Below are 574,611 nucleotides of genomic sequence, written 5' to 3' on the forward strand. Positions count from 1 at the left end.
CTATTTTCGCAATGGCTGCTCTGCAGGGCCTTAACTACTTCAAGCTCTATGTCTAATAGAAGTTGCTGAGGTGGGTCCACCTTTTCAGCAAAGGATGGTCAGTCCAGTATTCAAAGAGGATTGCATGACACTTGCCCATCGGCCTTAACACGATGAATGTGGGGGGAGCGCTCTCCGTGGTCCTGAAATACACTGTGAGCTGTCCATGGTGCTGAAACCAGCTCTCGCTGCATGGTGAACGCCCTGCACTGGAGCCCAGTTTGAAAAAAGAAGAAAAAGTGGAGTTGGTATATAAAAAAAAGGTTAAACGGTTGTAGAATAAAATGACAGAAACACCATAAATCAAAACTAAAACATTGAAACGGAATAAAAACTGCTAACACAGCCATATTACGTCTCTCTGCCCCTTTCCGCCTCTCTCTCTCAAAAAATCGGGCTTTTTGGGCATCATGATGGGATGTGCAGGCTGAAGATGAATTGATCGTGCATGAATTGGCACTTGTTGCCATAACGCATTGAAAGCCTGCCGAGTGGGCAATATCTGTATGTGCGTGCGCGCGCGCGCGTGCGCGAGTCAGAAGAACGGTCTAATCTTCGCTATTCCAAGCTAAAAGAAGTAACGTTACTTCTTCGAGGTTCCACGCGCACGACTGCCCCCCCCACCCCCCCTTCAAACACACACACACACACACACACACACACACACACACACACACACACACACACACACAAATACACACATACATACACACACATACACACACACTGCCCGGCTATGAAAAGTAGCCGATTGGCAAATGATGTATAACCAGCTCCATTTCTAGGCTATAGATATCTTGATTCTAATTTAACTCACAGGAATTGTTTACATTTTACTACACAAAATGATGTAAGATGTTGAGTGATTGGCATTGCAATTAGACGACAGTGCTCGCAAGTATTGCCTTGATCCTCTCATGGTGTTTCTAATATTCCAGAGATCACGACTAGTCCTCAAAATTGTAATTATTGACACTAAAATGCATTTCCCGTCAGCGCACACACTCTCTGTAAAAGCTCAGCGGTGAATATATATCGATGGATGCAGAATTTGTATTGCATCGGAATAGCAGGGCTCTAGACGGAGCACGTCCACCGCTGCGGTTAATGATAAAGAATTGCAATCAACTCAGTGGAAGTCAGCACGAAGACACTTTTAGTTTTATATGCTGTTTTTTTTTTCTTCTATCCTCACACATCAACACGTCTCTCCGGAGAAAACACTGGCCACTCACGCCTCACCGTCAAACTCGGGGATGAATTTCTCAATGGCTCTCTATATGGCAACACTGTCTATAACCACACAAACAGAATGGCAGGTTGCTGTTTTACTCACTTCAACAATAAGCAAAGAGGAAATAATAAAAATAGAATGGGCTCACCCAGTCATCACCGATCCGAGGAAGCGTGCATCATTTTTCTCTTCCCCCCCTTTTTCCCTCCAATAATCCCTGGGAATTTGAACGGCACCCATTGATATGCAGCAGTAGGGTCCCCCCCACCACCACCACCACCCCCACCCCCCAACCAGCCCCCTCCACCCTCTTACCCTCCCTCCTTCCTCTCTCTTCCCAGACGTCAGTCGCATTACCTCCCATTCATTTCGGTCTATATTTATTTTATTGCTGTGCATTTCTTAATCTTAATCCATTTTGTCCTCCTCCCTCCTCTCTGGAAAATGCTGCAAAACCTCTAATGGAAGCCACTCAATTCCTCCAGTCTGCTTCTTGCTGGTGACCTGCATTGACGTCATTGCGTCATTAGGTTTCCCCTGGAAACACGGGAGAGCCAAAAATAGAAACACATTAATTCAAACCCCAGGCTGGGGGGTGGGGGTTGGGGTAGGGGTAGTTGGGGGCTGTTTTTGGCGACTATTTCTTTCTATCCATTTATAATCTTCTGACCCCCCCACCGTCCATACACACACATACACACCCGTTTCTCTTAGGTCTCCCTTCAGTGCTTACCGAGCAACACACAGACAATGTCACTTTATCATATTTCCTATAAGGTGTTTTAAATATTCCTGGTAGTAAATGAGTTTATGTTGACCTTATCATCCTTTGACCCTTTTAGCATCACTCTATATTTACTATATATACTACACTATGGTATATACTATACATACTATATATACACTACTTTTTCTTGTGTTTCTTTGGTATTCTGTGGTATGTGCGTTTTAAGTGATTACCTCCTATATAATACTCTCCTGAAGCATAGTAGGTCTGGGGTATGTAGCTCCTAAAGTAAAATATCTATATATTAACATTTATTTTATCTTACTGTACATAAAACTGTAATATGATATTTCATTCATTATGGTGGATCACAATGATATTCAGTGGCAAATCACTTTACAATGACTTTATCATAGTTTTTGCTGATTTCTTTATTGTCCCCTACATTGTCTTGCTATTGGCTCCTATTTTTGGGCGTAAAATGACAATATCTAGCTTAACACAAAATCCTTTTTAGGCACCACAACTGAAACCTTCTTGTGAATTGTTATGTAGTGTGCTGTGGTAAAGCTATCAGTACAGTACAAGGGTTTCAGATCCTGTTACTCCAGACCCAGAACACTGCTGGTTTTTATTCTCCCCATCTAATTAGGAAGTGGCTGATGCCTGGGACACTGAGTGCCAGGTTAAATCAGAAACAAACCTGGTAGCATGGTAGTTATCACAATTTTTATAAAATGAGCTACGGGACCAAACTCAAATGGTTATGCAGGATTATATTAATGATAATAAAGGACAATTATGTGTATCTTTTTTAACCTATTTTTTTAAACAACTATTTGAAAAGCAAATGTGGATACATTGTAATCAGTGTGAACAAAAGCAGATTAAGTTACCAAGAGATAAAGAAAAATGTGTCATATAAAGTAAACAGTAAGTCCCCACGTCATGCTCTAAAAAGAACCTTACAAGACAAAGAGTATCTTCAACTTATCCATTTATTACTCACAATGATTTAAGCTAAAAATGGCAAATTAGAAAGTAGGGACGTGGTAGAAAGCTTCAAGAAAGATATTTGAACTAGTTCTTTATAGCATACGATATATATTGTATATATCTGTTATATATTCTACACTGAACTGTAGAAGAAGTCCCATATTGACTAACATTTTGTTACAAGTCGTCTTTATCTAGGAGGAATCTGGTTAGTTTCCCAAAACTAACTTTACAGTCTTACAGTATTTTGGGTCTGAAAGCCTCTTGGGTTCAGCATATAGGCAGTGATAGAGGAGCAAAAACTATGGCCTTTCACTAAATGATCATGACAATGAAAATATAACCAGCATATCAACATGATGCTTTGTTCCCCTTTAAAGCAAATGTTTAAATGATGACTCTAATACAGTGAAGTAAAAGTTTGCTATAAATATCTCTTATCAGCTTAAAAAGTGAGTAAACTATGACCTCTGACCTCAAGTTAATAATTATAACAAAGCAAACAATCACAGACACACATCAAAATGTAGAAAAGAACACATTTGTGTTTTATTTTGAAAACATCCTCATGAGATTGACATTAGTTTGAGACTACTTTCTGTAGTGTATCCAATCACTTTTCCTTTAACAAGATTTAGATGGGGCTGTAAAAGGTAGGCGAATTAAAAGTAGGCATTACCTCTATAGTTTTCATTCATTGTTCTTTCATTCATGTAGTTCTCTTAATCCATTCACATATCCAGGGCAGCCACCTTTCTAGTGACGCAAAGCCCTCCTCTCATTTAATCGCTTTAGCTTTATCTATCTGCTCTGATGTTCGAGATCAAGTGACATGCGGCGCAGCGCCCCCCCCCCCCCCCCCCCCCCCTCCAATGCGCCCCCACCGTGCACCACCGCTCACATACAGGCACGTGTTCTCGTGCACACGCTCTAGCCTCGTGACACCCGGCTGGAGGCACGCGCACTGGCACATGAGTGGTGATGCTGCATTCACGCCGTAGCCTTAAAGAAAGAAAGAAAGGAAGAAAGAAATAAGAAAGGAAACACTCAGGCAGCATCAGCATCGCGAGATGACAATGGACCGCAATGGCAAACTGCCAGTTGTTGCCAAGGAGATTTCCCTAAACAAGTAACTCTAACGCCCACAACAGTAGTGTGTGGCTGTTCATTTGCAATGTTTAATTATTATAGAATAGGTTTCCAAATTTTCATAAAACAGTAGTCAGGTGTTCATATTGAAACCGTTTTTGCTTCATACTGGCCATCAAGAGATCCCTAAGATTCTTCTAATGCTAATGATGGGAGACCAAATCCACAGTCCTTCTTATTTGCAGGAATACATACATGTTTATGTGAACTCAATGTGAGACTTCAGAAGTCTGAGTTAGACAAATCAAGTGAGTATCTTTCAAAGTCTACAGTCTTTTTAATAAAACATTCTCTCTTTGTGTTACTGTGATCATGCTGCAGCACAGCAGGGAAACACTGTCCAAGAAAACATAGAGAGTGAATTCTACTAAAAAGTTTTATTGAATTATTTTAAATTATAATAAGAATGATAATTCTTACTAAACAACTGAATATTACAAATATATTCCACTCTTTGGATTAAGGAAAGGTTAACATAAATTTAAAAAAAAACATTGATAAATAATCAAATAATCTGTTTGTGGTTTTGGTGAAACCTTGTGGCACCAGTCACATTGGATATTTTAATAAAATACTGTCCAAATTTCCATTTTCAGGATAGGTAATACAGGCTTCTTAAATTTCTATTTTCCCTGAGAAAGTAAGTGCTTTTTCTCTAAATCATTCCTCTACAGAGAGTGGACAATTAGGAGAAATACTCATTTGTCTGTCTGCCACCACTGGAAAGAGAGCCTTAGTGATTGTTGTGTGTGTTAATGTTATCGATTGCTTTCTGGCTTCATAACCTTTGACAGACTATTAGGAGTGGTGGCAATGGTGCAAATGGGCAAACACAGGTCTGTCATGTTCCACAAACACACCATTGCTGGTGTACTTACCATGGATCATAGCGCACTCCTTAGCAGGATTCAGGAACTGTTGCTCAAGGGGCCGTCATGGGCCTAGCCCATGCCCTCTGGAGAGTAGGTTGCATAGCTGCCACAAACACTTTAGTTTCGGCAGGTCTGTAATATACTCCACCACAAGTACAAAAGATCTGCAGCTCTCATTGTAAAGCTAAGCTAACTTACCATCACACCACTCTTTCATGACATTGTAGCCCACTCCTCTAAGGCTAAGCTAGCACAGTTTATCATGCTAACCTGACACTCATATTGACATTATGAACACACATAATATTTGTGTTATGAAATAAGAAACACACAATTTCATCTATTAATACATTCGATTCACATTAATTTACATTCAATTTCAGTTACTCAAATGTTTGGTCCAAACTGCCAAAGAGGAAGTGGGAGAATCCAAAGGATTTCATAGTAGGGGGATCTCAGACTGTGCCATGTGGGTTGGAATACAGGGAGCTTTTTTTATCATAGGGGATAGTCTTTTAAAGTATCCTGAACAACTTATGTGTTGATATTTCCATGTTAGGAAAACTAGATTAATGTGTAGACATTGTCCATGTTGTGTTCAATTAGAAATGTGGTTTAGATTGCTTAATTGATTCACCCTAACTGTAGTTTGTGTGGAAGGAGGGACCTCTTGTATAAGAGGCAGAGAGTTTGATCAGTTCAACTGTAGACCTGCAGCATGTGCTACCTGCCCACTAGCCTAGGTTTTCCTTTAAGTTCTTTTGACAAGTTTTTATATGCTTATCTTTGTTTTTTCATTTTTTTGTAAATAGTTTTCCACCTCCTCACTCAAAACCAGCCTGAACTGCTTTATTTTTCTGGTGTAATCCGCAAATAAAACATACACGGAGTGAAGATTACTCCTGCAGCTCTGTGTCCTTCCTCCACCACTCAGCCAATCCTTACACCTGCAAAAGACAAATTACTCAGTTCCAGCTATGTTGTGGTTTCAATAAACAAACAAACAATCAAACAAAACAAAAGCAAAAGAAAACAGAAAGGGGAAATTCTGACCCTCTGACTGCCTCCATACCTGTATTGCCTTTTATCACGTCCACACTGAAAATTCTACAGGAGCTTGTGCCACCAAGCAGCTTTTTACCACTACAGCCATGACAGTCCCTTACTTTTATGTTCAGTTGTATTCAGTATGTCTTTCTATTGACCACTTCATCACCCTACAAACTCTCCAAATGTGTTGGTGCGGCATTCAAACCCAGTGGTGTCTTCTTTACCAAGATGACCTCATCATCACCTGCACCTGAGCATGTTGGGATTCACAATCAACTGGAGCTCCCCCAGGACTGGTCAGCAGAGAGGGGTCAAAAAAGCTCTGACTATTTCTCCAAGACAAGACTGGACCACTCAAAGGACCCTAATGTCTGGAAAGTTGGACTAGCTGGGCTCCTAAGGTGTCCAGTGATCAGTCTGATGAAGCTGGATGCATTGATGCATGTTCTTCCACCTTAAGAAGCCAGTTCTGAGCAGTAAGTAAGTAAGTGTGTACAGCCAATGGGGAAGTCTGATTGGCCCCTGCTAAAACCTGCAGAGACCTGTGGGGCTAAACCTCAGAGACACTGTAGTCCATCAAGGCCCTCCATATTACTCACCAGTGCAGATGATGCCCAGATTCCCACTCCCACCAGAGTTGAGCAATGTACAATAATTTGCATTTATATTCAGACATTGTCTGCCAGATCTGGGATCTGGGACTGGTTTGTATTTGCCTCACTCCAGAATAGTCACAGTCTCTGTGGTTCTCCCTGAAACTTGCACAAGAACCTGAGCAGGACACATTCCCAACACTGTCATACTAAGAAAGCACTTCTCTGCTTTTCTTCTTCCACATCTGAATCTTTTTATCAAGCAAGATCATACTATTGGGTCCAGATTGTATGACAGTGCTGTGGTTTGCAGCTGCACTCTGCCTGGCAATGCTATTGCCGTGGCCAGACTTCCAGTTTAGGGTAGTGATGGATAATGACACAAATTTTGTTTTTTATCCTATTCTAAGTAATACCAGGGTGGGTAGTATTGCAGATAAAGATGCTGCTACCAGTAGCCTATATCTTCATAAATATACTTCATTAACAAGAACCTAGCCTATATACACCTAGAATTATACAATTCTAATATCACAGGCTATATGGTAATATGAAAAAATAGGCTACTGTAAATAAACATTACTGTAAATAAGCATGAACTAGTGATTGTAAATGCTGCTTAATCAACATGCATATAGAACATGGGATGTTAACTGCCTAATTGTGCAATGCAAAACACCTGTAGGCCTATCATATCATCCATCTGTAACTGAATGGCTTGATATCACCTTAAGTTGTTCACCATATCCAAAACAGCTTTGCAAGCAATGTAAATGCATACATTCATGGTAATCATAAAAGGCTATTATAGATGGTAACCCCAGACCCGCGAAAGATCTCACAAGAGTGATCATTTTAACCGACACCATGATCTTTCCCTAACCCTACCCTAAGTGTTTTTTGTCCTTAAACCTAACCAGACCTTAACCACAGCGTCATCACATCACAAAACGCAATTATTTTGTAAAACACGCACAATGAAGAAACAACGCGTACAAATCTCGCGAGAGTTCCGCAAATCTGGGGTAACAATTTAGTCACGACTTAAAGAAGTGTCTTGCGTTTGTTAGTTTTACAACTTATACTACGTGTTGCATGTCAACTGTTGTCGCCACCAAATTGCGAGGAATTTGTGAAATAAGTGAAGCTAAAAGTGAATATTAGTTCCCTGCTAACTGTTAGCTAAGAGTTACAATGTGGTAAAGGTAATTTAACCTGTTGAAAAAAGTAGTGTAAGCAAGAAAAACATGATCTTTTTATACTAACACGATTAGGCATGGGTGCCTTGGCTCCTGGGGTGTGACGCGCTAGCAATGGAAGGTCATATGCTAAAAGCAAAATGGCTCCTAATTTTATTTATTTATGTTTTTTAGGTGATGGTATGTGTCATATTTGACTTCTTCAAGTCAAACTGCCGGGTGACTGGAGCCCCAGAGAAGAAAAGCATCCTTAAGTATCCATCAGAGGTCTGTGCCACTTTGCAAAATGTTCATGGAGGAGCAGTCCTGTCAAGGTGTGGAGATTTCGGGTCTCAGGTGTGTAGATACGATTTTTTTTCAGTTTCAGTTTGTTATTGCAGTTTCAGCAACACTCTGGAAATGTAAGGGAGCAGAACAGCTCACTCCAGCCGTGTGATAAAACCTATTTTTATTATATTATGAGATTCAATTTTTGTTGAGACTGTCAGAGAGGAGTTGTTTAAACTTTATGGTAGTTTTTGAGGATAAAATGTTCTGATTAAATGTTATTAATAGACTATTCTACACACTCGTGTTGTTGTACCTGGTTGGCCTTTGACATTTTCACAGTATGAGGCTGTAGTTGTGTGGGAAGTAACAGCTGTCAGGTTTAAAGTGTGCCTTTGTACAGTTATTGAGAGTGGCAATGGTTGCCATTGGCAGGTTTACCTGTTTGGCAACCAGTTCCATGGTACAGTACCATGGAAGTGCAGTTGCATGATTTTTTAGTCACTAACATGATGGTACATTTTACCAGTATAATGGGGTCATTAAAATCTATATGCAATACCTATAATACAAGCGCATTTCTCAACTTCCCCCTAGCATGGTTTAGTATACGTAATATTACATTATACTATTGGTCTCATCTTTTGAATCAGCTGTAATGCATTAAGGAACCAAACCATACAATATAATGAATTACAAAAAAGAAATAAGAAGTTATGTAAAGATTTGACAGAATGGGGCAACTTCATGTCTGTGTTGCTGAATCTTCTCATGGAACTTCACATGTTTTATGCTTTTTTTTGTCTAACTGTGTTAAGAACTGGGAAAAGATACCAACACATATCTGTATCGTCATGTTAAATCCATTGAAATCATATGTCCATGAATCCATATTTCCAAGTGAATGTCTATGTCCTCCTAATTTTCTTTTTTCTTTCTTTCTTTTATTGTTTCTGCTTTATCTCAAGTTCTGAATCTTGGCTGAAATTGGAGCATTGTGGTTGTGACAGTGATGATGATGATGATTGTGATGGCTTTCAACAAGATGACTAGTTGTGTTTGTTCCTATGACTTCTCATATTTTTGGAGTCATAGATGTCGGGAGCAGGCTAGAGGCAGATTACAGCACATTAGGCTGTAAAAACAAAATATGAATTATTTTTGTTTTTCATCAGTTTCTTGAATGGATGGTGAGCTCTTGAATTTCCTTTTTTGGTGTTGCTTTCTAGTGACTCTGGGCCAGCGATTGTTATTGTTCAACCCAGCCTTGAGAAAAGAGACGCGAGCATGTTGCTCTTGATCAAGGAGGGCATATGGGGCATTTAACGAAACACATGGTTACACTTACATAAAGGGACATTAATTTATGAACTAAATGCATGTAAAACGAATGAGTTATCAGGGATGCAAAATAGTTAAACCGTTTAATTTCTAAATGCATAACAATAACTAAACAACAAAAATATTCACATTATTATGATTATTGAATTAGTCAGCATGTTTATGTTGCATCACAGCCCAAAGCACACACATGAGTCGTAAATTGTGCCTTCTCAAAGCTTGATAACATTTTATGAATGCTGGCCGTATTAAACTTTCATAAATCGATCTAAAAAAAACAGTCTAAAGCAAATATTTGCATGTATCTATCTTATATAGCAGGGACTATGCAGTGACAATATTCTACTACTTCTTACATTTTATTCTCATGATGATACTGTCTTTACATTTTACAGTTCAGAGCATAAATACACACTCTTCACCGCCCATTTAGACTGGCCATATTAGTACTGCTAGATGAAAACACCAGTTAGCTAAATGCAATTTTTTCTCACCTCACCCCATTACCTCAGTCAATATCTAATCGTCCTCTTCCTCCTTCTGATGTTTCTATTGATTCCCCAGACAAGTTTTACCATGCTCGTTAGCATGTGTATTAATGATCTCTCCCTTTCTTTCCCTCTCTTTCACACACACACACACACACACACACACACACACACACACACACACACACACAAGCAACTAGTGTGCAGCTAGGTCAAAGATACTCTGACAGGGATGCATGTGTGAGTGTAAGTGTGTGGGAGGGTTAGCTGTTGAGGGGATTGAAATATCAAGCAGAGACTGATGGGGAGTGAGAGAAATGGATACAGTTGGACTAAGTGCATGGATTTGTAATGTTCTCCCTGATATCTGGAACCTAGATTGTTTAATCCAAATGAGAAAACCTCATCTTTGCCACAAGCAGATTCCCAAAATGTAGTCTCCTTAACACAGACACTGACCTAAGGGAGCGGCAACATCAGGTTGGTTGCACTGCACCACACCATTACACACTGCACTAACTGCTGATGCCATCTGCTGGCCAAAAGCATAAACTACAGACACAGTGTTCACTCTGATCCACCAGATCGAATGCCTTTCTGCAGTTTTTTCAAGCATTCCTAATACTGTGATAATCCCTTCCCTGCCTTCTCTACTTCAATTTAGTTTTCACGCAGACATGCACCATCAGTCTTCCTGCATCGAATTCCTGTGCTTAAAAAGTGTGTAGTGGTTTGAACAAGATGAAACAAACAGATGTCTCCATAAAGATAGGGTGAGAAAGGGAATCTAGCACACTGCTTTGACTTTTACTGGTATATCTGCATGCTTCAAATTTGTGTTAAATTATGACTGCCATTGGCAAATAAACCATCTCTATGATGGCAATATTCAAGGTCTGACATCAAGCGTTTGAAATATCTAGCAAATGAAACACAATTTGCTCCAAGAGTATTATGAAATGATGCCTACTCTCTCTGTAATTCAAGATCTAAATCCCAGTCTCTGCATTTATGAATGAAGGAGCTTTACCACCCTTTGGTATTTTTGCCTCTTTGGAATTTAAATGTATGCAAAGATCAAAGGCATCCTTCAGGAGGCAGAGGTGGTGCAATAAGCAGAAACCCCCAGACTATTCATACAGCAGTCCCTCCACTACTGTAACTCAGTCGCAGCCTTCCTCTAACAGTCAGAGGTGCTACTGCAAACTACCACCAGGGGGCAGGAGTGCTTAGGAGTGTTTTTTTTTTTTACTCCCTTCCTGTCTCCCTTGTGACATTTTCTCTTCAACTGTTTGTCTGTCTGTCTCAGAAACACACACATGCATGCAAACACACACAAAGATGCAAACATACATGGTAGCACATCTGAATATTGATTTCCTCTGGGAAAATACAGATGTTTACACACAATTGTAAATATTAAGAAGAATGCCTGTACAGACATCACATCACAGTTGCTCCTGAGCCTGGGATGACATTGCAGTTTCTCTCTGATCACAAGACCACATTACACTTGTATTTGGCCCCGAAGTGACTTCACAAGGTCACAACCTCTCCATTCCCCTACTACCACTTATAGCTCCATCGCTGCACTGCATGATCAAGGTTCAGCTGCATCGCACATCCCTTCACAGCTACACATCTATGGACTTCCTATTTATACCAGATTGTTAATGGCTACTCTTATTAATTTCACAGGGAGGCAATCAAACAAATCCTTACTCTGGGGGGGTACAGCAGATGTCTGGTATAACCTTCGAAATATTTCAAATGGACCCTTAGTAGGCAGGCCACAACCTTGGTGTTGGGAGGGTGAAATTAAGGGGAGAGAGAGAGAAAGGGAGAAGATTAAGATAGAGAGTAAGAGAATAAGTAAGTTGTATGACAGTTTTGAAAACAGGAAAAGAAAAACGAAAGCGTGTATAAGATGTAGGGACAGAGTGAAATACAGAGAGGGAGGGTGGGCTGATATCAAAGAGGCCTTTGTTCAAGCATCCCCCAGTAGCTGTATGAGGATCAGAGCCAGAGAGCAGTGGACCTTGAGGACCTTGAGAGGGGGAATTGAATGCTTACGGTGCAGAACTCTATCTTCAAGGCTCTCTGCCCTCAACTTTTTCATTTTTTATCATTAATTATTTCTCGCTAATTGCCAGGATTAGAAAAAGAGGGAGAGAGAAAGGGCGCTCTGGGTCTCTGGAGTCTTAGACCAATGTGTGTATGTGGTGTGTGCATATGTAGTATGCCTACACTTCTGGCCTGTGTATAAAGAAAGGAACAAGGGGAAGAAGCACAAATTGAACATTCTTGGTCAGCAAGGTTGTTAGCACTGTGTAGTTGATTGTGCTTGTTGAACCATAGAACTATTTCCATTAAATTTAAGAAGATGGTCATAGCCCAGCAACGTCCTTGTACAATGGTTAACACTAGAGGTGATTGGGTTTTATTTTTTTCCTTGCCTTTTCTGTTCGTATTACAACTTACTGAAAAGACATGATGTTAAAGTTTGTGCTCTCTAGGTGTCCAGCGTTCTTGGAAGTTACATATGACACTGTGTTAAGTTGTCAGGCCTTGTCCTTGTTCCTTGATCATTTTCAGAGATAAAAAGTTAGTATTGCTGACATTTATACAGTCTGATAACATCCGAAATGTGAACGCAAAGCTCTGAATATACCTATTAATCATTGTACAGTCAAACCCCACCTATGGTCCAAAGCTTTCAGTAGTAATCAGAAGGAACATTGTGAACAGTGGTTTGAATTTCCCTCATTGGGATATTTGCAAATAGAAGGGGATGAATCTAATAATTACTCATTTCAAAAAATCGCAATACATTTTCCAGAGTGTGATCTTGTAGATTGTTGTGTTTCTCCTACCTTTGAGACAGCCATTTCCCTTCATTTCAGTAGGATAAATAACTGACAGAGACTTGAAAGTTGCTTGGGCTAATCTATTACAGTGATATCTTGTTTTATTTACATCCAATTTTCCTTATTGGTAAAAGTGCAGAAAAGTTTGATGCTGACTCTTGCCTTCACATGCTGTTTAGAAGCTCTAAAATCTGTGTTAGTTTGTTGATGAACAACACTGCATTTGCAAGATGTTTACCATGAATTTAAATACAGAAGACACAATAATCAAACATAATGAACAGTGTCGTGAGAATTTGCTGCTCGTGATTTGAGCAGAGTCAAACTGTCAATGTAGCAGTGAATGCACAGTTTGAGCTACAGTTTCTCAGTAAATAAATGCTGTAGCTTCTCAAGATCCAAGCCAGGTTCCTGTGTTTTGCTTGCCAACTGCTGAGTAAGGTGAAGGGGGGTTAACCCTGAAATTAGCAACAACGTCAGCCCTGGAGCAGAAATCAAAGTTTCCACTGTGCTTTCTGACCACAGCCTGGGAGCTGAAGCATGAACAGTGTTATTTCATAATCATTGCAAGAGAAAATATTCCACAAAATCAGTAACCTTTGTTTAAAATATATGCTATTAAATAACAATTTTTGATTACAGGTTAGAAAATTATTGTACTCTGTCTGTCTGTAATCAGCTTGACTACAGAATGTTTTATTTTTTGAGCAGGAGGTGAAAACGTGACTTTCAGTTATTTCTATCAATTCATTTTTGAAGCATATTACTAAATATTTTTGAAATTAGTTTCTAAGACTTTTTTTGTTAGTAGGACATTATTATTTGGCAATATTTCTGCTCTTTTGGACAGTGGGTGTTTGTTAATTGATAGTACACCATCCTGCTGACATTGTCTCTATCACAGTCTGTTTGGGTTGACCGTATTTACTCTTTCTTATGGTATATACTCTTCATATAGTACTCTGTGTTATAGACAGGATTCCAGTAGTGCAACCTCTCTTGTCTCTTCCCTTTTTGAGAGAAGGACAGAATATATTTCGCTGAATCATCCTTGGCCTAATGAGTTCTTAATGTTCTTGGACAGGAAGGACATATTTTGGTATATTTTGATGGATTGGTATCTCCTCAGAATGCTGTTGGCCGAAATGGCACACAGATCACACACTCTTTGCCAAGATCTAAAGACAGCAATACTGTCTCCAGAAAATAATTCTTCCCAGCTCCCTATAAAACATTTCAGGAGAGGATTTTCGAACGTCTGTCCAAGTACTGCATGATAAGAGGAGACTGATGACACCTATACACTGACACTGTATGCTAGAGTATCATTACTCTGTGAGAGATACTCTGTGATGGAGGATGGAGCCAAAGACAACTTTCACTCCTTTCCCAAACCACTTATGGAAACCTTGCATGAAATGACGGATTGCACCCATGTATCTTTGATAATCGGCACAACATCCACTGACAGTCCCAGACCCATTACTCTGTCCCTCTGAGGACCCAAACCTTGAGAGACTGGACCAGACTGGGCGTTGTGCCTGTAGCTTTTACTTGCCAGCGGCAGTGTTCACCAATAGTGAAGAAGTTTCCTGGGCTGTGCTGCAAAAGCATTAATCATTTCTTCATACCATATTGCTGTCATGGCATATCACTCTTGCCACCTTTTGAAGTAATAAAATGGAGGACAGAGAGAGTCTACATCATGGCTGCAGCCACATAGTAGCTGCATATTGTGTCGCTCACAATGACATTTTATCTTCAAACAATGAACCGCAGCTTTCCTTTTAAATGTTCAGACCAGACTCTCAGTGCCAGGGGGGCAGTCTTCAGTCATCTGCCAGAGTATGACCCCCAACATGAAGTTTAGCTTGTGTCATCCAGGTCTGTGCAGTACATAAGAAGAAATAGTTTTATCTTCCTTTAAGGTCCTTAATCTACTCATGTAACTCTCAGCCAAAAAGCGAGAAGTGTACCTTTTCAAAATGTCAAACCATTTCAAACCATTTCCTTGTGGCTACGGTGGTGTTGTAGCCACAGGTTCTTCCGGATGACCGAAGTGCCTGTCTTGCTGCCCTGCTGCTCTGTTGAACCACCCTTACCTTAGCTGTCTATTTGGGTACCAAAGCAACTACACAAGTTGCCTAAGTACACTTACCAATCTAACGCCATAACAGGACAAACCTTGTGTGAAATGGAACCTTGTTTTTCATTAATGTATAGCTTGTTCTGAGGGTATCCCCATTTATCATATTTGAGATCAAATCACCCTGCGTATTCTCCACCTTAGAATGGACTAGGCTTTATTTCTCATCAGCTAATAATAAAAGCTCTTGTTGACAGCACAGCACATCCATCTGGCTCCCGACCAAGTCCCATGGCTTGTGTTATTTAAAAAAAAAAAAAAAATCACCTTGTTGTGATGGATGAACTTGCCTTGCTGCTTCTTGTCGTGTTTTACAGTTCATCTGATGCCTTCCTCTTATGTTCAAGCTCAGTGTGGTTGTTAAAAGTGCAGCTCAAGCAGCAGAAATGCTAATGTGTTTTGATTGGTACCCAGTGACTGACACTAATGCCACTCTTTCCAACATTAATGTCACCGTAGTTAATTGGTTAGATTGACTTTGGACACTGACATACATTTGCTTAAAATGCGTACTTACTTTAAGACAGTTAACGTGCTCCCTGTAGCACAAGATAGTTGAGGCACTTCAAGAAATATATTGGGACGAATCTGGCGAACCCTTGTAATTTCTTATTGACTAGTGTAGGAAACTACTGTACCAGCCACAACGGGAGACATACTGAGAAAGAGAAGACAACATTCAGTATTAATATCTGACATTTTTAGGTCAGAACCTATATGTATAGTTTGTTTACTACCACTGTTGGCAGGGCACTGAAGCCCAGCTGTAACATTAACCCCAACCTATGGTCAGAGGAGTTTTGACTTTCGGTTAGCATGTTACCCCTGGCCCTCATCTCTCTCTCTTTATGGCCTCTCTTCAGGCTCTTTTCTGCTTCAGTCCCCCAACAGTGTGCTGACATTTTGGTACTAGAGGTTCTGTCAGAGTGTGAAAGAATCAACTGTCCCCCCTTAGCCCCCTGGGATAGCAGACTGTCTGATTGGTATGTGTGTTTTGTGTATTCTCTGCACCAAACGATATTTTTCAGTCAATACTGCTGCCTGCTGTGTATCATTGGGATTGAAAGCACCTCATAGCCTTTCAGCTTCTCTAAATCCACCCAAGATGATTCTGTAACAGAGTGTCAAAGTTCAAAACATACAATATTCTCACTCAATCCCTCCATAAAACCACTGTGCTGAAACCACTGTCCTGTTCAATCACATCACTTTACAACCATTCATACTCTGTCACTCAGCCTTGTCTATACCTAAATTTATGTGCCAGCCCGCGGACCAAGACCCTGTGGGTATGTAGAACACAGGCAGCTGGCTGTGCTCATACTGTAGCATGAAGTCTTCATTATGTGGTGCCTATATGGAACAAACTGAGTTCAAACTCAAGAGTACCCAGATGGACTACCACAGGGCATGAAGGGACACATTTGTGTGATCTCACAGTGCAGCAGCTAAAGGTGTGTGTGCGGGCACATTTTTTTTTGTTAGATTATCAGAGGGTATTGTGTTTATGTCAGGTATGATAAAATTAATGTGTTTTCGTTTGAGTGTTAGATAGGGAAGAGTATAATGTGTTTGGGCGCATAGGCTGGCCTGCCTGTTGTGCTTAGTGTCAGGATAAAATGTGACTGCGCAGAGTAGGCTGGCATGGCTGGGCATGCCCCTTGCACCCCCACAGGGCTTTTGGAAAGTGCACATCTCACCAAAATGTCACTTTCACTACAGTGAGTCACCCTAAACACAACCAAGTGCTCTTTCTTTCTCCCTCTCCTCTCGTCTCCTCTTTCACTCATTCTCACTTACTCATTTACGCGCACACCTGAATAATCCTCTTGGAGAGGCAAATATAAATGCCAAGAACCGTCAAATGTGTTGTAATTAACTGCTTGCTGTACAGTACAACCAGACTGTGTGCGTGTGTGAACATGTATGCTGATGTATTAGTCACAACTGTTACAGAAAATGTGTCCACTTGAGATGATGATTTTTGTGCAGTTGAGTGGAGTTCAGTAATCTTCTTGTATGTTAATGATGAGAAGAGGCATATATTGCCTCAATTCAACATCTCAAATGCTATATGCGTAGTTATGCAATTATGATAATAAGCATTTTACAAGCTGCAAAAGAGGAGCTAGGGGCCAAATGGGGAGATGAGGGAAAAGTTACTTAGGCCCTGAAAATAATTTGACGGTAGTTATTACAGGCTTATTGCTGTGGATGACATCTATTTCTCTGGCTTCTGACAGCACATCATGCTGACTTTTCTATAATAGCTTTGGTTGTCAGATCAGGACTGGTGAGAATAAATTAGAAATGATTCCTAGAGCGCAGTATTAGGAGCTTTTTTTAAATAGTGGCACTTTTATGAAAAAAAGGCCATGTAATCACTCAGGCTAGACTTTGATTAAGCGGTAAAGTGAGCTGGTGAAAGTGTGGATTTCATGGTGACAGAGCTTATGTGGTTTTGACAGTTCATCCTCCATGTCTTTTCCTAATTCCAACCTTCCTTCATCCTTCCTGTTACGCCGGACCCCTTTCATGTTAGTTCCTATTCTTAATTTCTGTGCTCGTGTCATTTCCCCCTGTCCTCATGCTGATATCACACGTATTGATTTGTACCATCTTTTTCTGCTGTCTTTTTTAATTTAATATTCCAATAGCTATTGTAGGGAAAGGAATCCAGCAACAGAAGAAAAGTTTAAAGTCCGTGTAAAGGAAAATCAGAGATTTCTTTTGAAACACGTTATACATGTTAGAAAATAATTGCTGAAAACATGTGAAAAGACTGTGAACTATGTTGTACTGAATTGTGGAGTTAAACCATTACACTGCCTTTTACCATTTCTGTGTTCAGGATTTTTTGGGCGGGCCTAAAATGGTGCATCCATGATGTGGAGAGGTGACTAGTATGACCCCTCCCCTTACACTACAGAAGAACTAGAGTGCCTTAGCATTGGCTTGGTGTGTAGTCTGTTTTTTGCTGATGGCTGCATGCAATTATTTCATTGTAAGCTTAGCTTTAGTGTCCAGGGGTATGTATGCTGCAGTCACAACAGTAGGTGTAAACTCTCTGGGCAGATAGAAAGGTCTACATTTGACTATGAGATATCCTAGGTTAGAGGAGCAGTGCCTCTCGATAATGGATGTCTGCGCACCCCACGCTCCACCTCTGGTCTTACCAGAGTCATTAGCTGTTGTATCTGCCCCGAGGATGTATCACCTCGGTAGCTCAATGCCACTATTGGGGACGCTGCTCTTAAGCCATGTTCCTGTAAAATTCATGAAGTTGCAGTCCATAATCCTTTTATGAGTGGTGATCTGCAGTCGCAATTCATCCATGTTGTTCACCAGAGACCGTACATTGGTGAGGAAAATGCTGGGAAGGACTAGCTAGTGAGGGGTAAGTCTTAGCTTAGCCCTTAGCCCTTCTCTCTTCCCTCATTTGTTTACGCTCCCTCTTGGCCGGCACAGCCGGGTTGTTACTGGTGAATGGGGCCATTTTTGGTCAACAGTAGTGCTCAAGGAGTTATTTCAAACCCAGCTGAAGCGTCTGTTGACAGGTAGAGTCTGAGTTAAAGCTCTAGTCCACCCAGAGGATATATCTATGTTCCTCTGTTGGTGCAGCACTGCAGCCTGTGTGGCTGCCTGCACTCTGTCCAGTCTCACCTTTGCTGCCGCGGGCTGCGTTGTGGGCGCTACTCCGTCACTGTCGCTACAGCCAGACTCCTGTGGCTGCTACATCCAGCCCCTCACTGGCATTTTTCAGCAAAGAAGTGAGTAACGTTGGCACCAAACTTCATTGAAAACATCAATTTAACATAACGATGAATGGTGCTTGTTAACTAGTCATTTAAGTTGCATTTTTACTGAAGTAAGTCCACATTTACCTACAAAATACGTGCCGAATTAAACAGTGGCTCCTAGCGTTACTTTATTTTTGAAATATCATCCATGTCTTACACCTACAAATAAGGCCAATTTGAAATTATATATTTGTTAAGGGAGTTCGGCATGAGCTTTGTTAGGTTCAGATGCTCAGAGTCTGTTCAGTTTGGGAGCGGCCCCTGTGTTTCAGAGCTCAGAATACGATTTTGAAACCTAATTTTGTGTACTTGGTGATTTTTTTTAATCATTCAAATTTGGCTGGGTGGTTAATAACACATTTTTCTGTGGTATGAAAAACTCAGAACACATATTTATTATTTCTTTACACAGACTTCAATTCTTTACGTGCAGGAGCACACACACACACACACACAGACTTAATGACCTCTGACCTAAAACCATAAGGATGTTATAAGTTTATTAAATTATACATTTTTATTAAATTATAAGTAACACATATTATTGCATTTGATTTACTTGATATCAGTGTTAAGTGTATTATTTAGCTATTGGTCAATTGCTTCTTACTAGATTTAATTGCAGATTAGGAAATTAAGAGTTAATGATTTTATTCTGTATTTTATGTGGTTAATCAATATCACAACATCTAAGTGTTTTCTCACTGGTTCTCATGATATGTCAACATTGACAACAGAATGAGTGAGTATTCAATTTGCAAGTGCAGTCTTCAAATGTTCTATAAGGATAAAATTATTCCCCTTTTTTTAAAGGTCAGTTTTTCTCTCCACACAAAGGAATTAATTAGTAATCAGTGCGGTCCCTCAGAAGTTTTACAACCCTTTGTCTGGGGCTCTTCTTCTGCCTTTTGGCTCACTGACTGCTGCTGCTTTTTCTGTGTTCCTCTCGGCCCTGCAGCTGGGATGGCTTGGCATTTTTTTCATCTCTTCTGAGGGCTAAAGACCCCAAAAAGAGACTCAACTGAAAGCAAAAGACTGCAAAGATGACTAAGCCACAAGCCAAGTATCTTTAGCCATTGCACACTGTTTTCCGTTTGAATAATCTATTATTTTTGTAATCTCTTATTTTTATCACAATTAAACTTTTTAAAAACTTTTCCAAGGACTGTTCTGATTAGTGTAGAGCTCCATGCATCCAACTCTGCAGCCTTCCATTGAATGCACCCAGACTGGAACACCTCCCTGCTATGTGTGTCCACTACGTGGCCTCAGCTAGTCTGAGACTGGGTTCACTCTCCTGAAAAAGTTCTGAACCAGAGCGCTTCACTGAAGCTGCAGCGCTTCTCATCTGGCTGTCACTCTGGCGACCTGGATCGGATCCCCGTGTCTGCTTCGCCTTGCTGGGTGCTTTCCGGGAAGTTTGCCCATCATCAAGCCTTCATCACCACGGAAACAGTAGGAAAACCATCTACCATGCTTCTGTCTCAGAGTTGATGCAAGAGTTATTCAAAAATTACATTTTTATTGGCCGCAGTTAGAGTCTTCGCCCCTCATTGCGTTTTTGTTAATATTCATTCATTCTGTTGGCAATATTAATTTAATTATATATTAACACATATTCATATTAATTTAATCTATAGCCAAGTTGTTGTATCTGTGTTTTCCTTTATATCAGAAGACAGGGGTCCCTGTATTCAGAATTTACAACTTTCAGATATGACTGATTAATTTAATTCTTTTTCCTCCTACCTCAATGGAGGTGGCATCCCCATTAACTTTATGAGTACTTAATATTAATTTCAAGTGTAGTGTTATTCCTACACTATTACAGAAGGTCCTGGTTTATTTGTCTGATGCTTCTTTCCTTCACAAAGTAGTAGTTGTCACGTCCCCTATCATTATAGGTTTGCAATAGTATTCAGAGACATGCTTTCTGTGCTCAGTACAATAACTATGTACCCAAAGGAATGCAGCTCCTCCTGAGTCCTTACATTGCTTTTATATCTCAGATTCCATTTCAACAGTTTAATGCATTCAAACAACAGGTGACTGACTCAAAAGTAGCGAGCCAATTTGGTGGAAATCATCTGACAGAGTGCATTTCAATAAATACCACCTTCAGTTAAGATTTAGCTGTGATCAAGTTAGAAACTTTTAATTAACACACGAGGTAGTGCAGAGGTATGGTGTGCAGCTGTGCTAGCCCAGCTGAAAATAGCAATATGAAGTCTGAGACTGATAAGAAAATATCTATATTCAGGGTCACGTAGGATTAAAGTGCTTTGATGTGATTGAGGTTCAGGAGATATTGACTTCTTAAAGACCAAAGTTCTTCATTTCGTTATTGAAGAGCCGAGACGTGCAATGGCGAGGTGATGCAGCTGTAGCTCGCTGTAACTGTTCCCAGTAGATTTACTGAACTGTGGCATGGTGTGAAGTGTGTTCAAGGGCATATTGGCTGCTGTCAGAGTGCTTAACATTTTCTACCAGGCCTGGTTCAAAGCGCGTGTGTGAAATGATAATCTTTGCTTGAGAGTGATTGATCTCTTGTTTTTAAATTCAAATTGCCCCCCAGTGTTGCCTTTAAGTGTTACTATCTCCTCTTTGCATGTGTTTATCTGTGTTTCTGTGTACAGTAAAAAAGTAGTAAATGTATCACTTATCCAAAGGGTGCAAAAGTTTGTAAGGCTCCCTCCTGTATATCGGTATGCATGTGTCAGCTCTAACTTCATGATTGTGATGCTCATCTGAGTGGATATCTGTGCGTGGGTGCATGTGACCTCCAAGCGTAAATCCCCGTACTTGACTGTGTTTGATCTTTTATCTCCAAAACACAAAGATTGAATAGTACTGTACGTGCGGACTATGAAGAGATTAGCTCAGAGCCCAGAACATATTGATCAAGATTATATTTGGAGTGCAGGCCTGCGAGAACTTGGCAAAGCACATTCATCAGTTATGGGGGGACGCATTTAAATTGTAATTACTCAACGTCAACTCCTATTCCACCACTCAACTCTGCTCCCTTCCCTCCACACCTGCTTTTACACACTGTTCTCCATATTCATGAGTACAGATAGAGATCCACTCACTCTGCTTGAAAGAGATGTCCTTTCATAGGAGGAAAAAAATACACAGGTGGTGGTTAGGGGCGATGGAACAGACAAACATACAAAATTAAACACATTTACTGTATGAACCCACCCACCTACCCACCGGTGGACCCGTGAGCAGGCCTTAAAATAAAGGCTGGCACACATACCCCCCTTGCACAAAGACACTATGTGCATTAGCATTTCTAAATAGCTCATACATTATATGGGACATACATTAAAACACACTCACAATTACTACCAAAGAAGGTGGCTCCACACATTTGCCACCCCATGGATTAAATCCCATTTATGCATATTTAACTGCTGTAGGATTAGAATTATCACTCTTGTCCAATTACTCTTATCCCAGTTCCATATGCATTATTGCTCTCTCCCCTTCTCTCTGTCTCATTTTTATCCTCTCTGTAGTTCTTTTTTTTTTCTTTCCCTCTTTCCATCTCCCCATCAATTGCAAGGTTACAGAGTGGTAATTAAATGAATTGGGGATAGAGAATAATCATATTTTTCTCTGAGCTGTATGATCAACACTTCCTCCTGATGACACCGCATCCAAAATCAAAGAAAAGATGTCTTCTACTTCTATCTCCTCTGTCCTTCTTTGTCTCGCGCCCTCACTCTCTTCTATTAATATGCAAAAAAAAAAAAAATTACACACAGAAGTAGTAAGAGAGGAGACAGTTAATTTTCCTCTAGCCGTAGGCAAGCATCTCAAAACAGCATAGAGAAACATGTAGCGAGAAAAAGAAAAGACATAGAGAAAATGAGAGGAAGTTCGAAGGGGTAGAGATGGTGAGAGAAAACAGCTGGTGAGGTCTAGCAGTGCTGTGTTTGCAGAAAACGTAGGCAGCTGGTGACCCAGAAACATCCTCTCCTCTTCCCAACACCCAAGCATTGCTGCAATCACTGCAGTGAGAGGGGGAGCGAGTCACTACACATTCAGCCTCAGCTCATAAAACACTGGTTAATTACCATAATGAAACACAGATAACAAACAAAAGAAGCAGCCAAAGAATACAGAGTTAAACTTGCATTGTGCTTATGCAACTTCTTACCTCTGCTTCAGCATCCACCATATTATGTACATATATATATATATATATATATATATATATATGTACACCATGTGAGACAAAGAAAAAAAACTGCAGTCTACTGTGAAGTCAAGTCACGTGTGGAGTGTAGCCCCCTGAGTTGTTTATCTATTGTACTACTTTATTCATGCATGTGTTTTCATATAAAAATATGCAAGTGTTTTTCTTTTTAATATGCTGCCTAATTGCAAAATCAGAGGGATAAATGGTATGTCTGAGCCTGTGAGGGATTTACGTCGTAGCATCTCAGCTTCATAAGATTGTACACCAGTATTGTTTACTTTACTACTTCTGCTTTATTTCATTTAAACACAACCTAAGGTAAACTATGGAAGCCTATAGGGGACTATATTAAAATGATAATGTAAACTTGAAGATGAAACGGTAACTCCACAATAGAATGATAATTTTCCACATATGTAGGCTATGTGTTATTTGAGTAAAAATGAAAAGGAAAGTGCAATAATCTGATTTGCATTTTCATTTTCACATATTTGTATGGGCGTTCTACGACCATATTAAAATGAAAAGGGCAAAACTGACATTTAAAGTTGTACGCTGCTGTAAAGTGGGCAATATTCAAATGTTAATTCAAATTCTAAAATTAAAACACAATATAAAAAATGTAACCTGATTTTAATTTATGCAAACAATATTAAAGTCACAATTAAAATTAAAATGCAATTTCTAACAGTTTGAAAATGAAAATGGAAACGGAATTCGACATTTCATTTTTCGAAGACTTAACCTGTTCTACAGTGGACAATATTCAAATGCAATAAGTGAAACAGCGCCCCCAGTCTACTGCATTTACATTTACATGTCACCACACTCTTTTGGTGTCAAAATGAAAATGAAAATGCAATCTGTCAGTCCTGTCATCAAGGCAGGTCTTCAGTTAGGACGTCAGTCATTCTGTGTACGTGGGACACCATAGGCTACCTATGTACCCAGTTCTGCCTGCCTGCCGAGAACTGCAAGCACCTCGAGGGAACGCGTACAACTAAAGGGAAAACTAGCAGATATTAGATATTATTGATTATATCAGATATTGTAATGATTTTTAAGGCAAAGTACTGTTTAAAAATGATATAACATTCTTTGTCAGGTTCATCAATGATGACAAATGATCTGAAGTCTATAGTTTTTGAGTGTTTTATTAGACACAATAGTAGCATTTCCTTGATATGATTAGTCTGAATTTTACAAGGCTTCCTTGATTAATCTCTCAATATTTCTTGTACTCTTCAGTGTTCTTTGTCAATGTGTTTTTAAGAATAGGATTTCAGATAGTTATACTCAATTGAGGTTTTTAAATGCGAAAAAAATGAATGTGGGGTGTCAAATTCACTCAGTCAAAGTCAATCAAATAAAGAATGTGCTGATTGAACCATTTGACTCCTATCAAGCTTTGATTTGAAGTGTCATTACCGAGTGTTAAGGGGTGCATGCATGATTCGGCAGAACTGATTGTTGCTGCTGAGTAATGCGTCCCCTATGATTTCAGCTTTGGTCATTATTAAATGTATGAACTTCACACTGTCGAGCCCAAATGGCCCAAAATATGTGCTGGTAAAACCATTTGATTCAAAGATCTCCAGAAATAAGTGTGGATGCATTATCCGGCAGAGGTGTATTTTATTACCTGCTGAGAAATGCATCCCCTCCTTCCTCAGACCAGTTGAGACATGTATGAAATTCACACTGTCGAGCCAAAATGCCCCAAAGCATGTGCTGATAAAACCATTTGATTCATATATGGGGCTTTTTTCCCATCTTTATTCAAGAGCGTGGTCTTTCAATTTCAGAGCATGATTTATTGAGTTCACGTTCAGATTTTGTAATTATTTGCCTCAAACCCTACCCTCACGCTCAAATAGGTCCTGCTTGCGCTTTGATTTGCTCTGCTTCTGCTCAAACTGTATGCACTCAGATATAGGCCTAGTGTTGCTTGCACAGATTTCTTGCTCCACCCTCAGCCCTTCTCTTCGCACAGAAGGAAAGCAAGGGAGGTACATAAAGTCCTGGAACCTGGTTAAAAAGTAACCGCCCATACAGGATGATCTAATAAGTAAAGCCAACATGCCTGCAAGGAGACAGGGATCATTTCATTGGTCAACACTCCACCTGACTTTCTGTTGGTTTGGGAATATTGACGGGGTTATTGAGCAGAGCAGAAATCCGAGAGCAGACCTTTTAAGAGCACACAGAAGCAGCCTGAAGCCGAAATTATACTTTCTGAGTATGCAAGGGTACGCTAGGGTCTGCGTGACTTAAATTTTGTCATCAGAGGGTGTACACATAGGCTTTGTGTGGACATCCGCTTACCTCCAATGTGTTGCGACCGTGCCACTACGCTGTCTTCCTGTAGACGTCGATCTACTGCACATGTGTGGAATGTGTCCTCCAAGTGGACTCCAGAAAGTAGTATAAACTGAACTACTACGTGTCTGTGGTGTCAGTAGCTGTCCGTGTACACACCTACTTGGGAGTATAATGCATATTTGAGTGCGAAGAGAAGGGCTGAAGCTAGAGCAGGAGATCTGTGCAAGCAACAATATATCTGAGTGCATACAGTTTGAGCAGAAGCAGTGCAAATCTAAGAGCAAATAGGGGCTATTTGAGTGTGAGGGCAGGGTTTGAAGGAAAGAATTATAAAATCTGAATGTGAAATCAATAGATCATGCTGTCAAGTGGAAAGACCATGCTCTTGAATAAAGATAAGAAAAAAGCCCCATATTCATAGATCTCCAGAAATAAAGTTACAGGTTGGATGCATTATTCGGCAGAGGTGTATCTTGTTACATGCTGAGAATTGCATCCCCTCCTTTCTCAGACCAAGTGAATGTTACATGTATGAAATTCACACTGTCGAGCCAAAACAGCCCAAACTGTGAGCAGGTAACAGCGTTTGATCCTAAAGCATCTGAAAAGAAACTTAAGCGGTGGATGGATTATTTGGCAGAGTTGTATTTTATTACCTGCCAAGAACTGCATCCTCTCCAGGTTTACTCATTGGAGGCATCTGGTGGCAACCCGGTCTCACAATCTGCATCCAAATAACATGACTTTACACTTTCAAATTGCATACAGTGCATACGCCAAAGTCCCAATTTTGTGTGTAGGTAATACACCAATTTAACTCTGCATTTTTAACTTTGTTAATCTGTCATTTAACACTGTTGGTTAGGTTTAGGCACAAAAACCACTTGGTTAGTGTTAGGGAAATATCATGTTTTGGGTTAAAACAATAAAATAGGGAAAATATGTCCTGACATGACGCTAAAAATCTCTGGTTAAAATACCCAAGGTGATGGTAAAAATCTCTGGTTAAAATGCCTGACTGGTTGGTGGTCTCAAACAGTGCTCTCCTGCTGCTTTTTCAAAGAAAGTCGCATTATATTGACATCACTTCCCTGGGAAGGTTTGACATATCACCTGCATGCAAAATTGGACTTTGTTGTATGCGCGGCATGTAATTTGAAAGTGTTAAGTTGTGTTATTTGGACACAGATTGAAGAGACCGGGCTGCTGGTGGATAGGTGAGTGAATGAAAGAGAGGATGCAGGATGCACCATGAAAGGCAAAACCACCTCTGTGGTTACTGCAACCACACAACTTCTCTCTGGAGACCTAGGAGTGTATAGTACACATTTTGGTTTGCGAATTTCAGTGTGAATTTCATACATGGGATAGTCTTCCTGGCTGAAAGAACAGGGGGATGGAGTTCTTGGCAGGTAATAAGATACACCTCTCTGCCGAATAATGCATCCACCTCTTAAGTTTCTTTTCCAACACTTTAGGATCAAACACTGCCACCAGCTCATACTTTGGGGCATTTTGGCTTGACAGTATGAATTTCATACATGTACCACTCACCTGAATAAGGAGGGGATGCAGTTCTTGGCAGGTAATAAAATACACCGCTGCCGAATGATATATCCACACTCTTAACTTTTTTTCTAGAGAGCTATGAATCAAATGGTTTTACCAGCACATATTTTGGGCCATTTGGGCTCGACAGAGAGTGTGAGTTTCATACATTTAAAAATGACTGAAGCTGAAATCATAGGGGATGCATTACTCAGCAGTAACAATCAGTTTTGCCAAATAATGCATGCACCACTTGACACTCAGTAATGGCGCTTCAAATCAAAGTTTGAAAGGAATCAAATGATTTTATCAGTACATAATCTATTTGATCGACTTTGACTGAGTGAATTTGACACCCCACATTCATTTTTCCGCATTTAAAAACCTCATTTTAGTATAACTATCTGAAATCCTATTCTTAAAAACACATCGACAAAGAACACTGAAGAGTTCGTCTCAAAAAATATTGAGAGAATATAAAGGAAACCTTGTAAATTTCAGACCAATCGTATCAAGGAAATACTACTACTGAGTCTAATAAACATTCAAAAACTATAGACTTCAGATCATTTGTCATCATTGATGAACCTTTTAATTGTGACTTAAATAATGCTTGCACAAATGGAACATTAGCTACATTGTTTATATTGTGTTTTAATTTTTCAAATATGAATTCACATTTGAATATTGTCAACCGTACAGCGGGATGCGCTCATAAGAGTAATGTGAAAATGAAAACGCAATTTGGATTATTGCATTTTATTTTCATTTTTACTCAGCTAACACATACATATGTGGAAAGTTACAATGCTACTGTGGAATTACCTTTTCATTTTCATGTTTACATTATCATTTTAATATAGTCCCCTATAGGCTTCCATAGTAAACGTAGCTGATTTTATGTGTTTAAAAAGTCATACTGTTAATGCAGTATTGTGCAGCCATTTCAATTTTTTAGCTTGAGCTCACTTTTAGTCTGTGTTTGCTGTAATTCTGCATTAGAGTGTGCACTGATTATGTTATTAGTACACATTTGGATGATAATATTGGCCAGTGTACAGTGAACAATTACTTGCCTGATTGCCTTGCCCAAAACAGCATTAGCCAAAGCTTTTGATTTCTTGAATAATCAACACAAATGAAGAGGCTAAGTGGTTAATTTGAAGCTTTATTGCATGATTTAATAAGGGTTTCATAGATCCCCTATGGATTTGCTTACAGACTAGCTCTATAATGAATAATGTTTCCCCCATCTTTCCCTGTTTAGTCACAGTCAGATATCATAGCAATTCACTTCGATGCGAGTATTATCTGCGGAGTGGTATTCCATTTCTTATTAATGAATCCTACCCAAACATTCTGTTAAGCTTCATGAATCTTAAGAGAAACTTTGACTTGAATCATATTCTGTGAAAGCACACATTTCATTTAGCAATTAGATTGCCTTGATGGGATGCCGCCTGGGAAGCCTTCACACATAATACACTTTCATGAATTTGGTTGGGGTGGGGATCATGATGAGGGACCCTGACATTAAGCTTAGGTGCAATAAGTGAGAAAATTCTATTGAGATATTTATTTATAATAGATTGCAGGAATTCACATTCACATCAATAGTCACATTTAGCCGCTAGTATATCTATTACCATGGAAACACACTGTTGCTCTCTGTGCTCCTCTCTCTTTTCCCCTCCCTTCTCTCCTTCTCTTCATCCATTTCTTCTTCCGACACGGTTATTGTTTTGCATTTCTCCCCTCAATCTCTCATTCCACTTCCTTAGCCAGCAGTGAAGCAGTAGCTCAGGAGGAAGGCCTACTGTGATACGCTAGTTAATAATAAAAAGGCTGATAGGTGGGATTAGATCATTATGCGCACAGAAGAAGGTGCATATACTTTATACTTTATATACCTGCCTGTGCCTTCAACTGCACCACTGGCTCTTTTCTCCCACCTTGTCTGCCTAATTCTCTCACTCCTTTGTGCCCTTCTGCTTTGTTACTTCTTCCTGGAAGCGTTCATTTTGATGTCTTTCACTGCATTGACCATGCTTCTTTGCTTTTCTTCTCCAAACTTTTTCCACTATTATTTTTCTGAATCCCCCCCCCCCCCCCCCCCTTACGTCTTTTGCTCTCCCCCAGCATCTTTTGTCTAAAGGCACTATCTCTCCTTTACATAAAAAGTATCTTTTTCTGCTATTCTTTTTTGTACGCTCTCTTTTTCTCACTCCCTCTGTGTAGGAGGAGCACACTCTTTTTCAGCTGAAGTCCTTATCAAGCGTGACTCACAATTCAACTATTTCTACAGTGGAGCTCGTCCTCTAGAGTCTCGCTCTTTTTCTCTGTCTTCTTACATATTTTATCTCTTTTCAGCATTTCCTCCAATTTTCTTACTCTGGCTTTTTATTCTACCTAATCTTACCTCTCTTATTATCTCCCCATATTGCGTAGTCTCTTTCTCTCTTCTTCTCTCTCTCCCTCGTTCTTTCTCTCACACCACCATCCCTTTCTACTGTCCCCTCGAGTTCTGTAAACATAAACATTTTGGGTGTCTGCCATCGGAGATATCCAGGGCGACTCTGTCACCGGAATCATTTCAATGCTAATTTCCCTTGCATCTGTGATAAATAAATTCACTCTGACAAACACACAGTCATCATCTTCAGAGGATTGGACCCGTTCGTTTTTATCCTTTCTTCCCTGAATCCCTCTCTCTCTTTTTCCCAGAGCTGGGCCATCAGGATCTGAAGCCAGCCGCATTCAATAAACATACGCGGACACATATACACACGCAGTTGCACACATTTATGCATATCTTCACACTCAGTATGAGCTGTGTTGTTATACCCGTGCAGATGCCACCTCTGTTTATATTCATTGTTATTCCTAACTCAGACAGACTGATTGAAATATTCATTCAGACAAACACAACCTTCTCTGTGTCTGCACCTGAATGCCCATGTGTCTCTTCACACAGAACATGCACGGAGGGAGAGAGAGGGAGTGCACAGTATGTCTAAAACAGAGACAGAGAGTGTTGGACAGAGAACAGTTACATCTTTAATGTTCTCTATGCTTGGTAGAGAGTAGAGGGATTCCAGGGGAATCCTCCGCAATGCAGTATTGTAGTGGGGAGTAAGCCCCCATAGCCCTCAGATGCAAGCTCATATAGATATTATGTATTACATTATGTATTCCTACTGCAGCGGCAATACACTTCCTGTATCACAGAGATACATGCACATTAAAATTATGCACTTAAATTAAGATTAGAAACACCCCCCAGAAATAAAAAAGAGGTTGTGAGACACTCACTCAACAGTATTTACCATATAAAGTCCTACACACTGTTGTTTTACATACTAATAAATACTCTTCAGTATCTATCAGCATGTAAATCAAAATTTGTTTGAGCACTGATAGCGCACACGCTTACATGCACACATAGAATCAAGCTAAAAACACTCTGAGAGAGAGTGGCTGCACCAGAAATGGGCTCCTGAATACATCTCAAACTTGGATGTAAAAAGTGGGACATTTTGCAAAATAACCCTCAAATAATCTTCAGAAAAGACACTTAAGAAGACGTAACAGCATTAATCAGCAAGAACAGAAGAGGAAATATCATCTTTGGATATATATTTTAAATCAAAACAACTAGCTACCTGTCAACTGCTAACTGCCACTGTTACCAACCTTCCAAAGGAGAAACTGCACTGAGGAAGCAGAAGACTTATTTTGTGAAGATAAGAAGAGAAATGAAGGGGCCCTTGTTGGTGGTATTCTCTCTCCCTCTCTCTCTCTCTCTCTCTCTCTCTCTCTCTCTCCATGAACTGGTGTGATGGCAACGTGACAGCGTTTGTGGCGGCCTCTCCTAGTCCCAACTATGCAGTGTCTTTGTCCATGTCTACGTCTACGTCCGTGTCATCGTGTGGACTGCAAGGGAAAGATATCTATGATCATCAGTTTGTTTTGGACATTTGTAACAAAGACTTTTGCTACAAGAAATACTGGCTGGGAGCTAAATCAGCTGAGCGTGCTTGGTCTGCTCTGCCCAATGGGCCCAAAGGAGACCACAGCCTTGCCTGGAGCTGCATCGGAGAGGAAACATCGAAAGCAGTGTCACAGTATGTGGAAGCTGGGCAAGCATGGAGGAGTGCAAGCTAGGCTAACTGTTAACCCATACAAACCAGCAGGTCCAACATTCATGCTGCCTAATGTTCTCTGGACAGCAAAATGGATTATTTCACTCGTTGACATGCAAGAGCTGTCTACATCGAACTGAGACATGTACTTTCTTTATCCTTTCTGTTGTTACACTGCTGTGGGCTGGGAGGAACAGCATTTGTTTTTTTTTTGTGTATGCAAATACACAAGAAAATGATCAAGAATCTTGAATCTTGTATACGCTTGTTCATGGTTGCGAATACATCAACTCAGTGCTCATTCACTCGTGAAATCTGAAGATAATATGCAGCCAAAAGCAAAGCAAGTAAAAACACCAAAGAGGTGATGATCAAAGCAGGCACTTTGCTATAATGACTCTTTGCATTATTGTTTTATCATTTAATGCTTGTAAATTACCGTTTTTATGCTGTTGTATACTGAAATGCTACAGGGAGAAGGATTTTGTACATACCTGTGTGACTGTGACAGTGTTGACTATTTGATGCTTTTTTTATAAACACCGAATTTAGCGGAAGCTGTAGCAACATATAAAGTGTCTTGTCATTCCAATAACATCAACTTGAGATGAATTGAAATTGACATCTGAAGGGACAGTCACACACACACACACACACACACACACACACACACACACACACACACACACACACACACACACACACACACACACACACACACACACACACTCACACGCAGTATTAAGTTGAAGAACATGGTTCAACTTTGCTTCAATCGTGCACATACACTGACATGCACATATACGTGCATGCACACACACAGTCTCTCTCTTCCTTTTACTTTCTGTCTGTCAGCTTTAGCAGGCACACACACACACACACACACACACAGTTTCTCTCATACAGTACTGTTTATCTACCTTTCCCCCTCCTCTCAGCTGTCTCTCCCTCTTAAACTATGCCTGTAAGACCTTTCGTCTTCCCTGTCTCATTCTTTTCCCATCATTACTCTCCCTCCCTATACTTTTTGCCCTCCCTTTCTTCTAGCTCTCTTGTCTCTCCATCTCCTTGCTTCCGTTTTCTCTCTCGTCCCCGGAGGGTCTGTCTCCACCACTGGGATCAGGGGCCAGGCACTCAATATCTCCCACCTTGTCATGCCGTGAAGAGGCCACCGCCCTGGCTTTGTTGTGTTGACACATTGATCCTCTCTACCATGCCATGTAGAATTGGGGGTGTGTGAGTAGAGTGTATGTGTGTGTCTGTGTGTGTGTTTTGTGTGCCAGTATGTGTACGTATGTACACAAATCAATGGTATCGTTGTTTGACTAGCATCTGTCTGTGTTCAATGTGTTGTACAGTTTATGTGTGTTTCTTTTTTTTGTCGCCTGGTGAGCACTGGGTCATTCTCTTCTTTTGAGCTTCAAATGATTAAAATTGGACATACTAATTCTTTTTACTGCGTTGTAGTCTACCATCCACCTTTCCCGAAAAGATCATTTTTAACTGAATTCACTAACTTTTTGTCCTCTGTCCTCAAGCTATAAAGATTTATCTTTGCTGGTGATTTTAACATTCATGTTGATGATATTTCTGACAGTTTTGCCTCAAGTGTTATTAATATCACAGAGTCTATTAATCTCATTCAACATGTATCAGGCCCTACACACAACAGAGGGCATACTGTGGACCTTGTTTTTGTTCTGTATTTTATTTGATATGTCGTTTAATCTAGATTCCTTACTCTGCTGGCGTATCATTAGCTCTCACATCCTTAACCACCTTTCTGCTGCAAAGTTTTCCGACACTTTCCATTCTAACTCTGTTACTCTGCACAGTGATATTGACTACTTGGTGCAATCTTTTAATGAACACTGCCTTTCAGCACTGGATAAAGTGGCCCCTATTAAAACTAGATTGGCTCCTTTGATCAAGTTCTCCCCTTGGATAAATGGCAATATTCGCTTTCTAAAGAGAGACTACAGGAGAGTCAAACACCTATAGAAATCCACCTAACTACACGTCCACTATCTTTTAAAAGAAAAAAAAAACATTTAATGTCTTTCAATAATGTGATGAAGGATGCCAGCGCTACCTGCTTCTCTAATCTTGTGTGTTTTATTTGACACTATATTAATAATATTGTTACTCCTGCATCACCTGCTGTTCTGATTTTTTTCAAGTGAGGAATGCTACAAATTTCTTTCTTTCTTTGTGGGCAAGATTAATGACATCAGATCAAACATTTTCCCCTCAGCTTCTCCCACTATCTCGTGCAATTCTTGGCCTACAATCCTGGATAGTTATTCTCCAATAACAGTCCAAGATCTTGCTAAGTTGGTTAACTGTATTAAAACTTCCTCTTGCCCCCTTGACATCTTACAGACATCTCTGTTTAAAAGTGTCCTTGGCTCTATTGGAACTGCTTTGCTCTCCATAATCAACAACTCTTGTTATCTGGTCGTGCTCAATTCAAACAAGCTGTTATTCAACCACTTCTCAAAACAAACCTTGATCCCTCTCTGCCCCCAAATTACAGGCCCATCTCCAAGTTGCCTTTTGTAACCAGAATTTTAGAAAAAAATGGTTGCTAAGCAGCTCACAAGTGCAGTACATGAGTATAATATCTTTAATAAGTTTCAGTCTGGCTTCCACTGGTTGCACTCAACAAAAACAGCTCTTCTCAGAGTCTCGAATGATATCTTGATGCATGGTGACGCAGGAGAATGTTCGGCGTTGGTGCTGTTGGATCTCAGTTCAGCTTTTGATACTGTGGACCACCGTATGGTTTAGGGGCTTGAGCAGTTGGTGGGTATCTCTGGGTCAGCCCTGCAGTGGTTCTCCTCCTACCTCTCTAATAGGATTTTCACAGTTTCTGTTGGCAGCTGCGCCTCCTCATCTGAAACTCTGTATTGTGGTGTGCCCCAAGGTTCAGTCCTCGGTCCTATTCTGTTTGCCTTGTATATGCTTCCCCTTGCACAGATAATAACACCAAACATAGCTAAATTGTCGGTTATAAATAACTGCCTAAATGCTAATAAAAAACTGGATGAAAGATAATTTCTTACAGCTAAATGCAGACAAAACAGAAATCCTTATTTCTGCCCCTCCAAGTCTTGTCCCAAAGATAAAGGATGGTCTTGGGTCTCTTACATTGTTGGTTAAATCTTCCATAAGAAATCTAGGTGTCACTATGGACCAGGCTCTGACTCTGGACCAACATGTCAAGTGTCTGACCCACTCCTGTTCTTTTTTTCAGCTGAGAAACATTGCAAAGCTCAGTCCCATTGTGTCAAGCGGAGATTGAAATGTTATTTCATGCTTTTATATCATCACTACTGTAACTCTCTTTTCACTTGCCTCAGCAAAACATCCTTTGCAAGTGGTCCAAAATGCTGCAATGATTGCTCTTCACTGGCTCCCCATCAAAGTCAGAATCCAATTCAAAGTTCTTGTGATCACCTATAGAGCTCTGCATGGTCAGGCACCTGCCTGTATTAGAGATCTACTGCAGCCCTGTGTCACCAGCAGGTCTCTAAGATCTTCTGATCAGGCTTTGCTGGTTGTTCTTTGATCCAGGCTTAAAACTGAAGGAGACTATGCTTTTGAGGTTGTGGCTCCTAAACTTTAGAACTCTCCCTTTGTATTTAAGGTCTGTGGACACTGTGGATACCTTTTGAAAAAACAGCTAAAGATCCATTTCTTTAGACTTGCCTTTGTGTAATTTTTCTAAGTTCTGTTTATCTCCGTTTTTTTTATTGTGTTTTATGTCTGTATGTATGTTTATGCTTTATTTCCTCTGTGAAACACTTTGTGACGTCAATGCTCTTGAAAGTTGCTATATAAGTAAAGTTACTTACTTACTGGCTTACTTTTGTTACCTTTCTTGTGAGAACCAGTTTGAACTTTCTTCTTATGACTGTGGCTATTTTTCAAGGCTAATTAAGGATTGTATATCTTGTTGAGGAATTGTCTGTTTCACTCTGTATATCACCATTATTTATTCTAGTATGGTCAAGTAAATGGCGCATGAGGTTGAAGACACGTTCACCACTCTGATATTTAAAATGTTATTCAGGTTTGCTGGGTTGCATCTCTCCCCCATTAACAGTACCAGTTCATTTAACGTCATCACTTTGTCACCGTCACTTGGTCGGTCAGTGATATTGTCACTGCATATGAATGACACTGAAGTGAAATAATGACCCAAACATGAAAGTTACATAATTTATCTTTCAGTTATAGTTTAGTATTAAAATCACAGTCATGTTTAGTCTGGGTTAATCTGTTAAGTATGGGTTAAGGATGGAGTAGTGAGGTTTAGAATAAGGATTAGGGTTTAGGTAATGTGTGACTGCAAGTGTATCACCAAAGTACAAGGGTGCATTGCAGGTGTGACAGCAGGACCCATGTAGTGACAGTAATTTATCGCACACTGGGAGGCTCGTGTCAGTATTATTTATAAGTTCATGCAGTATTTATTCAATCACAACTGCAACTGTGCGAACAGTGCACTTGATAAGGTTCGCTTGTCAGTGGAAGTGTACTCACAAATATAGTGAGGCTGCAGTGTGTGTCTGTATGTTCTTTTTCTGTGGCTTCGAACAGTGTGTCTGTTTTTTGCTGCCACTGTCTGCAGACCCAGACTGTTAATTTAGGATACTGGCTGTGCAGGAGTGTGGCGAGTTCCACTGGGGAATGTGAGCTGCTTGGAAAAGAGGAGAGTGTGTCTGGACTCATATAACAGGGCAACTACTCCCCAACCCCATACGACCCCATCCGCCATCCGCCAACCCCGACTCCCCAACCCTCCCCTTGCCCCTCAGAGAAATCCAGGGGCCTTATGTCCGGTCAGTGTTCCTGCATCTACACTCCCAGCTGGGATCAGTCCTCAGGCGTCAGCTGCCTGAACTGGAGTGAGTAGATAAGGGTACAAAAGGGACCGTTGCCCCTCTCCCTCACCAAGTGTCCCTTTTCATAGAATTTGAATGAGAGTATAAACAAGCGAAACATTTTTACAATAATGGTGAAGGCAAGAACATGACTGAGCAACCCAGTCTCATGGCAGTTTATGAAATAGTCACGAAATTTAATTGTTAGTGAGAGCTAGAACAAAAGACTGTGGAAAAATTATTCTCTAGGGCTGGTTCTGTTTCCAAAACTTTGCTCCAGGTGTTTCTGTTAAAACACAGATGCAGAAGACTTATCTCTCTTTAAGACTTTAATGAACTTTAGCAACATTACAAAACAAATCATTATGTGTGCATGGTTCTGAAAAGAGAAATCAATAACATTGTTCAAGCTATCATACACAATGCATGGTGAACCATATATGCTGTATATATATGCGCTAAATCTTAAACCACTATTAATTGCATAATCTTAATGCAGTGTAACTGGATGGCATGTAAACAATGCACTCAATAATACAAGCATGGAGAAAGGGCATTCAGGCAATCACTGCTATCTAATCAACAACCACATACATTCTAGCTAGCAGGTGCAGAGTCTAGCAAAGTATATTAACTAATTTAAGCTAAATCACCAACGCTACCGTAAGGTCGCAAGAATTATCAACTATTACGACAGCTTCCTGCTCTATATCTCCAGCACACACCCTCAGTAAACATCGCCGATAGACGGCCTTTTTTATATCCTTTTGTACAGTCATCTATAGATTTGTTTACATGGATACGAATTTTCAATTTTTTTCGTTACACCCAGCATGACTTTCAATCTAATGTATTTCAACTGGAATTGTCTTTCATGCCTGCACCACATTTTTTTTCTGTCAGTCAGGACTCGGAAGCGCAGAAGCTGTATTGTTTTTTCTCATTAGTTATTCATTTTTTAACTATAACCACTACATTACTCAACACTTAATCACAAGATTTTGTCCTGGTTTTAGTGGTAGCAGGTGCTAACAGGCTAAGCTAACAGTGTGTTATTGGCTTTGCATTAGCAGCAGTTTGAAAGGTCCAGGTGGTGTGGAGGAGCTGTATCATTCCCACCCTGTGTGTGACATCAGAGGAAAATGGTCAAGGTGTTGGTCTGTTGTATTGTGGGTGGTTGATGCATTCGACTCCTGTTTTGGCTAAAATATCTGAAATAAATCAACATCTTAACTTTTAACACATATCATCTAGATGCAGTGTAATTACTAGTTTGGCTGTACTAGATATTTCATAGTAGATACTGTATATCTTTTTACAACCCCATTTACAACCTTAAACCGCAAGAACTACAACTATGGTGTAGATTTGTATCAAGCTGCATGGCGCAGCTCTAGGGCATTGTAGTTTTTAAGAAATATTAGTGTTTTTTTTCCCAGAACTGGAGGTTATAAATACTGAATTGAGAGTACACTGAGGAGTTTAAGTAGAGTAAACACATTTGTCTAATCAGATTTTAAATGTTGAATTGTTAAATAGGTGGAAATTAATTTTAACCATATTTTACCCATATTTGACAGTGTCCCCAGTTGTTGACTGTACTCACATGATAGCTGAGGTCAAGAGCTCTCTATAGCAGTCGGTCCCGTGTGTGCAGCCCCTTTTGTTGCTGAATTGTAAGCCTTCAAACATGCACCAAGGTCCAGGTTCAAAGGTCAGTTTTTCAAAGCAGGAACCATGTAGAATCTTCATACTGACATATGTTACTGTCCAGGCTGAGACCTTTCCAACAATGTATTTGGTTTAGCTCTACAACAAAGTTTTAATTTTCTCATTTCATGGACACAAGCCACTCCCGGCCTAGTTTTGGAGAGCACATTGAAGGCCCATTATATAAAATTAAGCTTTTGGTTTGTTTGTTCGTTTTTTTTCTTTTTAGTGGAACTAGTGACCAAAATGACTCACCTTTCAGAGACTGACATCGATTAGTTGAAGATTATGTACGATTTCAGTCGACCAAGATTTTCTTTGGTTGACTACAGCCCTAATAATAATAGTTTTGAAATGGGATATAAAACTTGAAATGAAATGTAGACTGTACAAAGGAAATATGGACTGTGCTATGGACAAAGAAATGAAGCGTATGAAATATATGAAGACGAGCAAAAATGAAATGTGACATGTGCATAAATAATTAAATTATGTAACAGTGGAAGTTGAATGAAATGCACAATCTAAAGTCCAGTTTGATGAAATACATGAAAGTGACAAGTGCAGGGATTAAATAAGGGCTGTGAGATGTAAATTCCAGTTTGATAACCCCATTATGAATGCTTTATTGGAAGATGTGGCTCAATATTAATCGAGGAGGAACCTAAAACAGTTGTTGACAATGCTACATCCGCCCACAACACAATGCTCTTCCGTAGCTTTTGTTATCTAAAACTGTCAGTGTTTCCCCTACGTTGACTGCCTTGGAGCGGCGGAGGGGGGGTCATATGTGGGGGCGTGAAAAACTCAAGACAGAGACTCATCAGCCAGACATTTCTCCGTTCTCTGTTAAAGAGCAGCTCCATTGACACTAAAATGAGAATTGCTGGTCCACCTTAAAAGTCAGTCCACCTTAAGTGATCCTGGTCAAGTTCAGCTAATGCGTTGTTGCTAACTTCGGGGCTAACCCCCTTCGATAGATGAGTATTTTCTTTGTCTGGAGGAGCTGCAGCATTTATTAACTGACGAACTGTAGTCTGTACTGTACATTTACTACCAGATTGACAATTTACTGCAAAGCAAAAGCAAAACCAAGGCTAAAATCTTGTGATTAAATATTGAGTAGTGTAGTAGTTATAGTTAAATTGAATAACAAATGAGAAAAACAGTACAGCTTCTGTGCTCCCTACACCCGACTGACTGAAAAAAAGGTGGTGCAGTCACAAAACAAATACATTAGTTTGAAAGTCGTGCGGAGTGTCATGAAAAAAATGGAAAAATTTGTGTACATGTAAACAAATCTATAGATTAAATTTCGTGACTATTTCACAAATTACTGTGAGACTGGGTTGGACTGAGAGAAAAGAAGAAGAAAAATGGGGGGGGCTACAGTGGAAGTAATCAATGTCTTTGAATGCATCTGTGGGTGAGATGAGTCAGAAAAGTGTGTGCACAATGGACTCGAAGGCCACAGAGTCAATACACACCGGCTGTGGTAAAGCCAGTTGTGTGAACACTGATGGAAACAGACTGTTGTTCCTGCTTGCTGAATAGATACAAGGGAGTACAGCGTGGGTTCGACTCTGTGAACTTTATCACTCCTCAAAGGTTTGCAGTTTGAAAAAAGTACATTTAGCCCTTCTTTTCAGACATTTCTTTTAATTAAAAAGACGGAAGAATGCACTGATTCAGCTGAAGGAAAAGTCATCTGTACTGAGTGAGCAATGGACTCTGCTATGTATGAAAATTTCTGCAGTTGATACACTGCTATGCTGGTATATAAAATTGTATTGAAGTGTGTTCAGTATGTAGGATATTTATTAGGGATGGGTATCATTAGGATTTTATGGATACTACTTCTCTTATCGACACTCCTAATTAGTTTTTATTCTTTATCGATACTCTTATTGGTTCTTTTTCATTATTAAAGAACAGGATTAGACTTGATTTATATTTTAAATATAACAAATTATTGTTTCTAGAGCAGCAACAGAAATGTTTAGCTCAGAAAGTCACTATTTTAACTCAATAGTATCTCAGTTGAACTCTGATGTCAGTAAAATAAATAATATTCCTGACATCAAAATACTGAGTGAAGTTTAAAAAGAATGAAGAACACAGACATCAGTCACCATCAGTCATTCATCCTTTCCTCTGTTCTACTCCTGCTGCCGCTGATGTGATTCACTGCCTGCAGATGCGCGACCTCGAGTTACACCAAAATGTAAAAAAGTAACGATGAAAGGACCAACCTGAAAAATAACCTGGATTTTTGAAATTTTAGAATCTGTTTCAATTCAGAACCAGATTTTGGGTGGCATCTCTATACTTTATGTATAGTAAGGACTAGTAATGTGGTTTAGGTAATACATGCTTTAGCTCACTAAGGTAACTCACATTGAGTTACATTTCAACCACAAAATTAAAACAGACAAAGTAGGAAGACGATATAAGAAAGTATTCTTATTTTTTTTATATATCTGATGCATTGTTACTCTGCCAAGCTAAGCAAACACCTGGACAGATTCATATTATTTTCAGAGGGACACACACACACACACACACAGACATCCACCCACTAACAAACACCTGCTCTGTCCTCTTCCAAGGTCATTTCAAATCAGCTCTTTCTCTCCCCTCCCCCCTTCGCCTCTCCCTTTTTCTCACCTTAATTTCTTAATCAACAGAAATTAATTACATATCACTTTGAATTACTTCTCTTAGAAAGGAAAGCATTGAAGATGGTCTGACGTTTGCGCCGCTCTAACCAGGACTTTTTTGTTGATGTCGTTTTTTTTTTTTTTTCTGATGTGATTGGCTTTAAAATAGATCTTTAGTGGCACAGCTTCAAGGTTGAAGTTGATGTTTGTGCTTTGGATTCTGCTACCTGATTTACTTGCCATTAGCTGTCCATTTTGTTCCTTTCCTGTTTCCCTCTCCAACGCTCTGACTCTGACTATAGTGTTAGGTGTGTCCTTCGATGCTTTTAGCTTCGCTTTACTCTCCCCAGCTGAGTATGCATCTGTCCTCTACACTTTTAACACAACTTCCTGTGACAGTGTTTGTACAGTGTGCGTGTCTGTCTGTGTGTGTGTGTGTGTGGCCGTGTCCTCTAACTGTGCTCTCCACATAGGAAGTAGAGTGATGCAGGATGCTGCTCTAGCTGGGATGTGGCTGCAGGCTTTCAGTGCCATACATTGTCATTGTCAAGACGCCTGAGTGGGTGTGTACACAAACAAACTACTGTGACACACACGTACACAAAAGTGTGACGTGTGGTGGATAAGGCTGACTTTTTCCCCTCTTCTCCTGCAGCCAGAACTCACAACCATTTCACCCCTCTTGCTCTCTCACTTACACCTTCATGCATTAAGAGTACCCAAGACAGTATATGAGAGAGAAATGGGACAAAATCTGACAAGATACATCTGGATACACCAAGACTCTCTCTGGAGAACCTTCAGTCCATTAGGGCGTCCCATCTAAGCATTACTACACTCCCCCTCCTGCAGACTTTAGTCATCAGACCTAAGGAAACAGACTCAGAGATGGGTTTCATTCCAAAAATCTGAGTGCTGTGCAGCTCCTTGTTCCAAAGTCCCATAAAGCTTATTAGCGACATGAATAGAATAAGCATTTAATGTCCAGCCAAGCATAAATTGTGTTGTATCAGGGGAAACTGCTCTCAAATCTTAAAATAAAATACCCAATACTCCATGTCTCAATATAATAGTAAGAGATCTGTGATAATAGAGTAGGGATACACCAATCTGACGTTTTATCCCTCAAAGCCAATTCCGACACCTAGATTCAATATTGGCCAACATCGAGTAGCGATCAATCTGATACAAGTGCTCTTTTTTTCCCAACTGTAAACCTCACTGTGGAACAGTTTAAGATCATTCTTCTATGTGTAAGGTAACGTTAGGCTCTATCTACACATCATTTCTCAGCTAAAAGTGGAATTTTTAGGCTTGTGCCAGATTTAAAGAGTAACCTAACACTAAATCCACTGAAGAAAACAAACAATGAATTGTAAAATGGCACTAAAAAGAACTGTATTTAATGGGAATCAGTAATGCTTGGCTGATAACAAATATAGGGTGGTACAAAAGACAAGGGTCAACGCGCTTGGTTGCCAACCCTGTCAGTGCAAGTGTACATCTGGTTCAGACATGCTATTGTTCAGAGAAGAGTTACTGTCAAAGCAGATTTAACAAGAGAAGAAGTTGCAACCTTTCTCTGGCCAGTGAACCACTCTGCCTACACAGAACTTCCCATTTACAAAATGTTGAGTGTTTCTCTGCCCCTACCGCCCCTTTCTTTGCTGTCAGAAATAAGCTAAAACAGCAACCATGTCCAACCAATGTTGGATCACTGAAGCAAATTCCACTACACTATATGCAATGTGGATGCAGAAAAAGCTGTTTCTACCAATCCTGCTTCACCTAGAGACCCTTAATTGCCTGTGTGGACCCAAAGGAATTAGAGGTGTGTAAGGCCTATTGAGAACTCCTACCGACTGTCTGTGCTGTTTGAAAATCCAGCTGAAATGCCCTAATTGACCCCTGAGTGCTCTGGCAGGGTGCCAACAAAACACACTGCCGCCCTACCGTCAGTCTTCAATGCACACTGCCCTCAGTACCATCTATTCATCATACATTATTATGCTAATGGTCGAAGCTTCCAAGGTTTTCTTACTATACATACACACACATACATGGCCTCTTTAGATGGTGGAATCCTTGAACCGTCATAGTTTATCACTATATGAAGTGATTTCCTTCTCACATATTTAAGTTGGTTGATCACTCATTTATTCGCGCACTTTTATACCATCCATGAGTCTATAAGTCTGTCTGGAAAGCCAGTACAATTATAAATGAGATACCATCAGTGTTGCATCTTAAACCTATACTTATAGACACAGTTATTGTTATAATAATCCAATTTTACAGTGCATTGTCTGTATTTATATTTATGCATGTGTCTTGTGTAAATTTTGTAAATAAATCTCCATCTTAGAAGAAGAAAATTGCCTACTCATTGTCTTTCCAGACTTTTGGACCCTACTGTACATTTCTTTGGAAATTTCCATCCTTCATTTGCTACTGTCATAACCCAGCCCATAGGCCATGACAAGAACGGGAGGGCCCATCACACCGCAATGCAATAACTTCAACAAATTTGATTTGACATGATTTATAGTTTCATTTATATTCCATCAAAAGACACTTTTAGAAGTCGCCTCATCTAAATGTACTATGCTGAAACACAGCTGAGTCCTGTTTTCTCTTCCCGTAAATCTTTTCTCCTCTTTTCTTCTTTTGACTTTCTTCAACCCTTATCACTTTCCTACAGCAAAAGAAGCAGGAGAGGTGAAACAAAGAGCAATAGAAGTTGACTTGCACCCCTGCTCTGACACAGAAAAACCTGTTTAAAGGAGTGAGCGAAGGGATTCATTGTTTCAACTCCAGTGCTCAAACAATCGATATGGTCCCTTGAGGAGCTGAGATAAGAATTGTAATATATAGCAGTAATGTGTCATCATCACTTATCATCTGATTACAACCTCTGCTGTTACCAATAAACATCATCGCTTTTTAAAAATTATTTATGATACTGGCAGATTGTTTTTGTCATTCTCTGTGGAAACAAGAAGAAAATGATCTTTCTTTCCGGCAAGGTCTAGTGATGCCTTCAGTAAGTTAATGTTATTTCAAAATGCGATAAAGTACATTTCAAGATTATGATTTGTGTCACTTGTTCCTTCAGTGCGAGCCTCAAAAAACATCTAAATCTTGCAGCATCTCATATTGCTATATCTTTTCTCAATACATTCTAAATATGGATACATCTATTTTAATCAGTGCAGCTGTATACGCGGGCCACATAAAAGCTTGTGTTTCACTCATGCTTTATGCGCACAACTATTAAAGCTTCAAGTTTAATTTATTTCATTTTACATGCAGTAATTGTACATTTGGCTTACACAATAAGCCAACTTAGAAGAAGTAACGCTGGCTTGTGCCTTGTGTATATGTACACAAAAGAATATTGGTGAGAAACTAACCAACCATTTTTGCTGTAAATCGGATTAATTAGCCCACCAGATACACTTTTGTCAAGGAATTAACTTTATCTCAACCTCCTAAGCTCTTTGAAAGAGCTCTCAAAGAATCCAAGGAGCAACAAGGTTTCTGCTCTGAGAACTTTCCCCCCCAAATGTTTGATAAATCAACTATACCAACAACTTAGACCTACGTGAATATGTGAATACCAGCTGGTAGCCAAGCTGTGAATGAGTCACTGATAGTGAATCATGGATGAAACATCTGATGCAAATCCGCTAATGCAACTTCAGTACTCTGCCTGAAATGACGTTATACTCAACATATCTGATTTAAAAAAAAAAAAAAAATAGCAACTGGCGGTTTAGCTTTGTTGTTTGTGGCTTGCGGGTGAGGAAAAAGTAAGAGAAAGAAAGGGAAAAAGTGCACTCAGTGATTTGAACAACAGCTAATAAGGATCGATTAGAGCAATCAATGTTGGACCCTTGCAGGGTTTGATGTTTTTGGGCCTTAGAATTGTAAACACCAATTACCAATCACTCACACTTGACTGCTGTGCAACATAATAAGCTAATGTCTGAAACATCTGAGTTTAGATTTATCTTATTTTCTTCTATAAATAGTTACCTCTATATTAATGTATTTATTAGTAGGTTGTTTAATCTGTTTCATTTACTGGTTGTACCTTCTGGTCATTACACTGTTTACTACACCAAAAAATATGACTCTTATTGAGACTAATGCACTGTGAGCTTCCACTGAGACTGGCTTTCAGGAATCTGTTACTTACTCTAAAGTATTTCTCTCTCTCTCTTGAGTTTGGGTTTTATTTATTAGATATGAGACATTGTTTCTTTTATAGTTATTCTTTTTCTCTGTTGAGTTAAGAACAAATGGAAAACATTTCTTACTTATAATTTTTGTATAATAATTTATAGAGGCGGGTTGGATTTCGGTGCTACGCTGATGCTTTTCCACATCGTTAAGTTAATATTTCAATAGTGCAAGTCACTAAAATGTTTACTAAAACTATATAAACACTGGCATAGTGTTTATTAGATTAGATTAGACTAGATTTGAGTCGATTTGATACGATTAGATTAAGTATTAGCTTAATACTTACAGACAGATACAGCCATGCAGCACACTTTCTGTCATGGCTGTTCATCATCAGTGAGAGTTTTTCATTTATATTTTACTAGTTGTTAAAACATTTTGATTGTCTGATAAACACAAAGCTGATATGGCTCTGGGGAAAGTAGTCCTTGCAGTCTATAAGTTTTTTATATAACACTTTGCTGATGTAAACACAAACACAATCAAATCAATACTGAAGATTTTCTGAATTCCTCATGCACAGAACCTCCTCCCCACTCCTTTCATGTCTTTTTTTTTTCCTTGTGTGCCCTGCTTCAACACTTCATTTTAATTTACTTTACATAGTCGTGTGTCAGCCTCAATCCTTCCTGACCTTGGTTTGTCCCTCTTTGCTGTGTGAACGCCTACAATGTCTTTAGGCCCTCAAGGATGGCAAACAGTCAAAACCTTGCCCATCATTATATTATACAACTAATGCAATAACAGTTAGGTGGAGGAAGTATGCCAGCGAGCTCACTGCAGGCGACAAGGGCCCTATCTATGTGTGTACATCTTTGTGCTTGTGTATACTTTTTTGTGCTGTGTGTGTTTGTGCACCTGCACATTTATGGGGGCTGAAGGAGGCGGAGTGTTTGTGTGTGTGTGTGTGTCTGTATATGTGTGCGTGAGGGTTTAATGAAGCACTCTTAACTCAGCACATTTCCCCAGGCATGGGCGACTCAGGGGCAAGGCTGTCAGAGTTTGCATGGGTACACTGCCAAAAGATTGCCTTAGCTCCACGCTGTAATGTTAAAGCAAAGAGAGCAGCCATCACTTCACTCACCAATCTTATTCCTATAATCCCAGTTTTATTGGATAGCCTGATACTGTGTGTGGTGGTCTGCGGTTCACATCTTTTCCTGCGCATGCGGACATACCTGGACATGTTCACACAGACTCACACACACACACCTCATGACTTGCCAAAGTTCGATCGCCAGGCTCAGCCAAGTGTGGCTAGATGCGCAGTTGATATTTCACGAAGTCAGATCAATGCTCTTCCCGTCTAACTTCAGAATTGCCTTTTTATTGTTATAGATCAACGGGAAAGAACCCACAGTTGAGCACATATTGATGAAGAGCGCTCTGCAATGTCTCTGTTATCTCTACTTTCACTTTCATCAGATATACAATATATGCACGTCTGCATGCTTTACAACACACAACGGCCCCTTGAGAGTACACTTTGCTCCTGTTGCTTGGCAAGTTATGTAATAACCTCTATTGTTAAGCGACACTGTGCTCAAAGTGGGTTTTAAATTGGAGCTCCAGGGGTCCTTTAGGAGGTCGTTGTCAGCTGCACATGCACACTGCCATCGGTAATTTGGCATTTTTCTGCTTTTACATGAACACAATACCATGTTTTTTCAATACCAGCATCCACTTGTGGGCTGTTTTCTTGTGATTCCCAATGGTGAAGGTAGTGATGGGGAGGATGCATTGATTTCTCATTTGTATTGTTTGTGCTGGGATGAAGCCAAAACAATTTAAATGTAGAGTATATGTACTGTTTTTTTATTATCAGTGAAATAATCCCATTCAGATGTATATCACTGAGTACATCAGTAGACAGACTGAACGAACTACATAAATCTGTAAAAGGACATTATAGTGGATCATCTGTGGTTTCACTCCATGTCATGTCAGCATATGAGAGTTAAAGAGCTAATAACTGTTGTAAATTGTAAAAAAAACTGACAAGAACCTTTCTGTGACCACCGAATTTACATGATTTTGAGCGTTTGTCACTAGCACTGCCTTTTATTGATTTTTGTTGGCCGCATCCAGTTTGCATTAATATGATCAAGTTGTCAAACAGTCCCACTTCCACCTTGACTTAGAGGACAGCTTAACCAAGGCTGTCATGCAAATCAGACTAAAATATGGACAAAATGTCTTTGAGGTAAATTGAGTGATAGGAGCCAGAGTGCAGCAGAGGGGTTGACAGGGAGAACACGAGTGGGACAAAGATCAAAGCAAGGCCGCACCACGAGTTGAATACCAATAGGTGGACATTGTACCAAATACAGTGTGTGTATGCGTGTGTGTGCTCTTGCGTATGTCATATTGTGTGAGGACCAAAACCTGGTAGCACAGCTATCTTCTGGGGATGAAAAAGTGGTTTTCAGAACTTTACCAGTTTATTTTGGGTTCAGGGTTAAGGTCAGGGTAAGGGTTAAAGTCAAGTATTTAGTTTTGAAAGGGGTAAGAAATTAGTGTACTTAATGGAGAGTCCTGGCAAAGGTAGACAGTTTGTATGTACGAGTCTCTATCTGTTTGAATTTCTGGCTGAATGCAAGTGCATGTACCCACTCATTATGTAGAAATCCTAATCAAACACTGCTGAGCTCTGACCACCTGCACCCAGTTGTCAGCCAGCCAACGTCAATTGTGTGTCTGCCAGCGTCTCTTAAAAAGAAATAATTTCATCACAAGGGCAGTTCTGGTGTGTGCTTAATCTATAATTTAACGTCCGCTTTTATCCAAAGTAATTTACAAAACAGAGAGTGTTCTGAAAAGCGGCCTTACAAACACGGCAAGTGCAGCTTGGCAACAGACCGAATCAAGACTCTTTTTTTTTTTTTTTTTACCAGCACAGCCACACAGCCAGAGCTCAAAGTATCCTAGTTAATGTTTTTGTTTTTCTGTCATCTTGGGAGGTGAGTTGGCAAAGTGAAAATACTCAACTGATGTAGGCTACCATTTGCTGCAGTATGTCAGAAATGTCTAGAAGAATTTAACTTACAGACTGGCTCTAAGGAGGAACACTGAAGGTATTGTAAAAGGACATTGTCACCATTCCACTTCCTTAACAATGACATTTTTGTCACTATTTTGGCTCACTGTGGTGTGTTTACTTTTGCCATTGGCAGCTAAAACCCCACTTTAACTTTTAGTACCCTCGGTTCAGCCAAGTGAATGACAACCACGTTGCACCCAGCAGCACAATCCTGGCGATGGATAGTTAGTTTGGTAAACATCAGCATGGCAAGTAGCTATTCTGTCAGATATTATTGGACTCTTCAGGGGGAGAGAGAATGATTTATCAAAGTCAAAAAGAGGGAAAAGATCCATTCTAGGATGAGTGAAAGAGCAGGGAAGAGTGTCTCTCATGCTCACATGTGTTGTGAAAAATAATGGTGAGACAGGGGGTTTGGGATGAGGAGAAAGGGGGAGGGATAGAACAGAGAGCAGGGAAAATTGCACAAAATGAGAAAACTGTGAATGATAAATGGAGAGAGGCCAAGTTCCTGAGAGCAAGGGATGGGGTAGGTGTTGTGTAACATTTATTCATGTGTGTGTGTGTGTGTGTGTGTGTCTATGGGAATGTGCATGCACACACGTACCAACCAGGAAGTGTCTGGGGGCCCTCTTGTGTATGTATGTGTGTCCTAATCGATTCTCTCTGTGCCATCTTCAAGTCCTCCCTCCACCCCAGCCTCAGGGATGTTTGTGTTTGCCTGCAGTGTGCCACTTAAAAGAAGCTCTAAAAAAAAAAAAAAAAAAAAAAAAGAAAACCACAAAAATTTGCAGAAGACATGCGCACACAGGCGGCATTCCACACACAGAATAGAAAATCAGTAGCATTTCTCACATCTATCATCCTCTCTCTCTCTGTTTGCCTCTTCAAGGGATGTTCTTTCAGCAGTCAAAGCACAGGGAGTACCAACCGACTTAGAAGGAGCCTTAGCGCCAGTTTGGCAGTATTTTGGCCCTGAGGCAACACTGTGTCGCTCTATTGTCCACTTTTCAACTCACTTTGAGAGAGCTGGTTAAAATCATAGGCCTCCACTTCTGACAATGGAGAAATTAGTAAAATATTTGACTTTAACTGACTGTGACAATTGTGGCCGTCACAAAGTGCATACTTCATCTGTAACCTAAACCAGTTGATTGGGTCCCAAGAACAATCTAAGGGATCACTAGATGATTAAATGGATACAAAAATAAAAACAGTTCTGTTACATCCAGGACTACGCTCCCACCCGCTCACTATGCTCTGCCAATGAAAGGCGCCTGGTAGTATCAACACAACAGGGACCTAAATCGCTAGCCAGACTCTTCTTTTAGATTAATTAATTAAGAATAACCAATAAAATTAACAGCAAACATATACATCAAACTCTTAATAAACAACATAAATAAATATTTCATGTCCAAAAAGGAGTAGGAAGAAGTCAATACTTCAACTCGATCAAATCAAACAAAAATAAAATATTCAGATAAAAAACAAGAATGAAACAGTTAGTATGAAACAAACAAAACACATCCAGTACCCTGTCTGACTATGCCAATTCCCCTCTCTGATCGTCCATCCCATATCCATTCAATATGTTATATATTGGTATTAGTTGTATATTTTAGCTTTGTTATAATTAATATGTGGCTTCCAGTATAAGTGATCTATTATTATTCCAAGAAATGTAATTTCAGGCACTCTTTCAATTTCTCCTCCATTTATCATGAGTGTCTTGTTTGAGTTGGTTAAACGATTCCCAAAGTTCACAGATTTCGTTTAACTTAAATTCAGTGTTAGTTCATTAGCATCAAACCAACTCTTTAGCATTTTCAATTCTTTTTCCACTGTGTCCAAGAGTTGTTCCAAATTATTACTGCAACAAAATACATTTTTGTCATCTGCAAATAATATATATAGCTTTTAGTATTGTAGAAACTTCACATATGTTATTTATGTACAAAATAAGCAATGGTGGTCCCAACACTGAGCCCTGGGGAACCCCACAAGTAACATTCAGTAGTTGTAATTTGAAGTTATTTATTTGAACGTACTGATACCTATTCTGAAGGTAGCTGCTCAACCATGAGCATGCTACCCCTCTAATTCCATATCTTTGTAATACGGAACGAGTTACTACTCCATTCAATCTGACCCAGCTCTTTCACACCTCCACACCTGATGGACTTACAAAAAAAAAAAAAAAATTCCGCTTCTATGCACTCTATGCATTGCCTCTATGCACTGCCTATTGGCACCTATGTCCTATCGGACCTGAACTTAGCTTTATGGCACTTACTAGTGTTGTTCTCTCCTGACTAGATCCTTGCTTGTGTTGTATTAAATCTCATGTAGGTTGCTTTGGATAAAAGTGTCTGCCAAATGAAATTGAAACATTGGAACATAAAATTATGTTTATTTTTTCTGACTTATCTTAAATTTTTGCTTTTTCTCTTGTGAAATACTTTTACCTCTTCAGGCCTCTAAAATCCTTCTACACACTAAGGGCTGTGATAAGGGATGATGTGTATTTGACATATGATGAAAAACATCATAATGTTACTCATAAAGTCTGTTGCAACATCTGCCAGGATGACTCACTTACTGTATATTAACAGTTACAGGACATATTTCTTATTTTCTTATCTTCCATATGACTGTGACATGCTGATATATGTTAAAACTGTTGTTCATAGAAACAACTCTTTAAGTAAGACTATGTAACAGTGATTGCACAACAATTTATATCTTAAGTTAGCAAACATTAGCCTGTGATCACACCCAAACAAGCAAGATTATAGTGGGAAGAAATGGCTGTATTAAGAATGGGTGCATTTTATTTCTTTTTATTTGCATGAGAATAAATGTGCTGATTTTTTTATTCAAAAGTAACTCAGGGTTTCTTTAATGTAACAATCATTTTGCTATAACACCTCAGATTTGGTTGTTAAACAGTTATGACCAAAATATAGTGTATAATGATTGGAGATTTTACCACTGAACAGTAAATTTACCTATCAAATATGACAGACACAGTACAAAATTATATTATATTGTGAACAGTAAGCGTCACAGAAAAATAATAAATATATAATAAATCATTTTAACACCTAAATAGCATAAGATATTTCAAATTTCTATGATTGAAAATTAAGGTCAAACATACATTAGAAAAGGCAGCCTATAAAACTTTTATGCAGTTATATCCATCTATCTGCTATAAGCTAATATCAGCTGACAAAATATTGTTTAGGTTCTATGGATGGGACTCCATGAGCAAGCAAATGAGTTTGTACTCACCTAGAGTGTTTTTTCCAGTCTTTTTAGTTGTTTTTTTTATGTCTCCTTTGTGTGTATGTGCAGATGTCATATTCACCATCAGCCCAAAGCATTTACTCTCTGTGTTAAGCGCTGCTGTGGGATGTTTCTGTGGTTTTGAGGTGAAACTGTGTCACTGCACGGCCCTAAGGCATCTGGGGGGCTCGTCAAAGTTAAGCCTGTTATCTGTCTGTGACGTCACTGTAGCACACAGCACACACATACACACACACAACCAGACAAACAAAACAGATGTTATATAACCACAAAACATGACATGGCACTTGTCCCACTGATGTCCCCCTCTGGAGAGAGACGAAAGGAGCAGAGATGGGAGCGGTAGCGAATGGAAGAAATGAAGGCAGAGACTGTGGGAAATGGGGTGAGAGTGAGACACAGAGAGGAAAGTAAAATTAGAATGTTTATGTGCATCTACCTGAGGCAAGAGGGTGTGAGAAGTAGTAAAAAAAGAAGACAGGAGATGTAATGTTGGAAAGCCGGAAGCTGTCTGAGCTGGAGGTATTGACTGTCTGATGAGGGCTCTAAAGCTTTATACACTGCACCAAACACATGCATATGTTTGTGTCGGTCTCTCTGTTTGTGTCTCTCGCCCGTGTACTGTACATATATTCACTTCTCTTCTCATTCCTCTAGTCCGTACTAACTCTGCTTCTTAGATTCCTCAACTATTCCCACTTCCTCAAGTTTACTCTACCCAAAACTTCATCCAACTGTCTTATCAACAGTTGAAGACGAGGGTCCTTGGATTGCTGCAGCATCTCCTTCAGCATCAAAGTTTTAAGGAAAGGGGATTTTGTTCTTCCTCTGCTGCTGCTGCTGCTGCTGCTGCTGCTGCTGCTGCTGCTGCTGCTGCTGCTGTTGCCGGTGGTGAGGGTGTTGGAGATGTGCAGTCTATCCTCCACCTCTCTCCCTCTCTTTCTGTCTCCGTGCTGTGCCCAGCGGATGTTTATCCAGGCCCTGAGCTCGCAGCTCTCGGTGGACTGGGCCTTCCACCAATCATACTCAGCTTGAATACCAACACGTAAACAGACAGCAGCTGCCAAGCAGCTTGTGCTAAACTACGCAGGGGAGAGAGACAGAAAGTGTGTCTGTGTTTTGTGGGAGTTTGGGTTTATCTATCTTGGATTAAAACAAAAAAAAAAGAAAAACAGAGTTGAAAATATATGTGTGTGTTTTAGTATCACCCCATCTACTCAGTTTTCTCCATCATCAGTTGTCCTTGTTATGATGCCTGTGTGCCTCTTATCACCACCCTGCTCTGTGGCCAAGAAATGATAACTGCTGTAGCTTAATTTAAATTGCTCATAACTGCCTCCGAGATATTTTGGCTGCTGATTCAACTCCTGTTGTGGCATTTCATTTTACGTACATGGCAGCTTTACAGCCAAATCAGAAAAGGGTTTGTTGACTGCACTAACCGCTCACTGCACAAGTTCTTCTCACTGCAGAATGTGAATAAGGAATAGAAAAAAAAAAGTTGGCCCATGTGTTACATTGTCTTGATACTCTGTTTGATCCTCATAGGGTGCTGGAGTTCAGACATTTTGATTGACAACCCCCTCTGTCGTGCAGTTTCCGTCTCCGTTAGATGTTTTCCACGCGTTACATCTGTGTTATCTGACGCTTCTTCCCTGACATTGTTCGGGGTCTGTGATGCAAGGTTGCTGTTTTTCTAATCTGTGTTCAGTACACAGGGAGATTGGTATTTGCATGTGAATTGCTTTTCTGTTGCCTGTGATGTGGGGCACGATAGCATGCTGTATGAGCGCCCGATGGGAAAAAAGCAATTTTTTTTCCTTTTTTTTTTTTTTTTTTGCTTCTTTTATGTCTGTCTCCTTTGAGGCAAAAACAATAGGTGGAACAGAGGCTCTCCTACTGCATTGCTGCAGTAGAAATTGAGTAAGTGTAGAAAAAAGATGTGTGTTTGAGGTGTGTGAATAGTGTTTGAGTTAGTTGCTCAGCTGGAAGAGTTGGGATAGACCTCCTGGAGGTCCCATAGCTCCTGGCAACCCTGCATCCTCCTTTTTCTTCCCACACCCCTAACCCCCCCTATCTTCAGCCTCTACTCCATCCCTGCTCTGATCTCAACTTCCCTAGTCACACTTTCTTTCCTCTTTTCCTTTCCTCCCTCTAATTTATCCCTCCGTATCCCTTGCCCCTCCCCCTATTTCGGAGCCAGCTGTGTAACTCTGCTAATGACGCTGAGAAAGCATGCTGTCAGCACATCCTCCAAGCCGCCAGGGCATGGTTACATAAGCTGGTTAACAGAGCAGGCCCACTGCCATGTCAACCCCTCATCATTATTATGAGAAAAAATGAAGGAAGAAGAGAGAGAAGAAGAGGGTGAAAAGGAAGAGGAGTGGGACAAAAGTAAAGTGAACATATGCCTGCTCACTCACTCCATCACACTTTTACTCTCTGTCTCTCCATCTCATCCACACCCACATGCACATGAACAATCATCACCTAACCCTCGTCATATGTAATACCAACTCATTTTTCAACTCCACCGCATACTTGACAACAAATTGGCGCACTCAAACAGGATTTTTTCCATCCTCTCTCTTCTCCGTTGTCCATCATATACACAGACAAAACTCCTAAGAGGGCTTCAGTCAGCAAGGGGTCTTTTTTTATGATTCGCTCAGAGCAACCAGGAGGGTCGCTTCTCTCATACTATCAAGGGCCCTAATTAGAGCCATCAGGTAATTAAGAACAATTAGGGGATTAACGACTATGTTGGAATAAAAACGAAAGACCTCACACCACTTCTACCCGAAGGCATACAAAGAGGCAAGCACGCACACACACGCACATGCATACACACTAGGCTATTCCCGCTTCCTTTTTTCTCATCACCCAGTACTATCTTGGCTCAGCTTTAATGTATCTTTTAAGACCTCTCTTTTCTCTTTGGCATCCCTGCTTAAAACCGCAGATTCTCTTTAACAATCTAAATCCCCCCAGTTGTATTCTCCCCCATCTAATCTCTAATCTCTAACTCGGCTGCAGAAAGCAAGGTCACATGGGACATCCCAGAAAGAAAAGAAAAGGCGAGTGTAGCTACACAGGGAAGAATATGAGGATAGAGAGTTATAGCCCTCAAACGACTCTGGCCAAGCAAAACAAAGTCCTCTGACTTATTACTTATCAGCCTGCTAACGAAGAAGAATGAGCTGCTTACGTGCAACAAATTGGAGCGCCACCTTAAAACAAATGAAGCTTCACAAAAACACAAACCCACCAACCAAAGTCTAACAAATATGCTAATCCAGCTTTCATATGTGTATAGTAATGATCTTTCCTCTTCTCTGACTCTGGTTTTATGGATATCAGGAAGCATTTGAATTCTGTGCATGAACTTGTATGTGTAGAGTTATAAATGCATCAATTTATATTGCCTTGCAAGCAAATACATATCTGGATTTCTTTTGGATTTTGGCCCTCTAGCTCAGTTGAAGTAATGGCAACTTTGGCAGTATTAAGTTAGGCCCCTTTTCTTTGTGTGTGAGTCTGTGTTGTATACTTTGGCGTCAATTATGAATGCGTAAGCTTTACCCACACCCTGCAGCTTGGTATGTAAACTTTGCTTTGATGTTAATCACATAATGCATTGATTTGAATGAGTGTGTGTGAAACAAGACAAGAATTTGCATTTGCTTGTTATAGTTACGGATATTTGTGTGTGTCTGTGTGCGTTTTAGTGTGCATCTGTGCATGAATAATAGCTTATTTGCTTTGTGTATTTTGTCTGTGTGTGTGTGTGTGTTTGGGATGGTGGTGGAGAAAGGGGATTGAAGAGTAGAGAGAGAGAGAGAGAAAGAGATACATACAGAAAAGAGAGCATGGATGCACATGCACCAGGCTCTATGTACTTTTTGTCCGCAATATTATGTAATAAAAAAAAAATAAATAAATAAAAAAAAACTGGCACAGAGGGGTATAAACAAAAAGCTAAAAGGGAGGAGGGAAAAGCTGAAGTGAGAAAAAAAAAGCTGCGGGAGCCAGACCTAAATATTCAGAGATGTATTGCATTAATGGAATATGCTTCACTACAATATAGTGCGCAGCCATTTAGGGATCTGCCTTTGTCATTAGGCAAATTAAATCTTCTTAATGTTCCCTCTGTTTAGTAATGGAAGCTCCTCTGTCATCCCCCTCCTTCCCTCCTCTCTTTCCCCTCCTCTCCCTCTGTCTTGCTCCCTCTCGTGTCTCCCTTTGGCATCCCTGCGGTGCTCAGTACTCCGCAGTCAGCTTTTGCTGTCTAGCATACGCCACTAAAGCTCTAAGTACATCTTCCCAAGACTCTGTACTTAGCTATGGTGCTGTCACTGCATTGCTGTAAAGCTCCTGCTACCCAAGCAAAGCACAGCACCAGCACAGACATTTTCAGTACCTTTTGCCTTTATCACAAATGGTCTCGGACTAGAAAGTGAATTTTCCCATCTGATTATAGGGAATATGCCATCAAAATTTTAATGGGTAGTGCATTTAATGGCACATATGTCACACTCAAAGTATTAACTTATGTAACTTTGTGGGACTTAGCTCCACAGAGCTATTAATATGGCTACAAACTTGGTCATTCTACATGTTTCAGTTTTCAGCACCATGGACAGCTACGGGCCCAGCCAGCATGTTCTGACAATGTGTTTCAGCACTAAGGACAGCACCATTGCACCCATTCTCTTTACTGAGAAGTGAGCAAGCAAGAAACTTGAATTTTTAAGCCTGATATTTATCCTCTCTGAATAGCAAAGGAAGAAGTAGCATGCTGTTAGTACACCACCTCAAGAAGCCAGGAAAGAGAGAGTTCAGGGTGGATACTTTTAGGCACAAAGTTTTTCACTTACAGTACTGTGCAAAAGTTTTAAGCACTAAAAGTAAAGTGAGAATGCTTATAAAAATACTGCAATAAATTGTTTTAATTTATCAACTAACTTCTGACAAAGTTTAGTGAACGGCAGAAACCCAAATCAAATCAATATTTGCTGTGAGCAGCTTTGCCTTTTTAAAACAGCAGCAGTTCTCCTCGGTACACTTTAACATTCATGGTAACTAGCAGGAAGGTTGTTGTAACCATCCTGGAGAAAGAATGTTCCTCTGTGGATTTATTATTTTGGCCATCTCAGGTGCTTCTTCATGTAATCCCAGATTGACTCCATGATGTTGAGATCAGGGCTCTGTGAGGGCCATATCATACCATCTGTTGCAGGACTCATCATTTTTCTTGTTGCTGAAAATAGTTCTTTATGACTGTATGCTTGGGGTCATTGTCATGTCATGAATAAATTTGGGACCGATCAGACACCTCCCTGATGGTATTGCATAATGGATAAGAATCTAAACATCTAGGGTGCCTAAAACTATTGCATAGTACTGTATATCCCATCGTTAAAGATGCTGGAATTACATGAGGTCACCAAACTTCACAAACTAATACCAATGATGAAGGTTTAACATCTCCCATCCAAACGGGTGCAACAGTACTAATAGGAGGGTCAGAGAGATGTCAGTCAACTACAATCTTCACATGCCCACACAGTCCTAAAAGAGAGTTCAATTTAAATAAGTGAAAACACCTGTGGGTGGAACATGGGTGTGTAGCTGTTTCAGAAGGCACTTGCCAGTGACCTTTTTTGAAGTTTGGTCTAGCACTTGTTGGTCTAATTGTAGTCTCAAACCTAGCACTACCAAGGTTAGCATAATTCTGATGGAATTTTAGGGATTGATTTCTGAATATGCAGCAGTTCTTTAATTTGATGCTAGGCTACAGTGAAAACATGCCTCAAAAAGCTTTCAGCTTTTAATAGATTTTGTCACCACCAGCAGTCTTCGTTATTGGTCTCCAGTGGAACTTCAGTGGCTTAGCCCAGTGATGTGACTCGAGTTCAATTATATAGAGTTTTGAGAAAAACATTATGACAGAGCACATATTCATTTACTGCTCATAGATTTCTGTACAACTGTAAAAGTAGATCACTGCCTTATCTAAAAGAGTGTTTTATGTTTTTTTAATCCTTCTTTACCAAAGTTCATGTCACATGCTGACTTATCTCTGACAGATTATATGAGCTCATAGTACGCAGCAGGTACGCATAACCCATGGGCATCCATTACACAGTACTGCAGCAGAAAGAGAGGGAGGGGAAGGGAGCGGAGGACACGGAGACACAGAGAGAGTGACGAAGCTATGAGAGAGACAATATGAAAATGGGAACACAGTGGAGAAAAATCACAAAATGATGGAGGAAAGGGAGCAAGAGAGAATTGTTGAGGATACGGAGTGAAGATAAGGAGTGAGGAGTGAAGGAAAATTGGTGAGAGTGTCTGTAAAACACCTTTCGAACTCCCAGCAGACAGTGTGCAATTACATTTCATCACCTGAGAGGGGCAGCAGAGATGCAGCTTTCCTGTGGCTACTTTCTATGCCCCTATTTACACAGACCAACAAAGACTAATCATCCTTTTCTTTTTCCCTCTCTCAAACACATTCGCACACACAAACACACACACACACAACAGACACATTGTCTCTTTCCCTTCCTCTCCCTTTCTCACCTTAAATTTGACAAACAAGGCTGAGGAGATGTAGAAGCTCTTCTTAAAGATTGGTGCAGATGTATCTCTTTTCTCGAGTCAAACAGGCAACAAACAGACAAGCAACACTCTTTACAGCCACCCTCCTCATCCACCTCCATGTTCAGTCATCTCCGTCTTTAATAGGCAGTGTGTAACTAGCAGGTGATCTGCACTGACAGTGTGAAGGCACAGCTTATAGCAAAGGCTAATTGGTGTGGACTGACTTCAGAGAGCGTGTAGCCGCTCAGTTGTTGAGTGGTTGGGGGAGGTGGCAAGGCCAGAGAGCATGGTAGGACATACAGCGGAAGTATCATGCAGTGTCTCTTCCTCTTGGGCCTTTTTAATCATTATCAAGGGCATCCTGATGGTTCAATGCACATACTGAGCCTTGTACTTGTTACATTGAACTCTGAACATGCCTCAAGGCCTTTCTTCGCGTGCGATCTTTATTCACCAATAGAATGTTACACAACAACTTAAAATGATCCTACAGATGTGCTTCTAAACCAAAGTGAAGCCTATGTTTTGTTATTATTAAGTGCTCTGTGTGAAGAAAGTTTGGTTACATTAAAATTGGGACAGATGTGAGCAAAAATTAGTTATTTCCCAGAACACCAGTTGGATAAAATTACAAATGACCTGCTTAAATTTAAACTGCAGTATATACAGTTGCACGCACACACACACACACACACACACACACACACACACAAATGTGCAATGGAAATATAAATACAGATGTGTAGAAGTGGTAGTATGCTTGACATTTGACTGCACTGTCTCTGATGCTGATGCAGCCGCTGCCAGGAAGGAGTGATGCCCCAGAGGCAGGACTCAGTGTTCGTTCTGACTCATCAGCACGTGTACACACACACGCATGTACACACACACACACACACACACACACACACACACACACACACACACACACACACACACACACACACACACACACACAACCATGGACGTCAGAGGCTCCTCTTCTTTTTTGGCATGAGGGGGTCTTCCCCATCTCTCATCCCTGTAGAGCTTAGTACAGCTCTTCCAGGGGAGTGTGTATCCATCGCTGCAGGGCACGCTCTTAAAGGAACTGTATGTGTGAGTCACAGGCTGCAGGGGAGAGATTTTTGAAGCCAAACTGTACACTGCATGGCTATCTATATATGTAGCATTATATATATATATATGTTTGAGTCAGGCTGTGTGTACATAATATGCCTCTTCACCTGCTGCCTTCCCCTCTTTCCCAATGCCTCCCATTTACACTTAAAGGGAAAATTCACCACTTATGATGATTTCTTAAACAAAGGTCACCTATGTAGTAGAAATGTGCAATTATTTTTGAAATTGGTGCCCTATGACTAGAGAAAACTAAGAAAAAGACTGGAGAGTCCCCATACCACTCTTAAGGGGGAATCCTACAACAACCAGAATGCATTGCACGCGCCAATCTGTCCAATCAGACTGACTGACTCTACTGGTGTGTTTTGGGCCAACAGAGCACCAAAGACAAAGTTAGTGAGTAGCAGCATTATAACTCTTCACTGAGGCTTGTTTTCATTTACAAAACATTTGTCCTCATCGAGTCTGGATATATCGTACTGGTGTGCAAGGATCATAACACAAATAGTGCGCTGGAGTCAGTCACATTATGTGGATCAATGCAAATTTATCGCATGCTGCACGGTGCTGCTGGATGCAGCCGCAAGTTATAGGTAACACAGTCACGGCTGTTCTGTATTCAGAGTTGGCAAAGTCAGATATAATATTCTATCAGAAAACAAAGTCAGATTTACCAAAGCACTGCAAAGTTTGTTGCAGTGCAGAGTTTCCTGTCTGTCTCCATTCTTCATGACGATCCTCACCGTAGTTTGTAGTCTAAGGCAGATCTCCAAAGTCTGACGGACTTTTGCCAGCAAATGGAGGTGAAGGTAAACATTGTTCATTTGCATATACTACCCACACTGTAATTATACAATGCTGGTTGAAATTTGGCAAAGTTTCCCTTAAAACACCACCTCCATTTATATTGTTGTGCACCATTAAAATCACAATCCGTGTGCTGTGCAGTGTCAAAATCAGACTGTGCCCTTCCATTTTAAGGCTTTAACATGTCTGCACAGTGTTAATTCTCAGCATCAAGAAAATAGAGTGGGAGGGTGAGAGAGTAGGAGTAGAGAGACAGAAAGAGCAATGTGCAGGCATGTTGTGAATCACACGCGTGACCTACGTAGGGAACTCTATTAGGTGAACGTGTACACCAACACAGTTTGATAAGGGAGCATTTAGCGTGAAAAATGATAACAATGCAGTGCACACTACTGCCAAACTAAGTCATTGCTATAGGAAGAGGAGAGGGTGGTACAGCTTCAGTCAACATTGTGTTTTTTGTGTGTGTGTGTGTGTGTGTGTGTGTGTGTGTGTGTGAGTGAGGAAAGGAAATTTTCTAGTGACTTGATTTATAAAAGCAACACTTTACCTGGATTTAGACAAAATAGGGCTTTTAAAAGTCTAGTTTGGACAAAGTATAGGCTTGACTTCATCCAAGAGTTCAATTTTCCTCTGAGTCTCAATTTTCTTTTACCTTAATGGCAATTAATCTACCCTGTAGCAAGCTACTGCCAAACAAATGAGCAAACAGTGAGCTTACTTGCTTTCTTTTTCACTTAATTAGGCCTCTGCCTGCCAAATAGCCTCCAGAAGTCCCCTGATCATCTTCTTCACCAGGCCACACCGAGTGTCCTCCATTTGAGCCTCTGTGGACCCCCCTCAGAACGAGCCGTCCCTCCAACGAACAAAGCTTCTGTTCGCCTGAGCTCTTTAGTCTGGTGTTAAAATCTGCCCCGGCTATCCATTGCCAAGCTTGTCATCATAACAAGCTTACAGTGTAAATGCCCAAGATTAAGCTAGATATTGGCAGTATGCTGCTGTGCCCTTATTTGTTAGCTTCACCCTAATCTGATATGCAGGATGATGGACGCCAGCAGTTTGAGCTGGGACAGTTGGATAGTGGCAGTGTCAATATCTGGTCAACCTTGGTCAATGTGTAACACTGGATTTACACTGATATATAAACAAGAGAAGCAGCAGATTGTAGCAGCCATACTCGGATTCAGTATCTGTTGAATCAACAACTAAGCACAGCCCAGAGAGAAATTTTCAGTTCAATGAGCAACATCACCTTTATACACTTAACTTTTTAGGTACTTATGTCGGACTGTGAATCCTAAAATCTTACAACTACAACTCAGGTTGTACGAAGACTTGTCATCTTATGTGTTGTGATTTTTTAGTACATTGTTTCTCTTTGTTGGCATTTCTTTCATCTGGATTTTTAGTAGCTTTTCCTACATGTCTGTGTACTACATATGCTTTTTAATGTTAGTGTTCTTCAGATCTTTCCAGGTGGTTCTATTTTCCATTTATATGCTTTCTCATACTCAGTGGTGAATCAGTTTAAAGTCAAAGGAAAACTGTAGTTTAACAGCTTTATCTCTGAAGATGCAACAGGTGGGAGATTTTTTTTCTGCATTTTCCAACAAGCACGTGAACAAACCCAACTGCTAAAAAATTACAGATGTATCAAGCTGTGAAGAGTTAAACGCAAGGAGTGATTCAAGTGGTTCTGTTTTCCTTTTATATGCTTTCTCATACTCAGTGATGAATCAGTCATAGGAAAACTAGTTTAACAGCTTTATCTCTGAAGATGCAACAGGTGGAAGATTTTTTTTCTGCATTTCCAACAAATGCAGTGAGGAGTTAAATTATGACATTTTGATAATTTGCCTCTGCAACAAATCAGAAATACTGATACTGATGCAAATACTTGACTTAAACATCTCATTCTCTTTATTGTTCATCAGCTGGGTGGTTAGAGAACATTTAATGGTGCAGAGAGGAGTTTGGCAAAGCTATCATTTCATTCCCTGGTTCAGAAGAAAAACAGATTTTCGCTGCTAAGCTTTAAGTAGCACATTCCTCCCATTTTAATGCATTCCTCTCTCAGCAATGCCTGTAGCCTGTAGCTGCTCCGCATGACGCTGGTGTGTGTAATAGGACTGCTTTGGAGGAGCTCTCCCCCAGCTGCTGTGCTAATTGAGGCGCAGAGATGAGCCCCAGCCAGATGGAGGGAAGATGCCGCAAATTGATTCCTCGCATTCGTCTTCATTAAGGTCTCGGCTCTGGGGCTCTGTGAAGAGAAAGTGTGAGAGGGGAAGAGAAAGAGAGGGAGGGGAAGAGGTAGGAAAAAGGAGGGCAGAGGAGACCCTCCTCAGGCCCAGAGGACTCTGCTGTGATGAGGTAAATTCTGACTTTCCAAAACAGTGCGTGTGCGCTCCCGTTTCTGTCTGTGTGTTGATATGTGTAGCAGTCAGGGAAAGAGGAAGGAAAAGAGACCTTGAGCGCCAATCATTCCAGTCATTCTTTATCAAAAACACCTCAGCAGGTACTGTAACTTCAGGGAGGTGGACATCCACCCTGCCTCTCTTACTTCTCCCTTCTTTACCCCTTTGTGACCCCCAGCTCTTGATCAAACCCCACTTTCTCTCAACCTCCAGCAGTGCTCAGCCAGTTCTCTGCCACTTTCAATTATGTGTTAGCAGCTTCCACTAACTAGGGCCCAGAAGGTGCAATGCGCCATAGTAGCTCTCTAAGAGAGAAGGAAGTTTCATACCATCAACTCATATGACAGAGTGGGTAAACACAAACATGCACATTCAGGCATATAAACAACTCTCCACACGCACGCCCATTGACCACATCCACTTTTAAGCTCCTCACCTGTATTTGTCTCACTCACAGCCCCAATGATGCAGCATCTGCAATTACCAGACAACATAGAAAGAATGATCTGTCACTTCCACAAATTGCATTCCCCATACTTAATGGGCCCCATGTTTATGTAACGATCCCCTCAAATTCTCACCGTGGGAGCACTAACACTTTGTCTTCCTGCCATGTGTCGGGACTCCATACATCTTTCACCGCATGTTAGCTACCACAACACTGCACCAAAGGAAATAAATGTATGACAACCTCACACTCAAACAAATAAATAATGAACATATCAGCATCCCCCCCCCCCCGCCCCCCAATATGTATGCAATAAAAATTCTTCTGTTTTATTTTTCCCAACATATTGGAAAAAAGAGGATTTGTCAACGATGATAAGCTTTTGGAGCGTGCTACACGGCGGTAACATGAAAGGGGATTTTGGATGGGATAGGCTGGCTGGCAGGCAGGCAGGGGTGCAAACGCCATAGTTGGTTAACTGAAGGTGTGAGGTTGGCAGGGCGGGGGTTGCGAGGGGGGTTGCTGTTTGATGTTTCATCTATTATTCGTGCCACGTTACCTGGATTATGTGCAGACTGACTTGGGGGGGTTACTTAGGCCTGTCACCAAGCTGTCTGGAAGGGCTTTTTCATTTCACCGTCTGTCTACTTCAACCTCACTCTCTCTCTCTCTCTCTCTCTCTCTCTCTCAAACACACACACACACCCTTCTCACCCATCCTGTGACATCCTATAACAGGCCCAAATCCCTGCTTTTTCTTTCTCTTCGTCCATCCATCCATCCACATGCCTCCCTCCCTCTATCCCGCTCTCTTTCCCCACCTCTGCTTTCCTCTGTTCTGCTGTGACATTAAGCTGCTTACCGCATGTCTCGTTGCAGGCTTACAGTGTGCTGGACGCAGAGTTTTACTGTCACTCTGTATATACAGGTACTTTGTGAGTCAGAGCCTCTGTGACTACTTTCACTATGCAGGCTTCTGTGATTTACATATCTGACTCAAACCTGGTAACATCGTGCAGGGAATTTCACAGGCGTCTCTTCAGTCTCAGAACCAAGCCTATGAATTCTCTGTCTCTTTTGTTCAGTGTACAGTATATAATACATATTTAATTTCTTTCTCTGTACTAGTTCACTGAACGTATGCAGTTTTTTCCTCTTACGAGCATTCATACTAGTAGCCTGGTTGAAGGGCACTGACCAAATTTACAAATAAAATAAATTAAGGGAAAGAAATAATGTGATACAATGTCTGCTTCTTCCAAATGCAGGAACAATCAATTCACAAGGCTTGAAAGGTAAACTCAAGGTTTTTGCTGTGGATTTCACAATCTTGTAACATGTTCACACGTTTTACGGACTACTTACTAGGTGGTAGGTTATATTAAAGTCTCTATAGGAAATTTCATGCAGCAGGCAGGTGTCAGAAACTGACTGAGAGCAATCTTTGGAGCAGATCCTACTCCCCCCGTTCACACATACAGACTTAAAGTGGCAGGCTCTCTCGTCCCTCTTTTGAGCCTGAAGCTTGCGGATGTGTTCAGCGTTGAACACATACTCAGCTCTGATTGAGCGGTTATTTACTCCCATCGCCACTATACTGGCACAAGACAAAGGAGTTTATTTGCTGAGTGTCGTGTTGCCACACATCATTTCTCATGCTCAAGTCCCAGTAGCTCATTAAAGTTATTTCATATAATATGGAAGCTGTTGAACATGACAATCAACCTTTCCTTCATTGTTGTTGAAGCATTTTACAGCTGTGTTTCCGTTTCCTGAGTAAATCAAAACAACTGTGATTGGTTGTCTCCAGGTTGTCGCTCCAGTGACAGAGAACATTTGTATGAAGTGAAATGTTTCTCACTTTCTCCAGGTCGTACCGCTGTGAAGCTTTGGAGTCTTGAATCGCAGTAGGCGGCGTCAGGATGTTGTTTTGAAAATGAATGGCAGCCTGTTGCGCTTCAGCTATTTGAGTCTGTTTGTGACAGTTTTGGTTTGAGGTAGTGATTAGAGTTTCTTATTAAATTTCTCACTTCACCATTAAACAAAACACATAATTTAACGTTTCTAACCTTTATGCTGTTTTCTTTTCTTCTTTTTGCCAAAAGTTGAACATAGCACAATTTCTTTCACTTATGCTTACTGCTGGGATCAGGATGTCATGTTATCACAGTACAGTCATGTTATCTTTAGTTTGCCTCCTCACATCAGATCTAATTTGAAGAAAGAGAATACACGGAATAAGGATTTGTGTCTTTGTGTGTGTGCATACATTATTGCATTTGCCCAATCAAGTTTTGACCCAATCTGTTAATGAATTTATGTACTTTGATCTCCTGAAATATCACACGGATCATTAAGAAAACTGCACACTCTCACAGCTATCACAGAAGCTATAATAATCTAAGTTAAAAACAGAAAAATAATCGTTTCTGTGTCTCACCCTGTCTCTTTATGAGTAGAGTTAATTATGCATCCTTGCCAATGATGCTTGAGGTGATTATGTTTGATAATGTATCTTTTTATATGTTCACCCATCATCAGCGTCCCAGGGTCCATAAGACTAAGAAGTAATACACTAGAAGTAATTTAAAAGATAGTAAATGCATGCGTTTTCATTAAATGCTTAAATAATGTATTTTTTTCACATTTAGTAAAATTAGTTTACATGAAAAGAGATTATTATGTCTCTCGATATTACCAATTCCCTTTGTTATCTCCCCTCCATCTTTCCTCTTTTTCCCTTTGTTACCCTTCCTCAATCTTTTACTTTTTCTTCATTTCTGTGTTTCTTGGTTCTTTCCTCTGTCTTCCTCCGACTGTTCGGTGTATTCTAGAGCTGAGCCTTGGGTGTAGATGTATAGTTCCTGCTCGTGCATTTTTAATTTCATCTGATCTGGGGCCTGGGGATTTGGCAGCCCTTTCAATGCAAAGGCCCCATGCCTGTGCCTTTGGAGTTGACCTCAGAACAGCTTTGCATCCCCCGAGTGCCTCTGGGCTGCTACACGAGCGCCTGCTTATATACCCAGAAGGTCAGCTGGGTCACCTTACCATATAGCTTACTATGGACTTACTAGCCACCTTCTCTTCTGATTATGTCAAGTTTGGCCCTTTTTTCCGTCTCTCTACCTCCTGCTGCTTCTTTCTCTTCCCTCTTTCCCTTTTATTTTCTACCTCTGCTTCCTCACTTGCCTCCTTTCATCCTGTATTTGTATTCATTTCATGTTACTGTATTTCATCTTATTCACTTTATTTGTAGCAACTAGCGCTCATATCAGACAGTTATGGAGTACTGTTTGAAGTTGATATTAGTATCTCTTGGGGCTGTAACGGTACACAAAATTCATGGTCTCTCAGAACTCGTTCTTACGACGTGCAGTCCGACCATGTCAGAAATCAAAGGTGTTTCCGAACAGCTTCACTCAAAGGCAGATTTAAGAGCCGACTGTCACAGAGAGAGGAGGTGGACAGGGAGACTCATATTTTAATTGAAGTGTTGTACTTGCTCCATATCTTGGGAGGATTGTCCAGTCTCTTGACGGTCTCTTGTTTGTCATTCCAACGGCAGCGACACTACATGAGCTTGGCTAACCAGGCTAACTTGGCTCCGTGAGCATACTACAGCTAAGTGATGCACTGCCAAAACATTCAGAGTGGAACTCCTGCTCTAAAATTATTGTTCTGCATTCAACTCAACTATTTTGACAGTTGAGTTGAGCTCCAAGAACTTGGTTTTACAATCCAGTATCATAATATGATCATTCCTTGAGTGGTGGGGTACTCTCCTTCCTTGCTGTTTCACTGATAGGCCAACACAGCAACATAGCTTCAGGAGGATCAGTCAAGTCCAGGTTTCTTCTGTCAATGATTCAGTTGTGTTTATGCAGACTGTAAATAATAACCAGCAGTGGGGATAGGGGTAAACACTTCACTGGGGTCATCAGGTGGGTACTCTCTTTTGGTGTTTCGTTGACAAGGCCCATGACACCTCCACAGGGCTCAACGGTGAAACCTGGTATTCCAGGTGCACCATCCTCTGCCTTTACCCCTCCTGATGGCTGATGGTCATCTTGCCACCCAGTTCTTGTCATTTCTTTTCAGCCAGAGCCAGTTGCTGCTTCACACGGCAGCCTCTGCCAGTGACTTGATAGCCTATTGGAGGGCCTGCCCTCAGACTTCCATCCCTTTCAGCAGCTTGATGGTCGATGTGGCCACAAAACCCCTGCAGCTGACCTCTACAGGGAGCACTTGTGTTCTCCATCCCTGTTGTTCTGCTTCAGGTGCTAGATTGGAGTACTTCAGCTTTTTGCGTTCATACACTTCACCAACTACATCCTCCCATGGCACTGTCAGTTCTATGACGAACAAGGCCTTTTGTGAAGCTGACCACAAGATCAGATCTGGACCTGAGACTGGTTGTAATGATCTCCACTGGGAAGGTGAGCTTCTGGTCTAGATCAACCTTCATCTTCCAATCTCGGGCTGTATCCAGTTGGCTTGATTCTTTTCTTGCAGTATGGGTCATTTGGGCAATTGTTTGGGTCACAGAGCATACCAAACTGAGGGAATAACAAACGGTTCAGGATGAATACACATACTGCTACACCCCTAGTATCTCTGTCCATCATGGCTGCTCTTCCATCTTTAATTTTTCTTTAGCTAGGGAAAGTCTTGAATCTGTGAACCACTCTATGTTTCATTAACTCCACTCCTTCATTTTCCCAGCTTGTCTGTCACGACTTCTTGACCTCTCTCTCACCTCTTCTTGTTTCTCGTTTTCTTTCACTTCACTTCCCACCACTATGTTGTGTCTCCACCTTTGACTCTTTCACATTTTTTTTTGCTTCCCTTTTCTTCCTCTTCTGTCTTTGCTGAGGGAGGAGTGAAAGGTGAGAGCACTGAATGCAGTCTCCTGTCCTGTACGTCTCGCTGAGACCCTTGCCCCGTCTGCCCCAGGCAATCCCCATCCCCCAACACACTCACACACATGAAGAAAAGGAGGAAATTGGTGCAAAGGGTTGCCCTCTGAACTAGGGACGTGTGCTAGAGCTTGTGAAAGAAATGAAACATTTCATGAAAGAAAGTGCCGAAGGGAAGACAGGATTACTTATCAGAAAAATAGTAAGAAAGACAGGGGCTACACAAAGCCTCCTGAGGTCAGTATCTATCTAACAAGGTTGCTAGTTAAGAATACAGACAGACATGGTTGACAGGCACAGATTCAAGAATACATGTCTAATACAAACACCAATACAAGTATTTCTATAATCAGATAAGTACATTCTCAGACACATTTTCAAAAGGTTGTTTACATAGTTTTGGTCAAAAGAGGAACCACTTCCCTTTTTCACGTAAAAGGTTTCAAGAAAAAAACACGGACATTGAAAAGTGACACAATTAGTAGGGTAATCTATTTGCAATTAACTGTGCCGCCTCTGTTGGAAATACAGCAGACAGATGTTTCATTAGTGTTGATGAAGAAAACTACAAACAGACGCTGAGGGTCAATAGTCTGGGGAGAAGTACTTTATGATGATATAATGCACCGTACAGTGCACATGTCTCGTTTATGTAAGGGGTTATATCTATACATATGGCTTTCTTCCTTTAATTAGTATCCACATCTGGAATTTTGTTTTTCTGTTTCATATTGTGACATGTAGGATGCACTAGTGGAGTCAAAATCAGTACTGTCAAAATTATTGATTTCATTACTCTCTGACAGTAGTCATTTATTACAGCATCTGCCTCTGATCTTTAAAACTCACATTAACTTGGTTGCCTCTACTGAGAGTTAGTTGTCAGTCAGCACAGCAAAATTACATGATATTAAGGTGTGTGCCCTTTTTTAAAAAAATTATATATCCTGTATTTATTAAAAGTACCCCCACCAATACAAAATAAACATTCCTTTGATTTTGCCTTTAGGTGGGCTTGTAAGAGGAATTCAATAGGACAAAAAACCCAAATGGTAAGTTCTCACAGTGCTGCAACTAAAAAAATCCCCTGTGTGCCATAAAGTATTTACTATCTCAAAGTATCTCAAACTGCCAAAAATTAATAATTATTACTCTAAGTAATAAAAATTTTAAATCCATGGAGGTTTTATATATACTATATATACTTTCCCAGAAGCTAGAAAAGCAGTTTTTTTATGTGCGTGACATGATTACAATATAAAGTGTATGGGCAGAGTGAGAGAAACACTAATGTGGATGTGCAGTTGACCATATCACATGGGAGCAAACTGGAAAGCTAGAGAACTTTGGCTTCCTTGCCCAGTGAGCAGTTTTCATTGAAAAGAATAATCACCATTTTTGGAGTCAGGTATCCAGCTTGTATTATACATCCATGGAATAAACGAGGACTGATATTTTGCATGTGGATGTCTTAGCTTTTATTTGTCTTTGAAGATGTAAATGAGGCTTTCAAACATGCAGTGACAGACAGAGGGCAGGAGCACAATTAACCTGCTTTTCAATGAAAACTTGTGTAATTTCTAAAATTGGGATATTAATTATATATAATTAATATGGCAGTAATAACATGTTATCAGCCTACAATGCAACATATAGATACATGAATGCCTATGTACACACGTGGCACACAAATACACACACACTCACACTCATAAACACTTGACAAACCCTCAACACTTCACCCTTAAATGAAAATCAAGTGTTCCCACTCTGTAAACCATGCACCAACCCACACCTCATGCGATACGGCATGCAGAAGAGAGCGAGGCAACTTTGTAAATATCCCCACTAAGGAGGAGGTGTACCTCTTTGCAGTGAGTCACTGACGTTATTAAAAAAATATTTTAGGACTGAGATGAAAAGACTCCTCTCTACAGTTCCCCAAAATGCTGTAAAATGTTTACTGTTCACTGTGCTCGCTAAGCCCTTCAAAAGTCTGAGCATTACGGGAGCGAGGAGGTGTTTAAGGGAAAGGAAGAGTTCGTGAGAGGAGTGGATGATAAAATTCCTGAAAGAAAAAGACAGATATGAGAGGAGGAGATGGAGGAAAGGGACGTTGATAAGAAAGCTGAAAGGTCAATTGAAGAGAGAGAGAGAGGTCAAGAGACAAAAAGTGTGAAATAAATGAGTGAGATAACGAAACACCAAAAAATAAAGAGAGCTTGGCATTACACAAAGAAATAAGACACACAAAGGCTCTTAATTCTTCATCATTACAATATAACCATTCCTTGTCTTCATCCATTTTCTGGTTTTTAATTTACTTACTCACATTTTGTCAGCTTTATTGCCTTTATGGGGCTAAAATATGTTTATGCTCAAGTAATGTAGCACACTGGCATCACTCTAAGTGACTGTGTTCTTTCCCAGATTAGATTTTCTTTTATGAGAACATGAGCCAATGTAGCATAAAGAAACACGATTTAGGGATGACATTTGATCGAAGACATAAAGAGAGCAGATTAGGAGAGAATGAACGATTGATCAAAGGAGAAGCAACAGTCATGGGCTCAGAGACAAAGAATATAAATGATAAAGCACTTCATAACAACTGATTTATTCATCCAGATAGTTAGGTAAATAAGTTTGTTCTATGTATTTAATTTGTATTTAGTTGGACTTAACTGAAGACTATACTTCACTCTAGCAAGCCTATCCTCTTTGATCCCATTTAATTTAAAGCTGAGTGAAGAAGATGAACTGCTCTCCATCTGGCTTCTTTGTCCTACTCTATATTGAATATCTGGAGCCTTAATGTTGTGGATTGGAAGGCGGTTTCCCAGTTTACCCTGGCATATGTGGAAACCACGCCCGGCCGAGCACATTATCCAACCTGCCCCTGGATTGAGATCCCAGAGGATCGGCGGTTGTTACGCCACACATCCCCCAAGCTGCTGAGTCTGGCCGACAGCCACTGTCTGGAGCCTGTTGATGAACTCTAATCGACCTTTCCTCTATACCGTCATTTGGTGCACCTCCCACATCTACAATTTTATATTCCTTTGGGATAATTTCTGTCATGCCACCCCAGAAGTTCAAAACTTTCACTTCACAGACACTGGTGGGAATTTCTTCCACCACATTTGTAGTATCACATATCTGAGGCCTATGTCGTCAGTTACACTGCATATGTGTTTCCACAGGTGGGAAATTAACAATATGCTGCTACTCTCTTACAGGTATAAACCCATTATTCTGAGGTTATTTTCGTTTGCAAAAAAAAAAAACTGTTACCATGTGCAAACCGGCAAAGTGACAGGTAAATTTTTAGCTCAGTGTCCCATAGTAGTTAACAGATAAAAGTTAACTTCCTGTCTTTGTACTTAATGTACAAAATGTTTTACTTTTAAGACTACAAGATAAACCTCCTCTCATTGCTACACTTTTGCTTAGGCCATATGGTTTTACAAAACCTACAAGCATAAGCACACTTTGGCAAAGAAAACAGATGTTCTTTTAAGCCTGTCTGGGCTCTGCTATTCTCTCTTTCTTTTCTGTTTGTTTTTTTCACATAATAAAGACTGAAGGATATAACTGGGTGATAAGACACATGGGCAGATGCACACGGATCTCACTGACTTCATCATCTTACCTCGAATGAGGGGGCTCTGTGAGCTCAGCTTTGGGGAATCAGTGGAACACAAGGCATGGCAGCTGACTTCTAGTAATTTAGTGGCCATAGAAATGTGTGATGCAGCTGGAAATAGGTTGGGATTAGGAGCAATGATCTCTTAATAAGTGTGAGCAGTTTTGTGCTTTGTCCATGTGCATGAGTAACTTACATAAATACGCAGCACCTGAAAGGATTTACATTGCTTTTTTGCACGTTTTAGCCTCTTTACTAAAAATTATGTATACTTTACATCACCAATATACACACTCCAAAGAACCTTATAGGTTTTTCAGATTCCTGAATGCATTTTTTCTGTTGCATAGGCAGTCCTTGGTTTCTATTCATACTGTATGGAATGGAAATCAACTTGAAGACACTTGAAACTCGCTTTAGAAAATTGAATTTAATCAAAGGGAACACTTCGTCTTGCGAGATCACTATGGGCAACAGTTAAAAGCAGAGTGATTTTAAAAAAACACTTACTGTAAGCTTTCACAAGTGTTACATGTTGTAGGAAATTTCAAATACAAAGAATAAGAAAGCATTAACATGGTGAAAAGGGTAATGTCTCAGTTAGTAGCTCCCTATATTAAATCATCGCTCTCAGATGCACATTGTCTGTTGGTAGCAGCAGAGTATTGCATTTTTACATTGCCTAGTTAATTAAATTGTCTTTGAAACCAGTAAAGCATGTGGTTAACATGTCGTCTTTCTTCACAATTTCACAATTTCTCACCTCCCTCTCTACTCCTTTGTCCTCTGTTCCACTCAGATGTTCAATCCAATTTCCTCATCTATCTATCTTTCTTTTGCTGTCTCACAAGAGACAGAAACAAACCTTTTGTTTGTAGAGTTCTCATTCAGTTTTCCCCCCCCCCATTTCAGACTGTGGATAGCATCAAAGACAATGACATTTTGGGCAAATACCACAGTCTTTGTCTCTGATCTGTCTTGGCACTTTGACCTCTTCAAGCCTCTTTGAGCCTCTTCAAGTCATTAGTAGCAGAGGACACTTCTCATCTAACTCTATTTGTAATTTTGCATGTATTAAACCCTTCTTTTATACAGTATGTGTATGTGTGGATCTGCTTAATACAGAAAGTATATGTGAGCGCATGTGAAATTTCCAGGGTCAAAGAATGTGATATTGCTCCAGTAACTGTAATAAGAAAATAATGATCTTTTTAGCAACTCTGGCCAGTGATCAGATCCTCCTCGAGTCAGTTTCATCTTCCTCCTGATAAATGCCCAGCATAATCGCTAGGTGAGAAGCTCAGGCCAAAGTGCAACTGGAAGCTTGGCACCCTAATAGCTATCATTTGTCCCTGCCATATTGGGTGGCAATTGAATAACTTCATTGGGCGGATGAGGAAAGGCCATTTTTTTGGTGCATTTGAAGTGGTATCCTTTATACCACTGCCAGTCATAAATCACCTGGGAAAGAGTAGAAAATGAGCACAGCAAAAGGATGTCTAAATAACAGCAGAATAATCTAATATGGGCCAGTGGCTACTCTCTATTAAGATTGAATTAAGACTGAAAGCCATACAAAACATCTATGAAACTGTTTGTGTGTGTGTGTGTGGCTGTGTGTGTTGTAGAATGTGCACTGTATTTGTGCGTATATATTAGTGGTGTTAAAGTAAGGTTAAGGCAGTTGTGCTGTTTTTAGCTACGCTAGTGGCGTGGCTTTAGGGATGGCAATGTCAGTTGGCCAGTTGGTCCACCACTTTGATCCAGACTGAAATATCTCAATAACTATTGAATAAATTGCCATGAAATATTGTAAAGACATAAATGGCCTCCAGATGATGAATCTCACTGACTTCTGTGATTCCTTAACTTTCTTAGCACTACCATGAGATTGATATTTTTGGTTTTCAGTGAAGTATCTCAACAACTATTGGAAGCATTTCCATCAGATTTGCTACAGACATGCATATCTCCCTGTGAACATTTCATCATTCTGACGCATTTAGCTAAAAAGCACTGCAGTGCCTATAAATACATGCTCACAGAGTCGCTAGCGTTTTTTTCCCACTTTTATATCGTTTGCGGATGATTTCCACATATAATACATTTTGTTGGCATGGAAGGTCAAGAACACACACACACACACACAAACACACGCACACAAATACCCCCTTCAGATCAATATTCACATATACTATGTGGTCAGTTCATGGTCCAGAAAACAGCATATCCTGGAAGTGTGATGAATGCAGGCAGATAATCATGGGCTCCTCAACTGGGGTGGAAGTCTTACATTTTATGTCAATGACATGCCAAGTGGAGCTGTCTACTATAAACGCCATCAATCAATATTCCTGGCAGCTTCTGTTACGGCTGCTGTTGAATAACAGTCAGCTGACCCCACCTATCTGCTTGACCTTCACCAGTTCTGACACCCACGCACCAGACTGGGGAGCGCAAACAGATACACACACAAACACACACACACACACAAACATGCGTATATACGCTCACACAGAAGTGTTGCACACATACACACAGAAATATGCGCTGTATGTGAATACAGCACCACTGTGTTGAGAATGATGTGTTGTCTGCTTCAGGGAGTAATGAATTTATATCCTCCGTCAGCATCACTGAAGGACAGCCGCAATGGCTCTGCCATAACAGAGTGGACACACACAACTAACACGCACACCTCCACCACTACTAAAACCAGTTATCCTTGCTCTGAGGGTGGCATATATGCAAGGATATAGTGTCCCTTTTTTATAAACACACATGAGAAATACATCAACCAGAGCCTGCTATCTTGTCAGAATACTAAGCTGTGAGGGATGGAAAAAAAATGGACCCAGAAAATGTGAAATAAATAAATGTAAGAGAAGGGAAGAGATGGTGAAATCAATCAAGTATTTTGCAAATAAATTGTATTTCTTGTGGGGAAAATATGAGAGTGAGAGGCACAGACAGTTTTTGATGTTTTACCATTTTATAAATTTATAGCTTCAGCTCTTTCGGACTGCTTCCCTACATTTTCAAAAATGGACTGTAATAAGTCACAGAAGTATGTTTTACTTGTTTTGGAAGTATGAATATTTGTTGCTTTAGCAGCAATATGCTGTCTGTATTTGCAGCAGCAAACCAGTCAATCATTTTTAGAGTCCAAAAATTATTTATTGATTCAAAACACAATGATGATAGTACCTCAAGACAGACTGATAAGTATACTTACAGCAGTAGTGGCTGTGAGGCAATATTTCACTTTTACAGCGGGGTGGAAGAACGCGTAGGGAGACTGCCCTTCAACCATCACCATACGAGCTCCTAAATGATAGTATGATGGTAATGATTTCACAAGCTTTCTGAATATATGTTTTCTTTGTCGTGGTCTGAAAGTCGTATGTCTAACACCTACAGCATACCAAATAGATTGAACTGAAAATTGCACTTTTCTCTTTTGTGGTTTTCTGGGACAGGTTTAGAAATGTTTTTCCAGTGAAAAAGCATCACAAAATAGCTTTAATGTCAGGGACATCACACATCATGGGGTAGGTAATGTAACACAAAATCACCAGTGAGGAATAGTGACATCCAAAAAATTAAATGTCATATTATGCAACCACCTTCATTTTAGTTGTGTTGTATGCATCAGAGCATCCGTTGTGCAATTTAATTTTAGATACAAAGTTGGGATCGAGGCAAACTCAATAAACCTTCACTTCGTGACAGTTGTTGCTGTAATTATGTAGATAATTACTGTTAAGAGAAAAGCACATATTTTTCTTCAGTTACCATTGCTAAGGGGATGCCAGTTATGTCATCATTAGATGATTCATGTCTTATTATACTCTCATGCTTTTAAAGTAGACACTTAAAGTGAAAGAAAAAGTTAGATGTATTGGGTTGAAAAACTATAGCTGGCTTTTTTTTTCACAGAAGTTCACATTTATTTAGTAGTTATAGGCACAATCATGACAATACTGCAGTGGTTTGTATTTTCTTTTTTCTCCATTTTCCATATTCACAGTATAACAAAACACACAACATAATATCAAACCAGTGCCATAGTAAGAGATATTGCATTATACATTTAACACCTACATACACATCATTTCTTCCTCCCACACATAGACAGGTCCTCCAACATCACTCCCACCCCACAAAGTAAAGATAGAGATAAAAAATAGTTAGTAAATTAAATAGATTTTATTAAGTCATCCATGAATCCCAAGTCTTGTGGAACAGCTGTGGCCTACCTCTCATGGCATAGGTTATTTTCTCCAAAGGAGCACATGAATTTACTTCATTAATCCACTGAGTAATATTAGGGAGATCCTCATGAATCCACTTAGATGTGATGCATCTTTTGGCTACCCTTTATCCTTAAGAAGGGAATATTCAGATTGGTCAAGTTCCCCAATATTGTAATCACCAGAGATAAAGATATTTCCCTAATAATAATCCCCCAAGATTATTCTCAATCTCCAGCCACAGCCGTAAGATATGCTCTATGTATAAATTTGTAATTGCAGAGCTTATAACTGGTGTTAATGTAAATTCTCTGTGATTGCTAATTAATCTCTCACTAGTGATCATCTGTGATCTGGATCTTTAGACCCCTTTCCCATTTCTCTTTTAGTGTTATTGTATTAGCCTTAGAATATTCAGATAGTAAATTGTATATTTGATATATGTTTGCTCAGATTGTCTTTGAGCAATAAAGACTCCAATGGGGAGTACTTGGGCCTGTCTAGGGAGCCTCCCTGCTTGGATTGTATGAAATGTTGTACCTGTAAATATCTGAAGAAGTGTGAGGCTGGAATTTGATCTCTCAAGTCCCCAAAAGACATCAGTGTGTCCCCTTGGTATAGATACTCTATTTTTTATGCCCTTCTGTGACCCACCCCAAAGGAATGGTCACTTGAAGCTATTGAACGTGATGGGGGAGTGAGATATTTGTTATTTCATACATTTATGAACATCCTCCCAAATCTTCACTGAATGACTAAGGATTGGGTTAGCTGTGAAGGTCTTAATATTTTTTGATATAAAACAATAAGGGATGTAGGACAAGTCTTGTGTCTTGAGAATATGCCATTCAATTTGGCACCATCAGTAACAACTCCCAAATATTTAACTGTTGATCTTTAAAGGTAGGTACAATCCAGAGGGAGGGGGGTTCAAGTTAGATAGTGGAAGGACCTCACTCTTCGACCAATTGATTTTATAGCCGGAAAACTGACTGAAGGTATCTATCACACTCAACAGGGCCTTCAATGAGAGAGCAGGTTTCGACAGAGTTTAGTATAATATTGTCAGCATACATCGAAATCTTGTGCTCTATGTCTCCCACCAAAAGCCAGAAGTCCTCTCTTATCTTCTGAGCAAGGGGTTCCGACATTAATGTGAACAATAAGGGGCAACAATATTTTGTGGATCGACCAATAGGAAAGGGATCTGATACTATGCCATTGGTACTCACTCTGGCTTTTGGATTGTCATAGAGGAGTCTTATACAGTTAATGAAATATTTCCCAAAATTAAAATGCTCTAAAACTTTGAAAAGATACACCCACTCTACTTGATCAAACGCTTTTTCACTGTACCACTGTCATAGGCTCCTTTGGCTGCTTCGCTTCAGATATAAAGTGAAAAAGATGTCTTAAATTATTAGTTGACATTATATTCCTAATGAACCCAGTCTGGTCTTCATTTATTAATAAAGGGAGATATTTCTCTAATCTAAGGGTAATAACCTTTGCAATCAAATTTAAGTCAGCGTTGATTAACGAGACTGGACGATACGAGCTACGCAGGGTGGGGTCTTTCTCTGATCAGTGAGATCAGAGCCTCTTGCAGGGTTGGAGGCAACGCACCCTTGTCAATGAAATGGTGTATAGATGCATTTCCATTAATGGGCCAAGTCTTGTTGGAATTTTTTTTACATGAAATTCAACTGTGTAACCATCCAGTACTGGGGATTTTCCTAATTAACTGGTGAGGGCACTCGTGACGGTTATTGGTTGGTCTAAAATATCCCTTTCTTCTTCTGATAGCTTGGGCAGTTTCAGTGATTTCAAGAAATGTTCTATATGGAGCTCCATTCTCACTTTCTGATGTATACAACTGCTCATAGATGTTTTTGAAGCAGTCCATGATCTCTTGCAGGTTATATGTTAGAGTAGAATCTGGTTTCTTTACTTGCTGAATACAGGAGTTTGACATTTGCCAGGACAAAAGTTTGTGACCTTTTATCTCCCAACTCATAGTAGTGTTGCCTCATTCTGAACATGGCCTTGTCCACTTTTAAAGTGTTAGAAATGTCATACTGATTTCTTTTCTTAGTGAGAGCTTTATATAAGCCTGCTGATTTAGGAGTGAAAGTGCTCCTTTTCTAGTTGTTTGATGTCTGATTCCAATTGTTGCAAGTGTTTACGTGACTTTTTTTTTTTATCCTGGAGGTATATAAAACCTGTCCTCCCAGGGATGCTATTAAGGATTCCCAAAGAGCAGAGGGAGAGGGAGCAGTTGGGGTGTTCATTTTTAGAAAGAAAGGTCTGTGAGGATATTAAGTCTTAAAATTTAGGATAATGTAAAAGTAGTAGTAGTAGTAAGTAGTCACAACCTATGTATGACAGATGTTGACATAATAAAGTAGTCTATTCTTCTATATGAGTTGTGCAATGGGGAGTAAAACGAGTATTCTTTATATTTAGGGTATGTAAACCTCCAAATCTCACACAAGTCCTAATCCTGACTTAGTTTTCGAAACATTTCTATCAGAGGAGCGATCTATACTTTTGTCCAGTGTCAAATTGAGGTCTCCTCCCATGACGACTTCACCATCTAATCTACTCAACTTAAAAAAAAAATGGATTGAAAAGAGGTCAAGTCGTTATGGCTGCTTTTTTATTCACTAGAATGTATATCCCTCTTGAATTAGATGTAAAGGAGCTGAAAAATATCTTACCCTCCCCTTAAAGCCTGCCCAGCTTCTCAATACCCCCACAAAGGTAGCTTTTCACTCCTTTTAGTGAAGCTGCTCAGAATAACGATAAAAACATTTTATTTCTCATGTGGTCAGACAGCACATCGTAAGAACTGGTTCTGAGAGAGAAAAATGTTGTTAAAGTACAAAAGTAAAAGTAATAGTTTGGTCCCTCTGACTGATATATTATTATATAGGACCATCATTATATTATAAATACTGAAGCATCAGTGTGTAAGCAGCATGTTACTGTTGTAGCTGCTAGAGGTTGAGCTAGTTTCAACCACTTTATATACAGTTAGACCATAAATCATCATATAACAGCTGTTAGCAGGTGTCCTGACTCCTTGCAGGAAACAGAAGGGTTGTTTTCCTTTTCCACTGCAGCACAACTAAACTGTTTCAGTAGTAGTTGTGGCGTATATTTATGTATATAAGTATTATTTTCTACCTTTCTTTTTTCCTGCTGTACTGAAAACGTACCAAACATTTGCCCCAAAACTTAGGTACATACTGTTCTGAGGATTTTGTGTACTGTTACACCCCCTAGCCTTTACCGTTCTTTCCCCTTCCTTTCCCTCATGGCATCAGACTCACTACTGGACTGCCTAAAAATGTTTGAAAATATCCCAGGTACTTCACATAGGAACAATCAAATAAAATGACAACAAATAAAAATCATGATTGCAGTAAAAATCACATATTTCAAAGTGTTATTGTGAATGATCAGAAAACATGTCAGTCACACACTTTGCCCCCTGCAGTCTCCCGGTTTGTATTTTCAAACTGAATTCTCTTGTAGTTACAGTTTGTTTTCTTAAGACTGTTTTCAAGGAATGTTGTTATTTTTACTATAATATTAGTTTCCTTTCTTTCCTTCATGTAGTCAGTTTATTTCAGTTTGATTCAGTTTGCCAGATGGTACCAATCTATTATTAACCTTGGTTAGATTGCAGTCTTCGAATGAATCTTGTTTTGTTGACACATATTCATTGTGACTGTCAAAGGAACAGAAGTTTATTCTTTTTGGCAATTTCAAAATTAGGGCTAATTTCCTGAGGCTGTTCAGTATTTTCTGAAGTCTTGGTAATTGTTCTCGGCAGTGCTGGGCGATGACACATCAACATAGATGCAGCGTTGTGACACCACACCTCTGCAGGAGGATAATTACATGCTTGGTAGCACTGCACATACCGCATACCCACATTAGCCCACCAAGGAGTCCACAAGCGTGTTTGAATATATATACATGGGACACCTACGTCGCATCCCGCTGCACTGTGCAGTGCTTCCTCAAGGTGTTTTCCTCTAGGTTTTCCAGCAGTTGCAGAAACAACAGACAAGACTTTACTTGGTCTTGAGAAGCTGCAGCATTTATTAATTGAAACACTATAGCCTGTGCTGTACATTTACTGCCATATTGACAACTTGCGGCTAACCTTTTCCTCTGCTCTGCTTGCATTCACCAACACTTTTTTGCGGCTCACTCTCTCACACTCACTCAACCACACACTTGCTATGCAGACACATTACACACTGCCCTATTCCTTAAAGGAGCTATGCTAGCAAGAGTTTCCCAGGCAATGACACAGAGGTCGACTCACATTTCGGAACAGCGCTGCACAGAGGATCCCACACGCAAATGATCATTGATTTCCAAGTGAATGGATATTTGGCGTTATTCTTGGCATTAAAAAATATTTCTTTTGGCCTGGTGGAGGTTCTCGTTGGCCTGGCGGCCTGCCAGGACTGTGCAATTATAGGGGAAACACTGCCGTGTCAGGCAGCGACTTAGAACGAAAGGTAATTCAATCACAGGCCTGTGGATTTGAAAAGCCTCCTCGATTCTTACAGAAAACAGCAGGTCTACACCACTGTAATCCAATTGCATTACTTACAAAAGACACTTTGGCTTTATACGACTATATACACACAGACATGCGCATCTACATACACACAGACACCGCTTTTGTGTAAATGATAAACACTTTTGTGCAGTCTCCTGCATACAAAGGCACATTCTCTGGCCAAAACCGTCTATTTCCTCTGCCTGTGGTGGAAGAGAAGGAGAGATAATCATACAGAGAAGCAAAAGAGGGAAGGACAGAGAGAAAGAAGGGGTTGGAAGCAGATGGTGAGAACAAAGTTGCTCTGTTGGTATTAGGTTGTGTTAGAGTATGTATGTACGAGCCCGCAGGCAGTGGTATCATTATTCTAGTAGATACAGTAAATAGACTGGGAATGAGAAGGATTTATATGTATTTATGTACGAGTTTGTCCAGAACACTTGTAACAGTGTATTCATAGATGCATTCATCCAGCTGTGCATGTGTGCTCTCACAGATTTGAACACCTGCATGAAATTTTTGGGCTTTAAACCTTTTTTACATCAACTTTTCTTTTTCTTTGGTTCTTTATTATTCTATCTCCTTCTTCTCTCCCTTTTCTTTCATTCAATCATCTTGATCAGAGTCAACCTTTTATCCACCCACCTCATCTATAATATTAGCATCTATGAGTAGAAAACCTCCAGTGCCAAATTGTTTGCATCGGGGAATTAATAGGGCTTTTCTTTTAGGGATAAACATAGCTTTATCTCCTTTTTCTAGTCCTTCCTACCATGCTCTCATTTTGATGAAAGTTTTGTCAACCAAACTTCTTTAGCTTTTTTCATATCTATCAGCATCTGTGGTTGACTGATGCTCTCTTCCTTACATTACTCCCCTCTTAATATTATTTTGTGTTTGTTTCCTGATTCCAGTCGTCACTTCTGTGGCAGTATGATGCAGTTCCACAACCGCAAAGAGTTTAAACACATTGATTCTAACCTTGTCTCACCCTTGCCTCAAGCTCGCTATAAGTTAAAAAAGAAAAAGAAAAATCAATATCTGTAAGTGCCGTGCTGAATGTGACCAATGGGCCAAATGTCTCTGAATATTTACAAAATAAAGCATTAAGGTCGTCTCCTTATATTGACTTTCAGTACTTAAATTGTCTCAGGCCTGAGATATCCTTGAGCTCCTTTGCTGGTTTTTATCTACATCTTCTCTGCTCTGATTTGAATAGATTTAATAATGTAACATGAGAAAATATATAATAGATTTCACCTGGAGTCAACTCCTCTCTTGCATTCAAGAATAGAGCTAATATATTTTTCATTCTGTGCGTCTGTCTATGTGTGGTCACAAAGTTACACTGCAAAAAGATCGGGCCAACTCACATTTCAAAGAAAGCAAAACCGACAGTACGTATTTACAGCAAAACACAAAAACACAGACACAAATGCTCAGGGTACTGATGGTCAGCAAGGACACAGGCTGTAATTACAGCTGAGCTCTGTGTGAGAGGAGTGTCTCAAAGATGGGATCAAGTCTCTGCCCTTATCTAGCTTGGATGCTCCCTCAACCAAGGAACACCATTGTTCCAGGGAGAGAGACACTATGTGTGTATACATACGTGCCTGCCTATGATTTGATACCAAGATAACAGATCAGAGAAAAGGCTTGAGATACATACAGCCTAAGATAAAGGAAATTGAAGGCGAGCAAGTGTGTGCAAAAGAGCGGGGGGAGACACAGAAGCAGAAGACTGTCCATTTACAAAAGAGTGCACAAGTAATTTTGCCGATTCCCCCGGCTCTCTCACCAAGAGCTGTACACACCCAGGCACAATGTATCACATTTGTGCAAACAGATTTTATTTCACAGAGCGTGTTTCCTCAACCAAATCCAGCTTAGAGCACCCTGCTTGCTTTCCTAGTGTGAATGTAGACAGATTTACAGCATACTGCTTTCTTATATTTACCTGCTGTTATGAGCATGAACGTACAGGTTTAAGAAAGGCCTATTAGGACCTGAAAAAGTTATCTAACGGGCAACTAATTATTTCTGCTGTCTGTCTGTGTGTTTGAGGTGAGAGTGAGGAGGTCCGCAGCGATCCCTGCGGAATGTGCAGTAGTCCGCCAGCTATGCCAGGGGCCAGAGGTTGAGCCAAGGTGATACGCGAACTATAATGAGGTGTCATCTTTGCCAAGCACTATAGGTAGAGGAGACAGCGGTACACACTCACACACACACAAGTCCAGTTTCTCCATTTCATGATGACAGTACAGGCACCGGGACAGAGGAGTGTTCATTCTGACAGAAGTTTGCAAATCTTGCATATTTGAGTATCCTGCACTCAGCGTTTCATCAATAATAAAGTCCTACACTGTGAGAAGTTTAAGTAAAGAGCTGGGACAGGCCACTGAATCATTTAATGGCTAGACTGAAGTAGTGACACGGCTAACTGAAGGACACTGCGTCTATGGGGTAGCTGAGCTGTCATGAGTGTACAATAGCTACTAGCTGTAGCTGTAACATGCACGAGGTGCTGTTGTTGCTGCGAAGCTGTTAAAAATATATATCTGGAATATATAGTGTAGTCTCTAGATTGTCTGATCCTCACTTTTTTATCATTCAAACATTTTTTAACAATGCTATTCATGCGGAAAAGGAGATGTGGGAATTTGGTGCCCATTTTATGCCTCCTTTTATCTGCTGTACATATTTAACGCTGGTAACCCTGATAGTATGACCCTACATTTTGTCATTTGTTAAAATGTTCTGCTTGGAAGTTTCTCAAGTTTTAAACCGAGTTTATCTTTTCCACGTTTCCACTGGAGATAGCTTCACCAAACTTATTCCCTCACCTGCCTCTCCCTGGATCAAGTTTTTGATGAGTTGGCCCCGGTGAGGTGCTGTGTAATCAAATGCATCACTGCGTAAGCCAGCGTAAAATGTCCTGGGAGAGAGCGAGGGAAGCAGGGAGAGGCAGGAAGAGAGAGAGAGTGCGTATGTGGATCGATCACACCAAGGCATTTGGAGAGGCCAGAGTGACCAGCCATGAAATGGCTGCCGTCCCTGGAGTAGGTGCCACCATTACCTGCACTTCTCTTGCCTCAGCTCGGTTGGGATTACTGCACATATGGATGTACATACAATACATAATGACTACAATTGTGTCGTGATGATGAGGGATGTGCCTGAGTGAGCGTGTTGTGGTGTGTGTGTGTGGGGGGGGTTTATTTCATTATCCCAGAAAGCCAAAGCCTAGAAAGCTTTATTTGACTGTCTTGTGTGATACTTTTCCCGCCTCAAGAAGCAGAGTCCCGCTGGTTTTAATTCTAGCTGGATGAAATCTAATCTAATCAGAATTTGTTTTACACCTGGGCTTCCAGGTGATCGCAATTAAGTGCAATTAACTGTGTCACTTCATAGTTGTCACATGAATGTTACTGCATAGTTGTCTCCACAGTTATGGCTGCCCATTTAATCGTCTCCAGAAGGGAAAAAAAGCCCTACAAGTTCAATTAGTGGTGAGTGCACAAACTGTCATTTGAAGTTAATACCTGAGGTACGCTTAATGCTGCATGTGTCTAGCGCCCATGTGTTCGTCTTAAGTCTGTGTAAAGTTCTTGTTTACCTTCAGAAGCTGGTGTTTAGATCTTACATGTCTTCATCTGACATTTCCTGAAGTAGGTACTGTGGAGTAGCTTTGTGTTTGGTGGACCGGCAGTCCACGCCTTTACTTCAATCAATCAATCAATTTTTATTTATATAGCGCCAAATCACAACAAAAGTCATCTCAGGACACTTTTCACATAGAGCAGGTCTAGACCATACTCTTTAATTTACAGAGACCCAACAATTCCCCATGAGCAAGCACTTGGCGACAAGTTTGAAGAAGAGTTTCCCAACTTCTATGTAAACAGTGTCACGGCTCTTGTCAATCAGATGTATTTGTCTTTTTAATATTCAGTACAGGCAGAGGCCTGTACTACGAAGCAAGATTTGGGGTTAGTGAAGTAACTTCAGGTTTAACCCTGGGTTTTCAGGGTCAGGACAATGGTTCACGTCTTACTGGGTTACATCACCATGGTAACTTATGCTTTAGAGGATCAGATAACCTGTCAACCTGGCCAATCAGATCACTGGAAAAAAAAAGTCATTCCTACAAGATCCCAACATGAGCAAAAGTCCTGAGTTTACAATAAAGTGACAAGTAAAAAAGAGCAATATATATATTTATAGTTCAGTAGAAACATTTTATTATTCCAGGCTTTCTACTTCCACTCTGGTTTTAAAACAGAGCTTCTAACAAACAGAGAGATCGTTTACGACACTAAACACATAACGATGATTTTAGCTGCATTTTAATTGCGCAAAGTTTATTTTATCCTCAGAGTGACAGCTGACAGTTTGGATGATTTTATACTCTGATTCCATCACTGAAGCTCAGAATAACATGAGACGACTGTGTGATGATAACTGGAAATAAAAACCAAAGCTTGTCTTTTATTAGAAAAATAATCCACACACTGTTAATTGGCTCCCATCATTATAAATGCAACATTTGTGTCAGATAAACTTCATCAGTCATTAGCTACTTTTCCACTCTTTGCTTCAGCAGCAGAAACAGTCTGGTATTACTTTTAAGTTTTTTATGTGCATGACATATTCAGAACGATTTCTTCACCATCCAACTAAATAGCAAAAAAACTCATGAGTCATATATAATAATACCTACATGTATTTTAAGCCTTAGGCTACTGTTAATATTTGGAAATTAGTTCTTTTGTTTCTACATCTTCTTATTCTGTTGAATTACAGCCTATTGTTTTTATTCCACTTTGTTGAATATAACTTTTTGCTGTGCCTAAAACAGATTTTTTCCACAGGTATCCTACTTGGTATCACCATTTCATCTCATATCATATCATCATGAAGTACTTCATTCATGGTTCTGATGATGTCGCTTGTAATTAACAACCCCGCCTCTTTCACATGAGCATGCTCATAGCCGGACAGGAAAACTCAGAGTTGACTGAGCTAGTTGATAGCCAGTTTGGTAGTACTGGTTATCTGGGTGGCCGGTGTTAGGCTCAGTGAAGCCAGCTAACAAAAAGATATCGCAGTTATGTTGAACTTGCTTTGTAGTACAGGCCCCTGGACTATAGTGTCATGTTCTCTACACTGATGTGTCTCACTCTGCTGTGTTGTTTGTGTGTGTATCTTGAGATTGTCTAGTTATTCCACCCATTGAAACATTTGAATAAATACTACATCATCACTTCTGAACATTTACTGACAATGGGGGATGTTAAAGCTAACATCATGACAGATTTCAAGTCCAGTTATACAGTATGCAACAGCATTTCTTATCTTTTTTCGCCTTCTTTCCCATTGCACTTTTTTAAAGGGCACTCCACTGCTTATGTACATAAGGGTCAATTTACTAATTGCATGGAGTACTACTCAGCCTGTGAGTGTGTACAGTTACATAATTACCCATGATATGTGAAGCATGGAGTCTGAAAGACATTTACCAGGCAGGGAGTCTCTAAAGAAAAAATATGCTATCGGTTGCATCATGGGAAATGTAGGATGCAGCATTTTAGAAGTTTTTGACCCATAGTACTGACTAAAAATCTGGCTGTTTGTCCTCTGCTGCATTAATCATGAGAATGGTTTTAAAATCTGTCTCTTGTGAATCACCTAACTTTCTGGAAGTGCAACGGAAAACACATCCTGTAGTGTGAGTACATTACAAACCTCCATGCCCTCTGAAATTTTTTCTTTTTCATATTTCTCTCTTTTGTTTGAGGGAGTAGAAGCCCCACAGGTTAACATTTCCGTAGAATGCCCTTGGTAGGAGGGTGGGCCCCCATGGGTAGATAATCTTCCCCTGGTACGCACACTATGCCATGAATAAGTCATCTCTCACCAGGACACAACCCTCAAGTTCAAATGATTGCGATTTCACATGCCTGCTGTAGCATGGGAACGACTACCTAGCAGCAATTCTGATGCATATTATAGTAGCGAGGTTTAATGGAATGAAGGAGAGGCAGTGCGGCAGAAGCAGCGGCGGTGGTGGTGGTGGTGGTAGGAGTATTTTTAATGCCAACCCCCCCCCACCCACAATCATACACTCGCTATCAATAATCTTCCCCCGGCGGAGGTGTATTATAAGATATTCACCCTGATGGGAACATTTGCGTTCCCTTCTGTTCGCTCCTCTTTTAAATACAGTCATTTTGCCTCGTTCTCTCATGCTTTTCTTTTACAGTTTAAGGTCATTGTAATGAACATTTCATTTTTCAATCATTTTATATGATTTATTGTTAGAGGCTCTCAGGGGCAAAGTGGGGCCACATGAAGAAGGATTTTGCCCTTTATTCTCCTGTGTTTTTTTCAGTGTATTTATTCTGGGAGCTGTCAGTGTCTTTAGGACCATCAGCTCATAGTTATTCACATCATCGTGTTGTGGAAATTACAAGCCTGCCGAATGCCCGAGCGATTCACCACCACACTTTTCATTAAAATAAGCCCACAGAAAAGAATGAGGGCCACAAAGAAAAGAGGAGATAGGGAGAGGGAGGAGAGAGGGGGAAGAGACAGCGAAATAGTCTTTCCATCAGCAGGAGTTCTCATAAATATTGTAATTGTGTGGTTATAGAAAAGGAGCGGTGGTGAGACACTGTGCTGTGATTGACTTTGAGTGAATGCTGTCTCACCTTTTGAATGAATTGAACATGAACACTGGTGACAAAAAGAAAAAAAAATAATGGCTTTGTGAATTCGACATGGACGTCATCTGATTCCTGCAGGCTGCACGGAGAAGAAACAAAAAAATGACATCTTCTTTTTCTTTCTCTTCCAGTGTAAAACTCCCAGCACCATTACTTGCTGATCTCTGCTGACTTGTTACATTTTTTTTTTTTCCCTCAGACTTAACGATATGAACTGTGTGAACCCCGAGAGATAGCCATTCATGTAATGGAATGTGGTAATGCAGCATACCTAGGGCAAATTAATCAGACCAAGCCAGTTGAGTTGCCAAGGAGAAGGAGAGAGTCCAGTTGCTCTTCCCTGGATATCTCAACTCCTAATGTGGCTGAAATTTGTACAGAGTGCCCTCCCAGTGTCAGGGAGCCTCAGGCATAAGCAATTGCCCGAATGAAGCACCGATCACCTAATTTCTCTTCTCTCCTGCAGGGCTGTGATTTCACCCCGCTCTGGCATGTTATTGGCCAATTCAAGACCCAAGTCCTGGTGAGAGATAGATACAGAGCATGAGACAGAGAAAAATCATGACTTGTAAGTTTTGTAGACTAGACATTGCTCTGACTTTATGTCACACTGTCAAGAAGTTGTTTAGCATTTCTTCACCAGCGCCCCAAGAGTTTAAGAAGTTAATGGTTGTCTGGAGGAGGAAAAACACATACAAAATGTAAGCATTTGGCAACAGCAATGTGAAGTGCCAGTATATGTGATTCATATAACAATGAATGAGTAAAAAACATGCAAAAACACATTTTACCCAGAATGTCCACTGGATGCCGCTTACAGTAGTTGCCTCACAATTCCAAAGTCCACTGCAAGCCTGTCAGAAGCAGCTTTGATTAATGAAACCCATTAATTAACAAATTAAGAACAAAATGATCATAAAACCTGTTTGTGGCAAACTGCTGCATAAATGACTGGAAAAAATGTCTGTCGACAATGATGTAAGTGCTTGTTGAGTAGGAGCTTGGCAGGCTTTCTCACAATAATGATTATAAGAGTAGCAGCAATAACAAAAACAACAAGAAGTAGTAGTAGTAGTAATAATAATAATGATTATTATTGTTGTTATTATTATTAATTGGTCCAGAATTACACTTCAGCCAAAGAGGGCAAAAGGGCAGGAGCTCAAACAGCTATGGCCACTGTACTTGCACATCCTTGGAGTGTAGAGTTAGATTAATTGCTTTGCTTGCTTATATGACTGTTTCAACCAAGATTTTCCATTTGTTTTTTTAATCTGTATTAGACTCTGGATTACGTTTAATGCAGATGTTTTTAAATTCTAATTTTCCACAATATCTGTATTTTTTTTTAAATATATTTTGGGGGCATTTGTATGCCTTAATTAGATGTAACAATAGAGAAATTACAGGAAATTTGGTTAAAAGAAAAGCAGAATTAACAGGGGTCATTGTGGTTAATGGTTGGCGTCTTAACCCCTACGTCACAGGGTGACCCATATCTACACGGTAAGGTACGGTTAGTGTTAGGCGACTTCAACATTTAAATGTTAGGAAAAGATTACTGTTATTATACAAGCGAACATTAATTGCAGGTCTGTGACAGGACCCGGACCCCGGTCTCCTGCCTCAAAGACTAATGGCTGTAGCAACCTGTGTACAATAAATTAAAAGATTCAAAAGATTGCCCCATAGCAGGCAAATATAACCTTATTTCACAGATAAATTGGATAATTTGGATTGGAGTTCAAAAGAGGGCAAACAAAATAAAAGTGAGGGACACAAACGCTCATCATTGTGGTAGGTCTTAGAAGTCTTGGCGAACACAGACTGCAAATCGCTTAAGAAACATCTCATACAAAATTGATTACATTTCTTTCTGACTAATGCTGAATCTGATTCTTTATGCTCTTTGATATATTTTCATCCATATTTAAATCTCTCCATTCTTAAATTATTCTGTGATATCATGACAGGAACCGATTAAGAACCCAAATCCCAAAGCTTTCAAAATCTTTCAACCAAGTTGCTTCATCTAATAAATGGTAGAACAACCTATGCCAACCGTGAACTCTATCCTAAAAGATAAGAGCAACACAAGCCATCAATTTGTCGGATTTAGCTGATTTAGCATCAAATGAATTTGATTCTGAGCCTTTAAATATTACACGCATGTGTTTGGACCATCCACACATCCTTGAAACCTCATGAAATCATGTTTAGTTGCGGCACACGCTTATTAATTCAAACATCCGTGTTAGTGTCTCAGAGCCCTCGAGGCACTGTGATTTAAGGATCAACCGTCTCTTGCTTTTTCCTCTGATGTAAACTTTAGACTTACAAACACGCAGGCAAGGACTCATAAAAAAAGACACATTAAGATACAGTCAGACACTCAAGAGTACATAGGTGTATATGCAAGATGAAATAAATGTACATATATACATAAAACTGAGCGTATATCTATGCAAACAAAGTGTTTTGATGTTTACATGCTCTCCCTTGAATCCGTGGATACATTATTCTTAATTATTTTAATATTCATGCTGTGGGCTCGGAGAAAGCTTCATGCTTAGTGTCTGCACCCTGCGCACTGCATGACAATTAGTGTCTTACATAACCACTAGCCAGCCGCACACCCACATATATACACACACACACACCAGCAAAAAACACACACACACATAAATTCACATGCAGAAATGCAAATGCACAATACAAACGGGCACACACAGACACAGATAAAAACATAAACATAACAAAAAACACACACACAGACTTTACGCATTCTTCTATCCTGTGGGGACACATCTGTTATGTTACTCAACACCCTTGCTCGCTTTTTGCATGAATAGATGTGCGTCCTATCTCAATAAATGACCACAAGCAACCCAACGTTCTTATATATGTATATGTTTATTGACATATCCTCCTTTTAAACACCTTCACTCTGCTTGCCCCCGAGTCCTGCCTCCCCGTCCTTGGCGGGGAAGGCAGCACAGCCCATCACAAACACCAATAAAAACTGAGAACTGTACACATGGCGACCGGTCTCACCCTTGCCCCAGGCCAGCCATCAGCATATTAGCACAAGTGCCTTTCTGTGATGTGTGTCTCTGTGCGTACGTATAGGTGCGTGCAGGAATGTGTGTGTCTTCCCAGTCCTAGCTTACATCCCGTCCGTGATTGCTGTCAAAGCTCGGCTACCCCTTCTAAGAGGATCCCAATCAGCTCGCTTAGATGAGGAGAAAGAGCTTGGTTTGCCTGTGACAGAGAGAGGTGGGTCTATGGATTTGGTAGAAAAAAAAAAGAGGTAGAGTGATGAATGAAAAGAAGAAAGATGCAGGTGAGGACAAGAGGAATTGGTGAGACAGACCTGTGAAGAGAGAGTCAGAGATAAGCAGAGACAGACGAGAGTGGCTGTGAGTGGAAAAAATGAGAAATAGCATTGAAGGAGATCTGCTCTGTTCCCTTGGTGATCTGAGTCATCTTTATTGGCTGGATATGCTGCTATGTTAGTAATGATTAGTCTTACTATGAGACTATGAGGTGTGTGTGTGTGTGTGTTTGATATAGCAGGATACCAATATTGGACATATAAAAAGCTCCCAAACTACTTTTGGGAACAGTTGTCTACATCCCCACCTTTTCTTATCTGAGTGTACATATATGTGTCTGTGTGTTCCTGCATGCATGTTCACAGTTTGCATCCTTGTTCATAGCATCCTGTCAAGAGACTCCCATACCTTTTTAACCAGGAGATCTGCAGTCAATAGATCCATTGCTATTTTGGTTCACCAATAAGTTTTCTGAAAATTGGATCCAGGGCTGAAGAATTGAATGCGATGAGCACCACAGCTGAAGCAATCCACAGGCCCTGAATGAAAGTATTTATAGGAAAGTGACAGATCAAATCCAATTGCCTCTTCTCTAACTTTCGACAGTCCCTTATTCACGTCAAAGAGGTAGGAGTTTAATGAGGTTTTGACTGCTGGATGATTTTTTTTTGAGGATGACTGAGTCACAGAATGTAGAGGCTCAGCGCGGTATTCGACTCACGAGCGCGGAGCCGATGATTACGTGTGTATACAGCATGAAAACACTCACAGAGAAAAGAAGTTTAGCAATTTGAAGTTGTGTTCATTCTGTCCTGTGGTTGAAGAGGGAGACGCATTTCACATGGTGCATACGTGGCAGAATATATAAGGTCTATGTACATTTTAGTTTTGATTCTCAACAATAGCTGTCCTTGCAAACAATGGGGATGGTCTTTCTTCCATATATATTTCTGTCCCCTTAAAAGCTTACTGTCATCCAGCTCTCCTAGAAAGGATTGTCTTAGTGTGAAAAAGCGGCACTGAAAAGTTATGCGATGAAACCAGAACAACAAACGATAGAGGAAACAGAGTGAAAATACTTTCCTTTTGATGCCCACTCTCTTCTCTTCTCTTCTCTTCTCTTCTCTTCTCTTCTCTTCTCTTCTCTTCTCTTCTCTTCTCTTCTCTTCTCTTCTCTTCTCTTCTCTTGTCCTCTCTGCTTTCAAGCTGAGCATAAAGTAGGTCTAATAGGAAATCTTCTCAGCCCCTTCATCCTTTCTGAATTATTTTTTTGCAGAGTGAATTATTATTACTTTCTTGCCTACTGCTGCACTCCTTCAACAAGAACAGAGGGGAAATAAGAAAACTTTATCTCAAATCTACATCCTAGCTTGTCTTTTTAAGCTGTTTTTAAGGGCTCTTAAAAGTTTAATCTATATCAGTGGCGAAGCTGAAATATAGTAATCTTTGTAATCTAATAGGTCCTGCCATCTGAATGTTTTTACATATATTGCAGAGCTGACTCTTGTGTTTCTGGCTTGGCAAAAACATTTGAAATGTAAATCAATTTTTCAAATGAAGCAGGCCCTTTCATATTTAGCACACATATTATCTAATCGCTATTTGATTTCACATGCAGGGGCATATCTAAGTGAAATCAAATAATCTTTTTAAACTCCCCCACTACCCCAAACATTAGCCATTGGATTGCAAGGCAGGGGGCTGAGTAGACTACTAATGTGTTGGCAATTGAGATCTTAAGTGTCCTTTCACACTCTAATCAAATTGATAAGGTGGTCCTACTGCAAGGGCAATCTTGCTGTCCTCTGCTTTGAAAAAACCCTTAGCCTATAGTTTCTCTGTCTTTTCTCTGTCTCTGTGAGAATCTCTCAACGTCAGTTCAATTCAATTTCAGTTGTTTTTCCATTCAGTTTTAATGGATAGTAGCGATATAATAGCAGTAAAAGCATAGAATATTAAATGAAGATTGCAACATGAAATATAAAAATAAAGCAAATAAAAAATGTAGATACATATGCCCATGCAAACATACCCATATATACGTCCAGACAGTACGTGTATTTGGGGATTTGTGTGTCATGAAAGAGTCGTGTTCTCACTGAACTGATCGCAGTTGAGGACAGTCGGCGTTTACTCGGAAACAAATTCATTTCTCTGTTTTCACCCAGCAGGATAGACTTCTCTTTACATACTGTAGCTCTTTACTTAGAGAAAGTGGGTATGTTTTCATCCGTTTTGGACAAATACATATTTGCAGTTTCCGTTTGTACATATAAAACATTTTCTTTGTGTCTTAAGTGACAGTGTTTCTGTAGTAAAGCCCTCAGTATGCATAAAACAAAAGTGTTGTATTGTCTAACAGCTTCTGAAATCTCTCTTTTTTTAATGTCAGAATCAGAGGGGCTGCAATTTTTTGTAACTTTCTGTAACAGTGAGACAATTCAACAATCACAGCTGCTTTTCCCAGCGATCGGCCAGGTGTGTGAAGGAGGAGGGGCAAGGATTAAACCTCTTTGGCGAGCTCCCCTTTTTCATTCTTCATACAAATACTTCTGTCACTTTTCTTTTGTACAACTTAGTGCCACACATCTAAAGTTCTTTTTAAAGAAAAAAAACTATCCAAAAGTTTGCAGTGTTATCCCCATGGTTTATGATGGTAGGCTGAACCTTTAGTCTGTGGCCCTTCAGCTGACGGGTGGCTAATGTTCTCTTTTTTAAATAATATGGTAATTAGCTAGCACAGTATTTATATTAAGGAGAATGTTGCACTGTTGTTTGCCATGATTCATTTTGCCAGTACTCATCATTTATATGTACAGTATATTAGAGATATCATTTCTTTTTAATGCTGTAGTCCTGGGAGAAAAGCTCAGTAAAGGTCCTTTTTAGCCAGGTGTATATTAAACTCTACTTCTTCTCTCCTCTTAGAGATGACAATTTTTTTTCGGCTACTGTAACCAGCTCATTCCAACCTACCCCTCCCTCCCACCTTCCCACCCTCCCACCCCCACAAACCCTCCTGTCTTTCTTCCTCTATCTTTCTATTCTCATCCAGATTTCTCTGAGGTCTACGAAGCCTCTGATCGTCTGTCTCTCTGTTGTTCTAAGATAAAGCCACCTTTCACTGTTTGAGATCAAAGAGTGAGTTTGCATACTGGAAAGAGAGAAAGACGAGAGTGGTGGAATAAAGCAGAAAAAAGGAGGGGACCGTGGATTCAGTTGAATAATCTAAAATGGAATGCTGACACTTTTCCTGAACCCTCTCTTTTAAAAGTCCTTTTATATGCCATTCTAACCATGACCAAGTAAATCTTACAGGCAGTTAGAATTCTATACTCATTCATTGCTTGCAGTATATAACTATTTAAGAAAAATACTATTGCATTTGATATTGCAGCAGATTCTGTTCCATACCATTTCAAGCATTTCTTAACGGCCGGCATCATTTTTGTTTATGGGAAATATCAGTCTGCTTTGTCGATATACAATTAAACCATCACATTATGGTTACAACAGAGGAAACATTTGTTGGGTTTGAGAACTTTAAATTCTGTATAATATTATTAACTGAGTTATTGCTCATTCTAACAATCTAACAGATTGACTGATATTTCTGTTTTTGTGACTCCTTTTTCCCATTTCATGAGATTCAAATTCCAGCTGTTAGTAAATAACAGTGTCATTTGGATCAATGACCACTGCGGTTTTGGATATTGTTTTCTATAACGGATGTATCGGGGAGCTCAAGAATTGCTCTCACAGCAATATCCTAATAGAGTTCATTGCTTTGGAGAGAAATTGTTGTTCTAAAGGAAATGGAAATTAGAGTTGAGTTATTTTGGGAATCTATTAATAAATTAGTAAATAAACATGGGTTAACAGGTTTTTATCCTGCACAGTACAGTGTTGTCTATGTGTGGTCCTTGGTAGGCATTCACAGCATACTGATAATATTAGAATTTTGTGTGGTTGCATGAGTGCTTTGTGCTTTGAGGAATCATAAGCAGCACATAACCTCAGTGCACAACAAGTAGACCTGTATAATCTAAAAAAAAACCCCTCTGTGCAAACACATACTGTACAGACATATTCATTTCTGAATATTCACAATCAGTATGTCAATGTGTTGTGATGTCTTGACCTCTCTTTTCATGCTCACTGTTAATTGTTTACTGTTCTATTAGTATTCTCATTAGTTAATGCCTCAGTCACACATAACCCTCTGAAAACTTCAATGTTTATTCTCAAAACTCTGTTATAAATCTGGTTTACAATCTGAGACTCCTCAAGTAGTTACAATGTGCCAAGAAACAGCATGTATCCTTATTATGCAACAGCAAAGCCTGGAGTGCTTGAAAGAAAGTGTTTTGTGCTACCTGGTGTTCACTCCAATCCAAAGGCAAAAGTGTTTATAACTGTTTCGAACGGCCACGCTTGGAGGTGAGGCAATAAGCTTGCCGTCACAGGGAGGGGCGAGAAGCAATAATCGCTCAAATGGGGATTAGCGCGCTTATCTTTTCTTCTCAAAGGCAGTCATGGTGAACTTGTTTGTACATATGAAAATTGATGGAGGTAGTTGTTTGAAGAAAGGGGGAGCTTATGAGAGAAGTTAAAATCCTCTGTACTTTCTCACCTGTACAAACTTGGACAATGGTGTAAAGTAGGCATGCTTGGCACATTGTTGGTTGTGGAAAGTTACAAATATTGACGGACACAGCCAACAAACTCTGGTAGGTGGCTTTAGACGCTGTTCGACAGTTCTTCATATTGATGCCTTAAGCCATCACCTCCACTGGATGATTCATCTGCAACTGTGAGTTTTGTTTTCAAGCTACATGTACAGTGGAAAAAAACAACTTTTTTGCACCAATAACTGGAAATTTTAAGATAATATGTACAGGTGATCATTTAAGGTCCTAGCAAAAGTATGTATGTAATCTTTTTTATTCTGCAGCAAGAGCTAATAAAGGAATTGAGACTATAATATATCCTGGCAAGCTTAATCTTGGCATAATGAATTATAAAGGTGATCTAGGCAGTCGAGTATTGCCAATAAACATATTAGACAGGAAAGGACGCAGCTCACACTGCCATGAGCAATATTTCAAGGTAGATTTCAATCTCAACTAAGCTTTATGGGATTCAGGTTGTTAAAAATTTACTTATTTAATTTCACACACCTGCAAATACATTTTCTAGGTGATTCATTGGTCAATAAAAACTTTATAATGCATCAAATGCATTACTAAAGTGAAAATATATCCGTGTCACTGTGGGTTTCAAGTCGGTCTTCAGTCAAAATAAAAACACTGTGATACGGCACTTTGCAACGTATCATGACCGATTGTGTTTATAGCGATGCCAATAAGTACAACAATAATGTTAATGTGCTGCTATATGTATGAGAAAATGTTTCTATATAAATATAACTCATAATCTGATCCTTTTTCAACACCTAAAGTATAAGAAATTTGTCTTTTCTCTGCCATTGAAAGCGCCGTGAAGCGTATTTCATAATTGTTAACGGGCTACTGTCAGACATTTTGGAAAAAGGAAAGTCACAAGTCTCTCAGGGCAGTGAGCAGCGGGATGATTAAGAAGGCGACGTGAAAAGAAATATTTCTGTCCTTGGTGAAGGCCTGTAGCTTCCATTATGAGGTCAAAAAGCAAAACATTTTAATTCACGATTTATAGTAATACACAAGGAAGACGGATGGAGCTAAGGCTGAGAAAGTTTGAACATTTTCAAAAACCTTTCAAGGACTTTTGGATTCATCTAAATTCCCCTTTTTTCCCCCTTTTTTCCCCCCCAGTTTGTAACAAAGTATCAATTCTGACATCATTCCTTACCGTCCGACACATTTATCTTAACCTAAGCTCACTTTATGCCTAATGGTTGTTCACTTTCTTAGTAAAAAGCCACTCTGGCCGTACTTTGTTGTTGCTAGCAAATGGATGATGAGCTGTGGGCAACTCAGCGGAGTGGTTTGTTTTCCATTCATTGGCACTGAAGCAAGAGTGATGTGCAAAGTAATACCTGTTATAGGATACGGCTGTTTTCCCCTAGTCCGACACTAAAGTGACTCCGCAGCTGAACGTCAGCTACCCTGTGAGACTCATACTGGCACAGACAGGAGCGGTAAAAAAGAAAAAAAAGAGAGGAAAAAAAAAAAAAAAGACTGCTGCTACTTTGAATGAAGCTTGACAAAATAAAAACAACCAACATCCAGATGCCTCATCCAAATAAACATGAATGGGTAAAATTTCATATTTTGCACTCAGTGGTATTCTGACATCAAGACAGATTTATGTGAAAGGAGAGGATTGCAGTAACTGCATTGTAACTCTCTCTCCACATTTCAAAACATTCCCCAATTCCCTTTCTCCCCTATTCTCATCCTCCCTCGCTTATCTCCTTTTCTTCTACAGTCTCCACTCTCATCTGTTTTTCTCTTTCTTTCCTGCTCTCTCGTGATCATCCTTTTGCTTTTTATTGGCTATTCCCTCAACCATGCTAGCTTAATGAGCTTCTCCCTCACTTTCTTCATTTGTCAATGTGTCTGTCTCAGCCCCCACTTTCATTCCCATCTCTCTATCCCATCTCTACGGGTTTTTCTTTTAAAGCACTAATAACTAGGTCTGCTAGTACATTAGAAACCCACCCAATAACATTAGTCTCAACAAATCTCAATCTCTTGCTTTACTAGTGGGGATTTTGTACTAATCATGCGGCCTATTTGGTGCCGTTGTTTATACCTGATTGGCGTGCTGCATGTATACACTCTCGATACGTGTGAGCATGTTCTAACGTGTGTGAACAAGTGTATCTGCATGCACGCCGTGTGTTCGTCCTCACGTGTCGGCTTCATTGCTCTTGGCGGACGCTACTGGAGCGATTTACGACTCCGGTGGGACAAGGTATTGGAGGGGGAAAGTGAAGGGGGAGGGGTGAGCCTTGGTAGTGGAGACAGTCCCCAGGCCTGCTATCAGCAAAGCAGAGTTATGGGCTGCGTGTGTGTGTGTGTGTGTGTGTGTGTGTGTGTGTGTGGATGCCTGAGACACTTAGAGCTGGAGCCCTAGGGGCCGCACATCACTGCGGCGGGTGTCTCTGAATGTCGTCATCCTCTGCAGTGCTGCAAAAGTTCCACTGCTCTTTGTATGTGTGCATTTACCATTTAATATTACTGTTTGTATGTGCGCGGGTCGGAATGGCTCTATCTCATTTTCACCCTTCAATTCGGCTACTTTGACTACTGATGAAACAACGCCGACTGGGTGACAGTGTAATCTCTCAGAGCAAGGGGTTTAGCTAAAAGGCTAAAATGTAAAACATCAGTGGCTTCCAATTACTCAGACCTATTGCTTTGGTCTGATTGTCAATAGGCATAGTTAGCATTACCTCTTCAAGGCAAAACCATCAACCTATGTAGAGCAGCTCCATCAGTTCAAGGGAAGTATATGAGAGGAATCAGTGCCAGATCTGATTAGAGCACCTTCTAACCGCTCACCTTTTAGATTTGATAAGCTTGCTTTTATGTTTATCCAGTCCCCCCACCTATAGATAAGAAGATCTATTATTTACTTGACACCAGTTTTAACGAGGGAGCCCATTTGGGTTTAACAGCCTCTTACAGGGGATCAGATGGATGGGGTGGAGTGTCATCGATGGTAATCAGAGCTCTCCAGCCGCTTCCTGTGGCTTGAGAAGGAGGTGTGAGATTTGATGACAGGGTTTAATCACCTGCCTCTCCTCACTCCAAGAGGCTTTGGGTTTTAGCTCCTCATCAAACCCTGCAGTTAAATGATCTTGAATGTTCTCTCTCGTTCCCTCTTGTCACTCCTTCACAATAATTTTCCCTCTGCACAAAATTGAGATGATTGTGTTACGGCCTTTTAAACAAACGTCTCTGCGACGGAGCGTGCCAAAGGTCGCCGAGATCACGCGGCCATCTAGGATGCTAGATGCGTCAAGGTGATGGAAAAAGCGTTTGTGCACAGATTGCGACCGCTACTGAATCTGCAGTATTCGTGAGCATAGACGCAGCAACAAGCGCGTACGCACACCAAAACAGAAAGGAGACAATGACACAATCAGATGAAGATGGAGACAAACTGTGTTTTTTGGGGGCCAGGGGGCTAAAAGTGTCTGACAGGGAAATCAAAGACTCCAGTTCTTCTGAGTTCACACTGCTTGTCTGTCTTACTCAGGATTCCTCTGGGAGAAGCTTGCTGCTGAGTGTCAGAACCCAGTCGGAGAAAAAAAAGTCACTCTCTTTCAACACATGAGTGGGTGGTAAGTACGAGTGTGTGTGCCTGTATATGTGATATTGTGCGTGTGGCTTTTGTATTGGCACTGCAGTGTGATTTTTGACAGTAATGATGTGGGGCCTTCACAAACTGACAGACGGGGAAGGAGCGAATGAGAACAGAAATGAGAGATGAGCAAGAGGAAAAAACGAGAGCAACAGAAACCGAGGGAGAAATCTTGTCACACAGTGAAGCAACAGCAGACAATAGCCGACTGTGGCTCTGTAGTTTACCTTTCTCGCTCTGTCTTTCTTTGTCTGTTTTGCCTTTTTCTCCCTCTCAGGCTGTCTCTTTCTCCTCTTGTCAGACTATCTTCCTCTCCTCTACCTCCATCCATCCACATTTCTCAATCCAGGGTCATATGCTGATGTTGTTTAACACAGCAGGTCAGCCAGGTTCACTCTTACTGAGGAAATGGGGTTAGTAACCTTTAACCTGCACCTGCAGACAATCAACCGTCCAAATAAAAACCATTCATACAATTACAAACGAGATACACAGCCATCTTTTCTTTTCCTCACTCTTTACAGGTCTAGAAATACATCCATTAATCCATGTAATCTGTTAGGAAAACATTCCATTTTCTTTCCATCCTGGGAAGAATCTGGAAGGTGCCGCACTGACACTTTCATTGTAGTCAAGGTGGTACGGTTTAATGGGGAATTTTACACAATGGCGCCATTGACTTGACTGAGATTAATAGGGAACCCAAGGAAGGCGATAGAGTGACTTTACCATAACAATGGCTGCTATCCATCAGCAACGCAGCCCAATTGCATGTTTGTATGAAATAATCCATTACAGGCAACAAAGGGACAACCACGGGCCGCTCTCATCCTTGAGCGTATCCCTGGGGATCTAAATACTTCCCCTCCTGCGCTAAGAAAGAAACATGTCGCAGACAAGGACGATTGTGTACCCCTGATGTGCTCCGTTGCCTCTTCTCATGCAGCGGCAGATTACAGCACTGCATCAATTGTAACGTCCATAGGTGTAATGGATTAGGTTGTCGTAGCGCATTATCAGGCTTGTCTATGCACATGAGATGTGCACATATGACCTCTTATGATCATACTTTAACATTAGGATGAAAAATAGCAACCTTCCACCACTGCATAAAGCTAAATTGCTCCTTTCCTGACACCTGTTTTTTTGGGAGGGGTTTTTTGCTACTTCCTCCACCATCAGTGAGATGCAGCAGCCAGGCTGAAGTACTGCATGTGACAGAGTGAATTAGGGTATTTTAAGGTACATCAATATTCCCTGTAGCATTTTGATCTAGGATTATCCACCTGTGGACCGGTCTCGGCAGTCATGGTTCATACAGTATTTAACAGGATTAGATGAATCAGATTTAAGAAAAAATAGTGATAATATAAACTGATACAGTTACAAAACGACAAAAATAAATTATGAAAAGATGATGACTGGTTAATGATGGTAGATTTCTTTGTAAAGACAGATTATACTTTATGTTATCTAATTTGAGATGTTTGCTGAAAAGAATACTTGAACCCTGTAATACTAAATGTTATTTAAATTACATATCTGATCTGATACGATAAGGAGAGATAAAACTTCTACAAATTCCAATTGTATTACTCTTTTAAGCAGGCAGGAAGAACCATGTGATGTCGTTTTTGGATTACATTTTATATAAATAACCTTGCCAGTGCTTCAAGTGGATGCCAGTTTGTTTACACTGGAGAAGAGGCTTAGAGGCAGGAAGCCGTGTGTTTACTGGGTTCGGGGGTTGTCTTTTGGAGAGGGTTTCTGTCTGTGAGGTGCCTGGGCTCTGGAGAGCTCTTAATGAGTGCTGATCGTGTTAGGCATGGCATCAGGAGAAAAAGGCGCTTTTGCTGCTATATTCTTACACACGAACCTACATGCGAAAACAGACGTACAAAAATACACATGCATATATATATACATTTAAGCATTTTGCAAACAATGATACAGATATAGGTGCTCTCATCTGCTGCCAGACGATCCAAAGCAAAACTCTTCTCCATCCTTACATTCTCCAAATAATTACTTTCATGTAAAAAGGGAATATTGAAGCTTTTATATCCCTACAAATCCTCCCCACCCCCAATCCTTTTTCCCTTGGTCCTTTCTCTTCATATCTCTTACCAACCTCCCCCTTCAAACAGCCTGTATCTCCCATACTGTCAATCTCTATCTATGTTAACTTTGCTTCATCTCCCTTCTCATTCGTCTTTCTCCTACTCTTGCTGTTTCTCTCCACCCACCTCTCCTTCTCCCTGTCTCTCTCTCTCTCTCTCTCTCTCTCTCTCTCTCATTATCAGTCTGCTTCTGTAATCTCTCTGTATTTCCAATTGTTGCAGTAATTTCACAAATATGAGAGGGGAGAAAGGCTCTAAAAAAACTCAAGCACCAGAATCTCTGGGGTTTGCTCCCAGTTGTTGCTGGAGCTCCAGAATGCATCTGTCTCACTAAACGCGGGCGCCCAAAGTAATTAAAATGTTGCTGGAACAAGTGAAGTCCTTGAACCTCCGCCTCTCTCAATCTTCTCTCTCCCCGTTGCCATGGTGCTCCAGGCAACCAGTACAACATGTGGTAAGCCACTCGCCACCATGTTCCATTACAGAATGAGAGCTGCCGCTTTTGCGCTCTCTCAATTTCTCTCTCACTCTCCTCTCTCTATTGCTCTTGAGAAAGTGTCATGATTTTCTCTCAGTAGCCCCCACCTCCTTGACTTCAAACCGAGCAGCAAAACTTGTGCTTATTTAAGCCCTCGTTCCAAGAACCAACATTGTTTTAACCTTATCAGAGTTAAAAGGTTACCTCTGTATGTATGCTCATAATAGCAATCCACTTAACAGGTATAAAATAAACTGGACTGTCTTTTATGCAGAATCCTCAAGGGCTCTTATTCTCAGATGGATGACAAATTGAAGGAAAGGCCAGCTGTCTTAGTGAGGAGTTGGGTTATGAGCTGCCTTAACAGCTTCGCTTATCCTTGGTATAGATTTTACAAGTCTGTGGAAGTCTACCGGAGAGATGAACACCATTCATCCAAAAAGATATTCTGATATATTTTGATGATTTTGTAGAGAGTGCTGTCTACCATGTTAGTCCAAAATTATTCAACTTAGTAAGTGGGAAGGCCAAAGCATACAGTATGATTCACATCATTTTGATTGTCATTAAACTGCCCCCTGTATGAAAGCATCTGCATTCATTATGTTGCTCTACTCATTTATTCAGGCTTTACTTTCATTTATCACTTTGTATATTATAGCCAACAACACAACAATGGCCAATATAGAAAGAAATTACATGTCTTACCTACCACAGTACATACTGTGCATTCATCAACTTGTAGGTAAACTTTAGCACTTCATCCCTATATTATCATCTCCCTCTTCTCCATTCTGCTCCCTGTAAAACCAATGAGCGTGGCTGCACTTCCATGGGCTGATGACTTTGCGAAAGTGGTGCCACTAATGCGCTTACATCAGCAAATCCATTAGCATATAGCTACATAAGGGATCCAGCCCTAATACTCATAAGATAAAATACATAGCCATTTACCCCACGACCTACTTTGACCAAAGAACATCCCTCCTCAAATACCCACAAAGCACATGACGCATCCTCCCCTCCAAAGCAGCATCTGATTAACACCAATAGTGCATCCATGGCATACTTATGGATGCTGGCAATAAGAAAAGCCTCTAACTCTTACAGCCTTGGGCAGGCTTTCCACTTCCTAGAGTTAGATGGGGGAGCTCTGGCCAAGCCTGTTTCTGTGGTATTTTATGGCAGAGCTTGGGCTCTTGATCATAGGCTGGGTGCAGCTGAGCAGCCTGCCAAGGGCCTGCATACAACGCCCAGAGCCTGGAATCTGCACATGAAGCTCCACTTGACAGTATGTAATTGAAAACAGTAAACATATTCTCCTGTGAGCCCTCTTGGCTGTCCGCAGGGGGTCCATTACCTCAGGAGCATCTCTCTTTCTCTCTGCAGACGGATTCTGAACTGACCCTGCATACTAAAAACGGAAAGCTTTTTAGAATGAGAGTGTAAAATAAACAAGACAGAATATCTTTCCCCAGTAATTTTCCTCTAAGTCTAGTCATTGAGATTCCGTATGGATGCAATGGTCCCCATCTTTGCCCTCTGTTGGCCTGAGGATAGTGTTGACAGCCATGTGCCTCTCTCATTGTATCACCAAGTGCCCAACCGAGCTGGCGAGACTGCTTCTCAAACAAAACCATAGGTCTCAGTGGTGGTGGATATTTTTGCCTGTATTCCAACTGGATATCCGTTTGGTAATGACATTTTAATCTGTCATTTGAGTAGCATTACATGTAGCATTTTTAACACCAATAAATTATTGCCACAATGATTTTGAGAAATTAATATAATTACTGTGATCAAATGATAACATCACAGAGAAGACCGGCTGCTGTTGCTGGCCGCTGCACTGTATTTGCATTCCATTAGACATCAGCTTAATTGCTTAACAGCACAAGACAGAAACCATTTGTAGTTTGCAAATAAAACCAGCTGGTAAGGGTAGTTCTTGGCTTCTATCGGTCTTCTAATTCGTCAAAGCAAATGCACACAGACCAACTCCACAGAGAGAGAGAACAAGCAGCAACATCCTCTTTGGAAATGTGGTATTCGTTTTGAAAGAAAGTGCTACACTTGCCACCTTGAGGCGGCACTGTAAATGGGAGCCCATCTAATCACAAGCCTCATTACACTCCCATGCTGCAGTCAGGTGTGTGTGCAGTGTGTGATGTCAACCAATTTGACGAAGAGGTCAAGGGTTGATGCAGTACAAAGACATAGCTGTCTCATTTTGGTCGGTGCGGTCCGATCGGACTCCTCATGTTTTATTCACCATGCCGGTGGCTCACCTCTCACTTTCCTCTATTCAAATGCCAATCATCTCACCCACGTTATCTGCAGTCCAGTTTCGCTGTATGCAGAGTTTTAATACATGTGCTCCATTCTTGTTGAAATCAAAGTTAAATTGACATAATTTTGTATCTGCGGGCTCACCCCCTAAGAGTGGTTAAACCGTACATTAACACAGCCAAATGTAAGTACAGTTATCACATCTGTGTGGATTCTGTAGTCATTGTTCATTGAAATAACATGAGCAGACTTTGGAGAATATCACTGTACATAAAACATTCTTGACTGGTTATCAAAATCCCTGAGAGAAGGGGAGTTTTATGGCAGAGATGAGTTTACTCCCTGACTAAAAAACTTAATGGCAGGCCTGGTATCCGTATGTTCTGCCCAGATATGAATCCCAACGCACTGTCATCCTGCTGCTCCTTTGCCTGGCCTTCTACCACCCAATCCACTACGGTCGTAAACCTCACACTCCCAATTTACTTTCCCTTTATGAGCCATTACCATGTCACGTTATCTGCAAAAAAAAAAAAAAAAAAAAAACTTTTAGTGGCTTCACTCACTTTATCTTTTGTGTGCTCCCCCCAGTATCAGGCACAAATCAAATATCTGCCTTCCTGCATGCCTGCCCACTCACCCAGCCTCTCTTATCTCCCCATTCTACCCCTCTCTTGGATATGTAAAGAGAGGTGTATATTGGAGCGGCACTCTCATATAACACTGAGCACACAGTGGTTTCTTGAGTAAAGCCAATGTGCTGTACAATTTTATTTCCTGACAGTCACAGAGAGGACCCCAGACACAATGTGAGAAAGAAATATACAAAGTAAGGTTTCAGTTGGCCTGTAGAACTCACACAAGGGAGTGTTTGCTTAAATGTGTCTGGTTTACCTTTTTCATAGCTTAGTTCTTGAAAGGAGGTTTTTATTTTCCTCTGGGCCTCCAGCTTGCTTTTCCATCATGTCTCCTTTCTTTTGTGAGATGTTTTCTGCTGTGCTGTGAATGGGGAGGTTACACAATCTGAACTGCGCTGAATCGAACCTTTCCACGTGGACCCTTCTTGTGGATGCACCAGAGGTTATCTTTAAAGTACAGAACAACAAAAGGCGCCTCTCACCTCTGTCTTCAATCTGCGAGCCTTATCCAATTCTGCCCACGCGCAGACACCACCCGGCCTTAACTTTACCTCCATCACTTGTTTCTCCTTTTCCTTTTCTGTATTTTCCAGCTTTCTCTTGGTTTTTTTGTTTTTCAGCCCATCTTTTGTGGTGAGCATAACCACCCCTACCATGGTTCAGGTCCACGCCTGCAATGACACGTACATCGATTTAATTATAATAAACAGGAAGGGGAGCTTGCCAGTGACTAATCTTAGTCAGCTTGATTAATGATGTTTGTGTAGCCAGAGTCTGAAATTAGCCAGAGATATAGAAGAGTGGTTTTCTCTCTCTCTCTCTCTCTTTCTCTCTCTCTCTCTCTCCTCTCTATATGTGTGTGTGTGTGTATACATACATGTTTGGTTTACATTAAGTGTTGTATTTCAAAAATGGGTGCCCTCTAGTTGAATGCACAGGGGCAACTCCCCTCCCCAATCACTGTACAATGTGTGTGCATCACTGATCTCTGAAAAACAATCCATGAATCATCATTAGTTATTATAATTATGCAGATTCCCTACCAAATAGCAGTAGTAGCTTTCCCAGCACTGCATAAATCTTCCGCTCAATGTAACTAAAATGTTGATTTAGGAATCCTTTTATTTCCTGTCACATAGTCTCTTCTGCTACAGCCCCTGAAAGGTCATGTTTTTGGAAACATTTGTATACGTATGCAAATCAAAAGCTCCTCTTTCTATTACCCGCCTACTTATGTAAATGAAACATAATTGCAGTGCAAATAAAATGATTGTTATTCCATTCATGTCTCTGTAGCTTTCAATGCCATCTTTAATCATCACTGTTAGTATTCAATTTAAACTCTTAAATTACCTTGAAATAGCATGACATTGGAAAGAACAACTGACAGCTGAAGAGGACAAAAAATACACTATTGTGACAATTTGTCAAGAAGTGATTATATTCATCGGTAAGCAAAATAAGGATTTGAACTTATATAAGTGGTGTTAGTCTATTTTGAATGTGTGTTAGAATAGAGTTTTATTGAGCAGTTATGCCTTTCTTTTTGTGGATAATGAGTAGTGAGGTAGCATGCATGTTGTCTTGCGGCTCTTGTTGATATTGACAAACTGAATACAATGCATTAACACTCAAATTTTAAGCAAGGCACTTAATATAGCAGCTGGCTGGAGTTAGAATTTATTCACAATGGCATCTAACTAGTTTTCATGTATGCAGATGATGTGGTGATATGATTATTGGCTACTATTGGCTATATGATAATGAGGCTACTCATTACTTATGTTCAGTATGCATGTGTCTGCATATGTGTGTGCTTGCATGTATTTGCATTGACATGGATGTAGTCAGCCGCATGGGTTATTTGCCTACATGTTCAGGCCATCACATATGATCACATGCATATAGGTAACATCATTTGGTACTCAATGGGTGTATCCTGTGTATCCTGCATTGTTGAATGACTGCACATGTACTTATGCTCAGCAGTCTGAATACATTTGTGGTGTTTCTGTGCACTTCTAGCAGAGCTTGAATTATCTGCTCAGGGCAGTTAATGGAGGAAGTAAGTCAAAGAGAGGACGACGCATGCCGTCTTTCTCCCTCTCTTGTCCTACACACAGATAAGGAGATGCTGTACGCCCGGCTAATGTAAGCCCTCAAGACATACTCACCATTTCCCCCTAATGTTCCACCTATTAGTTATTAATGGAGGCGCTACACACACTGAAAGTGAGCTAGTGAGCCCTGGGATTGGCTGCTGTGTCCCAGCCATGGCTGTGTTTTCACTTTGTAAAGCAGGAAGAACAGATGATGTCCCTGATCCTTCATTCCTCACATTAGTGGCAGACCTTAAAGAAAACATTTTGAGGTCAAGTTCATGTTCGTCTTTCTCTAAAAGGCTACATGATAAATACTTTATTATGTACACTAACCAGCACCACTACCACCCTTGTGTTGTCTCTCTACATCTGTTTCTGTCTTTCTCTCATTTTCTGTCTCCCTTCAAAAAAAAGCAGCTTTGCTAAGTGGGGAAGATTACTGCTATATGGCTTAGCCATGCGGAACAGTCCTTTTTGTTTTCTCATCCCAGGAGCACTCCATCTGTGTACAATATTGTGAATGAAGGTCAGTCTCGGGACACGCCAGACCTCCATATCTCTTTGCCACCCTCCGCCCCGCCCCTCACTCATTGCCTCCTCTCCAAGCCCTCCTTCGCTTATCGGCAACGCTCACACCTGTGGCGGGCTGGCTGCTCTCTCAAACACTCGCCAGAGGCCCCAGACAGGATGGCTGCAGATAACCTTTAAATCCACAAAAAAAATGGTAGGGACAGAGTAAAAGGGAGAAACCTCTCCATCCACTTCCTGGGATTGTGGGGGCTGCTGGCAGGCAGCCGGGCTGGGGATATGCCCAGGCTTAGCTTCATCCCTGAGACTTCGGCCATGGGCCAGCCCTGTAGCTTGACCTAGCAGTATAAGAAGGGCCAGAAAATAAAGGATCTAGATTCTGTCTTCTGGCTTTTAGAGCGTAGAGTTAGTGATGATAAGTTCATGCATCCTGTGCATTAAGGGTGAGTTGTGAAGATGGAACAGTGTGTTCATCTCTGTAGGCCTTTGTCTGAGGCAGGGAGTGTCCCATGGTTCTGTGTGCAGCACATAACAATTTGATTCAATTGACAGAAACCACTTAGTCCATACCTGGCCAGGCAGGAGGGAGAAACAAATAAGACACAAAGAGCGAGAGGAAAGAAAAACAGGAGTTAAAAATGCAAAGCGCAGTTTCTGTGGCCCCTTGGTTTAGAATTACTTGGCTTTTGCAGTAGGAGGTACAGGCAGACTATAATAAATTTTAGGAGAAGGGGTTGCTGTGACGACAGCCCCAGGGTGAAATGTCCAATAGAAACAACAGCCCAGTGTGTTTACTTCCTCCGCCTCTCAATTCAGTGTCATTACTCATCCTTCTCAGCATGTGCCTGCCAGCCTCTCTACCTCCAAACTCACACAAGAAATGCAGATGCTCATGAAATTTCAACCAGTGATTTATCAGGCCCTCCAGAAAATCTATACACTGCTGCTGTTATTTAACCCGAATGAGACAAATTGATCAGGGTGTGAAGGACATAATCATATGTTACTGCAGATACAGTAGATATAAACATTACTACTCTGTGAAGGTGCAATGCTTTATCTGTTACAGAAATGTCTCTATTAGCAGCTGAATTGACCCTACACTGTGAGCATCATTGTACAGCCTACAGAGGGCCACAGGCTTCAACATAATGTGGGCAGTGGCAGCATGCCAAAAGCATGCTAACAAATATTGGTTAATTACAAATAAATCAAGTCAATGACAGTTCCTCATGTCTTATATCTGTATGGCACTTTTTAATAATCCCTTTAATTAAAAGCCATCCCAGATTAGCTCCTCAAAAATAATTAATGCATGTGTCTACATGAACTAGCACACACATCAATGTCTGTTCACATTCATCATATGCATACATGCATTTACAGGCATTTGTTGACATGTGCCCTTCTGAAATGTAATGAATATGTGTGTGCATGAGCTTTCCTGCAGTTTCCTGCTCATTGATCAACGGTGACACAGAAACCTTTTTTGTGTGGACTGGCTAAATAAATGTTGTATAATTAGTGGCTGTTTCATTACATGATGTTGCAATTTTTAGATTGTTTGTCCCCAACAAACTAATTCCTTTTATCCAGAATACTTGAGATGTTAAGGACACTTCTCCTTGCACCATTATTTCTGTGTCCTTACATCAAGGTTTACAGGTGCTTGAATGAAGATATGACAACTAATGCTTCCTTATTAAAGTGGAGTGTCAATATAGCAAGGCCTAAGTATGTCCCAAAACAGAGGAAAGGAATCTATGAGAAACCAAGCGGCAACCTCAGTCATGTAGCATCAACATGCACGGTGAAGTGAGGCCACCAGGTGATTGTGAGCAGCTAATGAGGTCTGTGGTGGAACCTTGTAGCAAACTTAACAAGTTGCTGCCAGACTAGCCGGGGGCTCAGCATGCTGCCACTCACTGCAGGGGCAGGGATGAAAGAATCTACAGGCAAGGCAAAGATGGCAGCACAGTCTTTTGTGTACAAGTCTTAATGAATGGAAAAACGGACAGAAAAGGGAAGATGAGAGTACCCAAGACTGTACATGTGCATGACAGAGTGCATGTGCACAGATGTAACAATCATTGAAGTCAATTTTTCACTGAATGCAGGTAGAATACTACTACTGCTTCATTTAACAATTTAAAAACAGTTGTAAAAATTAATTTCTTATTTCAGGCATCTGGAGACATACTGATTGTTTATAATATTTTAAAATTAATATTAATATTTTTAATAACATTTTTGCCCTTAACCAACAGAGATCAGAGCTGACCTCAGGCTTGTCTTGTAAACCTGGTGATTTCCTTTTTTAGACCACGGCACCCCTTCAAAGGAATTTCTTTTGTCATGGCACCCCGAGCCACCCAAACCCCCGAAGCCTCTGTGTACATATGGGATATGTACACAGAGGCATATCTATTTTAACAATTTCATATTATATTATATTATATTATATTATATTGTGGTATAATATATTACATTATATTATCTTCCGTTTTCTTCAATTAAAATGAGCTTACATTTAAGATGTACAAGGAAAAACAAACAATGAAAAAAAACCCAAAAGACTTCAGGCATTTTAATGAGACATGGGAGCTGCTGTTGATGTGGAGAGAGAGAACAACCTGCAGGTCTGACTCTTCTGACAAGATGTCTCTTGTCTTGTTTTCGTGTTTACCAGCAATGAAAGAGCCACATAACATAAATATGAATTTGGGAACGTGTAATATCACAGTGAATGTGCATGGACAGTGATGGATATCTGTCTTGCACAAGCAGCCAAAACCAACACCCATCATTTCCTTCTCTTTCTCCTGCCACAGCCCGCACCCTCCTTCTCTGCCTTGTGTCTCAGCTCCAAACAGATGAAGCCCCGTTGATTTCTGCATCCTGGCTCCCGCAGCCCATCCGCTGTCCATCACCCCCAAACCAACCTACACCCAGCCGATCACCCTCGGCCCACTTCCCCAAAGGTGTGGATAAGAGAGGAAGACCAGTCCTCTACCAGAGCGGTAGGATGTTATCAGTGGCATAGGATGCAATGCTTTAAGCTGTCGATACCTCTGCTCCCTCTGTGGTGGAGCGTATGCTGGACCAACTTGTCCTCATAATTCAACAAGCACGGCTTGTGTAAGTTTCTCAATACCCTAGTTAAAATCAATGTTCTAGCTACTGCCTTAAAGAACCACCCAGACTGCCAGTTTGTTAACCTCCTCATCCAAGGTTTTACATTGGCATCCATCCAGATTTGCAGGTTATGCCTGATCCCTCCTACACATGTCAAAATTTACAGTCAGTTATCTCTGACCCCAGCTATCTATTGGTGTAGCTACAAGGACAGTAGCAGTTGATCACTACTTCTTAGTGCGTCTGACCTTCTGGTGTAAGAGTAGCCCGAAAATATTTAACTCTTTATCTGAAGCACTCTGCTGGATCCTTACAAACAACTACAAAATCCTGTATGTCATCCATCTGCTTGAGGACTTTTTCACTGTCATGCCACCGTCTTCACCCCTATTATATGGTCTCAACACTCTGACTTCCACTTTTAACAAACTTGGAGTTCCCCTCTCTTCATACACATCTCTGGAATTTTTCAGCATCACCCTTGGCTCCATCTCACTCCAAGCATCCTTGCCTACTGAGAGAATCCACGGGATTTCCTTACTCATTTTGAATTCCCTCTGGCTCACAAATGCACCAAGCGCCAACTACTCTTGCTGCTAGGCCACCTCAACAATGCCATCAGTGTCATCCCTCAAGGTTGATCCTTCTTGTCACACCTCCTCTCCTTAGCCACCACTGTTCCATGTCTCCATGACCATGTCATGCTAGACGACGCATGCAAGATGGAATGGTAACTCCTTCTTTTATGACAATGACATCACCAAGCCAGAAGACATCCACAGACGCAGCCCCGTCTGTTGGCTCGTCCCCCTGAATTCTCATCTCTCACGCCTTCCTCTAGTCCTTCTTTGGGGGCATGAATGGTCCAAGAAGATCATTGTCATCTACTCTGACAACAGTGCTGTTGTAGACATCATCAACAAAGACCGGTCGCATTGTCTGGACATTATGCAGTTCATGCAGAGGCTCACCCTTGTTTAGGCCCGGCACCAGTTCATCATCCGAGCATACCACATCCCAGGCCACAATAATGCAGTTGCTAACTCACTATCTTGTTTCTCGTTCCAGAAATTCCCTCCAACCCTCTTCCGACTCCAGTCCCACCATTTTCAGCCACCATCTTCAACTGACCCCACAGCTGGAACATCTTGTCATTGCCTCACAGATGTCATCCTCAACAGTGTCATATCTGACCAGATGGAATTGCTTCATGCCTCCCATGGTCTTTCAGTCCCTTCACTTAATGTCCTGACCCTCGCCAGCTTCATCACATTCGCCCATTCCTTTCTCAAGTTTAAGTCTTCCACCATACAGAATTAACTTCTTCATAAAACTGTTCTCAGGAGCACTGTGTCCAGCCTTGTCCCACTCACACATGAGCATGTTGATCAAAGGTCTCCATAAGGCCGGACCACATCCCACACCAAAACATTTGCCCCTCACTCCAGACCTGCTTGTCCACTTGCCCAACCCATGTCTTTCCCTTATCCCTTTGTCCCTCACCCTTCATGAAATTTGTGTGTACTTGTGATGCAGGAACCAGGTCAGGGCTCACCATACATACCCTGTACTGCCTTTACAAAGTCATTGTACCTGAACTGGCAGCAGCCCAAAGAGTGGCAGGGTGATAAGTTTATAAGGTGCCACTTTAAATTGGAGTTACAATATCTAACCTTTTATTAACATTTTATTCTACACAGACCTCACCCTGCACAGGGCTGTATAGGCTTATATGTATAGGTTTCCAGCCTCAATGGCAGGAAACTGGCACCCACTTCAGCCTACCAGCATAGCCACAGGTGGGGAGTGATAACATATAGTTAGAGTGTACAGGAATGGCATCTGCATGATCCAGGCCTGTTGACCCAAAGGTGAATTAAAGGTGCAGTGTGTAGAATTTAGTAGCAACTAGCAGAACGGACTTGGCAGAAATGGAATATAATATTCATAAGTATGTTTTAATTAGTATATAATCACCTGAAAATAAGAATCATTTTTCGTTACATTGGAATGAACCCTTTATATCTACATAGGGAATGGGTCCTCTTCCATGGAGGCCGCCATGTTGCACCGTCATGTTTCTAAACACTGGCTCTGTAGAGGGCCTTTTGTGCTTTTCGCGAGTTTTGTGGCCACCATAGGTTCTCCTACAGGCTCGGAAGGGGAGGGAGGTATTCAGTTTGTTGCAATCTTTAACTTTACCGCTAGATGCCACTAAATCCTACACACTGCACCTTTAAATGCCTTAACACAGTGAATGACTGTAGCTGTAGCTTTACTGTAAGCTCTGGTCACCGTAACAGACAAACACCAAGGAATTAAAAAAAAGGGATGTTCTCATGTACTGTACAAACAAGGGGTTTAGCTGAAGCATATTACCACTTCTAAAACGAGCAGACAGCCTGAGTGGACCAACAGGGCACCTAAATCACTCATCCGCTAAACTGAAGTCAGTGGCAGCAACAATGCTATCTTCAAACACAGCAGATTAAGGGAAATCCACTCGATGGGCTCAAGCAGCTCATGCGAGAGTCCAGCACCACAGGAGGCTCCTGTTGAGGTGCAGATAGACAGCTGGTCTGGATCATTGGAGAGTCAGGAACAACTGCAGTAATGGGAATGTTCTGCTGTAAGAAGAATAGATCTACTCATCCACGCCCAATCCATGCCCAGATCTGGCTCAGATGCCACTCATCTGTTGGTGCTCTGCTTCTGGACATGATGTCATTGCCTCCTAAGAGTCTGAATCCATGAGTGAATTGAATGACTTGAATTAATTCTAGGAAACTGGAGAATTTAAAGCTTTAGCCTATGAGGCACTCAGCTTATCTGATGTCACTTGCCTGCAGGTGCCTAGAATCATGGGATTGGGCCTTGATGGAGAACTGGGCAGCAGCATTGGGAGGCTTTGTGTCAGACTGTAACTTGTGATATGAGGATTATTTAAACACAAGGAAGGGACTGCTTTTGCAGAATTGGGTTGATGTTGGACAAGGTTAGATGCCTAGAAAAGCTAATTCACGAATGGATAGCTGGCCAGTAACCAAATCATTTAGTTCATTTCCACCCTTGTTTATCCTTTGCTGTTTAGTCTCAGATGCTCTTGTTTTTCACACGACTACTCAATTTCCTGGCAATACCAGCACAATGAGGAGAAAAAAAGTGTTTGCCAAAACAATATGAATCCTCCCAGGATTAATTTGCAGCTGATCATGTCTCTAGCTTGGCAAATGGTCACATAATCTTCCAACTTCCAAATAAACAACAAACATAATTGACTTTGCCGACTTGGCAGGAGAAAAATATATTGGATCATGCTTTGCATATACAGGCTACGTCATTTGAAAGAGGACAGAGAGAGTAGTAAAACAGTCAACAACAACCACAAATAAAACTACAAACAGATGGCAGTAGTCAACCTGTAGTGACCGCTGTTAATGGACACTCGTGTGCACCATTGAGGCTGTTGGTTAATATTAATGAAAGGCCCATGCTATACAAAAGGCCATATTTATTCTCATATTTGCTCAGTGAACCAGGCAACTGCAGACAAGCTTCCATCAATATCACTTTGCCCCACCTGCAGGGCTCTGCTCTCTTCTTATTGGATGTTAACGATGTCTACACCTGCGCCTGTGGCGGCAGACCCCCACTTTGGACCGCGGCCATCGCTCATGATGGTGCTGGCCCACAGGCCGGGACGCAACTGGCAGGCCAAACCAGCCGGCATCTGCTGGGGGTCGGCTGGGCCATGGCTCTGAAGAGCCCGGCTGCCTGCAGCGATTTATTACTGGACACAAGTCGTTTCTTTTCCTCCACACATCTCCCCCCACCTAAGAAGTCTATTCTACAGGCTGAGTGCAGGCTTAATCAGAGCTGACATGCTGAGTGTCCTTGGGTGGACTGACGCAGCTATTGCAGGTATGTGTGTGTGTTTCAGTTGCTGTTGCAGACTGGAGGCACCGAGAGATGCGTTCTGTATTTTAAGCAGCATATATTTTTCGCAAAGTTCCATGACTGGGCCAGGAATACTGCAAGTTGAGCAGTGACGGGAAGATGATACGTGATGCCAATGACACGGCTTTATGTGTCTGTGTGTATTACTCATGTTTTCTCCCATATATACAGTATAAACATGTATGCAAATGTGTCGGCCTCCATCTGAGTATTTCTTGTTTGTGTCTTTTATTGTTGTGTTTTCTCTTTCTCTCTCTCTCTCTCCTCTGATTGGTGTGAGAGAATCACACACTGCAGCAAAGAGAATACTTTTGGGACATTCTCTAACATCTGCCTGCATTTCTCTGACCTTCCTCTCAGTGCTGTAGGACTTTTCTTCCTTCATGTTTCTCATTCCTACTCTTTTTTTTATTTCATTGACCATAATTTTGCAGGTGGTCCATAAGTTGTTCGTTTGCCTCCATATTCCCCATCCAATTGAAGCTTCCAATCATGTTGTTTTTCTATTGTTAAACAAGTGGAAAGGTCTGATTCTTTTCCGGACAATTCTCAAAACCTTTACCCTCTTACATTTTCGTGAGCAATCATAGGAAATTTGGTCAACATGTGTTTGTTTATGTCCTATGACCATATTCCCTGAGGAAGTGCCGCATTAGAATGGGTTTCAGCTCTTGAACTCTGAGCAAGAGCTCTGTTTGGCATTAAGTCAAGCACATTGAATGTGGGCAGTGGATTCTGTAATGAGTGTGCCCCTTGTCACTTCTTATGTTTGCCATATTCATGCACAGGATATCAAAATGCAGCCTAGGTCTGGACTGCGTCCAGTTGGATGACATTAAGATGTTGTCTCTGTTGTTTGCTGATGATGTTGTCCTTCTGGGTTTGTCAGATTGTCACCTCCAATGTGCACTGGAGTGGTTTACATGTGAGTGTGATGAAGGCAGGATGATAATTAGCCCTTCTAAGTCAGAGACAGTGGCTTTCCTGAAAAGGTGAATGCTCAGTCCAGGTCAGAGGAAAGCAGCTGCCCCAAGGGAAATGTTCAAGCCCTCAACTGATTCAGTTTGACTCACATTAACAGTCTGTAATGCTGCGCTTGTCTTCTAAAATCTTTGGGAATATTGTTTCTCATGTTTTGCAGAAAGCAACCCCAAGTTTTGCCATTTCTGTTTGCAGTGACTGAACCCTCTTGCAATCAGTTTACTCTAGAAACAACTATGACCACCCTTTTCAGTACTTCAGTCCAGTATTCACACTGGATCAAAGTGTTTTTGTAGCTCTAATGGTAATCATATAATAATGAAGCATTGCCTATTATATGCATATCACATATCACCTTGGCAACAAGCTTTTGGACTACAAATTGTACTATTCTGCACTACTTTTTTGTGAGAGGGCATTTTGAAAGACTTGATGTGTGACTTGAAAATGGATGAATAAGAAAATTATTTCACTGCAGATTGCAGATATATTTTAAGACTCTCCCTCCTTTATGCCTTCACCTTCTTTTCTGAATTCTAGATCTTCCTCCCCCTCCATTCAGTCAGTTCTTCCAGCCGACTTCAACAGATGTTAATTTCTCTTTTTACAATTTGTTTCTTTCTTCTATTAAAGTCTGTCATTGTTGCCTCTGCTTCCTCAACATATTTTCTCCCCAGTGCCCCTCTGCTCTCACGACACTCTTGCAGAATTTTGCTGATGTTGCATGTGTTTCCTGCCAATATGGGGCATCGCTATCAGCGCAGCTTGATCACACTCATCTGTTGTTTTCTTACCAAAATCTTCAAAATGTGACAATTTAGCAAAATAGATCCAATGTTGTATCGGTGAATATAGATAAACACTTAAAGCAGTGGCTTTGAATTGTCAAGTTTCTCTTATGATTGTTCCCATGTGACCTGAACGCAGCATTTGTTTTCTAAGATAAGTGGTGGCTTCCTCGCTTCCTATATTAAGATAGATCAACTTTCACTGGAAGGTCATTCCTTGGGGGCGTTACTCACTAACTCTGGGTAGGAAGGAGGGAGGGAAAGAGGAAGACAGAGAGAATGAGAGACTGAGAGGTAGTGACAGGGGAGTGGGTGGGTGGCTCTGAGATTTGGCCACATCAGCCCCCTGGTTGTTAGTTACATGTTCTTGCTATAATAAGGCAGCCAAAACCTCTGCGGCCGTTCAAGTCCACAATTAACATGTATGAGCATGCTGGTCCTGACGAGACGGGTGTCAAACTGAGACATGCTAATTGGCTCTCTAGCGTAATAGAACAGCTTCCTGCAAGCAAATGGAGAAACACACAGAGTGACACTGACAATAACACACACATACATATGATACACCGATGCATCTAATTTTTCAAGCTAGTGAGTGAGCCCTGCAACTGAAACTGCGTATCCTATCGTGTATCGGAGAGTTGTGGAAAAATGGCTGTAGTCATTGTGTATGCAGGTATGTAGCTTTGTGCACAGGGTAATTTGTGGTTGCATTTGTTTGACATCTGCTTTGTGTATCCGCATCCACCACTCATATTTATGGCATCGGGCAATCCTCCATTAATTAGAAAGAGTGTATCATCAAGATTAATGTCACTGATAAAGAAGTTAAGCTGATGGCTCTGTGCACAAGGGGGAGGGAACGTGGGTTTACACAGAACTCAAACTACACCCATGAGATAAATGGGTATTACTCGGGCTAAGATCTAAAGATGCCAGCAGTAACAAATCCAAGCAGTTCCTTTTTTGTTTTGGTGTTTATTTTGGGAGCTTACGGAATTTAAAAAAAAAAAAAAAAATGGAAACAGCCTCAACTCAGATGAAAAGCTTTTCTATGACGTGAAACAAGCTGCTTCAGGTTCATGTGACATTTCTTTAAGCCCACGAAGAGAGACCGTGTGCCTATCGTGAATGTTTGTACTTAATTCTGTGTCAAACCCTCAACTGTACATGCAGTTTCTTTTTTTGTGTGTATTTTAGCTAAAAAAAAATATTCAGATGCTGTTTTTCACAGTTTTTGGAAAGTTTCCAACCTGAGTTGCAGAGCAAGGCAGTGCAACAAAATGTCAGGAAGTCTGGCGTAAACAGACCTGACCCTCTCTGACTTTTCCTTTCATATTTGTTTTCATTTGGATTTTGAATGTTTATCCTTTTGTCAAATGTATTTTTATTCTCAGCTATGCCATAAGGTCAGGCTTTCAATTTATTGCCTCACACTGGAGAATATTATGGACAAGGTAGAAACTCAGCAAATATGTGCAAATGTGTGCAGGCGTGTTTGTTTGTGAGGAAGAGGCAGAGCTGCAGTAAATACAGTATCTGCGTATGGTGTGCATGTGTGCAGGCTTATGTGTGTGTGTGTGTTTGTACATCTATAAAAGCAACAGATAGCACGGTAAAGAGAGCTGGGGAAATGAAAAGTGGACTATCAACTACTTCAGTCATCCATTTCCAAAATGTTGCATGCTTTGATGCCTCATCCCAAAATTCGACATTTACTTTTACAGAACCCATTACAAGTCGATACATTTTTGTGAGTTACCAAGGCAATAACTTGTCCTCTAAGATGTGCTTTGTGATGTATTATTTTATTTCCTGTTGTATTTCTCTAGAGCGTTCTTGTTCTCAGCTGCCCAACAAGCCTGCACTTATCTGATCCTTAGTCTCTCTCACATTTATCTCATCACTTTTTCTACCCCCGTTCCCTCCTGGAGCTAGGTGACCTCTCTCCTACTTGTTCGTCTCTGTGGAGTTTTATATAGATAGCTAAGGAAAAGTTTAGCGTGCCTTTGAGGGATAATTATCAAACAGTAAAACTCCCACACAGCTCTCGCTGGGTAATTACATTTTCCCCATCTCTCTTCTTTTTTTTTTTTTTTTCACCGAAATGAAACCATCAGTTTTTAAAGCCTTGACAATCGACAATTCCCCGGCGTTGTAGCCCCTCAGACTTCTGAATGAAAACTGTGAAGTGTTGCCCATTATGCTGGCGCTTGAAGGTTTTCCTCCCCTCACACATTTTTTGTTTTTCTTTCTCTTTCTCTCTCTCAGTCACACTCTTCTCTTGCTTGGTCTCACATTCACACAAACAACAGCCCAGCCCATTTGCATTCTAGGCAATTACATTCAATTTGTAAACCGGCGCTGAACTTTAGTAGAATTAGATTTTGCTAACAGGCGTAATGACATTTAATGGAGCATGATTTATTCATTTCTCTTTCATCAGGTCAAGATATGCCACAACTGGGAATTGAATAATAGCAGATGTTTTTGTTTACGGTATTTTCCCTGCTGTCAAAATGCTTGGTCTGTTGTTTGTGGACTAGCAAACTTGTTGCCACGTCTTCATCCAGGTAACCTCTCATTGTTTATTGATTTAACAATCAAATACGCAATAATGAATTCACTGAACAATGATTCTCGTTCTTAGGTATCTAATACAGCATTGAAGCCTCAAGGGAAAGACTTGAAAATTCTGCCAAGATCCTGACAACCTGCCGAGAGTATTGTTTGTTACATGTGTTATTAGCAACTTTTAGGTGTTTTCGGCATAATTGTACTCACACTTAAGTGCTGCCTTCTGTGTTGTGCTTACTTTAGGTAGCAATTTGGCTCATTCAGCACACGCTTTTCCTTTGGCGAAAAACAAAGTAATTTGAATTCAGCCAGCACCCAAATGCATTCAGATGATATTGTAGCACCTGTCTCTGAGATTTTCCGGCACAAATTAAGTATATTAAAGACGGATAGACTTCCTTCACTCCCTCCTTCACCTTGTTAGTGTCCCCCTGTGCACACACATTCTCCCTTTCTGGTGTTTTGTGTACACATTTCATTTTGGTGATGCCTCTCTCTCTGAAACAATAGATATGTTTCTTTTCTCCTGCCAGCGCCTACGTTCCCCAAGCACCCTCCTTCATTTTCCGAGGTGTTCTTATTTAGGGAGACGACAGTGCCTTGGGACACAGTTTGGCAGGCTGGGAGACAGGCAGAACAGGTGTTTTTTTTTTTTTTTTTTTTTCTGTTCTCCCTCTCACTCTCACCCTCTGTCTCTCTCTTTCTACTAAAATGAGTGAATTTCTTCCCCGCTCATCATCAGAGCGCCTGTCATTGTCGTCGGTATGATGAAGAGGCGTCAGGTTGTGCCTCCACTTCGCTATCTCAATTGTGTTTTCTAGCTGTTTGTGTAACTGTGCTTATCAGATCCGAGAGAAGTACCTGGCCGACATCTCAGTGGCAGTCCAAAACGCAAAATTGATAGCCATCATCAGAGGAACTGCAGCCTGGAAAAGTGGAAAAATGGTACACCCACTATAAGGAGGCAAATATTCTCTATGTTATGTCTCCTAGCCTGTTACTTTCACTGATTGAAATTTCAAACTTGTTTTTCTTTTTAGTCACAGAGCTTCATTCAGATGCATTTGAGATTCATACTTTCTTTGTGTGTCTATATGCATTACTTCTTGTCGCACTCGTGCTTATACACTTCTTCTTCCTTCTCTTTCTTTACACCCACACACACACACACTTACATGCACACACTTAATGCACATACATTAATTCACTTCAGACTTTATCCCTGTAGCCTCTCATGCAGCAGTGCAGAACATTCATCTACATTGATCAAGGCAGTCTATCTGCACCACTGTTCGTCCTTCCCCTCTCATGCTGCTTAATGAACTTGCTGGGGCTTAATGCAGCTGAACAGACCCCTATGCTCATACCAATGAGCCACCGTAGGACTCTCCGCCATCAACTTTTGATGTAGTTACCCCCAGATATGCACAGGTAGAGTCTTTCAGGCCGAGGATTCAGGGTCTTAAGGCGGCATGATTGGCAGACGAATTTAAAGCTGCTCATTAAGTCCACATCAACGTGATTGGGACAGTTTAGCTTCGCTCCATTCTGCGGGATTCAGCAGACCTCCGTGGAGGGAATGCTTGATCGTGACTAAACTATTTTATCTCCTCCTTTTCTCCATCTGATGTCTTCTGTGAAACAGAGGCATCTTCAGAGATAGATTGTGGGTGGCAGGTATGGATAACAACCCTGTCCTGTGTTCATTTTTTTCCATCACAGACAAAACTGTGTACTGTGTTTCTGTGTACTTGCAGAGGATTCACAAAAAAATGTGAAGCCTGTTAGGGTGGGTGATGATGATTATGTGCTGTGAGACAGTTTCAACTAAGGTATCTATCACTTTTACCTTAATTTGTCCAAATAATTCAAACCAGAGTCAGAATAAGAATCAGTTGCCAATGACCTTCACCTACATCAGTTTTAGGTCCCCATTAAAGCCAGCAGGGGGTGATGTTTCTAATTGAGGACAGTGGGTTGGAAGGTGAATGAGACCCATAGTACCTCATCACTAAGCCAGTGACATAATTACAACACATCTGTATTGCTCCCAAGGCAACGGCAGTGTCCATTCACTCTAGTTATGCAGATGTCAGAACTCTTTATGTGTGGCGTTACCTAAGCATTTGTTATTTCTGACGTATTGCAATTAGCTGTGTCCGCTGCCACGATATTGATGATGCACGCAGATGGAGAAGGCTGTGCTTTTTTTGTCACTCATGCACCTGCACACAAAAACAAATTGCACACACAAACGCACACACAATCGCACACACATGCACCAGGACACAAATAACACACACAAACTGCGCTGTCATTCTGTGGGCAGTAACTGCACTGGATGATGGGTCTTTCTTTCTCCCACTGTCTGCCTTTCCATTTATATCTCCCCCCAAGACCACTTCATCCATCCATCTCTGACCTCCCTCCTCTCCATCCTCCACTTTGTCACTTTCTTTTTTCAGCCAACATGCAATCAGTCCAGCACCCTAGTGTTGGTGAAATGGAAAAGCACTTGATAACTTTTCGCGTTTTGTGTGTATGTGTGTGCACATGTATCTGGTTTAGTGGTGCGTGCGGGAAAATGTGGGATGGTGGGAGAAAGTTAAAAGAGAGGGAGATTCACCCGGTTCATTTTCCATTATCGCCTCATTACAAAACTCTGAGGTTCTCTGAGTGTACAGATGAACAGCAGCGAGTATTCCATTTGAAAATGGAACTAATGCCCTGACTCAGACTACAAATTACTCTGCAGATTCTCATCACTGCTGCCTAGCAGCCAGATTTAAACCAGTGAACCAGGCCTGTTGGACTAGTTCACATTCCTGTCTTGTTTCACGATGCAGACATTTGCTGGAAAAAGTAGACAATCTCCTAATAATGTCCAAGTCCAGTTCTAATACAGCTCTATATGCATATTTTTCTGCATTTTTCTAATGTAGTGGTCCCATTAAAATGATTATTAGTGCAAGATAGCGAAGAACTTTTTTGAGCAAATTTCCAAAAATCGGCTAAGTATCTGTGTGTGTTTTCATCATCTACTGTGAAGTTTACCCATTCACTCACTTACTCACAAGTCATGTTGTTAATTTCAGTCACATTGTGAGCAATATAACAAGTATCATATTCTGGGTATATTCTTGTTGCACAGACAAAAATATGAATTTTTATCAGTTTTGCTGAGATTTTTACACTTTTTATGTGCGTTTATATGATCATTTATGTTCCATTGGTTGCAGTTGTCAGCCACATATTTTATGCACTCTGTTTGCTCACGGCTTATTTATATCCACACAGTATCTATTCTTTTATGTGGTAAGGACCCAATTTTCCCCACAGGGATCATTAGAGTTTAGTCTAATCTCACCAAATACCTCCATTCAGAACCAAGGTACTTGAGTAGACTACAGTTTTGAGCTCATCACATGTTTTTGAATGGTAATAGGCATTGTGGAATAAACACTGTAAGAGCCTATTGCCATCCTACAAAACACTCCACTTTATTATGTGCCAAATAATCATACTACATCAAACTATCACCTAATTGATATAGGATTTTTTAGGCAGATACCGATATTGATATTTTAGAGTTTAAAGAATTTAATATTAATTTTCTTTACACAATCCATAACATGAATAAACATTTTAAAATAAGGTTCCCTTAAATAAAAACCAGAAATTTAATGGTCAGCATGTTTTACAGTTGAAAAATAAACTTATCACTACTTAGCTGGACAAACTATAGAATAGTGACACATCTTCAAAACATATCTGTAGCATTTTTGTACTCCAATTTCTTGTCATTTATCAGCCAACATGTACATTGTTACTGATGTATCTTCAATGAGCTAATATTGGACAATTTATCAGTTGGGTTCTATTGCAGACAGTGCTAAACATTTTCTCGTTAAACTTCTTAGACTTTCCTCCCTTCATCTCAAGTGCTCACACCAAAAGTACAACAGATTTTACCACCCAGGCTGCCGTCTTTGTTCCTTTTACACTCCACTGGAAGCAGCAGGAAGACCAGACCATTGGAAGTCGAGACTAGGAAAGACTAGGAATAACACAGAAGGCGGTGAGTTAAAGTGCATGAATGCAGGAGAGAGCAAGAGGAAGATAACTGCGAGGTTAAGACAGCTGAAAGGGTGCTGGACACAGACAGAAAGAGAGTGATGGAAAAGTGTATAGAGAGCAGAGTGAAGCAAAGATAAGGAAGGAGATAGATGGTGAGAGGTGAAGGAGATGGTGAGGAAGGGAGAGAAAAGCTGAGGAGCACAGGCAGGTACGGAGGAAAATGGGGAAGGAGAAAGGGAGGGGCGAGAGGGAAGAACAGTGAAATTTTGATTGGGTCAGAGACTTTTGACACGGGAGGGGGCGCGGTGGCTGTGGGGAGTTAGCAGGTGATTTATAGGTAGGTGGCCGGGCGCTCACAGTCAAGAAGCCTTATTCATTCCTCCCCTAATCTAGCTCACCCCAGCCAGACGTGCTTAAGGTAATGGGCACAGCTAGCTGTCTGCAAGGCCACCGGCACCGACTCAGCCAGGCGAGACCACTGCATATTGCATATTTGGAGGAGGGTGGGGGGCATTGAGACCCATATGAAAAAAAAAGACAATGAAACCACATAAAAATGTGGTGTTTCAGGATATTCTTTCAAAAGTGGTCAATGTATGCATGTACTGTAAAATGTACATCTACAAATGCAGTTTTGATTGTTTTTTTAAATCTCAACGCAGATCTTATTTGATCTGTTTTGTGCAGCTGGAAAGGAGACCAGAGAGGTGATCAAGTGGAATGGCTCAGGAGAGAGGGGTTTGGATGGAGGAAGAAGTGAGAGAGGGAGTGATAGCAGGGAGACATGAGAGAGAAATTGAAGGTGGATAGAGAATCAGGGTTGGAGGAGGAGTCATGATGGGAGAAAAGGGTGTCGCAGAGATGAATGCAGTGAGAGGGGGATTTGCAGTGAGAGGAACATTGTAGAAAGGATGTCATGGGCCTAACTCTGCAGCTGAGATCTCATAAGTAATGATTCACTTTTTTTTATTTGAGCCTTTCATTTTTGTTCGACATACATCTGTTCACCTGATTGAAGTGGTTGGCAAAAGAAGTCTCACTGTTTTTCCTCTTTGTTCTCTCCTCTTCCCGATTTCCTTCTTGCTCTCCATTTGTCCTCCTGTTTGTTTGATTTGCTTCCTGCCAGAAGGAGAGACAATATTCTGGATGAGCCCAGCACTGATAAATGGATGCCAGCGTCCGCCCTGTAGCGCAGACTCTTGTTCAGAGTGGCAGATCATTTTGTGCCACGGAGAGAGTGTGTGAGAGGAAGCGAGAGAGCGGGAGAGAGATGTTGGCTGCCTGTCTGTCCTTGCTTGTGGCATCTGTGATTGCAACAGCGAGCCATTTGCATCGATCTACTTCAGAGAAAGTCTAGCATCTGGATAGTTACATTGTCCAAATACTGCTGGGGAGACAAGCCATACATATATATAGACACAAACACACACATCATAAAGGCGTACCATACATACAGAACAATGCTTTTATAGTCCCTGTTCTTACAAAAACTTTCCCAAAACCAATTAATTTTTTTGATATTCTTATGAACCCAGTAGTTTTTTTTGTTTTTACAGTAACAGGCTATGGAAGACAATAATGGATCTGCAATTTAGGGCTTGCAGTCAGAGATGAAGCTTAGTATTTCAATTACTTTGATTTTAGAAGGCCAGAACAATACGACTGTCTTAATATTATTTATTGCAGAGCAGTGCTCATTATACATATTCACAAGTGAAAAATAACAGTCTTTTCACAACAATGGAGCAGACACTAAATTTGTACCCCCATTGTCTTCTTAATTATGATTTAACACAATTAACAAGTAGAGATTGCTTTAACACATCGCCCGCTGTGTAGTCTTAAGAAATCATTTGGATATAAGACAAATTATTGAGCTCAATCATTTGTAGTTGTGATTCATATTTTACAAACTGTGATTCACACATTTGATACAGCATGTGTGGATACATATTTAGGAATTTGCATCTGGGCTCTAATTGTAATTTGGATACCTTTTTATGAGTGGGCATAAGTGTGACGCCAGTAAAAGAGTAAGTTTATACAAATGTATTCTTTTCAAATGTTGTTGACTGGCTTGTGAATACTGTATTAATAATATAATATAATAATCTGTGTTGGAGCAAATCCAAAAGAGAAAAATATGATTGTAGCTCAAAAAAAAAGAGAATTGTGTTCATCTCAGTCTAAGCTTTGCTCTCTCTCGACTGAATGTGGTTATCAAGACGGTATAAAAGAAACCTTTTCATTGTCTCTGTTGCCAAAAACCTGGCAGTATTTTGAAGGGCTTCCTGCCTCCGTGTCATGCATTATTAAAAGCACATCTCATTGAGTATTATCCCGTAGGGTCCACTTATAAAGCTCTATGTCTTTAAGTATTACCAAAGAAGCAATTAGGATTTTGTTGAAAAAAAAAGGTTAGAGTTAGGGTTAAGGTTTTATCTTACATACCAATTTGTACAACGTGGATATACCACACTCTTGACCCAAAAACAAGTGTTTAAGAACTCACACAATAATAAAGAACTTCAGTCCCCAACCTTTACATCATTATCTAGTAAAAGTGGAGCTTACAGGAGTGAGAGGGACACCACCTTGTTAAAAGCCCTCAGTAAAAACCTCACCACCATCCCACTGCTCAGGCTTGATTAGTCAACCATTCGTTCTGCGTACTGTAAAGAAAATGCAATAAGAGAAAAAGGAAAGTAACTGCACAAGACGGTATACAACATTGTTCCCTAAGCGGGAAGAGCAGTTTTTCTCTGCATTGTAGAGAGAAATGAGACCTTTTGTTGGGGGACATGACCTCAGTGCTGCTGTTTCTGCAGTGCTGCACCGAGATCCTCATTCTTCAGTTAATGCACTACTATAGGTAGATACAGCCACAACAAAAGAGACAAAGGCTGAAGGCAATTTGAAAAAAAATAAAGGTTTGAACTTACAAATAGGTTAATGTTGGCTCAGTTCATGGATTGAACCACTGGAATATCTGCTTTTCTGAGTAGCAAACTGCAACACAATGACAAAACCCATTGCACCAAAGGACCCGAGGCAGTGTTCATCAGGTCAATCACTTCAGAGTGATAAGAAGTAGGATGGGAGCATGTGCTCAAGCATCACACTGTCGTAAATTAAGCTCTGGGTGGAATCAGATGTCATTGTTTGTCGCAGTGTTTTTGACAGTTTCAAATCCCAGACACAAAGTTTTCAGTCCTAATATGCTGTAAAAAAAAAAATGCAATTAAATTTTGTAGAAGATTTTCTGTCTTTTGGGTTTTTGGGTTCAGCAATGCATACAAACAGCAGAGAAAACAATATCAGAGCACATATAAGAGGATATTTCATACATTTATCGAAACTTGATTTCCAGAAATACTTAGTTAGAAGGAACTGAAATTGACGTTTCATCTTTTGCTGGACTACAGTGCACTGTCATTTGGCAAGGTTCGGCAGCAGCCAAAAACTATGTCCAAACACACAGAAGTGGCAGATTACTTTGTAACATTAATGCCATATTTCTACTGTTAACCTCGTGAACATGATGACGAAAGATAAAATAGTTACTGCTGTGATAAATTTCCAGAAATTGAAAATCCTCTCTCAGAGTATTATAAAGTACTATGCAGTTTTTTGGCATCTGGCAAGTCCTCAAACTCATGGATCTGTTAATAAACCAGACTTCCTGGATTGTATTCTATCTCTCTACCTGACAGTATGTTGTTGGGTTTGAAAAACAGAACTGTGGTATCAGTTGGAGACAGTTTCCATTATAATTTTTTTTTTTGCATGGAATGACCACATTTATGTGTCTGTTTTGCTTTTCTCGTACTCTGAACTCTCATCAAGGTGTATAAGACCCACCAAGGTTAAAATTCCTACGTCTCTCACTCAGTTTGTTAGCACTAATGTAGAATCTTGCGTCGGTTATACATTACAATTGTGAAACATACATATTGGGTATTACCCTGTATGTACCAGAATAGTCTATTCTCAGCCTCTGAGCAGTTATATTGCAGCAGCTGGGATTAAAAAGTAAAAGTTTTTCCTTGTGTGTTGATCAAGTGTTCACTGGCTGAACTCAGACTTTGCAGATTGATTAAGACCAACAACCTTACAATCACAAACCAATTTCCTCAATCTCCTTCCTTACCTCTATGATACAGTAACTACAGTATTTGTGCTTTTCCCTATTCATTGTAATTCCAATATTCCTCCCATTGCAGGAATGCACTGACTCTGCCAATCATTTAATGTGTGTTGAAGGCTCATGGATTACCCTTTAATGAGAAAGCTATATACTCACCCTATGTACACATAGAGTGACAAGCGTTTATTATTACTGACATAATGGGAGGAACACTAAAAACCTTTTATGTAACCCATATTTAATGCATATACTATATGTGTCTATGCCCATCAAATGTGAGCCTAGCTCATATCTCATCTTTAGAGTGATCACTGTTGACATTTGTCTTAAGCTATGAATAAATCCTCTTAAGCATCACCTATTGCCCACTTTAATAGTCATCCATACTCCTTCAAACATTACCTTTACTCAAGTGAAGGTTTGCAATTCCTAGAATGATGATGAATTATTTTCCTCCAAGGTGACCATTGTTACCTTAATACTGCCAAGCAATTGCTCTGTAATGAAAGTGTTGGACTGTTCTTTTTTCCCCATTAGCCTCATTTGTCAATATCTCCCAGCATGGTTTTTACCAATTTAAATCGCATCTTTGTTTTTTCTCTGATCTATTATTCGAAGAAATGCTTGGTAATGTGAAAAAAAAGTGAAAGCCTGTTATGAAGGTAATGAATCTGAGATGTGTTTTTGTTTATCATAAACTTTAGTGGATTTGATGATTAGCAGGCACCCCATAGCGCAAAAGCTGACAAACAAGACAAAAGCTAAGATGCATTGAGTTCATATCCAGACAAGTCAGCTGAGAGGCTTTTGTACCTATTTTCTTTTTCTAACTCAAATTTTTCTGCTTCATTATGAGAGACTAATTTTCCGTGCTGCCGTGAAAGAGAGAGGCTCGATGCAGATGGGTCCTTGTTTGATAGTGAGCTGTGAAGTCATTTCAAAACTTTTTTTTCTCTTGCATCCACATCACAGGAAGACGAGGGAAGCAAAGGGGGATAAGAGAACATGGAATAAGATTAGTCATTCTATAATGGACTTAAAAGGGGTATCATGGACTTTAGGGTCATGTTACCTGTTCAACACACAGAGGACAATGTCACCTTTGAAAGAAAGTAAAAAGATTAAAAATGACTCACCAGAAAAAAAACCTTAAAACAACATACAGTATGTGCTACAGAATCAGCGCTTTAGAAATCATAGTTGTAGATGCATACCTTATTATAATACACGTACTGCTTGTTATTCAGGATGTTTAGAAGTAACATTCAGGCACCTTAAAATTGAAAGTTGAAAGGTACGTTTCTGCTTTTACTGACAGGTCCGTCCTTCCAGTTTTAACCAGCATCATTTATAATTTGACAACCCTAATTTACATACATATATAATTTACATTCCGGCTTGCAGACACTGACTTATTTTTAGCCAAAGCATCTCCTCTCATCCTCTTCTCCACATTTAGATGAGCAAGTACAATGCGTTTACTGTATAAGCATCTCTTTCTGGGTCATAGATAAAAAGTGATGGTGGCCAATTAAACAAGATATGATTTTAGGATTACTGCTTCTTCGACATAAAACTGTTAGATATAACCATAAAAAGATTTCACTGGAGAAATAGAGCAGTAGAGACTGTTTCAGGTCTAGCTGCATCGACTTTCCACATTTAGGAGAAGTACCGCAATTTAATTAATTTGATTAATCTCATTAATTTTTACCTTACGGCTCTCTATCTGCTTCCTGCAAAACTGAATCTGACATCAGACTTATCAGGTGTGCCATTAAGGAGATGATTTTGCTGGGAAAATGATTAATCGTGGAAATTACAAGAAAAGGGTACGGCTGAAGATGTTCAGTGTGTATAAGCATGGCGTTGTGTGTGTTTTACAGAGGAGAGACAGAGAATATTAAAATTACTTATTTGCCAGTTTACTGCTTGAATAATCATAAACATGCCCAAGGTTTACCATTGCTAAGAGTTGCGTGGTGCAGCGTTGCACCATGTCCTATTTCCAGACACATAGTGAGTATTATTATCACAGCCATGGCATTCTTCACAACCCAAGGGGCTCCCATTTTGTCACAGGTACACAGCACATTCCATTACCTCCCTCAGTGCTGGCACACACTATCCATGTTTCCCCATAGAGCACGCTGGCGGTGCGTTAGCCTGCCTGTGTGTAACCTAGCCGGCCCGCTATCGCTCGTCTCATCCGTTACACTCTGCTCCCATTCAATCAGAGCCCCACGCCTCAGAGGAGCTGCAGATAAAATTCTCATTATCTTAGCTCACAGAATTAAAGGGACCAGGACCGAGGGGGCACACACACACGTACTGTACACATGCAAACACCCACACACACACTCTCACTCTCTCTCTCTCTCTCTCTGTCTCTCTTTCTCTGTTGCTCTCTCAAGAACACAAATCTCACTCAAAGAAGTACAGTAGACTGTTATCACACCCATACACACACATACACACACACACACACACGCACACACATGCTCCAAACAGGGACTTCTAACTCATGCTGAGTCTCTTATCCTAATTTGTGCACTGAGGGAGGCTTTATTGCAGGAACTGTTTGTTTCCATCTCAGTGCTCTCTTAAGGAAACTCTGCTTCAAATAGATTGCAACAAAGATCTCTGCTGTGTTGTACTTTCAGGCTGTTTGTGTTTCTATGTGTGTGTGTTTGTGTGTGTATGACCATTATCTAAATTTGTGTTCACAGCAGTTTTCACTGTGACACTGTTCTCTGCTGTGAGCAAGTAATTTTGTGCTCCCTTTCACCACCCATAAAACTATGTGGTTGCCAAAGTCTGAGAGACAGTTTGTTTGTGTTTGTGAGTGTGTGTGTGTGTGTGTGTGTGTGTGTGTGTGTATGTGTGTTCATATGTGACAGAGTATCTCTGTAAAGGAAAGTTAGTATTTTCAGATAGCGCGTGCACAGATATCTCACACTCTGCCAGTGTTTATGAGAACGAATGTATGCATCAGTATCCGTTCTGCTGAGCCTGCGCGCGTCCCACGGAGCGAGTGTGAGCTCCATACGTGTGCAAGTGTATCGGCTATAGAGTGTGTGAGTGAACGTCGCCAGGGGAAATTTCTGCAGCACATGGAAACCCCATTGTTTATTCATGCTTTCTAAATTGAAGTGTGCATCCCTGTATTCTCCAGGCTGCACTCTCTTGTGTATAACAGACAGTGAAGGAGGGAGCGAAAGAAAGGCAAGGAGGAGGAGAGATGGAGAGCCCTCTTGAATCAGATTTCCTTTCTTAAAGGCCTACTTCAGTAACTGGTATTCAATAGAGAAGAAGATAATGAGAGTCATTTGTCCATATTAAAGGGGGTTCAGAGAAGTTCTTTCTACTCCAAATAAGAATCCAATCCAGGCTCCAATTCAGAGCTGCTGGTCCCTAGTTTCTTATAAGTCCTTATACCTGTAGGTTTTGAATCGACACATACCTCAATAGCGATCCGTTAGATTGTGCATCGGAGTGCTTTCTCTCATCACCCCCTCTTCCCAGAATGTAACGCGATATCGATTGTTTCCATTTACAATCGCATCGACGCCGTGCCTTCCATCGTCTCGATCCCATGTCATCTCTGATTTGTCAATATTCATGCTGCGCCAAGCGCTTGATTTCAAGCCGGGCCTTTTTTCCACTTGAACGTTCAGTCAATTGATGAGGGGCTGCACTCATCAGCGGTTCAGCGATAGAGCTTTCAGAAGGTGTTAGGTGATGAAAATGTTCATTGGAATATCATAATATGATTAGTGTTATAAACATCATTTGGTGTGACAAGGAAGAAAACCTGGCTCGTTCACTGTGTAGAATGCAAATCAGGTGCTTATGATGAATGCCTTTGTTACCGTAGCTGACGTGTGAATTGAATAAATCAGCATCAGCGTAATTTAAAAGCATTGCTTTCACCTGCGGATGCCAAGGGCTCTAAAATATTTGTACCACACTGTATACTGAAGGCACAGCAAGGACAAATGGCTTTCTTTGGCAAGGCACAGCTAAACCCTCCTCACATCCTCCCATTCCTCTATTCATTAAAACAGAAGAGAAGTAGGTCACCTACAAAATGGCCGCCACTTGGCCACCTTCTCCGTCCCCCTTCCTGTCAGCATATGTTTCTCTCAGGCCTTTGCCAACAAGAGGCTCCTGAATAATACACTCAAAAAAAGCACCCTAAAGACAGACAGGCAGGAGATTTATTGCCCATATTTGAGGCTCTTTTCAATATGCATTCCTCAGCCAATTTTCCTTTGCGCCGCCTTTAATTACCTGTCTTAATAGGATCCCTGTAAGAGTGGTGGGATGTCTTCACTAATGTCTACTTTAGAACGGAGGGATAATTACACAGCCCTGAAATTTGCAGAGATGGCTTTCAAAAGCAAGAAGAGAGGAGTGCAACGAAGGGGAGGAGTGTAGGACGGCGAAAGCTTCCTCTTTTTTTTTGTCCCCACAATTTGCATTGTCCAATTTGCTGAGCGTAGCTTTTAATTAGGTAAGTCATATTGTCATTGTTCTGTTCTATGGTGTGTGTGTGTGCGCTTTGTGGATTTGTGGATTTCAGTGTTGATTTGTTAGTCTGACATTGTGTGTATGCATGTGTGTGTTGATTTGTTTGTGTTTGTTAGTGTCTCCGAGTGTGTGTGTGTGCGGGGGCGTTGGGGGGAGGGGGGAGTGGTGCTATGGAGGATCTCCTCTAGCACTTTCTTAGTTTCCCTGAAGCAATAACCCAAATTCAGGCTCCAAGTAGCACAAACATGGTGCACAGGCCCTCATGTTCATGTTTGTTAGTTTATTCGTTTTCATTTTTATTGATTTTCACCAGGTTTCCACGCATTTAAACTGTTTCTGCTATCATATAACCCCCCGCACACGGCAAACTACAAATTGACAAGTTTATTGTCATTTGGCAGATGCTTTAAACTAAACTGACTTACAAGTGAGGCAAGAGCATTAGAGGACAGTGACTGAAAGAGAGGTACAAGTGCAATGAGAAAGAGCGCCAGACAGAAGTTTTTCTTTATTATTAAAGTAAAAAACAAATGGAAGTAGCTTAAGAAACAACAAGAAAGCATGAAAGTAGTTCAAGAATCAGCGTAGTGCTAAAGTTTCAAGAGGGTGTTTGCAGAAAAGCTGAGTTTTCAGTGAACACACCAAGGGAGTCAGCAGACTGTGTGGCACTGAGTAGCTAATTCCACCATCACGGAACCACAAATGAGAAGAGTCTGGATCATGATTTCGTACCTGGCAGTGAGGCTATTACCAGATGTCATTCATTTATAGACCGGAGCAGAAGGGATATGCTCAGGAAGAACTTAGCATGTGACCATAGACTTTCTTCCAATGCAACGTATCCTAAAACATGGCCTCTCATACTCTGCGGATTTCTGATGTAAACAGTCTGTGTTCAGGCATATTAGAAGAGTCAAAAACTGTGGTCGGTGAAGTCAGACACCCCCCAAAGGGAAGTCTGTAGCACAGTGGCACACAGGAAGACAGAGGCCGCCTGTTGCCCTTATCCTGACACATTTTGGTTCTGTCATGCCGTTGACAAGCCCCAAATCCCCTCGCTGGTGTGATCGGACCGTGACAACCCTGACCTCTGTCTGACTGCTCTTCCCACTGGCAGGCTGACTGACTGACTACCCACCCACTCTCTGAAACTTACTTCACCTGTTCAGACCAGTACACCTCCACATTCAGCAACACCGCGTTCAGAAACGCTACATGTGTATCTGAGTGTGTGGTAGCATACGATATAGTGTTTGGACTACTGTATGTTGTTTTTTTTCTATTTTCTACATTAAATTAAATGCAAATAAGGCATGGTGAGTATTTAAATGTATGAAATGAGCATGCAGTATTTTCACACACAATAATAAAAAATCAAGAATAAGAATGTTGAGTAGTTTCATTGCAAGTCATTTCCCTTCAAGCTTCACCCTTGGAAAAAGCATCTCATCTGCCTGTGCATAATCACCCTGCCCTCTCTGCATATGCTCTACATTAACGCAGAGATTTAATGTAACCAGCCGGCCCGCAGACAGGTGCCATGTTCCTCCTGCAGCATGAATATGTATAAGACACTGTTGCAGCACTCAAACAATTTGCATAAAAGATGATGGCTGCATAACGTAAGCATGATTTGCAATGCATAGGGAGCATATGAAGGTTGCATGCTTCTCTTATTCTCCTATATCCTGCATCCTCCCCTCCTTGTTCTTTTCCCTGTCACTCCCTCTCTCTCTCTCTCTCTCTCTTCCTTTCTTACCTCTCAATAGTGACAGAACAGATGGACAGGAGATTAAGTCTTGAAACACATTGTTTTGTTACATTTGCAGTGTGTTGCACTGTGCATGCAGTATTATGACTTTCTCTTGGGTGGTTGTGGGAGTGGTGGTGTTTGTTTTTTTTTTTTTTTCTTCACAGGGAAAATCTGTAAGGAAGTAGTTTAAAGATAAAGAGAGAGGATCAGTTGTGGTGTTCGCTGGGGCTGCTGGTGGGACAGCTGGTAATTCACAATAAATTGGAGGCTGAAGAGAGCCAGCTGCCCTGCAGGGGATGGGGAAATGTGTGTGAAAAAGAGTGAATGGGACTCCACATGCATACATGTATGTATGTGCGTGTGTGTTTGACTATGTGTGTGTGTGTCAGTGGACCAGAAGTCCTCAGTGGTCTTCTGAGACCGTGCCTGATCCATGCTCTGCAGCATCAGGAGTGGATGCACACTGAGGTGGAAGTGTGTGCGAGTGTCTCAGTTTGCTGGGGTTTGATTTCTACATTAGATGTATTGATTCTGTCAGTGCTCCAGAGGCACGCAGCAACTTGCTAGGATCACACCTAAGCTTTACAAAATAATCGCCTGTATCTCCAGCCTTTGCTCAGCGGCGTCAGCAACTGTGAAGTTTCCCGTTGAACGTACACACACACACAAATACAGATGACCAATACACCTGTCAACAGTCATTGGAATGACTCACACACTTTACCTCAGTCTCAGAACGCTCTCCACCTAGCCCAACAACACACACACACACACACAAATACACACAGAATAGGTCTTCAAACAGACGCGCCTGCTGATGTATTCTGCATTATCAATAAAACTGGCCATGTCACGAGGACGGATGAAATAATTTTTTAGTTTCTGTTCTGCAGATGAAAGAGTGGAATGAAGTATGACTGTAGTCCACAGTATATCAGGACAGCTGTTTAGTTTGTTTTGCTGGTGCTGCTCTTTGCAACACTTGTTGTCAAACGCCCCAATAACTCCTGTTTGCTGTACACAAATATTAAATATAGTCCCGAGGGATGAGCAACTTTTAATGTTTCACTTTCCTATCCTGCTTTTCTTTCTTCTTCTGCAATGTAAGTATGGTGTATCTCTCATAATACACGCTTATCTTTTGCTTCGCATTTACCAAAGTACCTAATTTAAAATCATAAGAAGGTCAAATGTCCCAAAGCTGTCTCCACCAGCCTGACGATTGCACAGTATAGCTGCAACCATACAACAATTACTGCTGAGCACACGTTGCAGTTGGTTAAGAGGCATTCAATCAGTGCTTACAATCACAGTATAGCTCTGATATCTGAAGAGTTGAGTGGTATCACTCCCCTTTATTTACATTTCATTCCACTCCTGATTATTGTCAATTATTAGTACGTAATTGGCAATCTGACAAATAAATGGTGGAAAGATCTGACAGAGGAGGATAAGACGAGAGCAGAGAAAGTATATCAGCCTTTTAAAGCTATTTCTAAAGTTAGTAGACGTGCAGCAGTAGCAGAGTTGGAGGTGGATGAATCTGAACACCTGCAGATAAAAGTCAGCAGTAAACCTGGAGGACTAGAGGGATACACAAGCATGCTGCTAAGCATCATAACTTTTTTTCCCTCACCAGAAGAGCAAGATAAAATAAATGTGTGGTAAATACATGTCTTTCTTATGACACCATGAGATGTTGGCACTTCTGAAATGCAACTGTAGGTCATTATAACATTATATCTCAGTTGTCGTTTAATGAATACTAATAATATTAAAACAGGACTCAGATACAATATGTTACCATTGCTTAGCAGCAAATATTCTAGCAATTCTCTTCCATTCGCAGCCATGGGTTTCCTCCCATTCTGACACAGCAAATCATTTGTCAATAAGAAAATAAGTCAAATCATCGGCTCCATTTGGAGTGTGGCTAGAAGGTTTTCTGTGGTTTCCTCAGCAGCAGATGAGCTCCCTGTGGGAAACTAATTTAGTGCTCACTCTGTACATAGACAGTTTCCCACCAGGCTGTCTATATGATTGGGTGTATTTTCTCTCCCTCACTCTTCTCCCTCACATGCTTCAGCAGTCACCACTCTGTCTCTTTCATTCTTCTTTGGCTTTTTGTCTTCTTTTGCAACTGTTCTTGTCATGGCATGTTGCGTTCCCTTCATCTTGCATAGAATAAGTCTTTTCAAAGAAACACTTTTTTTTTGCCCTCCCTTTGTCAAACTACAGTATTTATGTCTTACTTTGCTCATCTTGTCCCTTCTTTATGTCTTTCTTCATCTGCCTGCTTCCTTTTTTTACTTCCTGCAGTAGCTCCACCCACCATCTCATTCCCCGTTCATATCACTTACTCAGTAAGCAGCTTGGGTTTTTAAACTCTAGGCTATGGCAATAACATACTGCCCATCTGTCACGGCAGAGAGTTGCCATGAAATGGCCAACTCCTCAGCATCGCCGTGTGATCCTCTTATATGCTGTGAGCATGGCACTCACCCATCTCCCTCTTGGAAGAGTGAAAAAAAAAAATTCCCCTCATCACCCTGTAAGGCAAAGAGAGACTGTCAGATTTAGACTGAGCGGTGAAGAGATGGGCTTTCTCATCCTCTCAGGCTCATACTAGAGGGCACAGCTTAAGGGGAACAGGCAGCACACGGTTATGGAATTATAAGAGAGACACCCAGCACATCAGGTTAAGTCTTTGGCAAGGGAAGTTTCCCCTTGCCACAGAAAGCAGTGCATAGTTTCATTTCCTGGCTGGCAGGCAAAATGAAGAAACCCAACTCTAACCCATAAAGAATAAAGCACCCATACATGAATAATCTCAAAGTACATCCTGATACACATAAACACAGTTTCCAGGCAAAGATGTGACAAATCTCGCTGCAGATAAACCCCAGGGTTTATCCCCATGTGAATAAATCTGACTGTTAACATATCTACCCTCATCTGACGATTTATGGTTTATGACTTTCCAGTTTACTTCAACTCAGCAACTCACATCTCTAACAAAACATGATTACCCACTCATGTTTGGCTTGACTGGAATAAATTGAAGTACTTTTATGTGCATGGGGAGAAGATGATTCGGAATCAAATTTGTGCCCCAATTTTCTCCATCGGTCGTCCAGTACAGTACAAACATGATTTCCAGCTGGAATTCTGCACCATTTAGTTTAGCTGATTATTCGAATCCTGCTTGTCCTACTTGCTTTCGTTCAATTTGAGTGGGCACCTGGGAAAGAATGGAAAAAGGCTCATATGGAAGGAGAAGGAATCGGAAATGTACAGTAGGTAAGAGTGATTCACATTAAATCTGAGTGATCGGTGATGGGTCAGTCAGTAAATACGACAAAAGATAATTGCCTATTTGAGGCAGAGAGGGTTCCCAGAGTGCAAAGTTGGCACGTTTGCAGGGGCCCACTTCCCATTTTCCATCTCTGCAGCCATACTCAGTGGCTTATTCAGAAGCCTAATAGAGTGTAAATTGTTTGTCCACAGAAAATGGATATAAACACATTCAGTTAGCTCTGAATCATGTTCAAATTACATTATATAGAGCAGTAGAGGGAGCTGGGTAACATGGAACACTGGTAATGTGGCATCAGCAAAATTTGCAAAAAAAAAAGTAGTTTGCCTTAGCAGCAGACAAATATCCATATTTTGAATAATTCCATTCAATCTGATATTTACACAAGGTCAATAGTATCCCAGCTCCAAGCTTTGGATACCATCGACCTTTACATCAGTTCAAACTGTACATTGAGTTCTACCATTAGGTACATTGCAAATCTGCCCTGGAGATGCAGTCTTCATCTGTTGGCTACTCCATAATTTATAACACTTGTCTTGCTGTGAACTGTGGCTGCATCTGATGTGTAATCTAGGGAGGATCGATGCCTGACAGCTAAAGTTGGGACAGAATACCTGTCCTGTCTAACCTCAAATGTCCTGTGGGAAATAGGGAGGAGACATTTTGAAACTGCAAATAAAATTTGTTGGCACCTTAATCAAAATGTCAGCTCGTTCCTCTCTGTCTGTCTCTCTGTCCTTCTATCCCTCATTCTAATTCCCTGCAATAAAATTCTCTGCAATATAATTGCATTTGTTCATTGTGTGAGGTTTGGCACGTACACCTGAGAGTCAAATGTATTAGTAGAAATATCTACTCTATATTGTATGTCACAAACTTGCAACTTTAAGAGGAATAAAGAGCTGGTTGTAGGTACATTTCCACGTGTTAGAGGTGACACACTTTTAGTTTTAAGTGGAAGACATGCACCATTCAAGGACAGATGTATGCTTACACTATGGTGCCAGGCTATCACCTTTAAAGATGATAGTTACATATCAGACATACAGTACAAATATTGAGCAAATGATATGCCCACAAGACACGCTTCCCTGTGTTTATTCACACTTGAAAAGGAAAGAAAATATAACTAGGACATTGAAATTTCTTATCCTAGCCATTCTGTGGCGTTTTCCCCTGTGACATTATTTGGTTCTGATGAAACACAAAGGCCTTGTGTGCTTCCACCCTGTGTTTGCATTGTTCAAAAGCAAAGTTTATCAGGTGGACTGGCAAGTTTGGGGAATTGGAGCACTACTGCTGCAGCTTCCAAACTCATGAAGAAAGCAGCACCTTGAAGCTAGAGCCCGTACGCTCAGCCTCTTCGCTTTGTAGACACATTGATATGTTAATCCATATTTGCCTTTGTTTTGTCGACTTGTGCAAATGTGTGCCGATGCCCGGTTAGAGTGATTTCCAAAAGAAAAGTCTGGAAAATGTCAAGAGAAGTTTCTAACTAATGTTTCCACTAAAATTCAGAGCTTTGTGCAGAAATGTCCTGTCAGGGGACACAGTGTACTATAATGCTTCAAAGCTTGGCAGTGGTTGGCAAGGTATCAGGGGCGCTGGATTCATTTCAGAAATGCAGGGGCCAAAAAGTGTGTGTGTGTATGTGTGTGCATGTGTGTAGAGATAGATAAACTGGAGACTGACTTAACTTTTGCGGAGTAACTATAGCTTGCTTGCACCACAGGGTGGTGGTATAATTCCAAACACATAGCAGCTAACTAATGCTTGTGGGACTAGATAAGAGCTTTTTTGTTCAATTATCCAAAACTACAAGTTTACAGAACAGTAACACTTATACGGCTGAGTAACAACAGGAAGCAATACGAATGTTAATGTTGTCCTTGTGTTGTAAGCAGCCTTGCTCCAAATCCATTATTTAACGATAAATCAGAAATAAAAAACATTACTGCTTCACCTTTGCAAATTATCAACATACCATGCTGGTGTGAAAGTGTCATTTATAGCCTACAATAGCCTAAATAAACTTTGGGAGAACCTTGATGCATATACCCAAAAAGGAAATGTTTTGGACCTGTCGTTTCAACGCGATATCATGAACTAACCAATTCACATGAACTTTCAAAACGTCTTTTGACTGGCTGGTTGCTTGTGCGCCGAATGTTTTGCCTCTGGGCGTAAGTGTCCAATTAAGAAACAGTCATTTCACTTAGATATGAAATTTCAGCAGCACGTCAGATAGTCCTCTCCATAGACTGTATAAAATTAACGGACGTAGCCACTGTGACATCACCCATTGGTTTGTGGACTCACATTTGAAGCGTTGAGTTTGGCATTTTACTGTCACCATCTTGGATTTTTGGGGCCAGAAGTGATGAGAAGTGACCATATTTGGAAGAGTGGATGGTGCCAACCCTAATGCTAGCCGCTAGCTTGGTTAGTACAGTGCATTTACAGTTTATGGTTAACTGCAATAATGCTAATGCTATTGCTAATTTTCACTAGCGAAAAACAGGCCTAAAACCATTAAAACAAAGTGAACTTGCCAGAAAAACTGAACATCCGAGTCCTTAGAGGGTCTTTTAGTACAACCAAATGCTGAACAAGACTCTTTTAGGCAATCAAAATGTTACAAATAACTTTCATGAACTGAAAACACACTGAAATAGCGATAGCTACGCCTATGCCAATACTCTGTGAAGCTGGGGTTATGCCATGTTTACGTTACCTAACCAACGTTGTCGCCATGGTAGCGACTTGTCAATCACAATGTAGTGACACCCTAAAGCATACTCTGCTTTATCATCAAATTTAAATTAAATGGGACCATAATTTAGAAAATGAACATCATGCTGTATTGAAGAAGACGAATGAGACCATAAACTCATTAGGAAAGTGTTTACTGAGGTAATAAATCAAGTGAGAAGTAGGGTAATTTTCTCATAGACTTCCATACAATCAGACTTCTTTTGGGAGCCAGGGGAGTCACCCCCTGATGGCCATTAGAGAGAATGCAGGTTTAAGGCACTTCTGCATTGTCTTCACTTTTCAGACCTGGAACTACCCGCTTGGTCCTCTCTCATCAGTGGATGGGAATGATTGAAATGTCTTTTTACTGTAACAGTTGCAATATAGGGACATTTACAGGGATACAGTGATTCACGACTTAAAAAGAATGTGGGGGGAGGGTGAAGTGGGGGGTCCAATGGCCCCTTAGACCCCCTACTTCTGGCGCCCTTGCAAGGTATTTTTATATGCTACCTTGGAACAATACCAGATGTACAATTGCAGAGGTAATGTTGAACAATGTACAACACCCCAAAATATGTCTGGCATCACAATTGTTTTTATTTTATGTTTTCTTTCTGAGTGTTATGTGATATAATTAAGTGATATTATGTACTTTATTATGTATAGGCATAATAATGTTGAGACTAATCAAAGTAATGTTTTTCTCACTGTTCTCTTGGTAGTTTTGTCTGGGTTCATCAAATAAATAAAGGAAAAAGAAAACATCATCCAAAGTAATCCATACTTACACTGTTGCTTAGTCAAGAGCAAGTTGTGCCTTTGCCATAAATGTCATCTTTCAATATGATAACAGATGAGAACACTTTTTGTTTGTTTGCAGGATTTTCCGAGCAATATTTTGTGTCTGAAAAGCCCCTTTATGGTTCCTGTCACGTCTCTGTCTCAACCCTTGTTGGCAAAGGGCTCACACTCTTAGCTGCAGGCCACGCCACAGTGCAGCCGTAATCTCCATAGTTGCCTGATCAGGCCCGATTCCAAACACACCAGGTCTGAGATGTCACATACTCATTGCCATTGTCCTAGACTCAGAGCTTCTGAAATGATGGAAAAGCGAGGAGCAGTAGCCAATAGGCTGCTGAACTTACAGTATCAGTCAAAAGTTTGGACACACTTTCTCATTCAAGTGAATGGGAAGATGTGTCCAAACTTTTGACTGTACTTGATAGCCTGGTTGTTTCTTGATACTTTCCAGAAGTTTAAATTATATTTCCTGCCAAGTACTTCCTACTTATTATGTTTTGTTTTTTTTAACAAAACACAAAAATGTCTCTAATTCTGCAGGGAGTGAGTGAGCACTCCATCCACTAAAAAAACTGGGCTTCTTGTCATATTTTTAGTCTCTCATATGTCTTTGGTGTCTTGTGGTATAAAACAATCAAAGGCCATTGACAAAGTTAACTGATGTCACATTAGATGATCTGAGTCATAACATTTAAATTTAGCACAGCAGCTTTTAAGTGGCTCTTTTTTTAGTTTTTATTAGTTCATCAGTCATGGACATGACCTTTGCGGTAGTTGGATTAGAGTTATTTGTTCAATTTACACATCTTATCAGTGTGAGTCATGAGTTGATTTGGGTATATACTTAGAATTAACTAGGAATGTACTAGCTTTCAGCTTTAATCTCAGTATGCCAGTCATTAAAAACCTAAAAATAAGTGACTTTGAAGGGACCAGCACAACTTTTTCTCTCCCGATACCCATTCCTATATCTCACCTCAGGGTATCTGCCCATACTGAATGCTGATCCAAGGCCACTGCTCTCTTTTTCCCAAATTAAAAAAAAATATGTACAACATCAATGTCACTGCATGGAACTAACTGAGACAAATAATACAATAGTGTGATTTGGGGATGGCTGTGTCATTAACAATTGAGTAGGCAGCCCCATTGTGACCTGATGAATGCAACTAATATCAGAAATGCTGAATTTTATAATAACATTCAAAAAGAAATGGTAAATGTCATGTGGATCTGGGTGTTACGTGATCAGTGTAATATAGTCAGTTTCTATCTAGCGGGTTGGATTGATGGATTTCTTGGATCGTTAATTAATTTCTTCATGAATTAGTTAATTAATGAATTGATTTATCAAAGAAAAGTTTTTTATGTGCTATGCCTCTTGCCCCCTAGCCCACTGTGAAGTTTCTATGACGATTTCTTCATTCATTTATATAATTTCTTTGTGATTCAGTAACAGCCATACTCTCCAAGCAGTGCCACTGCTTCTTAACCAGCCCATCTTTTTCCTTCCACCTTCTAGTGTTACTGTAGAGCAGAGGGGTAACTGACCATGTCCTGTCTTACATGTGGGCCCCCTTACTCTACAGTACCTCCTCTCCCTCTTGTCCCCTCTGGTTGCCCTGCTCTGCAGTCCTCCTGTCTTTCTCTCCAAGCTAAACTTTCTCACCTCCCTACTCTCTCTCTCTCTCTCTCTGTCTCTCTCTCCTGTCTGCCATGCTTGGGCAGCTATTGCGTCCCCATGGGGTGGTCCATCAGCCTGCGTTGCTGAGCCCTGACTGGGCATCAGTGCTTGGATTCCTCAACAGTAGAGTTCAGGTATCATCTGTTAGCACATCAGAGCCAGATTCCCCCCTCCCCCTCTCCCCACTCCCTCCCAGTTCCCAAAACTGCATGCCCAGTGAATCTGAATCTGCTTTACAGACTGGGAGCTCATGCCAATACCAAACAGAGGTAGATGAAATATGAGATAATTGTTTTGTTCAGAGATGCATTCACCATAGACTGGTGATAGCAGTTCATTTTTTTCTTTAATTAAATTATTATCGTACAGAATAACTTGGTGTGACTTAATAGGGCTTTTAGTTACATAGGACAGACTTTGATGATGAGATTTGCATGGCTAAAATGGTGTGCTGTGCTAATGGAAAGAGCCTTTGTTCTTTTGAATATTTTATGGTTGCAGCTTTATTCCTGTTGAGAAAGTTTAAAAACATGATGCAAGTATGCTGAAAGGGGAGAGATTATTATTAGGACCTTTAAACCCATACATTGTTTATAATTTGTTGTATTGCAATGCGATTCCTTTTCTTTCCTTCAGCAATGACCCACTTTCTCAATAAATGATGCTCCCCTTCCCAGACAAACACACACAACTTCAACTAGGTGAAGTAGACGCCCCACAGAAAAGAAACACACCCAGCTACATCTGAAGTCATGCTTAGCTTGGGTTTTAATAGATGCTACCAACAGAGTGCGTTGCAATCCATCCACCCCTGCACCCTGCTCCTGACCCAGAGCTAAAACCTAACAGGGTTGCCAATACTTATAACCTTGCTGTATTAAAGCAGCAGTGTGCAGGTGGAAATTCCAAATAAGCACTGTAGTAGAAAGGCCTTAATCAAAAGCTGCCCTTCCTCAGACCTTGTCTGGTACCTTGCACTCTTCCCACAGTGCTCATATCATCCTGCTGTGCCCAGCTCCCCTTGACCCACTAAATCCACAGAGGCAGCACTAACACAGATCTGAAGGACTCTTGGATGTCTTTCACACTATTTGGCTGGGCTAAGATGATCTGAATTACATCAAGTTTGCACTTTTAGTTCAGGAGAAAATGTTTTTTTTATCAGAAACAGGCATTCCTTTCTCCCTTCATGTGCCCATGATGCATGCCCATTAATAAAATGATTTATGTATTTAAATATTTCAAACACTTCTTGTTTGTTTTGCTTAAACAATATTTACCTGCAAGGATATCCCGAACTCAGCTCCATGATATAATTCATGTTGTCCCCTGATTGGTTTCTGCATGACTATATGTTCTTGTAAAACATTCAACATGGCCCATAAAATTAATTCGCATTAACATGATTTCAGCTAACATCTCTGTCATTTTGATTAAAGCACCACCATTACTCTCTGCCTATTAAAGGAATGTAGCAACAAAACAAATCACTTAAAAAACATGGAAATGATCCAAAGAAATGCATTCTTTGCTCTTTTCTCTCCTCCCGCCACCCTGAAAAATTATATTTCATGCATGATAAGCTCCAGCAAATGATATTATGTTTGTATATCATCTGTTTCTGGCGTGTGCTCAGATCACAATGACGGATAGCTCCTTAGAAATGCCAAGGCACTCTGCTCGCCTATTCTCCAGGCTAAGGGATTTTTCTAACAGATTCATCTGTGGGTGTCAGTTTGTTGGCATTGATTGGGCCTAACGGGCTTTACGTAGAGATAGAAGTTTGTTTGGTAAAATTGCAAATCCGGGCTGACAGTTTATGTTTACTGCTTGCTGAGGAAAAGTGTGAAGTAGTTTCCTTGGGGAAATGAAAACAAGAAGAAATCACAGAGGGTGTAATTTTCTCAAAGTCATCTACATCGTTTTGACATCGCAAAACATTCATACATCTGAATTTTTCAGACACTCTGCCCTAAATTGATACTCCTCATCATTCAGGAACCTTATAATAACACATTTAGCTATGCACACTTCAATCTTCAACCTCTGAGATGAAAATGCTTCTTCCTTCAGAATTATCAGGGCATATCATCTCACCTGACTTAATGTGCAGAGCTCAGCTCAATTAAGGGTGCATCCCATTTACCACATTAACCACATAGTATACCTCCCTGCTTATGAGAGGTCATTAAAACACTCACCTTCACAGGTCAATAAAGATTTTAAAGCCCTTTAAGAGGCTGGTCTCTCCAGGCTCACCACTCACTTACCCTGGGCTGCACAGACATACTCCTACCCAAACAACACACAGACACACAGAGACAATTAAACTGGTCTTGCTGGGATCAAACTCAACCATTCCAGCTCCCAGTGGGAGGCTGTCCATTAGGCGAACAGGTTGATCTCATTAATACTGCTGGGGTCAATGAAGTGTACGATTGGTGGCTCTAATGACTTGACTTCTCATCTGCAATGCAGTAAATGATGGCAGGTCTGATTTAAAGGCACAGACTTCAGAAAATTTAGATTGACTCCCTCGCACTGACACAGTGTGAGAAATGTTACAGCGCTCCCTCGCCTTCAAACATCTCTTCCATAATTCACTCAAACACTTTGTCGCAATGTATTTTTTATTTTTATTGCATTTTTTAACAATCGCTAATGCTGATGAATGGCCTCCCATAAACATATTTAAGATTATGAGAAAATCATTGAATGTATTACAATTGTTTTTCGATGACTTACAATGCTGGGTTATCTTCTCGACAGTAATGCTGGCGTGCATTTTTCATCTCCCTCCACAATGCCAAATAATAACCATCACAGGATAATAAGCGGCTTTGCAAGTCTTCTGTCTAGTGTGACATTAAAATTCTCAATATTGGCAGGACGCAGGACTGCAGGTGTATATGCATGTGTGTGTGGGCACAGGAATCTGTGCGTGTTTATTCATGATAGAACCCCCTGTGATTTTTATTTGGGCACTGATAATTTTAGGACCGTTCCGCATAGAGGTAGGTTGAAATTCTGTCTCTATCTTTGTTTCTTTGTTCCTTCACCTTTTATGCTTGTGTACACAAGCTGCATATGTGCCAAACTGGCTGGTGTGTGAGCGTAAATGTGTTCAGTCTCGCCAGGTTGTGACACAGGGGAATCTATCATGCTTCTTTGTTTGTTTTGCGTGGCTGGGCACCGACTAATCAATCACCCCCACCTTTGATGTCTAACCTTGGTGCAATTGCCACACTTCCCATGAGAGCCCTTAATTGATCTGAGGATATCAAAGAGAGATTGTGACAGCACTACCAAAAGGTCAAAGGCCATGAGCTTTGATCCCCAAACCAAAATGCAAATCATGTACGATGTTGAATTGCGTCAAAGAATCTCCAGCTGATTCCCATCTCACACACAGTATGTTAATTACCAGGAACATTTGACTATAGCAATACACTTTTCCCAGTTTTATATTTGAACAGATTAATAGACAAAATTATTTAACCAAACTTTATGTAATAAAGAACATGTTAACTTCATTCATCAATGCTAAACGGATCATATAAAGTCTATCACTTCTTGCTAGGGACAGAAAATAGACTGATTGACAAAATTTGCAACTAGAACATCTCTTTTTTTAAGTTTTTTTTTTTAAATGGACAGTAACCATGACATGACAAGATGAAGGTGAAAACATCTTTGGAATTAGACAGTTTTGTCATGGCTCCTCCTCCTTTTCTTAGAGCTCTCTTTCACGGTTTCGATTCTTGTCCAATGGGCCAGACAAGCCCTGAAAAGAGACCCTGCTAATCTCTCCTCAAGTGTCAGCTCCCTCCTCTGTTCTCTGTCTGAAAAGATGCTGTTTATCTGACCAAAGCCCTTCGCAGTGCCATTTGCGCTGTGGGGTGCTTATCGACCATGAGATAATTCAAAAAGCCCCTCAGCCAGCTTCTTGTTCATTAAAAGTTTCCTCGGACTCCTCTTCAAAAGTGCATCCATCTGTCTGGTAGGAGAGACGATGGAGGAGAATGTGAAGAGGGATGTGTGTGTGTGTGGGGAGGGGGTGTGGATATTATCTCTCTATCTGAGTCCTTGTGTTGTTCTCTTTGATTGAATTTCCTTTGACGCTCCTCCTCTCGTCCTGTTCGGATCCCTGATGGATTGGGTCTAGACCCTCGGTTTAAGATTTGTTTCCCTCCTGCTTGAGTTGGCTCATTATTTGATCAGCTTTGTTAACTCTGATCAAATAACGATGGTGGATGTTAAAAGGGTGTCTGTGACCTACATAGGCAGTTCCACCACTAATTTGCTGCGGTAGACCTGACCAGATTTTACAGTCAAAACTTTGACTTAAAGGAAGTTCTTTTGCATCAATTTCACTCAGATCCACTGGGTTACATTTGATTCCAGTGAACCAAGACATCAAAGTGGACTAAACATTGGCTCTGAATTTAACAAGAAGTTCCAGTCCAGTAACTCAGTGAACTTTGAAAGGCTTGTTTTTTACTACCTTGAGCCGCCGTCAAATTCTAATCCCAAACTGATATTTGTAGACACCAATAAAACAAACAGAGACTGAGTAGCTTCCAAGCTGACAGTACTTCAAACCAACACTTCAGATTAGCTCTGAGGAATGCTCAAGAATGGAAAAAAGCGAGGAGAGGAGTTGAGAGATTTATGCTTTTCATGTGGCCATGTGTTTAATTTATCAATAAAGCTGTCAGGCCTCCACTAACCTGGGCGGGTGTGCCCTAGCATTAATCAGCACACCAGCATCAATCTGTGAGTCCAGAGCTGCTGGCCGGCACTCCATTACATTGACCGTAGCAAGGTTGTCCCTAAGCCAAAGTTTGATGACTGATGCCTATCTTGCTGAACAAGACACAATGAGGGAAACACTCTACAACAGTGGTTCTCAAAGTGGGGTCCCAGGATCCCAGGGGTCCTAGAGGGGGTTCCAGTGGATCCCTAATACCATCCATCCATGTATGTATTTTGGTCATGGGTTTGATACACTTTCTGTAGTAAAACATCTAAAAGCAAAAATCTTACCAGATGGGGGACCCTGGGAGAAGATCTTATCAAATAGGGGTCTAATTTGTGTCAATTTAAGGGTCCTTGATGTGAAAAAGTTTGAGAACCACTGCTCTACACATATGTATCCATAGCAAAAGGATGACACTTGGAGACTGAAAAGCATGTATGAGTGGAGGGACTTCCTCCCTTGGTCCACTGTGTTCTCTCTGCTGTTAACAAGCAGGTAATTATGGATAGTGGTTTGGGCCATCCGTCAGGGGCAGGCAGCGGGCAGATTGATACCAGCAGAGCCCCATCCTGTTTTCATCCCTCTTGCTTTTAAGATCCTCAGGACGTGATTTGGGAAATGGCAAGCTCCAGCCCACTCATCCATCAATTTCCTGCTTGTTTCCCCAGTGGAAAGAACTAACATCGCTCCATGAGAAGACTGTGTGCCAAAAGACTCTGGGAAAACAGACAGAAATAGTTAGAACTATAAACTAAGTTATATGACTGTACTGTGATGATCAATGCTGGTTTAATATTGACATTGACACCAAATTTATAAAAAAAAATTGGCATTTCATGGGTTGAAAATGGCTCAATCTGTCATCTGCTGTTTAAAATCAGCCCTGAAAAGGTGGGGACAATGCTGACGTAGAGTGGACCGTTTGGGAATTCTCTACGTCAGGAATGGTAAAATGATAACGGCCACCTCCCCCTCTGTGAAACTGCCTTTCTGCCCATGCTCATTTTCAAATATATGCTGATCAAGACAGTTTAAGCCTCAGGAGTGAACAGCAGCTAATAGCAGCTCTGGCCTGCTGTAAGGGCGGTCTCTTCATCTGTGACTGTCCACAGGAGAAAGAGCAGCTGGCAGCCACAACTGAACCTGTCCACTGCTGGAGCAGAGCTGCGGTCGGACAGGTTCAGTAAAGGTTTCGGTTACACTGTGATTTAATGTTTTAAAACATGATTTTACCAGCTGATCACTGCAGGAACAGACAGCCAGAGACTTAAAGAGCTACAGGATGAAATGCAAAAAGGATTTCTGTTGATTTGTGGCTGCCAACAGTTCTTCCACCTGTGGACAGTCACAGACATCTCCTCCAGCAGGTCAGCGCTGCTGGTAGCTCCTGAGGCTAAAAACGTCTTCCTGTGAAAATAAACAAAGTTAAATGTAGACAGGTTCATCTACAAATGACTTCTGGCTCGTTTTAAATGTCGTCGCACTGTTTGCCTTCCTCTCATTATTATTATTATTATGATTTTTCTCTGGCCAAGGGTTGTCATGCTGAGCAACTCCTGCCCTCCTGCTTCACACAGCCAAGACCCCCCCCCCCCCCCCCTCCCCTCCCCAACCTCCTCTCAGCCCCTTGCCCACTTTTTAGCATTTTTTAAAATTATGCAGTGGAAGGAGTTAGGCTCAGACCTGGGGGTGCAGTTACACTTTAAATTGTGAAAAGTGTGAAAGATAGAATGTGCAGCAGAGCCTCAATGAAGGATCTGGGGCACAAAGAGTGGCAGTTAAAGTATGGAGACAGAAGAGAAGGTTGCTACTGGTGGTGATGAGGATGCTGATGATGATGCAAGAGGAGAGGGGGAGGTGAATAGTGACTTTGACTTAATTAGAAGATAATAACCAGTTGCAATTTGCTTTACTTAATTACTAGCGGTACAGTAGCATGATAATGACTTCCTCTATCTTTCATAAGTGGATTTTGCCTAAGTTGACAGCCTTCCAGTTAGTTGTAATTGAAATGATGTCCAAGGCAGCTGTAGACAGTGAGATGTAAAGCAATGGCCGGTGTCAAGTTAATGTTTGTATGATAGGATAAGCTTCTTACCTGTCAAAGTATTTATTTGAAAAACAATTAAGTCTGAGTGAGTCAGGAAACAAATACAGCTTTGGCACTATTTTCAATTAACAGACGGCAAATGAAACATTGTCCATCTGCTTATTACTGCCTTAACAATACTGTTTTGGAGCTCTACTGTCTCCAAGGCAACAGGTTGCAGTGAAGCCTTACCATGGAGGCTGGCGGAGCACAAGGCAGTGAGGGTTGATGAATAAACTGCAATTGAAAGCCATCATGTTTGTGGATTATCAGCCACAATCCTTTGCAGGATTTGATTAATATTCTGATTCAAAATAATTTTCATTTTTGATTAGATTCTTGTTTACCTAATTTATTACACATCTCTCATTCTGGAGCGTTAATTTCCTCGTCAAATAATGCAAATACTGGGACAACATTGTTTACTGGCACAGCTTGTTAGCTCAATGTGAGTCTTGGCATTCTCTCACATTTCATGGCTTTGTTGAATGTCCTTTTTGTCCTTGTCAGTACTGCTCGATTGATGACCAAGACAATTATAAGCCAGTCAATCATCAGCTCGCACATGAAACCCATCTGAGAAGCTCCTGAGATCCATCTCATGAATATTGTATGTGCATTTCTGTCACCATGTTAAAGCTCCTTTGCACAAATATTACCACGGGTGAATTGTTTTGACACCGGCCTGTCATTTTTCTGAATGTTTTTTTTTTCTTTTCTTTTTGACATCTCTTTCATTCTGGAATCTGTCCTCAAGCAAGAAGGCTGGGGGAGGAGGATAAGGGAATGAGAGACAGTAAGGAAGATGGACTCTGCTTTTCCACCCCATGAATCACCAGTGGGGAAAGGAGGTGAAAGACTGACGGCATGACGAAAATTTAATTAATCGCAATATCTGGAGCTCCATAAACGAGTATTGGATTTTCAATTTAGGGAAGAAGTCCGTGGTTGATAGACAGGAATGCATTGCAGCCCTAGCTGAGGACCAGTTTCTCTGCAAGTGCTGGCAGGTATCGATCAGTAATCATTTACATATGCCCTTAACTTTGCCAGCAATCAAAGCAAGTCAACAACACAGCACTGACATTGCAGAGTGAAAAGAAGCCAAAAAATCTGTGGATGTCACAATGGCCCCCGCATGTCTCGTTAACATCACACTCATTTTCACAGTTTTCTCTGTCTGTGTGGGGCCCTCTTCTGCCAAGTGGATGTGATGCACGAGCTCCATAAACACCCAGGGGAGTCATGTCCAATTTTGCACTTCATAGCCAATAAGTTTCACAGATAAGGCTGTATTCAGAATATCTTATCGTCTGTCAAGAAATGACTTTGTACTTTTTTGAAACAACAAGCTATAATAAGAAAAAGCATGAAAAATGAAGACAAACACAACATGGTGTAATCCAAAGAAATATGCCAATAGCTTGAGAAACAATTGACTTTTTATGGAGGCTCAAACTGTTTGGTTTAAAGTGTTAACGTGTGTTTTAGTGTAGTCCTGTTTATTTATGGCATTTGGTAGTCAAATAAATAGACTACAAAAACCTTTTTGAAAATCATGAAAAATTCATTTTGATCAGGCACAATGAACACACACAGATTTTCTCTGTCCTACCTCCTAAAAGTCAACCGAGGATTGATATGAAGTCCTCATAGCAGTGGTCAGCTCACCTGTCATAGTGCTAAGTGGAACTGAAGGCTTCTTTTGTGTTTATTTGATTATAGTTGTGGTTATTTCCCACCGGCTAGTCTCTTTGCACTTGTCAAACGCTTCATGAAATCTGCATTTAGAGTAGATCTCAGAAGTATCTCCGGTGATGACAACAATTCTCATCCCAGGAACACAGCAGTCCTCCTAATGGCCACCAAATAATTCACACACCGCAGGGTATAGGAAGTGCCTGGTATACGAGTGTGTTTGCAGTCATGATGAGGTATGACAGGAAAGTTCAAAGCAGGAATCATGTCAGAGGGATCCAGTATTCAGAGGCTACCGCTTGTGATGACGTTGCCCATGTGCACAGATTTTATTTTTACTCCTGTGGTGGGTGACTGAAATAGAGATATTTCTGGAAATGTGACCACCACATTAGTGTGTGGACTCATTCTCCTACGGGCGATACGATGATGAGTCCTGCGTTGGTCCAAATGACTGGACAGTAAATGCAATGTTTCCCCTGGAAATCAGAACAAATTGCAGTTGAATTGCTGCCATTTCTCTCCTGGGCTTCTTTTGTGGGGATGCCACTCACAGCTGGTGACTCACTTTTCAGATGTCAGTAACTAGACAACATGCCATCGTGAATTTGGGTATGAAGTCCTTTTACTCTGTAGGAGTTTTCGCCCCCCATGCAGACTCCCCACAAACTTTCGCCCGGGTTTATTCCTTTTATAGTTTACGACTCTGGTTATGCAAGAGTGCTGCAGCATTGGTCGGAGCGGATTTTTATATTCTACAGCTCTCATAACCCGGCAAAGTTGGTTGACTAATGATGTACTGTATTATATAGAATCTCCTGTGTAGCATTGGTATCTGCCTCACTCGCCCCATTAATGAAAATCACATGCACACATGGGGGATGTATGCATAGAGGCCATTTTATAGCAAAGCACTTAGTGCATGATTATGCAAATTCATCATGATCCCTACAAATTACAACTTCATGTTATTTAAGCTCTCCTAATCAATAAAGGAGACATCATTTTCATTCACGACACAGCCAAACTCACCCATGCAAAACTGACTCTCAGCCACATATTTTCAGCACTCCTATGAACTTCCCACTGTAAAATGGCTGTCATTCATTTTCATTAACTGCTATGAATGAGGCTGACATCTGCTGTATTAAAAATGTAATTATCAGAATACATAAATATGTAATTGCTGCCACCTGCATAATTGATGTGCACTAATGCACAATGTTGAAGGTATAAACCTCCACTTAGCAGGCGCATGCCACCTGAACAATAGGTGGGCTCCTGAGTGATAATTGAACCCACAGATGATTCCCAGGCCTGGGAAAATGTTAATCACAGAAGATGGATCCTTCATTAGCCGGCTCATCCATAAAAGCACCATTCATATCTGTGAAGTAGAGAGAAATGGAGGTGTAGAGAGAGAGAGAGTACAAAACACACTCCCAATATAAGAAGAGGTGAGGGATAGCCCCTAACACTTCTTGGAGCACACACTTCTGCTGGGGGATTTGTAGAGAGAGATGACCTCAAATTCACACCGAGGAAGTGAAACACCAAATCAGGCATGCACTGGGGGAAAAATCTAATTATATTTGAGTCATCTTTATGGTGATTAATATGTTAGCTAATGCATGATACATGACATTGCAACCAAAGGACAGCCAGTTTGTACTGAGGAGATGTGTCTATGTATCTAAATGTAACTAAGAGCAAGGCCACAGAGTCTCTCTGGTTTTCAATTAATCATGCCTTGCATTAAACTAATATCACTCCATGTGCTTGATGGTTGTGCTGGTAAGCATTTCTGAGGCGTTTGCAGAAATCTGCAAGGCGCCCTAGGTTATGAATGTATGCATGCTTGCAAGATATTATCACTGAGTAAGGAGAAGGACATGTACAGTGAAGGAGACTGAAGTAAATGTGGGTCTATGTATTCTGTTATAATAATAAGTATATTTTTATGTGCAAGGATGTCTTACATAGAAGTGATCTATGAAAGCTCTTGATCCTCGGTTAGATTTTATCCTCAACTAGCCATTCCTGAAAAGATGGATATAAATAAATGCATACAAACACATACTGCCACCATTACTTAGTGAGTTTTTAGTGAAGAAATGATGAAAAGAGTGTGTGGATGTGAATAATGATGCATAATATAGTTGGTTTTTTTCGTGTAATGATGTGATTCAATGAAGGTGGTAATTTTTTCACATTTTCAAGGAGATGATACTTGGAGTTAGATGCATTTATTACCATAAGTACCTTGTTGAGTGCTTTTGTTACTGAGTACACATCTGAACCTGTTGACTATATACTCCAGCAAAAACATCCTCAGATAACATGATGACCTAAAGTCAAATATTAAAATTTTGCTATCAGATAAAAGATACAGTTTGTCTGTGTGGATACAGAAGGCAAGATCTTGTCCAATTTTAGCGGGGGAATGAAACCATGCTATCTCCTGCTGTTGATAAATGCTGGGTAGCTTGGTTTCAGCTGCTTATCGACCTTAGACTGAGGACAAACCTACATAGGCTGCAGTCTCACAGGCTGCCTCCAGAAACACCGCAGCCAATCAGCAACTTCTGTCATGACCCATCCCCCCCGTGAGCTCGTGGGCCCAATCAGAGCAGCCAGTCAGGGGGCCACTGAGCTGTGGCACGTCGGACCGCATTACCCAAAATTCCCTGTATATCCCCAAGGCTCTGCTGCGTTGGGAGTGTGTGGTGTCATCTGAGGCCTGTCTGCGAGGAAGCCTCATTTTTCATCAGGTGTTCTCTCTCTTTCTCCTCCCGCCCCCCCTCCATCCCTCTTTCTCCCCGTCTCTCTCTCTCTTTCTCTCTCACTCTCTCGCTGTGACCTCTCAATCTGCCTTTCTCTTGCTAAATTTGGCATAAATCCCCTTTGTGTATGCCTTTGCCTCCCCATGTATGTGTTTATCTGTGGCCTGCTGTCCTTTCTCTTTCCCCTACAGTACATTTCTCCTTTTCTGACTGACCCCCCATGGGAGACCATTGTTGGGGTTTGTGCGCATGTTTGGTTGCTCTGAGTAATTGAACATCTCTTTGAAATAAACATAACCACACACACATACACTGACCCCCCCCCCACCTTTCCATTTCCCAATTATCTCTTTGTCTTAATTAGGCCCTCATACTGTGTGGAGACCCTCCCTGGTGACTGTGTGTAAGTCTGCGCCTGTGTGTGTGTGTTTGCAGCAGTTGCTTCTCTGGTCTAATTCAGCTGTAGTTGTCCTCACTTGCCATGGGATGTTCTATCAGGCTGGCTAATTACCAACTGGTACATGCATGTGTGCATGTGTATGTGTGTCCATCTCTGTTTGTGTATGCGCTGTGCAATAATGCAATTCAAGGTACCTATTCTGTATAAGTGAGCTCTGCTCTCACTGTAGCTCGGGACATCAATATCGATCACTGTCCTGTCAACACACCCAGTCAACTTGGCCCCAGTCAATGATTTCTTATTTTTGAGGAATCAATGCATGGAAGACAGTGTGTGCATGAGACAGTGTGAATGCTTTTGTTACAAGCAGGTTTAGTAGCTTGTGTACACCTACGTATGCAGCTTGCAAATGTGTATCTACTGTACTTGTGTGTATGTCCCTTTGTGGTTTTGTTCTTCGTATACAGCACTCCTCTGGGCAGCTGACTGACAGCAAGTCGCCTCCCTGGCAGAAAATCCATGGCCTTCTTCCCTCACCTTTACTCTGACTGTCTTTCTAACGCTGATTTATTGTGATGCTAATTTGATTTTGTCTCACTGGCCTCCCACTCCTTTCTGCTATCACCTTCAAGAGGTTTGGATAAGGCTCCTTAGGCTTGGTCTTATACTGATACAGGGTAGCCTGAAAGTATTTGGACAGTGACACATTTTCTCTTTTGTGTGATCTGTAATCCAGCACATTGAATTTGAAATTAAACAATGACTGAGTGCTAACTTTCACCTTTAATTTGAAGGTCTTTAAATTCACGTCACGTTATTGGAATTGTAGCTCATTTTATACATGGTGACCCAATTTTAGGTGGCCAAAAGTAATTAGATAAAGTAGCATAAAGTTAAACCTGACATATTGTCACCTCATAAATTTGATATTTACACCCTACATTTATCTCTGTTTTGCTCTCCACCAATTCCTGAGGGAAATATCTGGATCTTTAACTGATGAATACTCCACTATGTTCACCAGCTAGATGCTAACTTTGTCTCTGTCATTTATTGCTGGGCAGGTAACGTAAAATGAGTTTTTAGTTGGTTAAGTTGTGGGCTGCTAAACCAAAACAGTGAGCTAAAATACTCTAAAACGCTCCCTATTGCTGAGGGGCACTGCAGAATCAAACAGTAATTAATCAAATGGTTTGTTACTACTAGCAACCCCTTCCACATAACATAGTCATTTGATAGAGTAGCTTTAAATAACATCATCAAATTCAACATTTGGTTGCAAATCATTTGCAGTCAATGACTAGCTGAAGTCATCAGCAGACAGTTGTTATCTGCCTTGGCGATGCTCTGCCAGGTATGGAGCCATTTTCACTTTTCATGTTCAGTCTGGTCTTTAGCAAACAAAATATTTGCCAAATTGGACTGAGTTCAAGAGACTGCCTTGGCCACTTAGGGTTATTCTAGTGTTTGACCCTAAAAAGTTTGTTTCAGCACTTATTTAGGATCATTGTCCTGCTGCATTGTCCAAAAAATGGAGACTATGTATAAAAATGCCTGAGTCCTACACTGTTCATCCAATAATGGATGAGAACACCCTCAAATACCCTTAAATCTGAAAGTCAGCAGTTTAACCTTGTAGTCATTGTTTCATTACAAACCCAGTGTGTTGGAGTTCAGCCCAAACAAAGAAAAGAGTAAAAATGTTTTACTGCCCAAATACTTGCCGACTGCACTGTATGAGCAACAGATCTGGAAGGAACAAAGATTGTATTATATTGTTAGTCAGCTATCACTTTGTGGTAGTCACACTGTTTTTTGATGAGTTCTCTGTTTTTGGGACACAAATGATTCACAAAATTTCCCGCTCTGGAAACTTGCTGCTTCTTTTCCCTCCACCAGTTTGTTACATCATGTTGTTCAAATGAAAAATCTCACCTGGTGATAAACCTGCACAATGTCAACCAATGATACATGTCCGTTCACATTTGTATTCTGTGCCATCTGAGCCATGCTAGCATTGCTGTCTTCAGATAAGGGCATCAATGATGGGGGGCCACTAGAAGAGGCAAGTATGGGGTTCCTCCTCTTCCTCTCCATCGCCCAGTATCTCTCTCAATCTTTCTCCCACTCTCTTTGTCAGTCTTCCAGGGGTTTGATGGGTGTAGCTGACAGATGACAATCTCATTTCTATTCAGGCGTGGTTCCCTGCTATCTGGGGGCTAAGCCATGCAATAGCTATAAGTGTCACATTAAATCCCAGCCAGGGAGATGGGAATGGCAGGGTGACAGAGAAGCCATTCACAACCGCCATTATCTATGTCTCTGTGGGTGACACCCACAGATAGAAATGTGCAGCTGTAGTGTGCCTCTGTGGAAGCTAAGACATGTTTAGGTAGCCATGATCTTTACAATGTCCCAGAGCAATCTCCTGGCTGACACTGACTGTGATTCGCTTCACAAGTTTAAAGTGATGCGAGTCCTACGCTTGACAGCAGCAGTGGTGGTGACAGCAGCGATGATGATGGTGATGATGACAATGATTACAATGGTCACACCAAATGCTGATCAATGATGATGATTACAGTCAAAATTATTATGACGATGAGTGTGATGACGACGGCAATGACAGTAACAGTGATGATCAATATTGGCGGCCATGCTGGCGATGATGACGATGATGATGAATGTACATTTTAATCGTGATGGATTCGTCAAGAAAATTGTACCAACTATCGGGGAAGGGAAAATGAATTTGAACATGTGCAATTGAAGTCCATTACATTAGCAGCAGGGTGTAATTACCTTCGCTCAAAAGCACAGATAGAGGAGGCACCAAGAATTTGAATGAAAATGTTCACACAATGGGCGTCTCTTTGGTTGACGGTGATTAAATCCGCCATCCAACTGAAGAAACTGAAGAAATCCTATAATTATTCCAGCCAGTACACATGGAAATCCAAGTCCTATTGCTCATCCACTTACTGACTGCAAGCATTAGGTTTCAGGCCTCTAATAGGCTCCATTATAGCCAAGGGGATAAATAGCATGACACCCTCATTGTCTGGCGCCCATGCACTCAATGACCAAAAGCTCCGGCCGTTCCCCAAATTAACCAGCCCAAAAAGAACAATACCAGCACCTGAAAAAGGGCAGCGAAAACTTCACATGGCAGTCGAAGACAATTACCCCAAAAAGAATGCTCTCCTCTGCATTTAGTTGATGAGATTTAAGTGAGGTGCAATGAGAAGAAATGGAGGAATGGAAAAAAAAAAACAAAAATCCCAGTCCAATTACCACAACCCTGAAGAGATTTGGAGGCTCTCTCGACGATGTGTGAGGGGTCGTTTGAATGGAACGGTGGCAGAAAAGGGGAAAAGGAATTATCGATTCTAATTACACAGGCCTGCGATTCTCTGCTCTGTGTGTGACAGGCCTCTTTTCAGTTCTGTCATTGTAGACCCTGTTTATGGGAAAGGCTGAGGCATTAACATTGTGCACTGATCGCGGTTGTTAAGTGACTGAAGTTGTTAACATTGATTATTTGGTTAGTGTTTGAGTTGCATGATGGCTCATGGTTTTTGGGGTTAACTTTCAAGAGCAGTCCTTAAATTGTTCACTTCCACATCATCAAATCCTGTTACAGTGGCTATTTCAACCAGAGCTAGGAATTCTTGGTACAGTGCATTTTCCACAACTTCCTCCTTGTTAGGAATACAGCAATTCCGCAAATAACTGGTTAAAGTTTAACACCAGTTTGAGTATCACTGTTTCCCGTTTTACAGCTGAGCTCAGCTGTGTCTGCCTTGTATAGTTTATTAGCATATGTATGAAACATATTTGCATTCAGTGCCTTTCAAAAAGTTCCCCAACAAACTGCTGGGAAGTCTACCTGGGTTTATGTTATATAATCCTCAGGTTAAATCTGAAAGCAAGAGATTTAAATGCAATCATCTACAGGTTTCACATTTATGTTTTTTTTTTCCTTTGGCACATAGAAAAGTAAGCACAACCTTTTTATTTTAATTGCAGAAAACAAATGCAAAACAGCGACTTTCCAGACTGTCTTTGTGTGAATTGCATTTCTAGTACAAATTACAGCCATAGTTTGTGCTCTCAGGCTTTATTACTGCCATCATCATATTGCAGTTTTTCTACTTGTCTCAAAGCTGACTTTTGAACACATGCACACACACACACACCATGCGTGTGCATGCTTCTGCGCATGGATACAACACGTGCTGGAGACGTCATGGAGATGGGAGCTTGGGGTAGGCATGAGGCGTCTGATGGAAACAGGACACACTCATTCAGAATACTGATGAGATGCGGTGCAGATTCCTCTGATGCGGAAGTGTGTACTATGTCAGGCACACACACACACAGTCACGCACGTGGACAAAACTGCACATATACACAACCTCCACCTCGTGTCATGACTTATTTTCTTTTGCATTTATCACTAATATACTTTGATATGAAGTCCATTGTGTCATATGAATGCCAACTAAACTCAGAATGCCTGGAGATGTAGTCTACGACAGTGAGATAGCAGAGAGGAAGACAGCTTTACTCCCTCTATTCACTATAGCATAATAGAGCTTTCACCGCTGAAGTCTTGTTGAATGCATTGTGAATGAGGGTGGTAATATTTTACAAGCCAATAGAAGTTGTCCTCACTAGATATATCATTTCTCCATCCTTATAATATTTTTTAGTGAAGATGAATAATATGAAGCTGTTAATTGGTGGTGATATATTTGTTTTTTAGAAGTGGTACAGTAAATATCAAGCCTCTTTTTCTTCCCTACGTCCAACAACCTCACCAAGTTTCTGTGTTTGCTGCAAAGTGTGATGACGATGGCTGTTTAGAAAATCCTGCAGCAAGTTATGCAAGATGGACAGACTGAGATGAATGGGGTCACTGCTCAGTATGCAATAACGAGATCTCCTCCTGCCAAATCCAGTCTTTGATCGGTCTATGTTTATGATGTCTATCTTCATTCCACCAACTTTTTAAAAATGAATGTAGAATTTTGATAAGAGAAATAACTTACTAAAAGTACCTGTGCCATAGTGCTTGCTCCATATTTATCAGCCCCCAGAAAGCTCCTGCTTCAGGGATAGTACTTTTTCAAGGAACTGGGTTTAGTCAGCAGTGACACACAGCATTCATTCACACAGTAATCACGCACTGGTTACCAGTAGTATTGATGTTAGGACAAGGAATGTGAATTTCTTGTTGAGTGATGTTTAAACAAAGTTATATAGTAGACTTCTAAAAAGAGAGAATTAAAGAGAGAGAGCGGAAGGAAAACAATGTCCACTTATTTGTCCACTTGTCACTATTTTGGAGACAGGCGTCTTGCCTTTCTGGCATTTTCAATCTCCCTCTCTGCTTCTGCAGGGTGCCTTTGCAACATGCATTCAAATATCAGAGCCAAGCTGCAGTAAATACCAAAAAACAGTGTAATGGTTCTGTGAAGTTGTCTTTTAGCATGAAGATATTTTGTCTCAAAAAGACATTACTTTTCATTATCCATTAAATTGACCTATTATTTATCTTCACAGTAGGGGTGTTACCTATTATTTAAAATCCGAACTACTGTTAAATTTTTGATCTGTAAACTGCTGAATTCAAAATTTGTAGTGTTCAAGTGCAACAGTTTGTGCCTTGTTCTCAGGCAGGTGACATTCATAAACTGCACCGTGACTCAGACCTGTTGCCTTCAACAAACTAGGCAATTTTTATTGTCCTCGTTAACACAAAATGCAGGAAACTAGGGAGCTGTGCTGTGTACATTACCACGACATCAAAACATCTGAGGAGATTATATGTGAGAGCATATTGAAAAATCGTGGATGAAGGTATGGCTGTTTTTAAAATGTACAGTACCACTACAACAAATCTGAAGCCACCTGTTGTCTTGTCATTCAAGTGAGGTAGAACCGAATCATATAAATTCTACAACTTAATGTTAGCTTATGATTATGTGGGTTGTGTTCGACATAATATTTTAATTCTCATTTGTTTCAACTTGAATTTTCGAGTCACTTACTTCACTATTCTTCAGGTGTGGTGGAAACAGGAATGTTACTGTTTAGTTCCTGATGAATGTCTTGTCTGAATGAATGTCTTGTCTTTGGTCTCTGGTATCCTAACAATAGATGCAGTGATTTGATCACAGGTTTAAAATTGTATGAATGTGTGCTGATCTGTGTGTGTGTGTGTGTGTGATTCTAGCCAGTGCATGTAGGGAAGTAGAAACAGTATAGCTCATACAACACCGCATATGTGTGTGCAGTTGTGTGAAATCGAGAGAAGGAGCTATAATGGAAGACACCGTGAAATGATAGGGGAACAAAATTGTGTGTCTGCTTGTGTGTGTGTGTGTGTGTATGTGTGTGTGTGTGTGTGTGTGTGTGTGTGTGTGTTCGGGGGAGTGTATGATGGGATAGGTTGGATAAGATCTCGTTTCTATTTCTTGGCAGAGCTTTGGTGGAGATTGAGCAGAGCGAGTAGTGTGGGGATGTTGCAGGGGGTTTGTCAGGTCGCCAAGCACACTCCCAATCCCATATTTACTGTATCCACTGATTCATTACATCACACACAGTACTGTATAATCCCAGAATGAGGGAGAGGAGAGGAGCACAGTGGGAGGAAAAAAAGAGGAGGTAAAGGGAGATACGACTGTGGAAAAGCAGCCCATTTGTGTCCCGGTGATGGTCCCTTGAAACGGGGAAAAGAAGATAATACTTTAAAAGCATTAAAGAAATATTGAATATCAGCAGCATAGGCTTCATATTGTCACACTGAATGGTTCCTTATTATTTCTGTTTCTTTTCTCTCAATCTCTCCGTGCAGATGGGGGGCATATGAAAATCAAACATCCCCTCTGCCAGTGCGCTTACATGCACAGATTTACTGGTTTCACGACCCCCCCACCCCCACCCCCCCCACCCCTCACCTCCTACTCCTGCTCTCTCTGTGTCTCTCTCAATCTTTCTATCTATCTATCTCTCTCCCCCTTCCCCTTCTCTCCCCCAAAATTCAATCTTGTATTTGCTAGTGATGGAGAGGAGCTCGGTGGTTTTATGCCAGGCGCAGTAGAATATATTAAACTGCAGGGGGAAAAAAAATAAATAAATAAAGGGAGGGGGGGGGGGGGGGGGGATCTATCTGTCCTAGTTTCTCTTCATTGAATGAGCATGATTTGGTCGCACATACTGTTTTATTTACTTATTTATTTTTTTTCTTTCCACTGAATGCAGTGCAGAGTTCAGTACAGTCTGTAGCCGAATATTGATATTGACTGCCTGAGGCTTGTGTGGAAGGTGATGGTGGGGGAGAAGTGAGGGTTCACTGTGCTGTCAAGTAAGACAAGAAAACTTTAAGTTATGTAATCCCTGGCTGTTTGATAGCAGTGTGACAGACTAAGAAAGCTCTAATAACAGCAGGTCAGTCGGTGACAGACTGTGGTCAACAGCACCAATCAGGTCATTTGTAGACAGAGATTTTAATGTGGCTTTTGCAAGGAAAAAAATGTTATCAAAGTATCCGGGATTATTGTAAATTCTCAAATAAAGGAGGATATTTAAATAATATCTCAAAATAAGTTTCAAATAATAACCTACCGAATTCAGATAGACTGGGTAAAAAACATTGAGGAGGAGTAGAATTATCTTATTACAATAGGTCCCGTGATAAATTGTGCATAATTTAATAATCCTGTCGGCTGCTGATTTTCAAAGATAAAATAAAACTCAACACCTCCCTCAGATGTTTCAAATGAAAAGCCTACCGGGAACGGGAGCGATTATGCCCTTGGAGCCGCTTGAGGGCTTTTAATGTGAAACATCTGTGTAGGAAATGTTGAATTTAATTGACGGTATCTTAACAGAGTTTTAAAAAAAATGAATGGTGAATAAAAACTGAGCACAACAAATCTCAGTTGTTGTACAGGAACTAGTGATGTGGGATGTAAATTATATTAGAAAAAGAGAAAAACAGGGAGGCTTCTTTGGAAAATATACTTATCAGGTAAATAAAGGCGTAGAATTTTCAATATTTTGATATTCAATTAATTTGTTGATTGTTTTCCCTGGTTAATTGATTAATAGTATAGTAAAATTAGTAAAAAAAAAAAAATTCCCATCACGAATTCCCAGAGTTCAAGCTGACATCTACAGATTGCTTGTCTGGTCTTACCAATAGTTCAAAACTAAAACCAGTGAATGTTAAATATTTTTGCTTGATAAATGACTGGATGATGAATGAGTGATTATCAGAATTGTTGTAGATTTATTTTCTTTCAAAATAAATCAATAATTCTTTACTGGAGAACAGGTCCTGACATTACAGCCCCAGGACAGAACAGCACTTTATGTGCCAAATATGACCTTGTGACATGTAGCCTTTTAAACAGAGCCATTGTACCATATGTGGCGTTAGCAAGCTCCCCACAGCACATACAATATTTCTTCTACCAGCACTCCTCTAAACAAGACCCATGATGTAGCCACACCTCTTATGAGTGGGCTCTTAACCTTGGCTCCTGTAGCGCAACACTAAGTGAAGTTAGCAAAGAAACACCTTGACTGGAGAGTGCTGCAGGAATCCTGTACCTACTTTTTTGTGCCTGTATGTGTGCGTGAGGTGAGAAGTTATCTGGCACAATACGATGTTCTTCTCACTCTTTATTTGAATAGCAGGAAGTAAGGCATGAATGAAAAGGTCACTTTTGCGTGGGTTGCTGTCTCTCTGGCAACAAAATACTGAGCTTTGTGGAATCTTTTTTTGCTGTGGATTGGACCAGCGGATGCAGTGATAGAGATATGAAAAGAGGAGAAGGGGGCGAGCGGAAGAGGAAGAGATTGAATGAGGGTGTAGAAGCCAGGCAGCGAGGGGGGGGGAGATGAAAAGAAGCTTCTGAGGCAATAAAAGCCACTGAAAATCAGGTACGTATGTCTGGAATGTGGTACAAGATGGAGAGAGTGTATGAAAGAAAGGGAGAGAGGAAAAAAAACAAAACAGAAGGCATGATAAAAAGGCTAAAACAAATAAACAGGGAAGAACACAAACTCGGCTGACAGAACTGATTGATGGAGAGGAGCTAGAGGGAGATGGGTAGCGGTTATTGAAGGAGAGTGCAGCCAATAACCTCCCGTGGGTCTATTGTGTCAAGTCCATATCCACAGCCAGCAAGGCAGCAACTGTAATAGGGATTCCCCATTGACCGGTCGATGGGAGGCAGGTGGGAGGCTGTGGATCTATTCACCTGGCCCCGGTAGGAGGAGAGCACCAGCTGACACAGGCAGCATTTATCAAATTTTCCCATCTCGCATTCCCCATCTTCTTCTCCTCCCCTGTCATCTCCTTACCTTGCCCCCCCCCCCCCCCCGTCTTACACCTAACATGCCCCTTCCCTCCTTCAGCTTTTTTCCCCTCCTCATCTTTCTTCCTCTCACTCTTTTTTTTCTTCCCCCCCGGCTCTCTCGATTTCACCATTGATACGCAGCTATTTTCGAGGGGGCCGTGATCGATACCTCATGTGTCTTTTGCAGCCTTGACATTACTGTGAAATGGAGGAAGCAAGCGAGAAGTCAGACAGCAAGAAGACAGACAATAGCTGGCGGTTGTTTTGATTCAGGTGAAGAGTTGAGGGTGTCGTGGCTATCGGTAAAAGGTGTCACCGCTCTGAATCGTTTGTCAGTGTTTGACCTACCTCCATTCCTGGAATGTACTTTTTTTTTTTTTTTGCAGTGCATCCACTTGAATGTTTTATGATTCCTTCAAGTCGACTGTCAGTCAAATGTCATTACAAGCCCACTCACTTCCTCACTCGCTTCTTGTTCCTCTCTGCCTGTCTCTTTTGCAGATCCAAAAACACACATCCCTCCGTGTATATAACTTCTCCTCATTCATCATTCGTATTTGTCTTGTGCTCAAAGGCCCACAAAACTTCCAGCGCTCTCAACAGGGAGATGTATTACTTCCAGGCGTCATCTCTCCTCCTGTTGCCGCGGCCCCCAGACGCAGCCTAGAGATGGCTGATTGACGCAGCGGCAGTATCATGGCTGATATGACAAGACAAGTGACGGGTGACACTCTGACACCCAAGTCTCACGCCAGCGCTGACAGAGCCTCATGGATGACAACACACTCTCGCAGACTCTCGTCACACGCCATGACAAATGTTGTTACATTTTTGAAGAGTATACATCATGTATAGATCGTATATATGTCTATCACACACACACACACATACACACACTGAGTCCATTTCTCTCAGACACACAGTCTCTGATGCTCATATGCACAAGTTATCTCCCTCTCATACACTCACACACACACACAGACACACACACACACACACAAACACCATCCCATCTTCCAAATCCGTCTTTTCCACGGCTCATTTCCTCCCTCCTCTCCTCTAAAAATGACAGTGGCAGATATTTCCACTCACTCGGAAGGAAAAAGAGCAGATATATCTAGTTGAGTCACAAAATTGGGTTCAAATTATATTGCTCTGTCAAGGCAGCCATGACTTCTTCTTACCAGACCTGACATTTGGAGTGTATCCGCAGGATACCGATTTTGCTCACTTCCTTCCATTCAACACCAGTCTGACTCACTTTGTTATGTATTTTGGATGCACTCATGGGTTATTAGATATTGTTTCACTGGCAGGATGTTTTCTTGGAATGGATACTAGTGTGATCCACATCTGTCATAGAAATAACATGTGATGGCCAAGGTCTTGACCATATAGTGACCTATAAGATTGGTTTAGATGAAAGTTCATCGATCCTTGTGGGTTATTGCAGCAGCAAAGTTGTGGATAATAATATAGCTATGATATATAGGAGGTCAGAAAATAGATATGACAGTAGCGATATTGCCATCCTTTGGAACATTTGGGTGTAAAAAAATGAAAATGCACAACATGCAACCTTTAAAATATCAAAATGAATGAATAGGATGGATTTATTCAAGTCAATAACTTATATTTATAGACTACAAGACAAGACAGTAGCATTCCTGTCACTAACACCGTAAATAGAAACTAGTAATATGACTCTCAAAGTACCCAAAATCATTGTAAAACATCCTGCTTTCCAGCCTGCAGGGCTGCACCATGTCAACAACTTTCCACCAACTTCCGTCTAGTCCAAACCACTGCTAAATGTTCTTTTCCTAAATTAAGATTAGCATCAGTGACACTCCTGAGCCTGGTTGTCAACACCTAAAGGAAGGAGCCAAAGAGAGACAGACTAATTGAGAATCAGCAGATCCCCTCCTCAGGATAGGCAAATGCTAATTCTTGCAGTCTGTGTCTGGAATCGGTTTCAGTTCAGGAAGGAATAGAAGACATTACAGAGCTGATTCCTCCCCAGCTCCTATTGTACTTCCTGTGAGTAGTATAATATGATATTGTTGAACTCAACCTCAGTGAAATTATAATAACAATCATTTAGTGTCAGCTGAATGAGATTGAAGGGGACAGAGAGGAAAGGAAACAGAGAGAAAATGTTTTGCAAATATTAACATGACAAACCTATCTCCCTTAACTTGTCAATAATAAACACTGAATGACCAAATGGACACACACACCGTACCTGCACACATAGGGAAGCTTCTTTTCTCCAAGGACAAAGAGGAAAACAAGCTGCTGAAGTAGTGAAAACCACCTTACATAAAATCCCCAGGCTTTGACCTGGTATTGAGAGGATGCAGGGATTTACTGTACAGCACCAAGGCTGTAGGTTAAACCATACAAGCTTCTCTTTTGATTTTTGGATCTGCTCCACACAAGAGCAAAACTTAGAGTTAAATACGTAATGGGTTTAAGCCATTCTTCTCACTATTACCTTCAAATGAAATACAGACGGGGAGACAGTCTGTTTATTTCTAGTCCTGCTCCTGTGGAAATAACCAGCCGTAATACAAGAGCAATTCAAATGTTCCTCCTACAAAGCAGTCTCAGAAGCACAGACTGAAAAATACTTGTTGTGACTTGTGTAACATTTGCAAAAAAAAAAAACCTCAACCCTGTAAAGTGTTTTGTGACTTAGCGAACCTCTCTGTTGCCCTGACTCTCATGACCTTTTCAGTTTCCTGAGGTCAAAAGTATTGAACACATAATGTAACATTTTAACAGCTCTATTTGCCTTTTGCCTTTACGTTACTTGATTTTTTGCATCCCGCCGAGATGACAATGTTTCGCCTGTCTGACACAGTTGTGCCTTTGAACTCTCTCTGGTACTGACTCCAGCTGAGGAGAAAATGCTGAGTTGTCGAGACCAGTAAACACTGTGTGTATGTTTGTGTGTGTGTGTGTGTGTGTGTGTGTGTGTGTGTGATGTGTGTGTGACAGCAGAGGAGGCTGTTGGACAGCAAGGACGTGGGATGATGACAGCTCCATTAGTGGGCCTCCCGGGGCTCTGTAGGGGCCCTTTGATCAATCTGGCCCCTGCTTGGCCCTTGGCCTCGCTGTATCTGCGGCCCTCAACTCACCGCTGTGCACACACGCGGTATTGGCAAGCGTTATTGATACAAGGGCAAGCACACACATGCGCAAGGTTATAGATGCATTATGCATGCATTGAAACACACTTAAAGGCACCTGTATGTGTATAGATTTAGTGGATATTATGAATATGCACATCTCCATGTTAATTATCATGTGGAAATGCAGGCTTTTAGGTGCACACACACACACAAATATCTGCACACAAACAAAGCACAGTGTTCCCAGCTGACTAAACTAGTATTCTATGAGGTTGGTTATCCAACCTCTTGCTTGCTCTTTCAAACACACACACACACACACATATATACACTTTTTAGATCTGTCAGTAGATGGCACTTACAAATGAAGTGTTGATGAATCATTTACATTGTAGATGGTTCTTTTACAGGGCCGTTGTTGAAGGGAACTCGCATGAGATTCACTCTCAAACTTATCTTTGTTGTGTGAGTCATAACCAACCACCAGGTGCAGTTGCCTCCGTGAGTATTTCATTAGCGTAATGTCTAATTCGCGCACCTACCTGATGTATCTGTCTGTCTTTGTTTGAATTACATTACATTAGAAGTGGTGGATTAAATCTTAATTTGAAAGGAACTGCAGGTGTCATAAAGTGTGATATGAAGTACATGGGGAAAAAAAATACAATGTTTCCCTCTGAAATGTAGTGGAAATGGAAATACTAAGGTAAAGCACCTTAAATTACCTCCAACTTGCACTACATTTAGCATTATGTAAATGTAAGCATGTAAGCGAATGTTGCAATAGGTTGACTGGCCAAGAGTGTGATTCGGTTTAAGCAACAAGAGATGAACCACCAGCTTATTTTGACCTCAAATCTGTCAAGCTACACTGTGTGATCATAGCAAGGTCAAAATGTACACTTCAAAAGGTCAAGTGGATCAATAATCACGTGGTGTTTCCTGTCCCTATTGTTTGGCCTGTGTACGGCTGCTCTGTGTGTGGCAGATTGATCTTCAGAAAATGTGAAGTTGACAACCACTGCGTCCGTCAAATCGCCTGTCAGACCCATTTGTCTTGTTTATACGTGTCAACAGGGGACACTTGTTGAGCAGACAAACGCAGAATCTTTGAATTGCTTGAGTTGTGGGATCCCCTGTGTTGGGCAGTTGTTTGTTGATGTCTTTGTATCGATCATTCCTGCGCTAGAAATGGACAGTGTATGAGAGGGATATTACTGATTCAATGAATACGCAGAAATCCTGTGGTTTTACTTGCAGTGAAGGTATAATGCTCTCAGCAGGTACATGCATGATGAATTTGAAACTTCATCACATCTATCAAATGCCCAAAACTTGGCTGCAGAGCTGTTTGTGCACTAAATCTCCAGTGAGCTTTCTCTCTCATTACATTTGCTTCCCCCATTTCCACATCTTTCCCAGGTTATGGGGCTAATTCCACACGTCTCCTCCCATATCTCCAATCTCCTTCCCCGGGTGTTAAATTATGGATGAAACCTACCTGACAAGGCACCGAGTTACATAAGCCTCCCTCCGTCCTCTCACCTGGATCCCAGCGGCTTCATTATTCTGTGTGAGGATCATTTGGCTGTGAGTAAGCCCTGCCCCGCCACACGGGAGCTGACATTAATATTTATTAGTAAGGCTTTTTGGAAAGAGGAGATACCAGGGAAAAGAGAGAATGGATGGACAGAAAAAGAGAGGAAGACAGCGGAAGAACATGCGTGCACCAGAGAGAAAGAGATACTCGGTGCGAGTGTATGTGTGTGTGCACGCTTGTGTGTGTTGCACATGCAGGCGATTGTGAAACGTTCAGACCACAGCCAAAGGTTGTGAGAGCTGGACAGACCTGACATATAGAGGACGATGCAGCCATCTGTTTCAGGCGGTGGTGAATAACAGTTTTTTTTTATTCTTTATTTTATTATTTTTTGGGGGAGAAAGCTAATAGTGTGTGTTTTATCCCCAGGCTAACAGCATGTTGGGTTATTTATTCATAATTTGACACAGTGCGCCAAGAGTGTACCCTATTTTTTCTGCAGAGGCTGGCACTCTCTTGGCTTTTCTCCTTGAACTGAGCACAAAGAATAATGCAATTTAGTGCTGCAAGATTAATGCTGGTAATGAATGCTTCTATCTGGTATCTTATAGATTTGATAGATATAGATATGAATCCCATTAATATGCGGTTTATATAATATTTAGGTGATTTTCTTGATACCAGTCCTAGATAATAGAAGTTGTTCACAGGGATCAGGTCTCATTCAGTCTTGTCTGAACAGGGGTTTTCCATTGGGGTCTTGGATGACAAGTTATCATTGACAATCACTTTAGCACCTCTTTCCCTTGCTGCACAAAGATTTATAATCACCTCATTTTGGAACACGTAATCGTATGTTTAACCGCAATGACATGGAGTCCTGCTCCGATGTGGTTGCAGTGGCTCCAGACAGTGTAATCCCATTTGTTGTTTTGGCCCATCCGCTCTCCGGCCAGCATATTCAAAGCAGACCTCCTTTTAGGCCTGTTGAGCTCCTTTTGCATTAACAAGATTCAATTACTGTACACAGAGAGCTTGATTAAATTTGAGTATGTTGGTTAGGAGAGCTCACACTGTGGCTACATCCCAACCAGGTGCATGTGTTTATGTAGTTTATGCATATGCGGTCGAAGTGAAGATCAAAGCTACATGTAACCTTCAAAAAATGATTATTGTTCATATACTGTATGGATGCAAATTGGACGTGGGTAGGACGTAAGATGGAAGCAGGGCGTGTGAAAACAGAAACCAGTGGTTCCTCCTCCAAGATATAAAAAAATAATTCGACATACAAATAATTCTAAAAAACTCACAGTGACCAATTTAAGAGACTACACTTCTTTTTTTAGCCACACTAAAAAAAATTGTACAGATATTCATATTAATTTATTGTTTAGTTTCTATTTAGTTTTTTGAACTGTGGAACATTTCTTGGTTTTTTGGGTGGGTTTTTTTCAGCATTTGTTTTTTATATCTCCAATCTAATAAAGTATGTTGGCGGCGACAAGTCTTCGTTTAATCTTTTTAACTAAATTGATTCTTATTTTAGTCTCACTTCACTTTTCATCAATTATTGTCTTGCTCAACAGATTTAAAAATACCTCAGCTCCCCTCTTAGACTACAAAGCCTCTGAACATACTATAAATGCAAGCGATGACTCATTGGAAAGCCAAAGGGGAGCACAGCAGGACAGCTTTCAAATTAAGTCTCTGGTCCAAACTCTGGCAGCAATATTGAACAGAATGTAGAGTATACCTAAAATTTATACCACATATCCAACCCCGCCAGTGTAATATTTATATCAAAACAATATTAAATATTCAAAACATGAACTATTAGAGGCGAGTTTTACCAGCATTATTGAGTAATTCTGTTGAAAAATCACAAAGTATATCAAAAGAATATAAAAACTAATATGACAGCGAATAATCTGTTGTGTGAAAAAAAAAAAGATGCTGGATGCTTTTATTGCCAATTTTGAATTGTTTACAAGACCAAGTGAATAGGTCACTGGGATTTATTTTGTCATATACAAAAGCATTCATCCACACTCACAGATGCTGAAGCATACGGCCCGAGCAACAGCTATCGTTTTTGAAGAGTGATGTGTTCTCTATCCCAGCTGCTTGGCATAGCAATCACCCAAAAACTGCACTCAGAGATAACAACAAATCAACACTGAATCGGCTCTTACAGACCGACTCTTGTAACACAGCCTTCAAAAGAGAGTGCTGCAGAGTTTACCACTTTGCTTGTAATTCCAGGTCCATCAAGGCTCACCTTTTAAATTTTGACACTCGACAACAGATGATTACGTTTCAAAAGTTGTTATTTTTTTCTCACTTTTCAGCCCACGTGAGTCACGAAAGGTGGCGAAAACAAGCGCTCGGGTCTGTGGATACTGATGCATGACTCATAGTTTTGCTGCGTGATTAGCTTGATAATTAGTTGGATATCCACCTGTCAGATGTCTTCCAGCACACAGTCTAGGCAAAAAAAAAAAAAGCTTGCTCCAAAGAAATGTTATCAGCATTCACCTTGCAGCCTTTTTTATTTTTTGAGTGTCACAACAAGATGTAATTAGGTCTGTTAATCAACAATGTTCTACACAATGTTCTCCACTAAAAAGGTGCAAATAATGAAGACTCATAAATTCTGTAAACATGCCAAGAACTTAACTTAAATTATTTATTGTTCAGGAAGTAAGAAAAACACTGTTTTGCATAGGTTGTGCCTATCCAGCCATGTAAAAAGATCTGGGTTCTGAAAGACCTTCTCCTCCTAATGTCATATAATGTTCTCGACCCTTAGAGCACCACATGAAAATTGGTAAATAATTAATATGTTCAGTGCTTTAATAGTTCTATAATATATAAAAGAGCTGTACCACATTGGGGTTTAACCCAGTATGTAGGCAGTATGATGAAGATAAATGAATACGGATTTGACACAAACCTGACACATTGAGGTTAGACCTTAAGCAACGGCTAAGCTAAAGACTCGTGCAAAACTTGCAGTTCAATTACTTGTATAGAACGACACTGTCACAGATGAAAATAGGATTGCCGAGAAGTGTTTACATCTCCGAGTAGACTCACCGCTGTGCTATATATTGATATAATGTATGCTGCACATTGCATAAAATCCCTGGAGCAAGTGGAAAGCAAATGCAATATGCACTCAAACACCTTTCCCAGGTTGAAATGAATAAAATACTGTGTTGGGTGTTGGTTCAAAGGTCCTCTGTTGATACCTAGTGGCTTGTGTCGATGTACCTTCAAAGCCATCGCTGTGCATATGTAAAGCTAGTATGAAAAAGTTCCGTCCCCTACAGCCACCAGCCTGGAGGCCTGTATCACTGAGAGTCTCATTAAAAAGATATAGTGGGTTCATGCCACAGAGGTTAGGGGAGCACTCGCTCCACTTTAGGACTATAAACCTCCAGCTCATCCCTGTGACCACTCTGCCGACGCTTGGAGGTAGCCTGGGGACAGTTGTGCCAGGCTCTGACTATAGTTACCTTCTAAAACACCGGCGAACACCAGGGAGGGTTTGTGTGGAACTGCAAATTCAAAAAAATTGAAGGGAAGCAAAATAAAAAGCGAGGAAATACTATAAGCGTGTTGTGTTTGTGATCAACTAGGACTCGTGAGTGTGAGCAAAGCTTAAAAGGAAGAGTTATGTCTCCAAAGGGGCTTGAACAATCCTCTGAAATAAAATGAAACTACATACAGTGCACACATGCACACATTCATTGAAACAGGCTGCTGATCACAGCACCGGTGTGTTTTTTTTTATGCTTGTACTTTCCTTTGTAACTACAGACTTAAGTCTTCAGTCAGGTTTCTTTTTGCCAGATATCTTGTGGAAAAGCAAGCGTTTAACTATTTCTACTGTGGTTAAATTAACTGGTAATTATTCTTATTTTCTTGTAGCAAACTGTTGTACAAATGCATAGAACGTGACTGCCACTTTTGAGGCTATTAAATGAATCTACAGTTTTTACAGCAAAAAGCATACTCATAAGGAAAATGCATAGTAAACCAAGATGTAAACATGAGTATTTGAAGTATTCAGGATGTAAATGTGTTTGCCTTCGATCTTTTTTTTTTTTTTTTCTATCAAGGTTGTTTTCATGTCAAACAACTGACCATGAAAGCGTTATGTACTCTACTGTGCCAAAGCCAAAAAAAAAACACCTTATTGCTGTTCATCAGCATGTAGATGAGAGGTAAATGTATTCATCTCCTACCACGGAGAAGCCTGATCTGTATTCATATCCTCATTTACATATTTCCCAATGATCTCTCTTCATCTACACTCTCTCTCTCACTCTCTGTTTGTTTTATCACAGAGGAGTGACAGTGAATTTACTTCTTCCTCATTTTATCCTATTTAAAAAGTAATAAAGTTTGATATCCAGGGGGCAGGGAGTTTCTTTGATGGAATACATGTTAATTAAAGTGGTAGCATTTGTAGACCAACAGTACTAGCGGATGTGGAGAGATGAAGGTGTCACAGTTCTACCCTATAGTTTCATAATGCATGTAAGTTCAATCAGGTGCCTGTCAAATGCAAAATTTAACATTAAAGCCTATACAGGCATATTGATTTACACACTGAAGAAGTCTGATTTATGAATAATCAGCTGTATGTTATTTTATATTCTTATTTTAGCTATTTGATGGTTGCAAGCTAGTTCTACTCAATTGGCCTGTTTGAGTGCAAAGCCTCTCTACTGTTCCACCCCAGCCCTCTTCTTTTACTCCACTTTGAGGTATAGTAAAGCCTTGTTATATATTCATCTAAGGCTCCTTATCTACATTATTTCACTTTTAATAAATTTATGCATTCAGGTGACACTAAAAAACTCCAACAGCTGTGATTTTTTTTTTTTTTTTAACATATCTGAGGCTTTGGATTCACATCAAAGGTTGCCAGTGTGCATGACAATGGGAGCTCCACCATAGTGAATGTATCTGATTCCAATACATTATTCAAGACCTCGCTCCTATACATATTTACCAATCTGTAGTCAATTGAGCTGCAAGCCAGTACAATTGCAGAGATGTTCCCAGTCAACCAAACAAAAGAAACACAGGCAATCTGAAACAAGCTGCTGAGAACAGTCAAACAGTGATAAAATTTGATGAGAATTTTTTTTTTTTTTTTTTTTTTGCATGAAATGCTTTTCAGAAGAAGTTAGAATTTTCTTTTTGTGACTTTTCTTCAACTACTGGCCATGAAATATTTTCACTTTCCTAAGCTGTTAAAGTTTCAATTATAAAGACAGGAACAGCATTTATTATTCGTCCTTGAAGGCATTTATCTACTGTACTCCTTCTCTTTGGAGGAGCATTCACCAGTTGTACAAACAAGGTACAATACAATGTGGTGTGTGGATGAATAGACATGACATATTGCAGAGGGACATTCATTTCCAGTCATGATCCTCTTTTTCATGACCGATGAAACTGTAGTGCACTTCAAATGAAAGTCCCAATCATAAAAAGATCCACTGACTGCAGTTTGTTCCCATTTTACACCCTCTACCTCACACTTCAAGTCGTTGTGTATATGTGCTCCACTTCCCAGCATAAATCAATATACTTTGAGCCAAATGTCAACATTGGTTAGAGAGAAAGCAGCGGGCAGAGAAGATAAAAATACAGAGAAGGCGCATTGATTCATTATATAAGATGGTTTGTGACATTATACAGTGTATCTTTGGTCAAAAGTGTAAGTCTCTGAAAGGGCATTCCAATTCATTTACCAGCATGACATGAAAACTTTTGGGTATTTTGGTCTGTGTTTCATAGATCATATATTCCATTTGTTCATTTCAAAGGGGCTCTTTTCAACTTATATCTCTCACACTTAACAGATATTGGGCTCTGGCTTATTGATTGCTTAGTTTTCAGCAGACTTCATTAGAGCAGTACTTACGAGTGGCAGCGTGTTTTGTTTGATCGGTCATTAGCAACTAATCATTAATGTGTCTGAACATTTCCCTTTTATCTTTTGGACAGACTTATCTGGGGAGGCATTCAATAAGTTGAGCCTGACAAGGCTGAGGAATACATTTGCGTTTTTTTTTTTTTTTTGAGATCAAAACGTGTTATCTTTCCGCGCTTGTGTGTTCTACCGCGTGCATTCTTGTGGTATAGATCTCGAGCTGGTTATAGAACTTGAGCAGGTTGAAAATGTGTTGAGAATCAAACGTTATTTTATGTTATTTATCTTTGTGTCTCTTATCAGCAGAGGATGGTATCTTTTTCATGTAACATCAGATTTTCCAAATGGTACTTCTAAGCCAGAGAATTGATTTGTATCATAACCCCTTTCTTCCTTGTTGTATACAGCGCACTGCAGATCAGTTATGCATGGTTTGTGCTCCATATGTGTTGAATGTTCTTCTGAATTAATCAGTTTGCGTACGTATGAGGTGAGGCAGATAGAGAGAAAGACGAGGGGGATAATTAATTGGATCTCAGTTGTAGCTGACATTGACACACAGTTAGCATTCAGCATTAGTGATGTGATGCTTTACATCTGTAGTAGGATCATGCATGCATTATTGCATGTTGACTACATCTATCCCACCTTAATTGGCTTATGTCTCAAAATGACAGCATCTGGAGCATTGTGTTGTATTAAATGCCTTCACAAATTGCTTCTTTTAATGATTTTTCTCTCAGGCTATTTCCGTCTTCTGTTCTTTTTTACTGCTTCATTGTTCTCTCAAAATGTTTTTCCTCCCTTTGCAATCCTTCTTGCAATCCGTCTTGCAGCTCACATGCTCTTTCCCCATAAATACTTTTATCATCCTGCTTCCTCCTACCTCCAGATATTCTCTTACATCCCCATTTACTCTCCTGTTTTCCTCATCAAATTGCTGTCCATTTTTACAAAAGCACAGGCAGTCTAAGTGAGCAAAAGCTGTAGCCAGAGACTCTGTGATTGATAAATCCCTTCTTGCCAGTGACAGGGAGCTCCTCAGCTCCAATCACAGTACAAATTGGCTAAAATGCCTGCTGGTGTTTATGCACAGCCGCAGTTAGTGGGTTGCTTTCTGGTCTCATAAAACCCAGAAAGAGTCAGAAGGTATGATTGAATGGAGACATTGCTACAGTTGTGTCAAATGCTACATTCAGAGTCTCTGTTCAGAAATAAGAGCTAACTCTTACCGCACGGTTGAGTTAGGATGTTGATAAGTGTGCAATCATAGTGCAATACGTTTGATGGGGCATCATTAATAAGCAACACAATGAACCCACGCTTTCCATACTGAGTGAGCCTGTACCAGAACAATTGCCACGCATCCATAAACTAGTATGTTAACAGAAAGCCCTCTGCTCTGCCGCACAATGATAGGCTTTATGGGAAATTTAATAAGCCCCTATCCGTGTATTGCCCACATGCCTTATCACTGCCAATAGAAAAATATCCATTTGGCCTCTGACATCTTCAGAATTATGAGCCCTCGATATTTATGAGCCCATCCTCATTCTTTACCCCACATCCTGCACAGCCACAACTCACATCGTGACTTATTGCATCTGTGTTTCCCTCCTTTTATTCTTCTTCTGCTCCTCCCTTATGCTGTAGGGGGCAAACATAAGCATTAGCCATTCAGCCAGTTAAGCCAAGGGGCCTCAAAGTGGGGTGCCTCTGATCTGGATCTGCTTTAAAGAAGAGGTTAATAATATCTTTGATAATAGTTGCTAGCAACAGGACCTGCCAGGGCCTACTCTACTGATCAGTCTTGTGGGGGTTGGGGCCGGGTGAAGTGGGCATAAGCATGGGTAGGGAAGCAGCATTTACATACTTGTGTGCCAAGAGCTGATATTTAATTACCAGCTTGCCAAGATGGTGGGATCAGTTTGTGTGTTGTTCCAATTCTGATCATTGCCATCTCATGAGACTGCTGCCTTGCAGGAAGGGCCAAGCACATTAGCTACAGAGTACCACAGCAGGCACGGGTTACTGGTGTGCACATGTGTACGTACCCAATACAGGGATTTTATAGCAGTTATATAATTATGAATCATACCACACGCTCAGTTCTGTTCCATTATTGGAACATGGTCTTTATTTCCTTACTCATATGTGTCACTATTCATTTTGTCCCATAGTCCTAAAAAAGTAATGACAATGGTCTCTGGTATTTTGAATTTCACAAGCTCTGTGTCATTGTCAGTTCATCAAATCAGGTCTCGTTGTCTGTATGTGACAGCAGCAGGTTTGAGCTGTTGCCTTCAGGGAGGAGTCTCTTTGGATGAAAATATACACACTCATACACACACACACACGCTCTCGCTCACTCTTCCCTCTGTCTCGCTCAGCTCCTTTGCTTGTGCAATGACGCACAGAGCAAAGTGCCAAGAATAGAACAGTTCAGTTGCATTCACCCACACTCTCTCCAGGATTAATGGACTCAATTGGGCAAAAACAATCATGCTATGTGTTACAGGTTTGCTTAGTTTGGTGGTCGTACTAGTATTGGGTAAGGACTCACACAGAACCATGAACACACTAACTTCAGAGACATAATGATGACAGACATCAGTTATAAAGTTTTTTAGTATAGATTGAGTAAGGAATCAATCATAAACTTCTAAACTGTCTCCTGAATGAATCTTACCCCTGGCCAAGATGTTTATAATCCAAATAGTCATGGTATTCTTCTTTAAAGTGCTACTTTACATTTTTTCTTTCTCCATGAATGCACATAAAACCTTAGCCTTGTTCCACACTTGTGAACTGCAGCCCAATTGCTGAACAGTGGGCAACACTAAGCTAGTCACTTCAAATATCACTGGTGTTGTTCTCACTGGCATCTGTTTCCTCTGATTGGAGAAACAGTCAACAAATCATAGCTTTGTTGGCGAGATGAAGAGTTGGGCATTATCTTCCTAGATAGCTAGCTCACTAGCTCACTACATCCATTGAAAATAACAAGATATTGCCACAAAACCGTGAAATACTTAAGTTAACTGCTCCTGGCAAACAATACAGCAGCTTCTGTGTTGGCTGAAAATGGCACCAGGGCAAAACTAACCAAAATAAGCCAACTCATTTCCAGTTAGAAAGTGCTACTGCTTATTGTACTCCAGATTTGCCTTACCTCACTTAGACCCTCACTTTTTAAAGAATCCATTAAATCCATTAGCCTGCAGGGATGAGTAGTGCCACAATTCATTTGATCAAAAGTAACTATTTTTGGACCAAAAGTTAAAAAACTAAAACAAAACAAAACAAAGATATTTATATTACCATCATACCAAACTAAGAAAACCAGCAAATATTCACATTTGAGATGCTAAAACAGATCATTTGGAGAATTCTTGCTTGAAATTTTTGTCAAACAATTAATGGACTATCAAAATTGTTGATTAATCAACTAATTGTTTCATCTCTAATCAACTTATTTTAGGAAGCACAGAGGGTCAGGGTTTGTAATCATGTGATAAAATCCCATAAATATGAAAGGACTAAAGAGCACGAAGAGGAGATGTTGGGCTACAAAGGTCAGGAGGAAGGTGAGAGGGATGCATGCTGGCATTGACATCTTATGTCTCATTATACCGAGGAGAATGGTAAGACTTTTTTTTTCCCCATCCAGTGACATTAGTGAGTTCCCAAAGTCAAAGTGAGAAATTCAATTAAAGTTATTTTAATTTAGCGATTAAGTGAAGATGTAAGCAGAACTGGATTTAATTTGACAGACGAAAGTCGTCCAGAACCCAGAGTGTGACATTCAGGGCTCGCAGGTCTGTACTAGGGAAATGCAGCTGGGATTTGAGATGAAAATATGAAAATGTGAGGTGACTGGGGAGTTGTTTGCATTAAGCACTATCAAAGTGGAATATCTGTCATTAGTGTACTGAGTGGAATCGGTTGACCTTTCATTTATTTTCCATGACATTGCATGTTTGTTTTGTCTCCTAAAATGTAGTGCCTTTTAGTTAGGAAACACAATTATGTCTAAATACAGTGTCATTTAAATAAGGGCTTTGAATTATGTTGTATAATTCAAAAACTACAGTTTTTCTCACATCTTATTATACCTTATCTTACACCTGAGCAGCTACTTCCCTTTCCACTTTTTTCTTTTTCAAACAGGCTGAACTAAGAGCTTTAAACTGGACACTGCACCACACCTGCACCATTCACAGTGTAATGAAATGTTTTTCAATGTTTGGCACAAACATCTAGAAATTACAGGTTTTGGAATGGAGTGCTGTACACCACCTCTGTGAGGTACTTGGCAAAAGGTAGTTTGCTCGATCAAAATACATGAAAGCACAAACCATAAATAAATAAATGAAATTTTGACATGTTTCGTTTTGGCTACATCTAAACTGGAAGCTAATATTACTCGCTTTGGAACTTGTGAAAAGCATCCTGTGTGTTCCCTTTAAAGGGTAATTTAACAGTAAATCACATAGTGCAGAAAACTGCTGCTACACTGTTCTCTTAAGTTTAGAGCTTTGACGAAAGTGGCATTTCTTTTCTGGATACACCCCACTGAATGATGTCATCACACTTGTTTTGCCTCTGACATATGATAGACATTACTGATTGAGGTGTGGCCAGAAGCATAACATGCCTGAAAGTTTTGACCCGTAGAGAGCAGAGCATCAGCAGTTTTCCTGATGTAATGCATTTGCACTTTACACATGGTTAGCGTCATACTCTTTATTGTGTTGCTGATCATATTTCCCTTGGTGTTAAATAATGGATACTTGTTATGTTGCCTACCTCTAATATAATGGCAGTAGAAACACCAGTTATTGGAAACTTCAGTCTAAAACTATTGGCATCGATCTAAGACTTGGAATGTGTGTGTATTTTTTTACCATATGCATGCACCACAATGTGTGTCCATCTTTGTGTCTCCTGTATATGTGCCATTTTCTGTCTTGGGCTGTTTCTGTTATTTCTCCTGCACAAACGTGAGTAGGCAGATCTGATGGGGCCGGACAGAGCTGGCAGCTAGCCCGTGTATCTTAGTTAAAGGGCAGTGTGTGCATAATGCTGGCGCGGCGGAGTATCAGGGTCTATAATCTCTTCTGGAGCAGTGTCATCATGGCGGGGTCAGAGTCCCCTCTCCTCAGCACGGAGGGAGAAGGAGAGCGGAGTTGACAGTCTGGACACCGTAGGCCATGCTCAGTCGAGCTGCAGGCCAGCTAGGCACAAGGACAAATGACATATTGCAGCACACATTAGCATTTTTAGTGTAGCATAGCATCTAGTTAGAAAGTGATGCAAATTTGCCATATGCATGTGATTGGTACGGAACAATTAGCATATTAGCTTTGTGTCCATCAAGGTAGATTTTCTCAAAGGCCACGTAGTACATTGACCAGCACTTTTCAAAGCATCAAAAAGAATTTCTGCTACCTGTGAAGTCTTATGTGGGCTTATTGTGAATTTTAAACCATTTCACTGCTTAGGGTTGCATTGAAAAGGCTACTGTTACACAGCTTACTCTAACAGCTTACTCTAACACTTAGCTCAGCGCAACCAAGAAAGTGTTCTGGAAATAGAATTGCAACAACTGCAGATGTTCTGAATGTCGAGAAACTCCCCCCCCCCGGTTGCCATATTTGTGTTTTCTCTTCTTCAGATGATTACCCCAATAAGCTGATGGTGCACTCCACTAGGCAGAGGGAAATGTACACAGAAGCAGGCTTCAACAGATGCTGCCTGCTCATGTACTGTGAAAAACTCCCCTTTTTGCAAGTCAACAATTTGAACCATTGCAAGAGCTGCTTGTTTTTATTCTCACTCTTACTCATCTCTCTCCTTCTTGAGAGGGCTTGCATCTTAAAATATTCATCCCATTTTTTCCCTCTTACTTCGCAACTAACTTTTTGTCAGGAGAACAATTTTTAGAGCCTTTTTTTCTCTGTCTTTACAGCTCTCTCTCTCTCTCTCTCTCTCTCTCTCTCTCTCTCTCTCTCTCTCTCTCTTCTGTGTGGACTATTTTGTTTGCCCCTCCAGACTTCAGCTTTCTGTTGTTATCTGGGTCAGTTTGCGAGCAGAGTTTCTCCTCAGCTTTTTCTTTATTTATTTTTCCCCCCAAAACAAAAGGGGGGTACATCTATTCTTAGCACTACACCAGTATCAGGGGTTGTCCTCCTTTCATTGTGCGAGGTGACATGAATATTGCAAACAAGAGGACTTACTGTGTGGGAAATGAATTAGTGCTATTTTTCCACATGAAAAGGGCCTGTCAGTCTCTGTTACACATGTGCACCTGATTTTCTTGCGCTCCTTTTCTCTCTCACACTCTCTCTTTCCCTTTTTCTTCAACCTCAGCATTACAAACTGAATGATGAATGTTTTATTATATTATTTCCCTGTTCCGATAGTTGCCAGGAGGTATACGCAGGAGGCATTTCGACAGTGCCTTTGTGACATTCCCCCAGGGTTCTACTGAGGATTGAAGCATAGCAGAGAAGATTAACGCTTGCATGTTTCGTATTATTCCTCTAAACCCTGGAAGGTGAATGTGGAAGGTCACTATTGTATACTGTCTAATACAAAGTACGTCTGCCATTGTCAAGGATTAAGGCCCGTCCAATGGAATTATAATGGATGCCATAGTGTAACATACTAGGAGCTGTTTGTGATGTCTTAAACACACCAAAGCCATAAGGTTGTATTATGCAAGCCAATACTTTTAGTCATGCTATTTGTCATATATCGAATGAGGTAAATGCTGCATCTAAGTATTAATTTTGAAAAGTTAAGTCTTAATGACATTTCAATCAAGGGAATTGGATGATTGATTTAAAAACAGTTTTATCATCATGCCTTGTAATAACTTAAAACCTATGCAGACGTCTGGGATTACCTTAATGAAAGGTCAAACCTCAAGGTCAAACCATTTTAGATTAATTCCACTCTATATCCGGGTTTTACCTGTTCTGTAGTTGATCAAACTCCGATCCAACGCCTTAGCTCGACACCTAAACCCAGGGTGACGCTGTCCGATTGATTGTCCGATTGATTGTCTGCAATGCTTTTCTTTTTTTTTTCTTTTTTTTTTTTTTACTCCAACACCTCCTCCCTTATTGCCTGATTACTTCGCCTCACTTGATAGGTTCTGTGTACCGTCAATATTTTAGTCAGAGATTAATTTCACCACCGAAGCTCTGCATTGGAAAGCTCTCAGCAATCAGATAACATTTATAAAGCCATGCTTGACCCTGAACGTGGAGGATGAAGGGAGAGAGACAGAGAGGGCGGGAGAGTTAGGGGGGAACATTATTGAGTCTCGCAGCTCATCACATTCAACTCATACTTTTTCAAGCTAATGGGACCCTCATCCTCTGGTTTGACAGAATGACCCGCTCGACCATGTTAACCTCTTCCACTCCCCCCCTCCCGACCATAGACACATTTTTGTCTTTTTTTAGGGGGGACAGGGGATCTTTAGGGGGAGATACCAGGTCAACAGTATATGCCATATAGAAAAGCTGGGAACCTGTAGATTAGATTGAGATGGAGCTCAGCACTATGTGTCAAGTTTTTTTAGTCATAAATCTGTAGTAAACATTGTGTTTTGGTTATGCACCTATTCATATTTTGAAGGTTTAGATCATATAAGGGAAGTATATGATGGCCATTCACTTGCTTAATTATGTCTCATAAGTTGTTGCAGCAATTTTTGGGTTGATAACATTTGTAACACAGATTTGGTGCAAACTTTAACCATTTTTGACTACTCAAGAATTGATAAAAATGGTCAGAAATCCCTCCAGAATACCATATTAAGCAACCAAGACCTTGAGGAACTCCACAGAAAAATATATGCTGTAATTGGGTATCAAAACTTCTGACATTTGGAGATTTCTGTAAGAACTGCATTTTTCAGCGATTGGATAGTGAGCACTTCTTTTCTGGAAATTGCTCAGAAACCCCCTTATTGTCAGTATACCTAGGAAAATCATACATGCTCTGAATGCCCTAGGTCTCTAGTTTGTGATACACAGTTTCATGAGGCTGTGATTATCCCAGAGGTCACAGTTGGTCATTTTATACAGTGAGGGGAAGTTTCTAAAAATCGTCTCACTACAATTAAATGGCTGCTGTGAGGGTTAACGTCATCACACATGAATACAGTTGGACTCCACAAGAGTCTCAGCTTTCCAATCATACCCAATTTATGCAATTCTGACTGTTTAGGGACCCCAGTATGCAGAAATATTCAAATACATCATTTTTAGAATAGGTGAAAAGGACACCTTTATACTGCATAAAAAAACACTGCATGGTTTTAGCCCAAAACTGCATGGGATTAGCATAAAGTGGGCACGTCTGTAAAGGGTAGACTCGTCAGTACCCATAGAACCCATTTTCATTCAGATTTCTTGAAGTGAGAGGTCAAGGGACACCTTTGGGACCCCATGCCAGTGTTTCTCTCTCAAAATTTAGTATAACTTTGGAGCATTACTCCCCTTCCCGACAAGCTATCATGACTTCCATTGGTTGGTACCAATGGATGCCTTAGGTCGTCTAGTTTCATATGATACCAGTATCTTCACTTAAGCTTTAAAACTGAGCCCACTACAGCCTCTGAAAGACAGTAATGTTGGCCATGGACGCCGGCGTCCTTGTAGAGTTTAGGAATTTAACCCATCACAGCCACATTTCTAACCAGTCCAGGCCTTAAGTTCTTGTGGAGGACATGCCCAACCACCCTCCCCCAGCAGTTCTTATTCACCTCTGTTTCATATCTATAAGCATAATGTTGACTTCTCTGATTTTCAGGGAGCATACGGACAACAACACGTTAATCCTTTGCTAAGACTGCATGGTCAATCATATTAAATCCTAATACTTTCAAGGTGACCCCGGGCATGGATCCACTGGGCATATGGTCCCATTTTAAGCCTTGAAACAGCAACATGCCTCAGACGTTTTACTTTTAATTAAATTTGCATCAATTCAATTTATAAATTTATGAAGATCATTGTGAACTAATGTTTCCCCTTTCTACAGCAAACCACTGATTGTGGAAACTGTGGCTCCAGTCCAGGGCTCAACTCCCAGTGCTTTTGCCCTTTTGTTAATTGTTTCCCCCAAATTAAGTAGCGGTTGGATTGACTTGAAGATCACACAATGTGTCTGTTGACAAAAAAAGAATAAGACAATAAATGAACGCACCCTTCCAGCCACCATCAGCCTCAATTAGTTTGCCTTGAAATTTAGATTTTCCTCAATTAGAGATTTATTTGCCGACCTGGAGCGGAATAAATAGGATTTCAAAGAGACATATTGTGACAAGAAAGTACATATCCAAACAGGCATGCAAAGTATACCCTCATTAGTGCTCTTTGACTCATTTATTATGGCTACAAAGTGTTGTAGGTGCACTTAACCCAACAAAATGCTGTACGGCACTGCAAAGAAATATTGATTGCAGAGCCACCTATACATCATCTAGTTTCATTATCGACAATTTTGTTCAAGGAGAATTGTCCATATTTGTGGAGTGTAAGGCCCAGTGTGGGGTCTTTATCCCATTGCTGTGTGGATGATTGAGGTGTTTTTCTGTACACAGTGCAGCTGAAGCCCAGGGTGCCTCTATTGGCTGTGACCAAGATGATATGGTGTTGCAGAACGCACTGTACCGTTGCTGTATTTATTGATTTCTGAACATGATTTATGCTCATTCTGCCTTATACAATCGTTAGGAGACATTTGAACATTCACAGCCTTACAGGTCAGTAAATTAGTTCTCCTGGCAGGGGCCGGCAAGCTGCAAAACAAGCTTGGTGCTATTCTCCATTCACAATAGGTCAGTGTTAGTGTTGTTGGATGTGTTGTTCCAAGGACGGATTGTATATCTTACAAGTCTTTCGTCACATTCATCATACTTATGAAAAGATAAACAGTTGTAGTTCATATAGGCTTTTCCCTCTTACACGGCCTTTACCAGTTAATGTCATATGTGCACTGAAAATTTGCATGTAACGGCCATGCTCAGCCAATCAGGAGGAGCTTATTTAATATTATAGAGGCTGCACCGATAAAAAAGCACTCCACAGATACTCCGTGTTGAATGGGTTAACAAATGAGAGATAAAAAATACTGTAAATAACCATCAGTTCCTACTTAAAAGAAAAAAATTATCCCTGTCTTTATTGTGCAGCAGGCAGTACTGCAGTCGCACTGCGACATCTCCAACAACATGAACAGATATGGACAGTGGTGGATCAATAGTCAGTTGCACTCATCAGAATGCTGTCCCACTTATAAATCAATCGATGACCTACAAAAGGCCATCACAGAGAGGTTCCACTGTATAACAATTCCCAGCCCAACTTTCAGTAGACTGGCTAATCAATCAGATTCCTGCAGATGGAAGCAATGACCATTGAGATGATGGTATTTGTTATCCCAACAAACCACATTAGAGGAATTGAGTTTAGGGGCTCAAAAATGCATTATTCCAAACTATCGATGCATAACTGACAACAAGGCCAGAGATTACAATTTCATGCCACCTACCATCATACAGGGCTGTTGCTGGTGTATTGATCTGTTTTCATGTGGTATGGTTGTTAAATGTGAATACCTGCTGATGACAGCTGGGATCACTTGTATTCGAGTGTGCTTTTAATAGAGTGTAATTTCCAGTGTGTTCCCACTGATGATAATGGAGTGGACTTGTCATAACTGGATAAATAATAAAGTCTTTTACTTACAGTTAAATTGCACTGCAGAAAAAAACCTCTCTTATATCTTCTATGAAGCAAAACTCTGTTTATCTGATTTTTCCAACCCCTTATCCTGAATGTCATTCAAACTTTACCCAACTTATTTACCTGATGAAATCAGGATTCACCGAGCAGAAAGTTCTTGACCATCTATTTCTTAAAAAATCAATGAAGATAAGGCTGAGGAGATAAGTAAAATTGCCCATTTTGACTGCAGTTTGGTGGTGGTGGTGAAAGGTTAGGCAAGGTGGATACAACATAAATGCTTAATAGGGGCCAATTAAAATGACAATTAAGAAGTCCTGTAACTCTTTGGAATTGATCTCAAGTACTACAGCAAAACTGATCAGGAACAATTGCAAAGGTGCACTGAAATTAGGTCTATGGGATTCTCATGAGACCTTTTAATCATGTAGGCACGCACATAGACTAATAGAATAATCTACACCAGTAAGTAGATGAATGATTGACCTTCATATCTCCCCATCAGGCTTTAACAACAGCACATAACTCAAAACTCTCATACACACTGCCTAAATAACAGATATACATGCCCCTGATGCATTAGACAACCATTAACCCAACCGCGTGGTGATTGCTGAAAGAATGATGACTCATCACACTGTGGTATGATTGATTAACTAGTTGCATTTAGGCACTTAGCATACACACGCCTTATGTTGATATATTTAAATGCTATGTAACTTAACTTAAGAATGTGTTTATATATAGTTAGTCAGCATGTCAAGTATGTCAGTGGCAGTAGAGTTACATTATTATTTTTCAAATGCCTCAAGGATTTATTATCCATGTGATACGAGGAACACAGTTGACCATGATGTGACACTGATACCATTAGTTCTTTATTTCTGATATTTCATAGTGTATTTTTGCGCTCCATTGTGTTATTTATGTTCTGAGATTTCAGTCAAAATTACAATCACTCAAGTGACTTGAATGAATCACACCTAGAAGCCAGTAATGCCCTGTGGTTGTATCAATATATAGCAATAGAAAACAGAAAGCTTTAGAATCACGCGGTTGGCAGGGAACCCACTACCACAGTGACTGTGCTGCTGCTGCTCCCGTCTCACTCTGAAATGCCTAAGATTGATGTGTTCATTTAACATTAGCCTCCAGCACCACAAAGAGGATAAGCACCTGGGCTCTAAAAATACCTCCTTTTCAGATCATCTGAGGAAGAGAAAATCAGATGAGTGAAATTACACTCCAAATGGAGCCCCATTCATATTACACTGTCCTCCTTGCCAGCGATCCACTGTGTTCAAAGTAACGCCTCACTTGCTACTGAAATATTGATATTCATATGGAAATGCTATCCTTTATTAACATAATAACATAAACAAATTGGGGATTTGATTTGGGTCCAAGGAAAGAGGCGGTGGGGCACTTTTGGCAAGCTAACTAGTCAACAGCTGTGCGTCTGAGCCCACCATGATGTATGCTTATACTGCTTCAGCTGAGAAGCTTTTGCAGCTGTATATACACACATATATGGATGGATGGATGGATGGGTAGATAGATAGAATATTGTATGTCTATAAGACACTATGTATGTGTGTGTATGCATGGTTACTTATGGGGGTGAGTGGAGTGTGATTATATATCTATAAGCTTGTTGTCATAGTAACAGTGCCAGGCAGGGTTTACTCTAATTTTTTTTCTTCTTTTGTAGTCTAAGAAAAACAGCTCTTGGGAATCAAAAGCCAACAACTAACTGAGCTGCGTCAGCCATTTAAGGCTTTTCAAAATTGAATTTTAATGAAAATATCAGTATCACAGGGGGTAAGAAATGGCTACTGTTCAACCCTTTTTGCAGGATTTGCATTTATGCAGATAATCCTGCTCTAACATCAGTTCAGTTACAGTACATTAAAAGCATGTGTAAAAATGCATGTGTGGGTGAATGTGGTACATACAGAGGTGTCACCACAAATCAACAAGTGTACAAGTGGCTACTATTTTGCTCAATAACCCTCAATTCCACTCAGTCGACTAGAGATGAGGTAGCCGGTAAAGGTCACACACTTAAAATAGATCCCTCCTAGTATGGGCAAATGGTGGTACAAGGGAAAAAGACCCACCATGGTATAACGATGTCTAGTGTCACTCCTTCAAACAGCATGTTTTATCTTTTTATGGTGATATTATTCAGCAGCCATGTCCTCTCTCATCACTCAGTGCTTCTCTCCATGTAAGTGAGATGGAAAGAATGGGGATGTGGTCAGTCAGTCATGTCTAAGAAGACCTTGGAGGACCAGAGAGCTTTGCCGCCGGGACTTGACAGCACAGAGCTGATGGATTGGTTAGCCCAGCAGACAAACTCAGGCAAAAAAGCAAGACACCATGACCACACCTGGGACATTCGATCACACTGGAATATCATTAAGTTGAGTCCTCTTGGAGATGGGCACTAATAGGTCCATTTCACACTTAAACTACTTTGGGAAGGAGTACATCACATCATGGTAAAATCAGAGTGAATTGCAGGAGGATCATATGTAGAGAAAACAATTACATATCTCTGACATGTAGTAGACTTTCAGACTATTACTCCACGTGTATCCTAATGAAACACTGTAAAATAAAATAAACCGAAAAATTAGACTACTTTTGAGTTCTCAAAAAGAGAGAGATTATTTCATTGCCGTACACATGAAATGACATCAGCGACTTTGTAGTCACACTGCCCTGCAGCTTCCTTTGTGTTCCCATCATTCTTGCATACGATCATTCAGTGGCCATCAAACAGGCAGCAACAGACGCAATTCCATCTGCCCAATGTGAAGGACAAATCACAGGGGTGCGTCTGATTTATGTGCCCCCTGGTAAGAGAAGCCCCTGCCGTTCCACCGTTGATCCCGAAATCTTATCTGTGTCATAAGCTCCGGGAATACTACTACTCCCTCCGTACTCATCAGTCCCCGTGGCATCTAATGGAAGGAAGAAAAGCGAGAGATCAGATTTGCTAATTAGGCTGATTTTAGCATGTTCATTCTAATCCAAGCAAACACTGTGCAGCACGCTCCATCCAACAGCTAAATGACCTGTGCTGAGGTATTAATTGCAATCTCTTAGTTATACATCTTAATTAACCCCCACCTCACCCAGCACCACCACCAATATAGACCCTTTTTTCTGATAAGATTGAATTTATAGCTGAAAGCACTTCTTTTGTACTGTGAGCATGTTTTCCCATTAGGGAAGGATTTACTCTATCCTCAAGAATTATAATGTAATGACTACAGTAGACAAAAAAGTAGTTTGACTAATGATTTTGCTCTTAATCTGTCTGATTACTTTCTAATAAAGCATAACAATAAGCTTTGACCATTACAAAATACAAATTAACTTTTGTATTTAGTGTTGTATCTAAAACAAATAAAGGTGTGGTTCAACAGCATTTGCATATGCTGTCAAAGGCATCAAAAATGTGCCTCATTTACTTCATATATTCCTGTCAACTGCATGTGATCCTTGTAGTAAAGTAGAATCTGAATACCTCTCCAGCAGGCAACCTCAAAAGTGTCTGAACTGAAGTCTTTGCACCAAAACTAATTACTCTAGTTAGGAGTTGGCAACAAAATAGCCAGATCATTTCAGATTTGGAGGATAATCAAAGGGCCAAAGAGATTAAGGTTTCCCTAACCTAACCTAATTATTCCTAACACAGACGAGCAAGATGAGACCTTAGAATTTGGGAGGAGAACAACAGAATTATGCTGTGCGATTACAAAAGAGATGTTTCCTTATGCAGCTCTGTGGACAGGTCAAGGCCTCTGTCAAAACAGAAAGCCCAGACTGATATTCAGGCTGACAATATGAGGTCCTCTTGACATTTGTGATGGATCTGTGTTGTTCCTTGAATGTTTAATCACTCACCCTCAGTGTGGCACACAGTAGATGGATACTGTTCTTGCATTTTATTGAAGCCACTGTAGTTAAAGACTAACAGATTCATTCAGGTGTTGTGCTTAATTTTTTTATGAAGAAAATGGCATAGTGGGGCCAAATTACATTTTTTAAACTGTACTTTGGAGATTGCAAATGTCCAAAGTATTTGACAACCTACAGCATGCAATGACAATGAGAGCAACTGCAGGTAAATAAAATGTAGAACACCAATTACCTGTGTGGTTATAGGTCACAAATAGCAAAGGATTAATGAGATAAAAGAGAATTTGTTTAGCAGAATGGGCTTAGCCTGTAGAAACTTAACAGTAAGAAAGCACTTCTCTTATCAAGACAGTACTGAGGGAAACATTCAGAATCACCAACAAAACATTTCAGTGTTAAAACTCTAGCAGCAATATAGGTAAATAAGATGTATAAAATTCACTCCGCTGTTGTTACTTTGTGACAACTTTTGTGTGTAACTATATTGTATTTTTATTTTTTTATTTTGTATATTTATTTTTATCCTGACAAAGGTTGTTTAGTCACACACACAAATAAAATCAGCCAACACATAAATGCAAATTAAATGGCTTATACAACCTTAAAATAGTCATTGGTGAAAAAAGAAAAGATCATCAACACAACTTTGCTTTTCAATTATTAGAAAATGTATCATCACAAGAACAGAGGTACTGCTTTAAACAGTTATGCATTTGTGTGATTAAGAGTTAATTTTTCAGTCCATGAAAAACTAAAAATATTCAGTCCTCTTTGAAAAAACAAAAATATATGTACAGTATGTCACCCCAACAAAACAAAACCAGAACAGTCTCACGATTTGAGGAAAAAAACGTTACTCAAGTTAACAGGAAAAACAGTAAGTCGGACCATCAATAACAGTCAGTGAGGTAATTTCTAAGTGACCTTGTGGCTGGCAAGGGGAGATTGAGCTGGGCAACTGTACCACCCAACCAGTACTTGGCCGGCTTGTTACAACTTCACTTTACTTTGCTTGAGTTTACTTATATTAAGTGACATCTTTATGATGTGGAAAGGCCAGATTTAGCAAAATAGCTTGTTTTTATCTGCTTACCATCTCCCTAACCTTAACCCAACATAATTAAGAAACAAGCTTTAGAAAGCAACAATCCCTAACTGTAAAAAACTTGCACATAATAGTGCATTTAACATTTAGAACTTTACAGTAACAGACAAGATTAAACATTCAGGATAACAAAATGTAAAGCAAATATAATAAGCACATAACACAACACAACAACAACAAAGCACATAAGGAAACAAATGCTCATCACCTGTATTAGGCAGATTTGAGACAGTTTTGAGAGACATTAATGAACACAGCCAGATAAAATTATTTTTAAATATCAGGTAAATGAGGGTCATGAAAATAGGGATGACACCAAACCACAACTTACAAATGTGGCAAAAAAAATTTAACTTTCCAGATTACTTCCATCAGGGCAGCAGGGTTTAAGTTCAAGCCATGTTGGCAAGCTTCACTCCTGTTTCCTTAAGCAAGATGCTGACTGAATCTCTATCATCTTGTACAGTTGAAGCTGGGCTTTAACATCCCTGTGAAAGTGAAAAGAGACTTTCTTTGTTGGATCAATAAAGTATCACTTTATTTTTATGAAAGTTGCCCCAGGCTTTTACACTGGCAACTTGTTTTCAGCATCAGTTGTAATGGAATGTTTGCTTGGTCGCTCACATTTTCTCTCATGTGTAAATGCATAGGCAGTTTGCACGGTAAACTCTCCACCATAAATGCTTTAATCAATCTCCTCTCCATTGCTGTATACCTTTTGCTTAAAGGCCCCATGAAACAGAAGTTAGAGCGTCTTTAGCTTCTATACTGTGCCATATTTCACAGTGAAAAGGAATATTTGTGCTGTGTACATACAAGAGGACTTTAAATCAAATCCTTCACATTTGATTGAAATGCTAAAAAATGGGCAGGGCTTTAATTTTAGTGCAATATGGAGTTGCAGAGAGAAACTGAGCTACTGAGGACTGTTGGCTCCACACACACCTCCTCACCTGTCATTAGATCAGGAGGAAGAGGGAGAGATGAATGAATTAAACCTCAGTCACATTTTGTGTTTTTTTAATTTGACAAGCTTACATTATTAATTTCTAGTTGACATTGTGGGTGTATGTGATGTGCTATTCTGTGTAGCTTTGTATTTTGTATAATGTGTCCTGTGGGGTTTTTGCTGTGTACTGTTTGTTATTGTGCTGTTATATGTACATGGTCCCAATGAATACAATACAACATTGTTTTGGAAATGAAAACAAAGTTTTTGCCCATGAATATCCAAACAAATATCTCTTCCTATCTCTCTCTATTGCTCTGTTAACTACTACGACCCACAAATGGTGAAGTGCGGTTTTAGATGATGGTTGTAGGACACATTGCAGCCTTTTCTTTAATTTCAAATTGAGGAGATGAGTGAATTCCACAGAGACATGGCTGAGTGCCTCACCCCTGGACTCCTGAACTGACCTCTTTGCCAAGTGGGGGTCTGACAACATGACACCGACCAAAGTTAAACACTGTGACAAAATGGAGATTTAACAGACCTCCTGAGAGGCCATTTCTGACCAATAACTAAATCATGGCCTGAATTAAAAGTATAAATGACCTTTAGGGTCACTTGAACCAGGAGAAAGGACAGACAACTCTGTGTAAACTTAGACAGAAAACTCCCCTCTTTTTTGCCTCCTTATCCCCCCAGATCAGATACATAAAACTCACATTCCTAAAGTACATTCATTGAGTCTCTCTGCAAATCTGAGCCAAATCTGAATTTGTGTGAATTAAATGTCTAACCATTATGCAAATTATATCATGTTGTTTGTTATAAAAATACATAAAGAATGGTACAACTTTGTACCTGTGTGGTAGCCTATTGAGGAGATATTAATTTTTGATTTTATTATATTTTACAACATGTGACAATATTGCCCTCTATTGATAAGGTTAGAACTTCAAATTGATCTGTCATTATGTTAAAAATAAATTAATGAATGTTTAACTATGCAACAGTATTTTAATAAAGACCGGTGTTCATCCTGCCAGAAGAGTTCCAGAGACTTGTAGAATCAATGCCAAGGCTTAGGAACACCATTCTTCAAAAAGACATTCCCTCATTTGGCGTTTTGATGATGGTGGAGAGTGCTGTCTAAAACGTCAGTCCAAAATTTCCCATGGCTTTTCAATTGGGTTGAGTTCTGGTGACTGCAAAGGCCATAGCATATGATTCACATCATTTTCATACTCATCATACCAATCACTGACCCCTCTTGCCCTGTGAATTGGGGCATTGTCATCCTGGAAGAGACCACTCCCATCAGGATAGAAATGTTTCATCATAGGATAAAGGTGATCACTCAGAACAACTTTGTAATGATTTGTAGTGACCCTTCCCTCTAAGGGGACTAGTGAACCCAAACCATGCAAGCAAAATGCCCCTCACAGCATAACAGAGCCACTAGACCCCCTCACTGTACGGGTCAAGCATTCAGACCTCTACCAGTTTTTCCTTTAATTTGTCACCCGTCTGTATGTTTCTGAAAGTTTAATCTAGTCACATAATTACTGCTTTAAACTTTTATTTCACTACTAGATATGTAGATGGTTAGAGAAGGTTGAATCAATGAAGGTTGAATGTCTAAACATCAGGAGAAGTGTTAATATGAATGTTAATGTTTGGTATATTGATAGGAAGGATTGACTTATTATGAAATGAATGCATAATGCTGAACTGTTTTTCCGGTTACAGTGTGACATGAAGTATTCAGACATAGTGACTCTGAAGTGTGAATTTGCATTTAAAACTCAAAACTTAATTCCCCAGTGTAGAAAAGTAATTTACCATCTCAAGTCAAAGTCAGACAGACCTTAAAGTCCAAAACAAAGAAAGTGAATATTCATCAACACTTAGGCATGAAAACATTTAAAACACACCCAAATCTCTGTCTGTCTTGTCCAAACTTATTAAGTATGTGCATATTTTAATCTTTTATTGAAACAAGTTCAGTTTGTTTTTGTTTTATTTGTAACATTGAGTCTCATATTTCCAGGTATAGTATTTTGTTTTTGAAGTTTACACTGACCTCAAGTTTTTTCGCTACTGAATAAAGATTTGAGCGTAGTCGGGAAAGTTTACTCGACACGCAACTAAGATTACAAGAAGCCAGCGAAAGCCTGAATCCTTGCTTCAAACTGAAACGTTGACCTGAAGAAGACAGCAACGCCCTACTGGATCCCGGCCTGCTTGCTGATGCAGCAGTATGGCTAAACTGGGAGTTAAGCTGACAGAAAGACCCGCTTCACAAGTGGTTCAACACCGCTGCATCCACAAAGATCTGGGCTGTGCAACTACCAAACCTCGCTGGTGACTCTACACCACAGCTAACTACAGCTCAATCAACAAAAACCCAGACTTGCTGAGAGGACACTAACTTCAACAAAATTCGTCAACACTAAGGCATAACATGGCTTTGTAATGAAAGGTTGATGTCAAATAACATTAAAATTAAAAAGATAATTTCTTTAGAGAAGCTGAGTTCGCTTTCCCTTAGCATTCCTCGTTGCACCACATTAGCCTTGAGTCACACACTTTCAGCCACTATTTCTAAATGATTTTTAAAATTTTACTTCTGTTATTATTTAAAGGCCTTATTATCCTTTTTCTTTATTATCTTATGCTTTATCATGTATACTTTGGACGTTAAGCTATTAACAATGTCTTCATTTATCCTAAGAAGGCGTTGTTGTTGTTTCTTTTGGCTACAGTAGATAGAGGTCACTGCTTTGGATGGAAGCACAGATATGACACAGATGTTGCCTGATGCACCTCTGCCGGTGCCATCGGGCCAGCTGCGGGGTCGTCAGCTGGGAGCTACCCTTCACAGATGTTTCACCCCTTTGATCCCAGCACATCTCAAGGTAGTGGGGCAGTGGTATGGACATCTCCCTACTACTCTCTGTGGCTGACCTTAAGATCCTTGTGTATCCCACTTTGCATCTTTACTTCTAAGCCAAAGCCAGAAACTCCCTTGCTCCACCTCCTCAGTCATTTCCCTGAGTGCCTTCTTCTGCCTGGACCCGGTAGATCCTTCAGGAACCTTCAGGAATCGTTGGGTGGATTTTCCAGTGAAGCCTCTGCAGCCGACTGCAGCCAGTAGATGGATGCCTTCCACCCTGCTTCTGTGCATGCCACAGACATCTTGCTGTACTTCTCCTTCTTCTGCTCAAAGGCTGCCTCCATAGCTTCCTCCCATGGAACAGTGAGTTCAGCCATGATCACCGTCCTGGCAGAGGTGGACCACAGGATAATGTCTGGCTTTATGGAAGTTGTAGTGACCTCACGTGGAAACTTTAGCTGATGGTCTAGGTCGACTCATGTTCCACTCACATCCAGGTGTCAGGACAGACCACTCTTTCTGGTTGATGATCTGTGCTCCAGGTCCTCGCCTGATGAAGTGTATCTGCAGTTGCAATGTTGACGGGCCAGTATTATTCACTTCAAGTCTGCATGCCTCCAAAACCTCTGTCAGTTGGCACCATCATTACCGGCCCTGGATCAAAGCTGATTTGCAGCCTATTAGAATGTGCTGCAAGCTGGGTTTCTGGGTGTCACAGAGATGGCAGTTCACTTCCAAGCCATACCAGAGATGTACATTTCTGGGACAAGCTCAGTCTCGCTTGTGGGATCTTTCACATGTCAATCCACGGTATTCCCCTGTTGGGGACTGCTTCCCAGTTTGCCCATCTTGTACATCTCATCCTCCATTCTGATCACATCCAAGAACACCAACTCTTTCCTCTTTCTTTGTGGCTTTGGACCACATCTTGGGAGCTCGTCCTCACCCAAGCCCAGGTTTCTGTACAAAAGGGTCAGTTGAATCTCTCAGGTCAAACATGGGCCTCACCTTCTTCTGTCTGTAGCCCAGGTTGAGCAATTTTAGTGGTAGTTGGAGTGTGTTTTTTTCCCAAATAGGGCTGCATTGGAGAGGCATCGAGGAAGACATAGCCATCAGCCAGGCCCTCAGAGAACTGTGTCATGATAGAGGAAGCCATGTGTTTGTCTGAGAGATCAGCAGTGTAAGCCTCTCAAGAAACAGACATCAGAACAATAGAGCTCAATGAACAACTTTAAATCAAATCAATACATGTACATCAACATTGACTAAATCAAGCAGTCCTGTGCTTTAGCAATGTGCCATTCTATGCTATGCCCAGTATGTTACTAAGTCCATGGAGGGAGAGAGATGCTTTGGCTCGCTTCTGTCTTGATTTGGCGAAGAGTTGTGGTTCTGATGCTGGATGGTGCAGTCTTTGTCATGCTGTCTTTGCTGGGCTGATCATGCAGTCTTTGGAGGGAAACCAGTCACTTGTTTGTCCTGCTTATGAGACAGTTATGAGACCAATTAATTGACCAAACTGAGAATTAAATTCAAGCTTTAATGTTTCCTCTGGACATTTAAAAAAAGAGGTGGTGCCCAAACGAGGTAATATATTGTTAGAGTAAATTAATTCCAACATGGGTGTGGCTATCTACTTGCCCAGAGTCACATTTGATTGGATTAATTTTTGTAAACACCCCTGAGTGCAGGATGAGTCATCAAACATTTGAAACTGTTTTATGGGAAGAGAAAAGACAGGGATTTTGATGTAAAAATACTTTGATACTGATTTTTTGACATATATTTGGCATATAAGAAGAGATAAATTAACAATTAACACAGGCACACAGGATTTAAACTGGGAAAATGTCTTCATATCATGGGGCCTTTAAAGAACGCATAAACACGCTGTTGTCAGCCTGCAATTACCAGGTACATGATTGTGAATAGCATTGAAATAGAAGAATGTAGAATCAGAGTCTAAATGTGTCTGTGATAACAGATCAGTACTTGGAGATGGTAACAGTTTTCTAATAGTAAAGTACAGCACAGCAGCCCTGGCAACACTGTTTGATGTCTGGCCAGTTTCAGCCCACAGAGAGCAGTGTAGCAATGATTTTCTGACCTTACAAATAATTGCAGGACTTATAGGGATAGTTTGGTTTTTAGAGAAGTTACTTGTTTTTCCAACTCATCACAGTGTGACAAACTCATGGTGTAGTTTAAATTGGTGGGATGTACTTAAAAATTGGTGTTTTCTTGCATGTGTCTTTCTTTACTGAACTGTAATATGAAAAAAAATATAGTCATTAATGCTTTGAAATACAGTAGTTCATGTTAATACCATTATGTTTTATATGTATGTTGAGATAGAAATGGGTCCTACTTAATGCATAGACGAGCTTAATTGCCTTAATTGACCTCATTAGCATAAGTGGTTATGTTTAATGGTGATTATGGTGGCACATTAGGAATTAAGTGCCCCTGTTTCATTTTTGAGAGTCATACTTTTAAGATTGTGCTTTGCAGAAAGCTTTTTATTATTCAGAGTGGCTCAGATTATTCTCAATGACATCTGAAACCGGAATAGATAGCAGTCGTGACTACTGCATTTCAGCCAAAAAGAAAGAATAATTATGTTTTCAGTAGATACGGACTGGAAAATAATAGGTGTCTCTTTCTCACAAATAGCATTTATCTTTTGGTTGCTTTTCTGTGTGTGTTTGGGCACCAGTGTCATGTGCACAAACGTGGGTGGATGAGATAGTGTGTGGTTTTTTGGGATTTTTTTGCCTGTTTTCAAATTTGTGAGATTTTTTCTTTTTTTTCTGAGACTAACTGTAACTGAAGTTTAATAAATTGACCTTCTCCTTCAGAATTATTTCCTGTGTAGGCTCAAGCTTCAGTCTCTGCATCACACATACCCTGTATGTTGGGTACATGCACATGGATGAGTGTGTGCAGGTGTGTGTGTAAAAGAAAAACAGTGTGTTGGTGTGTGTGTGCTGACACGAGGACTCCTTGTCCCCTCAGCGGAATGTCGCTCTTGCTTAGACCCCATATGAGCTCAATCCAAAGTGAGCAGAGCTGGCCCATTCTGCAGCCTCAGTTCCTCTGGTAAATGGCTGGCTGAGTGGCGGTAATTGCCTCCCACCCTGCCACTTCATGCTTGAAGCAGCCGCAGAGAATGTAGCACTGAGATTCAAACCATAGCCCCCATCGGATTACGCTAAGCAAGGTGGGGTGTCCCGGTGCCCACCCTTTACCTCGTTGAGACTCTGCACCCTAATATGTTCAGAAATAAGGCCGCAGACATCAGGCAAGGTCATTTTCCAATGAAACACAGAGTTAGGAGAGAGATGTTTACTTATTTAAACAGAAAGGTCATTAGCAGGAGATATAAAGAAGCTCTGACAAATGAAGTCAAGCCCAGTTAATGTTCCATTCTTGGAAAGAGGAGGAGGTTGCTGAAAGAAGATGAAAAAATAAATGGAAATTTGCCCTCACTGTATATCTCAATTCCCTCAGTAAGAGTGGGGCTTCTGAACCAGAGCAGGCATCTTGAGAATGGACAAAATAAACAGAAGTGTATAGCATATATAAACAGTATTTTTCTTTCATATGCCACAAACTGCCAGCATATCCCAAACAGCCCTCAGGCAACAACTCATTTGATTTCTAACCAATATTGTTTTCTCAATATATAATGGTGTGATGCTTTTTTCTTGCAATTCCAGCTCAGACATCTGTTTGTATGGATGAACAGATGGGGGGGAAATACTCAGGAGGGTCTTGGCTATTGAGAAAAATGCTTGCGTGACTTCCCATCCCCCAAACACTTTTGCTTTCTCAGTACATCTTGCCCTGGAGGACAGAAGTGCATAACTGGCACATACGTCTATACCACCTACAGTGACACACACACACTCTCATATAAGCATATGCATACACATACAGTACATGGTTATACGCATGGACACACATACATAGACTGCAGGCCGAATTCACATGCTAGCTGGTGGCACACGGTCACATGTGTGGGTCAAAGATGTGTGAAAGCACACGTGCATGTGTCAGTGTAATTTCTTAATTCATGCAAAAGAGTCGGAAACTGTGTGTTTTGCATTACTGAAGGGAAAGACAAGAAGGTGTGTGCAAGCTTAAAAACATCCTCAGAGCACTAAAACGAGGCATGCGTGATCCTGTGAATGTGCATATCTGCAGTATATAGAAGTGGCTGCTAACCACATGCACATGTCTTAGTGTATAAGAGAGCTGAGTAGAGATGGTCTGTGTGTGTGTGTGTGTGTGTGTGTGTGTGTGTGTGTGTGTGTGTGTGTGTGTGTGTGTGTGTGTGTGTGTGTGTAATCTCGGGGGACTCCCCCCCCCACCACCAGCTCATCAAAGTAGCATATTAAAATGAGATGACTCAGACTGATGATGACGCTGTGAGACCTGCTGTGCCAGCAGTGTAGCAAAGGATAACATGTTTGTCTCATTCTTGTCTCCCTCTACCCTGCTCTCACTTTTGGTCAAATGAGGAGAAGCCATTTGTCCTTGCTGGATTCACACACTAATACACACACATGCATACACACATAACAGGATATAACCATATATGACATGGACCTGGCCTTTTCCTGTTTTGAGAATCAGGTACTGTATGGTTATTAAAGCTGATATAAGGTCAGCAATATGTGAAAGGAGGTTGAAATGTGCCTTTTTTTATGGTTTACTGTGGAAATAGGGCATACTTTTTTTGGAGGGGGGTTTGCCTTTATTGGATAATGGGCAATGAAGTTGCAGAGAGAAAACAAGGGGACAACATGCAAAAAAGGTCCCTGGCTGGAATCAAACCAGGGACATTGCAGTTTGTGGTATGTGCAATAACCATTTGGCTACCAGGGTTTGGCTTCCATGTTTGGGGGGTTCAATTAAGAATACAAAAGACCTACCTCCATTCAAAGATGTAATTTTGTTGTGTAAGGGGCTATAACCAGTTTGTACAAACCATTTTTTACTATTTCTAATGCCTTATACCATACATTTATTGTTTCCAGAATTGTAACTCTTATGCCATCAATGATTAACAACCTGAGCATTAAAGAACCACATCCAGTATAATATACTGTTTCAATTCTAATGGGGTTGACATTAGGCCAAACTCTGACATTGTGGGAAACACTCCTGTTTGCTGTCTTACCTAGATTAGATAAGGGGATTAATACCAGTTACATCTCTGTGCCTTTAGTAGAGAAATTGTTTTGCCTAGTTTGGTACAAAGACTAGAAACAGTGGAGAATCGCTACCCTTTACTGAGTGAAGCGTCCAACAATTCCAAAATCATCTTATTTAGCTAGCAAGATGGTAAGCAATACATCCAAGAGTCAGCACAGTTTTGTTCAGAGTTTGGAAAGTGTGACAGCTATTTCACTGTGAGAGCAAAAACCCTAACCAACTAATACTTAAGATAACTGCTTGTTGCAGGACAACATCTCATTTTCTAAAATTCTACATGCATTAAATACACAAGATACATTATGTAAAGCTTTGGAGTTTCAGAAGGCACCTTTGAACTAGGCTTGTAGTTTTGTGTTAAGCTATGCTAAGTATGTCTCGGACCATTTTGTACTAAATGCACAGTATAAAATCGGTATATTCTCATCTAACTCCTGGGAATAAAGCAAACCAGTATGTTTCCAAAAATGTTGTATTTTCTTTTAACACTGGCTCTCATCACATATTAGAATCTGTGTTAAAACACAGAAAGTTACATAACAGCAGCTGCATGACAGATGTTGTGGCCCACTTGTCAATTTACTTGAGTGTGACAGTCGTGATTGGTATGGATTTAGAGTGATTATTCAATATTTAATCAGATTTGCATATGTGATCACAGACAGGTGTGAAAGACAAATGGTCTGCCAACAGTGACCCTGAAGGTGGCTCATATGAGAGCAAAAGCTGAATTCTGGCAGAATGAATAGTTAGTGGGTCATGGATGCATGAAGGGTTTCTCCCAGGACTAGAATCACCTTAATAACATTGTGCAAATGGATACAACACTGTTTGACAGATGCTTGTTACGTTTTTGATGACTCTGGGAAACCTCCAGCCATCACCAACCTGTCATACTATAATGTGTGCTAAGTGTTAAGTGTGCATGCCTGGTAGCATCGTTGTTGGTAGCATGCTAGTCTTGCTCACAAAGAAGCCTTTTTGATAAACAGTGAAACCCATGAACTTATATAAGGTGAAATGATGCTTTTCTTGCAGTTGAAAAATAAATGTTTCTTGTTACTGTGTGTGAAAGATGATTGTAGAGTCTAACTTTTATTCTGAAAAATTACATTGTCCTAGTTACTATGCTTGGTCAGTTTTCAGTTAGAATTAATTTATATTTACATTTTAGCATTGAAACCTTGTTTGAGAGCTTCAAAAATCAACTCTGATAACTTTAGTTTTTTCTCCTTTTTCTGCATGATTTCTGATGTTTGCCACCAGCGTCCAGAGTCTCTAGCAAAGCTGTCACTGAAATAAATCGTTAATGACCTTTGGTGCCTAAGAGGGCTCCTACCCATGGCCGGGGACCTAGGGTGATGGGCACTGAGTACCAAAGTGAGTACAGCCGTTCCACACTGATAGTGCTGAATATATATGCCCTTGACATGACAAAGAGAGGTGGAGGGCTAAAAGTGGTCACATTGCATTAGCATCGAGCAGACTTGACTGGCTGACAGGGCAGTGTGACTGGAGCCCAGTGGTGGTAAAGGCAGTGCGGAGGAGGTGAGGGGCAGAGGGTCTATCATCCTTTGGGGCATTACACGGGACAGTTGGATGGGGTCAGTCAGCAAAACCAAGCAGCCACCCATCAATAATTAAATCAGTCACAGTCAATATATTTTAGCATGAGCGCCTGAGCCCTTTGATCACAACAGAAGACCCCACAACTGGCATCAAAGAAGAGAAATTAAGCTGCTTGTTTGACAGAGACCGAGCTAGCTGCTAGATGCAGTGATCTGTCCACCCGCTTAAAGAAATTTGTATGCATGTGTACACAAACAAGAATCCCTTCTGCAGCTATCTGCTGCCTATTTCAAAGTAAAGAGTGTGCACAGCGAGCAGTCCATTGCTCTTTATGGAGGGGATGGCTTTTCACCAGAGCTGTAGCCCCTCTGTCAAATTTGATTAAGGGCTGCTTACTCATTATTGACAGGAGCCGCTTGCAGTAATGACCTATAGTGAGAGAGTCATTTACTTTGATGGTAAGAACACAAGCTACACTGGACATTTCCCACAGCACATCTCTTTAGGGGGAAAAGAGCTCTTTGATGGCCATTAGATTTTTGTGAATTATTCCACATCGCAGTGCTCGTTCTGTGTCTGGCCAACTTTGATCTAAAAAGTGTCTGTCTGATGTGTTTTTTTTCCCACTCCCCTTCTTTGGCCCACCCTAAAGTCAGTTGACAGGGAGGTTAGACTTCATAAAGGCCCCTGGGAGTGAGTGTCGACATTTCATTTGTTTGAGTTGGAAAGATGACAGAAGTCACATTTAATTACAGGGTTCTTGTGTCGTCTGAAGAGATAAGGGGGTATGTTGTGAATGCCTGATGCATACAGAATGAGCATGGACTGTGCTCTTCCATATTTGCAATTCCAAGGGAAAATATATATGACCATTAGGCTGTACTGTACAGCACAATGCAAGTGTGCATTTATGCCTCATAGTTATTTATATTTCCCACACTGTCTGCAGTTATGTGCGTGCATCCATGCAATGTGTTTCATCACGTGTATGTTTACATTATCTATTTGCACACCTGCTTCAGTATGTTTTGTGCATTTCTGATTGTGGACCATTCCAGAGCCCCAGAGCTGTGCAGCCACCCTGTACAAACAGCAGGGTGCCCAATCAGAAGCTAAAGAGGAAGCCTGATATTGTGTGCAGCTCTGTGTGATTAACACACTGCCAGAGGAGGCAGCTATCTGCCTCTGATTAGCGATTACAAATTGAGAGTGCACTTTTAAAACATAGCAGTCCACTTTTCAATTAGGAGCCAACTTAGACAAGTGGCGAGTCTTTTCCCCTTATGGTTAAACTCCTATTCACATCAGATCTACAGAGAAAATAGTGCAATGTGAGATCTCAATTGGTCTTGGCAGTTGAGCTGAAGTAGAAGTTGCTAATCAAGGTCCAGCATCCAGAGCTGACTGTGTGCTTTACTACCAGTGACAGAGACTGATCTGTTGTATAGCCTTGGCACTGTACGTCTCTGCAGCTGTAGATTTAAATGTGAGATTTGAGATGTCCTCCCTGTAAGCCCTTGGCCTGCCCAACCTATCATGATGACTTCAACTCTGAGACTTGAGTCATGTGCCATCTCTCCTCATCTCAGAGCATATGTTACCACTGACCTTTATAGGGCACCCCTGATGGTAACATTTCTCATGACAGCATGGTAACATTTTGCATGATTTATTTGCTTACCAATAATGTTGATCTCCTTTGCCCCTAAGGTGTATTGATAAAATCTAGCAAGTATCTCACATCCTTTCTCACAGGATTTTTAAATTGAGGATGGCGCTATTTATGTCCCAGCCAGTGTAGCATGGAAAAACACCATTGCAAGTGACATATGGCAATTAATAGATGCTTTCAAGATTATGCAATCATCTGCTCTACTGACTGCTGCTGGGTGTGGCCTGTGTGGTTGCTGTAATAACTGACCCACTTACATATATTATTGTGAGAGTTTCAGGTGCTTATCCCATATCCAGTTGTTTCTAGCTTTGAAATTACCAGCAAATGAGAATTTAGACATTTGAAGTCTACAAAAACCATACGCATTGTTACTTATCGCTTAGTGCAAACATGGCTCCTGGCAGTATTATGTCAAACAATTTTCCTGTATGTAATCTTAGGTGTAAACAGAATCTGCAGCAATACAAAAAACAGTTGATTGCAGCTAAAGAAAGTACAACCTCGGCCTGTTTTCGCCCCCAGCCTGTGTAGCTGTATCCGGCTCTGTGTGCCCAGTTCAAAGCAATCTGGCAGGTGGAGTTAGAAAAGAGCACAATGTTGTCAAACAGAAATCAGATTTGCTCCACTCTCCATTAGCCTTAGCCCCTTCACTCGCCCCCCTGGAGATCACATTAAATGACATCTGCTATCATCAGGATAACCTGTGTCAGCTCCGTGACAAGACTGCAGATGCTGGGCCGCAGATTGTGAGGGGATGGAGGAAAGAGAATAGAGATAAAGGAGATACAGCTAGCTTAGGAGTCCTCACACTTACATTAGAGTTTGTTAGATCTGTCCCAGGATATAATTAACATATAAATCGATGCTGGTTCATAAACCAGGCATGGTACAGTTGAGAGCAGCTTTATACCACTGGGAGGGTAGAGAAGAGGGATGTATTCAAGGTGATTAGCTCCAGCTCCAGCTTATATCACCACTGTAATAACTACTACTGTAGGACATAGAAAATGTGATCGGAAATCATGCATGTTTCACGGGATCATCTATAGGAAATATGGTGGGTTTCCATTGCCAGGCTAAGGCCGTTAGGGGAGTCCATGGACGGACGGACGGACGGACAGACGGATGGATGGACAGACGGACTTCATTCATCCCAAATTGGGTGACATTAGACTGAGCGGTTGTCAAAGTTAGCAATGCGTGACCTGAATCTGGAGCATCAGCCACAACCAAATAGCTCTCCTTATCTTGTGACAATACCTTTTGGAGACCTCACACTCTCCTATCTGTCTCTCTCTCTCTCGCTTTTTCATTGCCATTGCCCCTCCCCTTTCCTCTTGGCATTGCAAACGTGCCACTTCTGTTGACTCGGTAATGAGAAGATGGGTCTCTTTGTCACACCGCATCTTTAGCTTCCACTTCATTTTAAGCATCTCCCTTTTGTTGCTTTTTTGAACATCTGTTTCCATCCTCTCAAAGAAGTGTTTGTTATCTTGCGTCACCTCTTTAACAGCAATTGCTATCTTAGCCAAGCAGGTTTTATCTCTGCAATGCTTTTTAAGAGCGTAAACCAGACTGTCTTTGAAACATGTGTGCATTGTGTTTCTGTTGAATCATCCAAGCTGCTAACCTCTTGAAGCCCTCTTTGAGCAATCCTTCTTGCAAACGGTCCCTAATTGTAGTTATTGTGCAGTATAGTATGCACGCTTTGTGGCTCTCCACTGGATGTAACACTACCTCCAGGCTTCTGTCCAAGATGCTCCCATTGAGTACTAATCATCTGGCAGAATGTGAATTCTGCTTTTCTGGAGGAAATCATTATAGAGCCTCACAAAAAAGCAGCCTCCAAATAGCCAGGGCCCAGACATTGTTGGACTGAGGCGTCTGCAAAGGCGCCTGATTAAAAAAGAAGCATGAGCATTAATTGGCCAGCTGATGTTAGGTTGTCAGCAGTAGCTGATGGCTCATTATGCTGCTGGAGCAGAATAGGAGGAGGATGAGAGATGAGCGCGCCCCCTCACACATTCCAGTTTGGCCATCCTTAAACCGAGCACACCCTGTAATTTCAGCATCAACACATCACTCAAAGGGTCTGGGGTATTAGATAAATAAAATCTGTCATTCCCATGGATACAAGCTCGGCGGGAGATGTGATGAGGAGATGGGTATGATTGTGCATGTGTGTATGTTTGTTTGTAAAGCAGGGATTCGTAGGGACAGTTTGCTTGGCTAATGGGGTTGGCGGCCAGCGTAGTGCTCTCTCAGGCGAACAGCTAATTAGCAGGAGCAGATGAGAACATGGTGAGTGTGTGTCCAGGATCCAAAGACACACTGCTCAACCAACCAGGAATACACTGTTTCCCCTTTGTCCAATCAGGGGCCCTAAACTGATATCTCCCTTCCTTGTTGAGTGTCCATCCAGCCAATCACTGACATCTTAACCTTTAACGGACTCTCCCACCTCTCCAGTGAAGCTTCCATTTACCATGGCGACGACATGTGTCAAATGGCTACTTAGCCTTGAGGGAATCTCACAAAAACAGAATCCATCAAGTTCAGGGTCATTTAATGTTCACATTCCCCGTTGCCGCTGCTACAGATGAACAATTGGAATGCGAGGAGGACTGTCCTTGAGATTGAATTGAGATTTTGTGCAATAAGAGAGGATGTACGCGCACAAAAGCAGAATCTCTATGGCAGTACACAGCCAAGATGCCCACCTTTCTTTTGCATCTGAGATAAACATAACCTTGTAGCTCCAGGCAGCAACATTGTTCCAGCTTTACAATGAGCTTGTGCCTTTAACCAAAATTGATTATGCTTAATAAAACAAAGGAATGAAACTAGTCTGTAAAGAATCCAACATCTTCCAGAATCAGGACCCTACAGTAAACCACAGGATTTCAAGTAGCTGTGACCACAAATTTCCAAATTACTGCTTGAGGAAACACAGTATTCTTAAATGAGACTTCTAATATTGGCGCAGCAGTGAAATGGTGGGTCATGTCTCAACATTGTTCAGACAGTGATTATACTGACACGAGAGCAAAAAGGTGGAATATATCTCATATTTCTTGGGTAACCATGGCAATGACTGCTGTTTCTATGAAAGACTGAACACTTTGTACAGACCAGTGCCTGCTGCAGGCACACATTAGCGTTTCTTGGTAAAGGGGATGTGGATGATACTGGTGCTGAATGATGCAATTACAATAACTGTCTTTACCGTAATTGTAAAGATCTTTGATGAAAGAGAAGGAAATGAAGGGTTCTTAAATATTTGCTGTATACATCTCCTCTTTGCACTTGGTGAAAATTACTGCTGGAAGTTGTATTGTTCTCTACTCCTTTAAATCACAGCAGTCCCGTGACAGCGGCGGCACTGACAGTTATGGTATGGGTTAGGATTGCACACAAGACCTCGGCTCATTTATCATTCATCTGTGGTGGCCCAAGCCAGCCAGAAAATATAGGGGAATGAGATTTCCTTGGCATGCTATCTCGCTGCATGCACAAGTCACAGTCAACCCTGCAGTGTTAGCAACACCATTTTTATCCCCTTGCAGATATGAACACAGTTCATCACTACACCTTTTATTATGGAACTCACATGGGCATTGAGCTGGCATTCCCCAGTTTTAGTGTATTTTTAGGCTAGCACACAGGAAACTTGCAGCATTATCTGAAAGAGGAATCTGGTCATTTTCTATCCATTTTAAAGATATGGAGGACTAGTGCCTCCTCTGATTCACCATGTTACTGGGGGGTTATACTGTTAAAAATAAGTTTGATGTGCTATCTGGCCTTGAAATAATGAAATATGTCCAATATCCTATTCATCTTCACCCATCCTCTGTATGCACTTGGCAATGTGCTCCTCTTGCCCAGGTTGAAATCCCATCATTACATTCTCTCCCATGTCTAGCTTTGCTCTTTTCTGTATCCCTCTCATCTCCCCTACCATCTCAGTAAAGAGAGCATAGTTGAGAAGGTTTGACTACCCACTGTCCTGTGAAAATAGCTTTGATTTTGAACCAAATCTGAAAAAAAAGAGAAAAGTCTTTGCCCGTTGCAGCTCCTTTTTATTGCCAATACTTGCAAGTTGATGAAAAACCCTTGTGTGTGAAGATGTTCCGGCTTATACGGAAACTGGATAAAAGACATATCGGCAAAAAATGGACAAGTCATGCATCTTGAAGGTGACAGATACTAAACTTGAAAAGTATGAAAAACTAGACAGCCTTATTTCAGGCCTGGTAAACAAAGCAGAGTACATGTCAAACATTCCCCAACAGGGTACAGTGACACTTTGGGGAAATACAGAGCAGCAGTCAGTCTCTCTCTCACACACACAGACTGAACTATACTGTCCTCAGACAACATACATACTGTACACTACATTTATATTTAACCAGCTGAGATTCTGATGTATATTTCAGCAATGATGGTAACTTTCGCAGCACAGTCAGGAAATCATGAAGCAGGGTTTTCACTCCCCTCCTGTGCTCACACCACAGGGTGAAAATCAGAGCTGCTTCATCCACCCCAAAGACAGAGAGGGAGATGCACATCTATTATACATGGTATATGTGGCTATGTGGAATGAACCGGCTGCAGCAAATTGGGCACATTTTGCTCCGACGCTAGCCAGTCTCCGAGGGGAGCCAATTACTACGTCTCCTTCAGAGCGGGGCCAAAATAACCGAAATTCCCCCATCTTCCCCGGAGCACGGACAAGGAGCAGCAAGGAAAATGTCCACTCTCTTGTTCCCCATTGGGTTAGCCCTACAGACGCTCGCGGAAATCACACATTCCCTGCATTCATTACCTGCTAACGATTCTCCATCCCTTAGAGACTGCGTAGAGAGAGAAAAGTGAAGGGAAAAGTGGGAAGGGGAGGGTTTAGAGGTAAAAGAAATATAAATGGAAGGAAGATTGGGAGGCCCATCATCACGGAAGATGGATGTGTCCCAGGAGAAGGCGGTTTCCAGACTGGAACACTGAACATTGGAGACATGGAAATATCCGATACAGCTGGTTACTCCACGTTGGCTGGTGGCTGAGGAGTGTCCAGAGAGCCTGGCACTGAAAACTGAACTGCGTGCAACTGCCCACACACCTGCGCTGACCTTCACCTTGAGTGGGAAACACAGCGAGCAGGTGCTTAGCTTAATGTTTCGAATCAGGGAACATTTTTATGTAGAATTAGGTAGAACATGCACTGGATTTACCCAACCAATTTTACCAATTTATTAACAACAAACTGCTGTGGTGTAGAGGAAATCCATCCATTGATAGATGCTATTTACATGAACTGGGCCTACAGCCTTTAATTCATGCTCACAGTCAGCCATTTCATCCTCTTTTCAAAGTAATGATTCTCTAAAGTGCTTCATGCTTTAGGTGCAGCATAGGCAATTTTTAACACACTGAGAGACCTTAAGTAAAGCCATCCTTGTACATAATGGTGTGGTTAATCCCAGTGGTGTGTACTGTAACCACAACACACACACACAATTAGAAATACTGTGCTAAAAGAAAATTATTTAACAGAAAGTTTGGAAGATGTATAATTAGGCTTTATGCCTTCCTCCTTATCAGTGACTTTTTCTGTACCTGCTACTGTAGAAAAATAATTGTGTGTCCAGTGCAGTGTGGCTCATACTAATTATCCAATCTCTCGTCTTTATATTTCAAACAAAAGAGCATGCCATGGGAATATGCGTACCTCAAGGCATTCTTTAAAGCACGCTTACGTACTTGGGTTGTAATGAGTTATCCTAGCAGATGTGTGATACTGAAATGTGGCAATGAAAGAGGTTAGGATAATGTCAAAGAAAATGGGGATTAAGGTGTTATATTTGGAGCCTTTAATTATGTAGCTCATCAAAAATGCCAGCAAAGCCCCAAAATGGTATCACTTATCAATTATCACCCGGATCATACAGTAATGTGCAAATGACACATCAGGTTATAAGATTAAAGTACTAATTTTTCCATCAGTTAGTCAGCTATTATGGCTCATAACATATACCGGTGTGTGATTGATGCACATAACATTCCTTGGTTGCTTTGGTGCTGTTAGAAAATGCTGTCTATGGCTTTGGTTTATGTCTATATAGGTTAAACATGGGTGTGTTGACAACAGTGTATAGATGACTATGGATTTGAGCTTCAAGCCTGTGCACATGTCTACATAGAGGTGTATAACATCGAATGGGTCTGCAAGGGTTGAGAGCTTTGGCTTAACAATTGTTTCAGCAAAGCATTTTTTTTTTGCTTTTGAGTATACACAGATATCTCAGTGTGTAGTCTGACAGTGCTTTAACTGAAGGCCAATTTGAGGTGAAGGGGAATGTTGTAAGTCAATTTGAAGATGTTCGAAATTTCCTACATCTGGAGAATCAGCCGCAACCAAAGAGCTCTCTTATCTGTCTATCTGACATTTCCTTAGTTTTAAGATGTTATTAAAGTCTGTGTTCCATATTGGTTTAAAAATTTAAGTGAACTCAAAGTATGTTATGTTGAGTTCTGATGAAACTCAACTCATCAAAAATCAAATAAGTTTCACAACTCTTCTCCAATACACCATGATTGACTCACTAACATTTATGCAGCTATGTTGCTTGTATGGCTGTTACACAGACAACACACACAGCTCATTGTTAGCATCTCGTCATTGTGGTTTAAATGTTTGTGCTGCCAACAACACTGCCAGCACTATTAGCCACAAACTAATGGCCTAAGTCTTGAATCAACAGATATTTTTGGGCAGAGTCGTGAATACAAATTGACTGTTTGTAAGATAATTCAACCAAGATTGCGAATTATTTTTGTTTAGGCCAGAGTTACACCTCTGATCAACAACAATCAGTGATAAATGTATTCACAGATGTACACCTTTCAAGCAACACACTTTTGATAAAATTATACCCTTGTCTTTGTATGGTGAAAGCATTATTTTTTCACCATTGTCTTTTTAGCAGTGAACTAAAAGGAAACCAGCAGATTTGCTGTCTTTTCAAACTGAAACACAGACTGCATTGTGAACTAGAATCCAGCCAGCTGTGTTTTCCTACAAGAACAGGGATGAAACATGCAGATTCTAATTATTCTGCACTTCACAAAAAATATGAGCCACTTGCTCACACTTATTGTTAAAGCTCAACCCCTACAGAGGGCAGAATTATGGACATGGATTTTCTATATCATTAAATGAGTGTGTTTAGAGAGTAAAATGGTCTTTTTTGGTGGGGTTGACTCACACCCTGTTCCCTACAACAAGAGATAAGGTGGGTGTTCACTGCGACATGATGAAATGATTGTATCTTTTCTGTAAGAGGTCCGCAGGGTGACTCAGAGAGATACACAGGCATTTATTCTCTCTCTGTCTGACTACCTTTCTTTCTTTGTGTTTCCTGCACGTGCACAACCTGAGAAAGAAAGCGTCTATGTGTGTGTGTAGCTGTTGAGCTGAGAGAAAGTCTATCTCTACATCACCCTGTGGACGCTGCACAAAAAAAAAAAAAAAAAAGATATTGTGAGTGTGTATGTCTGTATGGTGTAAAACTGTGAGCATCTCCAGACTGGAAAGTTTACCCCTGGGCTTTTCTCCATCCTCTGTCATTCACAGAGCTCTAACCTCTGAGGACAGACACTCTTTCGCCACAGGGTGCCCTTCACTACAAAATCCCCAACTGATAAACTTTGACTGCTTTCTTTGTCAGCTCTGTCTCTCTGACAAGAAATTGCAAGTTTGATGACAACAGCATCCTCCACATGGATGTGCCATTTTCACATTTCTTCACTACATCTGTTAGGTTGGAACGTCTTCTGCTACCGCTCCCTGTATCACGATACACTCATGATATTTGGCACCTAGTGCACAGAAGGGAGAGGTGGCACTGCTAGAAAACAGCTGTCAGTTGGGAAGTAATGATACCAGGAGAGGAAAGTGTTTTCTATGTTTTCGCAGAGGCTGTCAGTTATGGATTTTATCTTACTGATGAAGCCTTAATTAATGACCATCTAGAGCAGGATGCTTGCATAGCTTCAGTTTTCACTTTTTTTAGACTAATCTGACTTGAAAATAACCTCCTCAACAACTTAAAATTAGCTCCTTCACAGTGTTTTTGTGGTTTATTTAACTGCTTTAATGTTCTTTTTGCATATAAGATGATAATTATTTGATAGATTTATCGCAGTGTCGGAAAAGGACGTGCATTCAGTCTCCTTCAGTGTTCAAGCTCGCTGCTGCTGTAGCACTTAATCTGACGACATTCAATTCAGACTGGAGCCGTGTGGAAAGTGTTATGGAAATCTTACTAACTGCAACCTAGCAAGATTGCTGTTGTGACTTTTACATAAAAGTGACTCCTACACTTATTCAGACATGCTGTCTGTACTTGTTAAATTGCTACATTTATGTAACAAGGTACGTGTCTAAAAAGGATTTGTGCGAGTTTTTTATACAGACATGTTCAAACAATGGATTTTGTGGAAATAGGTATAATATGTGATGTTGCTGTCTGTGCGTCTCTCAAGTGTGAAATTTGGTGCTTTCATAAGGTTTACAGCGTGCGTCACTATGAGGTAAAAGTAATCTAACTTCCGTGACACCTCTTTAATGTCTAAAACCAATATCTTATACTAAAGGCAGACCACATCTTTTATTCCCTTTTCAGTCTTTCCATCAAAGGAACTGCGGCACCAAGTGCAGCAGCCAAGGTGAAACAGAAAGCAGACACCAAAGAAGAATGTGTCGTATTCCTGCACCTACCTTGATTTTCAGTAAATCAAGCCCATCTGTTTAAACAATATGTAATTACCAGCACTTAAACAGCTAAACTTGTTAAAGTGATTAGCCAGTATTTACCATAAGCAACATTTTGTACACAAGATAACGGCTCTCATTTACATATGCTAATACTTGGTAATTAGCTATGCTCTGCCGGGTAATTCCTATTCAGCCTCAACCTACAGGCAGTTTTTTTTTTCCTTTTTGAGCAGGTTAAAAACAGCAAAAATAATGAATTAATTCAATCAATCATGTAAAGGCTAATATATGCGTAACAAATGGCAAGGGGACAGTTTTAATGTCAGAAATCAAGAAGCAAAGATCCAGGGATACTCTAAGGCATGAAAGACAGAGCTGTCGCCCCGGAAGATTTAATTGTGTTTCTCTGACGATTTACAACAACGCAAACACCTTGTTTTCCGGATTTTGTGACTGTGTTTGTAATGCTTAGTGTTCAGCAGGGAACAACAAGGGAGGCACTTTATCCAAAAACCTTTTCTGTAATCGCTTGCCCATACAAACCTGTTGATAGTGTTGTAACAATAGAAGAACAAAATGGCTTTTGTGTGCTTTTGGAATTAAGGTAAACCTCATTCACCCTCCAGGCAGACATGGCTTAGAAATGGTGACGAGAGAGACGCTGATCTAATTTAAGTTTAATGTGTGTTTGCGCTCCCAATTTTCTCTCTTCTCAGACGTTGAAAGGCATGATAAACTCTGAGACTGTTAGCTGTGAGGCACCTCTGCTCATCTCTTTTTGTCCCATTACCTTAGACTGCGCAGAGGTATTATGACACTCCACAATATATCCATCGCCATCAAAGCTGAGGCCAGATAGAGGGCAGGAAATATTTTACCTTCACAAACAAATGCCATCACCATTAGGAGAATTGAAGAGATACCAGCTGTATGTTTGTGTGTGTGTGTGCATGGTAAGAAAAGTGTCAATATGATGATTTATGGAGGAAGATTATCTGCGGCTAGAGATTGGAAATGCAAATCATTTTTCTTGTCGATTTAACGACCTGCAACCGTGTCACTTTTTTTAAAAAAAAAGAAAAGAAGTTTGAGCAAATCACAGCAAACACATAATTTGTTGGAATTCATTCAAACACAACCCACGTAGGCTAATCCTAAACCAACGTCATTTTGTAAAGTGAAGGTGGTTACGTTCATTCGCATCGGCTCAGTTTTCCTTAACATAAGCTAACAGGTGCTGTCGATAGGGCAGTAACATTTTTACCAGCCTGACCTTTATCACCTGAGTTTTCTATTTGTAGTTTTGATTCGAGATTCCACGTATTTAGGGCAGCAACTAATGGTAATTTGCATTATTGATTAATCTGATGATTATTTTTTTCAATCAATGTCAGAAAATAATGGAAAATGCCAACTTTAATTTCCTAAAGTTTAAGGAGACATTGTCAAATTGCTTGTTTTGTCCAACCAGCCGTCCAAATAAGATTTTTATCCTGCTGTTACATAATGTTAGATGAAGGGAAGCAGCAAATCTTCACAACTGGGGAGCTGGAAAGAGGTAATATTGACTAATCAACTAATAGTTTTAGCTCTACACACACTGCTTTTATGTTATGATTATGTGTTCTGCACAGCTAGTTTTCTCTGTTTCCTGGTAAAGAAGAGAACATTGTGTAGCCTAATTTTCTGAGGACAACAGGACACCTAATATCAGAGTGACAGTACACTTCACAAACACCCCCCCGGCTGGAGTACAAGGTACAGCCTGTGATTTTAAATTTGGTAACATCATTGCCGATCAACTATTTAATTTTTTTCCCACTTTCACATGTTAGAACTTTCCAAATTTAAAAGTGACAGTCCTACAGTATACTAAGTTGTAGCCGACCACATACTTTCATTTATCTTCTAAAGTGACAAACAACAAACATGCATCTTCACATCTTTATTCATGTTTACGTGTGACAGACAGACAAGATAAAGGAAAAATAGGGTTGTCTTGGTAATGGTTAGCTCAGGAAAAAGCCAGACACACTTTTTATTTTACAGTAATCAATGCTTGTTTATTGTGGCCATTTTACATACTAACAAGCAGCATTTATCCTGGTTATTATGGCACTTAAAGATAACGACAGTCATTTTACTCACATAATTTATGATGATCTTCAATTCTGTGGCATAGTTATCAGGGAGATACATTCAACACAATCTGTCTGTTATGTCTGTCACATAGAAATGTGTATTTGCTGATAATGTTAGCGAGATATAAAGACATTCACAGCTATTTCAAAAAAAAAATGAGACTCTGTTTTATTCATTAACTTGACACCACACCCAACAAGTTAAAAATTCACTTTCACTTCTCTCAGGTTTCATGTCTCCCCAAATGACTCTGTGTGTGTGTGTGTGTGTCTGTGTGTGCGTGTGTGTGTGAGAGATATATTCAGAAGAACAGAGGAATGCAGCAGACCTGCTCTGTGGGTGGAGGTTGCCTTGGAGAATCACCTGGTGTTACCGGGGAAACAGAGAAGCTGGTGCAATGGCTATTTATGTAAATTCGTGATAGCCATGGGTGGGGAGTGCATATCAACGCACACCTGACAACAGAGCCAGTTGCTATGGTGACCGAGAATTAAAAGTGGATCAACGAGGGGATTATTGCAGCCACACAGGATTCAAAATAATATGTGACCAACTGTGGTTGGTTTCATCTTTGAGAAATGAGAAAGGAAAGAAATCTTGATCCTTCTTTTATACTAAAATGATTTGATTTGGCTGAATGTGTAAAGGAAATTAACAATTTAATACACATGCTCAGTTGGTACCTGGTAACTGTGTCTCAGTCTGTCAGTGATAATAGACCACAGTATTCCATCATACATTCATACAGCTGGTTGTATTAGCACACAACTAAATTACAAGAAAGCTACCATGACAAGATAAATATAATAAATCTAACATGCTCTTCGTCATATTCAGGGCTGGCTAATGAGTTCTGGAGGCTTTAACAGTAAACAGCAACTTCTCATTTTAAATAAATGGAGGGTAAGTCCTCACATTACTGCCAAAACACAGTGAGTGATAGCTCAGATGGGAGACAGTAAAGAAAGTTGCAGATTTGTTTCCAAGCAGCGTGAAGTCTGTGGAGATTAGAACATAGCCATATGGGTATTTGCATTTGCCGGTGAGGTAGTAACTCTGGAGGTGGAAAGAAAAGATACGGTCCTCAAGCATAAAAAGACCAGAAAACAAACAAAAAATATGACTCGAGGCAACAAATCTGCTGCGTTCAGGTCACACTTCTTTTTGGAGTATCACAGAAGAACAGACCGAATCAGAGCATTTCTGCTGACAAGTGTTATGTAGAACCTGTTATGTAATCGTACCATGTCGTCGCGCTACATTTCAACATGCAGACTTCCAACTAACAGGCTCACTTGAAGGCCTGTGATGTCCCCAGCTGCCACCTGCCGCGGCAAGTGCCATCTCCACAGTTGCAGGGCATTAGCATGGCATGAAGCTGGCACAGCACAACAAGAACTCACACACAACCCTCTGGGGGAGAGAGAGGGGTGTGTGTGTGTTTTTTTTTTCTTTCTTTCTTTTTTTGGAGGGGGTTGGGTGTGTTCCTGGGCAGTGGGCACCCCCAGAGCAGTAGGATGTACATCAGGAAACTTGCAAACCACAGCAGGCACCAAGGATAACCACTTGATAACGCTGTATCCCTCGGGTGGCTTACGGGATTGGCAAGCACATGCGAGCTTGTAGCGATGGTACTCAGTGAAGTGTTGGCTTGGTACTTTAAGACAGATGCGAAGGGAGGTTCAGATACTGGAAAGTGAGTTTGTGTGGTAGACGGAAGCGAGAGGAGGACGCGTACATGTATGTACATGCATGTCAGTGAATGTGGTCGCAAGCTGGAAGAGAAGGCGAGAGGGCGCGCGTGTCCTTGTGCTGCGGTGTCATCGTGCAATTTTCTAATGTGTATGCATGCGTGTCATGTACGTGTGTGTGAGGGGTGCGCTGTACTTGAATTGTGCACGCTTGGCTTGCCAGTGTACCGGAAGTACCACGATGCTCGGGGAAAGAGGCGGGTGGCGTGCTCTGGCGACGAGGCTTGCACCCTCTGGTGTGTGCTGTCACTTCAGTGGAGGGGTTCTTCCAACAAGGTGCAAAAGGAGAAGACAGCAAAGGAGAACAGGCACTGTTTCTACTCTCTCTGTGTGTGTGTGTGTGTCTGCATTTTAATATGTGTGTGTGTGTGTGTGTTCGAGGGATGGCCTCCTTTATGCTTCAGCCATGTCAACTTCCTCCCTAGTCCTCCCTCTTTTTTTCATGTGTGTATTAGCATTCAACACAGAGCACTTACAGCTCTCTAATCAAACACAAGTTAATTTGTGTTCTCAAGTCTGAATGTCTGTACAGGTGCAGCAATTTAAATTGCTGACAGTACATTGTGTTGAATTATACATGAGGCAGATAATTACATCTGTCTCATGAAATGTCATGGAAACCTTCTCTAATCAGATGTGCTGCGTATTGACCACTAAGCTGCTTTTAGAAAACTTTCAATACTGCAAAAGTATTAAGCTGCTTGATTCCTAATTGACTGAGTGAAAGGTGAGTGTAGATTACGCAACAGTACATTTAAAGAGCACCGTGTTGGTTCTCACTAATTTAACTGTCCTAGAAAATGATGAGTTGAAGTGGAAACATGCATTTATTAGTTTTACAAGCAGTGATGGCAACAATTCAGAGACAAGGTAGGCGTTTCGAGCAAAGCCTGAAAAAAACCTTTTAGTGATTATGTGATTATGTATTTTCAATCTTATTAGTGTCAGAGCTAGCATTGGGATCCATATTATATATTGATGTATTGCATATAGATAGTGCATGTCCCCTTTCTAAATCATTTAGCACACATTAGTTCACTTTCTTTAGGTATTTATAATATAAATCTATCCTTATTAGGTATCTTGAAGCTGAGGCAGTCATTACATACATGTCACGCTGTCAACATCCTTCCTCTCAGCAGCAGCAAGATCAATAGAAGATGATGTTTATTTGCATCCACTAACATTAACAACCATCTAGCGTGTCTTTCCAATACAATTCTGTGAGTTTGATCTCATCTTTTTAAGAATTTATCTTCAAGAGATAATGGTTCCTTCATTTCAAGTGTTATACTGAAAGCTTTCGCTACGGCATTTATTAGATTAAATTCCTTAAGACTCCTTCTCAAATCAATCAGGAGGTGAGGTTAGTCATCTACAAAACAGGAATTAAAAATAAATAAACTTTCTTATTTGGATTAGACAAGTGTAAAAGGACAGATAGAAAAGTAAATACTGAAAAAAGAAAGCACAGAGGAGATGGCTGCTGCTGCTGAAACACTGGGGAATAACATGTCCAGGCAAAGATGACTTGACACCAATAGGTATACACAAACATGCACACACACACACACACACACCTATAAAGACACAACAGAGTTCAATAAAGGTCTGAAAGTTGTCTGCGGCGTCTGAAAAGCGGTGCAATCAGATTGTTATTATCAGGATTATTATTGCTTATCAGAGCCTCGGAGGAATCTTTGCCCTATTGGATACATGATTAATCTGTAAGCAAATTATTGCTCGACATCCTCTGAGGCTCCTTTTTAAATTGGAGTGCAGTGTCCCTCGTAGGAAGGAACACACCGAACCTGGAGTAGGCACATCATTTGTTTGAATAAGGCTTCCTTTTTTTTTTCACCGTTTCTCTTCAGAAGGGAGTTATTCAGTTTTACACCCACTGAAAACCTTCAGTGTATTCACAATAAACAGAGCCCACACCTGTCTTACTTATACTGATCTGACAGCTGATGATACATAAGTGGATTACGTAATGTCCAACCAACCAACAGACAAGTGCATTACTGTCACATTCATTCAGTGATAGAATACTGTACTGTATGTCGAAGTGGATCAGCGCGTCTACGTGGATCAACACTTAATTGCTCGGTGAGGACTCTGGAGTTCCCTTCTCTTTACATTCATATCTAAATGATACAGGGTGGGTGGGAATGACAATGACAGTGCGGTGCTTGAAATCAGGGTTTTTTTTTCTTTGTCTTCTCCCCTCTCCGTCACTCACCAGGTCGCCACTGTGTCATCCAATCAAGTACATCTTTTGCATTTTGCTGTTGCTTTACCGTACCTCACGGGCAATCAAGACAGGCTGCTGTGATTAGGTCTGGATGTTGTTTGGACGTCAATACTTTTTTTTTTTTTTTTTTAGTCTTTACCTAGAAGTGTGTTTATAGCACTGATTATTGGAAACTATTCAAGTACTGAAGGCTGACATCAAAGCTCTGGTCAGATTCATAATCTTGTTTACTCCGATAAGATCAAAACTCAAAAGTTTCTGTTTACAGTCGATGTTTCTCACCAAAATGCACAGCGAAGAGGTTTTTTTTTTCAACATTTTAAATCTTGCATTGTTTACATCCATGTTTACTTGCTAGCAGTCTTCTTTTTCACTGCTTTTGCAGGCGCATTGCTGCACTTGTTTGAGCTGTACCACCGACTGTAGGTTTGCAGAAAAAAACATGAAACCTGTTGCAGGACTGTGCTAAATAATAAAATGATGCCATGAATAGTTTTTATCTATCAATTAACTTCATGCAAAGTGCAGTAAACAGAAGAAACTTCAGCTCGCTTTGCCTTTAAAACAACACTCATTCTCCTCACAATTGCACACAGTATTTCAAGATACTTGGCAAATACGTTGTAACAAGCATCTTGGAGAAGTTGCCGCAGTTCTTCTGTGGATTTAGGCGTCTCAGATGCTTCTGTCTCTTCATGTAATCCCAGACTGACTCCATGAGGTTGAGATCAGGGCTCTGTGGGGGCCGCACCATCTGCTGCAGCACTCCTTGTTCTTCTTGCTGCTGAAGATAGTTCTTTATGACGCTGGCTGTATGTTTGGGGTCACTGTCACGCTGCAGAATGAGTCTGGGACTGATCAGACGCCTCCCTGATGCTACTGCGTTACAGATAAGAATGTAAAGTGTCTAAAATGTTTGCACAGTACTGTAAATCCTCATGCATGTGCATAATATAAACAAAATGGGGACCCACTTATAAAAATATTGCTCCATAGCGCTACTAGTGGTCAAAAACCTCACAGGACACCTTTAAGAACTGTTTTTGGGATTATAGATTAAATGAAGATTTGATGTTCTTGTATATTTATTAGTTCTCCCAGCAGACTCATCCTCACTGCTCAGATTCCTCGAGAGCTCCCTCAAGGAGCAGAGCCTTTCCTGCCAAATCGAACTGTATATCCATTTGCTACACATGGTCAGTTCCTTGACATGAATGTCTCTTGACTGAAGAGTATATTTGCATCTGAAAAGTCTTAAAGCTCAACTTTTAGATTCTGTTTCACCAGAAACACATTCAGACTTAACGCTCACACCAGCAAAGTGTTTTGATGCTGTTCTCTCGTTGGTCTATATGCGACCTTTGGAACGGGGCAGACGGGTCAGACTGATGACTACAGGAATACAAATGTCAGTATCAAAGCATGTAGCTGATCTGACCCTGCTCTTTGTTGGAGGCTTTCAAAGCAATACAGAAATATTGCTTTGTGAGGATAATTCTAGGTACGAATCCTATTCTTTTTCTCTGTGATCACATTTGAATTTAATGCACAAAAGCAAGTCTCAGATAGCTCAACTGCCTTAATTAAATTAGACTGCAGGATCAAATCCCCCCCATTTCTGTGTCCACTAACAATAACTTCATCACTAGCTGGGACCTACAAAGGAACGGACCCGCTGTTGTAATAGGAGCTTACAGAAAAAAAAAAAAAAATACTCTGGGGTGTGGAAATGTTAAGTAGCAGGATTACACTGAAAACTGAAAAGGAATTACATGTAAATCTATATATTCTGGATAATGTCTACCTAATTAAACTTCAATTCTGCCTCTCGTGGGTGTCTTACACAAATGGGTGAGATGATAGTGAACAGTATTTTTTAAGGATTATTTTAAGGCTTAACCTGTTTCTTCCCTCCCTCCTCTGTGTATTTAAAACATTAAATTCACTTTATAATAGAATAACGAACAAGTGCAAGAAAAAAAAAAAGTGTCATATTAATAAATCCACCTCTGTGAGCAACAGTTAAGATTACTGTGGCTGTGAATTAATTTAAATATGATGAACAATAAGGCCTAAGACAAGCACTATAGCTGAATGTGGACATTCCCAGTTCCCAGTGGGAACATTAATAGTGGACTCAGATCCCAGGGGCTAAGTCCTATACCTCCTACTTTATGTGTGAGGATGTTCAGATATAATGGCTGGGATAGAATATTTCACAGAGGGCTTCCTGGAATATTACTGATGAGATTGAAAAGGCAAACAGCTCTCGTGAGTATTACGGATTTGAATCAAATCTCTACATTATTTAAGCCACTTTAATTAAAATATTTAATTGATAAAGATTAGCAACAACCACGAGAACCTGCCTGTTTGCAGCATTACGAACTGGTATTAGTAGTTTTAATAAAATCATTTTTTTCCCCCCCTACTTAATATGCAAATGTATGCAACAAAATGCTTCTCCGACGTTCTATAAGACCATGTGACTGTGGTGGAAGGACAAAACAGATAAACTGACAAAGCAGCTTAGAAAAGTAGCTTACTGTTGTAGTTAGCTCAGTGGATTAAAGCAGCAGGGTTTTGAGCTACAGCGTCCCATTACGACAAATCATTAAATCATAAAATGTCTCATCACTGTGCCCAATTTCCCCCGCTAACATCAAGAGAAGGATCAGTGCAGACTTCTCATTTTTTAGATGGTATCAGCTATATCAACATTTATTTTGTGAGTTAGCCACAAAACGACAAAATCAAATCTGGTGAACATGCATCACAAGTCAGTGTCAGTCTGGTGCTTTGCTAAAGCAGAATGCTGCTCTGTGTTGTTCTGATATTTAAAAAGTTAACGAGAACTTCCTGTTTTTACTGTTCTCAAAGTCAAAGTTGAGCACTGACCAACAACTAACGCTAGCAGAGGATAAACAATAGTCATAATCCTTCAGTTATACTTTAACTATATCACATGTAGGGCTGCAACTAACATTTTTTTTCATTATCTATTTATCTCCTAATTATTTTCTTGATTAATTGATCACTCACTTTGATCTCACTGTCTCAGTCTAAAGTTACGCTGTCAAAATTGCTTGTTTTGTCTGATCAGCAGTGCAACATATAAAGATACTGAGTTTAATATCACACATGACAAAGACAAACAGCAAACCCTCACACAGTTTAGAGGCTAGAAGCAGCAAATGTTTGACATCGTTGCTTTAATAAAGACATTAACGGTTAATCGATTATCAAAATGGTTGCTGATTCTTTTTATTAGTGACCAGAGAGATGTAAAAACAGTGAATGATATAAAGATGTATAATTTAGGGTCTACACAGCAGCGTGCACACACACAAAACATCAAAACCGCTGACTATTTTATACATTTATCAACTAATTGATTCACTGGCTAATCATTTCAGCTGTAATCACATTAATTAAGCTTTCTGGACATTCAGCCGCAGCTTGTCCTGTCACTCTGTGAAACTATAACGTTTAGCTCAGCAGCTAGAAGGGGAGAGTGAGAGCAGTCAGCAGGATCAATTTAGGTGATAGCTTCAGCTTTAATTGTCAGACGCGACCAGCAATTTGTCATTATTACCATAATGCAACTTTTGAATGAAATGATTAAAATAATGAAAAAGTCATTTATGGTATCCCAGTAATGTAATTATCACTAAATGTGAGCTGCAGTGAATTGCTGCAGTTTTCCAGATTAACTTTGAAGAAAACATTCCTCAGCTGCACAGTTGAGTCGTGATGAAAGTCATCCGTATGGTTTTATAACGTATTGAAAACTCTCATTTCTTTAGCGCAACAGAAAAACAAATTAGTTGTCTAATAATAACATGTTAATATAAGTTCTCTATTATTTTATATTGCTTTGTAGCACTCACTGGGTGTACAGTTTTCATAGTATGGGTGGATGGACCCCTCAACTCAAACACTGAAGCAGTATCATAGCAACAAATATCCTGTGTTTATCCTAGCATGAGGCTTTTTTTCAATGCGTTTTAGTTATTGACAGTGAAACTACAGGGGGGTTTGGGCGATTCAGATGTCTGACGCCAAATAGCTCGTCGCTGCTGGTACTTACAATCAATGACTAAGATGACAAATACACGGCAAGCTGAGGTTTTATGAAGCTCAACGACCGATACATGTGTCGCACAGCACGACGCGGGTTTGAATCCACCGTCAGCTAAATTGTCAGAATAGAGCAATAAGTGGGATGATGAATAGTACAAAAGCACATTTGGAAGAATGTAGCCAACGGTTGGGAGGCTGTGATCGATCCTTGTTGGTAAATCAGCCTGCAATTGAATGTAAAAATATCTCCACTGTTTACGCAGGCAGGAGAGAAACACATGATAAAAATATAAGGAGACACTCAGAAGGTAGCTCAGTGACATGCTGAACTGCTGGTAATACACGAGGGAAGCGGTTTGAATCTTCTCCAATTTGTACAGTTGTGTTTTATCGTTGTCTGCGGTGTAATATGACGATGTGCAGAGCAAGTCTAATGCTCTTGAAATCACTCAGGGATGAAGTGGCTGGCTTCCCTCATAAAAAGCTCTTTCAGGGTAGACTTCATCCCTGATGGTGGGAAAGTAATGTTGATAAAAACAAGAAGCGCAAGTCAACAGAATGGCACATTATGTTTTACTGTGTTGCTTTAAAAAGCAGGCGTACACACACACACACACACACCCACACATACAAACACACACGCACAAACAAACATACACTCCAAGTAGTGATATAAAAGTAAGAGCTAAAGAATTTAAAAATATTACCGCATACATACTGACTCCTATAGGCTCTGTATGGAAGGTTAAAAGCTAATGTGAAAAGCTAATCAATTTAAAAACCTTGTTGCCATTTTGAACTGTCAGCCAACCTTTTCTATTTCATCTCAACATTTCCAAATGCTTTCAAGTCATACCTGTGAACGCTGTATGACTTTGTGATGGAAAACTGCCTTCAATTCTTCTGAAACTTAAAACACTTGCATTTTGTTGTAAAAATCTTCCAGCATCTCTCAGATGAAACACATAGGGTGTGGTTTTTTATAAGAAACTAGACAAAAGAAGCTCTTATCCATCAGTAAAACATCACATCATGCAGTTAGTAAAACCTACAGGATTATTTTAAACCTATCGCTATGACAACACATCACAAGATTCTGGGGACTACAGTCTGTCTGAAGCAGATGATGATCAAAACACATTGAAAGATGGCTCACATTTACAGTGACCAAGCATATTCTTAAAGTACATCTGATTAAATGAATATATATATATACAAATGATAATTAATAAATGATTAACATATGAATAAATGATAAACTGTAAACATGCAGCTGAGTTTTCTCTCACAGCTTTCAGTCTCAGTAACCTGGAGGTTGCTGCAGAGTCAGTTCACCGATTCTGACCTTCCTCTCTGTGAGTTTCATCTCTGGATGTCAGAGTTCATAGTAAAACAAACATCTTGTGTCAAAATCCACAACTTTATGTTAGCAGTTTAACACTGGAAGCTGATTCTGACTTTTCCTGTAGATGTTTGCTCCCCAAAGAACCACAAAACCCACCATTTATTTCTTAAATGATGACATAGTCTCTCAACAGATGCTTAATGTTAGATTTTATATATTGGAAAGGTTTATATTAACTGAGTAATGCCGCTTAATGTAACTAAATAAGATGCATTAAAATTAATAATCCACCATAACCACATATCAAATCCCACATTTCAACATTTAATTCCAGTATTACTTTTATGCAGATCATCTAATCCTAACAAAGATGCTGAATTCAAAATAGGATATGTAAATTTAATAGGAGCTTGTAAAGAAGGTCAGTTATAAAACTACGCAGTTATAACACAGATTAACTGGAGTGAAAAACATCCATTTCTGAACTCTTGATAAGCAGCAAAATGTATGATAAATAGTTTCACCCAAAGTAATTCTGTTCTAACGCATGAATGCAATTTTATTTCTTCCATTAACATTTTTAGGTTGTACAGTAAAAATGTCCAAATGCTGAGTCATTTTACAACACCATCTGTCAGATGTAGCTACAGCTGATACTATTAAAGACTATTGCCCAGAGAGAAAATCAGACACATTGCAGTCAGACCTGCAGTGTAATTTAAACCACCTAAACAGATATTTGTCTTTTTTTTTTTTGACAAAAATGAGTTTAAGTCACATTTTAGTTCCTTATTGATAGTTTTAGTATAATCTTCATCAACAAACCCAAAATATTTTACATTTTCGTCTAGTTCATGTTGTGTACTTTTAATGATTATGTCTTCGGAGGCTGCAGCCATCGCCATGTTACCATGGCTACAAGTGTTGTCCTCATTAATTGTGACGTTAGTGGAAAAGGCACTGTTTACTTGTTTCTACCAGACCTAGTAATAGTTCACACACTGTGCCCATGTCACATGTAATGTAATATAACAGACTCTCTCTCTTTACTAAATACAGTCGTCGTACCGAAACTCAAATTAAAAATGTATATTAATACAAATAAAACATCTAGAGGAAGATTTAGATGGTTGGTTGGCTTCGTTAATCCTGCATTCAGTCCTGCTGATACTCTATAAGCATCAATGATGAACACATGAGAGTAAAATTAACCACATTCCTGCGTTTACTTTTCAGCGGGATTGTAGATGCAGCTACTCCCAAAATAACTTTATCAGATATCATTTTGCCAGTCAGGAGCATGTATGAGTCTGCAGATGTGTGCAAGTTGCGAACACAAATGCATCTTTGGAAAACAAAACACACACATCGTATCCATTCTGATCCTGTACCTCCCTATAACCGCCCGTCTGCAACTAGTATAGCCGCTGTGATGTTTTACAAAGCATTCTTCATTCGTGCCAGGCAGACAGGAAAAGCCCTTTCGGACAGGATTCCATCCTTCAATTGATAACTGGAACCAGTAAGCGCTGACTGCATGCGAGCTGGCCGGTGTGACGGTGGTTTGGACCCTGCGGGGGCACAAACTCAACACAAACTGTGGCACTGGAGGACAGAGGGCAGGACGTGAGCGGGTGTTGCTGTGAGATAAGGAAAGATGGGGGAGCGATGTGGTATTTTTTGAGGTGGGGAAAGCGTGAAATTAAGTGGCATGAACAATAAATTAACAATTCAGAAGAGCAGATTGACATAAATGAAATAAAATTAACTTTGTCTGCCAAAACTGCTTATTTTAGCTCCATATCTCAGCTTGTTTAAATAAGAGTGACTCAAACATCACTTTATTTATGAACTTGTAAATCTGGCTGCTCCTTTTATCTCAAATAAAAAAAAAAAACCCAACAACTATTAAATCCAATAATGTCTGTGTGACTCAAGGCAGAGAGGTTCAAGAGGAAAGTAAACAACAGTTTGACGATGCTGATCTCTGTGACCAGTGATGCGTTCAATAATACTACACACATAGTCTATACACACAAACCATGTCACTGAAATCTATCCCCCATTCCTATCAGCCCTAAAAAAAGTGCTTAAAAGCATTTTCTATCTTTCTTCTTGAGTCGGTGAATTATTAACGTGGGTTTCATTTTCTCCTATGAACCCCTCAGAGGGGGAAACATGCCTCGGGTTCATGAAAAAAAGATATTAGCTCTACTGTTGCATTTTGGTCGTTAGAAATCATTGATTTTTTTTTTTTTTTTCTTTTTCTATTTTCTCTCTTTTCAGTCTTGTATCTGGAATGGTAACACATGTAAACACACGGATACATCACAGAAAAACACCATTTGCCTGATTGAAAAAAAAAAAGGACCTCAGTGACGTGTGCTTTTCTCTTATAAATCCTTCACAACAAGGCAGCATTTCACGGTTTAATTGTTGTTGACACAGTTTTGATTTGGCTGCCTCGGATGCTGTGGAAGGCACCGAATAATCGACATTTCTAAGCAATTTGCTGACAACAGTTCTCTGTAATCTGCCTGTTACGTCTGCTGGGCGTTGTTTCAACTATGACAGCTTTACAAACAGAGAGGAGATGAAACCAGGAGGATTAGCTTACAACTCGCGCAGACAACCACTTTCCATATCTTCCATGATCTCTCTTTCCTTCCTTCCTTCCTTCCTTCCTTTCTTGTCTTTCGTAAGCACAGGCCCGGTAGCTATCTCATCAGCTCATAGAGGAAAAGCAAGGAGGCGGATAGAGAGAGAGAGAGAGAGATCGGTGAAGGGAAAGTGTGAGGGACGATGGATAGTTTGTGACCAAAAAAAGACAAGAGAAAGGACATGGATCTAAAAGACAAAGTCGTCTCACCAAGTCCATGAGTCAGCTGACAAGAGAGACAGGATTCTTAATTGCCCTGAGAGCATATTTCTCATCCCAACCTCTGGTAATTGGACATGAACACCGGTGATAAATTGCTCGGGCCATCTTTGATTTGGTGGCTCCTGACTGCTGTGTGGCACTTAGAATTAAGACTGACATCTGGTGGGGAGGGACTGTTTTTTAAAATGTCCTTTTTAGTCTGTCTGATTTTGAATTCCTCACATACATATATATATTTATATATATATATATATAGAGAGAGAGAAGGAATTAATGACACCTGGTATGAGCTTTATGACAGATATAATGCAAAACACACTCATGAATAGTAATCTCTGCCTGTGGGACTGACTGTGATCATGTAAAACCTACTGCGTGTCATCTATCAACCACAGAGAAAGTCATAAAAAAAAATAAAAAAATAGAAGTTCCTGCCATGTCTAATTGAAAAACATGTCTTGGAGGCGGCTGAGGCTTTTTTTTTTAACACAATTTGAATGTTAAGTAGGTACATTTCTATCTTGGTCACCCTCTTTCAGGGCAGTTTGCAAAAACAACCCCTGGTCACTCCTTCACAGTGTTTCATTTCAAGAGGAAAACAACTAAGTGCTTCTTTGTTCCCACTGCAGCTGTTTTTCATCACAAATCCAACTGAAATCAAATTGCATGTGTTGTTTTTTTTTTTTTTTTTCCTGCTACAGCAAACATGTAAATCACCTACTGCGCGCTCCTCTGAGAAAAAACTCTGCACCCAAAAGGTAGAAATCTGTTTTGAATAATTTTTGGATCATGATTACACATTTCTAACATAAGCAGGCGATCAGACTGACTAACACAGACTTTGACTAACCTTCCACAACAGCCTCTCTGCTAATCTCTTCTTCTTATGTAACATGAATGTATGTCTTGTTGTGCAACTTAGCTTCATAAAACAAACATTCACCAGAAGAAAGTCCAATGCTAATGTCAGTTTTCAGCCTACTTAGCTGCTCATCTGCAGCACAATAAACTTTTCAGTCAGTTTTACATGCTGATGTGTTCTTACTCTTCAACACCACTGCTAATAAAACACTGTCTGCCCTTGTAAGCTACAGTTCACAGTGCAAATGTGGGTGTCAATCAAACACAGACACCGACACACCCCTTCAGAGGCGAAAAGGGACTTTTCTGATATAAAAGTTACATGTTTTTCTTCCTTTTATTAGTAAAAAACTATTACCAATACATTTAAAAACCACTTTTCCATAATTTTTGACTGCAAAAAGGGACTTTGAATGATATACTGTCATATGGCTGTATGAGAGAGCTTTATTTGGCAACAATGAGATTCTTTATTGTGCTCAATCAGCAGTTGATGTCTGTCCATATGGTCTACAATGTGGTGTTTTGTTATGTGTATATAAATGGTAAACGTCTGGATTTTTTCATTATGGAACATATGTAGTTAAAATTCTGAGGCAGTGAATTAGCCTGGTGTGTTTTTTTTTTTTTTTTTTTTGATATCTGTTTCTGCAGTTAAGTCACTGTGGATACTTCACACACTGAGCTGTCACTCAAGCTTCTTTGAAACTAACGCATGTCCACTGCGGTTGAAAACATCTGTCATACATCTCCAACGTAAAGGAAGCATCTGCTTCATTCATGTCAGAAATGACTGGAGTCACAGATCCTGTATGTTTTCTACAGTGTTAATGTCTGTTTCATCAAGGTGACCTTGATGAAGTAGGGAAGCTTATGAATACTGCAGTATGGAGCAGTGCTGTTGTATTCTGTCGGGGCTGAATCCTCTTTAGGTTCACTCTTGCGTAAATGATTTGAGGAAGCAAGCTTTAAGCCATATACTGTAAGTAATGATACAAGGAGGCAACGATGTGGTTTATGTCAGATTTGGCGAAGTGCGGTTGCTCTATGCTTAACAGTCATTTAATGTGGAATGGAGCATTTATTTATATGGCAGGTCATATTAAATGTTTATGAGCACTTAATTTCACCCCTGTTTTTTTTTTTTTTTTTTTTAAACATACCATGGTGGAAATAGCTGCAGTGATGTTTAAGAGTGTGACCCAGAAAACAAATCAAAACTAGTGCTACATTGAATGTACATGCATGCCAGCTGTTTTAAAAAAAAGATGACAATAAAAGAGAAATCAAAAGAAATACCTTACAACTTTAATGTGAAGCTGCACTTAGCAAACCCACTAAAGTAACGTACATCTTAGCCAAGTCCACTTTCAGCAAAGAATTTCAATAAATAAAATATACTGTATGTCATAGAATATCTTCATAACAGCCATTGTAACGCAAATACTTTCAAAATGTTTGTGTGATTCACAAATAGCACATTTGCATATTCAGATAAAATTATGGAATATGCAACACTGGCTTGTTCATTTTCATTTGATATCTGCAGATCACAAAACAAGCCAACAGATAAATGAGGCTCTACTGCATAAACAGGTTTCTTTTAAACATCACCTTTGGGTGATCTTATTGGAGATTCATGTTTTATTTAGTTGCTTGGCGCTGAGATCACACAAGCACACTTCATACATGCAGTCTTCAAAACAAACCCCAGAACAAAAATTATATCACCTCATGTAAATTCAGCAGTTGCCCTCCTGCACAACTTGAACTGTGATCCTTTAACACGTGAAAATACTCTTTTCCTTTACGCAATTGTTTGGTAGCAATAGAGAAGCAGAACTACTGCACTCTGATGATGCTTTCAGAGGTTAAACTGGTTAAATCGAGGCAGGCTTCTAAACATAATCTGCATTGCTAATTTTAAATTCATTGAAAAAAATTGCCAAGCTTTTATTCAAAGACCCTTGTCTATTTTGTTTTACAGGTAACAAAACCTTTTATCTGTGTAGAAGTGCTCTTCTATTTTGGCACAAATGTTTTATTGAATAAAAAATCCAAACTGAAATTCTGAATAGATCTTGAGGACAGTCAGTTTTGAGGGAAAGACTCCAATATCTTTAATGGAAAAAGTAAACACAGAAGACTTTTAGTTTGCTTATTTTTATTCAGATTTTTAATAGAATGCAAAGGTCCATTATTAGGGAAACAAATTCAAACACTTTCTGCTATGGCATACAGAGACAGAAAGAGAAGAGACTGCCAAAGACAGGGTCATAACCATTTGAATGTAAACTTTACAGAAGGAGATACAGAGATGATAAAATGCCACATCATGGCGTCCGTATTTACTGGTCATAAAAGTGTGACATAAGTGAATAAACGACAAAACACTCCCCACAAAAACATCGGCAAATGTCATTATCACACAGATATACATTGAAGACAAAAATAAACTCATCCTTTTTTTTTTTTGTCTGTGTGGCTCCACCTCCAGTATTTCTCCAAAATAAATCCATTTACACTTTTCACTACATCCTCACATTTACATGAAATTCATTAGGGAAGCATTTGTTTGCAAAAAATCGAGCATTTTCCCCCCAAACACCCAGTCCCTTCCTGTACAAAGGAAAGCAGGGATTGGGCTAGAGCATCAGAGAGCAAAGAACATGATTGGCTGAAACACATACTTAAGTATCATAATTATTATCATTCACACAGGAAGTCTGCTGAAAAGGTAACATGGCAAATAACACAGATTGGCAATAGTGCAGACTGCTTGAGCTGGCAGTGGCCCATTAGGAAAATAAAGGATGAATGGAGACTGATTCTTGAATGATTTTTTTCTTTTTATTCTAGCATTGCTAGCATGCTCTATTTGGAGCTACAAGAGCTAGCTGGAGAAAAAAAAGGGTATGAGCAGGAGAGAAGTCAGGACTGGAGGGATGAAATAAAAAGGAAGAGTGAGTCAATGCTTGTCGTTTAGATTTTTTGTCATTTACTTAAGTCTTCTGTCCAATGCGTCACTTGTCGTCCATGTTGGTCTTTGGAATGGTGTTGATTGGATGGTCGGTTTTGTTTGTTCTAATTTCCTCTTTTCTTTTTTTTTAACGGTTGTAACCGAACTCATCGGCATCATCCGCACGGAAGTCTCCGTAGCGCCAAATGTTGAGCTGATGGGAAGACAGAGACAGATTTTATTGACTATAATGAAACAAATAACCATAAAATGCGGTTACGTTCCCAACTGCTTTGAATGGGACTTCAATAACCTCTCTAGCACATTACATGTTAAATGGTCAAGAGAAAAAGTGAAAATGGGAGGGAGACTGAGAATCACCATGCAACATAGAGAGAGAGAGAGAGAGATCACTGAGAGCCCAGTGCGAAGGCGCCTGCATCATCATCATCATCACCATTTAATCCGACTCTTTGTGCTTGCCCATCCAAGCTAGAGGCCCCCAGCGCCACAAATACCACCCAGTCTATTACTTCTCCTATTCCATTACTTTCACACTCCTGCATCGCTTCATAAACCATCACATGCATTTCCCGGCTAAATGCCGCCTATATCACAATACGATTGGCAAAGTATGTGAGCGAGTCGTTTGGAGCCCTACCAGTGTGGTATTGGTTATTCAAATGTGATAGGAATTGTGCAGTCTGAGGGGTGTTTGTGTGTGTACGAGGGTCTGTGTTTGTGTGGGATGTTTCTTTTTTGGCTCTGAGAAGCATGCACGCTCAGCTGTTAATGCCGTGATTCATAGCTAATTAGCGACTGTGCTAATTAGCACTAGTTATTAGAATGAATGAATGAGCCATTTGTACGTATTGCCGTTTCCCCGTGTCTCACTCCGCTGCCTTTTTTTTCTCCTCCTCCCTGACACCCTGAAAACACGGTAGTAACTCAGATTGTGATGAGAGCCAATTCCACCTCTGCCTGGTTCCTTGTCTGAGCATGATGCATAACTGCTGGGTAACTACAAGAACACGGGGGAGATGGCTTCTGACTGGTCGCTGGTAGGGTTTTTGAGCCATGACGCTTGACATTTACATGAGTATAAAATAAATATGATCAGAGTGTCTATGTAAACTCCTGGAGGTTCTTGAGGTTCTTGTGAAAGACAACTTGGATTTGTACAAACTAAAACTAAAACTAAAAGTGATCTGGCCTTTGCTAACAGGGCTCCAACACTTTAGACCTACCAGAGGAGCTCAAGCTGTTATAAATTTACTATTATTGCTCATATTACAGAAGAGTAAGGCTGGTGATACTCTATATTTTGGTAATTGTCTAAAAATCTCATGAAAAGGAGGCCAAATAATTTCCTTAAACAGCTGGGCACCGTAGTTTTAAGCAAACATGACTCAAACAGGAGAAACTGTGTATGTTGGTGAATACCGGTGACACTAGTTTATTGTAATGAAGTAACACATCACCGAGGGCAACGTTGTGGCTCAATGATATGCTTTTTTGGACAACAATGGCGCTCAATGACACAGGTATGCACCAAATATCAGGCTTTGGCTACATTCTGCATGCAGTACTGCTCAGTAGAATCAATGAATTATTGGTTTTGGGTTTTTCATGGGATAAAAAATAAAGGAAATCTTCACACTTATCCTTTTAAGGCTGCATTCAGATCAAATCCAGCAATCCAGCACTAAACCGCAGGGGTCTGTTGTGGTGGGGCCGTGTTGTTTGAGGTACCGGTGAGATAATGAAATATGATCCAGGAAGTTGGAGTTACAGATTAATGCATTACTGACTTATCAGAAGCCAAAACACAGACAGACAGGATTTTATACAACTCTGGAAAGTTTTCACGGCAGCAACAGTTGTATCTTTCATCGTGATGATCATGAGGTAAACAGTCATATACAGCGTTCGTGTTACAAAATAATCCACCTGGAACGTGTGGTTGCATGTATGTGACTGGCCACCGCAGCGGTCTTTTGCTGAGCCTTGTGCATTTGGTGTGAACGCAGGCTAACATAAGTTTGTTTTAATATATTCTTTTTGACCTCCATTATTAAGTCTGTCCATGTACTTGAAATTTTTCATCTTCCTTTCCATTCGTTTGCTGCCAGTTTCAGTCAGACTGGCCAGATAGTTTACTGGACTCATATATAATCATTTCCACTGGAGTGTTGTATCAAAGCTCTGAGACTTGACTCATCTTAACGAGGGAGTCTTGTGTGTTATTTCCTGCCTCCTATTCATTCTCCACTTTTTCCCCCCCCTCCTCCCTTTCTTTCCCCACTGCACAATTTTGCACACATCCCCACCCCCATTTTCTCAGTATGGACCTACACAGACTGTGGGCAGCAATCCATATGGGACAGTGGTGATTGCCAATGTAATGTGTTGCATCTTGAGAGAGATAGAGAGAGAGAGAGAGAGAGAGAGGGAAGCAGGGAGAGAGAAGCAGCAAAGAGAAAAAGCGTTCTCTGGTAGTAGTTGGTGTAGAAAAGTAATTAGTACTGTAATGTATTTTCTGTTTTGGCAACATTAGATGTCTCACAGAGGCAGACAAACCACTATTATTAGAAGAAAGCTGATAAAAAGACAGAAAAAAAAAGACAATGAGATGAGACTGGTGGGCTCAGATGAAGTGACTTACCCTGGCACTCTTGGCAGATTCTTGACTGTTCAGGTATTCTGTCACCTAGGGCAGACAGAAAGAGTCATTAGCATATCACATCACTATGTCACACGAAGGATTTTAAAGGATTAAGGTGAATCAATGCATCCTTTAAACCTGCTCTGCCCCTGGGGACATTTCTTTTACCAGCTTACATGGAAATTCACAAGTTTTTGCACAAAGTTCACATCTGTCAGAAGGGCACTCGCACACCCTCCCAGCAACACTGGATATAAAGGAACACACTGTTCTTTGAAGATCAACAGGATCAAGATAACACACATCGACACAAGAGTGGTTATGTCACTGTAGGGGATGTGGAACGCACAAACATGTGAACGAAGCATACGGAGCGCACATCGCCGCATTACGGCTCGCTGTTAGAGGTCATTGCTTTATCCACCGTGTGCAGGGCATCACTTCGCGCTTCATGCTACAGCTCACACTAGCAAAGCCACTTGAGATGAGAGGCTCTCATACCCGCTTGTGCCCGCTAGCCTCAGGCCAACACCTTGCTGGTTTGTAGAAGCAATTTATAATCAAGTGCATTCACAGAACGCCTTAAGGGAGCTACAAGCTAAATGGGGGTGAACCCCAAATTCTACCTGCAATTCATGTGGAAAAGTCAGAGCTCGATTGTATGATGGTGGGACAGGATGGATGTAAGACACAGTAAATAAACATGTTGGAGGCTTTACTATTGAAAAGTGTGGTTTGTATGTGCTCGTCCATCTGTCTTTATGTAAGTTATTTCAAAATATAATGATTAATAATAATGATAATGAAGCTTCTTTGCAAAGTGATACTGAGTAAAATATATTTATATTTACTATTTAACAATGATGCACATTTTCTTTAAGTGTAATGTTTGCCAGTATCTTGAATGATATTTAAAACTCCTGCACACTGTCTTACTGCTGGATCATTTCATAAACTGTTTCAGTCTAAACAGCCTTCGTCAGGTTTCAGATGCAGAAACGTAAGAAATAAACAAGATGTAAGTGTGCAGGAGTTTTGAACTCTTATTCAAGATCTGACGCTCTGAGACCAACTTGTCACTGAGTCCTGAAAGGCAATATTTTTTTGCATCTTGTTCATACAAGTCTCACATATGAATGTCATACATACACACTTTTTTATTTCTATTTTTTTATAATCACACGTATTGTGGGAACATGACGTTCTCTGATATTTGTTTAACGCGAAAGCGATTCAGTTCTTCATCTTGCTCAACACAAAGAAATGGACATAATATGGACATACTGAGAATACAGAGAGGATATAAAAGAGTTGGAAGAAGAGAGAAGAGGAGGCCAATGTGCAGTGTTGAACATATTGACTGCTTCTGCTAGAACAGCCATTTAGCCTGAATGAACCAGTGATGAGTCATAGGGCAAGGGGTGGGGGCGGGGGTGGAGGGGTGCAGAGAGAGAGAGAGAGAGAGAGAGAGAGAGAGAGAGAGAGAGAGAGACAGTGTTTGGTTAGATGGGTACAGTGTAAGTGGATGTATGGACCTTGGAAAGCTCAAGTGGCAGACCCTCTGAGTAGAGTTGTCCTCCACCATTACAATGTCAGAGTGGATACAGAGTGATCAAGCTCTACACAAGGCCCACACACACACACACACACACACACACACGTACATAGATACAGTTCAGCTCACCTCCAGCACGTTTAAACCTAGCCACCCACAACACTCACATTCTGTCTGTGAATGGTAAGTACAGCTCCATAAGTAGGATTTGTACAGCAGATACTAGTAAATTTGAACGTGAGTATAGTTTGGTATATTCTGATTCGAGGGACGAGCGCATAGGGAAATATTAGCACAGCGATAAAATAAAAATAAATGCTTTAAAGATATGAAATAAAGAAAACGAAAGTCACTTGAGAGAAGAGGACAGTAAGGAAGAGACTGTGTTCTTGTAATGGATTCAATTGTGCACCACGTTTTGTAGCTTATTATAGTAGCAGATGAGCTGGCTTTCACACTCACACGCACACACACACACCAGAACAAGGATGCCAGATGTTAAAACTGTCGAGTGTGGATGGGGCTCTGGAGTTTAATTGCTTAGCTAGCTCGCGCTCATAGGTTGATTTGATAGCTACGCTGCACATGGCACCGCCAAGATAACAGACCCGCAGCTGGATCGTACAGCCACTTTGTTTAAGCGAGTGCACATGTGAGTGTGTGGCTAGGGAAAGTGCAGTGGCTGCACAAGTCATCCATCAAAGCCAACTAAAGGAGAGATTTTTTGGAAGGCGATGGGATATGGCATCTTGGTCCCATCAGGCGTATGTCACCATATGGAAGACCCATCCAACAATATTTCATGGACACAAAAGGCCAATGATGCCTTTGGGGCTATAGAGGGGAGCTTTCAGTGCCTGTAGCAGTTTTAGCTGTCTCCTATAGGCCTTTTCCATACATTTGCTGGATTGACTTGACTCGGTGCATGAGCCCGGGGTGGCAGGGATTTGTATCTCCATTACAACAGGGCTACCCGCGTGAAGGTGTATCTTTAAGTGATGACACGCTTGTCTTGAGTCGATGACGTTTAAAAGCAGCGGGCTGTACACATCCATGGCTGTGACTAGTGGTCCAAGGAGCGGCTGTAAAACGGTAGACAAACACATTTCATTTCCAATAAATTCTTCCCAATAAAAGTCCCCCGTTATTTTTGCTGCAAGTGTTTTTTCCATCACACAGCACGGCAGGTAAGAGAAGTTGTTCACCTGTTGAAGTGGAAGTGAGCTGTTTGCAGAGGTCCAGTAACAGCCTGTTGTCTGCAGCTCTTCATCCACACTGTGGCTGTTTCTGCTTGTACTCTTCCTCACTGGATTATTTGTAACTGATCAAATAGCTCCGAATATCTCCAGCTCTTGTTGCGGTTTTTATTGTAAAATAGCGCCGCTAATAAAGCTCCACTAATTAGGTGATGAACCTCCTGTTATTTTGTTATTTACAAGCTTTTAATATGAAGGAGTAGCAGGAAATGTTTTCATCAGCAGTAACTTAACACGACTCCTATACGGCTGAAAGCAAACAGGAAACAGTCAAATAAAGTAGATATTTGAAAGTACAAAACAGGGACGCAGGAGAGCTTGTTTGAGAGGGAGAAGGGGGGGGGTTGCACCGCAATCCACTTGGAGGTGGGTCAGACGCGCTTTGGCCCGACTATAGAGATGGTCCATCTCCATACTCGCCACAAATCATCATGTTTTTAACTGCTAATGGAAATGCAAATCAACAGCATAATTTGACTCAGCACGGTCAAAAGTGCCAATGGAAAAAGGCTACTAGAGTTGCACATGGAAAGCCGGGGGGAGCGACTCAAATGATGTGGAAGAGGTTTTCATATCTGCAAGAGTGGAATTGGCAATATTCAAACACAAAAGAGAAAAATAACATTTGTGAGAAAACCGGTGAACTAGAAAAATAAACTTCATTTCAACTTTAAAAGAAATAGAAAATATATCTTCTCACATCACTTTTTGCCAAACTACACAGCTGAGTGTTTGAATCCAAATGCAAAGTATTCTGTGAAAGTCAAGAGCACTACAGCTCAATATGCACAGATGATATGCTACCATACTGGAACTATCACGGTGAGCCTCTTTGTACTCTGGTCGGGAGGGGGGCCTTTTCCTGGATCGCCCTCGTCTTTTACTGTCAGTGTAACACAACAGCCAATCAGTGTGCAGCTGAACACCGATGATGACTGCCTTCGGATTCTCAACAGCTCCATATATCCTGTCCCGGATCCTTCTTTCACAGCATTTCTATTGGCTCCAGCGGGGAGGCATAATGGCTCATTTACAACACAAACAGAAGCAAAACTCATCTGGAGATGACTTCAAGTGGCAAAGGAAAGGAATGTTTCTCAGTGTGGGAAACAAGTGTGACATTAAATACATGGGTTAAGAAAGAAAAGGGAGGATGATGGAGACGAGGTATAGGCATAAACGGTGGTAGTCAGATTTTGTTACCTTCAGATAGAGCCAGGCGAGCTATTTTCCACAATTTACAGTCTTTGTAAAGCTAAGGCTGCCTGCCACCTTCTGATTGCAGCTTCATATTTATCATACAGACATTAGAGTCAATCTTCTCATCTAACTCTTGCAGGAAAGTGTATACTGTATTTCCCACAATGTCTATTCCTTTAAAGCTGATTGACTGATCAGAAATGAGAAGGGGAAGAAGACAGAACAAAGTAGGATGAGAATACAAAGCGGATAATGAATGAGGAGACAAGGACAAGAAACTGCTGTGTTTGGAGGAGGGTTAGGGTGGCAGAAGGCAGCGGGTGACAGCGTGTGCTTGTCTGGATGACCCTACAGAGCTCCCATATGCCGGACAGATGCCATGTTTGGTGAGCAGTGGCCATGCACACTGGCAGTAGCAGAGTTCTGAAAGATTATGCGGTTTGGCTAAGGAGGATGTTGTGTGAGTGTCCCTGAATGTGTGTGATTGATTCTTAGCATCGATTTAACAAAATCAGAAAGTTTAACTGATTAGAGAAGTCAATTTATTATAATTTCACACCATCAGTTTGCATTTGAGCAAATTTACCACAGTACTCTGAGACTAAAAAAAAACAATCTGATACCTTATGCACATTCAGGAAAGAGACTGTTTACAAATACTGTTACGCTCAATTTTTAATCGCTGCAGGTAACTTTTCTTGACGGAGACTTTGTGAATGACTTTGTGTAAGTGTGATGCTTTTTGTAAGATGAACGACAGGTGGTGTGGGTCTGGTGTTCTGGCACTAGTCGGTGTGTCTGCCTGGCTGTGAATCTGTCTGAGAGTGAGAGAGAGAGAGAGAGCGAGAGCGTGTATTTTTCCCGTGCTGGCCAGTATGGTGTACCCAGGTGGTGTTCTGGTGAGCATGGTGTGAAAGTGATGGATCTGAGCGGGAGCTAACATGGCAGTTTTCTGACAGGTCGCGCGCGTTTGGTGCGTAGGTGAGTTGCCTCTTTTTTGATTTCACAGCATGCGGGAAAAAAAACGCTAAGTGAAACCAGATTGTGGAAGGGGTACATATGAAAAGCAAGTGACTTATCAAAGTTTCAACGCCGGTTACACACTCGCTGCTGAGACTGGATGTCAGGCGACGTAGAAACCACTCGAGTGGAAAGGGAACAATGAGGGCTCGTCCTCCGTGCATGTTGAGCTTTACTCATTAACAGCAATGACGATCACACACACACACCGCCTCCCAGACATGAGCAGTCAAACTCCAACTCCACCCCAAAATAAAAAACCTGCCACTAACTCCCTTTTGTCATTGTTTCTTTGTTGCTGCATTGTGTTTTTTTGGTGCTGCTCTCTCAATCCTCATTACATCCGGTTTCGTTCTCTCTCCGCCTGCCATCTCCGTCTCCTTTTGCCTCCGCTGAAAGCATAAAACTCTGCACAAGACAGGTCGTCGTCAGAGCATTTGCCGGAACATAACTGCTTTTATGTCTGTAAGTCATACTGTTTCAAGTTGAGTGTACTTGGCTGAGCTGTGGATTGTAGTCCTAAGAGATGTCTCTCATTTAACATGCCAGTGCATGAATACTGCATGGCAAGCAGAGAGGAGGCCAGGGTTTTGGGAGAGTCTCCTCAGACGTGTCACTGTAAAAGTGGTTTGATAGGGAAAGGCTTGTCACATAAGCACCATGGCTAACCAGGGAGAGAATCCTTGAAGGCTTGTGTGTGTGTGTGTGTGTGAAACAGAGATACGAGGGAACGTCAGTGTGTTTGAGTGACTACGGGATGAAAAAGTTGACACTGAATTTGCCAGTTTTTGTAGATGTAAAAGATCCATTTTCTTTTCATTTTCAATTAAAATGTTCTGCCTTTTTTTGTAAAAATCTGTAAAATAATAAAAACTACATGTACAACGTATGTGTCTGAGTGTCTTTGTCCCCATCTGAGGTGTACTGGGATTGCTCCCTGTTGCACAGTGTTCCCCCCAGCATAGCTGTCGGAGGAGATCAGGCGCTTTGGTGGGAACGTGCAATGACAAGCCCACCAGCGTGTGTTCATGGAGTTAAGGAGGGCACACTCATGTAGCACACGTGCACGCTCAACAACAGCAAGGACTAACTACAGATATAACCCAGAGCATTCTCAGCTGCTCTCCCAGAGGCACTGCGAAGAAAAAGTCTTACGTAAAAACTAATGTATCGTACACACACTCACTTTTATAAAGGCTGCATAAAGAGTTTTGCTTCTCTTTTTTTCTCTGATATCTATTTTCTCTCTCCCGCGAGGTCACAACTCAAAATAATATAAGTTTGAACAATCTGGTGCCTCCACTCCCTTCCAGGCTGTCCTCCTCTCACCCCCGGTATGTGTGGGAGGGAGGATAAAGTGTGTATTTGTGTGACTGTGTATGTGTGTGTGTGTGTGTGTGTGTGTGTGTGTGTGTGTGTGTGTGTACATCTGCAGAAGATGGAATAGCGTTTGGGAAGTGGCGCGTGTCAGCTAGGACATGTCAAAAGGGCCCTCAGAGCAGTGGCAGCAGGGGAGGCAACTGCCTGTGCAAGTTAGTGTGTGTGTGAATATGTGTGTGTGTGTGTGTGTGTGTGTGTGTGTGTGTGTGTGCGCAGTCAATAACAGGGGAGCAGAAAATGTCCATTAAAAGGCCCCATCTCTAACTCTACTTGTAAATTAGGTATTGAGCCATTGGTGGGGAGCAGTTATGCTGTCACACACCCATGAAGCTCAGAGGGTGTGTGTGTGTGTGTGTGTGTGTGTGTGTGCATGTTTATATGTGCCCTGTGGTGTTTTTTGGGGATGAGGTGGGGGGTTCTTGATGGGCTGTGACAGGCGCTGGGCTTGAACAGGGAGCGCAGCGACCTGAAAGTCAGTCAATTGGTGTTCCGGATACAGCTAAAAGCCATTTATAGATGACATGGTGGAGAATTTTTGGGTTGGGATGGAGGCGATGGGGACCTGATCCACCATGGCAGGATCCATCGGGTGCTTGCTGGCTCTACTCAGAAATATAAACCTTAAAACTCAACCACCAGCTGTATTTCTATTTTTAATATTTAATTTTTACCCCCCATTTATTTGTCTTGGCTGTGTTCTCTCAGGTATTGAACATATGCAGATTTTTTTTCTTCTGTTGTCCTGTCTTTATATTGTACAGCGTGGTTTCAAATTATGTAAGTGTGTTAGAGCTCATGAGGGATCTCCACACATGTACTACTTCGTTCTCTTTGCTCGGGGACAACCCCTGAGCGACAACAGAAGCGCTGCCACATGAAATGTTGTTTACCCATGAGGCCTAATTTTGTTACGGTGAACCTGCTGAATAGAAACACCAACGTTCCCATGAGGCATATCATCAGTGTCCAAACCAGTGCCTTAACAGTACAGTGGCAGGAGACTACATCACATGAGCCACCTTATGTGTACCGAACAGCACGATCGCACTTTGATAAATGGAACAACCCATCCCTAGAGGCATTTTGTGTATGTGTGAGCCTCCTTCCTCATTTCCTGTATGGATTCCACACATGCGGCTGCAGATGTGCTTACACTTCTCCGCCCGCCATTTCATCTTCATCTACAGTTTCAACCCCCATTAACACAATTACTGTGCGATGGAACTGCTGCACAATTAACTACATTGGGGACTCTAACCGCAAGCTGTAAGAAAACTCCACTACCCATGAGGCAGTTTATGTGAAAAAGACACACACAAGTAAAAAAAAACACTGCATCTCATGTTAGCCAACACTTAAAGGCTGCCCTTCTTGCCCCCCAAAGCCTTTCACAAAGTCATCAGCTGAACATTCACACATGAAAAGCAAGACTTCAGTGTGAATACAGCAACAATACAGGGAAAGAAGATAAAGGGAAAAAAAAAACTCAAACTACATTTCCCAGGGGGCTGCTGGGTAATTAAAGATTCCAGGACTCATCTGCTGCTTTCACTCTAAGGGAGCCACCTCACAGCTGGTTTCCCCAAAGTCTGCCTACTGCTGACAGATACACACACCACTGTAACATTTTAATAAAGATCTTGAGCGTGTCTTCACAAACATTTGTCTAAGGTGTGTGAATACTATTTCTATATCTTCACCCATTCAATAGGGAAAGTATTGGAAACCAGGCCTAGGTCGATACAGCGGACTACAATGCTGTTGGTGATTGATAATAATTGTGCCAACAAGGGAGTGACAGACACTTCCATGTTTGTAATTGACTTGTAATTAGCAAACTGGAGATTATTAGCTTGTAACGCTAATGAACTTCAGGCACTAGCGCTGATGTCAGTTAGCTGAGGTGACTGGGCGAGACGGTTAGCACCCGGTGGCCTTCCAGAGTTTGAATCAGTCATGTTGTTGGTGGCTGCTGCTGACAGAAAACACTGGTGAAAAGCAGCAGAGCACAAAAGATAGTGCTTCTAACCACACAGTCATCTTCCAATTGAGCTGTCATGACAGACTCATTCCAGATAGAGTTGCCACAAAAAAAAAAAAAGAAAAGAAATATCAGGTCTGGGTATGATAGTGAATACAGGGACTTACTTGTGTATCCAATCAGGTAGAAAGGGAGAAACATATATTTCTAGTGTATCTAGTTATGTTTTGAGCCCACTCCCTCCTTCACTCCCTCCTTCAAATACACTACAGAAACACATACACACAGTTCGTGTCCCTCTACTGTATGCCATCACTTTAAATTATGAAAGCAGGGCATTACTATCAACCCAGTGTGGGTTCACAGGGCAGAATCGGCTGATGCAAGATGCAAATAATTGCAGATAACAGCATTTTAAATCACAGCTCATAATGAGGCCAACACCAGGTCTGATCTGAGCGCCTCTCCACTTTAATTCCTGGGGATTATTGTTCATCATGACATAGCACTGAAAGACAAAATGCAAATTAAGCACACGCAAAAGCCAAACGAGCCGCCTCCCCATTGCTGTCTAAATGAAGTGCTGGAGCTCAGTTTGGATAACATAAATAGCAAAGGTTAAAAAGGAGACTTGGAGTGAGTATGAGTGGAGGATAAAAGTAGTAATGACAAGTACAGTGAAGAGAGGGAGTGAGGTGCAGAAAGCAAAGAAATGGAGTAAGAGGAATGGTGAGTAAACAAGAAAAAAAGATGAGGAGAGCACTGGAGAGATAAGAAGTGATAGGAGGAAAAACTGAGTAATGCGATGTATAGTAATGGGTGCAGGAAAGAGAAGGAGAAAAAAAATGGAAGAAATCAGACTGTGAACAATGAATGGAGAGAGACATTAAGAGGAATGAAGTGAGAGAGTGAAGTGTGTGTTAGTGAGTGTCTGTGAGCCAGAGTGGCAACTTGCCATTCTAGCAGTATATAGTTGACAGTGCCAGGACAATTTAAGGATAGCTTAGTATATCTACTGTGCCTGAGGTGGAGAAGGCATGAAGTCGGTATGTGAGTCTCAGGTCAGAACAAGAGAGAAGAAAAGTGGTGCGAAAAAAGCGTGTCTATATATGAAAGAGCCCAACAGGAAGTTTTAGTTTGCAAGCTTGGCAAACACCATCTTTTGATTGCCAGAGTTCAGCTGACATATTTTAGTGGTCTATAACCATAATTGTAATGGTTCAATGGGATTATACTTCAATTTTAAGTTCCACCTGAAGTTGAAGTTTTTGCTTTTTACATTTCTTTCATTCTCGCTATTTCTGATGTGATTTCTAACCCTAATTCTGAGAAAAATCAATGCATGCAGACTTATTCCTGCATTTGATAGAATTTATTCAAAAGGCCAGAAATACAGATTTATTTTTTCAACTCAAGAATAGAAGTTTCAACGGCAGCGCAATCAGACTAAATTACATGGTTGACACTGCCCTAAATCTGGCTGCTCAGGGCAACCGTTATTGTCGAGCTTTATTAAGAGCTCATTTATGATAGCTCACATGGTAATGTGTGATCTGCTGCCACTTTGCATGGCAGCCAATTGTACCTGCCAATCCACTGAATCTCCTCAAAAGCTTCAGCTGAGGCCTCCGATAGTTTGCGAGCTCTACGTGTGAATTTAAAATGTCTGAGTGGTAAAGAGAAATAACTGACAGGAGAGGTGAATAATGTGATGCAGTGTGACAAGACAGACATAATCTGTAAGGGAGGAACATGGCAGAGTGACATACAGTGAAAATCCATAACCAGACGTGTCAATATTATTGGAGCCCTGAAATACTGTAGCTACTGTGTAAAACATAAAGTACATAATGTCCCTTCTGCTTCAAATGCTGCGCTGGTGATAAAGCAATCATATCACACACCCACAATAATCTAAATATCAAAAGACTCATAAACAACATGTGCAGGAGATGTACACATGATATGCCAGATGTATGACAGATTAAACTTTAACACTATGACATTAAATCTGCTATACTGTGCGTGCACACTAAGCAGGTATAATTGATACAAATGGTATGAAATATATTGTGTTGGGTGTTGATGTTGGTTTGTATTTTTAGGTCAATCCATTCCGGAGGAGAAAATGTCAGTTATACTTTAATCCCGCACTTTGTCGTCAGTCCACACCTCTGGGTCACTGTCAGTCTCCCCCCCCACTAAGTCATGCATATCAATTGTACTTTGATTTCCAGTTTCTCCACTATCTCCCTACTTTTATTTATCCCACTTGCCTTCAATCAGATACCAGCAGCTGGCATGCATATGATCATTTTTTCACCTACACTTTCAATGTGATGTTTATTCTTTGCTATGATACTGTATGGCCTCAATAGTCATCCATATGGTGTGCACAGAGAGCATCAGCAAATGTAGGGCTTAAAGCAGAAATGCATATGAAAAAAGAAATAAAGCCCCAAATGGATGAATATCCCTCTCTGCTCTCCCTCTTGGGACAATGCCATCCTCAAAGACTGGTGTTAACCTTCAGTGCACTTATGACTGACTATTGATAGTCACTGAAGTGCCACCGAACATTAGAGCCCATCTGTTAGGCAATGCTTAGTACGAGAGTACAGATTACAATGACCATGTTCCAATCCCTTGGAATGGATAATGAATAAAGAATAGAGCCAAAGTGGAACAGATAGGAAGGAAAAAAGTCAGTTTTACAAGGAGGCTGATAGTCTGGATGAGTGAAAAGAGGGAAGGGAGGAGAGAAAGAGCTCGGGGTGAGCTGGCAAAGTGAGAAGGCTTGGATACTACACTATCAAAAGCTCAAGGGAAACTTTCTATAAAAGAGGAAAAGGATGGGGGCACGGATCCAGACGTCAACAAAAGGTTGTATCTTAGAGCACTTTTTGGCTGTGTTGCCCCGGAAAGATAATATTTTCTGTTGTCGCACCAGCGGCAGCTGCAGTCCTGCTCAGAGACAGGAATGCAGCTCGCTAACAAATGAATCCAGTAGCTCACAGGCAAAAGTGAGCATACAGAAAATTAACCTAACCCAATGTTCATACAAAAATACTGATTTAAACACCAGCTTTTAATTTAGAAAGTTTTACCACCTCTAATAAAGGCTTTAAGTAATCAGTATTATGATAAATAAATCACATATGATATTACATTTTATCTCCCAGCTCTAATAACTAACATATAACTGGTTAACTAACGTATACAGCAGAATTGCAGCGTGCGGATTAAACTCATGCCCCCTCTATGAAAGATAAGTTCATATGCTCCATTTAGAGATTTTGAAAAGTGGCCCAATTACACTTCATCTTGTTTTTGCAGAGAAGGAATATCTCAGCCTCCAGATCTTTGAGCTTGGAAGCAGACTTGAGTGGAATTATCAACAAGAAATGCTGAAGAGCTTGCATTAACACACACACTTGTAAGCACATTGGCAATACTGCAGCTTGTTAAGCTTTCTCCAGATCAAAATATTGTAGCCAGCAAGGAAGAGACAAACGCTGGAGACGCAGCTGTTGAATACTAAAGAGAAACCATTTGATCCAACAAAACCTAAATCTGTGCGGTCTATAAGCCTATTAGTTGTATGGCTGGGAGGTTTTAATCACTGTCTTTTGTCTATAGGGTCCATTACCCTGAGACTGCATTATGGTCCTCCGGCTACTCTTTGGAGGTCAGAGGTCAGAACACTCACAATGATGCACAGTCTTTTATTGACTGACTGTGAGGAAGAAAGTGCTTTTATCGGTGATGTTTAGTGTGTACAAAAATGAGCTAGTAACTACATCTCCGTGTGTGTGAGTGAATTAATTGTGTGAAAGAATGTGCTCTTTCCATCAGCCTCTAATTCATATGAATATACATTTTGATATGTTGATGAACAATTACACTTGTGTGGACATATTTCTCCATTCCTTTGTGCGTCGCAATTTTTAAATAAATGGCAGAGTGACTAATATTGGGGGCTGTGTGGAAGCAGTAATTGCAGCAGGAATAAATATCCTCCATTTTTCTTTATCTTCATGTACAGAGTGGCTTTGAGTCTGCTGGGGGAATTAGCATAATGAGGAGGGAAAGTAAATGAGCGATGCTTCATGGTTTGACAAAATGGCCACCATTTGAGGCAAATTGTAGAGGTGTGTGCACATATATTGTGACTGTGGATTGACAAGTGAGGAGAGCAATTATGTTCCTTGTGCCATAGCGTTCCCTTTACAATGTCTACAGGCATTTAGCGTAATATTAGCTTTCATGTATCAAAAAAAAATCTATACGTGACAAACTCTGAGATGAAAAGCAGTGAGTAAATGCATGCTAAAATGGATATGTAGTAATTATTGAACTGTCAGAAAGCCATAGGAAACATATGGACCTTTTAACATTAAATAATACGCAAGGTGCCAATTTACCAATGACGATGTTAAACATTTACTGTGCATTTGCTTTGAAGCGGCACCTGCTACCACTCGATCAGCTGACTGACTCCACTGTTACGATTTATCATTTAAGACACAAATATTGATCCATACTTGTGCATTTCAAAACGCACAGTGAGCCACTGAATAACAAGAAGGTGGTTAAGAGAAATCAAATAATATTTTAAAATATTTAAACTTTGATTTGTACAGAGTAGGGCTGAGCAATTAATAGAGAATTTACCAAAGCAGACATTGACTTTCTAACCATGTATGTACCAACATTTGTAAGTAAGTCAGCGTTGTTTGTTGTGTGTAGATTCATTACCGGCAGAAAGTCGAGTGGGTATTGTACTACAGTTTTTGGCATTACGATGAACCATAATTGCCCAGTCTACAGCCCGATGAGACCAGAAACTGTCTTTAACATAGACAGAGAAAGCAACAAGATGCCTAAATGTTAAAACAACCAGTCCGAGTCAGGCGGAGAAACAAGAACAAGAAGCCTCAACATTCAAAACAAACTCTCATCCCTTAACATACCATCTTCTGCAGGTGCTTCTCCTTGCGGACATCCACCATGACCAAGCCCTCTTTGACCAGGCCGAGGCCCACGTCCTCCTTGGTGTCCCCGAACTGTATTGTGACATGTGGGCAGGTGGCACCGGAGTACTCCACGTTCAACAGGCACTGGCTGTTCTGGATGTCCCTCACCACGCAGTCCACCACGTCGGCACGGGCGTCCTCCTGGAGAAGTAGACATGGGATGTAACCGAAAGATTGGGAGGAAAGAGGAGGCGGGAGGAGAATAAATGAGGCAGTAATAGATGGTGGAATTGAAGCGGGAAAAAAGGAAGATTGAGGAGATAATGGAAGAGAAGTGGGGAGGGAGGGAGGGAGGGAGAGAGTGAGGAAGAAAGGTGAAAAGGATAATTAGTATGCCATCACTGATGACTCCTTAACAGAAATGCATACAAACACAAAGATATGCAACGCAGAGGCTGACAAACACCCTACATGTACATGAACCTTGCTGTGATCTTATTTCTGTAAAATAAAAAAAACTACTCACTACTGTAAATAGTCTTGGTCAGTAACACTACAATCAAATACCACTCACCAATCAATCAAAGTTACATGATCACTAACACAGTAATCTGCCAGTTGTGTAGCACCCCAATTACCTACTTTAGTTTGGCTGAACTATCTAATGGTCTGACCCTCACCCACTCTCCTCTTCGTCATGTCCCTTACCTCTCTTTTTTCGTTCTCATTCTTCAGTTACCTCACCCTCTCTTATTCCTAACCTTCTCAAATGTGAAAGGCCAGCATTTGATTGAACATGTGGTGTAGAAGAAGACGGAACAGCTGCAATACAATCCTGACCTCGTGTCCTCCAGCAGTGAGGGCGAAAACAAGAAAAACAAGGGAGCTGCGTCTTCAAAGGCAGGAAGACACTTAAAAACTAAAAATCAGTCCCTGGCCATCATCCATCCCTCCCCTACACCATCTATCTCTTCGCTTCCCTTCTTCTCGCCCTGGTCTTGTCTCCATGGCAACCTCCTTCGAGCTAGCTGCCCTTGGGTATGTGCGTGTCTGGTGTATGTGTGTGTGAGCATGTGTGGGCAGGGGAAGCTTGTTCAAGGCACAAAACTAAGGGCCTTTTTTGTCCCCGCTCTCCCCCTGGTCAACTTGTCACAGACGCTGCAGGGGAGCTCAGGGCGAGAGGGAGACAGAGGGAAGAGAGATAGAGGAAGAGAGACAGTCGACATAGGAGCAGAGAGGCAAAACGCAGGGAGAGCATTACAGAACAAGAATACATTTACACTCATGACAGCGCCTTAATGAGAGACTTCTAGTGACCCTGTCTTGTCCACCATATGAACAGAACAAACCTGGTTAAGCGCTTTAGATGCTTTAAGAGAAGGCTAAAATATTTGCATTTTACTCCTGTTAATATATACTGTTTGATTTTTTCAACACTAGGGCCAATTTGATATATCACAGTTTGGTTACTGATACAAAAACAACACTTTTGATATCTTCTTTCAAGAATTTAAAGTGTTAAATTGCATATAGTAGCTTTGCATACATGAATCAGTCTAAAATTAGGAAAATTTGGATTTAAATCAGGAAAAATCTGATCAAATATAAGTGAAGACCAATAACCTGACCAAGTATTCAATGGCAGCTTTAGATACCTTGTGTTACAGAAACTACTGAAGTTCAGTGTCTTTACTAGAAGTCATGCTGAAGACAAAATACATGAATAATTGTCAATAAATTTTCATTTCAAACAAAAAATAAATTGCAGAATACTAATGGGGAAAAAGGAAAAAGTCATTTGTCCATGTGTGACCTTGTGCAACTTTTTAATTGGGGTGATTTTATTTATACCTGAGTTAACATTTTCAGTCGTCTACTAACCGCTGCATTCAGGAGTGCCAATTGTGTAGACTAGACTTCAAGAGGGCACCTGATATTTTTAAGATTTTGTTGTTCATCACTTTTACAAGCGCACTCTTGGCGTGCACTACTTTCTTTAATTAGCTGACGAGGCATAATAAAGAAGTGGCGGCGTGTCCTGGAGTGCAGGCAGCTGAGAGTTCACAACAACCACAATAAAAACTGAATGAATTAGTGCTAGAAAAGATGGCTCAGAGCAGTTGTTGCTCGGATAGTGATAGCTGCTGCGGTGGGATGTCATTGAAATAACATGTGCATTGTGCCTCCTACTCTGTCAAGTTACAAGTACACATCTCAGGTAAGTGTTTTTCCTACAAAACAGCAGAACAATGTGAGTGCACAGCGACCCTACTGAACATATTGTCACTTTATGGAACATTTTATGAAACGGCACTGGAAAGCAGCGGGATGATCTCGTCCCACTGGCAGAATTTTGCCGGCGTTAAAAGAAAGATTTTAAGACTGACTATGAAGTCATAACTTAAAGACAGACACTTTTTTTTTCAGGGCATCAGGTGGCGGGTTGAGAGAAACCTTTCCAGCGTGCGGCAGCAAAGGCGCAGTACAAGTGGGGCACCACGCTGTCAGCGTGAGTGACACAGTAAAAAGCTTCAGATAAAGCAGACGACAAACACATGAAAGGAAAACCGAGAGAAAGTGGAAAGAACAGGAAAAGGGTTGGACTGATGCGGAGTGACAGAGAGTGAGAAGGAGAGGTGTAAGGTGCGTGTCAGCTTCCTACATGTGGTAAAGCTTGTGTGTGTTTTGTGTGTCTTGGGGCTGTAAAGTCTAGGTGAGGCCTGTGTCCCCTGGGCTGGACCAACAGATGGGCCACTTCATCCTTCAGGAGACACTGACTCAGGAGACAGGTGACAGCATGCATGCAGGCACTACTACGAGCTCTCACACACACATACACACACACACACCGCTACCACTGAGCCACTGAATTGACTGAGTGAAGCTGTGATACAAACATCTACTGAGAAGCCAATGTGTCTAAATTTTGTTAGAAAAATAGGGAAGTATTTAAGTTAACTTTTTCAAAAAATAAGGGCCTTCATAAGAACCTTCAACTTCCAAATCAGACCTTCAAATTTTTAAAATGGCAAAAGGGTTGACTAAATTTCTGACATTTTGATCCTTCAGGCAATTAATCTAGTGTTGTGGCCTCCCTAAAACCGAATGTTAAACGACAACTCCTCTGGCAGAAATTTGGCCCAATACTTAAATTAGTCTGGGTGGCCAATTTATGTAATCCTTCCAATGTCTGTCTGGCTTTACGCAATACGATTCAGCAGCCTCAAAAATGACCATAAAACTTAATCAACACCTCTCTGATACAATCAAGAAAATGTACACATTGCGCCCTTCATGAATGTAGAATTTATTACAGTACTGTACAGAATTAGTTTAGCTAGTGTCTAATAAACTGCCAACTGAGTGTAGATAAATATTCCAAAATAGCAACAAACAAACAAAATCCATTGTGAAAAAAGTAGTTACCATTAATTCTAAGAAAATATGACACTATAAATGCTCTGCACCTTATCTAGCTTAAGAGGAACAAACACACTCTCAGATGCGCACACACACACACCCAATTTAAGACAGCGCTTAGAACTGTGCCAATCAGGCACATAACCGGATGAAAACATGTTTGTATCTGCACAATCTATTGAGGATGCTGCAGGCTCAGGATGCTACCAATGAGTTGACCCCCTGACGCACACAAAACAGTCACTTGCACACGCCGGTCACTGGGGGTTGAGTAAACACACCCAGATGTAAACAAGCAGATTAGGGCTGCGGAAAAAACAGTAACTGCTGCTTTGCTATCAGATAAGACATTTATATGCACAAATACACAAACACAGTACCTGGATGTTTTATATCTGTAGAGGATGTTTGAGAATCTAGTTTGCTGAAGAAATATAGTGTGTGTTATCAAATTGTTCATTAAATGTTAACGTCTATCTGCTAGTGTGTCAATTATTCTCTTATTTTTTGCAACCAAGTAAATCAGTGGCTTGGTGTTTGTCATTGCTCGGTCTGCTTTGTACTACATGCATTATGTATGAGCATAATTTCCACCAATACTTGCTTGGAATGAAAACTCGACCCTGTCTGTCAGTTACAGACTTATCACCTTGTGTGATAAGTGAAACTCAAACAGTTTTTTTTTATGTCTTGCCAAGAAAGTCAACTTTCAAAAGTTATCCGAAAATGAGCCTGAAGAATTTGATATCGGAGAGTTAATTTTGATATTTCCAGCTGCGACACATACAAAAAAAAACAGGTGACAAATTAAAGGAAAAACCTGAATAAATGAGTGGAGAAACATAACAAATGCAGATGATTCCACACAGTTGCACTGCATGGTACAATCAAGCAATTAACATCAAATCATGTATGGCATGTATAAAAATGCTGAGCAGGCCCTGTTGATTCTGATTTTGTATCAAGATGGCAAAAGGAAAAGATCTAAGTGACTTTGAAGAGGGTTCATTGTTGGGGCACGGATGGCAGGAGCTTCAGTCACAAAGACTGCTCGACTGGTTAGTGTTTCAATAGGAACAGTGATTAAAGTGACATCTGCATTTAGATCTACATGAAAACGTCTGTAAATAAGTTTGGAAATTGTGGTTGACAGCTAACATTTGATGACTGTGATGCTCATGTTTTAGAGTGATATGTAAGGAAAAACAGACGAGCAATTTTCAACAAGTGGGTGAGTGTATGTATGGCGTACACCAAGAGAATGGTACAGGCCTGAATGCTTGACCCCTACAGGGAATATCTTTTGGATGAATGGTGTTCATCCCTCCAGTGGAGTTCAGAGACTTGTACAATCAATGCCAAGGCCCAACACCTCACTAAAACACTTAATGTTGGTTTTTCCTTTAATTTGTCACCCGTCTTGTATCTCCTCTTTGCACGTGTTCATCCATGCACTTACGTCCTGTGGGACCTGGATGAAACCGAAGGCATACTCTGTGGCCTGTGCTGGCAGGGTCCTGGTGCTGAAGGCAGGGGGTATGGCAGCCAGACGGGTGGATGACACGACTTCTCTCTGAGGAACGATGATCAAAAGACAGAAATTAGATCCAATATAAAGCATTCTTCAAGACAGTTGACATGGTGCTTTTCTCTAATATCGAGTACTAAGTGCAAATACCTGTAAAGTCTGGGTTTATGTTCAAAGCTATTTACTCTTGGGTTTATGTGCTTGAGGTTATGGAACCTCAAAGTGAAGCACAATAACAAATGGAGTGCACGTCTGTGATGATGAATACACCTAAGCAAACATGACAGAGACATCCACCTCTTGTTACTACAACACTGAAGGAAGCCAAGGGAGATTTAGGAGAAAATGTCTGGCTTGCTCGGTTATGATACATGAGGTTATGACAAAATGAAATCTTGAGATGAAACAGGAATGTGTAACAAGGTTGTTGAAAGCTTGTGATGAAAGTTCACTTTCTGAATTTTGGGCATAACTGAGTGCATCTCTCAAATCAAGAACATTTTCAGTTGAAGGCCATACGACAGTCTCAAACAAAACAGCAAATATTCAGGCTGTATCATCGATCCCATACCCTGTAATGCATTTTATATTTCTCCTTGATTCTGAGCTAATTCTCGTCACTTTAACGATGATAGTTTACAACTGTGAAAGAAGGACAGATGCAATTTTGTAGCTTTAGGGCTGCATGCTTGTATATGTTACCTTACCAATCATTTCACAGCTGTGTCTATAGCAGTACTGAGGCTCCTTTCACTAAGCCCCATCTGCTCTCTTGCTCAGCTAAAAGCTAAGAGTAAAGATGACAACAGACGTCAACTTGATAGCTCCCAGACTCTTGTCAGATTAGACAACAAACTGAGATGAGTAAAACGTAAGAGAGGGCAACAATACTTGCCACTGTCGTTATTGTATATTTGAATACAATGACTTTTCAAGGCTGCCAGTGCTACATGTTCATTTTTGGGAAACAGAATCAACAAACAAAGTAAATTTCCTATAAAGTGCTTAAGACAGAAAATGTTTACATTTGAAATCATCAGATTAAAGTTTACATTCATTTCGGTGTTCTTTTATGAATCTCGTTTTGCAATGACAATCTGTATTTGGTTACAAACTTTACACAGCATTCTCTTGACATGAAATGTATTTACTCCATTTCAATTAAATGAAGCAATAAAATTAATAGATCCTGACATGTATGAGCTAATATGAGCAATGACTAATAACTGATCACAGGCTACCTACAGGAGGAGAGCTCACTAGTGTAAAATCAGACCAAAACAGCCATTAGAAGTGGGGAGTTAATTTAATGACCCCCATATCTTAGAGTAATGTGTTCATTGGGATGTACAGTCTAGACAGAGAATACCTTGAACATTTATGAATGGATGGATTAGAACGTTCAGATTTATTGACGCCATACTATATTTTGACAGCAGTGTAAATGTGGGCTTTAAAAGTGAATGACAGAATTGCTTTGCTTGCTAATGATCACATAATAATTCAAGTGCTGACCTGTGCCTGTGACATGTGGCAATATAACCGACTACTAGGATAAAGACATGAAATCAAGGCCATAATGACTCAACTTGAAATGATGCAAACTGTAGAAAATTAGGTAGATATCAGTTCAATTTTTTTTGTGTGCCAGGTCAGCCTTGGACAGTCACACTTTCAGCAAGATGCCAGGACGCATCGCGTCTGCCAGCTTAACCCCAGACCGTCCCTACTCCGAGGTCAGTCACACACTGTGCCCCTGTGCTGCATCATGGGAAATCTCCCGCAGGCCGGGGGGTTGGCTGCATGAGCCACTTGGTGAAGCAAGCATGTAGATGCACGTGGGTAGAAAGACACACAATAACGCACTTACAAGGATGTAGTGCCCTGTCATCGCAGAATTTAAAAAAAGAAATCCAGAGAGAGAGGGAGCTCTGCTTTTGTCATTATTATGAAAAGGAATAAAAATGATACACTCAGTTGCACTCTTTGCTTCAGTCATAAACAATAAAGGGAAACAAACAAGGCTGCATAGCATTTGTCCTAAGTACTCCAGCTGAAAGGATACATAAAGGCAGTTAGGCTGCTTTGAACATGGAAATATGCAAAACAACTGGTGGTCTGCACAGATGCAAGAAATAGAAAAGAAATCCCTCTTCAGACACTACATACCCTCTGGCTGTAGGCTTGATAACAAAACTTTGCTAATGTTTGTGTGTTTTCCTCAAACAATAGCACTACTTTTTCATGAGGATGTTGCTTTCTCCCCCCGACACAAGCGCACACACACAAGTCAAAGTCATGGTCACAAGATACTCACGTTGCCATAGTCGATGTAGAAGACATGAACCTTTGCTGGTGACTCAACTTTCTCCACTCTGGCTCTGTACCTGCAGCAGCAGAGGAATAATTGTGAGAGAGAGAGAGAGAGAGAAGGAAGGAGGGAGAGAGAGAGAGAATAGAGCAGAGATGAAGACAGAGGGCACAAGAGGAAAAGCAGATGAGTAAATGATTCCATGCTTATTTCCCTGGGGAGAAGGTGTTGGAGGGTCTGTCTGTTGTGATCGGGGGAGAGGAGTGGGAGAGGATGAGGAGGCTGGCAGAGTTAGGGGGGGGGGGGGCAGAGAGGATCCATCACGACATGACAGGGCTGTAAAATTGCACAGAGCCCTCTTTGCTATAAAGGACAGACATTTAAACCTATTTTTACCTTGTAGCAAATAACTCAAGTGCGTTAGTGATAATCAAAAAGAGTTAGCTTTCATTGTATAAGATATCCTTTTCCAGCACGTATGAAAATACACACAATATAACAAGGACACATTAAAGGAAAAAGTAACTATCTTAATGGGCCAAATCCTACTCATGAATTCATATAGAAGCTATAGAAGAACATGCTTTTCTCAGACTCAATTCAGGAAGTGTGTCTTCATCTGACCATCACTTGTCTGACTCCCAACTCCGACAAACAAACGAGAGCGAGGAAGACAAATTGGCTGAGAACCAAGGCCAGCAGGAGAAAACCAAATAATTAGGCCCACATGGGCAAAAAGGAGAGACAAGAGAACAAAGTTAAAACCGAATAAGTGATTACCGGGAAGACATAAAGAACAGCAACAAGCGGAGAGAGAGCAAAAGCAAAAGTGAGAGACAAAGTGTGAGTGACTGATGAACAGGGTTTTTTTTTTTTTCTCCTTTTCTATTCACGGTGACGCTGGTGTTCTAAGAGGCCTTGAAAGGCGACGAATTTCTAATTAGCCCCCTAATGAAACAAGCCGACATTCCACATGCATAACAGAATACAAAGATATGGACACAGAACAATGTGAACATGAACATAATTAGCTCCCTGAATAATATGGGGTGTTTAAAAAAAAACAACAACAACAACAAAAAAAAAAAACCAGAAGACAAAAATCTCAGACATTTGCCACCTGGAACAGAATTACTGTTTTTGCTGACAAGAGGACAGACTTTTCTATACAAACAATAGGCAGAAGAAAGTGAAAGTTCACACCAGATAGCCTTTTTTTAAAAATGCTCATGGTGGCGGGGGCAAGAGAGTAAGTAAGTAAGTTTTGCCTCCAAAAACTTGGAGAGAAAGGAGTGAAAGATCAAGAAAAGAGAGCACACCTGACCTGTGTCGGGGGAACATTTGGGTTTTTAATCAGTTTCACGTTCTTTTTTTTTTTTCCTAGTCACCTTCTTGACATCATGTGCACACACATAGACACACACTTTAAGACTCTCTGCCTCCCTCGAACGCTGTGACTTTTATCTGTCCCTATGACCATCTGTAAACTTCCAACATCCAGTGAGGAAAGTAGATGAAGAGGTGTGTGTGTGTGTGTGTGTGTGTGTGTGTGTGTGTGTGTGTATTACTGTCAAGCTACTGCTGATTCTAAAGGGCCAAAGCTGTGGCAGTGAGCTAATTACACCCTGTGGGTGTCTGCAGTTAACGCATCACAGGCTTAAACAGAGACAAGGTAAAAATGAAACGTCAGATGTTCTTTAGGGGGAAGAACACATGCTAACATATTCGTCTCAAATGTAGCTCAACCAAACTAAATAACATGTCTCAACTGTGGTAGATTTTGTTTCAAGTAATCACAAGTGGCCTGCTTGCAGCCTAACTTTTACTAGCTATCATAATAGAAGCTGCTTGTTATGGGTTACAGCTCTAACATGTTTCTCTGGGCTGCACATATGTTCCTGTGTCTGTTTCTTTTATTCTTGTATGAATTTCCAGTATACGTTTACATGTTTTTTCCTTCTATTACAAACTGCAATCTACAGTCGACACCCTTCTCTGCACAAGTCCGCAGATATTTTTACAACTATCTTTGCAGAAGCATAATTCTGGCCTTAGAGTTCAGCTTAACCATCTTAAGAAATGGGTGAAGGTCATTGTAAGGCAAATATGTAAAATAGTAGATATGATCACAAGTGTCAAAATGTTTGCTTACCATTCACCATCAGCAAACTTGGCTATGCAGTAATCCCCTCGGCGTGCTGCGTAGGATCCTTCCACAGGAGGCTGGGCAGCGATCTCTGCCCTCATAGTCTCCATCAGACTCTCCAACTGGCCTCCTGATAAAAGAGGATAAAAGACATGTGAGACTAGTAACCAATTTCCTGAATTTGATTTGTGTTTTTGTTGATTTCTATCATTCTCCAACATTTACTTACTCTCTAACTTGCCTTCCATTAAATCACTGTAGGTTGTTAACCTTTTCTTTGACATTGACTTGTTTGCCGTTTTGCCTTGCCTACATTATCATTTTGCCTATTTTTAAAAATGATCTACTACTCCTCGTATTAAAGGTTGAACTTTGTAGACTGTGCTTGAGCAAAATTTGCCTCAAAGCATTTTGCTCTGGTTTGCATGTTGGGTTGACTGTGTGTGACTGACAGAGGGCGGGTCCGAGGGCAACAGTAGAAAATGAACAAAAGTACATCTCATCTCAGCAGAGCACCTAAAGGGATGTATCACTATAAATAGATTATTGGGACAGAAGTTTTCCCTTCTAGAGAAAAGTCTGATGCAACTTTGCACAACATGGCTATGTGCTTCTTATACACAGACACAAACTGAGGATTTTTCTTAAGGTTGTTTTCTTTGCTGTTAGCGAATGAGAATATGAGTGAATATTAGTGAATGAGAAGTGAATATATCCTAGTCCATGTACTGTGTAAGAGTTGCAAGGATGTAAACATCCAATACATGTTGTTAACATACTGGGATTTACATTAAACAAGTGTTTTCACTTTTGTTGTGGAAAAAATAGATTCATTACTTCATAGCACACTGTATTTATAATATGGCTTATTATAATAAAATTAAGTCCAAATTAAACTGTATTGCTGAAGAAGAGAGGGCTCTTCAAACCTTGATTTTTAAAAAAAAATTTTTTAAACATTTTAGTTTGGGATAAGGAGAAAAAGGATGTTATGGATGTTTTTTCCTTAAATACATCAGTGATAATGGTATGCCACAACCTATCAGCTCAAAATCCATGTTAACCCAAACTACCCATTAGAGACTGAAACCAGAAATACACATCGGAAAAATTATTTGTGGTTTTTGTAGCTGTTATCCCATTAGCACCACGCAGATAATACCGGTTTGACCCTGCTGGAGAATATAGCTTTGAGTAAAGTGAGCCAGCTCTCCCAATGGGCCTTTATGGCCTATCAAGCCATTATATCATGCACGGCAAACCTATTATGGTGGATTCAAGGCGAGATGTGGCTGTCGATATGGTGAGAGATTTTGAGAATTCAGATACTGAGAGTCAGTGCTCCATGGGTTTAATGATAGCAGTAAGTGGCAGCCAGTTTTGCAATTGGGGAGCTGATTGTGAGTGCCACTAAGTATGTGCATCTCCGTGAGTGCCACTTCCTGGTGTTTGTGTAATATGTACATTATATTTGTTTGTGGATGGTGGAGTATGTTTACTCACGCATGTCTGTTAGTGTTTGCAAGTGGCTGCGTGTGAGTGTGTCTGTGTGGGGGGGCCGTATGAAGTGTGCAAAAGCAATTGCAGTAGGTAGTTTAGCTATGTGGCCCATGTGAAATGCTATAGTGGAATATTTAGAGCCCATTTCCACTGATTTACCACCTGGAGAGGGTTTGTGCGCAGCAAGGCCAGGATCGTGAGTAATGGACATCTTAAAACTACACATATTCATATAATAAGATATTGGAATATAAGGGCAGGAATAAAATCTTATTAGATGTTTACTCACTTTTCCACAGCCTTAAAACACCACTAACAATAAAACAGTGAGAAACAGTCACTGCATTTAGTGCTGGCTTACTGCAGTAAACACATTTCTTGAAGAAGAATCTAGGTTTACTAAATCACAGTATTGGATTTAGAGATACTTAGTTAAGACAGCTGACTTTATTCATGGGAACCTGGATTTCTTGGCTATGTATATGCTTAACTGGGTTTTAAACTGTTGGGTTTTTTTTGGGTGGGGGGTTAGCCTTTATTGCACTGCAATCCATCAGTACATGGTAGTCATACAAAACATATTGACTAGACTTGGGAAAGAAGGCATCCTCATAGCCAAAACTAAACTGACACAAAAACAAACAAGTGTCAATAAGTGTTTCTGTGCACACATGTACAGAAACACTGTGTACTCTCATACTGCGGAGCCTGTTGTCTCACTGTGCCTTCGGTCCAAATGCTCCGACCAGGAAAAATAAGTAGCATCATGTATTACTAATGCACTCCAAATATGCCAGCCTTAAGTAAAAAATAAGAAGGACAAACCTGATTACTGACCATCTGTGGGTTTTAAAATAACCAGCTTAATGCAGCGCAGGTAAATACATTTCCCGAAGTCTTCACCTGATTTCTCCCACTAACCTGATTCTTCTTGTGTACACGTAAATGTAGCTGTGTGTGTGTGTGTGTCTCTGTGTGTAAAATTAGTTAGTTCTGCTTACTATGCATGTTACTATAAAACAAACAGCTTGGAGGCAGGCAGTGCAGCAGTACAGGCTCACCTTGAAATACACACCTCTCTTTACTCCTTTATGGATGCTGTGCGCTGTCATTAACACCTAATATTATTTCTGCTTGTGCGGAACAAGAACATATAAATAATTATGCTGTTTTCCCTGGGTTATCTGCGCTGAGAGACAGCCAGGCAGCTGTCAACCAACAGCAGACAGCAAACCTTCATTAGCACGATGTCAAACTCTGAGGAAAAACACTGATGAGGGGTACGGAGGGATTTAGAGTGTGATGGAAAAACTGGGAGCTCAGTTTGATTGTGGAGGGGGGGGGTCAGGGGGATTGGGGTGTCCAAACACCTCATTGGCCACCCACTGCTACACCAACTGCTGATGAATGCAGTGAGGGGAATAGGAGTATAAATACACGTACACACATACACACCAAACAGACGCATCCTCAGCGTTTTGTAGAGAAAGCAGCTTTTGGAAAACATGTCAGATGAATTGCTTCCCGAAAACCCCTCGCATCAGACACACAAACACACAGAGGCGTTGTGGTTACATCATTATGCTCCGGCTTTGCCACAGCGGCTTGGTGCAGACTTAGTGGAATGGCATCGGGCTACAGCCGTCACAGCCTGTCTAATTTCAAAAAGTTAAGTGTGTGTCTTATTCCTTCTCAGAGTGTGTGGTGTATATGTATGCATATTTACACACATCCACTTATATATTTATTTCTGTTCCTGGGCCATGTTCCACTTCGGGTTGAAAGAGAGCTGAATAAATGACACATGAGCTTGAAGAGGGTTCTACCTGCTATAAATGTTATACAGTATATATTCACATGCATGAAGCCTTAATGGATGAGTCCTCTTGGACCAGCCTAATTAGAAAATGCTTTATTCATGTAAATGGTAAATGCAGGATTGAGTGACTGTATGGAGGAGCATCTATAATATGCAAAACATTATTTTGGGAAAAGACCAGATCGTGAACAGCGCCCTGGTCAGCTGATGTGACCGCTAAATCTCTGCATACAAGACTTCCGACAGCCGATTCTTTGCTGTTAAATCAGGTTGTCTGCTAAAACGCTCTAGTACGCCATCATGCTACTAGCTTTGAATTACACTTTAATTGCAGTCATGCTGCTGCTGCTCCTAATCATGCTTCTTTCTCCCACATGCAGCGTGCCGACGAGCTGTTACTGTTTGTGCTGATTTCTCATGCACAAATATCTCGCTTGGAGCCGGCTGAAGAAGCTCTGAAGGCATTCATGTCTGCCTCTTTTTTTTTTTATGATTTTTTTTTTTCTTTTTTGCCGAACTGATCTGTTTAAAGTGATTTTCACACAGACTGTACAGTATGTTCCCGAGTAGCCAAAATTTGTTTCGTTTCCTGCAAGGCAGCACTGATCTCTGCAATGTGTATCTGACAAGCATCATCACAGACATACTATGATATTCCATGGTTAGCTAAGATTAACATATTTAATCCACATGTATCTATGGCACTGATGGACTTTTACAGTTTGTTGCTTTTATTTTCACTGATGCTCTGGTATTTGGTACAGCATGCATTATAAATCTTGAGAGCTTTTTTTTCTCGTGTTTCACTGCAGGGCGATTAAAAGACACTTTGACTATGTGTGTACTGATATAACTATTCCATATGTTTACTTTGTGGTCTGGAAACACACACACACACACACTAGACTTTATAAAGGCTCTGGTTGGGGTTTTGCAGTCAAAGGGGCACTGACACTGTTGTGTTATGGATCACCAATTTTAACAAGGTGATTTATGATCTGCTGTGACCCATAGATTCACTCCAATTACTTCCAAGTCAAGTCCAGTCACACTTTAACAATAAATCCATGTTCATCCACTGACTGACATGCCTCCTGACTCGTTAATTCTTCTCCTAAAAACATTTCTCCTGAAGTCCTTCTGTACTGTCTTTTATAATTTGGTTCATGATTACATTTTTTTTTTTTTTTTAATGTGTTTATTCTATCTTCAATTTACAATGACAAATCAACTCATCAACTTATGATGCTTACACTGTTGACAGATCAATATGTGGAACTCTGAATGCATACTTATTTACCAAACACATTTCTTGTAACACACTGACAGCTTTAGCCCTTCCTTGTTGCAGGCAGCATCCTGACATCTTTTAATTTATACACCTTTCTTCCTTGTGTGTGCTCCTGAGCATTTTATAATGTCCACATTTGCAAACTGCAAGTTGTGTTTGATTTAGTATGCAGGGTGTGCCTCATGCATTATCAATATTCTCTGTAGGGATATACAGGTCTAATTTGCTGCGCCGGCTTCTTGGACGAAGGTGGGCTGGCTTTGGGGTTACGAATTTATCACAAGCACATCATCCATGTGTGTAGATTTAAGTCCTGCTGATTGCTTGTCAAGAGAGGCACGGTAAGAAAATTACCTACGGAACTACGCCATATCACAACACAAAGTAATAGGCAGGAAATGAAGACATGTGCAAGGACACACACACACACACACACACACACACACACACACACACACAGCCGACTACAATAAAGACACAGCTCTGACTGCAGTCAGCATCCAAGTAAACCGAAATGAGCTTTACATGCTGCAGGCGAGCACAGAGAGAAAATCTGGGCCCACTGGGGTCAACTGCGCAAATTCTTATGCAAGTGAAGCATCCCAGTGAAATTCTGAAGAATGTGAACAGTCACATTAGGGAGCAAGTACAGCTAGGACACTCAGTCTGCATTACAGTGGCAGATTCCTGTTTAATGTTGGCATAAAGACAACTAAATATCTGCATGCAGAAGGGGTAAACCATGTCGAGCGTGAGTGCTCATTTTTGTGTTCAAGGGAGAGCCAAAGCGATGATCCAAAAAACAGCCAACCACTGACTGTGTCTGATGCTGGCCAATTTCTCTCTGTCTTCATCTCTTTATTCCTCTATTGTTGTTTTTTTCACCCTCGTTCTGTAATTTGTTTATACACCATTATGGCTGCAGCTGTTTGTAAATCATATATAATTACATTGTGAATGCCCAGTGCAGAGTGAGGAAGCGATTAGGCTTAAAAACAAGAAAACAATGGAGAATGAGAGAGAGAAAGAAAGGAAGAAGGAGAGAGACTGAAGGGTCGAGAGACTGACAACAGTTTTACAGGTTGGTTATGATCGTATTTGATTACATTGCGGCACACGGTGTGTGAGCAGAGACAAGGGGTGGGGGGGGGACAAAAAGCCAATGAAAACAGTGAATCATGTGCCCTTTTGCTACGCATCCCAAGGCCGTACTGAATTCTATTAAGCTGTTTACGAAAGCCATTAAACCACAGAAGGGTAAATAATCACAATATGACAGAGACAGAGGCCAACAGAGCAATGGTTGCTTATGAAAGCATTCTAATTTCCTAGCTTATAAGAATTAAGAGACAAAGTGGAGTGCCGCTATGAAAAGGACACCTGCCGGGGAAACAAGCGACTGGAGAGGATCCGGAAATATAAACCTGGCTGTAATTGACTATAATTTATGACGGAAGGAGAGGAAGGAAACAACTCGAGGAGTGATACACAGTCAAACTGAGGCTGACGCACAAATATTTTTTTTTTTGCATTGATATTCCTTAGAAACACTTCTAAGCCTTTGCTGTGTGCCCGAACCAACTGGTCAAAGACTCATGGATAGTACATCATCTACCATCTGAGAGATTCACAGCCACTGAACAGAGCTTTGTGCTTTAGCTCACCTGTTAGTTTGGAGTGTTAAATATGCATGAGGTTTGGACAGGCTTTATCCTCTGCGGTATGGGAATGGCTGCGTTTCAGGACATGCGAGCAACACTTCAAAGGTAAAAGGCCGCACTGACAAACAACAAAACACAGGCTGGGTACAGTATGTACTGGCTTGGGAGGCCTGCATTTGTGTGTGCAAGCAAACACACAGCTGTTGTAAGTCTAATGCCCCCTGTGGTTGGTCAACAAAGAACCGGCGCTCACCCAGGGATGTTTGTACATTTTCTGAAGACACAGTGTGACAAGGAGGGAGCTAAGACAAGAGAAAGGCCATTTACTCCCCTTCCTGAGTCATGTTTAAAGTGGTGTCAGCATCTGCCGAGCGTTGAGGGAGGCCGCTATAAAAAACAAATGATCCCCCCTGCTTGACTAATGCTGCTCCACTCCCGCTAGAGAGTAATATGGATTATATCTCATGCGATACCCCCCTACCACCACCAATTACCCTGTTTCATTCTATCCTTCCCGGCAGTCTGGAGCCTTTTACTGCAAATTATTGTTTCTGTAATTGGAAAAGCCATCACAGAAAAATCTAAACAGAGACAGCATCTGTGGCTCCCTTTTTGAATCAGTCTGTTCCTCTCTCAGCTACCTGTCGAGCCTCATTGACTGCAGCTAATGCCCTGTTTGGATTGTGAGGAGTCCAAATATACTCATAAGATGGCCCTGTGCAACATTTGGGGAAGAGGATCGAGGGGGGGGAGGGATGTGGGGGGAGATGAGGCTGGCCAATTTCGAAGAGAACCCCATTTGGACCTATAAGTGGCTCACCACTGCGAAAAGTGTCATTCAGCCATTCAGCTTTAGGTAATAGACCCAGAAGTTGACATTAGTGCAAATCATGCTCGCTGGGATAGTGCAGGATGTGAATGAAGATGCTTATTTTCCACCTGAAAATCAAAAGCCTCCCACCTCAAACCGACAGGTGAGCTGACCTTTTAGAAGCTAAGTTGCGTATCTAATTTAATAATGAATGCCTTGGGAGGGGGAAGATCGCCCAGGCAGGGTCTGACCTCTAAATATTGCATCTGCTGCAGTGGCAGGAAGCTGTGAAAGTGAAAAACAGCAGCATCGACTCGGCTGTTTCAACTTTCATTCACATGCTTGATTACTTTGTTCACTGTAGGTATATAGTTGAATTGAACTCCAACAAGACCTTGTACACATTTCAACTAAATAAAATATGAGACCTAGAAAGGCAGATGGACAAAGATACAATAAACATTAACACAATTTTATTTCGCCTCTGGATAAAGCACACTGGATTTAAAATTATCGCAGCTTTAGTTTTAGGATCTCTGCATCCATATGAGGAGAATAATAGTGAAATTAAAACCTTTCCCATCTGATTTGATGGGGCCATCAGACTATTTAACATAATCATGAATACAATTGTCATACTTAGTTGCTTGGTTGCAATTCTTTTGTCTGAAAGTCTGCTGCACTCCAAAATATATATATATATATATATATATTTTTCATTTTACATTTAGTTTCTCTCCTTCATTGCTTTAATTAGACTGTTCAACAAAAGAACTCACAAGATTAACAGAAAAGAAAAAACTTTCTGAAACACCTTTGATAAAGTAGTTTCATAACGCACTTGTATAGGAGTTAATTATCTCAACTCAACCCCTGCCTGACTTTGGCTTGATGCCCACAGTGTCAACAGAAAGATATCTCATCCAAAATAAAAAAAATAACAAATAAAACAGCAAAGACAGCTTTGCGACGATGATGTCTAAATGTGCACCCTTTTTTTTTTTTTTTATTAAGCTCAATTGTATTAAGTAATCATCACTCGGCAGCCTTGACATGACAGCCAATTAGTGGGCCACTCACCCTGATCAATATGAATTGCTACAGTAATTCTCATGTCCTCTTATTGAAATCAACACCCTGAATAGCACAGTTACTGTGGCAACTTGCCTCCACTTAATATAGAAATAGACATGAAAAAAGAGAGATACTGACGCTATGATACAGTGAGATCACTGTAGGGAGGCCATATTGGCTGAAGATGTCTTACATTAAAGAGGAAACCAACACAAAGAGGGAACAAGTTATTATGCCTATATGAAAATTCTCAATTGGCGATACAGATGACAAGTCTGTAAAAAAGATAAGATTAAAACATAACATTTAAAAGTAATGGAGTTTAGTTGCAAAAGATAGAAAATGGTCTGGTTTGAAGTCTAGCCAGAGAGAGAACAGCTCCCCTGCTTGCCTTGCTCCATCAGTAACTGGGTCCAGCATCATTAGGTGATGAACAGCTGCTGTGTGTAAAAGGTAGAAGTGTGAATAATGTGGACGGAGTGGCACCTGGTTGGGGGGAACGACTCCACTCATTATGAGTCTGTATGGGTGCCAGGAAACAAGCACTAGACAGGATGTACCGCCAACTGTGCTGCAGCTGAGGCTTGGGGTGGGCAGAAAATGTGTGTTTGTCGGTCGAGGCCGGGCTTACCAATCCAGTCCCACGGAGGTGACAACTGAGTGAGGTCCAAATCAGGGGGAGGCTGCGAGCTAGGCAAAGAAAACCTTGTAGGAATGTTGCCCAGTGATACAGTCTGTAGGCCAGGACAGCCCATGCAGGCTGGAGCTGACATGCCTGAGTGTTGTAACTAACTCATACACGATAATTAGGTGTGTGTGTATCAGACATCATGCCGAGGACATGGCAAGGTAAACCCAATCGTAAATTAGTCCATACTGTAGCTGCATCCTAATATGGACATCAATCAACAACTGCAACTTGGATTGCCACATCTCATTAAACTTCACAAAGAGAGAAAAACACAGCCTGTTTTTTGTTTTTTGGCATTTCTGTATTATAATTTCTTGTTACTTATTGGCTAACATATACTCTAATACCAATACTGTATATCTGCAGTATGTTAAGATTTATCTGTCTAGCTCAATTGGAACCCTCCTTAAACTAGTACATGTACAACTAGGAGTTTTGCCACAGCTTACAAGTTTGTGAGGTAACTTATACTCTTGTATTGTGTCTTTGATTAAAACAATTACAAAAGTGGCAGAGCAGAGATCCAATATTCAGGTTGTAGCCATTATAGATACACACCCATTAAGATTTCAGGGCTATATTTAGGTAGTTTTTAATTATGTCAACTCTCCAGCATAGTGGCAAACCAAAAACAGTGTACAGTACAGAGTTACTTCCTCCCCCTGTGCCTGGAGTGGCCTCTGTCTTTTAGTGTCCAAGGTCACACAGATCTATGCAGGTCCCTCTCTGACAGTAATTACATATTGCCTCCAGAGAGAGAGAGCAACATACACAAGGAAAATAGGGAGAGAAAAGAGAGACAGTGGTACGAGGGAGAGATAATGTGTGCGGAGAGGAAACTGAGACAATGAGAGATAAACGAATACAGTAACAGATAAAGACCCTTAAAATGAACTGAGGATTAAAGGGTGCAATCCCTCAAGCTTCTCAGTGACTTGGAAAAACCATTCCTAACGTGAAATTAATCACTTATCGAGCTTATGTAACGATATCCATACATGAAAAAACCCACACTTAAGAGTTATTAAATGTGAATAATTAAAATGGGGAAAAAGGGTCAAACACAGAGCGCTTAGGACCCCAGGAGAATTAAAAGATATTACAAACTGCATTTTCTCCACAACGCTTGACAATCGTTAAGAAGATAAAAGCATGACGATTATTTCATGGGCCTACAAATGTCCGTTCAAGTGCACAAGCCCTTACCAGATCACAATAAATAAATAAATAAATAAATCTCTAAATAAATATGTAAGTAAATAAATAAATGCAGGACTATAAAACAGCCACAACTCCCACATGGTTAATGGTTTGGAAACTGCATCTAAATATTAATGGCTGTAATCTTGCTGTTTTTAAAATGTACTGTCTGCTTATTACATGCTGGTTACAACATCAGGTTCTATTTCTCTACTGTAGTCCTCATTATCAGTAAAATAAGTGAACAATCTGCTGCCATCTTTCTAAAACGTTATAGTGCATACTGCAGTCAAATGTAAACTAATTCTGTATCATTCTCATTTCTACTTAATGTTATCTGCTGTATATGTGGGACAATTTACCATATTTATAACACCAAAGTCTCACTAGTGTGCAATTTTTCTTTTTGTTAGATAAAATAAAAACACTCATATTTTCAAAACCCTAGTAATTTCTACCCTATGCTCATTATCGTTAGTATTATCCTACCACCTGGAATATTTTGCAGCTCCTCTTTTCTTCTTGCTGCTGTGACACTTTCATTTTCCTTTGTGCAAATCAATAAAGTTAATCTTATCTTATTGAGGCAATGGCTGAAACAAATGGGGGCTTAACTGCAGGCAGAAAAATGACTTTCCCAGCCAGTCCCAGCTGTATTTTTAATCATTTTTGGTCCTATAAATATAGGTACCTTTCATGATTAGTTTTATGCTCAGAATAAAAGCTAGACAGACAGACAGATGGATTACATTACAGATCACAAGTACATAAAGTAAATAAATAAGTACTTAAACACAGCCGCTATGATGAATAAGCAGAAAGACTAAAGAATGGATGAGTGGGGATATTGACTGACAGTCCAGTTATAATAAAAAACACAGTAATACATACTTTGTTATTACAGAGAGACCATATGTAAACATGTTTACATAGGATTAGCATGCTAGGCTAACAGTCCATAAGCTGTGTGACTTAATATCCACTCTGTGACGTCTTTCAGAGCACACAAACAAACACAAACACACCTGTTACCTACCCAGCATGGTGCTGTTAAACCGGAGACACCACAACTAAATCTTATTTTCATACAGTCTATGGGCTACATGCAGCACAGCACGGCTATGCTAACAATGCTAGCCATGCTAACTAGCTGCTAGCTGCTGTACAGGCTAAGAAATTGGATCCATTGCATCTCTTTGTGGGTTGGTGCTCCTGTCAGTGTCGGAGCCTCAGTGTGAGATGGCCGGTAAATATGTGTTTTTAAGACTTATTTCAGAGCTGTGCTCCCTCTCAGTCCCACAAGGTACCGAAATTTGGCACCAACTGATCTACCATGAATTGGTACTTGGTAGTACTGATGTAATTCGGTCGGTACCCTTAAAAGTACCGAGTTTGGTACCCAACCCTAGCTAACATACATCATCATTATGGTGTCAGAAGCAAAGCTGTAACTATATTGTTTTATTCCCTCAATCAAGTTGCTTTCAGTGGGGTTTGTTCCTAGCTTCCAAACTGAACATCAGGGGAGAGACAGACCAGGGAAAAGCCAGTTGTGCTGCCTGTCGTAAGTGCGCAATGCCTAAAGGATGTTCAAGGAGTACTCAATGAAAGTGTTGCCTCCATCTGGGAAATGTGCTAAAAACACTGACTGAATTTTGATTAGCTGATCTTAGTCGCTAGCTGTGTAATGGGAGAAAATCGGCAGGTGTGGTGGTTGTGAACAATCAAACTTTGATTACATAATGTGGGTCGTGGAAGGTACATTTTTGTTAAGGATGCATCATGCAGATTCAACTGTGATAACTTTATAAGCAGTGGTTTGCCGGTAATTGTATTTGAAATGTTAATGCAAATGTTAATGCAACCTCTAGCAGTGCATCTCCCACATTCAAACAATAATGTGACTTGGATTATGAGATTGTGCTGTTCATAATATTGCATCCATCCCCTCTTTGTAATTATCAATACTTCAAAGGACATTACTTGACAGCCATGATTTGTTAGAAGTTAATTGGTATGGCCAAGTGCATCTATTATACATACTTAACATTAACTGTGGCACAAACATTACAACGACTCTGATGTTAATGTGAAGTCTTGCGTTGTCATCATCTGCAATCACAAAAGTATTTATGAAATTGTGCCTCTGTGCCTCTGCTTCCAAGCTTATCTGAGTAAACAAATTCCTACACTTCAGTAATTGAGGGAAGATACGGGGTTGGGGTTGCATGCAATGATATTGCAAAGCACTCAGAGTGTTATGGCCTGTAAAATCATACAAGCTAACACTTTCATGTGCTCTTCAAGGGGTTGGTATGACTTAATGTAGCTTTGAGGAAGCGTCAGCAAAAATGAAAGAGACGAAGGGAGAAAAAGAGGTGGAGGACGGCGGGGAGGGGCAAACAGCCTGATAGAAAGGGAGATGAGGAGAGGGAGGCAGGGGGTGAGGACCGGTCAGGTTTTGCTTCCCTGCTGAGAATAACACTTTTTTTTTTTTTTTTAACTAGCACATAAGCCCTCTTGGTGGAAGAACACGGGCCAATTAAAGGAAAAAATAAATAAATAAACCGGCCCCAGCATTGCTGGATCATCTAAAATCAAGCCTTTATATGAGAAAAGATTAAATAACTCACAGCTCTCCTGTCAGAATACACTGAGAACAGCAATATAAAAAATGCAGTTTGTGTACAATTTCTTTAAATGCAACACTTAGGTTGCTACTGAGAGAAAGTTGTAAATGCTTTGCATCTTGCTGTTTCCCCAAGTCCCTTATAGATATACAGTGTTTATGAGAAATATGCTAAAAATCAATAAAAAACACTTTGATTTGCTCTTTCATGTGTAGCTTGAGCACAGTATGTTTCCCAGAAGCCCCTAAACTCCAACCATGTTTTAGATATTCCATAACAGGCAAAAACTCCACTTTGCATTTCACTTGAACATTTTCCCTGCTGGCAGTAAGTGATGCTGAAGGCATTAACCCTATCTTCAGGTTAGCATGTGCCATGTATTGTACATTTCAGCCTCTTCCCAGTGACATGTGATTTTGATCAGTGATAAAACCTTGCACATAACCTCCACACCCCTACCGACTTGCAGGAGTGTGGAGCTGCAGGAGCCAGAGGCGCTGTAAGGGCTTTAGATTTGAATCTACAGCTTGTGGCAAGAAGATGAATAGAAGATTGTATGTGCACACTTAGAAACACCTGGAGGTTTTAAGGAACGATGTTAAAGTGCGTGTCTAGTAAAGGAAAGGAAGGTAGGGGGCTTTTAAAAGAACAACTGGGGTCAAAATCCTTTCCGCACTCATATGTGATTGGATTAGTATGGTGCAAGTGATGCTTAGGCTCAGATTGGCAGTAGGTGAAGGCAAATTAATTTATTATGGCGGTGAGGCAAATTAAGAGGTGGCCAAAGTCAATTTCATGGCCTCTGACAGTCGGCTGCCAGCGAAGCCAGATGTGGGGGGCGGCTGACAGAGGAAGACCTCAGCATCCTGCACCACTCACACACACAAACTGGCAGACGATGAAGGGACAGTGATTGGCATGAAGGCTTCAGATCTGTTCCAGCTAGTTTGTGAATGCAGGTTTGAGTGTCACTGTGTGTTTTCTGAGTGTGTAATTGTGTGTTACAATACTTAAGTCACAAAATTCATGGAGTCCAGGACAGGGTGACTGAAATTCTTATTCTTATTCTTATACTATACTTCAAGGTTCAAAATATGGTCACATTGAGTCAGAAAAGGCCAAAACATATGCTTTTTGGCTATATTACATTTCTGTAAACATTGCTTTGGATTATTTCTGAAAAGATTATTCCATTCTGTTATTACATGACCATTAAAATATTAAATTACCTTTGATATATTGCTAGTAACACAGAAGCACTGCTCAGTGAACTGTAGCCAACTGACCAATCAGGTGCTCCTTCTTCCCTTAATTACTGTTGTTTCCTTGGACAACTTACTGTCTGACAGAAAACTGCTAAATTCTAGTACAGTGAGGGATAATAAGTAGATGTGTTCACGCACTTGTAATTAAACACATATACATATGTATACACATACACACCCCTTGATTTCGTAATGGCATAAGATGGCCCATTAAGTATACTACCTGAAAAACAGACCGTAACCCAGCAAAACAGAATTCAGGGAGGTATTATGTGTGCACTCATTCACATATACCCACACATACAGAGCTTGTCAGAGGGAGCAGCCATGCGGGGATACCAGGGATTGTAAGTTTTCCCATCTCCGAACTTTTCTCTTCTTTCCTCCCCCTGTCGCTGGTGACAGGAGGGGATGGTGTGATTTATTCCAGTCATTCACTAGTAATAACAAGCGGGATGTCCTTTGTTTTGTTTCTGCTGGTGGGAGGGATGCTGCAGCAAGGGATGAGGTGAATGTCTGAGTGGTAGAGATAATTGTCATTCATAAAGTCAGTCTGGTGTTAAAAGGGAATAAAAAGTGAGGGAGCCCTTGTTCGCGCCTCTGTGTGGAGAGATTGTTGATGGTAGTATTTAGTCTGGGAGTACATAAGATGATAAAATCACTGCAGTAATTTCAATTTTTATTAATTAATATTAAACTAGTTATGTTTTCTGTGTCAAATTTCATGTTTATTTGACAATACACAATATTTTAGTCTCTTGATCGGAATTTATTTAATTATTTTTTTAATATAGTTAAAATGTCTATCATTACCCTTTTTTAATTTAAAATGGTCATGTATGCTTTCTCACACTAACACACACACACACACACACACAAACACACGTCACAATCTCAAGGTACCTGTCTCTACGTCCTGGGTGTAGAAGTGCAGGGTGTCAGTGATTTCGGTGACGTATACTGGTTTGTAGTTGGCCACACGTTCCTTCTCTTCTGTTAGATGCACAACCTCCTCTACTGGTTTCTCCTCATAGTTGGCCCAGACCTACACACATAAAACATAAGACACAGACAGGTCAATGACTTCAATAAATACCAGACGTGGGAAATATAAACATGGTGCGAAGACACTTAAGATTATCATTTGAGGAAAAAAGTTTAATGCAAATATGGAGAATAGATGAGCGAGACAGAACGTGACTCAAGTTAATAAGAACCAGGATGACCTTGGGAATGTCCTTGATATGTCCAGCCACTTAAAAATTATTATTTTTTCCCCATCTTGAGGCACAATAGTGATTTGCACATGTTACACTAGTGACTGATTTGGTCACATATTTATGAGAGCATCAAAATACCAAAAGGGACCAAAATATCATGCAGACATACCATGCTTTGGTATGTATTAATCACCATCAACATTCTTGATACTCATTATATATGGCCACACTTCAATTCAGAACACATATTTGTAAAGAGCTAATATTAACCTCAACAACAGTAGATATGAATATATGAAAAATATTTTCGTCTGAACAACGGCCAAGGGTAAGGAGTTGGGCTAGTTTGGCCCAAACAGTATCCATGGGACCGAAATCTGGAGTTTGACTGGTACCTCATTTCCTCTAATTACTTGCTACTTCATGTACAACTATGTGAGGCGTATTTTCGGTTGATATCTTGCTTAACAAAACTAGGTCAAAATCTAGTATATGGCTGGACCGTGTGTGTGAAACTGTGGCAAATTTGTTACAGGGAGAGTCAGTGGTAGTGTCTATAATGTGAATTCCTGGGTATTAAATGTTCATCTGCAATTTTCTGTAGTGGCCCCAGTAATATTTGTTGTTAAGGTGTACTGAAGTAGCATATCACATGACATGGTTAAGCAACATTTGAGGGAAAAAAGGGTATAAATGCAGTTGCAAGAACAATATTTTCCATTCATATCTTGGGACATTTGATTTAAAAGGAGAATTATTTTAAATTTAATTAGAACTATTCTATTTATCTGTTAACCTCCTTGCTCTTTCATCTGTTTCTATCTGTGGAAGTCTGTAAACATATGGTCTCATCCATATGTCTACATAGGATTAGCATGCTAGGCTAACAGTCTGTCAGCTGTGTGACTTTATATCTGCACCATGACATCTTTCAGAGCAAACACCACGGCTACACCTTATTTTTATAAGCACAGCACGGCGCAGCTATGCTAACGATGCTAGCCATGCTAACTAGCTGCTAGCTGCTGTGCAGGCTGGTAAAATGGATCTGTTGTGTCTCCTTGTATCCGTGTATTGTAACTTATTTCTGGACTGCACTCACTCACAGTACTTCTGACAGTGAGCTGTGCTCGGGGCTCCACTGTAAACGCCTCGAGCATGTAATAGAAACTGTTTGCGCCGATTAATTTTGAAAGAGCAATGGCCAATGGGGAAACTCCAACACTGGGCCGGCCGCACCAATGGTGTAACTTCATCACTCAGTAAGTCAGTGACGGACAGACATTTGGGGTTATAGGGCTGGTCTGTAGGTGGTCCAGCCAAAAATGAACTCTGAACACTGAGAAAACCACAGACATCACAGAACATGATACTTTGTGATTTAGAGTATGTGTTCCTTTAAGTATTTATAAACCAATTTGGCTGGTCCTCACTTTTTCAAGGGACTATTTAAGGATTTGGTCTTGGGTTAGCTGGTGATGACCTCACAGGATTGGAAAATAATGTAGTCAATGAGGATCCTCACAAGCATAGCACAATTGGTGCTTGTGCGTGTGTGTGTGTGAGCAGGTTACATCCTTTCTATGCCGCATCAAGGTTAGTTCTCTTTCAGCTCCCCAGAAGAAACAGAGGGCAGGAGGCTCATTAGGGAGAAGTGCCTTGCCTTGGGCCACATATCAAACTGCATAGATGTCAGTAGATGTGTGTGTGTTTACAGAGAGCAAGGGATGCGGCAGAAAGAGTGGGTGGTTGTTAAGACTGAATACAGCATGTTTGTACACAGCTTCAAGTACAGTAATAGTATTAAGTACGTGCATGAACACACATAAAAAGGCGGTGGTCAGGATGAAAGTGAGCTAATCAACTCCCTGCAGATGCAGCGCTGGAGAAGGGGAGTGAAAGAGATGTATAGGTGGAGACAGAGAGTGAAGATGGGTGAGGAACTCAAAAGTCAAAAAGTGCAACCAAGCTTCACAACTTCTTGTGTAGCAGCAGCAGCAACACAGCTTGTTACCGTTCATTTCTGCAGGCTATTTGAGAAGTGTTTACTTTTAAAGGTTGCAGAAAGAGAAGCAAAAGAAGCAGACAGATTTTTTAACAGCATAGTAATATTAGCCAATTAGGTTCTGGCTAATTATTTAACGGCATGGTATCATTGAGCTAATTTGATTAGCTACTTTTAGTGTTGTCTTTTTTTTTCCACTCTGCCTTAGCTCATCTGCAGAGCTATGCTAGTGTTAAGGCTTAGATAAACATACCCCAGGCTTTTTTTTAATATGCTGGCTCTTCAGCATGCTAAGATTATCCTTTTACCTCATTGATGTGGTGATGTACAGTGACAGGGGTTTTACAGGAGTCAACTGTCTGTATGTGCAAGCGACAGATAAATTGGTGAATGAGATTTGGATAGAGAAAAAAAAAATCAAAATTCACAACAAATGAAGTGCTTTCAACTCTTACCCATAAAACATGTGATGGAAGAACTAAAAGCTGTTGCCCTGCCTACCTGCTAACAAGAGATAGGGTCTTACTACCCAATTACAATCAATTATTCATCCCACAAATGCAGCAAAAAAAAAAGAAAAGAGCTTAAAAATAGAAAGGAAAAGGGTCGGAAGGAAGGAAGGAAGGAGGAAAGAAAGCGGGTAAGAATTCTGGGGATTGAGGGTGAGCAAGGTTAATGAAGACTGAAAATGTAGCCACGCTTCGTAAACCCCGAGATCAACCAGGATTTTTTTTGTACGGCGTTAGACAGGCATGTGCATTATTAGCACACACATATACAGATATATGCACAGTCACAAATGCTGGTATATACAGCTCCCGGTTAATAAACATGCTTCCCACATTGCAACTGAGCTGACATGGCTTGGCTGTTAATCAAACCTGCAGCACCAATTAGGGATAACGAAGATTAGAGTGTCACCATTTATTAGCCTGGTGAGCATCACAATGGCATCTTTTGGTCGGTGGGCTTATGGTTGGATTGGACATCAAGCACAGCCATAAGGGTTCTTGCTGACCTCTGACTTTGTGTTGAGTATGGATGTCACAGTGACAAGAGAGAGGTGCAAAACACAGATAGAAACGCACACTTGCCTACCCATTGAAAGGTCTTCATGTAGCACTACATGTGCTGAACATGTGATTTGACTACTTCAGTGAAATTTCAATGGAAAGACATGAACAAAGGTGATCAGATGCAGATCTGCTCCAAAACATGTTCACAAATACAGATGCAAAGCAGTCCCTTGCTTCTCATTCAATCTGTATTTTTCTGGCACGTTTGCAAACTTGTTTGCACTGAGCCGGTTATTTAATATTTATATATTCGGCATTGTTGTGAACTGCGGTGTATTTGATCACTATGGCAACCAACAAAAGTGATATTGTTCCATTTTAGGTGTCAACTAGTGCACTACTGGACATTTGCAAATAGATGAAACTTTTGCAGCTCATAGTTGTTGTGGCACTCATTGCCGCTTAACAGCTCTACACATCTGATGCTTGTGCCTCATTGTTTAGCAGGTTAACACTGAGAACGACTGACATGCTGCTGCTTGTTGTCTCTTTGACCTGAACCTGTGTCCACTCCAGTTGAAAATATTTCAACAAAAGCTGTTGGTTATGTGAGTTTCATGACTCCAGTTTTTCAATGTAGAGAAACAGAAGCATTAAGGAGAGGGCCAGGTGAAAAATATGTAGAATATTTATAGTTCTGATAAGTACTGAAAATATTTATTGGGAATCAGTGAGTGTAAGCTATAACACACACACACTTCACACAAAAGGTGTCTGCTGTGCAATGGATATTTGTGGCCAAGACTGTAAAAAGACTCCAGTGGTTGGTGTGATTACAGCAAGATGAAAATTTGGTTCACATTGTGTCTGAGTGCACTATTAGAAACACTGTAGAGCTTCATCTCTCATCTCTCAACAAATACATGCACACACACACTGTGCCCAGGGCTGATGACCTTCCGTGAGCAGCCAACCATCCTGTTTGTTCCACTTGAATGCAGGTATGTGACTGCTGCTTCTGCTGCTACTCTGCAACTGCAGCCAGATGCTAGAGCCACCAAGCTGCCAAAGACAATGAGAGAGAGGGAGAGAGAGAGAGAGAGAGAGAGAGAGAGAGAGAGCGGGAGGCAGAGAGAAGAGAGAGATAGAAAGATGGGAAAAAGGAAAAAAGCGGCAGGCCATTAAGCTTAGGCTGAAAGGACAAGTCCTAATAATGGAGGCCAAGCTGAGAGAGATGGCAGGTTAGGCTGACCTTCACAACTCCCGAATGACGAAACACACTTACACCCAAGTGAGTGACAAGTGAGTCCAGTGGGGTAATGTGATGATGGAGCAAGGTTGCTCTCATGCCGCACATGGTAACTATCAGAACCATAAGGCTGAGAGAAGTGCTCAAGCATGTATGGTAGGGATTAGGCCTGTTCCCATTTCTATTTTGCAAATCTGTGTTCTTTTCTTCTCTACCTTTCATTCTCTTAATCTTTTGTTCCCCTGCTTCTTTTCTCTTGCTGCATTACACTAATCTTACACCTCCAGTCCATCACTTTATCTTCTTTTTTCAACAGTACAATGATAGGAATTGATCAACAGTTAACCATCAATCAAACAATTTTCTATGGGCAGTAATTACAACAACTCTTCAAGACACCAGCCATATTAACTTTTAACAACCAAATTGTTTTTTAAGCAACTCAAACCTCTAAACCAATGGATGCAAAATTGTCTGGCCCTGAAAAAGGAATACCTGCTTGCAGCCAAATTGTGGCAACAATTCACTAGCCACTAAGTCTTAATTTTCCACCTGGCACACAAAATATCTTGCTGATAGAAGACTAGCTCTTTTACAATTGGTGAAAGCTCTGCTTTGCAGAGTTAAGTGGTCTGTTGATTAGCCTGGTGGTGGTTAGTCTGAATAATTCTAACTTGATCAAGAGCATGCTAGCCTTGAGAGACTAAGCAATGGTGCTACATTCATATATTCACACATACAAGCACAGGTGGATGAATACACAGACAGATGGATGACTGAACACACACATAGTGCCAGAACGAGGGGGTGAGAGCTGGTTTGAACACTGATTAAAGGTGGCAGTGTGTCAATTTCAGTAGTGTGTGTGTGTGTGTATGGTCTGCTGAGACAAAAATTGCCACACAAAGTACACACTGTGTACTTTGTTAGCAGGCAAGTGCCAAGTGGCAACTACCACGGCTTGAGGCTGAAGCCACTGCGGAAATACCTTAAAGTGCAGTGCCACCGATGGCCACTAGATGCTGGCTCCAAAAAATGCCTTGCTCCAACTGACTCTCATTCAAAAAGAGTCAACTTCTTTCTAGAAATACTAAGTCATTTTTTTCCATTGAGTCTCAATTGCTAAATTCAGACAGTCTAATAAGTGTAATAAGAAGACGTATAGTAGCTTTGATGTCAGCTGTGCGGGAATGGATTGACAGCTGTGATTGACAGCTTCACCTACTGCTCTCACCGGATCCGGGACTCACACTGAGTTGGACTACTGATGCACTTTTTCGGTAAGTTTAATGTTACTTGATTACAATACCTGCCCTGTTAGCACAATTTAGCTGAAGTAGCTAACGTTAGCCATAGTGTGCATGCTTGGTGTATCCACTAAGCTAGTGTTTGCTTCGGTCAGAGATAGCGAGGCATGTTTCCAGAGCGTGAAAGACAAACTCCCGAATTCTTTATTTGGAAGGTCCTCGCTCCAAATGGAAAAGATGGCTTCAAACCAGCTCCAATGCAAACAACTGGGTAACATCATCCCTTGCTACATCCATCTTTTGTATACAATCTATGTTCAGGACAAACATACAAGATAGAAAAAAGACAGATAGAAAGGTTTTGGTCAAAAGGATGTGCTAGTTGTCTGAAAATGGCAATTATACACAGTTCTTACCAGAAATGCCCTTGTTGACTTTTAAGTGCCAAAAGAAACTGTAGAATTCTGTAAAATTTTTAAAGAGTAAAGTAGCAGCAGTAACTTTGTTCCCAATACTAAAATCTGGGTTTATATGCAAGCTGTTTAGAAGTGAATCTCTAAAACTGTAAGAAGTTTTCAGCATTTTGGAAAAAAAAGTTTTACACTGCTATGAAATTAAGAACACGTAGCTCCTTTTATGTTTAATCTGACACTCAGAATTGAGTGCTCCTTGAAAAGAACATTATGAGCACCACTCTAAATACAGTCTGTCTTCACAATTCCTCATTAACCTGTCTTCACATACTGCACTCACACATATAAAGCACTTGAGAGCTGCAGTACGCACACATCACTGACCTCAGATTCAAACGCATCTTAGTGGACAATGTTGCTCAACCCTCGCGACCTGTGACAAATTTGTGTAGTTCTGAAACAATGCAGCAAAAGAGCTGAAGCACAGAGTAATACGAGCAAGATAATATATGAGTGAGTGGTCTCGCTACTTACATGGCAACTTACATAGTTCCATTGTTAATTCATTAGCCAATCACACTTCAAGAACAACTGAAATCAATAGGAGCATGTTATTCATAAGAGTGCACTTTGTAAATTAATTTAGACCCCATTATATCCCTGATGAATCCCTTTAGAGAGAATGGTTCATTTAGTCAATGGAGGGCACGTTTTTCTTTTTGAGTTTCTCCCTGTTCACTTGTAACCTTTTTTTGGAAGATCACATCACAGATCACAGAGGGCTTAAAGCTACAAGTAAGAATAGAAAGGTACCACATCTACTGTGGCATCTAGCACCCTATTTAGATGCTGGGTGTCTAAACTTCACTCATACAACAATACATGAACAGATGGTATCAAAGGTATTAAAAGTAGTGAAAATTCATTAAAGGATACTTATTTAAATTAAAGTTAAACACTTCTAATCCCAAAATTCTAAATCCTGTTCCCCTAGTACTTCATGTACAACAACAGTCACCCTGAGTGGTAGAAGTGCTGCCTTTTAACTCTACATGCAGTTTCTGTTTTCAATATTCAGAATTTCCTCCATAATATTATGTAAAAAAAATCTCCACATAAATTACAACAAGCTCTAGAAAATAATTTGATTGGCATACAAAGTGAGAAAGAGCTCATCAGAAATCTGCATTGGAGTCACGTTAATAAGTGAGACAGGTTGGTGTGGCTCAAAGGTGGACGACCCTGGATGTCCTGTTGCTTGATGATGTTGTCTGTATTGACTAAACCATTAGAGTAGGGGAATGATCAACAAGACGGACAATTGCTTCATTGAGGGGCACTCTGCCTATTCACAGCTGCTATGACTATGCTGCTTTCTCATTGAAGGGAATCCAAAAGTCATTGGAACTTGATCTAAAAATCACACTTTTCCACATGGCTATGGGTACTATAACGGTATGAATTTAACAATAATATAAAATAACTTTTCTTTCTGATGGCTGTATTTGGATGTTTGTTCCAACAGATAAAATTGACTATGTTTGTGGATGTATGTTTGTCTGCTCACTCATTAATATTTAAATGCTGTCATTCATACTATTATGTAATAAATGTAATGTTATGAGGGGTTGTCAGTTAGAAAATCAGGGGATGAATGGGACCTTTACAAAAATACAAAAGCAAAAGAATGTTCTCCATGTGTCCAAATGAAAAAAGGGCAACATCCTGGGGAGTGTAAGTGTGCAGGCGTTACCCTTTTTTCATTGATGCCATTTTCTGATAGACTTGCACCTACGTGATGTGTGTATAATTACTCTCCTTCAACTCTATGTGTCCAAATGCCATTTTAGTAAAAACATACATCAATGGGGTATGAAAGAACCCTTGCTGTTAAGTGCAAACACTCCTTTTTCAACCATCGCTTTTCAAATAAACATGACTCACTGCCAGTAACTGATGTGACGAGAAGTTGATGTCAGGTAAATCCTTGGAGCCGATAAAGGTACAATGCAGGTTGACTGACTGACAGACGGGCTACCAGCGTTCCCGACTTTGATTTATCAGCTGTTTGAGAGTTCATTTGAGGTACAATGATCACAATGTATGTGACACAACAGGCCCACGGCCACTTCAGTTTTCTTGACAACCTCCGATTCAAATGGAGTTACCTCGTCTTTATTGATCTTGATTGGACAGCAAGCTGAATGACAGGTGTCAGGGTGGCCCAATCACTCTTGTACACTAAAGAGAAAAGACATTAACCCAATGCAAGCACCTAGCTCTAAAAGGCCTGCCTCCAAGGTTAAGAGGGGTTGTTGATAGTACATTAACCCTGGTGACTCACCTTGTCGTAGAGGGCTGAGTAAGAGGGACAAGATGTGGTAGCGGAAGGAGGACTGATTTACAAGATGGGGGACTTTGAACGCAAGCTTCCTCTTCATTCCTTCCCCGCTGTCATTATATTCAGATATAATGCATGGCAGCCTTGTGTGTCATAAAACATACATAGTGGGATAAGCGCACACAAACACATGCATGCGCACAGAGACATGGTTGTGGCCTTGGGAAAAATTGGTCCAGGTTGAGCTACGATGCGGTAGCAGCATCATTCCTGCCAAGGTGGGCTAATACAATACGACTGCTTATGGGCCTGCAAGGCCATACAGGTGGACACAGCAACAAAACATGTCAGCTGCACACTGGCACACTTGACAAGCTGTAAAAACTGAAATCACGCAACACCAGTATGTCATGTTAGGGGAGGCAATTGGTTTAACACATTGAACACAAAAAGAACTCCTGAGGCAATTTTTTTTTCTATAATAAAATTTTATCTGTATATAACTACCAGTATACGAAGAACAGCAATCAACAATATTTACGTCTGTACTGGGGTTATTTCACAAGGAATAAAATCAGAAGAATGGACTGGTGCAAGATTTAATGGTTTTCTAATTTCTAATGAGAAAAAAAAAAAGCCCATCTGAGGATTTCAGACTGCGCCCCTAGCCTAACTTTGACGGTCAATCAATAAAATCTGTAAATCAATTGTGTATTTGAGTGCTTGGGTGGAGAGAGGTCAAAATAGGGGTTGTATAGTTTCTTGGTCTGATGCCAAGCATTCTGAAAAATCTTGAAAGGTGACAGTGATCTTTCAGAGACAGAAGAAAACAAAGTTTCAGTATTCTAAAAAATTCTGTAATACTAATACTCAACATAATTTGAGGGATTTTGAACTTTAGTGTTGTCATTGCAGGAGATATTGCTGTAAATTCATATTAAAAACAAAAAAAAACTATTTGAGTCAGGGGATCAGTGGATTGAACAACACAGAACACACCACAAACAGATACAGGCCTTAGACAGATCTAGGTTCAAGCTGAGGCTACACTGACAGATTTCCACACTTGGACACACTGTCCACCACTGGAACCCAATTAACCCTAATCTTCTTAAATAAAAATTAAATTATATAATAGGTGTCCACTTCCACCTCCTGAGCCAAACCGCATTCAGGGGAGAGAGGGAAAGCAGGAGAGGGATGGAGGGATGAGTCTCTCGGATGTGGTTACTTAGCAGATAAATTATGCATTAAAACTGCACAGGTGGTGCAGGACAGGGTTTTTAGGTGAAGGGAGGGAGCCGAGCAGCTGGGGAATTCATAACAGAAACGGGAGAGCAAGCGAAGGAGAGAGAGAGAGAAGGAGAGAGAAAGAGATACTCCCTAGCTTCATATCACAGCCAACAGATGTTCTCCCATCAAAGAGGCGGCAGGCAGTCGGCGAGGCTACTCAACCCCGGCTTACACAGCTAATATGACCCCCTTATGCTGCCAAACACACACATGCACACTCACGGACACACACGACAGTCGAGGGCTTGGAAACGACCTGAGGCTATCGTGGTGGCAACTTGTTACACTTTTTAAATTGACACAAATTGATCCACTTAGACGTGTGTGTGTTGGGGTGGTGGATGGGAGCAGGTCTGTCTGCCCGCTGACATTGTACTATTAGCAACAAGCACTAACTTGTACCTGACAGAGATTGGTGGTATGTGCGCATGAACTGAAGAGGGGCATGGTGTTACCATGGAAACAGGACATGTGGGTGCATATATAATCGGGGCAATACGTGCACACATAAACTTACACCTGTGCCACCATCCTCATGGGCACCACCCCACTCAACTGGTATGGAAAACCAGACGGCTGTGAATATGAACCAGGCATTGCTCAAAGATCACACACACACACACACACACAACCACATACGTTGTCCCTGGAGGCAGTCACTCCAGCATATGGAGCCTTATGTCAAGTGGGCCGATTTTTTAAACCAGGGCAGCAAGTGTGTCTATCCGCGGTCGTTAAAAGATGATCAAGCCATGCAAGATGTCATCAGAGCAAAACAAAAGCTACGCTGGGGAATAAGCATGCAATTAAAGCCGACCAGCTGCAAGTGCGAGGGCACATGATACAGACACTCAATCTTCAAATGGCGTAGACAGAGGGAGAAGACAAGAGACAGAAAAGAGAGAGAGAGGCATAATAATTAAGTTGTAGCCAAGACAAACACTTTGTCTGATTGTGTATCATGATAACCTTGATAAAAATTGAGATGCTGCTTGAAGGAGAGACGCAGGGTTTGTACAGAGCGACACAAGCACTTAGAGATTTGCTTGATTTGTGCTTGATTACTATGTTTGCTTGTCCTGATTTCGCATTTGTATGTGTGATGCACCAGATGACTTCCCCAGTCTCGTTGTCCTTGTCCTTCACGTTTGTTCTCCGTGTTGCTTCCCCCCCCCCCTCCACAACAGTCTGTCTCATGACCTTGATGCCAATTGGGTGAAGTTCTGTGTCTCTATAAATACGCCCGAATGGCTAAACAGCATTCAGGACAAAAATGGGCTGAAATTAACAATGAATGCGCAGCGTTTTAGCCCAACCCGTGTCCCTTCCGCCCTCTGTTGTTCCGTTCATAAATCCTCTATATGTTTATCAACTCAAGCAGATTATTGTCCGCGAGAGCATGCTCTCTGTCTCATCACTGGAAATTATAGAAGAGCTTAAAGGAACAAGGAGAGGAAGAGAATGGAGGGAAGAAACGAACGGGTATAAAGTAGAGTGATTAAGAAATAGGACTACCTCAATGTTACAATGTATAAGTATGCAATTAAAAGGCAATTAATCAACTTTTTAATTAACAGGCTATTCTGTCCCGGGTTGCCACGTTGTTGCCATGACGACGGATTTTCCTGGGTGGCGTTATCTCTCCTTCTCTCTCCCTTTCCCTGAGGAGGACTCCTGATCATTTTTCTCTCTGATCACACCTTCCACTCCATTGTTCTTCTACTCACTCTGCTCTCTCCATTTAAAAAAGAAGCAAAAAAAATAATAATAATAATAGAGGTAGGAGAAGAAGGGAGCCATGCAGGGTGGGAAGCAGAGCTGGTGGGGATTAAGGCAATGGGAGAGATGCAGGATAGCAGAGAGTGACAGAGAGGTTAATACGGATCTGGCGATGGCGAGGAACAGCGACAGAAAGCAAAAACAGGAGGGAGAACTACAGGCAGTAGAGGGAAATGATGAGGGGAGAGGATGAGGGGAGGAAAGAGATGGCAATATTATCACATCAGAGATAAAGTCCCTTGAAGTCTCTGAATCGCTTCCTACAGCTCACAATTCATAGAGTGATTCAAAGGTTTCCTTTTGCTCTTGTGAATAGCTGCCCTCCCAGTTTGACAAACAACTGAGCCAATCAACCTCCTTGTAGGTGGGACTAAGGCTGGCATTGTTATCTAAGTGTGACAGAGCACAAATCTAAACTAATATAGTGACAAGCTAGCATGAAACTGACATAGCTATAACAGCCCCATATTTTTTCTTGCATATTGCATATTCCTTCATATTATTTGAAAGTTAAATTTGTCAACTGACCATATCATGTACTCAGGAAATGGGTCAGAAGGTCACAGCATTTAATTTCTTCATTGCATTTATTAAGAAAAAGAAGCTGAGAGGCTTGGCTTGACAACCACATGGCTTGCAGTATACACCGCCAATGGAATAATAAAATGGTTAAATGGACATTACTCAGTATGTTACGACTGATGGCCCTTGCAGGTCTATCTGTGTTCGATACAGCTGCTGTAGCGGTGCTGGATAATTTACTAAAAAGACAGACAGACAGACACAGGCGCCAGCATCCAGGCTTAAAGAGGACTTCCTGTGAAGGTGTCTGGCCATCCCAAGCCACCCTTTCTACATGTGCATTTTAGCTTTTATGCATTCTGACAAGGTAAGCTAACACAAAACTTTCTGACTAGAAAAGTGGAACAAATTTTCAGTTCTTTTGTCACTGACAGAAAGTGACACTCAATTGTCTAAACTACTGTACAGCCAAAATGCTCTCTCATTGGAACCCTGCAAAATGCTGTGGCAAGACCCATAATGACATATACTGGCAGATACAGGGAAGCAGCAGAAAAATGCAGGAAGGGGAAGTAATAAAGACATAATATGTGGTAAATGTATGAAAAAAAAGACAAAAACAAACAGAAAAAGAGAGAGAGGGGGGCTGAGAAAGACGTACAACAGCAGGAATTGGAAACGCAGGGATGACGAGAGCCTGTTTATGTAACCGTCTCTCCCTAAGGCGAGAGAGAGAGAGGAAGAGAGAGACTGTAAAATGCACAAAACACAGTCCCAAACCTAGCAGAGTAGTCCCATTCTCTAGATTTAGAGTGTTTTCTGCAGGCAAGCCAGCCAGGAGACTGAACACAGTAAAAGTGGACTGACCTAAATTACAAGGGAACGCTTAAGAATTCATCAAAAAAATTCACTCAAACTTGGATCTTTACAAAAAATGTGTCATGTTGGTGAAAAAAGGGAATTGAGGAGGACAGGCACAGAGTTATTTCAGGCACATTGCCCACCCTGTTAATAAACCCTTCTACTTCCTCTTAGTTTGACTGATGAGATGGAATAGACCAGGCATGCCTCTAATGGTCAGTGGAAGACAAACACACACACAAAACATTGAGAATCACCAAAGTAAACACATAAAACCCAACATATCTCTATTAAAATGATAATGTATGGGTTTTAAATGCTGTACATGAGTAATATACACTGTGTGTCAGAAATTCCAAACAATTATAAATCTGCAGAGGGGAAAAGCAAACAAACAACAAAGCTAACTGTCTTTCTGAATGCAATGATTATCAACCATGATGGCATAAATAACACACAAGCAATCTGTCACTCCTAAAAGCAATATGGCAACCCTACATCTCGCCATGCTTCCGTGTTTTCATTCATCCATTCCTCTTTCTGCATGTCACCGTACTCCGAGGTTGACAGCCCATGAAAAAGGAGCCATCCATTTTCTGTTCAGGAAAAGCTTTTTTTTTTTTTTTTTTTTTAGGGTCTAACAGACATGTTGAATGCCTTACCTCAAACCAGCAATAGCAGTGCACTGGCATTTTATAACTTAACTGGGGTTATAACAACATATTTATTTTGTAGGACAGTGTGACAAACCTTGAGATTTTTTATTTCATGACTGTGAGAGGCCACTAAAGAAACTAAAATATGAGTCACACAGAAACATGAGAGCTGATAGGTATGGCTGTCTGCAGTTGGCAGAAAAGTGGCTCACATCACCCTCGTGCCGGTGGAGCATGAGATAGGGTAACATAGTCATTGTTACTCAGTGAGCAATTCCAGTGTCTGCTCTATCAAACGTTCACTATGCAAGACAAGACAAATGAACAGGAGAGTTTCCTACCAGTGGAAACTTAAGAACAACTTCTATTTGAATGCTCACGTAGGAAATTGCACAGTGAAGTAGGGCCTTTAGAAAAAAGTGGAGGACAGTAGAAGAAAAAAATTGCATCAATGAATCAATGCACTTTGAATTCACCTCACAGTGAGAAAGCATTAGAGAGCATGTGAGGTAAGGGGAGAATAATAAATAGGATGCCTAATTCAGGGCTTAGATTGGGAAAGTGTAAAAAGGAGAAAGGGAACTAGGGAGCCAGAAAGAAAAAAAGAGGTTGAATTAAAGACCAGACGATGGCAAAGAGAAAGATGGCCATGATAGTGTGTAGGTACTGAGGCAGGGACAAATGAATGGGAGGAAGAAACAGTGGAGGAGTTGAAGATGGGAAAAAAAGTGAGAGAAAGCAGAAGAATGAGAGGCGGTGGGGGAGCCATCATGAGGCGAAGAGAGGAAAAGAATAAGCAAATGCATTTAGGAGTGGAATTGGCTGCTCAACCAAGACCGGCCTGCCAATGTGTGGAGGACTCTGTGGCTGTGAGCAGGTAATAAAGAAAACTGATGAGGCGTTAGCATCCACACTGGCTATAAGCTTCTTCTCCTCATTCTGGCCCTGAGCAGATTGGCCTCAGTTGCCTCAACTAAGACCAGGCTGGAAGGTCCTGTGTATATTGGAGTAATAAACATATACACATATATATACATATTTAGCAAGGTCAGAGGAGTCAAAAAGCAACTATGACATGTCATAGCTCTTTTAGGTGACAACATGCCACTGGGGTAAAGTCTAAGGTTTGATCTTAATGCTTTGAAACTAATAAAACAAACTCATTAAGAGGGGCAACGTTAGAAGATCCCAAAAAGCAGAGAGAGAATTTAAATGTTTCCCTCCAGAAACAAATATTTAACATTTTATTAGACAGTAGAGGAAAGCAAGGGGAGGCAGAGAGGGAAAAGTAAAGGGGGGTTATTTCACTGCCGACCCATATTAAACGGAGTTAAGTGTGGCTCCGAGCACGGGCCCTAAAAAATGTCAAAGTGTGTGCAAATGACTTTAACTTGTGTGTGTCTTATTTTTAGAGGAAATGTGAATAAGCCCGCACTGTTTTCTTCCTTCCCCTGATTAAACAAGGGCGATTAGAGAAGACACCTGAAGCCAGGCAAAAGTGTGCGGACTTAATGTTTTCACAGCGTTTGCCTGATTACACCAAAAATACATAAATGTCAGTTATCTGCAGGGGACAACGTCATCACTGCTTCTGCTCGTAATGGATTTGCACATGAATGGCGTGCCCAATACATCATGGCAGGGTTGTCTGTACAGATTGCTCCAAGGTTACAGGAATGTCACCAATACAAGCTTGTTCGCGTTAACTGGTTTTCCAATTGATCGAATCAAATCTATAAAAGTATTTTAAAAAAGTAGGGATTTAAAAAGATATTGCAAGGGGAATTATTTTCAAGGATAAGTAGTTTATGTAAATAAATATGTACATGCCTTTAGTATGACAGTATTAAAATAAACACCCATAACACTGCATCAATTGGCCGAGGCACAAGGTCATAGCCTTTGCAGCAACTGGCTAATCAAAGCTCTGCAGTCTGAGGTCAAATATGCCTGTGTTAGAATTCAAGCCTCACTGCCTGTATTCCATACAGTCATTCTAATGGAGGTATGAAGCAGTCAGCCACAACCAGTCCTCAGCAAACCAAGTGGAAAAGTGTCTCCTTACAGTGTCCCAGGAGGGACAAACCAGCAAAAAAAAAGAACAAATAATCCACTAGCCTAACTCCAGTCAGTACATGTCCTTCACACTCACTTTCATCAGCAGAGATTGGGGAGAAATTGGGGCAGAGGAGGAAGGAGAAAAAAAGTAGGGAAGCCCAAAGATATAAGAGGCAGGGGGCACAAAGAGAGGCAGGGCGGGCAGACCTGGGGGTTTGTGTTTTCTGTTGCGGGTGGCGGAGCTGAGCATGTGTTAATCAGCCATAATGCAACGCACTATGTCATATCACATTATGCTCTCTGCCAGCGTTTCACCTCCTCTCACTCTTTTCCGCCCTCTCTCTCCTCCCGTGGCCTCAGCCCTTCATCCCGAGAGCAGAGTGAAGGGGGGAGTGGGGGTTGTGGGGAGGTGGGTGGGTGGGTGGGGGGGGGGGTGCAGAGGGTAGGAGGGACTGCCTGAGTTATTTCTGCACTGATGAACCAGAGGCAGCCGCAAACCTGCCCCTGAGGACCTCTGCTAAGAGCCCACAAGAATCCTGTGCATGACTGGAAAAGGGAAAGCACAAGGCCAAGGGCATACAGACAAATGCATATAAACATATGCACAGGATAAACATAACAATGAACATGTACACAAAAGCAAGTTAAAGAAAATACGCAAACATAATGATGACACATGGACGGAAAGGATAATATGCACGCTGCTTTAAGAGCAAAGCAGCACAAGCACACAAAGTACACATACTGTACAGAAAATGTTGCCCAAAACAAAATGCCTATTTCGCGTTTATATGCTTCATCAGGGAGAAATTTCAGAGGGTTTGTGTGTGTTCTCCTCAGGATTGTCCTATGTCCTTGTGGCTGGATGCATTTTTCAGATGACATTTTCCAAGTCAGCGTGTAATCCTGCAACTCATGTAAATGTATAATTCAGCATGCAGAAGGTGAGACTGCTGAGACGGACTCGCTTCGTTGAGTGTGTCTCATAGGTTTTATTTTCTTGCTCATCAGAACAAGTTTGCAATGCGTCACTTTGCAGGTGACCGCCATGTGAACGAATGCACTTCTCGGAGAACCGAGCAGATAAAGATGGAAAGGAAATGTTTGCATGTGTATTCACAAGACTGCAAGTGGAGCTGACAGACTGCTGAATTTGCAGCTTGGAACTGGGGAAAAGGCGGATGAAGACATTGAGAGAGAGAGAGAGGGAGGGAGAGAGAGAGAGAGAGGGAGAAGTAGGGGTTGGGGTGTAAATAACACACACATCACTGGGTCCACTGATCTCTTTCTCTGTCTTTCTGTCTCTCTGCCTCAGGGCACTGAGGGTCCAGCTTGCTGTCTACAGTGGGGGGGGGGGGGGGGGGGGGGGGGGGGGGGGTTGTCCCCAGAGAGTGTGTGCATGTGTATGTCTGTGTCTGCACCATCGGTCTGCACATGCTCAAAGTGTGTTTGAGTAAGCAGGAAAGAGACAGTGAGAGTATGGTGTGTGCACGTGTGGCGCCTCCCTCCATCTGCAAGCAAGTTTATGTGTGTGTGGATGTGTAACACAGCGCATTGAAAATCATATTATGTAATCTTTTAGCCCTACGAAAAAGCCTCCGTCAGCTCTCTTTTGTGTGGTAGGTGGTTCATTTTGTGTGCACAGTATTGAGAAGAAATCATGAAGGCAGGAGTAAACTCATACGCACGCAAACAAGCATACAAACATTATGGCATAGTAAACAGAACAGAAAGGAAACGGTATGCAGTCGCACACAAATACACACACCTGCGCGAATTGTGCACATATTAATGTGAAGATACAATGCAGACACACAGATTGACACTTGGGAATTTGTGATATATAACAGAGTGTACTGTCCTCTCCATCTTTTCCAGAGATGTGAGGTCTCACATGGGTCACCTCTCCCATTGTGGCCACCCTGCAGGCAATAATGTCGCCTTGCTGTGATCCCACTGTCCTCTCACACTTGCCAACAAAACCCTGCAACTTTACTCTTGCTTGTGTATTGACACGCTGGCAATGAGGCCAAACGTTCTCTCACTGAATGTGTTGGTAATTTCCAGCATAGGACAGGGTCCCCTGAGCTACTGATCTGAAAGGTGATAGGCTATCATAAAAGCTTTAATGTTGTTATGCTGTAATATAAAGCTTGGCTTGGTACTGGCAAGTTCCATTTGGTTTTAAATCTACTGGACTGTGGACTGTCAGCTTTGATTAAATACTGCCAATATTATTATTCAGCTGTGCATTTGCAGAGAATTAGCAAATTATACGACATCTTTATTGACTGATAAAAACATATTTAGAGATTATTTATATTACGGTACTTTATTAAACTGATGCAAACATAACCCTATTTCAGTATCAGAGTGCAGAGAAAATACATGTGTGAAAGAGATTGAGACATATTCATTAGGGTGAGCATATTATTAGTTAGCTTGTGTAGCAGAGGCATGGTACTTTATCATAATACGGTTTATGATGCCGTTTCTGAGGATTAACATAATCTTCATCATCATAATCATCATCAGCTAAATACCAAAAACACATTGGTAACATTGTTTCTAAAAAGCACATAAATAACCGGTACCTAAAAACCTGGACACAAATGTGATTTGATCACAGTAAGCCTACTGTGATCAAATAACCTTTTTTTGGAGGACTGCTGCATCATGAGTCATCAAACTGTGGCAACCTGTTCATTGCTACTTACAGCTACAACACTGTTCCAGTGAACCAAGAGAGATCATGTTGGCCAAGAAAGAAGCCAAGACCTTGGAGTTTAGTGGTTATTTGACTAGTAATTGCTGTTTATGTGCTGCAGCATGTAATACTGTGGACGATTAATATGAAACACTAGCAGCACTACCATGGATAGATTGCCCCTCGGTGAGGTGATGCACAGTGACTTTTGGCACAGTTTTTAAGCCACTCATCTCCTAAATCTCCTAAAGGGCAAAAGAATGCAAATCACCAGTCATATAATGATTCTCCTGGCCCTCCATCTTTGAGATGACCGAGCAAAATGCTGCCATTGACACTATTTCATTCTCCAATTAGTTATCTGGTATTTGAAAGACCCCTGCACATTGCTGACAACATTAATAAAATACTCTACAAATTATGAAGTAAAGAAACCATGTCAGTAGAGAAACAATGCTGAAATAGATACGGAAATGTTAATTATAACGGACAAAACTAACATTTGCACTACAATATATGAGGAAATTAATTATTCAACCCTGTCATTTACAGGTACAAAACATGTCCGATAACTATTGGGTGTTGTGATATCAGCCTCAAATCAGTAGTTTTAAAAACAAAACCTGCATTATGTTTGCTCTGCATGATGCATGCAATATGTATTTCCTAAAAGTCTTTAACTGACACTTCACTGGACGAAAAACATGGACAGAGGGGGAAAAAAGGAAAAGCAAACCTCAAAACTAATGCTGGCAGAAGTCCAAGTTCATTAAATTAAGATGAGGGAGTTTTCTAGAGTTGGCACCATATGACCCATCAAAGTATCTTTCTTTTTTATCTGAAATTCACCCATTCAAAGCCTTACAACGGACTGTTCCAAAAAGCAATTGGGAAATGCAAACAAGCTACACATGCTTGCGACCTGAGAATGTAACCAAAGCTGGAGAGATATATTACACTGTATTAAGTAATGTTTTTCTATTGTCTCATTATCCCATTTCAATCTACAGGGACGAAAGTGTTGCGCAGAAAGAGGCCTACAATTAAGGGAAGCAATAAACCATTTCTGACAAATGGAAATCCATGAGTTAATGCAGAGATGGACGCAGAGATGGTCTTGCTTGTCTACGTGGTCAGGATCGTTGCTGGTTTTTAACTCCTTCACCTTTTCCTCGATGTTTACTCCGATGTTTACGTTTGAAAACCTTGACTGGACAGGTAGCAGAATAGGCAAGAGGAGAGTTTACAAAGTGGTGAGTTGACCATTTCCCTATCCTGATGAGTGACTCGTAGTTATATGTTATCATTGTCCAATATTATTCACAAAAAGTGCAACTAATATTGTTAAAATAAATGTAAGGAGCATAAATTTGCATAAATTTAGCAGAGCTAGTGGAGAGGCGACTAGATAGGTCAACGCCCTCTAGAGCCAAGGATAGAGGATTGTTACATTACCAAGAGAGTCCTGAGTTTCTATGTTCAGTAACAAGATAGTTTAAAGAAGTATTTGAAATGGGAATACAGATTGGGGAAAAACACTTCCAGAACCAGTTGCCCCTCCCATTTCGCAACTCTATGATTTCATATTTACCAAAAATCTCTCTGCAACTGCAGGGGCGAAGAGAACCAGAGACTCACACTGAAATGGCTGAAGTTAAGAGGTGATAATTTGCAGGAGCAGCAATAGGATTTAGCTAAAAAAGACCTAAATTGGAGAAACAATAGGTAAATCTGAAACAGAATGAGTCAAATTTACTTAATTTATTTCTCTTGAAGCCTCCATAGATGAACTACTTTAATATTAATCCCCAGCATTTTTCCATGTTATCGACTGGAGACTGCCACAGGTTATTTCACTATGAGAGGCCAAGAAAAATGGGGAAGGAAAGAGAAAAAGATCGCAACCCTGAAAGCATTTCAATGGCTTCGGGGCTTAAGAAAGCACTGAGCATGGTATTAATAGAAAAGGGACTGTCATCCATGGAAACCAAACAAGGCTGCTTGTATGTAATTCTACATAGACTATTTATAGAGGACTGAGAATCAGCATGCCACATAGGTAACAGAAAATGGTCCTTCATTGTATGAATCATACATTTCCTCTAATTTAACTGAATGTAAATCACTCCAGGTAAAACATACCGGTCACAGGATTGCTATTATTGGAACAGGACAGAATGCTAACCATAGCTAATCCTTGTGAGTGAAACCAGTCCACTGGAGGCAAACTTACTCCAACTTCAACTCAGAGACCCAAACCTATTAGCTTCACTAAAAGCCCAATTATCTTGATTCATCCACAACGTATTCCTGTTTAGCCAGGTGTGTGATGTGCTGACTGCTGCAAAGACACAGCTTAGATTGGAGGACAGGGAGATGTTGCTTTTTGCACAATCTTGAAAAACAGTAAGAAATCATGGATAAAAGCGTGAGTTGGGGGTGGGGATTTCCGGTAAGATGTTGAGATGTTTGGCTTGCGAGGCAAACCACTTGACCCTTGAGAGAGTGAGCCAGAGGCAATTGAAGTGAGATAAAGGGACAGAAATTGCAACATACTGATATAATCAGACATGCTTACAATGCTAGTCAGCCAATCACAGCGAACCGAAGAGCTGATTTCCTTTGCAGTACAAAAACGGTTGTTCTGAGCCATGCATTAATGTACACTTGTGCACAGGCCCTTGGGCGGAGTGAATGTCAAGTCGGCTGGACTTGCAACTCTGGATTCCACCCAAAAAAAAAAGAAAAGGCTGAAACAAGATTATGTACTTCAATCAGGCACCGCCAAGGACACGTCACCAAGCTCAATGTCAAAACGATGCTGCTTCGAGTGCTTTGACGAGTGGCATTGATGGACAGGTGAAGTATAAGGAGAGGCAGCACCGGATCCTAGGTTTATGCTTCTAAGGGATTTTTTTTTTTCTTAAAAAGAGGTAGAAGCAATCCAAGTGCCTGACTCACTCTGACCACAGTGCAGGCCAAGGAAAGGAACCGTCCTGTACAATCCAAAAACTGTAAAGCAGCTAAGAGGTACAAGGGCATGACACGGGGTGTCTGAGATGACATTAATCCAGTTAATAAGAGGGGAATCAAAGATGATTAGTTGGAGGAGGACAGAAAAAACAAAGAGAGGGGGAACAAGTGAAGAGGGTAAACATAAGGATGTGAGAACGGTGAATAGATTAAAGGAAAGACAGTGGTCTGTGAAGAGAGCTGAGTAGGATTGATGGAAAGGGGCGGGTGGTGATGAAAGGAGGAGAGTCCCGTGACATGAAATATCTTTAACACGGGTTGTCATATCCTCTTTTGCTCTTTCTTTCTCTACTCCCTCTCTTTTCCATCTCTTCCTCTCCCACTCTGAGACCCAACAGAGTGTGTCTCCTTCAAGGTTGGATAATTACAGCAAAAAAAAAAAAACTTTGCTCAACAGAAAGCACACTCTGGTTATTATTGAGGGCCGATTGTTGATTCACCTCTTCATAATTAGGCCACTCCAATTACTAGCATCTTTCTTTTCTCTGCTGGTTTACAGCTATTAGGTTGCTTTTCTTTCAAGTAGACGTATTCCCTAATATTGATGGAAAATACACTGCCAAAAAGCATCCAACTTTGGAGGATGGTTAAAAGTTCTGACTTGCAGAGAAGAACAAAGGGCTACTGGGAATATAAATTGATTTTCCTCTCATTACCCCAACATTTCATAGTATTTCATTTCCTTTTTTTTTTGGTTTCTATTTTCCAAAAAAAAAAAAAAAAAGTCCCTTGAGGTACAATCAAATATTGACAAACCAACTCCCACACCTGTTCAGTCTTAGGGGAACTGAAATGAAAGCTACAGCCAACTTCTATGCAGTCGAAATTTCCGCTCACAATTCACTTTGAGCCAAACTGCTGCTTTCTTGTCAAATTTATTTTTCTCAACTGCAGCATGGGAATACTGGAACATCATATGAATAGCTGCAATAAGCCATCTGATATTACCATGGCAAAATGCAATGTTGAAACAAGTCTTGTTTACAGAGATGCCTGGTAAGCAAGAATTAAGTTTCTCCACCACTAGGAAAATCCAAATACACAAGAATATTTTTCAAAAACAGGAAAGAGATTTATAAGGAAGGCATGAGCACTGCTTGGCAGCAACCAACTCATTGTTAAAACAACATGAAATACATTTATACAGTGTCCCCGGTTTGTCTTCTGGCTGAATCATGTAAATGTTAGCGCTGAAAGCATGAGAATGGGCTTCTGACAGGGGCGACACGCTTCAGAGAGATTTATGTAAACAATAGCTTAGCCATAAATAAACATAATGAGAAACCGAATTGGGAATGTGTCCGGGCCTACAACTTGAGCCTTCTGGTTGTGTGGAGAATTAGGTTTGCTGTGAGGACTGTTCCAAATATTGTTCGAAGAGATGCTGATACGCGAGATCAAAATATGCTGAGCTGTAGAGAAGGCTCCTCCTCAAACGCTTTGGAATGCTTCATTTAGAACACAATCACTTTGTCCCATTGGTCTCATTGTGGCAAAAACTCATATTCACTTAAGTCACTCGAACTAAGCAGTTTTGGTTCAGGATGCTACTGCAGCAAGCCTCAATCCCCCTTGTTGTCCTGGGTCCCCGTTGGACCACCAACGCAAAGTTTTCTTTAATGAGTGTGTGTGTGTGTGTGCGCTCACACACACACATCCTCTGAGTCCATTTCATTACGACAACCTTGTTTTCTTGTAGGGATGCCTGACACAGCAGTACCACTGATGTCTTCCATATCCACAGCCGTAGGGACAATAAAGAGAGGGCAATGAGAAAAGAGGAAGAGAGGGAGGGAGATGGGAAGAGATGCAATCTGCCCTACCTAGCCTCAACCTACACACAGACAAAGACCAACCGCGACTTCAAAAGAGAAAGACAGAGAAAACTGCCAAGCTCTCAGCTTTTCTCTAGATGGTCTCTATGGGTTAATTAGAACACCAAGTCCCACTTCATCTGCCTTCAAGTTGCATACTATGCATTCACACACATGCAACTAACTGTGCTGTGCTCTATTAACACAACACACTCTTCACCACACACACACACACACACAAACAAATCAGGCTGTGGTTGATCTGCGCGCTGGTGCCTGTGGCAAACTAACATCAAACATAATCACTGTCTGTTTAGTCGACTCAGGCCCCCATTCTGCTTTCTTTCCTCTCGGCCGTGTCCGCACTCAGGTTGGCTCAAGTCAAAACCTTGTGGTGAAAGTCAATCTGTCTCAACGCTGCAAAGGGGGTTGGAAACCAGTAGTGAAATTGTCATCAGAGGTGTCAGGAATGTGCCCTCTTGCTGCAGTTAGATTTAACATGGCAGGGTCGGTGTGCTCACATCCCTGGCGAGGTTCTTTCTTTTCTTTTTTTTTCTTTTTTTTTTTTTTCTCTCTCCAGGCACAAGGTTCACCTGCGCTCAGAAGACACAGATGGAGAGTATCTGTAAGAAAAAGAGGGAGGCCAAGAGCAAGAAAGACGAGTCGGAACACACTGAGTACGAACATGATAGATTCAGAGGAGGGGAAAAGAACACAGCCTCTTCTTGGTTGCAGCGATAAATCACATTTATATGGCGAGAGGAGGCATTTGTGCCTCCTAAAGGGCCCAAATAGGTAGAAGTGAGTGGAAGAATGTAAGAGGAGAGAGAGAGGCAGAGGGTAAGAGAAATAAGTTACTGAGATAGAGAGAAAGGGGACAAGGATGACAGCTGGCCGGGCACTTCATGCATCTGGCAGGGGTGACTCGTGGAGCCATAATGAAAATGCAGGGTGAGATCAGGATCAGTGTGAGAGAGGCCTCCATCCATCAAAGGACTCCCGTTGAGGAAAGGAAGCTTCAATGATAACAGCAAATACGTGGCTATTCTAAACCACGGATGGAGCATTTTCACATTTTTGTAGCTTTAACTAACTGCTCTTAATACATTTATGTCAAATTTATGTTGTTGGACAACTTGCTGTCATGTTAGATATACTGATGCGCCCTCCTCTTCCTTCATATTTTTTATGGATACACATTTCCTGGTGGGATAAAAAAAAAAAAAGTGCACATTTTCGTATAAATGGAAGCCAAAGGTCATGGCACCACCTGTCCTAATTGGCTGTCCGGCTGGTAAGGAGGATGCGGTTTGTCTTTGACAAGGGCAGTGTGTGAAAGTTTATGAGGGAGAATAGTATAGTTGCTGTTGTTGTTGACAGTACAGCGGGTGTTGCCAGAGGAAACATCCTGTTGCCAACCTCTAGAAGAATGTGCTTTTGTCTTCCTTCATTGGAACAAAGAGTATTGAAGTTTTATCCCCTCAGTTCTGAAGAATGGTGGAGTCTATTAATGTACTGCAAAACAAGTACTGATGCTAAAGGTGGAAGACAGAGCTGGCTGGTTGAGTGGTTTGCAAGGAATGGACTGAGAACAAAGTAAGGCCGTCTTCCCCTCTAATATGTGTCAAAAAGGCAGCCAGAGCTTGGACACTGTAGAGGGGATGTGAAAGCTAGGAAAGTAAATCCTGATCTGGTGACTCAGGTTGCTGTGACACAAGTCAGTTCTTCTATGGAGTGCCAGAAAAAACATTAAAGCATGATACTGTTAAAGCAGAAATGTATCTTGAGCTCTAACTAAATCTTAAAAATGCATTTTAAGTCCTTTAATGAATGTCAGTGTGGGATGAATGTAAGAACAATGCTCTTTCGCCACACATAAGCTTTATGAGAGACAGTTTTGTGTCAGTTGGAGTGTAGTCGTCATTTCGATGGTTTAATATGATGTCCATTATTGCAGCTCTCTATGTAAATGGGACATACCTTTTCTTTCCTCTGTCGGCATCCTTCCTCTGCTGAAACCAGGGTTTTGTAGTAGGCGCTGCGCTCTGCTGTGAAGTGGACCTTGGACAGAGCGTTTTCTACCAACGCCACTGACAGATTCACACCTTCGATGTGCAGCCAGCCAATGAAGTTCCCTGCTTTGTCCATGCTCTCCACTTCGACTTCCACCTGGAACAGAAAAGGAGGGGGGGGGGGGGGGGATGGGGGCAGAAAAGGAGGAAGAAAAGAGGCTCGGTTAATGTTCTGTATCCGAGATTAGGTTTGAGATTTCATTACAGCAATGAAGTGAAGATGGAGGAGGAAGAGGAGGGGGTATCCTCTAAGGAGTTACTACTGTTCTTACATAGAAACATCACTGGAGGCCCATGAGCTCTCTATTGATTTGGTAGCACACACATAGATCCTGTTTCACTCCTCTGTTGTGGATTCCCTAATCACCATTGCACACACACTTTTCATCTTGTGTCATGGAAATTTTTGTGAACTTTTGTTCATGATATTCTCAATTAAGCACTACTGCAAGCTTGCAATAGAAGCAACTTCTGTTTCTACTTTCAGGCGAAGCAAGTCTCAACTGTAGAAATCACAAGGTCTTAGCAAACAGTATGAGTGGCTTTAAATTAGTGTTGTGCATGCACTTCAACCTTAATTAAGATTCTAAATATCGTCATCCTACTTTTTTGTAATGTAAATCATTTGCAATTAGTGACAGCCAAGTTGCAATTCCCTTAAGTTAACAAATGAGGGCACTGAAATAGCTAACCCTGCTGACAAAGTAGGAAAGATCTCACAACATTGCCCATGATGGACTATAACCAAATTCTGCCTATTCAGGCTAATTATCTATTCATTACATTTTGTTTCATAAGTGATGGACGACCAGGAGGGGGGAGGAAATCAATCGATTTTTTTTTCCTTCCACTCGAAAGCCTCAGTCAGCGAGAAAGTGAGAGGGCAGGTGTGCTAAGGAGATAGGGAGAAGTCAAGCGATTAAGACTCTGGCTGCTTAGCCCTGCAGCCACAAGGGAAATCTGAGGGGAATTAAGTTTGTAAACTGCTCTGCCTTGTTCTCAGCTAAAGTAAAACGCTTTTATTAATGAATACATAATCTGTTCTATTATTAAGCACAAAATTGACAACCTAGGCATATATGGCAGCTACGTGCATATATTTCCACTTTCTGGATCCGGTTACCATTTGATCAAGCCCTCACATCAGGACTATGGAAAAATGACTAAAAGGTGTATGGTGTTGTGTTGTAACAACACTTGTTAAGTTGTATACACATGCGTCAATGACTCAAAGATTTAACAAATGTAAATTGTATGGTATGTGCCCCACAATTTATGTCAATCACAAATGTTGTTTTCTATTAAATAATATCCTTCATAATCATTTCTGTGCTTGTCTCTAACATTTGAAAATGTGCAGTAAAGGCTCAATAAAAAAAACAAAGAAGCAGCTAGGACATTTGTCTACCCTCCCACGTCCTGACCGTGATACAATCTCAGTTCACTCATACCTCATCTGCCTCTGTTTAATCTGCTTTTTCTTATTCTCCTTCTCTCTCTCTCTCCCTCTCTGCTATCTAAGATACTCACCCCATTTTATCTCTCTTTGTCTCTAAGTGCAGAAGCAGTTACATAACTAGGCTATTAGAGCAGCGCTGGTCCTCCGAGCACCCAAATGTCAAATGGGGAAGTGGGTGAGTGCAGGAAAATGGCTAGAACGGCTAGAACCGACTTAACTGTTACCAACTACCACTAAAGCAGAACATGCAAAAATAAAAATAAAACAACACTGACAACTAAAAACAAAACTGTTAGCTGGGAAAGAAAAATCCAATTTGAGGGATAAATAGAAACTCAACTAGAAGTTGTCAACTCTGATTGGTGCAGCCACTGGCCTTCTAGACTAGACTCTGTTCCACAAGAAGTTATAAAATTTGATGCAAAAGTCTGCATACATAAAGCTCCTAAAAAGTAAAAACTGCCATATAAAATGGAATTATAAGTTCAGAAGTATAAATTACACACTCCAAATATTTCCCATTTGCCTGCTTGTTCCGATATTGCGGATAATTTACAATCCTTGTCTTAAAAACTAAAACCTCTCCAAATCATTCCACAGAAATTTCAGTTTGGGTGCGGGAAGCTATCTTGAGGTCAAGGAGATACTTTGTCTCCCTCTATTTCTGTATATATGATATGATATGTTTCCTTGAGGACAGCAACGAGATAAATGTGATGAATGTCACTACCATGTGGAGAAATCAAACATTGGGGAAGTTAGATCAATCATGCTTTTATGAGAACCAATGTTAACATGTGACATCAGAGATGACAAGAGAGAGGTTAAGACGTGCTGAGGTGAGAGTGCTAGAGTGTAAATTATTGGCAACACACACACACACACACACACACACACACACACACACACACACACACACACACACACACACACACACACACACACACACACACACACACACACACACACACACACACACACACACACACACACACACACACACACACACAGCCTTTCACTCATTTTTTTTCCCAGACCACTTTTAGGGGGAAACCTCATTAACCACATACTGCCAACATTATGGTGAGAAAATTAGCCTGCTACTGACTACAGCACACTATTGACAGAGCTGTGGCGTTACTGCACACAGCATTAATAATATCAAATAGGCCTACTGAGGGATCACAATAATATACTAAAATACATGAAAAGTCAAAAGATGACAATAACACTGGTTAAACACACAGCAAACTGTGAAACACACACTGAAAGGACATTTTGTATGCCCCTAGCTGAGGTGATAATAGCCAACAAGGGCAGAAACGTCAACGTTATCTGCGCACTTGATTACTAATGTATGACTTTTAGGACTCTTACAATCACTGAATAAAAAGAAACTGGCATTTCACTGGGCAGCACGGTAGAGATGAAAGAGGCTAATAGAGAGGTCAAATGTGAAATTAAGAAGGACAAATTCATTTATAAGAGGAGAGTGGAGGCCCAGTTTTCCACTGGCAGAATAAGATCAGTGTGGAGAGGCTTTAAATCAATGGCTAGATTGCAGAGTAATACCGGTGTTGGTACAATATGTCGCACTTAATATCACTAAAGATCTGAAAAATGGACTGATCATAATTCATTTATCACTCGAGCGATCATTCCTAATAATGAGAAGTTTCTCTCTCAGTGATTCCTTACATGCTTTTAGCTTGTTTTCGGCTAGTTGTTTGATGTATTTGAATCATTTATTGATTATTCTGTTGATGTGCTTTGGTGCTGTGTCTGTAAGTTACCTCCTTTCTGATGTACATACGTCATTTTAAGGCTTTGAGATCAGTTAACTTGCTGAGGACATTTGTCCCCATTTCAATATTTAAGAAACTAAATGCTTACTCAATCAAATAAGCAATAGATACATCTATTATAAAATTATTCCTCACTTAAGGCTCCAGGTAAACTATGAGGAACTGCTCCAACATCATTTCCCTCCACTGTTTCCTACTTTGCTTTCTCTGATACACAGCATGAAGAAACAGTGCCACCCCAGAGCTCAGGAGCTTGATCTGTAGACTGAATTTCATTGTTTTACAAATACACACGCATGAAATTAGAGTTCCTTCTCCCTTTAAAGTAGCTTTGGTCACAATGTAGAGAGGACAGGGGAGGCGGAGTGGAAACTGCTTTGAGTAGAGCCCAGATGGTTCCCAGCGGATGCCTCCTCCAAGCCAAGATGGCTCCCGCCGGAACACAAATTGGCTCTGGTAATCTCATAAACGCCGGGATTGTGTCGACACAGTGGACGGAAAAGAGAAAACGGCAAAATACGCATACACATAAAAGTCACGCACGTGTGCGTGCGAGCACATACACAGTCGCCGTCACTCAACATGTACAAAAAAGACAAAGCCATTTGGTACCATTGAAGTGAAACCTGGCCAAAGGGCATGTTTTAAAACTGCAGCAGATTTAATTCACTTAGCTGTTTGAAAGTGAACAGGAAATCAAAAAAGACGGCAGTAGGTGACACATCATGTCAGAGCCAAAACCTGCACTAAAAGAAAATGAAAGAACTGGGGCTGAAAGTCGATGAGTCGAATCATCTTTTTTTTTTTTTTTTTTCCTCTCTCTCTGTCAGTCAGTGTGCATTACAATAACAAGATAAAACAGATAGAAGCTCACAAAAATGCACACGGATAACATTTGCGAGTGTTTAATTTGATTATTTATTCCTTTATACTTAAGATTTATTTCATGTATAAAGAGAAATACAGTAGCCTGATAAGCCTATCCTGTTGAAGACGAGAAGTTATTATTTTAAAGCAGAAAATGTTGTGAATTTCTTTAAAATTTTCAGGCCTACTGTTTTTATTTTCATCTAAAAATAATTCCAATCTTAAATGATTTCATTTGTTAATTTATTCTTATTTAGATTTATTTACTTGTTTTTATGTTTAAAGAGAAATAAAAAAGTAGGCCTATCCTTTTGAAGAGAGGGCAGTTATTTCATAGCAGGCAATGCCGTGAATTTATATTAAACTGTTTCATTTGTTTATTCATTTACATGTTTTTACTATTTAAAATGAAAATAGGCTATAAGAACTTGATGTAAGCAGAAATACATGTGTGCTGCCTGTCTTATTATTCCAAAAATAAGAATCCATATGGCAGCCTGACATTATATGTTGGCAATTTAAATAGGCCACAATTCAAATCTTGCATCATATGCAGCTGTCTTTCACTGATTTTTAAATGCTAAAAAAATATGCTCCCATGACTCTGTTGCATTTGATCATGTTAATGTGGTCAAAATCATCACTGAAACTCATGCCAGTGGATTTTCTGCTTGCCAGATAGCATATATGAAAAAAAAAAAAAAAAAACGGGAACAAATAGTTGATTCTTCGTATTGAACAGCCAAATCCAATTCAACTGACAAAATTCTGAGTAGGGTACAGCCCTAGAAAGAACACAGTGGGCTGGCAATTTAAAAATTGGCGAGCAATGGGATTTCCTTTTATCACCACAACCAAACAAAACAAATGTTTAATAGATGGAGGGGAAAAAAAAACAAATGGATAAATAACCAAAGGTTACAGAGAACAGAGTGTGGCCACTTATGCGTCCGAGCCATTTCACAAGCCATGAGGTCGAACCTGGCATACAGGTTAGAAGCTCGATTGGAGTGTTGCTTTATGCATACGTTATGCGCCATGCATTCTCTCAGGAGGGAAAAGCGCGAGCTATATACATAATGCAAGACACAGAGGAGATTAATCTGTCAGTCAGCGCATTCAATCATCACGGACGGAAACTCACCGACTACTTAAACATAAGTTTTACTACACATTCCAATTACTGAGATCACAGTTATCCTCACAGACATTTAGGTTTGCCTGAGTTAAATTACCAGTTCTGATCGTAAAAGTTTAAAGGCCGAGGCTCTGACGGTAGCAAACATAGTATTTGTGCAGAGTGGTCTCCAGGCTGCTGGTGTGTTTGTATAAATGAGTGACAGAGAGAGAGAGAAAAAGTGAGAGAAAGTGTGTATGTGCTTGTCAAAGAAGGCCCTGTAATGTGCAGATCCAAGCAGTGAATACCAGGAAAATAGACTGGCAGGTGGAGATGTTTTGGCGTGTCTTCATTCATTCTCATTAATCAACAAGGAGGCGGCTGCTTTTATGGCTACCAGTACTCTGCCCCTTAGCCGGGCTCTCTTAAGTCTGTGTGTATATGAGTAAGAAGTGAAAACATCAACGGTATTTAAGTAGCAAATCAAATGATGCAAGGTATAATATTTATGTGGGTGTGTTTGTACATGCTTGAGTGCACACACCCCAGTGTGTAAGAGTGTTACGGGTATCAAGTGTTCATCATATTAATGAATCTAAGTGCTTGGGTGTGTGTAAATCTATCGTATGTCCGCACACACACACACACACACAAAATATGATGAGGCAGTTGGAGGCCAAGAGTAACTGACTGTAACTAAGTAGCATCATCAGTTTTTCTCTCCATCTCTGTCCAACTATCTGCTCATCTCCCTCATCACCCTGACTCAGAGAAAGCACATAAGGCGGGCAGATAGACCACAGGACGGACAGAGAGTCAGAAACAAAAAAAAAAAAAAAAAAAAAAAAAAAAGATTGAAAGGCGGAAATAAAGAAAGAAAGTAAGAAAGAATGAAAAAGAAAGACTGGATTCACTCCCACCTACAGCCTTTTGCTCATCCAGCAGAATAAGCCATTTATCAAACTGAGCCTTGGAGAAGATTGAAGGAGTGATGTGGAGGTGTATATGTGTGTGAGAGTGTGTGTGTGTGTGTGTGTGAGAGTGTGTGTGTGTGTGTGTGTGTGTGTGTGTGTGTGTGTGTGTGTGTGTGTGTGTGTGTGTGTGTGTGTGTGTGTGTGTGTGTGTGTCCTTTGTGTGCTGGGGCAAAGAGATCAAACCTCCTCTAAGCAATGAGTGATCCTAAGCCCAAGATTGAGGTGCAAAGTGGGGAGAAAGGGGAAAAGAAAGAGAGCAATCAGATAATCTCTATACCTTAATTTATATTCCTAACCTTCCCTATTCACTTAAAGAAAATCAATGGTTCTGAACACTTATTTCTGAGTCATGAATGTCACATGAAAAGGACAGTTTGTCCTTTTTATGTGCACATGAGGATTTAAGTATAGAAAGCTGAGCATTGACAGGTCAGCCTTACTGCTCTAAGCCCAGTGTTGCGTGAAAACTCCATTTGGAGGTATGTACTGCCCCGTCCAACCAAAGTCCATCATCTCTCAATATTGCCCCACATGCTAGCTTATATGGATCATTTTTTCTAAGTGGACGCAGAGAGTTCCTTTAAATGATACATTTGTAGCCCCGAGCAAGACGTATAACCACAACTTTGATCAGATTTCAACCAAAAATCAATATCTCGTGAAGGTGTTTCTGTTGGGCGGAGATAATTAATCAAAGCTCAATTGCAAACTGAATCAAAGTGTCCGAGACGACAGATGAGCATAGAGCAAAATAAATAAACGGACAACTATTACTAGGTAATAAATACACTATTAGTGTGACAGAGTTGCCACAAGCCCTGACGGCTCTGTGAAAGAGAACTTGCTTTGCTCCGCAGTGATCCTGTAATATGTGTGTGTATGTGTACAAGAGTGTGTTGTATGTGTTTTAGTCTAAATGGTCTTTAGATGTGTGCTGATAGGTGTACAATTGTGCATGCCTGGAAGCAGGCGTAACATCTCTGCGGTGCTGTCACAGTGTTGTGAGGGCACTGACAGTGTGGACAGCGTTAACCAGAAAAAAGATGAGGTTACATCTTTATGTGTATATTGGGTAATCACTGCTTGCAAAAGGGATAGATAGGAAAAGTGACAAGCTGCACAAAGTAAATATTCTAACACCCTGAAGCTGTTTACACAGAAGTTAAGAGTGCTGTCATTTGTCTGAAAAATACAAGCCATATACACTATCACTACATGTCACCCTCTAAAAATCATCCCACAGCCCATTATCAATAGTGCATGGCCATTACTAAGGTCCATAAACTGCTGTTATTGGAACATGTTAGTATAGCATGGCAGGAAGAGCAAGGAAACAGGGACACATAGCAAATGCCTAGAAATAAACATAAGCCATTTGATTATGATAATCTAACCTGACATCCTATCAATAAAGACATCTACCTCTAACAAAATACCCCTCTTTCTAAAGTGCTACACTTGTTTAGTAGCTATCTCACACCAGGCATGCTTGGGTATAAAACGGCTAAACGTGTTAGCATGTCACCACGGTTGAATCGAGAGAGGAAAAGGCCGGTCGCTTCCAGTAGAAATCTATAAATATAGATCACCTTTTTAAAAAAAGAGAGAGAGAATCAGAGAAGAATAAATGAATGAATTAAACAAACCGCTATTGATCCCTTAATGGCATAGATCAGACAAGGATGTAAATAGCGTGTTAATGGGGCCTGTAATTAAAAAAAAAAAAAAAAAAAAAAATCTTCACATGGTGAGAGCAGTTGCAGTCAGTGTTAAAGAGAGGTGAGCTGGCAAACTGATGACCTGTGTAGCCCCTCTACAAAAAAGGAAGTAAGTGCCAAAGAGGGTAAAAGAGGTCACCAATCATTGAACTGTGGTAAAATATGGGCAATGAGACAATTCCAGTTTTTTTATTGATATTTACTTATATGCATGACCTATTTATTTTTTCCAATAAGTGAGAAAATAAAATATTCAATAAGTGAGATATTGTTGGTATTATACGAACTGCCGAAAGATGTTGGGTGACATCAAAAGACAAAACACGACATTCTCTCAGCCAGATAAAAATGAAAGAATAGTGGGTTGGCATTTTAATACTTTGTAAGCAATGAGATTTCCTTTTATCACCATGTCTGCACAAAACATATTTTGAAAACCTGAAGGACAAAGAATACTATATCAGCAAAACCAAAACAGTGGGGTTTTAGAAAAGGTTGGATGAGGTGAAGCTTCCCGTCGGCTATCAGAAGGATGCCTGTGGGGGCGGGTTATTGACTGTTCCTGCTTTGGTGAGCTAGCAGTGCAGCTAAGCTCTAGGCTACGGGCCAAACCCCTGGCACAAACCAATTCCAAACTAGGTTGGTTCATTAACTATCGGACCACAGGTCAGGACAGACAGCGATTTGTCAGATGTTGATCGAGTTGAGCCTGAGAGGGGAAGGATGTAAAATATGCTGTAAAAACACAATTGCTTCCAACATCCGTAAGCAGTGAATGCTTTGAAAAATAAGAGGTGTGAAAGTGGAAAGGCTCATCTGGAATCAGAGCTTTTAAAAGACTTCCCGTTGTGCTACAACAACAAGCAGGTGGAAATGGAGGGCAGAGCTCATGTTAAAAGAAGAAAGATGATCTCCATTTACAGCATGGCGTAAGGTGAGGATTGGTCTCACCTCAGCCGGATATTGCTGTCCACAGTGCTTACTGCAGAGCTGAAGTGTGTCGCAATATGGTTTTCTAAACAATTTGTTGGCAGGAGGGCTGTTTTGGGACCCACAACCCTAAATCCTTACTTGCCCAGAGTCTGCAGTTATGGCAGTAGTGCAATGAGGAATACAAATACTTTATTGGCACTACAGCAAACTAACTACTGCATCCTCCATTCCTCCTGATTTCCCTGCCTCCCCTCTGCCTGTCCACCTGTTTATGGACCAAACAGACCATCTCACACTTCTAAATTTGAAGAGCGGCAAATAACCCCGATCACCACATTCAACAGTCTGAAACCTTTTCTATGATATCTACACCAGTTGCTTCACTTGTGCTGTTAGCTAACATTTGTTTTTTTCCAATAGTTTTGACCAGCAAAGTCTGGTGTTGCTAGCAATGCTAAAATCACATGCACACCGGACAGGAGTGTTTGTGTGTGAGCCTGTGTGTGTGTATAGACTCTCCCAGGGTGATCAATGTGACTCAGGGGGTCCCATGCATCACTGTCAGTGGCAGGCTGCTGTCTGTCAGTGGCAGGGTGGGGAAAAGTCAAACAGCTTCTCAAATGGCCAGGGCCATTAACAGTCAGGCAAACAAGCATGATCCCCACCATTAAACCTGCCTGATGCCCATTAATGAGTTTTTCTTTCATCAATAGATAATTGATGTTTGCCCTGCATCACTGTTCTGACAAAACAGGTGAATAAAGGAAAGCTGGTGGATGGGGGTTAAGGGAGAGAGATAGAGAAGTGGGCAAGAGCAGACAGAATAAGTCTGATATGCTTCCAGTTTACACAGGTGTGAGACAAAATTATTTGGCACCGTTAACTGCTAGTCTTTGTGAATCTGTTATTATATCCTGGCATCACTCGCCTTTGTAGCTGAGATCAAACTATGCTCGCTCCATGCGTCACCGGGGAATTGTTAAGAAAACGGAGAAATAATACCAACAGCTGAAATTGATATAAGAACTTCACTGTTATTTCTCCCTGCGGTCCTCCTTAGTAAGAGCCGAGACATTGACACAGGGTCCATTAGGCCGTCTCCAACTAACACAAAAGACAAATTTACAGTCGCTGCCAAATGCATTGACGTTTGTCATGGTGATCCCTTTGATTGTTGATATACAGTCAACTTTTATGGCTTTTGGCTTTCATTAGACAGCAAGCCAACTAAGCCCTTGGCCAAATTATAAGTGTTTTTACATAGCTGGAGAAGCTGGGGCGCTTTTACAAACATTTTATGCATGATTTCAATGTTTTTTTAATAAATTCTGTAATTTCAATACCTTTTGTGAACAAAAAAAAAAATCATCCTTTTGTCCCAACCACATCTTTTAGATTCCAATTTTAATGCATCCAACACAGATGAGTCTACATGGTCTGTATTCCAATTCAGACTATACAGGATTTTTTATTTATTGTGCAAAATCAAGAGTCAGGATGAGTTGTCTAAATGCTCAGTGGCCTCCACAATTGTTAAAGTGTCTTTACATTGGAAAAATGTCACAACATGACAACTAGCTAATCATGGTCCAATATGCAACTTACACCAGTGTGAGAATGGACTTTTCAGTGAAGCAGGGTATAAATTTAAGAATTTTTATTTAGGTAATCCAACTTTCTTCTGACAAAACCTTATCAGACAGTATTTTTTTTAATGTTTTAAAATATGTCTGGAGGGATCTTTAAGGTCCACCATCTATCTGTCTTAGCCCAGAAAATAAATTCAAATTGTTGTCTATAGTTTAAGCCTCTGCCAGCACCAAGTGAAAGTATTAAGAGAAAGAGTTAAACATAGGCAGAAAGACTTATGAAGCCTTCACAGAAAATGAGTCAGAGCAAAGATGTAGAGAGAGAAAAAAAGCAGAGGTCAATAGCAAATTGATCAGAGCAGAAGCTGGTGTTGTCCTTTGCAAATGACCTACAGTAGACTACCAAACTGAAGCAATAAATTATAGCGAGATCTCTTGCTGGGGGGGTTACAACTGACTGCACTAGGCATTTTAAGTGGAGTATTGTCAAAACAAATTTGTCTTTTTGCTAGTGACATACAATTTGAAACAACTGAATGACTTTGCATCCTTGTATTTTCTGGTAATCAACTGATAGGAGTTAAGGAAAGTATATAAACATGTAGGAGAACTACATTTACTGAACCAGTGAATTTAACCACTATACTCTTCACATTTAAAGCTTGAAATCCTTATGTACACATCAGACATAGTTGTAAGCCACTTAAAAGAACACACGAACAAGGTCATGCTGAAATATGTAAAAGGAAATGGACTCTGTTAAAACCTGCAGGCCTTTGTGATGCTCACTGACCTTTATGATCTTACTCTTCTGTCATTTCCCCCCCAAAGCCACAACATGCACAACAATTAGATACCATAGGGGTTTGACAAGTCCCAACACAGTGAAAGGGTCAGTGACATCGAGTAATGCAAGACCCCTGGTGATATAATGACCAACAAGATTCAACATCAGTCAGTCTCTCTCTCTCTCTCTCTCCCCATGTGACCTCATGGATCAATAGTGTTGTGAGGAAGCTTGATCCTTCAACTCACACACTGAACCTTACTAAGGCCTCCCATTTCAGTTAATTATCTGGATCCCCCTTGTCCTGTTATCTCCCATTAAATTCACACTATTTGCACATTATGCTCATTTCCAGCTCTATATTTTTATTCTTTGACTCCACAGCTTTGCATGATTCACAGTTCAAAAAATTCCTTATATATTTTATACAGGCCCTTTATGCAGCTCCTAAGTTCAGCCTCTGTCTCATAACAGGCAGTCTTAGCTCCTGTCTGTTGAAAGCTCCCCTCCCGATGAGCCCACTCTGTTCTGACTGGCCAGCTATTCAGAAGCCTCTATTCGGGGGGCAGCCGCATCAGAGTTGTGTTAAGTCACTCCTGATGCAAACCCAACATTTCCTGCTTTATTGCTTCATATTAAAAGCTTTTTAATGACTAAATAATAGGAGAAATGTGTTGTGAAGAATTTACAGGAAATTAAACATGTTCCTCACCGGAAATAGCAGAGCTTTGTTAGCAGTGCTAAAAACCGGTCGACACAACAACATATGGAGATATTTGGAGCTATTTGTTCAGCGGATCCATTAAGAAATAACGCAGGGAGGAATAGTACAAGCAAAAACAGCCACAGTGATGATGATGTTTGATGAAGAGCTCCAGACGACCAGCACATCTCCAACAGGTAAACAACTTGTTTTGCTTTGCTTTGCTGTGCTGTGTAATGGAAAGACACTCACAGTATGCCAGCTCAACTTGAGTCATGGCTCGGTGTGACTATTCCCAAAACAGTGGAAAAATGCTATAATGTTAGCAGAGCAGAGCAATGAACTTGCGTGCTGTGCATGGAACAGATGACCATATATAGAAATCTGTCACGAGTTGACATCAGCTCGGGCTGAAAGTAGAAAAAAACTGTTGGAGCATTCAGAGCAGTCTGAAGCCAGTGATTTTTGCTCACAGGGATTACTTCTACATACGTTTACCCCATTATTTGACACTTTGGCCACATTTAATATGAACATCTGACATTGTAACATTATATATATGACTGAAAATAAGGAAAAGCATAAAGGTCCCCTTTAAAGAGGGTTGGTGAGAGAAGGGGTACAAAGCACACATAGTAAAACCTACTGTATGAGAAGGTTTCAAGACAAAAATGTGAAAAAATGCAACAGTCAGCAAAGCTAATCATGCTAAACCTGTGGTTAAATTAGTTTATAGATCCTTTGTTATCCAGATGAAAGAATAGCACAGCCCTCACACAGCACAAGAGGCAGCTGAGCAAGAGCAAGTGTCTGCATTGGGCCTTAACAGCCTGGTTATTAAAATCAATAACAGCAATAACTACAATCCATCTCATTTTTAAGAGAGGGGCGACATGGCATTCCGGTCGATGAATATTGAGCTACATTTGTAATATTACTAATATCATATAATTCCTCTTAACTGGGTGGTGTAAGGGTGCAGGTGGGAAATCATAAATTCAACTGAGCTACAAGTTATTGAAAGGTTGTTAAAAACAAATGTCACAAGGCTCTGTGAAAGTTATTACTTTGGAACGGTTTTCATTTTTGTCAACACAACAACACATCCCAGCTACTACAGATCTAAATGGAAACAAAAGAGTGGAAAACTTCAAATTAATTGCAGCTCTGGACATGTTGGAATGGACAGTGTAATTTGATTTTTAAGCATTCTTCACTTAGTTCCCAGAGGTACATTGTATTCTGGGTTCAGACACAAAGCTTCCCGAGGCCGTAGGGTATTGGAAAGCAATGAGAGGTAAGAATCCAAATCTTCAAATCGCTGCCTGAAGCAGTGAGAGCTTGGTGGGAGCCGTCAAGCCACATTGAGCACATTTAGGGGTGGTCAAAATTATTGGAGAGGGCATTAAGCCACATTACCTCTCAAAATGACAGTGTTGCTTTCCTGCAGATACATATACCTTGGTGTACACAACCAATAAAGTCTGGCCGTTAATTTGGAATCGCTGGTCATTACAGCAGCAACAAAGACATGAGAGAATAACAGTGACAGGTTTTAACTACCAACTTTGTGTACTGCTTAAAGTGAAGAGTAGATATTCTCCTACAAAAAAGAGACTGCAAGTTAAATGTGGAAACCGTGGTTATTTTTGTGCAAATGATCAGTAAAGTACTGATCAATACAGCTGAAATTTCCTGTTATAGTATCATCCACTCACTCATCTGTGGGTAGTTAAACATTTACTACTTTTATAAATACAAAAGAAAAAAGGCAGTGCAGTTATAATTGGAGGCCCCAACAACGAAGACAGAGAAAAAAATCCATTAGGAAAGCAAGCTAGCAAGTAGCTATAGGCTACTGTGTCAATATAGTGCAAGTAAGCATTTTTTTTTCAGCTATGGGCAGCCTTATGCTGTCTGTTGTAATGTTCTATACTGAGGCTTTTCATACAATCCTCAGGCCTGTCATTTTATTTTCATGATAGAGGGGATGAAAAAAAATGGCTGCTATGCGTTCACATGTGAGATATGCAAACAAAATCTAACAAAATCGGTGTATCATTACTGATATTATAAACAAGTCACAGTGGAACAAAAATATTCAGATTTTTGCTTTACTACTGTACAAACATTAAGTGTATTATTTTGAGTGTGGTTACCAGTGGGTGCAGGCTGCCATGTTGGTATTGAAAGCAAAAACATTACACAAAAAGCCTCTATTACTGTCTGAAAAGATGACAAGCATGATGAAGTTTATGAGGTGGATGGCTGTCATTAATAACACTCGTTCAAAAATAATCCTGTTTATTAATTAATCCTCTCTGAATGGGGTTTACGACTGTATAGATAAGACATAAAAAATACTTTACCTTCCTGCCTTGTCACAATCCTCTGCAGTGAGTGCAGTACTCATATCCGCCACAGGAGCACTGTTTCTTCACTCATGCTCCACTTGCTGCAGCTTTATGAACCGATTTAAGGTTTCATAATGGAATTTTAAATATTTATGATTCTGTGGCTGCAATGACAAAACTATTATGGTGCGCCCTAGATAACCCTATGTAGGGGCAACACAGGTTTTGCATGATTCCTCTGTGGATATTTCAGTGCACTAACAGCTGTAGCTGATGAGGGCATTAAAGAAGAGTTGGACAAAACCCAACTGGATTCTTGTCAAACACAGGATAATGAAGAGTGTAGACTGAGACAACATCACAAACTAGATTACTCTAAAACGATTTAGATTTCTGTTCCTTCCATTCAAAGAAAAATGTTCCCAACAGAGGAATTGGGAGCAACACTTCAAATTAACCACAGACATAGACAGACAAGCATTGTGAAGGGATTCTGTTCATTATTCAGCCTAGCCTACAGCATCTACTCAAATTTCCACTTACTTTAAGAGACGTTTAATTTACAAGTGATATCTAAACATAAGCAATGTGTCTATGGAGAAATAATTTCAAGCTGTATTGCAGATGAGAAAAACAAACTTCCATAGTACTATGAAAAATATTGCTACACCTACTGGCACTTTGGCAACGTTATTTGGACTTCAATGACCTCAGGGGGAGAAGATGGCTGCTGAAAGTGAGAGGGGGCGCGGGACAATCATGGCCGGGCCATTATCATTTGTCTCCACCTCCTTTTCTATCCTCTTTCACCAGTTGACACGGCAAATGGCATAGCCAGCCTGTGTCACTCAAAAAGCCATTTCTGTCCTCCCAGACTCTGTCTGTGCTGACAGAGTGAGAGAATGAGCGAGAGAAAAAAAGGGGAGGAAAAGAGCTGACAGAGGCATTTTTCAACACGGCTTTTTGTCAATTTCTGTGTGCTTGTCAAAAAGAAAGCCATTGCCCAGTTGCTAGGCTGGTTGGAGAGTTTTTTAGGCAGGGGTTGAAGTTTGACTGTGGGAAAAGTGGTGAAGATGAGCTTTTGAGGAGGTACTCCATGTTGCTATAAACTAGTAGTACGGTAAAGAGTCCACATTGCAGGCTTGAGGCTACCAGGATTCCAGTAGACCGGAGAACAGTCCTGCTCCATCTAAATGCATTTATTCTAGTTACGCACTTAACTTCCAAAGAGATGGTGTAAAAGAACAGACCCAAAGGACAAAATCCGGTAGACTAAGCCTACTGGTTTTAAGTGGAAAATTATGTACAAGACACACGTTGAAAGAGAATATAATAGACAGCTAAAATTAATCTTTCATGCACACAGGAAGTCAGAGATCATAAAATAGGAAATGATGATCTGACCCCAGTCAGCAGCATACAAGATAAAAACCTCTTGAGACAAATCATCCTATAATCATCCTTCAATTTTGGCAATCCAATTCAACCGCTCTGTACGTTCAATCACATAAATGGCAACTGACGATCAACAAATGAGATAGAGGATTGCGGTGAGTGGTGTGTGTTTCTGTGTGGGTGTGTGCGGAGGAGAAGGAGGACTGATCTAATCAAGTCACGCCTACTTAGAAGCCCTGCAGTTAGTCTGTTGCTGGACTGTAAATGACAATTCATTGGCAAATATGATTTACCCTCTATTTTCTTTTTTCCCACTGCAAGGCATTTTGACCAGTCTGCCTATACTGGTATCTGTCCACTGTAGTTCATGTAATCAAGTGTGGTGTCAAATAAATGGGATTACAGCTTCTCTATTTTGGAACATGCTACCATGAAACAGAGCTGAATTACAGCTTAGGGGAACAGAAGACTAAGTATGTGTTATGAATTTTCCTTAGCTTGACCAAGTGTGTTTAGCCACAGTGGAGGGGATGTGGGCTATAATCAAAGAGGTACAGACATGTGGACAATAGTGTACTGGCTAGTGGAAAACTGGCCTTTAAAGTTAAGATCTGTTTTTTCTTTGTTTTCTTTAGACTGAACTGCTTTTGGGGTATTGAAAGTTGTCCACTTTACCTGCAATTCTTATGTTACCAGAATATACGCAGATTCCTAGACCAAACATGTGGCATGTGTTCAAAGTTTGTGTCTATCCCTCATTGTTAATATTTGTGGTTAGCCTCCAACCCACAAAAAAGTTTGAAATGTCACACCATCAGTTTGTAATCATTTCTCCCTGTGACTTCCAATCATCCCTTTCCTCTGTTTTTCTTTTGCCATTCTGGGAAACGGAAAGAAAAAAAATCAGTGTCAAAAACAAGATTGGGCCTCCAAACACCTCCATAATGAGGAGACAAGGGAGAGAAATGGGGCTAATGTTTGTGGAATGAAATTGAGAGCAAGAGAGAGAGAATGGGAGGAGGTAGACAGAAAAAAATGAAGAGGTTACAAATGACGAATGAGTTTGAAGGCTCAAGTTTACCCCCTCCCTCCTCCCCCATTCCTCCTCCTCTTTCTGCCCCATAAGACTGCAGAAACGCAGATGCTGCTAATCAGCGCTACCTTAGAGAGGACATGCTCTGACTGGAGAATCAGCACAGACAGAGATGGAAGATGCAGAAGTTTCATTTGGCTATTCATTCATCACAAATTTATTTAAAGGCATTTTGAAGGTAGGTAATTTGAATGTAGGTCAGAAACATATTTTACAGTACTTAAACTTTTCCCTCAGTTAACATGATCCTAATGCATTCAAAAAACTCCAAAACAGAAACTGATATAAAGACAAAAAAAACATCTTAATATCATTCAAAATAACTTCAAGCAAAGGCTTTGAATTACATATATTACTTCAAATACATTTTTTCCACTGCTGGGCACTCTTATAATAAGGAGTGCGATGAGTCAGTTATGAATCAGTCAGCACTGTCAGCATTGTACGTTTTTTTTTTTTTACTTTACAGCATCTCTATGGCTGCTTGCGTCAGAAGTGGAGCGTATTCTCAACCCTTCTTTATAGTTATGGACAACTCGTGCGAGACTGCGAATGATGTACGCAAAAGACCATGGCTCATTCACAATATACAGGAAGGTTGAATCACTCATGAGGGCACATTAACAAAAGGGCAAGTCAAACCAAGTGATGTCACTACATCCTGTTGGTGTAGATTTATCATAGTGTGCCGGATACATTTATTATATTTAATATAATAAGGTGGTGAAGACTTTCAACCAACTGTGCGCATAGGTGTACTAGCATATGACTGAACACACAAGTATGTATATGCAAAGAATTGGCACACAAGCACTGGATACCAAAGGTTCAACGTCTCTAGCACACACTCACAAAGCAGGATACATACAGCATGTGATTGTGTACTTGATACATTTGGCTTAAAATGCACGATTTCCTTCAGGAGTGCTTTTAACACCACCAGGTGTGCGATATGACAATTCTGCTTCCAAATAGGATGGATAACACTCACTTCAAAACAGGCAGTGGTGCACACAAACACACACACACTTCAAATTCAATTTCAACAATGTGGCCACAGGCAAAAGCAGACACCCTACCACTGTATCATGGACTTACAAGCTACAACAATCTTGTGGCCAGCTCAGCATTTGTGCTGCCCAGACTTACTGCTCGAATACCCAAATGGGGCACCTTTTAAGAAGTAAAACCCTATGCCCACAGGCTGTTGTCTCATGGTATTTCTACTGTGGAGATCAAGCGGAGAGCTCAATTGTTTCCTCAAAAGAAAACTCAAACCAATGTGTCTCAGTGGTTTCATCAATTTTCAGTCATTTATTGCTGTGCGCAGCTGAGCCGTTAATGGATGGCAGAAGAGTGATAGGCAACAAGGAAAAACAAATGGCAGCCCTTGAAGAAAAGTGTCTAGACGGTTAAGTCAGCAAAGCCATCTCGAGACAAAACGTGCATGTTAAAATGCATATGCGTGCACTCACAGTCTTGCCGGCACTTAACTTAATATACATTTAGTTTTACATTTTTACAAGACAACAGAGAAATATCTGCGTCTAACAGAGCGCTGACAGGTAATCACAACATGTGTTCGCTAATGGACAAAGAACACATGAGCAGTAATGAGGCAAAACAGAGATGATATCTTTCATAACAACAATTCAGATGCTATTACCTGTGAAACATCCCAATCTGACTGGTTAAGGGGTTTGTGGGATAGAAGGCTACCAAACATCTTATGCAGCAGTGTAACTAATTCCCAACACTATCCCTAAATTTGGTTCCCTCATTGTTTGTTAGTGTCATGTCACTTGAAGTGACCTTAAATGAAAAATGCCAAAATGAGCCATTGAAATACAGTGATGGGTTTCAAGTCAAAAATCATAATTTGCAGCTGGATGTCAAACAATGAGTGGCAGGAAAATGAAAGTGAAATCAATGTCTGCCTTGGGAAATTACCACTGTTCATCCATGTGTCAAGCCAATCCAATGTGTGTATGTGTGTGGGGTGAGGGGTTATTATGGAAAAAAAATTACCAGGCCACACACCAATAAACACAACTAGGGTGCAAGTGACCTAGACTGATGCCATCAATGCGACAACTGAGATGGAGAGAAAGAGAGAACACCAGTAGCAGGACTGGTAGGCAATGGCCTTTGTGCATCATGGATCTATAAAATTTCTACCAGCATACAATGACAAAACAACATGGAACAAATGCACAATGGGGGGGGGTGTAGGCAAAAACTCATGGGATGCACCTAGCAACTAAATGTAAAGATGACAGTTTTTAACATGTTGTGGACGTGAAATGGATTTTCTCTATGTGTATGTTTAAAAAATTAAAGAGCCCAGTGGATGGAGAGTAGGTTCACCATACATTTAGCATATTCCCTTGGTATCATGTAAAATTTTAAAAATGCATTGTATTATAAAACCACTGACATTCATCCCAGTATGAAAATATGTCACTGTATGTGTCTGTGTGTGGGGAAAATAATATGACCTTGGGGATCAGTCATGAATCCATCCCATGGATTCGCTGACACTTATTCTCTTACACAAAATATAAAAGGGGGGCAGTTATACACACAAGCTTAAAATCCTACCATCTACAGGAACTGACTTGTAAATGAGCTTATATCATAAAATCGCATTTGCTTGTGAAAAAACAACACACACATAAGCATGTCAGCATACTACTGGGAACGTAGAGTATTAAAACTGCAGCCTATCGACTTTTTTTTTTTTTTTTTTTTTTAGTGTTTGGCTCAGCAAAAGTAAGCAAAAGTGCTAGCTCCCAAACAAACCGTGCCTGTTCCATGCTGTGCGGATGTGCCAGTAACCATTACATAGTTGTCATCGGATTCAAATAAAAAGTATGCGTAGAACACATGCGTCAAAACACAGCCGAACTCATGTCAGCCGGATGTCTACCCTCTACCAGTTTCCTTTCCTACCCCTGCTCAAGGTAGGCCAACCATACCGGTTTTAATCCCCCAAAGCTATGTAGAAGTGCTAACATGCGAAAAGGGATTAAAAAGCAAAATAAGGCTGTGTGTGCATGTGTGTCTCAGATATGCCTGCATTAGCAAGATTTCACATAACAGCTAGGTGTAGAATAAAAGCACTCCCATGTAGCAGGCTCAGGGCATTTGGTCAGATTTAATTCATTCCATTACCAATGTTTCTAAGGATTATGTTTTTTTTTTAAATTTTAGATCAGTGCCACAACTTAACAATGCTTGTCATAGAATTGTCCACACCTGCACGTGACTAACAGAGTTTTTTTACATCCTTTAACGGTGACACATTTCCTAGTTGTACAGCGAGCGTGCCCCTCCTCTCTTCACTGACACCGTTATTTCCCTTTATGTGCGTTCACCCACACAAACACATGTTGCCATGCGTAGTGGTACTTTGGAGAACTCAATCGACATCCAACCCTCAGCTCTCCTTAGTGACTGTGTGGGAGGACTGGCTCTGATAGAATGGACTGCTGTGTTATTGACTTCAATTTAGAAAGTGCTGCCTGCTGCCCCCCCCCCCCCCTCCTCCTTTCATAGCCGGGACCCTGCTGGACCCCAGCCGCAGCCTACCTCCAGGGGATATCCCTGATTGCACTGCTACAGAAAAAAAAAAAAACGCATTTAAGCCAGGTCGCGAGGACTGGAGTTAAAGGGTTGATGGTGTGTGTAGTTTTAGGTTTACTTTTTCTTTAACCCATATTCCATTTCCACCTTTTTGCCTTTTCCTTTATTCCAAAATTATGCATTTTTCATATTGCTTCCTTCCTTTCTTGAGCGTTTCCATATTTCTTTAACAATAATATCAACCTCCACTCGAGCATTCGTTTCTCTACCTTCAGCCCTTTCAATTCTCCATTGTCTCCGACCTGCTTGGGTGGACAGCTGTTGAAGTGTTGTATTATTGGAGGTTGCAGGTACATCTGTACCAAACATTTGATGCTGTTCTGCGCTCATAGATTAGACACACTTAGCTTGGTTCCTCAAATCCCCGTATGGGGGAAAAAATGGCAGAGACAGAGGATATTACATGGGGAAAATAACTGGCTGGGAGGTAGTAGTCACATTAGTGAATAGACACACAAAATGCATCTCCTTTACACACATTGACTCAGACTCATTCTCTGCTGCTGCACGGTAAAATCTTTTATGACATGTAGAAGTTCAGGGCACAACCATGACCCTTTATAACTCTATAAAGTAAACTTGACTAGTGTGCGCCAGTAAGTTTCTTGTTATTATGCTCAAATTAGGGAGCAGATTGTTCATTTGAACACAGATAAGGTAGACAGGCAACTATCAGTAATGAAGTCCAATTTGGACGCATATTAGAAAAAGGCTCCATTCACAACCTACCTCCCGACTGCTTTCTAGCATTGGAAAGTAGTTTGAAATATTGTGTGGTATCCGTACGCAGATATCTGGCACAAGGTAAAATACACAGGCGGATAGATGAATAGGCTTACAAACATGGAACTGGGAAACCAGGATTATTGGCATGCACACACGCAACCTATATCTGGTCACAGTGCTGGCATAATCTGGGTGTGGCCAGGTGGATTTTATGAAAATGAAAAGCTGTTTCATTCCTTTCTTCCATCCCTGGGTCTGTGCAGTAACAGGCCCCAGTAAGGGACTAATCCGCCACTACATGAAGCTTGATGGAGATTCCGGGATTAACAGCTTCATAGAAATAACACAGCAAAGAGGGTAATTGTCACTATGATTTTAGGAAGAGGAGGATGTTTGAAGGTCAGGGGTATCATCGTGGGAGAGGAAAGGAAAGGTTACTACTCTGAATATAACACAAGGGGGTGTTTGTAATGAAGGTAAGTCAATCTGATGTGTGGTGGTTTAAAGTGGTCTACAGGTAAAGCAGGCATTTCGTATAAATATCTCAGCAGATATGTGGTTTCAGAGACAAAGGGCTTTTTGTAGTAGTAAATGAAATCCATTTACCTCTAGCAGCAGAGTATTCATGCTTATCATTGTCATTTGTTAGTATGCACAATAAATCACAGTTTAGGGTGACATTTTATCCTATAAAAACAATTAAGTGAACAGAGATAAGTAGAAGTAACAGAAAAGCCCGACATGGAACAACTGTCACATTTGCTGCACAGTAACAACTTGCTAGTTAGGAATTTTGTTTTGACCAAGCCAAGGACATAAAAGCAAAAGGAGGACAGGGAGGGGTGGATCCAAATGAAGATGGCATCTTTGCTCCCATGGAGCTAAAAGTCTGGAAGATTTAGCTGCCCTCTCTGCTGTGAATTACTATGTTTTTACCTTCACATTGCTCAGAGAAAGAGACATCCATTTCCTACGGCCTGGCAGTTGGCAAGGCAACATTGTGATGAACGCACATACTGGGATGCTCCATGAATTCTAATGAGGCCAGCTGACCAATGACGTGGCCGGGGCAAGACATGGGGAGTATTAGCATATGGTGAGAAAAAAATATAAAGACGGAAACATATACAGCTCATCATGTGTATATAATAACATTAATACCACTTGTTAAACAACACTTAATTAAAAATCCATTCATAAATATAAATGCAGTTGTAATTGGTTAAAAAAAAAAAGATTAACAAGCTTAAATATTGAAGAGGTCAAAGTAAAAACACTCATTTTTGCAAATATGCATATTTAGCCATCTTGGCTCATGCTGTTTGGGTTAACAGTGCTAACCTAGCAGTGTATTTCTTCTGCTTCCAGCTAACACAGAGCTAGGGCTAATCCCTGCTCTGGCAGCCAGTATGAACACAGCTCAACATAATGAAGCCCATTAGTCTGGAGACAATGGCTGCTAGTGAAGCTCAAACACTGAATAACACAGGATGGGAGAAAAAAAAAAAGTGAAAACGCTCATCTTTTACTGTGTTCCTTTAGTTGCCGTGACCTGATATTACCCTCATTTGAGAGCACACACCCTGTCACATAAAAATGCATGCTGAATGAGCAAACACAATTAACTTGAGACTGGCCTGCAAATAGCAGACCAAAGTTTAGAGAAGGAGAGTGAGGGCAAGATGACAGAGGAGGAGAGAGAGAGAGAGAGAGAGAAGGAAGGGAAAGAAGCAGACAGCACACTGAGAACTAAAGAAAAAGAGAAGGAAAGAAATGAGACAAAGAAAGTGAGCAGAAAGCATGACAGCTAAAGAAGAACAACAAAAGAGTGAAGAGGGCAAGAACAAGGAGGCAAAAGAAAAGAAAGGGGGACAAAGGGCAAGATGAAAGAGGGAGTGAGTGAGAGAAAAGAAAGATGTACAACTGAAAGACTGGATAACAGTAGAATTAAAAAAAAAAAAAAGTCTAGATTAAAAGCAAAAGAGGTAATTAAACCATTTTAACGTTGTGCCCCCAAAAAAACTCCACTTAAAACCACCGCATAAAAGGAAAAGGTCACAGGTATTAAATGTAGGATAATCTGAAAATATTAGTATTACAGTGTTAAATGGAGGCCACACAAGGTCAGTGAATCCAGACTAGTGAGACAGAGCAGAGTATCGAGATGAAACACGACTATTCATTCAACCTGGCCAGACGGAAGCCACTAATATACCCTATTATAATCTCTTGATACACTGACATATGATTGGTGTGTGTGTGTGTGTGTGTGTCTGTGTGTATGTGTGTGTGTGTGTGTGTATGATGAGAAAAATGATAAACAGAAAAAAAAAAAAAAAAATCTCTACCAAGCAGTTTAAGCCTTTAGTGGGACACTGATAGCAGCGTGTCTGCATGTGTGAGAGTGTGTGTGTGTACACGTAATCTCTTGCAGAATTAATTCCTGGAAATTGAAATGAAAATGGGAAAAGAAGTGTCTGTAGCAGGTCCTTTACCTCAAGGTCAGCATCATAGAGTTTTATGCGCGTGCATGCGTGTGTGTGTGTGTGTGCTTGTACGTTTAAGTACGGTAGACTGGAAAAATTGGTTGAGGATAAAATTGAGCCAGGGTGGGCACTGGTGAGCAATCGACCACTGGGACATTACTTAGAGGACAGACACACACACACACACCCAAATGCATATAATTTGTAATAGTTCACAAAGCACAAGGCAAGCCCAAAAATAGTGTGCCTCTTGTCTCCTTGAGAAAATATCTCTCTGTCCCTCTCTCTCTTGCTCTCTCTCTCTCTCACACACACAGAAAACCATATGTAGATTGCCGAAGGGCTTGTGCTGTAAATCCTTGATCCTGGCAATGGCAGAGGCAATGACATTATCATTAGATGTATCATTCGACTGTACATTCCTCTAATCCGATTGTCATTACTGCTGTACCATACTGCAGGCCATTCACCCAAATGGAACTAGTGACACGCACACACATGCAAACAGACACAGGCTGCTGACCTACATGTGACTGGCCGCAGCCCAGATTTGCTAGCACTCACCCCAGGGGATGGGTTCTGTACTGTTTGCATATACCCCTTGAACACACTGGCTGGCAAGCCACGCCGAAGTAGGTCATGCGGTACCCCCAAACTACACCCAGTGCCCTCCTGGCCTGGTACAGGGAGGCTCCGTAGAGCCTTTGGTGGAACGGAGAAAGCAGCGGTCAGGGGCATGGGACTGGCGTGACAGCGTGAAGGTCCCACATATCTGACAACTCATCAAGTCGTCATTGGTCAGCAAGTCCTGGAGGTAGGGCCTGACAACACTCTTCTTGTCAAGAGTGTGTATGTTACACTGTGAACATATGAGGCCACTGTTTGACCATGGTGTGTGACTACTATCCAACATGGACATACTGGCATAACTTAATCCTTGAAAGACACTCCAAATTAGACAGTTTAGATTCGACTTGAAATTCAGGTACAACCCCCCCAAAAAGGCCACTAGCTTGGAAAAGGTTTTCCTGGTTAAGCTCTTTGCCAGTCTCAGGAATGCCATGTGAGCTGAACACACACACACACTTATGCCAGACCTTGAGAAAACCTTGTCGTGATCACAGGGTTTTAAGCCATGTTGGCCATTCCGGGTCAGGATCAAACTCTAACGGTAAGGGTTGACCACTTTTGGTCAGTGGAGCATTATAGAGTTTGGCAGGACATGACCCAGGCTCCATCAGTAGTGAAAAAGCTGAGTGTCCACTGACAGACTGATATAGTGTGAGAATAGAAAAGACAGGAGAGTGAAAATAGACAGGATGAGGGCCAAGAGGAGAGAGCTACCCTGGCAGCGTATGGTCATGTTTCAGGTCAATGGATGATTTTGGTTAGATAGTAGTCTGGGATGTACTGTGCTGGGTGGGTAAAATACAACCTGAGCTCATTCTGGGTCACTTGCTCATCAAATGGTGGCACACCACACCTACAGAAGAGTGCACAGGCGCCATCTGACACAGAAAACTAGCCATGCCAGTATGCACGCTGTACTACATCTGATTTTTGTCATCAATAATCACACAGAGAACCACAAGCCTTTATTTGCAGTGGGCTTAGCAGACAACAGATCAATGAAATGCTGATGTAGTTTTGAGAAGCACCTTTGCTGCACATCCCGCGTGTTTATCATAACCTGCTGCTGCATGTGTTGCTTCGCTTGCACAGAGAACGCCGTGAAGAGGATGCAGTTGTGCAGCGCACCTTTGATATCACTCTACACATAGCCGCGGTCCTAGGGAATCCCTGTGGAAAGGAAAGGAAATAGCCTTTCTATCTTAACACAGGAAAATCCCCCCTATACTCCTGTGGCTGCCACCTCACTGTTACATGTGCTTCATTGAAGCCCATTCGTATTCAACTGCAGTGAAGTCAAGGAGAAAGTCTGTGTGTGTATATGTGTGTGTGTGTGTGTGTGTGTATAATATAGGAGTTGGCTCTAGTCTATACTCCTGTGCCGGTGGGAATAACGTACTGCGCTACAGGCAGTGTGACCTTTTCTAGCTGGCGTGCTTTCCCTCCTCCCTCTCTCTCTCTCTTTCACACACTTATTCTCTAGCTCAGACACAAACACACACACACACCTAGCAGCACTGTCACAGCTAGCTTTACCTACCATCAATTACCCACACTGCTTCCTAGTTTAATGGACATGAGGCTTGTACAAATCACTGAAGATAGAGGGGTGATGGGACAGTAGGGTGCGTTTGTTTTGCCTCTTCTCCTGCGGCAGGAAGGTAAAGCATGTCTTGTTTTCTCCTGTTTGCCTTCCTTAACGTGACCTTTATGGCTGTATGCTTCCTGGAGCGACAGTTTGTGCTCAAATTGAGGGTTAAGGCCTGCCTGTTTAGAGTGCTCTAAGTACCTGCAAAAGCATATGTGATGGAGGGGAGATGGAGAATGGATAAAAATACAAAAAGGTGTAGACAGAGAGCAGTAATGTTGCTCTGTCTGTACTTTCTTGTACATTTTCAGTATTCAAATGAACATATTTTTTCACTTTACCATCTCACTTATTAAATCGTCCTCCGCTCATGATTTGAATGAAAGCATCTTTCTGGATGAAAGCATCTTTCTGTTTATCTAATATATGGTATTAAAGTAACCTTATCAAATTCTTCTAAATCTAAACTTTTATGTCCATTGCACTGAAGAGAGAAATGGAGACAGTTTAAATCTCACCACATGCCCAAAAAAAACAAAACTGAAGAAGGGAATCGGTGACATACACAGTAAAAGTTACAAAAATGGATGCAAATGTGAGTTTGCTGGAATGAGATTGTACACAAAAAAAAATAGACAGTCAGAGATGAAGTAGAGTGACACAGTGACGGACCGAGATTGAGCAGAGAAGGAAAGACAGTGAGGACGGGGGGTGTAGTGGGTGGGGGGAGTTAATGCACAAAACACACTGCATCAAACCAAAGCACTGCTCCAAGCAGGATGCGTCAGCAGTCCATTCATGTTCCTCTATTTTCCACTAAAGGACAAAACAAGAAGAGTGAGAGAGTAAGGAGAAATAAAGTGAAAGAAAATCAAAAGATAAAAAAAAAAAAAGAGTGAGAGAGCAGACAAGGAAAGGGAAAGACAGAGGGCATCATGAGAGAGAGGGGAAGCGAGAGAATGAGAGAAACAGTGTTCCATCTGTCTGCCTTTGCCACCACAGAAATGCTGGAAAGCTTTGCCAGACTCGTTCGAAAGGCTGGATTATTGCTGGGCAGAGAGGGGTTAAAATCTGGTTGTTGTGGGGATGCCACTGTCCATCTCTGCCTTTTGCTTGGACAGCCTGTCTATTCCCCTAAGCCACACAAAGCCCCAGAAAGCCACAGAACAAGAGACTATGAGCATTAAAAAAGAGAGCAGAGGACAGCAGGAGCAAACTGGTTTTTGAAGAGGTAGATCTCTAAAAAGGTCTGAGTGCTTTGAGCTCACCCAACTACCTCAGGACACTGCAGAGAGCGGGAGGGAGGCAGAGAGAGAGAGAGAGAGAGTGTGAGAGAGCGAGTGCGAGAGAGTGAGAGAGTGAGAGAGAGAGAGAGAGAGAGAGATCCAAGCCGGCGCACGCTCTCTCTTTTGCTGCTACAACGGATCCTTTCCACATCGACGCTACTGTTAACGTCACGCCTGTAAGCCGCGCGCTCACCCAGCGCTTGCCTTCGCTGTCTTGCTCCTCTCCCCAGTCGGACGCTGCATCAGCGAGGAGGTGCTGATCACCACGAGGAGAGGAGGAAAAAAGAACTGGAAAACAAGAAGATAAAAGAAACAAGCCGGAGAGAGGAAGGAGAAACTGCGCACCACCCCTCCTCCCTCTAACCCACCTCGATCAACCCAGCTACAACACCCCCACTCCTCCCAGCACCCCCTTCCATCCCCCACCCCACTCCCCCTCTGAAGAAATTGACGGATTATTGGGAAGTGCACGGGAGGCAGGCTGCAGCTGCTGCTGTGTGTGCTCGCTACTGCTGCTGTGTGCTTCGCAGGGATGGTGTGTGTGCGTTTGCAATTGCTGCTGTCGCCACCGCGGCTGCCGAGGCTGGAGTGTGTGGCTAGTTAAGAGGAGGAAGAAGATAATGTTTTGTGTTTGTGTCGCCTAGCCTTTTTCGACCCCCGCCGAGCACTCCAGGAGGAAAAAAAGACAAAAAGAATAAGAAAAATCAAGTGGACACGACGCCACATTGAGAGGGGGAGCAAAGGAGAGAGAGAGAGAGAGAGAGACAGAGAGAGAGAGAGAGAGAAAGAGAGAGGGAGAAGGGCTGTCAGACTGATCAACCAACCAACTGATTGACCACTAAAAAGTGAACTGAGGAATACAAAGAGGAGGGGGTCTGCCCCCCCCCACCCCCAGCTTGTCAATCTCCTTTCCTAACCATCGCCAACAAAAGGCAAAGAACATTGGAAAGGACTGTGGAATTTTCATTCAACCTTCCCCAATTCCACCCCCACCTATCTCCCTATTTTTGTCCCTTCTGCCTTGGCTTTGGGTGCACAAAAAATTGTGCGTGTGTGTTTGTGTGGTCGCCTGTGCTATGGAGACCTGGGTAAGGTGTCTAGCAGGGGGATCAACTGTCGGATTCCAAGGACAAGCAAGAGAAGAGGAGCCGACAGCAAGAAGCAAGCACGGGAGCACTGCTGCTTTGGGAGCCTGACTGGATTCCTATCTACAATCTTTTTTCTTTTCTTTTTTTCCTGATCAACAAGGAAAGGGAGAAAAAAAACACTCACAAAAGGGCCTTCGAACCTTTCTATTTGGATGTGTGGATTTACAAAAGGGCTCATCTTGGTTAAGCTCTTTGGCATTGATACCTGTTTTGACAGAGCAGATATAAAAAGGCTTTCTTTGCTGCTCTTTGGATATACATACATCTGATCTGAATACCACAGCTCTGTCTGATTGCAAAAAGGAGGGAAGCTATATATCTCAGTTCAAGGACCTGTAATAATAACTTGAGGTAGGTGTCTAGTGTTTCAACCCCTCTTTGCATCAATTTGTAACACCCTACCCTCCCTTCTGTCTTGTAATACGGTTTTTGGTTGCTTGATTTACCATCATGTCCTTCTCATATACACATTTCAGAAAAGCCAGCCCTCTCTACCCTCTCCTCTCCTTCTGCCCCTGAGCACAGTGGAAATAAAAGCATTGCTTAACTGAGGATAGGTCAAGTCCTCTTGCCCCTTTAGCAAGCATCCAAAACCCACATTCTCCCCTTGTCCTCTTCAGTTTCCTTTACCTCTTTACTCTGGTCCCCTTAACACTACTACTAGCCAACCAGCTACTTTCCCTGTCCCCAAAGCCCTCAAACACCCCCATCCTCCCCCCCAGATGATGCTGAATTATGAACGTGCCACATCATGAGTCTCCTGGGGCGGGTAGCTGTGCATCGTGCCAGGAAAGCCGCCCTGCTCTGTGTAGTCTTCCTGATGGCGCGAGCGTGGAGCAGCGCCTCCCTGGCCTTGGCAGGGGCGGCGGTATCTCAAGGACCCCAGGGCTGTCCACCGCAGTGTTCCTGCAGTAATCAGCAGGGGAAGGTGGTGTGCACCCGACGTGGCCTCACTCGTGTGCCCCCTGGCATTCCTGCCAATACGCGACACCTCAATCTAATGGAAAACGCCATCGAGGCGGTGCAGGCTGACTCTTTCCGCCACCTGCACCACCTTGAGGTGCTCCAGCTTGGGCGAAATGCCATACGGCAGATTGAGGTGGGCGCGTTTAATGGACTAACCAGCCTCAACACACTGGAGCTGTTTGACAACCGGTTGACGGTGGTGCCCAGTGGGGCCTTTGAGTACCTGTCTAAACTAAGAGAACTGTGGCTGAGGAACAACCCAATTGAGAGTATCCCCTCCTACGCCTTCAACCGGGTGCCCTCCCTCATGCGACTGGACTTGGGAGAGTTAAGGAAACTGGAGTACATCTCAGAAGGAGCTTTTGAGGGCCTACAAAACCTCAAGTACCTCAACCTGGGCATGTGCAACATAAGGGGTGATATGCCAAACCTGAGTCCCCTCAAGGGCCTGGAGGAGCTGGAGATATCTGAAAATCACTTCCCAGAGATAAAGCCAAGTTCCTTCAAAGGCCTGCGCTCCCTGAAAAAGCTATGGGTGATGAACTCACAGATCACAGTGATAGAGCGCAATGCCTTTGATGACCTATCTTCACTGGTGGAGCTTAATCTCGCCCATAATAATCTGAGCGCTGTGCCACATGACCTGTTCTCACCGCTCAGGTACCTGGTGGAGCTCCATCTCCACCATAACCCTTGGAACTGTGGCTGTGAGGCTGTATGGTTAGCACGCTGGCTAAGGGAGTATATCCCTACTAACTCCACTTGCTGTGGACGCTGTCACTCACCTGCCAGCATGAGAGGTCGACAGCTGGTTGAGGTGGACCGAGGTGAAGGAGCTGCAATCCAGTGTTCTGCCCCATTCATTGCTGATGCACCAAGGGACTTGAACATCTCAGCAGGACGAGTGGCTGAGCTTCGCTGCCGCACAGCCCCAATGTCTTCAGTGCGCTGGCTCCTACCCAATGGGACTATCCTGACACATGCCTCTAGTCATCTGAGAATATCAGTCCTCAATGATGGTACCCTTAATTTCTCAAATGTCTTGGCAGCAGACACGGGCACTTACACCTGCATGGTGTCCAACGCAGCTGGGAACTCTAATGCCTCGGCCTACCTCAATGTGAGTGCAGCTGAGCTTAATACATCCAACTTGAGTTACTTTACCACAGTGACTGTGGAGACCTTGGCGCCAACCACGGAGATGTCCAAACCTAAAACGACCACAACCCCAGGGGCTGGAGGAGGAGGGGTAGGCCTAGGGACAACAACCACAACTGCCTCTCCCTCCGTCTTTCAGCCAGTCTTCATCTCCACACCAACTGTGCTGCTGCAAAGCACTGACAGCCCACCAGGTGCAGTCAAGCCATCTGTGGTACCAGGAGTCAAAGGTGCCACTGGCAAGCCTGGCAAGTCTGGCCCAAGTCTGGATGAAGTGATGAAAACTACCAAGATCATAATAGGTTGCTTTGTGGCAGTTACACTGCTGGCTGCTGTCATGCTCATCGCCTTCTACAAATTGAGAAAGCGCCACCAGCAGAGAAGCACAGTGGCAGCTGCCCGCACTGTGGAGATTATCCAGGTGGATGAGGAGGACCTTCCACCACCAGCGTCTGCAGCTCAAGAGGCGGCTCTTACATTGCCTGAAATCCGGGACCATAACAGCATACACAAACTGGACTTTATCAGCCACAAGACTGACTACAGCTTTCACAAACCCAAGGCTGAATACAAACACCAGCCTGATTTCACCCTTCACAAGCCGAAGGCTGAGTATACCACATATAAGCCAAATATGGACTTCAGTAGCCACAAATCCATCCCAGACTACAGCACTCACAAATCTACACCAGATTTTAGCCTTCATAGACCAAAGCCTGACTTGAGCCCATTTAGACAGGAATATAACACTCACAAACCTAAAGCAGAATACAGCCAATTTAAACCGGACTTTGGCACTCACCCAAAAACTAGAACGGACTACAGCCCTTTCAAACCAGATTACAGCACTCATCCCAGGCAGAAAACTGACTTCAGCCCATTCAAACGAGATTACAGCACCCAACCAAAACCTAAACACGACTACAGCCCATTAAAATCAGACTACAACACACAGCATAAATCTAAGGCTGAATACAGTCCATTCAAGCCCGACTATGGCACTCACCCAAGACCCAAACCTGATTACAGCCCATTTAAGCCTGACTATAGCACTCAACCTAAACCCAAAATGGACTACAGTGCCCAGAGATCGAAAACTGACAGTACCTACAAACCCAAGGACCCTTACGCCTCTCATAAAACTGCAACTGATTACAGCGCCTTCAAGACCGACTTCAGCCCCCATAAAGCGGATTACAGCGCCTTTAAGTCTGACTTTAGTCCCCACACTCAGAGACCTAAACTTGATTACAGTCCACACAAAGTGGACTACAGCCCCCATAAGGTGGACTACAGCACTCTAAAGCCCAAATATAACACCTACAAACCAACTGGCCATGGGGCTAAATGGACAGACAACAATGTTGGGAACTCTCTGCCTCGAACCTTGCCCAGCACCATCACAGCAATGGCTGAGCCCTTTGTCATAAAAACTCACACGAAGGAGAAGGTACAGGAGACTCAGATCTAAAAAGGCCCCAAAAAAAGGCTCCCAATCCTTTCCCTAGATCCCTTGCTCCTGCCCACCCCAGTCCCACACCCCCTCCGTCCTTTCCTCCTAAAATCATGCAATAGAATGCACAACAAAAAAAAGGACAGGAACTACTTTTTGTACAGAGTGCAAACTTAAAAAGACTGATGATTTCTTGTTGTACATGCTTATAAATAAATATATATATGGACAAATTGAAACTACCATGGGCTGGTGATAGAGAAACATATATTAAAAAGAAATTGAAACTATTTTCTAACTTGTAACTTCTATTTAAAACAATGAGTTGTTTAAGATGCTGTCTTGACTTTGACAAATGAGGGTAGTCTTGTTTTAAAAAGGGGCATTCTGTGTGATTTTTACACCGTGCTACAGAGAATGCAGTGATAAGAAAAATATTTATACAGAGAAGACTTTCTTTAACAAAAACCGAAAAAAGGTCAGTGTCGATCTTTACAGGTTAATCTTGTAAAAGCACCAAGAATTTGTACTGTGCCAAATGTTATAAATGCAATAAAAAGGATTTTTGGAAGAAAAAAAAAAAGGAAGTATTAGAGAGAGATGTTTTTTTCCTCTTTTCTTCTCCTGGCGTATACTGTAACGATCAGCCAAATGCTTTAGACACTGCAGTAAGACGCTGCAGCTATACTTTAACCCTGCATGTGCTGAATGACTCAGGCAGAATGATTCACAGTGCAGAGGTGGATGGTGCTCTCTCAACATCTCCAATTATTATGTTCTTTACGTGTAAGGGAAGAGTTTGTTCTGATCACCATCATTGAGTGTCATGGTGCTTCATCAAAGTGTGGCTGGTCAAAAGCATGTTTTCAATCTAAATTTTTAAGTTCAACAAATGCATTAAGATGTTAAAAGCTGAAGGAATGGTGTGTCCCCAAACTAGCAAAGACATGCAATGACATCATAAGATTTAATGCTAACTGAAATGCTCATTACACAACGCTTTTCACAGATGTGAGCGTAGCTCTTTCTCTACATTATAGGCTGATATTATACTGTATCTAATGGGTGAAAAAAGGTGATAAATTCAGGTGAAATACTGTTTGGTGTTTAGACTATCTTGCACTTTGCCAAAATATAGATCCTCATTTCACTTTTCATTGCACTGCCAGCTGTTGTGCCTTCATCAATCAGTATGGGGGCTTTTTATGGTGACAAATGCATTCAGGTCTTGCTGTTAACTGTACATTTTTCATCTTCGACAATATCACCCCTCTTAATCATAATACAGCCTCACAGTTCTCTGCCTAACAAAGAAAGATAACATACAACATACACAGTGGTTAGTAAGCATGCAGTAGATATATGCCAGTTTGTTTTAGGAAACCACAGTTAAAAGGATTGAAGACTAAGTGGTGCTGTTGCCGTTTTTTCTACTGTCACTCTTTCTACTGTCTCTCTTCTCTTATTTAATCACAAAATTGGGGACAGTGTCTTCAGCACTCTGGTTTATTTAGACGAAAAAAGCAAGAAAGGCAGTGTGAACTACCATGGGAGTACACATAAGTAAAGAACAGATTATATGACTGAAGAAGCAATGTGTGGGTGACAGATGACAAAGAGAATACTACAAAAGAACTCCATGGCAGTGACTGAAAGCTGTGTGGACTATAATTGTCACAGCAAATATAGATATTCCCTTCTCATTAACCCCTATAAAGCTGCACAATCCTAAAATAAAAATAATCTGAAAACACAGTAGCTAGCCTCTAGTGATGCATGACTTCATCATATCCATGGTTGAAGGCCTGTGCGGGCTGGCAAAGCTCTGGCGTAGTAGTGTAGTTGACGACACTATTTATGCAACCAGTAACAAGGGTGGAGAATGGACAGCTGGTTAGGGAGTTTTTCTCTCCAACACTGTAACATTTTGATCTATGTGACAGATGTAAAACAGGGCGAGCATTTGAATAAAAAAAAGGGGAGAGGGGTTGACATGGTGCATCACAAAAAAAAGAGTGTAGAGGTTAGCTGAGAGGTTGTGATGTGTTTAACCTGCAGTAGAGGCTGTCAGAAGAGGAGAGTGATATGTGTGTTTGTGAGGGTGACAGTCCAGCTCGGAGAAATTAGGAGGTGACAAAGAGAAGGAGAGAACGAGACAGAGTAAGAGATGGAAGTTAAAGAGAACCACTGAAAAGGGAGAGCAGGCACATTATGCAAGTTATTTTTTTAACGTTTAATTGTTTTAGAGCATATCTAGTGCTTGGAAACGTGTCAAATCTTGTAGAGTAAGACAGCATTAGTTTTAAATGTATAATTCAAATGTCCTCTAACATTGTGCTACATTACAAGGTGGGGACGGATATAATGATCCTAATGAAGAGAGACTACTTCTGGAGTAAGAACAGGGATGGCACAGTCGTGCTTCAAACACGGGCAGAAAAAATATATCAGAGGAAAATAATTTCACCACATAAAAAAGGGAAAGGGTAAAATGTTCTTCCTGAAAAAAAAAACTTGTGGAAGCTGCACACTGGATTCTATGTGCGAAGGAAGGAAAGGACGTCTGGCATTTAAGATAGTGAAGGACAGAGAGACAGATAAGGGAAAACTTTTTCTTCCAACCAAAAAGCAATACATAAACAGCATTTTTCGGTCGATGAAGAAGTGTGGTAACATACGAAGTGGTCATGACTTTATCAGTGCCTTTTCAAAATCAGAGTTCTACTACCCTCCAACAACTGACACTGGATTGGGGTAAAAATAACCTACTGCAGTGCACCCAGGGCCGTCGCAACTGGTCACTTAGGCAAATATCAGACATAATCAAATCAACTAAAGCTCTTGCTATTCTCACCTTCTTGTAATGCATGTTAATGACTCAGCCTGCATTTTAAAACATTAAACATTTTCCGCAGATGCGAGAATGAGCTGGATAGATCAGATATGCATTTCTGTCTGCATTTGTCAATGTATGTGTGTCTCCTTGTGCCAGCTATGTTTTTATGTTGTATGTTGGGTTACATCAAACAAGGAGAATAGAAAGAATAAGAGCTGCATGGTGCAGGAGTGGTAAAACATGGCGAAGATAATTGAGAAGGCATCAGGAAAAAGTGAGAGTAAGGTGATCAGTCTAAACTTCACATTTAAAATACCCATTTCATACTGCACTGACCATTTGTCACTACGCTGACTCATACCACCAACACCATGCCTTAGTCTCCCACTCCTGTTTTTTACTCACAATTGTTTTGATAGCATAGCTATGCAAAGGCAGACAGCAGATTCGCAATTGTCTCTAATGTGAAGCATGTGAGAGGACTGTTCAAACAAGTCAAAAACAAAAAGGTATCACTACTGTATGCACTGTAGTATCTAAATTGATTGTGTAAATGGGTTAGATGGCTCATAAACAGTTGTATGAACAGATGTAGGAACTGTATTAAGCATTAAGCTGTGTTATGGCATTCTTTCGTAAGCTTGGCCATACTGTATTGTATTTGTCTGTGACTCACTATGGGTATAGCAGGATGGGGTTTATACTACACCATACTGCTCAATACCAAAGTATGTTGTGCTATGCAGTCACATACAACGCTGCACTGTGCTATAAAAGGCTCTGTCATACTAATCAGTCAACATGGCTACAGGGTCATCAATCAGCCAATCAGCTGGCCAGTCACTGAAGGGCCCGTCTCCATGGGAAACACTCCTTCCTTCCATCCCTTCCTCCTCCGTGTCATGGTTTTTTTTTTCTGTCTGTGTGCTTCATTAGCAATCATGAAGCCATTTGAAAGAGGAAGCAAGGCAAGATGCACCTATTTACCCACAGCTCACAGAGCCTGGAGAAGGGAGAGAAAGAAAAGGATGCAAAAACTGGAATAAGAAGAGGGAGGAAAGAAAGTGGTATTGAAACTGACAACATAGGAAAGTAAATGTAAGTGGGATGAAAGCAGTTAGGGTCAGAGAAGGGACTAGATCTAAGAGTAAACAGCGATAGAAAAAACAAGATGTGGACAGAAAAATGTAGCAGAGCTGGATAAGGTAGCTGATGAAAGATAGTGTTTCTGAGAGACTAAAACAACTAGATATAAGAGCTAGAAGAGAGAAGTGAAGGAGAAAGGAAATGAGGGAGAGAATGAGGCTGTAAGTATGGAGGAAGAGAAAAAAAAGAACAAAAATTGATTAAAATACAATGGAAAAGAAGGGGAAAAAGAATGCGTACAGATACCAAAAGAGGGGAAAGCAAAGCAGTGAGAATGAGAGGAAGAGAGAGCAAAGGCGCTTGGGAAAGGAGTAAGCAGAGCAAATGTGATGCAAGAGTGCCAGCTACAGATGGAATGGGGGATATATAGCCTGGCCATCATGGCTCCCGCATGATTGGTGAATGGCCTGGACTGCACCACGAGGGGTGTGGTGATGGGGGGAGGGGGGAGGAGGAGGAGGAGGGGGTGGATTGACAGTGGTGTTACCATAGCAGAGTGCAGCAGATAAGAAGTGCTGATACCAGTAATGGACAGGACCACTGGGGGTACTTGAGGGAGGGAGACCGGTGAATATGAAGGCAGAGAGGATAGGAGGATCAAGAGGTCAGCACAAATGGAACTGCAGGGACGATAACTGCCACACTGCAACCGTGTGCATGCCTATGTGTTTTCAGTGTGATCAAGAGGACACTGAATTTTATAGGTCAAAGCCCTTAAAACCAGCAGCAAAAAAACAACACTATGCTTTTTTCCCCCCTCCATTCAATTTAAAGGAGAAGTTCATTCTGATCTTATAGGGTTGTTTGGACAGTTGCAAACCCAATTATTGTGATTTAATCTGTTAATTAGATTCTTTTTTTCTCCTTGTAAATTACCAGGCACTGAGGCGCAGAAGATGGTTAAAACAAATTGTTATTTCATTTGAATGACCTAGACCAATAGGCATTATAATCTCAATTGCATCAGCTCATTTATCAACCAGATCCACACTTGTCAGTACAGCAAAAAGAATGTCCATCTTTAATGTTGAAACATCTTCTGCTTCCACCAAAGTGGTTCTATTTCACATTGTTCTAATCGGTGTGTGTGTTAAAATATATATGACAGTGTTTATGGTAGAATTATTAATAATTAATTGGTCAGTCAGTTTCCATTAAAACATACCACACAGTCAGCATAATAATATTTAGACATTACTGACAACTTGGTTCCATTCATGCAGGTGTTTTATGCAGTAGAACCTAACGAGGACTTAACATACAGTTAAGATTACTACACCATCTTTGAATAGAGCCTGGCGTGTGGGCTTGCTGCAAGAGGTTTTCTATACAGCAAGGGTAAAAGGTGCTTATTAGCCCATTTGTTTTTTTCCCCCACATGATACATGCACTTATAGCCCTTTCCGTTGATAAAATAATGGGTTAGACTTTCTTTGAGTGCCGTGCATGTTGAGTTTGATGTAATTCAAGTTTTTCAGGCTGCAAGTTGTGCATAATTATAATGTTTAATCTGTGAAAGTCTGTTTGGATATGAGGTAAATATGGACAAGTGTAGTGGATGCAGGAGCAGCAATTATGAGTGGCAGTATTATTTCAATTTATGATTCAGATACTTGATTTACTTGGATTACACTGCAAATTAGCCAATTTAAACTGCTTGAAGTCATCATGCATTATGTATTTTATTACCTTTTACGATGTATCGGCTATTGAGAGTTGACACAGCTGATCGACTGACGGAACAGCTTAAAATCTGCATCACTAGTTTATGCTACAGAGTGTGTGCACTACAGGGTGCATGCGTTAGGATTTTGGTGTGTGCACTAGCAGTGTGCTAGTGGAGCAGACAGGAAGCTATTCTAAGCAGGCCTGGGAGCATGCTGCCTTGTGAGTCAACATGAGTCAGGGCCAGAGAGTTCTTTGGCCCCAGTGTCAAATAAAAGGGACTGGATGGGATACAGAATTCAGATGTCACCCTATTTTAAATATTTGGCTTTGTCATTTTGTCTTTGCTGATTAAATAAATAACCCATTCTCTGCTGAGTATATAATTTATATACATTGCATTAAACATATTAGTTTAGAATATCAAGGCACATAAATTTGGGAAAGGTGAGGAAATTCAGGAAGATGTTGGTGGATTGAAAACGGTAAAGGCAGGTTGACATTTACTGGTGCATCTGACTTAAACCGTGTGGAAATGGATGTAAATAGCCATATTCAGTGACCAGCTGGTGGTATGATTTGTTGTTAGTGGGGTCAACAGAGGCGGAGGAAAATTTTTCATCACAGTATACTGTTGGCATTGAGCCCAGTACTATCAAGGCTTTAGTGTAGAATAGGTGCATGCTAACAGATTTTGCTGCTAATACAGAGACAGACCGAATGGAAGGTGGGTTGTGTGTGTATGTGTGTGTTATTTTTGCCATGCGGAGGACCACTCGAGTGTGTTATTCCCTGTGTGAGACGAACTTAATTGCCATTTTGGAGGGTGAAAAACATTCCTGTGTTTTCTTAGCAACCAGAGACGATGAAGCCTTATTTTTATGATCTCGTCCAGTATTTGAGGCCGAGGTGTGTGTGTAGTAAATTATGTCCACTGAGAGCAGCGAACGGGGGACTGACACATACATGAGGAGGAGGTGTTGAGGTTTTTGTGTGCTCGCAAACAGAAATAAAGACACACACACACACACACACAAGAGCAAGCACATATACACAGAGTGAAAAAATGAAGCTATTGACCATTAACTTCACTGCTTTTGTTGAGATTTACAGCCTGAAGAGAAATCATCATCCCAGACGCAGCAACACTGAGGACGCTGTGTTCAGGATCAGCCGTCATTCACTCACAAACATACATAAAAACACAAACAAAAGAGAATATATCTAAAACTGCACAGTTCAAATCCCTTAAATGCTGTGTTTGTGCTGATATGGACTATGTTTAAGCACAATGAGAGGTTGCTGCAGCTGAAGCCAGCTTTAGTTACATACAATTATAAATATTACAAAAGAAAACAGGGTCGAGATGGAAAACAGTGGACCCATCCTTTGACAATACAGTTTCCAAATCCTTTGCATCAAGCCTTTCGAATCTCTAGCTACAGAAGCAGCAATAACTCAACAGTATACTGTAGTAAATACAGGTTACTGAAGCGACTAGAGTGTGAAACCTCCCTCACTTCCTGTGATTTCGTCAGCCAACCAGACACTTGCATCCAGAGTCCATGATAAACAAGAAAGCACACAAAACAAGGGTGTTGATAAGAAAACCTTATGCTGCATGTACAGATTAAGGAAAGAGAGTTAAAATGAAGCCTTTCATCCTTGATATTCCATGAAACAAGCAGGGCGAGTTTTTTTTAGGGTTACAGAAAGGGTTCTGGTGATTTCATCTTTTCTAGGATGAGAATGAGTGTAATGGCCTCCTGCATCGCTAAAGAAAGGAAGCAGAGATAAAAAGACCAAAAGACCAATGTAAGGCAATTAAGCAAGGTGGATAAACAAGAACGACACATTATCTATGATACCCTGATTTAGTATGTCAGAGGAGGACAACGGTAGAGGGAAAAGGGTGCATGTAGAGAGAGAAGTGGGCAACAAAAGGAGAGTGAAAAAGATGGGCAAGACGTGTGTGGGGGGAAAAAGGAGCAATAAAGACAGGAATGTGGAGAATTGAAAAGGTGAACGCGATAGATAAAAAGCCCCTATCTGACACATTAAGGAGAGATCCGTATTCGTTCTGTACAAACCGTAGGAATCGTGAATTTACACCGATGTGGACTTCCAAGATAACAAGCAGTGTGCTAATGTCAAAGACTTGCTGAGAAAATGGGCACCGCTGAGCACAGAATGGCACATGAAAGCAACGTCAAGATGAAAGCTTTGACGAGCTGCGTAGAGCATCCTTGGGTTGAAACGCAGTTTTCATGGGGTGGCGGAATTATTCAGCCGCTGCAGCAAACTGCTGTGTGTGTGTGTGTTTAAGTGTGTGTGTGTGCATTTGGGTCAGCAGTGATTTTTTTTTTTAAAAAGATCAAACAAATCAATAGCCGACCTCTGTTTGCAGTGAACGAGTGAAGCCTCGCTGCATTCTAGATAGTTTTTTTTTGCCCCAACTGGAGTATTTATTATTTAGCGGGGGGGGGGGGTGGGGGGGTATTTGTCAGGCTGTTTCATTACTTAATCTAAGTGGTATAAAACATGGATTCAACTCCCGGATACTCAAAACAGAGAGGGAGGGGAAATAAGCTTAAAAGCTGTTTTTATGAGGCGGCAGGGTCCAGGCGCTGATCCCAGCCACAAGTTTTAATGGATCCCAAATAAACAGTGTCTCCAAAAGGGCTTGCTTAAAATACAGTCCTTACTTAATAGAAAAGGATGTGGGTTTGCTGGCAGATCTAAAGGCAGCAGTGAGATAATAAAGACTGTTTGTAAACATTTAGTTCATTCCTTTTTTTTTTCATTCCCCCCTTAATTCTGACCTCAAATAAATCTAGTTGGATTTTTATATATTTAGTTATTGTCGGATTTCCAGTGGTTTTTGGGTCAAGACCCTTTGTAATAAAACACTTGAAATACAGATGACTATATGAAAGAGCTTGTACATGAGTGACTGCAGGTGAGCCTGTGCCAGTCTAACTGTGCCACCTCCGCATAAAAAACTGATCAAAGCGTATGTCATCCGAGGAAACAGACAGCAGAGAACATTTAAATCCAGTAGCTGCTTATTAATGTCAGACAACACTAAAACTTTAACTTTGTAAGATCTTCTAAAACTACACTGGGACTACCTAAGAAGTGCGTCATTTAGAAACAGAGGAGGAAATTACAAAATATGAACGTCTAGCTCTAGAGAGGGCTTAAGGCTCCGCTTTGAGAAAAGGATCGGTGAATTTAATTTTCTAACACGATTACAATGGAACCGATCCTCCGGTGTCAGGACGGATCTCGTCATATTAGAAATAATAGTAAGTCTACAGCTACGTCAGGTATAAAGATGTATGCGTCAGGATGGATTTGTTTCCTGTGCTTTTATAAAAAAAACGGCAGATTCATTGAACGATAATTGTTTTCAGGGCCGTGCGAATCATTTCATCACAAAGAAAATTTCCACAAAAAAGGTGAATCAGAGGCTCTGCGTAGCCCCGAGCTGAGTGTGACCTCGTCGGCCCGGCTGATACACGAGTACCTGCCCGACGGGGGAGCCGATAATTAGACGGCCGGTTATACTGTTCTTCTCCCCTCGACGATATCGCGTCCCTCACTCCCGACTAATTAAACTCAACCAGACACATCAAAGACGTACGTATGCATGCGGGCTTATGTTTGTCTATCAATCATTATTATTATTATTTTGTTGTTGCACTAACTTGCCTCCAAACCAAGTTGTGAGCCATAGTTGGGAATGTACTCTAAGAATGTAAACATCAGGGACTGTTGCCACGAGACAGGGACTGGTGCAAGAGTATTGAGAGGGAGTAGACGAGCAAATCAGGGATATGATAAAGGAAAAGAAGAAAATACGGCGAGGGTAGACAAAGAAAGGTGGCTCTGGGTTTATAATTGGTGGGAGAGAGGAGAGGAGAGGAGGAATAGACGAGTCTCAGGGTAGAAGAGACTTGGCAAGCGTACACCCTCCCACTCTGTTGGCAGCAGAGGCACAAACTGTTTGCTCACAGCAGTACATGCATCTATTAGTATTGTTCCAGGAGATAATAACTCAGTGAGAGCGTGTGTGTGTGCGTGTGTGAGAATGTACATGTGTGTCAATTATCTGCGAAAAAAGTGGCAAACGAGTTGCGATGAGGTGGCAGACGAACAATATGGAGCAGCCGTATAAAATCTATGCAGAAGCGAGCCTTTTTTTGTGTCTGTGGGTGTGTCAGACTTTAGTGCTAAATGTCAGCGCTGTAGGAGCACAAGAGGCCGTGGTGCTAATAGCAACAACATCTCCTGACAACTACAGCTACCATGAGTCTTGGCAACAGATGACAGGCAATCAAAACCTTGTCTGTAGTTACTGGATGCCAACAAAATATTGGTTTATCCCGGTCAGAGTTGCGATGTGTTCAAATTTGACTGTTTAGGTAAGGAAATTTAAGCGTTGGGAGTACTGATCCCCTTTCAATCAAGCCTCACTGAACATACATACACAGCAGCAAAACTCTCTCACTTTAAGATAGATGCAAGCTGGCAACGAAAAACATTTTAAGAAACTGCAGTGCCCCAGCCAGCCTTTCTTGGAACTTCCCCTGCATACACCCCTGCACATTCAGAGAGAGATTCAGCCAGCAAAGGGGTTTAAAGGAACTACATTTCTATAGCTGGCCTCAATTGAAGCTATGCTCACGCACACATACACACGGCTCTCTGTCTGTCGCCCACTTCTGCCATTAGCTTTATCTGTCTGAATTCAAAGCTGAGAGCCCAATCCCCGTTGGTTTTTTTGAAAAGATTTTGCCAGGCTTGTTCTTCCCTTTATGCTCCCAACTTTCTTCTGGGAAAACATAGAAAAAAAAAGAAAAGAAAGGTGGGTTGGGGGGGCTGGGGGGGATCACCGATCGCTGACACAGCCGCTTAGATAGCCCCTCTCTTGTTGGTAAGGGGCATAAAGCAACGGAACGAGAGAAGAGGTAGATGGAAGGAGATGCTGAGATGGGGATAAGGGTGCAGGCGTGAGGATGTTGTGCTGGGGTAAGCTGGCAAAGGATTACTGCTTCAAATCTCTCCTCTTTTTGGACTTCATTTAGCACTTATTTATTCTTATCTTTGAAGCTATATTCCTTCTTACGCCAGGTGTACACACACATACACACACACACACACACACACACACACGCAGATAAAGGGGGGGGTCTTGTGAAAGCGAAGGAAAAGGCGAGAGGAGAAAGAAAAAAGGACGAGACAAGAGGAGATGTCGGGTCTGGGTAGGTGTGCCCTCTACGCAGCAGGGGCCAGACGTTGACAACTCAATAAGCAAGCGAGTAACGGAGGGCTGACGTGAAACAGGGAGACACACACACACACACACACACACACACACACAGGAGACGAGGTGAAGGGAACAAGTGAAGATGCTCTGTGTGCACAGCAGGGAGTGTGTGTTGGTCTGCATCAACCATATGTAAACTCTGCCATCATAGAAAAGGAGTAGAGACAGAGTGGGAGAAAAGACGCAGAGACTGAATGGTGTGTGTGCACGTCCGAATGTGTGTGTGTGTTCTAACCCTACAGCCAACACAACGTTGATGCGTAGCAACTGCTGTGCTGTCAAGGGAACCATTAGCACGACTGAGAGGCTGGTATGCTCTGCTCTTGCCTGTGCGCGCACACACACACACACGCCTGCCCTCGTGCACGAATGTTAGTGATGATTACTGAGAGAATAATTCCTCAACATAGGTCCAACATGTAAAGTGCCAGATACGAGTTGAGCTACAATTGACACTGAGTGCAAAGCAATGGAAGCAACATCAATAAGCCGCTTTGTTATATCAATGTATTTGATGTTTGAATGGTGGAGGCAGCAAAGAGATGTATGTGAATGTGTCTGTCAAAACTGTCAATATGTTACGCTGTTGTGTCACAGTCATCAACAGAATAGGATCAATCTAAGCATCAATAAGGCATAGAGGCCTAGAGCTGTTTGCTCAGAGGGGCTCATCAGAGATTCAACTAACATATGGTGAAGGACATTTGTTTCTAGTACCGAGCACTATGTAGGTCAAACTGCAACAGTGAGAATTCAGTGAGGAGTCATTAAAATTCTAATTAAAATTAGTCTTGCATTACATGTCAATAATCAACATTTTATTTCAACCGTGTTTTACGCAGAAATTGCTTAAAAATGTTATCAGTGAAAGACGGGGTTTATTTGCTCATGACGGATATGAACAGACTGTTAATTCTGCATCTGATGCCATTTTTGTTACAGTGTCAAACAGCGTTCATGTTTAGATAACAAACACCTAGCGGCCAGCAGCTCAGAAGGCGACACAGCGGGGTGGGGTGGGGGGTGGAGAGGGGGGGGGTTCGGGTATGTGTGTGTGAGTGTGCATGCAACTGTGTGTAAGAGTATTTTCCTTGTGGGTCGGGCTCAAAGTACTGAAAGTAACATGCACACACAAAAAATCACTAAGGGAGGGGTGCGAGTCGGGGGTAATAAAAGACAACTGTGACAACACAAAAGGGACAATAGAAGCGTGTGTGCATGTGCGAGTAGTAACGTTCCTTTAGTGAAGATCATGAAAACGCCAGTCAAGTGAGACAAGACAACAATAAAAGCATATTTAGAAATAAGAAAAGAAAAAAAAAAAAACATGAAGCTACCTCATGTGGAAGAACAAAAGATGAAGGAGAATCAGGTGACCAAAGGCGGCTTAACAAGAAGACGAGGAGATTAAAAACTCTAGTCAAAGCAGAAGTATTCTCCAACTTTTTATCTATAACTGTTTCATGTTAGAAAATTCAGTGTAACTAATTTTTTTGGCCACATTTTCCATCTCATTTATTAACCACTACACATTCATTTGCTTATAAAGTAAACTTGTAAGTGATTAACACAGGCTTTAATATAAACCCCATTGGTGATAGAAAGCCAGAACAAAACTAAAATTGGTCCAACTGTCATCCAACTATTGAGCTACTGACTGTGCCCTACTAGACTGGCCTCATTCAATAACATAATTGATACACCACAGCGACTCCCAACTCTGAATTTGACATATAAATTCTTTGTCGTCCCTCCCCCACCCCTTTCTTTTTGACAGCTCTCTTCCTCTTTTTGTCATCTCTAGCCATCACCAGCTGGACTGTGTTGACTGATGGAATAAAAGTGAGAGAATGAAACATAACTGCGCACAAAACTATTTTTTTTTTTTTTATTAGTCGAGAAGGAAAACAATAACAGCCAAAAGAAGAACAGCAGTCAAACAATAAGACAGGTAAAGACATGTCTATTGACACAGCCGCTGGCAAACTGGCTGGCTGCCTCCAGAATTCACAGTCAGACCGAAATTCAATAAATAGTTTGGCTCTTTCCTTTTTAAGTGAGAGGGACCGGAGTATAACCGGGGGGAAATGCAAACAAAAGGCAAATAAAGACGCGGCGGAGACAATGGAAGCCTGTTTTTTCCTGCTGCGTCAATCACCTCTGAAACATATTCAGTATTCTGGCCTCAGGTTCAATAATAATTTCAGAAATTTGTTTGGCGAGGAATGCAAGCATACGACGCCGACGCCCCGCATCCTATATCTTCATTTTGCTTTCTCACCATCGCTCACTTTTACGGCTTTTTCCAGTTGGCAAAAAAATACAACGATACAACTAATAAAGACAAAAGGGCAAGAAACAAAAAGATTTAAAAATTTGTTGAATACATTGAGTACATAATATACTGTGAGACAGTGCAGTGTGAGTGTGCGAGAGCATTATACTATTGCCCTCATTGATGTAGAGGAGTACTGCAGTGCCCTTCATGTAGAGGAAAAGGCTAAGAGGATTCAGCTGGTCCCCGAGCACAGTGTGTGCCTGTGTCTTTGCACTATTTGCAGGGTATGCTTATCAGAGTGGACGGTGAAGTTGCAATTCCATCTCTCTCTCACACACACGCACACACACACACACACGCTAAGCACAAGGTCGCCCTCGTAAACGAGTTGGGGCGATAAAGCGTTGAGCAGGTTTCTCCCTTCTTCTCATCTCTCCATCTCTATTCAGGGCCATCTATCTCTCAGTCGCCGTAATGGTGTGAATGTGTTTATGTGGGTCGCTCTGTTCACCTTCAGGCTATAATTCACGATTTTCAAGGAACAAAGCAATCCAGCTGTGACACTGATACACAAAAACAGGCTGAGCAGTACTTTAGTCCCAAACTGCTGCAAAACCAGAAGCTGAACTCTTCCTGTGACACCAATTAGTCTGAAGAAATGCAGACAGGCTGTTGCAGGGAACCGAATGTATGTTCAGTTCTCAGCAGAAACTACGGTTTATAACATTATGCTCACCGGGGTGCATTTCAAGGTCAAACTTTAAATTACAAGTTTTATCTCGATGGAAATTACAAACTAGTACAGTTTGCTGGTTATCTTGCCGCTGCTGCCTTATTTCACCGAGCAGGCTAAATCCTCTAGCAGAGAAACCTGCACTATTGTTGTATTTGTGACACGTGGTCAGGATAAAGGACTTAAAACTGGACGGATGGATAAATGGATCATAAAGCAAAGGTGTGTAACCCTCAACGATTCAAACAAGAAAGAATATCAGACTAAAAGGTACAAACAAGGGCTCATGTGATTATGTCATTTTTTGGGGGGATATTTTTTTCCAAATATTTGCAATTAAGGATTTATTTTGATGTATTTACTCAATCAAAGTTGTTAAAAACATCATGTGGGTCATATTCTATACTCAAACACTGAAACATACTCGTGTGTAACCAGTATTGATAACGTTATCAGGAGAATAAGGTATGAGCCATATGGTAAAAAGCATATATCTCTAAACATAATCTGATGAACATAGTCCAAACTGGTTATGCTGTTCAGCTAGATTTATGAATGAATGGGGACAGATCCTGTCTGTGGCTATAAAGCAGCAGTAATTTGGATATGAGTCTTCCTTCTGCACTCGTGGTTTGTTTAACTACAGTATGTGGTGGGAAAAAAGGACCCGGGGGGCAGTTCACCGTCCCCACCGTCTGTCTAGCTGACCAGGAAACCAAACCATGCATTATTCATTATGTGTACTCATTCTCTCTCTCTCTCTCTGTCTGTCTCTCTCACACACACACACACACACACACATTTTGCATGCCTCTGACAAAGTATGAGAAGGAAAGACAAGTAAAAAAAAAAAATGCATAAAACAAAGACAGCCAACTAAATGTCGGCAAAAAAAGGCCAATATAAACAACGGAATGAAGAAAGTGTGAGAGAGAGGGGAAGAGACATTGTCAAAGACTGTGAGATTCAGTGCAGTGTAATCGGCCTCATGCCAAAATAATTCAAGCGTGATCGGAAATCAATGTGAGAGCATGGAAGCTGTGGAGAAATCCAATGCTGTCCTGCGGCCCTGAAAGGCAAAATAAGACGTATAAAAGAGGCTCAAATGCATGAAGGATGCATTCTGCGTGCCTGTATGTGTGTGAAGAATGCTAAATGAATAGATGTGAGTTGCACTGACCACAGATGTACAGAGACAGAAAAATGAAAAGAAAGACAACAAGATAACACTTCAATTATCCAATTGCCGTACTGTTACCTATTTATACGCGCGGTAATGGTAAAATAAGAATTACCACATGCATACACACAGAACAGACATCAAAATCCTCTTGACATTACAAAAGGTATGGGGTTTATTAGCATTTAATTAAAATGCTCACCAAGAACTGTTATTAAAAGGTCCAACGTGTAGAATTTAGTGGCATCAAGTGGAACGGACTTGGCAGAAATGGAATATAATATTCATAAGTATGTTTTTATTGGTTTATAATCACCTGAAAATAAGAATCATTGTGTTTTCATTACCTTACAAAGAGCCTTTTAAATCTACAAAGTGAGTGGGTCCCCTTCCATGGAGGCTGCCATGATGCACCGCCATGTTTCTACAGTAGCCCAGAACAGACAAACCAAACACTAGTTCTAGAGAGGGCTAGGAGGGGTATTCATCTGGTGTCAATCTACAACCTCACCAGTAGATGCCACTAAATCTTACACACTGCTTCTTTAACGCAGAGAGCTCTAAGACCTGTAGAAGTATAGCACCCCAATAGCGAGACATCTGTGTTGCCACACTGGCACGGTGACTCATCAACGCTCAACGACACAACTTCCTGCAGGTTTGACGACATGCTATGCCAAACCTCACCCGAGGCAGCATGGTGCACACGGTGTTCATGTCACAAGGTGTGGTAGGTGAGTTCAGGGGGATCTGTTTTAGGCATGTCTGGGCAGAGTTTAGGACGCCATGCAAAGGGGAGCAACATGCGCACCACATGACACCGAAAACTGGCACTGCACAGGAACAGAGGTAAGTGTGTGTGTATGTGTTTGTATTAGGACTATGGTAAGTATGTTAAAATGCTAATCCAATTTTATTTTCCTTTTGTTTTTTGCCTGATCAACATCATCTTAATAGTTTACAAATTCAGCGGAAATTTAGACGAAATGAAGCATTTCTAAATTGAAAAGAAGAATAAATAGAAGTTGAAATAATCAATCAAACTATAAAATAGCACTATGGCTCAACCATGGCTGCACTTCAGTTGAAAACACAAATACATAAGATACATTTTGTTTCTCAAAAAGAATCTTAGAAACATTGTTTTGTTTTCCTGGGTCAAATGTCAGTGAAACAGTGGGTTTAAAGGCAAAGTGAAAAAGATGTAAATGTAAAGATCTGACTTATTGCAACCGAGGGTCTCATCATTTATGTGCATGTTTTTCTATACGTGCACATAAATGAGTGAGAGAATGAAAATTAAGAGCATTTCTGTATCTGAGATAGGGAGAGAAAGAGTAGTGAGTAGGCAGTCAGGGCAGTACAGTAGATGAGAGACCACCCAGACTGAATGAGGTCAATACGACTGACAGTATACGTAGGTGGAACAGTACACCGCATATTACTGTCCACTTAGCCTGCTCTCGTCCCTGCTCAATCAAACACTCCATCTCTGCTTCACCCTCTTTTCTTATTCTTGCTTCTGCGTCCTCCTGGTGATCAGTCATAAAACTGGAAATATATACATCCCAAGCTATTCTAATCAGGGGCTTCTTCTGTGCTGATTAATACAAAAATTTAAAGAAGTTAGAGTAGATTAATCCAAACCATATACTCTAAAGAAAAATAAAAAAATAAGTAGATGCAACTGGTAACTGTACAATGTGTAAACCAGCAGAAGCTGATCTTTAAAGGATGGCTTGTAACTTTGAAGAATGATGCGCCTTACTTTGACGCCAGCATCACACTGTCATCATAGACATCAGATTTCTTTGTTTGGAATGACACTCATTAAATGTGCATTACTGTGATGAGGCATTGGGAATATTGTTTCACTGACTTATGTCTTTTGTTAAACAAAACTACACCACCAATTATTTCCCGTCTCTAACTGACTCATCCTAGATAAACACGTCAATGCAGTGGAATTCTTCTGTTCGCCTCCCTCCTGGTTAGGCTGTGCTTTTGAAGTTGCCACCCAAAAGCATAAAGAAAAATCAACACAGAGGCTCAGTGACTGAGATAGTGAATGGATGTTTTTTCTCAATGGAAAGTGGGAGGTGAGAAAAAATTAAAATGGAAGACATCAAAAAAGCAAAGGGAAATGTCTGGGGAGTGGTGTTTACCAATGTGTTTTCTTTTTTCCTCAGAATTCTGTGCTGCTGTTTCAGCTCCACACTGGGAACGGGAGCGGTGTCTGTCAGAGATTAACACTACACACAGAGAGAAGCAAACAGACAGGAAGAGAAGAGAGAGAGAGAGAGAAAGGGGGAACGGATAAAGGAAGACAGAGCAGATAAACACAAAAGTGATTTTTTGAAAAATGGGAGTCTGAAAGTTAAAGGAATCTTTAAAAAAAAGCAACAGAGAATCACAGGAGACGGAGAGAGGACAGGGTGCTGCTGGTGCTGGTGGTGGTGGAGGGCTTATAAATACAGGAGACAGAAACCAGGGCCTTTCCCCTCACTGTGTGCCACATTAATTATGCGTGTCTGCATCGGGAGAAATTAAGACGTGGCTGTGTGGCAGTTTAGGGAAAGAAACTGAGAAAGCAGGGGATAAGGAGAAATGGCAGGCAGGGAGGGAGGGAGAGAGCCAGGAGCAAATGTCAGTCAGATGTAAGACTGGACACCAGAGAATAGGAGGGAGTTGAGAGTGAGGGACAAATGAGTGGGGGGAAAAAAGAAAAGCAGAGAAAGAAAAGGCTATTAGAGAGAGACCCAAACAGCGGCGCAAAAGCAAGAGAAAAGCGTAATCACGCTCGCACCCAAACTCAATTTCAAAAGGAGACAAGAAAGAGAGAGAAAAGCTAATTACAGAGTAAAAAAGTCATAATACGGACCATTGAGCCAACATGTCATCAGATCAACAAAACCCTAGAAAACTCAATGGCAGTGGAGCTGAGTAAGTGTGAAAAATATTTTATGAATGCAAATAAATACGCCACCAAAACCCAAATCAAAATGTTATTCACGTGAGGCCATCTTCTGAACATCTTAAAAAGCTCCTGCAATCAAATGCTATTCAGAGATGAATAAACAGCAGAAACCTTATGCTAATGAAATCAAATTATCCATATTCATGTCTGAGTGTGACACACCTTAATAACCTGTTTCGGGTGCTATCGCTTTGATCTGCGGGAATAGGAGAGATGGATCAATGGCACGGACCAGTTCCTCCTCTCCGTCCTTCATTATATCTTTTATTCAGCTGCAACTTATTCGGCTCTCGTTAGTGCTCCTGCACTTCCTCTCACCTCTTCTCTCTAGCTTTCTCTCAAGTGACTGTATCCTGCTTCAGTGTCTGGCATTGTATAACATTACACGATCATTTGACTCTTTTCCAGCTAGATGTGTATGTGTGTGTGTGTGTGTTACTGAGATGTCACTTTTTTTTCCCCATGCTGTGTTCCAATTTGCTCAGTGAAGTCTTAACAAAGCTGGTGAACCAGAAGAATGACACCTACCGATTTTCAACTTGCAACTTTCTTCTGGGTAATAATTTAGCCTTTTTTTTGGAGGGGAGGGGGGTGACAGCTCTCAAGCTATGTGTGATTGCTTAACTGAGTTATTATCTACTTGAATGTGCCCCTTTGACTGTGTGTATGTGTTCATATTAGCCCGTAACATCAGGTCAGTGCAGCTAGCCAACCAGCCCCCATTCTGGGCTCATTATATGGCTCGGTCCTGTCTGCTCACTCCCACCTACCTGTGAAAAACTTGCTGACACCACCAATGACTGGCAAGGGAGAAAATGTGTGAGAGAGTGTGTGCGTCAGAGTGTGTATGGATGGAAAAGGTTATAGGCATGATAACACATGCTTAATTTAATCTGTGCACGTACAAGAAAGACTAACGGGAGCGTAGCAGAGCATTTGTGCAGTCCTTATAAATATGATTAATTATGCATTTGTGTGTATATACGCGTCTGTAAAAATAATAAAAATTCATATCAATATGTACCTGCTACAGCACCTCTGCAATGACTCATGGGAGAGGGTTTGCATCCCTGTCAATCAAAATCCCCTGTTGCTTGGATGAAGGCTTTCTTGATCCAAGTGGTATTACTGGCTCACCACTCACACAAATACGCACACTTATACTAGTCCACCTCCAACATTGGCCAAGGCTACATCTTTTCATCATTTCCATGACAATTAAACACCAGAGGACAGTGGAGTCGGCCACCCTACGCAAAAAAAAAGCCCTTTAAAACGGAGATAGGAATGGAGAGGGGGAGTAAAAGAGAGGGAGTGTGTGGCCTGGATAAGTGGTGGCAGGATTATAGCTAGTTCCATCATGGCTTTGGTCCATTCACCGCTTCCTATAAAAACCTATTAGCATGTGAATGAACAGGCACACAATGGACGGAGTTTTCTAAAGCCCAGGAGCACTGATCCATTATCAGGTGAGCTTTCCATAAACTGGGAGTACATAGGGAGAGAATGTCTGTGTGTGTGTGTGTGTTTTGGGCGTAGTCTACTTGATTGTGGCCACTTTTGTTTGGCTTTTTATTGAGATTTCAGAGTTTTCAAGGTACAAGTACAGCGCTGTAGATGCTTTAATAAAGCACATGGGAGTAAACAATTTAATCGGCTTATTAAAATCAGTGGCCCAATCTTTAAATATGTCCAGACAACTTAAAAATGTGTTTTTTTCATTAAAAAACAAATTCCAGACAGAAAAGTGAATAAGGTCCAGTGTCTTAATGTTGCTCAACTAAATGGGCTTGGATCTTGGAAATGCGGCAATCACACCAAACAAGAGCAGAATTCTTGTTGAGTTTGCACCAAAGTAGTCTGTGATAAAGTGTTAATAAAAGTATCACAGAAATTCTTCCCACATCTCTGAACCAAAGTGATCTTGTGCACAAGGCAGACTAAACTTGGACTGTAAGTGTGAAAGTAAAATGTAGAATTTCAGGTGTACTGGAAATATTGGAAATGATGAGACCGGGGCAAAAAAATGAACTGCTATATTGCTTACCTCCCTTTGCAGCACCAGCTCTTTGGTGAACAGCATGGCCTCGTCACTGAAGGGTTCAGCCACCTGCATCCCCCCAGGCAGATTCCTGGAACTGCGTGGACATTCAATACCTAGCCAAAGAAAAAACAAAATTGCAAGAGTTAGCATGGCAGCAAATCAAAAGCACAGCAAGATAGTTTTACCATAATTTGGCTTAATAAGTCAGACAAGACCAGAACACATCACTGTGCCTATTTGCTAAAAAAACTGCAGAAAACCCTTCACAAGTCAATGAATACACTTATATCCGCAATTTTCTGGACCTCTGATGCTTCCAACAACTGATGCCACATCAGACATCTTTTTCATCCCTCTTAACAGGTCAAGGTCATAATCTTTTAGTCACACTGTTTCACAAAGGCATGTCAGTGGCATGATACGGATTAGCCAACAACACTACCATCAGCACTAAGTGGATAATTGGTCATCAAGAGGTCAATCCTGAGTGCACAAAGTGCTGCTGTATAACCCATTTCCACTGAATACCAGTCTCTGGTATGTGTTTCTTTGGGACCCTTTGACATCAACTTTGGTAGATTTTTAGAGGCTTTCTTGTAGAGTTCCGGTAGGAATGGATAAGCTTCAGGGTAAAGGGTGTTGGGGAACTGTATAATTTCAACATGTTCTCCCTGTTTAAAAATATATTGTGATAAAAAGGAGGTATATATGTATAACAGAGAATATCAGTGTTTGAAGGTGAGCCTGACTGGGCTGTAAAGTAGTGAGAGAACGTATTTATCTTACCCTTAAAGTAAGTTTAAGTTCTGTGCAAACTCTTCATACACACATCATAAATTTTGCATGTCCAGATTTTATTGGATGAGCGTACCTTGCTTCAACTGAAGCTCAATCTTTGTTTCTTATACCCCCTAGGACTTCATGCATTGTGTGCTACAATGAACAAGAACTAGCTGAGAGAAAGGCATGCCTGTAAATGTTAAATATTTAACACACACAAACAGGAGCTACAGTACACATTTATCTACTGAGTTCCCATTCACTCTAAATTCTTGAATTAATTAGAAAGGAAGTCTTTACCACTACAAATTCACACTAGCAAGCAGATTGGTGGTGTATTGATTTATGCAGAGTAACCTAATGATGGTTTCGGTCGGGGGTTAAACCCTCCAGCATTGTACTAATAAAGCAACAGCTCTCTCCTACAGTCTTTCTTTCCTCTTCGACTCAATGTTTAACTTTTGATGTGCTTCACTGACTTTGCAGATATATGCATATATTGCCTCAGGATGGACTCACAAATACATGAAAAAGAAGTAAAATCAGATGTGTTAGGGCATCCTGGTGACTCAGTGGTTGGCATGGCCACCTTATAATCCTGTCTTTCAATCTCACTTCTTGTCTTTTCAAGTTTTGCATGTTCACCCCATGTTCCCCTGGGTTTCCTGAGATATATATGGCGATACATCCATATAAAGAATGTTTCCCAGACTTTATGCTCAGGGAAATGCTACTGAGCTCTAGCTCCAATGAAACATAATGATGGAAAAGAGTTCTTAGGATACATCTATGTGTTTGGTAATGTCAAAGAAAGTTTGAGTTGGTGTGTTTCTTTGATTAGACATGATATTACATGCTGTGCAGAGCCTTAAATGTTTCAAGGTTTTCCCCCCAATGAGAATACACATTTTTCAATGGTAGTTACATCTTAAAACGTGTCAATACAGACAATCTGGGACACTGTGTACCTGGTGTGTCTAAACCCTGGCTGCTGCTCTCTCTGTAAGTGCTACCAGAGGAAATCTCTTAAGATGTGCTCTCCGAGACACATTTGAATTATAATTCTGCTTTAAAGAATTCCAAATGAAAAGTTTCATGTAGGGTTTCTGTCCCTGACCCATTTCAAATACATAACTGGTAATAAAATTGAATAGTTTCATAAGCTAAAGGGCTGAATGAAAGATTTCCTTTCAACTTTTCACAGAAAGGTTTAATATCCTATCCTATTATGCTATCGTCCCACCCAATCAACGGAATACACCATAGCACACAACCTCCACACCAACCCATCTCACCTGGACAAGAAAGGGAGCTATGTAAGATTACTGCTCATTGACTACAGTTTGTCATTCAACACCACAGACTCGTCACAAAGCTCAAGGACCTGAGATTTAACACCTCACTGTGCATATGGATGCTTGACTGCCTGATGGGCAGACCTCAAGTGGTGAGGATAGGTGGACACACCTCTTCTACCCTCACCCTTAACACCGGAGCACCCCAGGACTGCGTTTTGCGTCCTCTGCTGTGTAGCCGCTGTCGACTCCAACATCATTGTCAGGTTTGCTGACGACACAGCTGTGGTGGGCCTGATCACAGATAACAATGAACCTACACCTGAACGCCAGCAAGACTAAGGAACTGATAGTGGACTTTGGGAAGAAGCAGGGAAGAAACTACACCCTCCTTAATAACAATGCGTCCTCAGTGGAGAGGGTGGACAGTTTCAAGTACACATCACTGAGTGCCTGACCTGGGGGCTGCATACTGACTCGGTGGTGAGAAAGTCATGGCAGAAACTGTTTCACCTCAGATACTTGAAGAAATTCCAGGTATCCTCTCAAATACTTAGGAACTTCCACTCCTGCACCACCGAGAGCATCCTGACAGGAAACATCACTGCCTGGTACGGAAACATCACCGCAGGACCGCAAAGAGTGGTTAGTTCGGCTGAATATACGATAGGCGGTGCTCTAACCTGTCTGAAAGATATTTACATCAGGCACTACAATAATAAGGCTAGGAATCATTAAGGATCCCAAACACCTGGATAATGGCCTTTTCTCCCTGCTGTGGTCGGGAAGAAGGTACCTGATACACCAGGCCAGCTCTGAGAGGCTCAGGAAGAGCTTCTACCCTCAGGCCACTGGGATCCTAAATGATTTGATATTTTGTATTTATTACTAATTATTACTTGTCTATTTTTATTGCACAATTTGAAGGAACTGATGGGATTGCATTTCACTGTGATTGTGCCTGAATGCTTGCATGTGACAAATAAACTTTATTGATAGATACTGTAATTTTCAGACTTTTTTTCTTTCACTTATTTTCTGGGCTTTAAATGTTTTGTCCTCTCTTAGTTTGTTCAAGAGCATGTCAAACCTTGTCAGGGCCAACCTTACAGGCAAGCACTACTTTCATTTCATGGTTTTACAAGGAAGCAAGTAGCTTTTATAGCTTTTTTTGGGTAGTACTTTCTGTTCCCTCCAGAAACCTTGGCCCACGTCTGTCCCATTTGTGAGAACAGGACCAGGATACATCAGCTTATTTGCACCGGCAGAGAGTGGAAAATGACCCAGGAAAGGCAAAATGAGGCCACAGGACAGTCAGCACTAAAGAGTTATGAAAAACTGTCGAGTCAACTTTCTGTAAGACATAGAGGTACAGCAGCGACCATTATAACTAAAGCACGCAAATTTCTGTTTGCATCTTTTCACTCTACCTCCGATACTGTGTTCCTCTGCAGTCTGAGCTTTTGTTGTTAATTATCAGTACTACATTAATAATTAGAATTAGAGTTCGTTATGTTTAAAAATCCAAAGGAGCTAAAAAAAATTTTTTATTCTACAATAGTTTGTATACCAGTCTATAGTTGAATATTAATTTACTTATCCATCTGTATTCACACATTTAATAAAATACATTAATAAATAAAGCTTCCTGAAGAGCAGAGGAGGAAGAGGAGGAGGAGACACTGACGGCCAAGATCATCTGAAAGTATTTATAGAAGTGGACCAGGACAGGGCTTCCACGTGGGACACTGTGGCTACAACAGTGCCAGGATAAAGAGAAGAGGAGAGATGATGGAAGCAGAATAAAGGGAAAAAAGAGAGGATATGATAGAGAGGGAAGGCAACGGGAGGGGTAAATAGTGCACACTGTTAGCAAAAATTGGTGGATAAAGTAATTGCAGAGAGGGAGATATTTCAGTTTCTGCTCGGGTTGGTTGGAGCTATGGGCTAGAGTTGTGTTTCTGTAGCAGAATCGACAGGAAAGACTACTCAGGAATGTAATACACAAAGAAGTCAAGTTTAATTGTATAGCACATACAGTACAATGGCTCAAAGGGCTTTATGGGCCCACATCAGCAGAAATGCCCAACGTGGCCAAAGCTCTCCAAGAATACAAAACATCCCCAAAAAAACTTAACACAAAGGAAAATCAACTCCACTCATGGGGTATAATAGGTTAAATACTGATGTAATAATCCTATATAACAAGTCCGATAAAAATAAGTCAAAGACAAAGGTTCATATCTCCATTCAAAGACACACAGGCATTTTCACCTCAGTTGACCTAACTGCACTCAGCATCTTGCATCTCACACACAAACTGTAGTCTCACTCCCTGCAGCATTTAAAGTAAGCCAGGGAGTCACTTAGCACAGCCAATTTTAACCTGCACCATGATACATAACTCACGCCTGACACCAAGATAAACATCTGGGTCAAACTACAGGATATCCATCTTAACTGATCTCAGAGACAAACAAGACATACACTGATCACTTTTGACATCACATTACACACACACACACACACACACACACACACACAGACACACAAGGCCCTTCAGCATCTTGCACATGCTGTTCCTCATACTGGCCTGAAGCGCATGTGTGCACATGTCAATCCACCATACACGGCATCAATCATCATATGTGGTCTGGTAAGACTTTGGTTTAAGATTTTACATTTTTAAAAAGGTGGGTGCATGAGCTTAGAGACACAACTGAAAACAGTTAACAATGATTGACTGTTGGAACAAACAAACGCACAATCGAATGAACAAATGAAAGAACCCATTTACATGTCGTTTCCAAATCCAGCAATACGCCTCCAAAAAAGACAACAAGCTATCAACCGTTGCATTTAATAATGCTGTGGGTTTGTATCACATTCCCCTGTTCCACCAATGCTGCTCTCCCCTTCTCCTCTATAGAGCTCAGGCTCAGAGACGGGCGGGGAGGCCCCGTGGAGAAGATGTAACATTTTAATCTGTGATCTCGGGTGAGCCTTGCGCCTGATGAAATACTGCCTTTCCCCTGAGCTCAAACACATAAACATCTTTCCTGCTCACATATGCAGTAGTTCCTCACCCTATCCAATAAACTTCACCACTCCCTGTCTTTCTGCCATTCTCCAAATCAAATACAAAAATGGTGTTATAAACATTTAGTTATATAATTATATAAAGGAGCACACACAAGGTAACCTGGAGTAAATTTCATCCCTTCACCTTGTGAAAGAAACACCAGCAAGATACTTTTTCCCTCCTCATACATTAGTCCTCTTCTTACCATTGTATGTACCACTCCTCATCCCCAAGCAGCCACTGCCTGTTTTGTCTTAGGCCCGATCCCAATGTCCGCACTCACGACCTCTCAGACTTTGAGGCGTGTTCCCATTAAGTCTGCGAGGGCTTAGTGTTGTCCCACTGTCAAATCATAGTCGACACTTTGAGCCCTTTATGCAGACTTTCTGTAAGTCCGCATTTCTGCAGTCTTTGCCTGAGGGAATTACCCACAGTTCATAGCATTGTGACGTTAAATATGGGGTTACCAGGGGAAGCCCTGAAGCATTAAAAAAGAGAAGAAAAGAGAAGTTCACATGGAAGTATAAACACATAGTTCGCTTGAGATTCATAGCCAGAACTATGTGTAGTTGTTTGTCCTATGATGGCATGATGAGGATTTCCAAATATGCTTTCATCAGATCTGATGCAATATTACTATTTTGTTTACAAACAGGGAGCGAACAACAAACCAACAAATAAAATAAAAAGACCCAAACCACAATCATATGTAACATGTTTTGGTGTCGTCAAGGGAATGTGATCTGTCACAAAGTGCTGTCACATTCCTATTTATACCATTTTGAGTCCTTGCAGCCTCTCGCACTCAATTCAATTAAGTCTGTGAGGGTTCAGGGTTTAGGCCTTCAGGGGGACATTAGGATTGGGCTTTAGCATCTACTTCCCCCCCTGCATCCAGTCGTTATGCTAGGCTAAAACAAGCTAACCTTCTCCTGGTTGTCACACAGACAGATATGAAAGTCATATCAATCTTCTCATCTACCTCCTGGCGAGAAAGCAAATAAGGGCATTTCCCAAAATGTCAAATTTCCTTTTTTCATAAAGAGTAGTTATAAGAGTTAAGTCATAATTACAGCCATTAAGACACACTACAAACAATGCTCTTACAGTAAGTACCATGCATATATACAAGTAGCACTTCTTATGAGCGAAGAGTGATCTTTATTTTAGTTGTAATTCTTCTCACAGGCCAAAATTAATTGGATGAATTGATATGCATTCATTGTTCACAAGTAGTTTCTTTTCTAATATATATTTTTATACTTTTTAATTGAATGTGTTTTCAGTTGACCTAGCATATAGCGAGAACAGGACTGAGTTGACCTCTCCTCCTCTACTAACCAAGCCAGGATAATGAGCTTCATGTTGTAGAGATGGTTCTGGAGGGAGTTATGTGAAGATGTGCGGCAGTGACATCTCTGCAATTTATACAAACATACATCATGTCGCAAATCCCTATACTAATAACGTGCATATTGATTAGCCTCCGACTTTGTGCTCATAACCTGCCAGACGCTTAGTGCTCTCGCTTGTGGCATGTCTGCAGGTATAAATTGATACTTGCAGGATACAATCAGCTCAGAATGAATGCCATTAGTGTCTATCTTCTTAATGTCACCCAGTTACTAATTCTTACTTTTTGACATGCTGTTGACAGGACATAATTAGCACTACGACAGGCGAATAAACAAAGACCTAAAAGCGGGGGAGATGTGTACAGTAACTGTGCACATTTGTGGGGTTTTTTTCCTGCTCTGATCATCATACTGATTTCCTCCATCACCCACATTACTATCATTCTATTTAAAATTCTTTGACATCGTATTTATCTTTGCGGTCCTTCCCTGTATGCGACTGCCAGGTAACAGGTTCCCTTTCACTTCCTGTTTCCCTCAATACGTACTGGTCAGTGCAAGCAAAAAGTTCAGCAGTGTGTGCAAGATGCAGGAGGCCGAGACAGAGATAAGAGAGAGGTGACTGAAGGTACAGCAGGCAGTAAATGGGAGACAGAAGAAGAATGCATGCTGTGAGGGGAAATCCTAGGATTGTTTGACTACCTCTCTCTTTTATCCTCCCGATCCATCCCTCCGTCTCACCATCATCTCTCTATCGCTCTCTTATGCAAGGCCTCATTACTCCAGATGAGGCTTAGGGCAATGCAACGGCCGTTCCTCTACAGTGTACATCACTGCCTGGGAATTTTTTCAACACTGTATTTGTAACATTTTATTGGTAAGAATAAAGAACAAAGACTATATATTTATGAGGGATGTTTTGAATTTCAGAATGTCTTTTATTGTTATGGTCCATGGTTCCAAGTCTGAGACCACTTTCCCAATTCAAGTGAATGGTTGGATAATGCAACCCAAATAATATGGTGTCTGTATAAGGTTTTCTTGCAGACCCAATGCTCTAAAACACACATCTAATGCCACCTTAACTAAACAGCAACATGCTGTATAACGGAAAATTTGATCATGTCTTGGGGACAGGCAACTGCATTTGTTATTTATTAAAGATAAATATTAGTTGTAAGACAGATGTGAGCATATTTCTGAGATTTCTGAAAACTTCCACCCTTCCAGCAGCAGCAGCACACAGTGGCTACGCTGGTTGATTGATTTGTCTGTAGGCTGATGAATTTCATAACCTATGTTTAGATTCAAGATTACAGGTTATAAATGTAGTAATTTTAACATTAATAAAGCATTATTAACTTGTTTTTTTTTTTCTCTTACCAGTAATTCAATTATGTTGCAGACCTTAAAATGTACCTCAAGCATCATAACATGCTGGCCCCAAGTTTCTAATAAATGTGTGAATCTCAATGTAGCACTGCAGTCACACTCAAGGACACCAGTATGTAGAGGTCATGGAGCCCAATAACATGTTTTATTTGCAGAATCTTCTGACTGACTTCGTACTATGCAAAAAAAAAAAAAAACTTTTTTTGCACATATTGACATATTTTGAGGGAACAAGTCTACAAATTTTCTGCTCCACTTCTCCACCATCTTTCCATCTCCTGCACTCACACTGCACACACCGCGGGAGTGTTACAGCACACAGGTTTGCACTCACACACACACACAAATATACACTCACTCAGATATCAAAAAAAAAGAAAGAAAGAAAAAAAAAAATCAGACAAATGGCACTAAGCTACACACTGTGTGATGGCTAATGCTTCTTGCTGAGACTGTAAATCTTTGTGTCCGAGTGATGGGTGTTTCATCTATTTGACAGACTGCTGCTCAACATACCTTTCTGAGCAACTTTCAAAGTACACGTCACCTGCTGTGGCCTCCATCTGAAACTCTGTGGAAAGCTATTGAAGCTAGTAAACTTTTACAGCCTTTTCACTGCTTGGTCTCCCTTTGCTTCAACAGGCCTTTATACCCACGTACTTCACATCAATTGTACTTTTTTTTTTGTCTTCTCTTTACTGCAAGCCCCTCCTCTTCATCCCTTCCGCGTCCTCTCTGCCTCCACAACTCTTACTTCACCTCCTACTCCTCCTCCTTTCATCATCCTTCTATCATCCTTCCTATCATCATCCTTCCTCTTTCAGAAACTCCTTTACCCGTTATCAAGCTTGCATACAGAAGTGACACTGCGCAGGCCAGCGAGTGAGAGGAGAAGAAAGGGAAAGGTGATGTGGGAGGAGGCGAAAGGGAACTTCCCTTCAACTCCTGAAGCACACCTCCGGCCCTCTTTGAAGCGAGGGCTTCTCTTGGTAGCCTTTGTTTCCTCACACCTCCGTTTTTCTTAAAACAGTCTTTGTCCATCAAGGAAAACTCTGTTAAGGGAGGGAGACTGTGCGCTAGGAAGATACTGAGGCTTTGAGGTGCCTCACTGGAGAAACAGGCTCTGGATAAAGTATGGCTAAAACAAGGGAGAAAAACGCTGCTGGCTAAGCAGGCTGGTAATTTAGATTCAAAGATGTCTGCGCTGTGTTTTTTTTGGTATTATAATTTTGACTTGTTGGCGTTACATCACTAAGTGCCGCAGGATCATTTCATTTGCAGCACTACTGTAAACAGTTTGTTCTTCAATGGCCTCCCACGACATTTTGAAAGAATAAGAATTTTGCCATGATGAATACAGTCTGAAGAAAAAAAGCTAATGAAACAGATGATTTATGCGAGACTTGTTTTAACAGCAGCATCCTTTGTTCTTGTGTGAACGTAGTCAATATTTACTCAGAGTAACTTACAATCACTGAACATGAGGGAGGCTCCGCATATAGAAAATATACTTTAACCTTTAATACAAAATGAACGGAGCAGTTATAATTATAAGCAACGGTGATGATACTTGACCTTGTAAAAGCATTAAGAATATACTTAAAGCCAACTCTTCTGCTGCATTGGGTAAGTGTGGGTATATACAATGTGTTAAAGTACACTTTCCAAAATCTTTCAATTTAACTATAAAAAATATCAACTTTAAAATACTACGCATATTTTAAAACATACATAACCAAGATCTTCTCTCAACATGCCTCATTATCTGTCACTGATGCAATGTCTGCAATGGTTTAAAAAGGGTCCAAAGCAATTCTGCTGTTTCATACACAGATAAACACAGGAGGTTTGGTGCAGGCCGAGTCACCCTGTATGTCATTTCCAACACAGCCCCATGGTGCAGATGGGTGAATAAAGCATGGAAAGATAACTTTGACAGGATAAAGAAAGTGAAAGGAGATAGGGAGTGTTTAGAGATTGGAGGTAGGGAGATAATAAGAGGCCTTTTTGTGCCTAAGGGCTTCATTTCATGTATGGTTGGTGGTTCAACATCAGTTATCGCACAAAGAAAACTATGCAGACAACATAGATGCACAGAAACACTGGCAGTGACCCACCAGACATATTTTATCTCCCAACATCCTGATCTCTGAAAGACAAAAACTGGATGAAAGGAAAAAAAAAAAAGGGGGAGGGGGGGGGGGGGGTGGCCATGAGATAACCAAAAACACACACACACACACACACACACACAGAGGCACACACACACAAGAGAAGACTTAAGTGATGCAGAGGAGTCTAATTGGAATAGAAGTTAAAAATAAACAAAATAGGAAAGGGGATCGTTTGTATTAATCAGAGCTAATCCAGCCTAATATGTATATTATAGACAATACGTGTCATCTCATTTCCAGCAGATGAATCTTTTCTTCTGGGGACGACCTTAATCAAATCTGCTCAGGGGCTATCAGCTCTAATGTGCTTCTTACAATTTGCTAATAACCTTTGATTTAATAAAATCATTCCAAAACTAGGCTGACTATGTAAACATCATCTCACACACGTTTGACATCTTCTTGAAGACAGAGTAACGTGGTTGCGTGTGTTCAGGCTAATCAGTCCTATTAAAGTATAATGTCAAAAGCACACTAGAGCTTTAAAAAAAAAGGAACTTATATGGTCCTATGTGCAGATTGCTTATTGGCTAAGGTCATGTCAATACATCTTGTAGCAGGCAGTGGACAAAAAAAAAATGTAATTACGAAAAGCATCAGTGGATAGCGAAGACAATCAGAAGCAAATTGCAAGATTAATTAACGCATCGACGATGCAGCCATGCATAATTAAACTGAATCTGGACGCCTGTCAGAAATATATGCGTTTGTCCTATTGGAAATGGAGAGAAACTGTAAGCCTGGCAAACCTCTGACTGAAATTGAGACGGATAGAAATGAATTTTTATTGCAACAATAACAAAGAGTATCATCAGTTGTGGAAAGGATAAGCATTCGAGCCATTCCCATGATCTAGGAGGATGTGCAAATCATTGTTGGCTGCCAAAGATACAGTCTCAGTGTTTTTATTACCAACGAAAACTGTCAAGACAGTCGAGGAGCTGAAATACAGTCAACGACTGGAAATGCTATCAAATAGTCTGTATTTCATCCCATCTGCATCTTACCACAAACTTCATACTGTTGTTTTCCCCACAGGGTATAAAAGACTGAAGAAATGGACACATTTCTATTCAATTCATTACTTGCCATCTGTGCCCTCCATACTGCCTGACAGGTAGGAGAGGCTAACTAATTCAGGAAGGATGGATGCACTGAGGGTTGTTAAAGGTCAAATGGAACAACTTTACATTTGGTGCACCGACTCTCACTAAGTGGATATATTTACATAATATGATTGTCAGATATTTTGAGGTATAGAGGAATAGAAACAGGCTGGTTAGAAATCTGACAATACCCGCCCAACCACTTGAGTTTAAACCTCCATTTACCTGGACACAGTGGCCTGTTTCTGATTAGGAAAAACAGGAAAACAGAAAAAAATCAGAGTAGGAGTCTATTTAAAGGTTGGCAAAGAGCCAGAGGGAAGAAGGTGAGGTCAAAGGGGATACATGCTTCATGCCAACCCTGGTGTTGTGAAAGAGGCTGGGCTGCGGTTGGTGCACACACCCAGCCACACCCTTTGCCCTCTCAGGGTTGGCTGCTGAGAGGTGGAGGTAGGGGGCTAGACTCCGCGATGGCAGGAGTCACAACATGGCACATACAATATGTGCTCGATCCAATACACATACAAACACAAGGCCCCTCTCTGTTAGTAAAAGGATAAGTCAACTAGCTTCCGCATGGCAGCATCAAACCAAGCAGTGAGTGAGTTGGTTAGAGGACACTGAAGGGCGTGAACTTTACATCAGGAAAAGAAAAGGGCTCTACCCACCGGCAAGGAGGAATGTGATGAGGCAGGTTTCTTTGGGCATGTACAGCTTGAGGCGGGAGCCGCTGAAGACGTATTCTACCACAGCTTCTGACCGGCCAGCCCTCTGCAGGAAGGGCAAGAACTGCTTGGCTTTCTGTGTCTCCTGTTGGACAAAAGACAGAGTGATATAGTTTTATTATACAGCAGGAGGATTGATTTTCAAGCAGAATCTACTGACATGCTGTTTGTCAACATTTGCTAACAGGAGATTTTATGATAACTAATACATTAAAAATATCAAAATTGTGGGCTTTGGGGGTGGGAAAGGCTTTGTCTTCATTTTTGTCTTCCATCTATGTATAGTATTTCAAGCTAATACCCTCGAAAAATGTGACAAAATCAACCTGATGCAGTGTCTTCAAAAAACTAGGTTTATTGATGACAGAATCTGCAGGATTTTTTCCAGACAATCTTGGCCTGGTATAATGAAGTCCACTCCGCTTCTCAGTGACACGTCTGGAACCTCATGCAATCAGAAATAATTCTCTCCTTCCCTGCCTCCATCTCTGTCTGCAAGGGTGAGTCACTAGCTTATTGGTGTGCCCGGGCCAAAATTACAAGCAGAGCTAAATCATGTGTATTCAAGCAGGGCTGGTGATGCAGTAGCAGTGGAAGATTCATAAACGATAAAAAATAATATGTGCCTACTCCAGGCATGAGCATGTAGGCACAACAGACCAGTGAGTCATGGACCAGTGTACTGTGTTTGTAGCAGAGTGGCCACGGGAGTAGGAGCAAAGGCTTGGAGGGAAGGACGGAGTTCAAATAAGGAAAGTCAGAACTAACGAGCGCAATCTCTGTTTTCTACTGTAAGTGGATGTGAGAGTTCAGGCTTGTACAACACCAAAAGTAACACGGACAGGAGATGATTTGATATTTCTTTCCTCTTTTTTGGTAAACAAAACACATCGTGCGGTAACAAAAAAAAAGATGGACTTAAGACATCGTTCATCACACGTCACCGGTGGAAATCAAATACATGACGTTGTGAGTAAAGGGTATGTGCCTTAGCCATAAGATGCACCTCCTGAACTCCGCCCACTGAAGTCTAAAATAGTCCCTTGAGTGGGAGACAGCAGAACCAAACATTCTCTCGTTCACACAAACACATTTACAGCACCTGCAGTGTGTGGGCTGTGCAGTCAAACTTGGTTCAGAAAAAAGGAAGAGACATGAGAGATGGAGAGGACCTCATTATGCAACCTTTAGAGGTATGAGGTGAGTCAAGTGCTTTATCCACTCTCCTCCCACCATCTCTGTTCATCTCCTACACTATACGTTTATAAACCTATCTCTGCTCTATTTGTGACTGCTTCCCACTCAATGTACATAATCCCTTTCAGCAAACCTTTACCACCAAGCTAAAGGATGCTGACGTATAGAAATGTGTATTTACATGTATGTGTGTGTGTGGGTGCACCTGTGCACGTGTACAGCAGTGTGTGGGTGTGTATTACAGAGGAGAAAAAAAAAAAAGGAAAAGAAAAAGAGGGAAGGGAGGGGAGGATGTGTAGAGAGGGGGGGGCAATGTTGCTATTTTGGTCCTTTTATTAGAATGCTCATTACATTAACCTAGCCAAACAACTGGTGCGTGCGCGTACACACACGCCTACCGGCACAAACTGGCAACGTTCCTGGACTGTGCTGCAAATCCTGTGTGTGTCCTGTTGCGAACTGACAGAAATGTTAAGAGAAGGGAGGAGTTGCAGCTGCGTATGTTGGCACTGACCTGAACCACTGCCGGGGTGAGGCTAATACGGGTGACTTTAAAGGGACTTCGCAGTGCTGATGTGCATGTCATGCACAAACACATGATGAGGTACAATCATGTTAATATGTTAAGACCACCGCAGCGTGTTCGCTGGGTTACTGGGACAGATTTTTTAATGAGTGAGACTTTTGACATCTCCTGTAGGAAGTAGGGTGGGGCTTATATTGCTTCATTGTGCCGTTATTAAAGTAAATTAATTATTGAGCACCTCTTCCTGCAACTACTCCCGAGTCATCGCTGCACATAGAAGATGGTCGGTTCAGCCTGTTAATTTGGGTGAGGGTTTATAAGTGTAAGATGTACTAAAACCCCTGATGAAATAGTACGGCGCTGCACAGTCAGCACAACAATTCCCTGTCATAATTATTTTATAGGGTCCGGTGATTTATGTGTCCTGCTGACACAATAAGACGACAAGACGGAGGTTACGATGATGACAATGTGGAACAGCATAACATCTGAAAGCAGTTATGCAGAACAATGTCGGTCTTATTAGCCAGACTCTAAAGTAATGCTTCTGTTAAAAGAGCTTTAACAACCCTGCTGCATGCCTCTGTAAAAAACGCAAGGTGACGATACATTAAACTGCAACTTAAAGAGCTTGTACATAATGACAGAATCTGGTGGACCGCTCTGACTTTTAAAAGTCTAATACAGAGGGAGAGAGCCTGATTAGTTTAACCAAATGTCTCTCTAGAGCCTACAAGTACTACAAGAGAGCTCATGTGTGAGAGACAATGAGGTGCTAATGTTTCTAAAGTTCAATTTGGAGTCGTTAAGAGCAGACCATCTAGTGGCTTATCAAAATGTAAAAGAGATGGCTACTAGTCGACAAGCACATAGATACATAAAGGCTCTCAAATGATTTGGAACAAAGAATGTTATAGCTGTTGCACATTTTTTTGTGATTTGATAGCATTTTCAGTCGTGGGATGATTTTCATGTTTTTGTTGACAACACACATTTCACACACGCCTTGTGCAGCCATTCAGTATGTCAACTACAACACTGCAGCATATAGTGAGTTAATAAAGACTGTACTTGGGTATGGAAGTATACTGTGACATCCTACAGTCATGTAGGACTACAAGTCCCTGTGTTATGAGGGTTAAGTTTTAGAGATAGACAATTTGAAGGAATGCAATCAGGGATAGAAAAAAAATTTTGGAAAAAGGAAATAGACCTCCAGAAATAAATAGGAATTTTGTCTCAATTGAAAATGTAACTAAAACATGAAGAAAACAAAACCCAACCAAAAACATACTAACATGCCTGACATTCAGGGAATTACAGATTGAAGGAGAGAGTGAACATGGGGTGAACTGAGGACAGATCACAGGGATCAAAACAAACGCTTGAAATGAATGTGTACCAGACGCCATGTACTTGTTACTCTGAGACTTTATGGGTTCCCTGCGCTAATGTTCATTTGGTGAGCACTCCCAATCAAGCTTCATTAGCCAAATGATGCCTCTCAATCAAGCCCCTGAGCACACGTAAACAAGCTAGGACCAAGCACCACTGATGGTTTTATTAAAGGGAAATTTTGCCACTTTTTTGTGGACGCCCCATCAATGCTGATGATAAATGTAGTCAATTGAAGCAATAAATTCATAAGTGCCTGTTATATTGACTGAAAAAGCTTAATTTTTCCTTCTCGTGCAGCTTTGCTGGAGATGTCTACACGTACCAGGATGCATTGTGCGCAAGCTTCTGACGCCCAACCCCCAAACCCACTCTGGCTCAAATAAATATGGTGAGGAGAACAAGGAAGTTTTGTTTTTGGGCGGCATCTAGAGCACACCCTCTGGCTACCCAGAGGCAGAGACTAGAAATCCGAGCTGAAATAGCCTGTAGTTCTTCCTTGAATAACGGCGCCGGTGCCGGAAGAACAACAGATTTTGCAGCTGCGCCCCAGAGACATAGAGAACATCGCCAACAACTGCAGGCGTTTTTCACACTATATCCCTAATTCGGATAGCCAGAGGTAAGAAAATAAACGAAACGGTCCTTTAATGGTGCCGATTATTTTAAGATGAGAAAAACTGGCTGTGCAGATCAGGGGGTGGGTTGGTGAATGGAGGATTACAGATTGTCTTCTGAGAATCACTGTGTGTAATACGCTTTTGGGCATTGAGGTCCTGATGTGTCTTTGAGTTGTCATGAGAGTTGTGTGTAAATGTCCACAGTTAAAAATAAATGATATCAGTACATATTGACAGATGCTTATCCTGTTACATGCTTTCATTACTTCGTGTAAGATAACCTGTGCGTACATGCACAAAGAAATACCTACCCCAGAGATATCAGCCACTCTGTGGATAGGAACCTCCTTCTTGCTGTGCAGCCCTTTCCCGTTCTTGATAGCCCTGCAGTCAAGCCAAACCACAAAACACATGCATCTTACAAACATGGGTCAAGCACCATCATAATGCATCCAGAAAGCATAAGGCTGGAGGCTTAACAGACCTGGAGAAATGGGAGCTCATTAAGTAATCACTGTAGAGAGAGCCATTGTGGCTTGTGAAGTAGGATGTAAATTCATACCAGTTTCTCTTCCCTGAACTGCCATTGTGGCTCTACTGGAAGTGCTAGAGGGAAGATTTTTTTTTTTTCTCCCCCTAGATAATCTATAGGCTTGAGATGGAAAGTGGAAATGGTGGTGGAGAAATTATAATGGAAGAGAAATTATTGTAAGTATGGATGAGGAGAAATGGAGAGACAAGAGTTGCTTCTTTCGAGCCTGATGGGGGGGTTTAACGATGATGACTGGTGCTGGTGACTGCCGCTTTAAAAAGCCTCAAGGGCTGAATGAGATGAAGATGACCACTGTGGTTGAGACAGTGGAGGGAATCACGCCACCTCTGGGTCACTGGTATGCAGACCGTTGCCTCCGAGATAAAGCGTGTACATTTACGAAAGCATGTATGTATATGCATTTAATAACCAGGAGGAGGTTCCTTAATGGCTGCGGGCCATTGGCCTTGTGCAGTGAGAACTAAAAATAAAACCACGGCTATAGACAGAAACCTCTCATCAACTCTAATAAGACCCCACCAGGGACAGAGAGAGAGAGAAAAAGAGAGAGTGCAAGAAAGAGAGAAGGGGGAGAGAGAGAGAGAGAGAAATGGGAGAAGAGGAGACACAGAAGAGCAAGGCCAAAGAAGGACAAAATTGAAAACAGCTAAGGTGGAGAAATAAGGACAAAATGTGCAAAGGAAGAAGGAAAAGCAGGAGGAGGGAGAGAGCAGAAAAAGAGGGCAGATGGGCAGTGACACTGCATGAGAGAGAAAAGGAGAGAAAGAGTTAGTCCTATAAAAAGAGACTGTGGCTGCATCTGCTCTACCTATAGCCAGCAGATCTTAATCTATGGCAGAGTAATAAAGCTCGTACTAAATCTCTCCACTGCACCTCCATATAATTATATTCATAGGGCTCGTGTAAAGAAAGTCTCTGATTTAACGTCCAGTGTTTGGGTGGGTGTATGTGCGTCCAGGCATGTATGTGGAAAAAAAAGGGGGGCACTACATGTATGAGTGAATATGTGAGATCGATGAAATTTTTCCTGGAGAAAATGTAGCAATGTACGACGGTGGCACAGCTAAAATAAAAATTCTAAAAATAACAACAAGTGAATTGCTTCACCTGTGCTACGTTTGATATAACAGCGAACGTAAAAGCAATCTAGAAAAAAAAAAAAAAGCCTCAAGGTCATATTCAATTCTCTTCAACATCCCGAGAGCAAAATTTGTCAAGGTCATGCACAACTCCTGGATAGCAGAGCGGGAATGTGTGTCTGTGTGAAGGGGTTGTGTGTGAGAGAGATTACGGTAGTGTGTGCACATGCGTGTGGTTTGTGTGTGTGTGTGTGTGTGCATGAACATGCGTTTGAGAGACTAATAGTGCCAAGTGTGTAGCTGTGTAGGTTTATGTAAAAGGAAGATGGAAGTGTGAAAGCAATTTCTGTAAAGGAGCGCGTGTTCCTCACCGTGCCTCTGCGGCAAGCAGCTCGTCGTAGTGGGAGGAGCGCTGGTCGTCGTCCTGTCTGTATCTGATGACCGTGGCAAGGCCTTTACTGACCAGAGCCTCCGCTATGTTACTGGGGAGGGAAAGAGAGAGATTACTTTAATAAAAATAGTAACACGCGAAAGCCCTTGGCTTCATACTGAATTTACAATGAGGTGGCTCAACGAAAAGAAAATAAGCACATAACGAATGCCAAAGGTGGCTTTGCTAAGGAACAAAGGTCACTTAAATGTTGACATTGCACACTTGACAAACCGCTTCCTCGCTATGCTACTTATGTACAGAGGACAGGATGAAGGCCAGAAAGAGGAGAGTATTGTTGTACTTAATGCAGCACTTAGTGGCTAGCCCTTGGACATCAGTGTTCTAGTTTAAGTGTGGGAGAAAAAAATGAAGGGACAGGAAGAGCAGTCATGTCCTGCTATTCTTTAGAAATGAGCTTGTGTCATCTGGTGCATTTGTCTGTCCCCATGTTGCAGGTGTGTAACTGACAACAATGCAGCTGTCATTAATAAAATGTTTTCATCGACCTTTTTACACTCACACCAAAAGCTGACGATAAAAACAGCAAAATAAGAAAAGACAGAGAGCAGACTGCTAAGTCATTTGTTTTATATTATCTAAACTGAAAAAAAAAAATAGTGTTACAATCAGGACTATTTATGTTACAAACCTCCTTACCAGTCAGCTCTATGCTAAGTATAGCATGGTTTTGTAATTATAAGCGAACCTTCAAAGTCTCAAGCAGAGCCATTTAATCCAAAATACGTACTACTGAGCCTCTTACCGCAAGGACCGTCTTACTCCATAAGACAAGGTCATACAAGGTTGAAAGCCCTACCACACTGACTGCCTTACCCCCCTGACCCCTGCACTCATGGGTGGACATGCCAACTGTTATCCATGGGGCAGAACAGTTGGTGTAGTCAGCTAATGCCGAGTTGTAATTGGCTAGTCATGAGGTCGGGTCCTGACCTCAGTGTATGCACGCTACCGGATACTAAACTGTTGGTTTGATGATGAAGGTGGATCCATGTTGCCATGTGTGCATGTGACTGGGCTCTATTTTTATGAATCAAGGCATAAAGCACAGACAGATACAGACGAGTGGAAAAACAGAATATGCTTTCAACTGCTTTTTGGGTGAAAACGGACACCTGAAGGTTAATTTCAAGTCATGTGGCATTAAAGCTCCTCTATCTGGTTTTGATTCAATTTGAACCTCTGAGTAGCTTAATAACGTTTATATCTGTGGTACTGTATAAAATACATGTTTCAAACAGATAATCTTCAAAACAGTGTTTGAAGATAGAAAATAATTGCTTGCACTGAGACGACCCTTCTCATGAAAATTAAAATACAAAAGAAGCACTTTCAGGTTACTTTGTGATTCCTGATGATTACAAGTTCTAAGCGTTTACAAATGATTGTTCTGGGTTGTTTTACTTCAGATGAACTTCACTTTTAAAGTTTTGTGCTGAAAGACGGTCTGTAATAAAAATGTTTTAGAAGACATATCTCTTACACTGAAAAATGAAATAGTGTTATCTACCAGTAAGGGCTGCTTATTTATTACAAACTCCTACTGGAAGCGTCATGTAAACACACTGCAAATAAGTGCAGAAAGCCTGACTTTTAAATTGTATCAACAATAGGATATTAAACCTGAGTTGAACAGAAAAGAGAAAAGTGTGGCATATGTGGTTCTTTACTTACATCCCACCGATTGTGACTGTAGCACAGGTGCGTTCTGCAAAGGCAGGAGTGCTTTCTCCTGGACCAGTAGCTGCTCTGATGTAGTCCACTGTCACGTTGACCTAAAAGGGCACATAAGTAGAAGAAGAGGTCAAAAAAACACGCCAAGAGTACTGAGACAAACTGAAGGCAACACCAGTTACAGTAATAATTAGTGTTGGGGGTGTTTTGACTTGTGTGTGTGTATGTGTGTGTCTGTGTACTAGTTCTCAAGGTCACCCCCAGTCAGTGTGAATCACATCAGGCAGCACTGTAGATCTCCCCAGAGGATGAGTATTAACACACTGTGGGTGTTTGGGACAATACCCACACACACACACACAGATATATACACACACACACACACACACACACGGGAACAGTGATAGAACCCAAATGACACTACACTTTGTGTTCTCAACACAGCTCCCTAGAGACAGACTCCAATCCACCCACCCTGAAGATACAATTTTGTCACTCAGCTGTGTGTGTGCGCATATCCACAGGCATGTAACGAGGAAAGCCTGCTTTGTGGGCCAGACACGAGGAGACAGTGCTACAGCAGAGATGCAGCTGTACTGGTACACACAGTCGGCAGTTTAAGAGTTACGTGTCGACCGTGTCAGACAAGTGTGATTGGAGTAATAAAAAGAAAAAAAAAAAAAGAAAGAAAAAGTGGGAATCTGGCTCTGCATCACAGCGTAAACACAAGTCAAAAAGAGACAATGCAGACAAGCCTATTACAGAGACATGAAAGAGATAGCAACCAAGACATGGAACGACATCGACTTGTCATTAGATGGACAGGATGAGGACATGGTGATGTGAGCAGGGGAGGAAAAGAGCTTCTGTCTGGGCAGAATTTATGTGTTGTAGTGTATGGTTTAGCAGTTAGTAAAAAAAAAAAAAAAAAAAAAAAAGATACCAGGAGATGGATTATAGTTTTTGGAGGTCTTTGTTGCCAGTACTGATAAATACAAAAGAATGTGTTTGTGAAACAGCTATAACTCAACACCAACTACAATGAATGGAATTTTTGGAAATCTCACGATTCAATTAGATTCAGATTCTTGGTGTCATGATTCTCGGTTCAATATTGATTCAAATCAGTAGAAAAGGGGGGTAATAGTCTCAGGATGCAGATATGTTATTTAAAAAGTGTAATTGATTTGGAAGAATGTTACAGTCTTCTGTCTGGATGAGAATAATAAAATGAAAAAATCAAAATGAGCCCAAACCTTCCTCTTCTTTGAGAATACACTACAGCATATGTCTAGAAGATAAGAATCATGATTTTTAATGTGAACAAATCCCCCCCCCCCCCCATGTTTACAACATAATGTATCGTTATAGTACCGACACCCAGACACAGATTAACCCTCATTATCAGCAATAGAACTGGTTTGTGATCCTCTCGACGGCAGAACATTGTGCAGTATCCCCGCTTTTAGAACAGTCCCAATTTCATTAATTTCGTAACCAAGCAAATAACCCTTCTTATTGTCATGTAGGCAATTCATTTAACCTCACTTCTCCGTAGAGGCTCTTCATTTCCTCCTAGCAGAAAACATTCCAGAGTTTCGTGTCTATTCAGCCTTATTAAAATGTGAAGCAAATTAAATGAAGGAAAAATCATTTTTGCATTGTTTTTGGTTACATTTGTGTTTAATGGCTGTGCATGGCAAAGCATGGGTAATTGTAGAATGAGGAACAAACAAAGCAATGAAAAACAGGAAGGATGCAAGTTAGCTAAAGAGGATAAAATGAGATGAGATGAAACAGCAAAGTGGGATAAAGCAATGTAAACAGAAAAACAGAACAAAAATGGAGGATTGTTGAGGCAAAAGGAGTTTGAAAGACAAAAATATAAGGCGAAATATAATGTTGGATGCTATAAACTATGAAACCAGAACACCAGTAGGCTAGTTCCCCATTAAGCGATGTGATGACAGATTATAAACTTTGACCAGGCGATGTTAGATTAAAGGAATTCAAGGCCCATTCTCCACGGGCCATCTAACCGATCTCCTGATAAGCCAAAGCTTTCTATAAGAAGCCCCCAGAGCAGAGTGAGACGGAGGGGGAGAGGCAGTGGATGGATTAGAAAGTGGGGGAGTGATAAGGACAAGGACAGCAGGAGAAGTGTGAAACAAAATGTTTTTGTTCTGCTGAGGCGACAAGCGGGATGAAGAGATTCGGTTTTCGCTGGTTGCTGAAAGGAGTTTCATTTTAGACGGTCTAAATAGCAAGACCTTATGCTGAACTACTCTAAAATAAACATATCTGTGCCATGCCGTAACGTGAGCCACAGTAATCACTGCACAGCATGAGTGATTTTCCAGACAGGGACATGGAAAAGGCTCCTTTTGTTGACAAAGATAAGGAGATTTTAGTTTTGCTCAAACTGCAATAAGCACCTGTCACCTGCACCTTTTCATCTAACCCAGCTCACACTGGAGGCTTCTTTTATTTCTCCTTTGCTATGTTTAAAGCCATTTTGCCAACAAATAAGCAGGGAAATATCCATATATTTGTGCAGACCGATTTGTAATCATAGAGCACATTTACCCCTATTAGGGTTGTCAGTGTAAATGCATCTGATGCACCAATGGGGAAGAGCTATTAGAGATGAAGGCATACACACAGGTGTTACAGCCGCCTTGCACTGCACTATGAATATCAGCCAATCACAGTCCAAAATTTGGTTTGAACAAAAATGATCTGTGGACATCTTTAAGCCCTGAAGAGGCAAATAAATAGAGGACAGAGGGAGGAATGATGATTAAGGAAATGAGTGCAAGAGGGCAAGCAAGGTAAGACAGTGCAGTAAGAGAAGAGAGAGAGAGCGTGTGAGTGAGCGAGCATGTGTGTAAGAGAAGGGCTTAAGTTGCAGCTGTGTTTTAGCGGGCTGTAATCGCAGCTAGCTATCATTTAATGAAATGAGCTGTGCTGGAAGGAAAAAAAAAAAACCTCAGGTTGGGACGGTGCAACCCGGAGAGGAAGAGACGGAAGTCAAGGAGGATGAAGAGGGAGCCCCATCTGCATTTTGAACCACGGGACCTCGTGATGCTTCGGCCTACGCGCTCTGCATCTACTTGAACGCACACACCTCGAGCTTTACCCTAAATGAAGTCTCACTCTCACGAATACACAGCGCACATCAAATAGCACGTCCCATACACGGCGTTCTCAGTGCACGCACACTCACATGCACACCAATAAGAGGGGAAAACTCTGGCGCTAACAGTACTACACAAGCAGCTGCATAACAGGAGCCACTTTGAGCACGCAGGATAATCCGAATGTGCTCAACCCTGATAAGTGGCTTAATGCAACATTTCCATTGGACTTTTTTTCTGCTGAGGCTGAGACCCAGGCGCGCAAGAAGCACTACTTATAAAGTTAGCCAAATCGAGCTTTTTGGGATTATGTCACCATGCAAGCGTTGCCATTTCAATGGGGGTGGGGATATATATGAGAGTGAGACAGACAGACGTAGAGTGACAGAGAGAAAGGAGAAAAAAAAAAACTGCTTAAATGCATATTTAGCCTACCTTAAAAAGGAGAGTTCAAATTTTTTGACATAAGGTGTGTGAGTCACTTACTAAAAGTGGAACAAGTGGAACAAATGCTAACCTATATCAAAGCAGAAGCACGTGTCGAAACTATCATTTCACTTACAACCAGCGATAATTAACTTTTTACCTTCTTATGTCTCATGTAGCTCTGTGACGGCTGGGATAAAATGTGAAAAATTAATTCAACAAGGAGTTCTGTCAGTCATGTTAATCAAAGATCTATGTTTGGAGGAGTGGACGTTGTGAACAGGATATTTCATCAACACCTGTAGCTGTGAAGTCCACTCTCAGACCAGGTATTGTGCCAATTAATTTTTCAATTATTAATTTTTTTCAATTCATTTTGCACCCCGCCCCCCTGTAAAAATAGGGGAAAAAAGGCAGTCTTTTGAATATGGATATTAGATATGCTTTATAAAAGATCAAAAGCACCATGCTCTCCTTATAGAGATGAGGAATAGGGGGTTTAATAGAAAAAAAGCATTTAATGTAGCTTTATTCTCCTAAAGCGGAGCGGTGGCATTAGGGCTTTGAGCTTTAGCTCAGCACACTGAGACTCGTAGTTAATGCTTAGTCACGTCCTAGAAGGTTTAGTCAGGGGAAAATCTGCTTGTTTTCCAATTCATGCAATGTATTGCACTCTGAGGCAATCTCTGAGACTTGAAAGGGAATGCTGTCAAGGGGAATACCTGTAGGTCAATCTGATAACTCAACCTTGTGACTGGATGGGACGATTAGCTTTGGTCAAGTCCAGTTTGAGCTTGATGATACGACGATACACCTCTCGTAATCTGACAATGGATCTGCAGTCACCCCTCTGAAAGTGACTCCGGTTCTCCCACTTCTTTTCCTTCCTCTTTCAGGGAAGACCCAGACCAGACGGAGTATTCCCTTTTAAATCCACCAGATCAAGCTGCAATTACCCCACTGTTGAGGTAAAATCTTTGTCTTGGTTTGTGTCAGAGGGGAAAAAGAAAGAAAAAAAAAAAAAAGATAAAAGTGGAGCTCTCTGGAGCAGAATTTCAGGGGTAGCAGTGGCCTTAGAGTCTTCTACTAATGCTTACTGCTCCAAATCTGTCTCCATAGAGCTTAGTGTTCGGAGACAGGATGACAGTAAGTGGGTCGACTAAACTCCTCTCTTTGTTGGAGTGCAACATGCATCTGTATACTTGTGCACCTACCTGCATCCAACTTAACGACTCAAGCAGGCCAAGGTAGCATAGATTAAAATTAAAGCCTTGAGGGTTAAGTATTGTGCTTGAAAATAAACATTCACCAATAGCAAGCCTGTGATCATTTCATCCAAACTAATTCTTTCTTGTTGCCAAGGCAGCTGAAGGGTGATACTTGTACCTTCAAAAAGCTGCAGTTTTTTTTTTTTAGGCTCTGCAATTATTTAAAAAAAGATGATACATGGTGACAGAGAGTTTAATTCAGAGCTTTAGCCTTGTGTCTTAGCAACAATAAAGGAACGGGAGGGAAGCAATGTTCCAGAGCTCTTCTCTTATTGATTTCGCAGAGTACGGAGGGAGGAGGCTGTACTGCTGGCAAATGGGCAAGAGCCCTACACTTAAACCTAACTCACTTCAAAGAGCCTATAAGCACACACTTGGGAGACCCAACCTCAATACTAATCAAACATAGAGGAATACAGTGGCATATGCTGTATAATACTGTATATATTCAGCTTAATGATAGAGAAGGGAAGTGTGAAGCCAGATATATGCGGAACTTAAGAGATATTCCGAGTAAAAAATAAAAAGTAATTGGATAACATGCACAGAGCCAGAGAGAGAGCAGATGATAATAAGCCTTGGGTATGGACTGTGCTTTGGGGGTTTGCTGTGCTGGTTACATGCCACAACACTGAATCGGGGGGTGGGGGGGGGGGGGGGGGTCAGGGAAACATTTGCATCCACAATGCTCAGCATGTGGACAAAAATGAATCTCTAATGACCACCGCCTCCGACTGTTGCCTGAGTGATTGAATCTCTCTATACGTCATGGAGTGCGCCCGAAACCTGCGTCGAGAGCTGTCCACATGTGATTGGATTGTCTAGGACGCGTTCTAATGCAGTGTGTAAACCCGGTGACGCGTTCCGGTGAAGACATGCATACTCTTATCACGCTTAAGACACTGACTCCTTTTGACACATACACAATCATGCATACTTTCCTCTCCAATAAGCCCTACGAACAGCAATCTGCCTGGGGCACGGAAAAGGCATAGGAACATTTTAGCTATGTTGACTTTTAAAACACCCTGGAGTCTAATCAAGTAACACTGTGAAATCAAACCTGGTGTAAAAAACAGCATAGATTGATCTGAGTTGTGTCGGGTATTGTGTGTTGTTGACCATTATAACATAAAACATGTTCGGGCATGTAAAGCATGGAGTAGACATGTTTCACCTCATAGTTCAAACATGATTATCATGTATTGAATTATTTTATTCCACTGCTATCGTTCCCAGTCTCTGGGTTGCATGCCATTGGCGGTGGCATGAGTAAATACCCATATAAATGTATTATGATTTCATCTATTTGCATGTGTGTGCTTATCATACACATAAAAGCCATTGTTATTTTATTGTGTACATGCATTTCTATAACAAGCCCAACATGGTGCTTTACGCTCATTATGTGACTAGATATGTGGTGTGGAGTTACATACCAGAGCTACACGTTAATCTTGTCATGCTACTAGCATATTTTATATAGTATTTTACACCTTGACAATGCTTTAATCTCTCTATTCCCACCCCACTCACATATTCATTATACCCAATATCCAAGCACCACAAATAAACAGCAGAATCATTATTCTCGCTTAACTTGTCAAAAGCCAGCTTACGGCTGAATTTTCTGTCATTAAAAAAACATTAATGAGGATGATTAAAATGACTGTGATGAGAGGCTGGGACGGGGATATGAATCTCACTCCTGTACTGAATGCCAAAAGGAACTTTTGGTTTTGAGTGGGTGCGTGTTTCTGTGTTTATTGTGCTCAACAGAGACACAGGCTGAGAATTTAAAAAAGCGGGCTAAGAATTGATTTGTGGTGGCGTAAGCTCCAAAATCTGATAGTTGGGAATCAGCTGCAAAACTGCGTTGAATTTATGAGATAACTTCCGACAAGGAAAGTCATTTTGACAGCATGATTGCGCATAAATAACCGCAATTCCATGAAGATGTTTGCAGTAAAGATTACAATTTTGCCAGCGTAGTTGCCATTATAATGTGGCCCCTCTGCAACTGACAAGTGTTTCAGTTAGCTATTTGGAAAAACATAAATCATCATTCAACTGGGTCGGTGGACAATAGCTCTGGGCGTGCCCGTGAGCAAAAGTCGCCTTCTCTCCCTGCACCATTACTGCCACTGAAGGCGGCGAAATTGCCACTGTACAGACAATGACAACAATGCAGGCGTCATTTTACTGATTTACTGGTATAATAAACAACCTACAAACTTTATTTTTGATATGTAAGGCAAAGTTTGCTACTGTATGTTTAAAACTGGATAGATCTGGTAGAAAATCAGTACTCACTTCTAATATTTGCTAAACTTTTTCAAACAGTAAACCTAAACTTCATCTCGTCAGTTAATCTATTCGTATTGTTTTCACACAAAAATGCAGATGTTCAAGCGGTGGCGTGCATTTGTGTGTGTCTGAAGTGCTCTTTAGCTCGGTGCTGAGTTCTGCTGGGTCAGATGTGTGTAAATCATAGCGGCCCCCAAGGTGTACAGACCCGGTAGATCAATAGACACAAGAGGGGGAAATCAACACTGCTTGTTTAAAGGGTGCGTCCAGGCCAATACCAAGCCCCAGGGCATCCACTGAGAGTACTTGGTATTCACACTGAGAGAGAGAGGGAAATAGATATCTAGCTTCTATCTAGCTCAGGGCTTCAGAAATGTGTGTGTGGCTACTGGTGAGGGAGGGGAAAAGGGTGTTGGAGTGTATGTACAGCCACTGGGGGAGTTCCTGTTTAGAGCTATTGTTCTGTTAAAGGCTGATTGGAGGCAATCATGTTGATTTCCATACAGGCACACACACACGCAAACACACAGCAAGAGAGTGATTAGGAGCTTTCAAAGTCAGTCACTAGTTCTCACCTTTTTCCCAATGAGCTTCTTCCTCAGGAACTCACGAGCTTCAAACATGTAGGGGATGTCGTAGAGCGGACGGAAACGTTTGTCTTTGTCCTTGTTCTTCTCCTGAATAAAGATGAAGGGAGGGTGGGGAGATGGGTCAGGAAGAGGATGTGGGGATGGGAGAAGACAAAATGAGAAGAAAGGAGAAAGTTATTCACATTGTGAGGCATTGTGAGCCGTGTGGCTTAACATATCCGCTGCAGATGCAGACCTATCAAAAAGATGCACACAAACAAAAGCAATCCCCACCCCCCACCCCATACCCTTCACCCATACAGATACAAACACAGACACACAGAATTACACACAAAGTCAGCCTGTTTGTTTCCCTTTTCCCCCCCTCTACTTCAATCCTACAACAGGGAGGATCTGGACTCTGAATTCATTCATTCATTCTGAATATTTTAGCGTCAACGGCGGCATTTCACGCACACAAACTTACACACGCATTCCTCAAACACGAAAACCTCACTCGCTGTCAATAATGGAACAAATGCACCAGAACAACAACAAGAAAAAAAAAAACCCAAATCAAAGTACACAGTTACCAAGGACACACAGATGCAAACAGCCAAGGCAAAGACACTCATGTTAAACAGATGCACAAAGGCGAACTGACACCATGTGTGTACCCATCTTGCATACACAGATGCAGCCGCATGCCACACGTACACTCACACAGCTGCACACAAAAAAACTTCCCTCAATATGCTCACCCACTCTCTGACAGGAGCACCACAAATAGAACCTATTTGCATTTTCAAAGGAGGCTGAGGTTTTGTGTCGCTCCCCGTATGAAGAGACAAACACACATACATACACAAATACAAACACACACACACACACACACACACACACACACACACACACACACACACACACACACACACACACAACACAAAGTGACAGGTGCCTTTTTGTAGGGGCGGGATAAAAAAAAAAATAATAATACAGCAAATGACAATGGTGCAGTGGGAAAATAAACGACAGTCACTAACAGGAAGAAATAAGGCTATGAATGACAATACCAGTATGCTCGCCACCCATACCCCTCCTACGCTCCTCTATGAACGCCATCATTATCTGTCATACAAACAGAAGTAACACTCTTACAAATGAACACACAGGGTTGGATTAATTCCTCATTTCCTCTAGTCTTCAAATGGTTTTCATTCATTTTTAATGCTTCTCCAGTTGTTCGGAGCTGCCAGGTGTGGCACACAGCTGGGCAGAAAGAAAGATGTTCGAGCATCTGATCATGGCATTATTACCTGTATACTATGCAGAATTTTCCTAAAAAAACAATGTATGGACACATCCCTCTCAATCATCATTTATGACCCGCTAGAAGTGTGTGGCGGTGTATTTATCTGCAGTGACCCTGCCCTCTGCCTGTATTTTCTTATTATTTTTCTCTGTTCGGGACGTTTCTGTGCATCAACCTTTGGGCAGCGGCTGTGTAGCCCCCGGCCAATAACAACACGCGGGGGTGTGAGGTCAGGACTCATCGCTGTCTCCCGTCTCTCTCCTCTGCTCCTGTCTGCTCTCTGTCTCTGTGTCATGGATGCATAATGAGCTGCGGGTCTGTGTGTCTGCTTGACCGAGGACGGGGCTGAGCTACACACACACACACACACACACGCACGCACGCAGAGCGGAGAGGCCACAGCGGACAGGATGGTGCTCTGCATTCACACGAAATCCGGCAATGCGGCACCTTCATGCAGGGGTTGTGCGGGGGTGTGGGTGTGTTTATTTGTGCTTTAGGACCATGAAACAATAAGAAAATAACATTTTATTTATCCCCATCTCTCTAAAAAAATCTTCTCCGAGTTATGTTTCAATGACACTAATTTTTGCTTCCAAAATACTGTTAATATTTTTAATAAGTCTCAATATGACTAAACAGAAGGTCTGCTGGTAAGGGAGCTCTAGAAACTGCCAAATCTACCAGCCAACAGAGTTCTTTTAACCTTGGCAGGAATGTAATAACCTTTAGGTTTAATTGCTTTCTATGTTTCTTTTCTGACTCCCTCGCTCATATCGGTCTCCGCTTTCACTGGCAGAGTCAGCACAGCATGGAACCTTGGAGGTGAGTTAATCTCACACATGGCCAGTGGGAATCCCGCTCAGCCAAGAGCCGATGTCCTCCATTTTGTGTCAGCCGGGGCTTATTGTCAGGGTCTTTTCATCCCTTCCAAGTCAGTTGAGATGGGATGATGGGGCCTTTTAGGGGAACTGCCAGCCAGGAATCCTCCATTTTGTGCCTGATTGGTGGACTTAGCCCTTTACTACTGGGGATGAGGACAACTTTTAACAAGCTGACATTGTTTCAATGAAATCCTACTTTTTGGAGCACACTCTGTAAAGGTCTTACATTAAAACAATTCACAGACACTGAATAATGTTGTGTTTGCATACTGAGGGGTTTTGACACTCAGCCCATTCATAGTAGTACTCAATTTTAGGGGCCATTAGGATTTTTGACAGACACAGGTCAAAACAACAAGATACCTTCAACAGGGAAAAGTAAAGAATCAAGACGAGAGAGGAGAGGAGAAGACAAAAAAAAGGAAAAATCATTTCTAACTAATAAGGTGTTTCACGGTCGAAAGGCAGCCATGTCACTGAGGGCGAAGAGTGTAAATGTCAGCACTCTATGCCAATTAGGCATAGGGAGTGGAGAAGCAGACAAGAAGGACAAAAGGTACTACCTCCTCCATCTTTTAGAAGGTCTACGGGGAATGGAGCAAGACTGAGTGGAAGATGGCAAGGTGAAAGAGTCAGAAAACAAGAAAATTAGACAATGAGAGGAAATGTTACAACTAAGAACATGGGCAGTCAGGAGGAACACACTGTTGACCACATTCCCCAAACTAGACCAATGTCCATGTCCCTTGTGACCCTTTGGACAATTTTACCTTTGTCTTAGCCAATAGCATTCTTGTCACTTTGATGGTGTCGAACAAGAAGGTGAGAGGGAGACGATGATGAGAGCTGTTGTTTTAGCATGGCCGGGAATCAATGAAGCGAATCAACTGCAACAACTGGCTAAGATTTCACAATGGGCCTGGTCTACTTTAGCTCCATTTTGACCAAAAGTTCCAGGTACTTTGGAACCAGAGGAACTAATCTCAGGAACTAAACTGAGTCACCGTTGTGGCTGCGCTTGAAACGTAGCGTTCACACGAGGAGAAAGCAGCACGGATTTGTCCTGTTGTTCTTTGCATTTACTGCTGCATGAGTCGGGTGTAATGAATGAATGAAAGAAAAGGAGAAATGTAGAGGAGGAAATTTTAACTGAAACGAAGAGTGTCTCCACAGTAAATCGTCTGTTGATTTATTTCTGCTTTAGAACATAACCTCCATGAAACAATGAGAACATAATGTTTTATTTCTCTCATTCATCGGCTTTGTTTTCACTACCGCCGCTTGCTCTCTTATTATTAACTCTCTAGCTCTCTTTCTCGAGTTCTCTTTTAAAATGAGTCGGAACGACAAAACTTAACTTTACGTTCAATGTTAACAAACAATGAGAAATGTCCTCCCCTCATCCTAAATTGGTCATAAATCAACACTAGAGAACTTCCATGTTTTATGAATGAAGTGGTACAATAAGTTGAAGCAGCCACGCCATCCCTGCCAACCCCGCCCCTAAAGTTCCTGTATTTCTGGAAAGGACTACACAACTACAAAAGGGGACTCATATCAGTTGTAAGTAGTAAGCATAGTAGGAAGCATTACTACTACAGTTAAATGTAATTCAAACCATTTGTCAATGACAAATAATAAAAACAAATATGGTTGTTCAACCTTGAACACGTGTGTGGAAAAGTGGATGTGAAAAGTCAAAATATTTAACTATGGAGCCGATTTCAGTCCCAAGACACAGATAAAACAGACAACATAAGCATCATTAAATTACCCCGACAAGACAAACTCTGTGTACATCATCCATAAACTATAAATTATGCAGTTGCAGGAAGGTTACAAAAAGAGGAGAGAGTCATTGCTGTGTCTCAACCGTGACCTAATAACAGCAGTTTGCTCTCACTATCCTCAGGGGGAGTTCTGTTCTATTTGGGGTAAATTCCCTTCGTTCCAAATTACCCGCTACTGCTCAGGAATCATCTTTGACTATTGCAGAGGCATGACGCTAGCTGGATTGTACAGTGTCGCAGGGCTGCGGGGGGTGGGTTGCAAATGTGTGGAAGCTACTGCTGGAAGCTTTTGCAGCTTCTGGAACGTCAAGGGTGAAATCATGACTCAGGATGCTCAGCATGCGTTCTGATGTTTGGCTGTGGTGTTGGGAGAATGTACAGTATTAGGGCTTTTTTTTTTGCATTCAACTGATAAAGTAGAGTGTGTTATTTTGCGGTTAACCTCTGTTTTCAGTGAAATACACTGATGTGCAAGTCCTTGACAAAGTGGACATTATTTTTTGATTAAGCTGTGCACTGGGAGCCTCGCACAAACTATCAACATTTACTATTGTAAGCCTAACAACATTACTCAATCGTGTATGCATAAACATTAAATGGAGGCAGAGGGCTGGGGTAGAGACAGGGACACAGTACAAAAAAAAACAGACAGAAAGAGATAGAGTGAGGGCATACATTTCCTGAAGCAAGAGCATTGAGGATATGGTTGGTTATTGTACAACAATACAAAATCTAATTGCATTTACAGCACTATTGACTGCACAGCAGAACACAAATAAGTCATTACTAAACTGACTTGAACTGCTCCCACATTAAACCTGAATTTCAGCACCAAATTACCTGTAGCGCCATAATAACAAACAGACACTCCATTCATGATAAGTTGCAACCAGACGGGTGCAGGTAAATTTACTTGGACAGCTGTGACAGGCTGCAGCCCATATTCTGATTGTGCAGTCATTAATAAAGAATGTCCTACAAAAAAAATGTGAGCTAAAGCAGCACTTTAACAGCCTGCACAAGGCAGCTACACTGCAACTTAATATGTGCAGTGTTGTGTTTTGGACGAGACAGACGGTCAGACTGGCCCTGCAGACAGAGATGATGTACTGACTATAGTGCTGCATAAAAATTCTCCAGTGTTTCTGAGGACAATCAACTATTGAAAGCAGAGTACAAATCTGCACAGCAAACATTTGATAATTTTGAACATATTGCATCCATATAGAACACAGATCTCCCATTTATATATGTCCTGTGTCAAAATCTTCAGAAGTGATTTCAGGTGGTTTGTACTTCTTGCTCTTGACAACTGCAACCTAAATCTTTCAAAGAAACAGTCTCATTATCTTCTAATATAGGACTGTGTAACTTCTTCCCTACTCCACTCACACTAACAAAAAGTGAGCCAAGTCCCTGCTTTTTCAACAGCAAAACAGCCAAATAGTGTGACAGGGCCAAAAATACTCATCCAGTAGTAAGGAGAGATACTGGCTACCAATCTGCTTTATTCAGCCAACGGTGCACAAGTGAATCATGAGGTGAATGACCCTCCTCGCTTGTCATCTTCTTCCCAAATTTGAGGTCAAAGCATGTCATGCCAGGCTAGGGGCATGCTGAGGGCACACACATGGCCAGACATAAGATTTGGAGGATGGGGACAGAATTGAGGAGGAGGAGGAGGAGGAGGAGGGGCAGGGAAGGAGGGAGGGAGGGGGGGAGATAAAAACAAAGAGAAGAGTAGGAAAAGAGAAACAACTCAGAGGCAAAAATAGAGCAGGAGCAGATGGGTCTGTCTGCTGAAATATTGGCTATCATAAAACTGACTAGTGTCTTGACCAGTATCAAACTTTAAGCAACAATACATTTCAACAATAAAAACTATATAAGAACTAAGTAAAAGTAACCTTTGAAAACTAGAACTATATCAAAATGTATTACGTTTTTTTGTCAACGAATAAAAACTAACAGACAGATGGACAAATTAACCAATTAATGCTTCAATGCAAAGTCTTATTCAACAACCTACATGCATCTGTGGAATCACACTCCTGTAACTAAAATAAGTAAAACAATATCTTCTGTCACCCAAAAATATCTGACCTGGACTACTGTTAATAAGGAAGCATCTGCATTCAGTAAAATTGCCTCTCTGTCAGTCAAAAACTTATAAGAAACAGATTTCTGGACTAAAATCATCTACAAACAATGGACACTGTGTGTGTATGTGTGAACAAATAAACAGTGCTGTCTCCACTAACCTTGCAATATATGAGAACAACATCTGTAACTATGGCAACTGTACACAACAAAGAGGGTGACAGATGTAGCATCAAAATGCTTAGAAGACAGTAAATAAATGACAAAAATCAGACTGTGGAAAACTAGACTAAAGCTAACATAAATCAAATGAGTAAAATTTGACTAGAAGTAAACTATTTTTTTTGTCAAGACAAAAACTAAATCTGGTGCCAAAATTAACACTGACTTCAAGAGTTATATTCCAAGTAATTTGCATACTGAAAATTGCCAGATTCTGTTCTGAAATGCCAGTGAAAATAAACAAACTTGAGTATCCCATTAATAGCACTGCTCAAGCCTCCTTCCACATTATATCCTCCACATTGCTGTTCTGTGAATTGTTTGTTAGCTGTCATCTTCTACTTGTCTGTCTGTCTGTCTTTTGGTCCCACATGTTTTTTGCGTAGTTTTTGGATGACATCACCATCTTTATCTTTTCCATTGTATTTGAGCATCCTGACTTATACTACAGTTGATAATTAGCTGACTAATTGTAACCATGTTACATCACCTTCTTCCATTCCCATATTCTAACACATTTTTCTTGACCTTGATGTTTTGAATGATCTTGTAGATGTGAAATAGAATTGATTATCATATGCAGATACTAGCAACAAAAACCAAACTACTGTATAGCTATTGTTCAAAAATAACAATACATGAAACAATGGCAGCTGGACACCTACAGAAAATATGCAGTGACTTGTTTGTGACAAGACTTGCAGACTTATGCAGAGATTCTCATGTATTTTACATACTTATGAAGATACAGAAATTGTCAAATTCTGCCTACAGACTTTTCAGACCTGTGCAATACTGTGCAATAGTGGCGTATTTACAGAAATGCTAATCAATGAGCAGAGTTCCAGTATAAAAATAAACCTGATAATGTGAAAGTAAAAATAAGAGGGAGACAGAAGAAAGGAGAGATGCGGAGAGATAGACAGGAGCCAGCAGCAGACAGGACAGAGAAAGATGTATAGTGAGGCTAAATCATCTACAAAGTCAGCGCACGTACACACACACACACACACACACACACACACACACACACACACACACACACACACACACACACACACACACACACACACACACACACACACACACACAGGTGGACTGTAGAGAGGTTGGAGGCAGGTAGGCAGGGCCGTATGGAGTAGTGTGGGGATGAGCCATAGTCATTGTGTTGCCTTATATAAGGACAGTGAGTTGACCTCTGTGGTCCAGCAGCACTATCCTTAACCCTACTTAAACCACATACGCACACAGATACATTACAATGCATGAGGAGACACACACACACAACACTTGAGACTCCATGCATGTGCATCGTCTAAGCAGATACACACAAACATATCCAAACACACAGAGTATAAGCGAGTGAGTGGGTGTTAAGAGTGAGTCACTGAGTAGCACCGACATCTCTCCCCACTCGTGTTTACGCTGGGCTTGTCCTGCTGCACACGAGAGAGAGAAAATGGAGAAAGAGTGCAAAAAAAAAAAAAAAGAGGGGTAAAGAGAAACGAAGGAGGATGAGAGAGAGAGAGAGAGAGAGAGAGAGAGAGAGAGAGAGAAGAAAAAAAGCTGACTCCAACTCTCGAGCTGAAAATAACTCGCATCTGAAGATATGCCACAACAGTAACACCGGGGAGGAGTGGAACCAAAATGAGAGAGAAAGAAGGGAGGTGAGAAAAGAAGAAAATCATGTATGTTGTGGTGCAGCCAGACACTTATTGGTTCACCAATCTGTCAGTCTGAACACAATTAGTATAGTCATGAGAGAGGGGGTGTTAGGAGACTAAAAGCAACCAAAAAGGAGAGGGGAGGAGGAGGAGGAGAGGGGTTTGATAGGAACTGTCACAGTTCATCAGTGCACTGGTACATCGCATCTGGCCTCAGTACCCCCCGAACAAGTACACACATCCAGACACACCCACACACAAACATGGATTGCCTTGCTTGCAGAATGTACGGTCAAACAGTGCACAGACACATCCAGACAGACAGAGATAATAATGACAACTGGCACAAGAAAATCCCTACAGACCTCTACAGAATACATCGCACTCAACACATTTGACACAATACCAAAAAAGTTTGTTTCTATAAAGATTTCCAGGGAGGTTCATAGATAGTGCTAACATGCACACATCTGCCATGTCTCTATCTACAAAACTTACAGTACATGTCTCTGCAAATCCATGTTTGTGGACAAGCTGACGCCAATTTCCAAGTTGTTTCCTAACATAGACTAATGCAGCTTAACCAAGCGTGTGTGTGCGTGTGTAAGCTGTGCTGCAAACTGTGACTATGTGTCTGTCTGCTGCACTGTAAGCAAGAAGCCAGCTCACTCGTGACAGTGTTAGCCAACATGATGTCAGTGTGTGTAGAGCTTCTGGCTGAGAGATACCTGCTGTGACCTCTCACTCACTTGACCTAAAACTAAGAATCAACACTGCTGCTTACAAGCCTCCCTAAAATCGGACTTTTTCAGTTTGTGCGTGTCGTCGCTGCACGTAAAGTACGTTTCTGACACGTGCACTGACGCATTTTATTTAGGTAAGATGGACAAAACTGAAAGTGAGGAGTTCATTTGCAAAAAACAATAAATGCCATCCTTTAAAAAAAGAAATGAATGACTGTCGTGAGTTATTCTTCACACGTAGCACATTCTGAACCCTAAATACGTTTTGTTTGTCCGTTGTCAAAGCGTCGCAAGTTAATGATTTACAGCAGAAAACGTTAAACGCCAGCGCTGTTCTTGAACAGAACCCAATAAATCCATTCAACGAATCAGCACACAGTATTCAAGTCAGGTGATGCAATATAGCGACTATGTTCTGCTGGAGATGTGCCGTCTGAAAGCGAATTTCGGTGTATCTTCAGCTCAGAGTCATCTTTAAAGATGGATCATTTGGACGAAACTGAAGAGTCTGATGTTTTTCTCCTTCAGTGAAATAAAACAGAATTATACTGAATCCAGAAAGTACTGAAATATTAACCACTGAAATATTAAAAACCGTGAAATACTAGACTGTGAAACACTGAGTAGCACTAAATACTGAATTAAACTGAACACTGTGAAATATTGAGTAATAATATGTTTTCCAGTTTAGTACAGTTCACAAAGAATTGATTGTGGACTAAAAACTGAGGCAAACTTTAGGCCCCATGAGTCGGTTCTACAATGAGCTCGTCTGATGCACCACTGTGGTGTTTGATAACACTCAGCAGGTTAAAGAATTGGCATATTCATGCTCAGTGGTTTTGTAGTCTGGCAGGGTTTTCTAAAGTATAATAACATTACCTGTATTGTGTTGAGTTTTACTTTTTTTTACTTAATCAAAACAACCCAACTGCAGTTTGATTGATATTACCTGGAATGCACAATCAAAAAAACCTGATTTATGCAAATGACTAAAGATGGGAATATCTGATTTGCAAATGAACTCTTCAAGTGTAAAAGAGTGCAGACAAGGCACGAAATTAAGCTCCCACGCTCACCTGAGGTAACAGCTCGCTCACCTAATTTGGTGATCAGACACCTCCAAAACAAAACAAGCCCAGCTGCCAAATGAGATTCGACATACACTTCTCAATCCCATGCATGCATAAAAAATATTTAGTTAAGATATCAGAGGAATTTCAATGCTCTGTCAGTTTCCTTTATTCTACCTTACAGTCCAAGGGCTCATCACAGCCTCAGCGAACCTATCGCAACTCTGCATTGCTGCCATAGCGACAACACGCGAAGCTGAGCCAACAGCATTACAGACAGGCAGCTCTTTAGCTCAAAGACAGAAATAAAAAAAAGCTAAAAAACAGCACCAGCAGCAGCAGCACCATGAACCTTATCAAAACACAAAATGTAGCAACACCACCTCCGTATAGAGACTGTACTCCAGCAGTTGCAAGAAGGCCCCTCCTGCCGGTAGGAAGCACAGGCTATGATACAGATATCTTAAAACTGTGATTCAAGAAAATGTAAAATTGCTCTGCTTATAAAACATGATAAATGTAACTGAATACTGCTTGGTGTTGACTACATTTTATTCAAATGACCTCATGTTGTTAGTAATGTCATTTATACATTTAACGATCGATGACAAAATAGAATAATAACGATAAAATCAACACAAAAAACATTATCTGCCTCCTTCAAACACATAACATTACCCTTATTTAAGGATATTTTATGCAAGCTAGTAAAAATTTTAGTCTACCAGGCCAGTGAGCTGGTACTCAGAACGTCTGTTTATAGACAAACATGAAAAATCAAACACACAACCACACAAATTAAATATGCATAAAGTGCACTCTGCCAATATAACACATATACAATACACACAAACATACACATCTGGGCTCACTCTCCCAGGCTTCCTGCAACATATAACTGTGTAATGAAGCACGAAACACATACTGTTGAAGCACCTGGTGCAGGGAAAGACAGAGGGACGGAGACTAAAGACAGGCACTAAAAGATAGAAAGTGGTGGATATAGGAGGAGGGGAGAGAAAGACTACAGTGGGGAATCAAAAGTTAAAGGAATACAAAAGGAGGAGGAAGTGAAAGGAAGCAGAAGAAGTGGGAAAGTAAAATCAGGAAAAGTAAAATAAGTGAATGAGAGCAGACCAGGCCAGAAAACGAGTTGGGAGCAAAAGCTGTGCGATGCAAGGGACAAGAGAGAGGTTGTTACAACCACAGAAAGCCAAGGAGGATAAACACACTCAAAGGGCAACGGTGCAGGTCAAGAATCTGACCACAGTGTGCACACCCAGAGGGAAAGGAAAGCAGGAAAAAGTGACTGTGGAAGAGGAAGGGAGAGCAGGAGAGAACAGAAGGAAGAAGGGAGGCAGGCAAAGATACAAAGCAGTCTCTTAATGATTCAAGGCACTAAGGACACAGGGGTAGGAGAGAGGAGAGAGGATGATGATTTTCCGAGGAGGACAGGGTAGAAAGCAAAACTAAACTAGACTATGATAAAGAGGAAACGATTGATAAGAGTAAACTATAAAATGAAAAACAAGCGGAAAGAGGGATTCAATGAAAACAAATCAAAAAATAATCAAAAAGGCAAAAATAAAGGACTGTCCAGGACATTCTGCAATCTGACTTTTATGACTGTTTTCCAGACAGAAGCACAACACCTCCCTCTGTCTCATACCTTTTTAGAACAGGGAAATGTGAAACATGACTTGCTTATGAATGGATATTACCCTAAGCAGTGTGTTGATTAGAGGAACGGCTGTCAAACAGCCTCAGACATGTTAAACAAAGGGAGACAAGGGTTTAATTTGAAACATGTAATTCTCCCTCTGACAAAAACAAATCACTATTGTTGTGACACTAAAACTTTCTAATTAATGGGAGTGACATTTTGAGGCATCTTGAGCCCTTTATTTACAAAATAATAACATTTTACAGGACTCAGACATCAATAATAATTGAAAAATAATAACTGATCATCTTTTTTTTTCCTCCCAAAAATAAGCACATGATGTTGAGAAATGAAATGAAACCTTGCAGAAGAGTAAGCAAGGCACGCTTTAATTGTACTGTGATGAAAAAAGGGCTTTAATGTATGTTACACACAGCACCAGAGCTGAAAATTAAGCTGAATTATTAAAATCAAAGGATTAATGGAAAAAAAAATGCTCTACATCCTTTGAACAACAGGAGGTGAGTGACTGTGACATCCAGCGCAGTAGACTTCTGTGTCTCAGTGTCACTGCATACACGCTTTTTTTAAATTTTAAATCAGACAGTGCCTCGTGGATAAATGTACATCTCTTCTGTTGCGACTAGGTGAAGCGTGTGTAAGCTTGTATACGTGAGTGTGTGTTTTCACAGTCTTAAAGAGATTCTAAGGAAAAAGGGGGGGAGTGTGGAGGAGAAGGAAAAAACAAAAAGAAAGAAAAAAAAAAAAATCGATCTGCCTCACTCTGCAATGCTGCAACCACTGGGTGTGTGCGAGTGTCTTGCTGTGTTTGTGCCCCAATTGCAGGGGCGCCACCAAGTGGTCGAAATTATTCCCACGGTCATTTAGACAGAGAAGACTGATATGTAAGGAAAGAGAAGAAGGCATGAGATGGATAAATACTCAGGAATTTGAGGAAGGACGTGTAAACAGCTTGTGTTTGACTTAAAATGAAAAAAATAAATCAACTCTGTCAAGACACTCGAAACAGCAGTGACACTGGCCGCTTCTGTGGCGCTTCTAATTAATTCGCTGGCGATGCAAGACCACACACTCTCCCACATAGGACCATATTCAGCCACTTATTCACACACACACACACACACACACACACACACAAGTATCTACTCACTCTGTACTAAGCTGTGTACAGACATACAACCAGACAGAAACACAGGTTTGTTTGTACCTCTCCCTCAATTCTTGGGGGCCGGATGCTGGACAGGTGGATGGTCTTGTATTCTCCAGAGTTCAGCTTGACCACCATGGCATCAGCGTTGACCACCTGCATCACCTACAAGGATAGAAGACAAGAGGAGGGAGTGATTAAAATAAAGACAGAAGGATAAAAATGTCCAGAATATGATCTGGTACAAAAATAGAAGACATGAAACCTAACTTAGTTAGAAATTAATTTAAGGCTTCACAAAACCTGTATGTCCTTGTGGAAGAAACAAACAAACAAAAAAAAGATAACCCTTACAGGATGGAGGAGTGTTGGAGCAAAAAGACTGGCATTGAAATTTGAGGAGTGAGCAGGTAGACTCACAGAAAGATGGGAAGTGAAGGAGCAGGTAAAAGATAAATGGAGAGGAAGAGATCTATTCAAAGACGGAAGGAGAGTGACAGTGCATATTGTGTGCTATCACGAGCAGAAGGCACTGAGAGCGAGGTAAGAAAAAGAGAGAGATCCTTGAGTGACTAAGTAAGCGAGCTAAGTCGTCCCAGCAGGCCAGCGAGGTTTGGAGGACAGAGCGAGGACGTTTTGCTATCTGGGGGATTGGCACCAGGAGGGAGGGGAGGGAGAAAGATGAAGAAAAGAAGACTGGTAGAGCATTACACAGCCTTCAGCCAAACAATTGGCAAGAAGTATTTTGTACTAGCGACCTTTACAAGTGTAACTAAAGACACAGGCTCATTTATGTTTGACATTTAAATGTTATTTCTCCATGCACCGAAGGTAGCAACCACAGTTTATAGCAGGTACACTTCAGAAATTATGCGTGGATGTTCAAAGCTACAGCTGTTACATTTTCCAAAGCTGGTTCAGGAAGTAGCATCAGTCCAGTATGAATGGCGGCTTTGGCTGAAGAATACTGGGATATCGGGATCTGGGGACTACTTTCTTAGTCTCAGAGGGATTTAAACTCGTCATTTAAAGCCATGGATAATAATGAAGTGTGGAATAAATATTTGTAATTTAATCTCATCTATGTATGTGCCTTTCTATATGTCTGTGCCCTCCAAAGTAAGAAGACAGATTGGGGGTATGATGTGACTGAGATGGAGGAGGTATCCAAACCCAGAGCCTTTAAGTAGGCCGCTTGCAAGAGACGGAGAAATCAATCGCGCTACACATGTTGCTACCCACACGTGCGTTAAATGGCCTCCTCATCACTCAAACAGTAGTTCATATGTAGGCTGTGCTCAAGCTGAAGTCCTAAAACTGAGCAGGTCTGAACCATGTATCAAGCACAATTTGAACCATGTGGGTGTTTGTGTTCCTGACTGTGTGGTGGAAAAACAAAAAGACCAAAAAATTCTTTTGAGTTATTAAGACAAAGTTGTTTGTGATAGCATGTATGGCAGATACAAATCTAGGTGTTATTAGGCTCTTTGGGAGATTCATTATTCCATGAAAATAAATCAGATTGCCATCGCATTTGCCACCAGAGAACAGAAATTAGACCAGCCCACATGCTAAAAAGGCTGCCCACAACAGCAGCCAAAATACATCATATACTAATCACTGAGCTGAGTGGGAGAGATACAGAGACATTGGGAGCAAGAGGGAGAGAGACGGCGAGGGGGAGAGGTGTAATGAGTAAGTGCGAGGGGGAGCGTGCATGCGCACGGAGACATGTACACATGCGCGCGCGCACCAGCCTACACGAATTCACACTGTAACAAGGTCATTTTGTGGCCTGCCCAAGTAAATAAAGTGCAACAGAGAATGTGGCAGGAGCAGAAGAAAATGGCTCAGCATTTACTGGCTAATTATCAGCCGGAGAAGGCGAGATGCGAGAGGCGAAGGAAGACAGATCAAAACACACCAAGATAGAGGAACGGAAAGATGGAGCGAGCCAGAAAGACAAGAGTGTAATCTCAGAGCAAATTTCACAAGAACAGAGATGGAGAATAGATAGAAAAATAGAGCAAAAAGTCTTTGCAAAGTAGCTGCCATGAGGGTCAAGCAGGCAGGCAGAGAAGACAAATAGGCGGGCAGCATGACTCACTGGTCTAATCTGACGCTTGAGAGGTGTGGATCTACTGCCACCCTCTGACCATGGCTGACATGACATCTGCAGTGGCCAAGATCAGTCATAGTGCAAGGAGGAACTTGGCTACTGTCAGGGAATGTGTCGGTTGTCAGTCAGATCCATTAAGGTGGTTTTAACCACAGGGCCAAGCGCAGGCTTAGCCAGGACTTACTCATTACTCATGTCACATCATCTCCCTCAAAAGCAACACCTATGGCAGTGTTTCATATTCGTCTTGCTGCCAGTGGAGATGATTTGTCACCCAAATGATATAGTTTTACAAACAGGTTTTTGATGCCATGATAAACAATTTGAGTTGACTTCTAGCCCTTCAAGGCTGCTGGAAAAAAAAAGTGGCTTAGTACGTAATACTTTAGGAGGACATTATGCTGGGACAGGTAGCGATAATCTACAGAGACCTTTTCACCTAATCGCTGTTCCTCTTGATTGATGTTAACTGGGGCACGAATAAATATACCCTACTCTCATCAACTTTACCCTAAAGTGACTTTTTAATTTGTCAAAAGAAGCTGCTTGACCTTGTATCCATTCTGTCTGACTTATTTAAACTGGGACAGATACGAACAGCCAAAGGAGGCCCTCATGGCATCTCTTTCCCTCTTTACCAATGTTAAAATTTAGTAATTATCTAACGAGACGTTCAATTGCTCCTGTGCACCAATGAATTAAAGAGTACTCCTCTTCACTTACTCCCAACCCAGAAAAAGCCCAGAAAAAGCATTTACCAGAATATACAGGAAGTGCTACACTTCTCAGGACAGAGACAGAGGACAGAATCATATAAATCAAGACTAAAAGCGTAAATTATTATTGACTTTCCCCAAACATCATCATACAACTGTAAAATTGTATTATTTTTGAAATCAGCTTCACAAAAACATACTACTGAAGAAGACAATAGTTAACACTATTACTCTTCATATAATACAAACCACTTATTTAAATATGATTTTCTTATGGATTTGGTGAACCTGAAAGCAACAGTGGCAGTGTCCCTGACAATCTAGTGATGAAAGGTTGGTAAAAGGGGGTTTACACGACGTCACTCTTTATCCATCACCTCGAAGGTGGATGGTTACCCAGAGGAGGGGAGGGCATGGGAAAGGAAAGGAGGGGAGAGGAAGACTATTGGGACATGGCCTATATCCGCTTCTCCAATCCCAGTAGAGATGGGAAGAAAAGAGGCGAGGCAAAGAGGAAGATGCGTCAGCAAGATTGACTAGTGAGGATTGGAACTACGCTGCCTCTCCACTCTATCCATCACTCAGGTAATAAGAAGTGAAAAGTAGAGTGGACGAGAACAGTGGAGGAGTGTATGATGATGGGGTTGATGGATAGATGTGTCCCTGAGAGAGTTGGGAGCATTGCCTTATTAGGTGCCGACACATGTCACGGGAACGGGACAATGACAGGCCTGAGTAACCTTAGTCTGTCCAATATGAACTTAGCTTTAAAAAACAGCTTGACCAGTTGCAGGGGTCAGCATGACATTTCCCCCGTCACAACTGTCAGCCACTTGTAACAAAGTTTTTAGGGTCACGTGGTCCTAACGCCATTGCAGAGGCCTTTCACCCCATGATCCAAGCCATCTTAGATCCCCAGCCTACATTCTCCTGCTCATGAATAAATCTTTTGGCCCAGGCGTAGTGTCTCAGGATCGGCCGATGGCTTTCTAATCCCTAAACAAACCGACTAACTGAGCAGCAGCTGGCAGGGAGCAAACCCCCCCCCCCCACCCGTGGCTCTTTTGAGGGAGAGCAGTAGCAGGCGAAAAAAGAGGAAAAGGAGGACAGTGATGAATCCTACAGAGATCAAAAAGTGCATCAAGGTTTAACTGGGGGCATCAGCAGGGCAGGCGATGCTAGAAAGAGGACACACATAGTCCCATGGATCATGATTAGATGGGGTTTTTTTCTGACTTCTCATGTCTTTTCATCCTTCCCTTCACTCTCTCTATACATCTCAACACAAACACAGACTTTCTTTCAATTTCTTCTTTAACCCCATACTGCTTTTTTTTTTTCCCCCCATATTTATTCCTTTTTTGTGCACACCCTCCTGAGCTCACCACCAATGTTCCCTCACTCCCTCACTGCCCACATCCAACCCTCTTTTATTGAGGGGGGTTCAGAGAGATCTGAGAGCAGCTCACACTGATAATATAAATGTTTTATCCTTTCTGTAGCCTCTTCCCTCTGACTCAGGAAAAAATATACATACACATAGTTTCTTTTCGCGCCTTCTTTATGCGTGTGCAGTTTATCAAATTCATTCTGTAAGCAGATTGCCAAAGCAACACCTTTTATGTAACACTCGGGCTGGCCATGAATTTTTCAGGATCTTAAAAATTCGGGGGTCTGGAGGGAGCAAACGCAGACAAAAGACAAACTTTAGGGATATTAAACTTTTTTTTTTCTACGTTCCTAGAGAAAAATATGTCAACTGAAGGGAAGGGTGGGATACAGCCCATCAAAATGCACACCGAGGGGACCGAATTTAAAGCTGATGCTTTTAGGCTGGAGTTGCTTTACTACGTTAAAACCACACCTTGAAACCTGTAATATGTCATCTCATAGTGACAATGAGGTTAGACTGTATTATCAAAATGTATGGAGGAGTCCATCTCACTTGATTTGAACTAATGTGTGCTGACAACTAGGAGGGAGTGCATTCCCTTGTACTTGATATTAAGGACACTTCTTTTCCCCTGAGATCCTGGCCAATAACCTCCAAAGCTAATATCTCTAGTTCTTGGCTTTTGGGGGTCGTTCTGTGCCACTGCAACAGCATACGCCAGCGATTTGGCCCTAACTTGACTAGGGAGAGCTTCAAGGTTGCTCTTAAGCATTCTTTCTTGTACCTTTCATGAAGGATTTTTATTTTTTTTATTTTTTTTTATTCAGTGGGGGTTGCAAATGTGAAAATAAGAGGTGTGAGGAGGATATAATTCGTTAGAAGCCTCAAAGTGGCTCTGCTTTTGCTGCAGTGCTAGGAGAAAATTGGAAATGCCGCAGTAGACATCAAGTGGTGGAAGCGAGGGAAACAGCCAGCCCCCTTAGCACTGAAGCCAAGTCTTATTCATGCTATGTAATGTCTGCATGTCATGCTGAAAGTTTTATACCTTACTCCTGCTTTTTCTGAGTAACATTCAAAGATAAGTCAGGACTTTCAATAGAAGCAAGATGATCCTAATCGATAACCGTTACGTTAGGGGCCACGGAAAGATTGACAAAAAGAGAAGAATAAGCAGAGACAAATCCTTCACCAATGGGACACAGTATATAAAAGCCACTTAAGGATCTCACCTTGGCTACAAATTGTCTGTCCTTCTGGTCCAGGTTGGCTGTGGGTGCCACGTAGTCCTTCCAGATGCGGACCCTGCGCTCTTTAGCAGATCTGGCCAAGAACAAAATCACATCATCATCATCAGTGCTAGTCTTCAGCGTCAACCAGATATTAGGACATAAAGGGTTTAATCAAGTGAAAAAAATATCCACTTGGCTGGAAAAAAAGCTACAAAAGCTCATTAAAGAGAGAAAAATCCAGTATGATTAGCCCATAGTCATTGCTGTGATGACTGTAAAGAATATCATTGCACCATAATGGAGTGAGACTACTCATCTCAAGTAGTGGTAGAGTTAATCAGTATACTTGTGCATATGTCTATTCACTTTGCAATTATTTTCAATACCTCAAGAATCTGCATGTAATTTATAATTATTATGTCTTACAATTAAATCACCAGTGGTTTGCAGAACCAAATCTACAGTAAATAAGTTTCTGTTACTGTCAACTGAACAACAGCTGAATCAAATAAAGTATGACAGGACAGTTTGTCTTCCACCAAATAAAATGCTTAATGTTATGTTTATTGGGAATCAACAACAGAACTTTTTAATTAATTTTCCTGTGCTGTTCTAAGTATCTTCATGATCTATGCGCTACCCAACAGTTTTGAAAAACATCTGACCAACATAGAAAAACAGGCTTCCGTTCAACAATGTTTTCTGTGCACAACTAATTGCTCTGCGTTTGTACAGTTGTGTACCGTTCAGCAGCTCGGAGTTTCTCAGCTCCCTGGGTGTAGACAGCCATGGACCAGTCCACACAGCGGGCAAAGCCTTCCTTTAGCAGGAGTTCTGTTATGTTACCATTCTGAAACACGGGGAAAAACATGAGCACGGTTAACAAGACAGAACTCTTAATGTCAGTACCACCACCAGGTGTCTGCTCATGTGTCTTACCGGGTGAAGGATGGTGCCCAGTATGATCTGGTTAGGGCAGCTCTCCAGGATGATCTGAACATCTCTCTGCAGAAGACGGGATTCTGTGAAGAATTTGGCCTCTGCTGCGAACGACTCTGGTGTCTCTGTGCCATCTGCTTCCCGTTTGAATGTTGGACACTGGAGACACAGAGAACTCACGATTACAAAATAATAGTCACACCTTAAGCCACAGGTATTTTTGCAAGCATTTGAAAATATGTCAAAAAGTGTTAAATGTGATTGATTACATCACTCTCACAAGACAGGCGCACATTTGTTCTACTGCAATTCCCAGTATTTTAAGCAGGGCATTCTTTGGATATACTTTTCTGTGTACTACTGTTATCCTCTTTTAACCTGTCACCTTGCTGCACATGCTATCTGTATTCTCCTTTTGAGTGTGGTAAAAAAAAAAAACCCAGAGATATAAACACAAAAGGCGCGACTAGCAGACAAGCCTTTGAACAACGAAACAAAGAACACCTTGAAATGGATGTAATATCTTCAAGTGGGAGATGAAAAAGATTAGTTATCTTGAGTGGTCCATCGGCAAAGCTGGGCTTGGTGAAAAAGACTGATGGGGAAATTTAGTGGAGCGGATATGACACTGCTACAATAAACACAGACTTTAAAGGTGTGACAAAAATGTGCTGTTCCTCTTTTAATGTCTTTTTTTTATATATATTTTTACTACCAAGACTGAACTGTCTACCTTAGAATACTTTAAATAGTTTTTGTGACATTAAAGTGAAGAACTTAAGAGGTGTGGAGGATACTGTCAAAACACAGCCGTTTTATCTACATGCGGCTAGCCAACTTAATGCATTTTTTTTCATTTGCTTACTACTTGTAGTCTCCCAAATATAAAACAATTTGTCACAGTCCATATTCCACCACATCTGTAAGTGCAGCGTATGAGTTAGGTGAGGTTACCTTGACTCCAGACAGCATGACAGTGACCAGGTAGTAGTCGGGGAGGAGCAACGCACGGACAACACTGCCATCACGCACATGTTCGATGATGGCTTTGGGGAGAAAGAACAGTATGTACAAGTGTGTGAGCGAGAGGAGTGTCAAATTACAAATTATGAATGTACAGACATCAAGGTTAGACTGGATTATACTTACAATATTTCTTAATTACTATAGTGTTTGGCCTAAGACAATGTACGGTGAAGATTGGATTGTTAGTGATCCAGGTTGCAACCTAAATTTCTTTAAAGAAAGAAACCTTAAGGGTAGACTGAATTTTATATATTTTAATAAGGGAATACTGGCATAGCATGCATTCTCTTCTTTTTACAAATGCCCTGCATGACACTTATTGAATTCAAAACAATAATTATCTGTTGAAAACAACCATAATGTTTTACTAAGCGGTGGGACTTAAGTGTCTCGCTGAGGGATCACTCTCTGGTACTTCTCGGAAAGGAGAAAGTCACGGCCACCTTGGGAGACTGTGCGCTCCACTTAAAGTGATACTCCAACCAAAATATACCTTTATCAAACCCTCACCACTGTAGGCCTGAAAGGTAGCTGGAAAAAAGGGGTAGCAGTTTCTTTCCTCACAAGATAGAGGGCCGTGGTAAGAAGAAGTAACAAAATGTTAATTGAAACTTCTCAAACCACTCCGGCAGCACAACCACTGCTCTCTACTGTCAGTACGTCAAGTATGTTAAAGACAATTTTACCAAAATACAGCCAACACACTACTACTGTGCTATTGACAGCAGTGAAGTTGATTTGAGAAAATTCTGATTATGTTTTGATAATTTAATACTTTATTTTTAGAATCCATTGTAACCAGCATAAATTCAAGTTGACTGTAGCCGTTGTTCTTTGAAAAGAAAGTTGTTTTTGTTTGCAGCCACCTTTAAGCCTAAAGAGAGGAGTGTTTGATACTCAAAAGATTTTCAGTGGATTATCACTTCAGAGTCAATATGCATCACAACAAGCCTTGAGGCATCGTCAATTTATTTTGAAAGCTTTTGAGGTAAAACACAGTATTCTCCAAAATCATATCACTCGACTGTACTCCTGACCTCTAAAGTACTTTAAAAATTGGACAGGATGTGATTCACCTGTGTGAAAGTCATTTCGTACCAAAATTACATTTTGAGATGGGTTCTCTCAGTGACTACTAGCTTTCTTCCTGTGTACGACGTGTATACATGTGTATGTGTGTGTGTGTGTGTGTGTGTGTGTGTGAACAGGAAGCAGCATAAGCAGATGATAGAGAAATTGGTATTCTGGTTTTCAACCACAGCAACTCAAGGCACATTTAAAGCGCTTCGGCTGGATTGCTGCCTTCAATTCTGAAACAAGCCTGACTGTCTCCCATGAATGGTAAGAACAAGAAATAAAAGAATGAAAAAGCCTTCCCCCTGTTCATTTTCTCATTCAATTAAAGGGTAGTGAAATGAGCTGAGCCACTGTTAACAGCAGTCGCCTGGAATGAATTGAGTGGCACATTACACCTCGGGTAGGTCAGAGATGAAAGACTAGAGGAATGAGCCGGTGAAGGGTGACTATGCGCCCTAGAGTGGATATTTAGAACTAAATATCTTCATCCAAAATGGTAGATTTCTGACGCAGCCTGCGAATTCGGGCATTTATAGAAAAAAAATATGTAATCTTGTGTATTTTTATACACCATCTCCTTGTCTTTGTGTCCAGTGTGGTTGCTTGTATGCCCCTCCCGAACTGCTTACCATTGATAGGTTTCTGGTGCAAGGAGTCGACAAAGTTGCGAGGATTCTCTATGGTGTACTTGAGGTCGCGGATGGTGTGTGTGCCGCCACCCTCACTCCACATGCCCTTCTTGGAAGCCTTAGACTGGTCCTCCAATTCACAGAGTCTGGCCTGCTCTAGACTGGTGACACACATAAAAAGATAAAGGTTTAAGACACAATAAATAACATACCAACAGAAACATTTCAAACTCAAGACAGCTGTATAAGTTGTAAAAATCAATATATTCTTGTCTGTATATATTGTTCTCTCAGTACAGTATGTAGTGTTTAGAATTTAGCTGTAATGCCCTCTCAAAACAGGATTGTTCAACTCGATACATTTTAGTTTTTGTTACTGTTTTGAATGTAAAATGATATGGCACAAATATTTTCGCTCCATTTCCATCCATCTCCTCCAGAAAAACAACCAGTGTGAGGGGCTGAATACTTAAAGATAGGCAGCTGAGTGAATATGACTTCATTTTAAAAAAGGAAATTTACTGCTTAAGATAAGAAAACTAAATGAAATATCCACCGCAGCTTTATTAAAAATGATTCCAATAAATTAAAGTTAAACAGTATGGAGCTCAATGAAATCGATATTGAAACTTCCACAGGTGGCTCCTTGCCATCTGAAAATGAAAATGCTGTTAGAGAACATTGCTGCGGTATTGCCATGATAGCTCTTGTTAAAATATTGCTAATAACTAGGTTACAAACAGCAGCTATAAAGATCAGACGCTCTTTGAGTGCCATAAAACCCCTTTGACAATCCGCTTGAAAAATAACACAGCTAGCTCGGCCTGTTAACAAGTTGCAATTAATTTCACACCAGTCAGAGAGAGACAGACTGTATCTAACAAGCAAAAAAAGCTTTTCAATTGTAGAGTCGCACCCCTTGTTAAGTTTAACACGTTCTAATGGATCTTATCCAGGGTGTGTTAAATCATGTCCCAATAGGCAACTTATTAGCATTACAACCATAATTACAACCACTTGTGGCCAATGTGAAAGGTTTTACCTTGTATCATGCTCATTACAATTCATCACATTACAGCATAGTTGTGTTGCACCCAGAAAAACGACAACTGCCACTGGCTGTTGACTTGTATGTGTACGAGTGCTCATTAGAAGTACAGACTTGGTAACAGTATGGGTTTGGTGAGGCTCCAGCTTTGTTGAAATAAGTGCTGGATAAAGTGCTGTTCCTAACAAACTGCAGTGTTGTTTTAGTGGAAACCAGCTGATGACCGGATTATAACTTCTTAAAAAAATGTATGCGAGCACTTTGTGAAGAGACAATAACAGTGTTTGACAGCTCCTTCAAAAGCAACCACGCAGCTGGCTACAAACGCCACAATTAATTCTATGCTGGCTCTGTAAATTGTGCAGCCTAATGCTTTTTGAGGGCCCTTGTACAACTTTAATTATTCAGAACTTCAAATGGCCAACAGGCTTTTGTTTTTCTAAGAAGCAAAGGCTGCCCAATTGATATGGGAGTAGAGATGGTGACTGGAGCTTTTTAAAAATGAACAGTGCATAAACCGAATTTTTCACATCTTACTGCCTAAAAGACACAGTTCGCTTTGGAAAGGCAACAAAGTGGGTCTCAATTAAAATGCCACACACATAAACACACACATAGCCAGTTCTCCAGCTGTGTATTCCTAATTGGGCTTTTGGAATTATGCCCAAAACATCATCAAGTTCGCTTTCCACTCTACACTGATTTAGCTACTAACTTCAAATTGAATCGAAACAGTTTCTTGCTTACTGAGCAACAATAGTGGAACTTTCTGTAAGAAGTCGATTGTGTTTAAGCTACTTAGAATTTAAGCGCCAAAAAGGAACAGAAAGCTACAAAGATAGAGTGAGAAAAACTAACAATGCAATCAAGGAAAGCAGATATTGTAAAGCCATAGAAATAAATGGAAAGCAACTCACAAGCAGAGATTGGTTAAGATATAGAAATGACTTCGTGTGTGGAGGCAGATGATAGTGAACTTATCCATGTCTCCAAATAGACTGTTTTTTTTTTTTTTTTAGGTCAGCAACTTCTTCCAACCAACACATTGCTGCAAATCAAAAAAGATATTGACGGGAAAGAAAGTGCAATACTGAGCAAGACTACTGGAGGAACAAGGGCCAAGAAAGAAAAAAAACTTTCCAATTCCTTATATTTGAACACGCTGTAGGCTACATCTTTCATCTCCATATGGCTCCCTTGTGCAACTAAAAATACTTTAAATAGATACAAAATGTTGAACCTTAGTAAGCTGTTTTAAAGCTCCCTGTTGTCTTTGTGCAGTGTGAAGAGGGTGTAGGAAGTCATGTTCCCCGGCGTACTTGACTGGAAGGGTTCCTCTCCTAGTGAGCAGCGAGGCCCAAATAAGCACAGTTCATCCCCGAGACATTTACCTACACCGTCAACCAACACTCCACTGGGGCTCGAATTTAAAAAGAGCAATGGGGGGTTATGAAGCACAGTTGGTCTCCATGTTAATGTGGATCCCTTTAGCACCAGATGGGCTGGTCTTATATAACTCCGTCAGCCCAACCCCTTGTCTGTGGTTTTAATTTTTTAAAAAGGAAAAGTGTAATGCCGTGGAATCTGACCAGTTTTCAGGGTCTTGCCAGCTCAGTGAATGGCTTAAGCATTTTTTAAAGAAAAAGCAGTCTGAGCGTCAGAGACTGAGACGCAAGACTGAAAAGAAAAGATTGATGAATGAGTCGGTTTCAATCACTGTATGGCTCAGCACCATGGACAGCACTTTTTCATAAAAAAAAAAACTCATTTGTGTGATTTAAATAAATGTAAATCTGTCTGACACTGACAGCTGCAATATGTAGGAAGAATACATTTCCAGTACAATCATATTTTTACCTCTATGGCTAAAAGAAAAATTACATAATTCATTGGTGGTGAAACTTTAAACTTTCAGATGCAAACTGTGACGCCCATATACAAATTAAATACATGACAATGAAATAAAAAAACTGTTCCACAAATCAACAAGATTTATGCTCAAAAGTAATAACTTACATCTTTGTATGTGAAAAAAAAGTCAGTTTTGTGACTTAGCAGGGCAAAAAAACTTCTAGTTCTAAAAGTGTTTAAATGCTTAGCAGGTAAAGACAACTTAGATGAGTATGGAGACAGTTCTGTTGAAAGAATCTAATCCACTTCTTCATAAAATCCCAGATCAAAAGGAGACAACAAGCCACTGACCAACCATGTTGGAGGTTCGGTGGCGACCTGGAGGCAAACAACACACAGTTGCACTTTCTGGGACAATGTAAATGCAACCGTTTGAAGACATTTAGGAATATTCCCAACAACTGTGTAGCCAACCAAAAAGCTGTAGCAAGTCATAGGTAAAGCTGATCCTTCAATAGAGCAATCAATGGGCCTCATGCATGAATGTTTCTCTTATTTTCCTTTTACATTTGTTCTTGCTCAAAGCAAGAAGTGGAAAATAAAAAAAACCCTACGTGGGATTCAATAAACTCTCCACTGCCTGAACTTAAATCGCTCATTTCAGTCTGATGAATGCCACCTGTTCATGAGTAGGTGCGTGTTTGCGAGATGCAATCATTAGCATAATCCACGCCCCTAAAATTGACATATAAAGCTGCATATGTTCCACTCTGTGGGCGAAGCTAACATGTTATCAGAGCAGCTCTGCACTGCGACAGAAATAAAGAGGGAATGATTTGACGTGAAGTTAGATACTAAAAAAAAACATCTATCTGAAGCAAAGCGCTCCGTGACAGGAGGCGGTCATGTGACAGTCAACGAGATATTAGAGGAGAATATTATAGTCTACAGGTGATGTTACACTGTCAGCTGCAACACAAGATGATACTGGAAAAAGACCTGCAGAGAGACAAAGAGGCGGCTGTCGCAGTGAGAGAAGTTTCCTAGCAACTACTGAAATGAAGAAGTTGCTGCACCAAAATATGATCAGAAATATCATAAAAGCTAAAAAAAAAAAACCTTTTAAATAAATCGTCAGTCATGATGATGAAAATATGGTAAACAGAATATTAATTTACAATAAGTTTGTTTTAATGATACATTTTATTTTTGTTCGCTTCGGTATCATATTTAAACTCAAAAATAATTCAGATTAGGGCAGAAATTATCTATTCATGACATGTCCGACAGGTCTGGACCACTTGTAAATTTCGTTGGTACCTAAGAGAAAATTTATACGTGCATTTTAAGAATGACTCTGTTCGTACGAGTGCTTCTTGCATGAGGTTCATTGGCTTCATATTATTGAGGACATTTATTCAGTGGTAAAATGTATATCTTTTGAGAATTAAATGTGAACAAGTAACCTGTTTAAATATTACACAACTCAAAATGAGAATTATATACATGTCTGATACCCTATCACAACTATTATGCCATTTCCAGATTTGAAAGGACAATAAAAATGTAATGAACAGAGAGCACAGAAATGTGACTAGATATATAATGGCATGTAGATTTGAGATTCCACCCTAGTGTATCTGTGCAGATATGCTGCGATGCCATCTCAGGAAAGCATGAATCATTCCTCTGTCTCAATGCGCCACTTCAAGGTAATTTACTCAAAATTGGATAAGTACCACTACAAAAAAAAACAGCATTTATGTTCAAATAGCTATCTATTATGTGGTTACACAATTGTTAAATATTTCAAATTAGATATGAAATCACAATTTATTGAAGTATTATGGCCTAACCCCCAAAAAGGATAAATATGCATGGCCACAGAAATACTTTTTTTTTCATTTAGATCTAGTACAGTCAAGACAACACTGTTCTGTTTGCCTGTTTTGTGTGTTTGAGAGAGTGACTGTGTGTTCTTTCTTGCTCTAATAAACCAATGAAAACCAGCCCCAAACAACTGTGCCCCAACCCGCTCTGGTGCACTGCTGAGCTCTGGCCCCAGCACTCTGATTCGTCCATCGGCTGACCCTTTTTCCCAAGCAGCGTTCAGCTCCTGAACACATGTTCAACTGCACTGTCCAAAGCCATCATCATTACCATCATACTCATAATTATCCTCACATCATAGTGTGATCAACGTACGAAGTCACAGTGGGTAATGGATATTGGAGGCTAGTGAACTGAGGGAAAAACTGAGGCCTTAAGTCCTCACTGAGTAATGGTCCTCCCCCCTTCGGCCAAATGATGCCCGCTTATACTTAAAGCATCATTTACATTTGTGTTGTTCTGGGCCATTGCACAGAATGCTTGAAATGGGTCATTAGTGGCAAAATATTCACATCATCTCTGTTCATGTTGGAAAATATAAATGTAGCAGCATGAGTCAAATTGCTTGTAATGTGTGTAATGTGCAAATACTGCCACTGGGGGGATATACAGTACTTTGTCATATAGCTCTGGATGTACAAGTATATTTAGGGAATTACTGTGTGAGGGCAATGTGGCAGGAAAGAGTTTCAGAGGGACATCAATGTTGAAGCAGGGTAATACTGCCACCATGTGGGACACCATGGCTCCATCCCAATTCTCTACAGTCTACCACTGATGACTTATGCATATCTCCCCACAGATTTACCAGCGTTGTACTGCTACAAGCTTTAGCAAGCAGAAGACTGTTGCCAGCAGTCATTTCCTCTCTCCAAAATTACTTAGACCTCACTGACTGAGCGAGCAATTTTGCAGAGAAAGCATCTATGATATCGCTCTATCATCCAATGACAATATGGATGATAATGACATTATAACAAACATTTCAAAACACATAATCTGGAGTTAGGTGTAGTTAAATAATTATATCCTAAAACAGAAATGCTTATATATCGTCCGCTGCCAGGATCCTGATGAGAGTGCAGACATGAACATATAACACCAATTCTGCTTTCATTGCACTGGCACCCTCTCTCTTTCAGGGCTGACTACAAAGTCCTGCCACACACATACAAATCCATCAACAGACATGCGCCCTCCCTACCTACAGGAACTGATCATAGCACAAACCTCCACCTGCACCCTCAGATCTGCCAGCAGCTTGCTCTTCCGGGCTCCCAGTACTAAGCTCCACACCATGGGGGATTGAGCCTTCTGCTCTGCTGCACCACGCTTGTGGAACAGCTTTCCTAACCATCTGAGGGCAGCCCAGACCCTAAAAACAAGCCTAAAACCTTTTCTATTCATCTTAACTCTTATTATTATTTTCTCTATGTTGTGTGCTCTATTTTATTCATACTGTAGCACTTTGAGTTTCACTATGAATGAAAAGCGCAGTAAAAATTAAATGTCTTATTAATTATTATTATTTATATATGCTTTAGTTATATATTATTTGGGATACTGGGAGAAATATCAGTACACAAAATTTGATCTAACTGTAGAGAAAGCAATAAATCGTCTCTTTTGGTCACATTACAAATCTGATTATCTTGGTTGTCCTGTGCTACTGGGGACTAAATGTTTAAATAGTGAGTACTTACACCTGACAACTGTATTAAGCACCTGGGACTGTAAATAATGTCATGCCATTTGGCAGAAATGTTAACTATTCAAGTCAACAGGCGATAATATTAGAGTACAAGTAGCATATCAGCAAACATCTTACTTGTTCCCTCTGATTCCTTCCCTGCGGACTGTGGCGAGGCCCTCGTTCACCAGAGACTCAGCAATGTTCTCCCCTGTTGTGTCTACAATTAGAAGGCAGAGAAACAAAAGAAACAATCAAACACTTCGGAAAAATACAACAACGTTTGGCCTCATCTTGATTACACACAGTTTTAATTTGTCAGAAATAAACTACCAGCATGTAGCCTGCAGTTTTCATGTAAAATGGTAATTATACTTTCCTGAAAACAACATAGATTCACTGTATGAATTATTGAAGAAAGGCTAACAAAGGCGAAGAGAAATATTTTTCACCCGTGTCCAGGATGAACAAAGGTACTACACTACTATACCTTTTTTTTCTTTTTTAAATAAATGGGGTATGAAATGTGTATTCCGATACAATTTTAGGAGAAAATGTTCACAACATTTTGGTAATACACTTTTTAAAATTGGTTTCATTAGGCCACTTAATTCTGGGGTGATCCCCTGAGTTGCCTTAATAACCGTTGCATAACTGCAACTGTTATACTGACTGCGAACACACCACAGACATGATTAAATCAGTATAATAAAACTCTCTGTGATATTGCTCAATTGTACAAAAACAAACTGCTGAAAAATAAAGAAAACATCGATGGAATAAGTACTTAATAAGCCATTTTGTATGCAGACATTGTACGAGGCCAGCTTGTGGTTTTAGAGTTGGTAGTCCACTCACCTTTCCCCAGGTAGACCATGCCGTACTCCCTGCCCAAAGCTGTCTTGATTTCCACAGTGAAGCACACCTCTTTGCCAATTAGCTTCTTCCGCAGGAACTCTCTGGCTTGAAAGGCCCAAGGCTGCAATACAGACAGGAATATTACTATACACTCACATAGCCATTGGCAATGAAAAGTTAATCACAAACAACTAATTAAGCTGAATTTGACTGCTAAACTACATTACCCCTATTTTTTTTGGATTTCCCATTTATAGCAGTGAAGTGCATGCTACCACAAATCCAATATGTCCTATGCTTCCAGTGTTTTCAAAAATAAATTAAATATCCGATAGAGACATAGTGCTGCAATAACAAACACATTCCTTCACTTTCTAACAACATGATCATAGTTGCAATCAAATCAAAAATGCTGCATGATACTTTCTGTGTCTACAAAGGATGCGTTTTGGCACAGAGTGTAGGTCACCTGCATTTTGGCAGTGCTCAGCACCAAATACACAATCACTGTAGCTAGGCATTTAAAACATAAGAAAATAGACTTGAAGTGTGAAAATACATGGGGCATGGTTGTGTGCGTGTAGCGCAAATCAAACGCTTGGCCATCGCAAACAGCTGTATTGATTTAAAGTAACAATTTCAAAGATCTCCGTTTCGTTCTCTTTGGCGGCATCTATGGCAATAAGTGGTAAATGCAGGTGTGTTTTTGGACCTCACTCCCAGAGGTCCAAACAGTGTCACCTGTGTGATGTCACACTAGCAGAGACTGGAAAAACAGTACAGTGCTTCACACACAAGCTAGTTGAAGAGTGACGCTGTGTTCGAAATCGCTTTCTAACATACTGCCTATTGCATACTCAATCAGTACGTACTGCATACTGCCTACTAAATGAATGATGAAGTATTCCATTACCAGCAGACTGTTCACACTGAAGTAGACCCATTGAAAGAAGTATACTCAAGTGAAACAGTCATGTGACTGCATCACATGACTGACAGCCGTCTCACACTCTCACGCGGCCAGCAGCTCCCTCCTCCCTCCAAAACTGTTGCAGCAAATTTCCAGACATTATTTGGATAAACTGACCACATATTGGGAATCTAAATGGCTACTTTCTCACCAGAAGAAAAAAATTGAACTGAATAAAGTGACTTATTAACAGCTTTTAGCCTAGCTCAAAATCTCCATCATTGTGCGGTCTGAAGTGACGCAATACATTCTGGGACAGTTGAGTGTGTCCAGTAAGCTCATGCCACATACTCAGTATACATCCAGGCATTTCTCGCATACATAAAATATACCATCACATACTATGCAGTTGGAACGCATTACATACTCAATTTGACCTCACACTTAGTATGACTAGTACATTAGATTGCGATTCTGAACACAGCCCAAACCTGTTGCGTTAGCTCTGCCTACCCTCTCTGGTGGATCAACCACCGGATGATGGAAAAGGTGTCGCTAGCTGTGTGCCACTTGTGATTTGAACACATGGCGGGAAAGTCACCACCTACACCCAGTTCTTAATATTCATAATACTGCAATTTGTGGGCGATAGGCTCAATCATTGTGATACCTAATTCGGCAATAATGATTATTACTTTAGCACATATGTTTGTGTGAGACAGATCATTGGAAAACGCAGCTGAAATGCCTCCCGTGTAAACAAGCCTTTAGTTTTCTTTTACCTCTTCACAGCCACCAGACAAATATAACAGTGGACAGTAATAAAGAGAAAATAGTTCCCATTAAACTAAATAATTAGATGTTGATGTTCGCACAAACTGCAATGAACATGCTTCTTGCAATCGATCAGATACAAATAGATTTTTTTTTTTTTTTAACAGACAGGAGTAACGGTTGTAGAAAATAAACTGATGGACCTAGACTTTTCAAAGGAATACACAGTGATAAGAAAATGCCAGATTACACTTGTAGTATCTTTCAACCTTGAGTTCAATTGAGAATTGACATGTTTATCACTACGCTAAATCATCATTTATACAAACAGGCATGGCCTGAATACCAATTCATACACCAGCGAGCAATTATATTGCAACTGTTCAATAGAGAAAGAGATAGCAAAGCAATGTGACAAAAATCCCAAAGCAAACTCTTGTCTCCAACGTAAAAACAAAGAAGCACACATCAGCATTTACTCCAAAATCAGAGTATCATGTTGTTTGGTTGAAGGCCTACTTAAACACATTAATCTAAACAAACAAATCAACACAATGGGATGGAACCACTCACCTCATCAGGGGTGTCCTTGGTGTCAGGCTGGCCCTGGGCGGCTCGGCGTGCCATGGCCCCAGCTCGGATATTACTGAGATTGATCTGACGCTCCGGGGGTGGGCCACCTCGAGGCTGGCCCCGAACAATGATGGCACAGCCCGACAAGACCTGGAAGGATGACAACAAAGACTATCAGTAGGAGAAAAACAAATCAACAGAAGAAGTACTGCCCACTGTTACATTCAGCAAATGTCAATAATATCTCAAAACATTTCCTCTTCTTGTTTCTTTAAAACTACTGATCACAAAGAAGATTCTACAGACAGCAGGCCATAAACGCGACCAACGGATACCAAACCACAACACTTCAGTCACTTTTGTGCTACCCAGGACGAAATTACATGTAGTTTCTTAGTTTCTATTCCATCTCTGCAATATATGTGCTTTTGTACGTTCAGTAAACCACTGTATTTGCATTACAAGTGTTAAGCTGATAAGCACAATGGGAGGGTCATGCGGGATTCGTTTGAAATTGGTGTAACATAAACAAGTGCAGCGGGTTGGCAAATAAGGAAATCGATTTACACAGTGAATTACATTGGAGTTTTTGTGTTAAGCCTGTTGTGTGGATAATCAGTTGCCAACTCACAAACTCACAGCAGCTGTAAATTAGCAGAAACATTTACATGGGGCCTGCTCAACTATTATGGCACTGGAAAGCAACTTCACACTACACGTTTCCATGGTGACAGTCTATCTTTCCGACGCAAGGTGAGATCATGCCATCTGATAACGTTGCTAAATACTAAAAAAAAAAAAAAAAAAAAAAAAAAAGATAACCCTACTCTTAGGTTTGACAACCATGGCATTTACACGAATCTGAGCAAACATCTTTTATCTGCAGACTCTCCAGTGTGTCTGCAGAGAGTATCACTGGGGGCTGTTGATCTAAGATGTGGGCTTGATAAACTCCTTCACCAGATCACCACTGTTCTCCACTAGCTGACTCACTCCCTCCAAGTATAGGATAAGCTGGACGGTTGCTGTAATTTTTACCGACCAGTTATGGAAAAAAAGAGGCAAGGAGGCAATACCCCACCCCCCCTTTTTTTCTGTCTACCAAAGGGCCAAGTTCAACTTGGAATGTACTACACAGCCTTGCTTGACTCCCTGATCACCTTTCTCAAAGTACTGACCATGTTAGATAAAGGCAGGCCATTGATGAAGGCTCTGCTATATTAGTAAATTATGTATATTTACTGTGTGCATAATCAATCAAGGGCAAGGGTATTACAGACCTTGTGAAAGTTAAAGAGTTACTTTACTCATACTTACTCAGACTCTGGTGCAATATGTGATTCTATAGTTAGTCCTTCACAAAAAATCCTTAATTTGTTTCGTTTTAAAGCAACAAAAGTGTAACTTATTCACACACTTCCCTCTCAAGACAGGACACCATCACTTACTGTTTACAGTAGTTACAACGGTTCAAAAGACAACCCTTCCTCAAACAACGGTAGACAAGGTTGATTGTGCTCTCTGTTACAAAGTACAGTTTTTTTTGTTATCAACTTTTTTATTGTTTAAATGACGGGGAGCATGGATGACATTCGCTTTCTCTTACTAATCCCAACAACTAAAACAACTTAAAATATACTACAAGATAACTCTGGATCTAGATATGTTTATTCTAGTATACTGTATTGGGAAAAAAGATATGATGGCAACATCATATTCAATCTTATCAATTAGTAGCACTTTCAGAGCATAAAAACAACACTGAGATAAGAAAACTGAGATTATGAGAAGGAAGTGGATAGTTCATATCCTATAATATACTAAGATAATATGGTTGTAGAAAAAAAAAATACATGAGTAAGGCATCTTAACTGTTCCAGTGGAGTTGCATGGTGACCTGGACAGGACTGGGAGACTAGTGGGCACCCTCCATAGGTCAAACTATGGAACTATATGAATCTAATGCATATATAGTTGTAAATCTGCTAATACAAATCTGATGGCGTTAACTCGGCCTATGAGAAGAAAGTATCTGATATGATCAAATATATAGAGTAACACGACGGAGACGCACAAGCAAAATGAATAGAAAATTATAGGGGCAAGAAAGCTGTAGCTACGTGTCAGTTTCCCGTGGTCGGTTTTAACCAGTACCCTGAGGAAATGCTCTGTCTGTGACTTGAGGGGTCGGAACACATGAACTAGCTTGACTATTACAGAGACATGAATCCACGCTAGATTTCCTAACGATAATGACGGGTACTTTAACCGCTGAAATATAACACCGTGACATATAAGAAACGCTGAAAGGGACCAAAATGAAACGTTGACATAAGGAGAGGCTTTTAATATTAGCTTCCATGCTAGTTGGCTGAGGACTAATTAACATGTGGCCAATAGGATAAATTAATTCACTTTGAATGTGTGCTGTCAACTCCTTCAAGAACTTTCTTTTTACACTTGCTAGGCAGTGAGCTCAGTTAGCTAACGTTAGCGTTAGCTGAGAAACTAAACATCTGTTACAGCTAACAAGTTACTAAATACGTTAGTTTCCAGTCGGCTTGACCATGTGTAGATACAACTTAGATTAATATCATCATATCAGGCTCTTGACATTTTTATATTTCTCAAAACACTTTATATTTCCGCTAAAATTGCTAGTTTAAATGACTTACAGCTAACTACTAATGTAGCAAACATGTGCTAACATCAATTGCCTTCAGTTTATTTAGCAGGCTAGCAATTTTGATAGCAAACCAGCTAATGTTAGCTGGCATGCTGCCGCAGAAAAGTGAGCAGGACGTTAGTGACACTTGTAACCGACATAATGCCAGCACTGGCATTCAACAGACAATTGCAAATATTTTGTCATATAAGTTTAATTTAAGTTGTGTTACAACCAACAGTTAGTTTAGCCTTCATTAGCCCTTTGCTCACTAAGCTAACTAGCTGTCTTCCTAGACTCACGTAGTGAGCTCACATATTCATATGTTAAGAGTCCTACCATTTTAACAATCCCTCTTTGCAGAGGAGCAGCCGAAGAAGGGGCTGTCTGAGCTGGAGCCGAAACAGATGCCATGTTCACCGGTTTGAGATATAACGCCGTTGAGGGGTGACCAGGTAAGGCAGCTGGGACTTTGAAGTGAGTGACTCTTCTACTGAAAGCCAAGAGAAAAAGGCTGAACACCGATCAACACACACGTTATACCGGAAACACACTTTGCCATGCATACACACACGTCAAAACCTTTCCGGGGTCTGGGGAGCAGAATGAATGGAAGTGAATGGAGCCGCTTCGCGACAGCGTAGCCAGATCGAAATAATGTCTTCCGGAGCAAAAGGTTCGACACGTCAGCATAGTGTGTTAACCTGGCTAATGCTGCCTTCAAAGGGTGTCGGAAAAGTTGCCCTTCGGATCTCAGCTTCACACAAACGACCCAAACAAAGTAACACATATCGTTCACATTAAATAGATCAGGAAAAAGAAAGTTATTGGAAAAAAAGAATTATATTAAGGATCCTAAGATTCCTGCAGGTGTTTTAACTATTGATGATTTTAAAAAATGTACTTGTAGGCTATATGTTTCCTTGAAAGATGGAATTTGTATCTTACTTTTGGGATAATACCAGCTATTAAAGTGTTTTTTACATATAAAAATTGTAAAAAAAAAAAAAAAAAAAATTTGTATGATACTAAACAAATAAAATAGATTTTTATTTTTGAGATAATCTAATATTATTTCTGATTAAATTTATCAACATGAATCAATCAATCAATCAAACTTTATTTATATAGCACCTTTCAAACAAATCAAATGCAATTCAAAGTGCTTTACAAGTGATTGACAAAACGTAGGATGTTAAAAATGGATTTAGAGACTAATGCACACCAAAACTAAAAAGCAAAAAAAAAAAAAAGTTTTGCATGGATGGATGTCACACATGCACACACACATGGGCTGGCAAGCATGCTATGTGGTTTACAGGCTGAATATATACCACTGTCAATCCTCCTTAGAATAGAAGACAATAGAATACCAAAGTAGAACATTAGTTTGTCTGAAGTTTTATGTGACAAACCCTACTACGTTGCATTACCATAAACTCAATTAAGGAACCCTAATTTAATACACACATGAAACAGCATAAACATAAACATCCGTCCTACAGCTATAAATCACAAATTATGTGATGTGATTGTAATGTGTAATGTGATGATTATGTGGACCCAGAGAGTATTTCTCAATTTATACTCTCTAATACCTTAATACGTTATGTATATGGGATATGGTTGTGATTAAGAATGGTGGAGATTCATCACCAGAGTTATGGTGACATCAACTGTCAGGGCATGATAATACATCAGATGAGAATGTAGACAAATAAAACAGTCCAGTCGTTCAAACTCTGCTGCTGCTCAGCTGAACTTTGCGGCTCCCAGATGTGAGTCTGAGTAACTGTGTGAGTGGGAAGAAGGGTACATTCATGCTCAAAGGACTCACTCTAAATATTTGCAGGCTAATTCCCCAAAGCAGTAACTTGTAATGAGTGATATGAACAGTGTGTGAGAAAAAGAGACAGAGCCAGACAGACAGACAGCAGAGAGAGGGAGAGAGAGACTGGGTGTCCACTATCAAAGGAAAAAAAAAAAGATGTACACATTGTATTGGATGTTCAGTCCAGTCAGTCATTGGTTGCTGGGGGATTTTTACTACATTGTCAACAACTAAACATTACCCCAATTAACATTAATATTTTGATATTACTGCAACCTATGTAATCATTTCCAGTAAATCCTACCATATTGAGTATGGGCAGTTCAAGCAAGCTGCCTAATACCAGCTTCATTTTTAAACTCAGTTTCAAGCTGACAAATAAAAATGTTAGCATACATCCTCTCAGAGTCTTCAAACAGCCAAAGATCTATACATTTTGGATATTCTGTAGAATATTTAACTTAAGGCACACGTTTTTTGTGGAAAAAAGAATAGAAAGAAGGGTTTTCGTATTCATAACGCAAAATTAACATTAACAATAATTATGGTTATGAACATATGGACTATAAGCTTCTCTGCATTATTGATCAGGTAAAACACAACTTGAAATCATTTGGTGATCACTTTGTATAACCTCACACGCTCGTCGTCTTATATGTTTATTATTGGACCACTCCATCACTGTACGTTTGGAAAAGGCGCACTGACGTTTTTATTTTATTATAGCTACGCCACATCCAACTATTAGATTTTATTGGTAATTTAGTTTATAACAGCCAACTTTGATATATTTTGTAATAGCGCATGCTGCGAAATATTTAAGAAAAAACATCAACATTTGTTACTGACCAAATCTTCTTGACCACCAAACTTAACGAGACTTAAGAAGAAAGCTGTAACATCGCTGGTCTGTTTAATGTCTGGTGTAATGTAACCAGTTAAACGTTGTTTTTTTCTGCGTGTCATCACACTGCAACGACTTCTCTTCAACTGAGTGAAGCTAATTCTCATCGAAAATGAAAGGGATTTCTTAAAAGTGGGTTATGATCAGAATCAAGATGACTCATCTCCGCTCAACAGCATATTTTTTTTACGTGTTTGAAGAGAAACACGGTGAATAACCGACTAAATATGAAATGACGTTTAAAAGACACGCTCTTGTTTAAAAAAGGTTGTGTTGTTCGTTGAAGAAGATGGTGCAAGATGAAGTAATGTGCAACATTAAAGTATTAAACATATCAATTGTTGCCCATGCTACAAGATGTCTAATTAATACGCCACCTATTTAATTTGGAGCTTTTAATCTTATTTGATAAAGCAAGTGGGAAATGCTTCCACTAGCTTCATGTCACGTCCTTTTCCTTATTCTTAAAAGGAGCATTTAAAACTTAGTGAAAGATTGAATGACATAATAAAACTGGCGTTTTTGTGGTGAAGCCTACTGTTGAAATCGGTACATTTGGCCACGGTCATGGAAATGTATAGGTAGGAAATCTAATAAGAATAAAATACATACACAGGCATTCGCGTTCACAGAATTGAAAGTACATTCACTAAACTAAAAAACTTAATAAAATGACATTCCATACATGTCGTTACTGTCTCATAACACGGTGGAGAAACTTGCTAGATAAGCGGCTATGGAGTCAGCTCCGTTGCGCACACGGCACCTGGGTGCGCTTTGGAGAGGTTTTGGTAACCTTTTTACGCGGCTGAATTACTCACGTTTCTCATGGCTTCAGGACGCAGTTAAGTATCAATATACGTGTTTGATGCACAAGAAAATCACCTTGGATGTGTTATTAAAATCTATAATTATTTTGTGGCACAATGTAGCCACTTAAAGTACCGCCCCCTCGTTTGGCGAGCCCATATTAAAATTTACGCACCACGAATATGTGGTGCTGTCTTAACAACACAACACAAGTACTTTAATCAACCTCGTTTGGCACACACAGTACGTGCAATAAAGCACTATAAATCAATGGCTACATCACTCCCCAGTAATAAATAAAATGGCTTGCCTTATTTGTCCTTTGTCTCGGTTGGCAAGGAGATGATGGTGTCCAAAAGTGGCTGACCTCTGTCTAACCTGACTGATTGTACACAGAGAGTATTATTGTCCTCTAACTCATGGTTAATGTATAATTTGGGCCATATGGCATTTTAAAATCTAAGCCTTTATTTCGGTGGCACTTCGATCTGTGTGGACCCAACTAATGATATTCAATTAGTCATTAAACAGGCCAAAAGACGAGCCTTGTGTGGGTTTTCACATAGGCTAATATTTGCTCGTCAAATATTTCCCTTTGAAACGTTTACAACGCATTTTTATCTGCTGGCTGCCCAAGGAACATCTGTGAGGGTTATTTTCGCCTCCCTCTTCTGGATAAACGAGGTCCCCCAATTGGCCCTTTCCTTGCGCCCATATACGAGTCTATTTGTTCACGTTTTGAAAGAAAATGTAATAAAGAGAGACTGCGTGATGGATTTATGATTTATCAAAAGCACTTTACCATATGGCAGTCGTCATTGGAGCAGATTTCCAAATGTTTGTTTTATGAAACGAGACCAGAGATCCTTTTAATCTGAGCCACTTAACCTGGGAAAGGATGCTCAAGTCACGTGACCACAAGTCCCCCCTAAAGCACGAGGAACATATGTGTTGATCATTTAGTTTCTTTGAAAGATGGAATTTCTATCTTTGTATCCATATTTGTATCATTTTTGGGATGATAACATGCACCGAAGCAGTAAGTTGAAAGACATTACTGTGCTGCATGAAAAATTGATTTCTCCAAGTAAGACTGTAGGCAGCCACTGCGCAAAAGGAGTCTGAATTCCTAAACTTCAATATTACCCTGTTGATTTACTGATTACAGTCTTACACATACATTTTGAATAAATAGCACAATTTACAAGAACCTAGTGGTGGAAAGAGACTATTTGTTTATGGCGCTGAGTAAATGTAATATAGTCTATAAATATAGTGAACTCTGCCCAGATGGGCGTCAATTCACTCTTCTGGTGCAGTAAGGCTACTTGTGATTGTATATCATATGCCACAAAAACAAGATGTTGCAAAGATGATGATATTTACTCGGTAACTGATATCTTATTTTGCTTGGTTTACCAGTAACTTGATGATAGATGTGCTTTTTTTTCTTCTCTGACTAAATGTTTATTAAAAACGAGGTCACACTCATATTTGGACTTGCTCTTGAGTAGCACTTACTGTTATCTTAAAACTGACTTGCTGGAGGTCTCATTTTTATTGATCATGACTCGGTCTTTCCTCCTCTGCATATTCCTTCAGCCAAGATACTGACACTTGTCTGGTGAAATTTCTTGTAACAATATAAAATACACTGTAAACAAGTGAAATGAAGACATTATAGCTGAATATTGCAAAACTGTCTGAGACATTTTGGCAGAACATACCCACCAAACAGAAATCCATTTAAAGTCTCTTCCAGGCAATATTGACATTTCAGGTAACAGACCACCACGTCATGTTGAGGTCTGCAGGACTATAAATTTCTGCAGAAGGGCGTACTTCTGTTCACTGTCATTCTCCAGCGATTCAAGCGGAGTTACCTGAACAATTTACTTTACTGTACTACGCGTTTTTCACATCGAAGGTTGTTTTTCCCCCCGGAAATATTATCACATTACGCATCAGTTTCATCATCAAGGCTGTGAGCAAGCGGAGATGTGCGGAACAGATCTGCCAAATAAAGGTTGATTGTTAAATGTTATTCTCATTAGACAGTAATCCTAATTAAACCATCTTTTGGGACCATAGTGGATAAATGAGCTGCGTTATCATTTAAGGTGGCTATTGTTTTTACAGTAAGTAAGCCATTTAAAACACATTTAAACAGTAAGTTGTGTTATGTTAAGGTGGTGGAAGTGTCAACCAACTAGGAGGGATGTTTCTCAACGGCAGACCTCTCCCAGAATCCAAGAGGAGGAAAATGATTGAACTGGCCTCGGAGGGAGTCCGACCAAGCCAGATATCCAAGATACTTCGGGTACGCACAACCTTTTTTGGGCAAACGGCACAATTCAAATTCAATCAGATTTTGATGAGAAAAGTTGGCTAAATCGTCTTGCTGTGATATTATTTCCACTGGTCAGTTACAGTAAATAAAACACCTGGATGCGTCTACCACTGCGTCTTTCAGGTGTCCAGTGGGTGCGTAAGTAAGATCCTGAGCCGCTACCGTCGCACAGGACTCCTGGTGCCAAAGACCATCGGAGGGAGCCGACCACGGCTTCTCACCCCCGGTGTCATCTCTACAATCATTCAGTGCAAAAGAGAAAATCCAACTATTTTCGCTTGGGAAATTAGAAAACGGCTCACAGCAGCACGAACCTGCAAGGCCTCCAAAGTTCCCAGCGTAAGTAATAAGGAATTCAAATCTTACGTTACTTAAAATTTTTCAGCATTTAACAGTGTTTTCTACACACTGCGTTCTGCAAGGTGTCGTCCATAAATCGGATTTTAAGAAAGATCCACTTGGACCATGGACCAATGTGCATGGAGATCAATGCGCACATCACGACGGAACAGGGTAAGTCACCTGTGGAGGTTTATGGATTATTGAAAATAACGATGGAGAATCTGTAACCTCCAACTAGTAATCATCATAAATACAATGATAACTAGTTTAAACAAAATTCACACGTTTCTAAATAACCTCATTTGATCATTTCCCCACTAGATTACTTAATAAATCTTGTAGTTTGTAAGTCTACAAAATTTGGGTGACCTAACAAACACAGAGGTTGTTTGAAGTGACTTTGGTCAGGTCTAACATGCATAACATCTAAGGCATTTTATAGCATTATGATATTATATATGTGTATATATTATGTTTAGGTTTTGACGCCATGATTCAAGAAGAAGTGAGTGAGAGAGAGATGTTAGAGACTGTATGCAGTGATGACAAGAAGCATAAAGGTGTCCAGCACCGAAACCGCACCACTTTCACCCCAGAGCAGAGCAGAGCACTTGAGCAAGGTGACTTAAAATGTTTTAAAAGTCTATCCACGTGTCAAACATAATATTTGGAAAAGCAGTAAAATATGTTTTTTCTATTTCCTGGATCAGAATTTTCTCACAGCCACTACGCAGATATATACACAAGAGAGAAACTGTCAGCTGAGATCAAACTTCCTGAGGATACCATAAAGGTAGATTAAAACTTTTTATCATCAGAATGTTCATACACTATTACAACTTCAATCTTTCTGCTTTTGAGATTATTGTCTGTCTTCAAAGGTCTGGTTTTCAAACAGACGGGCCAAGTGGAGGAGGGAAGCCAAACAAAGAAGCAGCACGCAAAGTAAGTTCTTAACTTGTGTGTGTATGCATGCAAGACCTGAAAAGAACTGAATTGAACTGAATAGCAATGGAGAGCCCCTCAGCATATGTGCATTCACACTTTGGAATTATTTGACAAAAAGTATTTTTCCCTTACAGCTACAGACCTTCAAAAACAAAAGGATTTTTATCCTGTGAATCCCACAATGCCACACAGCTTCACGCCGCAACAGGTACAGTGTGAATTTAAACTTTGTGAGACAAACTTTAAAGCTCCTGAAAAGCTTTTTTTTTTTGTCAGTCAGCTTCTGACTGTGAGTAATGTGGTCTGACATGAATATGCTATTTTCTGCCAAAGTTGGAACAGTTTTGGTTGTTTTTAGCAACATTTCAATCGAAATGTGGTGACAGCTGGTCACTGTCAATAAAATCTCATCAAACCAGTTTTTGAGTGTTAAACTCTTACGAAAAAAACGTTAAGATGTTTTTATAGAGAAATATTTAATTTTTGATGCAAGTTCTGGGAAAATGTGAAATATGTGGCTTCTGGTTTCTCACAGATGACAGGCACATACTGTATAGTAACATTTATATATGTTTGTGAAGACAACAGGAGTCTACTGTAGTGCCTCAGATGCCTGTCATAGCTACAGCGCTGTTCCCAGGAAGTTGCAAGATGGCTACATTTTCCCAGCAGAAAGAAGTAAGACCATGCTAAATAACTTTTGTCTCTCTAGTGTTTGATTGTTTGTCACAACCTGGTTTCTAAAAGGGTATTTCTTTCATGTCCATAATCCCAATCACACACCTTTTTATCTGCCACGCCTCTTACATAACATCTAATTATAGTTTTTTTCCCAAATCTATCAATCTGATGTGCAGGTGTTGGAAATTCTGAGCGTTTGACATCCATCTCAATGCCACCCTCATCCCGCCATCAGCCGAATGACATACTGACCATGACAGAGAAGACTCCATTCACTCTCCACACAGATAGACTCACTTTCCCATTGGTTCACCATCCCACAGACACAAGGACATGCCTTCCATTGGCAACTGAGACAATAAGAACAGACTTCCCTGTAACCCACTGCTGGAATCAGCAGGGCATTTCTTTCACTTTGAGCGAGTATCAAACAGATGAAAGGTTTCTGTTTGGCCAACCCTGGGATGTGAATCCACATCGCTACCTGGACTGAATGTGTGACTACATTTTTGACAACGGTGAACATGTTTGATACACAGTGTTGATAATGCAGCTCTCACTGGATTACTAGCAAACATCTTTACTGAACTCGGGACTAGAGGAACAAATTGAAGCCAGCAGAGGGCGACAGAGGACTAGAGTTACAGTCTTGTCCCTTACGCTCAGTTTTTCAAATTGACTGTTGCGCCCTTCTTAACTTATCACTCTTTCTTGGACATGTAATCTTGAAATGACATTAAGGAGCAGAGAAGAGAAATACATATCTTGAGCATAATTCATAATTCAAAGTTCTTTTATTAATTATCTGAATGGATCATAAAATTAATCGACTACAATGAATTGTGAAGAAGACAAAGTCATTGCAACATTGTAAGACATGAAGTGCAGACAGACAGATAAGAGGGCAATAAATGTTTTTTATACATCAAGGGCCCTTTTATTGATATGAGTTTCCAGGAAATGAACTGTATTATGGCATGAATATGAAGCCAATTAAGCCTATGTTCTGCCTGAAAGCATGTAGATTTTAGAAGATGCATTAACCATTAAAAGAGAAATCATATCTGGATGTTTAAGCATATCTTCAGCTGGATGCTCCACTGTTTATCTGGTCAATGCTGTACTATGACTGCAACATAAATCACAGCTCCACAGATCATATAAGATTACCACTGGATATTATGAATGTTATCTCTTTTATAGTGTTGGGCTTGCTGTTTAAGTACAGAGGAGGGTAAGGCGCTCTTCCAAGATTTCTTTCCAGGGCAGGCTGGTGGGAAAATCTATAAAAGTATAGCTTCAAAAACTCTAAACATGACCTGATATCTGGTCTGCTCGGTATCAGTTTTTATGACTGCAATAGGACAGAGGCATCGAGTTCTTTCATGTCCCTTTACTACAGAAAAGAGACGGTAAGACTCTGAGTTTCTAAATAATTGGTCACTGGGGGGGAAAGGTTGGGATCAGAAGGCAAACAGCTTGGTCAGCAGCATGGAAGTGGCCTATTGGCAAAATGACCTGTCGGAATTTGACACCATGAAGCCAGATAAGTTGAATTACATCTCCATATGACATTTGTAATGTGATTTCAACTGCTATGTATCATCTGCAAGTTATTGAAATGACTTTCTCATCCAAACCTTAAGTTGAGGCCAAATTTGGTGTTACTGATAGCTCTATGAGGGGTTACCAAAAAGTCTTTCCCAAAGAAAGCAGTGTTTGCCTCAATATAATATGATACAAAAAAATCATTCTCACATTTGGAGGAATAAGTATATCTTATCTCATATTGAGCAACCACAAGTTTCAAAATCGTTATCCAAATTAAATTGAATCTCACTTGAGTGTGGGATGTCCAAATTCGGTATCCAAAAGAAATGTTATTATTTCTGTCCTACAGTGGTTGTAACTTTTGACCACTTAAGAATATTAATCATGTACTAGTGCTCTGGGTGATATATGGAGTAAACAAAACACTCAGTAAACAAATTCTGTGTGTGTCCTGCTGGCATATTCCTTACAACACTTTTAATCATGGCAAAATATTAAGAGAAAGAACCAGAGGTAGAGCTTATAGCTAAATGTAACATCAAGTTGTTTATTAAAATCAGAATAATACGAAGGCTACAAAATTCAGAAAAAGGTCATAGGTATAAAACAACTCACTAACACAAAAATAGCAGCTGTTATAGTTTACATTGTACAAATATAAACAGAATCGTCACAAAGTAAAAATATTAAGTATGATATTTACAAAAATTACAAATTGTAATTTACACAATGCACTGAGCTATTTACATAACGGTAAATTAAATAACAGTTAAAATGAAATAAGAGCATGGTTGACAAGAAAACAGATCAATTCACAATAAAATTATATGGTCCATCACTAAGAATATTTGATGTTTGGTTTCACTGTTATAATCAGTCAGTCACGTTTAATGTTTTAAAGTTTTATTCCGGTAAATTTGATCTTGTTTGTAACCTGCACAGGGCTACTGAGAGGACTGCATGTGTCCTCAAAACACAATAAAGGCCACGCTGATCATTTTTACTTCAAAGTACTTTTTGGTATTTTGAACAAAGAGCAAAATGACTCACTGACTGGTGGGAACATACAGTCCATTGTCTTAAAGTCTAATGTGTCAATGTTTGTTCCTTTATTGTACCAGTTTTCATGTGATAATCAGAACATTCAACTCAGAGCTGAGAATAGAATACATGGTTAAACTTTCAGGTAAGAGCCACACAAACACAGTAAAATACAGTCCTGTTAATGCTAAATGAGAGGTGAATCACAGGGCCATTGTGGTATCATTTAGGGAATTTAGGGCAATAGGTATCATCTGGCCTTTTGAAAATGTTTGCAAATGGTCATAGACTGAATTATTTAAGAGAAACACATCCATGTCCAAGTCTAATTAGCTAAGTAAATTGTCATCTAACCTCTAACAAACATCAAACATATTTATAATATTTCATAAATTGTCATTTTGTTTATCAACTAGAAATGGCCAACAACAGGTAGCCAATGATATTGTAATTATACATCCTCAACTGTAGTGGTTTGTTCCTTATTGATTAGGCTTCAGTTGCCTAATCTGCCTGAATTTGATATGTTTCCACATTGTGTTTTGTTGTAAACAAACTTTTAAGAGTTTCATTATTATAAATTATTTTATTGTCTCTATTTTAGCTAGTATTTGAAAATATTGGCAAAAAAACACAAAATTCGCATAAAACAACAGCCTTGAAATATAACTGTGACTATATGAAGAATGGTGTCCTTATCAAATTATTTGATGTTTGTGTGGCTATTCCATGGGAGTCAAATGCCTTCATTACTCTCAGAGCAAAGAAACAAAAATCTGAATATCACCAAAATCTGGATTCAGTTTACAACAATGTAATCTCCTAATTAAAAAAATAAATATACCTAACTACTACTTACAAGCTACCAGTTTCTTTAAATATTAAACATAATCAGAGGCAAGAAGAAGCCAATCTGATGTTACTAAGTGAACCAAAAATATTCCAGATCTATAAGACCTATAAAATCTTACAGCATGGCAGAAACATACTCAATAAATCTGCAGTTATGCACATAAGGAGTCACCTTCTATGAAACAAAAAAAGTATAAAATATCCTACTGACCACACACAGCCCGCCAGGGGCCACAGTTCCCTCCAAAGTGGAGACCAAATAGCCATGTTATATTTGGCATGGCTCTTCTCTCTCTCATGCTACAAATATTAGCATAAGATTTGGAGCAGTTCGCTCAGTCCTACTTAGACCCTCTCATGGGGAAACTAACAGTTACAGCTAACTAGGGAAAAGGTAGTCCAGCTACTGCACACAATTAGCACTGCACAGTTTGCCAAGTCTGCTGCAGTTCGCTTTTCAAGCAGCAATGGTGTATCTTACATACTTAACTAGTGGTATATCTGAAGCCATTTTTGAACTTACCGGACTCACAGATGTGGATTCTCAGATATATTCTCGCAGGGACTTTTAGGGTCTTTACTACCTAATTATGATTTTATAATGACCTTTTCATGTTTTTGCTTTTCATCTTTTTTGGTATTAGTATAGTTCTTTGTTGGACTCTTTTAGTAACTTAATAACATTCATCACTGTTGAAGTGATATTTGTAAGGTATCCCAAAACTTATGAACAGATTAGTATATTTGTTGACATTAAGGAACGCCATTTGTGTCCATCCACATCACTTGTGTTGGAGGTAAAAAGATGTTTTGCAGTCCAGCACAACACATAAAAAAACAAGAACTCTCAGTCACAGGAAGCTACCGCATGAGGTAACCATCGTGAACTGGATTCTGTCCATATTCAAGTATATTCCAGGAGACAATACTGAGTCACAAGTGTCATTCTCATTGTCTTTGCATGGCTTCAGAAATTCTGAACATGTCAAAATACAATTAGTCCGCCGTCCATGTGCCCAAGACTTTGGTTGTAAAAAAAGGTATTAAGGCTAACAACCTGGATGTCTTCATTTGCAAAATGAAAGATTCCATTTGGATATCCAGTCTCGATTGCTCCAATCACTAGTTTCTGACCTCTTCATAAAATGACAAATTCGGCCACAAAAATCCCAAACTGGCCACTTTCCATAAGGTCATTTTCCTGAAACTCATTCCTCCCCTGTGGTCCATGTTGGAGAGGTCTTGGAATTTTCTGGCCCAAAGCTGCGCCTCCCCTTAGAGGTTGTGGTACAGTCCTGGATGGAGTTGATTTTTCACACCACACCATCAGTTCCTCTCCAAACTGGGGTAAAATTTGAACACTTTGTATATCCACTCAGAGTAGAAAGCAACATTAACAAAAAGTGCGGGCTGCGATGAGGCACATTTTGTCCTTTGGATGCTCACACCGATGATGACTTTGCGCTCATGTTCTTGGCAGACCAATGGGCCACCATTGTCTTTCTGCACGGACAGGATGGACAATATTATGTCAGTGAGGAAGCAAGCTACTAATGACATTATGCTGTATTCCATTGTATATCTTCAAAGTAAACCAAACCCCAAATGTCTAAAACACAAAAAGAATGCTTAAAAGGTCAGTTCACCCAAATTACAAAAAACTGTTTCAATTTAAGTTGCCAAATGTTTTGAGATATTCATCATTGAAACTTCTGCTTCCACCCAAATACTCAAATGTCTTTCCAGAAAAATAGTCCCAGTTAATAGTCCGAAGATAATCCACAGACCTCACTGTGGAAACTAGATATCTACAATTTTTGTGCATTGGTTAAAATATCTTTCACATACTGTACATTGATGTCATATGTCTGTTTCATGATGTAGAAATAGATTTGAGATCCTTACATCACATACACCTTCTCCTCTCTTGCCGCCAGCACATATCCTGCTTTCCCCAGCATCCCCTTTGATTTGTGAGCACATGTCATTGTTGACCATTGGCATAGTCACAGCATTCAGTGTCTCATCACGTTCTGTATCTGTACAGAGAAAGATACACAAAATAGTGAGTGTTTGATGTTAGAGAAATCCTTTTGTCGTAATAATGGTTAAAGTGGGAAGTGGCTTGGTATATGAGTGAAAGAAGGCAGTACTTTTGGTTTCCCCCCATCCATACATGGTGCAGTTGGTGCCCTCGGTGATGTGACACTCTTTTACTGGAAGATGAATAGTGGAGGCACCCTCAGACACAGGGGCAGGACTAGGACAAACATAAAAATAGTCATAAATTATAGTCACAATAAAACATACTGTACGCACACAAATAAAAGTCCCTCCTCATTATACTTATTTTTACTTCATTTTTGAAGTAACAACATAAAATCAATGTGGTAAAATGATAAATTAACTAAAATTTTAAAATTTTGGGCGGGAAAAAAAACTACCTAATCATTTGTATCATACTAACCACAGGCCTGTTTACCTTATGACTAGTTACATGCTAACATCAGAACTCCTGGAGACCTACTGAGTAGGTGAGTACTTACTCCGCTAGTTTCAGCATAACCAGGTTGGATCCTTCTGGGCCACAGATCAGACGAGAGATGCGTAGTCTTGGGTGGTTTGAGGACTCATTGAGGTGGCGTAGACCGACCTGCACACTGTACTCCCTGAGATCTGGAACACTGATGACCACAAGGACCATTGTAAGATTTTTTTTCACCCTCTTTATCAATGATTTAACTTATCAATGATTTAACTGATCAGAGATTGAACTGATATTAGCAACACATTTAGCAAAAAATACGATCCCTTAAAACTTTTTAGAGAATTTTAGAGATTCTAGAGAAAATTAGTTGTGCACAGATCTACAGTGCTCTTACTTTTAAAGGTAAAGTCAGCGATTCTAATCCAATACACTTTCTGTCTGATGTCCATACACAGCACTCTGTAAATGGGCATGTAAACACAGTGGCTCAGAGCGAGCCACACAACACTGCTCTGGCCAATCAACAGCAGGGGGCGTTTGTGCTCATGCACAGGACAGAGGGAAGTCATCAGAGCAGCTGTCTGTGTGAGGACATGACAGTCTTGCGTCAGCAACCGCTGAATGGTGAGGGAAGGCTTGCAAACTGAGTGAGGCCGTGGCCAATTCACATAGATAGTGTTTTTCTCACAGAACAGATACGCTTCCATTTTATTACATGTATCAGTCCACACTGAATCCTAGGCAGTTTCACTGAGACCCCCCCGTGTTTTTTACGTTCTGAAATCTGTTTCTGTCACGTATAGTGAAGCGTAATCTGAGCAGGCAGCTGTTTAAATCACACAAATATCCTGCTGTATATGTGTTTTCAACTTATTAACCGTATCAATGAATCAATAAATGCAAACACTGTAAATTTCTCTCAGCGGAGCCGACATGCAAACTATTTGGTTCAGTAAATTTGTGCTGTCAGTCAGCCTGGTGAAGACAGTTTGGCCGGCCGCTGTCCTCTCAGCCCCCCAGGAGCTGCAGCTGACAGACGGCTGCTTCTGTGGTCAGAGATGTTGAACTCAGGTTGAGTGAAAAGTGGGGAGGCCGCAGAGAGACGGAGAGTGTGGATGGACTGTTGTGCTCACATGAGACGAAATTTTTTTTTCTGTTCGTGATAATGTGTAAGAGGAACAGAAGTGAATCTACAGCTGATGCATTGCTCTGAATAGTGCCATATTTCTCTTTTGGTCGTTGCCTTGGAGCTTCTGAAGGAGCACGAAGGGAGGGGTTGTTTGGGTGTTTAGTTCAAACATCAACTATCTTTCTCCAGAATGACTCTACCTTTAAGCACTGTGGAGCCAGGGCAGTACATTTATTGTACACTTCATATATAAAAAGAAATTGCAATAAGAATTGCAATATTGCATGTGGTCAGATGAATTATCTGCAATAGCTTTCAAAAAGTTGCTGCATGAAAAATAAAATAGGCACATTTCTGTATTCATTGCTACAAGAAATCTTTACAAACCCACAATCCTAGAAATTTAAATATCCAGTATGTATATATATATATATATATATATATATATATATATATTATATAAAACCATTTCATAGAGCAAACATGCACATTGTGAAGACATAACAGCAAGACAAGAAGCAAACCCTGGTTCATTCCATGACACAAACTGTGCCTAAAGACATCAGCTAAAAGCTACTGATCTACCCCATATGTAAAGTAGATGCAGTAAAGTACTGTACATTACTAGAGAGATAAGGACATTTTCATAAAGCCACTACTTCAGATGTAGAGATAATATATGTGTATGACAGGCTTTGACAGAAGTTAAACAGGCCAAACAATTCTGTTCCATATCTCAGGTCAGGCCTGTCTGGGAGTGGGTAACTCTCAGTAAACAGGATATAGCCTGCATCTTTACTTTAAACATTAGAAAAGAGGGGCAGTAAGAGGAAAAGAAACATATTTAAGATATACAGTACATGTAAGAGGGACATGAGAGAGGGATTTGGTGAAGGTTAGAGAACAAAAAGGATAAGTATCAGAATGTGGAGCATTACCAGGACGTGAAGCATTGTTGGTCTGTCAAAACCCAGTCTTCTCTGATCAGTGAGCCACCACACAAATGAACCTTCCTGAGAAAATATGAGAACATGTTTTTAACCATTACAGTAGATGTAAAATCATTAAAGGGATATAGGAAATATACAGTTGTAAAATGACTTACTCTCTTTGGATGCTTACAACCCAGCTGCCATCTGTGCCTTGAACTTGGTGTCCTCCAACAATTCTGGTGTTTATATGCACAAAGCATGATATCTTGGGTCTGGTTAGAGCTAGACAAGAAGACATTTTTGATACTCTATGTTAGATGGATATATTATTTACATTTCAAAGGGAAAATGTTTATTAAAACTTTAAAAAGCAACCATAAAATATGTTTTTTCAGGTAAATGACAACAGAGGGATGTGATGTAAAGAGTAAAAAGCGAAAGGGCGAAAGATTAGAGATAAAAAGACAAGAGGAGGACTAGACTGGTGAAAGCCAGATAAGCAAAAATTACACTCACCCTCTGGTTGAGGAGCCACTGTAGCTGATTCACCTGATAGAATTAAAGCAAAGCACATCAGTAAGAACAGACCCAGCAGCAGGAAATAATTCAGAATGCTGACCATACATTGACACACAATGCATGAAACCTCACTGAAAAAGACACACTTCTACACTTTATAAAAACTTATCTGTCAATCGGCATCATTGTTGCAGGCTATAGCGGTCAGCAACCGCAGCAAATAAATTTGCTCAAGACCTCAAAAACTTCACGGAAGACATGTTTTACATTATGGAAATTATTGTGCGGCCATTCGAAAGAAGCTCTTCTATGCAGCCAGACTGAAACCAGCCAAAGGGGGTCCAGCCACTTGAGTGTGTGTTTTCTCAAGTGATGACATGGAAAGGATGGCAGCAGAAACCTGCATCTGTTTGGTGTTTGAACATTGTGTATTCTGCACCAATTGGATAAAAACATGGCTAACAGATTACATAAACCACTAGCTGTTTGAAAAAACAGTTATGACCCTTTAGTGGCAGTCAAAGAAGGCTGCAAAGCTAAATCATTTGTGTTATTTTACTGTACTGTATGTGCCTCCATATACCACCACTCTGTCTCCTATACTAGATGCCCATTCATGCTCTTTCAGAGGTGCTGGACAGTGAAATACTTGCTCTTTAAAAACATGCATAAATTGACAAGCAGCTGTGATGTGTGCTGCATTGTTCACATACTTGCCGGTGTACTTTGTAAATATTTGGAGGATTAAAGGGAGCAGGAAGGCAGATCAAGTACAATCATCCTTGGCTGACGTCACAATATCTTCCTTGAGAGCTTTTCCGTTTTGCACAGCATAAACATGCGTTACAATATTGTTAATGTTAAGATGACGGCAGAAGAAGCGGAAACCATGACAAGCTCTTTTGTTTCTCTTCAAAACCTTTTTTATTTGTTATTGTTGTTTGCTCAAATACTTCTGCTGACCTTACTCCTTATCATAATACACTGTCCTCACCGTTCATGGGCTCAATTGCTTGCTGTGGATGCGTAGCTACATTTCAGACCATGTGCACAACTGACGCTCTGATGGAATACAGGATATGTGGAGTGGCAATCATGTGTATACAAAAGCATGGTGGTTACGCCATGAACCTAAGTGGTGAAGAGCTCCCTTCAGATGTTGGACAGTGCCAATTTTGTAACTTTCTGAAGCTAACAATTCACACCTGCTTTCCGCAGCAATTAGCCAGGTACCCACAGGTGTGAAAACACACAGAACTCCAAACACTGCAAATACTTTTCTCCACATTCCTCAAATTCTTACTTTCACCACTGCTTGTGCACTGCACAGAGTGCATCTGTATAGGCAGCAACGGAGGCGCTGTGTTTGCCCCCAAACAGGGATCAAGTCCTGAATAACAGCGCAGATATATGGACACTCCTTTCACAGTTCTACAATTTTTGATTAAACTCTCACAGCTTGTATTAAACGTACAGGAGAGGTTGTACTCTGCTTTATCCTCCTAATTGGTTCTGGAAGACCATGCACCTTATTTTTCCCCAAATTTTGGGGGAAAGGCTAGTTTACTTTCTTGTTGAGAGTCAGATGAGAAGATTGACACTCTCATGCCTATACAGTAAATACAGAAAGCCAGTAGCTGGTTAGCTTAGCACAAAGACTACAGCACAAACAGCTCCAACCAGCACCTCTAATGCTCACTCAAAACATTGTATCTCTTTTGTTTAAGCCTCACAAAAACCAAAGTATAAAACCGATATGTTATGGGTTTACAGGTGTTTCAAGTCTTTGTGCTAAGCTAAGATAATCTATTGCTATCTACTGTAGAGACATGAGAGTGTTATTGATCTTTTCATCTAACTCTCAGTGAAAAAGCAAATATTTGCCCAAATGTCAAACTGTGTCTGCTAAAAAGATCACTTAAAACTTGCACTATACAACATGTGTGTCATTCACATCCCTTCTACTATGGTGCTCAAAGGGTCTGTTAATATTTATGGCTGACATAACGCAGACCCTGTTTCCACTTGGTTTTAAAATGCGTCTTGGGCGATCGGTATACGACCACCAAGACGTATTGTGACTCTGATCACTCAAACCACTCTGGGATGCATTTGACCACATATCTTTTGTAGTGTAAACATTAATGCATCCTGATACATCCCTGACAAGGATGTAACAGAAAAATATGTCATCAATGCAGGACATGGTGGTTGTTTTAGTGATGGCTCTCCAACACCAAATTACTTTGTCCTGCCAATCTAAACAGTTGGAATAGCCCATACACATATACTAGTTCTTGAAACATTTTTGTTTTCTTAGCTGGCCCATGCAGAACAAATCTGGCACTTGTCTGGTGATAGACTGACGTAATAACTGTGCGCGGGGCCCTTTGATCTTCTAGCGGAAGTGACGTAGGCAGTAAGAACACAAGTCAGAACACAAGTGGTCAGCTGGACACCTTGGAGACGCATGATAGACACAGATGTGAACGGCAACGTGTCTCGGTGGTGTAAACAGCCTCACAGATGCATCTGCTCTTACAGAGACAGACATTAGAAGAGACAAGATTATTTAAGTCACTTACAGTGCTTCAGTTTGCAGTAGTCCCAAGCCAAGCGGTTATTTGGGTTGGTGTAACACCAAGGACCATGCTTGTCCTGGTCTGGGTTCCGGCAGTAGTTCTTCTCCAACCCTACATGGGATACTGTAGAGTGAGAATCCCCACTGTAAAACACACAAATACAGATTCTCATATTCCATTTGTTATTTTGCACACAGTGTATCAGAGCTAACACTGGGCCATGTCTTATGAAGATTCATACACACTCTAAAAACACACAAGCATGTGCATACATGGAGTTGCGCATACACTATCACGCACATACAGTACATAGACACTGTGAGTAACCATGGTTTGCCTGGAAAGTCTGACTCTGGCTTTCCTATAATGCAATGAATCCTCTGCATTTGCTGCACAGAGCCCGTAGAAGGAAACGCAGAGTTTTGTGAAGAGTGCTCATGGGAGTATGAAAGTATGCACTCTAAGCATTCGGCAGAGCTCAGACCAGCAGGAGCCACATCCTCTATGGAACGATTTGGTTGTGCTCCTGATTTGTAGGAATTCACATCTAATCGTGTGTCTTTTTGCAGCGTTCCACTTTGCTCTGCGAGAATTAAATGTAATCTGCTCAGATATACAAAATACCCCTGAAAAGCAATTACTAGGTAGGAGTTTGGACATACACACACAAGAATAATGCTAAGCGATGGGCAACAATTTGTCAGGGGGTGAAGATAATTTCACTTCCCAAGAGAATGTTAAACAAGCTGTAGCTCTCAGCAGTTTTTCCTGGGCTGACCCTTGACCTTGAGCAGGGTAGACTTGCTGGCTGCAGTCTACGCGAGGGAGCTGATTGGCTTTGATCTACTTTCCTCAAAAAAGCACTTCCTGGGGTCAGGGGTCGGCTCTGGAACATGTCCATCTGTCTGTGCCATTTTGGCTTTTAAAATTCCTGTAAATTAAGTAATTCCAACAGCCTGACTTCAGCATGAAGCAACAGCACTGGAGTGGGCAACCTTTCCGTCAGGATGGGTCAGTTGGAGAGCACCCCAGGGTTTCCTCTCGTCAGTTAGATGAATAATAATTGGGCCTGGTATTGACCCCTGAGGAACCCCTGATTTCCTCTTGCTGTTTGTTTTCACTACTTAGCTTCATTCATACGAAAGGGATTTTCACAAGGCAATGGGAGCTAAGTTCTCAACAAACACTCATCAACAGAGCTGAAAAGAATGTCAGCTTCTCTAGGAAATATTTGCAGTGTTTCTCAGTACAGCTCAAGCTTGACTAAGAGTTAGCAGGAGGTGCACAAAAACATGTTTATGTGTGGATTCAGTTTTCAGCATTTCAGCATGTTCAGCATTTTGTTACCTGTTTATGTGATGTGACCAGTCTGCACAAGGAATCCCTGATCGAGTTATGGATAAAGTGCCCCGGTATGTCTCTCCATTGGCTTCATAACACTCTGAGGAAGAACAGGATGAAGTCATTTTATCTGTTCATGTTAAATATTCCCAGGAGTGCAATGAATGACTGAGCCCAGCAGTTTCTCAAACACCTAAATGCAATCGGTGAGTGGGCATACTCACTAAAACACATTCATGCATGTGCAGACACAAAGACCTATTTTGGGTTTATGCTTCTCTTTGTGGTTTGGATCAATTTAATGTCAAGGGCCCCTGTGTAACTGGTGGTTCTCAAATTTGATACAACATTTAAATCTAATGATGTCTGTTCTTAAACAGAATCAGAAGAGGGCCTGTAGTCAGTGACTGGCTCCTTTTTGACATGTGTGGTCTTCTGAAATATAAAGCAGAGAAACATGGGAAATGACAGCACACACTATTGCCAAAGTCTGCTGTTTTTGTTCTTCCATTAATGGAATTCATTCGGCAGCATGCTGCCATGTGGCCCAATCCTACGGGAGCAATACAGAGAGTGTCAGCGTAATTCCACTTTGCAAAAACATGACATGTCTTTTGAAGCATTTACATGGATATCGCATAGGAATTTATAAGATATTAACCATTCTTTTGAAGTTTGGCACTGAGAAAAAGCTCTGGTATTCTTAAAGGAATATTTCGACATTTCAGGAAATACACTTATTTACTTTCTTGCCAAGAGTTAGATGAGATGGACAATACCACTCACGTGTCTATATGGTAAATATTTAGCTAGGGTCTGCAGTTGGCTAGCTTAGCTTAGTATAAAGACTGGAAACAGGAGGAACCAGCAAGCCTGACTCTGCCCAAAAGTTATAAAATCTGCTTAATAGCAACTCTAAAGCTTGCTATTATATTGTTTAATGCATACTGAAAAAAACTGAAATGTATAAACAAGTTGTGGTTTTACGGGCAGTTATGTGCCAGAATATTTCTTGGCAGGGTGCGGTAACTTCCTAGAGTCTATGCTGGTCGCCTGACAAACTCATGGTGATGAGAAGACTCCAAGAAGACACTGTGGATTTTGTTATCTTTGGAAAGAGCCATCAATCTTCTCATCTAACTCTTGTCAAGCAAGCGAATAAGCATGTTTCCCAAAAATGTTTACCCATTCCTTTAAAATTTAACTTGTAGAGTAATTTACCCATTTTTTGTGTGGCCTCAGCATCACACCTGGGGATGTGGGTGCAGTTGGCTATCCTCTGATTAGGGTCTGTAGTGAAGCACCATGGGTAATCTGCACCATCAGGGTTACGGCAGTAGTTCTCTCGGAGGTCTCTATAACACACACAAAAACTACAATTGAAATGATGGTGCTGATGACTGTATTTTTGCAGCAAAGCTATCTATTTCAAGTTTCACTTTCAGTGCTTTTCTTTTTGGCATTTCAACAGTCAAACACACAAAATAAACAGATTACCTCCTTGACAAAGTTTAAAGAACTGAATCCAAGCTGTCAGGAACCATGAAACATGCATTACTCACTTGCATTTGAAGTTCTTAGGAAGAAAGGAGTGGTTATGGGGGAACTGGGAGTCCCAACGCTGACATGTCACACCCTCTGGAGTGACATTCATTGTGCCTCGGTAATCTGTGCCCTTTCCCTGGACACAGGATGTTGTTACATTTACATCTGTGTCTTCATTGGAGTTAGAGTCTGGTAGAGAAATAAAAACACAACATAAAAATTGTAATTGTGAGTGCAAGCATGAGAGAGAAGGCAACAGAAAAGTTTCTTGAAGAGAGTGAGATGCAGAAAATCAAGGCAGGAAGGAGGGAGGGAGAGAAGGTGGGAGATATTAATCCCCAGAAGAATGTGTCATGTTTAACCTAGAGACAGATGATCAAAAACAGTAGCACGGCCCCCTCCTCTCATCTGCGATAGGAAACTTTTTGTGTATTCATAACACTGGTGCCCCACATTCTTGCACATAGGGACATCCACAACAAGAAGAAGTTATTTAACTTGCTGACATCACACAATGGTACAGGTCGTTGTGATAAAAACTTGAAGCCTCATCATATTTATGAATAATTCTTTTTAAATTAAACATAAAAATGATGTTTCTGGTGAATTTGTTTATTGCGGCCCAACCAAATATATCACATCTAATCCAAGCCCCAGTCTGGCTGGGGCAACTTTATCCTCAGGAAAACTATTCCAAACAATTTCAGATGGAATTCTGCTTTTCAGCAGTGTGGGGATAGCAGTACATGAGGAGCAACTTCTCCCCTCCGGATTTCTGTCTCTGTTTCTTTAGCCTTTGACAAATGAGATGGGAGAAGATGGAGGAGGAAAGGGAATGTTTTGAGGCATAAAGGGGAAGGCGGGTGGAAAAGAGGGATTCTTTGGCTTGATGTAATGCATGCCAGTGTCTGTGTGCACTGCGTAGTACAGGTCAGTGGTTTTTATCTTTCTGAGGGCAGGCATTGAGGGATACACACATCTGGACAAATGCAGATCATCCGCCCTTGCTGTAAATCATAACATGTACTGTAAATACATGTGTGTATGTGTCTGACAGAGACAAAGAGAGAGGAATATTTCAATGTGCCTGCAAAGAAAAAAATGAACAAATTCTCCAATCGCTTAACCTTGTTTTGGCAGCCATTCTTTCTATTTTCCCCTCTGTCTTTTATATTACATATGAAAGCAAACGTTATCTCAACTATAACTCTGTCGACACACAAGTCTCAAAAATCTTTACAAACGGTAGCATATAAAGTTCACTTGTTCCCTGTTTGACCAACAGTCCACAATCCTAATACTTGTAAAGCTGGAACCAATGAATGTTTAGTATTTTCACATGATAAATTACTTAAATGATTTATCATACCAAAATAAAATGACTATTTAAACTTACATTATATATGTAAGCACCAAATTAAAGGAAAAACCAACATCAAGTTTCTCTAAGTCTAATTCTTTCACAAGATATTCCATCATTTGGTGTTGAAATCTAGTGACTGTGAAGGCCATAGTGTATTTTATGCTCACCAAGCCATTCAATTACATATCTGCATTATGTTTCTCCACTCCACTCTTTCTTTAATTTGTCACTTCTTTGTTTATATCATGATGTTCATACCATCTCCGTATGATAGCCTCTATTGTAATCCTCTTTTTAACGGCCCTTTATCATCTTTGAATGGTCTCAGTAAAACACTTCTGTCTCTCTGAAGTCAGACCCTCCCCTTTACAAACAACCTATTTACTCTCCCTTGTTGAGGTAGAAGGATTTGAAGCCAGGCACCACATGAAACACCAAGCTGGGTAAACAAAAGTCTTAAAAGACTCCGCATGGGAGAAGGGGGGCTTATTACTCGGCTCACAACAACTACCCCCAAACCCCCAAAGTCCCGTATGTAACAAACCCCCTGGTGCCCTCAAACCACTAGCTTGTAGTACCCAACCGCAATCTGTCTGTCCAAAAACTAAGCCAGGAAACCTCAACACTATAATCTTAAAATGGCTATCTAACCGAGTGATATGAACTGTTATAACATAAAGAGAACTAGATACGGAGGAAAACTAACAGAGTCATAAATAAGAATAACACAATAATTTGGTCTTCAGTTGATTTGTTGATGAGGTGCTCTGTCCACAAAGCTCTCTGTCAAATGGTGAATTTATGGGGATTTTAAGTATATATACAACGCGTAGACTCTTACCACACACAGTGATGTTGCAGTACTCCCATGGAGTTTTGGGATCCGTGGTGTAGCACCAGGGACGCATACGATTATCTGGGTTACGACAGTAGTTGTCCTTTAAATCTTTGTCCTTGTACCTGAGAATAGAATTGAGAGGACACAGTGAGGAAAGAAAGAAATTAGAGGGGAGAGAAATAAGTCACAACAACAGGTGACGTCTACCTCTCCTGAGATTTAGCATCATTATCTTCGCCAGGTGTAAGCCTGGAGGGGATCATGTGTTTGGTTGTGTGTGTGCGTGTGTCCATGTGTGCATCTGTCCGCAGCTAATCTCACATACTACTGGACCCATTAGCCTAATAGTTTTGTGCACATTTATGGCTGTATGCTCAAGGACCTCTCATGGTTGCGGTGATTCACAGTTTTTGAAAAACCTATTTTATAACGCCATTGAATGCTGACTCCTCACTCGTCTTAACCAGCCAGTAGGGGCCACAAGTGACCAACAACTGCTTCAGTTTGAAATCTTGTTTCTGCTAGGGACAACCAATCATGCCTTGTTGCCATGTTAGATGAATCTGTGCCAAATTTTGGTACCTTGAGAGCAGGTTGTGTTGTGAATTCAAATAAATATTGATAAGATTCCTTATGAGCCTATCGTGAAGCTTAGACTTTTGTCTTTTTAGCAGTCCTTGTCTATAGCAAAAGGCATTTCCAGCAATCAGCTAGGCTAAAAACAACGCTTACTTTGTCATGGCTCAAAAACTGACATTCATAGAAAAGTTTGGTCTCATCTTGAACTGGAGCATCTGCAAATGAATTCCATTCTTATATGAGATGAATAAGTCCCTGTTTTTGTTATCTTCGCTGAAATCTTGACTGTACACACCTGGCAGAGATCTGTACTCCGCTGAGTACACTCTTGTAGTTTCTTTATGCATCTGTTATGGGTGTGTGCTTGCGGTGTCTATGAGAAATGTAAATATGTGATTATCAGCTTTGTGGCTTACTTTTTGGGCTGGAAGTGGTGTTTGTGAGGCCTTGGTGAGTCCCATCTCTGACAATCCTTGCCGCTCTCTGTATGGTCTACTTTGCCCCGGTAATCCTCCCCGTTACACGTAATACAAACCTCTGTCAACACAATTCAACATTTATTAAAACCTTCTCTTCTCTGGCAATGAATGGTAGAGTACTTGTAAACACAACTAATGGCTTTTAGAGAGAAATAAACCACATAAACATTGATTAAATGCCCAATCACATCTCAGTTTCTGCTTTCTAGTTGCCCGAATCTAATTGCCCAGTGATATTGTTTGGGAGAGTCTTACCCTCTGAACACTGTGGTATGCCACACTCCTCAGCTCGTACGTTGGGATCTGTGGTGTAGCACCACGGACCACCAGGATCGTTGTTGGGATTCCGACAGAAGTTCTCCCTCAAGTCTTGCGTTGGGTACCTATCAGGATAAAACCTACAGGGGAGCAGACAGACATTATTGAAAGTGTTAACTGATACTGTAAGCTGTTTAAATAAATTTTAGGGAGTGCTTGCACGCTCGGCTGCTCCAGAAGTGTATACAGTACCGTACATGCCCGCTACTGCTCTCAGTAACAAGCCAAATAAATTCAAAAGGCATTTACATTAACATGTAAGTTTCATTCTGAGAAATGGTAGTCCCTATAGTGTGACAAGGTTCCATTTTAAATCCTAGGATGATCAGACTTAGCAATTCTATGCAAAATAAGTCATCAATACGTTTCGCCTCTCCAGGTTTGCACCTTCTGCATGATCGCCTTACCAATTCCTACCATATCCCAGCTCCCTCATGTGTGAAGCAGCCAGACTCTGTCACAGCACAGTGACCACCAGCAGCACAGAACAATGCTACGAACCACTTGGAACAGCCCAAGCAGGTCTTTTGCTGGCAGCCTTTGAACACATTTAAACCTAATCCCTCTCTGTCAACTGCTACATCATGTCAGTATGAACATGCGACTATAAGACTATAAGAAACAGAACCTAGCTGGTCCACGGGATCCCCATACTAAATGGACAGTGTGTGAAATTTGTCTTCTGTCAGGACAGGATGAAGAAAAGCTGGCATGTCATCACCCCCTGATCCATGCCGACCGCATTCCCCCTCCCACCCAGGGAGACAAAGAGAGAAGACAGAAGGAAAAGGTTTGGGTATGCAAGAAGGGTGAAAAGAAACAAGTGACTGACTTAAGTGACTTAAAAAAGCACAAGTGAGCATAAGAGAGTGAGCAAAAAGGCAGGAGCATGTTTCTTAATTAATGATGTAAAAAGAAAAAAACGTGCTGGAAAAGAAACAGGAAAAGAAAAAAGACCCAGAGTCCGCCCTCTCTTCAGCAGCTCGTCTGAACACTCTACCCCAGGCAATGACTCTTTTCTTGGGGGAGTCTGCTGTACTCTCCTCTCAATGCCCTGGGGCTTATGCAAGGCTTCTACACTAATGCACAACATTATTCAACCCAGAACTAGAGGAAAGCTCAGGCATCTAACTTAGCCAAAAAGAGAGAGACTGCAAAGGAGAAAGAAAGGGAAACACTGTATATTTTTACCTACAGAAAAATATAATAGGGTTAAGACTAACAGCAGCATTTCACTTGTACATATAACAAAGACAACACACTTGTTCCCTTCCAAAGCAGCACTGTGCCAAGTGCCAAAACTCACATCTGTTGTGTGTAACTCACAAGCTCAATATATTTCTGTCATAATACAGTATCCTTAATTTATGAATGGAATTACAAGGGTCCTCACTTTACAAAACAGGTTGCATCTGGTGAGAGTCTGTAAAAGGCCAAAGCATGGGAGCAAGTTAGCCATAATGATGTTGCGCTAACAGATGTTAGCCAGTTATTCATCTCCTTGCCAAAGTCTGTTCCCATAGGAGCGCAGGCAGACACTCTGCACACATGCTTCACTCTGGGCCGGCTAAACATATTGGCTAGATTTTGGATATCACTAAAGATGAAATCTAGACCTGAAGTAACTGCTGCAAAATGTCTAGCAAAATGCACCTGGTGAGTATGGAACAAACATGGTCATGCATCAGTGCTAAAGCATCCAAAGGACTAAAGTATTCAAAGATTACAGCAAGCAAGCAGGGATTTTATGAATCATAACCCTGCAATAATGGATTTTTTTGACCACTCGGGGGCAGTGGAGAGAAGCTGTGACCACAACACTCATATATTATCATCTTTAAAGTTGATATGGCATAGTTTGTTGACACGCCAAGCAGATACAGAGCAACATAAGTTTATCAACAAGAAAGTCATGTTTTCTGGTCACCTGGCAAGTTCAATATCAATTCTACTTTTAGCTCTGTTTTGGTCTCCGCCAACCCCTCCAACCACCAACTACTCCTAGCTCTTTATCTCCTAATGCTCCACTACGTTCACTAACTAGTCACTAACTTTGCTGTTTGTGGCTGGGCAAGAAGCATTACAGAGCATTTTTGCTGAAAACAGCAGCCTACTGTGGCTGAAAATGTTGCTGATGACAGTGGCGAGAGTGAACCAGAACTGTAAAGTTGCTATAAAAACAAAACAATGAGCTAAAAGTTGCTAAAACACTCCATAGAACTGACTGGAACTGCAGAGTTAGGTGATACTTCTCTGTGGGTTCATCGCTACAAACAACCCCTTTCACATTGAAGTAGTCATGTAATCCATAATTAATATGCAAATATTTACATCTGCCATCAAAACACTGCTGAAGTATCTTTACGCAATTGACATTAAATCCAAACTGCAGGGATGTGTTTCTGTAGCTGAGTGAGCACTCTGGCCTCCCATTGGTTCCTATGAGGATAAATAAATGACTGAAATGTTATCTGTTATTATTAATATGCACAGAAACATTCCATTCTCCACACTCTGCTGGGCATCAACACACACTTCTTTCAAAGACCTGGTTCAAACACTAAATATAGACAACAGGTGGAAGTCCCATTCCTGGAAGGGAACCTCCTGAGAAATCACCCCTGCCCCACGGTGATCGGTCAAGCATGAAAATAATAGTTACCTGAAACTCAAATGGTGCGTGGTTCATTATGGTGGTAATTCTCACGCAGCGGGACAGTCCCATGTTAGGTAACCCCTCAGTGGCACTAAATCTCCCTTAAGTAAAGCTCCCTCTGACCCTTTGAAAGTTAAAAGTTGCTGACAAGCCGGGGCAATGTTGTCGGATGTTACATTTGCCATCTGGGAAGGGGACTCGAACCGTGTGTCAAATAAACAATGACAAAGCATTCCTAATGTGAAGAGCTGCTTCAGGAAAAGGAAGGGAGGATTAGAGGGACTGCATGTAAGAAGAGGAAAAGAGAGGAGCACAGAGGACCAACACAGCTATGTATTTTAATTTGAGGGATCAGTGAACTTGTATATTCCCTCAGCATGTCTGTCGCTTTGTGAGCTCAGCTGGACAACAGACAGAACATGACTTCAGTCTATAAATCTCTGCTTTCTTTCCTTCATTCTACCTCCCCTCTGTCTCTTTTTCACTCTGCACTTCTTCAAACTCTTATTACTCTGTCTCACAACCCTCCTCCCCGCTGCAGTTAAAATGTCTCGTAACTAATGAACACTGCTAATGAGATGCTGGCACAGAACCATCTTCGCAAATTTACTGATCTTGCCTCGCTGAAGCTGAGAGAAAACATCTTTGGGATACACCTGATGGCCTACAGTGCAGCATAAAAACAACCTCATTTGGGAGGACATCCCTGCATGTGTTGAAAGAAATCTGACTTAACTCTGGATAAACGTTCAACCGTCTCCAAACCTCCACCTTCCTTTAACCCCCGAGGTGCAAGGAGATGATCTGAACATCAGTAAATCAGTTTCTGGGGCCTGTTCAATATCAGGCACAGAGAAATAGAGAAGAAGCATCCAGGAAGGTAATGGAAGCCTAAAGATTACAGAAAGCGGCTTTGAAGGCTGCTGGTTCAAATCTAAAGGAATCTGGCAAGGGGAATGGAATGATTAACACCTTCTCCTGCTGAAAGACCTGTTGGAGTGCTGCCGAGCAAGGCACTGTGCCCTTAGGTGACAAGTGAGTATCTGTAACTACTCCACCGATGTCAATCTGTCAGTATGTCAGTCAGTCCACCACTTTGGTCTGAAATATCTCAACAACTCAGTGACAATTCTGTCCCTGGATGATGAATTCTTCTGACTTTGGTTATCCATTTCATCTACCACCACCAGATTGACATTTCTGGCTTTTATTAAAATGTCTTGACAAGTATTGGATGGATTGCCGTGCAATTTGGTACAGTTATCCATACTGCCCAAAGGATGAATCCAAAAGACTTTGGACTTTTGTCTCAACATCTACTGGATGGATTGGCACATAAATTTTTATAGACATTCATGGTTCTTAGAGGATGAATCCTAACATCTTTGGCATTCCCCTGACCTTTCTTCTACCACCACCAAGACCTTAACATCTATGGTTTTGAGTGAAATGTCTCAACAACTATGGGATGGATTGCCATAATATTTGGTACACACATTCATGCCCCCCTCAGGATGAATTATAAAGCTTTGGCTTAACTTTCATCTAGTACCATCAGGTCAAAATTTGACCAATATTTGCAAAGCTAATGATATTCCCATTCTCAGCTGTAGTTTGTGTTTAGTACTAATCAGCAAATGTAAAAATACTAAGAAGCTAAACTAAGATGGTCTTTATGGTAAAGATTACACCTGCTTAGCATCAGCATGCTAACATTGTCATTGTGAGCATGTCACTGATGTATGTCTTGTTTTGACTTTTGTGGTTAAAACAGAGAGGACTTACGTGTGCTCATTGATGTTATTATCAGACCAAGCTTGGCAAGTTATGTTTGACTTTGTCCAAGACCTCCTCCCTCTGTAGTTGTCCTTGGTGCCGATGATACACTCCCTTATATAATCTGAGAGAGGGCAAAGGCATAAAAAAGCTTTTGAAACATCCATTCATGTTCTCACTTTGATACAAGTTGTCCATGTGTACTCTTTTTCTGCCAGTTTATACAGTGTTTAATCAATTAAAAGTTCATTTGCATATGCTGTCTTGACCACCTGGACTTTATTTTGGCTTTGTCCATGTATGGTCAATAAGACTTTTTTATAGCAAGCATTTTAGTATGTCCCAGTTTGCGTGTTACTCCCAAAACAGACAACTCCCTGAAGTTCATTAAATGTCACCGGAGGGGAGTTTCTGTAAATTTCTTCAGTAAATTCTAAAGTGCTAGATTACACAGCTTGCGCTAGAGAAAGCCTTTGCGGTCTGATTGTAAGCAATGAATTTTTTTGTTTACACTCCACTCAGGTCTGCTACATGTTTATGCGTGCTTCACTCCTCATCGGAGTGATTAAACAGCAGGGAGATGGCGGGTTAGTTGCTTTTATTGTGTCAACAGAGAAACCAAAGTCCTTAAAATGCCAACACAAGCATACTAAGAACAACAACCTAACAACCCACAACCACCAACAAACCTCTTCTCATGAGAAAAACACGAGTACATGATGTCAGCCTCTGAAATTTATAACATTTACCTTTTTTTTCATACAAAGTGAAGTTGGTGTTGGCCTGCTTCTGCACACCGTGTGTGAAACGGTCAAAGGGAAGCAAGTGGCATTTCCTGTTGTGCCTTTGAAAGTTGAAAGCCCTGTAGAAACACACGGGAAGTAGTTGAGAGATGAACGACTGATAAACAACAAAAATATGTAAATACTGGCGAGGCAAAATAGAACCTTAGAAACCAAGAGCCAGATTTCAGAGAAACAGAAGAATAAATGTATCTCACCTGCAGTTGAAGTTTTTCTTGACCTTCTTGCACTTGCGGGCGCAGTGTTCCTGTGATCGGCTACTTCGTACCAAAGAGGGCTGAGGACAGTCTGTGCAAACCAGCATGTGGCTCTCAGTCTTCTCATACTTTTGTAATGACTGGTGAGTCCTTCTACAGCAACCTGGAAGAGCATGACAACACATGAGAACACCTACCTCAATTATTTGCCACAGCCAGTATATTAATTTCACTGTTTCCAAGCACTGAGCTTCCAGTTGTCGTTGACATCCAACTCTGCAATCATACAGCTGTCTTGAGTTTACACATATACACTTGCAGGTCTTACTCATGACCATCTTTCCAATCTATACCATCTATTCCATAGTGCATAAATGCTGCATATGTCATGTGACCCAGCAGGTGTAGTGGCCAGCTCTGTGAAGACTATGTTTGTCATGGAAGGCGGCATTGCTCATTCACACCAACTAAGAGGACATCCTCTAATTCAGACGCCCGTGGTTACTTGATTGCTTACTTTGACATTTATTTTTTAATGTTAAATATTATTTTCCTCTGCATGTGTTAAGTAGCTCAATGTGATTGAGAATAATGACAAAAAACTCCTTTTCAGATTTGTTTTAGAGCGCATCAAACATTAGTCTAATATTGGGGACACATGCCCTAAAGTCTCACTGATAACAGATTGATGAAAATATTCCCTTGAGTTTCCTTCTGGTATCTTACAGCTTGAACACTCTTGGAAAGGAGGAAGTGGAACAAAGTTGAAATTATTTCATTATTTTATGTTGAAATGTGTGGCCAGCTGTTAATGAAAGCATCCTTCAACTACAGTTTGCTTCAAGCCCCATGTTTGCATGTTAACAACCACCTTCCTGAATCATACTGAAGCATCATTATGGATGTCTTGAACCCGCTCCCAACTCTGCTATCCTGCAGCTCTTCATCACCTTCCTTTAGATCATGCTTCAGCTGTGCTGGCCAAACCGAGGTATAGCAGACAAGTTTATGTGTCATAAAAGCTAGTATGAAGTGTGTCCAGGATCAAAGCCCGGCTCAAAATGCCCCCCAGCACTCCTGCTTCAAACCGAGGTAGCTGTCTGAGAAATGCAGAGTTGGTGCTGAACTGTGAAGACAGCCAAGAGAACAGAATGATGTCCATCCAACAGGCTGATACGCTGCGGTGTCCCAGTTGGAGATTTAATGCTCATGAAAGCATATCTCATATTTTACTACTTTCAAAAGCCAACACAGCTTTTTCAGCAGTTTTTTACTACTCTGCTGTATTTGTTATGTTACAGTTTTATGTTATTGTAGATGTATTTAATGGAAATCCATGATTCCAACAAAAACCCACTTCAATAACTTGACATTCATGACTCTTCAACAGTCATGAAAGTCTCATTAGAACTCCTGCTGATTAACCACAGTGACATGTAGTTTATTCCTTTCATCTTGAGCAACAAGAATTACGTTCATATTTTAGGGGAACAAAACAAGATGCACTTAGAATTCCTGTCACTCAACATTTTTACTAACTGATAAAGTTTTATGTAATGTCTCTCAGCTATTGGCATCCAACACTCACTAGAAAACACACAGTACAGTATATGATGAAAAACTGGAGAACTGTCAAAGTTGCAAAAGGACACTTTTTATTTATAGGTCTTTGTTGAGAGCCATTTCTTTGGAAGAAGTACACAAGATCCAAGCAGGTTCAAAGGCAGGACAAAACCATATTTTAAGAGCATATCCTCTGTGATACAAATCGTTCATTTTTACCTACTGGAAAAAGAGCCCATCCTTCAGCAGAATGGAGCTCTACTGTAAATGCAGTTTCTAACGACTACAGAAACATCTTTACATGCATTATGTCTTTAGTTACTATAGTTTTCCGTTTATAATTAGGGGCAAGTGCGATATAAATCACAAAGGAAAATCTCATGCTACTGAGTTACAGCAACATGCTCTTGTGCCAAGATCCGACACAAGTCGTTGTGTGTGTACTTAGGATATTGTAAACTGTGGAGCGTTTAGAGGCTCCTCATGGTTGAAAATGGTTTTTGGGGAGGACGTGTTATTAATGTTTGGGCTCCACTGGACCACATCTGGCACTCATCACAGTGTTGTTCCAGCCCTGATGTCTGGCCAGGCTGCTCAATTAGATTTCACTTAGTCTCTTCCTCTCCTTGCAGTCAGACTCCTGCTATCTCCAAATCCCAAACATTTGCTGAAGTTGAAGATTACAATAAAAGGTGCTCAAAGGGTGAGTGAGAGCGATGAGATTTAATAAGAAGAGGCAGCAATAGCTTAGAGGAACAGGTCTGATTGTCCACTCTGGCTTGGAAAATGTAAAAGTGAATGACACTCTAACCTTCCTCAGAAACTCACACTTAAGCCCTTGAGCAAAGCATGGAAGTGTCAGCTGGATAAGTACTCCAGTTAACCTTCTTTGGATAACAAAAGGTCACTGATAATCACAAAATGTGTAAATTTAAAGCAGTGCATGGAAAGATTTGTATTATATGAACAACAGGAAAGTAGCAGGTTAAAGGTGTGCCTCTGTCTGGGAATTAAGCAGACATTACATCTGCTTCAGAGAGCGCAAAATGTGGAACATGGGCTCAGCGGCCAGATGTTACCCCCCCTCACCCCCCCACCCCCACGCCCCTCTCGCTCTCCCTCACACACACACAAACACACCCCTTTTCTATCTCTCTACCGGGACAAACGCACGAATACCACAATCCGGAGCGCGCATTTTACTTTCCCCAAATCCAGGGCGGTCACAGGTCAGGGTCGGCACCCCCAGAGGTGGTAACTATGAATTCAGTGCTTTATCAGCGGGGCGGATGTAAAGCCGGGACAGTGTCTGTAACCACCAGATAACCTGCGCTCGTTTGGATGCGTTTTAGGGACTGGCGGTCGTGCGTGCGCCCTGGGTTGTACTGCAACATTACATTATCCTCTCAGTAGCTGGCGTTAGTCCAACAGATGTAAGAGTGTCTATTACTCAAACTGGATGGCCACGACCTGTATAAAAAGTTTTATGACAAAGCAGTAACATCAACAGATGTAGGCTACTTCAAACCAGGCGCTTTGGCACGGGTTTTTACATTTATGCGGATAAAAATGGGACGGTGCACGTCCTCATTCTGCAGGAGGAAACGTTCAAGTGTCAAATATTATTGCTCAAAACACTTCAGTTTTAATACATCTTAGGCAATAGTTTCGGCATTAGACCCAGTTGTGAACTGTAATAACGGGACCTCCAGTAGGTCTTGGAAAGGAGGAGCAGTTTAATGAGCTACTCAATTATTTCATTCAAGTTTTACTGTTCAAAACAGCTACTGAATGTTCTTCTTCAGAAAACAGCCTTGAGGGAAGTCTTTTCACAAACCTCAATGAATTACCACAGTTATCCAAACAGTGCGCCAAATCAATAATGGAAGACAGGGCTTGATCAAGTTCATTCAGTACCATACTCAATAGTAATTTTTAAAAAATGATTCTGTACACACAACATAGCATCAATATTTTATGTAAAATACTTAAAGTCAAGTCCTGAGTGTCAAAATCATAATTGGAGCATAAAATGAGAAATGGGAGATTAATTGGGTTTTGCCCACTTTTCTAACTAGTTTGATTTTTTTTTTCATTCTTCAGTGTAATTTTCTGCAGTGTTGTGTCTACAAATCCCTTTACTGCACATGCAGAAAAAGAAGAAACCAAGTTATATTTTAACATGAGGTTAAATGACACAGATGAATCACATACTATAGCTGATACAGATATTCAACACAGCTCTTCATGACTTACCTGTATCCAACACCACAACACACACCAGAGCTTGGTAAATCCATACGTTTGTCCTCATGGTTAACAACTTGGGAGCAGTTTAGAATCCGAAGGTTTGTGCGTTAAAATGAGTAGAGAGACAGAGTCGGTGGTTTTATGGAGTGCAGAGTGGCTGATGATGACCAGCAGAAGACTCTGCTTCCTCACACAGATGCCACTTTTCCAAGAAACCACACGTCCTCGGTTCAACCCCCTTTTACTTGAGTGTGTACTCCTCTCTATCAGCGTCTCTCCTCACTCCTGTCAAGTCTTCTGGAATAAATAATACAACTTCCGGCTATTGTTTTCAAAATAAAACTAAAACTAATTGCCTTATGTTCTGCTTTTTTCAGATATTAAGAGTTAAAATAAAAAATAAATCATGTATGAAGGTGAATTCAAATAAAACTCCACCTAGTTTTCTCCAAAAAATCGCCAATCATCAAAACCATTTTAGCTTATTTTATAATCATTTAAGCTTAAGCAAGATTTTAATTACTCAAACCAGTCAACCAGAATAAGCCAACAGTGGTAGTATAACTGTAATGGTTTAGTTGTTCTGTAAATCACTTATCTGTGCAACTTTAAAACGACAGTTTAGGGATTTGCTTCATTGCTCATTTGCAGGTCATACTGTATTTTGGCTTAATGGGCTGGCTTGGATAGCACTTCACTGTATCTTAATTATATAAGGCATTTCTAACCTCATCATGGTCTATTGATGGCCCCACGTGGTCATGCCTTTCTAATAAGGCACCTTTTATAAGGGCTTTATAAGATGTAATTACTGGCTTAGTAATGGTTAATAAAAAAATTACTCTATAGCTCACCGTTAAGGTATTTATAAGAACAAATTTTACATTGCCAGGTTGTGAAAAATCTCTCTTGTTGGTGTTGATCTTTTTAGCCCTCTATAGATCACTCCAATGGACCTTTTGACATCTGACCTTCTGGTATAGGACTGCACAGCATCTGGACCAAAATCCATTTACTAACACCTTATTAACATTTGTAATTGGATACTTTATGGATTGTTGTAAAAAAAAAAAAACCCAACTCCTTTATTATTAACTTTACTAACATACAGTATATAATTAGAATTACTACCTTTTGCTGCTGGCTTATGTGCAAGTAAGAAACCTGTGACCCTTATTACTGATAACCTATTCACGTTTATAATTGCATGCTTATGGCTTATCAGAAAGTGACTTCCCAGCCAAACAGATTTTTTTATAACCTGGCAAGTTGTTTCAATGAATGGCTTTATTTATGAAGCATTAGTAAAAGATTTATTAGGATTAATAAAGTAATTAATTACAACTAATAAACCCTTTATAAAGGGTGCCTTATTAGAACGTGGTACCTCTCAAGTTTTTTCTTTTAAAGCAGGCGGTGACACACTTCCAAATCAAAGAGCATGAACTGTAGTGTTGTGTTCTAAAAATAATGGATAGACTAATTCGAGCTGGCAATCATCAGGCAGGATATTTTTGACAAGATTCTCTTTCTGTCTTTCCTCACTTGCCTCACTTTGGCTCAGCTGAAAAAACTGATAGGATCCTTTGCACAATGTGCCAAAGAGCACTTGCGCAAAGTAGTGATTGCATCCTTCGAGGATTATCCAGTTGCAAAATGCCTTACATGGTACCAAAGTGCATAAGCATAAAGAATATACAAAACTAGCAGAAAAGAGCCTACCGAAGTTTCCTTAAGTAAGACACTGCACTGCACTGCACTGCACTGAAGCCTGTTGACATTGAACTCTAGCCAACTGGACCCACTGAGGCCCCGAGTTTTGAAAGTGCTCCATTCAATCAATCATGATGACTTTAAGGTTTAAGCATTTCAGGACAAAGTGGAATATTCTCAGTCTGTGTCACAACTTGTGAGCAGCCACTTTCTATGATTAATGTGCTCAATGAAGTGACAACTTGAGACAAAACTATACAAACGTGACCAACAGCAGAATGTTTGAATTTAGTGATGCACTGCTATGTTATATCAACAGCATCTTTTTTCTTAGTTAACAAAGATACATAGGGTAAGCAGTTCTCATGAAAGTTAAATCATGACAAGGACGAAAAATATCTATCAGGGACTGAGGGAATATTTATCCTGCTGTTCAAACAATTCCCACATGAGAAAGAGGTATGGGGGGGAAACAGTGCCAAAAGTCTATTCATGGCATATTCCAACATTTGAGACTGACCTGTAAAGAAGTATAGTGTTTGTATTATGGGTACTATTGGATAAAGGTGAGTACAGCATGTAACTGTATAATATATAATACATATAATATATATGTATTATAGGAATATTACAGTTATTATAAGAGTTTAAAAGTATCATAAAGGTACAATAAAGCCACTATAAAGTCAATATTGAGCACCACAGACACAGTATAAGTCCCATAGGAACATTACAAGACATGAAGTGTGTGCGTGTGTGTGTGTGTGTGTGTGTGTGTGTGTGTGTGTTTAGGTGGGGCAGCTGGAAGTGATCCTATTTAGGTACCAGCGTACAGGACTTTTGTTGGGCCCTAACCCTTATTTGACAGGAAATCCACACTTCAGCCGTTAACGGGCGGCGGACTTAAAGCCCTCCAGAGAGAGCAGCAGGGGGAAGAAATGGTTTGAGGTAAATGCCAGACGCCCAGCCCTCCCTCATTAAGACGCGTGCAGGTCATTTCATTTTTCTTTGGTCCCTTTTCCTCCCTTTGGTCTGCCTGTGTGTGTGCAGAAAAGTACCAACAAGTGTAGAGGCGTGTGTGTGTGTGTGTGTGTGCTCAGGGGGCTGCAAACAGCGGCTCTATAGGCCCAGGCAGCAGGCACGGAGGTGCACTGTGCACCGTACACACATCACACCCGCAATGTCAATCAGTGTCAGTGCAAAGAAGAAATCCAGACACTCAGAAAATCTGTCTTGGAGCAAATTTTTGTAGATTGGCACCTTTTGAACCGCAGCTAGCCCTGTCCCATGTGCTTCACAAGCCTCAGGTAAATAAGTTAGGTTTGACAGGTGATTATGCATCGAGGGAGAAGATGTTGGAAGTGGGAGTGCTCTTTCATAACAGACCAAAGCAATGGGAGTATTAACTTACACAATTTATTTTTTCACTCAAAGTCCCAGGCGTATCACTGAGGATTCCAAAACGTCAGTCATTCCACAAGCATTGCTAACTAGAGCATGGGAAGCTTGGTAGCACTATGATGTACAAGACTGATGAGCAGCTTTAGTTGAACACTAGCTTAAGATGTAATCAGCGTAACTGACATAAATTTCACAACTGCCAGTAACAATAGGGACCAGCTCTTGGAAAGTATGATCAAAAGCTACTCCCTAATGATTTCCACTTAATTTGTGAACACTTCTAACGAATTCCAAGAGTACTTTGTCCACATAGGGGTCCTGAGAAATAACTTTCATGATCATATGCTTGCTTTGTTTCTGCATTTTACAAGTGTAGTCTGAAGGTGGACTAAGCCCACAACACCAGAGAGTTGTAAAAATAGTAAAAAAAATTGGCTGTTCAGACGAGAAACAAATGAGGTTAAATCACGATTTAATAGGTTGTAGTGAAAGTGCTCTACATGCAGACTGTGGACTGTACACCTGTAGTTGCATTCATGCAGACACTCTGACTTTAGCTGAGGCTTTAGGTAATTTCTGTAAACTAAATAATTTAACCACTATTTGCAGAATTAGCAAATTGTTGACTTTGATGCCCCAAATGATAGCATGCAGTGGCTGATGGCAAGCTACTACCTCCCTTTTGAAAGTGATGCAGGGACACTGAGGTTAATGGACTAAAAGCAACACATAAACAGCAACAATTTTCACTGGAATTCTCAGATTTTTATACAATCAAAAACTTGTGGCATCAAAAAAATGTGAATGATGTCAGCCACAATCAAAATTTACAAATAGTGGCTTTACTGCTCCTCAGAAAGGGGTTTCAAATACAGAGTATTTCTCAATAACATTCAATATTCATTGCTAAATATGCAACAATTAAAGCTAAAGCTAAAGAAAAAAACATTGTTAGGTATTATTTATGAAGAGTATAACATTCAGCTAATGTGCGTCATCAGGACTGTGTGGGTGTGGCTTATCAGATTTGATTGACAGTGGCTTGGAAAGAACAACCATCATCACATTTTGATTCAATTGTTGCTAAATCCTGATTGGTGCACCTTTTCTCCAACTGAGTCCCACCCAAACCAAACCAGTGAGAAGAGCACAGAAAAAATATGGCAAATATCTCATGTGAAATAACCAATACCAATACAATAACAGAAAATGTTTATGTATCTCCATTTCTGAGAAGATGACTGAGAAAATGAGGCTCTATTTTGCCTCTAATGTTCATCCATATATGTGGTTGTCTTTTTGTGGTTCATCTCTTTTTTTAAGATAAGAGTATGCATGCACATCAAAACCAGAGAAGGCAGGTGCTGGGCTGCAAGTGAGCAAATCAAGAAATAAACAACGTAAACAGCTTGCACACTGCAGGGTTCCAATTTCCACTTATTTATTGCACCAAGGTGACGTTTCGAGCACTGAGAGCAGTGGTGCTCAAAACGTCACCTCGGTGCAATAAATAAGTGGAAATTGGAGCCCTGCAGTGTGCGAGCTGTTTATTTTGTTTACTATTTGTTAACTTCTTTTTTTACTCTTGCTTTATCTCTCTTTGTGCCCACATAAACACACGCCTATTTCATGGCCTGCTGAGCCACGTAAAGAGGTGTGGACAGGGGAAGTGAACAGGAGGAGGGAGGGCCAGAGAGATGGTATAGTGGTCATCATCAGGTGGAGGGAAGGAGGGAGGAAGGCTGGTTTCTGAAACTGTCAGCTCCCAAGGCCAGAGCCTGTCAGCACTCACAAAATGCAGCCTCATTTGACTCTTTTTCTGACATGCTTTTTACATCACTGCGCCAACATATGTGATTCTATGATAAACATGTTTTTACACACAGCTGTTGTGCTTATCCAGCTATCCAGCTTTGATTACAGATATCATAAGCAGTTGGCAAGGTGTAGTTCACATGTCAACGCTGCAAATTTCAAACAACCAATACATCAAATTGCACTGTCTCCTTGCAGTGTTAAAGTTCTTAGTCCAGTTCATGCATACACACATCTTGCACATAGACTTTTGGATATTTTTATAGTCTTTTGGATAGTTATCTCCACTGCCCCAAAGCTTTGCAATTCTGAACTTCATCTCATATTTAAATCTCTTCCTTTATGATTAGCACAGATTTTATCGTTTTTTCCTGGACTCACCTCAAGTGTCCAGGTGTCCATGCATTGACCTGGGGCATTAACATTAACAGCACTGACCGTCCTACAATGCAGGATTTACCCCTTCTCTCTAATTACTTTACACCCCAGCTGCCCAGCAAACACTCCCCTTCTTCTGCTTCCCTCCATTCCTGCACATGAAGGAGGCTAATCACCGGTGTGATCTCCCCCTTTTCACCTCTGACCCCCCCGACACTAGAATAACAACCTCCATACCAGCCCCCCGACCCCTCGACGCTTTCCCCCCCAATTAGAAGGGCGCTTTTCCCCTTGCAGATGACAGATGAGGGGTCAGGGGGTTGTCAGACCCCCTTGCTAGTTTCTCCTTGTGCCCACCGAGGGATGAAACAGGAGGACGTCCTTGCCTTGGGGAGCGACAAGGAAAAAGCTTGAGAGATGGAAGTCATGGTGACATAGATAAATGACTGTCGGAGAACTGGGCAGAGCAGAGAAAGGGGCATGTGGAGTGGGGAAGATTGGGTGGGAGGCAGATGGGAAATAAGATCTGTTAAGAAGAAAAAGAAGGTAGTCAAGTGGAGAAAAGTTGAGACTGAAAAGGCTGCACCTGAGAAGAAGACAACTGCAACAGTGAGATTGAAAACTTGTGACATGAACTAAAAAGAGTGAGAGCTTAGACAAAAAGATAGTGTGAGAATTGAAGGATTGAATGACTGAAGGAAAAACAATTGAAATGGAGAACAGGGGAGGAAAAAGACAGAGAGAGATAAGGCAGCGCTTGCTGTGCTGAAGCGCTGCAGTGAGCCATTTTCCTCCGCTGCAATAAAAGCAGAGCTGCAGTCCAATGAATCAAGGCGTTGGGGGCTTTCCTCTCTCTGTTGTGTGTTATGTCCACTGCTAATGGCCAGCAGATGTGGAGGTATTTCACAAGTGTGGCTTTGGAAAACATTCCCGCACATAAATCCAATTAGGTCGGACCCTGCACACGAGCTAGCTAGCAACAAAGCGAGTGCGCTCACAACCGCCCAAACACTCCACAGACACAGTTGACTTAAATAATCAGATTTTTAACAGCAGGTAGAGGAAGATGTAGACTTAGTAATGGTTAAAGACTTTCTAAGCTTAAGTAAACTAATGTTCTAATTCTGGATTTTGGCTATTTGGGTTTGTCTGGGTTTGACATTATGATGGGTGATCAGCTTTGACAGCTCAGGGTTTGCTGTCAGGGCTTTCTTTATCCAGGTGGTTTGGAAAAAAAAAAACACAGTTAAACCGTACTGGAGAAAGAAGATCCATGAGAAAATGTTACAAATTGCACTTTCATAACAGGGATTTTGTAAGCAGAATTGGATCATAGGACTTACTACTGAGCCAAATTTGTATCATCAGTTGGAAATGCTCCATCTCTCCAGATCACCGGCAGTGGGATCAAATAATAGAGATTAAAAAACCATGCATGAACTCTGTGCCAAGCTAATATAGCTTGAGGCAGCAAAGCTTGAGCATAATCATGTTTCCTCTGGGAGTCATTCTATTAAAAAAAAACGTCACCCTCCCAAAATTTGGTTATTTGTTCCTGATAGTACACAGCCTTGTTTGGACAAGAGACTGGTAGCCAGATGACCTCTGGCTCATATCTGTGATTTCAATAAGGATTTCATTTTAATGGGGTGATATAAATGGCTTCCAAACCATGAGTACTCAACACATTAATGAAATCTTTATTGAAGTGATAAATGTATGTCATTAAGTCCTTAAACTGCAAAATTGGCCTGAAAATTTAGCATCATTCATTGTAGTCTGGCAAGCATGAATAAGTTATTTACATGGGATAGACATTCTAATGCTTGACTGAACTGATTGGCAGGCCTTTCCTGCCTAGTTGAGGTTGTTAAGCTATTATTGGACAATGACTTTTCAGGGAATGGTCAGGCACTGGTCTTAATTTCTGTTTTTAAAGCAATGATAAACATGGTGGGTGGTCTGAAAACATCAGATTGCCCCCACTTTATGCGCCAATATCCATTTTTCAAATAAAACTGTGGAGAAAATAGATTATGCAGTTGCAAAATTACATTTTATTTTCTATCAATAAACTTTAAGAGGTGACAGGTGAAGTAATTATTACAGTAAATTGCATCTACCCCCTGCTTTCACACTCACTAATCAATAATTTAGTGTCCAGATTGTTTTTCTTCTTTTATCTTTCTGTTGGACGTGTCAATCAAGACGTTGAAGACAAGACAGCAGGACAACTTTTGATGTTGAAAATAAAAATAATGAAAAATGTTCTGTTAAAGGAAATTGCAAAACCTGTAACTGGTTCATACGATCAATGGTCTAGGCCAGGCCAGGTCATAAAAAAGAAGATATTTTGTTCACATTTGGGCTTGACTACAGCCAGTAACTGGTATATTTAAATAAAAGGGATGACTGACCATGATTCACATGACCTGGGCAATAACATCATCTCAGCAATTACAACAGATCTGACCTCAAGTCAGCGCTCAGCAGCAACTGCAGCTTACTGTGTCTGGATCATGAGCTATTGTTTCTAGCGTGGCAGCTGCTGCATGCTTGTCTGGCACCTCGTTCGCTGCTAACTGGCCCCACGTGTGTAAAAGGACAGGTCCAGATACATTACTGGTACTTTCTGCACACACATATACACATACACTTGAATATGCACTTTAACGTACTCTGAGGTCCATATATACAGGCATAAGCGCACACCTTGCCACACGCCACAGACAGACGCACGTGCACACACACACACTCACTAATCCCCTGGCTTTAGTGGCACAGCGGGAGTGCGGTGGTCTTGTGTGGCTTTATTAACTGGGGTGGGGCAGGGAGAGGTGAGATGGTAGAGTGAGGGATGGAAGGATGGAGGGAGGGGGAGAGAGAGGACAGAATGGGGGTGTGCGGGGGAGTCCCACCAGGTGCTAATAGATTTCCTGCAGCTTTGAAACGTTTGCTTGCGCTGGTCCCTTGGAATGGAGTCGGGTTTCATCTGTGGCAAATTACCCGGACCGAGGTTTGACCTCCCTTCAGCACACACCCCAGACACACGCCGGCGACACACATTCTGACACACACTTACCAAGTGGGACAGATGAATGCACACGGGGGGAGATAAGAAGACTATCACTGTAAGGTCTGTGCTTTAGGTATGGAGAAGGAGTTAGGATACATTTAGCCTAGCCTAGCGTAGCAGAATGCTAGGGGGGAAACAGTTAGCCTAGCTTTTCCCAAAGTTAAAGAAATGCTTATTCACACACACACACATCTTTTTTTTTTTTTTTTTTTTAACTCATATTGAAACAAGAAATATCAAGAAAATAGTTCTAACACATAACTGGGGTTAAAAACAACAAAGATATATCATATAAGTAAGTAAGTAAGACAGTTTTGGACAGAGCTAAGCTAACTTCTTAATCCCTGTCTATACATTAAAGGAATAGTTAAACATTTTGGGAAATAACTTTACATTCATTTGCTTTCCTGCAGAGTAGATGTAGTACATAGTAGATGTAGATGAGAAGATTGACACCACTCTCCTCCAGTGGTGTTGATGTGTTTGAGGTACCGGTGGGACAATGAATACGTTAATGTTACAAACGGGAACGTCCTGCTCCAGCAAAAGTTCAGCCCTGTCCAACTCTTTGCTGGACGACCGCTGCGTTTTTTTTTGCTGAGCCCTATGCAGTCCCCCTTCCTGCAGCCTAAATGTACTGCCCCCATTCAAATGGATGGGAGGGCTGCCTTTTTTTAATGCATTGCTGGATTTGGTCAGAATGCGGCCTTAATGCTAAACTAAGCTAACCGGCTGCTGCATCACAGTGCTGGATTGCCAGATTTGGTCTGAATGCAGAAACAGAGCTTTTAATATGATGATTTTGATATTTATTGCTTATTTATTGTTTTGATATATTTGAAAACGTAACATTACGTTCTGCGGCACCCACTTTGGGAACCACTGGTGTAGCGTCATGTCATTTGACGTCCTTAAGGCATACGAACTATATCATACAGACAGAAGAAGCAGTCACGGTGCAGTAGCCTGGAGGTGCTGATCTGGAGTGTGAATGTGATAAAATTGTTGCTTTTCTGGAGCACTGACCTGCATATCCTGTCTTGTAGACTTGTGTCATTGCAGGGATGTGGGTTAAGATAGAAAACAATAGGTACGTGTGTTTTGACGTTGCTCTGAAGGGTTTTAACTTTTTTAAGACTCGTAAAATGTACCGATGTGTGTCAGACACTGAACATTACGCAATAGAACGGACATGCTGCAGCACTTTGTAACATTTTGTACTTGGATGCATACTTTTATTTATGACATATGTAAGACTGGAAACAGGAAACAGTTAGCCTGGCTCTGTCCAAAGGTAACAAATCCACCTCTCACCACCCCTAAAGCGCACTAATAAAACATTATATCTTGTAGCTTCATTTATCCTACAGATATCAGAATGATATCGGTCTTTTCATGTAACATTCAGCAAGTAAGCAAATAAACATATTTCCCAAGATGTCAAACAATTTCTTTAAGGTAGTTAAATGTGTCCTGACTCCATGAGACTGAAATTCATATAAAACTTCTCAGAAAGAAAGTTAAATGCAGGAACTGTTCCTTTAACACACTCACACACTTCCAGTGCACTAATTATACATTAACACACATTTGCACTTACTCAGGTTCCAATTATCCCTGTGCCACACACACACACACACACACACACAAAATTGGTACATGCCAACCCTTTGATTGTTGTGGTGAGAGAGGTGCTGCACTTGCCTGTTTGAATGCTCGTAATTTCACCCTCTCTGCACATGTGTGTGTGGGTGGTGTTTGTTTGCGTGAGTGGTCCAGAGTGGAGATGAGGGGTTGTAAATTAGTCAGCAGATTCACATTTGCTAAAGGAAGTAGTGCATATGTATGTGTGTTGATATGTCTATGTATGTATGTGTAAGTATCTACAGTTAATTTGTTGTGTGGACATATTTTTTTTATGTTTGCACATATGTGTGTGTGTGTGTGGGCTTGTTAGGAAGGTGTACATCTGTGTATAGCTCCACTTGTGAGATGCAGCCGAAGGTTTAGCCACAGCAGAGGCTTGTCGTGTCAGAAGATCTTTAAGAAAGTCAACAACTTCCTGTGTGTGCCAGACCTTGGCGCTCAATCACACAGTTAATATAAACCGTCAAAATGCTGACTCGCTGTCCTGATCAGACAGCTGGAGCTCACAGCAGAGGAAATAACTCACACTCAACCAGTATAAAAGATGTCTGCCTGACCTCATGTCTGAGTTCTGTAATTGACTATTATCAGATCTTTCTGATATGTGTCTGACTGTGTAACGAGAGACTGTGAGACTCATCGTAATTACTCGTCTAACAATATTAGTCACTGTTTGTGACACTAGGCATTAATCTGGTTTGGTCTGTGGGTCAGTAAGGCCAAACAGTTGGTTAGTTGGTAAGTAGAGAAGGAACAATAATTAACAGTCATAGGGGCCAGATGCTGACGAATCCTTGAAAATTCAATGTACTATTAACATTTACTCAGTTTGCGTGACTGAGTCATGCTGCATCATTGCTTTGTGAACAAATTATTCTAATCAGCAAAAGCAATGGTCATTTCCCCTAATGGGTTGGTTCACCAAAATTACAAAAAAAACCCCACATTTTCTCACTTGTCCCAAGCCATGCAGACGGTTTTGGTTTTATTTGCCCAGTTTGAGACATCTGCTGAATCCAAAATTGTATTTTATGTTTGTGTTGTTACATTGAAACTGTTTTGAAAGCCGTCAGAAAGAGTGTTTCCCATTTGGATAAATCACAGACCCCAGTGTGAGCATTTTTCTTAGGAACTACTGAAAAAATAGTCCCTGAAATAGAAGCTGTTGACAGAGAATAATGTGAATTATCCAGAATAATATGGACATTGTTCCTAGAAAAACACTTTGTTCTTGAATTTTATAAATGTCATTTGTCAATACAGTGAGAACCACAAACTTTTGAAAGTTAGGTAAACCAACAAGTTAAATTCCCATGAAAACAGTTTATGAAACACATTGTTTTTGCTGAAACAATAAAAGTGTTTCCAAGAACTCTCACTTGAAGAGTGGATCAACTTTTTCCACCAGTGTTTTTCAATTTTCCTGTTCGTTTTGACAGTTTTGACAGTTTGTTTCTTTTTCATTTCCAGTCTGTCTGCAAATCTGTACAACTCCTCTGTTTTCTCTTTTCCCCTGAGATAACGTCAATTCACATTTCCAGTTAAAGATAGCTAATACAAAGTCCTGAGTGATGCTGGGGATTCAAAAACCACATCAAACCTCTGGTACTGGTCACTGCACAGCCTGATGAGGGAGGGTGTCCCACATCTGCCCAGGGTATTTTTTTTTTTTTTGTTTTCCCGACCTCCAATTTAGCCTCACTTTCTCTGCGGCCAAAAAACATGAAAGGAACATGAAAAGCAATGCTACCAGACTGCAGCAATTACAACAAAGTGAATGCATAAATGACCAGCAGATGAGTCACAAAGTAATAGAGCACCCAACAGTGGTGCGGAGACAGCGGAGCAGGTGGAGGATATTTAGAATTCAAGCTGTAAAGCTGGAAAGACGAGGTAAAGCCCTCTGTTGCCAATTGTATAAACCTCCGGTTTTCATAAAGCTTTTTTCCGAGCCTTCAGGTGGTTCAAGTTACATAAGAGCATGTAAATAATTTATTTTTCTAATTTTCCGAGGAACTGCATAATTGTAGGGTTGTTTTTACACACAGGAATTATGCAATTTATGCCATCAACATCAATTTCATCAAGCTAACCACTTTTGTTTACATGGAAAATATAGGAGTCCTCTCTTTATTTCTCTTGTTATATTTTTAGATTTTCTTCACTCCAAATTTCAATCACACAATCAATCTCAGCTGCAGATCCTAATGTCCCCCTTCAATACACTGTGATTCTTACTGTAAGTTATGATACACAATTACATGGAATGTGACATATTCATCCAATGACGTTATTCACCTTCCAGAGTGAGAAGTACAGTATGTTCATGTGTGGTCATGTGTGGTCTCATGGGGATCTACACATGATGTAACTTGAAGTGAACTCCAGACCACTGTTTTTGAAATACACACCAGACTACCAGTTTCTGTCACACTTAACAAAAATTCCAGCACAAACATTAAGTAGATAATAGAAGTCACTTGGGTTTTACAGCTAGGGCATCTGTATGCTTCAAATGATGCATTTGCCAGATTGTCTATCAGCATATGAAGCCGTCTCCCCAACACCTTTCCCCAATAACTGAAGCTGAAGGGCTGTGTTTACAGTTTGTTGTACTTGATTCTTGTTGTGGTGGGGCATCACGTCACCTGATACTTTGGCCCATTATGCTGTTTGATGTCTGTCTTTAACTATAATGTCCTTTGTTGTTGTTCTGTTTGTCTGACAATCGCCACGGAAGACCTGAAAGGATACTAAACTAAACTAAGTTTTCGACTTTCAAAAACTGAATCCAACAAGAATTTCCGTTGCAGGCAGCGATAGTCCAGGTGTGCGGAGGTGAGAAAGTATGCAGGCTTTGAACTTCTCTTTCAAGCTCTCTTTTTCATTCTTCATGCAACTCCTTCTGTCCCTTTCGTGTGTACAGCAGCATGAATACCTTTGAGGAGAGATGGGCCGTAAATGTGCGCCATTATCCCCATTTGTACAATTAATTGCATTGAGAAAACAAAGATGTGTAGTAGAGTTTTTGGAGAGAGATCAAGGAGGCAGTGACATGTACTACGTTGTTTCAAGCATACTGAACCTTTAGAATCCAAAATATCTGTGTAACTTTAGGGCTAAATAATTATTCAGAATCATGGAGTCGGGTAATCAAATTTGTGATGATAAAAGCAAAAATGATCTCATATGAGCAGCCCAACTCTGAGGATAAATAGGACTGCATGTTACAGTCAGTTTTTACATTAACTGTACAGTAAACTGAGACATTCTTGCTCAGGTATGTTTTTCTGAAACATGCTACCTGGAGCCGCTTAACTTATACGCGTGATGAAAGAATGTCATACTTTTACTGTAATTGCCTTCATCGTAATCTAATATTTAAAAAAAAAAAAAAAAGATAAGAATGTAAGAAGTTGTATGCATTGGACCGCTGACCCTCAGGGTACAGACTCTCTGAATAAGAGAGGCACAGTGAAAAAAGACATTCTGTGGGGAAGAACAAGATACGCTAAACATATCAATCTCAGCTTCCTCTGAAATGAGATCCCCTTGTGCCTTTTAAGCATCACAAGATATTCATTACAGCAGTTGTGATTGGGTTTTGAACCTGTGCCAAACAAATGCCTTCATGAGGTGTTTGAAATTTAAATGAAGGGGTACGAACTTCATTTGGTATTTGGGTGGTTACAAATGTCCCTCCTGAGCACAAAGTTGAACCTTTAAAATCACACAGACGAGCTAGAAGACGGGATATGTGAAGACAAACCAAAACCTCAATAATGCCTTGGTGGTCTTATCCCTGTTTTTGTTGTGAGTTGAGGTTCTGAATGCTGTTTTTATTTCATTCTAGCCGCAAACCACAAAGTTATTCTTTCTTCCCAACAAGCATGTTGCCTACTACATCCTTTGTAGCCTGCATCTGCGCAAAAACAGAACTTTGTCAGTGGCGGTCAGCTGGGTTTGTCTGTGGGCACAAAACCAGTTTTATGTGGGGACAATGAACTCTTCAGTAATCCATAAGAATACACAGAATAGGAAGGGAGAATGCATAGACCATATCTTCTTCATCTAGTACAGTGAGGAATGCAAGAGTAAGCATTAGCCGAGAAGAGGGAGAGAGAGGGATATCTGGGCAACACATGCATATAAATGGAGTGGTGAGGTATGTGACCATTCCTGGTTAAGCATATGGAATCCCATTTTATACATATGGGATCCCATTTTATACAGCACTTCTGATACACAAACAACATGTGACACCATCTCTATACGGCTTGTAAAGCCCATTTTGGAAAAACAAATCTGCCGGGGTAATGAGAGGACTGTTAATACTTACAAATGTAATTACTTACATAATAAACTTTTCATATTTACTCTGGAGGCCGTTTACTTGCGGGCCTTCAAGCTAGATATCAATCAGTGACAGAGGGACACAAGTCCAGAGACTTAGGATAACAATCAAAAACACAACACAAGTGACCTTTCAGTGTAAACCAACTGGGTCATCTTGTTGCCAGACGCAAAATCCAGAGCCCCTGGCAGGAAATCCACCGTGTGCTGTTGACATTGCAACTCATCCGTGACAGACAAGGAATAACACTTTTGGGGAGGAAGAGTTTGGAAAAAAAAAGTGGAGTCCAAGAAAGACAGGGTGCTGTCACCGGAAAACACGGTTCTTAGCGTGATAATAAATCTTTCATACAATATTAATCCAAGGAGAGAGAATGCATTAAAAACAGAGATTACACATAGTGAAAAATATGCTATGGCTACAAAATATAACAGACAGGGACTGTAAAATCTGTCAAAATCCAAGAGCTTAACATAAACTACAATGTCATTTCTTTATGTTAGGATTATTTTTTAAATTGGTGTTCAATTTTCTTTACAGATTGCAAGGTCCATCAAGTTTTACGTACCTAAATGGGCAGTTTCAAAACCTTGTGCTCGATGTTGTTGTAATCAATTTCTGTCACAGGGTCAGTAAAATATGTAATTTCATATTATTGGTCTCTGTATAGTCATTCACCAGCTGTGCTACCAACAATAAAGTCCATTTTTTATTAAAAAATAAATACTGAAGACATTGTAATTGGTCTCATTTAAAATGTCCCCAAGCACCTAATGGATTTTAGTTATTCTTCATGGGCTAGTAGTGTACCTTACAGAACTAGGGTTGGTTTTTAACGTCCATAATAAAGAGTAAAATGAGCCTGTAGTTTGTCCTTGGGGGGGCAATGAGGAATAGTGGCTCTAAGAATCTAGACTTGAGCACAGCTGGTTTCAGGTTCAAGTGTAAAGTGGACCGCGCTAACGAGAAAGTCACTTACCATTTGATCAACACGCAACAGGGAAAACAGAAATTACTGTAAATTTATGACCAGAGGCACATTATGGGTCATTGTTAATGGACGTGTCCTTGAGCCAAATTCAATGTTGTAGAGAGATGTGGCTGGACCTACGCCTCCGTCATTTCTTTTCCTGGACATTGTTGATTTTGGCTGGACGTCAGTTACTGATGTTGGCTAGACACTGGGGGAGCAGACTCAGGGTGCTTCCTTCTCATTCTCACACACATTTGGATGGGAAATGTGTGTTGGCAATGTGACAGAAGTTAGTAACAGTAATCTGATCCACTGTGGATGTTTTGCAACAAAAGAACATCGGCCAGAACTCTAAAACGCAATGCAACAGATAGTAATCGTAAACTTTTATTCTCAATATACCTTATTTGCACATGAATGAACACATTTTTCCTCCCCAGGATTATAAACAGTGTTCCTTTTTCTTTTTGTTGAGAACAACATTGGTTTTGTTCAAATTTTTACATGACTGATTCTGGAGAATCAAGTTCCACTAAAGTGTAGCATATTAAAGCACAATCGAGGGAGACTGACAGAGAGGCCCACCAAGACCCCTCCAAAGCTGAGACTGGCGAGGGGTGACTTGGTGGATGCCTCCATCAAGAGCCTGCCTTAAAACCAAAGGCAGAGAAAGATTGACTGACAGGCCCGCCAATCGTCTGCCAAAGAGTGGCAGCAAGGTAACAGACACAAAAAACACACATTAAGCAATCCTCAAGATTCTAGAAATAAAAAGGCCAACCCACATGATCCATACAGAGAGCACCAACAGAATCAAAAACACTTCATATCACATTGAGAGTATAATATTATTCCTGAGGTGACAGCATCTGATTTTAGCACTTAAGATTAGAATGGAACATCTGGACGACTATGGAGCTCATGTTTATTCTCCAATGTTTTCTGTGCATTTCTCAAAGGATCCAGTTGGAGCATTTTAGGTGGGGTGTAGTTTCACTCATTTCATATCCGCACAATGTACTTCTCTGCCCAAAGTGACTTAAAGGACCATACCAGTGTTTCTACAAGTTTTAGGTCCTTAACTAAAATTCATGCACATTTTATAGCCTGTTACTGCTGACTACTTTCCAATTTTTCCAACTTTTCTGTTTCCATTAAGGTCTGTTCAGTGCAAAATTACATAGCAGACTCTTCAAATTTGTGTGTTCATCAAAGTGAGCATTAAAGCTGCTATAATCAATATTTGCATAATAACAATGAACCAAATGATTATGTATGTGTGAAAGGAGTTGCTTCTTTAGTGATGAACCGACAGAATTATCACCAACTCTGCTGTTTCCACAGCTCTATGAAGCGTTTCAGCGTCTTTTCACTCATTGTTTTCATTTTACAGCCTGAAACTTTACTTTACCACAGGCAGATAAAGTTAGCAGATAAAGTTAGCAAGTAGCTGGTGAACATATACATTTAGCAGCTAAAGAGCTGGATATTTCCCTCAGGACGTGGTGAAGACCAAAAACAGAGCTAAAAGAAGAGTGAATATCGGACTTAATTGAACACAAAAAACACTACTACAAATGAATGCTAACGATGCTTTATATCTCTTGGATGTGTAAGTAGGCAAATGTTTTCTCTACATGTTCGCCATAACAACTTCATAACGAAAAATTTTTATAGCGTGTTGCAGTGCCCCAGATGGCCAAAAAAAAATCCATCGATTCAGCTTAAGGTTGTGTAATCCATCAAAGTGAACATCAAGTCTCAGTTCACTATTTTCAAAATTCCATCAGTGTTACTTGGGAATGCAATCCAAGTGCTGATTGATCTGAAAAGTCTGGACTCAAACTTTACTTTTGACAAACATTAAAAAGGCTGACTTCAGGATCACTGTGATGAATTACACAACTCAGGAGAGCTTCAAGAGTCTGCCATTTCATGTTACTGTAAGCAAAAGATTAGAGACTGATGGCTGCCTGGAAGATATAATCTGAAACTACAAATTACAGTGTGGTTTGTGTAAGTAGTCAGCTGTAATGTAAAGTATCCATAATTTTTGTTAAATGGTGTAAAACATGCAAAATCACTGGTACGACTCTTTGATAAAAGTGAATCACACATGGCTTGAACCAATCAGACAGACTGAGTCATGCACTCAAACATCACACTGGCCAATCAGGGTCCCTTTCCCCAGGCGTCTCAGACCAGAGCAGAGCCAAATGCTGTCTCCCCAAGAGAAAGGCAGTAATAGCTGATCATACCTTATCATATCATGAACAAAATGCCAGACACCCAGAATATTATGCTTCCCAACATTACACACTAAAGCAGGAGCGCACTGGATATGTTTTTTTTTTTTTTTTTTTTAAATCAAATTGTCAGCCACTATCATGCAGCACAGGGAAAACAATTTATGAGACTTACATCTTGCCTTGGTAACGTTGCATAAATGTTATATTACGATAATAGGTTTCTCCATGAGAGAATAAGAGAGTCCTATATGGCACTTGATATTCTTGATAGTTAATAAACAAGGAGCATAAATACCATTGTTAGTTTCACCACATTGTTTTAGTTGGAATATTATAGTTGAAGATAGAGAAAACCTTGAGAGTAAAAAGTGCACCTCAGACAACTTACTGACTGAGTTACTGACGATGATGATGATGGTTTAGAGATGGTGATGGAGTTTTGCTACAAAATATTATTGAAAATATAGCAGGATTCCTTGATTTGACCTGGAGGAATAGCTATTTAAAAAAAACTAAATGCATAAACAAGTGTGATGCTAGAATTTAATAGTGATTAATAGTGAGAGACAAATATTGCAGCAGTAATGTGGCTCATACCGCTTAGTAGTTTCCTGCAAACATGCGTCATTGTTCTTGGAATATACACTCGTAAAAAGCTTATATCTGATATCACTACAGTCATATAATGGTTACTGTTCTGGCAGGTCTCTGCCTTCTCACTAAACTAATGAGGTATCACATATAACTTACATATGAATCATTAAAACCTATGATTGTCCATACCTTGAACCAACATACATCTTAATAATGTTAAAACTGTATGATCACTTCAAGACAGTGGTGCTAAACGAACTGGCAAGTGCAACTAGTTTAAGTAAATTTTTATATCAAGAATTTAAAACTTTTTTTTTTTAAACAATCACGGCCAAGTTTTCTGCCTTCTTCTTCTGTTTTTTTTTTTTTTTTTTTTCCACATATTACTTCCTGCCATGCCAATAACGTCCTCTAATCCTCAATATTGTGTAAATACATAAATTAACAGCAAGAACACAGTATGTCATTCTCCACATTGTCCATTTGGCACGTTCAGGATGGATTTATATTTTCATCCAGAGAGCAATAAAATGGTTTATTTGACTTTAATCCTCACTGATGTAATTAGTTATACAATGAAATTTAGCTGCTTTATGAGTCCAGTTTTGGTCCTGTGAAATGTATTATAATTTATTATTTTGGCAGATTTCTTCTACTCTGCAGCAGTTGCTTGGCTGATTAGTGCATTTTTTAAAATATAAATCTGAACGTACTGCACTCAAGACGACACTATTTCAATAAAACCATCTACAGTTAATAATCTGTGAATTTTCACGCATAAGTCAGGTATGTAAGAAATGCAAAAGAAGGCACACCAAATGAAACAAGATTAACTTATATTGGAGAAAATGAAATACAGCAGTAGAGAGGATCATAAGTGTCGACTGACTGCAGTTTTATAGTGATTTCCGCCCGGTGCAACAGCACACAGTATAATATACTGCAAGAGGAAACTGCACTACTACACAAAGAGACAGAGTTGATCTTCAGTCAGGAGATCAAGCTATAAACACAAATAACAGATGAACTGATGGTTAAACGTTTGCACTTTGAATCACAGTGCAGACAGTAGTCATTTAATTTAAAAAGTGACAGCAGTGAATACAAATGTATCGTTTTCCTTTTTCTTGTTGACCAAAATGTCAGATACAAATTTTCATGTCTCCCGTTCATTTTCTTTAGTAGTGGCAATAAAACAAACAGTAGCATGCTGTCCTGACGCTTCTTTCAAATAACCAATAGATTGTAAAATAAATAAATACTACCACTTCTTTCAATTCAGTAGCCACATTCTACAAAGCTAAAGGGTTCAGCAGAGTCACGCAGTCCACATGGCACTAGACATTTTGTGCACTGAGCACACATAGGGTATCAGCCAGGCTCATCCTGATTGGTCAATGCGTGCTATGGCAACAAAGTTTTCATTGGAGCGATCCATCACCAAGGTGGGAAAACCAGATAACATTTACCACTCCTGATCAGGGCTGATGGTTAGATGATCAGCTACAAAGTTGAAATCCTTACACTCAGAAGCAGGCGCTCTGTGGCAGTTGAAGAGTTGGTTTCTGTGCATAAACATAACAATGAACATGATTTCCACACTGCAAATACAGTATCTACATGAAAGAACACCGCAGTGAAAGTAAAAACGATGCATCTTGCAAACCCTCAGAGACACTGTGAAAACGTTCTGGGAAGTGATATCTAAAAATCCGGCTGAGACAACATTAGTATCAGCAACCCAATGGAGGCAAATGAAGGGCAAGAGTTTGTGGTGGAACAATTTGGCATCTCTTACTGCAATCTTAGCTGAATTCTTGACCACAAAACAATAAATACCTAATAACAAACCACTGCAAATTGAAATTCAAAATAAATTGTACACTTGCAGAGAGCAGCGTTGTTTCTGGCAGTAGTGAATAAAACTGCTCAACATCTTCAATAAACATAAAGTCCCCCCCATCGTGATTTAAATCCCTCTGATACTATAAGGCAGTCTGATCTCTTTCATCAGTGACATCAAGCCAGAGAAAGTTCAGAAGTCGCCAATCATAATCTCTGGATTCCTCTGGCAGGGACCAGTGAAGGGATGAAGGATAGCTGTAGGTTGGGTTCTGTTACACATTTCTTTCATCACTTGTACCTTTGCACCTGGTAAAATCATTTTGAGAAACCCCTGAAAAAGAAAGTATCAAAAGAAGGAACTGGCAGGATTTGGGCTCATAGGGTTTTTGTTTGTTTGATACAAGCACTTCTCATCAGGCGTTCATCATTTCGGTGGCAGCATTGCATGCTGGTTGCCATGTTGGAGATAAAGAGGGAGGGTGAAAGAGAGAGAGGGTGTGATCAGGATTGTTCAGAGGTCATGATGGGATGGCGTGATGTCTGGAGCCATTCAGAACCCAGAGCAGCACCAGCTGAAGGGCCATCATTAACCAAAGTGAGGGACTCAGTCCGGACGCCCCGCCACAGTCAGGGTCCTCCTCCTGGTGTCGAACAGGGATGAAAAAGAAGTGAAGTTACTGTTTGTCAAAACCAGCACAATAAACACTTTTCAAGTGACCATTTGCTAAACCCCTCCCCTGAACAGAAATTGTCCAATCATAGCTTAGAAGCCATAACTAGGCACAGCAGACCTGTCAAACTTTGGATTTCTGCAGGTTAAAAGGATAAGGCTGGGGATTTTCTTTATTTTTCTTAATGTCAACAAATCTCATGTGCAGAGCCAAACCGACAATGGACTGATCCTTCCAAGCATTGTGTGTGTATGTTGTTGTCCAAAAATAATTAAGAACACGTCAACGAGCCACACTGCTGCACTGGGTGAAATGTTCCTTTGCCATGAAGATTACAGCCACAGTAGTTTGTTCAGGAACAGCTCCAAATAGTAATAACAGTGACCACGTTTTCAGTCATGGAACACGTCCTCCAAGTGGACTCTAGACAGTAGTATAAGCAGAACTACTACGCGTCCTTGGTGTCCGCAGATGTCAGTGTACATGTCTGTTTGGGAGTATAATTGGGGCATAAGGCAGGTGCCACTGTGCATGTGATTCCGTTTACAGTGCTTTGCTAGCTTGTTGTACTACTTATCACAACCTCTTGACTTTGTACTACATTGTAAATTTCTCAAAGAACTTCATTACATCTTAAGAACCCTTTAACAGGATTTTTATTTTAAAACAAGTCAGCAGGAAACATTAAAAAGTCAGTTAGAGGCTAAAGTTTCAACCAACTCATAGAGCTAAGGATTGCTTAATTTGGCCTGTTAGCTAGCTACAGCTAATAAAATCTGCTAGCAACAGTTGTCATTTCAGCTGGCAAAGTCAACAGTCAGTAGCTAGAAGCCTGTCTGAAATCAAGGACCCACTGTTTTGAAAATTACTAAGAATGAGGGTTTGAGGGTTAAATCTTCCACCGTTATCCCTGTAAACTGCATACATTCAATGCTAGAACCAAAAGTTCAACAGCTCTAGCAAGGCTGGCAGGCATCAGGTGGGGCTTAGCAAATGGTCAATTGGAACAATGCAGGGATCAAACAAGAGGTCAGAAAATACAAAAACTTCAAAATGTCTTTTATACTTGATTGAAAATTTTTTGAGTCATTATTTGTGAACAAAACAGTCCCAATACTCTCTGAAAGCTTAGCATCTGGAGAAGTATAAGGGGAAGAATGTCTTGGCTTGATATTATTTTAGAGAGGGAAAAAAAAATGTTGAGAATCATTAAAAAAGACATACAAACATCTGGATGCAAATGAGAAGTGAACGGTCTGCCTTAGCTAGAGTCTGGCTACATCTGTAATTAGATGTCAGCAGATATAGAGTCTGTTGAGTCAAATACTGGAGTCTATTGCCTGAGACGGATAATGATAGATGGGGAAAGATACAAAGAGCATGGCTTGAAGTTCAAAGTCAGGTGAGACAGAGAAAATGTTGGCGAGAGACAGAAAGAGAAGGGGAGGTAAGTTGGGGGGAGGTGAAGACAGATGGTGGTAGAACATAAGAGAGAGTGACAGGTGAGAAAGATAAGGGCAGGAAAACAATGGAAAAAGACATTAAGTAGTGGAACAAAGCTGAAATAGTAAAAAACAGAAAGACAAAGTGAGGAAGATGAGCGAGAAAACAAAAAGAATAGAAACATCAGGAGAAAGAGAGCAAGTATGAGCCAAAGATTGTAAGACTGAAATAACGTTAATGAAAGAGAGAAAGAGATAGCGTTATGGGACTGACCCGAGACAGCACATGAACAGTGGCAGCAGTAACATGAGCAGAGAGGAAGCCAATGGGGAGCCTGCGCTCCTTCGGCACATGGCCTCATCCTAACCATCAACAGCCAATCACAGAGCAGGAAACAGAGAAAACAGAGAGAAAGAGAATCATGCAGCAAAAGGTCCATACAGTTAGCAAGAAGTTACAAAGCAAAAAAGGCAGGAAAATTTGATTAATGACAAACAGTATTACAGGACAGATGCATTCACTTGCGAGACATGAGTGTGGGAGAAAGAGTTAGTGTGTGGGCGGGTGTTTGTGTGTTTATGGGAGTGTGTGTGTGTGTGCGTGTGTGTGTGTGAGTTAGCAAGACAGTGCAGGCGTAAGAGTTAATTCATAAACTTTGACACTGGAAAAAGACTATAGAATGAAAACAAACAGGGCATTCAAGCACAGAGGTTTCACACGCAGAGATTCTGTGATGCTCATAAAAATGTTTGTTTAGCTTAGTTATTCATAAGTCGAGTTACAACCGACTGTTTGTCTTTGCGTGGGAAATCTGCACACATACTGCTTTCGAGGGATTGCAAAAAAAACAGAAAAGAATATGACATGCACCATGTAAAGATATTAGTGATGGAAAGGTGCCATGGGTAGAATTTCTTCACTGATATATTGTTTCCATATCAAAAGTGCAACTTGAGGATTTTGGGCTCTGGCCAGTGAGGCTAAAAGTTTAACAACTTTTTTTTTTTTTTTTTTTTAACACAGAGTGAAATCCTTCTGGTCTCTATTTTTTATTGGTCCCCATTATGTTTCTCTTGCTACTTCTTATTTTCCAGGTGAAATGTCCAGACGTATCAAGTTGTTTTCCAATAACTGCTGCCAATAACAGGAATTTTGGACATAGGGCTGGATATGAACAAAATGATGGTCAACTAAAATTTATATTACAATATTTTATTGTCACATTTGCCTTGATAACGATGAATGTAACAGTACTGTGTGCATACATCAAATACACACATGCAATATTTTCTACCTAATGTCACCTCATTTCTGATTTGTTTATCCTGAATATAGTAATTACATATGCTCTCATCAATATGTTTATATTACATATGAAAGAGGTTGCTTGTAGTGATGAATTCACAGAGAATTTTCACCCGAATCTACACTTCCCCTCACCTCTACTGAGTGTTTAGCATCTTTCCTTGTTATAGTTTTATGGCCCACAATTTTGCTGTTTTAGTTCACTTTAACAGCTCTCATTAACCATTTCTCCAGCAGAAGCAGGAAGCGGTTTTCAGCTAAAAAAAAAAAACAAAAAAAAAACGCTGCCCAGCCCCAAACCACAGACAGAAAAAGTAAAGCAAGAGCTGGTGAACATAGTGGAGTATTTAATAGTTTAAGAACTGAAAATTTCCCTAAGGAGTTGGTGAAAACCAAAACAGAGCTGAAAGATGAGTGAATATTTAACTTACATTCAGCGGGTGGCCACATACATGACTTCAAATTAATACTAATGTTGTTCCATATCTGCTGGATGTGTAATTACAGTAGGCAACTGTTTACTACCATGAGAATTTCATGAGTTGTGTTTTTAGCTTTTGGTGGTGCCCCCAAGTAGCCACAAAATCAGTTAATGCAGCTTTAATTATTTTGTATTCAGATAATTTGTTTCTCAAAATTTGCAATATAAATAAATTTAGATTGATAAGTTGCCTCATAATGTCAGTGATGTGATAAATTTGGTTTACACAATACATGGCAGGTTCAGATCTACATATGGCTATCATGGTTTTATAATAGTGCTGTAAGTGCTGTATGAAACTGTTTGAGGTCTGTCTTTTAATCTGTAATCAAGCCTATGTTTTCCTTGGCAGTAGACTCAACTGATTTTACCAGTGAAATCCAAAAACAGTAGCCTCGAAGCACACGCTTTCATTTTTGAATTCCTTTTCTGATTTCAGACTGGATTTTCTGTAAACTTTTTAAAATTCTTAGGAGACTAATAAAGCAGTTACAGTCTCACTGTTTAGCAGCTTGAGATGATCATGTATGAAACACTACGCACAGCACCCTTACTAAGAAATTTGTGCAATTCAAATTGTTCTCAACCAGAAGCGGTCCGGGTCTGATGAAAGCAACTTACGTGTTCATTATTATCAAAACAGACTGAAGGGCCTTTCCTGTACCGAGGATTTTGAGCCACTTTACAGGGATCAGGACCATCAGCTGGGTTATTTGAGTCAAGAATATGACACAATTTCCTCTTAGAATCAATAATAGATTACCACATGGAAAATTATTGAAGTAGAAAATCATATCATTGTGTATTAACTCCAAATCAAGCAGATCCAGTATAATTGTGGAAAGACTATGAAGACTTTGAGCAAGTTGTCTCTTTTTGGATTCGAGCACATTGCTCAATACTTCAATCATGTGGCACTCATTTTCAAGCATTGTGTTTTCCAAGAGGCTTAATCTATAATTGACCACAGCCCTGTGTGTTTGAGAGAACATCATAGATTTGTTTGTAAGCTATTGAGCAGATTTCACCCACACTACCATCTGCCATACAGATACAGTGAGAGAAACCCAGTGTAGAAACAGCTCAATTCTGTCCAAATCCAAATCTTAAACGTCAATATCCACGGAAATGCGCACTCATTTGTGAGGCTGTGGGAATTAGGAGATGCTAACAAGGGAAATAGTGAGTGGTGACAGTTACAGATGATGGAAAACAGTCTTTTTACGGAAGCTTGGGGACAGTTTTCTGTTATTTCCTTTCAACAGAATGTCAAAAATCTAGACTCATGTCATAATCAGCCTCTATACATGATTGTGTTGTCAAAAACACAAACTATTTAAACATCTGTTCACTGAATTTAATGTACAGATTCTCTGCAAGATGACAGCTGTGTGTGTCTGTAAAAGGATACTTTGCTGTTCATCCTGTGTTAATGGCTTGGTGTCACAGGATGAGCAGGTGAGTTTTGCATCAGCAATGATAAAGACCAGGTTCGTCTTGGGCAGCTTTTCAGCATGGTAGAGCCTGGAGAGGAGCAGACAGACAAGAGACACCAGAGCAGTTGTTGACACCTGGGCTTGAGTCCAGGAAAGATGGAGATAAAATTTCATTGAACACAGGAGATGCAGGAAGTTGAATATTTAAACAGAAAGCAATGAAAGGAAGACTGCTTTAGTCTCTCTGTTAAAGTAGCTGGAGCTGTTAAAGTAGACACTAATTATTCCACATACAGGACTAAGCAACACTCCAGTAACCTTTAATCTTTAATAAAACTCTTAACTCCAAACACAATGAAAAGCACAGTGGATTGCTCCACAGTGAAGTTTCCTAACTGCTTTTATTCCCAACGGAACACAAACCTGCTGTGCCACCCCACTGTCCTCCAAGACCTTTACTGAAATCCACATGTCGCTGGTGCACAAATGATTTTCTCTGCTTTTTTATGGCGGTCGTTAAAATGAAACGTGTGTGCGGCTAATGTGCAGGAACGCCGCGTGGCATGCGGGCAGGCACTCCATTAGCCGGCACGAGGGGGCCTTAAAACAGCGTATGTACGCACACATGTGTGTAGTCACACACACGAACGTGCCAGGACGGTGGTCCACACAAGTGACTTGACTTCACCTTCATGGCATGTGAATTTTTACAGCCCTCTCTCTTAGTGCCACCTCTGGGGACTTCATTTGTGTCTCATGGATGCAAACGTATTGCAGCAGCTCTGGGAAGGCGTTTGGACCTTAACTATAATCTGTAAATATGTATGTATGAGCCTGGTGTGCAGCCGTCTTGTGGATTATTTTACCTGGAGCAGTTTTCACAGTCGACTGTGCCTTTGAAAGACATGTTCTTGGTCTCAAAGAAGTATTGAGTTTGCTCGTTGATGCAGACCTCTTTACTCATGGCGTCTGCCAATTCATCATCCATTTCGGCTGTGAAAGGACACACAAGCACATTGAGGTAGATTCAGGATTCATTTCAGGATCAAGTTTAACTTTGTTGGAGGCGTCCAATGGCCCAGTGGCTAAGACGCATATACAGCACTATATAACAGCAACGTCCCTGCTTCTATTCTGGCCAAGAACCTCTCACAAGACAATGTCTCTTTCAAACAAATGCAAAATGCCAAAAAGTTTAAAAAGTCTAACACTGTCAAAGGATATAGTTTACACTGGAAGAAGGAAGCGCTGCATGGTTTTGATGGCTCATAAAACACGTGCTCTTTAGTGGGACAGGTGAAAGTACAAAAAAAAGGATCCAGGAAATCTTGCTTAATATTTGTCCTTAAGTGGTGCAGACAGCCATGGGAAAAAAAAAATTATGGCACTCCATACATACCATACACGCCAAGAAATGTGAATCTACAATAAGGCATAATAACGTTAAGTGATTCACATTAAGTGGATATATAGTAAATCCTGAAAATACCCAACAAATACTAGCAATAAGCAATAGTATTCAAAAAATTAAAAAATGAGAAAAGATATATGTCCATGCAAAATCTATGACACTGACTTCACATAATACCAATGAATTCAATTAATTTTAATTAAGAAATAAATATATACAACAAAACAATCATATATATATATTTATAAATATATGTATGTGTGTGTGTCTGTACAAAAAGACTTCCAACGAAGCAATAAGTTACAGTAAGTGCTTTTGCACCAAAAAAGGCTCAAGGCTCAAGTGTAGATAACCAAGTCTCAGTTTGACAATCAGTTACCTGATTCCCTGCAGAATGGCCAAATAATTAGAGCAAGTGCTAGAGTCTATTGCAAATCAAAATTGGCATGTATAAGGGATGAACAAACACATCCAAATTTTGCCAGATCAAAGAATATTACATTATGGCACTAAAATATTGAAGTATAAAAGCACTATAAATATGGATTGATCATAGTCACTGGATATTAGATATACATAATGTTTAAATGAGCAAATATCAACATTTTCACAATAGCTTCTAACTACTGGGGATAGTCTGAGCATGTAGAAAACCAAAGGATATTAGAGAAACAGCAGGAAGTCTACCTCATCATTCAGTCTTGGAGACTTAGTGGCCTTTAGTGTGACAATCCAAAATGTTTCTTGTTGGAGGAGTTTATCACCACCTCTTATACGAGACTTCAAGGGCAACAGCTTTCAAGGAAGCAGGGCTCCTATATCCTACTTGACTGTAATGAACGGTCTTAGTTTGGATTTTTTGTGTGAATAGCAGCTCTATCTCACACAGGCTCCACCCTCCCTGTACTCTATGGGTAATACTCTCCTCCAATCACATGCATGTATTCACCCACTTAACTTTGCAAAAATGTAGCCCGCCAATCAGGACGCGCCTACCTGAATATGTGTGGAGCCCACAGTATATAAGGCAGTTTGTCTGCCCGTGCAATATTCTTTTCTCTTCAGTGAATGATGAGTTTGCCCACTGATCAGTTTTCTCCACGTAGTGTGGAATCGCTACTTTAAAACACTCCTCACTCGTCATGTCCCAGCTTCATAGCCGGCAAACACCATCATGAGCTCTGCTTTCAGTGCCTTGGATGAGTCAGTGCGGAGAAAGGTGTTCAGCATCCACCATCCTGCGTAAACTGCCGACAGCTGCCCGAGATTATGTGCCAGTGGTGTTGGGATCACTTTTGGTGTTTCGACGTGTTATCCGCTGCAAGGAGAGTGAGTCGGACCTCGTGATCAATTACACCGAGTCCCCCACTCATCACTGGGGGAATGACGGCTTTATTGCAGATGAGGAAGATAACATCTCATCGGTGTCTGGAACACTGGCATCTTGCAGAGCCTTGCTGGTGGCACCGCAGCACCACCTCCTCCGTGAACTAGGAGCACGGGCACAGAGTGCAGATGGGGTTCCATGACAGCAGGCTCCCGCTTGGAGCAAATCGACAGCACAGAAATGACTATGGCTATGTCTATGGGAGAGACATCTCGATGGCAAGGGCTGTGTTCACCAGCCCCCCTACGATGTGACAGCAAGGTTTTTCCACTCCCTCCCGCCATGCTATTCATGATGTTTGTGAATGTTTGCCTGTTACATTGTTTTGATCAAAATAAAATACATTTCTAACATAAATAACAAGTTCCCACACCCTCCCCAACTCCCAATTCTTCATGCTGCTGTGGTGAAGTCAGATAAGTTTGCTCCACATGGCGTATTATGGCTGTCCAATGTTGCACAACACACACACACTGATGTTGCACCTTAAGCATCAGTGTGCGTGTGGGACCCTCCCAGTTTCAGGACACTGAAACTGGTTATTCTCTCCAGTTCTACTGTGTCCCTCCTCCATTCATGGGTGTCAAGGAGGTGAGTCTATCCTCCCGAGGGGAGATAGACTTTCTCTCAGCAGAGATCCATGACCTGTTAGAGAAACAAGCTGTGTCTGTCGTTCCTATTCATGACAGACAGAAGGGGTTTTACTCCGTGTACTTCCTGGTTCCCAAGAGGACGTGATATTTCAGACCTATTTTGGATCTTTGCACACATTAACATCCTTGAACGGCAGGCTGTGTTCTTGGCCCTCCAAAACTTCAAGCCCCAGGGGATACATGTATTAGTGAGGACCGACAACCAAGCCGCAATGGCCTACATCAACAGGCAGGGTGGAGTTCAGTCCACTGCCCTGTTGAGGATGACGGAGGACCTGTGGAGATGGGCCTCAGAACATCTGTTGTCTCTGAAGGCACTCCACGTCCCAGGACTGGGGAACAGGGGGGCCGACCTCATGTTGAGGACCAGACCCCCTCCAAACAAATGGAGGCTTCACAGACCAAGCTGATGCAGGCTGGACTGCTTTTTGCCCTCCACCCCATGCAGGGGATGGGGGGGCAAAAACTGCATCGGCTTTGCCCAGCCCTATCTAAGAAACGCTTTGTTAGGTGGCTTTGTGAATGCATCCCCCAAGCCCATAAGCAGGTGGGAAGAGACTCTCTTATCCCATCTTGTTGGGTCTAAGTGAATAATGGGGACAAAACCTTTTGGCATTGGTCCAGTACTGAGCGAGAAAGCTTCAGCTGGCAGCCGGGAAACGAGCTGCAATTTTTGGGGGCCCGTCAAAGTACGTCCGCTAAAAATTCTCAGATTGTCCTCAGATTGTTATTATAAGTGTCTGATGATGAAAGTAAACACAGGAACTAGCTACCTGCAGCAGCATTATGGCTAACTTTCTAGTTTCCTTACAGTCCAACCGCGGTGAAAGTCAGCCTGATAAACAAAATGGTGTGCGCAAATGAATATGTGGATGACTTACATATTGTAATTCCTCACACAGTTACGTGTTGAAATCACATTTTTCTTACTGTGTAAAGCTGAATGTTTGGTCCAACCAGCCTCGCTCTTTTCATCCAGTTGATTCTGTGGAGGTGAAATAGTCTCCAGGACGACAATGTTGATAAACGCTGTAAATCCATTTGAAGTAGTTATACAGCTGGGATTACTCTCATCCGTGGACACTTCTAGATTTTCCGAGTCTGGCAGCAACAGGTCCCACTCTGCAGAAAAAGTTTTCCGCTTCACTTGTCAAGAGAGGAAAGCAATGACTGTAGGAACATCAGCAGTTTCTCTGAGGTAACCGTTACTGTACGTTAACTTTCCTGACGGTCCTGTTGCCTTTCTGCCTCCATTCTTCATTTTTCCCCTTTCATATGTTTTATCTCCTCTCTGTGTACTCCTGCTCGAATAAATATGGTTGGCCAGTCAAAGTGAAATGACTCACGATTGTCCTCATAATCGTCAGTGGGATAATACGTCATTGCACTTAGTTTTTTTTCGTTTCCTTACAGTCTAACGGCGGTGAAAGTCAGCCTCATACATGTAAACAAACCAGCATGTTCGGATGAAAATGTGGGTGGTTCGGTTAGCCGGCAGTTAGCCATAATGCTGCTACAGGCGGCTAGTTCCTGTGTTTACTATTGTTGTTAAACACTTATAATAACAATCTGAGCCTGTCAGTGACTAAAACAAGCACTTTTAGTGGACATACTTTGACGGGTGCAATTACCCCCAAGTATTACATTGCAGCCCGTTTCCGGCTGCCGGCTGAAGCGATCTCATTCAATACTGGATCAACTTCAAAAATTTTTGTCTCCATTAGTCACTTACACCCACAATGATGGGAAAATAGGGTCCAGGCTGAAAAATACCGGAATTTCCCTTTACGGTATGATGTTTCCAAATCCTTATGTTTATACCCATGCTCTCCAAACCGTAGCCTAATTTCTGCAGCTTTTAGATCAAAGTCCTCTTCTTTTTCCTGGAACACGAATACATTGTTGTTAAGAGTCTACTGTATTAACATCAGAATGAATTCATTAGGTGCATTGTCATCTGTTCTAGATTATAAAAAAAGGTTCAATGCTTCAAGACCTTCCTCATGTTTGATGTTACTACAGTATATAAGGATGTAACACCCATAGTGACCATGAATGCATCACCAATGTTTTTAATCTCATCAATCCTGGTAAGGACATGTGTGGTGTCTTGTATATAGGATGGAAGAGCAGAAGCAAATGGTTTAATGAAATGATTGATGTACTGAGAGGCTGGTTCAGAGATGGAGGATATCACTGATGAAGGGTTGGCCTGGACAGTTAGATACACAAGGAAGTCCCACTCTTTTTCTGTTATCCACTTTTTCTCAATGGCATTATTCAAAATGTCCCCTAGTTCACGTTTCATATACTGTATTCCAAAGAATTGGATGAAAGTGAGGTGTAATATTCAGAATTGTGTAGCTGACGTTAGGCTTCCTGTACATATTGGACTCTGACCCTGATTACCACAGCACCACCCTTATCCACTCTTTTTACCAGTAGGTCTTCATTATTAGAGGATGTTCTACAGTTTGGTTCTCAAAATAGTATTTTGAGGATTTTAGTGATACCAAACTTTCAGGTGCAGACTCCTGTAGAATTTAAATAGGTCAACCTTTGTTTGAAAATGATTTGCATAATTTGTGGGTGCAAAACTAGGACCCCAGGACAGCAAAGATAGACATTCTTGTGGGAGAGGGATACCTGATATATTTATCAGAGTCTTGTCCTGTCTGGTTGTCCGTCTGGTGGTTTGCATGACTCGCTGGTTCTGACTGGTAGCCATGTGTGTTCTTCCTCCTAACCCTGTCTTGTCTTTTGCTTGTGTGGGACATATGATAGTGATGAGGGGGCTCTATAAAATGGTGGTTGTTTATGAGATCAAGAGTAGCTACACTATGCACACCTGATAGTCAGCCAGATCTTGCTTGAATTTATTCAGTTTGGACTTAATAAAGTCCAAACTTTGGACTTAATAAAGTCGCTTTTGGACTTAATAAAGTCCAAACTTAATAAGAATATGAGAAAGCTTCTCAATGTCCTCCTTCATTTCCGTTTTGAGTGGTATTTGTTCCTCATTGGTATTTAGTGAATCAACTTTTGTTCTGACCACATTGATTTCATTTTGTTATTCTGCCCTTTGTTTTTTGGCTTCTTCACTTCGAAGGAGAATCAAACCCAGTGAGCATTTATTCAAGATAGCCTTGGTCATGGTCATTTCACTTATTTCTGTGAGATCAGGTTGTCTTTAAGTCCAGATTGTTGTGGACAAATGATGATATTTCATTCGTGATCCACAAGGGACCATCTCTGCTCTCCAATAATCTGACAGTGTTTAATTTTTGTCTGACATCAAACTTGATTTTGATGTCAAACAAAATCAAGTTTGACATCCTATTTGTATACAAGTGTTTAGGCAAAAATGTGGCACAGCCCTGGGCGCCAGTTTTGCTCCTAATTATGCCTACCTCTTCTCTGACTTTGGTTTGCAGAGCGTGGGTATTAACATAATGATCATACCGCAAAGTTAAATCTATGGATAGGAAGAGTGTCTTGTGCAAAAAACAAAAAACATCACATAATTTAAATACATATTTTGTATTGACTTACAGTAAACAGTCTGCTCAGATCTGCAATATCATCAAACAGAACTGGAATATATTACACAGTGATCCATCTTTGCAGAAATTGTTCCCTGAACCTCCTGCTTTTGTCTTTAGAAGGGATCTCACCCTACAAGACAAGCTGTTCCATCTATTGCCGAAGACTTCTTGGCTTTACAAACCTATAGACAACCTGTGGCAATTATTGCCAATGCAGCAATATTTCTAAAAGGGACAGATTTGTGGATGTGTTTACCAATAAGACATATAAAATAAATCACTTTGCTAACTGCAACACTTCCTTTCTGTTATATTGCCTTGAATGCCCTTGTGGACTTTTCTATGTGAGGGGAACAAAAAGGAGATTTTAAAACAGATTTGGGGAGCATAAAACTGCTATTCACACAAAAAGTCCAAACTATACTATGGCTGTTCATTAAAATCAAGCAGGACATGGGAGCCCCTCTACCTTAAAAGCGGTTGCCCTTGAAGTCATACCTAACCATATAAGAGGTGGCGATAGACTACTACCATCCCCAGTTATTTGAAGCTATTGTGAAAATTTTAATATTTGCTCATTTAAATGCACAATACATAATTTTCTGCTGCTAGGGATCTCTGAATCAAAACAACAACAAAAGATGAAGTTTGATGACGTCGTGAAGTAGCGTAGGATCATGGGAGTTTTTGCCTTCATTGTTAAACAACCAGCTTCTCCCAGTTAGGATTCCTTCAGTGTTCATTGTTCAGGAGGTTTTCACTGGGAGCTGAATTATCCACAGAGGTCTCCTCCTCTCCAAAACATACGGACCCGGTGATTAAAACCAGTAAAAACACTGAATAAAGCAGCTTCACGTTAGAAATCATTGTTTTTCTGATGCTGTTTGGCGGACACAGGACAACCGCAGGGGGTGTAGATAAGTAGATAGATCTGCAACCTCACTGCTAGATGCCACTAAATCCTACACACTGGTCCTTTAATTATTTGGCTATTCTGCAGGGGATCAGGTAACTAAATGTCAAGATTTGTCTGAGGTTTGTTTATCTACACTAGAGCCTAATGGAATTTCCTTTTTTGGTGCAAAAGCACTTACAATATATATATTTATAGGAGTTATTTGGGGTGTGCCCAAATCTGAATACATTATTCGAAAAAGCACAAATAGTGTTTTTTTTAACGAATATTTACTTTGTACAAATATTTTAAAAATGATTTGTTTACGGGAAGAAAAAAAAAGTCAAATACCAGCACGCAGGTCGGTTACATCACTGTCTAAGTCTCTATTCTCTGCTCTGCTGTTACGTCTATCAGCAGGTCTCAAAGAGGGGAGTCACATCAACCTGCTACATGACACACATTTCTTAATTTGGAGTTGGGGGTGTTCCCCACAGATAAAGCTGAGCTACTGACACACGCAAAGTGCCCCCAAGGGACTCTCCATAACCTGTTGTTCCCCTTCTCCTTTCCACAAAGTTAGGTTGTAAAATAAGGGCAATAAATGAAAAGTGCAAAGCAAGAATCATCTTTGAAGTTCCTACCTACACATTACATGGTGTGCTGTCTCTGTGTTATGGGTGTATAAATAGGTAGAGGTCCGTCTGCAATGAGGCGATGGAGCTTTAGCTCAGTAGTCAGTGCAGTCATCTATGATCTGGGAGACCTCAGTTTGAGACCTGGTGTGGGGACCTCCTTCATAAGATAGTTTATTCATGAACACTTACTGTAACACTTTAATTTTTTAAAATTAAAAGCGTAATAAAAACAAAAACAGGATCTTTAAGCCTATTTCCACTTTTATTTGAATACAACTACAAATTGCTGCCCCAACAAATATAGATACAAATACAAATACTGGGCCCTCTGCACATCCCAAATATCTATCTATCTATCTATATATATATATAATCTTTGCTTGTTTTCTTGTATATATTTATTTCTTCATTTAAATTAATTGAATTCATTGATAGTATGTGAAGTTGGTTTCATACATTTTGGGGCGTGGACATATACATTGAATATTATTGCTTATTAGTATTTGTTGGGTACTTTCAGGATCACTTACTGTTATTATGCCTTATTGTAGATTCACATTTCTTTGGCAGGTATGCATGTGTGGGGCCCATGCTTTAGCGCCCTCTATTGGTTATGTACAAGGCCTTGTGTGTTGGGTGGATGCCACCCACGACTAGTGTATAATTCAGATTGATTATCTGTTTGTCAGACTCTGAAGATTTAGAGTCGACACGCGTTGGTCTGCTTCGTTGCCTATATGCTACAAGAATAAATTCAAAATATTATTTCACCTGAAGACTGCCTTAGTTTTTTTTCCCCACAGTTGTCTGCACCATTTAAGGACAAATATCAAGCAAACTTCCTGGATCTTGTTTATTGTCAGAGGTTACTTTTGTGTTAGTGTTCTCTTGGTGCTTTAGCAATGAATGACTGGATTAAATTTCATGTAATTGAAACTACATTAAATTAAAAATACTGTAGCTGTTAGCAGCACAGAGCTATAGTGGTAAAAAAAAATCTAATTTTACAAGAATATGAAGCTGTTGACTTCACCAAAATCCCCAAGCTACTCACTTGTACGTCCAGGTGCACAAGAGCATGCTAGAATTCCCTTTTGTGGGCTCCTAGGACTCCATGGTGCTTAAAAATCACATACCGTAAATCCCCTAACCATTGCACATGCAAAAATATGCAATGGACAAACAATGAGAACAAACAAGAGAATGAACTGATGAACACACAGAGCCTGGCTCCCTTTCTCCTGCACACATTTTTATTTTCTCATTTAGTGTTGGTTTTATTTGGCCAGGTTTTGAGGTAGATGTCTCTAAGATTGTTGCCACCACCCTAATTCAATGAAGGCGAATAAAACTTGGTTTGTGTTGCTCACAGCAATAAAACATTACATTTTTTAAAAAAAAGCAACATCTCCTTCCAGAAATAATGTGCTGATTACTCAAGATACTCCACAGAGCTCATTGTTGATGGTTTTCATTGGAACTACTTTTTACTGATGAAGTAGTTCCTGTGAAAATTATAGACAGTGAAATCGGCTGTCACCTCCATTGTATTATTTGTGAAACCATAAACAGAGACAGGCCTGTTATTTGGCTTTGTTTTGGATCCGCCTGTGATGTGTAATTTTTAACAGAACATGTGTATCCCAGAAAAACAGCACAAACAAACACAACTGCACTTTCATACGGTCAAACTCATATGTGCAACATCTTGCACACATGGTGTGAAGACAAATGAGCGTTCCTATGAACAATATTGTTACTCACTACATATTCTTGGCGTGTGGTGAGTATTGCACCAGAATTTAAAGATGAAGAAACTCAGTTTGAAAATAATGTGTTCTATACCTTTTAAGGCCTTGTCAAACTAACTAAAAATGAACATTTATTACTATTTTGGCTGACCAAAGCTATCTCAGTGTTGCAAAAAGCCTGATCAAAACCTAAAAACACCTTTTCCTTCTCTCTACAATAAATGTATCTGACTGGCCGGGATTGGGAATGGACTCCTAGTCTTATGATGGGAACTCACCTGCGTCCATGACATTAGGGAATGTGATGCTGACCAGTAACTGTTGGAGTATTGACCTAAAAGCAAGAAAAACCCCAAGGATGAAAAATGTCTGGATTAAGAGGAAAATAAGTGACCATAAATCATCTGTATAAATGCTGACAGAGAATTAAAAAAAACATAATGATGACGTAAAGGCTGAATGTTCATTCATGAAAATGTTTGATTAAAAATATCTAAAACCTCAAAATACATTTTTATTGTGCATACTGTAAAACAAGCTGTTAATGACATCAAGACAGTGAGCATAAATCAAGAGAAGATTTTGTGGAATGTCGACTGTCTTGGGAACAATTCAGCTATTAAACAGATGCTATATGTCCATTTCAGAAGAACAAATCCTTGCCTGCTTTCTTCTGTGTTAAGAACTTACAATACGGCTTCTTCAGTAAAAAAAAGGGTTAACACTAATGCCAGCGATATTTAGTTTAGAAAAAAAGGACTCACCAGGCTGCAGCTGTTGCCCACCATCCTAAATTCAAAATATCTGCAATTGTGGGCTGAGAGGAACAAACAAAATAAGGATTAATATCAGAAAAAGTCTAAATTGTGTAAATAATTAATCTAACAAATCATTTTAAGCTGGCCAAGCCACTCTGAACATCCTGCTTGTGTTTACAGTGGCTGCAAACTATCCACATTTGCCAGATAAAGACTAAAAGGTCCAGCCAGAGATTTTATTTTCTTCCCCCTCAGAGGAAATTAGAACACAGTCCTCCACAACAGATGCTAGCATAAATATGTAAACAAAGAGCCAATGAAAAAACAAAGTAGCACACGGTTTGAATAAAAGGGCCAACATGTTGCTTTGATTATGGTTAGCATGCGAGGGCCTTGTTTTGGTGAATCAGTGCTGTGTCCTTTCTATTCAGTTGATGGTGTGTTGAGTCATCAAGGAGTCTTAACTAACCGTGTTAAGAGACATCACTGGCTGTTGACAGCGTCTTTGATCAGAAGATATCTGCATCTTTCATCCCACCTTGGTCGCTCAAGCGTGTTGTACACATTTGTGGTCCAAGTCGGAAAATTACATAGTTTCAGTTGTCAACTAGTGAGGGTAATTTTTGCATCTGTATATAGCCTACCTATGACGACTTTCATCTCTTACGTAGGGTATCAGTTTATTACCGCTACCTTGACACACTTTCCAGCATCTGATAGAAATTCATCAGTATCCGTGTAACGTTTGCAGGAAGTTTGAATCATTTCACTGTTAGCTGTAAGTTCTGTAAGTGATGAAAAACAGTACCTCTTTCTACATCACTTGGTGTGTTAGCCAAGCATGCTAGACCACCTAATCCTGTTACTGTTACTGCAACTCCCACTCTAACGCTTTCACCATACCCTCTGCTTCCCTTCTCATCTGCTCTATCCAGATTTATGGCTCCCTGGTGAGGGATGGTTTGTGTGTGTACACGTGTGTGTGTGTGTGCATGTGTGTGTGACCACTTGGAAGTGTGTGAGCAAGCAGGTATGAGTACAAATGGCTGCATGTGTACATGCCTTTATGCAGTGAAATGAGTAAATGTATACGTACGGATATCAAAATGTGTGAACATGTAAGTGAGGGTGTGCACATGTGGGTGGCTGTATGTGTGTGTGTGTGGTAGGTTGTGTATGTATGGTCTCTGGCTTATGTAACTCACCACATAGACGGATCGCAGGCCTGCTGCTGCCTTGCTCTCTGTCTTGGGGTAACAGAGCGACTGGTAGTCGTAGGTCTTCTTAAAGGTGAACAGGGAGGAGTTGACCAGGTTTATCATCAGGATGGGGTCGATAACACCGAAGAAACGCCCGATCTAATCATAGAGAGAAAGAATTGAAGAAGCTTTTCTTTTCCAGTCTTGACTATTGTACAAAAAAAAAAAAAAAAAATCAATAAAGTTATAAGAACCGATTGCAAAAATGTGGCCAAAAGCACAGCAACCTTTAGTTTCCATCTGCAAAAACACTTACAAGCAGTGTCCATTAGGAATATTTGAACACTCTATATGAGCAAAACCTTTAAAACGCACATAGTAGATGTAACTGACTGAGGGTTTCCTCAATATTTCTCATTTACAGAGTGGTTAAACACTTGTATGCTTTTAACATAAGATAGTTAAACCTACGCAGAACAGGTGAAAAATGTGTGTGCATGTGGAGAAACAGTTTAAAACACAGAATACAAGCTCACAGTGAATTTACAGACACACACATACGCACAGTAAATCACCCACAAACCAGAATGATGGACTTCAGTATAATCTGATTAACACAGTCCACCAGGGAGCCGTAAATTTCTACTTATAGGAAGTAGTTTGTCTCGGCATCTCAAGGTGTGACATGACCGTATACATGGGAGTATTTAAGTACTGTACTTGTGTATCCATGAGGGAGTATGTCTAGTAAGTAGTGCTCATCCATGTGTGTGTGCGTGCTGAAATATGTGGGTGTATGTGTGTGTGTGTGTGTGCATGAGGAAATGCAAACTATCCTTTTCCTTCCACTTTGTAAGGTCACAGCTAACAAGCCGTCCTCCACATATCCATTCCTCTTTAGTCTAACAGTCAAAGGATATATAAATCTTCCAATCTATAAGGTAAAGGGAGCCTTCTCCCCTTTCCTCGTGCAATAACACAAATAATGAATTAACAGTCACAGCCCTGTAGGCTGCAGACTCCCTGAGGGTTTCAGAGAAAGAAAAGGTATGAGCTGGAGAGAGAAAGACATAAAGAGCGGGAGAAAGCGAGAAGCTTAGAGAGAGAGAGAGAGAGAGAGAGAGAGAGAGAGAGAGAGAGAGAGAGAGAGAGAGAGAGAGAGAGAGAGAGAGAGAGAGAGAGAGAGAGAGAGAGAGAGAGAGAGAGAGAGAGGGAGAGAAACTTTGCTCCTGTAGAAATATGATTGAGGGCACACAGCCTTCTCCAAACAAGGCCTCAGGTCCCTGGGTTTTAGTGCTGCTGCCAAACTTCAGAGGGCGACTGATTTATCCAGCGCACACCCAGCACTGATTACGAAGGAGCCGAGGCTGCATGAAAAAACATTTACTCAGATGACAGCAGGGGCCTGCTCTTAGCGTTTAGCATAGGGCAATGGGGAGCGGGAAAATGAGTCCGCTAACTGGATGTGTGTGTGTATCTGTTATTTGTAGGAAAAGATGGGTTGAATTGTGCTGAGAGGCTTAATTTGTTGTTTATTTCTAGTTTGGGTTGTCGAGGACAAATTGAGACCTATAAAAGTTTCATAACAGATTTGGATGATCGTGGTCTAGAATCACTTAAAGTACGAACCCTCAAAGACAAATTTGGTTTCATTTAGGATATGAAGAATTTATAGTTGGCATCAGGGATCATTTATCAAAGTGAAATAAGGTCAGCAAATTCTGCACACGAAACAAAAAGTATTTTGAGAATGAATTTGTTTTTGACTTTGGGAACAGTGGTTGAATCTTAACTCAAAGTCCACTTACTGTACTGTTGATTTTTCTGAGCTTTCTTCTGCGTCTCATGGTCTACATCAGTGGAGGTTGCTCAGTTTTAATAGAGATGGCTCAGTTGTCATCACATGACAGTATAGGTGGAAAAATTGTAACCCCTGTTCTTTTCCCTGATCTTTTTTCTGTCTGTCCGCTGACTTCTGGTCAATGACATGGACCCCTTTCTAGTCTGGAAAGTGATGACAACTTAGCTCAATGACAACTGAGCAAACTCCATCTGAAAGCTCCAAAAAAATAGTAAGTGAGTTAAGATTTTTTCTTGTGTTTTTACAGATGGAAGACTGAGAAAACTGATCTTAAATTTGTCATATAATATGAGTGAGCAATTTTTCACCATATTTTGAGATATTTAATTTAAAGCTGAAATGATTAGTCCACTAACTGATAAACTGATCAATAGAAAATGAATTAGATGAATTCTGATAATAAATTAAATCATTTTAATCGTCTTTTTTCTAAGCAAATTGGAAATCTGGAGTAAAAAAAGAGCAGGATGTTGAAGTGGTGACCGTCATCCGCTGCTGGAGTGGAGCATTTCTCTGAATCTGGAAATTAATTTGGATTAGCTAGTTTGAGCGAATATTCTTACTCAGGATAAAATTTGATGATCTGGATATTGCATAGGACCGAACTAGAAATGGCTAAATGACGTGCATGATAGTCAAGTAATGAAAAAACCACTGAAAATGTTGAGTGTGAGTATTCATTAAACCCTGATGTCTCTGCATGAGTTATTTCACCAAAAATATTTATGTTTCAGATTTTTTGTCCATAATTATAAAACCATAAGCATGAGCACAGCAGGCGATCAGAGCTGTACAGTGAGTCAGAGAAAAGTTTTTTTTCACTTGGCGTGCTCTAAAAAGAGAAGAGTAGACGGTGAAAACAGAGCTTTTAATCAAGAATGCACGGACTGTTAGCCTACTTCCCACAGGCATTTCAAAACCAGTATGTTGCAGGTTCCAGCTCTTCCAATGTGAGGGTTTGCTGCTTTTCTTTGTCCTATTTGATAATTAATCAAATATCTTTGAGTTTTTTACTTTTGGGTGGACAAATTGAATGATTATAATAGTTATAATTAGCAGATTATTCTGCAATAAAAAAATGAGTGGCAGCCCTAAATTCATCCATGAAATCAAGATATAGGGACAAAAAGTTTGACACATCTGCTCTTTTCTGCATTAGACCACCAAACATAAATTATGAGATTGAAAGAAATTGTAGATTAACCATATACTGTATATCCTATTTTATTTATTTTTCTAACAACCCAGAATCACAACTTACCTGCCTTGGTCTATAGTTTTAATAGAGACAGTTAAATGTAGAGGCCCACCTGATCAATATATTCATCTCTATTGGACATCACCAGGAAGCCCCCGTCATCCAGAATGACACAGTCTACTTCCTGGAATCATACAGTAATTATTAAACCAATGTTGGATACTAATGATACTTATCCACAAATAATTTTTGAATACTTAAACAATATGCAATCAAATCTCTTACTGCATCATTTCGCTGACAGCCACAGATCTCATCAATGCACTGAAAATACAGTAGAGCAGTTAGAGTGATAAAAAGTCCTGATCAAGTGTGTCCTTGTGCATATGTATCATGCAGATACAATCTACTCACATTCATCCTTTGTGTGGTGTTGATGAAGCTCGCCATCCAGGCACTGATGTCCAATGTCACGCCGACCACTGGGATCAAACAAAAAAAAGCCAGACATCTTAGATCATGTTGGACCTCTGTGTCAACTTTACTCTCTGAACTTACAAAATGCAAACTTGGCCAAGGATCACAGGAGCCTCGACAACTTGATGTGTGGTTTGTGTGCGTGTGTTTGTGTGTATATGTCAGAGGAAGTGGGAGAAATAGACAAACGAGGAGTAGTCCTCTGTAAAATAAGTGCTTGTGTATGTATGCATGTGTCAGAGGAAATACAGGCATGAGTAGGGTTAAGGCTACAGGGTTGCAAATATAGGTGCGTAAATAAGACACATAGCTATAAGTGTGAGTGTGTTTATGTGTAGGTGGCAAAGTGAGATAGACAACTTGAGAAATGAGGAGTATAAATGTGTAAATATGTTTAAATACAAGCCCCACCCCCCCCTCTCTGTATATGTGTGTGTGTGTGTGTGTGTGTACTGTAAGTCCTTACCAGCTGGTTTAAGTATGATATCATCAATTTTTAGTTCTACTGCTCTGCTCACTAGGATTGAATCGTCACTTGCTGCAAGAAGGATAAAAGAAACACTGTAAATAAGTACATAATGCACATTTAGATGCAGCAAAACACATGCACACACATTTGCGTTCACTCACTGTTAGGACGGTATCGTGTTGGAGTGAAGATGTACAGATCATTGTCCAAACTTCTCTTGTAGAAACTTGACTCATATGTCTCTGCTTCTCCTTTCCAGTACTGCCCAGCACTGTCGAACACATTTATACCAAACATACACACAAAATGATGCCATTATGAGGCCACAACACACCCCAGAACCCTTTAGCAAAATTTCCATTTTCTTTCTGAGATACTTGAAAGACTTGTTGTAAACCAACTTACTATAAACTCACCAGCCACTTTATTAGGAACACCTGTGCAATCTAATGCAATCCAAGACAACAGCTCTGCCATAAATTCTACTTTTACGAAGCTCATACATTTTCAGTTTTTGATGACATTGTCAGACAGGTGATAATTCTACTTTATGTTTACTATTGAGGTCGTAGTGGGTGGTGGAGGTGTACTGGAGTGCATTATGTTGGAAAGTGTTCCTAATATTTTCCCCCACTCATGTTTGTTAATGGAGAGGACAAAATATCAGGAACACCATTCAATATAATGCATCCCAGTACACCACCACGACCCACTACGACCTAAATAATAAACATTAAGTCAAATTGTCACCTTTCTGACAATGTCAATAAAAACTGAAATATATAAGCTTCCTAAATGTAGAATTTATGGCAGAGCTATTGTATTGCATTGCATTAAATTGCACAGGTGTATTTAATGAAGTGGCCAGTGAGTGTATATCACAATACTAATAAAATGTTAGAGCCCCTACTGTTCACCTAAATGTCTTTTCATTCCATTGACACTTCACACTCACTAAAGTAGTTAACAACCTACTGATTGTAGCTCCCCATTAATCTCAGTCCTGAATGATCTAAGTGTCACCTTCATCTTGAAATGATACTGGCATCAGTAGTCACATATTGTAGTGTTTCAGAACACAGCGCAACAACAACAACAACATCTCTGACACCTCACTCCTCTGGGGTACCTAAAGGATCTGTTTTGGATCCACTGTGCTTTCCCTGTATGAGCTTCCACTTAGCGATATCTCTTGTCAATATGATGCTAACGTCAATACTTATGCAGATGATACGTGTATTTACATCCATCCTGTCTCCTAATATGATCCTTGCACAGGGTGAAGACTTCAGACATCCAAAAGGAGCTTGGAGTGGAACCACTGTCCCTTCCCATTTAAAGAAATCTATGAAGGTCGTATGGGCGTCTGATTAGGATGTCCCCTGAATGCCTCCTTGTGGAAATATTTTAGGCATGTCCAACTGGGAGGAGACCCAAGGGCAGGCAAAAAACACACTGGAGGGATCATATATCCCATCTGGTCTGGGAAAGCCTTAGGAACCCCCAGGAGGAGCTGGAGGCAGTAGCTAGGGGTATACGGATAAGGGCCTGCTTTTCTTAGCCTGCTACCATTATGACCCAGGCTCAGACAAGCAGCTATGGATGGATGGATGAATGTTAAACATTCAACAGATCTGATTTTATGCCATTAGAAAGCTGCAGCTTTCTTAGTAGACCACATCATTATTCTTTATCTGATAATCCTGAACATATTAACTGCTTCTTCTCATGCCTCTAAATCAACCCCACTTCTCTCATGAGCTCGACAAGTACCTTTTGGGGTAGACCCGTGTAATCCCTCCATCGGTGGCAACAAATCTGGCCGAGACACCATGCCTGACAAGCAGAGAAGATAAAGCTATAAAACATACAGTTACAAAAATCTGGAATGTGCTTTATGCCTGCATGACATTTACTGGTGATTCTGAAATATTTGAGCCATCTGTATTCAGTTTTTCCACATAGACATTCATTACCAGACACCAAGTAACAAATAATTGATGCCACATTTTGTTTTGCTGAATGATGTAAAGCATTGATGGTAATATGGGAAACATTTCAATGATTCACTTACTGCATATCATTTTCTTTCCAAATCTTGATCAGATCTGAGGTGATGCCTGCATCCAAGAGCAATCGGTTTACCAGCTCCACATTACCTAAACAGCAAAAAACAGTATCACTTCAACTTTGAGTGTTTGAGTGTCCGGTGTGTTTTCATTTTTGCTATTTTTGTTGTTTCAGTAGTAGCAGGTATCTGCAGGAATATATAGAATAAAAGTATGAGTATCAATAGTCAAGAGGGAATGAGTAATGATGTGAGAAAAAGAGAGAAGGAAGGAAATGAAACCAAAAAATCCAGAAAGAAAAATAAGAGGATTCAGAAGGCATATATGATATGATTAAAAAGCAAAACAGGGAAGAATTGGGAATATTTTTAAATGGTCAATGGACTGTATTTATCTCCTATCCAAAGCGCTTTGCAATGTGGCTCTCATTCAGCCATTCACACACTCACACACACTAACCAACTAGGGATTTAATGTCTTGCCCAAGGACGATGCAACATGTGGACAGGAGGAGCTGTGGATCAAAGTGCCAACCCTGTGATTATTGGATGTCCCGCTTTGCCTCCTGAGCCACAGTCGCCCACACATTTACTTTCTCACGTTAGGCAAAAAATGAATTGCAAATAGAGTTCAACACAGGAATAAGCTTCAGCTGTATAAGATTCATCACCAAGCAAGTAGCGATGGGATAATATTTCATGAAAAGGTAATTTCTCAAAATTATCTTTTGAAACAAGACAGCAACAAAATATGCAGTTACAATTATGCACACTTACAAAAAACAAAAGATGCATAAATGTGCCTAATGCTGCCAAGGTGTAGGTGGTGGGTCGGTGTGGGTGTAACAAATTATTTTCCGAGACATCCAACAAGACCACATGACAAACAGAACAGGTGATAAAAGCTGTTTGCCCACTTTTTGGCGGTGCCCACCACTTTGAACTCTCCGACAACCCGCTTCAGTCCATTAACATCGAGGCTCGTTGATATACCCCCACCACCTCCTCCCACCTTTATGACACACCACACACATCAGAGAAAACAGCTGGTGTAACACTTTATTTCACCCCCCAATCCACCTTCCCTCCTCTTGCAGTGGTTTTCATTAGGGATCCTTTATTGAAGGCAGCCCAGGAATTCCTAATGTACTTCAACTTCTTCGCCACTGCAGTGGCTTAACCAAGTAAAGCGTGTAACGATACTTGAACCGCCAACAGTCCACATGGGTCATAGTCCTCTTTCTCCCTCTGTGTTCCCTATGGACCACATTAAACTAGCAGCTAATAATGGTGAAAGTAATATTTCAATTGGGTGAGAAGTTTTATTGGGTTGATCATGTTGAGATGTTTGAAGTGAGATCTCAAACTCATATGACCCAAATACACTGTGGAACAAACTATAATGAAGCTCTTTTATAAGTACTCAGGGAGCTTTTGTTTTATTTAGGTGGTCAACATTGTGAGTGATGCATATCAATGAGTGAATGCAAGAAATGGCAAGGATGTTAATGCATTGGTCAGATGTTTGGGAGAAGGTCCACTGGCCCCTGATTTGTGTTTTATTGCTCCGCTCGTGCTCTTGGCTTGACGTGTCCTGCTCTTTCTCACAAACACACAGTAATTGGATGAGGTCGAGCGGCTATAGGTGGGGTGTGGAAGGCATATTACTGGTGAATATTGTGTGTGTGCAAGCGTGTGTGTGTCACATCTAAGCCGATGTGCCTCACACATGTGCACTCAGGCGTGTGATGGTCAGACTTTTAGAGTTAGCATCAAATGGGTAACACGAACACAGGGGTTCCACATTACAAAGCTTTGCCTGGTCATGCACACCAAACCATCCAGCCAGACCTGTATTTCACTGGAAAGGGAGACCTCTGGGAATAGGTTTCGGTTGGCCCTCTTCCATTAAATGTTCAATGCACACCTAAATGCCAGATGGCTGAAATTCATTCACATATACACACTATAGCAAATACTATAAAGTTTAGCAGCTCTTTGAGATGTAAATAGGAGTCTGTAGGAAGAACATGGTCCAAGTGTGCTACAGAGCACAATAAGATTCAGTATAAAAGCTTTGATTTTCATGACGAAAATGTCACCATTATGGGAAAATGTAAGGTGAACAGCTTCATCTTTTAATACTTACACATTGGGTTGTTTGGAGTCTTCGTATCAATGTAATTGTTGAACTCCATGAGGAACTCGGTGTTGTTTTCATTCTTGCTAGGTGGCTTTAAGTCCTTACAGTACGCCCTGTGGAAAAGAAAACAACTTTATCGTGAAATGATTAAAACCATGAAAGAGAACATTTAGTGATTAACAAGGTTGAAACTTGAGCCTCTACACTGAGTCACAGTTGTCATGCTAGAAGAAGAAAAAAAGTTATTAAACTGTAATTAAAATAAACTGCATGTAATCCTACCTTGGCGCAATGAATGTGTAGCCATATTCATCAAACTTGTCTGCCAGCAGGCTTTCAGAAACTGGTGAAAGGTATGAAATATTATGAGTTTCCCTCCCATACAGCTTAATATTAAGCTGAAATAATCATTGTGCGCAGATAAAATGGTGCTCCACTGGGCAGAGTGTAACACCTGTTGAATATTTAACACTGCACCAATAAAAGTGAACTCCTTCAGGGACCAAAGACTGAAATGAGATTTCATCTCCTGACAGACTGGGCAGAAAAACATTAGCGGCACAGATCCAAACTTTCAACATTACTCATCCCTCCTCCTCATAAAAACTTTCACTCATGTGTTAAGATATTTAGTTAAAATTCAACTTAAATGTCAAGGTAGCTTTTGTAAGACAAGGTGTTGGTACTCATAAAGGCAAAAATACAAATATTACAAAACAAAAGCTCCATTTACCACATAAGTCATAGAACTGGATTAACTGATTAACTTTTACACTGCACAGAAATGTAAAGCTGTAAAGACTACAGGCTTGCACAAACAGCTAAAAATCAGATTTAGATGAGAAGGACCAAAACTTTACAATAGACTTTGCCAAGCATGCTGGGTAAAAGACCGACAAGGCTTAAGAACAAGAGGAGAGAGATGAAAGTAAAGAAAAAAATACTTGCCATCTTTCCCTGGAGTGGAAAAAAATCCCAGCAGAGAGAGAGTGAGCGAACGACAGAATCATCCCCAGGGAGGTAAAGACGAGAGGGAAAAGAAAGGGGAAAAAAAGACAGGGTAAAACCACAGGGGCCAAAGGTGACACAATATTTTATTCACAGAGCGAGTCCTGAATAGAAATATTGCATTCCAAACAAAAGATTTTAGGCCTTTGGATGTAAATGGAGACAGTGCTGATGGAGAACACAAAGAGAGGCTTAAAATGTGGTCAGGATTTTTTTTACGTTATGATTTAGAAGTGTTTTTAACATTACTATTAGCATTCTTTTGGAGATACAGTAAATCTAACTACACTTCAGTGATGTATTTGCAGGATGAACTGAGGGACATTAACCGCAGCTCAGTTGTGCATAACCTTAACGTTCCTTTGACATTATCCAAAGCACATCGTGTCGACAGTTGATTATACCGTACAGCAAAATTTCTCATGACGACATTGGCTACTCCTTGTCCTCTTTGGTAGCCATGATTAGGAAATAATTGCACCCATGTGCTTTTCCTTTGATATTCGGTCACCACTTACTAATCCAACAAAGTATCTAGTAATGATGGATAGCAGGGAGATTTGGGGAGTGACGAGTGAATATATTTCCACACTGATGATGGCATTTCTGCAAAGTTTGTGAATATTTTGTGAACAACTGGATCAGTTAAATGTCTACAACATGCAGCTACAATTCATCCAAAATGTGGATGGATTTCAACATGAATCAATCTCACACATAGAAACATGCAAGACAAGAAACCTGCATTAACTTAACAAATGCATCAAAGATAAATGTGGGAACTGAGACATGATATGTTTTCAAGTTCACTTGAGTTTTTTAAACTGACATTTATATTCGCCCTCTGAAAAGTATAAAACAGACACAAGTTGGGCTTCAGTTTCAGTTAAACCACAGGGCTTAAAAATGTTCCGTGGAGATTTTCGATTCAATGACCACAAATGAGACAAAACTGATGACAAAGCACACAGAAGGACAAACAGAAGAGATGAAGGTTAGTGTGTAAAGAGCGATCCTGTCTTTCATTAGGAGTTACTTAACAGGGTTGTAAAACTCAAAGTGAGTCAAAAAAGAGAAAACAAAGAAAAGCACCAACTCATGTTTTGGGTGCAGACTCACAGCTTTCTCCTTTATGGCTTCACCTTTAAATAATGCAAACATCCTGTCCTCTGTTCTTCCTGCTACATTGGGTTAGTGCCAAAACCACATCTGAGGGCCATTTGAACAGGTGGGGGTTAAATACATACATGCGGACACAGACATACACACACCGTCTGTGACGCGCTGTGTGGGCGCTCATTGCATGCGAAGCACTGCTTCTGAGAGCAGACGCTAGCTTGATTCAGAGTAACAGAATTGTCATAATTAATCAGAACCCACTAAATGAAGAAAAACAGATGATGAAAAAACAAAATGCTTCTGTGTCCGTGAGTCTGCAGTGCCACATATGATGAACCAAGTTAGTGGTGGAATTAACATCCAATATTTGCTGGTGGTGTTAGAGTGAGAGGATGACAGGGGTTATGAGGTCAAGCACAGGAGGAGAATACTTGCCCAAAAACGCTGCAGGAATGGGCAGCAAGTTTAGAAGGGCAGGAGAACGGGAGGAGGGAGGAGGGTAAAAAAGATGAGGGGAGGAAAGAGGGAATTGGAAAAGAGAACAGGAAGGGGAAAGAAGCCAACAGGGTTACACAATATTTTATTCAAACTGACATTGAATAAGAATATTGTATACAAAAGTACAAAACATTTAAAGTTAAGTAACCCACAGGGAATACATGGGGAGATTTAGATCAGGATATACTGTATGTGTATGTATGTCTGTATTAATGACGTCGCAGAGACAAACTCTGTTTATACAGTCACATTACGGGACCTTACCTCTCATTTGGGGACAAAAAATGCTCTCCATATGAGGGTTAACCGCTACATTTTAAGTTTAAGATACAGATTTGGGTTAAGCTTTAGGGTTGGGACTAGACATTGTAGCAGTGTAGTTTGTTAATTATAGTTATGGTTAGGCCAAAGAAAGCTCCAGGGAATGAGTGTAAGTCAATGCAATGTCCTCTTAAGTTACAAAAACAACTATAGTAGCTTTGCTTGTTTGGACCGATTAATTACATATAATAATATACAATTTACATTACAGCTCCTTCTTTTTTTACTTAACTTTTCAACACTGTGCATAAATTATTATTATTAATACATTATTACGTAAATAAACTTACAGAGACTTGAAACTTGGTTGAGGTACATACATTTTTGTCACTTTTATTAAGTCTCAAAGTTAATTGCAAAACTCTCGTTGCTGGTGTAACTAAGGATGCCCTGTCATTAAAACTTTTGGAGCCAGTTAAAAAACTGATTTTGTTTGACAAAAACAAAACACAAAACTTATAAATCAATGTGATTTAAAAAAAGTTTATGCTGTGTTTATCCTCTCGTCTCATTTTCTTTTTCCACAACATTCCCCACGCAGTGCCTTTCAGCTGCCAACACCTTAATCTCAGACATTGGAACAACCTTAAAAGCACCACCGAGGATATTTTAAAAATAGTGCCTGCTCACAACTGCACTTAAAGGTGATGAAATGTTCAGTGTGATGGATTACCACTGTCAAGCCTGCTTCAAGTCTCTGCCGGTTGATTTTAACAACAGTCTGAAATTAAGGGTGCCTAATAAGTTGGAAATCAGTCTTAAAATACCCAATATGCTTTGGAAAAGGATTGGCGAGAATGAAAAGGACTTTTAGAACAACCAATTTAATGAGCTAAAACCTGCAACACTTAACTGTGAATTTACAAAATCTACAAACGTCCTGTTTGGCTAATGAGTGCAGCCAGGCGGACCAGCGGACAGACAGAGGGACAGACTCAAACCATGGACGGCTCCATCTTAACTGCAATGAACACACACATACTATAAAACTGTCCTTTGAGGAACACTATGAGTCAGTGACATCTTTTACTAGTGGGAACAGACAGGGCTCAAAAGAGACATAAGACGACAACACCACACATATGGAACTTCTGATCCACTATATAGCATTCAATAGGCTCAAGCATGTACACACACACACAAACACACACACACACACACACAGCCACACATATAGCCACTTGTACACATGCACACACACATAGAGTTTCTTAGCTGTAAATGAACTGATGAGTACTGTATGTGTGAAAGGGGACACTGGAGCCACTCGTCCCGCTGTCTGGCGACAAAAACTTTGAACAGCACCACAACTGAGAGTGCATGTTGCCAGAGCAACACAAGAGACATGCAGGGGTGGGGTAGATGTATATGATTGTGTGTGTGTGTGTGTACAGTAAGTGTGGGGTACTGGAAGTGATGGATAGGAACCATGAACTAAGGCACGAGCGTTTCCTAGCCTTACATGGAGAGCAATAATGTCACTGGCGAACATTAGCAGTCATTTCCCACCATGCACCGTCTGTCTACTGTCTGTATTGACGGAAGGTAAATGTTACTGAGTGGAAAAAGTAAGAATGGCAAAGGAGATTGAACTAATTTATGATGGCACTTACATTTTGCCTGGGTGATTGTGTCGCCAATTGTGGCCCGGATGTAATGCATACTGTAGTCAGGAAGGACCAGGGCCAGGCTAAATGTGGACACACACACACAAAAATCTTATATCAACAAGTTTCACTACAGGTCCCTCTTTTGCAATAATTTTGTGATTTTTTTTTTTTTTTTAAATTCTCAAGATTTTTTATATTGCTGCTGCTGTCTTGCTGACCCAAGAAAGCATTAATTTTTAAAGACACAAAATCAACCAATCCACAGCAACTCGGTATTTTTTTTCTTAAATGTCTCGGGTTTGCTTTGAGAAAAATCATTATAGCATCATAACACCACTGCAAATCTTTCAATAACTCCTGCTAAGCATTTCCAGCAGGACTTATTTACTTAAACACTGGCCCCTCTTGGCTTCAACTATACTGTAGATCATTTTAAATTGTGCCTGGACTTTGTCCTGAACTTTAGACCACAAGCCAGCTCTAGTCCCGAGGAGAGTGAAGTGTTTTTATGCAATTATGATTTTGCAATTTGCTAAATATGCCTGTGCAAAGCATCTGGAATTTCTAGACTGAGGAAATAACACATGTAATGGATTTATCCCTTAATGAGATATATTTTATATATATATATATATATATATATATATATATATATATATAATAAGATATTTACCTGTAATCTGACCCCTTTACTGGTGCATAGGTGTAGGTCCTCTGACCTTGGTCCATGTAGCGCTTTGAGGACAACAGTTTGGTCAGTACAGTAGTTGTAATAGTAAAGTACAGTATGTTCAATTTTCTAAGCAGATGATTGTCATCAACTCCATACAACACAAAATTACCTCATCTTGGGATTTTACTAATGTAGGTATTTTTTTATCCCCTTTTTCACCATCAATCATATTTTTTCTCATCTGTAATCAAAAAGAAAAAAAAAACAATTGAACTATATTCATAAATGATAATTCTATTGTGATTCTGATATGACATCATGGAATGATAGAAGTTGGAGTAATCTGTTTTCCAAACCTCCACTTTCATCTCATTCTCCATCTCTGCGTCAAGGAAGTCCAGCGTTACAGGTTCCTGAAACTTGGCAGTCTATATAGAAAAGCGAGCAATTAGCTATTATTACTTACAATAATTTATAATCTGAGTGAGAGAAATTGGGCAGTAAGACATCTGAGCCTGTCTTGTTTTCCAAAACAGGCTCAGATCTTTAGGTTCTTAGATTTTTTTGTGTGGCCTGAACAGAGAACTAATGTACTAATTTCTCTGTTAACTCTGACTTTTGAATGTTATCATCTGTGTAATCATCTGTGACCAATCTGTGCATGCGTATTTACAAGAAGAGCACATATTTCCAAGGTCAATGAGAAACATATTGCCATGTTTCAACAAACATCATCCTAGAACCATATGATCAAGATATTTGTATAAAAGGAACTGAAATGTCAGCCAAATGATACAAACAGTGAAATAAACTGTGGTGTCTCCGGCAGAGATGCTATGCTAAGTCAGACAGCAAACCAAACAGCAATTTAATGCTATGAACATCTATGATTTGGTGGGTTACTAAAGTTCCACTTGTTGACAGCAGTAGGAGTTTTCCATGTTCCGCAAAACTGTGTTGACAATCAGGGACGTCATCGTCCTGGCAAATTACAGTTTGAGTAATATGAGTTAGCAGCTAATGGAAAAATTATATTACCAAACGACAGCACTGTCCCTGGAAAAAGACAACATAGCTTTAGTTGAGTTTTTTGGCCTACCAGTGGCTGGAGATTAGGGTGGAGCAGCACATATCCATTGGGGTCAATGGCAAAATAGTAGCCATTTGGTCCAAACTACAGGAGAGAGGAAATAGAGAGGGAGATACCTGTGAGAGGAAGAACTGAAGGTACTAAATGTGGTTCAACAGGCTGGTGGTTCTGTATGTGTATAGTGTTTATTTATGTGTTGTATGAGTGTGTGCTCTTACAGTAAACCGCGGCGTGAGTCTCTTGATATCTTCCAGGGAGACATCAATAGCCATCACGCCCAAGATGAGCTGGTTTTGAGATTTCTGATAGAAAAACCATAGAGAAGAACATAAGTGAGGGCTAGAGAGAGTCACTCTAAGACCCACTTGTGAGTCTTGTTGCTCTTTCTGGATGAGTCAAGTCCCTCTGTGCATTCTGAAAGATTTCAAGGAAATGGAGTGCAATTGAAATCTGGACAGTCTCATTCCCAAAAGCTTTACATGCTGGCCATGACTCACTGACAAGGCATTTCCAGCCTTGTTTTTTAAGTCATAGCGGAGGAAACCCTGAGTCCTTCGAGGTAGACATGTAAACTCATCTTGAACCACTTAGCTACCGGATCATTTGTCTCTCTGATGTGCAGGTTTGATCTCTTTTTGATTTCTGCTTTCTGACATCCTAGATTCTCTTCCTGTGAAAGCACGCGGGAGAGCTTTGAGGGACCTCAGCGTCAACAGCGGATATAAGGAAGAGCCACAAGAAAGCGGAGGATGAAAGTAAAGGATGATTTGATAATTTAGAGTATTCATATTGTATGTTTATTTATTTTTTTGGTCTGGTAAACATTATGGCGTGGCACGAAACCGCAGACATAAAACTTCCCATGGGGTCAAAGTGTCAGACATACAGTAAATTTAGTCAGTGGAGTAAAAACAAGATGGAAGTGAAAGAAGCATACACAGAATGAAGTGAAGAAAATGTACAAAATGTACAATATCAAAAAGGGAGGCTCACAAAAAAGTATTAATAGAACAAATTAGCAAATGAGAATCTAAATGAAATATTAAATAAGTAAAAAAAGCAGACTTCCGCCTACCTTTAAGCCAGTGTTGGTCTTGTTGAAGACAGGCAGAGTTCCAGTGATCACCAGTCCAAGCTCCTGAAAGATCAAACATACAACATATTGAATAAATATTAAGTATGCAAGCAATCCAAGCAAGCAGACCAACATAATTGTGCATGACATAAATGTACATAGATGTCTGATGGATGTCACTGGGTAATTATAACTTAAAATATTTCCTATGACAAAAGACAGAGAAATTTCTGGTGCTCATGAGGTCACAGAAGTTGACAGCATCTTATCAGTGAACTGATGATCCAAACGACTTGGCTCAGTTTACCAGACTGCTTCCTTATCTACACTGTCGCCTCAAAGTGAATCTTAACAGAAGGTTAAGCACCACAAAAATGCATTCATGCAGCGTTGGTAAAATAAAGATCATCTATCAGTTCACAAACATGACTGGAACGAAGTTGAAACTGAGTTTAGCAAGATGACAAACAGTAAATGTTTAGAATTTTTACGCAATACTTATCTGAAATCAAACATATCTGCAATAGTTAATCTGACAGCAAAAACAACAAGTTCTAAACAAATCCATTTCTTGCATAGCTCCTCTACTGTGTACAAATGCTATCATTATCACTGTCCTGTCCCACATTTGTCTTTAACTGTATTCTGCCTTTACATGGGCTCTTGCACAATCATGTAACGTGTGTATGCTTTAATGCATGTTACTGTACAAACCAGGGCGTCCAGATAGACGTTGGTCCACTGAACCTGCTTGGCCTTTTTGTCAGCTTTAACCATGGGCCTGCCCAAAACATCCAAGTACTCCTGAAAAAAGGATGGGAGAAGGGGACATGCACATCAGCCGTTCAACCACAAGGTGGCACAATACACAACTGGTAAAGTGAGCTGAAGAGAAAGCACAAATGAGATGCAGTTGCAGCCATACATGGATTAGTAAAGGTATTCTTGGATTTGTCCGAGTGTGTTTACCTGAGTGTTTAGCCTGATGGCACCAATAGATGGGATCTCATAGTAGTATCCTTAAACAGAGATATTGGTTTCTTTTAAGATATACTGCATAAACAAAAACTCAATTCAAATTAGATAATCCTGCCAATTTACAGTCAAGCAGCTCAATAGACAAGATAAGTGGAGTTCATTACATGCATTTAGAACGATGCCATAGCCATCGAATGATCCTAATGTAGTCTGAGAGTTGCCAAAAATACCGCTCTGGTATAACAAAGTGGCTTTATAAAATGAGTATTGTACTCAAATCCACGTCTTACTTCAGGCTGACTACAACAAACTTTGGTTTGTTTTCTGGTCATATAAAATACAGGTGTATTCATATTTTTTAAATGTCTATCAACAGTTGAAAAGATAAGCCTGTTTCCCTGAATTTTTAACAAAACACTGCCAGTTTATATACAGTACTGTGCAAGAGTTTTAGGCCCTTTAGATGTTTAGATTCTTATTCATAATGCAATAGCATCAGAAAGGCATCTGATCGGTCCTAAATTCATTCTGCAGCATGACAGTGATCCCAAACATACAGCCAGAGTCATAAAAAATTATCCTGCAATTGTCCTGCAACAGATGGTACGGCCCCCACAGAGCCCTGATCTCAACATCATGGAGTCAGTCTGGGATTACATGAAGAGACAAGACAGAAGCAACTGAGACGCCTAAATCCACAGAAGGACTGCAGCAACTTCTCCAAGATGCTTTGGAACAACCAACCTGCCAAGTATCTTGAAAAACTGTGAGAAAGTGTACCGAGGAGAACTGGCGCTGTTTTAAAGGCAAAGTGTGCTCATATCAAATACTGATTTGATTTAGCTTTTTTTTTTCTAATTGCTCAACTTTGTATGAAGTTAACTGAAAAATAAAGACTATTCATGGCATTACTTGTAAAAGCATCCTCACATTACTTTTAGAGCCTAAAACCTTTGCACAGTACTGTACAGTACATTACATTAACTTATATTAACAAATATTATTAACTTAATATCCAGCTGTCATCTGGTGTTGGATCACAGCTTGGGCTTTCAAAATTTTTTCCGACTTCACTCTACATCCTACAGAGGAATAATGTGTCACAAGGGTAACCGTGTACCTTTATTAGCACAGGCCATCCACTGTATTGGTCCTTTGTCATAGTTGTGTTGACCAACAGAAAATGTAAAGATGCGCACCTGTGAGAAGAAAAAGTATGTAAAACTGAATGTGACAGAGACGGTATTCTGCTCTCTAAACATCATGTGTCTCCAAGCTTACCGCTTGTTTGGGGTTGTATTGTTTAAAGATCTCCTCTGCCCTCTCCTCTCCTCCATCAGTAAAGAGCATGATAATCTTGTTACAGTTGGCCCTTGACACGTTCATCTAGGGAATACAGAAGCAAATATGTTTTTTTACTGTAACCCAATTTAACCAAGAAAAAGTAACTAAAAACATGTCCTTGTTGTAAAGGGACCAGGCTGAAGAATTTAAAGCTGATGTTGCCTCTCAAACACAGCAAAAGTAGAGATGTGTGCTGCAATGTTTCAGAGCAACCAGAAGAGGTTGACACATACTCACGCTTCATTGGAGCCCACTGAGATTGAGTTGTCAGTGTGTCCTATGCTCCATCATAATTTTTGTGATTGAATGGAAATTATAAATTAAATGAACATAAATTATATCCAACTGTTAAGTAGATTTCACAGGGTTTCATCAAGCCTCTGGGTAGGCCTGCATATTTCAACGGACACTGTGGGACGAGATAATTAAAATACAACATACTGACAGCGGCGTCCTCAGCGTTGTCGTTCCTACCCCCATCCACCAAACGCGCACACTCCCACGCCCTTATGTTTGGCAAACACAGATGCCACACAAATATTCCATCATGCACACCCGCGCTGACACTTTACCTGTGCGAGCTGCATGAAGGCCAGCTCAAAGCCGCCTCTGTAGTTGGTAATGCCCTTAGCGGAGATGTTCTGCACAGCATCTTTCAGAATCCTCTTGTTCCTCACGTTGGCCTGCACCAGGTTCTCAAAGCATGCTGCGTGGTTGGCCTTTTCATTAAACTGGAGGGAAGAGGGAAGGAGGGATGATGGGAAGTGGAGGGAAGGCACTTGCACATATTTTCTCTTAAATATGTGGCCTGTTTTCCCTTCGTTGCAGTATCATGCAGTGTCCCTTGAACATATAGGAACGACTTAAAATAAAGTATTTTAAGAGAGAGATTAAATTGATTTCATTTTAAAATAAAATAAGTATTGACAAATGCTATAAAGTTATCTGAAATAGATCTGCTTTTCATAACACATTAACATCTTGGCCTTGCTGTTGTAAAAATTTGTCATGCGTGAAATGAAATCAGTCTTAATCAAATCTGCACAGACCGAAGGGAGCTATAGGAGCAGAAGGAAGGATTGGCAGGAGAGCAGGTAGGGATGTGATAACAGTGGCATAAGGAGGTAAAAAAAAACGAACAACAACAACAACAAAAAAAAAACAAAGAGCTTGATTATGGAGGGATTATGCCGTAGAGACAGACATTACTGTAACTGGTTAAATTACATTAAGACAGCTCTGTATGTGAAGAATGTTCAGATTAATATTAGTGAATAGTTAATGTGGAGGAACAGATGGAACCCAATCAATTCATGCGCACACACACACACACACACACACACACACACACACACTTATAAACATACACACACACACACACACACACACACACACACACACACCATCTATAGAGGACTGGGACATGGCTCATTAATACCTAACATCTGTTTTGGCCTTGACTGCACCCTTCCAATCATGATCATGTTCAAAACACACACTTTCAAACATGCACACACACACACACACATACACACACACATACACACATACACACATACACACATACACACATACACACATACACACATACACACACACACATTCATAAGAGGTCGCTGTTTATGAGCCAACTACACATGTACTTTCTTCTTGGGTGACCCTTATTTATCAACACTAAATGGAATTTTCAAGCTGAAAAACTAGACTTAACTCTGCTCACATACAGTAAGGTGTCAAATACTGGTGACAAATAAAATAAAATAATGGAAATGGCACTTGAAACAGACTTAAACTTTGTAGTCTTGTAATAGCGATGACAAGGGCAGCTACAAAGGCATGTCATATTCAGCTGACTGCCAACATTGCCAGCTTTAAAAAGATAATCAGCACTTTACAGTGAGTTGTCAAAGCAAACGTGAGTGTCAGAGAGGCTATGAAGGCTAAATTCTATGTGTATCATTTACAAAATAACAGGTTAATTACTTACTAATGCAAGAGGAAAAGTTTCAGAGATGATTGCAACATGATACGGCAGCATATTGCTTCAACCATAACAAAAAACATTTGCTCAGTTTCATGTTATAATGAGAAATGTTTCTTGTTTAAACATAATCCTTTTCATGTTTTAACAAGATAGCTTCATGTTATAATGACATACTTTTCTCATTACTAGATCCTAGATTAATCAATTTTTACTTTTTCTAGCTGATGTAGACGACACTATTGTCTCAATAGACACTGACTGGACCTTATTCTTGTTTTAACAACATTATGAAGTTTCTTGTCATAACAACTTACCAAGTTAAGTTTGTTTTAATGAGATTATGTTCACTTTTTGGAATAACAAGAAAGTTTTGCAATATAGCAAGACAAAGCGGTAGGTTGTTATTACAAGAAAAGTTTCTTGTAAAATAGGAATAATTTAGAATCTAGTAATGACAAAAAAGTATGTCATTATAACATGAAACTTTTTTGTTACAATGTGAAAAGGATCTATTAATAACATGAAATGGATGGTTTTAAAATGAGAAAAGGGTCTCATTATAACAGGAAACTGGGCAAATTTTTTAATTGTCATGGTGGCAGCAATACACTGCCAGACCGGAACAGATTGATGAATAGCAAAAAGCAAAAAAAAAAAAAAAAATTAATAGGTTATAAAAAGGACAAATTTTGATATAATTTGCTTTTGATAAGCTATTTTCTCTCCATCCATATGGGTTTATGTATTTAGAATGCCAAAGGATGGCTGCAGCTCGTTATGTCCGTTTCCAACCATTCAACACGTTGGCGAAGTTTCTGGGCAAATACTGCCAAGACGTTCATCCTCCAAACAGACACACACCTACATACACTAATATAAACCACAGTGTGTTAGAACTTTGTCTAACTCACAATACACACCTTTTTAATCTCAGGCATAGTAATAAAAGCGCAGTATAACAGCGTACTGTATATGGGCATGTACTTGATTTGTGTTTGTGTATTTGAAAAAATACCTCAAATAGTTAATTGTCACCTCACTTATACTGTTAATATTTTTTTGATTAAGAGATATATATTCAGACTTAAAGTTACTATATACTATACTGCATATAGTCAACTATTCGTGAATCTACACACAAAACAATCAAGTTTTATACTATATATAGCACCAGTTCAGGTAAAAAAAAGGGTTAAACAGCAATTAACTACTGTATTTGGCTAGGGAACTTAAGCTAGTGTCTCTGTTTAATGAGGTGTGTGTGTTTGTGTGTGTGTGTGTGTGTGTGAGACACACCTAAAGGGTAGTCACAGCAACATACTGGTATTAAGAGGACTTTAAGTATAATTTAGATATACAGACTTGCTAATATCTACGTCATGGGCAAAACACTTTAAAACTTTAAAAACACACAAAACTTGTTGTCTAAGTGGCTGAAATAGCATAACACCAGCTACACACACACACACACACACACTAACAACAGAGCGCTTTAATTACACTATTTTATTAAGAAAGCCTATAACAGATTGTACCTTCAAAAAGATTCAAAATGCTTCCAGAAAGTCTACAAACCGAGCTGGATGCCATCAATATTCTTATTACACCACTGACTGATTTCATTAACTTCAAAAGCCCTTCCACTTAGCTGATTTGAAAGCTCCAAACAAAAACATAAACCACTGCTTTATTAAAAGGGAAAGTGAGAGAAAATGTAATTAATGGTTGATTTGGAAAGCAAACTGACGTTATTTATGTTCACTCCCATTAGAAGAGATGAAGAGAGGGTCAAAGGAAAAACAGAAGGCAAAAAAAATGGGATAAAGGAGGAGACTTTAGCCAGACTGCAGGCACGTCCAAATACACTATTCTGTGCCAAAGATGCAGCTAACAGAAGCATTTTAAAACTCAGACACATCACCTGTATGCTGACAAATACTTTCTGATTAGAAAATAAACAATGATGATTCATGCCAACTTTGCACATAAAACACATGTAAAAAGGGGGATTTTATGTGTATTGAAGGACTCATGATGAGATACACAAAGAACTACAGTGAAAAATATATGTATATGCCGAAGCTAAGCTAAGCTAACCGGCTACTAGCTGTAGCCTTACATTTAATAGACAGATATCAGAGTAGTGTGAATCTTCGCATCTAACTCTTAAGAAAGCAAATAATCTTCTATTCTCCTGCATCTGGTAGACTTCTGTGTTGAGTGGACAAGGTGAAACATAAAAAATTCATATATTAGCTATCAGGGAAACTGCCATTCTTCAGTCAAATCATTATTTTGTCCTTCGAAAGTCCTTCATTTAAGAGCAGCAAATGTCTACTGTGCTACCACTCTTGGAAAGTTAGACATGTCTTGTTCAGTTGTGCTTTGCCTTCAGTGATCGGTGAGTTGACGCGTCCTTTGAACAACTATGGGGTCCCTTTAATTCAGTTATGTAAAGGCTGTGTTAATGTGTTTTTATATAATTTAATTTCCCAGAGAAAAGGCCAAATGTGACTGATGAGGAGGTTGAAACACTCAATGACATTTTGGCAGCAAGAGTCATCTTTTTTTCATTGCTTTGAAACATTTTCTCAAGGGAGCCTTCAATTCAAGGAACAATTCACCTCACCTTGTTTCTATTATTTCGACAGAAATCAGTGCTACATTTTTTTTTTTAAAAATTCCTTTATCCGCTAACAACATTAGCTAAATTACATAACCTATGCTTAAGTGATGGACAGCAGTGGAATTTCACGGTCGCCTGACAACAGTATAACGAGGCAGATTCCAGCACCGACACTGCAAGCTCAAAATCAAGTTAGTGTAGTACGCTTTTCATACAGGCCTACAAATCGCATCCAGTGTGATTGCCTCGGAAACAAACATCTTCAAGAGCACTCAAAAATGCTTCCAATGCAGGGAAATAACCACTGTAAGCATTTTAAATTGCATTATTTTTCTTTTCCACAGCTGATATCGCTAGGAAGCACGGGTCTGCCTCAACTGACGAAGCTATGGAGCTTTAAATGATGATGGATGAATATTTCCTCAATCCCCATGTCAGTAAATCCTTTGATGTCTGAGATTGAATCTCAATTGAACAAGCAGAGAGTTTTCCATTACATGCCACTGATTCTAAGTGTGGGTCATAAATACAGCACACATTCATTTGTCAAACTTATCTTGTGTCATTTCAGGGTTTGCTCAAGCTGTGACATGTGTTAGGTCTATTAGGCACACATACTTAGATTCAGCTATGATGCACTGGAGACACTTCTCCCATACATACCCCTACATAGACACACACACACACACACACAGATAATTTTGAGTCAGATAAATGAGCACACAAGCATGCATGTATCCATGTATCCATGTATATATGCAACCACAATAAAGATCCATCCATGTGCGGTACATTAAGTCACTCAAAAGGTCACTGCCATGTTTCAACCAATGACTCAAACCACAGGGGGAAAGCTACTCAAACAGCCAAGCCACAAATCTATCCACATCAACATTCAGCAATGTGTACAGGCACCTGGAAATTTCTTACAAACACAATCATAAAAGCTTACTTGACAGGGTTTTGCCCAAAAAAAATACACACTTTGTAATTTGAAGTGACAAAAAGTATTTCTCAAATTAATATTAATGCAAGCTAAATTATTCCTTCATCAGTAGCTGTGTGAACACTCACATAGACCACGTTCACGTAGTCATCGTCAGAGAGGGTCTCCAGCATCTTGCTGACGGACGTTCGGATGAGTTTGAGGGTGAGACCCGATACGCTGCCACTCCTGCAGTTTGGAGATAAAGATGGTTTGTGTGTTACAACATAAGTCAAAATAATATAAAAGTGTGTCAATAGGAAAAAAAACCCTCAAGTTTGTGAGGTGGACATTAACACTTAATAATGTGTCTCATTGAAATTGAACTTAAGTTTCTTGCAGGCTGGATATAGTATCTATCACATGATAAAAAGGCAATCATTAGTAATCTCCGTTAATGACATAAGCTGAGTGCCATCACCAAGTCCCAGCTAATGACTCACACACAAACAATGGATGTTAGCATTAAATTAATAAAATCTCAGTGTTCTTAGCGAGGCTCGACTCATTTAATGGTATTTTATATTACATTTTTCAAGCTAAAATGAGATGGGGCCCCTGCGCAGATGGCTCTATAAATATACAATTTAATTGGCTCCTACAAGTAAAAGTAGAGAAAAAGACAGAAACTGGGAAAATTAGCTCCTTTAACACTCTGTTCACCAGAGTATGACGGTGGCAGCTTTTAATGTCTAAAAAAGCCTCATCAGTCATCAGTGTGCTGATTACCAATGCTGTGTTAAGAGCTGCAAGTAGACAAATGTATTTTTTTTATGTATCATACAGTACTACATTATCATTTAGTCCTGATGCTAAAAATAAAATGCAGAAAAATGATGGTCAGACTTGCTCGAGTACAGAAATTCAGACAAATCACTCACGCTGTCAAATATACTCCACACACATGATCACGTGTTCTTGCAAGCAGCATTTGTTGTACTGCACTTTCACAGATATGCATTTGTGGTAACTAAATAAGAAGGTAAAAAAAAAAAAAATCCTTGACTTTGTGAATCATTGCCAATCATAAAAAGACCAATAATAAAAATGCTATTAGTAATGTATTAAAAGGATGAGGCTGGAAATTTTCTGTATCTTTGTCATAGTTTAACAAAAAAATATAAGTTATGTAAGTAATATGTAAGTTCAGGCTTCCCATAAAAAAATCAATTTGATGCTACTTACTAAGATGTAAACAATGCATTTATGGATACATATTTGTGTGAATTGTTGGTAGGATTTCAGTTATGTACAGTGTATCCTAAATTTGACAGGGGCTTCAACTGTTTGGCATTGGTAAATATAGAGAATAAACTGTCTTTTTTCTCAGTTTTGAAATAGATACTATGAAATCATGTGTCTACTGTAGAATCCTCTCTGAACGTACAGTGTTAGCACCTCTAAACCACATTTTTTTGGGAAGAAATAACAGGATGAAATGACTGGACTGTAAATGATGAAGTTGCCAAATTCACTGACTCCTTTTTTGTTTGTCAGTGTCACATGAGCGCCGAGGCAGTCGAGAGCACAGCGCAGCAGCACCCAGCGGGGTGAGGCCAGTCAAAGTTAGCATCGGGGCCGTCTGGCACGCAAAAGAAAATGAAATCTGACTGTAATGGATGAATCATAAGGTCGTCACTCACGCATCCACCAGGATCAGCATGTCCTTGGGTGACGCCGCCCCCTGAATGTACCTGGTGAGTAATAACAGAAACACACACACAGGTCGTAGATATTGAGCATATAAAGAAAGAGATGTACATGTGCACAGAAATGGAAAACACACACACATACAGAGACACACAGGCAGGTATTATAATGCAATAATGAGATGCTTTTTAAAAACATTAGTTTTAAAACTAATTTCTAAGAAATCTGTACAGTACTGAGACGACAGCACGTAAGCTAGTAAACAAATATCACTTTCTATCATTTGCATTTGAAATCAATCAGGTCTTTGTGTTTTTTAATTACCACTCTTCACCCATTTCTTTAATAAACAAACACTTGCGTGTCTTTGTTCAGAGTGCTCGGTTGCCGACAGGGTTTTTGAGGCTAATGAAATTTAATAACATGGTTAAAAGAGTATTGGTGGCTTCCAGGCAGATTTTAATCATTTTTGGGAGACTAATGAAGCTTTTGTACTGGTACCCTTTGATCTGCAGTGGCTCTGATGTGTTTGTTTCAGTGGGTTTGGCTTCGGTCAGAGACCTGGATTTAATGGTTTTACACCATGTGCAGATGATCTTATGTGTTATCAGTTTATCCGACATGCAAATCTAATTTTTGCAAATCAATGCGAGTATGACAATTACACAGGTAGACTGAATGAACCACGTGTGTGTCCTTGACAAACACTAGAGAAATGAATGACAATGAGATGATTAGAGGCACAGAAACAAAACTGCGTTTCCCATAATGAGCGGCTGCACTCACCACGGTCGTCTGCGCACATCGTAGAGGTCGATCTTACTGGCTGAGTTGCTCAAGTCCATCCAAGGTGATGCTGGGATTGAGCAGAAGGAAACAATGAGGCGAGAAAACTATGTTGTTGTTTTTAAGCTTATCTTACGTCTAATGGGAATAGTTTAACTTTTTGGGAAACTTCTTTGCTTAGCTAGATAAGAAGTCAGATGAGAAGATTGATACCATTCTTGGCTGTATGCTAAGTATGCAACTAGAGCCAGGGGGCGATTAGCTTAGCTTAGCATAAAGACTGGGAGCAGGGGGAAACAGCTAGCCTTGCTCTCTCCAAAGGTCAAAAATATACATAGCAGTGCACTTGAGCTCACTAATCAACATGTATCTGGTTTGTTCTTTTCACAAACTGAGGAAGTTAGGTACTTTAACTATTTCTTGACGGCCAGCTGCTGGGCACAGTTAATTCCTATGGCCTTGCGTCACTGTGAGGCTGCAGGGCAACCAGCAAAGACTTTAAACTTTGGACAAAGCCAGGCTAGCGGTTTCCCCCTGCTTCCAGTCTAAATAAATAAATATCCAAACTATTCCTTTAATGAAATCTTTGCATGGTGGGCAATTCAAAAGTAAACTCATAAATTGTAACTTTTGTGATGACGACAGTATAAGATTTTGAAACGTCATCAACTTGACAGTTAATTCTATAAAATGGTCCTGTTTTTCACAAAGTGATACATGACTGCTGTGCCTCTTTCTCAGTGTGTCCACAAGCCCAAAGTTACAAGAAAGAGTTGTGACAAAGTCAGCCAGCAGCAACTCAGTTTTTAGAAAGGTTGTGTTTGCATGTATCTGTCTGCTACATAATGAAATAGCCTTTTGGTGGCAATTCTTTGTCCCCAACACTGACCACTGGAAGGTCAGCAGGCTGTTGGAGGAACCTCATTGACTAACGTGCTGCTCACCTGGGTAGTATCGAGCCAATCCTGTAGCAGAGCCAAACACCTGCCAGAGGATTGAGGGATCTTCCTCTTTGTTTTTCCGAAAAACATCCTCCAAGGCCTCTGTCCAATTTAGCTCATTCAAAATGATGGTAGCTGGAACACACAAACACACACACACACACACACACACACACACACACACACACACAGAAAACACAGGATTAAATGAGTGATATTTGTACAGAAGTACAAAATAATAAAAATCACACGAGCACAAAATGGCAAGGCTTTTCAAAAACCATTTGCTCTGAAAAAGCAATTTTGAAGAAGGCTAGATGGTGCTTGAAAGTCCAACACACACATACACACACATACAGATTTACCAGTATTAGGCAACTGACATTGATGGCTGAGAGGAAGCCTCCTCACAGATATTGAAACTGACATCAATCTGCTATGATGAGATATTTCCATTTCTTTTTTTTTGCTCTCAAAACACTCACCAAATCTACAGCAGTGGAAAGTGAGCAAAAGAGAGGAGAAAGGGGAGAGAGGAGAGATAGAGAGAGTGAGAGAGAGGTAAAAACAGAATGATTCAATTTGATATTTCTGGAATAAGACAAAATCATCTCCTGTGTACTCAGGGGAGAGACATACAGTAAACATTTTGTTTACCTGTTTGTCTGCAGGAGCTCTTACTGGCTTAATGCTCCAACAATCTAGTTTGATCCAAAAAGGCAGCACTCTGCCTGGGAGAGTGGGCTGCATGTCAAACTGATGCTGTGCATGACTCATACTCACGCGCATGTGTGTGCGTGTTTAGATGCCCCCATCTACTGTATGTGTGTGTGTGTGTGTGTGCTTTTGTGGGAACAACTGGATTAAAGAAACAACAAAGAACAAGATGAAACATCAGGGCAAGATGAGAGACAGACAGGAGATCCGAGACTTGCTGAGGCATACGTAACAGATAACAAGAAGCTGTGTGGTGAAAAGTGAGCGAGTTATTGTGATGCACCTGTACCAGTAATTCAGTTAGAGAATTATATGGACAACTCAGCAGGAGAAGGCGCCAGACAGAGAAACCATGGCAGAGTGAGCGAGAGAGAAATTCAGTTTAACCCTTTGCACCAAACTGAAACATTTACCCTGAAAAAAAAAAAAAAATTAGAAACCTGATTAGCTTTAAGCCATAACTCAGTCAAATCGGAAGGCATCATATAATGTACATATTGTTGGAATTAGCTGAACACATGATAATGAAAAGTGTAAAGAAATTTTTTAAAAAATGTAAAAAAAAAAAAAAACAAACTATACAAACTTCCTGTTTATTCAACAGGACTGTAACAACAAGAGGGACAAAACATGAGAATGATTATTATTTATCTTTATATTATACCATCAAATCATTTTGGGATTTGGGTCATTAACAATGCATATAATGTCTTGTCAGCTTGGATCTTATCCCTGGAAAACTGACTCTCTCCCCTAATCATTTAGAAACCAATATTTTCTCTGTGTTGAGATCCAACAATTTAAAATTACATAAACAAATAAAAATAAAACATTAAAACATTTTCAATACCACTCACTTGTCGATTGACGACATTTCCTCGTAACCCAACTCATCCTAAAAACAACTTAGAAATAAGCAATGCCTTACTTGGACATATATTGACATGTTTGGGACTGTTAGTTGAACCAAACAAACAATATTAGAATGTTAACTTTTTGCTTGGAAACTTATGAAAGGCATTTTCACTATTTCAGGCACTTTACAGACTAAATTGTTAATCAAGAAAAATAATCTTCATATTAATCGGTATTGAACATAAATATTTGCAGCCCAAATTCAAAGGTTTGAAAACATTACTTTGCTTTTGCACTGTGAGTACTGGTCTGTTTTGATAAAAGGACCACCAAGAAAAACACTGTGTACTCGTTTACCAAAGTAAATAAACAATACCCCACCATAAAGTCTAGAAAAATATTGCTTTTTCTGTCCAACCCTCCCACTTCTCCCTTCGATTTCTCTGCTCACTATCCCGTGGTTCTCAAGCTCCCTCCGGCTCCTCTCTCCCTCTCCTCCTCACAACCACTACCTTTACCAAGGCTCCATTTCCATGCTTTGTAGGATAAAGAGAGAGTTTAGGCCGATCCTTAAATGGCTCCCTGTGGCATTGTAGAGCAAAGCGTGTCTCAATGATAAGTGGTGACAATTTGTTCAGGCCTGATCTCTCTGCTCCCTGAGGATGGCCGTTAATGGATTAGTCCTGCTGGTTTCCATGACATCAGTAACAAGAAGTCTCAGGGTAACAAGACCTTATACAGAAACCGTTGGTATTTTTTCCATTGGACTGCTCATACTGAACAGTAAGCTAACAAGGAAGGAGCACATTCAAGGGCGAATTCACAAAAGGATTGTGCGGCTTTTGCGGCCACTAAACCTGCACAAATAAGACAAAAAGAAACTGTGTAATTCACAAAGCACCCACAAGGGGTCAATTGCACCCCTAAACGTCCTGCCAAGCCAATAGCGCCTTGGTGCTCCTTTGCAATTAGCACATATTTAAATTAGGCAATATGCATGCATTTGGCACTAAATTGGCCCCTTTCTGTGCAAATTAGCCTCATTGCAAAAACAGTCCAATTCACCAAGACCAGTGCTAAAAGCCACACACAGGGTGAAATTATTTGCCACTTCAGACAGTTGGTGCAAACTGAAATGCACTTATAAGGGGTGTCACGCCCAGACTTCCCAGTGATCATGGCAGCAGTGATTGTAGCCAGGCGAAGGCATCGTCATCCCAGGTGTGCTTGAGAGCAGATATTTCGAAGGAGAACATCACTTTTTCATTTAACTGAGACCGAAATTATTCACAGATACAGGTTGCCATGTCAAACAATTCTTGTTATACTTGATGACATCAAGGATGACATTGAGCCTGCCACCTAATGACGCCATGCGATACCTGGCATTGTCAAACTGCTTTCAACACTCCAGCTTCTTGCGTCTGGCTCCTTCCAGACACCTATCGCAAGTGCCTCTGGGCTATCACAACCATCCATCAGCAGGGCCATGTGGGATGTTGTACCAGCCATTGCTTGTAGAGTGGTGAGATACATCAGATTTCCCAGACAGGAAATTGCGGAGACGAAGCAAGAATTCTTTAATGTTGCCAGCTTCCCCAATGTTGTGGGCACAATTGACTATACACACATCTCTCTAGTACCACCACGGGACAATGAAAATGTTTTTAGAAATAGGAAGCACATGTATTCAATCAACGTCCAGGTAGTTTGCAATGCCAACATCATCACAAATGAGTTGTGTCATGAAAAATAAATGGATAAAGCTCCCCTACATCGCTATTTTTTGAAAATACATGAGAAAAAAAAATCAAGAAAGAAATGGATGAAAAATTAGGTTATTATATAAACAAATACACAATTTCTTCCCTCTTCCTCCTTTCCAAAATCCTGGGCTTACATTTTTTCCGTTTCCTCTCTCTTAATTGCCTTTGGGAGGTTTGGATGGAATTGGCACTCTGGCGAGCTCCTCCTGACGAGACCTCTGGCTCAGGCTGACTCTCACCTTTCACAACTGATGCACTGGCCTCAAGCCCAACAGCGATTCGACCCACAACCCCCATCATTTTGCTGTGGCTGGCCTGCATTTGGGATCTCAAGCCTGAGATGTTCCTGTTCGAGACTGCCAGAGCACTGACGAGCTGACGTGAGCTACTGATTATTGGCCTAAGTTCTCGACACATGGACACATGGCTCTCATGGGGGGGGGGGGGGGGGGGGGCTAATCATACCTCCAAAGACACTCGCCTATGTCAATTCCCTCCAGGCCAAAAACTTGTTCAGTCTAGAGCTGCACATGTTCCTCAATGCTATTTAAAGGCTGTTCTTGAGGTGGACCTCCGCCAGTTTGAGAAGCTTGTGAGGCGTTAAATGATATTTTTTCTTTCGTCCTCTTCAAATCATGCAATCTTCTTTTGCAGTCTGGAGGTGTGCGTTTGGCAAAACCAACAGCACTGACAGACTGGGATATTAAATCTCAAATACGTTTTTTCTCTGTCACGTTTAAATTCCTTGCCTGAAGTTTTGAGGGATGCCTCTGCACCTTGTTGGTCAGGACTTGTAGCTTGTGGTCTGAAAATGTAATTTTTTTCTGTCTCTCTGCTATTGTCCTGTCTACTGTGTTCTTGGTGCAAAGGCAACATTTATACTTTGCCTCATGGATAATTGCAATCAGATGCAAAACAAGGGCAAATTGCATTCAGCTGCAAAATTTTATGAGCGTGTTTACGATGTTGTATCATTAGCACAATATCTTTTGTGAATCGGACGTTGAGACGGGGCAGATAGGGGTTGCAAGTGATGCGCAATTCATGGTGCTATCAGCTGCCACGATCCATTCTTTGTGAATTCGCCCCTCAGTATTTAATTTGCCCACCAGCTGCCACCGCAGGAAGTCAATATATTGACCAACCCATTAGTTGATATGTGTGTGTGTGTGTATAGACACATGGCAGACAAAAAAAATGAGTGCATGTCCTTACTCACTGTGTGTGCTTTTATGCATTTCCTCTGTGTAAAATTGACAAATCCATTATAGTCTCCCAGAGGAATGTGGATGTAGACACACATCACACACATGAACACTGATGAGCCCTTAGCAACAATATCAAAGGCGTGGCAAGGCAGTGTCCTCTAATCTCAGCCAAATACTGGAAAAAAAAAAAATCACAGTTTCATTGTAAACAGATCCATCTCTGTGGCAATGTGTTTGTTGCTGGCTCGAGGTCACCATGATGAGAGGGAGAAATGAGAAGTAACACAGCAGCAACGTGAGCTTTGGTCAGCTCTATTTGTCAAGTGCAGTGTCATGGCCTGAGGGACTTGGAGGGTGGGGCGTCTGTGCTTGTTTATCTGTACACTTAGAGCAAGAAGTCTGGATAATACCAATGTCTCAAAGAGAATCTAGATCTCAGTAACATTTTTTTTTTCTTTAGGGGTTGATGAAAAGAAATTGAAAATAATAGAGAAATGTCCAGGAGTTCTTGAATGTTTTCTGCTCTGGTATATCCTTTCAGTCTAGTGAGATTACAGAAATGACAACAAAATGAGTGAACAGAGGGAAAAAAAAGAAGATGAAATGAAGAAAAGAAGGAAGGACGCCACTTATGTGATGTGCAACCCCCATGTAGTGGGGGCAAACGTTAAAAACGTGTAAAAATCAATTAGATGTGGGCCTGACAAATGACAGGTAAAAGGGGGAAAAACAGAAAAAATCCAATGTTGCAGTGTTTTTATGTTCATCTTTACTTTGCTTTACGAATTTAACAGTTAATTCCCAGTCACGCTAAAAAGTGGCATGGTGAAACTCATCTGTAGGTAGATGGTGCTACAGGATTGATGATGTAAGATACTGGCAGGGCTAGTTGTGAATTGCTGTAGCTGGCGAGAAAAAAAGGTCTCAGAGCTACCAAACTTGCAAACCATCAGTTGAGCTTGCTGTCAGCTAGCAAAGTTGTTAGTTCTGTTGCAGGGATTTTTGACTTTATTCAACAGTTGACAGTACAGAAAGAAACAAGATGGGGGTATGAAATGCAACAAAGGTCAGTGAAATCGAACCATGGGCATTGCCGTTACATGGTATGTGTCTTAACCGGTAGGCTATTGGGGTGACATGAAAATTTTAGCCAGATTAACTTTTACCCATGAGAGAATCCACTGAATTACACTGTTTAAAAACTGGTGTGTCCAGAAATAAACGACCAACAAATTAACTGTGTGACTCTGGCTATTTTGGCTGTTGGGCGAGATCAAATACAAAACATGTTAAACTGAATGTGTGAGTAAGTTCAGCTTATTTATTTAAATACAGGTATAGGTGTCGAGTCCCTTTATCTATCCTGCATGCATGCTCGACTACAGGACTTTCCCATTTGAGGTCTGAATGAACCTATATTTTCATACCACCACCTGAGTTATTGTGTCCTTGCTCTGATTGGTTAACAATTAACCAATTGATAGTGAGGAGTTAAATAGCACAGTTTCACATGATAATGAATTCAGAAAAGATGCCCTAACAATAACTATGGCAGCCTTATAAATCACACAAACATCACATGGTTAACGAGAGAAGACGTGAGTTAAAAAAAAAAGAATGATTCACGGGGCAAGAAGACATGGCAACTGAATATGAAAAAGAAGATAAAAAAAATATTCCCTGTGAGGCATGTAGCTTTCAAAAACAAATTAAACAGGATTCTGGCAGTGAGTAATGAGGAAGAGGGTGGTGGGAGGAGGTGAAGGAGAGGAGAGAAAACTGCTCTCTGCCATGCCAAGCGATGCCCTGTGGTGTTCCCTGTCATCAGCTGGCTGGTGGCTGGAACCGCCTGTGTATTTGAAAGTAATTACATGGTGGAGACTGAAGTGGTGAGAACCAGCAATCATCGTATCAGAAGGGGCCCTCTACTTGACGATACTACCGCCACTCACTACTGATTGTGACGTGAACACATCCCTTTACATGTTTTGACAGTCCGCTGACTTTCATGTTATTGGGTCCTTAAACACCGGCGCATAATGACCATTTCAACCAATATACACAGACTGTGAGAAAGGGGCATATTTACTGAATACATAATAACAAAGGACAAGACACTGGATTGACAAAGTATGATGAGCATCAAAACATCCCCGCTCATTGTTTTCTCTGAAAGCCCACCAATACATGCCACTTTCCTGTCGACACACGTCAACTCTTCAGATAAACAGCAATTTAATATCATTTACACACCACATTGACACATTCCAGTTACTGTATCCTAATTACTCAACAAGACCACAGATTTTCACCAAAACAAAACAAAAACAGACATCCATCAAATTAATTTGCCTCCCCAATTAATCCTGAAATATGCATTGAAAAGAAAAAGAAACTGTGGGAAAGAGTTGATGCGGAACAACTCTTATGTTGGATGGAGAGATGTGGAAAACAGCAACAACAGTAAACTGAGGTGTGAAGACTGAAGAGTGAAGGTGAACCTAAGCTGAGCTGTGACTCTGCAGAGATTCTAAAATAATTCTCACTCACAGCACTCTACATTAGTTTATTGCTATCAGGACAGTCTTTTTCAAGTTAGATTTCTCCCTCTACCTCCGATGTTAACGGTTTTCTGTCGTAAACGACAGGCGGTAACTTGACCAGAAGGAATAATTAATGATAATCGGCCAAAAATTCATGATGTTGTCCTTGCCTTTACAGACACACGATGGGGCTGATGAATAAAAGAGGATGGAGAGAAGGGAAAGATGGAAGGAAACAGGAAAAGAAATGACATAGTGGAGCATTGGATATAGATATAATTATGTATGCCAGGGGGTTTTGTGTGGTGACCATCTGACAAATAGGTGAGCAATTGGTGATGCCACAGAAGTGTATAGTTGTTATGAGTATGTGTAAAACCTACCCAAGGGGTTATACAAAGATGTACTACGTAAAGACATGCAACACACTCTTAGCAGTTATAGCCAGAGGCAAGGGATAAAGAGATATGGACATCAGCACGCACACACACACTATGTAGACTCAACTTACACACACACACACACGCTCGACTGCCATTTTTACTGCTGTAGCATGAGAAAGAGTTGAGGTCATGAAGGTAAGAAAAGCCTTTTTGGTAATCTTTACTGCCTTGAGACTATAAAAAGGACTTGTGCACTGTCTTGTTGCACAGCAGGAGCAATTACTCACACAACACACATCCAGACGGCTGTCTTATTGATTGACAGTCGACCCTTTTTTAACCCTTGCTTGGATCATGAAGTGGCAAAATTTCCACCTGTTGGTATGGGATAATCAGGAAAGACTTTAAACAACTACTGTCAGTATGTGACATCATTGAAATCTCCTTTAGATTTCTTTAGATGTCAAGTTTTATGGATGGTTAAAATAAGATTACAGGAAAGAAAGTGCACTTTGTTGGAGATTGTAAGGGAGAGTTGGAGGGGAATCCAAACGCGAATCCCAATAAGCTGATTAGAACATCCTGGGAAGGCATCCAACTTGTTGCAAGGACAGAGGTCGCAGACATAAAGACAGTGAGGGAGGGAGGAGGAAGGAAAGCGTAAAGAAGGATGTGGAGAGAGAGAGAGCGAGATGGAGATTAAGATATCTCAGAGTTTGGCACTGAGCACTGCAAATAAAAAAGGACGTGTATCAAGTGGCATAAGAGTGCAAATAGAAAAAAAAAATCAATTTATATGCTGTGAGCTTTGCCACAGGGACCACGACTTCAACACCAACACACTCACACACACACACACACAGTGTCACAGTATCGCAGCACGTCACAGTGTGTGCGTGTCTCGGGCTGACAGGTGCCACACAGCGTTGATGCAAACGGGCATCAGACGAGCCTCGGATCTCCTGCCAAGGCCGCAACACTCTCCTCTCATCTCGTCCACGCCAATCTGCTTAATGAGCGGGAAGACACGCATACGCAGCCACGAGATCCATATACAGTACAGTAGGTGCATGTGATGTGACACACACACACACACACACACACACACCGACTCTCACACCCCAAGTGTTTCTTCCTCTTTCAAACACATTTAAACACATAAACTCTGATTCATTTCCAATGTGCATGCACGCACACACATAAACATGATAATGAATCCCTTTCTGACCACCCACACTGGATCAGCAGGGAGAATGGATTCTAATCAGCGGGACTAATGCGGGGGAGAAAGACAGTAACACATTTGTCTCCACACACCCCACTATTAATATGCTTAATAAAGTAGAGCGAGGGATGGCAGGAGGAGAGGATGGTGGGTGGGGTGAAGGAGCAGTAGAGGAAGAGAGGGAAGGGACAGAAAGATGAAGGCAGTGAGGAGGATTGAAGAAAAGTAAAAGACAAAAGGTGACAAAGGACGGGAAAACGGAAGAAACCAAGCAAGCATAAGGGAAAAACAGAAAAAAAGGGAAGGAACCAAGCAAGTGGAAGGGAAAAGGAGAAAAAGGGGGTGGGGATGCAGAGGAAGTGTACCGCAAATTAAAGACGAAGAGGTGGATGACACATCTCTCCTTCAGCATCAGTAAAAGCCACAAGGACGCCCGTCTTGTCTAGACAAAGTCCCCTAATCAAGTTACCAGTCCTTCCTCCACACAACAAGATAGAACACCAGGGTGTGTCCAAGTGTGTGTGTCTTCTTGTAGACACACACACACACACACACACACATTGCTATGGCAACGCTGACAGTGCTGGCCAGCCGGAGTGGCATCGATGTGGCAGCCTGTCCTTGGAGATAGAGAGAGAGAGGGAGAGAAAGAAGAAGAGAGAGAGAGCACCAACACCAGCCCAGCTACGGTGCTGTGATAACCAGAGCTCCACCCAGACCCCACCCTCCACTACATGCCTCGGAGCCTGAAGATCAAACAGATGCCACACAACCTTTAAGTCAGACTACTGCAAATAGAGGACAGTTATAATTTATAAGTGCAATAAAACTGTTAAATTAAAAATCACAAGCTTTTAAGCTTTTGTTTGGGCATTTTTGCCTCTGACAGTCAACAGTGCAGGACAGGAAATATGGGAGGAGAGAGAAGGTTATGACATGCAGCAAAGGTTGGCTCTACTGATTAAACAAACAACATATAAGGTGTTAATTAGTGAGCTGTGGAGCTGCTGGTAGGTGGAGTCCATGCAAGAGTCTAACAAAATTTGATTTACAGATGCACCTGGCTCAAAAATGTTGAATCACCTATTGGACAAATTGCAAGGTTTGAAGGTTTGGAAGACTACATATACAACAAATTCTGCAGGCATCCAATTGAGACCCTGCATACAGAATTCTGCAAAGCAACACTCGTAATAAAAAAGAGCTGCATTAAGCAAAACATGCACAACATGGAGAAAATAAGAGAGGAATAGATAGATGGGGAATGAGAAAGAAAGAGACAGGCAAATATAGTTGTAGAAAGAGAGAGAAAGACAGACCGATGAATCACACTGGGAACAACCCCCTCCTCCAACACTCCTACCCACCCTCCCGCCCTTTCATCATTATAACTGCTGCTTGTAAAAATAACTGAGTGCATTTGGCCATTTGGCAATGACAAAAATGTCTGCACAGTCAGGGGCCTCAGAGGCCCGTCACTCTGCACATTTATAGTCCAACTTATGTGGAGTGACTGGCTCTATAAGGGCATTAAAGTCATGTGACTGAGTCCACCGCATTTAGCAAACCCAGTGTGACGATCATTACAGAAATTGATATTGAATGTTCAATCAATGCTGAGGCCATGAGCTCATATATAATAAGGAAATTGGATATAATGAAATTGCTTAACTGTTTTGATACCAACTGAATCACATATAACTTATATATATAAATAAGTATGTAACATGTAATGATGCATTACTAACTTTCCTTAAACCTTGGGCTGACATTGCATTTCCATGGGTTTACCTAGATTCCATTAGGGTTATCACAGTGAGATCACATGTCAATACTAATTTAAAATTCACTCTTTGGTCTCATCACAAGCTTACTGTCATGTTTTGTCCCTTTACTGGAATCCTGTCTGTGTCCCCTTGTTGCTAAGTCTCCTTCTTGCCATACTAAGTGTGTCTACATGTATGATTGTTTGTCTGCATCGAAGGACACGACCTGTACTGTCATGTTCAGTGTGTATCAAGACATGCCTGCATCCTTATGTTTGTGCATCTGTCCTTGGATTGTACTCACCAGTGTCCTAGAATAAAATTCTAATAACCCAGAGGATGTGTGTGTATATAGTCCTGTCTGTATATATAGTCATCCACTTATACACTAGTCCATTTAGCTTGGACACAGAAAGCCTATGCTTATTTATTGTTTTCAATTCACAGGCAAAAGGAAAGACTAATGTGTGTAAGGAAATACAGAGGTAAGAACCTTACAGTATCAATCACCTTTTCTCTTCATCATGAAATCAGGATGAACAACTACAGCAGGCTCAATTTAGATCGGTATCAGCATTGATGTGAGTCAAAGAGTAAACTGACTTTGAGATAAACATGCAAAAACCATTACACTAACGCTAACATTAATCTAACAGTATAATGTCCATTTCTAATTTGACACTGTAAGGTCATGATGAATAAAAGTCCAATTATGTGGCTCTTGACTACTTAAATTTGTCTGAAAGAGTTAAAGGCTGGCCACATTCACTAATGACATTCTTTATTACACCAGATTTAATTATTGTAGTCTAAATCTACTTTGACTGGTGGCCTGTGTAGTTTGTTTTCCTGCATTATGTCCAGCGCATATTGGGATTAGCTCCAGAGCGGACGGATACCCGTAGAAAGTTATGGCCCTGTATGTGATTAACTTTAAATCAGCTTGATGTGAGAGAAAAAAATCAGAGAAAGTGTGATAGCTTTATGTAAATGAGGTTAGTCTGATATTCCTCGACAAGTACTGAAAGTACTGAAGCCCTCTAGAGCGCTTGAACCCCACTTGTCCAAGTGGGGATGATCAGCGGCCAACAGTGCATGATGCATGTGAATATGTTCAATAATCCTCTATCCTTTGCAACTACTACTCCCAGCTGTTGCTGCTCCTAAAAATGTACACATACAGTAGTCAAGGGAAAAAAGAAACAGCAGACATGTCAGTGTTGTCAGGAAAAGCACTGGTAGGGTCAAAGGGTTGATTTTTCACACGAACCCTCTGAGCAAGGACATATTATACTTCTGCGTGCGGCTGCCCCTGCTATGTATACAGGAAAATCTTGTTCTATAATAGGAATGGCATTTCCTCTACTTCTAATATGTTCTTGTTTGTCAAAATGAAAACATTAATAAGACTGAAAGTTTACAACCAAGCTAAAGGCTCGGTGATGCTATAATCAGGCACAGTCTTGCTTTGAGCTAAATGCTAACATCAGCATGTTAACATGCTCACAATGACAATGCTAACACGCAATGACAATGCTAACATTATGATGTTTACTTTGTTCATCATCTTTAGCATCTTAGCATGCTATCCTTTTCTATCTATCCTTTGCTAATTAGGACTAAATACAAATTACACTTGATGTTGACATGAACGTCATTAATTTTGCAGGTATTTCTGTTTTGCAAGTATTGCACATTATAATTTTGACCGGATGATGGCAGTAGACAGAAAACTTTAGGGATCAAACAAACTGATTATAATTTATCCTGAGGGGAACATTAATGTCTTGACTAAATTTCATGGCAATAGTTGTTGAGACATTTCACTCACAACCACAAATGTCAACCTCAAGTTGGCACTAGAGGAAAAGGGGATCACCAAATTAGGTTGGGAACCATGAGGGTCAAGGCAATAAATCTGACTTTGTCATCCCTAGAGCCAAAACTAGCTATCATGGCTAAAATTAAAAAAATAAAACTGTGCACAACATTGTGTTTATCTGATGAAAACAGTGACCAAGAAAATTATGCATACACGCTGAGAGAAGTGAATGTAAGTGTGTGAAAAATACACCAAAATAACTGCTTCACGCAAGTGTGAAACACCCACAAGTAGGCCTATCATTGGTGCAGTCCTTGACGTTCTGTGTAACTGTCCAAAGAGGTCAGCAGGGCCAGCAATGAACGAGCGAGAAAGGAGCAGCTGGTGACCAGTGTAAAGAGAGGGCAAGAGTGTACTGGCCAATGGCTTGTATCTGGGCTATATATAGACTAGAATGATCCAGCCTCGGTGTGGAACTGTCTACACTGCAGACAGTAATGGGAGGCTGGACTCCACATCACGGGAACATACTGTAGATACTGGAAATAGTGATGACAGGGATACAGATAAACAGAGAGTGGGGTGGAGGGGTTTGCTGTGTATGACAATCTGTAATAGAGAGTGATTATGCATTTTTCTACAAAGCATGTGTATGTGTGTTTCAACTTACAGCCTTCATATATATCCGTGGGGATATGGACAGCGGTGGTGTTGTAGGAGACAAGTCGTTTGAAGTCAGGGTCAACTTGGAAATCATCTGGAACATATCGGTTCTTCTTCTCAGTCTGATTTAGCTGCACAAAGAAACAACAAAGTTTTGAAACCATCTTGCAAAGCATTTTTTTTTTGGCTTAAGAGGGGTCTGTGCATGTGTACGCACCCTCAGATTGTAAACATACTGTATATGCAGCTTTTTGTCACTGTGAATGACAAGATGTCAATGTTGAGTAGTCAATGAAATATCACTACTGACAGACAGAAAGAGAAGAAAGAGACAGCAAGATTCAGAAACTGAGAATCTAAATGTTAGGCAGTGAAACATAAACCCAGGCATCCACAGAGAGAAAGCAAAAAAAAGGGGAGAGGGCTTGTCAGTCAAATACAGAGTGACATTAGTGTGCTGTGGGTGTGTGGTTCTTTCCCACTGGGACAGTGGAGAGGAATTAGAAGCTGATCCCTGTTTATCAGAGCAGACAGATGACGTCTGAGGCCAGGGGAGGCATTCAGTATCTCACGAATACACAAAGCTTTCTGAATGTGGGGCCCAAAACATGAATGTGCTCTAACACATAAAAAAGACCCCTGTTTATACACACACAAAGATACTTAATAATAGTACTGTATGGATATAACAAATTCTTACAGATGCAACACAATCATACAGTATCTAAACTTCTTTTTCATAGATTTTAAGCAGGACTAAAGATGAGGATTCAGATAAAATGTATGGAGGATTCTTACAAGCTATCAATAAAATGTACTATCAGGTTGCCATGGTAATAATCTTTGGAGGGCTAGATTGAGTTTGCATGTGGGGTTTTGTCTGTGAATCTGAATCTCCAATAACACTGACAGAAGATCACAATAGTGGGATCGAAGTTATACTTACGTCATCTTTGGAGTTGTAGTAAACAATTTTGTCGGACTGCAAGGAGATGGAAAGAGAAACAGGAAAAGATGAGCAACACATGATTGAATGTTGGAAATGCTATCTTTAAATGCACAAATGATGTAATGAAGTCACCAAAATATTAGCATTCTCTATCAACAACAAATTTAATGGAAATCTGGCTGTTATTTTACAGATATCTTGCCATGCACCAAAAAATACCAATGAGTGAATAGATGGACAAATTGACTAACTGCTAAAGATGCTAAAAAAAGTGGTTCTTACTCTAAAAATATAGTAAGAAAAGTACCATATCTATTGGGTTTGTTTTTTTTTTATAAAAAGGTACACATCTGGAACTGTGGTTATAATTTGAATCTTGCTATGTTTCCTTGCAGTGCAGTGGTCTGTGTTTGACACTGAGGATCAGTGAAGTAAGTGGTGGTGTTTTGCTCTCACACTGCTGGGCTTCCTGTCAGTACACAGGCGAGCATGGCGCTAACGAGCTAGCCTAGCTGCTGACATAAGGATGCCCTGGAACCAAAGAGCTGGTTCACTGACTCCCACCACCTGCCTACCACCTCTGGAGCTGTAAGCCAACAGGAAAGCAACTCAAACGGATCTGTGACTCCTCCTGCCACTGCTACAGTTACCTTATAGCTCAAACAGATTGCAATTAGCTCAGAATAAGTGATTCAGCTGTGTAAACTCTGTGAACCTCTGGCATCTGCTCTCTGTTTTGCTGTTTTGACATGAGGAGATGTGTTAGTCAAAGTGTATGTTCAAAGAGTAGGTGTTGCGCATATGCTAATATGCACATGGAAGCAAGAAAACATACAAAGGAGCTGATAAGAAGAGACCGTCCCATGATGTTCTCTGTCAGCTTATGTTACTCTGCACCTTAAGAGGTGATGATCACACCAAGGTCACACCATCTCACCCCTTAGGGGAGGCCACTGTGCGCAAAAACACTTAATGTGAGAGAGATAGAGGAAGGGATGAAGGGAGAGGAAGGGTTGTAAAGTAAATAAATCATTTATGTCATTACTTCTGTGCCATGTCATGGCTGGTGTGATGCACACTTGTGATCCCACTCTTACCTGATATTAAAATATGAACTGTGTCTGTTTATCTTGTCTGGATAAGGCAAATGCCTGTTAATGTATTGCCATCCAATCTCTGCCAGGTGTAGCTGCAGTCCTTGTCTACATTTGTAAAAACATAATGACTCACTCAATATACCACCCACTTACTGGAAGACTTAAACATGATCCATTTCCACCAGTTATGGTGCTTTGCCCTTGCAAAGACAGCAGTTGCAAACATTGGTCTGTCAAAACCCCCGGTGGCCTCTTATGAAAGACTCGTAAAAGATGACCTTTTTCTCCTCAAAGTTAATAGAAGCTGTATCACATTTAATGATCCACAATGTTTATTTTTGACGGTGCCACCTCCAAGCCTACTCATACATAAAAATGAGATAAATCAATCAAATCTGATCAAATCAGAGTGCAGACAACAAGAACTTTCAAACACAATTTTTCATTTGGAAAATTGGTCTCTGTAAAGTAGCTGGATACAGTTTGTGTTTCAATACCCAGTGTAAAGAGGGCCAAAGTCATTATATTACACTGAGCAGACACACACAAGTATGTGGTTCCACAGCTTTTAAGTGTTTGAAGTCAGCAGGGAGAGGTGCCCAGCAGTACTGGCTCAGTTATCAAAGGTGTCAGAAAACAGACGCATGCACAAAAACAAAAACACTCACACCACAGACAGGATGCTCCACTTGGCATTTCTAATACTTATGATCTACTACAGTGCAAATCCACTTAACATGTATACTTGTTGATGTTCAAGGCAACAAAGGTATGAATCAACAATATGAAAATATATATTCATCATTTTTTTGAAATTTATTTAGGCTAGATAATTAAAATGTTAAATCGCTGTTCTAAATTTATCAAACCCAAAGTTGCTTGGTTGCAAAGGTGTTGTTAAGACTGTACTACATAATGAATATGTTATATCAGAAAATATAAAGATTTTACTGGAATATATTGACCAGCACCAAATTAGACAGCCTGTATGCTTTGTAAAAACACACAGAAAAGACATGCGTACACACATGCACAGTGCTCATCAGCCTCTTTGCTGATGCTGAAGACTGAAAAACAAATAAAACGTCATGTAGTGCTAACCTGAGTGTAGCCTAAGGCAGACATACAAGAAAATCGCATTCTCTTTTTGACATGACAACAACCATGCCAGAGTTATGTGGTGAGGAGAGACTTTTATCTGTCAATCTTAGAGGACACAAACCTTGCAAAAGTCTAACAAAATAATAAGAATAACTGAAGCAAATAAAGGCCACTGCAATCGACTTGGCTCTGTAATATTAAATATTAATGCACAATATAATATATCAATCACTAAAAAACAGTGATCTCACTGGCCAACAGAAGAAGTCTCTACTGAGTCCAAAAAGCCATATATAAAGCTATACATACTCATGGAAAATGGCGAGGCTGGAAAGAAAGTGACTTGGAGCTCTTAGCCTGAGTATTCACTCTATCCACACATCACCAATTGGTTCAGGTATGTAGAAATCCCCAAAACATTAACCAAAAAATTAATAACATTCGCTAGCCAAGCATCCCAGGCCAAAGGAATATCAAACTCAGTCAGTAATACAGCAGATAAATTAATCTATCCCCAGAGAGTCATTTCCTTTCCCTGTTTTCTCAGTGCAAGGCAGCATGCAAGAAGTTGAGTAATGGAAAACTTTTAATGGAAAAGACTCATTAAGGTTTGGCAAACAACGCTGAAGAGTTTTTAAAGCTAATAGGCTAAATGGTAAAGTTGAATTTCTTTTGAAGTTCTTCCACCACAGAATGTACACACAATATCATTTGTCATTTGTTAAGTGGCTGCCGAGAGGCTTTTCTCACTGCAAAGCAGGAGAAGGAAATTTGCAATTTGCATTTATTATGAAAAGGCCAGAGCTACTGTAAAACACAATATCACGGGCAGTGAATAACCGCGAGAGAGCTGCATTGTAATTCTCAGGGAGGCTGACATTGTGGAATGGGCTGCAGCATTCACTGGGCCAGCAATCAGGTAAAGTAATTGAATGAGTAAAATAATAGTGTGTTCATATAATCTGCTGTACGTTCTCTTCTAATGTATTCTTAATACTGTGATTAATGGACAACATCAGAGACTGAGCAGTGTGCGTGTGTGTGCGTGTTCATCACCAGCATGCCTTGTTTTTTCTGCCTATTCTGTGAAATAATGAAATTCAATCTTGTATAAAGTCATTAGGGCACTACTGTCATTGTAATGAGATTTGCCATCCAATTATTACCATCATATTGGATCATGAATAACATGTCCCCTCCTCCTGCTCCTCTTGTGGAGTGCATGGCACCACTTGATCTGTATGTAATGCAGCCAGTGTCAATGAACATATCAGGCTCATGCCAGTCACTCACCTCACTGTCGTCCCTCCACACGTGCTCCATTTGAAACTTTTCTGCTTCTGAGGCCAGCCTCTGAGAGAAAAGAAAGGGAGGAGGGAGAGTAGAGGGAGAGAGAAATACTGAATGTTAGCCCATGTTTAATCAGTGTTCCCGTAAAAACTCAGAATTTAAGATTTTGTGGCTCTGAGGCTACATTACTGTCAACATCATGATAATAACATTGGCCTTAAATTTCACTTTATCCGAGGAAGACATGCAACACAGATTTGCATTAGTTGATTCATAAATTTAAAAAGCCACGGGCAAGTCAGCTGGAGAAATGTCTATCCCCAGTGATCTTAAAAATAAATGCAGTAAAAAAAATATGCATAATTAAATATCAGTGTTACATGTGAAGTCATGACATCTAACGCGATGGCAGCTCAAAAAAGGGTGCTGCCAACGCTGGAACAGTGTGTTCAAGGGAAAATACCTTATTTTCTCTCAGCACCTGCAAGTGTGAATTAGGACTAGCTGTGACACATTGTTGCACTAAAATTAGACACCCACCTATTCCACCGTTCCCCATATCTGATCCTAATGACTAGGTTAATGGGTTTATAATGGGACCAGCTTTTAATCTGTACCTGGTCCAGAAACGCACTGTACTATTAATTTCCCCTGGGAAATATCGAATCCAGCTCTTCCTGCTCATGTGTACAGCACGAAAGGGGTTTCAAGTCACACTGTGAGAGAAGAGATTTGATGGGGGCAAGGGAGTAAATCAATTTTTGAAATGAGAATAGGAGGGGGTTGAAACAATGAATTATTGAATTAATTCTGGTGTGAAATTAAACAAGACAACACAGAGTCTGATTTTTGAATCGCATGCTGGGATATCGGGTGCAAAATCAGACATTAAAAGATGACACCCTTGAGCATTTTCCCTTGTTTTTCAATTTTAGATTCACTCATTAGGCCTTACCAGTTAGCTGATATCAATGTAGTTTCACAGTGAGATCAAGTACACATAATTTATCTGATCAGATAATTAGAGAGACAACAATGTGATGGTTGAGAGAGCGAGAAAGCTTTTTGTTAAAAACTGATTATTTCAGAGGTCAAATTTTGATAAAATAACATTTAAATGCAAACAATTCTTTAATTTGATCCCAAACTTCGGAAAGCACATAATAAACAGCAACAGTGTCATACGTTTTTTAGCCTCTTGTTCCCACACTGCTCCCTTTTTCCTTAAAAAAAACACCCCAAGCCTCCCAGATCGTATAATCAATTGGCAATGAGGCAAAATTTTGATAATGAAACCCCCTTATGCAGATCTGGCTTGAGATCACTCGTTATGCCTGTGCACCATGCATGCCGGGGGCTGACTCTCTTGTGGTCTGAAACACGGTTACCTCGACAGCCGCTCGGTTGTGTCTCATTAGGGTGGAAATCTAGCAGCGGTTGTCAGAGACGTGGCACCTTGTGGCTAGCAGAGGAGCAAAGGTGAAAAGGAACTATGTGTGTGGCTGTGTGGTTATGGCAAAGGAGAAATGCTTTTCTGCATTTTGAATACTCAACATCTTTGTGTGTTTTTGTGTGCGCCAGCAAAAACGTACACCTCAATTGAGGGGAAAAGAAATTGGGCTGCGTTTAAGTGACTTTTCTGGTATACATCCTCCCAGTTGGTCACCCACCCTCTCATTGCTACATTAGACTTTTATGTTTGAGAGTATCTTGCATCAGCACAAAAGCATTTCTAGTTCTTTGAGGATTATGGGTCTCGACAGTCGGGTCTACATGGTGATCCTTTTACTGCACATCCAAGCAAGTCAAGTCATTACTGGTGAAAAAGAAAAAAAATGTGTGTTTCAAAGTGCGGAGTGTGTGTTTCAATCAATCTAATGAACTACTTATGCTCTGGTCATAAACCCATCAATGGTGATTTACTCTAAAAGCGCACCTATTCAAGCTCAAAGCATTATCAAAAGAATGAAATACAATGTGTGTGTGTGTGTGTGTGTACGTGTGTGTGTGTGCAAACTGCAAAGATGCAATGAATTGCCACAGTATTCACAGGTGAGTGTTTATTTCAGTCAGGTTGATGGCAGCAGAGCATAACTGCAAGGCATGCTATGTGCAAGTTTAGGCTTTATTTAGTGCATAATGCATCATTCATGCAACTGTTTCTGGACATTTTTGTGTTAATCCAAAGCAGTACAGTATGCTATCAAAGAGGAATACCATGATGTAAAGAAAAGGAGAGTAAAGTGACTTGATTCCTTTCGAAAGTGATTCAGCAAAAATGCTTAGTTGCTTTTCAAAAGAGAGAGAGAGAGAGAGAGAGACAGCATTAATGCGGGAGACAGACATAAATGTGAACAAAGAAAGGTTTCTTTCACTTCACTGAGAGCAAAATCAGTGTGACCAGTTCAACAAAGTGTTCAAGTTGATGCTTTATATGCGTGGTCTGTTGCTAAGGATATATATCAGACAGAAAATAGTGATTACACCAGACTCATCACATGATGTGTGTGTCTCTGAGTGTGTATGTGACTGTTTTTTTAAATAAACTTAAAGTTTAAACTTAAAGTTTAGATTTCTTTGCAGGTCGACGACTATAACAGACCTGCTGACGCTGTCTCTGACCTTTGACTCCTTTCAGCAGACATATAAAGCTGTCAGGATGGATTTCAAGCAGCTGCACACACACACACATTATCTCTTGGGACCACACACCTGCCCACACACCTGCCCAGACACACACACACACACACACACAGAAGAAGGAACAGCCATTCAGTAATGAGGATCTCTACAGCAGATCAAGGGGTCAAAGATCAACAACTGTTGCGTTTTCTTCCTTCTTTCATGTCGATTCCACGTTTTTCACAGCACGGTATACCTTCAAGAGGTGTCACATTTACAATCTACACAAGTTCAGCGACTGACACATGAACACATGTCAGATAATAAGTCAGAAAAACTTGGATGAACATATAGTATGTTGGCCAAGTTGTGACATATTCCTCCTAATCCAGAAAATACTACAAACTATCATTTGAAAGTGCTGTTAGTAATGAGAATAAACAAGCAAGGCCAAGAAATATGGCCTTGTTAATGAGCTGGAGTATCATTTTATGATATCAGCAAGCTGCTATAGAATGACTAATGAGAGCGTATTGATGAGTTATAGAACAGATAATGAAGATGATCTATGCTTGGTTCATGCTGCATAGATTGATGCCTGAAAAAAAAAAAAGACTCAGCCTAGTTCTTGTGTGGGGAACAAGGACACATCTAACATTAGTACCATCCGTTTAGTTTCAAATTTCTAGTGGTCATTGGGGTAGAAGAGATTTATAACTGAAAATTAGGTTTATAGTCACATACACTAAAAATAGGGAGAAATACCACAAAAAGTTGTATTAATAACAATTAGCAAGCCAGAAAGAATGTTTAACAAGCTGCAAATGACTGCTTTATAGTAAATCCCCCATTAATCCACTGTACGCACATGCACAGAATGTGTGTGAATGCATCTTCTGTTTGGAGTAAATGAATCATGTCCACTGTACATAATACCTTAAATCTCCTACTGATGTCACTACATGAAGATCAAAATTAGATGATTTTTTTTTTTTTAACAAAATGTATTTTCCCAGTAGCCAGAAAGCAGCACATCTGTATAATGATTGAAGCAAAAATACTAGTAAGAATATAAGTAAAATATAATTATAGTTTCATCAGTAGTTTTGTGAGAATATAACAAATGATGAATGATCCATATGTGTATTTAAATAATACAAAAACACACAAAAATGTGTTTTGCTCATTGTTACTTCACTTGCATGTTTGACCTTCACTGTGCAGAATGATGTGTGTGCAGAGTTAGAAAACTAAAGGATTCAACTATGGAAGGAGGAAAAGTTTCACTGAGCTCACCTTAAGTCTGAGTTTAAGACATTTACATCTCACAAGTGCCATGTGGAAACTTGAAATCTCTAGTGCACATACACTGACCATGGGCTTTTCAGTGAAATAGGAGACATCTCATGTCCAGTAGTTAAACTTTTGAATTTAAAACTACATGCATATTCATGGAGTCTGGGATATTTTATGAGGGAGAAGGAGTAGATGTCATTTTAATGATTTTAACGAGATAATTGGCTTTGTGGAAAAACCATATTAGACACAAATTATTATTCAAAGTAGAGAATTTTATATACATCTTATAACAAGCCTGGAGGGGAACTTCAAGAAATTTTTAACTAGGTAATTGGACTTTTTGTGGGAGACCCATATCAGACACAAAACATTATTCAAAGCAGAGTCTTTAAATGTCTTAAAACAGACATAAATTTACAGACAGTCTGGAGGGGATCTTTAATGGTGCTTTCTACCTTTGGCTTGTCAAAGAGTGTTCCAGTGATCAATCACAGCTCTCACTAAGTTATAATGGAGGGACGATTTTTGAAAGAGGGTTGTCAGAAGAGATGAGGAGAGGTCAGGAGGGAGCAAAGCAAAAGCTTGATGTGAAATGAGATAAATAAGTAAGTACTGTAAGTAAACTCGCTCACTTTCTCACACACATACATGTAGAGTACATAAATCTCCCTCCACTGTCCAAAATCATCCTTTGTGTCTGCATGTATCTAAGAACACTGGATAACAGGTTTAAAACAGGATGAGAGGACATTGTGCACTTTTTGAGCAACACACAGAGATGTACTGTATAAACACACACGCTTGCTTTTTTTGACAAACGTTCCTGGCAGTCTGATTAGAGCATCTAGTCCTGCCAGGACAGAACACACACTCATACAAACACACACACACACACACGCACACCTGCCATCTCACTGATGTGTAGGGAGGCACCAGAGAGCAGAGGAAACATGAGCATCTGCTGTTGTGACTGGCAGCACTTTAGTCAGATCTATCCTGCTCAGCCTGTAGGGAGCCAGGAGGAGAGTGGTGAGAAAAAAAGGGAGAGAGAGATACATTTGCACTCTCTCACACACACACAAACACAAGTTTGTGCAGCTATCCTTGTTAGGACATTGCATTGACTTCCATTCATTTTGGATATCCTAACCCGAAGAAATAATAAAAATGCGCGCATACACACACACACACACACACACATACATACACTGAGGCAAACTGGCACATGAAAGAAAACAACTGTACAGTAAGTTTATGCAAGTTGGCAAGTTAACTCTATTTACTACAACTCCAGACTTTTAGACAGGAAACAGCCCTTCACCAATGTACCAACTTTACAGGAAGAGAGTTAGAGACTGGCCCTAGTCTCGCTATCCACTGCTGTGTGCTGGTTTGACAGCTCATCTCTCCTGCAGCAAACTCTCCCAGCCGAGCACGCTATCTTTGTGCCAGCTGGCTGCACACAACTCCCCAATTACAGCTGTGTCCAGCTGTAATGTTGACATGGCGGTTCTTGCACATGCACACGCCCACCTATAGTAGTTCACGTTCACGTTTCTATACACTGTATATATGTCAAAGTGTCTTAAAGTAACGTCACAATTTCCATCAGCTGGATTTGTCTTTTTATATCACTTTATAATGATCAAGCGAAGTAGAATTTGCTTGATGTTGCCTCCTTTAGCTCCAACTTTAACTGTGACAGAGCTAAGATAGAGTTTTGGCAACAATTTTGTGAAAGCTCCAAGAGTGGATTTATTGACAGCAATTCATTTCACACTCTAATTCGTTTCAGTGTCAGCGCTCATCACACTGAGCTGTTAATATATGTAACTGCCAAGAAAAACAAAAATTCTGAATTCTACAGACAAAAACACCAAAACAGCAACAACAACAACAGAAAAAACAGTCAACAAAACAATCTCAAGTCTAATTTTGCGCATCGTGCGAAAACACATTTATTCTGTGGCACAGCTGCTGCTGTCTACGCCTGATTGTGACTGGATATGACAGAGGAAGAGAGAGAGAGCAATAATGAGCGAGACACATCAAATGTACACTCCCTCTCTGTATGCATATACTGTACGTCTGATAAGTTTCATGTAGGAAAACAGAGATGACAAACAGAAAGCTGGAGCGGTGGAGGCACACAGAGAGTGCGACAGCTGGGCTGACAAAAGCAGCCAGACACACAGACACACATACACACACTCCAGGAAGTGGAGAATAATGAGTCACTTGTGGCCAGAATCAGACACGCACACTCCCTATCTGACTGATTCAACATTTTCTACAACACTATAGATATCAAATATTTATGGGTTTTTTTGGTGAGGGGGACAGAAATATGTTTGCACATCATTGCATCACACGAAAAAGATCCTTAAGAAATCCCCTGCTTGCAATATCTGGATGTTCATCTATATGAAAGCAGTGTCCAAATACTCATTGGTGTAAAACACTCATAGTTGGTTGTTTATCTTCACAAATTAGTTGTAAAAGCAGAACAAAAACATTCCTTTCTATCTCATTTACAGGAAAGTTATCGTGAGATGGTAAAAAATTTGCTATATGCTTTGCAAAAGTTTCATGGATTTACCAAACCATCTGTTTTTAACTTATGTACACCGCCCCCTCACTGATAACTGTGTATACATTGTTGGCTAAGGTTGCTGATTTTAAATATGTTCCGTATTCCTCTGGCACACAAATGTAGAGCAGGAAAGCAGCCATGTTGGCTCAAGGGACAGCAGCCCGAGCTCGACAGCAGATATAGGAACTACTATCAAGGGTCTGTGATTGGCACAGAAAGGAGCCTCAGCAGCTATGACTACAGGGAGACTTATTGTAAATGTGATGGCACCATGGTTTGGCATGACTACACTATTTATGATCACTCCATGGTCTAATGTAGAACTATTGGTCAACTGACAATAGCCAAAAGTCAATATCATTAATCAGTTAAGTAATTTCTTAAGCAAAAATGCAGAACTTTGATGGTTTCAGCTTCTCAGATGTTAAAGTTTGCTGCTTTTTCTTGTTCTACGTCACAGTAGATTGAATATCTTTGGGTTATGGACAAAACAAGACATTTTTACGTTTGACATTTTTTAAAATGTCAAACGTAAGTACTTACACCTTACACCTATTGGCACAATTAACACAACAAATATTCTCACAACACATGCCATCAACAGGTTGAATCATACGTACTACAGATGATATGGCATATATGTGTGCACATGTGTGGATGCAGGGTTGCATGTTCAATCACACAGTATTTTGGGTTTTCAAGCACACTGAGCCCCTGTGTCTCTGAACATAGATTAAAAATAAATGAGAAAAAAATAATTTGTATATTTTTTTTCATCCATTCTGTCTTTGTGTTCCCTAAATATTTCCCAATATTTCCTATAATTTATCATGGGCTGCTACCATAGTGAAAGTGCCTTTCCCTCAGTCTCCCCCTAGGCCATGCAATTTGACTGCGACTGAAGAGGTAATATTTTAAGGTCTCAAGACTACTCACAATATCAATCATACCCGCTAAGATCACTCTGCAACAAGATGGTTACTCTGAAAGGCCCACTGAAGCCTGGGATGCCATCAGCATAATAACTCATTGGTACATGAAATGAGTAGAAAATTTATGTTGTTTATTCAGCTATTTTGAGGTTATAAATTTGAACAATAAATTTTACTTGAATTAGAGATCTTTTTGGAGAAGACATTGCGGAAAGTGACACTTTCCCAAATGCACACTTCAGAATGCAATCGGAAATAGAATATAAATTACTATAGAGTAGGACAGGATCATTGTGTACAAGTGGACAATACACTAATGGGAAATTGTACAAGGAAAACTGTAGTTCTTACATTACACCACCTGATTTATATAAAATAATGCGTGTGAATGTGAGATAGGAGCATAATGAGTGCGATGTATGTGTGTGTGTGTGTGTGTGTGCCTACCCTGTGATTAGGGCTTTAACAGTAGCGTCTAATGAATCACAGCATGTCATCCAGTGTTGGTTTAATAACGCACTTTGAGACACTAGAGATCAGTGACTCCTCTGTTATTACGCACCACTACATAACACAATGCTTAAAAGAGCTCAAGTCAAGTGCTCACGCTTTTGCTCTCATCGTTTTAGACAATTTAATGAACATGAATCCTACCGGAGAGGCAATGCTGTGTGTAATGCATGCATATGGTAGATTATAGTGGATGAGGGCACTTGAGTGAAAGTTTTCTCATCTTGTTGGTCCAATTTTGAATACAGACAGAAAGAGAGAGACTGAGAAGTGATTCATTTTTGGGAGAGAGGAATCTGTTTATGATGCCCACGTTGCTAAGCGACCAGGGTGTCATGGTAACCTGCCGCATCAGTGGTCCATGCACTGTGGAGAGCGAAAGCTCCCATGTGAAGGCAACACAAGAGACTTAAAACATTTTGTTCATTATCTTCCCATCGCATGGGCCATCTTTCTCCTCAGCAATTAAGACTCAGCTCAAAGCTGCTTCTCTAAGCCAATGCCAACAGCCCACTCACAATTAAGAACATTTCCTATCGATGGTGAGCAACACTGAGAGCGGTTTCAACCAACGAGAGAGGCCAAGGTTGGAAAACAACTGTTGTTTTTTTTTTTTTTATCTCCAAAATGGCAACCAATTTTGGCTCAGACTCTGGTGGGCAGCTAAAGACTTTTGGATCTGCTGCCAAAGTGCTAATGCAATCCGAGACCTGAAATAACCCTCAGCGATCAATATTCAAACTGTCTCAGCTGTCTGCTCTGTAGTCCCTCCCCCTTATGCTCTCCCTTTTTGGTGGGGCGGTTACTTTCTTTGACTTTTACTTCCGTTTCCCTCAACAATAATGTCTCTAGAAACAAACAACCTCATGCTCTTTCTTATTCTCCACACTCCCTTTTATTCTTTCTCTCACTTTGATTTTACTCACAACTTTTCTTGCAGGTCAGTCTGCTCTCCTCTGTGCAAGCGGTCTGTCTAGGGGAGGTCTTGGCAGACTGCCATGTCCCCCATAAGCAGGTGCTTTTGTCAACAAGCATCACTCAAGGTGGGTACAAAGCATTAGAAGGAGTTCCTTGAAGACGCTCAAACAGAGTAACCTTTCCCTTGTCCCAACAAGTTAGTCCTCTCTCTGCAGTTTCAGGCTATCTTAACACCAGACAGTATAATCTTCCTTGGCTTTTATAATGTCAAAAGTAAAGACTGTAAGAATTTTACACTTTAAAAGGACATACACACCAGCCATGGATGGACATTTTAAGTGTCCCAACTGCATTAAAATTTCAGATGTACAGTAAATTAAAGGATTTGTCAGTAGTTACCTTAAACAAACCAGATATCAAGAATAAAACTGAAGATCATACCATAGTACATATTTTTTTACTTAAATGGCTAAATGAAGCTAGATCAAACTGGATTTTGCATCAGTGTTTTCTGCTGAGTGATCATCTGGAATCACTGGAGTCAGAGAAGGGCTCACAGTGCTCATCATATCACAAAAATATCTACATTACATCAGCCCGACTGCTTTTATTTCAATTACTTTTATACTGATTTTTTAGAAATTAATTTGTTGATAATCCAAATACTGGTGTCTATTTGTTGAACAGTTGTGTTCCCTGTGTTGTAAATGTGCAATTACCTCAACCTACTTGCTTTAAAATTTAATATGACTTCAAAATGACTTGGTTGGGTGAAAAGGTTTGCAGTCCATTAGGTCTCTGTTGTGTTCAGTGTGCCGTTCTGCTTTGTAACCACCACAAACTTTTCCTCCTTTTTATGACAAATGAACATATCGAGTGATCTCTGCTGGTGTCAGTGTGGGAAGTGAAATGGCCTGTTTCCACTTGGTGAAGTTTAACTACAAGCCCATCAAAGAGTATTGGTTAAGAGGAACGATTTAATAATTGATGAGAACAGAGTCAGAGGAGTCAGAGGTGGCCTGGATATCAGAGAGAGGTGATCTATTGTCAAGGCGGGTTAAAAAAAAAAGAAGCTCAGGTCAATGTGTGTGCGATCTGTACGATGTGTGAGTTCATTGGCAGTTAATCAACAGGTCACACCTATACTGCAGCTCACAGTTACACAGTCACATGTAAACAAGCTGAGGATGGATGTAACGCTGGGGGGCAATTGGAGCAAAGTACAGTGGAGGAGGATCTGACTCATAGACACACAAACGTGATATTTGATTAAGTCAACTGACCTTTAGAGGAAGAAAGGTGTAAAATACTTTGTGAGTGCAACACCATGAATGTTTTTGAGAAGAGACAGTCCAAAATTGTGAGTTATTATCTCCATATTTGAACAATTATTGCGTCTTGCCTCTCTCTATGACAACAGGTCTTTCATTCAGTTATCTATAATACCACTAGGGCAAATAAGAAAAGCAACAGTCTGGCTGCTTACATGTATGACAAATGGTAAAGTATGGTAAAAACACACATTGAAGCATTCCAGATTTACTGGATATAATGGCCTGAAGAGGAAAGAGAAGCTGGAGATAGAGGAGGCAGGCAGAACAGTGAGAGAGGAGATCAGATTTTAAAGTGAAACATTATTTTCAGAAGAACACACACACATATCTAACAGGGAAGAGATAAGAACGGACAGAAAGGGAGAGAAGAGGAACACAGGGCAACACAGAAATCAGAAAATGGGAATGAAGAGTGACAGAGAATCAGGGTGAAGTTATGGGAAAGGAAGTTAAGAGTGAGTTAGGAGCAGTGAGGAAGGGGGAATGGAAGGTTGGATGGATGAATGAAAGAAAAAAGACACCCCAAAAGGAGAGATAAAATACCATGTATGACAGGAACCAGAGGAGAAAGAGGACTCAGAAGCTCAGAAAGGAAAGGAGAGGAGAGGTGATTTTACTTGTGTGTGTGTGTGTGTGTATATGTGTGTGAGTACACAGATCTCCAGTTATACTACAAGTAGAGTGTTGCCTGTGTGTCTATAAAGCTTCAGCGAATGTAATCTCCTGAGTTGCATCAGCAGTGAAACTAAGCTAAGACAGCAGCTGCTTAAAGAATCTGACTCATCTTCTGAAGTATCAAAGTGATGTGGGAGGCAACTTTAAGTCTGGCAAACACACATCTACACACATCAATATATCCTTCTAAAAACAATAAAATAATCAGCTGTAATACATCGCTGCAACAGCACACATTCAGGGGTTTTGTCTGAGGTGAAAAGTTTTTCGGTTTTCCCAGCATAGCGGCGGCCTCTCTCCTGTTGGGAATTCCAGTTTCACTTGACATCCTTTTAGAGACAACGCATGTTGAATGCAGAATATTGCGGTGCAACATGAAAGAGGCACATTCTTTGATCGCCCATGACTGGTTTAGAAACAAAATTAATTCCCCAGTCAGATCACTAACGCTTGGGGAGCATCAACTTGAAATGGAGGAAATAGACGATTGAGGAGTGATGTTCCAAACCCAGAATAAAAAAAAGAGGGAGAGAGCTACACAACAACATCCGGCACCATCGTATACCATAGTAAGTCTACTAAGAATGGCCGGTATGGGCACAGCAATTGTTTGTGTGTGTGTGTGTGTGTGTGTGTGTGTGTGGTTTGCATACCTGCTGGTGCTACAAAAGCAATGCGAGTAGAACAGAAGAGAAGTACTGCATTTTAAGATAAAAGAAAAAAAGTTCAGTGTAAGACAGACTGTGACAGACAGTGTGACAGAGAGAAAACAGCAATGTGGAGCAGAGGGAGATATAGTAAGTGGAGAGAGAAAGAGCACTGCAGATAGAGACAGGAAAAAGGAAGGAAGACAGAAGATCTTATAAGCAGTATCTTACAAACTGAGCCGCACCCCATTCTCATCTTGTAAAACTAAATAGTAAACATGTGATGCAGGGCAGTCACAAATCAACATGTAGAGTTTTCAGACAAAATCTTTGAGGGGATGTTTCTTGTCAGAGATGTTTTCCTGTGAGTGTCCGATAATTGACAGTAGAAGTGAGTAATGTGTGCACTGATATGAAAACACTGCAGTTGGGCTCAGCGAGACCAGAGGAAAGACATAAATCTGGACCAAGATTTTTTTTTTTACTGGGATAGTCCGTAGTTTGGACAATTTCCAAGTTTGAGGAAGTTGTTTGTTTAGCAGCAAATGGGTCTCTAATGGAGAGAAGATATGCACTGGTATCTGCAGCTATACTGATGTACTGTAAAGACAGTAAATAAGTAAATGTGTTGATTGTGTTATTTTGGAATGACATTTTTTTTTAATCTATTTTCATGCATGATTCTGGTAAATATGGACTTTGTTGAAGCATATAGCTGGTATGTAGTGATCATACCTGCCAACATTCAGGAAGTGAAAGATAATATTTTAACGTTTTAAGTGCAACAAAACCATTACCAGAAAAAAGCCAATAAGTACTTTATCACACCACCTGTTCAACAAGCATAAACATCTAGAAAAGCAATATTTTCAACTGCTTTACTCGAAGTGTCCCATCCACCGCCGATATGTTTGCCACGTATCTTGAAATTTAGCAGATTCTTGTAAACTTAGCTGTTGGCTGAGACAAACCAGCCCCTCCTCTCCCTATCAGCGGTACCTGCAGGCAGTGAATCACATCAGCAGCAGAGGGAGGAGGACAGAGGACATGAGGAAAGACTGCCTGCGCAGAGAGCAGCTGTGCACACGCCCCTTGAATCAGGTTGTGGTGACAGATGAGTTGAAATTGTATGTCGTTTGTGGATTGTGTGTGTAGACTGTGTTTCATAGATGATCAGAGGGCTGTACTACGAAGCGAGATTAGTGGGTTAGCGAGGTATGTTGAGCATAAAGCCAGGGTTTTCAATGTCACGAAGGTGGCTCTCTTTTAACCCGGCTACATCACCATGGTAACTTATACTGCAAACTTAACCTGGTCTGGAGCAGGTTATGTTTAAAGTTTAAGAGCTTTGGATGTGGGAGGCACAGAGAGTGCATTGAGTGGTAAAATATGTATATAAACTAATTACGTAATTCATACATTCGTTTTTTTAATTGACGAATTTACATCAGCAATTTTCAGCCAGCATTTCTCTCTCACCTTATTTGCAGCAACAGCGTTGCTATTTGCTGTGATAATGTATTTATATTCTTCATAGCTCTCCGTTATAATGATCTGTTCCTCCTGACGGAAGCAGGCGGCACGTGATCGGACCATTTTGTGCGGAAAAAGAGTCAAATGATGTGCCAAACGCCCCCTTTTATGGGGACACAGAGCACAGAGCCTGAAGCAGAAAGCCCGGGTTAACAAAGACAGTTCATATCCACCGTCATACCACTTATCTCTGATTGCGAGTTTAGGGTTTGTAATTCCAGCTCACACAAAGAAAGCCTGGGTATTTTGAACTTGCTTCGTAGTACAGCCCTCGGGTAACTTGGGTAACATCAGACAAACATACAAAACCTATGGATCTGTGTGTTTGATTATTCATAGTAAAGGTTGAGGCCATGCACGTTACGGGTTTCCCGGGAGAAACTTACTTACTTTTTCTACAAAGCATTAAACAGCTGAAAGACAATCCTGGGAAGTGCGGTACTTGTCTTCCACACAACACAACACAGTTTTCACCAATTATCAGAAAGATACAAACATTATCTGTATCATCTTTTTTTGCTGTGATGAAAAACCTGTCTTCTTCTAAGTAGCCACAGCTGCCAACATATGAGATGAGATTGCATGTCAAGGGAGCACCGTCGTCAAATGTAGCGATTCAATTGCGGTGACAGGATGGGCAGATGTCAGATTGACAGACAGCAAATCCGAGCAGGCCCTTGATTAAGTTAATGACAGCTGCCATCATTCTAATGGGATTATGTACATTGACAATTGCTGGTGCAACACACATACACACACACACATACACATACACACACACACACACACACACACAAACACAAACAAATAAACACTTGCAAAGCATAGCCAGAGGAGACAACTTGCCCTGGTGTAAAGAGAAATGCCACCAGTCAGAGAGGCGGTGTCTATTCTGTTTATTTCAAGCACAACACAGCCTGAACTATACAGCTGCAGAGGGTGGAAATACAGACGATTTCCGTGAGGTTGGTTTAAAGTGCTCTGGCGTGATGTCTTACAGTATTCATCCAACTTGTTTTCTTGTGGTGGCGTCTGTTTCTGATTCTAGTACAAATGAAAGCAATGTGACATCATAATGAAGATCCAACAAGAGAAAGAGATAAACATTTGTCACCAACAGCAGCTGCAACAGTTTATGATGGAAACCATAAACCAAGGTTAATAAGCTTATGCCTGTTCCCTGGATGTTATTGAAAGGCATTCTGGGAAATGCAGGTCAATCCATTACACCAAAGCAATGACACTGGAAGATGCTTGCTCCGGTCTGTTTGTTATTGTGTCTAACCAAGTCTCACTCAAAGAGAAGTCTCGTTCTGAAATCTTGCGAGAGTCCCGTTGTTTTCAAAATTAGCTAAATCTTCAGCCATGACTTTGAAAATCTTTAAAATAACACTAAGCTACACTTTCAGTACTCCAACACAACAAACTCCTCCCGGCACGCCTCTCTCCAACTCTGTCATGGCTGAATATTAAGCTAATCTTGACAACAACGCAACTCTCACAACATTTCAGAACAAGACTTCTCTTTGAGCAAAACTTGGTGAGACACAATAAACAGACTGGATCAAGCAAAAAGTAAAGAAAAACATTTTATTTCTCTGTATGGCCCTTTCCATAATGTTGTCAGACACTTAAAATAACAACCTGAGCCCGTCAGTGGCAAAAACGAGCACTTTTAGTGGATGTACATTGACATTGCCCAAAAGGATTACATTGCAGCCTGTTTCACGGCTGCCAGCTGAAGTGCTCTCACTCAATAATGGACCAATTTCAAAAATTGTTGTCCCCATTAGTCAGTTAGACACAAAAAGATGTGAAAATAAGGCCCAGGTTGAAAAATACCGAAGTTTAGCTTTAAGTCTTGCAGCTCTGGCTTTATATTTGTGCTCTTCATACCAGTGATGTTAGATATGTGGCCTTGGCCAGTGGTTCCCAATCTCTTTGGCTTCCTTAAAATGAAGTGACCCCTGATCACAAGTTATGGCCTGACACGGATAGGACTAGAGTAGTGAGCAGTTCAACGAAGGATTCCTTCTCAAACGGTTTCAAGTATCCAGTATTTCACAAAAAGAAAGCAGCAAATTTCATAAAAGTATAAAGCAATATAATTTTCTGTAGCAGATTTTTTCTCTCTTGTATCACTGAAATCATTTGGTGAACCCTCAGATTTTTCTTGGGACTCATTTGAGTCTCAAACACTGGCTAAGAATAATCAATATAGGTTTTCCAGCATGGTTTATCTAGATAAACCAATATGAACCAACAAATTGCTAAAGCTTATTGGGTAAAAGTAAAATTTATAGGTTTGCACATGTCATACTGCAGTTTTTTGGTTGGCATGTGCCACTCTGGACATGCTCTACTGAACAGTTCATTAATAATATGTAACATTACACCACAACTGGTGACTTTCTTGAATGCCTGATATAACACCATGCTTCTGCTACTTACATGTATTTTGGGTTCACTGTTTATTTCTGTAGTATTCAGCTGCATTTCATGACACAGATCACACTATGCACATCATTAAAGTCATTAAAAATCATCAAAGCCTTTATAATTATTGTACCAACCAGAATAAATGTATAATTACATGACTACAGTAGAGAGGAGCAGGTTCAGGGAAAATGGGTCAGCCAAAAATGCTATTAACGGTACTTAAACACAAAATAACTAGAATACAGTGTAAAAGTATCTGGGGGTGGAAACTTCAGTTTTGTGCAGTACACATGCATGTTTTCTCATTTATTCTCGTGTGTGTTAGCTCCTCTAACAAGACAGTGAATCAGTTGAATGGCTTTGAAGGTTCATGCTCTGCTATGTGAAAAAGAGAAGAGTGCTGCATGTTGAATTGAGGACTAAGAGGCCAAGATCATAATGGATGGGAGGTCTGCAACAGGCTTCTAGTCTTTTGTATGCTGCCTCATGGGAGGTGTGTCTCAGTGCACTCATGGACTTACTACCACTCTCCCTCTCCTTTCTACTCAACATCATCTCTCTCTCATACGCATCAGGCCATTCAATTTCCCTCTTTCTCTCAGACACAAAGCTTTAACCTCACACATGATCGCTCTCTTACATGATTACTTCATGCTGTGTGTAATCAGCCCTTCTAAATGGAACAAGGAGAGAAGAGGGAGGTATGAAAAGAAAGAGAATAAGAGGTAAAGATGGGAAACAAAAGTGGGAGGATACTGAAGGTGGTAAGTCAAAGAGAAGGATTCATAGCAGCATATATTGAAACCAGTGCAGAGAAATATTAGATTAGTGTAGGTCAGGTCAAGAACATTACAGATGCTACAGTCGTCTTCTCCCTTTACCTCCATTTCAATTCATGATTCAGCTAAGTGGACTCGTGACTATTTATGGTCCCTTACATAAATTGATTGCCATAAAGCTGGCTCAATTCCACTTCATTATACAGACACTATTTATGGGAGCCATCATGCCACTGTGGGCGGTGACAAGTAAAGGTAATTTCTGAGATGAACAAAGAACATCAGCATATGGCTAAACAACTGACGTTCACTTGCGCTGGTGAAATACACAGCAGATGGTGTTGATAAAATGTAAGAACAGAGCCTGGAGTTTGACATCTCTATTCTGCTGCCATCAACTCACTGAGCAGTCGTGTTTCTCTCCCCAGGTGTGACACAACAACACCCAAAACTAATTGTCCCTTATCCCCTGGCAATTATTGGAATGTAAGAAAAACAAAATGCTCGGCTGGATTGATGGGGTAATCAATGAGAACGTAACTATGGCAACATGCTGTCAAGCTTTAATTGGATATTTCTGGCTCTCTGAGCTGGATTGATCAAGAGCAGCAACGTCTGGAGATCCTAATTTAGTTGGCCAGGTACACTGCTGTGTTTAAAGTAAGGAGCAGTGAAAGGTTATTTGGATCAATTAAGCTTGTTGTCCTTTGTAACTACATGCAAAACATGCCAGGTTCCAACTCTGTTAGATTAGTGCACTCATTGCACTCCAAGAAATTCCAAGTTACTTTACATAAAAACAGTCACAGCTACACTAGTGGATCTGTGAGGCTATACTTAGGCACAGTCGTGCTTTGAACTAAATGATCACATGCTGACGTGCACAGTGACGATGCCAACATGCTGATGTTGAGCATAATGTTTATCATGTTCAAATCTTAGTTTGGCATCTTAGCATGCTAACATTTGGCAATTAGCACTAAATACAAAGTACAGCTGAGATTGATGGAAATGTATTTAGAGAAAAAACAGTGTTGGACAAATTGAAATTTTGATTTGATGATGGCGCTATATGAAAAGATTACAATTCATCCTGTGGGAACATGAATGCATGATTTAAATTTCATGGCAATGCATCCAATGGTTGTTGAGACATGTGACTCAAAACCACTAATGTGAACCTCATGGTGGCACTAGAGAAAAGAAGATCAGGGGATCACCAAAATCATTAGGATTCATCCTCTGGAGACCATTAATGTCCACACAAAATGTCATGGCAATCCATCCAATAGAGATATTTCAGTCTGGACCAGAGTTGGTGACTGACCAACACTGCCATCCTTACAGCCACACCGCTAGCTAGGCTAAAAAGTGTTGTAGGTCTTCCATATTTTCTCAAAAAAATTGCACAGTATAAACTGATCTGATCAAAGGTGCTCAGTGTGGCTTTCAAAAACAAGGGAACCAAACCTGACACAAGGTCTTCCAAAGTCTTTGAATTGTCTAGTCGGCCTATCAGCCAGGAGGAGTTCAACTACATGTGGTGAACAGTGTCAAGTAGTAAAGTTTAATAGTTAAGTTTTCTACAAAATGAAAGCATTTGGCCAGCGTAGCCTTCATAGCATTTTTCTTCTGTTTGGTTCAAACAAATGACCCATGAAAGCAGCCAGTATGGATTAGGGATGAGAGCAGAGTAGGGCTCAGTAGTCACAGGAGAGACTAAGGATTCCTGAAACTAAACAGAGTCATCTGTGACATTTGTGGGGTTTTTTTGTGTTTTTTTTTTTCAGAAGTAATACAACACATACACACGCAATGGAATTTTATGATTTTGTGGCATGTAGCAACCCAGACTGGTAACTTTGAATTAAGTCATCTAGCTGGAGGATGTCTACTTGTATTGGATCAGTGCATGGCCTAAGGCAGTAGTTGTGTTACAGCGTGTGTTCTGACATGAAATGAGGAGAAGCAGATTGTTTCTGTGTGTTTCCTTGGGCTCTGGGCATTATGCTAGGAGAGACGCTGGACCTGATCTCATGAACCCAGGAGAATTTGCATTTTATTTTCCTATCTCAAATTAAAAATCAATAGCTTTTAATAGTCAGATTGATAACAAAAAAGTATTCATCACTATGAGAAAAGAGGTAATAACCAAATGTCATTCTCTGCTCCCACAAGTAGCAGTGGGATAAAGTAATGTCATATAAGGGGATCACACTCACCTTTAGGGCTTGGGAGCGGTTTGCCAGCAGTTTCTCTATGTTTCCTGCAGCCGTTGACACCAGTTCCTTTGGATTGTTGGACTCCACGCTGAAGTGATTTCGATGATTTTTATATATCTGAGACAATCAAAAGAGAAGAGCTGGGGTAAGAAGTGAAGTAGCAAGACACTTACGCTGGACAGATCCCTCTGTCTGATGATTGCTCTCAGTCTGTAAAGTGGTTTTCTTTTTTTGTTAAATTTTGAAATATTTTACTGATATTTCAACCCTGAGGTACAAAGGACAACCTTAGTTTGAACCCTTTTGTGCTTCTATGAATTGTTGATGTTTCAGAAGATAAATCCTAAAAGGGAGGGGAAGGTTGAGGTAGCAGGTAGGAGGGGGTTTAGGCACACAAATAGGCTTTAAGATGGTCTGTATGCCTTATGTACTTCTGTGCAGTAATTCTGTGTGTTTTGGCATTCCCTAAAAATATGGTGGCTTCACAGCCACAATTTCTCCAACATTGAGGATACCATGATCATAGTGTGTCTTAATAAGGGGAGTGATAAAAAAAAATTGAAGTACATTTTTCCAGCAAAATTCCTTCCATGCATGAGATTTTGTGCATTTCGTTATTGTCATGTCCCTTTCCTTCTCCCATCTGTCCTTTATATATTTGTTGAGTAAGCATTCAGATTGTGGAGACTCTCCCTCTTTAAGTGTCTGATTTGTATGAATTTATGAAAAGTTGGATAAAGGGTTTAATGGCTTTGCTGGTATTTTTTTATTTTTTGGTTGTATTAATTTCTTATTTGGAGACATCTATAACAATCTTGTTTTCTAACAAAAAAGTCTCTCTTAAAATTTGAAAACACATAGTTCAGATCTTTCTTTATAATGCCACATAAGGATGTTATACCTTTTTTTTTTAAATCAAAGATTTAAATCTTATCTAGCTTATTTGACAGTTTTCCAGTCCATCTAATTATCTTTGCAGGTTTTTATCCGATAGTACAGCCTATATGAACAACAGTTATCATTCTACATTCAATGTCTTTCCATTGTGCTTCATAAGATGGGTTGCACCACCACAGTAATGATCTGATCTGTGCTGAGATGTAGTAATTTTTCAGAGATGGCAAACCCCAGCCTCCTCCTTCTTTTGGCAGCTGTAATTTTTGTAATTTTGTACTTAAGGTCTTTTTCCCTGCCATATAAACCTCAATATCATTTTGTGCCATTCTGTGAATTTATCTTCAGTAATTTTAATTTGGAGGGTTTGGAAAATATATAATAATTTTGGTAGAACATTGATTTTATTGTTTCGATTCTTGAACTTAAACTTAAAAAGGGTATAAGATTCCACTTTGCAAGGGCTTCTTTGATTTTACGGTACAGAGCGTCATAATTTTTCTCAAATACTCTTGATAGGTCTTTAGGCATAATTACACCAAAGTATTTGAGAGATTCTGTTTTCAATTTCAATGGATATGCATGGATAAGTTGTATATAAGAGTTTCAGTTTTATCTATATTCAATTTGTAACCTGATAGTGGACCAAGATTTTTTAAGAAATTCATTACTTCTGGTAGAGATATTTCAGATTTTTTTTTTTTTTTTTTAGATATAATAGAATATTGTCCACGTAACATGCTATTTTATGTTCTACTCTATTAATTTCAATACCCTTAATTTTGTCATTCTGTCTAATATGTTGGGCTAATGATTCTAGCAATAGTGCAAAGAGAAGTGGAGACTAGACGCAGCCTTCTTTCACTCCTCTTTCTAATATAAGGGGTTTGGATAAGTGATTATTAATTTAGATTCTTGCTGTAGAGTTGTCATAGATAGCATTAATATTGTTTATCACCAACTCATTGAAACCAAATTTGTTTAAGACTTTGTAAAGATATTGCCAACTGACAGAATCAAAAGCCTTTTCCGTGTCTAAACTTGGTATTATCGCTTTTTCCTTATGTTGCTGTATATGATCCATAATATGTAGAGTGCATCCTTTATTATCTTTATTATCTCTATTATCCTTATTATCTTTGCATGTGTATAAATCCTGTCTGGTCATTGTGAATTAAACCAGGGAGGAATTCTGCCATCCTCTGAGCCATTATAGATATGTATATACGATAATCATCCTTATGGATCGACCTATATTGGTCTATATGACCCACATTCAATCTTATCTTTTCCCTCTTTAGGTATTAGAGATATAATAGCCTCTTTCCAAGTGAGGGGGTCTCTGCTTTTTTTAACGCCCAGTTGTATTTGGTTAGTAACATAGGCATGAGTTGCTTTCTAAATGCCTTGTAACATTCAGTTATAAAACCATTCATTCACTTCCTGGTGATTTGTTAGCTTTTAGTGTGGTTTGTTGAGTTCATCTTCGATACCATCCAGCTGGCAGTTGTTCTCTTTTTGGAAGTCTTGAATCTCCTGTAATATCCTCTCCATATTCAGCGTTGCTTTTTCACTGCATTTCTGCCTTTCGCTGTTTTTCCCATTAGAATTAGCATCTGGCTCTTCATCATTCTCGTTTAATTCTGTCATATTTGTCTTAGTTTTTTCTCCCGATTCCATTGTTATCCTGCTATCTGACTGCTTTTAATACTACAAGGAGTTTATTCACCAATTAGCAGGATATTTCAAATTTCCGTCAGAGTAGACCACGGTCTATGCTGCCATCTCTGATGGTGGCAGAACTGAAAGCCAATGTGGTCAATTCTTGACTGAATCTTCATAAAGTTTTCTCAGTTTTGAGATATTTTCTATCCACAGACAGACTTACTGTATCTGAGGTTGAGAATGTTACTCCGCATCAGTGGTCGTCTTGGACTTTGGACCTCTTTATCGGACCTCACTCACCAAAACACAATGAATTAAAAAAGGATGCTATACGTCCACGGATTAAATTGCAATGTCAGGTTATGTAACAAGACCATTAACTGTGCTATGGAATATGTTCCAGCAAAAGAAATAAGAAACACAAATGCCAAACAGCCAATTATTTAGCAGCCTAGAGGTATTTCATTGTCCGACATTCAAACTACAGAACTGAGGCGCGTGCATGTGTTTGTCTTCATCCTCCAGGCGTTGCTTTAGTACAAGAGCCATATTAAAAGGGTAATACTACTGGATTTTAGATTTGGATTATGTTATTCCTGTGACCTAGAACATTGTAATCAGTAAATTACCAGTCACATTACAAACATGCGAAGCTCCAAGGAGAGGTATTAGGATGTGGGGAAAGGTGAAGGGTCAATGTCTCTGGGATGATTTTCTTGGTATTGTTATATCTAATCTGTATGTTTGAACTGACAGTACTCATGTTATACTACATATTTGGGGTGTCTAATTTAAGACTAATGCCGTCCCCGAAGTACAAGTACAATTGTGTCCATAAAAGTGTACAAACTGTCCACCATTAACTGAAGTTGTCCCAGTAGTAATTTACAGGATGAAGTAAACAAGCAATCTGGATAATTTCTCTTCATGTATTATTAACTTGCAAACTGCATAACACTCCCTTTTAAATTCTGCATGCTGTGTAAAGTACACTGTTAAAACAAGGGCGTCCCCAAAAGCATCAGGTCCTGGCACGGCAATAGTTTAAAAGACTTCACTTACAGTAACCATGCTAAGAGATACATCTCATTCTAAAAATAATTTCTGCTGACAACATGTGGTACCATATCGAACCAAAAACATGTTTTGTAATGATCTCAGTTAGTGCATTAAAGCTGACTAATTTTACTCTGGGAAGGAATAGGGAGCACAAGTGCCGGATGCATTATGTCTATCAATGTGTCCTTTATCAGATGTGGGGTTGTGTGAGTGTGCAAGGACTATAGTCATCACAGTATAGTTGTGACATTTATCTGAGCATGTACATTGCAATGTTATGTATAATCTGAAGCTATAAAGACTAGTGATGTGTTGTGACAGCTGAGGTGGTGCAAAGAGGGTTAATGAGAGTGAAGATAAGTGACAGAAAGAAAACATGATATTTCTTGTCAATACTGAATCTGCATAATGGGTTTTATTTAAAGTTACCATTATTTAAAGTTAAAATATTTTTTTCCTGAGAAAAAAGCATATACAATTCTTGTTTGTTTTGATATGTACACTTATTTAATCCAAATGATGAACAAAACAAATAAATCTAAGTTTTATCTGTTTGTCTGCAATGATTCATGCATGTTGTCATTTAAAATACAACAGCCATAAAGGCAGTTAATCATCTTGAAGGCTTAATCTCATTTGTGATTTGAGCAATCTTTACATTTCTCCATAACCGTGCCTGGACTCCACAAGCTAGTCACTCCCTGTCTTGATTTGAAACCTGGGCTAACGTACAGAGTGCTGAGATTTCAGGCGTACCCATTGCTGTGACTTTTGACAGTCTGGTCATTTGTCATCACCACAACTACCCCCACTAACGCTAATGCTAGCTGTGGGAAGTACAAAGAACTGACTCTTCATGTGGTCAAATTAAATGAACCAAAATTCTAGAGGGAAATGTGGTGGGAATCAACGCTAACGGTATTCTGAGTGGAGGCTTGTTGGCATTGCTTACTAATTTCCACTGGAAAACTTAACAGCACAATAGGTCCTGTTGTAAAGGTGCATAGGGTATACCTAACCAATACTAACTGGACTTGTTAAAAAGGGGAAAAAAATGCATTTCAGCAGAACAATGATGTGCTCCAGTCAATAGCACACCACAGCGTGTCTCCTATTGCAGTGTTGGCCTTAGTTGTCAGTCAACTACTGCCATCGGCCCCAGTCCTGAAGCTTGGACAATGTTTCCACAAATATGTCCAAAAACTGAAGATAAAATCAAATTGCAGTCCAGCTTTAAGATGTAATGGTTAACAACTATGCTTTAAAATAAAAGGTCTAAAATGTACGTATAGGGATGCTTTGGAGCAACAGTTACAGTGTATATGTGTGACAGAAAGTGATGCTTACCTGTACTAGGTTTTCCATGCCACTGGCTGTGTCTGTTAATGTGATCAAGTCTTTTTGCATCTGATCCACCCATTCCTTTATCCTGAGAACACACAAATAACAATCAATTAACCAATAATTCCTCAGCCAATGGAAAGCCTCCGATTGGTCTGCTTATAGTCTAATCAAATTTGTTCCTCCAATTTCATTCACTCTTACTTAGAGCACAGCCGACAGAATTATGTGACCTAAGCATTACTGCTTACTATCACAATATGCTAAAATGCTGTATAGATTCAGGGGAAGCGTGGAATAATAATGTTTAGCCAAGTGAATACATTGCTCTACTCTACATGAGCTGTGCATTAAGGCAAGAGCTATTCATAGTTGTCAGCATGAGTGTCACATCCTCAGGGGTGAGATGCTGGTTAATGTATTCTTCTGAAGAGAAATAGGACAGAAAGGGAAAGAGAAAGAGACACAAAAGAGCAAGAAAGACACAAATTCATCTATAAAAAGGTTTACATCACTTCAGTAAGATCAGAAAACATATCTGAGATCTATTTACTCAAGTAAAAATGTATTTATCAGCCTTTTTGGATTTCAAAAGACTCAGCATCAGTATACAAGTTTTCTATGACCCTTAGGTGAATGCCTGTGTGTGTCCATGAACGTATCCAAACAGTAATTACCAGCATGTCTAAACTGTTATAAATCAACTTAATGCCCCTTAACTTAGCCGTGAGGATTTTAAGGACATCAGTTCCTTATATGGACTCTTTGACATTCAGTTCAGTTCAGGTTATATGTGTTTGTGCACACGAGTGTGCATGGTGTTTAGCTGAGACCATATCCAACATACCCCACACATAAAACACCAATGAATCTCTTTCACACCGTGCACAGTACAGAGTTTATTTTCCATGTTTATTTGCAAAACGAATGAGGCAGACTTACTGTATTTAAGGTGTAATAAACTCATTCAAGACCTCGATCACACATTCATTTGCTATTTAAAGCAGCTGTACAGTAATCAACCATATGACATTAATATGTGATGTTGATATAAAAATATATAGTCACATGAATACTTGTATGTCAAAAAGGTCACTCATAGTGATGAAGCCACAGATAGTGTTTTTTACAGCTCAGTATTTTCATTATCCGACCCACAACTTTACTTTTTTGGTTCACTCTCACAGCGTTGTTTTTGGCCACAGCAGGAATGCTGTTCAATCGCTCTGATAAACCCACTCTATGGTGCCTCCCCAGCACCAAAGGGCAGGCATACAAAGTTAGTAACTAGCTGGTGAACACACCGTAGTGTAGCATTTAGCAGCCCAAGAGCCAGATATTTCCCTCAGAATTTAATCGAGACTAAAAGCTGAAAGGAGAGGGAATAGTGGACTCACATTTGTCATGTGGCCAAAAACACAACTCCAAATGAATGCTAATGTTGCTCCGTATCTGATGGATGTGTAAACAAATTTGCCAAATCAACTTAAAAAGGTAATAATATGTTGGTGTTGTTTCAACAGATTGACATCAACAACAGATTTATAGATTGTTCAACTGACCCCAAGGGGCTAAAAAACAGTTATTGCAGGTCTAAAGAATTTGACATTTGAGAAAATATGCTTATTTGCTTTCTTGCTGAGATTTAACACTAGATGAGAAGACTGACACCACTCACAACCACTGGTTAGCTTATCTTAGCACAATTGGAAACAGGTGGAAACAGCAAGCATGGTTTTCTCCAAAGCAGTCCAGACAAGAAACAGTCCATAGAACCACAGTGAGTTGTTTTTACACTTTGTACAGATTAACCAAACGAGATATTAGCTATTGTGTTAACTAGTGAGCTTCATGGAAGACAGATTTTGTTAACCTTGGACACAGTCAGGCTAGCTGTGTCTGTTTACAATCTCAGTGCTAAGCTAAACTTAGCTGTGGTAGCTTCATATTTACTGTACAGTCATGGGAGTGGTATCACTCTTCACATCCCATCTAACTCTCTGGAAGAAAACAAATAAGCATATATCCCAAAATGTCAAACAATTAGCGTGCTTATACATCACTGACATTTTTTCACTATTTTTATCTACTTCAAGAACTTACATCAAGTTGATTTAGACATTTTTCAGCAAAAGCAATGTCCACGTCTCTACTGCAACCACAATACTGGCCTCCCCCAGCTCCTTTACAACAGTCAATAAAAAATACATGACATAATCCATAAAGAAAATTACCCTTTCTCCCCCACAGTGTGAATTAACCTCTTCACCTTCCATACTGCTGAGGGGCCTCTGACATATGAACCTATGTTATCTTATTTAAAAAATACAGTGTAATATGAGCAGTGTGAGCTCGCACTGGAGATGTGTGGCATAGCAGCCACATAGTATATTTAGCCTTCTGAGAGACAGCTGCTCGTGGCTGTAGGCAGATATAGTATGCGCATACTGTCAGCACATTGCACTTTCTACCCCTCTTCAAAATCATGTGCGCACATATCCACAAACACACACACACTGTAGGTATATGGGAAAATAAGAGGATATGATCTCAAATTAATTACAAAAAAAGTTTATTTACGTTTCAGACTCATGATAGATCCTTTTCACGTCTGTCTGCTGACTGCATGGAACCAACTCCAGGGTCAAGATAAGGTCCTCTGACCATAGCAAGCACACAAGGTTGTTATGCAAGTGACATTTTTCAAATGTTGGCCTTAAGCAAAAAGGGTGGGGCACTACAACAGGTGTTGAATGGGAATACGGTGAGTGTGTGCGGGTGTACAGTTGCTCCATCAATGAGGGCTTGAAGTTCAGTATCTTGTGTTCAAACATTGGCTAATGTTTCAGCAAGTGCTGACCTTTACTTCTTTAGACTTATACAATTCAACATTCAATGCCATATTCCACTCATAATTGATTTCTTTTATTTCATATTTTCCACACTTTCTGAGCACACTACAGCATATACTTATCAAATCGAGCTAATTTACTGCAAGTGAGAGGCACTGAATGTTGCAGAATGCACATCTCAATCTAAGTATTGCATTTTTAAATATAAAGGCATGAACTAGCTGACACCAGTATTGCATCAACAGAATGTCTCTGCAGACTCCTAATGAACAGAGTCTTAATACACAAGTATGCAGACCAACATATAATATAATAAAACAAATTGCTAATGGCTCATTCTACTAACTCTATTGAAATCACTGATCTTGGTTTAATAAAATCTCTTGGGTAACTGGTAACTTGGCTAAAGAGTGGTCTGATAAGCTGCTTCCAAAAAATAACCACCTTCCTCTTATCAGTCAAGAGCATAGGCTAAATTTCCTGCATAACACCAGGGTGTGTGGCTTCCTCATAAGTGAGGAAAGCGTGTACTGTATGTTTATTTAAGAGACTTAACAAAGACATTTGCAAAAAAAAGTACAAAAACATTTGATGAGGGGATGGAAACTTGGAGCAGGACACGGAAAAATGAGATAGCATCATTATCCTCTCCCATTCTCGGCTCCTATTCCCGCCCCCATCTCACTCTCTCTCTCTCTCCCCCTCTCCTTGGGGAAATTGGAGAGGGGGGCTATGTGGAAAGGAAGGAAGCCTCCAAAATGGCTGGTGAGCCATGTAGAGCCACTTGGCTACAGTGGTTGCAGACTGCAGGGCTGGAAGTGATAGGACCCATGTGAAACTCAGCCAAGTGTGAGACCTGCTGGCATTACAAGCCTCTTTTCTCTCACATGTGTCTCATTGAGTCATTAATATTACCCACTTATGAAGCAGACTGTTTTTTTCTGACAGGCAATTGTTGGAACCCCCTTTATCTTCTTGCCTTCTTTTTTTTTCTTTTCACTCACTTTCTTGCTCACTCACATAAACTGAGATGAGGGCAGTCTGTAAGAATGCAGTGTGGACTATGTAATCTGTAAAACTATTAACAGTTCAAGAGTCTGGTATGTTTACTATTCTACAGCGTGATGATTAGGCAATTTTAGACCAATAAGGGCTTCCATGAGACAAGATCATACAATCACTGCGTTGTTCTTTTCAATTTAAAGGGCACTTCAACGATTTTAAATAATGAAAACAGTTTACTTATCGCAGAGTACTACTGTGTTTTCTGTAAAAACAGTTGTATAATGTCTTCTGTGGCTTCCTCTCTAGTCATATCCAGTATTGCAAACTCCACCCTGATAGTTCCTTCCATGTGCCGGCTCTTTTATAATGGTCTAAAAGGTGTCAGTATGCTTCAACCAAAGTGCTTGTTGGATTGTTGAATAACATCCGAAACTCTCCCCACGTACATCAGAATCAATGCTGCATTTGACACTTTTGGTAACTTTCCAAAACTGACAATCCAGCAATCACGCCCACCTTACATGATGGCTAGCCAAGTGTGCAGAGGTCAGGCAGGCTTTTAACTTCTCTCTCAAGCTTTCTTTTTTCATTCTTCACAGTTATTTCCTTAACTTTTTGTGTGTAAACCAAGTGCAACAAAATGAAAGCCACTGAAAGTCTGCATTGTGATCCCCATATTTTAAATACTATAGCATTTCATTCCTTCTTATGATGGCAACTTTTCACTACGCCTTTGTTGCTGTTGTAGCTGTTCATAACAACTATAAACAGATTTGCCTTCAGACGTGGTCAGACAGTATTTCATACCAACTAGCTTGTCTCAGGCATTCCCTGGCCTTAAAAGTGCTTTAAAGTGCAGTAGTTTATTTCGTCAGGTTAGAAAAATCTATCAAATGGATTGCTGTTCTCTCAAGCAGAAAAAAAAGCAAAGAAAATAGACTTCAAGTAACATAAACTGGCTTTAAATAAATGTAGCTCACTGTCTCAGGGAATGCCTATCAGACTGGATATCACTTTGTTCAACTACCCCTGCTGTCGTTCACAGTATTGCTATCTATAGAACGACACACATATTTAGCTGCACTGAGCTGGAAATAAGCCATGTTCTTAAACATGCGCACACACACCCACACACTTTGGACCTGGACTGGTTTGTGCTTGTTATATGTAGTAGAGATGAAAAGCTGTGATACCTGTCACTCAGCATGTTGTTTATGAGAGTGATATACGACTCAAGGTGTATGCAGTGCAGATCACCACAGGTTCACTGACTTTAGAGAGCCTTTCGATAGATCGTCTGATATGGGGGCTCCGATACTGAAAAGATGAAATTAAAATTTCATCAAGTTCTTTCCATGTCCTTAGTCACAAGCACATATGTGCCAGTGAGTTAAATGGTGTGAAATTAGATGAGGTGCTGGCAAGCAGTGTCAATAATACCACAGATAGTACACCACATCTTTGCTTTACAGTCCAATTTAAATAAGCAGACGCGGACAAAATGCTGCCTACAAATCAGTAGGCATGTGAGACTTTCTCACTGCTAATTTAGTGAATTCCTCAGCTAGACTGGTGAACATTAGTCTTAATTTGTGCTTGACCTACGTGGCCTCCAGTTCAGTAGCTGATGTGTAGATAAAGTAGCCCCTCCACCTCTCCTTTTAGCCTCCATCCGTCTAATGACTAACAGAGAAGCTGCCTCCATCAGGCCAGCTGTCACGTGTATGTATGTGTGCATGCATACGAGTGTGTGTTTAAGACTGTATGTAACTAGAGCACTGGGTCTTTCAGAGGGCAGTAGGGGGTTGTCCAGGTCAAAGGTCACCAGGACAGGTGCAGCTCCATTGGAAAAGCTCTTAGTGTAATGAGGTGGGTGTGACCAATTTGTGTGTGTGTGTGTGTGTGTGTGTAGGATCAGTATTATATAACCCACCATTTACAGTGATGGGCCAGTGCATGACTAAGCTCTGGTAGACTATGATAAATGAGCAGAGACAGCAACTTTAAAGCCTCATTTATAACATATTTGGTGACATACAGAAGATGATACTGCTCAGGAGCTTATTAGGATTTGAAGCGATTACTATGACATGTGGTCATGATCACATTGTTTTGAGGAGTAGTCTGCAATTTGCCACCTTAAAAGGGTGAAAAGAAAACCCAAGGAACACCCTGACACACCATCAGTACCTACAAGAACAACAAATAGCCTCGCTCTGCTAGTTAGGAGCGGACTGTCCAATCCGAGGGGTGAACACAATCCCAGAATAGAGAGCATGACTCAGCATGAGAGCATTGCTGTCTTACTTCTGACCACATTAACCCCTCTGGCGAAGCTGTGTGTGACTGTGGGGGAGGCCGCTTGTATTCTCCCCTCCCTCTGTTTTAATATTTCTAAACCACAGCTTCTGGCTGTTAGCTGTTGTGCAGCTGTTGGATAAACTTTTAGTAGGGCACTTGTAAGATGATCAGCTCAGGAAGTTAATATACTCACTCAAAACATTCAAAAACTATAAATATTCAAGTGTCTTGGGTTCAATCTATCAGAGATCATTTAGATTGAAGGATAATTCAGGATTGTTACATTAAGAAACGACAACTGACAAAACAATCTCACCACATGGTGCTATAATAGCTGCTGTTTCTAAGGTCAAGAATCACCAGTGTTGAAGCCAACACTGATGAGGAGTCCTTAAAGTGCTCAGAAAAATTTAAATGATTAACATTTCCATGACAATGAAAAGATTGTGTGACACCAGAAAAAAATAGTTACTGAATAATTAGTTTACAGATTTAATTACTTGGTAAATACTATGTTATCATTGCTTAAAAAAATAACAGCCAAAACTATGAAAATAAGACCCAAATTTGAAAAAATTGGAATTATTATTTAATATAAACTCACCTAAACATGTCCTTGACTAATACTTTTTTTCTTCTTTTCAAATGACAACTTATTCAAGGTTATGATAAAAAGCTCACAGTCAGGCTGTTGCAAGGAGTTTGCACGAGTTTGTAACCTAAAAGATGGCTCCCTGATGGAGTTCATAGAAAGAGACTGGGAAGATTTAACTTCAAGGTTCTTCTACAACCTTCTCCTGTCTGTGCTTTCATACAAAACTTTATCTCTCTCTAGAAAGAAAGCAACAAGGGAACCTAAAATAAATACCCTGTAGACTGTATTCATATGATTTAGGCTGTCAAAGTATTGGAACGGTTTGTCATAAAACACTTTTTCATGTCTCAGTGGTTAGCAGGCAGTAGCTGCCTAAGTCATCTCATCTCAATTGAGACTCATGGTATTAATAGTCTAATTTAATACAGTGTATAAGTTATCAACTGAGGAAGAAAAAAACATGTCAATTTTTTCCCCACAATGACTTTACATTTTCATTCAGCAGCAGTGGTTTTCAACTGAATCCGTATCATTTCCACAGCTTTATAACTAGTCTGTTTATTTCCTGTTTTCCTCAGTTTTTACCAAGGGATAAACCTAACACCATATAAAACACCCCGAGCTGAGTGAGTGAGAGTCCAGCATATTGATCCAGCGATGCTGGACGCTACATCATTCCGACTGAATGACCGAAAAGCTTGCCACACGGCGGCTCAGAGGCCCAATGTGCCTGGTGCAGCCACAAGAGTCCAGGGCTCAATATCCAATCTTGGAGTTTCCACTCCAGCGCCCTCTCTTCTTGTAAACATCCTCATGTTTTTATACTCACAACCCAGTCTGCGGATCCACATTTGATCTCTTAATGCCATCGAAATCATCACAGAAGCATACAACAGCAAACCCTCTTTGCTTTTTTTTCCTCTTCTCTGTCTCATCATGTTGTGGAGTCATGGCACTGGTGGGAGACAGTTTGAAACCTTAAATCCTCCTCTAATAGTAGTAATTTGGACTTCTAATCTGTTCTTAGAGAGAGACAAGGCTGAGATCAGTATAGGAAGCAGAGGAGATGTATGAAAAAGACAGGGATGTTTGAGGATGGCAGCATGGATGTAATTGAGCCACTGGGGGATAGCTAATAAGGAAAGACATCTAATAAGCAGCAAGCCTGACAGAGCATTGTGGACAAACAGTCACTTTCTGCCTCTCTTCCTGTCTTCTCCCTCCTCTTCTTCCTGACTTTGCACTGCTTTTGTCCATTTATCACCTACTGCTGGGTTATCTCTCCCTCTCGACATTGTTTGGCTCCACCCGTGTGACTCAACAATCTGTTTGTTATTGTATATTCTGCAAATCTGGAATGTTTTTTTGTTATTCTCTCATTCATCATTGATAGCTTACATTTTCAGTTTACACACTTCACATCATTATTAGCCATATTTACTCCCTAATGCATTTGCTTTCTAAAACTCTCTGCTAATGCTAGAATTTTCCTTCCTTCCTCCTCCTCCTCATTCTCCTCTTCTATCCCTCCTCTCACATGTATCACCACAGAGCACAAAGGAGACAAGTGATGATATCTCCTCCTTTATTGAGGTCAATAACACACTAATTGCAGGCTTTGTAAATGTCTTGCGGCCTCATTATATTATATGGCAAGACTCATGTTTCTCCATATCTTCTACCATTTTCCTTTTAGCAAGCTAGGCAGAGCCTTTACACCACGACCCCCTGCCTAGATCTGAAGAGCCATGTTTAAGTGAAGCCTTGACAACAGTATTTTCTGTGCTCTATCAAGCACTTGTTAGGATGTATTACAGCTGTGGAAGAGCTGACTAAACAATTGTATGAGATCATTATCAAATAATGGGGTGGTGCTGGTGGGAAATCATGCACCAGAGAGCAGGTGTGGGTTACAGGAAGCTGATTCCATCGGGATTGATTTAACAGGAGAACTTACAGTATGGCTGAAGACAAACAGCCTCATATTGTCTTGTTATGCTCGGTTTAACTTCAAAGCTACAGCATAGATTGTTAGTACATAAACAACTCCATGCTAGGCAGAAAAGAAAATTGCTTTCTCAATTAACCATTATATTATCCTTAGTGACCTACTTACACTGTAAGCCATATATTTTGCTGATTAGTTAGCTTTGAACGGCAGGATGATATGTGGCATGTTAGAGAAGAGGAAACTCTTAATGCTACAAGGTAGCAAAGGTGACGTAATGCTAAAATGGTTTGTTGATAAATTAGCCTACTGTTAGACAATTTTGATAATCATTTCATGTCAAACATTTGCAATTCAAAGATTGATAAATCAGGAAATCAGTAGATATGTTTATATTAACATGGATCAAATTACTTTGTTTTGTGAAAGGGTTGCTCGTAGTGATGAACTCACATAGAATTATTAACCAATTCTGCAGTCCCCCTCAGCTCTTAGAAGCTTTTTAGCTTCTTTCAGCTCATTGTTTTGGTTTTGCATCCTGCATCTTTACCATTTTGTTTTCAAGCTTGTTTAGTTCAGTTGAATTGGACTCCAGTTCGTTTTCCACCTTGGTGAGATTTGTTTGGGCAGATCTGAAGACAACAAACGTATTGAGACTCGGACCAAAACAACCATACCAAGACCCTTTGAGGAGTTGGTCTCAGTCCGGTCCCAAGCGAATTCTGGAGTAGTTTGTTTGTGATGGGAACGTGATACGTCCCAACTATTAGGTGTACAACGCAAGTATGTGCTAAAAGGCTCCCAAAGCCACACTTTGCATACTGGAATGCAAATTAGCAAAATAAACAGTTACTAGCGGCTAGCCAGAGAAAGAATTGAGATATGACCTGGACTAGAGCTATGAAGTCCGGTGCATCTGGCCAGAGGACCTTCTTCAGTGAATGCTCTCATGTGGCTTTTAATGATGCATTTTGGTTCAGTTGAATTTTTTTCTGTGTGAAAAGAAACTGAACCAATGGGAAAACAAGTTTACCATCTCAACCACTGACTCGAGCCAGAGTAACCAAACTATAGGTTTGAAAACACCCTTACACCCTGTTCAGACCAACATAAGCCCTGCGTGAAAAAACACAGCTCTCTGAGTCATTTGAAAGGGGGTTGTCCCTACTGGATGAGTAAACAGGCAACCGTTTGCCACCAAGTTTGCATACAATATCAACTATAAAGGTGATAATATGTCAGCATTGTCTTCACAGCTTGTTTCCACTGCCCCTAGGTGACCAAAATAATCAATTATTGAACCCCCCAACAAAAGAAACAAATAAACAATCTTTCATCACAGCAACAATAGCCATATGTTTTGTGTCTTTTGTGTCTGTCTTTTAACATCTCAGGGCATTTTCAGAGCATGGTGTTTTTGAATTGGTGTGTTTTTCATCAATATATACAGGTTTATCATATAAAAATCATTTTTTCACAATAATTTCCATTCCAAAAAATGTGGATGAACAAAGTCAGACCAGACCATTTGGATATCTAAGCACAGTGCTACTGTCTGTCTACTGGCAACATGACATCACTACAGAAGGCCGTAGGTCAGAGTCCTTCTACCCTTGTCCACATTTTACAGGGGACCATGTACAGTGTTAAACATAAATGTTACAATTTGATGTACTGTACCAGAGTTAGTTTAGGGCTAATTTTCATCTGCATTCCCTTTGGCAGGTCACAATTAAATCATGTAAAAGCACAATAGGAAACAGTGCAAAGCAAAAAAACACCGAACACATGATACAAAGTTACACACAACAGCACATCTCACACACCCACAATGTCAACCAGAAAGTTTGACCTCACACTCTGGACCACGGCTAGCTGGGACTGACTTGCCGTCCCCCTAGCGCCTAGTCTGCCTCGTCCACACCCTCCATGTCAAACGGCATATACATCCTGACAGAACTAACAGCTCCCATTGTATCACCTCTCCCTGCAGGTGTCTGGACACATTAAATCTGAAGAAACAGAATTGTTGTGACACCTGCAAGTGTTTGTACTCTCTGCAGACCAATCGCACCTGCTGGTGAGATTCCAGCAAAATACTCAAATAATGGCAACAGGAAAAGTAGATCAATATAATACTTCCTATGGGAACACATGCAATTTCACAACAATGATGTCATGAATAGGAGTCAAGTTGCATTTAAAGACATAGAAGTTGACTATGATTTCCTCAAAGAAATTTGCTGAATTTTGACGAATGCTAAGTAAGTCCTGGTTGTTAGTGTACTATTGTCAAGTATTGATTAAAACTACCATCTCTACCATTAAAAAGCTTGTAAAGAGACATGGCGATCTAGGAAAAACACATAGAATTAGGGTTTGTATACACATATTAAGGTTCTTCCTCACACCCACACATAATTACTCATTTTCAGTCCCTTTCCTCTTTCACGTTAATAACAGAAGATAATAAATTGTTAATTTGCATTCTTTCTGCTCTTGCTCTTCCTCACCCCTCGAGCCTTCTTTATCTCTGCTACATGTCATTTTGAACTCTGCTCAAATGACTAAAGCTCCACATCCCTGTCACCTTCACACTTTCTGAGCAAAGTCTCTACCCATCCATCCATACATCAACTCCACCCTTCTGCCTCACTACACACACACACAATCTCGGACGATGTGTATAAATAGAGAGATTAGGGAGAGGGCCCCCCCTGGCCAAAATGTCCAATTAACGTCAATCTAGACGCCTACACAGGCAAACTACTGTTAGTGCTGTACTGAGTACTAGTCTCCCTGATGGCTACACGCACTGTCCAGTGTAGTCTGAACACTGGCATTAACAGCTCTTATGCGGCAATACAACTCCATTAAGGGGCTCAAGCAAAGCCATCATAGACCATCACAGGTCCACTTTTGTCTGTGTCTCTCTCAAAATATTACACATCAGATGGGCTTGTGGTGTCTCACTAGAGATATTTTAAGCACTTAACGCCTCTAGTGTGTGATCAGGATAAGTTGGCTTATTGAGTCCTTTACCACATTTTTAGACATCTATAGGAAACTTTTATTTCAAAATTAGATAGTAGACACTCTTTTCCAAAATTTCTGGTTGTATAAAGTAGTACCACTTTCCTGTAGCTAAGTAATAACCAGTGTTTAACAAAAATTTCTTAAAGAAACTGTGCAGAATTTTGGGAAACAATTTTATTCCCTTTCTTGCTGTGTTATATGAGAGGATCAATACCAACCACTCTCACATCTGAGAGGGAAAATAAAATGCTCATGTTATTCTTGCCTTGTTTTTGGCTTAACGGTACATTTCTGGTTTATTCAACAGGTTATACAAAAGTCTTATATTTATGTGCACCAGCTGTGGCACAAGACCATGTGTTCAACAATTTAAAAGACAAAACATGACAGCCACAAATATCTTGCCGTGACAACAGGCCAGATGAGCCACAGGGTTTGGTTTTCAACTTTCAGCCTCACACAACCTTTATTCCTCCAACATCCTGCACTCTAATGTCTCTACTGCTTGCTGTTCAGTATTTTGTGCTCTGTTTTGCCTCCCTGTGTTTTACTGCATTACTTTACTGACTAACTCTTTCTCTGAAATGTTCTTTGAGACATACTTGTGACAGTAAGTAAATGAACCTCAAAATAAAGGAGTGGCACATGCTCGATTTGCAAAACAGTTGTAAAACTACCCTCCCCATGCTTTATATCAGGGTATACAGATGTGCTTCCTGTACCGTACAGGGCTCCCACCCAAACAGCTGTTAGCTATTCCCAAGGTTTCCCGGGCAACAGTACAATGGAAAAATTCTTGGGAATTTCCATGTGGCAAAGGATGTGAGGAAGTTAAACAGCACCAGGGTTCCTTCTTTACTCCACAATTTTCATTTCACATACTTGGGCAGGGGGAAATGTCTTTTTCTCAAAGGGAACTTCGGATGAGAAACTTAAACCAGACACTAAAGCAACAATTAAAGGCCATACATAAGCACAGGGGGTCCACTAAATTTCTGTGAGGGAGCACATGGGGAGATTTATAGAAAGCCCACTGCCACTCTACTCCCCTCTGTCCTGTGTCTTTTCTTACATCTAAGTCAGGACTCAGGACATTCAACGCCCCCTCCCTAAAGACTTGCTTGCTTAAATATATCCAAAAGTTAAGAGGGGGGCAGAGGGGAGTGAGTGGGAGAGAGAGTAAGAGAAACGGAAGGAGAGAAAATAAGCGAGAATAAGTGAGAAAAAGAGGGAAAGGTGTGAGAAAAGAGATAAAGAAAAGCTGTGACAGAGGGTGAAAGAAAATAAAGTGAAAATAGTGACCAAACATTAGCTATGGGCACCAATCTTGCACCCTTGCATGTGTGTGTGTAACAGACATAGACTGCCAGCTGCTTGACAAGAGCATGCCTCCTGAAATATACCTGCTAGCAACCAGCTCCCTTGTGGCTAAGAGGTGCAAATCACAGCCAAGGAAACCCTAGACAGCCCTGATCTGATCATCTCCATCTGCTCATTACATTTGATTCATCCTCTTCAAACATCGTATTATCAGAGTCTAACTCCGAGTTAGATTTGACACTGGAATAAAAGCTGAAGGAAAATCTAATTTATCAACTGCTTTTTAAAAAAAACTCTTTTTTTATTCCTCGAATTGTATCACATGAAAATGTCTAAATTTATATGTCTCTCCCCAAAGCAAGAGATGAGTCAAAGCCTGTGTGATTCAATCAAGTCAAGGCCTGGAGCCTTTATCATTGACAAAAACAAACGAGAATTTCAAAAAATATAATAAAAAACGACCGTGGTGGGCACTGTAACTGTAGCCAGGGTGATTTTCCAGGGATACAGGCACATTTTCTGGTTCAAATCTTCCAGCACCATGATGACGTAAAGCAAATGTGGATGTAAAAGCAGCGTTAACCACTTCTCTGTGCTGCAAGCCAACTTCTAAATCATGTCTCCAGTATTTGTCTGATTGCAGCATCACAGATTAAAGTCATGATTGTCATCTCTATCTTTATATTGCAGAGATTTATTATGAATAGCAATAAATTACATTTTATGAATGATCTGTTCAGTAGCAGTAAGTCAAAGCATCTGGGGTCTGGAGGTGGTCTGCACCACGATGTATCCTCTTACAGTCAACTTGGAAATAAGATGCATATGAGTGGCCTCGTGTGGGAACTGAGCCATATTCATTACCGCTCCCTGTCAGTGTCAGGCAACTGGGATGAGATGAGTGTCAAGCCAGAGACAGAGATAAAGATATCATGCAAGACATAGTGGTACAAAACTAAACTAAGATCAAGAAAATTAAACCTGAGGTGCCCTGGTGATTTAGGGGGTGCTGATCTAGATCTTCACGGTTGGAGTCTGGCTTGGGACTTTTGCTGTACATCGTTCCCAATCTCTCTCTCCCCTCATTTCCTGTCATCTCACTCCTGTCAACTCTCTAATAAAGTCATAAAAAGCACAACAAAGTACTTTAAACAACAAAAATGGTGCCTGATTCCAAATAAATTCTCAAAACAAGCACTGAGAACAGAATATCTCAAAGAAATTCACACTTTAAGTGTGTTTTAAATTCAGTTATCTGAAGTCAATGTTTTTTCCTGTATGTGCAAGTCTAGACCAGAGTCTCCATTCTTCAATAACCTACTGTACTATATCCAACATATTTATATACATCTTTACATTATCCCTGCCTCACAACTGCCCATGTTGCTCCCTGTTCAGATGAAGTGCCTCCTCACATTAAGCCCAGTGATCGCCACAGACGAGGCCGCAAACACGAGAAGCATGGCTCTTTAGCTGGTTGAGCATGAAATCTAGTTAGCCTTAAAAAAAAAAAAAAAAAAAAAAGAAGCAAGTGAGAGTGGGAGAAACAGAGAGGATGGTGACAGAAATTGTGGGAAAGGGGAGGATGGAGACAAATATGTCTGAGGCGAAAAGCCAGAAAGAAGCATATGATCAAATCTTGGATCGGATGGCTGGATTCAACACAATGCATTGGCACACTGGTGACACAAAGATTTACGCATCTCTTGTGTTTTTGGCTGTGAAGCTGTACACACGCAGAATCCGTGCAGCGAAGTGACCACACGCAGTAGACATATGGGATCAACAAGGCCAAGTAGTCTGGATTTTCTTTATGTCTCTTTTTCTCTCATCTCCATCGTTTCTTTTTTTATCTCTCCTGATCTCTCAGAGTGCTACATGGCGCCGAGATCTCTGGGGCGCAGTCTATGACATCAGACTTTGCATTTCAGATTCGATGATGTTAATCATCTGCCTTCAGGGCTACAAAGAGAAGAAGAGAGGATGGAAAAAACAGAGACATAGGGAGCCGGACGAAAGGAAGATGGACAGGGTGTGAACAAGACAGAGAGGGGGAGTGATGAGAAAGAGAGTGAGAAGGGATGGAGGGATGGAGGGAGGGAGGGAGGGATGAGAGGAAGAGAAGGGACATGAAGATCTGAAGAAGACAGATGCTGGCATGTGAGGTTAGAGACGGAGCTCAGAGATACAGTCACACTCCAAGCCAGAAGACAGGGAGGTGAGAATGAAAGAAAGAAAGAAAGAAAGAAAGAAAGAAACAACATGACAATTCCAGGGTTCACATACTGTATGCAAACATCTGATTTTAGTCACATAAAGTTGAGCTACTTAAGATCTTGTTAACCACATTTCTAAATTTCCTGGAGGAAAACTCACTGCTTCAGTCTCTCCATCCCTGCCCTTCTAGTTTCTCCGCTTCACTCTGTGACTTTCACCTTGAGGAATCAACGTGAAGCATGTCACTCAAAATCACCATCATCACAAGAGTACACCGAGACTGGCTTTAGTTAAAAGCTGTGAGAATGAGAGACATTTTCGCTCGGTTTTGCAGAATGTGTATTAAACTGTGCCTCCAGAGCAAGAAATTGTCATCATTACTGAAGGCTGGGAAGTAGATGTCAAAATACAGACTATGTGAGATAACTGAGCTGAGTGTTCACTAGTTTGATTCTGGCGTTGTCTTTTATATTAAATTAACTTTTCTTCATTCAAACAAAGATCTCTTGCCAAGTTTGTTGTGAATTTTAATGTTTTTTTTTCTCCTGCCAGTTTGCCAATTCTACTCAGTCAGTCAACTGTGTCAGTGAAAGTGGGTCTACAGCTCACCAAGCCTGTGTGAATATCATGTACACAACCCACAGATCAATCCACTTAGTGCCCATGAAATATAGGGAGTGGGCAGGCCACTCTGCTAGTCTGACATCATTGTGCTTGGCCATTAGGCTGAGTGCCATCATGGCTCACCACCTCTCTGGGGGACGGCACTTGGGCTGCATTCAAAACCAAATCCTGTAGTCCTGCCTCAGTTAGAACCATCTGGAATATCTTAAACCTGTTGATTAAGTGTGAGTTACAGCATAGTAGCCCAACAGGCTCGCACACCTACATATTTATGTTTAATTAAGTATTGCTGTGACCGTGGACATATCGTCTGTTACATCTATTAATGTCGCACTGCAAATATAGAAGCTGGGAGTCAAATTTAGACACTGAGTGTGATACCTCTACTGAGCCAGCCATACCTCCAATTATCACATAAGTTCATCAGCCAAGTTACCATCTTGCAGGGCGAGCAGAGACTTTTTAGCTCAGTTCGACTTACAGAAGTTTGAGGGAAGATTACTGCAATGAAAGCAAATTTGAGCTACTGGCCTGCATGGCAGACAAGGCAGGTGATTATAAATCCAAATGAAGACAGTGAACTTACAGAGAAACCTTCTTGTTAGCTTTCTTGAGTTTGAGTCTTAAAACACTAAGAGCAGTCTGGCCACAGGGGGTCTTTGAAGGGTCCCACATGTTCAGCAAAATAAGAAATAGCAGTTTGAGTTCACTACAGTATAATTTCATTTTGACAGAACAGATCTGATCAGAGGTTTATCCGCTCTGATAGTTATCTCCCCAGTTACAGTAAACACATCAGATTTATTTGCCAAAATCCTCTCAGATTTGGTGTTTCAGACACACTGAAAAGTTTGGGAACTCTTGAGACACATTCAGTCTACCATCCTGGGATGATTCATGTGACAGGTCGCCACATGTCACGCTGCTGCAAACTGGCAACAAATGGACAGTAGCTTTAAATATCGTGTTTCACACGGTAAAGTTGTATCCGAAGTAATGTGCAATCATCATCACTTGGCAAGAGGCGCTTTCTGGTTCTGCTGAGACGCTTCAGGGATTATGTTCCACCAAATGCAATTTACCGAATTGAAATTGAATAGAATAAACCTGAGGATTAATTATTTAATTATATTTTTGTTTTGTAGTATTTAAAATATATATTTTTGCAGCTCCAACGATCAGAAAATAAATATTCACTCCGGATAATAAACTCTAGGCCTATAAAACGTCAGGCTGTTGTTTCTGCTACACGATATATTATCCAAGACTTTCTAAAAAACCAACAGGCTGTTTTGAAGCTGTACTCACATCTTCGCTGTTGGAAATCCGGTCGACACAGACGAAATGGTTGACAGGAGTAAAAGTAGGCAGACTGAGTAATCCATAGCTTTGCCCATTTCCCCTAAACCAGGATCCAGACAGGGATAAAATGCACAAGAAAAAGGATCCACAAATCCACAGCGCCGTGCGTACTTCTCAGCCAAACGCCTCACACCGCCATCGGTGCGCGTTTGGAAACAAATCTCATCTGGTATATATGTCCCCCCCACCGGTGGAGTTGAGGAGTGTGCTTTTTTTGGTTCAGCAGTGTGTGTGACCGTGAAGTGTGTGTCTCATGCAACGGTAGGCTAGATCTACGACGTGTGTCAAAAAAAGGAGGAAAGGGGAGGGCGCATTTAGATCTTCGGCTTGGCCGGCGGAGCGGTGCCGCTCCACACACTGCAAAAAAGTGTCCACCAGCCGTTGTTTAGCAATGAGGCTCGAACTGTAAAACAAAGTGGGGAGGTGTGTTAAAGTTGGATGATCTTCACATGTGCCATACAAATTCATTTCATTTTCTCAGTGTCTTTTAAGAGATGATCTACAGCAGCCTATTATGGTTTGTTTTAATATAGAGATTTAGACAAATATTACCTAACAAAAGTGGGAAAAAGTTGAGCAATTTTTCTTCACTTTTTAAGAAAAATGATATGACACTAGATGATATATTATGGATATTTTTAAATGTGAATAATGGTAATGACATTTTTTACAGTGTGTGTTTTTTTGTGTTTGTGAACTTATTGACGCACAAATGGGTTTCCAGGCGTCCTCTCTACTCACCACACGCAGCAACAATTTCACATGTCTTACAGTCTTACACGCTTAATACCATGCAGCCACCTTCTCCTATCAACTTGACCCCCAGCTGACAATCTGATCATCACAAGGCAAAAAGTTGAATTTTATGTTTTTTCCCTTTGAATAAATTAGAATGCATCCCCAAGATTGGTATTTCTTGCTTTAAATGTGTCACCTAAAAACGTATGTGATCCTAAAATGAGCTCAAGTCTGCAATATTAAACCTGCCAAATCTGACTTTTGATGGGCTTTGTTCTGCCTCCTCTGCATCCTTGATAACAAGGATGCACCACAAGACAGGTGGGATGTGTGCAGATGAGGATAACTTTGCTTGCTTCTGGTCACATGTGTTGCTGAAAGCTTGTTTTCAACCTGACTACTGTCAGATTCAGCGAAACAGCAAGGAAAAAAAAAACACCTCACAATTCACATCTAATAAAGGTTCTCTGCTTTATTATGTATATCATTAATAGCCTTCATTTAATTTGCAACAGCGCAGTGCATCCGCTTATGCAGAAATGTGATAATAAATTCCACTTGCTGCAAGGGCTGTGGCAAACTTAATATGAAGTGACATTTCCCTTTGCTGGGAGAACCAGAAAGGTAAATACCAGAAGAATATACTGTACTTTCTAATGAGTTTCTCTCCAAAGCCCTTTGTCAGATACAAAACTAATCTCTGATTAATTTCCTCAGAGCTCCTCACATATTATGGAACCCTAAATATATTATTTCAGAGCTACATTTGTGTCTATTGTTGGTGTGTGTGTGTGTGTGTGTGTGTATGGATTTGTGCATGCATGTGAGTTCACTATGGCTGCTGTAGAGAGTCATGGCACACAAACAAGGCAGAGTCTTGCTCACCTGCTATTATTTGAATCACACAAATAGATAGCCCTTCATGTTCCCCCACTCAGGTTTCACAATAACTCATATAAAAGCTGCTCCTCTGGGACCTCTTGCCAGGCAGGGAGGGCACGCTCGCAGGTGGGGGAGAGGAGTGTATTTACAGAGCAAGGCAGGTTAGGTGAGAGTGTCAGCCAGGAAGAAAGAGGAGAGATGGTTTGTATTTGTATAATATACATATACAAAAGAACATAACAGTCAGGAAATTATCAGTCAATAAATGGAAACATGCCACCAGCCTATTTTATATGATTATGAATTCTGAAGTCATTTTCTGAGATGAAAAAGGAGGAAAAAACACAAAAAGCACCATGTGTTGCCACATCCAAAAATCCAACACCAATCCTTCATGCTGCTTCTGTTTTTGAACAGGCGAGCAAACGCAACACTCTCTTAAATAGGATTATATGGGATTTTCACTAGGATTAGTTTGTTTTACAAAGGCCTTTCAAAAACAGCTAATTCAGTTTGACTAAATACATCCTCCTCCTATAAATGATCAGATTAGTGACAGACTGTGTTGTTTTGTGTAATTTTATCCTTAAAGCTGCTATAATCAATATTTTTTGTGTCAAAAATGAATGAAATGACTGTGTGTAATATGACATGAGTCACTCGTAGTGACAAAACCACAGACAATTATCACCAAACCCTGCAGTTCCCCTCAGGTCTATGGAGCGTTTCAGTGTCTTTTAGCTCATTGTTTGTTTTGGATCAATGGCCCACAACTTCACTGTTTTGATCCCCTCTCACAGCTCTCATCAATGTCCTTTCCAAAAGCAGCAGTTTCTAGCAGAATAGCTCTGAACTGTACACTACCTGCCCAGCACCTAACAGCAGACAAACAAAGTTAGCAACTAGACGACGAACATAGTAAGAGCCAGATATTTAGCCTTACTCAAGAGTCAGTGGAGAGCAAAGAGAGCTCAATAAAAGGAGAGTGAATTTTGAGCTAACAATCGTCCAATGGCCAGAAACACAATTCCAATAAATGTTAATGTTACTCCGTATCTATTATGTTCCTGGACTCCAGCTTCATCTAATATGATGACACTGACATCAGTCAGTTAGTGACAGCACATCCCTATCTGTAGATCATCTGGACATCTGGACTTTTACAGATGTCCATTTTAAAGCAAGAGAACAAATTTAATCCAACAGAAAAAAGGCTCTGGTCATTAAATCAAAGTCCAGATGGTTTCTACTCTCCTGTTGTGGATCTAACGGGTCTCTTTGTAATTGTGTTAGGATGTCAAATGGTTCAGTACATGTAATTTATCACAGAGAAGACATGAAATTTCAAGATCAGTATACTGCTACCTTAACATGAGTGTTTTTACAAACCAAAAGTTAAAGGTAACGCAACAAGACTAAGAGTCTACAGCCATGCTAAAATGCTCAAATGCTAAGGTTAAGGCTCTGCTAACATACTTGCAATGATAATGCTAAGATGCTAACATTAGCAGGCATAGTATTTACAATGTTCACCATCTTAGTTTATTGATTTAGCGTGCTAACATTTGCTAAAAAGCAAATCAGAATAGCTCTGAACTGTACACTACCTGCCCAGCACCTCAGGAGTCAGTGGAGAGCAAAGAGAGCTCAATAAAAGGAGAGTGAATTTTGAGCAAACAATCATCCGATGGCCAGAAACACAATTCCAATAAATGTTAATGTTACCCTGTATCTGCTGCCTGTTTCAGCCAGCATATTTAACAAGTCTAAACTGAATAACAAAACCTTTTAACTGGATAAAAACTGGCTACATATGGACACTGTTGCGGATAAAATATTTTTCATTGGGCATTTTATATCCAACCTTGTGTAAAGGTTGCGTTTTAACCTGTTGACCACAAAAGTACAGCCAGCTTGAGGTCATGTTTCCAGAAAAGAGCAGTAAAAGAGGTAAAACTGAGAGTGCAAGTGTGAGTGTAAAAGACAGTGACAAGGGGCTTGATGTAAAGGTTGTGTTTCTGAGTGAATTAGAAATGTGTGTGTGTGTGTGTGTGCGTAAGTGTGTGTGCTCATGTGCGTGTGTGCCTGGCAGACAGCAGGTGTGGCCTCTATCACCAGCTCCCGACCCCACCCACCTGTCCAGGGAATTGCCCAGCTGCCGTCGCCTAGCAACCCCTTCGCTGTCTCCACGCCGTCTCCTCACAGTCGAGCCACAGGGCTGTTGTTTTCCCAATCGATTCCAAAAAAAATATTTTATCACTTTTCATTGATTTCCCTTTGAGATATTATAACTCCATCCTTTGCAGGGTTAACTTCATCCATTAAGTTATTAATAATCAGTTCCAACCACCTCTCCCAAACTCTCATCTTTTACCCGAGAGCAGAGATGAAGTAGTGCCTATAATAAGGTTTAATTTTCTAAAAATTAAACAGCTCATTAAAACACATATGCAGGGCAAAAGCCTTTGCATTTCATTCAAGTTACATTTAAATGCACCCATGGCCTTTTCACATCAAATTACACTTTAAAGTCAAGTAAAGGAGACACAGTGTTTTCTGAACCTGCATCTATGATCATCTTTGGGTTTTTTTAATGGCTGTGACTACTTTTCTCAATGCTGACATAAGTGGAAAAATGTGGATTGTAAGGATTCAGAGAGCAGTCCAAGTCACATGACATGATACAATATGATGAAGCATCTGTCAAATCTGACTCCTGCCTGAAAAGCTAAAATGTCACTGTCATATCTGCTCATATTTTTCAGTATCTTGTAAGACAAACAAATCGATATATATACCGCTGAGACTTCACTAAAGAGGAAAAATTACAAGAAACTACATCCATGTAAAAATCTTACATTCCCCCCACAGGCTGCCAAGCACAATTCATTTATTAATTCTTCTGGGTGAGTGTGTTACCCTGGCAACAAATGATTTCCAAGTTTAAAGTTTAATCAGCATCTCTCCAGCACAGTGTCTTCTTGGCAGTGATGATGGGACATGTGTTTTATCTCCACGTACATGGACACCAGTGCACTCTTCAGTGTCAGATCCAACTGTTATGAGGAAAGATAGAACATGATGGAAGATGAAAAAAACATCTTGCAAGGGACTTGAATGTGATACAGATACACTTCAGCTGGATTTCAGGAAATTGTGTTGGTTTTAAAACAGCTTTAAGGTACATTGTTCATGTCTGTATCTTTGTAAATTCTCAGTCGCTGTTGGACATCTACATCTACATCTTTGATTGATCACCATCAGACCTGACACAAAGCTTTTGTGGGTCACCACAAAACAAAACATGTCTGTTTTTTTTGCACCATAGTCTCCGCCTTGGTGACTGCTGGCATGGTTGTGCCTTGTTGACTCAGTGAAAGAGAAGTGATGGCGAGTGTGTGTGATATGATGTCTCACTCAGGACAGGGGCAGCCTCAGTCCCCTCTGTGCACTGACTGATCACATTACTATAAGTGAAAGCTATTCTGTCAGGAGGAGAAGTTATGACCCAGCAAAGGAGGGCCTTGAGGCATCCAGTGACAGGAAGTTGGCTCAGGGGGGATCCGAGGTGATTGGACATGAAGGGTCTTAGCTGTCCTGTTTGATTTTTTTAACTTACAAAATCTTGTTTCCTTTTGACAAAATTAGGTTTTTGCATATGGAGTGAATGGTGACAAAATGCACAATATGGCCTTTCCTTTAACTGCATGTACAGCAGTAATCGGTCACATAGAGTAACAGGTGGGTCTGGCTCTTAATGTCTTATCCTGTTCTTAATGTTTCTGTATCAAATATACTTTCTACCTTAGCTCTTACCTAAGGGTAGGCTGTCTTACCTAATTCACATTTATGTTCCTGGACTCCAGCTTCATCTAATATGATGACACTGACATTAGTCAGTTAGTGACAGCACATCCCTATCTGTAGATCATCTGGACATCTGGACTTTTACAGATGTCCATTTTAAAGCAAGAGAACAAATTTAATCCAACAGAAAAAGCTCTGGCCATTAAATCAAAGTCCAGATGGTTTTTACTCTCCTGTTGTGGATCTAACAGGTCTCTTTGTAATTGTGTTAGGATGTCAAATGGCTCAGTACATGTAATTTATCACAGAGTATACATGAAATTTCAAGATCAGTATGCCGCTACCTTAACATGAGTGTTTTTACAAACCAAAAGTTAAAGGTAACACAACAAGACTAAGAGTCTACAGCCATGCTAAAATGCTCAAATGCTAAGGTTAAGGATCTGCTAACATACTTGCAATGATAATGCTAACATGTTAACATTAGCAGGCATAGTATTTACAATGTTCACCATCTTAGTTTATTGATTTAGCATGCTAACGTTTGCCAAGGTTTTTACAATTCACCCTGAGGGGACATAAATGTATCTACCACATTTCATGGCACACCATTCAATAGTTGTTGAGAAATTTCAATCCCAAATGTATACCTGTGCTATATGAAAAGTTGGGGAATCATCAAAATCAATAGTGATCAACTTTGGCATAAATGGTAGGCCACATTTAATCACATTTCGTATCCAGTACTAATCCTTTCTACAACAAGAGGCAAAGACACAAATTTCTGTGTGACCCTTCAATTGAATGTTGACCACTCCTCTTTGGAGACCAAGCCATGTTTGATGGGTGTGCAACCCTGCTCTGACCTTGGATAAGCGGATGCATCCGGCAACGTCGCCTGATGTGGCCTCGCAAAATCTCTGTCGTTTTGATTAGCCTCACTGCTCAGTGAATCACAGACACGGGGCGACAGCAGCACGCTTCCAAGCCCCTGTCTGACGCAGGCCACATCTTTGAAGGCAAAAGAGGGGAACAAACACATCTTTAGATGTGAAGGATCTGAGGGATCTATCAGAAAGAGAGAGGGAGAGAACAGAGGGGGAGTTATGGAGAAGAGGGATGGAGAGGATGAATATGAAAGGAACAACACAGGAAACATAAAAAGAGAGGGGGAGACAGACAGGGTATAATGTAGACAACAGAGCAGGATCTGGCAGGGAGAACCTAGCATCCTTTGATCAAAATGTGAGTGTTTTCAACAAGAAGCACATGAGAAGTCAACCAAGTGGTGTCCTTCAACACTTAACATCTCTTCATTCTCTAAGGGCATAATCCACAGAAATAATACATAACTGTATGTTATTTAGATGTTTTATCTCAAAATTGGACACAGAATTTCAAAAAAGTGACATTTAGGATGGATGACAGTGATGAATCAAAGTAAAATACTATGTTATCTTACCCTTGTACAGTAGTTCAGAGATTCAAATGTGAACAATTCAGTCTCTCCACACCTAATGCAATGTGGCTGTGACAACTTTCTGAATATAGCTTGTGGCAAGACCTCAGTGCTCTTCTATATTTAAAATGTTTTTCTCTATTTTAAAGTACGGTTGAGACTCAATGCCGCCCACTGAGGTCCATGCAGCTACTAAAGCCATTTATGGTATCTGCAACAGGTGTTCATAAAAAGATTATAATTACACCAGAGCATCAACCACAATGAAAAGTCCCAAAATTAGTCATCATCAGACCTCACTTAATGAGTTAGTGTGTCTTGATCACCATTTAACAGCAAGCAGAAGATGCTATCCCTATTTCCAAAGCAAAGCACTCAGAGGAACTGAGTTACATGACACTAAACTTATTCTTAAAAGTGGGTTATTCCTAATGTGTGAACTTTTGACTGGTACTGTATATGTGGTAAATCAAAAAAATTAAAACATTTTTGCAACTTGAATGTTCCAATGCATAAAATAGTTAAAAACTGGTGAAATTCACATATATATCTATAATATTTGCATTTCCTGAAGAAAATGCATGTGATTGCTGGAGCTGCTGCTTCTGCTGTTGCTAGCTGGCCCAGCTTCTGAAGGAGTCCCAGCAAGAAGTTTCATTTTTACAAACCTTTAAATCTTGCAGTGACCCAGGTCATACGCTTTCAAACCTTGCAAAGTATCCCAGTATTTCAAATGCACATCCTCGCAAAATTCTGTGCTGATAGTGATTTGCAAGCATAGTCATTTATAGTTGATTTGTACTTTAGCAGCACCTAAAGATGAATGACTATCACATTTCACAGAAGTGTTAGTGTGAAGATACCACCCAAAATCAGTGGAAACTGAATCATGCATTCAACAGATATGGTGGTATTTTATTATTGGCCAAAAGGTGGAGCTATTGGTGCCATGCTTCAACATGTTGTACACATGTTCATGTACCAAGTTTCATTTTCTTAAAGACAACAATTAAACAACAATTCCACCTACAGGGGGCACTGCATTGCATAAAATGTTACACACTTGTGCAATGTGGTTGTATGCACAGCATTCCAAAATTTGGTTGCAATTGAATTTTGTATTGAGGAGTCATGGCCTGTCAAGTGCATTAAGCCACACCTTTAACATTTCAACATTTTGCTAATTACAGACAAAGATGACCAATATCCAAAAACTAATGCAAAAGTCATGTTCAGGGTCATCTAAATATGCTATGTACCAAATTTGAATAAAAATTTGATGAAAAAACACTAAAGGTTGGATAAAATATGTGGCAAAAGAGACAAGAAGTGTGTTTACCAAAAAATCCAAAATGGTGGAAAAATTTTATAGGCACAAATGGGCATGGCCTATATCAGTCTGACTTTAATCTCAGAACAAATTTTTCATGTGGCCCTAATCATCTTCTTTAAATATTTATACATGCACATACTAAAACAAATGTGTACAACTACTTTGATATGTTAAGGTACATCTACTTCGATGATAAATCCATCAAAATCTGTGAAATACTAAAATGTAGTGTACCAATAGCACAATAAGTGTGAACTGAACCAATACCAGTTACTCAGCAATATCCATCTAATGTTTACTAACATTAGCCATCATAATGGCTACTGGTCATACCAGACCAAATATGGCAGTAACATCATAACCCCTGAGTGTCTTGAGCTGAGCAAGTGTGTGTTTTATTACTAATGAATTGAGCTTTCATTTGTTAAAAAATAATTTATTTCCTCTTTAAAAAAGCTGCACAGTCTCACTCTAGTCTCATTAGCATTTGGTTTAGACAGCAAGTGGATGAAATAAAAATCTTTTGGATATTTGATGAAAAAGTCTTCTGAAGTGTCAGGTGTTGGGGTGGTTTGTGTTTTTTTTTTTTCCTTATAAAATCTCTCCTTCCAAAGCATTTTTATTTTGTGACAGACTCAGCAAGCAGAAGCAGGTGGTTTGCAGTTGCAGCTGCAGAGTCACCGCCCAGCAGGTGCTGACACACATAATCTATCTGCACAGGCTGTCTGTAACACACACACACACACACACACACACACACACACACACACACACACACACACACACCTTTCTTGATCTTCTCTCTGTCTCTCTTGCACTCCTGTTTCCGAAAAGAAATTTTAATTCAGTCATCATTTTATTGTAAACTCTGACCTCATGAATTTGACAGAAGGGAATACATGGAGTCAAAAGAAAGAAATGCACAGCAAGGGACCATTGGGACACTCTGCAAAAAGGGATTCTCACTCCCTCTGCAGGCAGAATTATATAAATGATAGCATTCAAATTTAGATCCAAACTGTGTATAGAAGTATGCAAATTGACAATGAGCAGGCAGCACATTTCAGGAGTGTGAAATGAGTATCTATCACTTATTTTCTTGTTTTTACTGTCTAAATATTCTTCTGGCTATGGCTATGTCTATGTGTGTGAGCAATAAGTTCATGTTCTTGCAATCATTATGCTGGCAAAGAGCAGCACATGTCTTGTCTTCAAAGCCAACAGCTGCAACTCATGGTAACAATTAATTCATTTTCAAAGGACAACAATGTAATCATCAGCTTTGTTGTATTCATTATTTTATGAATTATTTTTTATGTTATCTCAGTATTTCATCAACCTACACTGTGAGTCATATAGCAGGTACCAGGCCAAAAGTCAAACACTCTATAAGACTTCATTATTTGACACATCTATAAATTGTAAGCTGGCCATAGTTTGATCTCTGATAAATCCCTGATCACAGTGAAAACTAATACTCTGCACAGCTTCTTTGTTTGACTTTCAAAGCCTCCGATATCCGACATGGAAGCTGACTCTCAAAATAAATGTTGACTTACAAGATTTGAACAGAAGAGAGGACACACAGCCAGTACACACCCGCTGTTAAGCACAATTTGTAAAAATCCAGACCCCGCTCATTTGTCTCTGAGACAGAAGTGATATCTATTTCAATTATGTTGACCTATCTATGGTAAATACAGTATCCGATACCAAAATGTTTTGACTGCTGACACGATCCTAGTGTGTACTATTGTCTTATAAATTAAGCCCAATATTTGTGTGCATGTTAGTGAATGTTTTGGCCTCTCAAATGGCTTTGAAATGCCCCTACTATCCACTCACAATACAGTTATAGCATTATAACACTGTGTGTCTCCTTCAGCTCACAAATCAGTGCTGCTGTGTTAGGACTACCAGTGTAGAGAACCAATGCCACACAGATTTATGAGACTACTTAAAAACTATACACAACGAGCTGAATGGAAACTATTCCTGATTCTTTTTATGACTTGCCAAACCAACAAAGAGGACATCTTTCATTTGTATTGGCTGAGAGTTGCTCTTAAGCTTTTAGGAACAAGCAGTGAAGAATAGTGTTACTGTTGTCTTAGTGGGAAGGAGACCACACATGAGTCGTAACTTTTATTACAAGTAAAGGTTTATTTTTTCACCTACTTAAAGAAGAAAATGAAGTAAAAGTGGTAATATATGAGGATAGATGTATGCTACATCAGTGGTATTTATGATGCATAAATGTGCTGTTACGTGAGATGTTGTAGCATGTAGCAAACAAACTCAACCAAAAGGCTTGGAGGAGAGAGAGAAACTGGGGGCAGGCAGGTGAGCTGAATCTCTCTGATGACTTGACTCCACCCTCCAGGCTCCAGCAAGGAGAGACAATGGAGGGTAGCTTGTCCACAGTTTCAATGATAGATACCATTCTGTAACATGTCACAGTAAAAAGCACAGGTGTAAATAATAACATTTAATGATGGCTGAATTCCATTTAGCGGTTTCAGATTGAGAGTGTTGGTTTTGTGCATGCTGACTCACTGTCCTGACCTGGGAGACTTGAATAGAACTGAGTCATTGTTGTGCTATTAGTAACAGCTGTGCTTGTAAATGTCTGCTGTGAGAAAGCCCAATATAAGGAA

At 40.6% G+C, this 574,611-nt stretch overlaps 5 protein-coding genes and 2 long non-coding RNA genes across 21 annotated transcripts; 4 read left to right on the plus strand and 3 right to left on the minus strand.

Moving 5' to 3' along the window:
* The first annotated feature begins 7,692 nt into the window (after positions 1–7,692).
* On the plus strand, positions 7,693–257,412 carry LOC122975289. 9 transcript variants are annotated; one of them, XR_006400614.1, is made up of 7 exons: positions 7,693–7,865; positions 8,034–8,195; positions 86,838–86,894; positions 97,915–97,999; positions 246,326–246,406; positions 250,217–250,301; positions 256,722–257,412. It is a non-coding gene; the product is annotated as an uncharacterized LOC122975289 (long non-coding RNA). The 9 variants fall into 9 exon arrangements; XR_006400612.1 differs by lacking the exon at positions 86,838–86,894 and adding an exon at positions 198,555–198,668; XR_006400611.1 differs by lacking the exon at positions 86,838–86,894.
* LOC122975290 lies at positions 117,013–118,015 on the plus strand. Its single transcript, XR_006400620.1, has 2 exons — positions 117,013–117,608; positions 117,686–118,015. It is a non-coding gene; the product is annotated as an uncharacterized LOC122975290 (long non-coding RNA).
* snd1 (staphylococcal nuclease and tudor domain containing 1) lies at positions 226,773–407,076 on the minus strand. 2 transcript variants are annotated; one of them, XM_044343640.1, is made up of 25 exons: positions 407,011–407,028; positions 406,778–406,931; positions 403,774–403,923; positions 401,517–401,637; positions 400,797–400,878; positions 394,180–394,340; positions 392,402–392,493; positions 391,448–391,606; positions 391,252–391,358; positions 390,509–390,599; positions 385,112–385,216; positions 372,439–372,540; positions 364,726–364,826; positions 362,972–363,082; positions 361,280–361,352; positions 357,174–357,315; positions 345,325–345,434; positions 293,159–293,347; positions 267,868–268,009; positions 253,029–253,152; positions 250,883–250,952; positions 248,497–248,610; positions 243,615–243,818; positions 230,250–230,294; positions 226,773–227,798 (listed from the first exon to the last, which is right to left on the minus strand). In XM_044343640.1, the coding sequence occupies exons 2-25, from the start codon at positions 406,850–406,852 to the stop codon at positions 227,733–227,735; spliced, it is 2,736 nt and encodes a 911-aa protein (XP_044199575.1). In that variant the 5' UTR covers positions 406,853–406,931; positions 407,011–407,028; the 3' UTR covers positions 226,773–227,732. The 2 variants fall into 2 exon arrangements, with proteins under 2 accessions (XP_044199575.1, XP_044199574.1); XM_044343639.1 differs by having other exon boundaries at positions 406,778–407,076.
* Positions 320,521–325,703, plus strand: lrrc4.1 (leucine rich repeat containing 4.1). The gene has a single exon (XM_044343637.1). It carries the CDS (start codon positions 322,305–322,307, stop codon positions 325,146–325,148), a length of 2,844 nt encoding a protein of 947 aa, XP_044199572.1. The 5' UTR covers positions 320,521–322,304; the 3' UTR covers positions 325,149–325,703.
* Positions 407,077–412,119: 5,043 nt separating the features above from the next.
* Positions 412,120–415,452, plus strand: pax4 (paired box 4). Its single transcript, XM_044343526.1, has 9 exons — positions 412,120–412,303; positions 412,457–412,672; positions 412,756–412,846; positions 413,155–413,295; positions 413,386–413,468; positions 413,557–413,620; positions 413,758–413,831; positions 414,205–414,301; positions 414,481–415,452. Exons 1-9 carry the CDS (start codon positions 412,202–412,204, stop codon positions 414,795–414,797), a joined length of 1,185 nt encoding a protein of 394 aa, XP_044199461.1. The 5' UTR covers positions 412,120–412,201; the 3' UTR covers positions 414,798–415,452.
* A 991-nt stretch (positions 415,453–416,443) lies between these two features.
* LOC122975638 (hepatocyte growth factor-like) lies at positions 416,444–441,355 on the minus strand. 2 transcript variants are annotated; one of them, XM_044344165.1, is made up of 18 exons: positions 441,113–441,355; positions 437,294–437,456; positions 437,043–437,155; positions 436,303–436,417; positions 431,799–431,941; positions 431,481–431,601; positions 430,489–430,607; positions 428,302–428,473; positions 427,961–428,094; positions 426,746–426,839; positions 425,402–425,541; positions 422,814–422,846; positions 422,471–422,579; positions 422,304–422,378; positions 420,295–420,432; positions 419,902–420,008; positions 419,654–419,787; positions 416,444–419,251 (listed from the first exon to the last, which is right to left on the minus strand). In XM_044344165.1, the coding sequence occupies exons 1-18, from the start codon at positions 441,168–441,170 to the stop codon at positions 419,075–419,077; spliced, it is 2,145 nt and encodes a 714-aa protein (XP_044200100.1). In that variant the 5' UTR covers positions 441,171–441,355; the 3' UTR covers positions 416,444–419,074. The 2 variants fall into 2 exon arrangements, with proteins under 2 accessions (XP_044200100.1, XP_044200099.1); XM_044344164.1 differs by having other exon boundaries at positions 427,961–428,112.
* An 18,979-nt stretch (positions 441,356–460,334) lies between these two features.
* Positions 460,335–563,996, minus strand: LOC122974779 (voltage-dependent calcium channel subunit alpha-2/delta-1-like). 5 transcript variants are annotated; one of them, XM_044342713.1, is made up of 40 exons: positions 563,682–563,996; positions 546,482–546,563; positions 541,517–541,633; positions 523,017–523,076; positions 519,523–519,558; positions 518,584–518,707; positions 505,632–505,763; positions 504,688–504,757; positions 503,895–503,945; positions 502,341–502,440; positions 497,229–497,387; positions 496,594–496,698; positions 496,433–496,511; positions 495,304–495,353; positions 495,049–495,138; positions 494,335–494,397; positions 493,478–493,561; positions 493,269–493,343; positions 492,526–492,597; positions 492,339–492,410; positions 492,170–492,231; positions 491,500–491,576; positions 489,503–489,511; positions 487,889–487,897; positions 487,223–487,283; positions 486,947–487,053; positions 484,804–484,888; positions 484,503–484,565; positions 482,891–483,000; positions 482,727–482,798; positions 482,198–482,265; positions 482,069–482,107; positions 481,896–481,967; positions 478,731–478,883; positions 477,532–477,584; positions 477,046–477,101; positions 467,354–467,480; positions 466,463–466,575; positions 465,673–465,755; positions 460,335–461,792 (listed from the first exon to the last, which is right to left on the minus strand). In XM_044342713.1, exons 1-40 carry the CDS (start codon positions 563,768–563,770, stop codon positions 461,670–461,672), a joined length of 3,252 nt encoding a protein of 1,083 aa, XP_044198648.1. In that variant the 5' UTR covers positions 563,771–563,996; the 3' UTR covers positions 460,335–461,669. The 5 variants fall into 5 exon arrangements, with proteins under 5 accessions (XP_044198648.1, XP_044198645.1, XP_044198649.1 ...); XM_044342710.1 differs by lacking the exon at positions 563,682–563,996 and adding an exon at positions 554,058–554,194; XM_044342714.1 differs by lacking the exon at positions 563,682–563,996 and adding an exon at positions 548,579–548,635.
* Positions 563,997–574,611: the final 10,615 nt, after the last annotated feature.

The sequence above is a fragment of the Thunnus albacares genome, chromosome 23 (genome assembly GCF_914725855.1).
Source record: "Thunnus albacares chromosome 23, fThuAlb1.1, whole genome shotgun sequence".
NCBI classification, from domain to species: Eukaryota; Metazoa; Chordata; class Actinopteri; order Scombriformes; family Scombridae; genus Thunnus; species Thunnus albacares.

Coding starts and splice junctions, on each gene's coding strand:
- lrrc4.1 (XM_044343637.1), top strand. CDS start 322,305: ATGAGTCTCCTGGGGCGGGTAGCTGTGCATCGTGCCAGGAAAGCCGCC.
- snd1 (XM_044343639.1), bottom strand. CDS start 406,852: ATGGCATCTGTTTCGGCTCCAGCTCAGACAGCCCCTTCTTCGGCTGCT. Junction 357,316..361,279: donor GAGTGGCTGATATCTCTGGG/GTAGGTATTTCT, acceptor TTTGTCCAACAG/GAGACACAGAAAGCCAAGCA. Junction 250,953..253,028: donor AAGTTTGCTGATGGTGAATG/GTAAGCAAACAT, acceptor CTGCTGCTGCAG/GTACAGAGCCAGAGTGGAGA.
- pax4 (XM_044343526.1), top strand. CDS start 412,202: ATGTTTCTCAACGGCAGACCTCTCCCAGAATCCAAGAGGAGGAAAATG. Junction 412,673..412,755: donor AGGCCTCCAAAGTTCCCAGC/GTAAGTAATAAG, acceptor GCGTTCTGCAAG/GTGTCGTCCATAAATCGGAT. Junction 413,621..413,757: donor ACAAAGAAGCAGCACGCAAA/GTAAGTTCTTAA, acceptor TTTCCCTTACAG/CTACAGACCTTCAAAAACAA.
- LOC122975638 (XM_044344164.1), bottom strand. CDS start 441,170: ATGAGGACAAACGTATGGATTTACCAAGCTCTGGTGTGTGTTGTGGTG. Junction 422,379..422,470: donor GTTGTAAGCATCCAAAGAGA/GTAAGTCATTTT, acceptor ATATTTTCTCAG/GAAGGTTCATTTGTGTGGTG. Junction 420,009..420,294: donor GTTATGCTGAAACTAGCGGA/GTAAGTACTCAC, acceptor TGTTTGTCCTAG/TCCTGCCCCTGTGTCTGAGG.
- LOC122974779 (XM_044342710.1), bottom strand. CDS start 554,179: ATGACTCCACAACATGATGAGACAGAGAAGAGGAAAAAAAAGCAAAGA. Junction 494,398..495,048: donor ACGTCTATCTGGACGCCCTG/GTTTGTACAGTA, acceptor TTGATCTTTCAG/GAGCTTGGACTGGTGATCAC. Junction 466,576..467,353: donor GACTGTGAAAACTGCTCCAG/GTAAAATAATCC, acceptor GCTCCTCTCCAG/GCTCTACCATGCTGAAAAGC.